The sequence below is a fragment of the Emydura macquarii genome, unplaced genomic scaffold, assembly GCF_026122565.2.
Source record: "Emydura macquarii macquarii isolate MOO-44397 ecotype Brisbane River unplaced genomic scaffold, CSIRO-AGI_Emac_v2 contig_2422, whole genome shotgun sequence".
Taxonomy (NCBI): Eukaryota; Metazoa; Chordata; order Testudines; family Chelidae; genus Emydura; species Emydura macquarii.
The window spans coordinates 10,379,648-10,956,363 of record NW_027132559.1 but is presented as its reverse complement, the minus strand read 5'-3'; the positions used below and the strand labels follow the sequence as shown (position 1 = coordinate 10,956,363).

The 576,716-nt window shown below is 40.6% G+C and overlaps 5 protein-coding genes across 22 annotated transcripts; 4 read left to right on the top strand and 1 right to left on the bottom strand.

Annotated features, from left to right (window-relative positions):
- The first annotated feature begins 95,262 nt into the window (after positions 1-95,262).
- LOC137162279 (ubiquitin-conjugating enzyme E2 E2) lies at positions 95,263-385,189 on the top strand. 7 transcript variants are annotated; one of them, XM_067561933.1, is made up of 8 exons: positions 95,263-95,398; positions 98,146-98,234; positions 105,709-105,897; positions 105,986-106,054; positions 114,744-114,794; positions 332,317-332,449; positions 350,643-350,790; positions 383,064-385,189. In XM_067561933.1, the coding sequence occupies exons 2-8, from the start codon at positions 98,167-98,169 to the stop codon at positions 383,159-383,161; spliced, it is 756 nt and encodes a 251-aa protein (XP_067418034.1). In that variant the 5' UTR covers positions 95,263-95,398; positions 98,146-98,166; the 3' UTR covers positions 383,162-385,189. The 7 variants fall into 7 exon arrangements, with proteins under 7 accessions (XP_067418034.1, XP_067418037.1, XP_067418032.1 ...); XM_067561931.1 differs by lacking the exon at positions 95,263-95,398 and adding an exon at positions 95,557-95,809; XM_067561936.1 differs by lacking the exon at positions 98,146-98,234 and having other exon boundaries at positions 95,319-95,398.
- Positions 385,190-464,385: 79,196 nt separating this feature from the next.
- Positions 464,386-516,143, top strand: UBE2E1 (ubiquitin conjugating enzyme E2 E1). 5 transcript variants are annotated; one of them, XM_067561927.1, is made up of 7 exons: positions 464,653-465,076; positions 467,192-467,271; positions 467,613-467,793; positions 470,314-470,364; positions 508,888-509,020; positions 514,934-515,081; positions 515,321-516,143. In XM_067561927.1, the coding sequence occupies exons 3-7, from the start codon at positions 467,642-467,644 to the stop codon at positions 515,416-515,418; spliced, it is 582 nt and encodes a 193-aa protein (XP_067418028.1). In that variant the 5' UTR covers positions 464,653-465,076; positions 467,192-467,271; positions 467,613-467,641; the 3' UTR covers positions 515,419-516,143. The 5 variants fall into 5 exon arrangements, with proteins under 5 accessions (XP_067418030.1, XP_067418029.1, XP_067418028.1 ...); XM_067561929.1 differs by lacking the exons at positions 464,653-465,076; positions 467,192-467,271 and adding an exon at positions 464,386-464,525; XM_067561928.1 differs by lacking the exons at positions 464,653-465,076; positions 467,192-467,271 and adding an exon at positions 464,561-464,588.
- Positions 516,144-518,241: 2,098 nt separating this feature from the next.
- NKIRAS1 (NFKB inhibitor interacting Ras like 1) lies at positions 518,242-528,135 on the bottom strand. Of its 4 annotated transcripts, XM_067561924.1 has the most exons (5): positions 528,046-528,135; positions 526,983-527,108; positions 523,149-523,390; positions 520,832-520,928; positions 520,577-520,709 (listed from the first exon to the last, which is right to left on the bottom strand). In XM_067561924.1, the coding sequence occupies exons 2-4, from the start codon at positions 527,074-527,076 to the stop codon at positions 520,833-520,835; spliced, it is 432 nt and encodes a 143-aa protein (XP_067418025.1). In that variant the 5' UTR covers positions 527,077-527,108; positions 528,046-528,135; the 3' UTR covers positions 520,577-520,709; position 520,832. The 4 variants fall into 4 exon arrangements, 3 of the variants coding, with proteins under 3 accessions (XP_067418023.1, XP_067418024.1, XP_067418025.1); XM_067561922.1 differs by lacking the exon at positions 520,832-520,928 and having other exon boundaries at positions 518,242-520,709; XM_067561923.1 differs by lacking the exons at positions 520,832-520,928; positions 526,983-527,108; positions 528,046-528,135 and adding an exon at positions 524,436-524,460 and having other exon boundaries at positions 518,242-520,709.
- Positions 528,136-528,266: 131 nt separating this feature from the next.
- On the top strand, positions 528,267-534,406 carry RPL15 (ribosomal protein L15). 2 transcript variants are annotated; one of them, XM_067561920.1, is made up of 4 exons: positions 528,267-528,351; positions 529,631-529,815; positions 530,725-530,861; positions 534,051-534,406. In XM_067561920.1, the coding sequence occupies exons 2-4, from the start codon at positions 529,644-529,646 to the stop codon at positions 534,354-534,356; spliced, it is 615 nt and encodes a 204-aa protein (XP_067418021.1). In that variant the 5' UTR covers positions 528,267-528,351; positions 529,631-529,643; the 3' UTR covers positions 534,357-534,406. The 2 variants fall into 2 exon arrangements, with proteins under 2 accessions (XP_067418021.1, XP_067418022.1); XM_067561921.1 differs by having other exon boundaries at positions 528,301-528,351; positions 529,634-529,815.
- A 15,991-nt stretch (positions 534,407-550,397) lies between these two features.
- On the top strand, positions 550,398-574,741 carry NR1D2 (nuclear receptor subfamily 1 group D member 2). 4 transcript variants are annotated; one of them, XM_067561917.1, is made up of 8 exons: positions 550,398-550,938; positions 556,410-556,670; positions 559,622-559,710; positions 560,523-560,667; positions 562,229-562,857; positions 564,784-564,969; positions 569,689-569,899; positions 572,466-574,741. In XM_067561917.1, exons 1-8 carry the CDS (start codon positions 550,923-550,925, stop codon positions 572,660-572,662), a joined length of 1,734 nt encoding a protein of 577 aa, XP_067418018.1. In that variant the 5' UTR covers positions 550,398-550,922; the 3' UTR covers positions 572,663-574,741. The 4 variants fall into 4 exon arrangements, with proteins under 4 accessions (XP_067418018.1, XP_067418017.1, XP_067418020.1 ...); XM_067561919.1 differs by lacking the exons at positions 550,398-550,938; positions 556,410-556,670 and adding exons at positions 557,086-557,101; positions 558,737-558,866; XM_067561916.1 differs by lacking the exon at positions 550,398-550,938 and having other exon boundaries at positions 555,537-556,670.
- Positions 574,742-576,716: the final 1,975 nt, after the last annotated feature.

Genomic DNA, 576,716 nt, shown 5'->3' with positions numbered 1-576,716 from the left:
GAATTGTGACCATGGGGAACTTTAAACCAGAACTGAAGTTAACCATTATGTAGGGACAAATAAGGTAAACCCAGAATAATTCCATTGACCTCACTGGAGTCACCCCAGCTTTACCACAATGTAACACAGAGCAGAATTTGATCCTAAGTTCTCAAAACAAATATCCAAGACAAAAAATTCTATGGCATTACTAAGTTAAATAGCTGTATAAAGGCAAGAACATGTAAACAGAGTTAAAATCTTCCACAAAGGTAAATACAGTGGAGTTACTCCAGATTTACATAGCATAAGCATGAACAGAACTTGGCTGAAAGATTCTAAAATTCTAAATGTGTATACTGTATTTGTTCCAATATATGCAGAGCCTGAGCCCATAAATGGTAGCTATAGCACAGTAGAAGAATATTTATGTCCTTGAAGCACAGCTAAGAAACAGAAGGAAAACTCACAGGTCAGTAATTTTATCTAGAGCCAGAGAATGGAAGTTTAAAACTGCAGCCTAAAGAGAAGTCACATCTAATTCTAAAGTTTTCCATCAAACACAAAAGTTATTTTCTTTTTCTCTCCCACTTCCCGGACAGTCTAGGTTGCTACATTTGAACTCACACTCAGTAAGGCTTTCGCTTAATTCCATTCAACTTTGTGCAGGCTGTGCTTGATTCTCCTTTGTATTTTACCAGTTTTACTCCATTGACTTCAAAGGAGTTAAAGACTGGATCGGGGCTGTTGTTTGAAGTGTGGCAATCCTTGGAAAGGGACTCTGTAGAAATGCCATTGCAAAATTACATGCTTATTGTCTTTTGACAAGTCCAAATCAAATTTGTTCAGTTTACAAGTTTTTTAAAGCCTAGCTCTCCATTCAGGGAGAGTTTTGCTCAAGGACCACATAATCCCTCCCTCCCCCCATTTTTTTTTTTTAAGTGAAGCTGTATTTTTTCTGACTCATGGCAGTATCAGTAATAAAGCTTCGACTGGATAAATTCTGTCCTCAATGGGATCACACAGATTGTGATCTTACTCTGATGTAAGTCAGGAGTGATTCCATCTCAGGTATTTCTGTGGCCCTTATTACTGTAACATCTGAGCACCTCGCAATCAATGTATTTATCCTCACAATACCTGAGCTGTAGGAAAAAACTATTATCCCAACTTTAGAGACTGAACACAGAAAGGCTAAGAGACTTACCCAAGGCTAAGAGACTTACCCAAGGTCACACAGGAAGTCTATGGCAGAGCAGGGAATCAAGCCAGGTTCCCATTCCAGTCAATGGAGTCATAATGGTATAAGACACTAGTGAGATCAGAATAAGTCCCAAAGAACCTGTTGAATAAAAAGGTGCCATTCTTACATAATCACTTTTCAGAGTAGAACCACCTTCTAAAGGTCTTTGCCCATTGTGATGCTGGCTGGATTGGGAGGGAGGGAGGGGAAGGGATTTATTATATTTTTTAACATCAGTACATCAGAATCATAATTCATGTGAGATATGCCATGTCAGGTACGGTTAGAAAGGCTATAATGTGCTAAGTAAGATGATAATGTTTATGTTCATGTGTTGTGTGTGTAATGGAAGTTATGGATATGATTGATATATCTGTATTTCATATTGTGCTGTGTTTCTGGGCGACACCCCAGACAGGATGGCTGCAGCACTAGCCTGCTTAATGGTCCATTAAAGAAATTCACAAGTACAAGGGGCCCAGGGGGAGAAGCCAGGGATATACCTGATGAGTCACCAGGACTTACTCATGTGACCCTGGACTCCATCTTATTCCTGTAAATTTCCACAAGCAGCATGGCAAAGGCCAAAGGACATAAAAGGCAGCTGCACCACATCCATTTGATCTTCAGTCACCAGTGTTCACCTATCTCTGGATCTACTTATCTACAACTGAACTGAACTTGAGCTGTGAAACAAAGGACTGAGACCCATCCAGGTACTGGATGTACACCAGAGGGACTATACAAGCCTGCAAACTCCACAATTCTACTAGAAACCTGATATATATGGACTTTCAAATTATTTGTATGTATGTGATTGCTTTAATCCTTTATCGTTTTTCTTATAGTTTGTTTCTTTCTTTTTATAATAAACCTTTAGTTTTATTTACTAAAGGATTGGCTGGTAGCGTGGTATTTTGGGTAAGATCCAAACTTACATTGATCTGGTACTGTGGCTGACCCTTTGGGGTCAGGAGAAACCTTTGTGGTAAAGAGCATAGAGTTTTAAATAACTTATCTCTTTACTGGACCTAGTGGCTGATTGGGAGCCAGAAACTGAAATGCAGTAAAGGGGGCTATGTGTATTTTTATTTTAGCTTCTTGATAATATTTTTATTATTTTTATTTTAGCTTCTTGATAACCGGCATTTTCAGGTAGCTACCCTAGGCATGGACGGGTCACACCCATCTACTCATTCATTTCTAGACCATCTCTGCAATCATGGCAATTTCTGTTCCAGTCACTTAGAGCCTAATGTAGCTGTAGCTGTTAACACTAGCTGAAGACCTGGCCCTCATGCTTCACATAACATGCTGTGAACATTTCATTGTCTCTTGGACCTCCGCTCCCACCACCATACTTTTGCAGATCCAGGAAATGCCTCTTTCAGATCTCACAATTTATCTTGGTGACATTTAATGGATACATATTGTTTGCAACAATGCATGTGTGTTTGGGGTGAGAGTGGAACTCTCATACCCTATTGCTATTTGAGAATGATTTATTTAGATTAGCAAGATCAGAGGGATGTGCCGTACCTGAAGAGAGACTAACAGTGAATATTTTACATGTTTGCCACAACTAAGCAACTGCTCATCCTGGGAAATTAACTGGTGAACTAACTAATGTTGTTTGAATCAACAGAGCACCATACAGAAATTTGACCCACCAATGCTGGTGATTAGAATGATTATGTCAAATATTTTTATCTTAATTCTATAATGTTTCTTTTCTTTCTCGGTCTCATGTTTATGGTGAAATCATGATGTGTCATGGAGCCTATGATGAGGTGTTCACCCCAAGGCTTGAAGGATTTAAGGTGGCTACCTGGGCCAATTAACTTCCCAGACTGCACCTGGAAGAGAGCCAGGGAGCAGGCTATTAGACATGAGGCTCAGAGGGACAGGAAGAGGAGGGGCCTGTATAAAGCCCAGGAGCTGAGAGCAGAGAGGGACTACAGAGAGGTAGTTTGCTGACACTCTCTGGAAGGAGAGAGGTGTGTTTGGGGCTATCGAGATAGGTAGCCTATTGTTACTCCCAGGGAGGAGGAAGTTTTGTACAGACAAACCCAGAGAGGGAAGAGAGACAGAAAGGTAGGAAAAGCTCAGGGGAAGAGCAGTGAGGTTTGGGATAGAGCAGACTTTGACTGCTGACGAGAAGGCCACTGAACTGGAACCCAGAGTAGAAGATGAGCTCAGGTTCCCCTACCAGCCACTGGGGAAGTGGCACGGATGAGACAGTGGAGAGCAGAATGCCTGGGACAGTTTGCCATGGAAGACTTCGATACCCCAGAAAGGCAGGATCATAGTGGCTAGCGACCGGTCAAGTCACGAACAGGAAGCTGCAGCTCCTGGAGTGAGATGGGCTGTAGGTTGAGAGAAGACGATGGATAGGTGGAGAGACCACCAGAGGAGAGCACAGCACCTAGAAAGAGCTAATCCGCACAGCAGCATAACTTATGTGCAGTAGGTGACAATGAGGGTCTCTGAGGAAAAGGTTAACTGAAAGAAGTCATTTTTAAACTTTTCAAAGATGATCTATGCCAACTGACCACTACGTATCACTATGCCATCTAAAAAAACGTAAAGGTAAAAATGAGAAGAGAACTAATCTCGCTCTCACTATCTAGAAATAACAGTTGCCAAAATATTATGCTCTCAGCTTTTAATATCACTGAGTTGATGTGATCTTATCTGATGGTTCTGTCAAACTGGATTTCTAGTATACTGAATCACAAAAAATTGTGTTTAAATGGTTTGACTCATAAGTCAAGAAATTCAGAGTTAAGGCTGAAAATTTGTCCTTAACTTTCCCTGTTGTTCCCCCTGTTTGAAAACCTCTTCAGCATAAAGATGTGTTTAGCCTTAACTCTGAATTACCTTGCTTTTGGGGAATTAAGTCAGTCCCTAGCTCCTATCTTAGTGCAGCTATGTAATTTAATAGTCCCAGAGCTAAGGTCTTGCATCAGCATGGCAAATTTCAGAGTGAGCAAGTTTTTATGGATGAATTTAAAACACGCTTCTGAACAGGAGCTGATAATGGAAATATTGATGGACCCCTAACTTCAGTAGTGTTACCAGGTACTGCTGTAGTCACTATGAATAAAAAGATTAATCTTATTGAGCTTAAACTCAAGCTGGCAGACAGCCAAGGTAAGTGAAAGTGAAGGCTTCAGAATGTTAAAAAAAGAAGCTTAAAGATGGACTGCCAGAGGGAAATAATTCATGTCTTTTGTTGTTGCTTCTTTGAGACTTATAAAGTAAAGTCTTTTTCCTGCTTGTTTTTTTAAACGTTATAGATGTTAGGAAAGTCAGGTCTCAAATGTGCATTGTGAACTCTCTACCCCATGAATGAAGGGGTGAGAATGTGGACTCTTTACCACAAATGCTTCTCTATCAAGTATTTTTCATGCATTGGAATTAAATAGATGTTAACGAATAAAGGTTTTAACTGTTTGAGTAAAAAATCCCATCGGCTCTAAAATTGCTATGTTTTCAATGTGTTGTGATGTCATAATTGCACTGGTTATCTGTAGGAGTTTCAGGGCATACCAGACCTGATTGTATTTTTTTTTCCTAAACCAACAACAAAACCTAATCTTTTATGCTTCTTCTTACATTATAAAGAAATAAAAGAAGGGCACTAGCCCACTTTCCCCTCAGATCACCTTTATCGAAAACACAGTTTAATTGAAGTCAATCTGTTCTATTGATGGTTATTTCAAAAGTTCATATTTGCTTTCATTGTGCAACTTGCATTTAAACTTTGATTTTCATCTCCCTGATTAGATATACAACTTTTGCTTCTGACAAGTGAACCAAAACAATTATTGAAAATGGTTTTTCAGTTGGAGTCAAAGTGAGAGAAGTGTCCTTGCGGAAAGTGAATTTTTTTCTGGCATATGCAGAACTAGCAACAGAGCAAGTTTTGCTGCTTTTGTTTTATGTGCACAATATTTTCCACACTTCTAGAGGAAATATGGTAACATTTTAAATGAGTTACTGTGCCTTGGTATTATTGATGGCCACTCTATGCCAGATTCTGACCTCTACTTCTAGGACTGGAGGCTATGAAGATCTAGTGTATCCAGCACAAAAGGGGGAAGTACTGCCTTCAGAGCTTCATTCACCATCCCCCGCACAGAGATTTGTTGGAGTCTGGGATCAATGCCAGGAGAAGGAACAGGTCACATGCAGACTGGAGGTAACAGGAACACAGTCATGAAGGAAACATCATCCCACCACCAACTCCACAGAACATTCAGTAGTATTACCTGATTTACCCAGTCAGAATTAATTTCCCCACCTTTCTCCCCTGCACTGTGGAATTTCCCTTTTATGAGTGGCTTAAGGTCCACTAGGTAACACAGTAGTCCTCATCAGCAAAGCTCCTGCAGAAACTGTGCAATCTGTGACAGAAGCCAGAAGCCAATTCATTAAGAGACTACTTGTGGAGCAGATATGAGTGGTTCTGCTGGGGCAAATCCCTGTGTGTTCTATGTGTAAGCAAACCCCAACCCACAATGGAAAGATGTCAGCCCAGTTACAAGTTGACTATGCAGGTTATTCCCATGCAGTAAGGACAATCTTCTCCTTTCTCCTCATGCAACAAAGTAGCAAATTTCATAGAGGAACAGAAGTGGAGTATGGGTAAATTCCTTTTCTTCCATTCAAACAATTATGCACAGCTTGCAGAATCCTACATCAATCAATTCTCATGTTCACAAGAATCCAACTTTCAAAATGTACTTTGTAATATGCTCTAGTTGTTGCAGTCCATTATAGTTCCAGTAAAATGAATCTGCTATACAATACAAGCAGACTCCTATCAATTAGCCTCCAATTTACTGGCCTGTAACTAAATTGAATTTGGCTCTACTTACATACCTGATCTTTTACAAATGACAACATGCCTCTTCATATTAGTTTCACTTAAGTGTTTTTCCATGCAATGATTGTACCGCTGAACTTCTGTTGTGTAACTAAGAGAAACAAAAGAGGAACCCAAATCTAGAAAAATATCTGGAAAGGAAAGGGAATTCAGATTCAATCAATGCTGACACTGGATAAAAATACAGAAGAATGTACCTGACTTACTTCAGAATCAAATATCTTTTTATTTTAAGTAAATTATTTGGCCATATTAGGTTCTAATTTTCAGAGTTAGTGTCAGCAGGTTTGAGACAGGTACCATTTATCTTCAGGCTGTTTAAGTTGGATTCACTAGCAATTTACATTAATATAAAGGCAGAATTTAGTTCTATCTGTGATCTACAAAGCACATAGAACCCATTGTACTTGGTGACATGCAGATGACCAAAACTAGAGTTACTGTACTGGATGTTAAAGGTTTCTGGAAGCTGCCGCAGTTTGCCAATATTAGATAATCTCTAACAACTTAAAATAGAATCACAGAATCATAGAAGATTAGAGTTGGAAGGGACCTCAGGAGGTCATCTAGTCCAACCCCATGCTCAAAGCAGGACTAACCTCAGCTATATCTTCCCAGCCAAGACTTTGTCAAGCCTCAGCTTAAACACCTCCAAAGATGGAGATTCCACCACCTCCCTAGGTAACCCATTCCAGTGCTTCACCACCCTCCTACTGAAAATTTTTTTCCTAATGTCCAACCTAGACCTCCCCAACTGCAACTTGAGACAGTTGCTCCTTGTTTTGTCATCTGCCACCACCGAGAACAGCCTAGCCCCATCCTCCCTGGAACCCCCTTTCAGGTAGTTAAAGGCTGTTATCAAATCCCCCCTCATTCTTCTCTTTTGCAGACTAAATAAGCCCACTTTCCTTAGCCTCTCCTCATAAGTCCTGTGCTATAGCCCCCTAATCATTTTTGTTGCCCTCCGCTGTACTCTCTCCAACTTGTCCACATCCTTTTTGTAGTAGGGGGCCCAAAACTGGACACAATATTCTAAATGCGGCCTTACCAATGCCGAATAGAGGGGAATAATCACTTCCCGCGACCTGCTGGCAATGCTCCTCCTAATGCAGCCCAATATGCTATTAGCCTTCTTGGCAACCAGGGCACACTGCTGACTCATATCCAGCTTTTTATCCACTGTTACTCCCAGGTCCTTTTCTGCAGACTGCTGCCTAGCTCGTCGGTCCCCAGTCTATAGCTGTGCATGGGATTCTTCCTTCCTAAGTGGAAGACTCTGCACTTTTCTTTGTTGAACCTCATATTTCTTTTGGCCCAATCCTCCAGTTTGTTTCGGTCACTCTGTATCCTATCCCTACCTTGCAGGGTATCTACCACTCCCCCCATCTTAGTGTCATCTGCAAACTTGCTGAGGGTGCAATCTACCCCATCTTCCAGATCATTAATGAAGATGTTGAACAAAACCGGCCTCAGGACCGACCCCTGGGGCACTCTGCTTGTGACCGGCTGCCAGCTAGACATAGAGCCATTGATCACTACTCGTTGAGCCCTATGCTCTAGCCAGTTCTCTATCCATTTTATAGTCAATTCATCCAACCCATACTTCTTTAACTTGCTGATAAGAATACTGTGAGAGACCGTCTCAAAAAATTTGCTAAAATCAAGGCATATCACGTCCACCGATTTCCCCACATCCACAGAGCCAGTCACCTCTTCATAGAAAGCAATCAGGTTGGTCAGGCATGACTTTCCCTTGGTGAATCCATGTTGACTGTTCCTGATCACCTTCCTCTCTTCCAAGTGCCTTAAAATGGATTCCTTAAGGACCTGCTCCATGATTTTTCCAGGGATTGAAGTGAGGCTGACCGGTCTGTAGTTCCCTGGATCCTCTTTCCTCCCTTTTTTGAAGATGGGCACTATATTTGCTTTTTTCCAGTCCTCAGTCCTCCCCCTGTTGCCATGAGCTTTCAAAGATAATAGCCAATGGCTCTGAAATCACCTCAGCCAACTCCCTCAGCCTCCTCGGGTGCATTGCATCCGGCCCCATGGACTTGTGTATGTTCAATCCTTCTAAATAGTCCTGGACCTGTTCCTTCAGCACTGCAGGATGTTCGCCTCCTTCCCATTCTATGCCACCCAGTGAAGCAGTCAGGGAGCTGATCTTGTCTGTGAAGACAGAGGCAAGACAGACAGCTTTCTCCACATCCTCTGTTAGTCTCAGTTAGTCTCCAAAACTGAAACCTTTAATAACTACTGAAAATGAACTATTCACAGGTATTATTATAAACAGGATGGCTGTATGCACTTATTTCCAATGCCAGATTAGAAGGATTTTAGTATTCTTAAGGATTTTTAATATTAATCACAGTTTTATATCATTTCATGTGTTGCACTTTTACATCTGAATGATTAATTGTTGCATTTAAACCTTTTATTAAACAAAAAAATAAAATAAAAGCAGACGCACTCACTGTAACCATGCATTTGAAGCATGTTTTGAGGCAAAGATGCAATGAGAATGATATAATTGAAATCTTTGTGGAACATACTAAACCAAAAGGACCCTTTTTAAAGGCTATTTATTACATTATCACTAATAGTAGGATAAATATTTTATGTACAGTTTCATGAAATATAGAACTGTCTAAATAACATTATTATTAATCTATTTGCATCATAATAGTGTCTGGAGTCCCATAATAGTGTCTAGGAACTGGGGCCCAATTATACTAGACATTGTACAAACAAATTAGACATGGTTCCTTCACCAAAGAAAGTGCAATCTATCTTAACACAGGGATACAATAAGTTCAACAAATAGAAGAGGTCAGAAAGAGAGTAACAATGATCTAGGATCATGCAGTTACATAGGCTAGCCATACATAGAACCTGATGGTCCAAAATATTTAAGTACCCCCCTCCCATAACTATATAAATATCAGCAGTCCCCCACTAGACCTTTACCTAGTGTCTATCAGGAGACAATTTCCTGTAAGATTCAGTCAGAGTGGATCCTGAGCAGTAATTAGACATTAAATGGCTTTATGGACCAGTTCAAGAAAGAAATTCCAAATGCAAGGGTGGCATGATAGTGCAAAGATGATTGTGAGATAAATGGATGAACAGGCCTTTGAGGCTGCCATCACTGGTGTGGTAAGATACAAGAGCTGGTCAACAGAGATGGGCAGAGTTGTATATGGACAAAAAGCTTGAATTTGATGAGGTAGAGAAACGGAGGGGCCATGAAGGGAAAATGTGGGGGACCCAGAAATATATTCAGAAAAGACAAGGGAGGAAGATTATTTTAGCAGCTGCATTTTGAATGGACTGGATAGCAACAGTGTGAATGTCAGGGAGACGAAAATGGAGGAGATTGCCATCATCTAGCGGACAGATGAGAGTTTTAAGGACTGGATCCAATTCCTACATAACTAAATGTTATTACCATGACAAAAACTTATTTGACTTAGTATAATACCATCAAGATGAACTAAATAAACTCTGATTATGTTGCTAGTGTTTGGTCATCTATGAACATTTGTTGAGACAAGCAGGTAAAAAGACTTAAGGATTCATTATAATCTTAAAAGATACAAAAGTTTAACTATTTAATAGATAAATAATGAAATAATAATAGAAAGTATTGCACCCATTAAGGTAACAACTAAAATTAGAACAAGTGACTGTGCCAGCAGTCATACATTAAGTAACATCGTAACTAGTCCCAGATACAAAACAAAGCAGAGCAGGAGATGAGATTGGTGAGATAGCCAATGAAATATCTAGTGATACTCAGACCGTTATATAAACAAAACGCTTTGTTCTTTCAGATTTATATACATGTGGACTTCACAAATATCTTTAAAATACTCATAGTGCACTTGCTTCCTCTGATTTGTTGTGTTCTAGTGTCCTCCAATGGATACTCTTGAAATTACTAGTTCTGAAGTAGCAGTGAATTAGAATTACAGCCATGGCTTGCTTTATGGTTTGAGTAGAAAGCTGCATGCAAGATGTCGGGGGAACAGGGAATCAAGTTCTCACATGGTCTTCAGTCTCTTTCCTTTAACAAGCAACACTCAGGTGCATGAATGACACTTTTTATCCAATACTCAGCAGTCAGAGCACTCACTCAGGATGTAGGAAACCTGAGTTCAAATCCCCACTCTGCCTGATGTGAGGCACTGACTTGAAACCCAATCTCCCACCTTCCAGGTGAGTGCCCTAACCTTTGGGCAATAAGATGGTACCTGGGGTAGGCTCAATCTCTCCTGTTGAAGGTACTCCACTTTGGGGAGGCAGTATGGACTAGTGAAAAGAACAATAACATACCAATCAGTAGACCTGGATTCTAGTTCCAGTTGACTGGCTAAGTTAAGTAGTTTATAAAAAGTGGAACAGGTCCAAAGAGCATGAGAGAGCCCTACCCCAAAATACCCGATAGCACAGTGGTTAGGGTGCTTACTTACAGTGTGGGAGAACCTACATCTTGGGTAAGTGCCCTATCCATCAGCCTATTGGGCAAAAGGGGACACCGCCAGCACCTAAATCCCCTTCTGAACCAAATCCATAACTTTTTTTGACTGAAATTGTTCTGTGAATTCATGTTACAATCTCAGATAGTTTCCGTCAAGTCAAATCTGCTTTTCTTCAGTGAATAAATTATTAGTCCAAAAAAACTTTGCATCCCAAGGCCCAGTTTCTTCTTACCCACTAGAGAAAAAAATGTTCAAGTGACATAAATCCTGGGATGACACAGGGTCTCCAAAAATTGCCTGGGATGGCACAGCTCTGAACAACCCAATGCACACTTGTCAACTTAAGGGCACAGTCTGGCCCAGGCATTTAGCCAGTGTCCTAAGTTGAGCAAAGTTTTTGGACAAAAATAGTTTATATTTGCCAAAAATACAATTTGGTCAATCAGAAACTATTCATGAATTTCACATGAATTCATTAAATGGTTTCTGCACACGCGCGCGTGCGCACGCACGCACGCACGCACACGCACACAATGTTTTTAGGGGACTTAGATGCTAGTAAGAAAACAACATGGGGAGTATTTTTTAGCCCAATGACTAGGGCATTCACCCGGGATGTCGTTATGAATTGCCACTATGAATGACAGTGAATACCTATTGGGCCGAGGGAAAAGATTGAGAATAATGCTATAGTTTGGTGGTTAGGTCACTCACCTGGGCCATGGGAGAACCAAGTTCAAGTTCCTCCAGCAATGGCTAATTATTTATTTAAATAAATGGAACAGCTTCAACAGAAGACATTTCAAGAGACCCATCCCAGAAAATCTCATTGCCCAGGGTACTCCCCTGCAATGTTGAAAACCCAACTTCAAATCTCCTCTCCATACCAGGCAGAGAAGGAACTAAACCCAGATCTCTCACATTCAAAGTGAATACCCTAACCTCTGGACTAAAGCTTATAAGGTGGCAGCACCCCTACCTGATATTGTAAATCTAGCCCTTTAAAAATACCCCAAAGAAAATGTTTTGGGTTGAATTATGTTTTCATTTTTAGGACCTTAAACAGATGTAATTCACCAAAACTTCTCACAATTTTCATATTTGGTGTGACCTAAACTGATTTTTATTTTTCTGCAAGTGCCAGCAAACCAGAAAGTCAGTTATTTGCCCAGTTGTAAGGGTTATGTCAAACCAGGGCCTTGATCAGCCAATAAAGGCAAGGCCCAAAAAACCCTTTTGGCTGCTTCAGAGTTTAAGGCATAAATCAGAAAATCTGCTTAATACACCACTGCAAACAGTTATGGGACAGTAATCATTTTTGATCACTACTGCCTAGCCTGGATTTAAACTACTGAGCTAATGGTAAAAGGCTCTGTATCCTTTTGATTGATCTGTCCAGTTCCCACATCATGTGCTTCTTCTATAACTTTTAGGTTGCTCACTATACAAGCACAGGAAAAATGATGTTTCCCTTATAAAGAACTCAGTAGTAATAATCTCTTTCAGCCAAGCTTCCTTCCACACAGAACAGTTTAAAACACTGTCAGATTCTGTTAAGTGCAAAGCTCAGTAATATACTTCCAGGTCCCCTTATTCACACAACTGTCTAATACACTTTCAGATTCCCTAAGAGACAAAGCTCTGTTATCCACTATCTAGATTCCTTAAAGTGGAAAGTGTTTAGTATACTTTCACATTCCATTAAGCACTGCAGTTTCTTATAGGCTGTAATTATTGCTAATACAATTCTGTCTGTGTTCCCAAATTTCCCTATGCTGTATTCTCTAATACAATCTCAAATTCTCTAGCATCTTTCTGATACCTTTATAAAGGCCATTTTACCAATCAGTTTTTATACCTTCAGCACATCCATTATTTAAGTTTGTTTTGTTTCTTTCTATTGCAATCGGCAGTACTACAGAAATGGTGGCTGACAGGTGGGCAGGCCTTTCATCCTGTTTTAAACCAGACAGTCCTGCTTTTCTAAGGTTTGTTCCTCATCTGGTACTGAGACAAAACCAGATGTGATTTCGTCCAGTATTTTGTCCATGCAAGTCATGCCTTTGGGGTGACACACTCTTCAAAATGGCATCCCCCATGCAGTGTGACCTTGGACACACCATGTGTGCAAGATTATACAGGCAGGAACAGGTGTTGCTGTTCCTGCAAGTACCAGGACATCTGGTATTCTGGAGATGTGTGAGAAGCCACCCTAATGGCACACAATAAAATAGACAGAGTAAAATTTTCAAAAAAGTGACTTAGGAACCTAAGGGCTTGTCAATACAGAGCATTAGCCTGCATCAGAGGAGTGTGTTTTAGCCCACAGTGGTGTATCGCACACTAACTAGCCACATGAACCCTGCTGGCATGCACTTAAAAGTTCCTTAGTGCATGTTACCATAGTACTGCTTGAAATGGGACTATATTATCAAATGACACCCCAGGCAAGAAGTGTCTTCGGCACCCCCCACTCCCTCCATTTGTTAAACTTTTTTAATACCTTTTTTTTTATTGCATTTGAAGCCCATTTCATGACCTTTATGCATGATTTGTGTGCATGATTTATATAAGATGATAAATTTGCACACTAGGATCTGTAAATCTGTCTTTATTAGTGCCCTATATAAGCAAATAAAAAAGTTTCCTCTAAGCTTATAGAAACTTTTTAATTTTAAGCATAACTGAAATGTGCTAACATCAAGTAATTGACCTGCGCACCAATATTGAGTGGACCAGTATTAAATAGTGTTACAGTAGGTGAGAGCCTTAGTATGTTAACCCTGGTCCTTTAGTTCAAAAGGTCACTTTTCTCACCTTTGCCCTCATGAAGTGAAGCACAGCATCAGAGAGATCCAAAGACTGGCCAGTGTGTCACCCCAAAGGCATGACCTTGCATGGACAAAATACTGGACGAAATCACATCTGGTTTTGTCTCAATACCAGACGAGGAACAAACCTTAGAAAAGATCCAAAGACTTGCCAGCAAGCAAAATAAAATAGCAAGTGATGTCATTTCTCTCATTAGCCATCATCGATCAAAGATATGTTTTAATGAGCCTGAGCTTCAAAAAGCTCCACTCACCATTCATGACTGTGACTGGCAGTGCAAGCAGAATCCTCAGAGCTATCCACACATTAGGAAAAGTGTACTTCAGCTCTGCATCATGAGGAATTGGAGAACTTGGAGTAGAGAGTCCTTCCCATGTGGCAAAATGTGACTGAGGTTATCCAATTCGACATAGAGGTCTTTATCATTGACGTCCAAACATTCCCCATGTTTCAGTGTCTGGTGAAGGGCCGTATGATCGTTCAAGAGTGTTTGCCTCTCTACTGGCAGCTTACTAAAGTCATACCAAAAAACCCAGGTCTTTTCATGGTGCTTCATTTGTCCAAACCTTTCTTTGGTGGACGCTCGAGCAGTGTCAAAAAGCAAGTAAAATAACTCCCTCTTGAATTTTTCTTCCAAGTTTCCCATCACTTCATCTCTACCCTTGTAAGCAATCTGTCTCTTTTTCTGATGAATACGAATTTCCTTGAAGACAGGCTCAACTCCTAAGTTTTCTGCCATTTCTTTGGCAGCAGTGATGGCAGAAATCCATTGTCTTTGTAGGCCACAACGAAATCAAGGCAGCTTCTCATCGAAGTAGTAGCAGTCATGATGTCAACTGACTGAGTTTGTACTTCCGTGCTTACAATATTTACTTGGAACAGGATATCGTGCCAAACCACAACAGAAACCAGAAATTTGAAGTCAGTGATCTGGTTTGCCGATATCAGCAGAGTAAGATCACTAGCCATAAATCAGAATCCAATGTATCAATTTGTGGTGAGAAACATTTTACTTCAAACATTCTATTTCCCCTTTTGTCACTAACAATAAAAACAGCACTCTGAGCCCAGCGCATCCCAAGCCCAGCACCCCTGGGTCGCCTGCCCCTAAATTTGGCCCTGACTAGGGCACTTTTAGCAGGGTCCACACAAGCCAGTCAGTGTGCAATGCTAATACACACTAAAATGTACACCCCTCTGGTGAGGATTAATACACTGTGTAGACAAGCCTTAAGTCTCATTCTCAAAAGTGACTTAGCCACTGAAATCCTCAACCTCGTTTAAAATAGAACTTAGGCACTTTTGAAAGTATTATCCTTTGCCTGATCATCAGTTGGTTTAAATCAACATAGTTCCAGAGCATTCAACAGAACTAAAATAACTTACATTCCAAATCAACTGAGGATCTGGCCCTGAGCTGGGAAACAGAGTGACTGTGCCGATTACTGGGCATGCAGTTATATAATAATACTAGTGAGGATCAGCAAACCCCTGCTTGAAAAAATATACAACCCAGACCTTCACAAACCTTTCATCTTTAAGCTCAGATGTTACCAGCCTCTCAGATAAGCAACAAACCCTCCATCAGTCTTCTTGCAACACTGAATCCCTACCTTAAATGATCTCCTCCTTACCTAGGAAAGTAGAGGGAAAAGACAACAATGCCTTTTACAGATCTGCTTCCAGCGCCGTTGTGGGAGAAGTAGTGCTAGTAGAATCCCTCAAGTTACTACAGCTCTACTAGGGGAGAAGGGGAGCATGGCTGCTGATTAGAACCAGTTAAAAAAAATCCAAGACTAGCTTCTTTTCATATGGAAAGATGCTGTTGTCATTGAAACCTACATTTCCATGAAACCTTTATCATCAGTTTTTATAAAAATTCTCAGGTCCAGGATGGAGCACACCCAAACCTACTCCAGAATAACCTATAGCCCAGTGGGTAGAACAGCAGCCTCCTGGGAGGTGAGTGACTCAGGGTCAAGTCCTTTCTCTAAATCAAGCAGAGAGATTTGAACCTAGAGCTCCCACAACCTAGAGAAGTGCCCTGATCACTAGGCTATTTGCTCTCAAAGATTTACTAACTTCCTTAAGAAAATGTGTAAGATGTATACATCTGTATAAGCACGTGCCTGGGATATAACTAGTTCTAACCAGGTCAAATATTTTAGCCTTAATAAGGTCTGATAGTATGAAAATGCAAAACTCTTCCCATAACTTAAAAGATTACCTAAAAAGAGCCTCTGGCATATCAGGGGTTACGCTTTAAGGTTACAAAAGAAGTACACCTTGGGGGGATTTACAGTAGTTTTTGTGACAAACAGAAATACACAATGCTTAATAAAAATGTTTTGTTCCCTGTTAGTTAGCAGGGAGAATATATTCCTAAGTTTATAAGCATGCTGTGTAAATGTAAGATGTTTCTATGATGTCACAGAGCAGCATTATTCTTGGATTATTTAAGTGAAAATGGAGACAGAAATCTGTCTATATAACTATCCACAAATGATTTATGATGTACTTAGGGGTTTTTTGAGCCTTTGTTAAGATACATTGTTTTTCTATAGCACTAATGTGCTCTAATTAAAACAATCCTGGCTGGCAAAAATATTTGTAGTTCTTGAAACATTTTGCACACAAAAAGAAAAGTCAGTTTTCACAGGCAGAAAGGTGTTCTTGCTGGAAAAATAAGGATATTTCTCCCCAAACTCTGCAACTTTCCAAATTGTTAGGGTAAATCCACAAAAACTGATAATTTTGCACTGGTGATCAAAATTCACTTTTTCCACCAGAAACAGTTGCCTTCATTGGTGAAAACTGAAATTTGTCCTGAATGAAATTCACAAAAATACACATTCTTAAACTAAACTCTTCCCATCCTATTGAGATTTCTACCCTTAATAAATGAACAGGGAAGAAAAATACAAAAATTCTCATCCCTCTGTTTCCTCTAAATTTACATTCAGGAGGACATTCAGGAGGGAAGTAGAAGTGTGTTAGTGAAGCAAACGGGTCAGAACAAACCACACAGGATTTTGAATGAGCGCACAACTTACAATATGAATCCCTGAACAGCTCAAGTTATAATGTTATCCATGTGATAAATCACCAATAATGTAGACCACACTATTTAGGAATTTACTGGTCACTTAGATGCACTAGATATAGAACTACTGAAAATTCTCTTCTGTTGGAAGCCTTGAGGCATAGTTCACAACATTAAGATATTTTAAAAGGTAAGGGTTACATTCTATTTGCGTCATTCAGGTGAGTCTCACATACATTTAGTGCCTCATGATTGGTTGTCCATTTAGTTATTCAGGGCAGGGCAGTGAGCAATCTGACTGCATAAGACAGAGTGTTGTTCTGTAAAGTCTGTTCATCTGTCATAGTTGGCAAGATAGCTTGTGCTCACTTGTCGTGTTTATGTCTGTTTCCTCCTCAGCAAAAAGGAGATGAACTAGATAAATAGGGACACCCCATGTCCCAATATGAGTTAAGTCTTTCAGCAGCCTCACTCGCAAATCTGTGGAAAGCAGGAATCTGACATTAACTTCAATGGGAGCAGGACTGGGTCCTGTATTTTATTTATCAGCATTCTAGGCATTTTACAGTGTACAGACTAACAACAAAATCCCTGCCCCAGATCTCTTAAAAAGGGCTTGACCTTGCAGAGTGCTGAGCATTCTGGTCCTGGTCCAGTAAAGCACTTATGCATGCACTTAATCTTAAAAAGGTGACTAGTCCCACTGAAATATTATTTTATTTGAGTTCTCTTGAGCAGTGGCTAGCTTCACATCTGTCTGTAAGGTGCCTAGCCTGCTGATAAATGATACTTTTTACTATTATTAATTTTGATTTATCAATGGGAATACTCACATGATTAAAGTTAAGCAAAGCTTAAGTGTTTTCTTAGATTGGGTCCAGAGCACTCAGGATTAAGTCCTGAATAGGCAACATATAAACAAAAGAGGAGGGGAAGGGGAGTTTCTGAGGAGATTTCAGAGAGCTGGATTCTGGCAGCGGGGGAGGGGGACTCAGATGAGAACTAGTACTGACAGAACAGGGGATCAGTTAAAAATCTTGTGGGGAAGCAGAGGAACAGCAGGACGGCAATACATAATGCAGTGTTGTCAACTTGCATGCTAAAATCATGTCTGGAGCTATGTTTTTCTTATAGCCCTAGCCACTGGAGTCATGTTATTACAGGAGACTCTCAGTTCTTTTTATGTTTTTTTTTTTTTTAAAGAAGCTTCTATCCCTTCTGGTTGTCAAGAAAAGCTTGAAAACATTAACCCTAAAGGCTCAGAAATGAGAAGGAAAATAAAAAAACCCAATATATATTTATATGTTTTAAATCTCCTGACTTTGGTGAGCTGCACTCATGATGTTTTAATACTTGGTGTTGACTATCTTGCAACAAACCCGGGTTGGGATTGGTACTGGCGTTGCACATGTCGTCGTCACCCAGTCGGTCATCTTTCACTAGCTCAGCTGTGGAGACTCCTCTAGCTGGCCGGGGGTGGGGCTGAAAAAAATGGGACAAAATGCTACCTTTTGTAAAACCAACAGGAACATTTCCAATGTCCCAAGATATATGGTCACTTTAGGCAACACTCTACCTGCAAGAGTCCCAAAGGTTTGGGAAGAAACTCATCCCTATAAGCCTGTGCCCTACCCCAGCCCACCAGTAGAATCCTCCAAAAAGGTTTCTGTGGAAATTTTTGGGACAGGGAAATGAAAGTAGTGGAGGTGGCATTTCTCCATGCTGTGCACCTTGTTCCAGATCCACTAGATCTTGGATGTGAAGTGCTACATGTAACCCGTCCGTGCCTAGGGTAGCCACCTGAAAATGCCAAGGTCAGGGCAGACTGCAAAAGGAGAACCAATTCTCCCAGCACTGGTGGGTGACATTGAAGTCAGACTTCCAAACCAGATACAAAGAGTGTTTCTGATTCCCCACACTGGTTATAAAAAATCCAAAATAAAAATATACACAGCCCCCTTTACTGCATTTCAGTCTCCGGCTCCCAATCAGCCACTAGGTCCAATACAGAGATCAATTATTTAAAACTCTATGCTCTTTCCAAAAAGATTTCTCCTGACCCCAAAGGGTCAGCCACAGCACCATATCAATATAAGTTAGATCTTACCCAAAATACTATGCTGCCAGCCAATCCTTTAGTAACTAAAACTAAAGGTTTATTATAAAAAGAAAGAAACAAACTATAAGAGAAATGTTAAAGGATTAAATCAATCACATACATACAAATGATTTGAAAGTCCATATAGATCAGGTTTGTAGAACTGTGATGTTTGCAGGCTTGTATAGTCCCTCTGGTGTACATCCAGTACCTGGATGGGTCTCAGTCCTTTGTTTCAGCTTCAGTTCACTTCAGATGAGTTGATCCAGAGTTAGAGACTAAAGATCAAATGGATGTGGTGCAGCTGCCTTTTATGTCCTTTGGCCTTTGCCATGCTGCTTGTGGAAATTTACAGGAATAAGATGGAGTCCAGGGTCACATGAGTAAATCCTGGTGACTCATCAGGTATATCCCTGGCTTCTCCCCCTGGGCCCCTTGTACTTGTGAATTTCTTAACGGGCTATTAAGCAGGCTATTGCTGCAGCCATCCTGTCTGGGGTGTTGCAGAATTTGAAATACAGATATATCAACCATATCCATAACTTCCATTATACGTATAACACATGAACATAAACATCATCATCTTACTTAGCACATTATAGCCTGACAGTACCTGACATGGCATATCTCATGAATTATTATGATTTTGACATACTGATGTTAAATAATATAATAAATGCTCCCCCCCCCCATCCAGCCAGTGTGATACTACATTAGGAACCTACTGTGCAAACACTCCCACATGATTTCAGCTGCTTTGTGTGCTGAATTGTTTAGAGCATTAGGTTCACAGACAGCATATCAAAGAGTTCACTGAAAACTAACAACACGCTAGAAGTACAAATATTTTTGAACTCAACTCAGAGAACGGCTTCGGGTACTTAAAATGAAAATGCACAGGTTTAACGTGAAGTCATTCAGTGATTAAAAAAGTAAATGAGTAAGTTAATATTATGAAAATTACTGCAGAAGATTTTCATATGTTCTCTAAGTACATATTAATATTACAATGAGACTGAGGACAACATCTCGTAAGGTGGACTTACTAAAGCATTTAATTAAAATTGGATTTAAATTCTGAGAACATAGTGGAGTTTTCATTCTCAGGCAGAAGAACTTAGCTGCCTTAAAAATTCCTTTAAACCTTTTTCTTTTCTTCTTTTTAAACCACAACTAACTCTCCTCATTGTACTGGCTCTCAGCAGGCAGCCACCACTGCTGCCTCAACTTTCAGAGGATATTTCAAACAGTGGAGAGATTAAAAAAAAATCTCAAGCCATTGACTATTATTGTTTCCATTCCCACCCAGTGATTACGTAAGTGCTAATCATCCACCATCTCATCATGCAAGCTGGTAGATGTCAGGGTAGCTCCTTAAGCACATAATAGGTAGAATGCTTAGCAATCCGCCCCTTGAGAGATCCTTATTCTGCTTGAATCAGGCTAACCTCCATGCACATGTGCACTAGATGAAGTCTGCTAGGTAACATAACATACAGTCAAGCTGATAGGCAAAACCTGTCAATTTGAGTGCCTAAAAATAGACAAATCTATGCTTGGATATCTTAAAATTTGACCTGATTTTAAGTTGTGATGAGCACCTCCAGTTCACACTGTGTCAGGAACCAGGGCACTTGTTCAAGCCCCACAAGCCCTGACATGCTGACTTCCATGGAAGTTGTAGGTGCCAGAATACCTCTGGATGGAGGGGGGAAATCATACTAGTTATTTAGATACTCAAATATGGATGTAAATGCCAACATCAAGGCACACAAATTTGAAAGTTTTGGCCTCCCCTCCACACCCATCCCATTGAAGGTCTTCTCCTTCCACTATACTCGGCATTACGCTGACATTTTAAAAATAAGATTGAACAGGATTCCCTTTGGAATCCTCTTAAACCACTCCCAATTTACCACAGATTAGCTGCAGAGCAACCTAAGGTTAAAGGCAGTCAAAAATTGATTTTTTTTCCAACCAAATTTTTAACAAATTTTGAAATATCAATTAAATACAAATACAAAATCAAATTTTGCATGTTGTTAGCTAAAAGACAATGGGTGCTGAATCTTTAACAAGACACCTTTTCTCCAAAATATTAGTTATAGAAGTTTAAATAGGTGTTAAGAAAACAAAACAGAATTTCAAACAGTCTGACTAAAAATCCCTTCCCTTCAAATGTTCAATTTTCATTCTCAAAATGCCACCATTTCATTAGCTCTCCAGTCATCATGGTCTTCAGGGTAGACAGCACCTGAATTTCTAACATATAAAACACATGAGCAGAAGAAAAAAAAGCCTGCTGGGATTTCATTATATTTTTAAAGAAATATAAAGGAGCATAATCCCACTTCTCCATCTTACACTTAAAGGGCCAAATGTGGGCCCTTATTGTATTGTACAATGAAGTACACTATGTGTGCTTACAGGTAGGCTAGAGGACAGAAGTATGGGTATGTCTATACCAAAGAGATTAAACCAGCATAACCCCATAGTGTACACAAAGCCTAAATTTATGGAAGGGTTTTTCCACCCATCTAGTAACACCACATCCAAGAACTATGGTAGCTACATTGACAGTAGCTCTCTTCCATTGACACAGCTGTATCCACACTAGGGTTAGGTTGACATAGCTATGTCTGTCCAATTTCTTAAGTGTAGACCAAGATCAAGCTTGTGGGTAGGAATTCTCACTGATACTCTTTCCTGGAAATCTTTAAAACCACTGAAGCATGAGAGTTGCAGGATGTTCTTCTGATCATAGCCAAGGATTTCACACAGAAACAATGTAACTGGGCACCAGACCCTGAGGTCCTCACTCAGTTTTTAATTCAGCCCTCACTCCAATTCCACCTGACCTCAATAAAGTGAAAATTATATGGCCACCAGATTATAATTTAATAATAAAAAGTTAATACTTTGCATTTACATAATTTCTTCGATTGGAAGATCTCAAAGAGCTTTACAAATATTAACTAATGAACTCCCACAAACACCTCCAGAAATAAAAGAGGGATAACTGAAATATAGCCACCCAATGGGTGAGGTGCAGCAGCTGTGTATCGCACACAAAAACACTATGTAACAATTCAGGGTAAGAAGTGAAAAATACCATAACCAAATGAAATTGTAGTATGGAGTTAGAAAGAAAATTATGACTTGAGCCGGAATTTGTCTGGAACACCTGGATTAACACACACTGAAAATTATAACAGCTTTAAGTACTGATCTCTTGTGGTCATTTCCTTCAAATGGCCCATTTGAAAGACACTGGCACACTACTACTCTGCATCCTGTTGGGATATTATTTGTCCATTAGTGACTCAGAGGGAAGAATCACCAACACTACTTCCTGCTATGCCAAAAGTCCTCCTTTGAGAACTACTAAATTTGGAGACCTTCAAAGTGAAGCTTAAGCCCTATTTCTTTGCATGAGTCTTTATTGACTGAACTACTGAAGTAGAGTACAGAGGTATTTTATGAAATCCTTAATTTATAAAAAGCTACAGTGTGCAACCTTTTTATTTCTTTTCATTAGCACAAACTGCCTAAATGCTGGGGCAATGGACACCACTTACAATTCTCTCAGATCCAAATTCTGAGGGCCTCACTCAAATTCTCAGTGCAGTTTTATTCAGGTAAATTCCCACTGACTTAAGCAAACAACACTCATGTCAGACCTGACAAACTCACTACACCAAACGTGTCTTGCAGAGTATTTATCAATAAAGAGTAACATGTGTGGTATTTACAGAAAGCTCATAATTTGTCAAGATTCATAATCATTGCAAGATGTACATACAGGTAATACTTAAGGATGGACTTGGTCAGGAAAAAGTAAATTCACTGTGGGCCTGCACTCAATTATTTATCAGTTTCTAGTATGCTTAGAAATATAATCTGAGTCCCTTACACAACCAAAGCTTCTATTTAAGAGTTAAGTTAGCCAATAGCAACATGGGTTGTTTAAATTACATCCTCCTACTACAAAACATGGAACTTGATGCTTCCCTTAGGTGAGTGAAAGGGAACAGAAGTGGGCAGAAAAACTAAATGTTCAGGGCAGTGACCATCTTTTACTGTATGTTTGAACAAAGCCCTACGCAGCAGTGCCCTGATCTCAGATGGGGCTACAAGGCACTACCTCAATTCAAATACAGAAACAGACACTGAGGTGAAGCATCACCACTGTATGATTTCTGCACTTTGAGCACTTCCAGTAGCTCCTTTGCCTCCACTACATATAATTCAGGCACCATTTCTTCTGTGCTTCTCACCCCATCTCCTCTTCAACGGCATAGGAGGAATGGAGAGGAAAGCAGTAAAACTCTCTCATCTTTGAGAACAAGACATCAGTGAAGATAACATGCACACTGTACCTGACAAAAGAGCTGATTCTGAGAGACACTGCATCTCCTGCAAGGTGCTGAGCACCCTCAACTCCACAGACTTGAATGGGAGATAGGCGTACTTAACTGCTCCCCGAAGGCTTTGAGCACCAAGCAGCATCCGTTCTTATGAGCAACATGAATGACCCTTTTCCTAAGGAGTCATATGATGTCTCATAACACATTGTAGAGACAGATACAGATGACAATATAATAGCAGTGGATTTCAAAGCATTTCTGAAGCAGCATTCATATCACTATAATGCATCTATATACCACATAATACAACCACACAGTAATTAGAAAAAATATCACTTGACACAGGGTCAAATCATGCCCTTAGATGCACATGTGCAGCTCTCACAGATTCACTAGGAACCTTGTGTACACATCCCAGGGCAGAATTTGGCCCAAAGCACTTATACAAGCTACCTTAGAGACAACCAAATAATTCAGTGTGAAAATGATATCTTCAGGCTGTATGTAATGGTAATTCTTAGTCTGATACTTTAGCTCCTCCTTGTGGCAAAGTAGTAGTTTTAATCTCTACTGGATACAAAGAACATTTTTGTAGTCTTACTTTTCCTTCATTATTCTTATTACAGAAAATTAAATCTCACCAAAAATACAATATTACACTATGAGGCAAAAATGATTAGTTCTGAGGATAATGAAAGTAGAACAAAGACAGCATTAGTCTAATAATTGCTATTAGTCACAAATGGGTACTTTCATAACATGATGTAGCTAATCTGTATGTTCATAAAAGCCAGTCTGTGTTCAGATACAAATCAGCTATTTCAGAGAATGAGCTTTGGACAGAGATATTTGAATTAAAATAGTCTCTCACAGACACGATAGCTGCCCTTTTTCCCCTTGGGGCAAGATATCCAGCAACACACATTATATTACGTAAGAGAATTCCGGCTTCTGTTCTGTCAAGCAAAATGTAACAAGCCATGGCTGCAGTCATATAAACATCTTTCTTGATGTTACAAGGAACAACACATTAAGGTACAGAGTATGTGCCATGTTTATGTAAGAAAATCAACTCAAAGATGACAAATGTCTTTTTTTTTAATTACAAATAAATTATAGCATAGAAAACAACTAAATACATTTTTTCTATTTTTGTTTTCTGTTTGTGTACTTTTTGCATGACTATTTTTTATGCTCTGTCAGTTTCACTTCTGCACTGAGGGTTTGCTTTACTTCCCGCTCCCATGTGCTAGAATGAAGATACCAGCTTCCTTGGGCATGGTTTTAGAATCTCACATCTCGTTCTTTCAGACCCTGAGTGCAACAACTGTGCAACCACAGCTGGTTTACAGTCTTTGGTTTCTTCTGCATAACTATCTGTCAGTTAAGTTATTTAATGTATGCATTTCCAAACAACGTTTTTAATAGATTTTAAATAGATTTTTTCCTTATGGACACCTTAATTTTGATTTTCTTTGGATCAGGACAAGTAAATTGCATAGTTTAGAGATGTAACAAATCCCTAACTTAATTCAGCCAATTATTCACTAATAGCTGAAAATACCGGATATGGACCCCACCTACTTCTGGGGAGACCAGAAGTAAATGAAAGAAGCAGCAGCAGGCTGCAGTGGTCTCACAAAAATGACTCCATGGAACCCAGAGGCAGAGAAGAGCAGAGGTTCTAGGAAGCAGAAGGGGCAGGCACTTGTCTCCAGCTGCTTCCCAGAGCTGCCTGCACAGCACAAGACAAATTACTCTTACACATTTTCATTGATGCCCCCCACCAGGCCCAAAAACACAGCAGCGGTTGAGAAGAAAAACAGCCAGACCAAAAAACCTTAGGAAAACTTGGTCAAAAAAAATTTTGAAGATGCCTTTTACTTAGGTAAAAGAGATTTTGTGAAATTGAACAAATCCATAAATTGACAGTGTCCCTTTACCTACTCAATTACCACATGTACAATTGCTTAAGCTATAAAATAGATCAATTAGTCAATGCCCCTGACTTTCAAGCAGCTAGAATCCTACTCACAGGAATTCCATCACTGAGTTGAATTTCTCTCAGTACCACATAACTTGAAGTAGCACTACCATTAGGTCCTGCAGCAGAAAGTGCCAATTTCACACCTCCCAGGCTGCTATAATCAATGCTCTGACATTTGTTACAGGCAGAGGGAGCAAACCACCCATTGGCGGGAATAGAAAGGACTCATTGATGAGGAATCTGCACAAACAACATTCCCACACTATGGGCTGGAAAAGGAGGGTTGGGGAATAATCCATTCTCTGATTGCTTAGGTTGACAGGCTGGGTGTAGGTAGGGCCTGTTAGAGTAAACCTATGCTGTACAAACTGTGCGTCTGTCTGTGAACCAGGGAAAGCCTGCATCTGTGGATGCCGTGCTACCTCAATACAGAATGCCTTCTACTTACACTACACCCAAACCTTGTCTCCTCTCTGTTAAGGAGATTACTGAGAAAGGGTAGGAAAGAAAAAAAGAGAGGGGAAAAAACTGAGGAAAAATGGTACTCCACATTTTGAGAAGGCAGTATAGCTCACAAATCAGTGTCTGGAAGCTTGCTAATTAGTGTCGATTCTGTGGTATTCATTGTACTATAACTACCCTAGTTAACTCATTTTCTTTTTAAATGTATGTATTTAGGGGATTTAGTGCATGTCACAAGTTTACAGCCCTGGAGACTGAAATCCTCTTTTTCCCACAGAACAAATACAGCACAGCATGCCTCCATACATCACTGTATTTCACATGCCCTGAAGGGATCACCTCTAGGGCTGAAAGCTTAGTCCCTCCCTCAGCCCACTCCGTCATTAGCCTCCCTGTACAGCCCACCAAAGAATGTGCCCGCTGCAGTCGTGCCAATGAATGTTAGGGACATCTGCTCCCGAGGCCACCATTTCACACAAGCCACCAGACAGCCAGAAGAGAAAAAATGTTTATTCACTACCAGCCTCAGATGGATTTGAACCAAGGACCTAGAAGTCATTTTGTTTTCAGTTATGGTCGAAGTATGTTCCGCATATGCATTTCATTGTCCTATGTACAGTCGCTACTCCCCCAAATGATTTCCATGCTCCCCAACCAACATGCCTCAGCATGCCAGCTCTCCCCTATCTCTGCACTGCCCCCTATGCCCTCCCACTCCCTTGCCACATCCAGTTTTTAAAAGTTGATATGTATCAATATAAGTTAACACCAGAATATGGTAAAGGCAGCATTTGAGGGTAAGCATTTTGAGGAGCAGGCTGTGGTGGGAGTTATGTGGGAGCAAGACTATGCTGGGGGGAGAATATGAGGGAAACCTGCTCATACATGGGGTGCCTAAGGGAGGTGGGAAGCGAACAGGATCCTGAAGAGAGAAAAAGAAGAGCATGTCAGGAGAATGAGGGCTTATGTATTATTCTCCCTGGTAGAGTAGGTATACATTTCTTTAAAAACCTGGGAATTTCCCCAGAACAAAACCCATTAGTTTACAGTGAGTTTTGTTCAATGGACAATCCCACCAACATAATCTCTACAATCTAGGTAATACCAATTCAGTTACTCCTCTTCCCCAATCTACAATATGCACCATCAATCCCTCTTGTGCTCCCCCATTACAATACACATACCTCCTCCAATGCAATCAGCAACGAATTTAGAGACTTAACTCTGACACCAAGAGTCACTAACCAACCCACAAGCAACACCATCTTGAAAGCACAAGTACATAAATTAATGTTTTGTATGGCAAAATAAGAACAGAGTGCATACTGATCAAATTTGTTTCCAGAAAGAGGATTATTGTGTTGGGGTGAGCTCCGTATATTAAATACAGGGCAGAACATTTTTGGACATCATCTGACTAACCTGATATGGAGAGATTTAAAGTAGGTCCTCTGGGGGATGGTGACAAAAATCTGGCCAAAGAGCATCTAGGCTCAAGTAATGAAGACAAGGAGAAGGGGCTATTTTCTGGAGAAGGGACTAGAAATCACAATTACATTAAAAAGGCAAGAAGAAAATCAACAGGGCAGTCTGCAAAATATCTTTGATGTCTGTATACAAATGCAGGAGTACAGGGAACAAGCAGGATGAATTGGGAAAATTATGACTTTATTGGCATTACACAGAGTTGATGGGACAATTCCCATTATTTGAATTCCAGCACTGAGGGATATAACTTGTTCTAATAGGATAGGTATAGGGGAAAAGGAAGGATGTGTTGTGCTGTACATCAAGAGTGCATACACTTGCTCCAAGGTCCAAGAGGAAGTGAGCGACAGACCTATTGAGAGTCTCTTGAAGAAGACAAAAAAAGGAAAAGAACAGTAGGGATGTTATAGTGGGGGTCTATTATAGACCACCAAATCAGGAAGAGGAAGTGGATGAGTCATTCTTCAAGCAGGTAACAGGATTAGCTAACCCACATGAGCTAGGATTAATAGGAGATTTTAACTTTCTGGATATCTATTGGAAAAGATAGCAAAACATAATATGTCCAGCAAATTCTTAGCATATGTAAGGGGCAACTTTCTGATTCAGAAAGTTGAGGAAACAACTAAGAGGTCATCCATTTTGGATCTGAGTTTGAAGAATTAGGTAATTAAGGAAGAATTAGTTGTGAATGTGTTTTTTAGAATTTGGGCAGAAGAGATCATGATCTGATAGAATTCAAGATCCTATGGAAAGGAGGACATGAGAATATTAAAAGGTCCAATGGAAAGACCAGTTTGGAAGAGAAGGAGCCGAAGGGGGCTTGCAGCTCGTAAAAGATGTAATACTAGTGGCTCAACATCAAGCTATTCCAAAGCAGAGGAAAGTTAAGAAGAGCTACAGGAGGTGAATATGAGTGAACAAGGAGCTTTTTAGCTATCTGAAAACCAAAAGGGATACATTCAGGAAATGAAAGGAGAGGCATGTCACCAAGGAAGTATACATGGGAACAGCACAAGAGTGTAGAGACAAAATCAGGAAAACCAAGGCAAAGAATGAGTTACAGATAGCAAGGAGTGTTAGAGAAAACAAGAAGCAGTTCTTCAAATATATTAGACAAAAAAGAAAGGAAGATCAAGTATGGGTCTGTTGCTCAACAAAGAAGGTGACCTGGTAACAGATGACAATAGGAATACAGAGCTGCTGAATGCCTACTTTGCTTCAGTCTTCTCACAAAAAATAACATGTGACCGGACAATTAGCATAGACAATAAAGGGGAAGAGATGCAGATCAGGATAAGTAAAAGGAGGCTGTCTAGCCATCTGTCTTGGATGGTTTAGACACAACAAATCCTGCATCTTTGCAGGAGGTTAGACTAGATGACCCTTGTGGTCCCTTCTAACCCTGTGATTCTATGAAAATATAACCATGTGTATAAATGCCTAGAATTTAAAAAGACCCTTCCCCCAAATGGTAGATGGATTTTTAACTGTGCTTTAGAGAATCTCATGCATCCAATGTTCTGGATTATCCAACTGTGTCATTGTTGCCAGTACTATTTCAATATAGTAGCACTCTTAGTTTGGGGCCCAATTCATGACTGCTTTACTCCAGTTGTGTGTCAGTATAAATCCATTAAAATCAGTGAAGATTCACTAGTGGAAAGCTAGAATAAAGCAGTAGATTAGGCCCTTTGTTTAACTTCTAAAATATTATACGTAACAAGAGAACAGAAATTAAGAGCCAGATCCTCATCTGTGTAAATCATTTTAGCTCCACTAGAATGAGTCTTGAGGCCTGGCACCAGAGCACTGACCTAACTTGTGCCCTGCTGATACCCTTTCTAAGGGCTTCGTGGCAGCCTGGAAATAGCGGAAGGAAAGACACAGTTAGGTTTTGTCCACCAATGGCTAGACTTTTGCAGAAGAGGCACAGAACCTGTGCAGTTAGCTCTGTGCTTGTCAGTTTTCCCGGGAAGAGGAAGGAGGCCATTTTGCAGCTAGTTTGTGCTAGCAAGACAGTGTAAAGGATTGGAAGACTGAGCCCTTATTTTCAAGAGTATGGTTACCGCCTATGTAGCTGAATAAATTGCCACACGTTTGGATAAGAGTAAAAATTCAAGGCAAAGAAAATTAAGGAAAGACAAGTTTCCTTGCCAAATGCTAAAATTAAGAGGAATTTTTAAAACTATATATCTGCAAGTCAGCAAAGGAATAATACAGAATTTCAGCAATAGCATCTGACTAAGGGCTCAGAGAAAGCCTAGAATTTGCAAAGGAATAAGGAAGACCAATTTTTCAGCCCTGTGTGAAACACATATAGGTATGACTGAAGAAGTTGTATTTGAAAACTTTTTTCCTGTTACTCTTGGGAAAATCAGTTCTCACTACTTTGCATGTTTATATGGAAATATCAAAGCTTGAATACCTGCACATTTATGTTAAAACTTCTTTAAAGCAATTAGTGAAAGCCATTTTTAACACCCACCCACCCCCCGTCAAAAAAAGCACTGCAGTTTAAGTAAGAAAATTATACTATTTAAAATAACAATGGGATACTTAGCGTTACTGATCCTTTAGAACAAAACTCATTTATACTGTGTTCTCCCTGCATGAGCATTAACATCTCATTTTTCCACAGAAAGAATAGTGCAATAATATTTTACCCTTCTCTTTCCTTTCTGTAAACACTACCTCATGTTTAAATTGAAAGAGGAAGATCAGTTGTGAATATTCCAAGCTAACAAAAAACCAAAAATCCTTGATTCAAAGTTTTACTTTATATACCTACAGTTGCCCAGTAGTCCCATTTCTCATTCAGAATTTGAATAATCTTTACAATTTGTATTCCCCAAAACTCAGATTTAATGAGTTAGTCGGCATAGAAAAAGAAATAACAGCTGCACCTTATCCCGCTGTGCTATTCAGTAATGACAATGTTATACCACATTAGTAATTGTGACATTAATAAAAAGAAGCCCATAGGATTAGCCAGTGACAGCTGACTTTAGTCAAATGTAGGTCATGCTTTGTTTGCTCAGAGCTGGGTAATAAATTTCCAGGTAAGTGCTCTCATGTGTCACACATATTTGCCAGGAGCATAATTTCAGCCACACTAAATGATCCACATTTCTGAATTTCTGTAAGCCGTTTTTGAATTATTGTTAAGCATTTAATTCCACTGCAGCATCTTATAGGCTACTTAAAGTTATTAACTCATATGAGACTACTGTATGTTTCTTTTCTAGTGGCAGTTAATAGTATCTTGATCTGGTTTTCTTTTCACCTTAAGGTATCTGTGACTCTGAAGTATGAGTATTTAACAAAAGATACTTAGCAAGGAATCAAACCCAATACATTTTGCTGCTCTGGCTAAAGGGGAAAACAGCATTTGGACTGCATCCAAGCTGCCGCAAGATATTTTCCACCACATAAGGAAGTCTTTTTTTTTTAAATTGAAAGGAAATGAAGGTGATGCCTTCAATTAATAGTACAAAAGATCCTATCTCCATCTCTGCTATTTTGGCAAGCCCTCATAATTTGGATTTAAACAGATCTTTAAACATATTCATATTCTACTCTCAATATAAATGAAATATGCACATCTTAAACTTTAAAGACCGAATTCTACCCTCATGCTCATGCTGACTTCAGTAGGAAAGAACACGTGCAACAGAGAACAGAATTTGACCTTAACATTGTAATCTTACCTCCTCTTTATTTGGTAATTGTATAATAATAATAATTAGAGGTGCCCACCAAAATTAGGGTTCCATTGTTTTAGGATCCATATAGACACAGTATCCCTGCCCTGAAAAATTAAAATCTAAATAGAGAAGACAGAAAAATGTATAGTTACTACCTCCATTTTACACATGGGGAACTGAGACAAAGAGAAACTAAGTGACTTGCCCAAGGTCACACAGGAAGTTTGTGCCAGGATTTGAACCTGATATCCGAAGTCCCAAACAAGTGCATAGCCCCAAGACTATCCTTCCTCCCCATTTACAATTAACTTAATTATTTTACTTTAAAAAAGTTTACATCTTATTTCTAAAGTTCCATATATTTTTAACCCATGTCTTGATTTATAAAAGTGTAGCTACTTTCCCATCAAGCCACCTCTGGGCACATGTGCAATTAGAACCCAAGCAGAAATTACAATCACTCTGGATCACAGTCATGTGTATTATCTTACATGGTAATCTACATAAAAGCTAAGGACTACATGTTTGAATGTGGATGCTAGAATTAGACCCCTAAATCTATAAGGCTCAGTTGTCCCCTCTGAGGGAAATCACCCACCCAAGGGGTTAAGTGAAAGCAACAAACCAAACAAGTAAGAGTTCCAAGGATCTGCATAGAACCTGAGGCATCAGCTTAGACCACGGCAATTAGCACAGAGACCACATGCATCCATGCTGGCTCATTGTTTCTGGTGACTGCTCCCCCCCCACCCACAACACTTCCTATAAGTGTGGTTTCAACGCTGTCATATTGTCAGGGTTTCTCCAGCCTGAACTGACCCCCAAAATGCCCTTAAAATGGAGAGAATCACCATCACGGAGGGGGTGGCCATAAACACAGAGACACACGCACCAGTGACAAGTGGAAATTTTCCCCATCTCTCCCAACAGCACATATTTGAAGGTTCACCTCCTGACACCTGCTTCTGGGAAGGAGAGGGAGGGAAATTTCCACTGGACACATGTCTGTGCATGTGCAATCTCTCTCTCCCTCTCTCTCTGTCTACATGATGCATATCCTTCCTGCAGCCCATATTCTCCTTCCTCGGCCCATCATTGCTCCCACACAAGCAGGTAGCCAGACTTTATGAGAGAGTCCCAAAGGGGTCAGTGGGGGGGCAGTGATACTATGGAATTGTCTGACCTCTGTGCATGGATCTCAGAAGCATCTTCATACCCATATTTAAGCACTTAAAGGTGTAGGGGGAGAGGGGATGACACAACACAAAAAACCCTCCCTAGTTTTTCACTGAGTGGCTAAATATGGAGAGATTGTCTAGGTTTAGGCACCCAACTTTAAAGTCCTTTTTCACAATTCAAGGACTTTTTTTTTTTTAAAACATAAATAAAGTGGAAGAACTAACATACTGATAAATTCATGTTAGTAATAGCTTTAGGAAAAAAAAAACCTAAGAGTCACATATCAAAGAACGTTAAGCTATCTATTACCCTGAGTAATTAAGAAAGCTAAAGCTCTGTTACAATTACTGTATGACAGAAAATCATATGAATCTGAAGTCTGGAGTTTTCCAGTTTTCTGTAAGAAACTAGCAAAATGAAAACATTTTGCTGTCATCCATGGGCAACAAGTTTCAGAGGGTTGGGGAGGCTAGGCCAGGCCTCTATAAAATGAAAAAGGCTGGCCATACAGAACGCAAATGCTGGAGGTGGTGCAGGTCACCTCTCTTGGGAAGCGCACTAGCCTGCCACTTTTGCGCCAGCCAAGAGCACCAGAAGCTCCCTAGAAGTTCAGGGGCCACTGGCACCCGGACTGTGGCCCCGCCCCAGCTCCACCCTAAGGCCCTGCCCTAGCTTGGCCTTTCCCCCGAGGTCCCACCCCCACTCCACTTCTTCCTGTCTGCCTGCCCCGGCACAGAGCTCCGGTTCTGCCTGCCCACAGGTGCGTCTTTGGGCTGTCTGTGGCTCTGTGCTCGGCCAGGCAGGAAGCCCGGGGCAGGACACCAGTGGGGTGGTGTCAGCATAACTGCCAGCACAGCCTGGGGACCCATGCCCAGCTCCCCTCAGTGCTAGCCCAGGGAGGTGACGTTTCCCTAGCTCAGCTAGAGCCTGGTGTCCCTTGGTGGTAACAAACTGCGCCATCCTCTGCGCTGCAAGGGGAAGTAGTGGTGGCAGTCATGGAGCACCTGCCTCCCAAGGGCCAGCTCTGGCTTGACTCGAGCTCCCCAGGCAGCCACACCCCCCCAAGCTGCCCTGCCTCCTTTAGCTGCAGCCCTCTCCCCTTCCCCTCTCAGGCCTCATAGGGTGTGAAGGGAGGGAAAGGACAGGACTGCGCCCTGGGGGGACGTAGGGGGGCAGCAGTGAGCCCTAGGGAGAGGACAGGTCAGGAGCCATGAGGGGCAGTGAGAGCCCTCGGGTGGAGGGCAGTAAGGAGTTTGGGGTTAGGGGGACAGTGAAGAGCCTATGGGGCAAGAGGCAACAATAAAGAGGCTGGGTGGGGGGCTGTGAGGAGCCCCGGGGCAGGCAGTAGAGATAGGGCAGGGGCCTTGGAGTAAGAGATGGACTGGGGACAAGCCTTGGGGAAAGAGGCAGAGTAGGGGCAGGGCCATGGTCTGGGTGCCGGTGACCCCCCTACTTCTAGGAAGCTTCCAGTGCTCTGTAGCTTCCCCAAAGCAAAGACTCATGTGCCGTCTATGCTGTCATCTTTTATTACAGCCAGGAAGTAACAGTTTTTTTTTTAAACAGCAATGCTTAAAAAGGTCCATTTTCTCTTTTGAAGAACTTCATTTGTACCTGCAGCCCTGTTTTGTTATCAGGGAACTAATTTTGAAGTTGTGGCTATATTTGAAAAAGAAAATTTACTTCATAACAGATGCTAGAATACCTTCAGCCATCATTGACTTCAAAGGGAATGAAGGGTGTTCAGCACTTTGCAGTGCAGAGATGTAAATCTACATTATCTACAAATCATCGTTACGTAGTGTGAAAAACACAAGACATTCTTTTTAATGCAATTCAAACAACATGAGTAGGCAAAAAGACACGCTCAGAAATGGACCCGGGAGGACAAATTCTTCTTTCAGTTATAGCCAGGCAACCTCACTGATTTGGATGTGTTTTGCCTACGCATATTTGAGGGCAGAATCTGACTTTCAGTTTTGAAAGAGACAATTTCAGCCAGACTGCCTGGTGCTCCTGCCTTCTGGTTGATCTGTGGGGGGAAATCTCTCTGAATAACACTGTGTTCCCCCTAACTGGGCACCAGTCACAGGAGGCTCTCCTTGTTAAGTCAAAACAACAATCTGAACAAAACATAAAATAAAACCAAATGGCAGGTATGTAGCTGCAGGTTCTACATGCACACAAACAGGAATTAGAACACTGAGTTCAGGAGCAGGAAGCAATAAGCTGAAAAGCAACACACACACACACACACACACACCATCATAATTTCCTTCTGCTTTCCTCCAAAAGTTCAGCAGTACCTTGCCAGAGATCCCAAAGTTTATATCTCTGATTCAGCTAAGGGGATGGATGCTGTTGCTGTGGCGCATTTTCTCCAATTGGTCATATAACATGATACTCAGAAAGAGTGTCCTCTTCGCTATCCATTCCCCTTTCAGAAGGCAGTATGTCTCTCTACTTAACACGTTCTTCATGTGATACATGCACTTGCTATGCGCCGTATCCTGCAGCCAGCAAGATCACACCACGAATAGCAGAAATGCTTCCAGACCCTCATCTAGCATACAGAATGCATGGAGTTTAGCATAGATATGCTTGTTGACACTTGCATATTTCCTAGTCACATCAGTTGACTTCAAGGATGGCAAAGGGGTGGGATGAACCTTTTCAATCAGCATAGACAATTTGGCTCTCAGAAGAGTTGATAGAAAGGGGTTTCTGCAGTACTTTCATGAGGTGTACTCAGAATATCATATAAACCACAACACAATGCAATAGGGAAGGGTGTATCTCGATGTTCCTCCAGTATATGAGCCAGCTGCTTCTTCAGAATCCAATGCAATCTCTCCTCTTTCCCATTTCCTTGGGGATGCTACATAGCAGATTTATAATATATGGTACATAGCAGATTTGTACCAATACTCATCAGAAAGTCTTCAAACTCTTCTGATGCGAAAAGTTGTCCCATTATCTGAAAAAAGGCTCTCTGGTAAGTCAATCACCACAAATAAAGTGATTAGGCAAGAAATGAGCTCCTTTCACGTCTTGTGAAATTATAAATGTAAGGGGTAGCATGAGTAATAGTCTGTAACAGTCAACAGTGTGTAGCCATGCAGTGCAGGTGCCAGTAATATCCACTGCTATTTTCTGCTATGCTCTGCCCATGACTACTGGTTTCAGAGGGACCAGAGGAGCCATAGTTCTATGCATTGTGCAGGCTGAGTATGCCTTCACACGACACTCAATGTCTGAGTGTAGCCCTGGTCCCCAAGCATAATTATGCAGAAGTTCCTTCATCTTCGTAACTCCCAAACGGCCTTTATGAGCCACATCCAGGACCGTTTGTCACAACTCTGCTGGGATGATCTCCTGCGCTGCTTTGAATAAGATATGTCAAGTAACTCACGTCTTCACTGTGAGCTCAGAACAAATTTTGTAGAATGTAGACAAAGTCCCTTCAGGACTGGGTCTGTCCAGTCCACCTGTACAGCACATATCACCTTGTACAGTTCAGCATCTTGAAGAGTGATATCAGCTGTTTGCCCTAAGTCAATTAGCATATCTTTAAGTAAGAACGATATGGTTTACTCCACTCTTTCAAGAAATTCTGTTACGTTGGCATCCTTATATGCAGAAATGGCATCAGCAACTAAATTACATCTTTCTTTGATATGTACCATATTAAAGTCATACTGCTGCAGCTGAATAATCCACCACTACAGGCCCAAAATAGGAAGACCATCAGTTTCTAATGTGTAATGTCTTCCCAATAAGACTTTGAAGCATACAATAGAAAAAACTATCACCAAGAATTTTAGCTCAATGTGGGTATACTTTGCTTCCATTAAGGTCAGAGTACAGGATGCAAATACAACTAGCTATCCTTCCTGGAGCAGAACTGCATCCCAGCTCCAAATGTATGCATCAATCTGAGTCGTTACCAGATTCCTTGGATCAAAATAAGCACAGGACTGGATCCAACAAAGGGCTTGATGCAAGGTTTCAAAACCCTGCTTTGCCTCTTTAGTCCAAACCTGGCCAAATTGTCCAAGTTTAGTCCAAATTGACCCTGGCCCTGAGCTAGATCCCACAGAGTCTTGTCAAGGTACTAAAATGGGGGCAGAGCATGGCCACCAATATATTAAACTAGGCCAAGAAATGAACGTAAACTCCTATTATCAGTGGGTAATGGTAGCAAAGCAACAGCTTGTAGCTGTTCGGCTGTTGGTTTCACACCATTGACTAATAGAGAATTCCCTAGAAACTCTACAGCATCTTTTGCAAAACAGCACTTGGCTGCATTCAACTTTATGCCATCTTGAAGTCAGGTTAGCACCTGATCCAGAAAAGCAGTATGCTCAGTAAGGGACTTGGCAAAGATGAGAATGTCATCCAAATAGCAACCTGCATCCTGGATATTATCAAGGAGCTGAGAGACTACTCTCTGAAATACCTCAGGAACACAGATTAAACCAAAAAGGAGTCACTGATAGTAGTACCTTCAAAATGGCAGGCTGGAAGTCAATAACTGCAACTTTCAGCCATAGGTATTTGCCAATAACTAGATTGGTAATCCCACACAGAGAAAATCCGGGATCTACTTACCCAGCATGTCACCTCTTTGAAGGTTTGTAATTGAAACTGCTCACATGTCAGATAATTTATTAAGTGCCCTAAAATCTGCGCATAGTCAAATGTCTCCGTTCTTCTTGTATAGGATCACCATGAGTGAGCTCCAACTCTTTGGCCCTCCACCTCCCGAAAGATACCATTATCTTTCCATGCACTGAAATTCTGCTTGAATCTTGTCCACAAGAGCAGCAGGCGCCCAAGGTGCAGGCGGTACAAAGACTTGGTGTTTGAATCCAGCTACAGAGAGTATGCCTGTCCCATGGACAGAACACCATCACCATTAAATAAATCATGGTGTCTCCTATTCTAGGGGACATAACCACACCCAAGGTATTCTGTGTGGGTTCATGCATAATACCAAGCTATAAGCACAGATCATAGGCCAATAATGAAACAGCATTCACAGCCATGCCTTTAACAATGTAAAATTTTGCAGTCAAAGCTATGCCATTGTAGAGCACAGAGCATATAGCTACACCCGCTGTCTGCAAAGCTTACAAATTCCAAGCTTTTATAGCCACTATAGTTGGTCAAATGTCCGGATTATGATCTAACACAGAGGGGAGAATGTTAACTTCAGAACCCATATCCACCATGCACTTCAGCGGTGTACCATTAATTTCCATGATACAGGATACCACCTCTGGCATCTTGCCACATGAGAAGATTGTACTGAAGAAAACATCAGGATCCCTGGTAAAGGAGGTCTCACGTGGCTCCAGGTTTACAGTATGCACTTAAGGCCTCCCATCACAGTGAACCAGTGTAGTGCAGCACACTAACTTAAAGTGTTCTTCCTTCCCATGAGCCCAGCACATAGCAGTCCTAGCCAGGCAGGCAGGGAATTTGGCTAAGTGCCCCATACTACCACATCTCAAACAGTGAGGAGCTGGCAACTTTTGCTGCCAAAGCTGTGAAGCCGGAGTAGGAAACCTGATTTGACTCTGGGCAACGGAAGCAGAAGGAACAGCAGACGGTCTAAGTGCAGACACAAAGATAGCAACAGTCTGAGACACAGAACCCCTTTCAGCCTGAGACCTCTCAAATACCTCACTTGTAGCAACTGCAGCATCAAAAGGCAGAGTTCTGACATCTTTAACCAATAGCCATTGGCCCAGGCAAGTCATTGGCTATGCCAATCACAAAAATATCCCTGAGCATGATCATCATAACATCCTTCAATTCAAAGCCCTGGGCCAAGGGCCGAAAACAATATGCAAAGTCATGTACGGTTTCATTGGGCTGCTGGCGAAGTTCAAAAAACGTTTTTCTCTTTAGCAGAACAGAATCTCCAGTCCCCACATACTCATTGAAGTGCTGCACAGCCATGTCCAAGGGGACTTGGGCTCTGGAAGTCCATCATGAATATCAGTGCCATCATGGCCTAAGCAGTTCTGCAGAAAGGCTAATCTAGTCACATCGGGGAACTTCAGGATCTGCACACGGTTCCAAAAATTCCAAATAAAATATCACCAGTCAACAGCCAAAGGATGTGCAGGCAGCAAGGGATGCAGAATAGAAGCACTTGTCTCCATAGCATTATGCTCCGATGCACCCCAGAACAGCAATTCAAAAACACAAGGAAATTGAAGCCAGATATGCGGGTAGGTGATCAATCAAAACATGTAATCACCACGAAACAGTTAAGTCAGCAACAGTCTAAATAAAACATAACAGTCCAAATGGCAGATATGTACAGCAGGCCCTTGAGTAACTGCACATACCCAGCACTACAGAGACAGAGACACACACACACACACACACACACACACACGAACAAACTGGAACACTGAGCTCAGAGAGCAGGAACCAAGAAACAAACCGGAACAGGGAGCTGGAAGCAATAAGCAGGAAGGCAATGCACCCACACACACACCCCAGGCAGAGTGCATAGCTGGTAGTGCATGGCCCTCACTTAGATATTTTACAAAGGCAAACAAGAAGATAGAATGGTATTTTGCAAATTGTAACCAAATTTTTCCTCAGAATTTTAATTAAAAAATTATTGGGGGAAAATGTTGAAGATTTTCATTATGGAAAGATTCTCCCCTCTGATATAACCCTTTCACAATGCAGTGTGTAAAGGTCACTAGATTCCTGGAGCCAGCCAAGTGAGAATTCCCCCGATGCAGACTTTACACAAGGTAACTTATGCTGCTCTATGAGGCTGGGATTGGAGGCAGAAAGGCATATCACATAGCACCACAAAGATTCTATCTAGAGGGTGCTTTTACCCACAGGAAACTGGAAACAAGCCCCACAGTGCTAAATTATACCAGGGCCTCCTTGACCCTGGTAGCAGCCCAGAACTGGGAGGACACAAAGGTGCCTTAAACCCAATTTAGTCACACACACTCCACCCCCAGCAAGTTTTGCGCTGTGCCACTTAGAAGCACAGCACACACACACACATTCACACACACACAAATCACACTCTCTCTAACTCCAAAACATGTCACACTTATCTTTCATCCCAAATCAAAAGCAGTTGCCGAAGGTAACAAGACACCAGCAGTACCTCTACAGTGCCTTTGTTCACAGCTAACCAAATGAACTGTAGGATCTCTCTAAAAGGGAGGAATTATTGTTGGCAAGCGTTTAGCTACAATTCCTGATTAGTTTGGGGAGGGTGACTTTGTCACTATTATACTCACAGACATTCACTCGTCTAAAAATGCTGAGGAAAGCGTAGCAATTAAAAGAGCAAGAGAGACGCTGTATATTTACTCTGCTGTGATCACTAAATAATACTCTAAAACAGAAACAGCATCTGTAAAATCTCAATCTGTGTGCTCACCTCAGCATGTGGGTGTAAAGAAATAAAATAGTAATTTATTCCACTGTCATGAGGATTACTGTCTGTCAAATAAATATATAGTAGTGGGAACTCCAAATATTCAAAAATCGTGAGTCATGCCCTCCCAGAATCGTGGGATTGACTTAAAAATAATAGGATATTTTAGAATACATTTTGAGTTCTTTTTCTTTGCTTTCTTGTTTTCAGCTTTTCGAAGTCACGTGTCCAAGCTTTACTCCACAATCATGAGAGCTTGAAATTAATATTTTTTTAAATTAAAGCTAAGATTCTCAAAAACTCCAGGATTTGGGGCTTTAAGGAAAAATCAACCAAAAATGAAACACCAGCTATCATGTGACTCACAATAAAAATTGCAGCAATGGATAGATCACTGTGTGAAATTAAAACCACTATGTCACCAGAAACAGGCAGCTGATTAGCTAAAAAGGAAAACAACATTTGCGTGACAAGGGAAAGGAATAGAAAGTAAAACATTTTTTCCTACAACTAACAGTGGATGATAGGGGCAGTTCTTTAAAATTCATTGTTGAGACCTTGTTCAGCTATGAGTCACTGATGTGTCTGAACAAATATCTTTCCCTCTGGAAAAGGATCAATACTGAATGTAATTGACACTACAGGGCAGATTCACTGATATCAGTGAAGTTATAACAGGGATGAATTTGGTCTTGTACACCTCTGTAATGATCAAATTACTACCATCGCTGTTAGTGCTAAAGAATATCTGCACTGAGGAGGGCAGCAGGAAGACCAGATAAGGCCACTAGACCCCAATACACACACACAATGTGGAGGCAAGAGGGCACCTAGGGGAATTGTGAAGGAAGGTGAGGGTTAGCTGTACAAAATGCATCATGCCAAGTTTGTGACTCATTCATAAGTCTGAGCTGACATTGAAAGCTCCAAGTGAACTCCAATTTCTGCTGACTTTTGCAGTTGAGTTCAGGGCTGTGTGTGAATCACTGTCTCTCAGCCATAATGGTTACATGGTATTGTGATTTTATTTATAAAAAACCTTTGCATATATGGGCCACTTGGATCTTAATTACTGTGAAATAAAATTACTAAGCAAAGAATTAAATATACTTTGTAACCTCTAAATGTATTCCCAAATGAAGAAATAAATGAAGTAATTTTACTAATGAAGACCTCAGAGGTTAATCAGACAATTATGTTAAAAAATGGCTCTAAAAAGATTTTTTTTTAAACTCTGTGCATGGTAACTTGAGGGCCAAATTCTGCAACTGGATAGAAGCATACAACTTTCATTGGCTTCCATGGGAATGCATGCATATATCTGAGAGCAGAATTTGGTCCCAAAAATATAAGAACCAAGAAAAATCTGACCAATTCACTGAAACTCTCTTAATACTAGTATCAAATTAAAGGAGACAAACAAACATAAAGTAAAAGTAAATGGATATTAGATGTAGTGTTTGAGACCATAAGATGTTATTAAATATGACTTATATGCTTTCAGAAGGATTATGATTTTCCATCTTCGATTGACTTAGTTATTGCAGTTGTAAGGAAACATGCTGGTGCGCTAAACAACTCTTAGATATGAACCGCAGAACAAGTTTTGAACTGGACAAGAGCGGCACCAGAAGTTTTTCAAGCTGGAAAGAAGCTTTCTTCTGGCCAAGGCAAGCAAGTAGAGACTTGTTCCCAAAAAACTAGCAAAGATAGCTGTAGTTTTCTTATTAGTAAATCCAGTTTCACTTTCTTCTTCAGAGGGTAAGATCTGGGAAGGTGTTGAAAATGAACAGGAGGAACTTAGTTACCTTCCTGTGAAGTTGAGAGCATTTGTCACCATCTGTTGTACAGATGGGTCCAAGAACGATCCAAATTCTGCAGCTTGGACCCCTCTCTGTTCCATATTACAAAGCATTTTCCTTCTACCCAGGTTCCTAACAAAAGAAGGAGTTATGCTTTTAATGTCCAGTAATTGGAAGTTAAGTTACAAGCCCCCTTTTCACATAGAAGGGGATGACTGAACCAATGGCCATAAAATCTTGATTAGAACTGAGCAAACCATTGATTTTTTGTTTTGCTTCAGTGGCCTAACACCCCTCACACACATATTATCCCTCTTTTCTCTTGGCCTCTTTACAGCAGCCATCCATTCATCTCTGAACACAGTCCCACCCAATAACACCCTCATGCTCAGATTTCCCATACATGCTGCCTCCCAGGATCAGAAAACCCACTTCCAGACTCAGAACCTTTTCTTCTCCTACATGATACCCACCATCACTGGGGTCAGAAGCCCTGACTACTAATTTTCTGAGTCTGGAAACAGCAGAATCAGAGGCAGCAAGGAAAAAGTCCAGATAACCACAGAAAGAGAGCATAAGAGCTAGCCCCCAGAAACGTGCATTTCCAGGTCTGTAACTCATCCTTTAAAGTCCACCTGCTGCAGGGCCAGTGGCAGTCAAAAATACCTCAGCCTCAAAGGACTGGAACAGGATCAATTCTACCAGGATCCCCTGGTATCAACACTTGGGACTGAATCCTGAAGTGCATCAGCTAGGCTAGACAACCAACTGCAATTAGAGCAATGTGAAGAAAGGTAAATTCTGTTTCACCGAAAATTCAATTTTTGGAAGGAAAACTGAATAGATCCTGGGATCCATGGAAGCGAGGACTGCTGAGGAGCTAGGTAGGCAATCTGGCAGAAACCCTGACTGAGTTCCATCAAAACTTCCAAGTAGAACCATCTCTGCAGAACGTTTCTATTCCAAAGATTTGTCAAATTCAGACCAAAAAAAGCATTTCATCGAAATTTTTCTGACCAGCCCTAGTTGTGACTTTATCAGAGGGCTTAGCCCCATTAGTCCAAAAAGAAGAGTCACCCTTGAGATTGATTCAGATTTAGCACCCTACTTTCAACTCAGATAAAAGTTTGATGTTGGGGGATGTAGGAGGGGATGAGAAGAGAGAGCGAATCAGATTGCTGGGAGTGCAGTGGTACAAGCTGTCATTCCTATAACACAGCTATTTGAGGTAAATTTTCTTATGAAAGTTATCAGGACAGGATCTATCCCAGAGAGATTTTTTATCTGTAATGTGTCAGTTTACAATAGATGCCTTTGGTACAGGCCAGTAAAGAAATCATGGCAGCCAGTTGAGGAAAACTGCAAGCATTCACGTCATTCTAACCAAACACACACCGTTATCACATGCACCTTTGGCATAAACTAGCCATTGATATTGTGGGATATTTCTGAATTCACATGGTTGGATTGTATTCTCCTGCAATACTAAGTGATTAATGTAGTAAACTGCCAAAAATAGCTTTTGCAGCATGTGCCACCACAGATGCTATTGACTGTTTGGCTTATGTGTTCAATCTCTAAGGAAACCTATGCTAAACTCTGTATAATAATGGGCTGCAACTTATATGAAATTACTTCTCAACAGAAAAGAAAGATTCATTCAGTAATTACCTGCCCTGAGGGGAAGTTATAATATAATAAACATTAATGCTCTTCTACAATGCCTTTCACCAGAGGATGTCAAAGTACTCTGCAAACATTAACTAAAATGTGACAGCCTCCATACTGATTGTGTACAAACTACTGAGAAAGAAGACAAGCTCTAATCATCATTTGTGACACAATTTATACTTAACTAAAATTGTCAACTTCTCTAATGTGGTGTATAGGTATATTTAAGGTCAGAAAAGTTGCCAGTTATTGACGGTACCTCTGTCATAGAGCTTCATGATGAGGTACTCAACACCTGGGGAGAGGAGGTAGAAGCAAGTCCTGACTGGTTTGGATTAGCAATGGAGGGCCAGAAAGCCAAAGCTTGTTCTGTCTGGGGAAGCTGTTTTAATGCAGTGCTGTTGTAGCTGTGTCAGTCCCAGGACATTAGAGATATAAAAAATATTGGTCCAATAAAATATATTACCTCACCCAACTTATCTTTCTGAAGCTGTTTTAATGCAGGGAAACCTGTGTGAGGTCCTCTTTTCCCACCTATGGATTGTGCCACTGAGGAGTTTATTGGGCTCAGTTGAAGGAAAGCTTTGAAAATGTTACAAGTTTGAACTTTTCTTCTCTCACAAAGAACCAAGGCCTGGGTGCAGCAAAGCATTTAAGCACGTCATTAACTTCTAGAATGTGAGTAATTGAAGACAAGGGCTCACTTAACCATGTACTTAAGAGCTTTGCTGAATCAGGGCCCCCTAGTAAGAATTTCCTGTCTTCCACTAGGCATTAGTGGCGACAGCAAAGACTGCCACAGACAGAAAGTGATTCCTCAGAGAAATTATCTGAATTATTCTGTATCACTATTCTTAGCTACTTTAAATTATTCGATTTTAGAAGCAGCATCTCAGATGTGAGTCTGTTCCCAGTTACAGGGTCATCCCCTGCCACTCTCTCACTTCACAGGCTTGGATGCTGATGCTTTTTGAGCATTGCCAATTTTCCTGAGAACTTGCAGCAAAACTGATCTCTCTGCTAGCTACTTCTTTCAATGCTTTCTCTCCAAGGAATAGTGGAGGCTGGTAATGGGAACATCTGAGGGTGGGCAGGCAAATCTGCTACATTGTTACCATATTTTTCTGAGCCAGGACCCTTTCCTTCTGTTGCTTCTCTGATTTATTCTGCAGTTTGTGCAGACCGCTAAAAAACAAGAGACACAATATTTACCCTACTTACTATGGACTAGCCAACTCTGCCAAGGAAAGCCACAGCCATCTAAATACAGCAATATGAACTTTTTCAGCACATGCATGCAATTTAGTGTTCAAGCTGTAGAAATAGATGGCTCACCTTTCCCTGAACTGACAGAAGTGAATAAAAAGGTTACATGTTATTACCTTCCCCTCTCCCCCCAGTCTCCATCACAGCTGAGCATACTAGCAACCTTCGTGTTAAAGTAGGAATCATCTTCAATGCACACATCTAGGCCCAACTCTTACCATTTCTTCCTCCAATGCATTTTCAACTGTCTCTTTCCACCTGGCTAAGCTAAAACTGTCATCCTGACCTTGATCTCCCTAGCTTCTCTTAGGATGAGATGAGCGTTTCTCTGTATTCTAGGGATGTGATTCAAACACATTCCGACCTGTGCAGTTAGGCAAGGCCAAGCGAGTCCCATCCACAATGAACAGTTTCTCTCTTGGGTGAACATGATTTGCCCTCAATAAAATTATAATTTCAGTGCTTTATCTCAGAACAGGAGGCTTGGACCATCTGTGCAGATGCCCACGCATGTGCTGCAGCTCTGGCCTCTGGCACTGACCTCCTCATGCTTCCCTGGCTGCATAGAGTCTGGGAGCCATAGCGCTGCTTAGATTTGAGGACCTGGCCTCCCAGTGTCACTCGCTGAAATTTGGCACGGCCACCCCTCCATCATCATACCAGAGGGGCAGCCAGGTTTGAGCAGTGCTGTGGTCCTAGGCATGAGGTCACAATGCCTGGAGAGGGAGCCAGGCCCAGCCCCACAGGACAGGAGATGCTGTACACTGAAGGGTGAGTTTTTTGTTTCTCCTTTTCTTTCTTTTTTTTTTCCTTTAATTTTTACGTTCTTTTCAGTTTTATTTCATGTTAATTTGCATTTGTGAAATACACAGTGCTCCTCTTCTGAAGGTACAGGTGGGCAGGAGAATGTGGGGAGGGTAGAGGCAGCTCAGGGAAGAAGATTGAGGAGAGGAAGATGGGTGGCAAAGATGGGAAACTCCCACACGCACCGGCGGGAGTTAAAGTAAAAAATACAGACTAAAAACATTTTATTTTAATCTCATGATTTTTGACTGCTTGAGGCTGGCTATACGCTTCTTAGAGCTTAGACAATTTGGAATCTGTGGGTAAGAAGCTGCTATTGATTTATTCAGAGTGATTGAACCCTTTGGACCTAGGCTGGTTGGGTTTTTTAACCCAGACAGCTCCTTAAACACCTCCTTTCCTCAGCTGAATGTAAGTGCCTCTCCTATCTGTTCACCTTTATTGGCTTATTTAAAATACACCATGCTTTACCATAATCAAGTGTCTGGACTCAGCAAACTAACTCAGGCTGTGTACTCTGGAGAGTGCTAATCCAATGGATTTTCTCTCCCGCTGTTCTTATGGGAGTGTAACTCCTTGCCTCCCATTGTTCCACCCTTCTTGAATGCTTCACTGTAACTAAGTACACAGTCAGGCAGGTCCAACTAGTTTATAATAAAGCCACCTTTGGGCAGCATATTACCTTTGCAGACCCTGGGTCAAAGCCATTGTAGAGACATTGATAAAACCCATTATATCCATGTCAGCCAAATGGCTCATCTTGCTTCAGCAGGACAGTTAATAAAATATTCATTCTTTGCCTCCAAGTAAATTTCAGTTAGTTTTGTTCCTTAATGAGGACAACAAATTAAGGGGGAGGAGTGGAGTTATAAGGAAATGTCATATGTCTCAATAAGTTTGAAACAAAACACTAAGTGATCTTAGATTTTGTTGGTTTAATTTAGAGACTACATCAGAAGAATTCAGTGAGAAATATTACTACTTGATTGAGAATTTCTACATAGACAACTAAAACTAACAAGAGACCAAGTCAACTAATGACCAAGAGTTAGATCCCTTTTTCATGTCCATGGGCAAAGGGAAAGAATCCTCAGTGAATCTCTGCTTTGGGGCTGCCAAAGGCAAACTGCCAACTCTGTAAGATCATTTTATCTAGTTACCCCTTTTCCTAGACTCTGTGGAAGCCTCTCCCCATATGACTATACACAGAACCACATTCACAGCTGGATTGTGTTGGGGCATGAAGAAGGGAGAATGAGCATTGTCTAAGGCAGCACATTTCCCTTCCACCCATTTTGAGGAAATTCCTAGGACACCACCCTGCAGCTTTCACTGGCGACACAAAGAGCCACAACAGAATCCCCGTGTCTCTGAACCTGTACCCCTGGTCCTGGAACAATCCCATGGCACCTCAATAGCATACTGTTTTCATCTACCTGCATTTAAGAATCAACTCCATGTGCACTCATCCAATGATATTGTAAAATGCTCCATTGCTTCCCGCCCAGTAATATCATCCAAATAGAAGTCTATCCTGGGGAAGGAGGAAGAGGAATAAGTTATACTAGTATCAGGTAACCTTAAACCAATATAACTGCATCCACACTACAGTTTGTACTTGTATAACTATATTAGGCAAGACAAACATACATCGGATTCCTAACCAAAATAATTATACTGATAACATTTTCAAGTGTAGACCAGGTCTTATTAACTAAGCCAACCTCTTTTCTTGATTACTGTGGACACCACTATCATCCTGCCTGTTACTCAAGCCCATAGTCTGAGAGTCATCTTCAACAATGACCTCCCTCTATGTCCTCACATCCAAGCTATGTCTAAATCTTGCCAATTCTTTCTGCATAATATCTCTAAGATGCATCTATCCACACAGCTAGAGCGCTCATCATCCTGCACCTTGATTACTGCAGCATCCTGTTCTCTGGCCTTGACAAATGCAATCTTGCCCAGCTCGTATCCATTCAAAATTCTGTTGTCCATTGTTTTGACACATCAGCCTTCTTTTTGCATCCCTCCATTGGCACCCCTTTTTCTACCGCAACAAATACAAGCTAATTCTCGTCACTTTCAAGGCTCTTCATTGTCTATTCCCACCCCATCTATTATTTCATTTCTCACTATTAAGATGCCAACTGCATCTCTGGTCAGCACGTGATGCCAGCTTCCATTGCCCACTTGTTACATCTTCAAACCACCACCTTTGTGCTTTCTCTCTTGCTGCCCCTCATACTTGATGTAACTTGGCAGATGTTTATGAGAAGCTCTTCCCATTATTCACCTTCAAATCTTTCCTTAAATCTCTCCTTTGCCATGAAACCTACAAAAACAAATGTGACCTCAGTTAGGCCACTTGTGTGCTGAGACCACTGCCTATCATGCTGACCAATATTGTTTGTACTCCACCCCCACCCCGTATCTACCTATTGTCTCTTGATTTATTCTCAACTTGTAAGCTTTTTGTTCTGTGTTCGTACAGCACTTGGCACAACGGAGTCCTGGTCCATAAATAGGTCTTGCAGGTACTACAATATTAAGGTAGAGTTGGATCATATTTGATATACCACTAAAGCTGCCAAAGTACTTGTAGCACAGCCAATGCATTGTAATAGATTTTATTCCATTCTTCCGCTACCACCACACCACAGCAACTTTAACTTATTTTATCCCTCCTCCCATTTTGTCTAACACCAATCCAGAGTTCCAAGAACCTCCCCACATTTAAATACAATTTGAAAGCTAAATGTTTTAATACAAAATCCTAGTTAATCATTTTTTCCAGTTAGCTTGCTTCTTGTAGGAGAGCCTGCTATTCTCCAGTAGCCTTGTCCTTAAATCACATTTTAGGCCCTGACTGAGCAAGGTACTTAAAAACACATATAGGCCCATTTACACCATTAAAACAAACCACATTCTTAATGTTGGCACTATTGCCAACCCCAAAAACATTTAAAAATCATGAGATTTTTTAAAAAGTAATATATTTGAGGTTCTTTCTTAGCTCTGTGGTTTCTGAGCCTTTAGGTTAACACTCAGGTCACATTTTCTCCACAACTCAGGTGACTAGAAACTCTCTCTTTTTAATATCTCATGAAATCTTTTGATTCCAGGAGCCAAGACTACAGATCAAAACAGAACATCATGAGATCTGGCAACAGCGACAGCCACATGCTTAAGTGTTTTTTGGGGTCAGAACCTTGACCTCCAGCCCCTTCATCTTTGAGCCTCTTCCTTCCTGAATACTTGTGAAGAAAGGGGATTTGCAGCATGCCTGGAAGGTTACAAATCCAGGCTCTGATTGAGCAAATGGAGAAGCAAGTGAGTCCTCCCCTCCCCCCCAAGATAAGGAAACCGGGAATACAATAGGTGGTAGAGTTGCTTGAGCTCATTTAAATTACATCTCCCTAGTCCCCTACCCCTACCATCCAAGTCATCCTGATGCTCCTAACTCAGAAGCACAGGGAGGTTCCCCTCTCTCCTCCCCACCCCCACTTACTGAGCTGATAAGGTAAGGTCAGGTCAGCCTAGTGCAGAACTAATTAATGTGATCTTCTGAATCTCATACACCACAAAGCTGTATATTTTATGAGCTCAACAAGGCTCCCAGAGATTCCTTTCAGTAGAGTCAGGTCTGTTGTTATTAACTGAACCATTAGGTACATGCACGTATCAGAATCGATACGGACTCCAGGAAAGAGGTTTAGCAAGATCGCATATAGAAAGTAAAATCTAAGTCTCCAGGTTAAAAAAACACAGGCTCTTTAAAAATGTGTTTTCCTGCAATCAGACCTTCCCTTTCTTTGAAAGGTGTGGTTTTTTGTTAGTTCATGTCAGCTCCAATTAGAACTCCTGAACCATGCGTGACGTACATCAAAATCTCTTTGGTATTGGGATTTAGAGTTTGGTGTAAGGCAACCAGAATTTAGAAAGCAATTTAGGGATTAAATGATTCAGTGTAAGGTTTTTGCAACCTGTAATTTAATCAGCTAAAAGTCTTTCTGTAGCCACCAATACTTACAAGCTCATGAGCTCACTTTTATGCTGCTATTTCACTTTGTAAAAACGTACTGGAGGCAGTGTGTGGGAGGGTTAATCCAGCACAGTTTTTTTCAGGGAGATTTCTTTAAAAAATAAAAAAACTCTACCAAATGAAAGTAACTCAAAGTTTTGATCTCAGGATCAGTCTACTGTCAGTTTTACATGTAAGAGAATGCTAATTACTAGCATCCAACCTGAACTGGAAAGTTCAGCAATATTTAAAAAAAAAGAACACTGTCAAGACTGATAGACTTTGCAAACAGGTGAAATTTTAGGCTTCTGATTCTTTGAGTTAATTTATCTTAAACAGATGTTTTATTAACACTCATGAAAATAAAATAAAAATTAGATTCTTTATTCTCTGGACTACAAAAATGCATGAAATTCATGATTAATATTAATTAGCCTTTTTATGTAATGAATCATTCACAAGCTAATCTTAAATCCTATTAATGCATCCCTTAAACAAAAGAATTGCTGCATGCTTTCAATTAATAATTTTCACTATCCTGTTTGCTTCAGATACCTGAATGCACTGACAGCATGATACCAGTCCTGCTCCCTGAAAGATTTTAAACAGAAGAATAACAAATGAAAAATGAATTTGTGGTTAATTTTCAGGTGAATAATAATTTGTACTAAAATCTGGGAATCAAACTTTTTCACAAATATCCATGAATATCATGAGCTCACAAATCAAAACAAACCAGACTTCATGCTTTTATTTGCATTTTTTTAAACTATTCAATCAGATTGGGGAAGGGGTTGTTAAAAACTACAGTTCAGCCTCAAACCTCAAAATGGTTATTTTATATATAATTAATTAATTAAAGATGAGATTTTTTTTTTTTTAGAGGGATTGAATGACTCCACTGCTGGTTTGGTAATGGTAAGAGTTTCATTATCCAATTGGGTTGCTAGTTCATATCCAACCCACAATGTAGCAATTGAAAGTTGCCACTGTCTATGGCTTTTTGGTTGACCTCTATGCTATGAGATTTTAAATTTCAAGCCAGTTACCAGGTGTTCTGAACAACACATCACCGCCCCCAAAAAGTTCACAACAGCAGCTGTTAATTCACTGGAATTTTTGTTAGCAGTCTCAGAGGGTCCATGCATGAAGAATTATACCAGTTCTAAGTTCTTCATTTAGATGAGGACTGAGGCAATTGGACAAGATAGTGTGGTTCTCCAGTGGCTTGCATTGCCACTGGCCATATAGAATATTTATTTTAAAAAGACAAGCCATGTAGCAGCCAGTTGGATTTCCTTAACAAAGTTCTTAAACTTAAAGGAAGAAAGGAGTTTAAGTTTCACTTCAGCCAGTGGAGCAGCAGTTAGACAGGTCCTGAGCCATTTCTCTCTGGTGGAGGTCAAAGTCATATCCATCAATCACCCCCATTTGCTTGCATAGGTTGCTGTGAGCTTAGTTAATAGTATTATAATGCACTATTATGTGCTTCCATATGCAAAGAGCAATTCTACCTGTCTGTCTACCTGTCAGCCTGAAAGATGTATTTTAGATTAAAGGGAATGATCAAACAAGACAGCAAAAAGGAAGGTTTCTGTGAGGGAATCCCCTGTGTATCTCCTCTGTAACATACAGCATCAGCTCTTTCTCACAAAATGGCACCTGCCCCTCCTGACAGGCCATAAATTCTTAGGAATGTCAGTTATGCCCAGACATCATTTTGAAGCAAATGAGAGAGAGTCTCCCAGCTTCTTCAATAGACTCAGGCTAGTGGGCTAGAAATAACAGTATAAATAGCACTTTAAAGTTGTGGCTTAGACTGGAGCTTGGGCTCTGAAGCTCACCCTAGGCTTCGGACCCAAAACCGCAACTTCTAATCTCTGTCTATACAGCTATTTTTACAGCACTTGTGGAAGCCCCACTACCCCAGGTCTTTTGATCCAGACTGGGAGGCTTGCTCCTGCTCACTCCAACATGCTTTGCAGACATACCCTTAATAGTGCGGTGCTCCAACATTTACATACAACAAACACCAGGCCCATATTCTGTAACGTCAGACAATTTTTAGACATTTTTCCATATATATTTGTATTTTAATTGAATGAAGGGTATGTTAATTTTGATGTGTTTTAATATTGTTCAGTACCTGCGGTCTTACAGGTGTATGGAGTTTTAAGGACTGTGGTATGCGTGTGTGTGTGTGTGTGGCAAATGGTACGGAACGTTGTGTGTCAGAGTTAAAAAGACTTTTTGGTTGCTAGTAAGCTGGCGCATGAACCTGGAAATAAGTGAGGCTGGAGGCAGCTTGTAAATAATAATAGTAATAAAAAAACACCCAGCTGTGTGTGGGTTAAGACCAAAAGGAACCTTTAGGCTCATCTAGTCTGGTCTCCGGTTATTTATTCCAACTTAAGCGATTGCAGTTCATTTAACAGGCAGGTTTGGCTGACTGGATTTCAGGAAAGAGTACAAACAAAGGCAGGGCTACCCTTGTGTTCTCAACTAGAATTTAATACAGCATGCAGTTAGTGATACTGAGCCCTCCCTTCAGCATGGCTGTTCTTTCACCTTCTAAAGGAGATAGTCCACCTTAAACTTATTCTTCTCAACTACTGATTTCCTAGGCTAACTTAGGGATCAATTAAAAGCCTCACTGTTACAGCAATGGCAAAGAGCAAGAACCAGGCCTGCTTTCCTTGACCTCTCCTTCTGTCAGAAGATGAGACCAAGGTTGATATCCCTGCTGAAGTAGGGTGCGAGAATTAGCTAGGAAAACACGGTCTTCATCTCATTTAGGGGGAGGCTGTTTGTATTCCTGGGGTGGAAAGATAGGAAAAAATCTCTCTCCCCCTTGCTTCTCAGCTGTGTTGGGAAGGGCAGAGGTTGAGGCTCAGCCTCCTTAAGGCTTTTCCCTTCAAAGGCCAAAAGAGGTTCCCTATCCTGAGGGCAGGTATAATGTGTACATGGTCATGGCAGTGGCAACAGAGGTGAGTTGTAGTAAACACCCATTTCTCTTCTTTATTAGGGGGATGAGAGAGTCCCAGAGCTCGGCTGCAACCCTAGCCCAAATGTCTATGCCACAATTAAACAGCCCTTTAGCCAGAGTCAGCCAGCATGGGCCAGATATGTCTACACTGCAACTAAAACACACACACCCCTAGAGACCATTCCCTGCCATCCATACCTCATGTCAGGATAGTGTAAGTGTCACACAAGGAGAGGGTATGGCAGATGTTTGTCTCTCTGTGGGAAGTGCTTTAAGGGGAGATAAACGCACCATCAAAATGACCAGTACAAGGGAGATAAATCTAGTCATCACCATCAAAATGCATGCTTCTAGGATGGAGTTCCACCACCTCCCTAGGTAACCCATTCCAATGCTTCACCACCCTCCAATGCTTCTAGGAGGTTGATATCTCCTGCAAGAGATAAGGAAGCTTATCACACCACCCTCACCCTCCTTGTCATACTGCTACTGTGTCTGAAAATCTGGGGTGGGAACAGACTGGAGGCCCATGTCACCTATGGATCTTGATGAATATGCTAGCATGAAATAAGCATCCTCATTTAAAAGAACAAATGTCTTTTCAGGTCAAAGTCAAATGTGGCTGATATTTAGTAAACATATTGATGTACTTACTTTTCTTCCCTATGAAAGAGGGAAAAACAAATGTCTTTATTCTTAGTGCAAAATTACTACTTTACTATGGGAGTTCCCTTTCTCGAAAAACAGTATATTCAGGATAAAATACAGATTAACTTCTAAAATATAAGCTAACTGAATTTCTTTGTAAATTATCTGATCAAATTCTATTATTTTAAAAGTATATTTGTTTGCCTGTTTGTTTCCTCTATGGAGAATATCAACGCTTTGTGATCTTGTTGACCTAGTTCAAATCAAACATATTGATAAATTTACCATTCAACATATAACAAGTGTTTCAGTTCCCAACAGTTTAGGAAAAAACTTGCATATGTAATAAGTATCTATAACTTAAAGCACCCATTTAGGAACCTAATCAAGGTAAGGAATCAGAATAAAGACAAAAAAGCAAGCTATTACTTTCAATGTAAGCTGCTCATTTGACTGAGCTATCTGATAGGATTTTGATCAGCTCCCAGCAACTCAGTTTGTTGGGATTTGTTTTTTGTGGGATTTTGTTGTTTTGTTTTGTTTTTAAACAATCTTTCCCTATCAAGGCTGTGTTTGTATCATCAAGAAAATATTTACTATTCCAGAGATCTGTAAACTTTATGGATTAGGTTAATCAACTGAACTGCTTCAGGAATTTTAAACAAGTCCCTATTGCAATAGATAGGTTTCAGTGCTAATTTAAGTTGACAAAAATAATATAAGTGATTGTTTTAGTCTATAAATTAATCATGTTAGCCAAACTCTACAACATGAGAGAGACAAGGTGGGTGAGATAATATCATTTATTGGTTCACTGGCTGTTTGGTTCACTCCTATGGCTTTCATGAATGAGAAACAGATGACATGATGTACCCTCTAAGAAGTTAATCTCCAGTGTATATAATGTTATGTTGAAATACAATGATGTGAAGACCAAAGCACAGATGGAATAAATATATGGATGATCATCAGGACCCTTCTGTCTCCATTACCCCAAGACACAAACTAGCATATTATTTTATACATGGTAAATTTAACTACCCAAACTACTTTGAACTTCATTTATCATTCAGGTAGGGTGACAAGTGTAAAACATACAGAAGATATTCACAGAGAGTGAATCCTAAAGCAGAGACTAAGATGCACCATTATTAGCAAGTTACTATAAATTATAGCATCTTATATTTTACAAGTCTTAATTACACTTGAATCAGAGGGTCTTTCTTCCTCCAGACGCCTTTCAGCCGCACAGCTTTTTTCAGCTATTTTCCTCTCTAAAAGCAAAACCTATATTTACGCATGATATTTCACATGAACAATCACAAACTGACCTTGGCCTGACTTAGGCAGATCCCTGCTGCAGCTCCACTGAAGTCCTTCTTAACCTGGCTAGTGGGGCATTTAACATCCTGGACTACAGTTGAGAAAGTGCTATTTAAAAAAAAAAAAAAAAAAAAACATAAAAACAAACCACCTCTAAAAAAAATAAACAAAACATGGATGCTTTAAATAAATCATCCAGTGTTAGCGCTTTTAAAACTTTAGCTTTGTATCTCCCTAGTATCCCTCTGCTTGCATATCCTTAAACAATACAAACCATTAAGATAATGAATAACATGGCATGCTATGATATTAAAATATAATTAAAAACAAAGAGCTAAGCCTTGGAGCTGTCCTCAGTATCACACAGACCATATGATTTTCATTTGTTTTGTTTTAGACTCCCCAACCCCATATTAGAAAATTACGTCCCTTTCTCCCATCACCTTCCCTTTGTCTCTATCAGAGGCCTATACACCCAGCAGCTAACTCCTACTCAGAGAAGATTCGATTTTAGTAAAAGCACATTCCGTTGACAGCTTCTTGGTGTCCATTTTCCAGCCGTTGCAAGGACTAGTCTGATAAAACTCCCAGTGGGAGCAATCTTCCATTTTCTACACCACATACAGCAACTGGCAGGATCACCAATGGAAAAAAAAGTTATAACGCGACAAACTGTTCACTCACAGTATAAAATTAGCCACTAAAAAACTCCATGCAACCCTCAACTATGAGAATAAGATGGAATGACATAGCAAAAAGAGGGGATTCAGCCAAGTTTTCTCTTTGGAGGGGATAGCCAGATATCAAAGCAAATTAACATTCACAACACAGAAGCAATAGCAAACTCCTTCCATCAGGATTTAACTAATCTCTAGCCCTAAGTAAAAGCCCAGCCTTCTACAGACATTTACCACTCTGGTTCTCAGGTTGGCAATTTACCCTGAGCACCTTTGCAAAGTGAGGGGGAAGCTGAACTGAGTTTAACTCTTTGTTCACTAGGGACCAGATAATACTCCTGCACCATGCCACAGTGAGCGCAAAGGAAGAGTTGTAAGTGACTCTTCAGAGATAACTGAAATACACTAACGCATATGAAAACATGCAGATTGGACTAACAAATTAGTGAGTGGAAGAACAACACAAACATGTAAATCTATACCAAAGGCCATCTTTAGAATTTGATAGTCAACTCAAGAAATAATACTGAACCTTTTGTATTTTACATCCCTAACTTTACTGATCAGTCATTTGTTTTGATCTTGCTGTCCACATCCTTTAGCTGTACAATCCACTGTCAGCTATTGATTTCATAATGGGATGGACCCTATCAGACTCCATGTACTGTACTGCAGATTTAAAACTGATTTCACTCATGTTGATGGTGCTTTGAAGACAGTCTACATATACTGCACCAGATCTTTAGCTAATGTAAACCACCATAACTCCAATTAAACCTATGGAGCTACACCAGTTTACAACAGCTGGGAATCAGGCCCAGTGTGTATTGTAAGCTTACCCCATTTTTGAAATGTGGCTTTTTTGGTAACTGAAACAAGATATAAACATCACAGTTTTCTTCCCCTACCTTAGCCATTCTTAGGCATGTCCCTCAGGACCCTTCTGTCCCAGTCTCTCATTTTTTCTGTCTTAGGAGGACACACCACTCTTTCTTATACCCTGGTTGGAGCTAACACAATTCACCTGCCAGCATATGTAAATAGTGATTATTCTATCTTTATTCAGGATCACCTAAGTTTAAGGTGGCTCAAAAGAGGAGTTCTGCATTCCTATTCAGGACTCCAGAACCTACTAACCTGTTACAGTGAGATACAACATGACATCACATAACTGTGACATTACAGACACCCTGGCCAAGATTTTTTTTAAATTGGTGCTTACAGTTAGGCTCTGTGACAGGCTGGGTTTATCAGTGGTGTCACTTAGTGTTTAGGTCACTCAGTCCCAGCTCTCCCATGTCTCCATCATCCCTCACTAGTAGTCACTGCAATGCCATGATGGTTAACCTTTCAGTAGGTAGTGGCTCAGCCTTCCAACCCAGTCAGCAGTTGAGTTCCCCCCCTTCTGGGTTAACAGAGTCCAAAAAAAGATGTATATAGTCTAAGGCAGTGGTTCTCAACCAGGGTTACTTGTACCCCTAAGAGTACACAGAGGTCTTCCAGAAGGTACAGCAACTCATCTAGATATTTGCCTAGTTTTACAAACAGCCTATATAAAAAGCACTAGCGAAGTCAGTACAAACTAAAATTTCTTACAGTGACTTGTTTATACAGCTCTATATACTATACACTGAAATGTAAGTACAATATTTATATTCCAATAAATTTATTTTATAATTATATGGTAAAAATGAGAAAGTAAGTAATTTTTCAGTAACAGTGCACTGTAACATTTTTGTATTTTTATGTCTGATTTTGTAAGCAAGTAGTTTTTAAGTGAGGTAAAACTTGGGGTACACAAGACAAATCAGACTCCAGAATGGGGTACAGTAATCTGGAAAGGCTGAGAGCCACTGGTCTAAGGTCCCCACAGCCGAAACGGCCTTCCGACCATATCCAGGCCTTCTGTGGGTGGCATGTCCTTGACTTTGGGCTCACAATGTCTCTACCCTCTCCTTTTCTCCAAGGGAGAGGTGATGGGGGTTTATGCCCCTCCACAAATTGATGGTTGGTAAGGAGCCCAGGCCCTCTCTCTCCCCACCAGTCTCCAACCCATGGCTCTCTGAGAGGCTGCAACATCAAACACAATAGAGTGCTCTGAGGCTCCCTGCAGGAACCACTTCCTACCAGTAACCATTCACTTGCCCACAAGGCCTTCAAGTCCTTCACTTAAAATCTAACATAAAATAGCAAAGCACAACTGAATCTTCAGCCCGACAGGTAGCCAGCCATCTTTGTAAACTAGCCCCAGCTTCACACTGGGGTAAGATCCTGGCTTGCACTCCCTCTGCCTGGGATCTGTCACATTCTCCCTCTATCCAGGCTCTCAGGCAGGCTGCAGTCCCTGATCAGCCTGTCTTCAGTCAGGCTCCTCACTCAGGACTCAGCCTCCCACCCCTTCTCTCTTCCAAGAGAGAAAGATCCTAGTTCCCTCTCATCTCCTTCCTAGTCCCTTTTCTAGAACCTATGATATTTGCTACTTGCAGTAAGGATTTCTCTCATGTTCTTACTCAGGTACTCTCAAGATAGGCCTGTCCTCCCATCCTGTCTGTCCCCCTTCTGAGCTGTAGGGCTTCCTTTTAAACTCCTCCTCCAACTGGAGCAGGATCTGCAGGTGCAGCAGGCTGGAGTCATCTGGGCCCAGAACTGTTTCTTAACCCCTTCAGTCTCAGTGTGGGACCCCACCACAGGTTCCTAAATCCATATATAAGACAGTAAATTAGTGGCTGCATTTTTTAAAATCCTGAGTACCCACAACTCCCACTGTGACAATTACTAACCCATATTTAACCCGGAAGATAGAGCTCAAAAAACACAGATGTTTAGCATTTAAGCTAAAGCGGAGCGCCTTTAACTTTGCTAACAGGGCTGTTATTTTAGGTGGTCAGTCAGTAGTTGGGAACATGATTCACTTGCACAAAGCTGGTGTAGGCCCACCAACAGCAATTCTGAGCCCCAGGGCAGAACAGTCAGTGCCCCACCCCCTGGAAAAGGATGGCTGTGGTTTACGATTACGGGCAGTGGGTGAAGCTTCCCCTCAGGAAGGTTAGCTCCCACCCCCTCTCTTCTGCCCATGGTCCTGCTCACACTTCATCCCCACTCTGCCCCACCCCAGACCCTGCTCCCTCCCCTGCTCAGCCCCGCCACTCACTGCATCCCTCCTTCCTCCCCTCCCCCATTGCACACCCCCTCTTCCCCATTTGGCCTCCCTGCCGCCATGTCCCTCTTCCTCTCCTCCCCACTCAGCCCCCCTCTTCTTCTCCATACCCCCATTCCTCCAAGGCGGTGAGTGATGGCTAGGGAGCCGGGCAGGGAAGGGAAGGAGGGACACGGCGAGCAGCAGCACTGGGGTGAGGGAGGGAGGGAGGGAGGAGAGGAGGGATGCACACAGCAAGCAATGGTGGCGGGGCTGAGCAGGAAGGAGGGATGCAACGGTAGGGAGACCAAGCAGGGAAGGGGTGTGTGTAAGAGAGGAGGGGCAGAGCGGGGAGGGGGATGGGAGGGATGCGGAGAGTAGCGAGCTGAGGGGGTCGGGAGAAGGGACTTGGCGGTGAGTGGGCCAAGCGGGGGAGATGGGTGGGGCCTGAAGTGGAGTGGAAGTGGAGTGTGGGCAGGGCCGCGGGTGGAAGAGGTGGGACAGGGAGCTAGCCTCCCCAAGAGGAAGCTTCACCTGCCACTCATGGTATCTATCCCATCTGCCCTGGCCCTTTTAAATTGCCAGGCCCCTGGGCAATTGCCTCTTTCCTCTCCCTTCCTTTTGGCAGGCCTGAGCTGGTATATTACATATTTCCCCTGCTCTCCCATTAGACCAAATATCCTATACTTGTGAGATTCACAATAATTTATATCCAACATTGGGGCACCGCTCTGTAATTACTCAATTTTCTGCACACAGACATAATTATTATACAAACCACACACATACAAGGAGCTAAAACTTGAAGCCTGTTCCTTGCACTCCAAAAGCCACCGTCCTCTACTCCTTGTAATAGTTCAACTAGTATTATTCAATTTTAGAAATGTATATGTCACAATCTTATAGCTATTTCACCTTTATCAATCAATTACGTATTCTGAACTCTTGCCGTAATCCACCAGGCAACAAGTTACTTTCTGTCTACCCTGGTGAATCAGTTTACAAGGTATGATCTCCTATTACTGGATATCCGCTTCAGTTCTACCTGAGATTTGATTAACATTTGATAGTTGCTCATGGTATCATTCCAGATCACCTAGGAAGTAACGATGGGCAAACTTCCAAACATTTCCAGGTTCAGTTCAAAAGCTGATGTGATACTTATTCAAGACTTTTTGAAGGCATCACTCCAGTCCCAGATTGGAAATGATTAAATTAACTAAATTCATTGTCTATTTGTGCTTAGTTAAAAGGATCTTTGAGGGGACATTAATGAAACAAAGGATTAAATTCTCGTTTCCCCAAAATGAAAGAGAAGCTAAGTGAGACTGACTGTTTGCAGTAATACAATGGAACTGTGGATCAGATTATTCTAGGAGGGCTTAAACTATGGGTCAGGAAGCCGTTAGTCACAGAATTCCTTTGAATGACAAAAAAGGTGGCTATTTCCCATTCCAGCCTCACCTAAAGCATAATTTGCATCATGGATAACAGTGAAGGAGAAAATAGGATGATAAGACTAGCTGTGTTATTGACATTTTCTTGTCTACCTAATCAGTAACAATAGTAAGGTCCAGTTTGTTTCATCCTTATTCATGTTGAGTAGTACCTTATTCCTGGACTCATCCCATAGTTTTTAATGGAATTATTTGCAGTGATGTACAAAGGTAGTTGTGGAACAATCTAGCCCTAATAACTTTAAAGGTACACGTAGGGAAGATGGTGTGTTGAAAACTGGTTAAAAATGACCATCTGTCACTTTAATTGTGAGTGATTTCCTAGTCCTGCTTGCAGGCTAGGGGCTCTGAAGGAAGCTATGGGATCTGGGTCATCTAAAGCAGTCAACAGCCAGCCAATCTGGAACGATCCAGCTTAAAGCAAGGTAGGTTGAATTGTGTCTTACTGCCTAAGGGAGCAGCTTGTTTTTTCTCTCTCTGTTTTGGGTTCTGTGTGTTATTCTGAATTCTAAGAAATAAAATAGTATTATGTTGCAATCTTTGAGCAAGAGTGTTTATGTTTTTAATCTAACTTCTTTGTGGCTATGTTAGGAATGTAACAGGGAATATAGCTATACAAGCATGTATGCTTATGTCATCCGCATGCTTTGTGCTGCAGCATTTTTTTCTCTTTTTTGTTTTTCTGGATTAAAGAAAGAGAATCAGTGGGGAGGAGATACGGTGATCACAATTCAAGAAGTATATTGAAAGATTGGAGAGGGTTCAGAGAAGAGCCAGGAGAAAGAATAAAGGATTAGAAAACATGCCTTCTAGTGATAGGCACAAAGAGCTCAGTCTATTTAGTTTACAAAAAGAGAACATTATAGGGCAACTTGATGACAGTCTATTAGTACGTACATGGGGAACAGATATTTAATAATGGGCTCTTCAGTTTAGCAGAGATGGTATAACATGATCCAATGTCAGTTTTAAATTACAAGGAGGACTCCATAGAAGCCCTGATGAGTCTAACTATGCTTACTACCTGTTATGCTTATGGTGAGATGCTAAGCAAGTTATATTATTCTGCCAAGGAGCTGGGGAACAAAAAAAAAAAAAAAGAAAGAAAGAAAGAACTATGTGCTGCACTTATTTTAGTAGGGAATGGCCAAGTTTGGCAATTTCTTTTTGCAAGGTTGTTTCCATTTTTGTTAATACCACCTAAGTGTAGTTCTGTGTTTGTGTCTAGGATAGTAGGTAGGCGTTGTATGGGGGGAACCTCACTCAAAACTCAGTTGAAGCCACACAATTTTTTCTCTTTCCGCCTAAAACAATAAAAGCTCAAATGTATGTAAATTCAACCCAGGTTTATGTAAAACAACTGCATTTTGTTCAAAACTCATTGAGGACCCCTAGTGAACTGCTCCATGAACTTGGCCCATGTCTCAGGTATGCTATATTAGGGTTTGGGTCTCCATACAAAAGTTTCATGCAATTCTAATTGATCAGTGCAATCCCTGAGTGTCTGAAAATTCTGTCTGAATTGCACAGCTGAACACAGAAGAGAGCAGTGTGTTTAGAGTGAGAGAGAGTAAAAAGATCTCCAACAATATGCTTTACCTATTTATAATTTAATGTAAACTTATTAAGGGGTAGAACTTCACTGAGGTCTCTTACAAAACCAATTTGAGAGACAGTGGCATTAAAAACATCAGCGAAACAATCAGATTCTGATACAATGGCAACATATGAACAAAAGCAGTCAGATGCAGTCACACAATGATAGCCAGCAATGCTTATTCTAAAAAGTAATCCCATACAACTTTTAAGGAAGTATGCAAAAGTGTTTAAACTTGATTCACACTCAGCATGATAGCTAAAAGAAAACAAAGCTTCCAACCATTTTTATATGCCAAGCACAAAGAAAATAATTCAGCCAGCATCCAGGCACCTCCAAATTTTTTAGTTCATTTCCAACAAACAACGTAATCCAGCAGTTCTATAAAACAGGTAAATGCAAACACAGAACAGCCTAGGGGATGTCATCAAGTAACACAGCGTGTCACAAAAAGTACAGTGACTTTTTAAGCTGGGTTTATCTGACATAGGTGTGTAACTATACGCAAAGCATTTCATTATTTGATATGTTTTATTTCCATGACACTGTACAGATCAGAAATGGCCATGCATGTGTCATTTGTGCAGCACTCCTTCACAGCCCATGCACAGGCCCTCTACTCAATAACCTTCTGAAATCTCGCAACCTCTTGTCACTGCTGCCAGTTCAAACAAGCGCGAAAGAATTGACATAGGGGTTGGAAGGTGGGTATCAGTATTGAGAAAAAGTCAGATCCTACCGTGACCTTTTAAAGAGCACAAAATCACCCCCTCCCCCCCCCCCACGCACACACTTGGAGCACTGTATCAATTTATTTGGAACATGAACTATAGCAGCCTAGTTACCAAAACCTTTCCTGATTTTCTAGCTCACTAAGGTCTTGTGATTTAAAGTTGTCATGTTAGCTCATGTTAGCTAGGTCAATCTAGCATCTTCTAAAACTCTAACAGAGAGAAGAGAAGTTGTACTTTTAGCATTTGCCCAACTGGTCAAGGAATAAAGCCTAGATTCTCACATAAGTTTCAACACAACCAGCTTAGTGCAAGCTAAAATACAAATTGCCTTGCCTTGACTAGAGCTTCAGAAGAGGTTGGTTTGATCGAGCTAGCTAACACCATCAAACATCCCACATTTAAATCCTAATCAAGATAAAACCTAACCCTTTGAACCAGTCCCACCAGTAATGATGAGTACACTGGTCTCCACCACTAACATCTTCCTGAGTTCATATAATCACAAGCAACATTTGGCAGCTGGATGGGTCAGGGTTCACACCTACAGAAGTGATGTGCTATGTGGGTTACAGAAATCTGCCTGAGGCCCAGCATGTCTATCTTTGCACAGAACTCCACAGAAGCCATGTGTGACACTCTGTATCGGTGTGTTCCGCCCAATTATTTTGAAAGGTTGTCTCAATTCTTTGCCGAATTAAAAAGAACAGAACTACCTCAAACTCACAAGCACATCCACTCACTTTGCAGCAGTGAAACGTATGAAATAGCAGTGACATGGAAAAGCAATCTCAAATATTGTGGATTTCTTTTTATCATGGCCTGCACTCCTACCACTTCAGGCTGTGATCCCATTGGCTTTCATGAGGTAGAGCAGAGTCAAGCCTAATTGGTACTTGGATAGGAAATCTCTAGGGAAAACCCAGAAGTAGTTTTGGTTATTCAGTATCAGAAGGAACGTTTTTCCCCCTGCATCAATACCAAAAATGTCCCCTAAAGATACGCCAGAGCACAGTCCTGTCTCTCAAATAAAACATAACCCAGGGACTTGACTGCTTATGGCCTATAAAAATCCTAAAGCACTTTTCCCCCAAGAGTAGAGGTGTTAATTCCTTTGGTAACTACATCCTGAAGACATAATGTCCCCCATCAGTGTCTTTCCTTCATTTCTGTTTTAGATTATAATGTAACATTGCTAAATACTGAAAGAATTGTCATTTATTATCCCACAGATGGCTGTGCTTCACCAGTAAGTGATTCTTGTATGTATAAATTGCTTAGATTAAAAGATGTTAAGTAAAATAGATATAAGGGCACCAATTCTCCAGTACAGCTGAAGAATTCATCATCGAGACACGAAAGGAGCACTTAAGAAAGATAAGGTTATTGTGGAGAAACTAAATGAATTCTTTGCATTGGTCTTCACAACTGAGGATGTGAGGGAGATTCCCAAATCTGAGACATTCTTTTTAGGTGACAAATCTGAGGCACTGTCCCAGATTGAGGTGTCATTGGAGGTTTTGGAACAAATTGATAAATTAAACAGTAATAAGTCACCAGGACCCGATGATATTCACCCAAGAGTTCTGAAGGAACTCAAATGTGAAATTGCAGAACTACTAACTGTGGCATGTAACCTATAATTTAAATCAGCTTCTGTACCAGATGACTGGAAGATAGCTAATGTGATACCAATTTTTTAAAAAAGCTCCAGAAGTGATCCCAGCAATTACAGGCCAGTCAGCCTAACTTCAGTACCAGGCAAATTGGTTGAAACTATAGTAAAGAACAGAGTTATCAGACTGTGATAGGGTGCTGGCTGAAAATATAAGGCTAAGCCAGCCCACTGCCACTGGAGCCCTAATTAACAGGGGATTGGAGCCAGCTGAGTAAATCTGCGGGGAGTGCACCAAGACGGAGCAGCTGCCAGGCTCCTTAGCCAGGCCCTATAAAGGCTCACAGACAAGGCGGGGTCTGAGTGACCAGCTTGAGAGGGAGAAACTACAGTTGAAGTTGAGCTGTCTTGTGTTAGTGGCTGGAAATGTGTGGCCTGGGGGGAAGGGAGGAGAATGAGAGAGAGAGAGAGGCAGGCAGGCAGGCAGGCAGGCAGGCAGGCAACAGCCTGTAAATAAAGAGGACTGGTGCATGCACGAAGCTGAGGTCTGCAAATAGTTTGTGGGGCAGAAGGCTAGAGCAGCAGTGGGGGCCCTGCACTGACCAGCTACACAGATGCATAGATGAACATGATTTGTTGGGGAAGAATCAGCATGGTTTTTATAAAGGGAAATCATGCCGCACCAATCTACTAGAATTCTTTGAGGGGGTCAACAAACATCTGGATAAGGGTGATCCAGTGGATATAGTGTACTTAGATTTTCAGAAAGCCTTTGCCAAGGTCCTTCACCAAAGGCTCTTAAGCAAAGGAAGCTGTCATGGGATAAGAGGGAAGGGCCTCTCCTGGATCAGTAACTAATTAAAAGGTAGAAAACAAAGGATAGGAATAAATGGTCAGTTCTCAGAACGGAGAGAGGTAAATAGTGGTGGTGCCCAAGGGTCTGTACTGGGACAAGTACTGTTCAGCATATTCATAAATAATCTGGATAAAAGGGTAAACAGTGAGGTGGCAAAATTTGTAAATTATACAAAACTACTCAAGATAGGTAAGTCCAAAGCTGACTGTAAAGAGTTACAAAGGTATTTCACAAAACTGTGTGACTGGGCAACGAAATGGCAGATGAAATTGAATGTTGATAAATGCAAAGTAATGCACACTGGAAAACATAATTTCAACTATACATATAAAATGATGGGGTCTAAGTTAGCTGTTATCACTCAAGAAAGAGAGTGTGGAGTCATTGTGGATAGCTCTCTGAAAACATCCACTCAGTGTGCAGCGGCAGTCAAAAAAGCTAACAGAATGTTGGGAATCATTAGGAAAGGGATAGATAATAAGACAGAAAATATCGTATTGCCTCTTTATAAATCCATGGTATGCCCACATCTTGAATACTGCATGCAGATCTAGTTGCCCCATCTCAAAAAAGATATATTGGAATTGGAAAAGGTACAGAAAAGGGCAACTAAAATGATTAGGGGTATGGAAAAGCTTCCATATGAAGAGAGATTAATAAGACAGACTTTTCATCTTGGAAAAAGGATGACTAAGTGGGGACATGAGAGGTCTATAAAATCATGACTGATGTGGAGAAATTAAAGGAGGAAGTGTTATTTAATCCTTATAACACAAAAATTGGGGGGGGTCACTAAATGAAATTAATAGGCAGCAGGATTAAAACAAACAAAAGGAAGTATTTCTTCATACAACGCACAGTCAACCTGTGGAACTCCTTGCCAGAGGATGTTGTGAAGGACAAGACTATACAATGGGGTTCAAAAAAGGAATAGACCTATCCTCCATGAACTTATCTATCAATGGCTATTAGCCAGGATAGGCAGGGATTCCTGTTTGCCAGAGGTTGGGAATGGCTGACAGGATGGATCACTTGATTACCAGTTCTATTCATTTGCACCTGGTATTGGCCACTTTCAGGAGACAACACATTGGGCTAGATGGACCATTGGTCTGACCCAATATGGCTGTTCTTATGACTGCTTGATGCAAGTGTGGAGGGCTGTGTATGCAGATTGCTTTGAGCTAACTTTGTGGTCCCTTGATCCAGGGCTTTCCAGACACCAGGCCAGTTCTCAGAGCAAGTCAAAGGAGTCTAAGGGCTATTCTAATTTGCACAAGTTACTAACAGCCTGCAAGGGATATTATAGCAGGCAAGAATAAAACTTATCATATGGATGACTTGACCACTTTCCCTTTTCCCTAGCCAGGCCCTCCACACTGGCAACCAGCTGGAGGTAGTAAAGTAAGCACCACTACCTCACCTAAGGGTCCCCTATACTGGGGGAATGCTCCAGTGTCTGGATCTGCCAGATTTAAGGTTGCTTTCTGCTGGAGTAGCAGTGCAAACTAGCCCTAGCTTAGCATAGACTCTGGGTCAATATATTTCAGATATTACTATTGAGGCATATTCAGAGAATTCCATTGTGCAAATAGAACAAAATGCAAATTCCTTTATTTGCCTTGACTCAGTACAACACTAAGCATGAAAACCTCACGTGTATTCATCACAGAAATGAACAATCTTTGTCAATTAGTACTTGAATTCAGTCCTTAAAGTCTGTTGTATAGTAATGTCAAAGATATTTAGAGTACTGTAAGTCTTATTTTGTTTAATGTATACCCCTTCACATTTGAATTCTGCCACTTTAGTTAAGTGCTTTTTATGAGTTATTGATGCTCCGTGGTTTTGCAAGTACTTCATTCTTTACCATCTGTGACAAGATTTTTAATCTTTATACAAGAGAAACCAAGCACAAACAAGGATGAACTGTCAAGAATACTTACAGCTTTGTGGTTAACTCTCTGTTGAGTGTGATTTAATCGACATGGTGCTGCTTGACAGTGTACAAGACAGCAACGTAGTAAAATCTAGATGTTAACCCTCAGACTCTCAAAGGAGGTTTTGAGACTTGAAATACAAGTTAGATCACCTATGATGTCCAAATTTCATGTTAAAAATTAGCAAGAAGAATGTTTCTGACCTGTGTTACAAAATGGTTTACATTTTTTTAATGCAGCTAGATTTACCCTTTGAAAGTTTTCTGTTTATTAACAGAACAGGTAGTACATGGGCAGTGGCGATGTGAATTTCCCCATGCTCTTCTGCCAGTGTGCCTCAACCCTAACTTAGAAGGATCACTTCTATGGCAAAGAGAGTTTTGAGTCTTCATTGCAAATTCAGTACTGGCTCTCTGTTGAGATTGCCAAGAAATGTTGGTGCCTGTTGCCAGGATATTTTTTGTGATGTACTCATATGTCCATTAAGAACTGAACTGTAACCACTAACCCATTGCTTATAGGCCAACAAATCTGCTTCTAGATACCACAGTGATGGGAGCTACAGAAAAGATAGATAGATAGATACAACCATTAAATAATAACTTTTTTTCTTTTAGTGAGGCTTAAACTTGAGAATCATCTGATACCTTCATCCATAGACCCAGGCCATGTTCAAACTTAGCTGATTTTTTTTCTTCCACAACATTTTGAAGATCCAACCTTCCATCCCAGTGGCTAAAACTCTCATCTATGTTCTGATCTCTATCTCCAGCAACACCTTTTAATACCATACCTTCCCTTCAATCCATCAAAAATGTGACCAGTAAAATTATCCTTGTCACCTGGAAATATGGCTTCTGCTCATTGAGGGCCTGATCCAAAGCCCATTGAAGTCAGAAGAAAGACTCTTATTGACTTAAATGGATTTTGAATCAATCCACTGACTCCACTTTCTCCAACACTTCAAATTTAAAATCTGTGCCCTCCCTAAATAACTCTGCTCTCCCTATATATACATATATGCAGTCTAGTCTCTTATCATATAACTCAACTGCCCTCTCCACTTGCCAGTCTTGATGTCCTCCTATTCAAACAGCTTTACCACGACCATGTCTGTGTCTTTTTTCCAAGCCACCCCCATTCTCATGAAAAACCCTTCTGATTCTGGTCTACCAACTAAGTAACCTCTGCTCATTCTATCCCTCCTTTAGACTTCCTTCTGTGATGCTCACAAGAGTGAATCAGTAACCATAATTATTTTAAATAAATACTTTTAATTGAATAGTCAAGATGTTCACAAGCCCAAACAGTGTAACAGCACAACCTTTATGTTGCAATGCGTGGGCTAATTCCTTAATCCCTCTTCTGCTGTTTATTACCCACGTTCTAATCTCAGATTAGATGATAAACTCTTCAGGAGAGGGACCGTGTTTTTCTTTTTGTTCTGTAAAGCGCCTGTCAATTTGCCTGGCACTGTAAAATAATAACAATAAATATTGTGCATAAATTATGTGCATATCATTATAGACTCAAAATGCCTTATAGTCAAGAAAGACTATTTTAACAGACTTTTAAAAAAATCAGCTGTCAATTTGTGTATTCAATGATCAGTAACAACAATGGGCATATGAAGGTATTTAAGCACTTTTAGATGGTTATTCGGTTAAAGGATTCATTTGCAACTCTCCCTTAAAGAGCCGCTGTCACATTCCACTAAGTTTAGAACTTGAAAGCAGTCAGTTGAATAGTTCTATAAAGGTGCTTAAAAACTACAGAGTATAAATGCAAGTGACCTATTTAGTCTTCTAATGCAGCCAAGAATCTCTCTAGAAAGATTTTTCCAGGACATAGCAGTCTCAGGCTTCAGATGAATATTGTGCATACTTCTACTAGAGTTGAAGTCTATGATTTGATCTAATCTGTTTAACATCCAAGGATCCAGTCTTAGATTTTTGGCAGTTAACATATGGTCCCCCTGTGGCAACTGCATAACAACATCATTTAGGTTTAAAAAAAAAAAAATTCAGATCCTTTCAGGCTCAATTACCTCATGAAACTATTTTAAAATTCAGGCCAAACAAAACGGCAGTATTTCAGTTTACAAGCATCATTTTGGTTTACAGATGTTTTAAAAGGACCCATTCTAATGTTTTATGTCTTTCACCGCCTGTAACGTGATGAAAGTATTTATCCCATCTTCCTCTTAGGGGGCTACCAGTACCAAGAAAGAAGAATTGAGTGAGGAGGCATTAAACACGTTTAAAACAGCAATGAGAGCCAAAATAATTTGTTTTATAACCATGCTATTATAGTGATGAAATGGGGGGGGAAAAAAAAAACTTTAAAAAAAGTTGCCAGCACAATAATAAAAGACAACTATAAAATAGGTAAGAATCTTAAAAATAGTAAGTCTCCTAAATTAAACATTTATAAACCTGGCACCAACATTTAGAATCTTATATTTTTACTTAACTCTTTTTTAACAAGTTAATTTAGTGTATGTGAAAGGGATCAGTCTATTTAACCTCCAGTGTTAATGTATTTACATTCTAAACTCTTTGGGGCAAAAACTGTCTTCTCAATACAGGGGTGTACAGTGTCTAATGGGATTCCTAAGCAGGGACTTCAGTTGCTATTGTAATACAGATAATAATAAAGGTAGGGTAAATAGTAGGATAAATAGGCCCCTGAAAAAGGCCTGCCTGGGGCAACAAAAGACATCCTTCCTTCAAGAGGGAAAGGATTAAAAAGAAATCTGGGTCAATCAAGTGAGGAGACAAAAGAAAAAAATTGAAGGAAGGAATACAGCAGGGCTAGAAGTGTGGCAGGAGTGTTGAACAGAAAATGCTAGACAAATGAAAGGGACCAATTTATTTGATTTTTGTGAGCTCACCCACATCCTTGTGGTGATCTCACTCTTAACAGAGGACAGGATCCTCAATGACACAAGCGTCAGTTAAATGGCTTTGGACAACAACAACAAAAACAGGAATGGCAGTGAGGGCAAAAGTGCCAAACAAAGGAAAAATTGAGCAGAAAACCTCAGAAAACATTCACTGCTTCAAGAAAATGTCAATGAGCAAGTGTATGCAACCCAGAGGAACCCGGCCAGGGTAGGTGCTCTGATGAGTGCATGGAAAAAGGCCCCACCATCCCAGTGCTCATGGAGAGCATCTTTCCACTCCCCTCACGACCCTGGCCCTTCAGTGCTGCCCTGTTCACTTCTGGAGTTGGGTCCTGGCAGCCAAGACTGCATGACTGCTGCAGGGAATGGAAGGTTTCCTCAACTGCCACATGGTTAGAACCTCTCTACATCCTCTGTGGAACTAGACACCCCACCCTTGGTCCCCCATTGGGTGCTAAGAAAACAGTCCCCTATTTTTGAAACCCAATGTTGGCAACCCTACACACAGCCCAAAAATTAAGTAAATGCTGGGGACAACAAAGGGAAACAAGAACAGGAGTGAGTCAAAGGTTTAAAAAGAGGGAGCCAACTGGGGACAGGAGGCAGGGGACCCTGGACAACACCCACTGCCCTACAAAGGAGTCAGCGGATGCTGCTCAAAAAACCCTGCCTGTACATGTGAGACAATTAGAGAAATAGGCCCCACAGTCACAGAAGCCTTCTCATCCAGCTGCCTCTTCCTGGACTGATAGTGAACGAGACCAGCTTGACAGTATGGGACAATAGACTTTCCCTTCCACATAAGAGACAATGACAGTGCAAAGTTTTCCAAGCTGGCCTGCCAATGTGCCAGTCAAACCACCACTAGAGCTGAGAGGACAAGTAAATGCACATCTTCACCTCTAGGGTACCCTGTCATGCCTGGATGTAGCATCTCTCACAAGCCCTCTCAGGACCACTTTTGCAGTCACGGTGACCATTCCCACCAGAGAGTCTCTTCCCCAGACTCCCTCATTGGCTCTACTGTGGCTCAGTCCTTCAGCCAACTGATATGACAGTTCATTCCTCTTGTGGAATTAAGTTCTAAATAAAATATCCTTCACCCCTCCTGGGCTTCACTCCTTAAACAAAAGATCCTTTCCCCACCTGGGCTCAATTTTAATTCCCTCTCCTCTGTAGGCCCTAGTATAGGACTATTCTCCATCACAGAGGCCTCTCTTCTCCCAACTGATTGCCTGCAGTCCACTTACATGTCTTAACTCCACCCCCTCTGGCCAGGAGACAATTAATTAATCAACCCTCATCTAGGGAGCATGATTAATTGTATTCTTTCCCTTGCCTTGCAGATGATGGAGTTAAGCCCCATCACAGGGCAGTTACACTCCCATGTCCTTTCCATCCTTGGCCTCTCTGCTGAGAAGGCCAGTTAGTGTTAGTTGCGGTCATGGTTTTCATCATGGGTTTATCTGTCCAGTAGGAATTGATATGAGATCATCAATACATTTCATATTGGCCACAAAACAACTGTCAGACTGCAAAGCTTTCAGCAGAGCTGAGGCAATAGAGGGGGAAGAATCTCCAAGAGCTGGTTAAATACAAAAATAAATAAATAAATTAAATAAAATTGATGGGTCAGATAACATTTTACATGAAAAATTGCCAAATTCATTGACTAATGAATATTGTTCTCACCATGTCTAGAGAATACTCATCCAAATTTCAAAGCAAATTTGGCTCCAAATGTATTTTTCACTCCTTCATGTCACTGCAAGGCAGAAGTTATAATGATTTTTTCATAAATAATTTTCAGACCAAAAATTATTACTTAAATAAAATTTATGAACAATTTTAAGTTACAAATATATTCAAGAATTTCAGTCTACCTCTGAACAATTCACAATAAACAGCCATATTCACCATGTAAATAATTTATTCTAAATTATATTTTTCAGTTGGCACTTTCATTACCAATTTGGATTGGATTCAGACCAGTCAAAAATCTTGTATCCTGAAATTTAGTCCCTCAGACACCGTTTGCCAAAAAGCTGATTTTATGGAATATTTATTATTTATAAATAAAATAGAATCATATAAATAACTGATAAGAATGAAAGTTTTACCACACAGCCAGATTGTCATAGGCAATATAGAGCAGTGGTTTTCAACCCATAGGCCATGGGTCGCTTGTAGTCCAATCAGCACATGCCTGCGGCCCATGTGACATCCTCAGGGCCATACAGATAGTATATCTGTTGTGTGCATGTGACCCATATAATACATAGAGAGCTGCATCCACGACTCACAGTGGACCACAAATAGGTTAAGAACCACTGCTATAGACCTATGCAATGATGTCTGCCTGACTCTGCAGACAGCCTGGACTATTATCTCTGAGAGGTGTGAACCACCTAATGCATCTCAATTGGGTTATAACTCCAAGATCCACTGCTTTGGGAACCCTGCTACTATCATCCCAGCAGAGGACATAGGTGAGAGAATACATCCTGGTAGCTGGGGTAAATACCAAGAGGCATTTCTGCTACAATCCCAGCTTTTCTGTGGAAAGGAGAGAGAGCGCCTGATGATCCTAAGGGGACAACTCTCTGCTGCCATTTCTAGGGGATGGGTGGGAGGAAAGGGCCTCATGACACTTCTCTTGCCAATCTGAGTAGAAAGGGGCCCCTCCTTGCCACTGCCATTTCAGTGGGAGTTAGGTCTCTGAGGGTCCTCATATCATGGGGTTCCTACAACTTCAGATTATATTAATCTGGTGCTGACCACCACCCCATTTAGTCCAGCCAGGTATTGGATAATGCAGTCATATTACAAAGCCTTTAATTTTATTTATTTATTTATTTATTTAACATTTTAGAGTTTACAAAACTGCTTCAAGTTTCACTAAATATCTTTCACATAATTTAAACGATTAATTTTAAAAGAAAACTAAATTTAAGAAATATGTAATTCCAGCAAAATCAAAGCCTGGGCTATTAAAAATAATAGTCATGATAACAACAATAAAAGCTGCAGGTTTTTGTTTGAAATTAATTCGCACCCTCCTTTTAGAAGAACAGGAGGAATAAAATAAAAAAAACACACACACAGCAGCCCAGAAAGGGTTTTACGAGAGCCAAATGCAGTTTGCACATGAAGAGTCAGAAACCACTAAAGTCTTTTGCATATGGCATGCTAATAATGGCCTCTCAAAAGAAATGGCAATGTTAGTAATCCCTAGCCCCACAGACTCCAAAGATATGATTCAGAGTGATTGACCATGAAACAAACCAAGAAACAGGGTGGATTTTCCATTTCTCAGAATCTGCATATCAAGACTGGAAGACATTCTAGAAGACATGCTTGAGGCAAACACAAATGACTAGGGTACAGGGGTAAATGAATTAAATGTTGTGGCCTGTGTCACACAGGAAATCAGACTGAGCTAATGGTCTCTTCTGAGATTAAAAACTATTAATCTGTGAAGGGTATAAAATTATTTTCCAAGACTCTTTGACTTGATTGGCATTAATTACAATATAGCTACAAAAATTTTGAAATTGCTAACTTTTAAATGGCAAAATTGTGAAAATAGACACTGAAAAATTGAACTGGGTTTATGAAAGAATAGGTCTTGATTATGAGCTTCATCTGTCAGGAGTTACATTCCAGGAGGGAGAGGGGGCAAAAATGGCTTTAAACCACCTTTGCATGCCCTGATTTCTTGACTTGGCTGAGGGCCTTCACTTTCCTCCACCCTTAGCTCTAAACTGAACATTCTCTGGTGTGCTCTAATGCGCAGTCATCCTCAGAGCAGAACCGAGTTTGAGGCAGCTAACAAGGAGTCCTTTCAGTCACCCTTTTTCCACACACACCCCCAACACTGCACTGTGTGCATTTTGGCCATACCTGAGGATCTGGCCAATAATTTAGTTTCTGTACAGGCACATTTGACTGATTTTCTATGTTTAGTTTTCCATATAGTTAAGTAGCCACTTCCTTTATTTGTTCAACAACCCAAGAAAGCTACTTGAAGCGTATTTTTATTTATATACAGACTATAAAACATTCATTGCAAAAAAATGTTTAAATAACCTGATAAACAAACTGATAAGAAAATTCAAAGATAAGACTAACACAGGGGCAACTACAGGAAAATGGCAACGTTACACGTATATGCTACAATAGGCTCAGAAAATTGAATTCCCTCATAATTAAACATTAACACTTAAGTTTCTGCTCTTGATCTTATCCTGCAATCACCTAAACACATGCTTAAGCATATCTACATTGAAATCAGTTGTACTACTCACATGTGTTAAGTTAAGCACATGCATAAATACTTCATGATTGGGACATAAATCTGCACAGAATGTAATAATCTAGCATACTTTAATAGATTTACCAAAGCAGGGACTTTGAGTAGAAAAACAATATTATCTTCTGAATGATAAATATTCCACTAATTAACTCTGGTTTTAGATTCTCCCTTGGTGTATCTCATAAAGAGACAATGAGATTTCTCCCATTCTTTTGGAAATAAATAAAGGACTCTACAGCATTTAAAAAGGAAATGATGTATGTTAGGTGTGGAGAGAGAGAGCAAAAAGCTGGTGGAACTAGTAACCATTACCCAAAGGGACCTGCTAATAATTATGTAAATTATTTGCCTCACTATGAACTTATTTATTGAATATGCACCATGGTGTTACGCATATGGTAAGGTTTAAAGAGTTGAAGCAATTGTAAAGCTTAATGATTCTGAACAGTATCATTCACTGATCAAATATAACTTAGTCTCAATATAATGCTGAATTATCACCATAAGTAAAGTGAGACAGATATTTTTGTTCAATTTATTTATTTCTATGGATAGAGAACTTTAAGAAGTGTTTTGCTTACTTTGGCTCCGTATAACTTGATTTTAAATATGTGTGTCACCATTTTATCATGGTAGAAACTGCACGACTAATGACAACACATTTTTGTAACTATGGAAAATAAAGGACTGGATGTGAGGGATCCTGTGTCTAAATCCCAGACCCCCAGGCAGTGCTCAGATTGCAGCTGCCACATGACAGCTCTCCAGAACTAGTGGAGAATGGGACTCGTGAAGATCTAGCTCACAAATCACTCATAAAGCTCCTGATTGGGGGAAACACCTGATCCTACTGATTGGCTCGGACACACTACTGATGCCAGAAGGAAGCACAGAAAATTGTCTGAACAATCAGGTGGATCCCTTGCTAGCTGCTACTTTGGATCCTGGCTTGCCTGATTTCTGAACCTGGTCTTCCTGCCTGTTCCTGCCTCCCAACCTATTCCTACTCTCCTTATCCTAGATCCTCCTCTGCTCCCAGTTCCTGCTTTCCTGACTAGCTCAAGTCTCTGTTCTTCCACCCAACTCCTGACTCTGGTTGACCCTTGGCTTGTCCCCAACTCCAGCTTCAATCCTGACTCCAATTCCAGCGTGAACCCTTGGCTTCTCTTTGGACTCTGGCTCCAACTCCAACCCCAGCTTCAGTTCCTGGCTCCCAACTCTGACCACTGTGCCTGACTGTCTGCACCCTGGTTCTTATACTTAGCTTCAGAAATGCATGTCACCAACCATTTAGTGATGTGCAATAGAGGTTCATGGGAGATATTTGTTGTAACAGGGGTGGCTTGCCTCTTAAAGGCTGGAGGGCCTGGTGCTAGACATACCTTGATTACTAAAGAGGCACACCTGAGTTTGATCAGGTGATTCGCTATAAAGAACAATGATGGGCCAAATTGGAACCATTCCTTAAGAGGCATGGGTGTGTGTACAACTGGTGTAGTTGGCAGGATTTGCAAGACCCCTCTCATCGAGGAAGGAAGTGGGAGCATAAGGGTGTGGGAAAGGACATTAATGGTTTGCTGTCCTTGAAGGAGAAATATCAGAAGGAATTGGCAGCTTTGGAAGAAGCTAGGTAGCTGGGCCTAAAGGAAAGGGACAAGTTAGCCACAGATAAGAAGGGCATAGAGTGGCAAACTGATGTGCTGGTGGACAAGAGGGATGTATTTTGTCTCCAGATGGTGGAGATGGAGACAAACTAGGAAAGATAGCAGTTTCTCTCTGAAAATAGTCAGATGGAAAGGCCGTTACAGTTCTGGTGCTTTGTTCCATGTGGAAACCGTGGGAAGAGTAAAATGGATACAGTACAGTTCCACTTCCTTTGCTGCTCCCACGCAAACCACAGGAGTAGCAATGGGGTCAGGGTAAGAGGGAACAACAGCCGATGGCAAGACTAGAGAAACCATCAGTGAAGAAGGTAAGGGAGTAGCAGTACTTTCCCTGTTTCAGAAGGTGCTGTGCTAATGTCAAAGAACAAGAAAAATTAACAGGAGGCTCTGAAAGCATCTATACCTTTCCCATAATCCATCAGTGCAGGAAGCAGCTGCCCATCAAAGCCCAGTTGACCGCCACTGGAATACATCCTGTAGCTGCTTCTCTACAAGGCAGTCTTGCACCAGTGGCAATAGCAGTAGAGAGCTAGCACCTGCCTGATCCCCTCCCATGCTATGTAGCAGAAGCCATTGGAGTCAGCAGCTATTGCCCAATGTCATGTAATTGGGACCAGGAAATAAAAATCAGTCTTTTTCCAGCATTCCTTTGTGTTAGGCCTTCAATATCATTGGAAAATTTAATCTGTGGCAAAAATGAGTGAGGGAAGTCACCTGAATCCTTGAATTTACAAGGAATATTGCAGACACCCACAGGAGTAGTACTTACCCTCTTGGAAGCGAGTGGTATTCCAGAAAATCTGGAGAGAGTGAAATCGTCCATATTGCTACATATGGCAAGCTGAGTTGCATTTAATCTACAGTATACTGCAGGGGAGTATGAATGGCACTTTGAACTACGAGATAAAGTCATTCGAAAGTTTCAAAAGTTGTCCATGCAAAACTGTTACTTAGGAAAGGCATAGCTTCTTTATAAAGAAATCAGTGGCCAGCTGCAATCATTGACCAGTATGTTACAGATTTATGTAATAAAGCTAAATCATAAGAATAGTTAACACATAGACTAATTGGAGACCAAGTTATTTGTGGCATAACTGATAACTAGGTCGAGGCAAGGTTATTGTGAGAAATGGACTTGACAGTAGATATTTGCAAGGTTAGTGAAAACTATACTTCTCAAATGAGCACATTAGCAAGTGTGACAGCCTCATATTAACCAACCCACAGGGGACTGAATTGGGGACTTCCAGAGTGAAAAATAGGAGCTTTTACAGCTTGAGCTAAACTTGCAAGGGAAGGGTAGTAAAAGACCCCTATTCTACTGCGGTTGGGCACAGCGGGGCCTGTGTGCACTGATGTGGGGATTACACACATAGTGAAAAAACAGAAGTGCATCTACTTATAAATACGTACCAAGGCAAAATAACAGCATACAGTGTAAACAAATGGCAAAGATCATGTGTATACAATAAAAGTGGAGGCAATCACATGACATAAAGAGGCCCAGCATAAGGAGTGTAGGAGATACTGACTCCTGCTGTATGAGAAAGATAAACCTTTGTGAGCCAGGACATGTGACTGCAGCACTGAAATAAAGAGCACTGTCTTACCAGCTCACCTCTGGGCCACGTCCTTGTCCTGTCCACTTTCAAACAGCTTCTAGTGAGGAGCCGCTTCAGGGCACTCTACCCAGGGATCTTCCCCAACTAGGACACATCTGAGAAGTGCCCTTTTGAGAGTGCTAAACTAACCACAATGCACTTCAGGCTTGTCCCTACTGCACTGACCTGGCATGAGGCCATAACCCTGGCAACCAGGCCTCAGATATCAGCCGCAATGTCTCCTCTGCTTCTGTAGATTACAATATTGCCACCCTCAGCATGCAAAAATCATGAGACCCTAAAACTCATTAGATTGGATCAAAAATCAGGAGATTATAAAAATAATATATATTGGGGTCTTTTTATTTGCCTTTTGAGTTTTGAGCCTGTAAGATTCATGTTTTCAAGTTTTTATTCACAACCACAAGGGCCAAAATCTTTTTTAGTCTTTTAAATGAAGCAGATATTCTCCTATAATCACATGGCTCCTGGAGCTGGAACTTTAAGAAAAAAGAGTAAATATGTTTTGTACATCATGTAGTACAACAAGGCCCTGGTTCACGACTAGAGCTCCTAGGCAGTAATCCAAATACTACTACTACTACTATTATTAATTAATAATTAATTAAAAATATAGCAAGAGTTGGCAACATTTTGGCTCTGCAGAATGCTGCCTGCAGGAGTCTCCCTTTCTGTGCTAGATCCACAAAGGAAATTTAGGTGCCTAATCCAAAATTTAGATCCCGAAAATTCCTGCTCAGCTACTGCCTAACCCTGTAGGCAGCTAAATTCATATCATGCCCTGTAGGCATCCATATTTCTGCTGGTGGGCATGTGCACAGCTGCCTAAATCCTGATATCCATTGCCTTAGCTCATACCTAAGCCCCAGTGAGTTTCACAAACTAGGCATTGTTCTGCTTTTCTCAGCTGTGGGGACTGATCCAGTAGGCATCCTCAGACACCACCTCAGAGAACATGAACTGAATTGAGTCCCACACAAAACACAACTGGAGGAGGATTTAAAACAAAGTCCTGGGGCAGCTGCTGGCCAAGGAAGCTGTCCCTGTTGGAAGATGGGAGAGGAGTCACTGGCCAATCAGAATGAGCACATCTGAAGATAGCTCCATGATTCTTGGGGATCTATTCGGGGCTGGACCTAAGGCCTTCGATAGGGCAAATAAACCTTGCTCCCTCAACAGAGCAGTTTGGGAGCAGGGGATATTCTGTGCTGCAAGTCTCATGGAGATTTCCTGTGGGCTTCAGGGAAAGGCAATTAATCCCATTATTGTTTTATTGGCATAAGGGAGCTCTCTTCTAGTGCATGGCGATAGAGCAATAATCTACAATGTACAGTCTTATCATCATTTATAAATGAATCATATAAAACACCTCCATTATCATACACAATAAAAAAAGATTAAACCACATGTACATTTTAAAAAGTAATTATTTTATTTAAGGAAATGAAACTGAATTCTGAAGGATCGCCATATGTTATTTAACACCAATGGCTGCACCAAATTATTCTTTCAATTAAAACAGTTTTTATGATTCCAGACTTGGTTTTTTGTTAGAAAATAAAAGTTTAAAGCCAAGCACAGCTGCTGAAAAGTACTAATGAAACCTGCATCGGCCTGGTAGTGCCAAAGAAGCAGGAGAGGTGGCAGATAGCAGCAGAGCAATAGCAGCAGAAGAGGGCAGGAGATATGGAAAGCAGTAAGTAACAAGGGAGGCAAAGATTTATAAATGGCTTCTTTGTTACCATGTGTTACAATCTATATTTTTATCTGTTTAAAATTGTGCTAAACAGACTGCAGTTCAGAAAAGGCTAACACATCATGATGATGCTAGAACTGTGTACCAGAATCCTTGGATGGAATTATAGCTGCAAAGTGTACAGTAGGCTGTACCTAATTTGGTTAAATATAAATTAAATGTGTATTTGTGACTATAATTTATGTGACTGGCCAAAGCTGTATGTGTTATCTGTTATTAACCTTTTGAAAACAGTAGTATTTCTTCTGAACACAAATTAATACAGTATTTTTTTTTAAATCCGAATTAAGTTATGTAACAAAATATATCCTTTAAATGAAAGTAAAGCAAGCTGATGTGTGCTTTCCTTTGTAAGCCAGATGTTTTAATTGTTCGATAAGCTCCTAATCATTTCTCTTTTTTTAAAGGAAAATAAAAGTATATGAATAACTTTTCCCTTCCCATGGCTTTCAGAGAAGCTACTTTTCTTGAAGATTAGGAGTCTTTTGGATTCAAGCCCTAGCTCCTCCTGTATTTTCAAACTACAGTTTGAATTAGTTCTCTTTTCTAACAAAAAATTCCTGCTGTGCTTGAGAATCTCTTAATTACTTTTCAAGCTTCCCCTGTTTTGCAGAACTCTATGAAAATGTAATTATGATGCTGATAAAAGGAATGGATTTTTTTTTCCTTTGGACAGAAAAAATACAAAATACTGAGGTGTATACAAGATACACTGTAAGATTACATAATTACAACTATGTAAATAATTCTATACAAGAACCTTGTGTTAAGAAAATGTAGTTGGGGGAATTCTAAGACAGTGGAATAAAGGAGAAAGCATAGTGTGGATTTCAATCAGGATTCGATAATGGGAAGTATTAAGAGTCAAAATTTGGAAAAAATATGTGTTCAAAATTCCATATCAAGATAATTCCATAATGCTGAATTCCATCCTCTAAGTAAAAAGAGCCCCTTTCCTCCTCAAGAGTCACAAAAAAAAAATTCTTAGATTAAAAAATACCCAACCTTTTTGTTCTGCTACAACCGATACATGTGTTTTGGAGACAGCCAGCGGCTTCCAATCTGTTAGCAGACATAAAGATTCTACACACATAGGCAGAGTTGCTTCAATATGAGCTGCTTTCTCTTTTGAGAGCAAATACAGACTTAAAGGCCTGCTCGGCCAAAATTATACAGCACAAGGCCAAAAGGAAAAAACAGAGCTGCAAAGGGTTATAGAGTTCTCATGTAAATTATCTCTCCATCTTCCTCATACCATAATTCTTTATCTTGCAGCTAATCCTCTCTGTACTCCACACCCAAAGGGAGGAAAGCCTGTTAAACCCCAAACAAGGGCTGAGCAAACCTACACTCCACAGCCCCATCATGGAGAGATGGATGGGTTTGAGTTAGTTGCTTTTCTTTGTTCCATTAACTGGGGTCAGCAGTGCAGACCCATAGAGCAAGTGTGATTGGCACAACTTTTACAAACCATCTGGCCAAGCCTGACATTCTTGGTTTGAGTTTTCCTTCTCTTACAGAAGCTGTCTACCATGGTGGATGAACCCCCCCACCCCCCGAGAAAATCACAGAGGAGTGAAGTGACTTGCTCAAGGTCACCTAAGAGGTCCATTACAGAGCCAGGAAAGGAACCCAGGCTCCTCAAGTCTCAGTCCTAGAACAGCTCTACAGTACCATCCTGGCTCCCCGGGCTTTGGGATAGTTGACAAGGGTGTTTTAAGCTAACAGATGGGTAGATCTGGAAGCTCTCCCCCATGCTCACTACTGTGGGACAGTTGAAGGAGGCTCCTACCCTAATTTCCCAAGGAAGGGAGAACCCTGAGCTCTATCACTTTTGTGTGGGTTCCATTCTCCCCCACTACCTCCATTTCAGCTGCCATTTGAAACTCAGAAGGTAGGGTCATGCATCCCTTCAGAATTTCTTTCTTTCTTTCTTTCTTTCTTTCCTTTTTTTGTGACTACTCACCCTCTACAGTAAGCATTTGGAGATACTGTGAGCCTTACCTTATGCTGTAGTGGAAATCAGTAAGAAGGCAACTGAGATTTGCTAAAAATTATGCCAAAAATGTCAGAAATTGCATGGCATTCATACCCCCTGATCCTCATGCTGTCCATAATAGCATGGTTATCTGCTATCAGTTATGCCAGTATAAATCCAGACCAACTTCACTGAATTGAATGGAAGTAGCATGGATTTACCCAGGTCTAACTGCAAACAGAGTGTGTTCTACTGGCACGGGCGGGTATCATAGGGTAGCCAGGAGATGCTAAGCCTCACCAAACAGCCAGGCATGTCCCCACACATGCTCTGCCCCAAGCCCCTGCCTGCTTCTGCTGCTTCCTGCTCTTCCCCTGGATGGCCCCAGTCCAGGCAGGTTCTGCTCACTCTTCTAGCCCTTGCTCAGCCTCTCACCCAGCCCTGAAACAGCTGGGGCTGCAGCTCCAGCGCTCTGGGGTGGGGGCCTCCCAGGGCCACTTGGAGCTAGGCACTGGGTTGCCCGGACAGCACTCCAGGGCTGGGCAGGGGCGGGCCAGGGCCAGCAGTTTGGGCTGGCTGGTGGTCTGGGACTTGGGGTGGCTGGGGCCAGTGCTTGGGCTGAGGCCAGCATCTTGGGCCAATTGGTGAGCCAGGACTCGAGGTGGCCATCCTGGGGCTGGGGCTGCCTAGTGCTCAGTCCACCCGGGGCTGAGGCAGGCTGGGGCTGTCAGCTTGGGCCAATTGGCAGGCCAGGACTCGGACCACCCTGGGTGGGCCATTGACTCTGGCTGGCTGGGGCAGGGCTCCTCAAGCCATGGTAGGGAGTTCGGGGCTCTAGCAAGGGAGTGGAGTGGAAGGGGTTGGGCCGCAGACAGGATGGGCAGGGCCATGGACTAGCCTCCCTGATCAGGGGCTTCACATGCCACACATGCCTACTGGGTGTGGCTCAAGGACCTTTTGTACAGAGCCTTATTTCAAGAGAGACTTCATTGCTCTGAGCTGCAACATAAGGGCCTAATCAGGTACAAAGGACCAGGGTATATGAATGTTTATAGGGAGAACTTCTCTGAAGCTTTTGCTGTATACAATCAGACATTTGCCAGCTGCAGTTGGTGCTGACATGGAGACACCACGGTATACAGGCTGAAGGTTACTGCTGCCTAGAAGAACAGTAGTTTGCTATGCTTCCCTCCGGCAAACTGGGCAGCTTTGTAGAGGTATTATAGCAAATTAAACTGTCTTCCTTAACTTCTCACATCTTTCTACTGGCCGCACAACTCTTTTTCTCTGTTTATTAGTCTTATGTAAATGGTACCATTGTGGTAAGATGATATGGTATCATACCCCTTTCTCCCCAGACCTGACATTTTAGGCATTCATTGTATTAACTAGTTTGTCAGTCTGCTCTCCATTCCTCAGCACACAAGCCAAGGCAGTGTGCGTCTCGCAGCTACTGTTGTTTAGTTCTGAAGATGAAGTGGAAAACATGTAAACATCAGTGTTTTGTTAACATTAAGTCTATGTGCTAAAGGGAACTTGACAAAAGATAAAAAAATAAAGCAAAGGCTGGTTGCTGTGCTGACCGTTGGTTCCCAGGTGACTGATTTGCTGACATCACCAACTCCAGGACTGGCAGAGCTGTGTTCCTCTTTTGGTTCCTGTGCTGCAATTTAGATTGCATAGTTGCAGTTTGGTTCACTGCTCTGACCAATGGGGGAGATTCTTTTATATGTTTTTTTCTGAAAATTGAAAGTAAATTAGAATTGGTGTTCTGCCAAGAATGGAGAAGTTTCTACCATAATGAGTGTAAGTTACAAGCCAAATCTGGATGATGAGTGTTTCCCCAACTATTGAGCTAATAGCAAGTAAGGACCTCCAATTTGGCCCAGTGAGTTTTAAAACTATTCATTTAACTTTCTTCCCTCCCAAAATGTGTAAGTGAATATAGTCTTTATGAAAGAAAACAATAGCTCTGGCCTGAAGCAACACAGTGCAGGTTTCCCTATATTGCTGGGATGATATCTAGCGGTAGCAGTCCCTCAGCCTACTTTACTAGAGATTTCTAGTTTGTGAAACTGTACAATAATTTTCTATTGTACACAAATAGGGAGTATGATGTACCCCCAAAATAATTGTTACAGATGAAATAAAACTGGAATTAAATTAAGCTCTCAAAAAGGGAATTTCGACCTAAACAATGTAGTGCCCACATCCTACAGTGATTAGTACCAGATAAGATTAGTTTAAAAAATTGCTGTTCTCTTTGCTGGTCCTTTTTCAGTTCTAATGTAAAAAATTATACCTCTCTAGAGATGAACCAAATAGTGGGAAAATGTACTTCTGCTATTTGTTAAAATTTTTATTTGCCCATATCCATGATTCTTTTCCTTTTGCTTTCTGCAAACATTGGAGTGCTTGCATGTTTCCAGACAGAATCTGCCCACTTTGCACTGCCTGAATGGTGAAAATGGACACAGTGGTCTGGAGAATTCAGCCCTAACATTGCAAATTGCAAATTTTACAGGGAAATATGCAACTTGTGTGATCTGCTGACCAAGAGTTATTTCCTGATGAAATTCACAAATAATTTAGAATAATCAAATTAAATTGAACTTTGGTGATGTTTCCAGACAATTCACAATCAGAAAAATTCACCAAACAAAGGATTAATTGTAAATTATTCACCAAGTTCCATCTCACAAAAAATTTTCAGCATTGCATGGGTATTCAATCTCATGACTCCTGCAGTCAAAAAGTGGAATTTTAAGTGGAATCTGTTTATAGAAAAGGTCATTTTTTATTAGAGAAAATGTGTTTCCACCTCCGAATTGTTTTAAACAATATTGAGACAGGAGAGGGAGAAGGGTCTGTGAGGAAAAATAATCTTCTCCTGCAATTTTTATTTTGAAAAACCTGGTTGTTTTAATACTCTCCTTACTTTGTAGTAAAATTCACTTCTAATTCATAGCCTGATTTACATGTGCAGTTCCAGATTCCATTTTCTATAATAATTTTGCTGTGAATTTGCACCAGCTAATGATATAGAGTAGGCTAGAATATAATTTTTTAATCAGGTTGTACAGTAACATGGTTTAATCCTGTCCACTCAAGCTAAGCCAAACTGGGCAGCAAATAAATTTAGCAATGATTGTTAAATTCATTTGTTTGTGTAATGAGGATCAGAAGTACTTGAAAGAGCACGCATCCCTGCCACACATACCCCTTCCCTCCATGTCCTCTCTTCTCCCTGCTCCCTAGTTCTGGCCACTTAATTCCAAAAACAGTCAAGCTATAGATCAGTTTGCAGCTATTTTTACTTTCATTGGGGGGGGGGGGACCTTCTTCAGAGACCGAAGTTGAAAAGAAGCCAAATCTATGGCTTACCCTACATGAAAGATTAAATATTAATAGCTAAAAGTTCACTGAAGCTGAATGCTGTTTACAGAGTTGAGCCCTGCCTGAGTGGATGCCAAAGAGATTGTGCCATTTTCTACAATGAAGATCAAATTCTGCTCTCAGTTACACTGATGTGAACCTGATTGTCTGTTAAATTCATCTGGATTTACACTGGTATAATCCAGGCTCAGATTCTGCTACCCTGACTGACACTAAGTATTACTTTACTAGTGGCCAGTTTACTCCACTGTTACTAAGGATATGTCTACACTGCAATTGGAGGTGTGATTGCAGCATATGTAGACATACTCAAGATAGCTTTGATCTAGCTAATTCTGCTACCTATAGTAGTGAAGCTGTGCTTGCACAGGTTGTACAAGCCTGCCCTGGGTACTTACTCAGTCAGCTAGCCAACACTGATGTCCGTGCTGCTTTGGCTTCACTTTTGTTGGTACCCAAGCTAGCTAGAGCATGTTTACATGTGCAGCAATCACATCACCAATTGCAGGTTGTAGATATGGACATTGGAGACGTGTCCTGAGAGTGGCATAAGCGGTCCTGAGAAATTATGTTAATGTACTACAATAAAAAACCATGAAAGACTGTTACAACTGATTCTGTTTAATCCTATTTTGCTGTTTAAATCACATTGTGACAAAAGAGCATTGAATATAAAGAGATTTAGATACTTCCTGGTGATCATCGTCAAGGAGGTGGATGGAATCATTGGGCTGAGACAAGGCGATGCAAATATGCAGTCTGTGAGAATTGCCTGCAGTGGATAAAGCGGTAGCCTCCCAGTTGCTGTGTGTCATTGTTTGAAGAATTCCCTGAGGATGGGAATGCTACCCAATTGAAACAAGTGTGAGTAAAGCTTATCACAATAGCACATTACCACTATTGAGCTATTTCAGCTTAAAATCAGACGTCTTCTTTGTTTGTATATCTTGTTTCTAAACTTAATGATACATTTTTAAGAAAGAGAAGGAATGCCCCATGAAAGTGTGTTAAAGAAAACATGATAGATCGTCTGTTGAATACATATTGAGGGCTAGGTTGCACAAACTTAATTCCCATTGGTGGGCACTTACTCACACGAGTTGCCCCCTGAAGTATAATTAATGAATTATTTAAAAAAAAAAAAAAAAAAAAAGATTCCAGAAAAGTATTTAGAGTTGACTGGAGAGAGAGCTTTTGTTCTGCATGTGAATCCACACTTAGAGATTATTTTACTATGCTTCAAAGTTAAAGTAAAAAAACCCACTCTTCTCTAGTTTGTAAGAATACAGGTCACAAACTGGCTTCCTGTTCATTAAAACCCTGATTCAGAAAAGCATCCCAATTCAGAACTTAACTGCTTCCCTGAATTGGGGTGTAAGAGCTAACGTGTGGAATTACAATCTGCCCTGTGTAAGGAGCAGAACGTACATGTATTACCCCAGAAAGCAACCCAAGGAAAGGCTCATGCTTGAAAGAGGCACAATTCCTTCTCTTTTTCTTTGCTCCTACCCTTGCTGACCAACCCCTTGCTGACCAGTGCACTGGAGACAGAGTCAAGACTCCCACTCACTCATCTGAGGGGTGTGGAGCCCAAGAAGGCAATACAGGGGCATTGGGGGAATGCGACTTACTCCCCCTTTGGCCACGTTTTCGACCTAATACATGGAATGGTTTATGTCAGGCCGTGGGACTGAGCCCTACGCATAGAACCCCAATCTCTCATTACAGTGTTACTCGTGTTACACATGAACCCCAACACTGGTGTTAGACATCCTTTCAACACTGCTAGTGCTACCAACATCTTTGGTGACTACCAGCACTCGACTCTAAATTATTTCATCTCTGAAGTCTGTTGGTGGTGGTACTTTTAATGCTGGATATATGAGATCTAATGCAGTAGAACTCAAACATTTTCATAGTGTGGACCACATGTTAACAAAGCTATTGACTCATGTAAAACTTCCTGTCTCATTCACAACTACATGGACCTGCTCCTTCATGATTTCATAACTTCTGTAGCCACTCCAGCGATTGGTGATATTGAAAATAATATTTTAAAAGTATTTGAAGTATTTTAGCTGTCTTTTAATGCAATTTAGCAGCTGGAAACAAGAGATCAGCACTATGTAATCAGCCAACTCTCCACAAGCTCAAGTTTTCCATAAGCCACAGTTTAAGAAGTGCTGGTCTAAGGCAATTATTATTATTTGTATTATTGTGGTGCCTAGAAGCCCCAGCCATGGACCATGACCTCATTTTGCTAGGCTTTGTTCAAGGCCAGAACAAAAAGACAGTCTCTGCCCCAAAATGCTTACAATCCAAGTTTACCACACTTGTGAGGAGTAAAGTAAGCAAGGGGTTGGGTTAGGAGGTGGAAAAGTAGTCAAGAGACAGAGAAATGCAAAAAGAGGGGCTGACAAAGGGTCAGGAAGCAGCAAAAGAGGAAAGTGGAAAAAGTTTGAAGTAGGAAGACAGGTAGGAAGCCAACAAAGGGCTGAGATGGTTGTTGCCATGGAGAAAATTGGAAAAGAAGGGGTATGAAGGTAAGAGGAAAGTACGAAGGTGAAGGAAAGGGGAGAAGAGATAAAATGCACATTGGAAAACATAATCACACCTATACATATAAAATGAAGGGATCTAAATTAGCTGTTACACTCAAGAAAGAGATCTTGGAGTCATTGTGGACCTATGTAGACTCTTGTGGAACCTTTCAGAGTTTCTGAGAACTAAATTTTCCTCAAACCTCCTAGAACGTTGTCAGTCATGCCCTCGCGGGTATATAAGGGGTGGGACATCACCAGTCAGTCAGTGAGATATAAGAGTGAAGTGAAAGCCCAGCTGTGATATTGTGAACCTTGTTTTATAGTGTAATTGTGAAAGTGTACTTCTGTTTTAAGACTTGAAGAGTGTAAGTAGTGACTAATAAAGGACATATTTTATAAGACACTTGTGACCTTTGAACTAAAGGACTAGAGTTAACATTATAAGACTGTCACCTACTGTAACACTATTTAATACTGGTCTACCCAATGTTGGTGCACAGTTCAGTTTCTTGACATTAGTACATTTCAGTTATTCTTAAAATTAAAAAGTTTCTATAAACTTAGAGGAAATGAATTTTTGTATTTGCTTATATATGGCATGAATAAATGCAGATTTACAGATCTTAGCATGCAAATTTATCATCTTATATGACAGGGATAAATCATGCATGCAAATCATTCATCAAAGTTGTGAAATGGGCTATAAATGCAATAAAAAGTAAGGTATTCAAACGTTTAACAAATGGGGGAGGGGGAATTGAGGGGTAACTCCAAAGACACTCCTTTCCTGGGGTGCCATTTGGTCTAGGGCCAGCCCTGGTTCCTGTTATTCATCACATCCTATTTCTCCTTAACACAACTCTCCTACACTTTCCCTAGTTTGTTTAGTTTTATTTTTTTTTAAGTTGAAAACACTCAAATCTATCATTTTTCTCGAGTTACTGAGCAAAAAGAGAACTTCATTCCAGATGCTAAAAGCCATTTATCACCAAGTAAATAAATGAGACCATAAACTGACAGACAAGTCAAATTTATAATGCATCATCTGTTTTGTGAAAGTGATCAAACAGATTCTGTGTACATCATAATAACCTGTCTCATTTCGCCTAGACACTCAACTTTTTAGGGCCAGACGGTGGCTGACCCTTACACAGGTGTGCAGAGCACGGGGTTCAGGGATTCTCCCTCCCACTCCCAATGCCTATTTAGCAGCTAGTTGCAATTGCAGGGCATGTGTTCGGAGGTACTCAGGGGCTGCTTTCTCCAGACATCTCTAGGGGGTGCAACGTGTCGCAAAAGGATCAGGTGAGGAGACAAGGCTATGGCTCTGCCATTGGGCTCACTGTGGGGGAGAAGGCCCCTACAGTATGGCACAGCCTCTTTGTGTACAAGGAAGTTCTGAAACGGATTGGAAGCAAAAAAAGGGAAGCCTTTGCTCAGGCACAGTCCCTCCTGATCTGCCCCTGAGGTGGTGAGGCTCTTGAATAGTACATAACCATTTGACGTTTAGCCCACTTCCATAGGATTTCCGAGTTCCTATAACATTTCTAAAAGTGCACGCACTGTTACTGAAAATGCAAACTGTCACTGATGATCGCAGGTGTTTATTTCCCCCTATTCTTGAAGTGAAAAGTGTAGCAAAATTCAGCTTTGCAACTGCATTCTGGAAAATGAAAGTAAACCTCTGCTCTTGTAGTGTTCACTTTCATTTTCAAGAATTTTAATAATGATACTCTGTACCTTGATTTGAAAGTGATCTCAAAGTGCTTTACACACATCAATTAATTAATTCAGGTTTTCATAGGAACTGGGTATTATTATCTCCACTTTGTGGAAGAGAAACTGAGGAAGAGAGCAATTAAGTGACTTGTCTGAGGTCACATAGTCAATCTGCCTAGTTCTCCACCTCCCATGCTTAGCAGAAAGGACCATTCTTCCTCTGCAATGTTCACTACACAATATGAAACCACATGAAAATAGCCTGGTTTTGGGTTTCAATACAAACTCAGACCTCAATCCAACTTTGTCAACAGGCTTGTTGTGACATTCGTGAATTTTTAGAGTGAACCTAGACCCAGGATTGAGTAAATCTGGCCAAATATGTGGCTTGGTAACCAAAGACGTAAAATATATGAAAATGGATTATATCTGATGCTTTTGACTGAATTTGGTTTGAATTTTGTCATTTAAACCCAAAGTCATACTTGAGGGTGTGAACTTTTATGAATCAACAACAAAGAAAATGTTTATCTGAAGCCTGGCAGAGGGGAGCCACACAGTTCTATTTTTTCTATACAGTTTAATGGTGCTTTTGGGACAGAAACAAAGAGAACCTGAATTCTGATGTCAGAAGGTTTACTCTTGTTATGGTTTCAAAAGAAACATACAATTTAAGGAGAATATTCCCCAGAGTTTTATTAAAATACATACATGGCAAATAATTTATGGCATCTATAAAAGATTTTACAATGGCAGTTAGGACCTGAGCCAAAGCCCATTAATGTCAATGGGAATAGTTCCACTGATTTCAGTGGGCTTTGGATCAGAACCTACTAGGAATGTACACCATTCTTTAAGTACAGAGAGGAGAGAGAAAATATATGGATGGTCCACATGTGTTTATCTCACCTTCTGAGCTCTGACCAATGGTTTTTTAATTGCCAGCAATGACCAACCTATTATATTTAAATTGCCAGCCAATTTCTGGTTCATTGTTTTATATTTTTTAACTCAGTAAGCAGATGTGCAGGCAGCTGGGATATTCACAGCTTCTGTGACATTTCACCTCATGGGATACATAATGTAGCAAACCATTTAGTTGGTCTCCACTGCACTAAGGAACTCTAAGCAAGTAAAGCAATACAGCCAAAGCTGGAGACTCACAGGAGTGCAAAGCTATTGTAGAAATTCTTCCAAAAGCAAATGATATCTTCTATTGTCTCCAAGGAATAATAAACTGTGGCTGGCTGATTGCAGAATATCATAATCACCCGTCTGAATTGGTAGACATTCCTGTGAATGACTGTCTTCTGCTTTTCCAAATAGGATTTGTAAAGATAACATTACCCAATATCTAAAGAACGTGGCTGTACATTACTATATGACAGCTATATTAACTGAAGTTAGAAATTGTTGGATTCAGAGTTGCATTGCATCAGCGTATTTTGTCACAATAACACTCTTATTCAAAAATAAATGGTTATTGAAAGCCATTTCCACTAATATGATACTTCAGGAACTTTTAAGGAAAAAAATTTTCACAGTAAGTGGCACTTCATTTGTAATATCAGGCATCTTAATCTCATTTGGGTTGATCTAGATACTTGGATATCTGAGGCACTGTATTACTATCAAGTTTTACAGCAAATTTGAATCACTGCTACTTTCATTATTCTGAAATTTATTTTACTGTTTTGACCCTGTAACTAAAAATCTAGAAGTCAGAGGACTTCCCATGAGATCTGAGTAGTCACTAAACATTCCTTAAGGACTCAGCCCCTTAAGCTCTGCATAAAGTAGAAAATTAAAATCAACTTAAAAGAGAAGGTAAAGACAGTGGGCCAGATTCTCTACTACCTTCCATTTGTGTAATGTGAATGTAAAATGTATTAGTGTTTTACAGCCACTTTGCACAGGTGGAGGAGAATTAGCCCTAGCTAGTTTAAACCATTGCAATAAGTACAGTATAGCTAGATGGGCCTAAAATTAGCTACAAAGATGAGCAAAATTTAAAAAAGGAATATCTTAGGAAGTCCTTTTATTTGATTTACAATTAAAATATGCTCTCAATTCATATTCTATGTTGTCTTTGACCAAGCTCTCTCTTAGAATCACAGGTGCAGCCAGGTATCACAAAGATATGAATATGGATCAAGTTTCAGAATATTTTTTAATATAAAAAACAGGCTTTTTTATTCTCCCAAATCCCACCCAATACTTCTTTGTAGTCCATTTAAACCTTATGACTTCTTTTCAAACCAAGTTGCCATAGGCCACAAGAAGTTTGCTGTCTCCTTTTTCTTCTAGGCTTGTATTCAAGTGTCCAGTCTTAAACTAGCACTTGAGCATTGCATCATATCTGACCAAGCTTTAGAGTAGTAGAGCCGGTATGAGTTCAGTTTCTACGGCTTAGGTCCTCCTGAGGGCCAGGGGTCTACTTTTGGTGCTCAAGTGACATGACTAAATTGTGGCTTTGGAAAAAGAAAAACTGTATTTTTATTTGTAAAGAGAAAATGTGTTTCCCTGAGCCACGAATTGCAATTTTTAAACTGAAATATTTGAATAAGCCTCATCACTACGAGGAGGTAGTAGAAGGCGTAGCCTCCCAGTTACCTCCCACCACTTCCTCTGCAGGCCCACAAACAGCTATGATGTAATTTAAGAGAATTCTGTGGGGTTGCTGTCCCTTCCCTGCTGCAGCTGCTCCAATGGCTCCTCCACAAGCCAACTGCTGCATTGCAGGAGGAGGAGAGAAAAGTTCTTGCTCCTCTGTTTCCTGCTTCCCTGATAGACTGGGAAGAGCAGGATAGGAGTTTGATGGGCTCTACCTATGCCTAAGGAAGCATCTAGCAAAGGCCGGCAACGTTCACACCACAATTATCCAGGGCAGACCAGGAGAGGGCAAAAGGAGGAGAAAACGAGAATCAGCAACCAGTTGTGGTTCCCTCATTCTCTGCTTGGCCCTAGCCCTGGCATCTGGTTAGAGCAGCTGATGCCAACACGAACTTACACCAGCTGGTTATGGTCCCCAATCCACAGTACACCAGTGGGGATAACTGGAATGTATTGAACTCCTGCCACTCTCCTTTCACAGCCCCAGTACACCTCTACCCACCTGCAAAGTCCCATTTTGCCAGAATCTGCAGGGATGGAGTGTAAGCTCTGGCTATACTGTATCATGCTGCTGGGAACTTCCCTTTCTCTAGGGGAATCCCCAGCAGAGAACTTGTGGGTAATTTCTGTTCCCTTTACACTGCCTGAGCAGCACAAAAGAAGAAGGCCAGAGCACACAATCTGCTTAAAAGTATTGATTGTGGCCCCTTGACATTTTTTAAATATATTCAGCTCTCAGGCTGGAAACTTTGATTTCTTTTGGTGTACCAATCTTCTCCTCAACCATGCATAACCTCTTTAACCCATTTCCTCTGGAACTATCTCCTTTCTATGTGGTGTCTTTTCAAACATGACATAAATAGCTGTTAGGCTTCTCCCAGGGGAATGTTATTCTCCATAGATATAAGGACTAATAGCTCTTCTGTCTTTTATCCATATTAGATCAGAAACCTGAGCCTTGATCATGTGGCTAATGAGGTTATGAAGCCAGTACAAAAGAACAGGAATTGGGAAAAGGACAGAAGATACTGACATATTTTATCTACACTCACCTCTCAATGTTTTCTCCCTCCTCAGAATTAGATAGAAAATACAGAGAATGTTTTCACATTTGCAGGCCACTGCATTAGAATGGCTTTGGAAATAAAGGTTTGTGCTGTAGCAGCTAGAAGGGATTATTCTTAAAATAGTGGATTCAATTGCTAACAGTTTCTGTCTTTAACCTATCCTGGTATTATCCTCTGCAATTATCTTAAGTTAGGCTTTAAACTAGCACGTAAAAACAAGCCTACACTCCTGACACCAAGCAGAGGTTTGTTTCCTACCTCAAAGCAAAAAGTCAGGATTTTATTAAGAACACAGAAACAAGTTATTACTTCCCTCCCATCCCCACCCATCGCTAATATGTTTTATCTTTATTCTTTGGAATCTGGGATGATAAAGCACTTGAGAATCATGAGGATTGCTGATTCCACATTATTATTGTTCTAGTTTTTTCTTCTGGTTCCAGTTGAATAATAGTTAGTGGAAGCTGCTTTAGAGCACAGGCAAGGAGGAGCAGTTAAAGAGTTTTTATTTTATAGGGGATAGTGGAAGAAAAAAGGATTGTAGATGTTTGCTTGGGACTTAAATCTATTTTCATATTTAATGGTTTGAACAGATTGGGGTAAAACAAGTACAATCTAATCCTCTGGGTCTTTTTCTTCTGTTACAGAACAAATAAAGAAGACAAGCTAATAATAACTTGTCTCCATGCCCATAAAATTATTTTCCTTCAGGATGCTAGGAAAATACTTTGCTTAAAATAGTTTTCTGTCAGTGTACTAGGCAGAGTTGCCACTGTTCAGGATTCATCCATGAATGTTTTGATTTCAAATATGATTTTTTTTGCAATCACAATTCATTAAATTAAATTGAAAATCTAATATTATTTCTGTGGTTGGTACCTCCCTAAGATTTTTTCCCGTTGGTCCACTGCACTCCACTCTATGTGCTGGCAACTGTAATGTAAAATGAATAAGAATCTTGATCTCTGAATTGCTGTGTCTCATTGCTTCAGAGATCAGGATTCTTTACAATTGCCAGCATAGATAGCAGAGATCAGCCAAGTGGCAACAAAAGCAACAGGAAATCATGGGGAAGAGAGAGACACATTTGGGAAGGGTATGGGGAAAACAAATTGGAAAGAGATAGGAAAAATAAAGTATGGGTAAGGGGAAAAAAGAAAATATGTAGTGGGCCAGATCCTCTGGTCTATTTTGGCTGCTTTAGTTGTTCCAGCAGTGCAAAGGAGTCATGCAACCAGCCATAGGAGGGGAATCCCTGGGTAAGATAGAGCTACTGTAGAACTCCTACTCTAACCCTTGTTCCAATCTTAGCCTCCCAGCATAGGCCCACAGCTAGGAAAAAGGAGATATGGTCAGCTACTATACCCAGTTGGCAAAACAGCCTCTCAGGGCCAAAGCCCTGAGGCTACTCAAATGCTCCAGCCTCGCAGGGTCCCAGACCTCAGGCTCCAGCCCAAGTCTGAATGTCTACACAGTGGTTTTTCAGCCCCAGAGTCCGAACCCTGCCAGCTCAAGTCAGCTGACTCAGGCCAGCTGCAGGTTTCTTATCCCTATGTAGACATACCCACAGAGGCTTCCTTAAATCAAGAAATCTTTTAACAGAAAGGTCCTTAACTCAACAGTATGTAGCTTAAACATTCTTAAGGCAGGGGACCCTACCTTGGATGATCTTAACTGTGGTGTCTCTACCTCAGGAAGCTGTAAACTTTTATCATACTTCAAAACTAAAGCTGTTCACTGTGTTCCAATGTTCTAGTGTTAGTTTTTAAAAAACACATAAAACTGAACAGAAAATATTCTAATGTGCATGTCTCAGCGTTCCAGCATTATGGGTGAAATCCATTATGGGAGTTTTGTCACTGGCTTAAAAAAGGGCCAGGATTTCACCATATATATTAATACATTACAAAAGTTTTCTAAAGTATATAGAATAACACAGTGGTAACCAACCTTTACTGTCTGAGGGCCAACCATTATTTCAAAAGGCCAAAATCAATATTTTGGTGCAGATTATTTTTCCTGTTCTACCTCATTTGCACTGCTTAGTCACATTAAAAAACTTAAGCTTAAAAATTGCAAGGCATAGCTCAGGGAACACACACTGTCAATTCGTAATCCAATACAAATTTTCTTCTTAACACAGTAGTCCGTCAAGGCTACCATTTAGAGCCTTGAGCCAGAGTTTAGACACCGATGGAATAATTTTGGGCCTGAGTCTCTGTTTCTCAGTTCCGATACGTGATGTAGGGACAAGTGTAGTAGGAGTCAAAGGTAGTTTTTTCCCTGGTGAAATCCAGGCCTCATTGAAGTCAATGACAAAACTCCCCGTGGAAAAGTCTGCTAATTACAGGTGCACCCTGCTGTAGCTGGGCTTGGCATCCACACATTCTCCTACTCCTTTGGCACCCCTGCAGACAGCAGCTCTGGCCCTGTGGGCTGCTGAGGGTTGGCCCTCCTTGCCCTGCTGAACAAGCCTAAGTCCAACATGCTAATGGTCTGGCAGTGTCCTGCTGGAGGTTCAGTCCAAATGTGGGTTTTTGGGGCCTACCAGCCCTTGACTCCAGAATCTTCAGGCCCCTGTCCTAGATAGGCCAATAGGGGAAACCAGGCGCACCCTCTACTCTGGGTTCCAGCCCAGGGACCCGGCATAAAGCAGAGGAGCTCTGTTTGTTCAGACCCTCTGCTGTACTCCTGGGCTGCTGCCTATTGCGATGTGCAGAGAGGCCTTCCTCGCAGTTTCTACCCCGGCTTACTCCTCTGCAGGTCCCAAGACAAAGGGGAGCCGAACTAGTTATGAAAAACAAAAGAACCAACAAAGGTCCTGCACAAGGCCTATCTGCCCCAAGGAGGCTCCGACCCTGAGGAGTCTTGGGTTGCGTTCTAGCCCCAGGTGGTCCATCCTTCCAGGAAACATACTTACCGAGTCTCCTGCTACTCCCATTTACAAGCAAAAAATTCCCAACTCCTGGTTTAAAAATGTTATTTCCCTCAACACCAACACTCCCCCACCTGCTTGGCCCCAGCTTCTCCACTCCCTCTCTTGGCTGGCCATTACTTTGGGCGAGGAGAGGGAAGCAGAGAAATCAATATGCTCCACGTTCTATTTGTTGGCCCCACCCCCGGCAGCAGCAGGCAGATGCATGCCCACACTGGCCATCGGGGCTCTCTCACTCACACTCCACCACACCCAGTGGGGGATGTCAACATTGATGGGCTACAAAGTGGTGCTGGCCAGCACTATGCTACTCTCAGCTGGGATAATGGCTGCCCACACACCCAGCAGAGCCGCATCACAGAGGTGACTGTAACATGCTCCCCAGCTGAGGGACCCAGGCAAGGGGAGGGAATATCCCACCCCCAGCACCCACCTGTCTACATTCCCTTATATTCATACTGATCAACACTTTCAATGCAATTAAAACACACAATATACATTCCCAAAATCATATACAGTAACTTATATTGTGTGTCTGTTCAGATGGGCTTTATTAGCAAATTAAGTACCATCTCAAATTTCCCAGATATTAATTTGAAAGTGTTGTTCAGAATGCAAAGCAGTACTTGGTAGACTCAGGTCCAAGCCAGGCCTTCCTTCACGAGGCTAGTTCAAGAGGTCTGGTCCCTTTCTCAGCCAGCCAGGCCAGTCCTGCTCTTTTCCTCTTTTAACGCCTCCCTCCAGACTTGCTACCTTGCACAGCTGTAACAAGGTGGGGGATGACTGGGCCCACAAGTCTCTCATTAACCCCTTCTTGTTCTATGTAGGGTTATATATCCCATCCCATGCCCACTGATTTCAAGGGTATCAGGATTTCATGCCTTCTGTTCTGTGGTTCTATAAGGCGGTGTTCGGCCCTCGTCTATAAATTAGACTAGCTGTAGTGTAATACATGGAGACTGAGCTCAGGAGTGACGTAGAGTCCTTAAATCAGCTGGGGACTCAGTTGCTCCTCTCCTTAGGCTGGGGGCAGAGCTTTTAGCCGCAGGTGGATTTGTGCCTGCCCACATTCCGGTACCCAAATAGTTGCGGTACCCAAAAGGATCAGCTGGGAAGGTTTCCAACACACAGGATATTCTCAGAGAATCATCAATACCTACTTCAAGGTACCTTTAAACCTCCAGAGCAGTGTTAAAAGCCCTCAGTGTGAAAATTGAAAATGTGATTCATATCTCCATGGTTAGATTTAGGAGATCCATCGTGGTATATAAGAAGAAAGGCAATGGCCAGGTGCTGTTAGAAAAGTGATTCCTGAAACTATGGCACGAGAGTGGGTAGCCTAATCAGTGGCCTTTTACTGTGATAACTTAGTGTTATTTGAAGAGGATGTGCATTGCTTAAAAGATTATTTATACTATCAGGCTCTGTTGATTGCTCCTTTACTGGCCCTGTAAGAATTTATCTAGGGCATACTGGTAATTGGCACTGCTCCTAAATTATTTGAAGAGCTTCTCTCAATGGGTTCCTTAATAGGAACAGAAAAACCACAACTGTTCATATACAACATAAGACACAAGGTAGGTGAGATAATATATTTTATTGGACCAATTTCTATTGGTAGAAGAGACAAGACAAGCTTGTGAGCTTGTGAGGACTGGGAAATTTAATCAGAGTGTTAATCTGCTTCACCTTGTATGTAGCGGTAAGCATAGGAGTTAACGTGTTGCAAATGACCGGTCAAAATGACTGTAGTAAGAAATAGCTTATTACAGTGTTTTTTTAAAACATAGGTAGGCATTTTACTTGGATTCCTTTAATTGCTAGGAGAAACTTTAAAATGAGAGAGATTGGGACATGAAAACAGATTATTTCAAAATAGTTTAATCTCTCAAAGGAGAGAAAAATCATTTGTTTATTTATACTGTAATTGTAGGAAGAATTTCTGGTGATTGGGTAGAGTAGTGTTTCTCAACCTTTTAAGTAGCAAGTACCTCCTAACTTCTGAAAATGTTAACAAGTACCCCAACACTCAATTTTCCACTCTGAGGAATACAATCTTTTCCCCCTTTACTGCTGGATGACTGTATTTCTCGTAAAGCAGGAGAGTTCTGAATTCTGTAGTGCTGTGTGGTTGTGGCAGATCACAAAACCCCCTGCTGTTTCTCCCCTCCTTCCTCCTCTCCTTTTTCCGTGTAGGAGCAAAGGTCAACATCAGCCAATCACTATGGCCTGATGGCAGGGTCACATGGTGTTCTCCTTACACAGGCGGGAACTTGTGAGGTATGAGCAAGCACTAGCGGCCCACCAGAGTGGATAGCAGCACTCCCCGTGGCCGTCCCTAGGGGGGTGCGAGCCTGGGGCAAATCATACTGTGTAGGCCCCTCTTAACATTTTTATATTGGTAAAAATCTGGGGCTGTCATAGTTGTCAATTTCACTGCTCAACTAGAGCAGTGAAATTGACAAGTAAGCCTGAGGGTAGAGCCTGGCTCCAGGACTGGGCAAGCCACTGGGCTCTCCACCTAGCTTTCTGGGCACTGGGCTTTGAGCCGGGGAGGAGAGCTGCCATCTGGGCAAGTTGCAGGCGGGCCATCTGGCTGCCAGCCTGGGAGGTAGGCAACTGCTCCCTGTTCCATGCTGGGGCGGAGGAGGCTTCTGCATAGGCTGGAACCCGGGGATGTGGGCAGGTGGCAGGCAGTTGTTGCTCGTCTTCAAGCCAGAGCACAGGAGGCTGTCTCTTGGCTCAGAGCTGGGGCATGGGTGGCAGCCACCCAGCTGCGAACCCAGCTCCCAGGGTGCAGGAGGCTGCCACTGGGCTCCCACCTGGGAGCTGGGACTGGGCAGGATGCGGTAGGCTGCCACTCAGCTTCCCAGGACTGGGGCGGCTGCCGTCTACCCTCAGGGGTATGCGTACAACAGATTGAGTAACTATGGGATAGAGCATGAAGAGACAGGTGCCAACAGCATTTCCAGTCTTTAGGCTTGTCAACATTGGTTCCATTTCCTGAAATCTATATATGCAATTTCCATGTATTTTACATTCATCAATTAGATTGGTACTGCAACCTGATTTATACCTAAAGGAGAGATGAGCACTGAAATGTAAATGTGGAATGGTGTGACGATTTAAAAAAAAAAAAAACTTTAGATACCAAGAAAGGGAGAATAGGGTAATTCATCAATAAATACTTATCCATTCTTTGTGTTTCTTACCTGTTAATTGAAAAGGGGTTTGTATTAATAAAAGGTTTAGTGAAATCTAGCTAAAAATCAATTACAGATGATGGAAAGATTAAAGAATTAATTTCTATACAATGCTTTGAATAGAAGTATTATCTTATAAGATATAGCAATGTCCTGAGTAACATATCCTATTCTTTACAAGTTTGTTTAGATATAGGTCAATATCACAATTAGTAATACATCTAAACTTGTCTCATTCATGTGTGCTCCTATTTTGGCCCCTCCCCTTTTTAAATGTAAGGCTTACCTGCATGTGGGAAGTGTGATTAATTTACTTTAATATGATTTTCTTACAGCACCTATGGCCATCTGGGGTACTTTGTGTTATCTGATGCTGCTAGTTGCCCCAGGTTGTTTATATCATCAAGCTCTGCTGAGGGACTGCAGAGCCTGTGGTCGAAATCAGGCTGCTGAATACAAATATTTAGTATTACAAATTAATAACTTTGGCCTCTTTAAATCCTAGACAAGCCCCTATCCTTTCACAGCATTGGGCCAGATCCTAAATCCTTCCTGGAGTGGAGTTGTGCTGTAAATTACTAGTCCAGTCTTGTCCCTCACTTTTGAAACAGGGACAGTGTGAGGAGGCAAGCATCCATCAGGGAATTCCTTACTTTGGTCTTGCTCTCTGATTGGCATTTGGCTTCCCTCTCTTTGGCTATGTGTTTCAGGCAGAGACAGGAGTTGGACTGATGGAAGGAGAAGGAAAGGCTAGCACTATAAAAGTGCGCAGCACTCCCTCGGGGGATCAGAGAGAAAGGTGAGAGGGATAAAACCAGAGGGGACAAAGAAGCAGCGGAAAGACAAAAGGAGAGAAGAAAGTTAATCTGCATCCCCATGTGCCCCTACAGACGGTTACCCTTCTCTCATCCCCACTTCTCACAAATGTCCTTCTTGACGTGCTGCACCCCTGCTTCATCCTGTCTTCATTTACACGCTGACTTCTTTGGGGGGTATGGCCTGGTACCACGTGCATGCACAACACCCAGCACAAGGGGGCAAGGATCCGGACTGGGGCCTCTGGCACCTATTACAATATATACAGATATTAACAAAGAGGGGAAATGCCCCCGATCTCTCTCGCCAGCACCCCGAAACTCTCCCCAGAGCACCTGTCTGACCCAGGCCAGAGCCTGGCTCCTGCGCCCTCTCTGGCCTTCTGTGTAGGAGGGGATGTCCCCGCCTCAGCCCCCTCAGCACCCCGCCGCCCCCAGAGACTCCCCCCAGCTTCCGCCAGACCTCGCCCCGCCTAGCGCCCACCCGCCCCCCTGCTGCCCCCCCACAGCCCCACGGCACCCACCGTCCCCAGCCATAATCCCCGGGGCACGCGGCCCCCGACACACAACCCCCCACCCCCGCTCTCCTACGCCTATAACCTCCCTCCCCCCCCCCCCGGTTCCCATCCCCCCCTGCCGGGCTCCTCGCACCCGACTCGATTTTCTCATCCCAGCGCTCCCGCCGGCGGCGGTTTCCCTTTAACGCGCGCTCCCGCCAGACCCTCTCAGTCCCCGCGCCCGCTCGCTTGTCATTTTTCTCCGCCCACTCCGGGGACGTGCGCGCGAGCCCGCGCTCCTCCCTCCCTCTCTCCCCCTCCCCGCCCCCCCCAGAACCGCGAGCTCTCCAGGCTCATTGGCTGTCGGGAGCGCGCGCTCGGGGGGGTGGGTGGGAGGAGAGCGGGCGGGCGCGCGCGCGCGCGCGCGCGGCGGCGGCGGCGGGCGGGGGCGCGCGCCGGTAGCTTCACTTCTCTCAATCTCTCCGGGCAGCGGCGGCAGCGGCAGCAGTAGCCGAGGGGGCAGCGTGCAGCCCCCCCCACCCCGAGCCGGGCCCGAGCCGGGCCCCCTTCCCCCCCCCGCCGCGCAGCGCCCGCAGCCTGAGCCGGCACCAGCCCCCGTCCTGCGCCCGCAGGTAACAGCCCCCCCTTCCCCTGCTTGCCCCCCCTCCCCACACCGTCTGCCCCCCATCCCTCTGTCCCTCTCGGCTCCGCCTGCTCCTCCTGCCCCATTTCTCTAGCTCTGTCCCCGACACTGCCTGGCCCCCTGCCTCATTTCTCTAACCTCCCTCCTTCCCAGACACCACCTGCCCCCCCCTTCTCCTGCCCCCTCCCTCTGTCCACCCCGGCACTGCCTGCCCCATCTCCTCTCCCCCCAGCAATATCCGCGCTCCATCCCCCTATATCCCCCCCAGGCCATATTCCCCCCCCGCATCTCCCTGCTCCCCCCAGCACTGCCTGCCCCTTGTCCCATTCCTCTATCCCCACACTGCCTGCCACCCCCACATCCCTCTGCCTTCCCTGCCCCATCCCTCTATCTCCTGGCACCATCTCTCCCCTACCCCATCCCTCTACTTCCCCACCCCCTGCTACTTCAGTGCCACTTGTCCCCCTGCTCCCTTGGGCAACCCGTCACATCCCCCTGCCCTAGCCATCCACTCCCCTGTTCCTTTTCTGTCCACCCCATCCCTCTTCCATAGCCCCATCCAACCCCATGTTTCCACCCCATGCCCCTGCCATAGCCCCATCCATCCCTATGTCCTACGCTCCCCATCCTATCCCCCTGCCATAGCCCCCATCCTTAGATACCCTGTCCTACCCCTCTGCCATAGTCACATCCCTCCCCCAACCATCCACCCCCTTTCTCACTCCACCATATTCTTCTGCCATAGCCCCACCCATCCCTACATTCTCCTCACCCTCTCTCCCCACCATAGCCCCATCCATCTCTGTGTTCTCCCACTCTTACGATGTCCCCCTGCCCTATCCATCTGTCCATCCCTTTGTCCCCTGCCTCAGCCAGCTGTCTGTCCATCTCTACATCTCCCTACCCCAGCTACATCCATCCCTCAAACCCCCAACACCCTCGTGACCTTTCTATCACCACATCCATCTGCCCTCTGACACCCCACCACATCTCACTGCAAAAGCCCCATCCATCTCCCTGCCACCCACTCCCTTTATCCCACCCCCACCCTCTTGCCTTCCTTCCTCTTCGAGGGTACTAGCAATACCCTCTCCCTAAGTCTTCCTACAATAACACCTGCATCCTCCAGCAATACCTCCTTCACTACCCCTCTATATCCCCATACAATACTCCCACACATAGGCAATGGCCACCTTTTTTGCCCCTCTTATCTTCTCTGTGTCCCCATCAGTACTCCTGCATCTTTTGCCCTCCTCTCCATTGCCCTTCTGTCCCCTAAAAATATCCTTCCCTATCCTCAGTACCCTGTTCTTAAACATCCCTTATCCTCTCTCTGCACTCATGCACAAACACAGAGAGGGGTCAAATAATTCCTTCTCTCATTATCTTTTTATCTCCCAGTTCTCCTCACTATTGTAACTGCCTGCCCATAAGGAGTAGGGTGGGGGGGTTGCTTCCAGAAATGCATAGGGATGGGAGATGGCAAACACAAGTAAGGAATTCTATCCTATGTAACAGCCCCCTCTCCAGCAGAGATGGATCTAAGCCCCCCATTGCATGGTGACAGAAGCAAACTAATCCCTCAGCTCATTTTGCCCACCCCCTCATCTCTTCCTCATCTGACCCCATGCCTTTCTTACAAAGTCTTCTCATTCCATCATCCACTGTCACCTACTTCTCACCCTGATGCCTCTGTCCCTTATCCTTTTCCTTCCATCCTCTCTCTTTCCACCTTCTCCCCATCCCTTTCCTCCTCTACAGAAAGTATCTGGAAAGTGCAGGATAAATGTCATTTTGAAAAGTGCCCGTTTCAGTCTCATGCTATCTTCTATTACTGCATAATTATTGCACATTGTGTCTCTATGACATGTGCCTCCCCCTCCCCCTCCAGGCAGCAGGAAAATAGGCGATGTGTGTGTGTGTGTCAGTCTAGAGCTGCAGCAGCAGCAGCAGCAGCTTTTTTTATTTCTTTCTGGGTCCCTCTCTCAACCATAGACATTGGCCTGGTTGGCTAGAAATCAGACTCCTCCTGTTTTCTCTCCTGATATGTTTTGATCTTTTCGTCCTTTATGATTTCTAATGACGATCAAGTGAGGTGTCTGCTCCTGCTGCTGCTTTTCATGGACCCAGCAGAAAAGTTCAGTTTATCTTTGCTTTATAGGAAATTAAGGCAGCTTTAGAAACACATCATCACAGGCTCTGCTGACCTCAGGACTTATCTGCACATTGCCATGATCTCTTTCCTTAGCTGCTTCTAGTTTGTTTGTTTGGGGCGGGGCGTGGGGGTAGTAGGGAGAGGGAGGATGGGGTAAATGGAAGAAGTAAGTTCTCTTGAATATGTTTGACTTAAAATTTATAGATAGGGTTAGATACCAAGGTCTCTGCAGAATCATGTCATGTTCAGGGAAATACTTTTAACACCCCTTCTGTGCCCTCCACCCAGTTCTCTCAAGACAAGGGCAGCAGAGGGTTTACATTCTGAATGTGGCATAATTTAGCAGTCCAGATAATTGGACCCAGTCTTTTGCTTTTTTTTCTTTGCACTGAGACATATCTTGGGGATAGTTGGCTTCAACAAATATTTTGTGTGTGTGTGTTTGTGTAATTGCACTGAAATGTTTTCCCATGGTGTCATTCCCCCTGTTGATTTTTCCACTCTTTTGTTGTTTGTTGTTGTTCTTATTTTGGTCACATATTTGAAGGGTCTGATTTCGCAGACCCTTTTAAATTTCCTTTTATCGAGGTTAAATTTAGCTTTCAACCCATAAATAAAATACAACTTAATTTTTATTTAAATAAAATAAAAGGGAGGGTATGGAAAATATTTGCGTCTGGGAGAGCAAAATAAGAAAATAGCCAGACATCAGATGACAGATTTAAACACTTTCCTGTTGTAAAAGCTGACATTACTTGTTACAGTAATTATACACTATGGGCTACTGTTTCTGCCGTTTATCTGTTGAGTAGTGACCTGAACTCATGAAATGAGTACAGTTGTTCTTGGATAATAGTAATATTTATAGCAGAATCATCCACAGCAGACCTTCTGTGGACATAGGCTTCATTTAAAAAATGCTGGGTTTTTTTGGCCAACGGTTATAAAGTATACATATATTGTGTAGACAATCATCTCCTTCTAAAATTAAATGTTAATGAAAGGTCAATAACCAAATTTGCAGAGCAAATAATGAGTATCGCAGGTGTTTTAAGGAAAGATTAGATTGTTTTACCTCTGAATAAAAACAAAAAATAAAGCTATATGTGGCTGCAAAGTCTAAATGTGCCTTTTAATTGCATGCAGTGTAGTTGTAGCCACATTGGTCCCAGGATATTAAAGAGACAAGGCAGGTGAGGTAATATCTTAGCTTGTCTCTCTCACCAACAGAAGTTGGACCAATAAAAGATATTACTTCACCCCCCTTGTCTGAGTTTCAGGATTGAGTTACAATTATTAAATATCAGTATATAGTAGCTTATTATTTTAAAGCTTAATTTTTCTCTCTTAACATTTGACAGCTGGGATGTAGATACCTAAAGATTAACCTGTGTAAAATGTGAAATATGGCAAATACAATATTATGTGTCTGCCATAGGAAAAATTTAAAGAAATAAAAGAGAATTGTTTACTGTTAACTTTAGAAGTCAAATAACGCATCACTTTCAATTCTTAAAATGCACTACTAAATCTGTACAATAATTGTGAATATTATAATAGTTGTAAACACAACTATTAACACAACACAAATAATAGTTGTGAAAACTATTAATTGTTTTTATAAAACAAAAAAAAGTAGCTTGTACTGATTAAGACTAATCTTTTCCAGCATTCATCATCAACGGTTGTTCTCTGTAAGAATTCTGAACCCCGCACCTCCAAACCTCACTGCTTTAATAAACAGTCATGTAAATTAGGCTGAGGGACTTAATTCATATCAAAGTCATTAGAATTTATTCACGTGAATAATAATCATTTGCAGTAATGGGCCCTCATTGCTTAAATAATGGCCTCCAAAGTGTGTATACTATTTTACAAATTTAAGATTTTGGTAATGCTTCTAATTGTATGGTAGGAATAAATTCTTCTTTTCAGTATGAAACTACAACAATTTGTTCTTTATTGGCTTTACTTATTTTTAAAGTTTTTGGTTTTTTTTTAACACCACTTCAGTGACACTGAAGTTTTTGTATTTTTTTTTCTTTCCACTGCCTCTTCCCATATGTGTTGGCGATACTGTTTGGATAAAAACCTTGCATCCTAATGTTCAGTTACAAAATATTCATAAACTTTTTTGAGTTCTATGAGCAAACTATCACATAAATTTTACATCACATTTTTTAGAATCTGAGTCCAGAATCCTGATTCAGGCCCTTGAGAGAAGTACAGTTTTCTGTAACTGGTTTTCCCTGTATGATTTCTGTACATGGTTAAAGGGATATATGAGACAAAGTTCACAGACTAATACAATTTTGAACATAAACCTCATTGTAGACTGTAGGTCAGATTCTGATGTTAATTACATCTGTACAGTTCCTCTGAGTTTATGTGGGTTGCACAGATGTAATGGAGCAAAACTTAGCCCTGTGTGCTATTAAAGTGGTTCTTTTCATAAAATATCTAAAAGAGAGCATAGTGGTGTCACTGAGGTAAAGAAAAGGTCTTCTAGTGTTGCTTCAGGTTTCTAATAAATACATTTAACAATCATTGCCACCACATGTGGCAATCTTAGCTCTAACCCCCCTCAAAAAAGCCTTAATTTACAACAGTTAGACAAGTCATAATAACTGTAACCATTGAATTTAAACGTTGAAGAAATGTGAAGGAAGAAAAGAAGAATATAGCTAAATAGCACGAGTGTGAGAACTTGGCATATAAAATATATTGAGATAATAAAGTTAATTTCTCAGTGACTACTGTTCACTGACAGTTTTAGGGCTGGTCTAGAGTTTTAGCTTTTGTTGACAGAACAGTGGTGGTGTACACATTCAAATGCTCCTCCCATCGATGTAACTCCCTTGCTATGCGACATAATAAAACCACCTCAATGAAAGGTATAGGGCTTATGCTGGCATAGATAGGGTAAGGCAGCGTCAATGTAGATACTGCATTCCCAGTAGTTATTTTTCTTGTCAATTTCAGGGCTCCTGTCCAGCCCTGAACTTGACAAGAAAACTAGCTGGGAGCAGGGCAAAAAGCACTGGGTGGCTAGACCATGCTCCCCACATCCTTGTCAGTTTCACCAGCTGAGCTGTGAAATTGACAAGGCTGCCTGGCTCCTGGTGGGGAGCAGGTGGGGGAGGTGAGAAGACAGGTCAGCTGGACCCCACTCCCCAGGGGTGAGAAGCCTCAGGCTGCTTCCCCCTGGTTACAGGAACTGGGGAAGCTCCTGGCAGCTTTCCACAGCTCCCGGCAAGGCATGGAGAGGGGAAAAGCCAGGGGCTGTCTTCTGGTGGGGAACAGGAAGTGGGGAGGGGACAGCCCACCTGGAGCATGGGAGCCTGTGGGTCTCTGGAGCAGGGAGCTGAGATCCTGGAGTGGGTAGTGTGGCTGTAAGTCAACCTATGTTAGGTCGACTTATTTTGCAACAAGGCCTTATAGTCTGATGTCTTCTGCTCACAGAACAAGTTTCAGCAGTACAAATTTCCATAGGTTTCCCCACCAATGTGCTTAAACACTGGCGTAGGAGTATAATTTCTGGCAATGAAAAATAGGCAAGGCTTAAAAGGACATAGACACTGAATTTTCTCCATCAAGTGTGCCAACCAAGATGTGGATTCTGTAAAATGGAAACCCAGCCACTGGGAGTTGGCGTTAGCTCAGACTTATTACATGTGGGCTAATGAATAGTTTTAAAATAGTAATGACTGCCAGTTACTAGCAAAATGGGTCTGATTTGAACCAGTGTCCTAGCAGTGAAAGACTCTTCATCCCATCACCAAGCCATTGAGCTACCCAGTCTATTAAAACCGGATTGTCTTACTTATTCTTTTTTTATTTTCCACTTGCCCAGGATAAATTTTTGTCTTCCTTTAGATATTTTTCATATATGTAAAAGGGTTTTTCATGTCTTGATGTGTACTTTGTAGTTGATGTAAAATGACAGTCTTTTGAGTTACTGTATAGACAGACCTTTATGGCTAGATTCTTCAATACTGCAGACTAAAATACTGCAATATATACTGTGTTACACAGGGTGAAGAAATCACTTGCATATCTCTATTTTTTATTTTTTTTTTTTTTTAAAGTTGAGTAACAATATGGTGCTGTCAGACATTTTAAGAAAAGACTTCTTACTCACTTTTTTTTTTTTTCTTTTTTAGCCCAGAGTCTAAGATGTCCACTGAGGGGCAGAGAGTTGATGATAGTCCAAGCACAAGTGGAGGCAGCTCTGATGGAGATCAACGTGAGGGTGTGCAGCAAGAGCAAGAAAGGGAGCAGGTTCAACCCAAGAAAAAAGAGGGCAAGATCTCTAGCAAAACAGCTGCTAAACTCTCAACTAGTGCTAAAAGGTACCTTGTTCTTTAGACTTTGTAGCTTTTTTTTTTTTTTTTTTGGAAGGGCATCATCCTAATTCATTTTCTTAATGTTTTATTACAGTATGATTCTGTCTGCACATCACATTGTAACCACACCCAAAGAACTGATCTCCTACAGTTTTGTAGCCTTGTAAGTGTGTGTGCAAGAGAGAGAGAGAGAGACTTGTCAGTGTAACTTAGAGTTAATTAACCATAAACATTTCAGACATGTCAGTAATTCAGTGTGCTAGGAGACTGCTGTAATACCTAACACTGCAAAGTGTACTGCATTTGCTTATCCCAGATGGTCAAGTCAGAAATGCTGGAATGCACAAATGTGTTTTGGTTTCATTGTATTAAACTGTGGTATGTCTTAATACTGTTTTGTTTTTTGTACCTTCCTGAGAGGAAAGGTAGATTTGGAGAATAGCTATTCAAGTGACCCCAGTCTATCACATCAGTCACTGGATGATTGACGTGCTTGTACTGTGCAGAGGAGGCCTGCGTTAATACTGTAGCCCTGTCATATCAGCATTACTTTTGGCAGCAATGTTCATAACCTATTAAAGGGAACCCAAATAAAATACAATTTTAAAAAAGTTTATATAGGAGCCAAATGTGAAGACTTAACTCATGCAGACTTCTGAGCCTGTTTCTCCACTAATTTACAACAGTCTAAATTAGGAGTTACTGTTGTAAAACTAGTATAAATGAGAGGAGAATAAGGCCCCCCATTGCATTCATTTGGTGTTTCCTGTAAATATGGTGTGTAGCACCAGGCTGCAAATACATGTGTGTGTGGGTGTGTGTACATTTTACCTGACCTTGACTTTACAGTATATAATTATTTGTGCCAGCCTCACAGGTCTACATCTCCCTACTTATCCACTCCTATATCTTACTGAGTCACTGTTTACCCAGCCAGTGATGCCAACCTTGATCACTCATTTTGTCCACTTCTCCTACATGTATCTCCATGCTTTCATCTTATTCAAATATAATCTTCCTTTATGTAGTCTGTGGAGCCAATACCCTCTTCCCTTCCCTGCTTTTCAAATCCCTTCTCAAGGTCCACTTCTACCAGGGTGCTTATGGAAGATTACCTACCCATTATCAGTTGACAGAGGATCAGTGGGAATTACTAATATCTAACTCTTCTATTTTATAACTAAAGGGACTGTAAATAACATAGAACCATCAAACTGTGCAAATACCTGGTCTTTGAACTACTGCTTCTAACATTGCTCACACTGCTGTACCACCTCCTGTTGTTACACCTACCTGTTGTCTTGTTGTCTCTTTAGAATAGGGCTTATATATATTCCTGTGTCTGTACGGTGCCTAGCACAATGTTACCATGATTATGACTGGAGCCTATGGACCCTACTGTATTAAAAAATTAATGATAATGTGTCAGAAGTTGGACTATTAATCTTAGTTGTGTATCTTCAAAGCTTAGAGCTCTTATCAACATGCATTTAGCAGTGATAAAATTACTTAAACCTTTTAAAATTTAATCATATCTGCTTGTGGTTTCTGCTGGAACTAATTATTCCAATTGCTGACATAGATATGTTTGTCAGTCAGACTGTAAAACAGCAGTTTTACATGTATAGTAATATCAAGAAAAATTATGAATCTCAAAGTTGAAACATTTATTTTCCAATAACTATGCTGCTTAAAAATGTTTGGCTATGTTTAAATATATTTATAGTTTAATAATGCTGTAAAGTAGTAAGAGACATATTTAGATGCCACTCTTATCAATATTGGTACTTGGAGAGTCACTATAGTTAAAGTTGTTTCCACTTTCCTATCCAAACCCAATTTTCAGTGACTTGTAACTCCACTAAAGAATTATTTAGGCTGAAAATTTCATATTCAAGTTCTTAGCTTGATAAGGTGGTTGTAGTAAGAAGTGAGAGCTTAAGGCCTGTAAAACAGGCTAAGGCCTAAATGGAAAAAGCCGAGTAAAAAGAAGTATAAGTTAAATGAGACTGGTATAGGAAAGTGCTGATTCTGCAAGGTTGTAAGACTGCCAAAATATTACTAAAATATGTAGTGGGTATAAGAGGTACCAAGATACTAACTCTCTGAAATGACACTTTTATGTGTAGAAATGATACATGGAGTGGCAGTGCCCAAATCAGCCAATCAACGGAAAAAGGTGGTATTAGACTATGTCAGGAGGGTGGCAACTACCTACGTGAAAGGGGGCAGACCGAAAGTGTATGTAACAGTGTATAAAAGAGGGTGTCAGAGGGAATACCAGTGTCCGGTCTAGGGGATAATGGAAAGTCCCGCCGTTGGGCCGAGACCATTGTAACGCCGCCAATATGAAACTGACCCAGAGATACTCTGTAAGTCATTTCTCATTGTGCCGCACGCAATAAACCTCGCTTGGGCACCTTCGTTACTCAGCTAATCTGTGGTCGTGTCGACTCATTCGATCGTGAGAGCCGTCTCAGTTCCCTGGCCAGAGCTGGGACAGCATCTACACAGGGACACACGCACGCAGCCTACACTGATAAATACCGGTGACAGCATCTACCAACACACCGGGTACAACAGTGGTTGTTTGTTTGAAACATTTGTGAAAATGTTGAAATGTTTTAAGAATACGGGGAAGAAAGTATAACTCCTAAAGGGTTCTTTGCCTTTTTATTTACCACTTACAAGGAGTAGCTTGGAAAAAAGATTTAGAAGGTACTTACCTCTCAATATTTGATATTAAAACAAACATCTTAGGGTGTGTTTCTGTAAATACTTACAATTTAATAGGACTACTTACAGGATTAGAGCTATACTAGTTCACTTGGAATGTTAACCTCTTCAAAAATAATAGTGATTTTTACCAGAGTTTGTGAAGAAAGACTGTGCAAACATTGTGCGGAGACCAGTTTCTGCTTTCTGTTACATCCATGTAACCCCTCAGTGGGGTTGCTTGGATGTTACTCTAAAATCCCAATATTGTTTGCATAATGGAGGGCAGAATTTCATCAAGTAATTCTTTTTAATAACTCTCTAAAAAATTCAGGAATTAATTTAATTGAAATTAGTAGAATAATCCAAATGCTTCCAGTTTTTACATGCATTGTAGTTATTAGACAGCACTGGAAAACTAATATAACTCTGGAGCTAAGTCTTGTTCCAAGTTTTATATTGTAGTCTACAGACTGCAGTCTTGATTCTGATCTCAGTTTGGAAGTCATGCATTGTTGCACACTTGAAAAATCTATTCATTTGTGCATGTGGAAGCGTAGTAGCAATCTTTTTTTAGACACACTATCCTGAGTAATTATCCTGTGTATCTCAGATTAGAATTCAGATCTAAGGAATTGTAATATGAGTTTTCTTGCAGTGTGTTTTTATAAATTTGAGTCTAAAAGTAATTTTATGTACAAAAATCGCTTCAGCACCGTTAGTTTATTGTATAAATCAATAGAAGGAAATGTTCAGTTAAGTGCGAAATGTTCTCCAAGATGTTTTATAATATATATTCTCTGTAGGGTACTGACTTCACAATTTAATGCTCCCTAAAATGATTGATTTTGAGGGAAGTGTGGGGCATTTTGTGCTTCAGTGTATTTATCCTTCGTTTGGTTAGTTTGTCTCTCATTCATAGAATCATAGAATATTAGGGTTGGAAGGGACTTCAGGAGATCATCTAGTCCAAATCCTTGTTCAAAGCAGGACCAACCCCAACTAAATCATCCCAGCCAGGGCTTTATCAAGCGGGGCCTTAAAATCCTCTAAGGATGGAGATTCCACCACCTCCCTAGGTAATTATCAACGATTTTTAATTAGTTTTTGGTGGTTAACTTAATTGCAAATGTTGCAGTCGTAAAATGTTCATCTTACTTCAGTGAGTTTTCTTCCCTCAACATTCTGTGTTGATTTATATTTCTATTTTCCTTTTTCTCTCCATCTCACCCCCTTTTAGTGGCTTTCTTTGTGTGGTTTCAGTAGAAGAGTGATAAGTTTGGGATTTGTGGGTCAGCTAATAGGGCATCTAAGATGCCCAGAAACCATGGCTATTAGTGTTATACAAGTATCTGGATAGAACGGAATGTGTTGCAAATAGCCTTTTGCCTCCTTGGACTGAATGTTAACCAGTAAGAAAGGCTTGATTTTGTTTAAAAATACAGGCTTTCTGCGATCAGCATCAGTGGGAGTACTGATTTAGATAGCATCAAAAAGGCAGAATGCTGGTGTGACCTTTCATGTTGGAGAGTCGCTCAATGTGAATATTTCTAAGATAGTTGGTACACAGGTAATAGCTTACAGTATATAAGTCATCTAGTGTACTATTCCTTCAATTTTCCTTACCCAGAGAGTGTGTCACTTTAAATAGTAACCTTCCTTACCTAACGTGCCGGGATTGAGAAACCCACTGCATATCATAATTACAGTTCAGACATGAAATTGAATTGCTGTCTTTAAAAAGAGAAGTCATCTTATGTCTTAAATAGCAAATCTTAGCACGACCTTTGGACTGAGAGAAGTGTATCTGTTTTTGGCTAGCATAGCAGCTCAACAGATAAATATATTATTCTGCTGGGCTGTCTGCTCTTGAGGTTGCTAGTTTAACACCTGTCATTTTGTCTTTGGTCTGCACATTTTTTGTGTTGAACTGTGAATTTAAGAAACTGAGTTATGTAGTTTTTTGTCCCTGGAAAGATATTAAAACATCAGGAACATCAACTAAGTCATGTATATCTTGTTTGTTGAAATACAGCCCTAGGGAAGTGGGCTATCCATAACCTTTCTAAGTAACTGAGAGGTTTGCCATAATAGAATAGTATTTTAAATGAATTTGGCAACAAGTACTATATTTGGCAAGCCAAAAATGACAGATAAAATACTGAAAAAGGAAAACAACTCTCATGACTTTTTTTAAAGTTGGCGTTTATAAGTACGCCTCATATATTCTGTGTTCTGCTTCTTAAGCATAGTCACTCTTAGTTCAATTTTCAAGGACCCTGTTCTGTCACAACTTTTGAAAGAGTGAAATATATAATAGGGTTTACTTTGTTTTAAAATGTGGTCTAAATTTTCTCCAATCTGCATTATTGGGTTGCCTAATGTTTATGTGAAGCGAGGCACATAACCCAGAAAAATGGAAGTGATAAAAAAAATGAATTTCTAGGAAAAATGACTACATGCCGATAAATAGCAGGACCTGAGCCCCTCTAGTGTATTCAATCCTCAATCTTTTCCTCATAAAAATGCTAGAGTCCTTACTTAACAAGTGACAGCAAGCAATCCTTCTAGTTTTACGGCAGTAATTCCCCATAGCTGCATATTTATTAATAATATTTGACACATAGCACTTTTCATCTTGAAAAATCTTGGCATAGGTTAACTCATTTTTTCAAGATAGATAAGTATTTTCCCCATCTGTAAAATGGGAAACATGGAAAGAGAGGTTGTGACTTCTCTAAGACCATCAAAGGAGTGTCAGAGTGACGTTGCAAACTGGGTATGCCTGGTGCCCAGTCCTGGATTCTGACTACTACAGCATGCTTCTTTCTCACCAGGACTATAGTAACACAATAATACACATTTAATAATAGTACTAATAAAAATGAAACTGTTTTATATCCATTTTTATTGTATCATCTGGCATTGCTAAATATAAATATATTTGGCCAGAAAACCTCTTTGGCAACACAATCCATGGAAATAGTTGCCAAGGGGGGAGGAAGGTTCTTGAGGGATCCGCCAGAGGCTAGGACAATCTGTGTGTTGGTTCCTGTGCCTCTCTGCTGGTTTTGGGTCTCTGGATTGTTCAGTCCACTCCCAGATATTGTAGCTCCACTGAAGCCATGCTACTAGGGTTTCCCACCATTGAAGGATTCCTGCAGAAAAGGTTATACTGCCAGAGTCTGTATATCCTTTGCCAACATCATGGGATTTATTGTGAAGAAGAAATTATGTGCCTCCCCTTCATTACCAGTTTCTTAAAGGAGCTCACTAGGGAGACAGTCAACCACTATTGGCAGCACTACCACATTCTGTAGATAGAAAGGGTGATCTACATGTAGAAGACCATTAGTGTAGGGACTTCATTCAGGGACATCATTTAGTCATTTAAATGCAATTTCAACAATAAAATACAAATGCAGTCTATTTATATTGAAAACACTTGCTACAGTTACACATCTTTAAGACTTCAATACAAGCTAGCATGCAGATGAATTTTTTGTGGCTAGAGGAGCAAGGTGCTGTGATCTCTTCTTCCCCACCATCTCATTTCCAATGAAATCCTTGCTTCTGCCCATGTTCTCGGGGCCAGAAAAACCAAAACAAATATTAGTTAACTCAATTATGCACAAATATTCTCATGTTTATCCTAACAGTATCTTTTAAAAAAATCTCATCTATCGACATCAACCTGAAGACACCAATCATTCATGTACTAGGGTTTGCTATGAGGTGCGGGCAGGAGAGACATCCACAACTTCCCCTCTTCATTCTGGGAAAGAAAGGGAGGAGGTTAGGATGAGAAGGATAGTGAGAATGAAGGATCTGTGGTTTAGAATGTGGGGCAATGTCTCTTCTCATTCCCTTCTTAATGTCTCATACTGATCATGATATCATGAAGCAGCAGATCAGAGGTCTTCAAAGTGAGAGTGTAGTCCCAGAAGTGGTGCAGTTTCAGTGCCAGTCTCTGCAACTTGCCAGAGACTAAAATATATAGCTCATGAAACTGAAGGAGACTTCCGTGTTCCTTAATTGTTCCCATCATTAAGGTACAAGTAGTACACTGTTAACACATAATGGTGGTCAGAGGAAGGAGAGAGAGATGTCCAGCAAATATTCTTTTAAACAAAGAGTGTTTGGTGTGTTTAGAGACTTAAACTTTACTTGTCATATTTTCTTTAAAAAAAACAAAAAGGTTAGTTTTAGGACATCTCTAATGACTTTTCTCCAAATATCAGTTAAGAAAAATTAATTCACTCTTTTTAAGGGAGGTAGATACCTTCTATTGAAATATATGATATAGTGAAGCATTTACATTATCTAGTAATTTGAATAATCAAACATACTTCATTTCTCTCCCTGCACAGAAGTATCTTGTAAATTTGCCCACAGTTTCATATACACACGTGCACACACATCATCCCCAAGTTATTTGAGAATAGCATTAATATAAGAGGTAGCATTTTATTTTTGGCTGGTTCCTCCACCTTCTTAGGCTGCAAAAGAACAAATGAATCACAAAATTCATTCTTAATGGAGTGTTGATAGTGGTTTGGGCCCAGTATTTAAAAAAAAAAGTTTAATCATTGCTGTGCCGAGTATTGCAATGTCTAACTGATTTTGGAATCTGAATCTCATTTTCAAAAGGGATTTAGGCACTCAGGAGTCTAAATTCCATCAACAGTCAATGGAATTTAGACTTAAGTATCTAAATCCCTTTTGAAAATGAGATTTAGACTATTAAATCTCGTAGGTGTTCTGGTGATGAATGCACCGATGCCTAACTACTTTTAAGAATCTGGGCCTTTGAGATTATGTTCCACATCCAGGACTGCATTTAGATCTTAATATTATGTTTAGAATTAGAGTAAATTGCTTATTTTTATCTTAAGTGCTGTAATATAACTGAATGTTTGCCTTGGGGAAATCAGTTCCTTTGCTCATGCTTATGTGCAGAATGAGCGGTGGTTGTTTATAACAAGATACACGTGTGCCTTAGGCCAGGCTTGAGCTCTGTAGCTAAAATTTAGCATGTATCCCAGGGAAAGGTAATTTGGCAACTCTAATTTTCTTCTTTGAGATGTTAAAAGGAATGGATACCTGCTTCTTTAACCCAGATCTCTGGAAGGGTAGAGAGCATTCAGGCCATGTTGAATTATTCCTTTTTTTTTCACTAGATGCTGCAGAAAACTCTCTACGCAGTCAGTCATGTGAACTCCTTTGTAGTCAGGTTTTGGGTGGATGTAACAAGGTTTACAGGGTGTGTGGTCCAGAGAGCTGCTATGGATGGCATACTACCCTAGCAAATCAATAGGGATTTTCCTACCTAACCTGGTGGTGGTTCCTAAACTGGTGTGTAGACTCCTGCTTTACACCTTTAAACTCCTTTGGGGAAGAAGGATGGTTTGGGCCCAGCACAGGTGGGGAAGATAAGGAACTCTAACAGCATAGATAAGAGTGGTGTAGAGGTTCTAGGACTTGGCACAGTGGTCCAGCCCTCCCTAGAATGTGCCAAGATCTGTGGAATTCTCACAGTTTTTGGGTTATCTGAGCATGTTTTCAATCTTCTTTGGGAGCTGCTGCTACTCAGCAAATATGAAAACCGGCCTGTGAAGTCCATATCTCTAGTCCTCCAATTTTTCAAAATATTGATCAGGTTTTTTTTCAATGTATGCACTGCTTTACCATAATAGGCCTGTCCACAGGAGGACATAATCTGACTCTTTTATATGAGGCTGGCACATGCAGTATCCTTTTTGACAAAACTGTAGTAATGATTTTTAAATAAGATGTACGAGCTGGGTCTTACTGGATTGTGTGTGCCACAAAAAAAAAAAAAAAAAAAGTTATCAACATTTGCTTGGGTTCAAACATTGTATATAAAGAGCCAAGTTTGTCCCATACAGCAGTGGATGAACTTAAAATTAAAAGCTTTTTAAAAAAAGACATTGGAGCCTGACTTTTGTCAAATATTTTGTTAGCAGTTCATGAAACTTTGACATCAACTTTTCATTACAGATGAGAGCTAACTGTGTATCTTAGTATTAACTACAGTAGAAACTTTTCATAAAATTGGAGGAAATACATTAAAGAAAAAGTATTGTCTTTATAACTTCTGTTTCTTTTCTCTTAAGAATTCAGAAAGAACTTGCAGAAATTACATTAGACCCTCCTCCAAACTGTAGGTAAGTTTACATGGATTTTATTAATTTGGAATGCATATGGAAATTACATAGAGGACCAGAGGTAATTTTGTTTTTTCTCCAAGGTAAATTAATTAATTAATTTGGTCATTTTTGACATAATGATTGTAGATTTGATGTAAAGTACTTTAAGATGACAGTGGTGATACTCAGGAGAGGTTTGCAAAAAATACAGCACTAATGAAATGTAGGAAAAATTATTAGATACAGGATAAAAGTCAGATCAGTAGCATTTTGTTTACAATCCTGGAAAATACCTTTTTGTTGACAGTTATTAGTATGTTTGACTCTTGCTTACAAATTGATGACTTATTGGAGTAAAATGCTAAACATAGAAATGTAGATCTTGGTCTTTTTGCTTCATTTATTTATTTTTGTCTGATCATCAGTTATGACATTCAGAGGAAACTTAATGAACTGGAGTTTGCTATAAAACATTCTTTTCTTATGACTTCATGGTTTGCTTTTCTGTCAGTTATGTTTATTTACAATGAGTTAAAACTTTAAAATTTGTAATGATGTAGGCAAAGAAAAAACCCTGTTACCGTGTAGCTCAGATTTTGTATAGTAGCTTTCAGATGGGTGTGTCAGAATTCTTATCTGTCAGTTTGACAGATGGTCAGTATTGGAATTATGCCAGGGTTGTGCAGCAGTACTTTAAAGGAGCTCTGGAATAGTACCTGTTGCAGTGGGAAGTCAGACTAAATGGAGATCGATAGTTCTCATCCAATTCTGCATTGCATGTGGGAAGAGTCCATTCTATAGTGTTGTAAAAAGAAAGTTTGATAGAAGTAGCTGACAGCATGTAGTTTTTATAATGAATCCCAGTACATTTCAATATCAGATTAACTAAGCAACTGGTAGTAAAAATGACAGTTGACTTTATTGTTTGGTCTCCTGACAAAAGTATGTGTGTAAGAAAATGTTCTAATAAGATTTGATATAGTTGTGCTGGATCTCAGGATGTAATTCAGGTAGTTGCATATGAAAAGCACTGTGCAGTGAAATGGCCTTGCAATAATAGTGTTCAAAGAGTATTTCAGTCAATTAGGATGAACGCTGCTTTGCTAGATAAAACATTTTCATAGCTAAGCTGTTCTGTCATACTTATGACTGTGAGTCTTCAGTCACATCAAAGCTGTTTCAAAAGGCAGGTCTTTACTTAGATGTTGATGACTGATGCTTATTAGTGGATTGATTTGCTGAGTTAAATATAAAATTCCAGTCTGTACAAAAATGCATAAATCAAGAACTCTTTGAACTGAATCTAAAAGGCTTTCAATTCTTAGAACAGACACATTTGTTTGAGTTTTCTGAAACCTTTTCCTTATAACAAAGCAATCATTTTAATATGTGAGATACTGCTATATATAATATTTTTTAAAGCAAATGTAAAGTCATCACCAATGGGCTTGGTGAAAACCACTTTTAGCAACTCATATAGAAAATGTGTGAACTGGGGACTTACTGTTCTCTGAATTCATAGGACTAATGATAAAGTATCAGTGAAATCCAATATGTGATGGAGGCAGTCTGTCTTGCAAAATGAAAGAATTCCATTTAACTTTGTGTCTGGTCTCTCAGTGTAGTTGTTGAGACATAGCATTATTTCATGCTGTGATAAATAACCATTAGTAACTTTACTATCAGCAAATATATTTTTATAGTCAATAAGGAATCACTTAATTTAGTTTTATGCTGTGGTGAGGTAGTCTAAACAGTGTCTTCTTCTAAACTTAACTTATTTTCTATTATATTTACACATTACAGAATAAATATACCAGCCCAGCATGATGAAGAAAGATAAGTTATAATAGAGTATTTCTTATCCTAAAGTACTTGATTTCTTGCAGAAACTCATCTTATTCTTACAGAACATGTGCTATATATATCCTATTCAATATTTCAATTTTCATCCAAATGGGTTGCAAATAGCTTTATAAATAAACTGTTTGTACTAATTACGGATCCAGTTGCAGTCCACCTATAGGTACTTTCCCACTGATTTTCAGTGAGAGTTTTGTACACACAAGATTGGGCCATAGATATGTGCATAAATCTGTTTTTGTTTTTGTTCTCACCAGATTCAAATGTAGCCAGGTTTGAAGTGAAACTTGTCAACTATTTAACAGGCCATGAGAGCCATATCAAATAGCTTAGGACCTCTTGAAATATAGAATACTTTATCCAGCTGAAAATATAGTGATATATTAGGCAAAAATTACCTGAACTGGAGTTTGGCTAGTGTTTGTGGGGGATAAGACAGCTTGACTCACATATGAAATGCCATGGGATCTTTGGTTGACCATAAATGATCAGGACCTTGATTTTTATGTCGCATCCAAAAACTCTCCAGTACATTGTGCTGGGGCAGAGTCTCGGTATTAATTCAGAAGAAGGAGCACTACTTACAGAATTGCCGACACCTTTTCTTCATTATTTGCAAGCCTACATTTATTTAAATGTACATAGCACTTCTATAGCATATTTGTGAAAATTGATTTGAAGAAAATCAGTTTGTTTATAGAAACCTATTTCTTACTGACATATATGTGTGCCCTGATGATTAGCAGACAATCACTGTTGCAACTTGAAACATTTCTTCCAAAACTATAGAAAGAAGGTAGTAAATAGCTTTGCACGTATGAATTTCTAAGACCAATAGGAGTTAGTGATTTCAGGTCACTTTGTGAGTCATAGAAATATAGAAAATTCTTTTTCAAAACTGAAATTCTACTGACTACTATAGTCTTTGGGTGTTTTAGACACAAGAAATGAAAAATGACTTATTTTCTGTGATAACGTTTACTGCTTGTATGCACTTACACATTTAAAATTTTATTAGATTTTTTTTTCCGTGGGGGTGGAATGTGATATGCTATATCCAGCAGTCCTCATCCAGAGCAAAACTCCTTTTTTATGTCGGTGAGAATTGTGCTGGTGAGAACATGGGTATAGATAAGCTTTTGCGTATACACATCAGACAAATAGGTGATGGATTTCAGAGATCCTTAATAATCAGATGCATTTGGCTGTAAAAGATAGATTAGGCGTATACTAAGCCTAAATTCTCTGCTTTAACAGGTATTAGTGTTTTCTACATTCAGTGGACTTTGGTTCAAGCCTATGGAAAGAATCCCACTGACTTTAATCAACCGTGGATCATGCCTTAACTGTGATGGTGTAATATACCAAATGTCATGGGTAGTAACAGAAGCCAAGTTGGGGGGTGAGGAGGAAGTGTGCAATCATTATTGTTTCCAGAGGACTGTATATCATGAAGAATTTGGTGTATTGCCCTGTCAATACCAACAATTGAAAGTTTCTTTTCTGCCCCTATTCTCCCCTTGATCATTGGGCAGAGCTTGCATTGCTATCAAGGCAAATTGTGTAAGTAGAACAGAGAGAATATGGACCTCTGTATTTTAGAGGCCTAAACACTTAAGATTTCATTACCAAGTTTTAATACTTAAAAGAGAGAAAGAAGGAGGAAAATCTCTACTATTTGGCTATGGTTTTTTCCCCCAGAGTTAAGATATGTCTTAATTGCTGGTAATATTGCCTACAGTAGATCGTGTAACAAGCTAAGTCAATGCTCAAACTTCACACAGCTTACATTTAAGATTAAAACATTTTAAAACTATATTTCTATTGTATTGCGGAAAATATGGGCGTATCTGGGAACTTATAGTAAAAAAACAAACAAAAACAAAAAACCCATCTTCTCAAACTTTTCCATCATTTGGACCGTCTCTTAGTAGGACAATGTGTCCTATGGAACACCTTTTTCCCCATTCTTGAGAATGCAGATCACCTACCCTCCCCCAGCAATAGAATAACATCCCTCTGGTAACTACAGCAGTTGCTTACATGGAAAAGTAATATTGGGAAAGTATTTAATGTATTTTTAGTCTTTTTTTTAATGTGAATTTAGCAGTTGGAAGCAAGGAGGAGAGATCCAGTACGAAGTGACTAGCTGGCTCTCTGTGGACCGCTCTCTGGGAGCCAGTGCTCAACAATTTCCTATTTAAATCAGTTCAGTGTCACATAACTTTTCCCACTCTGCAATGATCCCTTGTGAAATGCACCAGCACAGTTGCCACCATCTCTTCATTTTCCTGTACATTTTATCTCCTGTTTTTTTCTGTTTTCTTGTGTCATGTTTTTTAAGCTTTCCAGTAGTTTTATGGGCTGTATTTTAAACCAATTGCTATGCAGCCTACTGGATAAATGCTTTCTGTTTCAAAACAACTGAGTTAAAACCTTAAGTGTATACCTATTAAAGTTTGTTTACTTTAAATCTTCATAGATTCCAAGGTCAGAAGGGACCATTATGATTATCTAGTCTGACCTTTTGTATAACACAGGCTATAGAACTTCCCCAAAATAATTCTGAGAGTTTATCGTTTAGAAAAAACATCCAGTCTTGATTTAAAAATTGTCAGTGATGAAGAATCTGCCACAACTCTTAATACATTGTTCCAGTGGGTCACCTTTAAAAGTTTATGCCTTATTTTTGGTCTGAATTTGTCTTGCTTCCAGCTATTGGACTGTTATACATTTCTCTGCTAGATTGAAGAGCCCATTATTAAATATTTGTTCCTCATGTAGGTACCTACAGACTAATCAAGTCGCCTTTTAACCTTCTCTTTGTTAATCTAAATAGTTTGAGCTCTTTGAGTCATCACTATAAGGCATATTTTCTAATCTTTTAATCGTTCTCATGGCTCTTCTCTGAACCCTCTCCCAATTTGTCAACATCCTTCTTGAATTGTGGACACCAAAACTGGACACTCTATTCTAGCAGCAGACAGATTAGTGCCGATTACAGAAGTAAAATAATCTGTCTTCTCCTACTTGAGATTCCCCAGTTTATGTATCTCAGGATCTCATTAGCTCTTTTGGTCATAGTGTGAGCCCATGTTCAGCTAACTATCCACCACTACTCCCAAATCTTTTTCAGGATCACTGCTTCCCAGGTGAAAGTCCCCAGTCCTGTAAGTATGGCCTAGATTCTTTGTTTCTAGATGTATACATTTACATTTAGCCATGTTAAAACACATATTGTTGGCTTGAGACCAGTTTACCAACTGATGTAGATCACTCTGAATCAGTGACCTGTACTCTTTGTTATTTACCATTTCTCCCCAGTTTTTTGTCATCTGCAAACATTGTCAGTGATTTATTTTTCATAAACCCATGTTGATTTGCATTAATTACATTACCTTCTTTTAGTTCTTTATTAATCAAGTCTTGTATCAGCTGCTCTATTATTTTGCCTGGAATGGATGTCAGGCATACAGGCCTGTAATTATCTTGGTCATCCTGTTTACCCTTTTTAAAAAACTGACACAGTATTAGCTTTCTTCCAGTCTTCTGGAACTTCCTCAGTGTTCCAAGACCCATTGAAAGTCAATATTAATGGTCCGGCAAGCTCCTCATCCAGCTTTTTAAAACTCTTAGTTGAAAGTTATCTGGACTTGCTGACTTTAAAAATGATCTAACTTAAGTAGCTTCAGTTTGACATCCTTCAGGATACTGGTGGAATCACCAAAAATGAGACTATCACATCTCTATTTGGAGAAAAAACAGAACAGAAATAAATTTTGAATACTTCTGCCTCTTCTGCATTATTGATAGATGAACCATTTCCATCTAGTAATGATAGTACCGTGTCAGGATTCTTTTTGTTCATAATATATTTTTAAAATTCCTTATTGTCCTTAACTCTGTTAGCCATAGATTCCTCTTTCTTTCTTACCCCTTCAACCCAATAGGATGAGGTTCCTCCCTGTCCAGCAGTCAGAGGAGACTATAAAGAAGTTGTATGGCCAGAGCATGATGTTTCCTTTTCTGACAATTCCCTTCTAGAACTCATGAAGAGATGGTGTATGTTGTGCCAAAGAATGGCCTCTCCCTGAACAGTGGTAGAGGTGGCTTTCCTGATTGAAAGGAGCCTTCCTCGTTTCCTGCTGACAGTGATGTGATTTGAGTGAGGCACAGCGGTGCCTACATATAGCAGGAAAAGTCCTACTCTTCCATCCCCTCCCTCCCCCACACCTAAAAATTAAAGGTTGGTCACTTCTAATTTAAAATAAATAGCTATCAGGACTTTTGATCAGTTGATTTTTTTATTATTCATTTGTGTGGTGGTAAAGGGGAATTGATCCAGTCACAGGGTTGTCGGAGTGCCAGTGGTACTGGGGTGTGTGGGGGATGAAAACCAGGCCCAGAATATAGAATTGTGGTTCACAAGAGACTAGGAGTTTATTTAAATTAACTTCTGTCCCTCTGAGCAGCTCCACTGTTCTCTGTTACAGATCTAATTCTCCCCCCTCCCACTCCATTTGATCTTGTGGAGGGGATTTGCTTCCTGCCTGAATGAGCTTACCCTGCTGTGCAGCCAGTTCTGTGTAGTCTCCTGGAGAATGTGTACCTCACAAGAGTACATATAATTTCTTCTGGCCAGGCCTCTAAGAACGTATTTCGACCAACATTAATTAATTAAAAGTAGATAGTGGAGGATGGTGATATTAAAGCATAGAGCCCTGTAGATGATGGCTCTTGTGGGGTCTTGCATTGTAGAATTAAAAATGATTGGGTTTTTTTTTACTAGTTAGTGTACTTTACTAGTGTTTTCTGCATTTTTAAATATTTTTTTCTCTGTATGTTGCTGTTCTAAAATGGAGCAAAGGACGTATCCCCCAAAAACATCTGAAATACAATCCCAATGTGATCACTTAATTTATAATAGCAGCTGTGGCACATTTTATCACTGTTAGTTGTCTGGTTTTATAACTAGTTGTTGTTTCAGATTTATTACTTAAAATGCCTTGGATGGAAAGTGTCAAATTACTTCCTAATATGTAATCTTTTAATTTCTTTAGCTGTTTTCTTTTTGAAAAATAAATCCAGGATAGCATCTTTTGTCTTCTTTTTAAGTTCTGAAGTATTTAGCTGTAATGCAAACTGAAGATTAATCAGTTTAAACGTTTTTCTTCAAATACCTTTTATGTTTATTTTCCCTGTAAATGTTAAGTGACTTTTTTAACCTTTAGATGGCATGCTGTTTTTAGGGACCTAATTGGACTTTCTAAGCATGTGCATATTTTATTATTTGTTGATTTGTTTACATCAAGATGAAGTGCACTCCATATACAGACCATCCGAAACGTAATGCCAAGAATGATCTTTGTACAGGGATTTGCTATATTTGAATGCATGTTTCAGATGTGAAGATATGATTTTCAAAAATGAACTATAGAGAGGAGGAATAGACAGCAGCAGGGAACTGGCTAGATCCCTTAGTTTACACAAGGTAATGAAGAGCCAACACTTAAGTATAATTGGGCAATCGAAATAAGGTTTAATGCTCAGCATGATGGCAATTCTGTTTCTGTACCATGGTAACTTTTAAACACCACATTTGATCAAGTATAAATTTTCAGGAAATGTTCTGGACATCAATGGCCAGAACCCTTCAGATGGTGATGAAAATTGGAAAAAACAAAGGAAGAAATGGGGGATACATGAAACCTCTGGCATCTGGTTAGCAGAGTCAATGGCTTCAACCACCTGTATAATTGTCAATAAATGGAAGAATTGGTCGATGGCAGCCATTAACACATTACACCATAACAATAGTCCTCATTTTAGCTCTGCCTCTCCATACAAGTTAAAATGTTGATAACCTAAAAGACTCCTCCCCCATATAGAAAGAAGTGAAAATGATGGGGTAGGGAAAATGGAGGTGCACACAGAGCCCGTTGCATGGGGGGAGGGACCATGGTATGGGCAGAGCACACAGAGCTCATGGCATGGAGAGAATGGGAGCTAGTGGTATGGGTAAAGTGGAAATGGGAGAACACAACCCTTGCTATTGTGAAGGGGAAATGGGGGAAGGGGAGGATTTGTGGTCATAGACAGACTCCTTGGCATGGAGGGATGGGGTGTGTGCTTTCAGGGAGTCCTGAAATAGATGGGAATAGGAGGGTGACACACACAGGGAGCTGGGAGGATGGAGGTATGCAAGGAGCCCTTTGAATGTGTAATGCTCCCAACCTACAGAAGCAACAGTGTGTGACCCTCTAGTTTAAATGCACATAACAGGAAAATGGAGAGGGAGGGAAGAAACAAAATTCTACAAATTGCTCTTTTAAGATGCACAGTGTTTCTCTGCCCTACATCAATGTAAGGGAAGTTGATATCAGGGCGTTTTTCAATCTGGTCCCCCTCCAAAAAGAGAGATGCTAAATCAATTGTTGTAGAATGGCAAATGGTCTCTGTAGGTTAGTCTGTCAAGCAGTATGATGAGATAGCAAGGGGAAAACTGAGTTTCTGGCCTGGGGTTTGGGAGGAAGAACTCTTTCTGCAGGACCCCAGACCCAACTTTTTTGTGTCTTCTCTTTTTTGTATTTCTGCTCTAAAGAAACCTTTCCCTGTGTTTCTGAGGCCAGATCTACTCTACAGACTTTGATCAATGCAAGTTTTGCATTGCATACAGCTGCCAGAGTTTATATGTTGCTCAGTGCACTGCACGTACTCACCAGGAGAGCTTATGTCGATGTAAAGTGTGGTGCCCCTTGGGTAAATATCCCAGGGTGCTACCCACTGCTGGCTGGAGCAATGACTTTTGGGACCACTTTTGCAATGCTTTGTTGGCTAGTAATGACTCACTCAGGGAACTCCGGGAGCTAGGGGATCAAGTTCCCAGTATGCAACTTTCTCCATCCCATAATGCCATCCATATCCCATCATCAGGGTCCTACCAAATTCACGGATGTGAAAAACGTGTCATGGGCTGTGAAAATTGATCTCTCCCATGATATCTGACTATGTAGGGGAGGGGCAGGGCTGGGGGTGCCCCAGCTGAGGGCTCCTACCATGTGCTGGACTCTAGCTGCTAGTCCCAGCTGGCCCTGCCCCTCCCAGTTGCCGTATCCATCATTCAAGTGTTAAAGGGGCCTTGGGCTGGCGGGAGGGGGGACAGACCACGGTGCTGCCTGATCATTAGGCCCCAGGTGGTCATCCACCCATAAGGCCGGACCTGCCCCAACCAAAAGTGATGACTCCCTTCCATGCCCTGTGACCCTCTTTTCTGCGCTGCTGCTGGCAGTGGTGTCGGCTTTAGAGTTGAGCGTCACCCAGCTCTGAAGGCAATGCCCCCACCAGCAGCAGTGCAGAAGTAAGGCTGGTGATCCTGCAACCCCCCTACAATAGCTTTGCGATGCGCCAGATCCCAATTTTGAGTTGGGTTACAGCACCTGAAATTTCAGATGTAAACATGTGAAACTGTGATATTGACTATTTTAAAAATCCTATGACTGTGAAATTGACCAAAATGGACCATGAATTTGGCAGAGCCCTAATCATAATTTTTGTGCATTTAAAAAAAAAAATTCCCACAAACCTTCATAGCACTGTTTGGTGTCTGCAATCTCTTATAGAAGCATGGAGCCTGCATAGCTCCACACTGTTTTCTTGAATGCTGCAAATACAGAACACACAATTTTTCTGTATTTGCAGATCCACAGTAGGTACCACATCAACTGGGGACATGAGGATGTCTTTGAGGGCAGTTTGCTGAGGGACATAGCGGAAAAAAAGTCATGGTTCACCCAGAAGGTGAAACGTTGCTTCTGGGCCTGAGAAACGAGCATTGACTGGTGGGATCACATTGTAACGCAGGTTTAGGATAGGGATGTAAAATATTTAATGGTTAAATAGTTAACTGTTAAGTGTTTAATCTTATCATTAAGACTAATACTTATCGGTTAACTGGCGGAGCAGGCTGTCTGTCTCCATGGTGATGACATTAGCCGCATTGGAGGTGGCCACGCAGCTGCTGCTGCCGCCCGGGGAGGCCGAGGCCTTTGTGCAGGCGCTGTGGAGCGTTCTGCTGTGGAACACTGGGGACCACGGTTCTGAGATGGGAGTCTCCCATGGAGCCAGGCTGTAGGCGCTACCGAGTGGCTGAGGGAGGGGACGGAGTGTGAGGGGGCACAAAATTATATCAGTTAAATGGTTAACCGATATATTTTTAATAGTTTAAATGGTTATCTTTTGTAACCAATATTTACATCCCTAGTTTGGGATGATGAGCACTTGTTGCAGAGCATTCAGATGCAGAAGGATACAGTCTTGAATCTGCATGTTGAGCTCACCCCAGAATTCCAGCACATGGACACCAGAAAGAAAGCTGCATTGACTGTGGCAAAGCAAATGGCAGTTGGATTCTGTAAGCTTGCAGTGCTGGATTGCTACTGATCAGTGGGCAGTCATTTTGGAGTTGGAAAATCCACAGCGTGGGCCGTTGTCATGCAAATGTATAGAGCCACTAATCCTTGCCTGCATCGAGAATGTGTAGGAAATAGCGGATGGATTTGTGGCAATGGGGTTTCCGAACTGCAGTAGGGCAATAATGTGGAGTGAAGTTAAGGGGGGCTTTGAAAGAGCACTTAACCAGTCAGTCACAGGGGTGTTCTCTGCTGGAGTGTTCTCTGGGCCTGGAGTTTTGGGTGCTGCTATGAATTGTGTAGTGGTTGCTGTACACTTATAAATATTGACTAGGTGTTTTCCTAGAGCTATGAATTCTGTAGTGCTTGGTGAACATTTACAAGTACTGTTTGCTTTGACTCCTGCTCTGCATTTTGTAATATTTGTGTGTTAAACAATAATTCTATTATCCAAAAACAGAACTTTATTGAGGTGGGGAAAAATAGTGAAGAAAATCAATGTACAAAAAAATCCACAGGCAATGTTGTACAAAATTTTAACAGGGTGAAAACTTAAAAGGAAATAAACATATATTTCCATTTGAGTGTACAAATGTAGTTCATTGTGGTTTCACATAAACTGACCTGTGGGAACCATGATTTGTGTATGTGAAGCGGTGGTATGTTGGTGGTGTAGGGAGCAGCGATCATGGAGTCCTCCAAAGAGCGCAAAGGGTAGAGGGTCTGGCATTTTGGGGATTGTACTCAGCCAGGGTCTGCAGTATTTGAGTTTGTTGCCTGAGAAGACCAGTAATGCCCTGGTGCAATTCCTGCTAACTGTTCTGCTGGTACTCCTGGGCCTTTTTCCTGTCCTCTCTGTCTTTCTACACGCTGCTGTCATATTGGCCCTCCATGCCCTTTGTCCATGGTCCAGTGCAGCACTGGCTTGCAGGATCTCGGCGAACACATCCTTTTCTTTCTGCTCCTCCTTGGGGTCAGACATTCTACGGCTGAGGAAAGGGCATCCCTCAGGGCCGCCGTGCCAGAAGCTGCTGATAAAAAGATGTATCGTTGGATTTATAGTCACAACGGAAAAGAAAAGACAAGTTTCAAAGCTCCCTTCCCTTCTTCCCATGAACGCTTTTTTAATAAGAAATACTTATGGATGTTTCAGCTTTGGAGTGCCTTGGCACAACATTGCTCTCCAGCCCCAGCCATTGTGAGTATGGCCCACATGGGGGAAAGATTATCTGTTACACGAGGCTACAGAATTTTAGTCCCTATTCCACTGGTATAGGCGTAGGGCAGTGGCACTGAATATTTGGCCCTGTTTTCCAGACAGCGTTGATTTTTAGCTGATATCCCACTCCTAAGGGGCACGAAGACACAGAGAAGACGACTGCTACTGGAATCTTGAAGCCGCCTGGGCCTGTGTGACATTCACCTGTTCACTGCAGCGGTGCCAGCTGAACGCATCAAAGTGTTCTGGGAAGGTGAAGAAATAAGGCAGCTAAACCCTTTGGGAAAGGATTGCAGAGTATCTCCAGGAAAGTTTAATCAAGATGTCTTAGGAGGATAAAAGGGACATCCCTCTGCACATAAACATAGTGCTCCACCTTGGCCCCTCTGTTCCTTCTCCTGCATAGTCCAAGAGGGGAATGAAGACCAGATGATTTCGATGATTTCGCTACCTCTTCTAGTATGAGTAAAACAGTGAAAAGTCGATACCTTTGTCTGTAAGGAAAAATGCATGTATATGCCTATCTAAGTTCCCTTCCCCTTCCTCAGGCTCATCTCCACTTCCCTGGCGAGACTGGTTAGAGTGTGGTGGAGTCACAATCATGTGCTAGCCTGCAGCATGGCTGGATTCCCCCACCATGTCTCCCCTTTCCTCCCTTCTCCTCACTGTTCAGGGTAGGAATCTCTGCCTCAGGCTCTTCTGAGTGGTCGTCTTCACAGTGGTCTGCAGAGTGCTGGTATAGTCTCCGCCAAATGTGGTGTGCAGTTCATTGTAGAAGCAGCAGGTATGAAGCACAGCACCAAATTTGTTCTCCCTGGCCTTGTGGTATCCCTAGTGAAGTTCATTTACTTTCACACGGCACTGCTGGTGATCCCTGTTGAATCCCTTCCCTTGCCTGCATCCCCCATGCAATCTGATCCTAAAAGTGCATGTTTCTACAGCTGCTTTGTAGCTGTGCTTGCACAGCCTCTTCACCCCACAGGGTAGGAGATCCAATATTTCCTGTCTACTCCAGATAGGAGTGCTTCTAGTGCTCTCTGTGTGCGTGGAGCTGTTATGGTCAGTTGGGCACTTGCAAAGTGAGTTGCTAGGTGTGCTCGACAAGTTGGGCAATCAGAAAAGGACATTTCAAAAACATTGTTTAAATGGAGATAAGTGGCTTCTGGTCTCTGTGACCTTTTGGCAGTGGAGTTGAAAATTGTGAATAGAGCAGTCACTGTCGCAGGAAGTGGGGTATTGTGGGAGAGTTGTTGGAGGAATGTTAGGGTCAACACATCTACACTTGCACTGTGTTGCGCTCGGGTCATCTGTGGTTCTACACCATTCGGGGAGGTGGTTTCACTGTAATGAGGCGCTTACATTGGCTGGGGATAAATTTGAGTGTAAACACATGCACAAACCGGTCATACAAGACAACTTAAGATCAACCTAATTTTGTTGTGTAGACAGGCCTTAGTGTGGATTATGTATCATAAAGTTGTTACATCTTTTGTAACTCCCTCATTACCCCTCTTTATGAAAAACCTCAGATGAGTATGCTAAATAAGCAAGAGGTACTTCTCAGGAAAGCAAATGAAGTAAATTTGGTGTTCGTAGATGTAAATAATTGTGGAGTTATCAGGAGACATTAAAAAAAGCCACTTTCAAATGCATAACTTGTTAATACCACTTGTTTGGTTTTATGTTTTTCCCCAAGCTTTCTTTTAAAAAAAAATCTGCCCCGGGATGAGATGTGGCATGTAAAATTCCAGGAAGATAGGTTTCTTTATTGTGGAACTCTGATGGAAGAAGGTTGCTTGAACCCTGCCTTTAATGGGTTGCTAGCATCAGCCTAAACTGTAGAGTAGTTACTGCTTCTTCATAAGAAAATGTGCACTGTATAAGCGTTCATGCTTGCATTAGCAGTATATTTAGACTTGTGTACACTAATAGTCATCTCGTAAATGTTAGGAGAAAAAAATGAAACCTGCTTCCTCTGGCTCTGCTTATAAGTTTGACAGTGTAATTGGATAAGTAGTTTTTAAATAAACTGTAGTTACTGTTTTGGACTTAAAACATTAGTGTCTTCTTTAAGAAGAAATAAAGGGATGGGGAAAAAAACCTCTTCCCACAACTTTTTTTAAAAAACTTTGTATTGTCCAAATTCATTGTATATAGCCATGATCAGGCACCTCCTTTGACATTATTAGACTTGCACTCATATTATGATAAGTTAGGAAAATAGTTTTTCACTCTCTATGCCTTATTTAGGGCCAGGCAGTACTTTTCATCTATGGAAATGGGTTCTTATAATTTCGTAGAACAAACATGAAAATGAGTTGTGCAAAGTTATTTAAGGGCTACTACAGCCCCTGCAGCAGCCCCTGGTTGGAGCGTGCAAAGGTGGCTTAAAGCTACCCAGCACCTCACCTCCTGGGTCTTGAGTTCTGTGCTGTGCCTCTTATAGTACAGCCCGGAATCTCACTGTAAGTGCCAAATTCTGCCCCAAGTTCAGTGGGACCACATATGCATGTCTGAGAATAGAGTTTGAATTGAATTAAAAGAAGAATTAAAAAAAGCATCTGAAATAATTGTGGGCTTGCATGGGTGTGTTGCACCAGTCAGACATAAAATGAAAGAAAACCTGACTTTTTATGAAAACTTAGAAAACATTTACTTCCTCCTGCTAAGACCTCGCATACCAAGCTTCAGTCCCGAGGTAATTTTATTGCAGTTATAAACCTTAAAACATTTATTTTTAAAATCAGAAAACTAGGCACAACATTCAACCAGAGCATCCCTAAGACAATGCTATAACTTTTGAATTATACCTGGTATGTGTTTGAACATGTGTGTATTTACAGTTGTAGTGAGAATTTATCACCTATTTTCAGAAGTGCTTTGGAAGAAAAGCGGCAATTCACAAACAAGGATTTCCTGAACTTATAAAGATGTATACTTTCCAGCATCTCAGAAATGAAATATGAATCAGATCTTGTTACTGTTTTCCTTGTGTATAGTGATGTGTAGTAAAATTTATTTGTGCTCTACTTACACATTTGCAGCTTTGTTACAAGATTTTGGGGGTATCTAATTGGCCACAGCTTTGAATTGTATCTTAACACATGCCACATGTTGCTAATTACAGTTAAGATATCTACTTGAAATAATCTTTATATTCACTTAGTCTAACCATTTTTTTCGCTCGTTTATATGCCTTTAATTTTTCACGTTAACAGTTCTAACAGCGCTTTAATTTATTTTTGTTTCAAAGCTGTAGAATTGAATTAAACAGGGCTCTTTGAACACATCCATGTTGCTTGGCAAGAAGCCAGTTACTGTATATCAGCTATCTTAATAGAAACCATGCTTAGCAATGCTTCACATATGGCAGCTCATGTTTGTGTGGTATGGCATTATGTATCTTAAATATTACCTCTTACACTGTAGTTAAATTTATGCCAGAAACTGAAGTTTCCTCTGATTAATGTTAACAAAATGGTAGTGAGCCAATTGTTTCTGTTTTGGGGGTGGGGGTGGAATCTATCATTAAATACATAATTTAATTTCAGCTGTGCACAAAGCACTATTTATGTGCCCTTTATTAACTTGAGATCCTTACTGTGACAGTAGTGAAGGCTACAGATGAGTGATGACATGCTTTCTTAACACTCTTGGCTCTTAATACTGTAAATATTATGGAGGCCCAAATCATGGCTCCATAGTTTAGACTAAGATGAGTTTTGCACTTAAATCTGGGGATTCAATTACTTTTATGTAAGAAGAATAGCATATTTTCAGAACCACAACATTTACTATTTGAGTACTGAATGAACTTGAGAATTTGCAAGTAAATCCACTGTTTGTTTTTAGTTAAATTTTAATAGTTCCCTAAAGAAACTTAGAACTGTCTATCAGATCTTTTTGTTCTGAGTAGCCTCAGTTTAGGCACTGTCTTTTTACACAGACTTGCAGAGGCAACTCTTAAGTGGAACTGGTGGGTGGCTCTTTAAAAATAAGATTTAAGGAATAATGGTCATTCTTTCCATTATTCTTCATAACTAAAAGTTTCTCCATCAGAAGAGGCTGAAAAACGTTTTTCTTCAGGGAAACTTCCTTCTGTGGCTCGGGTGTATCCAGCTCCATCTCTGGTAGATGCACTTTCCAGCTGATTGTATTGCTTCAGCAGTCCATCACTATCATTGTTCCACTCAGAGGGCAATGGCTCATCTCTGGCTTCGCATTACTGTGGTTTTCTGTGCTCTTCAGAATCCTTGTGCACAACATTGATTCATCCAAATGGGTCTGTAGACATCTCCAACATGATTTCAGTGTGCCAAAAGCACATGCAACAACCATTCTACTCCTGCTGTGAGTGTAATTAAAGCTTCTTTTGCCCAAACATCTCATTTTCAGGGTAAGATTTCATAAGCCAAGGTAAAAGAGGGTAAGCGGGGATCCACCAGAATAATGATGGGGACAGTAACTCCATTTATGACCATGGCATTTCGTGGGAATAGTCCTAGCCTATACATGATTTCCAATTGGTGAAAAGCCATGTCGTCATGAACTTTCCCAGTGCAGCCCACATGGGCTTTAATATATTATTTACTTCTGTGGCCCACACGGGCCAGCGTAACAATGGAATGTATTACCCTCTTAGGTTGGTGTACTCGGGTGCTTCTTGAGGAGGGCAAACTCTAGGCATGTGAGTCCCACAAATGGCTCCAGCACAGTTTGGAAACCCCATTCCTTCAAAGCCAGCAATTACTTCAGGAATATCTTGTATGCCCACTACTTTGGAGTAATCCATGCTTCTGATTGACTCAGGCCTGGTCTACACTTACCTGGAAATTTGGCGGCAGTCAATGGGAGGTTACGCAAGCTACGCAGTGTTATGCCAGTTGAGGAGGTGGTTTTACTAGGTCGACTTCCTGATTGATTGATTGAGTGGGCCTTCACTGACCACTCAATCAATCCAGAAAGATCAATCTGACAGTGGCGACCATCAGTGTAGACCAGGGGTGTCAAACTAACTTCCAGTGCCGGCCACATTGCAATAAAATAAACTTAAAGTGGGCCGTACCCTTGCAGAGTCTTATCCTCCACTGAGAAATCTCGCTGCGTCCTCCCTTTTGGCGGCAGCTCGCGGCATCTTACCCGCCACCGAGAAAATCGCAGCATCCTGACTTTTGACGCAGGTCCTGGGATATTGCCGGGTGGCAGCTTCCAGGGGCCGGAACGAAAAGGTTGTTGGGCCGTATCCAGCCACCCGCGGGCCAGACCAAAAAGGATCGCGGGCCGCGGGCCGCATGTTTAACACCCCTGGTGTAGACCCTCAGAAACTTTCACCACCACTTTTACCCCACTCAGCTTTCCAACACCAGAATGATTGGCAGCAGGCCTGTGGCAGTCTGGGTAGCCAGCTTTCAGGCGGTTATAGGAACCCACTTTTGGACCAGCATAGCTGCCCTCATGCAAGTGTCTTTATGCTGGAGGGTTGGGGCAAGTTGCTCACAAAGTTCCAGAAATGCAGCTTTCTTCAAGAGAAAGTTCTGGACCCGCTACTGGTCTTACCAGGTCTGCAGGATGATGTGGTCCACCCAGTCTGTGCTTGTAGCCCTGATCCAGAAGTGCCGGTCTACATAGGGGCATTACCGGCTATAACAAGTGCCATGAGCAGCATCAACCAATTTGTCTGTCATGTCCTCTTTCCTCAGTCATAAGGTCAGTCAAGTGCTTTTCATGGGTCAGAAAACATTGCTGAAAAGGACACCAGCAGCTCACCGAAGCTCTAGCCATTTCCTGAAACAGGAATGAAAGTGCAAGCAAGAGAAGTTCTTCACATGGGTGCCTCCTCCATATTGCTGGCTGTGGTTGCTGGGAGTGCACAGACCAAAATGACTGCTCGGCAAGATGTATTGACAGGCTGTTCAAACTTCCTGTAATGTGCAGAGTGGACAGTTAAGTTTTCCCACATTGCACCATAGACAGAGGGCTAGAGAGGCCATATTCCAGAATGGTGCTAGGGAGCCTGGGATAAGGTTAGTTTGACTTAAGTCTGCGTGCTGCAGTGTGAATGCCAGAGCCTCGGTTTTGACCTTAGAGTAGAAAAATCTTTTAACCTAGGGTTGACAATTAGTGTACACACTCAAGTCCTGGGTTCTCTAATCCAGAGTCTGCTGACTTGTGTCCCATTAATCCTCGGCTTACATTGCAATGTCGACATACTCAAAATGGTTTTCCTCTTCTCTTTTCATTGGGACTGATACTACAGGCTGACATCTGCTTTCAACCTTAATGCCATCTTAACAGTTTGATTCTGGGAATACTACAAGACGCAGTGCAATAATACTGGCTTCTTAAATGTTCTAAACGACTTAAATTATTGTGTTCCCTATAATTAGATGAGTTTTTAGCATTTAAAAATGGATTGATGGAATATATACAACCATTAGTTTTGAGAGAGACTCAGTGTAAATAAATGTTAAATACATGTTTTGCATGCAGTTTAATTTTTCTTAATATTAATTACCATTGCGTTAATTCAGTAACAGTCAATGACATTGGTCAAATATTATTGGGGGGAAACTGTTAATGCAGTTAATTAGGTCTGAATTTGGCCCTGTAAATTGATATATGTTTGTATTAGCCAAACCCACATGGGTAGTTACTGGTATTTCAGTATTCGTGTCTGGTGTGCACTCTAAAATGTATGACTAGTCCTAATTAGATTATTTATTGAATAGAGTGGCTAGCTATTACCTTTTGAGTACTATATAAAGCTTTAGCCATGATATGTGCTGGCAGGCCCGCTGACAGCAATTCCGGGCCCCAGGGCAGACCTGTCAATGGCCTGTGCCCCCATAGAAAGGGATGCTGAGGTTTACGACCAGGGTCAGTGGGTGAAGCTTTTCCTTGGGGAGGCTAGCTCCTTGTCCCACCTCTTCCGCCCGTGGCTCCGCTCCTGCTCTGCCTTGGGTCCCTCCCCTCCCCCGCTGGGCCTGCTCGCTACCACATCTTCCCCTCGTTTGGTCCCCCTCCTCTCTTCCACACCCCCTGGTGGCAAACGACAGTGGGGGCTGAGTTGGGGGACGAGAGGGATGTGGCAAGCATCAGGCAGGGAGTCAAATGGGGCAGGAGAGGAGGGACTCATGCGGGGAGGAGGGACATGGCGGCGGGGAAGCTAGGCAAGGAAGGGGGTGTGTGGAAGAGAGGAGAGGAGCCGAACAGGGAGGGGAGAAGTACGCAGTGGTGAGCGGAGGAAGAGATGGGATTGAGGCCTGGGATGGACTGTGGGCGGGGCCATGGTCGTAAGAGGCGGGACAGGGAACTAGCTGCTCTGAGGCAGTTTTTAAAGTTGCCAGGACCTTAGGCAATTTCCCCCTCTGCCTCCTCATGTTGGCAGGCTTCTGTGCTGGAATGGTGCAGGGACATCTTGCTGCAGCAGGAGCTCCTGGGACAAATACTGGTTGATTTCGATCAAAACTCATCTTGTGAATATATGGTGCACCTCTGTCATCCAGGCAGAGAAAGCAGCGTATGCTGTCCTTTCTGTGAAAGTGCAGTCTGCTGCCTGGTTGAGGTGTAGGGAGCCCTGGCAAATGGTGTGGGAATCTGGCTGAAAGGAAGTAGCCAGCCCTGGAAAACATAATTAGTTTTGTCTTATTTATGGTTTGTTTGGATAAAATAAGACCGGTCTGTTTGCAAAAATATTTCTGAAAGAGAGCTCGCTTCACTGCCACTTCTTATTCACAGGAATGTCCTGTCTGTAGTAAAACACTTTGACACATAATGCACATATTGCAAAAATGAATTGTCATGTTAGAAATAGTTGTAAACATTTTCACAGTCACTTGTCATTGCAAGTTTAAAGGTGGGAAATTTTTAGAGAAGATGACTGAGTTTTCTTTGATTGCCTGCCTATCTGTAAGAGGAAAAAGCACCCTTTGAATATAAAATGTTAAACTGATAAAAAGCACCTTTTAAATATAGAGTTTTAAATTGTGGGCATGACTATCTAATTCTGTTTGTCTGTGTACATTCCTGAAGAATCTATCACACCAGTGTATAGGTACCAGGATGACCAGATGTCCCTATTTTATTCAGGGCTTTTTCTTATATAGGCGTCTATTACCCCCTACCCTTTGTCTCGATTTTTCACATTTGTTATCTGGTCATCCTAATAGGTACTGATGCAAAAAGCTTGTTTTGAGTTTTGATGCACAATACTGAACTTCAAGCTTACCAATATGAAACATAACATTCCAGCAACAAAATCAGGTAGTCATGAATAGTAGTATGGTGGGGGAAACGAGTCTAATTTATGCATGTATCTGCATTGAAGCAACACAGTCAACTTGAAAAATTACATTTCCATCAGAAAATGTTGCAGTATAAATCAGATTTGAATGCAGGACTCGAGTATAATGACCTACAGTGTTATGAAGCTCCCCGAGATATATTTGATTTCATAAACGTACTAATTTTGAGTGCTTTGCATGTGTATGGAACAGTTTCGGGAAGCCAGATGCAAAGCCTCACAAGCCCACAACACAGTGACTGTCGAATGCAGCTTTTAAGATGTTCTGTAACAACCTTTGCTGCTCCTTATTGAATACAAATAGCTGAAGCATGACGGCTATCTCAATTTCAATAGAATCTTTATGATTTAGAAGATGATGATGATGATTTTATTCTGCTGCCAGTACAGAGCCTTTTGCAGACTGGTATCAAGGTTAATTGTGACCCTGAGGAGTGAAAAACAGTCTGTCAATCCGATGTTCAGATCAGCTGAGGAAGATGATGATTATTATTCAAGTAGCATGTAGATGAACTCAAAATACAGTGTGTGCATATATACAAAACACATTTTTTAAATTTTTTTGGTTTTATTTATCCCTTCATTTAACTAGAAAATTAAGTTATCACTGTGCATAAATATCTTTAATGGACATTGTAGCAATTGCTGAACATTCTTAGTGCTACAGGGAATGGGATTCCACCCGAATGACCTCAGGGGAAGTGGTTGCTTTAAACTTCAGTTGCTTATGTCAACAAAAACTAGTTTCTTTATCATGTCTGTGCATGCTTTTAGCAGTTATACAATTATACATGATTTTCTTCTCATAGTGTAAACAAACCTCACTGACTCATTAATGATTTTTATAATTTATGCTAAAACTTGCAAATCATTTGGATTGTTTTGCACTCTTTATGTATGTTTCACACATTCATTGTAAAGGTCATTTATTGATTCCTAGAACCAAAACTTTATATCACTCTTAAAACACACCAGAAACAACCAAACTTATAGCAAAACTATATCTATCCTATATATACAAACTAAAATACTTTCCATCATATTGGGTTGACTTCCTGTGACCTTGGTAACTGCACAGCATTCTGAAGGATTGGGTATCACTGCTGACTTCCTGGTGGTGTATAACTAGAGTGCAGTTATACTGTTTGTCAGTCTGGAAATTGACTGCCCTAAACTTACAGATCTTCTGTAGCCTAGGGCCTTCGAAATTAAAACTTTATTAAGTAGCTCCTCCTCTTCTCAAAGTGTTTTAATTTAAAAGGATGCAGCAGCTTTCTTCCACTTGCTGCCAGTCTGGAAGGTTCATTTTTTTCCCCCTCAATATGAAAATTATAATGCTGCAGGGGTCTTCCTTAGCCTTGGGAATTGCTGATTTGATTTATTTTGAAGTAGTGGTGGCTGTATTTAGCAATTCATGCAGCTGTTTCCCTTCCACGCAACCACAATGACTTTCTTTATTCACATGAAGGCTTTTGTTTGTATGTCTGAAATAGCAGCAGCAAGAAAATTATCATTCAAGGGTGACTTTTTTTTTTTTTTTTGCTATGTAAATATGAAGTCCTGATTGAGCCAAAGTCAAACCTGGTGTAACTGCACTGAATCCAGTGGAGTTACACCAAGCATGAATGTGGCCCGATATACTTTAACAAAGTATGTAACAGAAAAAATTCTTGAATTGTTTTAAGACTTCAGAAATTAAAGATAAATCACTTGTTAAAGTTAATAAGTTTTTGTACAGCTTTTTTAACAAAAAAGGAATGCCTTTCCTGAAATACAGGTCACTGGTAAAGTGAGCATTGTAGGAAGGCAATTTATTAGTGAATTACCCTTTTCTTTTCTGTGTCCTTCCCCAGCTAATTTAATTCATGTGTGAGATACTCCTGCAGCCAAGAAGCACAATTTTAGGGGTTTTTTGTACCGCTAAACATTTTTATACAAAAACTAGTAAGGCTTTAAGACTTTATATGGCTTTAGTAGCTTCACTCATGACTAATCAAGTTTTTAACAAACAAAATGGAAAAGGGCCAACTTGTAATTGTTAGTGCAGTAGCGTAATCAACCATACATGGTTTGTTTATTATATGTCTCAGCATTAGAACAATGTTTCAAAGAGAAAACTTGCGGAGATGATGAGTGAATAACACAGTACCATAGTGATGTGAGGCTGCCCAAACTATAGCAGTGATCTAGTTGGGATATTCATGTGAGTACTTAAATATGTGCTTACATTTTTCTTATCATAATGAGCACTGGTAATGTCTAACTTTAGTAGCCATTTATGCTGAGATGCTATAAAGAAATAATGGAAGTTTTGCTTGAATAAATGACTGTTGTAGAGGTGTAATGAGCACCATCTGGTAGTTTGTTCCAAACTGCTTTGAGCTTACTGTATGCAAATTTGCAATACTCCAAAAAGGTGAAACAAGCCTACTACACAGACATATTTTCATTAACATTTTGAGTCAAATGTGTACCAAAGGTATATTTCAGTAACTTTCTTCAGGATTCATAATACAATAGCTACAATTGTGTATTGACTTTGTATAGTTCAAAGGAAAAAATTGAGTTAGAAATGGCAATACAGTGTGATAAGTGATGGAGAGAAGAACCAGTACCAAACATAGATACACAGCAAAGTAGTCTGTATTACTTGTTGTAAATGGAAAAAAGTAATAGGATTGCCATATCTCTTCAATTCTTTTCTAAAATTGCTGTTCAAAACCTGTGTTCTTGATCAATTACCACAAAGCTGCCAAAACAGCTGATTCATAATACTACATTATTGTAAATACATGCAGTAGAAAACCTTCACATATTTCATTTTGAGATAGGATTAGATTTTGTCAGTATCCTTTAATATTTGATTGAAAGAGAGTAATGTTTGGGGGCATAACTCTGTGTTGGACCTCGTTATAATGGATGAATTAATCATTAGACTGAAAGTTAGTGGTTGGCCATGGACTAGTGATCATGACCTGATTACATTCAATATGGCAAATAGACCATCCCAAACAGTAGTATATATAAATATGGTGTTTCAAAAGGACTAACATCTCAAAGCTGAGGAAAATCCTGGGCAAAATTGACTGCAAGACAGAAAAACTTGAGTGAAAATTGGGCATTCTGTAATAAGTTTAATGGCCAAAAAGTCAAGAAAGAGGACAACTTTAGCTAAAATCCCTTCTTGGTTCAGTGGTTTAATGAAGGCAGCGATTAGAAATAAAAAAGGAAATATAGAACTGTTGCACATAGCCCTAGAAGAGCTCCTCCTGCTGCACACTTATCAGGTTATTGGCCTATGTTCTCTTAAGCATCCTTTGGAATTTAGTCTGTTGCAGTTCTTTCTCTCTCCCCCGCCTCCCCTTCCGGCCTCTCTGACACACTTTCCTAGGCACAGGCTCTGTCTGTTACTCCCTTCACAGAAACAGATCTACATCGCCCAGCTCTTCTAGGCCCCAGGACCAGTGCTGACATGCAAACACCCATCTCCCCAGTAGTTTAAGCACACCCTTTCCCAGAGTTCCACCTTGTCGGTATGCTGAATTTACAGTTTAATTCTTGAGACAAATGGAAAGTGACACAAACAGATTCAAAGAAAGACTTTGAAAAGGTTTCTAAACAAAATTACTTAGATAGCACAGAAGACATACAGATCCAGACAATAATAATAACCCTACATGCATTTTCCCTGCTTCTGTTTCCTCACAACTCTGGAGCATTCTCTGGACTTACAGCAGAGTCCTCTGTGGAGTCCAGGATCCTTCCCTGCCTGTACATGACTTCTCCTCTAAATCATGGAAAAAGACTTTCTTCCAGGTCATCTAGCTTCCATCTTCCTTGCCTATCTTATAAGTAAATAAGAACTCAGTCTCTGCTGTGAAAGCATGCCCACTCTCCTAGAAACTTCCTCTGTGTTGCTGTGAGCCTTTCTGAATTTCCCAACTTCTTAGCCTTTGTGTTTTTAAAAGGTCTGTACTAACACATGGTTTCTTTGTGCTGCTGTGTAGAGATTTTTCACTATCCAAACCCCACCCCCTGCAGAGAACTTGGAGAAAACTGAAATCCATCAGCCATCATTTTTTCCAGGCCAGGTCTGTTCACTAGCTAGTAGCTCTTAACAACTATCTTTTTCAAAGACAGACTTGTAGGCACAATACCTCTGCTATTAGCATAAGGAATATGAGGCAGTTCATAGTGAAAGTAACAAAATGTAAGAATAAATGGTTCATAAAATCAAACTGGAACTCATTAAGTTTTACACAGATTCCTCAAATCATCACAATAATAAATGGAAAAGAAGTGAAATGGATAACTTCTAATTTACACTAATTGCTATGAAATGGATAAAATTGATGTGGGAAGCTAAAGAAATCAGGGAAAATCCATGGCTGGCATGGCTAAATACAAGGAGGGTTTTGTTTTGTTTTGTTTTTTTGTTAGGAACAAAAGAAATCCTATCCATGGTATAGGACCATTACTTGATGAAGATGGTAAATTTGTTAATAATGATAGAGAAAAGGCAGAAATGGTCAATAAATTTCTGTTCTGTATTTGGAAAGAAATAGGATGATATGCTTGTATCACATAAAATACTTTCCAGTCCATCAGTAACTAAGAAAGATGTTAAACAACATTTGCTAGGGGTAATATTTCTAAATCCGCAGGCTCAGAAATCTTGCACCCAAGAGTCTTAAAAGAACTGGGTAAAAAGATCTCTGGCCCACTGGTGTTAATTTTTAATACATTTTGGAATACCAGGGAAAATAGAAAGAGTGCTAATGTTGTGACACTATTCAAAAAGGGCGAGTGGGATGGCCTGGGGAACTATAGGCCTAGTAGCCTGACATCAGTCCTGGGCAAATAATGGAAAAGCTGATATGGCATTCAGTTGATAAAGAATTAAAGGATAGGCGTACAGTTAATGCCAGTCAGCATGGTTATAGGGAAAATAGGTTTTGTGAAACAAAGCTGATTTCATTCTTGGATCAGATTACAAGTCTGGTTGATAAAAGTAATGACATAGATGTAATATAGTTTGCCTTTTATAAGGCATTCTACTTAGTACTACACAACGTTCTGATTTTAAAATTAGCGCTATACAATGTCAATAGAGCACCATTAGCTACAAGAATTGGCTAACTGAGGGTTCTCAAAAAGTAGTTGTCAGTGAAGATGTTTCTGGTGAACTTCCACAGGAATTGATACAAGGCATGACACTATTCAACATTTTCATTAGTATTTGGAAGTAAATATAAATTCACTATTGATTAAAATTTGTGGATGATACAAAGACTGGCAGAATGAGAAAAAAATGGTGAAGACAGGGCAATCATACAGTGTGATCTGGAATGCTTGGTAAACTGGGTCCATTTGAAAAAAATGCATTTAATATAGCCAAATGCAGATTTATACATCTAGGAACAAGGAATGGAAGCCATATCTCCAGGATGATGGACTGTGTCCTGGAAAGCAGTGATTCTGAAAAGGGTTTCGGGGTTAAGTAGACAAGGAACTGAACAAGAGATCTCTATGCAATGCTGTGGCAAAAAGGCTATTGTAATCCTTGGATGTTGTGATGAGGTGGACTAGGTCCAGAGGCCCTCTGTTGGAGGCCTCTCAGCGCTGCCTCACCCTGCCCCAGAAAAGGGCAGAGGAGAAGTCCTCCAGGTGGGCTAGAGTGGCTGCAGGGGAAGCAGTCAATTAGAGGGGCTGCTGGAGTGGACAATTAGGGGACAGAAAGGCCATATAAAAAGGAGCAGCGAGGCAGAGCAGTCAGTTGCTGCCTGGAGCTGGAAGAGAGAGAGCTGGGTTTCTGGCTGGCTGGAGGAGCAGTAGGACCACGGACAGTTCAGTGCAGGCAGGAGTGAGCCCAAGCTCCTGGCTGGCTGCTGGGATCGAGCAAGGACCGAGCTCAGAACCTAGCCAGACCAACTAAGGTATCGTGATTGGCCCTGTTGGATTGTTACAGGAAGGCAGTGTCTTCAGGGAGGAAGCCTTGGTGGTACAGCCCCATACAAGGGCTGTGAGAAGGTACAGGCTGTATACCTCAAAAGGGGTTTGTTTTATTCCACCTGCAGAGAGTGTTTGTGACCTGGCCGGAGGGGTGCACTTGTGAGAGGTGGGTGCCACCCTATTCCAAATTAAGAAATGGCAGGCTCACACATAACCAGAAAGGGGTGTGCATGAGAGGCAGCTGCCAACCTCGTTACAGATGTATAAACAGGATAATAGGAATAAGGAGCTGATTTAACTTCTGTGTATGTCATTCATGGAAACAGATACTGGAATACTGTCTACAGTCCTGTGATCCACATTTTTTAAAGGATGTTTGGAAAATTGGAGAGAGTGCAGAAAAGAGCCACCAAAATTATATGAAGGCTGGAGAAAATGCCTTATGGTGATAGACTTAGAGCTCAGTCTGTTTAGCTTATCAAAAAGAAGACTAAAAGGAGACTTTATTACAGTGTATATGTACCTTAATGGGGAGAAAACACCAGGTACCAAAAGGCACTCTAATCTAGTGGGAAAAGATGTAAGAGGAACCAGTGGCTGGAAGGCAAATAAATTCCAATTGGAAACAAGGCAGAATTTTTTAAGAAAGATGGTGGTAAGCTACCAAGGGAATTAGTGGATTCTCCATCGCTTCAAATGAAGACTGAATACAGTCCTGGAAGATATTCTTTACCCAAACACACATTATTAGGCTCAATACAGGGGTAACTGGATGAAATGTAATGGTCTGTGATTATACAGGAGGCCAGACTAGATGATCTAATAGTCCCTTCTGTCCTTAAAGTCTATGAATGTTCTGTGCACCTGCATGATGGTGTAAAAATGGTGAGGGCTACACTTCACCTAATCTGCTTGCTTTCATCTCTATCACAGAAGTTTAGTCACTTGGGAGTTTATTGTTTAAATAGAGGGTGCTTGTACAGTCAATGGAAGAATCTACATTTGTAGCTTTTATCTTTGAAGAGACATATGTTTGCTCTTTCTAGAGCAAATGACATTCAATACAAGGACCAAGAAAATGCCAGCATGGCTAAACAGCAGAGTAAAAGAGGCAGTTTGATGCTAAAAGGACCTTTTAAAAACTGGAAGTCAAATCCCTAATGAGGAACATAGGAGAGGAGGTCAAGTGTAAAGATATCATAAGGCAGGCCAAGAAAGAAATGAAGAGCAACTAGTCAATGACACACAAACTAATAAAATGTTTTTTAAGTACATCAGAATCAGGAAGTCTGCCAAACAGTCAGTGGGGGGCCCCTGGACAATCGAGGTGGATCAGCTTCCATGTGAGGAGAGATGAAAAATACTGGGACTGTTCATCTTAGAAAAGAGGCGACTAAAGGGGGATATGATGGATGTCTGTGAAATCATGAGTGGTATGGAGAAAGAGAATACCGAAGTGTTATTTATTCCTTCGCATAACACCAAAACTAAGGTTCACCTGATGAAATGAATAGGCTACCAAAGGAAGTGCTTGTTCACACAATACATGGTCACCTCTGGAATGCATTGCCAGGGGGTTTGTGAAGGCCAAACGTTTAACTGGGTTAAAAAAAAAAAAAAGACTTAGACCTATCCTCCATGAAATTCTTTATCAATGGCTGTTAGCTAAGATGGCCAGGGATGCAACCCCATGTTCCAGGTGTCCCTAAACCTCCAGCTGCCAGAAGCTGGGACTGGACAACAAAGGCTGGATCACTCAAAATTGCCGTCTTCTATTCATTCCCTCTGAAGCATCTGCTATTGGCCACTGTCAGAGACAGCATACTGGCATAGGTGGACCATTAATTTGACCCAATATAGCTGTTCTTCTTCATTCCTAAAATTTGTATTAAGCTCATAATTTTCATTTTGTACACATTATTTGTTCCGCAATAAAGCAATCATTTTTTATTCCCCTATTTTGTCTTTCCTTTTCTTACACTTACCCTCACCAAGTTCTTGCATGCCCATTGATGTAGAATGACTTGGTTCTAAAGCTTTCTCTAACCTCAGAAGTGGTATAGGTTTAACTTAAACAAGTTGTTAAACTTATTTTAATTAAAAGGCTGCAAAACCCTAGGTAGACCTTATTTCAGTTTGAGTGTCTTATTTAGGCATATATTAAATCTGTTCCTAATAGTTTTAAACTAAATCAGTATAACCCTGGCTTTTATATTTATATCCACTTAGCTTTTTGTAGTGGTTTAACAACGTAGATTTTTAAATTGCACCACTAATTGAAACTGTACATGAAGACAAGACCTTGGTCAGATGCCTATTGCTGGTTGTTTTCTAGTTATGTCTGAAGGAAAGTTGGAATGGCCAGAAATGGAATTGTTTACAAATGAGGACGCTATAGGAATGAGGGCTAATCCCAGTAACACCCTAATAATATTTTAATGAAATCTGTCACTCACTGACTTGATTTGACTGACTCCTTAGCATACCACATAGGAGATTGTTACTGTGGGGGAAGAACTTACATCCATCTAGGAATGCTTTTTTATGGGAACTTCTTAAGGATATCTGTTTTTCTCATAGGAAAACACTGGTAGTATAACTTTAAATATTTTTAAAATGTAGGTTGTTATATGCATTGCATATTGTATGTCCTTTTCTGCTTTTATCTGTGGTTAAAAAAGCCTGGGTGTGTTGACTCACCTGTACATCTATCCTACGGCCTCTTGCCTTACATTCTTTTGAAATTTCATTGAAACAGTTATGCTGTTTATTGTATCCTAGGGAGAGCAACTACATTGTTTTTACTGTGTGCGTTCTTCCTGAAGTGCTGCATGGGTGCAAATAGCTAAGTGAAGCCAAAGGATGAATTTAGAGAAGTGGTGGGATGGGTGTGCAAACTTTCTTCTCCTCACTTGTGTTGATAAGCAAAGGTAATATAGTTTCACATTCAGCATTAAGCAGAATGAGCAGGCCACTTAGCGTAGCCAAGATTTTCAAGTGCCGAACAGCTTCTTCAATGGGAAAAAGTATTACGTTTTACTTGCCTAGATCATATATTTAGTTCTTCAGGCTTCCACTCAATAACCTCTTATGACTGTTGTCCTCAATAGCAAAACTTACATGTCAGATACTTTCAAACCACTTGCTCAATAGCTAGAACAAACAACAGAGATGATAAAGGACACTTCTGGACAATGTGTCTCCACAATGGGAAGACACTAGACTACTTTGCATTTACTGATATACAATGCTCTTCCTGCATACAGAGCATTAGAGCCAGCCAACTTAATACTCGCCAAAATCCACAAAGCTCAAACACTTCAAAATAAACATACTCTTCAGTACAATCAAATGATTTAATCCCCATATATGAGTGATACATCCTCAGTCAACCGGTGAGGTTTTTATGTAACTGCATGGTGTTGTTGCCAGAGTTCTTTCATTTAATAAAACTGCTCCCTCCATGGGGACAGTAGTTTTTCTGGCCTGCTCATGCCTTGCTCCACCTGTTCCACATACATTACCATGCAAAGATCCTATGCATATCTGGGCTCCATTCCACATCAGAGGGTTTTCACAATTTGCCTTGACCCCCTCACCTCCAACTTCCTGCAATCCTGCTTCTAGACTTCCCTTCCCCACCCAGGTCTGCTGCAAGAAGATCCTTCAGACTTTTCGGCGGGGACTGAATTTGCCTCAAAATGGGGCGATCAACAGACTGTTAGAAACAACTCAGCAGGTTCCCTGCAGCCAGTGGCCTGCAGGTTATTCTTAAATATCTTGACAGAAATTTTTCAGAATTTAACAGAGTCTTCTGAATGCGGTGCTATCTTCGGTCTTTTGGTACACATCAGAATGCCTGCACAACAACAACAGTCACTCATGTAAAAACAAATATTTAAACTGGATAGTGCCTGTGTTTAGAAGCCAATAGACTTAATGGAAACTGACTGTGTAATTTTCAGACCCCCCTATGTGTAGACAAAAGAGAAATTTATAAAGACAACTTAATTTACGAATTCTGAGAGACTTGTGTTCTTAAATATAGCAGTCTGCCAAGGAATACCCAAGACGTTTCTTGGTCAAAGCCCTTACCATTATGAGACGATAAGTCAATGTTGCAAACCTTGCACTGCTTAGATTTAACTTCCACAGCTGTCAATTTAGCAGTATGGTTATAGGTTTTCAAATGCAAATTGTATTAACAGGTAACGTGCAAAACTGATCTTTAATCAATACAATATTTATCATTTTTAACTATGTGGCTTGCTTTACTACTACATTAAAATAAACTGAAAGCAATGGCAAGGAGGAATTTACTTAGAAGCTTAGTTTTTTCAGGTGCAGATCCTTCTCAAAAGCATGGGGTTATTTTGTTTACATTAAACAGCTGATCCTTTGTAACTTTCAGCCAGGTTATCTATTATTCTTTAAATGGCTGTTTCAGTGACGTTTTACATGGTCGCATAATTGATGGTGTGAGTTGTAATAAATAATTCAGTGGTTCTTTAGCTTTTTGATTGCATAGCAGGATTTGTGGATGACAGAGGTCTGACGACTGATTGACTTGTGAAAATGAATGGCATATTACTATTAATCTTGTCACTCTTCACCCCACATGAAAAATTGGAATTTGAATTACTTGACCACAGAATAGTTATTTTTGTCCTACCAGATTTGCTCTGAAGTGAACTATTACATTTCTAATACCTGAAATTAAAATGCTAGTAAAGCTGCATTGTTGGTGGGTTGAAATATATTTTAGATTCCAAATGGTTAAAATAACCAGTAAACGGAACAGTGCAAGTATAGTTTTTTGGATTCTGTATTTGACAGAATTTAAGTTTCTTGTAACTGGGCTAAAGTAGTACATATGTATATTTAAACTTTTTTAAAGCCAAAGTATACTTAATCATTTCATAGGACCAAAAAGTTTGATAGTGCTGACAAATGCTTGAAATTAAAAAGATGTTGTCAAATTAAATTTTATAATAGCATTTCTGCTCCTGCTCATTCATCAATTTAGACACTGGGATAACCAGCTTTGGCCTCTGCTAATTAGACAGAACCATCCAATCTGATTTTTTTTTTTTTTTTTTGTCGCTCTTTAGTCCACCATTCATTACTACCAGTCTCCCAGTCTTTGTTCTTCTGTCTCATGGGGACTGTCATGGACTGTGTGCCATTCTTAAGCATGTTTTCACATACAATGGAGCGCAGCAGCTAAAGCATGTCTGGCTGTCATTTTTTTGAAGATTTTAATAAAGAGAATAAATGTTATTACTTCCTGATACCTTTTCAGCTCTGCAAAGCAGGACTTTCTTCTGCATCTATTGCTTTTTCACAGTGCTTAGTAAAAATGCGGTCACATGGACTAACTAAAGGCCGCATCCATGTTATGTGGAATATTACTAACACAAGATAGTACACTGAAGAGTCCTTTTTGACCCCCAAAATAAAACCATTAGTGCTAATGTTCATACAGTTGTGGGGAGAATTAATCTTCATTTTCTTTTAAAAGGTGCCTAGGTCCTTTTTAGTTACTTTTAATAGGAGCTCTCATTAGGAAATTACAGAAAGAGCTTGTCTTTTTTAATACGAGGCAGTTCTTATTTGGACAGTTTGCCACATTTATGCTGATAATGGGTGGTACAGTGAGGTTTCTTCTGAAGAAGGATGTATTTAGCATTGTTTCTTGAAAATTGGTCTCCTCTTCTACAGTTGAAATTGAAGTTTTTTCCCTCTCTGATTTGGGTTGTGCTGGATGTGTATTAATAATTATCAGTAGTGAGCTAACTCTCCAAGATCCTAATACAGATTGAGGGCACTGCTTTACAAACACGTAAATGTAGTCTTACTAAATTCATCCAAATTCCTCTCCTAAAGCTCAATCCCAAAGAGACTTGCATACTTGTGAAACATTAGACTCTTAAACAGAAATGGCCTGACTTTTCACAGGGAAGAAAAATGCCAAATCTATTATATGGCAAAATATTGCAGTCCTTACTCAGGCAAAATTCCTATAAAAGTCAATAGAAGTTTTGCCTGGGTAAAGGCTTCAGGATTGTGCTTTGGGTTACATTACGAAGTTATTTACACATAGGGTCCTCGGTCTCTCTGATCGGGGTTTCTAGACACTATTTCAATTAAAAGCGATAGGTATTACTTGTTATGCATTACGTGTGTTATAGTGTGACAAGCACTCTAGAAATGCCTGTTTTGTTTTTTAAAAGTGATAATTCCACTCTTTGGTATGGTTTTGGCCTCGGTGCTGAAGTACCCTGTCTCTGTTGGCTAAAATGTAATATGATATGTCTACATGAGAATAGAAAATCCACGGCTGGCCCCAGTCAGCTGACTTTGGCTTGTGGGGCTGAAAAATGGCCCGCATAGATGTTTGGGCTCAGACTGCAGCCTATGCTCTGGGACCCTGTGAGGGTGGAGGGTCCCTGCAGGCCGAGCTTGAATGTCTATGCTGCAATTTTAGCCCCACAGCCTGAGCCCGGTGAGCTCAAGTCAACTGAGCCAGGCCAGCTGTGGCTATGCCCATGGATCTTTTATCCCTATGTAGACATATCCTTAAAGAACAGAAGCAGTGATTAAAGGTAGGAAGGAGAAAACCCTGTGGAATAAAGAAAATGGAGATGGGCCTGTTAAATCTAGAGAAAAGATGACTGACTGACTGGAGATGATTTTTTCTCCAAATATGTAAAGAATTGTTTTTTATGAGGAGCATGGGTCAATTAGTTTCATCAGTGAAATAGTACAGAATAAGAAGCAGTGGGCTTAGTCTATGCCAAAAGACAGTTTAACTATAAACAGCTGGGCAATGAAATAAGTTACCAAATGAGGTTGCTTAACGGCTGTAGGCAGAAAAGGCTACAGTTGACACCCATCTGTCAGGAATGGTTTACTGACTATGACATAGATTGTACCATGGCACAGGGGTGTGGACTAAATGACCCATTAAAGGTTCCCTCTAAATCTAATGAATCTATGATAGTAAACAAAAAAACAAACCCAAAATTTTTGCTGATGCTTACTATTGCAAAAAATAGGATATTTTTTAATGTGTGCAGAAGGAATGGACTTCAAAACAGTCTGTTTAATTAACATTGCTCCACTTCGTGTCTTTCATGGGCAATTGTTTTATTCTGCACAAATAACATTTGTATCAGGAAATGCTTCCTAAATAATATTTGCATTAACTTTATGGTCTGAATACTGTTGCTAGCAATAGCATGCTTTTCCAAAGAAGCCAAACCTAGCAGTTTATGTTGGTATCTGAAGCTGCTTCCCCAAATTAGCTTTGTGGATTGTCTGAGATAATGTCTGGTTGGTGGTGAAGCAAATCGTGCCTGTCATTGTAAGCCTTACAGTGGTGGACTTCACGGCGGTACTGCAGGCCTTGTCAGCAAGTTGTTGGCAGTTCAGAAAGGAGTCATACAACAGTGGTGCCATTTTAAGACTTCTTAGCTGATTGGCCAAGCCAAGCTGTCATTTAACCCTGAGGGGGCCAAGCTTTTTATTACCAGTTTATATTCTGAAGATGAATTCATTGGAACTGAGCAAGAATATGTCCTTTGAATTAGATGAGACGATTGTGTGATCAGTTCTTTGGAGGCTATGGGAAGCACTGCTTTATTTTCTTATATTTTAATTGGTACTGCTTTAGGATAGGACTTCAGTGTGGCCAGGATTTCACTTGCTGTTTTTAATAAATGGAAACTGCAAAGGGGAAGAAGGTCACTAGACAGGTGGCTGTAAAATGCATTACCCAGATTTACAGATAAAATACCTAAATTAAGAAGGCTGCCTTAGATTAACATCATGACTAAACATTTTATGTTTGCTCACAAAATAGACGGAAAATGAGGTCTGAGACCTGGGGTACTGGATTGGCAGTAAGGAGAACCAGATTCAGTTCCCAGCTCTGCTGCTGACCTCCTTTGGCAAATCACTTCACCTTTCTGTGTCTGAGTAATATGGACATAATTATGCATACCGTCCTTTGTAAAGTGCTTTGAGATCTAAAGATGAAAAGAGAACTGTATAAGTTGTGATATCTATTCATTTGTCCTTTTATTGTATTTCTTAGAGAGAATGTATGTACCCCACCATAATACTTCAGTCCGCAAAGATCAAACTAGAGGTTCTTCCGTGCTAAACAAAGTGACAAACCACAGAAGTGCAGCAAACACTTTAAGCAAAGTTCTTATCTATACTGTGAATTGAGCCACCACCATAGCTGGACTGGTGCAAACCCCCAGTGTAGATGTAGTTTGTACTGAAGCAGTTTAATCCAGTTTGAAACCAGTGTAAACTGCACCAGTACATACTGTACTGCACTGGTCTAAACCATGTCAACAATGGTGGCTGAAATCCCAGCGTAGACAAGGCCTAAGTGGGCTACTACAGCGGTCATTGAATTAATTCCTTGATTCTAGTGGAAGAGATCACTTCAATTCAGTACTAAACTACACCTGTCTATATTGAGTTAGTTGTTAAGCTCTTAACCTATGCCAGTCCCATTACACAATTTTTTTTGTCTAGGAACTAAAATGTAAAATGAGAGGTTGAGAGGGCAAGCATATCCTGTATCATTATTGTGAGCAAAGAAAGAAATGCATTTGTGTAGGGTGCTTGTCATTTGGTTTTGGGGTGATTTAGTTGGTCTTGGGATGCACTGAGAGATTTCAATATCTTATTTTCTTTTAGTGAGTGTTAAATATTGATGAATTTATATGAATCAGAATGAAATTAATTGAAAGCACCATTGAGTTGACTTCCATGCATTCATCACAATAGTCTGATGGATGCTAGTGATGAGTGTATGGAATTGAAATAGTGCCTGTCATGTTAAGCCTTACATTGGTGGACTTCAAGGCAGTACTACAGGCCTTGAATTGAAATGTGGTTTGTATAAACGTTTATGGATCCTGATATTGTGTAAACACTATTATATGTTGTAAGGAAGATTTCCAAGGTCCTAAAAATTAGTTGATTTGTGTGATGGGGCAACTGCCCCACACTGGCAGAGAAGAGGTTAACAGAGCCCTGGGGAGGCTGTGTGGGAAGCAGACAATAGGAGAGGGGCTGTGATGAACAGCCAATCAGGGACCACCAGGTCCATATAAAAGGGAGTTGCAGAGCAGAGTGCTGGTGGGAGCCCTGGGAGTAAGGACTGCCTCCCTGGAGGGCTGAGAGAATGGTAAGCACCTTGGACAGAGCAGTGGCTGGTTCCTGGGACTGAGCAGCCAATGCCCTAAGATAAGGGTGACGAAAGCGCTGGGGCCCTGGGAAAGTAGGGAAAAAGAGTAGCATTGAGAGAGATTAGAGAGGAGCAGCAGGAGGCTGCTATTTACAGGATCCCTGGGTTGGGGTCCGGAGTAATGGGCGGGCCTGGCCCCCCCCCCACTTCCCAATGGGGAAGTGGCTGGATTGGTGGACAGAGATACCTCCCCCAGAAGGGGGAAACAGACAGTGATCTAGCCGGAGGGCTGAGTTGAGAAGAGGATGCCATGGTCCTGGGAACTGAGGGAGGAGCCATAGGCGGGAGCAGAGACAGAGTTCTGGTGTGCAGACTGCAGATGTGGGCGTCAACCTCGAGCTACCGCAGCGTGACTAGCAGGAGGCACCAGTCTGGCGATGAGGGCTGCGTCCCTGGACCATTTGTATCCACATTTTAATAGCATACATAACGTACAACATGTAACCTGTACACCTTTTAAAATAACACGTCCATCTTTGATCCAACTTTATGTATGTACAAAATATAATCACTTTTCTTCGTAGGTACAGAGGATAGTTGTAAATTATTATTTTGTGCCAAGTCTACTTTTTTTGTTTTTGTTTGCTAACAAGCATGCTTCATTCTAGAATTTTAATTAAATAAAAATAGAGAAACAATCCAAAGTATAAAATGCAGGATATTAAAATGAAATAATTATCAGTAGAATCAAAGTATGAGGGAAAAAATGCAGATGTCTTTGAAATATAAAAAGATATTTTCTATCTGATAAATGCCTTACAACTTGATTTTAGTCTGTACTTAGCAATTGGTAAATAATGCAAGAGCAAGGTAGTCTTTTTAGTTCTTTCCTCCCCCACCTCAAATCCTTAGCTCTCATTGTTCACCATACCAAGCTTTCTTTGTAATTCTGGTGTGAAAATGCCAATTGATTATGGTGTTGATGATGTATTTAATTATGTCAGACTGGCAAACCAAGGTGAGTTAATTTTATCCTTTGCTATATGTTCTACCCTCCAATGTGATCAAGGGGGACATACAGTAGGTAAATCATAAGAATAGACCTGAGAAAATGCATATGTAATGTATTATAAAACATGATGGATCAAATTTAATTTCTAGTATTAACTTCACAGAAGGCAATGGAATTATACCAGGGATGAATCTGGCTTTCTGTATATAAATAAAAGTATACTAGTATGGAAATTAAAGGTGACGACAATGACTTGACAATTTAAGTGGTTTTTCATAATTAAGTTTTTGACATGGATCGTTAGTGCTAAATAAATATGTAGTGAATACTCATGTCAACGTAAATGAGTGTTTGAATAACCTATTACCTAGCTTATTGTTTCATTCACAGTGAAGTCCAATGTGTGCAAAAGTTGTGGGCATCTTAGTGTAATATCGGGTTTCTGAAATTGCGTGATAGAAATGGCCTAAATACTAAATAAGATTAGGATTCAATGTGTCAGTTATATATACTGTGTGCTATTAGACTGTTTTTTCTGTAAGAATAACAGAATGTTACATTATGGTTTAAATTGGCTTAGCTTCTGAATACCATTTTAAAATCTTCATAGTAGTGAGTTTGTACTCTGCAATACATGTTCATTTCTGTAGCACAAAGCCTACCTTACATTAAAGGCACAGCTTCCTGTAAATATTCTTCTTTGGGAAGCCACCTTCTCTTGCCTCTCATCTTATCTTCATGAAGAACTGGCTAGAGCTTAAGGTTGGTTTTTTTTCCCCCACACACCCCACCCTCACCCTCTGCAAAGGGATGACCTCTTCAGTAGATTAGTCTGAAAGACTGAGGCCCTAATTCTTCTTTCAGTTTCACTGATGAAGCAAAGGTAAATTGAGACAGCGGAACAGTGATTCTACAACGTTTCCCCCTTTCTCTGACTGCTGAAACCCCTTCATAGGCACATGTATACTGAAGATTCCATTGCTTTGGAGAGATCTAGATGGGGGGAAATGGCTGCTTTCACAGTATCATTTCCCTTTGTACCCTCTCTCTCCCTTCAAATATACAGATGTTGTAATATAAGACAATATTGAGCCTCTTTGCATTATGAAACTTTTCTACTGCCTTTGTATCTCCAGAGGTCTGATCCTGCCGTTCTCACTTAAGCAATCATGTTAAGGAGTGCTTTGATCTTATAAGGACTGTAGGATTGACCTCCTTGTGTTATCCCTCAGTGTATGCTGTCTTTTGTAAGGTATTGGCGGCTGGCTATGTCAGAATTTGAAAAATCCTTGGTGAGTGAATAGGTGCAAGTTGTAAGTTTCTGCAGAATTTTGGGTCCAATTTAAAAATTCCTATCCTGTATGGTTGTGAAGATAATCTTTCAAAAGTGAAACGTTCAGAGCTTGCTGAATCTACAAATAGATGATTCCAGTACCGTGTCTGCTCTCAGCTTTGCCAGGCAGATAAAACTGCCCCAAATCATCAGTGTTAAAGCTGTTGCTGGACAAGAGTAAGCAGAAGCAGCAGAGATAGATGCTCAAAGTTATTCATTCTACAGGGCAGGAGAATACAGAATAAAAAAAGTCTGAGGAGGGTAGTGTATCGGAGACCTTCTCTCCACTCCCCTTTCAACACCCACACAGAGCCAGAGGCTTTCGGAGAGAAATAGCATATCTGAGAATCACTGCACTATCTTGTATCAGGCAGGAGAGACTGGGGGAGAGTGGAGAGACCAAAAGCTGCTTTTCTCTGTCTCCAGCTAAAGGTGAGTGGAGCTTCAAAATCATTAAGAGTTCTACCAGTCACTCTGCCATGCAAGACACAGCTTTCCAGCTCTAGGCCATAACCCCTAGACTTCAGTGTTGGGAGCCCCCAAATCTTATCTTTGTTTCTGGCAGGTGGCTGTCTTTAGGACTCTCATTCCCTGGTCTTAAGTTTTACTTCCTGATCTGTTTTTGGGGAGTGGGAGTGGAGGGAAGAGAACAAGTAAAAGTAAAGAAAGCAATTGTTGCATAATGGTACAAAAATCTCCATTTGTCCTTTCCAGTCTTTCACAGTGCAGTTAGTTTAGAAGATTGTTGATGCCTCTTTAAATTTGTTTTGCTGCTCACTAAATCTTTTTTTCCTATGAAATGACAGTGATAACTTTTTTCCAGTAACTGTTTGATCTCCATAATGAATACACAGGTCACACCTTTTTGTTTGCTATTTGAATAATCTTATGCTGTAGCCTTTCTGTGACAATTTGTAATTAGAATAAAGTGCTGTTGAGTCTGTTCTTGAACAAGGGTTAATCAAGCAACAAAAGACTATTATGATTTGTTTTATTCTTAGGATGAGAAAAATCTTTCACAGCAGTTAACATTAGTGCTTTTGTTTTAAATTATTACTTTTGAAGAATTGGAGGCCAAGAAATAATACATTGGGGTTAATTTACAGTTTATGATTTGTGATTTAAAAAAAAGTTTTGGCAGTGCCGGCATTTTGTCCGCGGATCTTTTCAACTGCATCAATCTAAAATGAATAACCTACTCCAAAATGGAGAAACTCTGCCTTGTTTACATTTATTGGCTCTGTGGTCAGGACTCCAAGATCATTCTTGGACCTTGCACTTACCAAGGCAATGTGTCATGTAAAGTAGAATGCTAATAATGTCATATTTCAAATTGTTTCTATGTCTGATTCCACCATATACTGCAGCATTGCTCAGGTGAATATCCTCTGATACCCTAGTGTGGTTGGTAGACTCTTCCATCTTAGGGATTCTCAGAGTAGAGAGGTACTCCAGTCTTTGTGGCTATAGTAACACCAATGGAAGCTTAATCTTGGAGTGCCTGGCATAGAAAGATGTGGTAGGCAATTCCCACTGAACTTCCCTGTGAGCTGTTTCTCAACCCCCTGGTGTGGGAGTCTCGTCGTTTTGGTTCTTCTTTTTTTCATTTATACTTGCAGAACAGGCTGATTGTTCCTCAGTTAGACTGGCCCAGTTTGTAGTCTTCCTGGCTTTCGGCTGCACTTCCTGGAAGACTACAGACATTTCCCTCTGGGATGCAGAAGGCTGATGGTGAGGAGTGGGTTGTGACAGGGGAGTTTGTAGATACTAGGTATCTGTTAGATGCAGAGGGCTTGGGGATAGTGAGTGCCAATGGGAGGCAGTGGGGATTGTGCAGGAGGCAGGGAATAGTGGGTGTCTGGGTGAGGCAGGAAGTGGGTGTTGGGTGCTTGTGGGAGGTGAGGAGGCAGGGGCACCCGGGTTTACTCTCAACCCTTTCCCCCTGCACACACCTGTCAGAAGCAGGTACCAAGTGCCCAGCTTCAGGGGAGCAACCAGAATTTTCTTAATGAGGGGTTGGGACAGGCCTGCACATGTGTATGCAGTTCCCCCTTTGCATTGCTGCAACTTCTCCCCCATTTTCCTCCCCTTCCATCATAGAAACCAATGCCACCTGGGACTTCTCTTCCCCCTTCCCTCCATTCCTCTTCGTCTGTGCTTGGCAGGGGGTGGAATGGGATGCGGAGAGGACTGGGCTTATTGCCATCACCCCTCACCCCTGTTGAACCCCTGCCTGGCCATTTCTGCCTCTTTCCTGTTGAGCCCAGCAAAACTTGGCAGTCGGAGGCTGTCCTCCACACTGCTGCTTCCTAAGCATTAATGGTAACAAGCTAAAACTGGGCCCCCCATGCCACTGCCTATAGCTACATGAGCAACCACACCAACCCCTCCTTTCCCTCCTACCAAATCTAGTGCTCCTGCAGCACACGCGCATCTCCAATTCCAAGCAAGGCTGGCTGACCAGAACTGAAGGCCTCTCCTTGTCCTGAGTGGGCAAAAGGAAAAAAAAGTCACCGGAATGTTGACAGAGTTCATTAGATCTCAGGTTACTGACTTGTCACAGCAAAGATTGAAAAGTCTTCAGTAGACCTTAAGTCACTCCGTTTAGAGACACCTTTGCTCTGTCTGTTCTCTGCAGTTGTGCCCCATTCTTATGCAGTGGAACACATTGGTTTGGATACTGTGATACCCTCGGTATAACTGGGCAGTGAAAAGAATTGCTCCGTAACGTTTAATGATAGTCATCTTTTTTTCAAAATGCCGAAGGTTTAGCACTAAATGCACCCATGATGTAAACAGGCACAACTCCACTGTCTTTTTTAATGGAATGTAAGCAAATACAAACACAGCTAAATTTGACGCAAAATGTCTTCAGCATTAAGCTGTATCAGTGAAACGAGAAACTGTTGTGCAGTACAGTTTTGTGTTAAAGCTATTGTTCTCCAATTTGCGTTGGATATGAGGATGAATATTTGAAGAATTAAACTTTTTTGTTAACTGCCAGTCATTTATCTGATACATCAGGCTTTCAATGTGTCGCCTGATGTTACATGTATGAGTGATACACTTGGTTTTAAACAAAATAAGTATCTTCTCATTTAAAAAGAAGTCCGTACTGATTCAGAATGGTGTTTATGTAAGAGGTGTTTCATTTGTACTTAGGGCTCCAGGATACATATTATAATTTTTAAAAATCAATTTAAAACTGATGCAAATGTTTAATGAAAAACTGAAGGACATTTTTCTTGCATTAAATGGCTGTATTCTAATAGAAGACTAATGTACAAATGTTTGAGAGAGAAATATTTTAAGCAGCTTCAGTACCATGAAAACAAAGGCATTGGTGTACATGCCACTGATAATAGACAGTGTGACCATATCATGTATGCTTCCTTAATAATGTCTGACATTATCAGATTGATTAACTCAGCATGGGGCCTTAATCAGATTTAACTACTGTTGGCAGCTGTACACTAGTAGAATAGTAATACATCAGGGAATAAATGAGACTTCTTTTATAAGCTGCATTAAACATGAAACTCAAAAATGTACCATAAAAATTATCATTATTTCTAGTATCAATACAATGTAATGTGAAACCATTATGCTGTTCACACTGTAACATTCTCAAATCTGTGCCAGCTCATGTTTTCCAAGATTTTCTGTTGCCAGTAGCTTGAAATGGTAATCTTAAATTTTTCATCTAAAAATTGATGAAGGTGGATTTCAGGTAGTCATGATTTCCTATAGAATTCAAAGACCAAAGTATTTTAAAACTTCTGCATTTCATTCACTCTTTAAGTCATCAGGAATAAAGGACTTATACACGCCAGAAGAAAATGAAATTAAAATGTTGCTTATTTATCTGCAAAATTAAGCATGTCTGTATGAAAATGTACTGTGACAAAAGCAAATGTTAATTTCATCTGCCTGTCTGTGTTTTTTAGCAGTATGCTTTCAGACCAAATGCCATAGTATGACACATTGTTTCAGCCTCCTCTAGTACAGAATGTTGATATTAATACATTAAATACAAACTGTAATAATGTTAATGACACGTTCATTGATAGATTACAAGGCCCGAAGGGGACCATTGTAATCATCTAGTCTGACCTCCTGCATAACACCATAGGACTTTCTGAATTAGTTCCTGTTTGAACTAGAGCATATCTTTTAGAAAAACATCCAGTCTTGATCTGAAAATTTCCAGGGATGCTCAGTTGCTCAATGGTTAATTTCCCTCACTGTTAAAATATTTGCATCTTGTTTCTAGTTCTGAATTTGTCTATCTTCAGTTTCCAGCCACTGAATCTTGCTATACCTTTGGCAGGCAGATTGAAGAGTCCTCTGTTATCAGATTTCTGTTTCCCATGTATGTATTTATAGACAGCGGTCAAGTCATCCCTTCACTTTCTCTTTAGTAAGCTAAATAGATTTGGATCCTTGAGTCCATCACTATAAGGCATGTTTTCCAATCCTTTAATTCTCGTGGCTCTTCTCTGAACCCTCTCTATTTTTTCCAACATCCTTCTTGGAATGTGGACACCAGAACTGGACATGCTATTCCAGTATCAGTTGTACTAGTGCCAAATACAGAGGCAATATGACCTTTGTACTCCTACTTGAGATTCTCTTGGCTATATACCCAAACATCACTTTAGCCATTTTGGGTAATGTTTCACGAGGCACCCATGTTCATCTCATTATCGTCAGTGGGTCTGCTTCCCAGAACAGTCCCCCATCCTGTAAGTATGGCCTGAATTCTTCATTCCTAGATGTATTATTTTTACATTTGGTCATTATGAAACAGGTTTGGCAGTGCCTATTTTACCAAGTATTACAGATTACTCTGTAGTAGTAATTTGTCCTCTTCATGATTTACCGCTCCCACATCGGTGTCATCTGCAAACTTTCTCTGTGGTGATTTTGTTTTCTTCTGGGTATTGGATAAAATTTTTAAATTGAGTAGGATCAATAGCTGATATCTGCTGGACTACCTGATGAAAGTTTACCTAGCTAGATCAGAGGTGGAATGCTCTGTACTAAAGCTGACTGCTATTTCATTACTATTATTTTCTCCAGTACAGGCCCCCTACTTGAACTGGGTGGGAGAGGAGGTCCTTTACCTACCTTCTCTACATCTGCTGGCTGACTGACTGTGGGAAGGCAGAGGGGCAGCCCTAACCCTCCCCACTAACTATATTCCAGGTTATAGCTGAAATAAGTGTCTGCAGTGGGTAGGATTTCTGCTTCCTTTGTAAATCTGCATTGTGGAGATGACTGGGGAGGGATAGAACCATGGTTTTCAAAGTCATGGTTCCCTTTTTTGGCCCACATCACTAGAAGTAGATCAAATGAGTGAAATAGTATAGAGAATTTCTTGAGACGTGCTTATTTCATGCATATTTTGCATGCATATTTTCCATAGTATTGAATGCAAGTTGAGTCAGAGTTTGACTCCCATAATAAGGTTGTTCTCCTTGGATGTTTTTCAGGTGCAACCTTGCTTCGGTTTTCCCTGCTACAGTGCCTTTGGGGTAATTGAGCGCCACACAAATAGTGCTCCAAATGAAAATATCCCATTGTACGGTTTGGTTAATTATAATAAAATATAGTCAAGACTTTATCCATGTATCCAGGCTCTGCAAGTTCTTCCTGGACCTTCATTGGGGCTTTACTGTTTTTCCCTAGCAAGGCCTGCCACTATTCTTTCCTTTGGGGTCACTGCCCCAGCTCCTTGTGCACAGGGAGTTCTTCGTCTACTGTTCTTCCCAGACAGCTGCTTTCCTGCCAGTTTTTGTGCAGTGACCCCCAGCAGCTCTTTAATGTACCCTACTGTCTGCTAAAGATGAGTAGGTAATTAGCTGCCACTGGACATATCCTTGATCATCAGGTTTCGTTGATCTGGCATATCATCTAGTTCAAACTGAATCAAGTATTCATATCGACATTGCTGTGGAAGAGAAACAGGATGGAAACAACACAAGGTACGATGTGATTTGAAGAAAAATATAGAGAATTGGTTTTGTGTAACTGAAAAGGAAAAATGTATCCAATGTGGTGCTTATTTTGTTCTACAAAGTAATCAAATTTAGTACTATATTTTACAAGTTACTTTTTAATTTATTCTTAAGGCTGCCTTCCAGTATTATAGTGATTATCACAAAATCGATACTGTAGCAGAATAGCAATAGCTAGCAGACACAAATGCCTGTCTCATGCAGTGACATACATCTACTTTTCTATACTTCATACAGAATCTTTATTTGTATATCAACAGTAAACAACCATAAGAAGAAGTTGCTTTGAATAGGAAATTCATTTCCTACAGAATCACACAGGCAAGCACAGTAAGAGGTCTGCAAAATAGACTAACATTGATCACACTATGCCAGAGATGGAAGAGTAATCAATATTAAAAGAAAATCTAGTTTATAACTAACAGCCAAACTACAATCAACCAAATAAACAATCTTCTGCATTTAAACAGCTCAGAAATATTATGCTTTTATAAGGAGTGGTAAGAACTGCCTTTAACTGGCATTCTTCCAATCTTTGTATATGTTTGACCTAGGGGAAACTTCAGATTGAGTTGGTGAGTGTATCATGCAAAAAGGGGAAATCCTTCTGCAAAGAAGGAAACCTTTTAAGGATATCACTAACTCTAACACCACAATAAATGTCACTGTATGGCAGATTTTATATGTTTCACTAGCAATTGCCCCTAGCAAACAATAGCATTTAAAGAAAAATAGGAAAATGTTATTTCTCACATCATTACTTATTTGTCAGTCCTGCACTGAGAGAGCTGCCTATCTCCTTGCACATCCTGGAGGTGTCTGAAGCTGTTGCTGATTGGCATCTTTTTACAGACTACATCTCTTGGAATCTTGACAGAAAGCTTTACTTCCACAGCAGTCAGATGGTTGATGGAAATCCTGTCAATCTATGTTGTAGAGGGGCAATGGGAATTGCTGATATTTATTTATTTACACGTACGTATTTTTAAAGAATTGTTTTGTAGCTTTCACTCATTGTTTCTTGTCTTAAATTAGTTTGCAAACTTACTGGAAGAGGGGGTTTCCTAAATATTTGTACAAAACCCTGCAAAATTGGCAACTGATTCTGGTGGGGCCCCTGGATACTATCATAATACAAATAATAGTTCTGATTGAAACAAACCGCATGCTGATGTCTCCCACCCAAGATTCCTGAGATTGGTGTTCTAAAACCAGCACTACCATTATGTATTATTCCTGTTTGAACTTTCAGCTGCGCTGTAAGTATTCAGAAATGTTCTGATAGCCATGCAAGATCATGGTCTGCACATTAGCCTCTTTCTGGATAATATCCTTATTAGGTCAGACTCATTTCATGTCACACAGGAAGCAAAAGTGAAAAGCGTTCAGTATGGATTCATAGCAGACGAAAAGAATTAACTGATGCCTGCAACAGATGCTATCAGTGGTGGTCTCACTGGGGAGGGTGCAGAGTATTCACTCTTTAATTTGTTACATGATGGATGGCAAAATAGCTTAGATGTGCTTGTAATTATATCTTGCATGCACAAAATATGCTGGCCTAGTCTTCTCATGACACCATTACAAGGATTTTTCCACAGCCCTGAGCGATGTAGTTATACCGACATAAGTTGGTAGTGTAGACCAAGCCTAAGTGTTGAAAGAGAGTATGAAAGTCTGTTCCTTTTTATCCAATTGTGCCACTGTACATTAAGCTAGATTGATTCAACTGGATTTTAAGACAATTAACCAATGGCATTCTATTTGATGAAATTCACATACTGTTTAAAAAAATAGTCTGCTTGGTTTGATGTAAAGGTACTCTGCCATGTAAGTGGTCATTTGGGTTTTTTGCATTAGTGGTTCTCAACCTTTCCCCACAACTGTATCCCTTTCAGGAGGTGATTTGTCTTGCGTACCTCAAGTTTCACCTCACTTGAAAACTACTTGCTTACAAAATCAGACATTAAAAACACAAAAGTATAACAGCACAGATTTATTTGTAAAATAAATTGTGACCTAACCCCCCCACCCCCTCCCCAGGTGGAGAAACACTGATATAGTGTATAGACCAGGATAAACAAGTCATTGTCTATATGAAATTTTAGTTTGTACTGACTTCGCTAGTGTTTTACATGTAGCCTGTTGTAAAACTAGGCAAATAACTTGGTGAGTTGACATATCCCCTGGAAGACCTCTGTGTACGCCCAGGGTTATGTGACCTCTGATTGAGAACTACTGTCTTACATTACATAGAACAATAATATCATGTTTTATCATAATCTGTTTGGCCTTAATTCAGATGTATGCATGTTGGTCCGTTTGAGGTTTTTTATTAAATTACATGTTAATATAGCAACAGAAACCCTGTAAAATAATATATTGATTTTTGTTTGTCCTGGACTGTAAATGCTTCCTGAAATAAAACAAGTAAGATTTTCAGAGCAAATGTAGATATAAACAGAACTACAGTACAAGTTTTTAAATTGAACAGGTATGTCAAACTTTCTACTTGATAAATAATTATACAGTTTATAGATTTGTTTGTAAAGTACTTTGAAAATGTTATATATCTGTTAAGTGGTTTTGAAACCAGTGGCTTTTTTTCTGATCCTGCAACCCTTATTCCTGTGAGTGGTTTTGATACCAGTAGCTGAATTAGGACCACTCATGTGGATATAGGTTGCAGAATAGTGCTTTAGATGTTCTGCTCTAAGGGTAAATCCTGCTCCCTTATTCACATAGTTGGTGTCAAACATGCTTTCTGAAACAGTGTTGAAAATGCATTTATATGTTTATGCTAGTGTTTAAATTGTTTTTGCTTGGCTGGAAACTGCTCAACTTCCTCCTGCAGACCAGACTAATGAGATCAGGGTGTTTGCTCAAATGAATGAGGTGAGCAGGATTTGGCCCTTAGTGTTGCTCTTAAGATGTTCACACAGTACACAATAACAGTTGTGTAATGTTTTGTCTTTTACTTTAGTATACATACTTAGACTTAAAGATCCTTATTTCCTCTCTATTCTGCTGGCGGAAGAATGTAACGTAATTTTCTCCTTAGTAATACCTTTCTCTGTAAAGCATGATTGTTTGAACAAGAACGATAGTGGCTCAACAGTGTTCACACAAAGAAGGTTCATTACTTTGGCTGACATTCTTGGCACACTCATCTCATTAGAATGTAAAAAGAAAACTTCACAAGAATAAGAAAGCTGTTTGACACGCTGCTGCTGCCAACATATATAATTTTTCAAATACAAAGTATGGCTAGGAAGTAGCAAACAAAAGCAATTCAGTAGAATTTAGCTGCTCTAGGTGTCACTTTAAAATGCCACACTATTACCACCAGATAATAAAATAGTAAAATGGATCTAGTGTTTTCTCTAGCTATTTGAATTTTAAATTTCCAGCACAGATTACTCTTTAAACATGCTGGGTAAAAAAATCATTTCAGTATTTTATAAACATTCTTTTCTCTTAAAATCATGCAATTAATTCATAACTTGGTAAAACTTTTGCCAACTTTTGTTGCATTTTCTAATTTTTGTTGGAAAGCAGTGTTTTGGAATCATAGCAAAAAATCTATCCAAACTGTTTAAATGACTAAATTCCATGTGATGGGGGCTGGAGTAGGAAAAGTATAATCCATTTTGTACTTCACATTTTTGTTAAATACAAAAAAAAATTAAAAAATCAGGATTCAAAATTTGGTTTATACTATGTGGATTAGGCCCCTTTGGTATTTTCAATGAAATAATGGAAAAGATTAACAGTAAGATTAGAAAAGTGGTTACTGCACATTTGCAGTAAATGCTTTTCACAATTTAATTTCTGTGCGTATGCTGAAGAAGTGTTTACAAAGTCTTCAGTAAATATGTACTGTATTTATATCATACAATGTATGAGCAGCTGCAATCAATTGGGTCAATAAAACAGTATGTTTAAACTTTCATGATGTGTATTTACATGGTAGGTTCATTCTATTTTTCTCCTTTAAAGAAATAAAAACTGACAAAACTAGGAAATTAGTGGAAGTTAAATGAGTTAAAATGATGTTTCAACGTTAATGCCTAATTCTTCAATAAACCTGCAAGAATGTTCTCAATGCACCATATTAATTAATGAAAATGGGAGTTGCAAATGCATAACAGATAAAGACTGTCCAGTGACCTATAATGCTGCTTATTAATCTAAGGAATACTATCCCTTCCATACCAACTTGTGAAATTTTGTGGACCTATGCCAAACCAGTGGCATACCAGTTTAAAATACAAATAACTAATTTTTTTAAAGGAGTGATAATTTAGAGAGAGAACGTGAAATAAATGCAGGGTCATCATTTACGAAGAGTAAAAATATTGCATGTGCAACTGAGTACAAAGCTAGGAATCAAAATACTTTCAAAGTGAAAATGTGAAGACTTTTGAGGACGTTTAGGTTTTTTCATATTATAATTCCAAAAGTGTGTAGATCTGTCAGTCCCCCTCTGCTTCGGAAAGTGGAAGAAACCCAGAAATGTCCCCGGGATGGAAGTAGGGAGTGCCAGTTCTGCATGTGGTTCACCCCTTCCTCCTCCTCCCCGTCTTCCCCCCCCCCCCCCCTTGCTTCCTGTCAGGTCACAAAACCCCTCTTTGGGCATAACATAGGGAACAGGGTCTCCTTTTTGCGAGAAGGGCTGGTATGGGTGGTCCTTCTCAGTGATGTAATTCCTACCCAACCCTATGGAAAATTGCATGTATAAGATGATAATATTGAACCCGTTAGTGTTATTTGTCTGATTTGTTCAAATGCTTTGTGAATCCAATCCTCCTGTAGGAGGTTGTTTTCTGGAAGCATAGTTAGGCTTCCAGATAAGGTAGCACAGTTCATATAACCATCTTACTGTGAAGTCCAGGTGATGGAGAAGCAGTGCAAAGCAACAGAGTCTCTGAGAAAGGACCCAGCTTCCATAGATCTGCCAAGAGCCATGTTGTTTGTTCTTTTTATTGCCCACACCCCCAATGTATCTGTGAATCTAGTTGTTTATCTTGACTATTTAAATGGCTCTTTTTTCTCAAACTGCTGGAACTCGTTTTTGTTTTTGTTTTTTTAACTAGATCCTCCCTTCTTTATATAGCTAAACAGCCTTTCCTAACTTTGCTTTTATTTCACATGCAAAACGTTTTGGATCAGATAATACACATACCAAAGGTGGCTAAGCTGATTTGACATGTGAGTCACCACTACTTCACTTTCTAGTTGACATTATTTGCTTCCCCAGGCCACTGGCTTTTTGCTTGCCTGGTCCATTATGGTTTTTTTATGCCAATAGAATGTGTCAGACAACACACCATTCTTTTCCTTCTGTACTGGGCCTCTGTCTTGCTTTTGTCCTTTATGAACTTGTGGTAACAATAACGAACAGAAGTGACTGCACATGGAGCACTGTCCATTGGTATAGTTCCTGCACAGAGGGCTGGACATAGGAACATTTCTATTGTGATGATGAGTAGTGTTCTGGGTCACAATAGGACACCCATGTTGCTGCCCCTTTTGTACTCATTCTCCTCTGACCCCCAAACTAGAATAAACTGATTTTTTTTTCTCTTCCAAACGTCGATCCCTTTCAAAGTTTCCTTTACGAACATTCATTGGTTTTGTGGAGATCAGATAGTTAGTCTTAACTTTTTTTTAAATGTTGTGAATTTCATGTTTCAGTGAAAACTAGGGCCAGATTCTCTCCCCCCATCTATCTAGAGCAGTGGCTCCCAACCTGTGGGCCAAAAGTGGTCCACGGGGTCTTTCAAAGTTGCCCACTTCTCCCCTCCTGCTGGCTGCAGAAGGGAGCCGCTGCCTAAGGACCCAGGCGGAGTGTGTTGCCGTGGGGCTACAGAACCAGTGCAGGCTCCTTGTTGCAGCCAAGGGGATGGGAAATCAGTGCTCCCCTCCCCCTGGCTGTAGCAGGGAGCACAGCAAAGCGCTCCGCCTGTGTCCATAGGTGCTGGAGTCTCTGCTGGAGCCAGAGGGAGGGGAGCATTGAACTCCTGTCCACCTGGCTGCAGAAGGGAGCCACTGCCTAGGAACCCAGGTGGAGTGCACAGGGCTATAGGACATGTGCGGTTTACCTGCTGCAGCCAGGGGATGGGAGATCAGCTGTAATGGGGGCGGGGGACAAGTGGAGGGGGGCTGCTGGTGGAAACTAGCGGTCCTTCAGGATTGTAAAAATATCTGTGTTCCTCAAGCCAAAAAGGTTGGGAACCACTTCCCTAGACATTCACTATATATAGTCAGCTGAAAATTCCCCCTGCAGAAAGAGGGAAACTCGTTGTAAAGCTGACATAATTGGTTCCTGTGCCACAATCCCTCGCAGCCCCCCAGTGTAGTGGATGGGCTGGGGATGTGGCCAGAGCACTGCTATGCTCACACAGTTTTCAACTGGCCGACTTTTTGGGACTGGTGCTAGCTTGTGCAGATCGGAGCAGCCACCATCTCTACCTTGCTTATGGACTGGAGCTGCTCAGAGTAGAGAACTGGGGAATTGTAGCAGCCCCCTGGCATTCTGCTCCCACGTTTCGTGAACTGAACAGATCTCTCTGCAGTAAAGAATCTGGCCCATTGATAGATGTTCTTTGATAATACTATTAAAGGAATATTAAATTACAGTTAGACCAGAGAAGGAGATATGACCATACTCTCACTGGATTGTCTTGTTGGTAGCAGTTATAAGATGGAAACCTGGGGGAAACTGTACGTCTTTTATCAACTGCTGACTTGCTGATTTATCACACGTCTAATACAGCTGCTCTCTGTTACCAAAGCTGCTTCATATATTCATCTTCATCTTATTCCATTCCTTTTTTGTTTCAGGTTATTTTGTTTGGTTCTTTATCGCCATTGTATGTTTGTAGCTTTGCATAAATATATTTTTATGTCTATATTTTGTGTAAAAAATATCATTTGTTCTACGTCAGTTTTCTGTCTTATCACTTATTTAGTACTCGCATTTCGGTAGTCATCAATAGTGGTCTTTGTTGAATGTTCACCACTTTGACAAATATAAATAGGCCAACATGAACTGGTGTAATTCAAGAGATGTATTTTCACAGGACCAATAGCCAACCACTTGTTTCCTGACTCTTGTTTATGAGTAAGATATCATGATGAGAGAGATGGGGTTAGAGGCAATTAAAAACAGGCTGAATGCTCCCTCAAAATATATTCACCTGGTAGTTCTGGGGTAAGGGATTTTTAAGCAGCATTTCTAAGCATCTCTTGATTTCAGTGTATAAACCTCAGTGACTTACAGATGTGGATTTATAGAGTAAATCAAAGAAAGATAGCTACATGGAAGTAATTGATTTCCCTTTCATTCCTTTTTATCTTTGTTTAAATATGTGTGACTTATGAATAGTCCTCAGTGGTGACAGCTGCTTATAATAATTTAAAGTGCGCCCTTCAAAACTTTCATTTAAAATATTTAGTATTAATCTACTCTAATTTCTGGCAAGACAGTAAGTATAGTTGCCTGGTAAACTAATGGAGAGATCATTCTAAAGTAGACATCTTCTGACAGTGGCAGGCTAACACATTTGCTTTAATTTCCTGCACTTCTCAGAAAATCCTTGGCAATCACTAATAAATACACAGCAGGGTGGATAAAAATCAATACATTTTTTTAAATGGATATTTTTAGTTTAAATTGGATTTTTTTATTTTATTTAAGCTAGAATTTTTATTTTTAAAAAAAATTAGTTTAAAATGAAATCTGAATGTAATACAAAATATGTTAAGACCTAGATTTATTATAATCTCTTAACATTTAAATAAAAAACAAACATGCTGGTTCTTGGAGCTTTTATTACCCCCTCCACCCTCGGCCTTCCCCCCCAAAAAAAATTAAAGGCTACTTTTATAAAGAGAGAGGTTTTCCCCTGATTCTATCTTTTCTGGTCAAGCTTTATAATTATGGTCATGTACTGTATTAGTGTGGTGGAGGACAATAGGGACTGTGGTACTGGGTGCAAGAGGCTAGCAGAATCATCAGAGGCATTGGGACCTGTCCTCTGACTTCAGGAAACCTCATCATGTATCTCATCAGGGTCCTCCACTGATTCCTCATGGGTGGTCTAGTACTCCTGTTTTATAACTTCTCCCTGCCTGAGCTCTGATTGATTTGGTTCTCAAATTATGCATATTTATGATTCCACCCGCCATGGAAACTTATTCTCCAGTTCATGGGAAAACTCTGAAGTTTATGTATCCAAAACCATTAAGGTTGTTTAATAAAAATATATGTTATAAGCTGTTTTGTGTTTAATTAAATTTCAGTTACCATCCTAATGCAGCTTGACACAAATCAAGACCAAAAAGTTAATTATCTAGTAAATAAGCAATATATCATTCACTGTTTTCTAACATACTAAAATATACAACTAAACGGAATCTGAAAATGTTAAACTGTGTAATTGCTTAAATAAATGTGTATATACAGTAGAACCTCAGAGTTAAGAACACCATAGTTACGAACTGACCAGTCAACCACACATCCCATTTGGAATCGAAGTATGCAATCAGGCAGCAGCAGAGACACGCACACACAAAAAAGCAAATACAGTGCAGTATTGTTTTAAACATAAACTACAAAAAAAAAAAAAAGGAAAAGCAACATATTTTTTCTGCATAGTAAAGTTTCAAAGCTGTATTAAGTCGGTGTTCAATTGTAAACTTTTGAAAGAACAACCATAACGTTTTGTTCAGAGTTATGAACACTCCATTTCTGAGGTGTTTGTAACTCCTGAGGTTCTACTAAAGTTACAATGCACACTCCTAGATAGCAAAAAGATGTTCTAAATCTAGTGTAAAGGCTCTATTTATTGTAAATCAACATGTTTTAATGGTTATATCAACTAATGGGAATGCACCTTTCTTTAGAAACTGAAGTGCAAACAGAAAAGTTAATTAAAATCAATTATTTAAAATCAAGGCTTTCCACTTGGTGATTTAAATTGCTTTGATTTTAAATCAGTCCATCCTGACACACTCCTTCAAAAGCGAAGGGTATAGATGGCTATTCCAACTTTTGAACTAAAATGTTAATATCTTTAAACTGTAATTTCTTATAAATCTGTAATTTGAGACCTGATGCAACATCTACTAAAATTATTTATAAAACACTTAATGGCATATTTTAAATGCATTTATGAAACTGTGGTTCAGATTCTCTGTTCCCGTCCATTTCCAATTGTGTTGTTATGGCAGCTTAAAGGGGATTGTCCCCCTGTTAGTGATTACCCACTGGCCATAGAGATGGCATAGTCAGATCCTACATTGACCTCCCATGCCAGGCTCTAGAATGAAGGACCTGGTGGGGAGAAGGTCTGGCCTGAGTTTACTGCGCTATGCTACTCTCAGCTGGCACATGGCCCCTTGAGGACCATTGCTATCTGGTGCAGGTTAGATAGTTCACTCCATCCCCCCCCCCCCCCCTTTTCTGCTGGGTTGAGTAGATATTTGGTACAGCAAAAAATCTAGCCTTAAATTTATTTCAGCATTTTCTTATTTCTATTTTATTTACAGCTTTATGATTTAAAGACAATGTTAAAAAGTTCAGGTCAGCTAATTGTAAAAATATCAAGGACTTACTGTATTCCTTAGACCAATGGAGCTTAGCATGTCTTGCCTGAACCACACAACTTGTGAAACAGTTGCAGCTAGTTGCCTCAGACATCTGGACAATCTCCACGAATTTACCGTTGAGCACTTATTAGAAATAGGCTCTTATTTTAAAACATGAATACAAAATGCCCTCTCTGATTTGCTGATTTAACAGTTTCATATGGTTGGTGTTTCTAGAGTAAGTGAAAACCTAATATTTGTTTCAGTAGAGAAATTAATTTATATATTTATATAAGAAATAAATAAAAACTGGCATACTCAGTATTTTTCTAAGTATAGCAAATATCTTTGGTTAAAAACATCAGTATCCATCAGAGAGGAGAAAAGTGTTCTGGTTCATATTAGGCACCAATCAGAACAGGGAGAAAGAACTGGACAAATTGCAGAGTTCCAATCATTTCATTTACACTGAAAATGTTGCTGTCACATAGTGGCACTGATTTATGGTCAGGTACACATTTTTCTCTTCTACTTCTATTTGGGCCACCTTGTAACACCATTCCTTCCTCTGAAACGACAAGCAAATATGCAGATGTGGATTACTACCCATACAAAGCCAATGCGAGCTATCGGAGCTGCTATTGCTCTGTGGACAGCTGGCTTCTCAACCTGGCTCAGCTGTTGAAGTGCATCATCTCAACAACATGCTTAACTTGTATTCTCTTACTGGACCTGACACAGTTTATGCAATCAGTCTGGCTTGCTTTCAAAGCATTTTCTATCATTTAATGTTCATTGAATTAGAAGGTTAAGAAAATCTTGATTGATTGAATTGACATTTAAAGTGCTGTAGGCAAATTGTATTTTCCTTCTACCCAAGACGCATATATAGCATTAATTCACAGGCTTGTGTGTGTGCCTGTGTCTCTGTGTGCGTGTGCGTGCACATGTAAAACCTGGATAGTTTGCAATGGTAGAGAGTGAGAGGAAAATGTTACTGAAAACATAGGCTGTACACGGAGGGGAGGAGCAACAAATGTGCTAATATTTCAGAATATGTTTTCAAGACATTCAAAAACACAAATGGTTTTGAGGTGGAGCAGGGAGTGCTGCACGCATAGAAGTTACAGACTAGTTGGTGAATCCAGCTCAGAGAGCTGTGTTGAGCCTCATCACTATTTCTCCAAACAAAAGAAGAATGAGAGGATTGAACAGACAGGAAAAGCTCATCTCATGTCTAGCATGTATTTTGGTTAAGGAAATATTGAAGAGAATGGGGGGTTTTTTTGGTTGTCACCTATCATCTAAACAAGGGGTTCCTAAACAGTAGCACATGAGCTTGTTGAAAGTGGTATGCAAAAAAGCTCAAATCTTTTAGTTTCAAACGAATTGTAGCATGTGCTGCAGCACACCAGAGAATTCCTGAGAAGCGAAATACACTCTCCCGGCTGCCAGATTCAAACGTAGTGACGAACAACACTTGCCGACTGTGCCAGCATAGTAGTTTTATTTAGTGGTGTAGTGTGCATTGTGTCTGTGCAGATGGGTGCTGTACTAATCTGGTGCAAAGCTGACTGGCTTTCTGTAAGACCTAGCTTTCAGTTTGTGCTGCGTTGCACAAATTGAGCCACTGAGGCAAACTTACAAAGTTCCGTGTTGTGCCGCAACAGCTCCCCTAATCCCAAAAGACGTACGTAAATAGGGCTGGTTCAGAGCAACTGCAAAACCTGCCATTTCAGGGATCCCTGAGATCAAAGGGCCCCCAGAGAAAGTCACGGGGGAGCAAGTGCACTGCCTGCCCTAAAGAGGCTGCGGCTTGGCCCTGGGAGGCTGGGAGTGCCTTCCCTCCTTCTTCTGAGGTGGGAGTAGGGTGACCAGATAGCAAGTGTGAAAAATCAGGACAGGGCTGGGAGGCACCTATATAAGAAAAAAGCCCCAAAAGTCTGGACTGTCCCTATAAAATTGGGACATCTGGTCACCCTAGGTGGGAATGGCTGGTTGAGTCCAGTAGATAAGTGTGTCTATAGCACTTAAGGCGTGTCTACACTGCAGTCAGAGGTGGGATTGCAGCACATGTACACATACCTAAACTAGCTTTGATCTAGCTAGCTTGAACAACAATAGCAGTGACGCCGTGGCAGCAGGGGGTGGAGAAGCGCAGGCTTGTTGCTCAAGTACATAACCAGGGTTGTTCAGCCCATGCTGCCACCCAGGCTGTTGTGGCTTCATTGTTGTTAATCAGTCTAGCCTGGGTATGTTTACAGGTCACACTTCTGAATGTAGACATACCCTCGGAGTCACCAGGCTCTCCAGCAGCAGAGCAACTGGCTGCTTGCAATTTGCGCCTCCTCCTAGCATGGGAAACCACTGTACAATTTGCCCAGCATTGCAGGCATCCAAGAGCCCTGTTTGGGAGAGGATCAAAACTGTTCTTTACCGTCCGCCAATAATGACACTTTTTTTGTTTTCTTTGAGAGCTACTCAAAACGCTCTGTGTTTTCTTGATTTAAATTTTGTAAAAATGTAAAATGAACTTTGGTTCATGTTCAACAATAATTTGAATAAGAATTAGGAGGAACTTCATGTTTAAATTAGACACGTTAAAAAGTCAAATGTAGCTCGGTCACACACCAAAAAAGATCAAGACATCATTTATGACGTTGTTTTCTTCTATTTTGAGTAACACGAAAGACAAAATAATAGTGGCTAGTTTATTGTGGGTTTTTTTTGTTTTTGCTTTTTTTTGAAACACAGTCAAGAAACCTGAGATGTTTAAGAAGTATGTTATAATTGAACGTTTTAGGCTTCTTAAGACAATTATTTTGCTATAGAGTCCAGAAATACTTAAGCCGATAAAGTCTAAAATAAATGTGCAGAAAAAGGAGAGATTGTCATGTAGCACTTCAAACATCAATTTTTAAAGAAGGTGAATCAGTAAAGTTTGGGAACCACTGATGTACACCTTTCTTGCAATGGCTTACTAAGGTATACAGAATTTACCAGTTAAGCTATCCATATTTGTGTAAAGAACACTACTAGAAACCTACAAAGTAATTAATGTTGTGTGCCACTTGTCTCATTACCATTTTCATCTTGAAGAAAGCGGCAAACTGGGGCTTCTAAAGGAGGGGTAGTGAATGGTGAAATCTTGACACAGTTACTCACTTTTCGGATGGTCTTCTGATTTTGGGAGACTATACAATTGCAATAATTTTATCTGCTTTCTAAATATGTATTAGCCCTATGTATTCTCTGCGCTCACATCAGCTTCCCGTTTTGAAATACAGCTTCATTCCCTTTTTGTAGTTAGTTCACCAGAGGGAGGAGAAACAAGGATTTGATATACAGTATTTATTCTATATTCTGAGGTGGCCTTCAAGTTTTTCATTTGTCTTGGTAATAACTTGACATGCAAAAACTTGCATAAATGTAGTATTCATTTACAGGACAATGACTGTTGTAATATGAAAACCCTATGGGGTGAAGTTAATTTAACATAGTCAGATTGTTAGATTATTTTTCAGAACAGTAGCAATGTCTGTTTAACATATCATTATTAACATGAGCCAACAAACTCACTACTAATGGAAAAGATGCAAAAGGATTACCCAGCCTTAATTTTATTTATGTGCTAGTGAAATGCAATAAATCTCCCTTAAGAAGAGCTATATAGTATGTATTCTGCTATAGAAAATTCAGTTTGAGTTGTGTTAAGAGTACTCTATGGTGATGTTCTCAATAACACACATGAATACCAAGATAGAAAAATAGGCCTAATTCTGTTCATATCAGTTTTACACTTTTGTTACTTCCTTGTCTCAAGTAAAATTAATCCTGAGTGGATCTGAATATTTGGTTTATTTATGAAATATCTAAAACTGAAAGTTTTGGAAATGTTAAAGCTACTAACAATACTAAAATTGTATCTACATTATTGTAGTTGTTTGTTTTGTCCCTAACTATAGAGAAACAAAGGTGGGTGTCTGCTGAATTGTTACCCACACAAGGTGGGTGAGGTAATACTTTTTACATTTTTCTTTTGGTGAAAGAGATCAAGCTTTCAAGCTTACACAAGCTCCGGGGCTGGAGCATTCATGGGGAATAAAAGCGGGGTGCTCAGCACCCACAGAGCCATAGTTGTTGGGAGGGGCCACCCCTGCTCAGCTGTTCGCCACTGGCCCGCCTATTTTCCCAGACCTCAATAGGTTTTCCCTGCCAGCTGCTGTTTCGGCAGCCCTAGGGCTGGCAGCCAATCAGTTTTTCAGGACCCCGTTCCTCCCCCAGGTCCCATTCCTGCTTCTGTTTGGCACTGAGCTGCGCCTCTTCACTTCACTGCTCTGCCTCTTTCCCTGAGACCCCGCCCTCACTCTGCCTTTTTCCACCCCCACTCCACCTCTTCCCCCAAGATCACTTCCCACATGCTGGCATCTACTGGCAAAAACAAAAGTCAGCGCCTATGCCTGGCAAACAATGCTGAATTGTATGTCAGCTTAAACGCAGATTCTGAAATTCTCTTACTGTATTCAAGTGATCTGATTCTAGTCAAACCTCCTTCTTTGCATGTAGCTCACATTAACATTAGTGGAAGTTGTTCTGCAGGTTGATCAAGACGAGAAAAGACTACTAAATGTGTGAATCTTATGCAGGGCAGTGTTCTGATCTCAAATAGCATGTGAGGACTTCCACTGAAGTCAGTGAGAATTGTGTATATCTGAGGAGATAACTTATCTTAAATCTATAGTAGAAAGTTTCAGGCTACATGAACTCTATTTTCAGCAACTTCTTGGAAACAGAAAATTGGAGTATTTATGAACTTCATTCCCAAGGTCGTCTTGGAAGAGCAAAAGTTTCTTGTATTAAATTTAATCAGGCAAAAAGACTAATAGCGCATTTTATGTGGCGCAATCTGCCCAGTTAGGAGTCTGAGACGCAATGCACTAATTTACAAAACTAGAATTACCTTTTTTAATAGTTAATCACTACAGACATTATTACACAAACATACATGATCACTTAACTGGGAGACATGAAAACATTGCAGGTGTTCTTGGAAGCAAAATCTTTATTTTATTAGGGCCTACTCCTTACTCAGGAGTTGGAGTAAAGTCCAATTGAAGTCAAAACCAATAATAGAATTGCCTACAAGAGAAGATGCAGGACTGTGTGTATGCAACATATTGTTCTACTCTCTCTGGCTTGGTCTACACTACAGAGTTAGGCTGACATAAGGCAGCTTATGTCTCTCCGGGAAAGGCTTGACCCACGTAGGAATCTGATGTTGCCATGTGAATTCTAGTTCCATACCAAATGCTCCCATGTCCAGTAGGGCCTCCAGGTGGACTTCCACCATGGCCGTATGCCTTAAGCAGAAAGAGAGCCGAAGGTGAGTAGGGTGAAGTGCTGCCACTGACGGGGTGCCTAAGAAGTGCTGCCGTGGTTGCTGTCAGGCAGACCTGCAGCCAAACCAGGGCTGCACTCTCAGCTGCACTAATATTACCGTTCCCACAGAGTCTGCAGTGACTCGGCCTTCAAACATGCGGCAGCGAACTATCACTGAGGAAAGCCTCAGTCAGATGACCCACGGGCTCAGGTATTTCCTCAACATGGCCAGAGCTGTAGATCAGTCTATGCAACAGCACCACCTGCCCACGACCCCCTCCTTGCTGCCTTGCAGTGTATCACACTCTCTTGACTTTCAGCCTGATTCTGATCCTCTTCCTTCCCCACCACTGTCCGAGCCTCTGTTCCAGTCTGGTCCTTGCCCTACTCTGATCTTGCTCCAGCCCTGCTTCTGATCCTCCGCCTCCCGACCCACTTGGGTTCTGACCGCATGGCTTCAACCTTTGGCCTGTATCCAGGCTACAGTACTGACTTGGCTTATTCACAAACTCTGACCGCCTGGCACCGACTCCTGACATGTATCTAGACTCCAGCTAGGATACTGACTTGGCTTGTTCACGGATTCTGATCTCAGTTCTGACCCTGGCCTGTCTCCGGATCTCAGTTCCAGTGCTTCCCTCAGCTCTGTCCCAATCCGGCTTCGACTTCTGCTCCAGCTGGTAGGCCTGACTACTGGGAGGCAGTGCCTGACAGTTGGACACTAGAACAAGAGGAATTACACCTGTTCCCAACTGGTACCTTCACTCAGGGTCTGGGCCTGGCGGTCCCCGGCTGAGAGATGGGTGGACCTTTTGCCAGGCAATTTGAGACAAAATGACTCACTTCACCACAGTAAATGCACAGGCCTGCCAAGTGTCATCAATTCTTGTCAGCATCAGAAAGGCAGGGCCAGATGGTACTGAGTTGCATGGGCTCTGGTTGTTGCATGAGACTGGGTAGGGTCAGGTTGCTGCTGCCTTTTCCTGAGTTCGTTTCCATAGTCGGCTATTGGTTCTTATGCTGAGGTCGATCAGGGTACCCAAACTGGTTTGGATTCCTGTCTGGGCCAGTTCATTCTTCACTTTGTCACTCAGATGAAGCTAGAAATGGTGGTGCTGTGCGGCCTTATTCCATTCTGTGTCAGCTACGAGGCAACAGAATTCTGTGACATAGCGGCAACAGGCCGGCAGCCTTGTCTCAGGGTCTGAAGCGCTGACCCTGCCATGCATGTTTGGTTTGGGTCGTTGAAAATGGTGTTCTAACTCCCCCACAAGAGGCTGAGATTGCTCCATCAACGGGGATGACCAGGCCAGTACTTCCCAGGTTGGGAAACTGATGACTAGCACCACCTTGTCTCTGTCAGTGGGATGGGCTGTATCTGGAACAGGAGGTGGCATTGGTTGAGGAACCTATGAAAGGTCCTGCAGACCCCATCAAACTCGTCTCAGAGGTTGATCGTCAGTTCCTTTAGAACTGCTAAATTTTCAAGATCCTGCTCCAAAGCATGGTGATGAAAGGGCTTTCCAAAAATAGGTTGCCTGAATTTTTTTATATTGAAAAACAAAATCTATTTTCCATTAGCCCCGTTCTCAGAAATGGCTGAACTGTGTTAGCTGAAATTTTCCCCAAAAAATTGAGCTTGAGACAGGGACCAGCATGGAGATTTTTGGCCGGAATGGTTAAAAGTTTGCATTGTTTATACGCACCTGGAAACGGGGTCTTATCATGGGAAGTGTTGGACAACATTAAGAATAGACTGTGCTATCAGCTATGCCTATATTGAAAACACATTTCAATGTCAACTCAACTCAAAACAAATCTTTACTAGACTCTTTACAGTTTTTGCCTGAAACTGGGTCCTGTTGCCTGGCCTTCCCTTATAGCATCTGCCTATTAAGGCTTCTACCCCAGTTTCCTGCAGGTATCTCCCACCAAGCCTTCCATCTTGCTGGTGCAGAGACCCACCTCCTGCCTCCTTCCCCTGATCCTGTTCTGCCCTCTCTCTTCAAGGCAGCTCTGTCTTATAGGAAGTTCTGCCTCCAGGCTGCCATCACATGACATTTGGTTACCTAAAGCAGCCACTGGCCTGACCCTTGAAACTAGAGTGCTGGCACCTTGCCTGAGCGGCAGGACTAGTGCACTGTTGAAATTACAATAAATGATGGGTTGGAAGAAAATTGTATTTACCACTCTGTATCATACTTACTGCATGCTCGGTCTGTGTCCTGCTCTGAGCCCTGCCTTATTTATTAACTTAGTATTTATTTACATTTATAATAAGTGCCTGTCCTCAGCTTTAGGTGTCTTTTGTCTCTAAATGCCTCCTCCTTAGCTTTCTGTTACTATCTTTTCCATGGTGTGCTTTTGTCTACTCTTCTATTTTCCTCACCTACTCCTCTTTTTCACCCCATCCTTCAGTCTACTCCTCTTTTCTTCAGTTTTTCCTGTTACCTTCCCTTCTTTGCCAAGCTCGTTCATATTTATCCAGTCTCTGAATGCCTGTGCATCTGAGCTCATCAAGAGCTATGTTGAGGACATGTGCAGGCTGGGTTGGCTTACCAGGGGACCTTGGGTAAGGTGCAAGAAGGGATGGAACATGTGATAGGCTCTGTGGAATGGTATTTGAAGCTTATGGGCATTCAGACAGCATACTGAGCTAGCTGGTGGCGCCTTCACTTGGATGCTCTGCCGGGGTTTACAAAACCAGTACCAACAAAAAATGAATATTTAAAAATGTGTCATCTTTATTGCTTTGTTCCTAATCAACCTGATTCACTATGGAAGCATTAATAACCAAATGAAAAGACTCCCAGGAGTTAGGCTTTTAAAAAAGTAAATGTTTGAAAGCAATAATGGAAGTGGAATTCATTGTAATTTTTTTCCCAAATACTTTAATTTGACGGTAATGTGACTAGTTATGGTTGACACTGAACAAACCCAGAATTATCTAGTAAGTCTTGAAAATACTGATACACTATATGGGAGCTGTAGTGAATAATGTATAGGAGATTTGCATATCGATTAATCTATTGCTATTTTTATATTTTAAAAAATATTTTAAATGACCCCATCATATAAATTAATACTGTTTCATATTTTCTTTTTAAAATATAGCTTTTTCAGTACAATTGTTTAAAATGTGTATGTAGATGGAAAAAGGCTACAATGATTTGATGTGTTATAAGCAAATATTATACAAATATGTATTTCATACTTTTATTAAACATAATTAGCTCAATGAATACATTTAAATAGATGGTGTCTGCCAAGAATAGCCAAAGGTTAAGTTTAAAAGAGTGTTACTGTAACTGTATAGATACTGTGCATAGAAAGCTCAGTAAAAATTCTTTCATTTACTGAATGCTTTTTAGTAAGCAAGTGTTAAACAGAAATTAGAGATGGAAAAGTCCAATAAAGTGGCCATGTCCATTCCCTTGCAAGTGCAAGATTGTTCTGTGGATGAGCAATCCCAATCGGATTGTTTTGTTTATTTTATTAGAAAATAAGATACTGAAGATTAGCTGTATTAACATTGCCCTCCACCATGTAAACCAGTTGAAGAAGCTTTATCATGAAAAATTTCAAACTTGCTTCACTAATAATCCATGATTAAACCTGATTTTGCAGTTTTCCACTGATATGATTACAGTTCATAGACATCTATTAGAAATGACAAATGTATTTGTTTGCACCAAACATTTTTAGGGTGTTATATCTACTTAGATTAAATATTTTTCTTACTTATATCAGTTCTTAACAATAACCAATCAAATGCCTTTGGTACCAAATGAAGACCTCAGAGAAATTTAAGATACTTTTAAAAAGTCTTATATGCAGTAGGTAATTTCATTTGGGCTCTTTGGACTATTGTAGGTTCTGCAGCCATGAGAGAGGTGACTTTCCTTTAAATGAAAATATTCATTTGATTATATTTGTATTTAAAATACAATTGACAAAATAAAAATGTAAAATGTAAATATCCACAGGTGATTAGGTTTCTATCATGTTTTAAACATGGAAAAAAGCTACTTCATAGTCACTTGAACTTGTTATGCTCCAAGTTGGAACATTTAAAAATCTCTGATTCATTCTGTAGCTAGCTGCCAAGTATTTCTCCTGCCTAAGACAAAGCAGGAAATTATCCATGTTGTTGTTGCTGCACTGTTAAATCAGCTAAATGAATCAGCTGTTAGTTTGAAATAAGGTCATAGATGAGCTGCCTTTTAGAATGTCTCAACTGCCCTGTTTATATTGCACTGTTTATGCTGAAATATGCCATTAACTCTACTGATGCCAACATGCATACACCCCTGCCTGAACAGAGATGTTAAACTATTTGATGTATTTTGGCTATGGGAAAAATAAGTTTCTCAACAGGAATTTTAGTTGTGTCATTCTTTTTATATATTATAGCTCTAGATAAACCAAATTTTAGAATCTACCGGAATCTGCTTGAATAAAATATTTTATCATTATTTATCTCCTATCATGATGATTTGCATATACATAAGATGATCCATATTCATCCTGGGGTCTAGACCAGCTTGTGTCTCTCTGTGTTAAGGATTTTCCATAGTGACCATTGCCATAGCATCTAAATGCTTTCCAGGTAATATGAACAGTGAGGTCCAAAGCTGACTTCATGGAATACTGGATATTTGCTTTTCACCATTTTCAGATTCTGGGAGGCTCTGTTTTGGGTATATTGTTCTGAAATAGAAAATAATGTAGCTTTCTACTTATGATAGCAAAGTTGTATCAGAAAGATGGTCTTGTATCATGTTCCAAAATTGACCAGACATTTTAGTTTAGTTGAATGATCTCTGGTAGCTCATTCCACAGCCAAATTCTCTTTACTGAGAACACTTTCTCTTGCTCTAAGACGTTTTGTCCCTGGTTTCATTGGCTGCATTTTCCTGAAGGAGCATAGTTACTTTGAGGAGTCATGGACAGAGCGTGTTACTCAAGCAACTGGATCGTGACTCATTGATGGCTCCGAAAATAGGCATCCAAAGTCTCAAACTGACAATTGAACAACATTCGGACCCAGCGGATAGTGCAGAGCATAGGGTTACTATGTTCAGAGGCCTGTTTCCATGAGGAGTCAGACTGGCACTTTGCACAAACTGGAACCTCTACATTGCTTCTGCACTGAGCACCAAATAAACTGAATTACAACACTCCAGTCTGGGGATGACAAATGGGTGGATAGCTGTAGCCATATCCTCATTTGGAGTCTCCTAACAAGGATGTAGGTCTTTGTGAAGGGGATTATATTGGAGAAAGGAAGTGGGGGGAGAGGGGAGGTTGGATTTGGATATTTTGTTGCTAGAGGCATTATAGTATAACTTTCTAAGGCAAGGTTTTCAGAGAATGATTATTTTAAGTAATTGATTAGTACAGTTGCAATAACAGTTGATAGTAAACAAATTTACTCTTACCATACTGGAAGGGTAAAGAACGTCATACATCAGAAAATCTTAAACTGTGTTGTTCAAATTATTTTCTATTGCTTTTTGCATTGTATATTTCAAGTTCTTAATTCAAAAGTGTTATTTTATTTAAGTCACCAAGGCAACATTAAAAAGACAAACTTTCAGTAGGGGCAATGTTTGAGAAGGTGAATAAGTAGGGAGTAATAAACTCATTCACAAAGAAGCGTCATCTGTCATCTCTCCAAAAACAGCATACCTGCCTGTCAGGCAAAAAGGGTGTAGGAGACTCAAGTGATTAGTGTTAGTGATTAATAATATTGAACAGTATTGAGGAAAAATAAGTGGGACAACTGGGAAAGTAAAAGGCTTTGCTTGTAAATGAGAGAGAGACAAAATATTTACAATCAATTTTTGTTTTTTTTTCCTTTTTGATCTGAGATCTGTCTTTATTATATACTGTATAATGGATGCTGTGGAATTATTATTTGTATTACTGTAGCATCTAGGAGATGGACCAGGATCCCGTTGCACTAGGGGCGTTGTACAAACACAGACCAAAATGATGATCCCTGCCCCAAAGACCCTACAATCTAAGTACAAGGCAAGACACAACAGATTGATACAGACAAATGGGGGAATATAAGGAAACAGTGAGACAATACCGGTCAGTGCAATGGGCAGTGGTATCAGTGGTCTAACCATTGTCTAGTTTTTTATAGGCATCATGGCAAAGGAGTGTTTGAAGGAGGATAATGAGGAAGCTTTGCAGATGCTTATAGGGAGCGACTCCCACATAAAAGTGCTTGTTTGAAAATTGAACAAGTGGGTGGTGGACGCTGGCATTATTGACTGGTCGGAGGTGGGATTGACATTTCAGCACTGAATGAGAGATGGCAGGTAGGGTGGTCTTAGGCCAGGAAGGATCTTAAAAGTGAGGAGGAGCAGCTTAGATTTGATGTGATAGAGAAGGGAGAGCCAGTGGAGGATTTATAGAGGGCTGACATGGTCAAAGCAACAGACGAGGAAACTATTTGCAGCAACATCCTGAATGGCTACGAGTGGGGCAGGATTACTGTTGTCCGTGTCAGAGAACAGGATGTTGCAGTAATTGAGATGCAAGAAGATGAAAGTCCAGATGAGTTTTTTCTGTGTGGATGGATATGAGAGGCTGTATCTGAGAGATACTATGCAGGAAGAATTTGCGAGATTTAGAAATAACCCTTTTGATATAACGATTTAGATTATTGAGTTGAAGATGATGCCCAGGTTATAGACCTGAGTGACAGGCAGGATGATGGTGTTGAGCAAAGAGATATGGATGGGAAGATTGAGCTCTATTTTAGTCAGACTGAGCTTGAGCTGGCAGCTGAGCACCCCCCCAAAGAGATGTCAGAGAAACAGGCTGAGATTTTAATTTGGACAGAAGGACAGATCTGGAGTAGTGAAGTAGATCTGCCAGTCATTAGCATAGAGATGCTAGTTGAATTTGTGTTTGCAAATGAGAGTACCCAAAAGTAATGTATAGAGGGAGAGAAGGGGGACCAAAGAAAGAGCAATGAAAGTTGGAGGGAGGTTGAGGAGGCTCTGCCAAAGGACGTGCTGAAGGAGCAATTAGAGAAGTAGAAAGAAAACTGGAGGAGATGAATGCATCTATGTGGTTCATGTGGTGTTGCATGGTGATCTAATTTTACCTCTTATCTAAAGACCACAATGGAACTGAGTTAAAAATATTTATATTTCAACACCAGTCAGTCACTTTTTGACACCCACTGGGCCTAGAGGTGATGAAAAGCAGAATTCAAAGTTATACTTTAAATAGGGCAGGGAGTTTCCCTATTTTAAGGTTTTTCACCTTTTGTAAGTCTCCAGCAATGTGCTCATCTTGAGGGAGAAGAGATGGATGTGGAAACCAGGTAGAACTTCTCTCTTGTACTATTTAATATGGAATGTGTAACATCTTTATTTGTATGGAAAACAAAGGATAGTAAATGTAAAATGTGTGTATGTGAGTGGAGGAGAGCAAGGAGTTTTATGGAAAGAATATTTTATATAAGGAGAACAGCTCTGAGGTATTTCATTAGTGATTCTGTGGAATATATTCAGCTGAAGGAATTATGTCAGTTGAACCCCATTTCTTGGTATATTTGGATGAAGAATGCTGAGATAGCCCAAATAATGCCAGACTTCCACTCCATCTGGACTCTTTGCTTTGTCCCTCCTTCCCTTTTTGCCTATTTGTGTATGTCTTTATTATTATTATTTATTATTTTATTTTCATGCTACCATAACATGTTATGTTTCTGCAATATTGTCTGATTTTGTGTTGTTTGGTCTTGCAACTTTGTAAAGTAGTATAATGGCATCATTTTATTGGATATCCTGTGAAACGTGAGGTATTTGGTAAGTCAAATGTAAGTCGTAAACTGTAAGTTGTTTTATCTTTTTTATTATTTGTTTCTTAAAATGAATAAAATATTAATCACAAAAAAAAATCATACGCATTCAATTCATAACCAAATACAAATTTTCTTCTTACCATAGTCACCCAAGGGCTACAGGCTAAACATCTCTGATGTACTATATACATGGAGTTTTGTAAGTAAGATGCAGATAGTTAAACAAGGAGTAATTGCGTGAGCTAGTTTAGGTGGTGGATTTATACTGCCCTGGATACTTCAGCTGGGGACTGACTGATTCAAAATTACGTGAAATTCTCTGGTGTGTTTGGGACTTACTTGATATCCCTAAGCAGTTAGGAAAATATGCTAATTTGAAAGAATATAGTTAGCATTTTTCAGGCTTCGTGTGGATAAACCAGTCAGTAGCTGCTACATAGGGAAGTAGGCTTAACGATGTCAACAAACACTGACTGTGTTCAGTCATCAGATTCTCAGCTGATGGAATCACTAGCTCATGCGGGTAAACATATTCACTGTTTGTTTAGGAGTTTGCTGGGTTAACAAACAAAATGGATATTGTTACCATAATTTTCATGTGGCTATAATTTTGTTATTCTCTATAATAAATCTCCAAAATCTGGAAACTGAAATGTTTCCTTGCAAAAAATTTCCTCCTGTGATTTCTGTACCCTGGTTTGTTGCTTTTGGATTGCACATGAGAGCTGGGCTGCTTCTTGAATTGAGATCTCTTTTAAAGATAAAAATTGAAGCATTTATTTTAAGAAACAGAATAAAACAAAATATCCCAAAATACAGTTATGTGGACTTTGCAAACAAATATGGCATAAGAAAAGAAAGGCAAAATGTTAGGGGTGAGGGGTTCTGTATATTTAAGCAGGTGTGATGTCACAGTTGAGTTATTAATTAGATTCTTCTTTTTTCTTAAATAGACATGAAACAAAAATGACTAGAATATTTGTTAAACTGAAAAACTTTGCTCTCTTGGTTACTGTATATTGATATATTTCAAACAAATGCCAATAAATTTGAGGGAAGGTAATATAACAGTACTGATCCTGAAAAAAAAGATAATCTTATACCAGTTCTTTTACTAATTAGACAGTTCAAATAGTTTTAAAAGTCTTTGCATTGTAAATCCTTCCTGTTTGGCCAGAGAATTTTCTCTTAATTCCCTTAAACAAAACAATCGATGTGAGGGAAAACATACCCATTCCTTCCCTTCCCCCCATGCGCACCAACATACCCACCCACAAATTCCTTCCCTGGTATCATGGGTAGGAGACATGCCCCAACAATCAATCATTTCTTGTTTATTCCTGGTATATGAATGCCTTCTCCTTTTTTTGAGTTGCACAACAAAATCTACCTCAACTCTAGAATTATGCTAGGTTGGAGTAACTCCTGTAGCTTGCATTTTGGAGGGTGTAGGGTGAAGAAGTTCAGTGTAGGGAGCCATTTTAGATGTAAAATAACTAATTTTAAATGAGTTACTTTCAGTCTGAGTATCTGCAGTTCTGGGATATGTGTGAGGCAGGGAAAGGGCCCTGTGAGCAGACCAAGCTGTCGTCAGAGCAGCTGCCATCAGCAGTGTTTTGAGGGCTTTTATGGCCAGGAAGACCATAAATACTTTAGTTTGACTATAGAGTCTCTAGAGCTGAGGACATATTATACTCACTGCTGAACTACTAAGGGTATAGTAATTTTTAATATAAAGCTAGTTTTGTATTTCGGATTTGGGGTTAGGTATAAGATAGAATTCTATAAATGACTGGGTCATAATAAGGAAATACTTCAATGAGGGAAGTATGAAGGTCAATTCCTTCACCACCAGATCCCTGCAAAACCAACAGGTTTGTATTATTTTGCTCAAAGTTACATGATTTTCTTTGTAGCACAAAGATTAGGCTTTGCAACTTTTGTTAAGTGTGGAAAAAGGATTTCATGTGGACAAATGGCTCTAAACTACATGTCTAAAGTTTTATATAGATTCCATTTCAGTGAATTTAAAAAAAAAATCATGTATGATGCTTTGAATTCAAGATAGGAAAGAATTAATCCTATGCTTTCCATATTCCTTCTTTTCCTTATAACCCAATGGGAATAACCTGAAAAGTGCACAGAGATGGGAAAGGAAAGAGGGATAGCTAAAGAAATATAGTGAGAGAGAATCGATGTTTAAAGTGTGCGTGAAGAGTGACCCACAAGAGTTTGCAGACCAAGCCAAAAAAAAAAAATTTTTAAATTAAATTGAGCCGATCACTAAGTGGTTCTCTTTAAGCACCATTTTACCAAAGCTTCTGCTCCATGATACATGCTGCCCCCCCTCCCAACTCCGCCCTCACACACACACACTCCATGTTTTCTGCAGACTGCTTTAAGCACTGGAGAGAATAATATTCAGGAGCAAACCCTTATATTCAGGCCCTGACCCCGACCAATTTTTACCATTACAAGGGTTTACTAGCCATGCTTTCCGTGGAATGAACGTACAGAGGTTACGTGGGCTTTTGCAGCATAGAGATTACACTAGCAACTGTGGAATTGGTGTTGCCACTTCATGGCCTGGAGAAGAATTTCTTCCCTCACCCAACCTTGTTTCCTCCATATCCACAGTGCCCAGCAACATTAGTTAGGTTGAATGCTCGGCTAAAGATTTGACCCACAGGGAGAAGAAACAATACAGAGAGAAAAGGACTGATAATATGGTGAAGGTTATTAAAATAGAAAAATATATACTATTTTAGATTGATTATTTTAGATAGATTGATAATATGGTGAATGAGAAAAGAGAGTGATTCTGACAAATAGGGAGGAACTGATTGAGAATTTGAAGGTGGAAGGCAGGTTGGGTGAATGTGATCAAAAAATGATAGTTCATGGTTCTAAGGAACAAGAGAAGGGAAAACAGCATGATAAAGACAATGGATTTCAAGAAGGCAGACTTTAGCAAACTCAGGGGTAGGTAAGATCCTGTGGGAAACAAGTAGAAGGGAAAAAAGAGTTCAGGAGAGTTGGTCGTTTTTTAAAGAAACATTATTAACATTATTATTATTAAGCTATCCCAATGTATAGAAAATATAGGAAGTAAGATAAGATACCACCCTAGTTTAACAAGGAGATCTTCAACAACTTGCAACTCAAAAAAACCTCATACAAAAAGTGGAAATGAGATCACATTATGAAGGATCAATATAAAAACCCCACAATCATGGAGGACAAATTTAGAAAGGCCAATGCACAAATGAGATTAAATTAGCAAGAGAAATATAAGGTAATAAGAAAACATTTTACCAAATATAGGAGGAAGCAAGAGTAAGACCAGCGTCGAGGTAGACCCATTATTCAATGAGGAGGGTAAGACAGTAACAGAAATTGCAGCAATGACTGAAGTGTTGAGTGCCTTTTTTGTTTCATTTTTCACAAAAAGAGTTGGCAGTGATCGCATGATTAACACAGTGAACATCTGTATAAATGGTTTAGGATCTGAGGCTAAAATGGGTATAACAAGCTAAGGGTTATTTAGACAAGTTAGATGTCCTCAAGTCGACAGAGCCTGATGAAATACATCTTAGAATATTTAAGGAGATGGCTGAAGAGATTGCTGAGCCATTAGTAATTATCTTTACGAACTCGAGGAGGACAGGAGAGAACCTTGAGGACTGGAAAAGGGCAATATAGTACCTGTCTATAAAATGAAGAATAAGGATAACCCAGGGAATTATAGACCAGTCATCTTAACTGTAGTACCCAGAAAGATAATAGAGCAAATAAACAATCAATCAATTTGTAAGCACCTAGAAGATGAGAAGGTGATAAGTAAGAGTCTTGGATTTGCCAAGAACAAATCACATCAAACCAAACTAATATCCTTCTTTGATAGGGTAACAAACTTTGTGGATAGAGGAGAAGCAGTAGGTATGAGATATTTTGACTTTAGTAAGTCTCTTGATACTATATCACATGAACTTCTCATAAACTAAGGAAATATAGCTTAGATAAACCTGCTATAAGGTGGGTGCACAACTGGTTGGAAAACCGTACTTATAGAGTAACCATCACAGTCAAGCTGGACAGGCATATTGAGTGGAGTCCCTCAGTGATCTTTCTTAGGTCCAGTTCTACTCAATATCTTCATAAATGATTTGGATAATGGCATAGACAGTATACTTTTACAGTTTGCAACTGATACCAAGCAGGGAGGGGTTGCAAGCACTTTGGATGACAGGATTAGAATTCAAAATGATCTTGACAAACTGGAGAAATAGTCTGAAATAAATAGGATGAAATTCAATAAGGACAAATGCAAAGTACTGTACTTAGGAAGGAATAATCAATTGCATAAATTCAAAATGGGAAATTACTGCCTAGGAAAGAGTACTGCAGAAAAGGAACTAGAGGTTATGGACAATAATGTAACACTTGCAAAAAAAAGCAAACCTCATTCTAGGATGTAATGGTAGGAGTGTTTTAAGCAGGACATGAGACGTCAATTCTTCCTTCCACTCAGCACTGATAAGCACTCAGCTGGAGTACAGTGTCCAGTTCTGGGCATCAAAATTGGGTTTGTTTAGTCTGGAGAAGAAAACACTGAGGGGGGGACATGACAACAGTTTTCAAGTACTTGAAAGGTGTTATAAATGGAGGATGATAAACTGTTCTCCTTATCCATTGAGGACAGGACAAGAAGTAATGGGTTTACATTGTAGCAAGGGAGACTTAGGTTAGACATCAGGAAAAGCTTTCTAACTGTAGAACTACTTAAGTGCTAGCACAAATTATCCAGGGAGATCGTGGAATTTTCATCATTGGATTTTTTTATGAACAGGTTAGATAAACACTTGTCAGGGATGTTTCAGGTAACACTTAGTCCCACCTCAGTGCAGGGAACTGGACTGCTAACCTACCGAGGTCCCTTCCAGTCCTACATTTCTATGATTCTACGGTTGTCCCCTAGTTTTAATGCCATTAATTAGACAAAAGAATCATGCTAGGGACATTTTAAAGAAAATGTATTGAGGCTAGTAGACATGAAATTATTCTTTCATGGTGATAGCACTGAACAGTTTTTAATTTAACTCTGACTTTAATTTCCTGTTTGTAAAACTGATCTAAATTTGAACAATTTTTTCTAGATACAAGGTCTATTTTTTTCAAAATCAGTTGCTTTTTTGTATGAGGACCTAAATGACAAGCTACTTTAACTACTACTCTAATTAAGTGACTTTATAATCCACTATTAAGTCATTCAGATTTTCACTAATTTCATTTTCTGATTTAAATTGAATCTGATACCTATTGTATATGTGCAAATTCTCACCAGATAAAATTGCCTCACTTTCTTTTTGAATAGACAGCAGAATGATCGTTTTAACTATGAATACTTTACCTGGGCCTCACTGGATTCCTGCCAAAACTCCAAGACAGTTATCAAGAGCTTATTTTCAATTATTTGGAATAAAAGTAAATCTAGGATTAAACTGTCTGTTTAGCAGCACGTAACAGTGACATCGAGGGGATTGGGTTAGCCATTCATAATATTAAATTCTATAATATTGCCTCTTTGACAGTAAGCCTCTTTTTATGTTTCTTACTCTTTAGCAGCTGTTAAATTAGGTTTATTCTATTGTGGATTTTGAAGGTCATAGTTTTAGTGTTTTTGCTTGTTAGCTGTATGACTGAAATATTATTTGTGACGTGTGAGCAAATACATGTTCTTTCTTGCTGAAGGGATGTGTGTGTTGAATCCCCTCTCAACCAAGAGTAAATGTCAAGACTACTCTTGACTGTTTTAGACCATGAGTCTGGATACTTCAGTGGGTTGGTATGACTGGAGGATTTGCTATCTCCTGTTAGTCTATACTGTGTCACAAGTAATTCTTTTTACGTGAGGAGCCATTTAGCTATGATAACTTTGAGCCAGTCATGATGCTAAGTCCACAGCTTCGTTCATGAAAAGAGTCTACTAAGAAAAGCTATAATGTTGGGAGAGAGTACTGTGTCCCATTTATAAGATGACTGTGCATTAATATCCAGTGTTCTCTGCTTCTAATAGAACCTTCCATCTCAGGAGCTGAAAGTGCTTTGCAAATATTGATAAATGAATCGTGACACCACCTAGTGAGATAGACAGGTTTAATTCCTTTTTAACAGGTGTCTAAGGTCAAATGAAGAACTGTATCAGACCTAAGGAGTCATAGATGTTAAAGCCAGGAGGGACCATTGTGATCATCTAGTTTGAACTCCTGAATATAACAGAGCATAGAACTTCCCCAAAACAATTCATAGAGCATATCTTTTAGAAAAATATCCAATCTTGAATTCAGATCTCCTGGAGCCATGTTCTGTACTTTAACTACAAGATTAAATCACCCTTCCTTAAGACGTGACATTGTGTGCCATTAGCGGTCTGTGTTTTCCCAGTCTTGGTGATTTTAATAGTTATTTTTTTATAAAAATTAGTGATATCCTATATGAGTTGCTGATGCAGCTTGAACCCAGAACCTTCAGATCTATAGCAGAGACTGCTAGCACTTGAGCTAAAGGATTATATCTGCTGCCTAGATGATGTTAGTAATGCTCTGTTATTTATTAGGCTAGTCACTAGAGGTGGACACAACACACACTTTGTCAATTTGTTACTTAGAATTTTAGAGAGCAAACTTTCTGTAAACAATTTTAAGAATAATATGTATACACCAGAAAGTCCTTTTAAAAATTATTTACTATTTGTATTACTGTGATGTCTAGGAGCCCTTGTCTTGTTCCAGGGCCCTGTTGTGCTAGGCATTGTATAAACACAGAACAAAAACAGTACATGTTCAAAATCAATTTTTTCAGAAATCATACTTACATTATTTTAAATGCATTTATGTAGCTGGGACCCTCTGCACCTTCTTAAATGGTTATTTTTTCTAGGTTTTTATCTCAGTTACCGGTGAGCTCTTATATTCCAGTTGCTCCTGTTTTGTCTAGTGAGGAGGAAAAAGCTCCCTCCCTTTCCTTACTGTGACAGTAAGGTGTTTTGTTTTCAAACCTGCTCATTTATCTTCTGGCAGACATTTACAGTTTTACTGTACCATCAAAATACCTCGGACTAGTGGGTCCTCATGATTGTGATCAAGGGATATCCCATCCAGTTTCAGCCTGTTCCACCTCTCTCCTCCCCTCCCCTCAACAGAGGCTGTTGTCACAAGACATTTCTGAAACACAAAATCTACTCCTCTACTGCTCCCAGTTTGTAAGAGGGGTGGAAGTTGAAACTAGACAAATTCAGACTGGAAATAAGGCTTAAGTTTTTAACGGTGAGACTAATTTTTCATTGGAACAGTTTACCATGGGTTGTGGTGGATTCTCCATCTTTGACCATTTTTAAATCAAGATGTTGTGTTTTTCTAAAAGATATGCTGTAGGAATTATTTTGGTAAATGCTATGGCCTGTGCTCGGATGATCACAATGGTCCCTTCAGGCCCTAGAATCTGTCAATCTGTATCTGTCCACTTAAGATTGCACCTGGATCACATGCATATTTAAGGAAGATGATCAGCCCCCAAAAACTCAATTCACGTCAGCATGCTAGAGCTCATAAGGATTCGGCTGGTAAGGAAGACTTTACTACCCTATCTTCAGGGCATCACTGAACAGGTGCTCACAGACAGCACCAGGGCAATTCATTACATCGCCAGACAACGAGGAGCACAATCAATCTTCCCCTTTTTGTCAAGAGGCCGTGTGTCTATGGGATGAGTATTTGACATTGTCACCCTGAAAGCCTTTCATCTCCCAGGGCTTCAGAATGCTCTAGCAAAGCGGCTCAGCAGGGATTATTCAAAGAACCATGACTGGTCCCTCACGTTCTTGGTTCTCCACATGGTCTTCCACAGACAGGGATTTCCAGGAACAGATGTGTTCTCAGAGTACTTCAACAAGTGGCGGAGATTCTATTCCAGAGGAAATGGGAGCCCAGGAGACCTCACAGGCCTTCTTCATTCCTTGGAACTCTGGTCTCATGTATGCCTTCTCACCAGTACCCATGCTCCTCATGGTATTGAGGAAGCTGAAGCAGGATACATGCATCACCATCATCATAATAGCCCCAGCTTGTGCTAGGGAGCTGATACTTGGATCTAGTGAGACTGTCCATTCGGACCTGATCGCTCTTCCAGTTCTACCTGATCTATCATCTCAAGACAGTGGGCAGGTCTTTCATTCAAACCTGGAATCTCTACCTCTAACAGCATGGGTACTGGCTGGCTGACATCCACTGATAAGGACTGCTCTGTGGCAGTCCTAGACATTCTGTGTCAAAGTAGAAAACTCTCAATGAGACACACTTTCCAAGCCAAATGGAAAGCTTAACAGTTTGGTCCAAACAACAACGTAAACCACTGCAAGCCCAATATTTTTGACTACTTGGTTTTGCTCAAACAGTCAGAACTCTTTCTTGTTCAATTAAGGTTCATCCAGCTGAAGTCTCAGCAAATCATCCCCCAGTGCAAGGACACAGTATTTTCTTACCTCACCATGACAAAACTTATCAAAGGACCTGCCTATGCCTTTCCACTAGTCAGAGAACCCCTTCCTCCATCAGATCATGGTATAGTACTGACTGGTTAGATGGGCCCTCTCATTTGAGCCCAGCTATGTGTACTAGCAAAGAAATCCTCCTGGATGTATCATGTCTCATTTGACTTGAGCCCAACTGGTCTCAACAGCCTCCTTGAACAATGTCCCACTGACTGAGATTTGTAGGGTGAATTCTTGTAGTTCAGTCCACACTTTAACCGCTCACTATACCTCGGTGCAGGCTTCTGGATCAGAAATAAGCTTCAATAGGGCATTCCTTCAGTTGACATTTAAGTAGGAATTTTTTTACCTGCCTCATGAAACAGGATAATGCTTGCTAGTCACCAAGAGTGGAATCTGTGTAGACAATCCAGCGAAGTAGAGAGAACAGTTACTTACAATGCTATAACTGTGGTTCTTTGAGATGTGCTGTCCTCACAAATTCTATGACCTGCCCTCCTTTCCCGCTAATTCAGAGTCCCTATGCCTGAGGTTCTTTTTTAGTGAAGGAACTGAGAGGTGGTTGAGGTTGCCCTGCTCCTGTTATGATGGGCTACAAAGGTCATGAGGGCCTGCAAGGTGCACATGCAGCCCCAAAGGACACTGCTATTCAGAATAAACCAATCTTGCATGCCTGGGGTGCATGCACACCTATAGTGAAATCTGTATGGACAACACATTTCAAAGAAGCACAGATGCTGCAGGGTAAATAACTGTTCTTTCTTAATATACATTGATCAAACAATGTATTTGCGCACTTCCTTATCTAGCTATGAAGGAAATTAGCTGGGATTTGTGTATTGCATTTTGGCGCTCACTTTTTGATTTTGTAAGGCTATTGAATTTGAGCGCTTTTTGAGAAATATTAAGGCGTAGGAGCAAATACAGTCATGTGCAGCTTCTTCCAGAAAGTTAACAATTTAGTGACATTTGCTAAGTGTTTATTATGTATTACTACTTAGGTAAAGTGTTCTGTTGTTTAACAAGGCACTTATATGAAATATGAGAAAACAGCAAAAATATTTTGCATAGAATATATTTTTATAAGGTGACAGATTTGTTAATAGAAAGAGCTTTGCTGTGTCTCATTATTCACTGCTCTCCAACTTTATGCTTTATCAAGTGTACAAAGTCAAAAATGAATTGGCAGTAGGAAATTTTTTACAAGACTCAAGACTTTGATCAGATTTAGCTATTACTTAATACTTGGTACTTCTAAACTTTGCATTTATTCAGTTTTCTTACAAAAGTGTCTCAGATTACACAAATTAATGAATTAAGCCTCATAATATCATTGACAGATCAAGTAAATTGTTACTGTACATTTCAAATGTTTACAAAAATGTTTTAGCATATTACAGAATAGTTTCACCTTTAATTTTAATATATCCATGAAGGATTATTTCATCTTTGCAACAATCATTAAATTTAATATATTGTATCAGTAGATTTTATATCTTATATGTAAGGCAGCAGTAGTATATACATGAGTTTGTCCCAGTAATTAGAATAAAGTGATATACTGAACTCCATGGATTCTGGATTGTATATAAATTCAGAAAGCTTCTCATATTCTAGGTAATTTATATGAATGAAAAATCATACTAGAAGAATAAAAGTCAGTTATGATGTAACACATAGATATGTTTTCAGTGCACTTATGTTAAGTGGAGCTGATAAAGTAAAATATATCAAATACAAAAGCTATAGTACTTCACTTAAATGTGAATGCTGACATTTTAACTTATATGTTTCAGACTTGCATCTATAGCCTTGATATGATTCATATTACAGCTAAGTTGGCAGTTATACCTACTGCTTGTCCAAGTGATTAGTATTAGTGTTGTAGTTAAAATGTGGGAGCATTTAGGTTTTTTGACCAGAATAATACTTGCTGTATAAATAATCAAGATTATCAATTCTTGACATATAATTTTATGTACTGGTAACATAAACCACTGCTTAAATTCACATTCAGTTACAAATTGTAACACACCTCAGTAGTTTTAAGGGCATAGTACTTAATGGTGAATGTAAAATGATTTGAAGAATCATGGAGTAAGATTGGCCCATACTCCGTAATAACCCTTCATGAGCTACAATAAATACATTATTTGTTTTTCATTCAGGTCTTTTAAAGAGGGTCTGAATACTATTCTGATCTAAGAATTTAAGATTTTTTTTTGTTAAGGTCTTTGTAAAAGAGGTTATAGGCACATTGCGGCTCATAACAATGAATATGTAGAATAAGTCCCATTTATAACGTATTAACTTCTTATCCTAGTGCATAATGTAATACCACTGTTCAAAAGCCTTTTATGGGAGGAAAGATAGCCATGGCTCAGTTTACTCTATTGCCTCTCAGCATTTTATTTGTCTACAGAAGCATATGACACAGCATTTCAGTTTACGAAAAAAGCACTGTGTGTTCTACAGCTATGGAGAACACTAATAGGAAGTAGGTCAGTGATTGAATGTAAAAGTCTCTTGTCAGTTCCTGGATTTTTGCATATACTTTGAGTCTTTGAACTTTTTCCCTTCCTAAGAAGTTGGCTGCTATTTAAAAGAAAAGGAAAAAACAAAACCTTTGTTTTGCTGATTTGTGCCTCATTTGTTGTGTGAATGTATAAATTTTATTCCTTACTTTTTAAACTTGCATTTAGTAGTGCTATGAATGTGCTGACCAGCTGACTAATGTAAATTGAATATTGAATCTGATTGAACAAATCTAACATTACATAAATTACAACCCATTTATTCCAGTGCTGCATTTGGACAAAAGGATCTATGAAATTGAATCTAAAGTATTTATTAAAAAGTGAAGTAAAACAGCTCTGTTAAAATGTACAATAGCATTGTAGTTGCTATTTTTAGAAATTCCATGCTGAAAATTTACATCGTAAAAATGCCTTTGTGCGGTTTTGTGTTTCTCTCAATCACTCCATATCAGATTTACTTTCTTTTATTCATAAGTATGTAGGTGATATTTTTTTAAACTGGCAATCCTGCTAAATCACACAGGGATGTAAGCTAAGTTACCTTGTTTCCTTTCTCATGCATCACCATCCGTAGAATCCGCAGGCCAAATTATGACCTCAGCTACCTGAGTTCCACTGAAGGCTAACGTGGTGGGGAGAGCATAATTTAAATCAATGGGGGTTGCAGAGGTCCCACAGACTTTATTTTACTGCTGCATGAAGAGAAAAAAACTTACTTGAATTTCAAATCCTAGGTAGGCAGTATTTGCTTGTCTTTTAATAAAACACTTGTAAATGGAGCAAATTTGAACTGGAATTGTTGAGACAAAATAATTATGGAACACCTTAGTGCTACAATCCCTTTTCAGAACTGAGCCAAGCTTTAAAAATATATGCCAGTATGATACTAATGCCTTGAAAACAAGAGGAGGAATCCACTTTTGGTGGATAAGTTGTCATTAAAAAAGTTCAAGAAGGATAGCGTATAAACAGGATAAAATCCCATTCTGAACTTCTGTTGTTCCTGGTGTAATGGTTTTTAATTTTGTGTGGAATCTGAATGACCTCTCCATGTATAGTCTACAATGGGAAAAATATAAATGTACATACCTTATTCCTTGGCTTATTTGATTCTGGCAGTTTGGACTGAGGTACTAGAAAATAGTTGAGGTTTTAAAAAATTACTTGTATTATAAATTGGGATTCAATAAATTTTGCTTTCTATATATTCAAGACTGAACAGCTAGGTAGAATAGAATTTCAAACTCAGCAATTTCCTCATAAAAATTCAAAATCCTAATACATTTAATATACCTGGAAAGGGTATGAAATATTCAGGCTTTTTATTAAGCCAGATTATACATAAATGAATCATTAACTAATTTATTGACTCATCATTGTTCATGTACTCTAAATAAGGGTCATTATGTGTTGCACAACTATAATTTACCATTACTTGCTGATGAATTTAATTTTGAACAAAAATAAATTACAGGACCTTGCAGGACATTTACAAAGGTAGAGAAATAATTAACTAAGTGTGTGTAATACAGCTTGCTTTGTTTTTATGCCCATGTAAACTAGCAATTTTCCCCCTTCTGAATCTGACTTGTCACTAAGCCACTTGGTCAGTGTGCCTGCATAAAAGATAAAAGGCCTTGAGATAATGTGTGGCAATTCCACTTGTGCTTGGATTCTGAATTATTTTCTCATCAAGTGATCTGTTTTCTTTGGAGCTTTTCACAATATAAAATAACTTTCATAATCACTTTGTGATGTTTAAAGTCCTGCTTACGTAGAGCCTCTTAAATAGTTTTTCTTCATTCTTTGAACTTCAGCAAAAATGTCTGGTTTTTAAAGTTTATTCTATTTTTCTTTAGTAAGGCATTGGCTTGAAATTTATTCCTGCAAATATAATTCTATTCACCTTTTCACTCTTGGTTCACTTAGGCATTAGCAAAAGTTACTGATGGAAGAGCTGTAATAATTTAGACAAAGACCTGCACTTTCAGATCACACTTTGGAAAATCTCTACTTGAAAATTTGTGAAAGTCAGGATTAGCTAGATTTCTAATAAAAGTATTATATATTATATTGATGTAGAGGCTTACATCCCAAATTATAACAAAGCACTTTTCAAGTTTGCACACAGAAGATTTACTTCATTCACTATTGAAATCATCTTCTTCTTTCCTATGGCGTGGGTAGGTAGCAACAATTACAAATTTATATCTAGGTTTAATAGCCAACATCTTGCCACAGCAGTGAGCTGGTGAATGTCCTCCAGGCCCCTGGCGTAAGAACCAAGGGGATACTCAGATATGATGTGCTCCATTGTTTGTGACTGGTGACCGAAGTCGCATACAGATGTTTGCCTCATTTTCCATTTAAAGAGGGTTTGTCCACATCTCCATCAGATGTCCTGATGCAATTCAATCTGCACCAGTCTTTCCAACATAAATCAACTACTGAAATACAGCTACCTCTTGGGTGGAACATGAAATATAGCCAGTGGAGAAATGTTGACCCAAGATTTATGTAAAACAAGGGCTTGCTGCACAGTTGACCCTCATTTCTCTCCTTCTAAAAGTACCATAACTGTGTGTTTACGTTACCATGTCTATCCATGTGTGAATATCTGTGTCCTACCGTGTGCTGCCGCTCCCCACTTCTCCTCTCTGGTTCTAGTTTCTCTTACAGGGGGTTTCCGTCCCTCCCTCAGCAGTACATTCTCCCTTTCTTCCACTGGGAGGCTACCAATGTGTGTCCTGGCTTTCTCCTCCCATGTGCTTCATGCCTGTGGGGAGGGAACTTCAGACCACTGAGTACAGCCAGCAGAGAAGCTGTACTCTTCTCTCACTCTCCTGTTGGCTGGATCTGGCCTTCCAACTGGTGAGTATTTGTTTCTTCACTTGTCAGCTATTAGGCAGCCCCTTTGTGGGGGAAGTGGAGTATTGAGTGCTGTTGCATACTGTGGCACGTTCGGGGCTATAACTAACTACATCCTCTACTCTCCTTCACCTTTCCTCTGCCACAGGCTTAATATTGGGGAAGGGGAAGGGACAATTATTCCCTATGCTCTGCTCCTATATCTCCCTTAAAAATTGGAAATGAAATGGCCACTCACCACACTGTATTAGTCTTAGACATACTTTCTGTCTTATGCCAAATGATAAACTCCTGCAACATGCATAAGAATTTAGCATAAGAATCCAATAGAAACTAGCAGAAGAATTTAGATTGGTAGCATGTAATTACCTAGGTTGGAATTTGGCCACAACACTATGCTGACAACACCATTTCTTATGAAAAGTGCCATAGTATCAAAAGCGGTCAATACCTAATATTGTATCATAACATCTGAAAGTTGGTATCTCCAACAGTATATTTCCACCAAGCACAATTCTGAGTTTTACCTACTTAAGAGTCATTGGTACAACTTTATGAAACAATTGAGTTTTCCTTGCAGGTTTCTTATCCAAATACTGCCGATTTTAATTTGTGAGAACTGACGAGATCACAGCCTGAGATCATGGTTGCCAGTTTGCTAATTTTCTTGTTCCTGATACCTCATTTGGACACTTCATTGGTTCATTCATTATATGACAAGGGCACCAGGTAGAAGACCTAATCAAATTTAACCAAAGATTTTGTCTCTGAGGTATCTGCCGGGCTTTAACTCTAATTTTTCCTTAGTTCTAGAGCATATTGCAGAAGCAGGCTCTTGCTCCACAATGTCCCAATAAAAGTTTTCTCAAAATGAGTCAGAAATCAAATAACCAAAAAGAGAGGATAAAAAATCTCATTTGTAGAGAACCATTTCAACATACAGCTGTTAGTTCTATTTATCTCATGGCTCCAAAGACTCATCTGAATTTATCACAAAAGCACTTGTTACCCTTTTGAGGCTGAAGGTTCCAGGCTAACTCTGAAAAGTTTTGTCAGCACGCCCAAACCCTCACATGTAACAAAATTGTTGGTTTTGCTCCTAACTTGCTGCATTTATTTTTGCCAAATATGGCTTCACTAATTGCAAAACCTCGTGGAAGCTAGTGTTCAGACAGGGCCTATTGCTCAACCTTCCTTGCTAAGGGAAATAGTGATGCTCCAGTTTCTGAGGCATCAGTCACTGCTGTTCATTCTCTCAAGACCATTTTGTTCACAAGTTATCAGAAACTGTCTGATAATGAAAATAACAGAGAGTGACTGAGGAATCACTTTTTATTGAGGTATGGGCTATATTTCTTATTTCTTTAGTCCTCTCACTTCTGCTGCAGGGACTAGAGTTTTCTCAAAATCTGTTAAGGATGAGGAGAGTATTCTTCCAAGCCTGGATAAGGCCAGAAGAGCCATGTTCTTCAGGACGGAATTTAGTAGAGGACTTTTCTTATGCAAAGCTCTCAGAGTTTCTCAGAACAGTTGGGTACTTCAGCTTTCATATCAGGAGAGCTTTCCCTCATTGACGATGAGAAATTGGGTATACAGATATGCTTAATCTCTCAGTAAATATTGTCATATTGTTGTCCAGTCAAATTAAGGTGTATATGGAGACTGTTGCTAAGGCAATGTTCAGATCTTCAGTTCCTAAAGCTGTGCCTTCCTGCTGTAGCAAACCTTTTCTACCCTTTGAAGAAAACTCCATCCCCTGAAACTTCCTTGGAAGGATAGAAAACAAGCAAGATCTTGTGTGTCTGATATTTTTGCATGCTTAGTTAGCCATTCCAGTTCATTACAAATATGCAGTATAGTCCCCAGTTGAATGATTTTTGTGAGGTTTTTAGACCCATCTAAGGTAGGCCCAGACCCTCAAAGGTGAGTTAGGCAATTAAATATTACTGAGGATCTGAGCCATAGTATCTAGTTCTTCAAGTGAATTCGTCTCTTGCAACTTAGCCTCTCACTTGGTTTGTGTCTCAGTCCATTACAGAGCTATCCTTACTAATCTTGGGTATAGATCTGAAAACCAGAAACTTAAGTAACTCCCTCAGCAGCCCAGGCAAATCACTTGGTTTCTGCCCTGCCCTCAGACCCCACCTGAAAAAATGTAGGTAATTATCCATCTCCCAGTATTGTTAAGAGAATTTATTTTTCTAAAGCGCTTTGAATCTTAAAAGTGCTATATGAAGGCTAAGTGTTAATATTATGTCACGCTGACCAGTCAGGAGAAGTCCAGTTCTTTCAACCTTTTACTCCCTTGCAGTCTGTCCTGCAAGGACTTTAGATACACTTTCCAAGACTGCTAATTTTTTTGACCATGTATCTGAATTTCAAACTTTCTAGTAAGCCGCATCTAATAGGACATACCATCCTTGATGTCACACTCTTGAACCAGAGGACTATAAAGAGGCCCATGTCTCGAACAGTTCCTTTTGTCTGCTGTAAGAGCACTGAGCTTCAGTAGTAATCAGTAACTCTGACCTGTCTGAGATTTAGTACGTGAGCAGGTAAGTTGTAATGATGTGTGCATGTCAGCTGAGTTGGGGTATGTGAGCTGATACATGAACTAGAAAGAAGCCAGCTTGACTTTGCAGGGCTGACAGTTGGAAGAATAACATCTTTATACTTGTAAAGTGAGAAAATATTATGCTGAAAACTAACTCTGTGATTTTTATTAGGTATTAGGTTTTGCCTTGTCAATGACAAAATTGCTGTAGTGGTACAAATTATGTAAATGTGAGCTGTTCCATATAAGGAAAAATGTTCAATGGTGCATAAGGTTAAAGAAAACTCGCTTTGCCTAAAAGAACCTGAATTAGATTGGAATATTACTTTAATACAATTGTCTATTATTTATGCCAAGGCAAATGGATTCTTTAAAGTATTTTATTGAACTGTTTCCTTCTAAATGTTTCATCAAATGTCTTCTCCCTCAACTCCCTGTTAACTGCTGCCTCCCAGCACTATCCGAAAAGCTACAAGATGGAGAGAACAGCTGCTTTCACCAGTGCCAAGTGCCACTGCTAGGAGAGTTAGAAAAAGATGCTGATTTATGGAGTGATTAGTTTCCTCTATCCCAAAGGCTGGATGAGTCATTTCTGCTAGGAGGCTTGTGCTCATTGTCCCAAAGTCTGAGTTCATACTTTCCCGAAATTGTGTTTCCTGCTGCTATTAGAAGGAACAATTACCCAGAGGCGTCCTTTGCTGGGGGTAATTTGTACCCTCACTGGCACAGCTTCAAAGAGCAAAAATAAGTATTTTTTCTAGTGTTCAGCTATATTTACTTTCAGTTGCCTCCCTGCTTTTCAGCGTCACTAACATCTTTGGTGTTTCTAAACTATTCATTTTCCATCCATTGCTAGTCCTTTGAAGGCCTTTCTCCTTTTTATCAGTTACGGTGAGAGATGCACACAAAGTCCTCTGAGGTGTATCAGGGCCGTTGCTTGAAGGCCAGGAAAATAAACTAGTTTGGGAGCTTTGGAGATATCTGGGCTCAGGAGTAATTGGAGCTAGAAGGTAAATTAAGAAAGGCTACTGTGGTATGTAGATGGGAGGACAAGAATAAATAAGGAGGCAGGGGTGAGTATCAGCATTCCTGGGATAGGGCTAATTAATTCCAGACTCTGGCTTTCTGTCATGAGCTAATGATAATTGGTAATTTTCTTCTCTTGATTCTGACTTGTATAATGGTGGTACTGGGAAGGAGTCTGAATGTCTCGGAAAGTTTCTGGGTACTGTGACTCAGCCTCAATAACTGTTTCCATTCACTTTATTTGAAAAAACAACATAAAACACTAAACCTTTGTTCTTCTTCCACTGATGTGTGTGTGCTGGTCTGTCCTCAGACTGTGAGCTTCCCAGGACAGGGGCTTTTCCTTCTTGAGTGTCTGGAAAGTGCCTTCTTCCTTCTGGGCACCATCAGAAAAGAGGACATAAACTGAACAGTTTAGAAACTGAAATAAATATGATAAAAATAAAATTATTTTTCTTATCTTTTCTGTACCACACCCATATCCACCAGAATTTTTTTAAACAGTGTCCCTGCCCTTAATAATGTAGTGCACAATTAAAGAATATTGTTGTGTGTCTATGTAATAAATAGATAAAATGTCTGTGACCAATATATAGAAAGAATATGAATAAACAAAAGCAAATACACTCCATCATCATGGACACATCAGAATCAAATTAACTTCTCCTCTATCCCTGCACCAACCTCAGGATCATACAGAATCAATTCTTACTTGTTTATACCTGTCTTCTGCAGTGAAAGATGGTAGTCGGTAATTCCACACAGACATAGGCAGTGCTGTTGTCGACAAATGCTCCAGACAGAGGAAGTTAGATTTCTTATATTTAATTATTTTAAGGGCAAACAACCTCATTACATCTGTCCCAATGCTTTTCAAAAACTGTAAATGAATATGCAAGTCATAAAATGAATTTTGTGTAATAGTAGGCATGAAATCAGATCTCCTAAAATCACATTACATACTTGTAGACTTAGGTGATGGTCTGTAGAATGATGGTGACAAGAAAAGCTCTGGCCAATAAGAGAAAAAGGCCTATAGTTCACCTACACGGTGATCTACCCCAGAAAATCTGGGATGATAGGACACAAGATAAATTATAATACTGCTTTGTGATGACCTCTGTACATCTTCAACTGGGAGAGGTGCACATACACGCACACACCTGCAGCATGGCTTTGGGAGCTGCCTAGAAAGTAAGTGCCCGTGGGGACTACCTGCACTGAACATTCATAGTTGACGTTATAAAAGGTCATGTGGTCCCAGTCTTGTCTCTTCCTCCTTTTCCATGACTTGCTGTGAACTTAGGAACCTCTTTTATGTGATGGTATGGAAAAATTCCTGTAAATTATTTGTTGTTGTAGTTTAGATATTTTAGATCCATTTCTGCGCTGTTGGGCAGTTCGGTTTCTTAGACCGTCTCTGATCTGGGCTGTTGTACTAGATGCAAAAGAACTGGAGAAAGAGTTTAAGCAGTGTGTTTTGTTCTTCTCCATCTTCCTGGACTCGGTGTACATTATGTGCTGTCAGAAGTGTCTCTGGGAGGGCCATTCCCCAGATGATTGTCCTATGTGTTGGGCCTTCACATCTCTTGCCCTAAAGGATTCAGAGAAGGCTCAAGGCCTTTCCTCATGACAGGCTCCCTAAGACTCAGACCCTTAGAATGATCCTCAGATCATTGTAACTGTGGGCATCATTACCCTGCAGCTGCGAGTGTGTCTTCCAGCCTGGGTAGACAAACACACACTAGCGCTGTTCAAGCTAGTGCACTAAAAATAAGTGTGGAGAATGTGGCATGGGCTAGTCACCTGAGTATGGCTCCATGGGGTCAGGCAGGCTTGCAGTTGGGTGGTTAGCCCGTGCAGCTGCTCATGCTGCAGTGTTCACACTGCTATTTTTAGCATGCTAGCTCAAGTAGAGTTAGTGCATTTGTGTACCTGGGCTGGGATGCACACACTCAGTTGCAGTGTAGACACACCCAGAGAGTCCATTTTCCCTTTACATTGGGTAGCTCTAGGAGGATCCTACTTCTCTGAGGTAGAATACTTCCCCCTCTACTATAGACTGCCTATTCCAGCATTTAGTTACCAGATGCCAGTACGTATTTTGTTAGGTACAGCGGGATAAACTATGCAATTACCAGCTAGACTTTGAAGGATTCATAGCATTACAAAATGTCTTTTTAATCACTATTCTGTATTGATATTTTCCTTTACAACACAGCAAAAGTGTAAGTATATTAAAACTAGAAATTTGATACTTGTACAAATCTTATCTTTATCAACGATAAGGTGCAATATCAACATCCTAATTAGAAATACATTGCAAGCAGAATAAGTGGGCAGCAATAAATCCAGGTAATTTATTACAGTTTTTCTGGTACTAATAAGACAAAATACATTGTGATCTGATTTCTTATGACATTCTTATTTTTCATTTTATTTTAAAGAGATCGCTTAAATAGTTCTGTGGACAGTTGCACACTCTTAATAGTATTCTCCGCTTCAAAAATGTTAACTAAGCAGTTGTTGCTGGCATCAGACACAAGTTGAAGAGATAATTGCAGTTATCAGACTCCTTGTTTTACTATTACCAAGTTACTGAGAAACTGCCTTTTTTTCTAAGGGTTTCTCTCAGTGAACAGTTAATGTGTGACAAGCTGGGATATTATCTGTATGACTTTAGCATGACTTTAGCTTGCTGCACACTCACTGTTCACCTAGACAAGCCCTAAGAGTTATTGAGTAGTACCTCCTATAAGATAATGTGTTATAGTGGTAATTATATTAGCTCAAATATCATGAGGGTTTCTGGGACTTTCCATTCTGATTTGGTATGACCAATCTGAAATAATGGACACTTCTCTTATTTTCATATCTTATTCACAGTGTGATAGAGAGCACCATTATCAGTCCATACTGGTGAATCTGATTTGGAGAAAGCCAAAACTGAGGCGGAGGTTGCAAAACAGCTTCCCTAATAAACCCTTTGAAGTTAAATGCACGAACTAATCTTAATAAAATATTAAAGCCCTGATCCTACAAAAATTTGTGCACGTGCTTAAGTTTACACACTGCAGATAATCCCTTTGACTATTCATAGTGCAGAAAGTTAAGCATGTGCATAAACCTTTTCAGGATTGACCTAAAGCAGGAAGATCAGACTGACAAAATTTAGGAAATTTCAAACATGAAGTGCCTAATTCTCCAGTGCTCTGCACTATTTTGTTCTCATTTGCAGAAGGGTAAATTGAGTACTACTACTCAATCGTAATGCTCGTTTTTACATGTATTTTTGCACTGCTGTAAATTATTCCTCAAGGCCCAGAGCAACAGCGAATTGAAATGTAAGCTTGCTTTTGTAACATTAATTCTGCCACCCTGCACGTGTAGTATCTTTTTTTTATTCCTCTTCCTGAATCTTTTACATTTTTTTGATGATAAATTTATAAGGGTTGTTTGTTTGTTTCCCTTTTGTTTATAAGTATGTTTTCAGAAGGGGAAAAACTGATTGACTATAAAACCAAAACAGTGATACTACACCATCTATGCTGTGGTCGGCAAGTAGGGAATTTTTTTCTCGTAATATCTTTCATTCACAGTAATATTAGATGGTATTTGCAAATATAGTTGGTAATTTTTTTTAAACAGTAATGGCTAAATTGTCCCTTTTAATATTGCATTAGCACTAATCCTTTTACATTTTTTAATTAAAAAAATTTCTCTATTTAGTCACGAGGATTTCCTTGATTGATAAGTCATGCAAATGTGCAGTTCCAGTTCTAGGATCTTGAAGGCATTTGGGGGCCTGGTCATAATAAATAAAAGAAGACTTTCACAATCAGTGTTTTAAATCAAGCATTTGAAAAGCTTCCTTCAGCCTGATTTCTAAATTAAATAAACCAAAAGATGGCTTAGTGCAATCAGTCTGAATCTAGTGAAAAAAAGAGCTTTGCATCTACCATATCCCCCTTCCCATTATAAGGATCTGAACTCCAGGAGGCCAGCTACCCTCTTTGAACCTCATCCTTTTCATGTTTACTTAATTCACCATATACCAAAACTACATCCAACCTTTCTTTCCTTATGAAGAGGTTCCTAGATAGTCCATTCATTGGACTGGAATCTTCCTTGAGTCAGAGGCAGAGAGTTAAGTCTTTCACAGAATGAGATGTATAACTTTGTCATTGGGGTCTTTTTAAAACTACACAGTGTTCCAGTCCCTATGGATAAGTAGTAGCCAGGCCATGTTTGGAATCATAGAAAATGGGCGTGAATATTGCCATAAACCAGTATGCTTACTTTGAAGATTATGATGCTTTTGCATATGATGCCTGTAAAAAACTCTTGTATCTACGTCTTCTGCTTCATGTCCCCTATGTAAAATCTTTAACCAGGAGCCCAAGGCTTAATTTGAAGCTCCACATGCTGTGATGAGGGTAATCATTTTGTAAAGATAGAACAATGGTTGGAAAGGAGCTATAATTGCTTTGAGTTGCTGTGTGGCACTAGACTCTTGATATAGGAGGCCTATTAAAAGGAAAAACGTGTAAAAGGATTTGCATCTGTCACTGCTTAGGGGGACATAGAACTCAGACTTGAATAATGACTGGGATTTTCTTTTCAATAATCATAATAAACACATTGTTTTCAGTAAAAACAGGAATTGCATATCTGAGGATTTAATAAGCTTTTTTGTCTCTCTTGTGTTGGAGAAATTGTTCCACTCTAGTAAATTTGTGTGAAAGTGTGACTTCTAATATTGTGAAAACAATCTATACCAACTTGCTTTGTTAATGCCCGTTGTTGAAGTAAAAACTGCCTAGTTCATTACTTTATATGCCAAGCTTATTCAAGATTTCAAGTATCAATTGGAAGTGTGAGATGGGAGAAGATTGCTCATTTGAAGTCTGTTGCTGTATCTCAGTTGTGTTGGTGGAGGGGAGAAGAAGGTGATGTAACTTGAGCAGGAGGAGCATGGACTGGGGAAACAGCAACTCCATGGAATGTTTGTTCTGTGACCATGCAGAAGCCCTTCTCTCAAAACTCTGGGATTAAGTTTCCATGGGGTAGGAATGTGGATATTAGAGGTTGGGAGAAACTTGACTCAGGGAAAGAAGTCTCTCAACTGAAGCCTCAGCACATATCCAAGTGGAAGTTAATACTGGTCATGGCAGCATTTATTCCTGTTCTGCACCTGCAGCTGCTTGGGAGAGCTTTGCAAATGCCTGGACAGAGACACCAGTCAGCATTTCCACTGAAACTGTTGAAGTCTGACCTCACAGGTTTTTTTATAAGTTTTTGCTCCATTGTGCTTTGTGCTATAGAAGAGGGTTTCAGTCTGGAATCAGTTACTGCATTCCCCCCCCCAAATCTGCTCTACACCATTTTGGCGAAGGTCCTTTAAAAAAAGAGTAGTGTTCATGTTATGGGGCCAGAAGAGGAGAGGATGAAAAATTGCTGCTATTAAAGCCTCTAAAGTTTCTGGTGTCTGTATTAAATGCAACTCTTGATAAAAGAATGGTAAACAAAGTAGTCAAATATGAGTTTGGGTTGGTTGTTTTTTAATTAATGTACTGTATTGCTATTGCAGCAAACATAGGATTTCATAGTGTTCAACTTCTCATCTTTGTCAAGTAACTTGCTGCTCCTCCACATCTAACAGACGGCCAGTTTCTAAATTTTGCCCTGACTTTTTGGTGTCCAGCACATACAGTCCTTTAATTTAAAACGTTGAACAAAATTTTACAGTTCACTTGCTGCTGCAGAGTCTGTGTGGGTGGAACAAAGTGAAAAATATGAAGAAAGAGTGTGGGAGTAGCTGAATTCAGTAGTCTGAACCTAAGATTTTTTGAGGAATAGTTTTTCTTTTCTTTCTACTTCTGGTGTGGATTTGTTCTGTTGCTTTCTTATATGGTGTGAACTAAAAAGGGACATTTGTTATTTTGTAATTGAATTAGAAAACTTTTTAGAACTGTGGTTTTATTAGTAAGCGCATACCCATCCCAGTTGAAATTGTTTTAATTGTTTAAACCTGCAAAGGTAATAACAGATATATAAAATAGTATTAAAACAGATGCTAAAGACACAGTCCAGCTGTAGTCAGAACACTTCAGTGTGAAAGGTCCTAGTTCACTGCTAGGACAACTTATCACTTGGGTAACAAGGTCTGGTAGCGCCAAAGATACAACTGCTTAACTGCCTTTGAGTGAGGAAGTATCTTACATCACTTATCTGTATTGCCTCTAATCAAACCAGTATTGGAATAAGATTTGAATGTCTGCAAAACTGAATATTAATACTTATCTCTTATATAGTGCTTTTGCATCAGTAGATCACAAAATAGCACTTAAGTAGCTATCAAACCACATGACAAAAACAGATAATATTTATACATAAGTGTGACCTTGTGAGGTGTGAACCCAGGTGCATTCAGTCACAATGAGAAGGAATTCTTTATCCTTTGATCAGAGGTAGCCTCTGTTAGAAATCATGTAACTTCTGTCTGCTATAGGACATAACTGGTATGTGGTAGGAGCTGCGTTATTAGGCTATAACAATGTAGATGCTGTCATTGCAGTGTCAGAAAAGCTGCTACTTTGACAGAGTCTGCTGCCAATGGTGCTGCATGCTAAGAGCCCCTCTACATTACAAAGATGACCATATCAGAGGGCCTGATTACATAGAGTTTAAGTCCAGCACAGACCACTAAATCATCATATGACTTCCTGTATATCACAGGCCATTGAATTTCATTCAGATACTCCTATATTAAGCCCAAAGGTTTTGGTTAAACTAAAGCATTTCAGTCCTCACGAGACTAAAGTGTGTTACAACACAGTTGTTCCCTCACCCAGTTACAGCTTGGCTAAAATATATAGTATGGACAAAACCTCACCATATTGTAATCAAATTGTGTATGTTACAGACAGCATAAAAACACCTTCAAGACTTTAGCTTGATTATGTAACTCTGTTAAAGCATGACCATGGTTACACATTTTAACCAGGTCCCTGACAGTTACATTTGTAATGGAGATGGGCCTTGTGGAGTAATTGATCAAGGAACAGCTTCACCTGCAAGGTAGAAAAACAACTTTAATACCCTATTAGAGGTTTGAGTTCAGAGGAGTACTCTAAAATGTTAATGAAGAACTCAAATAAGAAATGAGAATAGGATTAACCTCCCTTTAGTTAGTGTTTGTAAAACTGTAAATTTGCCTCAAGAGGGAATGTGAGCTTCTTGTTGCAGCAAAGCATGATGGTTATTAATACAGTGTTATTTCTTTAATAGTTTCTAAGTGCATGTGGCTTGTCTCACTAAGGTCTGAAGCTACTCCACAAAAGGCACGACATCTTTTCTCTCAAGGTTCATTAATGGCTGAGTCATTTATTGAAAACTGAGTAATCAGTAGGCTATTCCATATTTGCTGACTACTAATGTTGCAACAAATAAGCTAGCAAGAAAGAAAAAATCCTGGCAGGAGTTAGGTTGGGGGAAACAGATAGGCTTATCCAAGCTAGTTCAGCTGGAAATTTTTAGTAAAGTGATCAGCAATGAAATAGTTACCAGTTTTGGCATATAAGTGGGCCAGAGCATATCACAAAGCATGTGAGAATGGGGGACAGCATTCTCTGTGAAAAAAAAAATCTGGCTATGAAATTAACTTCCAGAGGAGATCAGGCAAAGCCAGAGCGCAAAACCTTCCTCTTTGAAAAAAAAACCTTTCCTCATAATAAGAATGGTATTCATAATATTGAAACTGCTTGTACCCAAATGGTCCCCCCAACCAAAAAAACCCTAACCTGTAATGAACAGCTCAACCAACCAACCAACCAACCAAAACAAACAACATTTCTGCTTCAAAAGTAAGGGTTTGACACTTGTTAACTAATATATGCTGGCTATATTTTAAGCACTAATATCAGTAAGCACAAATATTGTAACACTAAAATAGCCTTACCTGCCCTATGCCATTAATCCTGTTCACTTATGCTAAGTATCCCATAACACCTTGCATTTGCTGAAGTAAGCACTTGGCACAAGCACATAGGAAACTTGTCAAAATCAAGATACATTCATTCTATGTTTTAGTACAAGCTAGGGAAGTACCTTTACGGATCAGTACCTGGAATGCTAGTATCCAAAACAAAGATAAGGAAGGAACAGAACAACCAGTTAGAGAACTGGAACAAACTAATGGGTTGGATTTTAATGACGTGTAAAGAAATGGGTAACTTGTAAAATGATATAATACCAGCTCAAATGTGTAACTTTGGGAGCACACCTTCTGTGTAAGGTGAATGTAACATCCGTGCATGGGACTGTTCTTCAAAAACTGATATCGTATAGAACCTTTTTCCTATACATTACTAAAAACCTGACTGACATTTTCATAACAAAATAACAAGCCGAAGTGTGGTCAAGCAATTGATTATACAGTTTATCAGCACACTCCATGAAGTCTCCAATAAAGATTTTACTTTTGCTGTTAAATTTGCATGGAAGGCACTTATATACTATGGTGATGTGCATCAGTATAAAATCCTAAAATGTATAGATAAATGGTATCTTTAAACTTCTATATCAATACTCTAGTGTGATGATGATTGAAGGTAATTCACACCTTTCTCAAAACTTAAGGCCATGAAAATGAAACCTTTCAAAATCTGCACTCAGATTAGAAGCCCTCAAGGTTTATTTTTGTGGGTTTTTTGTTTTAAAAAGAGTGCTGTACTTCAGCATCTCAATCTCTATTTTGGAACCTAAATCAGAAACCTAATTTTCAAAAATGGGAGCTGCTGGGTGATAAGTACTTTAGAAAATCAGTGCTAAACTTTGGACACTAGCTTTGAAAATGTTGGTCCTGACTTCTGATCTGTCTACAGATTATGAAAGATTATCTTCACAGTCATAAAAATGAAATTTATTTTTAAAGAACATTTGAAATCTGCAGAAAGTGATGAAATAGCAGAACATTTCTCAATCTGATGGCTGATTTACAGCCATGTCTACTTATATTTCAACAGCAACTATTATTTTTGTGGGTTTTTTTCTAATGAGATGTTATCTATAAATGAATGATGGGAGAGCCCCAAAAGATTTTGGATTCAGATGCACATCCAGAATTTTAGATGTTTTCTGAACCAGCGGAAGCCCCACAGCACCTAGTGATTCTCTCTCAACATATAGCTTCGCTGAAAGGGAGTAATGCTCTCTCTCCAGCAACAATCCTCTCTCTGTTCCCTTAAATATAGTGGCCTTGTTGGCAGGTAGAGGAGGCCTGGTGTTTTGCTCCTCTCCTCTGGTGTGTTGGGGCAAGATGGGAAATCTATTGTCACCCCTACTGAAAATTTCAAGTATCATCTTCCTTCCTTTCTCTACCCATTGGGGTTCTGTTCCCTCTTACCACCAGAACTAGTTTTTCTCTTCTCCCCCTTTTTCCCCCTTCAACTGAGTTTCCACCATTTTCACACAAACACTAGTTGATTCCGTCCCCTTTTGTCACATTCTTCTTCCCTCAGGAACATAGGAATTGCCATACTGGACCAGACCTCAGGTCCATCTAATCCAACATTCTGTCACTGACGGTGGCTAGTACCAAGTGCTTCAGAGGAAGGTGTAAGAGTTCCACAGTAGGCAGTTATAGGATAATCTGTCCTCTAAATCGTCTCATCCTGATCTCTTAGAAATTGCTAGTTATAGTTTCTCTTAACAAAGGATTTCATATGATTTCTGTTTACATGTAGCACAGTTATAAACAAACCCTGTAGTCATACTGTTTGGGTTAGTTAGACGCGCAGGGCCAGTTAAACTGGTAGAACTGCAGGGTCTGAATGCATGGATGAGACGATGGTATAGGGAGAGAGTTTTAGATTTATTAGGAACTCGGAACCCTTTTGGGAAAAGAGGAGCCTTCCTTCAGGAAGGATGGGATCCACCTAAACCAAAATAGAGCCAGGTTGCTTGTATATAAAATCAGAAAGGTCATAGAGGAATTTTTAAACTAAGGACTAGGGAAAGCTACAAGTGCAAAGGAACGCCCAGTGAGGACGGAGACATCCTTCAGGGGAGCACTTGTTAACATGGATTCTCTATATTCTAGTAAAGAGGAGAGGAGAGGATAGAAGTTGATAAAGTACAGGCAGGAACTGATGACAAACAGTCAAATGAAAGAGTCCCATTCAATTACATCACATACAGGCAGGCAACTGAAAAGTGACACATTTTATAAGTGCTTGTATACAAATACTAGAAGTCTGACTACTAAAATGGGTTAAATTGAGTGACTGTTATTATAGCAGGGTGCAAAATATTTGGGAATGACAGATTAAGCTGTGCTGGTGGGGAAGTGGTTCTATATGTGAAAGAAAACATAGAGTCAAATACAGTAAAAAATTTTAAATGAATGAAATTGTACCATAGACTGTCTATGGATAAGAAATTCCATGCTTGAATAATAAGCATGTAAGTATATAGTACTAATACTAATAGCAGTAGGAATATACTATCGACCACCTGACCAAGATGGTGGTGATGACTGTGAAATGCTCAGGGAGATTAGAGAGGCTGTAAAAACAGAAAACTCTAGAAAATAATGGGGGATTTCAGCTGTCCCATATTGACTGGGTCCATGTCTTCTCAGGATGGGACACAGAAATAAAATTTGTAGACACCATTAATGGCTGCTTCTTGGAGCAGCTAATCCTAGAACCCACAAGGAGAGAGGCAATTCTTGATGTAGTTGTAAATGGAGCTCATCCAAGAGGTGAATATAGCTGAACTGCTCATTAGTAGCAACCATAAGGTAATTAAATTTAATATGTTTGTGTGGGAGAAAATACCAAAGAAGCTCACCACAGTAGCATTTAACTTCAAGGAGGGGAATTAAAGAAAAACAAGGAAGCTAGTTAAATGGAAATTAAAAAGAACAGTCACAAGAGTGAAATGCCTGCAAGCTGCATGGAAATGTTTTAAAAACACCATAACAGAGGCTCAAATTATACCCCAAATTTAAAAAAAAACAAAAAAAAAGAGGATGAAAAAATGCCACCATGCTAAACAACCGAGTAAAAGACCAGTTAAAGGGCTAAAAGGTGTACTTTAAATACTGGAAGTCAAATCCTGGAAAATAGAAAGGGGCATAAACTCTGGTAAGTCTAGTATAAAAGAATAATTAGGCAGACCAAAAGATAATTTGAAGAGCAATTAGTAAATGACACAAAAAATAACAGCAAAATTTTTTTTCAGTACATCAGAAGCAGAAGCAGTCAGTGGGGCCGGTGTATAATCAAGGTGCTAAAGGATCACTAAATGAATTCTCTGCATCAGTCTTTACTGCAGAAGATATGAGGGAGATTCTCACACCTGAGTCATTTTTTTTTAGGTGACAAATCTGAGGAACTGTCCCAGATTGAGGTGTCAGTAGAGGAAGTTTTAGAACAAATTGATGAACTAAATAGTAATAAGTCACCGGGAACAGATGGTATTCACCCAAGAGTTCATAAGGAACTCAAATATAAAATTGCAGAACTACTATCTGTGGTATGTAACCTATCGCTTAAATCAGCTTCTGTAGCAGATGACTGGAGGATAACTAATGTGATTCCAATTTTTTTTAAAAGGCTCCAGATGTGATCCTGGCAATTGCAGTACAAGGCAAATTGGTTGAAACTATAGTAAAGAACAGAATTATGAGACACACAGATGAACATTATTTGTTGGGGACAAGTCTACATGGCATTTGTAAAGTGAAATCAAGCTTCACCAGTCTATTAGAATTCTTTGAGGGTGTCAACAAGCATATGGACAAGGATAATCCAATGGATATAGTGTACTTGGACTTTCAGAAAGCCTTTGACAAGGTCCGTTACCTAAGGCTCTTCAGCAAAATAAGCAGTCATGAGATAAGAGGGAAGGTCCTCTCATGGATCAGTAACTGGTTAAAAGATAGGAAATAAAGGGTAGGAATAAAATGTAAATTTTCAGAATGGAGAGAGGTAAATAGTGGTGTCCCCCCTCTGAGTCTGTACTGGGACCAGTACTATTCAATATATTCATAAATGATCTGGAAAAAGGGGTAAACAGGGAGATGGCAAAATTTGCAGATGATACGATATTAGTCAAGATAGTTAAGTCCCGAGTAGACTACAAAGAATTACAATGGGGTCTCACAAAACTGGGTGACTGAGCAAAAAAATGGCAGATGAAATTCAGTGTTGATACATGCAAAGTAATGTACATTGGAAAACATAATCCCAACTGTATGTACAAAAAGATGGGTCTAAATTAGCCCTTACCACTCAAGAAAGAGATCTTCATTAATGGGCGCAGAATTTTATTTAGGCTTATCATTTCACATTCATCTGAGTGTCCTGTTTCAACTTTTTTTAAAAATTTTCTTTACATTCTGAGCCTTTGTGCTAATAATCTGTATTGTTGGATGTTACTATTCTGCTAATATGGATTTATCAATTAATTTAAAAATAACTATCTTGAGTACATTAAAAGCTACCTTCTGGCGGGGGGAGGAAGGGGGCGGCGAAGCTGTGCAAATAACTGATTTTTCCGTTCACTGGCAGTTATGAAAAGTAGTAATAAAAAAGGTCTTTGGTTCAAATTAAAACTGAAATTTTTCAGAATTTTTGGTGAATCAAAAAAGTCAGAAAAATGTCTTTGGAGTGAATGAAATGTTTAATCCAATTGAAACGAAAGATTTCTTTTGGGGCATTTGAAACCTTTTTAAATAAAAGCAAAGGAAAAATGTAATACAATTTCAAATACCTACAGTTTTAGCTATCTGAAAGCTGTGTCCCCCATGAGAAAGATGTACATCTCAGGTTTCCAAAAGTATAAAGCACCTATAAGGAGTCTGCAAAGTCTGAGTAGACTAAGAAGAAGTGTCTTGGACTTGATTTTTTCTTTCCTCTCTATAAAGGACAAGGAGGAAGTGATGGAGTATTTTAGGGAAAACTGTATTTCCCCTTTTTTCCCTTTTTGTGTCTGATTAGAAATAAATGTATGTTGTATGCATTATTATTGTAGCTGTGTTGGTCCCAGGATATAAGAGAAACAAGGTGACTGAGGTAATATCTTTTATTGGACCACCTTCTTCATGACAAACCATAGTGGCTCTATCTGTTTCTTAAAAAAACCACAAAACATGAAAACACAAAACAAAGACATTTCCATCATATTATAATAAGCAATTTTGGCAGCTGAAACTGTGTTTAATTTATAAACAGGTTAATAATATTTAATACTTCAATTTGTATGCTGAGGATTTTCTTTTGTTCTTAACCGTTCTATATTTAAGATTACAAGAGCTTCCAGGCAGAACAGTTTGGGTAGTAAAGTGATAAACTGACACCAGAATACAGAGCGGGGGGGGGGGGGGGGGGAACATTATGCTAACAGCAGCCAACAGCAGTTAATGGTTTTCAGCTGTTGCTGATCTAACTGATTTTGGTTCTATAACAGAAAGCAGTTTTCTGTGATTTGTATGTCTTCTTATTGGAATGTACTCTACTCTCTTGTTTTTTAAGCCTCACTTACTCTGGTTTTCCTTTTTCTTAAAAGCCACCACTAACAATGCGTTCCTTTTCAAGCTAATATTAGTCAAATAAAAACTCTCAGTCTCTTGAGTTAAAAAAAGAAATCAAATCTTCTGTATTTGTCACAGAACAAAATGCATCTCTGAATTAAAAAAGAAGCAGACAGATTACCTAAATTCAGCTGTGCATTTCTTATACTTACTCTACATATTGAATTGTTGGTGCCCAGTGACATCAACCAATTATTGGTTTTGATTCATACTTAGTTTAAAGAGGACTAGGAAAGAAGGACTACTATAAGAATAAAATTGATATACATACATCGACAGCTGTCATTCGAAACCATTATAGAAAGGAACTTGTTTTTTTCTTTAGAAATATGAACACATTAATTAAAATTCCCGCTAAAACAATTAAAACCATCTACATATGTCCTCACATGTATTTCTGTTATTACTAAAGGATTTTCATCTTCAGCTCAAGAGCCATATAGAGATCCTAACCAGTATTCTGCTCCACAGAGCAATTCTCTCTACTTGTATTCTGTGAAAAGAGAATCATTGCATGCATGCTCTGTAGCATTGTTGCTCTTTGTATTGTGCTTAAATAAAATATTGTGTATTAACAAACTCCACTCACCTTTTCCCAGAAAAAAATAGCATATAGCGCACCTGTTTGGATGTGTGTAGGTGTCTAATCTTACATTGCCCTCCACCCCTTTAAGCTCCTTTTGCCCTTGCAGAGGTAATCTAGTACCACAATGAGAGATGAAAAACATTTACAACCTAAAAAGCCTATCTGCTTCTTGCAGGGAAATGGGGGCTGAATATGTATTATTTTCTTTTTTAAAATGTTGATACAGAATCCCCTGAGGATTTTCCATGTATGAGGGCAAATAACCTTGTTCCTTTATTCACTCATTGTTGCCTCATTCTAAATGCTTGGGGCTATTTTCTGTGTATTCCTTTTCGTTTCCATTTAGTACTTTCACCATTTTTGATTTTTCTTTCATTTATCAATTCAGAATAAAGTTACATCATGTGAGCACAAAAACATAATAAAACCAACAGATGACTTTCATATACAGTCTTGTAAATGTCTTTTTGAAGAAAAATATTTACAAAAACAAATCTTGAATGTGTAAATATGAATGCAGCAGAGCACTTAAGTCCAAATCAAAGCACTTGCTTAAGTGCTTTTACTGAACTGGGGATTAGATACCTCAAAAAGATCAAACTCTGTCACTCCGAAAGCTGTTCCCCTGAAATGAAATGGCTTACTCACAGAACAAGGACTTTCAAGGACAGCGCAAGAAAAAAATTCGGAGCTAAAACTGAGAGTCTTAATGTTGGACTGTTCCCTCCAACTGGCCTCCGATCCAGGCCAGGAGACCCCCCCTGGACATCGGTTGCTGGGTGAACACAGTGCCCATCAACCTTGTCATATTGATATGGATCTACCCCTGGAGAAGACCTATAGAAAATGGAATCATTCTCCATAGAAAGAGTCCACCTCAAAAAGACCTCAATCCTCACATCACAAGACCGCTGCAGAAGACCTTGTGTCCTACTTGGTGTGGCTGAGGCTCCAGACACACTCAGTACCAATCCCCTTTGTAGCACAGTTCCCCCATTTCACAAACTATTCCTACTCTTTCCAGTAAGCCACAATCACTGTCAGTATCGAAGGCTCCCATTTGGCCTTTTCTCTTCCCCAAAAGTGTTCTCAAAGGTGCAGGCAGTGATTGCAGCTTACCTTCGGCATCTGGGGATAATTGCTTTTCCATATCTTAACAACTGGCTACTCAAGGGCTAGTCTTACAATGACGTTTTCAACGCTATAAAGAGGATGAGATTTCTTTGCTACAAGTTAGGGTTGCTGATCAACATTGAGAAATCTATTGATCCTGGTACAAAGAATAGAGTTCGTAGAAGCTTCCTTAATGCTATATCAGCCTGGACTTACCTCCTCCTCTCCTCCCCCCCCCCCAACAGATTCTTGAAATTAGCAAGTCTCATCTCAAAGTTTCAAATCAGCCCACAGACCCTCTATAGGAAGTTGTCTTCAAATGCTTGGACACCATGTGCAAAGCTCTGCCTTTGATGTTTTCTGGGTTATACTCTTAACAAACACAAGTTTTGAACAAGTTAGTGTTGGTCCCTCAACAAGTACAAGACTCTCTCAGTTGATGGAGGGACCCCGGACAAGATCTGCAGAGGGATTCCATTTGTTCAGCCTCCTCCTATCTACATAATGATGGCTGCATCTGTGATGGGCTGGGGAGGGGGATACATCTGGGGACCTTCACCATCCAGGACAAATGTCCTGCCCAAAAGATACGACTGCACATTAATCTCCTTGAATTGAGGGCAGTCAGGAATGCCTGTATCCACTTCCTGTCTTTATTCAGGAACAAATCCATAAAGATTCTCTTGGAAAACATAGCTTTGATATTCTGTATCAACCAACATGGAGGGACCGGTTCCCCTTCCCTTTGTACTGAAGTGGTAAAGCTCTGGAATTTGTGCATAGCCAATTGCATCCTTATTTTCACAATTTGTCTTGTGGGTTTGCAGAACAGGTTTGTAGGCAAACTCAGCAGGGACTTCTCCCAGGACTACGAATGGGAGTCGGAGCCTCAGATTCTCACAGTTTTTGGACTTGAGTGTTTCCAAAAATAGACCTCTTTGCTACTGTGGTCAACAAGAAATGCTAACACTTTTGCTCAAGTGGTAGTAGGGGGCTCGGGTGGGGTCCTCTGTCTTTGGGAGACGCCTTGCTCATTCCATGAACAAGAGGCCTTCTATATGGGTTTTCCTCCATACCCCTGATTCTGAAAGTGATCAACAAGATCAAGCATGACAAAGCCTGAATTATATTAATAGTCCCAACGGTGGCCCAGAGAGATATGGTATCCCTACCTGATTCACCTAGCCGTCTATCAGCTAATCAGCCTTCCATACATTCCTCATCTTCTCTTCCAGATTGTCAGCTGCACTCTTCATCCCATCCTGAAAATACTTTGTCTTGAAGCTTGGCTCATTGATGTTTCATTGGGGACTAGAGTTGACCTGAGAGATACATACCTCCCCAGTGATAAAGATTCAGCCTGTGGTGTGTCCAGAGACATATTCCACCTGTTCATTATTTCCTCTCGATCATCCTTGATTACCTCCTAGAGCTAAAAAAGACAGGATTTTCTATCAAAGTCTAGTTGGTGACTGTAACAGCCTTCCATTCAGCAGTTGAGAGATTCTCAGTCTTCAGCTGTCCTATAACTGTAAGGTATCTGAGGGAACTGAAGAACTTTTTTCCTTAAGTTAAGGAACCCACTCCTATCTTAACTTAAATTTAGTACTTAGCAGTCTTATCTCTCCCTCCTCTCCCCCCCCCCCCCGCTCCCCTACTACCCCCACCTCCCTTTGAGCCCATGGCTACTGCTTTCTGGATTAATTTATTTTGGAAGACAGACTTTTTGGAGTCTATTACCTCTACTGTAGTGTTTGGAGAACTAGACACTCTAATGGCTGCAGTTAGATAGGGTATTTTTCAAGGACGGGGTTTCTTTACGTCCACATCCAAAATTTTTACCTATGGTGTTATCTGAGTTTCACATCAACCAGGTTATCCACCCTTCAGTCTTTTTTACCAAAGCTTCATCATTCTAGAGAAGAGGCCGTTTTAGACATTTGGGCTGTCATTTAGTAAATCACTAAGTCATTTAGTAAATCACTCACTGTTTGTGGCTGTTGTAGATATATCCAAAAGTTTGGTGATTTCCGCCCAGAGACTCTTCAGGTGGATTTCTAATTGTATCACTTTATGCTATAAATCTGTAGCTATACATCCTTCTTCTAAGGTGTTGGCCCATTCCACATGAACTTTATCTATTTCTGCAGCATTAATCAAGAATGTTTCTATTCTGGGCATTTGTAAGACTGCCACTTGGTCTTCCATGCACACTGTTTCCAAGCATTATGCAGTGGTCCAGTCTTCTAGATCAGATGCTGCCGTTGAAAATGCTATGTGGTCTTCAATCTTGGACTTGGCTCTGAAGCCTCCACCTCACCCTCCAGCGAGGGGTACTACTCAGTAGTTACCTGAATTGGAGCACCCACAGGGGCACTACTCAAAGAAGAAAAAGAGGTTACTCACCTTGTGAAGTAACTGGAGTTCTACAAGATGTGTGTCCCTGTGGATGCTCCACTATCTGCCCTCCTTCCCCTCTGTTTCTGAGTTTTCTCTGGGGACTTTGTGGTGGAGGAGGAACTGGGGGATGCTCATATAATCTTGGAGCAGGGCATGAGGAAGCATAGGGTGCATGCATCGGGCGAATGGGCACTACTGCCAAAAATCTCCAATTAAAGGTGCAAGAGGTGTGAGCACATCCGAAGTGGAGCATCCATAGGGACAGACATCTCAAACCACTCCGGTTTCTGCACAAGGTGAGTGACCTCTTCTTATTTTTTAATGGCATGAAAATATATAATCAACAATCACTAGGCTGTATCAAGATCTTTTAAAATATCCATTAGATCCAATAGTTTAATATCAAAACAAATGTCCAAATTACCTGAACTGTTATTTTAAAACAGATATACCAGAAAAATCTTTCTCATCATCTTGGTCAAAGAAAATAAACTTGTTTGATCTGTATATAGTCTCACCTTTTCAGTGAAATAAATGGAAGGGTTAAAGCCTAAAAAGGAAAACCTTTCCCTGAGCAGAAATAATTTCTGAACTTTGTTCTGAATAATCCTTGAGATAATGTGAACATAATAAAGCTGATTTATAGAACAGAATATTTCTTTATTTTCTTTATATAATTTGCATGACACATTCCTGTCATAAGGCAATATGAATGCAACAATCTTTGCACTCAACAGCTACTGTCCATATGTACCTACAAGCGGAACAAAACTTAGAAAATAGGCTTCTCAGTCTAGCAGGCAAAGGTATAACAAGATCCAATGGCTGGAATTTGAAGCTAGACAAATTCAGTCTAGAAATGAGGTGGACACTTTTAACAGTGAGGGGGGGAACTAAGCTTTGGAGTTTGTGTACTAGAGAAGTACACTTGGTGCCATCAAAGAGAGATCTGGAGAACTGAAAAGAAAAACCCAGGGTTTATGGGCAGGAGTGAAAAATGTGGCAGGAGTACTGTTGGAGCAGCAAATAAGTAACAAATTGAAAGTAAAAGTACATGCTTCATGTGTTTGTCCCTGCTTTCTCTGTCGTTTGGAAAAAATGGGTCTTAGGAAGATGGAAGAAAAGAAGATACAAGTCGTAGAAAATAATATGAGAAGGATAGGTAGGCAAGTGGAGAATAGACAGTGTGCATGGAAGAAATTTGGGGGAAGGTGAACTTGGGACTCTCAGTGATAAGCTGGAGAATTTGAGGTGAGCTGGACATGTGAAAAGAATGGGAGAAGAATGATCAGCAACGAAAGCATAGGAGGAAGAGGGCAGCAACAAAGGATTTGAAAGACTGAGGATAAAGATGGAAAGGCTTTCTTAAGAAAAATTGAAGAGAAAAAGATTGGACATCCCAGACCTATGAATCCTTGCCATGGACTGGAAGGGAGTGTCAAAGAATCATGAGCACCTCCAACCCCATGTAAATGGGAAAAGGAGTCCAGAAGTGAAGTAACATGTTAACTAAGCTTTGGATCAACTTACCTAGGGTCATGTTGGATTCTCCATCACTGACTATTTTTAAATCAAGTTTGGATGTTTTTCCAGAAGATATGTTCTAGTTCAAACGGAAATTAATTCAGGGAAGTCCTGTGGCCTGTGTTTCACAAGAGGTCAGAGTAGGTGATCACAATGGTCCTTTTTGGCTTCATAATCTGAGTGTCAATGCAGGAAAAAGGAACTGATGTATCAAGCTTTTGGGCAACAATTATTAATATAAAAGCCTAAAGTTAGCTTTCTAAACACAAACCAAATTAAAATGGCCTAATTTTCTTACATGTTGAATCCCTACAAATCCCCTGTAGGAATGTCAGGTTCTCAGCACTTACAAAAATCAGACCACTTTTATTTAGGTGCCTAATTGTGGATTTAAGAACCTAATTTTAGGCACCCAAGTTTGAAAAATTTGGTCTAAAGACATTAAACCTTTATTTCGTTTTGTAAAAATCTTCCATATCTGAAGGGGAAGATTAAAATCTTACAACTGAAAGATAAACTTGAAGAGAGGTGTTCAAGGTTTATAAGATATATAATTTTTTAAAATTTAAAAATAAACCTAAAATGAAGCAAAAAAATTTAAATTTACATAAAAACTCAAAGCCATCTGTTAAATTAAGTGAAAATTAGTGATTAAAAAATCTGTTGTAGTTTTTCATTCATCTGCACCCAGTTATAAAAGAGCTGCCAAGTAAAGCTTTCCAATGGTGGTTAATTCCAAACTAATCCAGAAAGCCTGAACACTTCCATCAGTACATTTTGTACAGCTTCTGATCTCTGTAGGTTCCTGATAAGACCAGCATTAAGCTATGGTTTCATGAATCTTGGCTCTCATGTTTGAAACTAACAGAGATGCACTATCTATGATCATTTGAGATTAAGGAAATACGATCTTTTCTCAGGTATGATACTGATGAAATTTACAGAAGAAATTACATGCAGATCCATTTCTGTCATACAATGGCAGCATACCAACTGCAGTTAACAATATCAAGACTTAAAACCATCAGCAAAGTTCTCAGTAGATATTGCTAAAGTACTAGAGAATATTGCCAGACTAGGACCTGTTGGAGAGTTACTGAGGTCTTGTCTACACGATTGTTATTTCACACAATTGGGCTGTAAATTCTAGACTGCACCAGTGTATTGTGCACTAACTGCCCATGTGGACCCTGCTGGCACACATTAAAATTACCCTAGTGTGCGTTAACAAAGTAATGTTTGAAATGGGACTTTAAATTAACATGCTCTAGATAAATTCTATTGCGTGTCAGACGGGTCCAGTTAGCGCACAACACACTGGTGCAGAGTAATACACCCTGTAGACAAGCCATATGGCTTATGTCAACTTAATACTGTACAGGGGCTTATTAAATTCTTGATGTCAAGGTTCACAGAGCCAGCTGCACCTTTGACCCTCTCTGGTCATTCTGAGTGCACACAGGTGACAGGCCCTGCGCCTTCACCCTTTCAGGATGGAATCCCATGATACTCCCACTCTTAGACCAGAACCCCAGGTTACAAAACTGTATTCCAGCCATGATTGCTCAGCTGGTTTGACTGGGTTTGGAAACTGATTTTAGGGGTGAATACAGTGATCTAAAACAGCCTTTTCAAAACAGAGCATTGTTCAGTCACAACAGTAGACTAAAATATAACAAGAGAAAAGGAGGTTTTAAACGCAATAAAAGGTCTACACTCATACCTGTCTTATTTATCGACTTAGGTAGACCTAGCTTATCCCAGATACCCAAACCTTTGGACACTGGGGTTCAGTCTGCTTTCCAGCAGTCTTTGCCTCACTCTCTACTGTTCATCGGGGACTTTTTATCCAACTCAGAGTTCTTTGCTCTATTCCCTCCTTTCCCTGCCAAACCCCTCCCTCTCCTCACTGGGGTTACAAACCAGACTCTTGAGCTCAGCATGGCTGGAAATAAAACAGCAATGACACCTGCATTGTGAATGACACCTGCATTGTCCTTTAAGTACCAGTAAATGGGACTAGCTAAAGCTATTGTCCCCTGGCTTGAATTAACCCATTGTAATCGTATAGCAAACACCACAATGATAAACAAACAAATGGAACATATAATATTTGTAAAATATGACAGGCATACCTATGTCTTCCTACCTAGGGCATTTAAATTGTATTGTCAAAGTAATACTAATGTAGTATAACAAAAATTGTAATAATTAAATCTAATTACCAAAATTAGTAAATCACTTAAGAATATTTTGTTTTATAGTTTTTTTTATTCCATTCAGTCAAATGAGAAGTTGCCACCTTGACAAGTTGATATAGAGAATGCAGAACTCATGTAAGCACAGGAAGGTAGGGACTTCTGATAATTTAATTTAAAAGTGGTTTAAATCTTGCTAATTAGATTTTATTTAAAACAAAAAATACATTATCTATAATGGTTCAAATGGTGCCTCAGACATATGTGGGTAATTTAATTTAATTCAGTAACATTGACTAAGATATAAATTAGGGCATAGTTTGACCCGATATGTTTCAGTCTTGTCCTCATATATGAAAAGAACATTGCCATGTAGCTTGTAATATCAGCTATCACTAAGGGCCTGTGTGTGCAAATGTAGTAGCTGATTTTTCAAACTGTGCACTTAATACTTATGTATGATAAATACACTGTATACCCATACCCAATCTGCCCTACATATGTTTAATTTAAAAAGACTACATTGAAAGAATGTAGTTATGGTTGCCAAGTCAAACACACAGATGTTAGGAAATGCCACAGTTGTGGTTGCCTGTGCAATTGTAATATTTGGCCTGTGTCCTGTAGAGGTTCATCTGCATATGGTATGCTGAAACAAGATGCTGGGTGATGCATTCACCGGGCTAGTGGAATGTTGTGGGATTTTAACAGCAAGCTCAACTGAGCAAAACATAGATCAGAAACTGCAGTGTTTAAAATAATCTACAGGTTGGGCTAATCCAAATTGACTTTTATGTGCAAAAAGCACATTCCTGATCTCAGGGCTGTCAAACTTCGCATTCTTATTGCAAACCAGGGGAGATATTAGAGCTGTTCCAAATAAATAAATCTAGGAAAGTGTAAAAGTGTTTTATAAGGGAAGTTTTAGGCAACCTAAATATAATGACCCTGGTTACAACTTTTCTTAGGATAAGGGAATTCCGACCAGATTGGAACGTTACATTACACACTGCCTCTGCATCTATGTGTTTATTGTATGGTATGTTCCCAGCTCCCAGCCGTGATGCTGTTTCTACAGATATTAAATTTAAAAACTAAAATTCTGCCAAAACCTGGAACCAGTGGTAACACTTGGCATATGTTCAAGCCTTATTTAGAATTTTTTTAAATGATTATTAGTTTTTACTAGTTTTGAAGTTTGGAGGCAGTTTCTTCTATTTTGTTTTTCTATTTTTAGTTAAAGGTGATTAGTACTTTTTAAAATAAGAAGTTGTTAAGACACTCGTTGTAAACCAAGCCACAGGCAACCTGTATTTTGTAACACTATAATCTGGTTGTATGTTCTATTTAATATCTGTTAAGCCACCCTTAGGCAGAACCTCACTGTAAACAAACGGTTGAGTTAGACTTGGAACATCCTTTTAAAAATAACACTAATAAATAAACATTAGGTCTTGCATGTGTTTTGCTCACAGGGACTCACCCTTTGTAAAATTGTGTGTGATGATTTGTAAAGTTTTTTTTCACATTAACTGCAATTCCTCATATTTCATAAATATGGACTTCATTTTCAAGCATAAAAAAAGCTTTTTTAAAATTAAAACTTCTCTTTTCTTTTGTGGTTATGTTCTGTCATTTTAATGAAAATTGCTTAAATTATAGAAATCAACCCCGTCTCTAAAGTGCCCAGCATACTAATGGGTAGCGTATAAATAAATAATAGTAATATTCAATAATAATGGAAGTGGGACATTAACAGCTGAATATTAACAGCTGATGTAAAGAACTGAACAGAAGAAGTCTTTTGCAGTGCATAACAAAAAGCTTTATTTGTCCCACAGAACTCAGGAGCTATGCTACATATTCTTGAGTTTCATCCAGTATTACCTTATTGATTAACTGTATACAGATATTTTCCATTTTCTCACCTGCTATTTCTCTGTGCCTGTGTCTACCTGCCCTCCTTGATGCTACCCTTGATGTGTCTTCCAGCAGCTGCTGCCCTTTGACTGAAGTCTGCTGTGCAGTACCCACAATAGTTATAGGCACTATGTGTGAAGCCCCAGTCTCTCTTGCATGCTGTATGGCAGACTTTGTCTAGAGGAATCTTGTAGACAAAGGAGCAGACAGGAATCTTCATTGTTAAGGTAGGGAGCAGAACATTTGAAGGGAATAGAAGAGCAGGTAGAGCTGGTTAGCAAGCAGAACAGAGAGCAAGAAAGTGTAGGTAGAGAGGGCCATATACCCACCTATCTGCTGCTGTGCAAATGATGACAAAACCACAATTCTTGTGAAACTGACCAGCTAATACTTAAAATGTGCACAAGATAAGCCAAATCCAGGACCATTTGAAGTCAAAGGAAGTTTTGCTGTTTATTTCAATATCCTCAACCTCTGGCCTTTAGGGAACATAAGAATTTCCTAACAGAATAAACCATGCAGCCTGGTATCCTGTCTCTGACAGGAGCCAACTATATGTTTCAGAGAGAGATGTAAAAGTCCATTAAAAAGCATTTGCTTTTATTTATTTTATTTTTTTCCTTTAGATTTTTTCTTGTATTATTAAGGGAATGTGTAAATAGTAGTGTTTAATTGCCTTTCTCGCTATCATTCATAAATTTCCTCTAACTCATCTTTTCAAATTAGTCCAAGGCCTGTATTTTTTCAAAAGTAGCCATTTTGTCTGCTTCAGTTTTTGGGTGCCCAGTTTAACAGCCTGATTTTTTATAAAGCAGGTGATTAGCATATATGAAAATCAGACTCCTTTTAGGTGTTTCAAGGTGGGCACCCAAAAATTGAGGCATCCAAAATCACAAGCCATTTTTTAAAATTTAAGCTACAGTAATCAATCTAATTGATTTTATTTACAGTCTCTCCTTAATGGCAGACTCGTTTAAAAAAATTGATTTAAGAGAGAGTGAATGAAGATTTTAAGAAGAGAAGAAAAGAAATGTTAACTGTCAGAGAAGTCTAGGTAAGAACTTGAGAAGGAAGAGGGGAAGCCTAGGCTTGCATATAGAGGAGAATAACAGCCTGGACATGCTTGCAGTTCTCTTTTGTGAAAATTACTTACTGTTTACATAAAATAAGGTAAATATAGCTTATCTTAGGAAATAAAACACTGCTGAAACTAGTTCAAATAAAATTTAAAACATTACAAAACAACGCAATCCAGTGATCTCCCAGGTGTTCTCTCTGGCAATAGTATAAACATGCCTTAATGCTCTATGCCCATGAAAAAAACCCTAACATTTCCTTCTAAACACTAGAGAGGAGAAATTTCCCCATGTTAACCACCATTTCAGATTCTTGCTGCTGCTATAGCACTATTAGCTAGTGCAGGCAGGGGGTTAACAGCAGTCAATTTGGACTTGCAGTTTACTACTGGTTTTGATTTTTTTTTGTCTTCTCTGTCATTTAGTTTCTTTCTATGGTATCTCTTTTGGAGGTCACATTTGCACAATGTTTACAGGTCTTGTGATTTTATTGCAAGTCTCATGGGTATTTGGTGGGTTTTTTTAAGTTCCTGAATTCATATGAATAGATGACTCTTATGTTTGTTTAAAAAAAAAATTCTAGCTCTCCTACTTGTAGAAAAAGGCTTGAAAGAGTGACCCAAATACTCCCTAAAAATTAAAAAAAGAAAGAAAAAACAAACAGAAGGTAAATAAAAGGAACAGTTTCAGGTATTTTTTTTAAATCTTATGATTTTTGAATTCTTGGGGTTGGCAATACTGCATGCACAATGCAGGTGTTTATAACATTCAAGGATTATGGTATAGATACAGTGAGAATAAAAGCACATTTTAAAAATAATGTGAAACTACCAGACCTGTCTGTCTAAAAGTAGCATAGATGCCATTTTTGTCAAAATCAATGGAAACAGCAGAAGAACTCAGTGAGCTCTCTATTTGCTGTCATTTCACATAAACATTATTGGTCCCGTAATGCTGTTATTTCTTATCGGGTCAAAAAGGACCATAGTAACATGTAAGACACACTGGGAATGAATGGTTCAATGATAACTGAGTGATTTTATTGAAAGACCTATTAATCCTGCTTCTGGAAGTTCACAATAATTTATTTAACAGTAACTGGAGGTTCTTCGTAGCACACTGCTTCGCAAGCTTTTACTAATGTTTGTTGAAAGAATTGTAGTAGCATCTTTTTCAATATGAATTCTGTACAATGCATATTTTATATTATATGCTGGATGAAAGTGCCAGCTCACTTCTTAACTATTACAGTGTTTGTGAAAGAACAATCAACAAATAGAATATGTAGCTATTTGTATATAGACCACAAATCTGGGTAGTGATATCTATATGATAAATTGTAGAACCATGAGATAAATTGCATTCGTCATGCACCGCTGGCCCACAGACGTGCACTCTGCCCACTAGACTTCTCCACTAGACTAAATAGCTAACATCAGCTATTTAAAAAAAAAAGAGTAAAATAACTGTTCCATTCACCCAACCTATGGATTTTCCACCCAGATCTAAAGTAGTCCTGGACTACTGACCATTATAAGAGTCAATATCTTGTGAACCCTGAGTAGCAGAAATGAGAGCTTTATTCTGTTAGAAAGCTGCGGACCTCATTTTCCAGTAGTATAAGATATTAGTTTCTATTGCTGGGTAGGTTGAGAGATATGGGCGTTAAAATTGCACCATTATGACTTATAGAGAAGCTATTTTAAATAATTTTTACAGGTTACTGAAATGTATTCATTATCATTTTACTTTCCCTCCAAGGGCTATAAAGTGGGACTTGATACTAAAATTGCCTCACTTTACAGCTTACACAGAGCTCTTCTTTACAGGCAAGAGATATAAAAAATAGTACCAATAAAAATTGTAAAACTCTCTAAAACATATCTAAAATAGATTGTTGGCAAAATACGTGAAATATACAAGATAGATGATGGTGTGGTGTGTGTGAAGGTTTTATGGACACTGATTTGGGATGATCTGTATAAACTAAGGTAACCACCCCAGCTTCATGTGGATAAACCTTTATTCCAAATCATCATGTGTGAGATAGATGTGTATGTGTGTGTAAAGTTTTGGTGTGTGTACAAATTCTTTTTTTATTTTTTTTTTCCATGCTAACCTGTTTCAAACTGGAATTTCATTACTGATCCATTCTATCTTTAAACCCTCAGTCTCCATCACACATGCACCAGGTTTGCCAGCTGCTTGTTTTTCATTGTTGTCAGTGAAAATCACAAGTGTTAGAACATTTTAAAGTTGTTTGTGTATGAAATTTGACTTCTGTTTTGAAATGTGTGACTACTTGTTTGATGAATCATTGTTCCTCAGTACAATTATATTATGTCTAATCTGACTGATTGGAATTCTGTAATTACAATAGTAATGTGACATCACTTCTGCACTACAGCAAAACACATTTAGCATCCAGATAATTATTGCATCATTACTTCTAATTTTCTTGTTCTAACCGACCACTTCATCATCTTTACCTTCAGTTTCACTTTTCAGGAAAAGAAGAAATATTTGTATACGTTGAATGCATGGGGCCAAATTCTGTCTTCAGGATGATTATGTTAAAAAAAGCTGCAACTTAGATGGGAGTCACAGAGCATAACTGCTGGGACCCAGTGATGGCTATCCCAAAATCCTTTGGGCTTATGCTCCATGGACCTTTTGCAGTATCTCAAGCTACACAAGGCATTCCATTAAAGGTTTAGGGGCCCAGGGTACTAGTCCATGTGCCTTAGTGCATACCTTCCTGAATTGCTGGTAGCCTCTGTTGGTTAGATTGCTTGTGTTCCTGGCACAAATAATAAGAATGGGCAGCTCTTTAGGGATTTGGTGCCTACTCCATTTTGGCCAGTATGCAGATGCAAATTTTTGCAGGAAAGCATTTTAGTAAGGAGGTTATTGGAATGGGGTGTGGAGGTTGTTTATGCTGATCCTGTTAAAAGATATCACAAGGAAAGAGGAAGAAGTAGTGGCTGTCAATTTTGTTTTGGAAAAAAATGAGCAAGATCCTCAGTGTAGGGAGATGTGCAGTGGGTGTGAAGAAAGTTTCAGAAAAGCTGGAGGGGGAGACGATTCAGCAGGGGTGAAGGCAGGAGAGCTGATCAAGGAACAATAAAATAAGAGAGAATAGATGAGGGTGACAGAACTAACAAACTGAAGGAACTTGACATAGAAAAGCCAAATCTCCAAAAGTGCACAGCACCATGGGCATAGGATTGGAGATAGGTAATGCAGATGGCTGAGTTTAGGTTGGAGATTAGCAAGGAAGACATGGTAACATAAAAAGGGAGCAAAAGAGTCAAATATACCCAAAAGGAAAGAGTTGAAACATGAACAATAGAGTTAAAGGGTATGTAAGTAAGAACGGGAAGGGAGAGACACAGAATGGGTGACAGTGATATAGGATTTTGAAGATTGAGTGCTGCAGTGCTAGATAGGGAGAATTAAGAGGAGGGCGAAGTTTAGGAGTCAGAAGACAACACACAAGGGAGTACTGGTGGAAAAGAGGAAGATTCAAAACCCTTTGCTCTCCTTGGGCTCGGAAGTGAACAGAACATGGAGGGAGTAAAAGCAGCATTCTTGATCTAGTTCAAGTAATACTGGGGCTTCAACAAGGTTTGTTTTTGCCCTGAGAAGTCTGTATATGAAATTTTTCCGTACATTAGCTCTGTGTTAGAAATGTATATCCAGAACCATTCAGCTTCTTCAAGTGAAAATCTAAAATCTCAGTTGTAGACCTCACTGTCATAAGGATCCACATTTTTTTTTATTAAAATTAGTTAATCCAGTGTCGCTTCTCACTGTGTTCATTGTTCAGCCTATATGTGTTTAATACTAAAGGGAGAAAATAAATGAATTACTAAAGTCAGTATAATGAATTAATTAAACACCTCCTTCATATGTGGTTTTTGAGCATTTGCTAAGTAGGTAAAATAGCCAAGATTGCCTTCCTTAATTTAGTTTGCATACTGAATACACAGGTATATAGTGGAATAAGTGAAAAATGCCATAGTAAGAAAACAAAATTTATTTTATGATTTAACACTAATCAACCATTGCTAATGTGCTATAAAATTCCACTTAAGGTAGATACCGATTCCCATTATTAAAGTTAATGACCTCCAGTTGCCTCATCTGCCTTATTCCAATATATTAAGCATGCAAAATCCATAATTTAATTATCACCTGTTAATATTGGTTCTAAATTCATTTCTGTGCTTTTGGGCTGAAGAGGTAGTGATGAACCAATTAAAAACCATTATCTAGCTTTGGAAAGCATCAGACTTGTCGTTAGGCTCAACAGTACGTGATTCTCCTGGGACTTTCAAGATGGAACATGCTGCTCTGACGCCTGTAGGGATTAGCTAAACAAAAGAAATTTTTAAAAAGGAAATTTGAAATGTTTTCTGCTATGCAGTGTTGTAATTTTCAGATCTCTAGGTTTGCAATACACTGAAAGGAAGAGAACCATGATGTATTTGCATATTTGAAGAAGTATAATATGTAACTGAACTGAATTACAGAGACACTGGATTTTTTTTAACCCCAAAGGAAAAATTTGACTCAAAAATATACATGAGGTAGTAACTGCAAGGATCATGTTGGATATCATCTGTTTGAATGAATGTAATGAAACATAAAATGCAGCACATCATAACCTTAGAGATTTGTAATGGGAAAGTGAACAATTAATTTATGCAGATGTCATCAAAGGGATTTGAAAGGACAATAGCCACACTTGTTTAGTTTCATTACATTGTTCATTAGCATGAAAGGCTGTTTTCCTCTTGTTTTTATTATCTTGATGGAGTTTCAGAATGCGGGTACTTTTAATTCATCCAAATCTGTATTTTGTTAGTGGCTGGTTTCAAAGTTGTAAACTATGTACATCTGTATATAGTATTTGTAATTGGTGGTATGAGTGTATAATATAGTAAAATATGTATGCTTGATCTATAAAGCTATAATGTTACATTACATAGTTTTCACAGTTCTGCTCTCTGTATATGTTGTAACAGGGCGGCAGACAAAGTGGCCTTAAAGGGTACGTGTACTCTGCAATAAAAGACCTGTGGCCCTCCTGTGGCAGGCCTGTGTCAGCTGACTCAGGCTCATGGGGCTTGGGCTGGGGGTGGCTGTAAAATTGCAGTGTAGATGTTCAGGCTTTGAAACCCAGAAAGATGGCAAGGTTTCAGAGCCCAAGCTCTAGCCTGAGCCCAAACATCTACACTACAGATTTTAGCCTCACGGCCTGAGCGCGCACCCCCCTCCTCCCCCTTTCCAAACTCAAGTCAGCTGACCTGGGCTCAGTGCCACTGTTTTTTCACCACAGTGTAGCATACACACAGTGTCTGGAGAAGCCAGTGGCGTATTCCTCCTCTTCAGAGAAACTCTCTGCTGGCATGAAGCTACCCAAAGTCTCCCTGAGTGACCTCACACCAGTAGTATAACCTGGGCCACCCCTGTGCAGCTCCAGCTTGCACTGGTACCATGTGACCTGGAATTAGGAAACTACAGTTGACTCCTGGCAGCACATCCTGTCAATGAATCAAGAATCAAACCCTAAGGGACTGTGCATATGGATGCAGGGCTCCACTGTTATCCTGTTATCAGATGCTTGAAACTTACCTAAAGGTGCAGTAGAATTATCTCTGAGTCCACATTAGGAGTTAGGATTCTGCTAGCTCCAACTAAGCTATACATGAAATTGGAGCTTCTCTATTGGGCAGAGGGAATGAAGGTCTGGGCAGAGAGGTTTCACAGGAAAATAAGTAACAGATAAGCTTGTGGAGAACACTTCAGCTGGTAAAATAATACCTAGCTCTTTTCATCAGCAGATCTCAAAGCACTTTACAGAGGTGGTCAGTGGCCTGATTATACACAAGGGGAAACTGAAAGGTGAATTGACTTGCCCAAGGTCATCCAGCAGGCTAATAGCAGAGCTGGGAATGGAACCAAGGTCCTCTGAATCCAATCAAGTTCTTTATTCACTAGGCTATATTGGTATATGTGTTTGGATGCTGTTATTTTAGTTAATATTAATTCAGCCAAACCCCAAAAGGGGGGAAAAGTTTGGACTACATACTAGAATTTTATTAGGAACCGGGTGGGAATTCTGCCTGCTTACATATGTGTGTGAAAATCATTTTTGCTTATAGTTGTTTCACCATGGTGTAGGTGTCTATTCTTTTGTTTAATAAAAGGTTATAAAAAGCAAAACAGGACACCACATTTTTTATTAAAGTAATAATTAAAAAAAGCATAGACATGAAAAGAAAAGAGTGAGCATGGATAAGAAATAAATATAACTGCAGTTATATGAACTACATCCTAAGGACTACAAATGAATGTTAAAACAAATATAACATGCTGCACAGTACTTAAACATTACTGTTTCTTAGTGTTTATAATATTCTTAATCCATACTTTGAACTGATCTAATTCTTTTCTTGTATTTTCAAGTATGAAAAAAGCCTTTTAATGTAAAGTACAAAATTGCATTCTATAACTCTGCATTACAAAATTTTACTTGTCCACAAAGCCAGAGTAAAGAATTTTCTTTGATGGGCAAATAGAATATCATTAGTATTTTCATCAGTCATCATGACAGAAGGCAAGTGAGTAGATTTAATAAATTTCCAGGACAATTTTGCAAAACTGTCATGGTTTTAAGGAAATCACTTGACCTTCAAAGTCACGAAGTAATTCAGAATGAGACTGCCATTCTCAATTCATTCCATAAGGCTGCAATAGACAGGCATGTATTAGACAAGATCCTGCAATCAATCCTTGCTTGGACAAAAGTCCCTTTGAAGTTCATGCAAGTCTTGTCCAATTGTATTACTGGGCCCTATGGTGTCTAAGAATACCCAGTGTTAAAAGATCACGATCACCTACATACACCAATGTGTATCATAGATATAGTTGCAGCTTGAACACTGTTGCTTTGCTTTTAATAGTTTGATTCAGATGCTTAACCTAATATAAGAAGAGTTTTTGTGGTTCACATCCTTTATAATGCTAGTTGTAAAATTAGAAGAAGGGAAATAAACAAATGCCATAGGTCAGAAGGGCTTTAAAATCTTATATATCAGTGGATTATTTGTGATTTAACTATGTTTTTATATAATTTCTAAAGGGTATTTTTAAAAGTACCCCATAACATTTTCTTAGCAAGTACTCTCTGTGAAAGCATATTAGCAGTACCAGGCATTCCAGATTATAGATGGACAGTACCAAATATGCTTTGTTCTATTTTGGGTAATATTCCAAATATGCCTTTGCTACATATTCCACGCTGCACTGAAACTGCAGTGAATTTGTATTATGGAGGCACTGGTTGGGACTTAGAATTAAGGTTGAGTATTATTTTGCACTTAAAGCAGGAATTCTACTGTTTTGTTTCATATGAAAATTACAGCATATCTTCCACAAACAATCATTACTCTACATATAGAATTCTTTTCCTGAGAATGTACGTAATTTGAGTTCAAATTAATTTTTAAACGAGTCCTTTCAGAAATTTAGCACCTGTTTTGTTCTTTTCTTTGTACTGATCAAACTTAATAATGGAGTAATGCAAGGTACATCTACAAAGCAAAAAAAAAGACCTAGGCCAGCAACTCTCAATGCCTGGGTCACCTCACCTGGGCTCACAGGGCTGAAAATAGCAGTATAGACTTTCAGGCTCGGGCTGGAGCCAGAACTCTGAAACCTGGTGAGGGGGGAGAGTCACAAGGGCAGTGGGTCTCAGAACCCAGGCTCCTGCCTGAGCCCAAATGTCTACACTGCAATTCTTAGCCCCAAACCCCAAGCCTAGGATTGCCAACCCTCCAGGAATCTCCAGGAATTAAAGATGATGATGATGTGATGAAACCTCTAGGAACACTTGCAACTAAAATTGGCAACCCTACCTGAGCCCCACCAGCCCAAGTCAGTTGACCCAAGTGCTGAGGCTTGGTGCCGCAGATTTTTTATTGCGGTGTAGATGTACTTTTAGTGTCCTGCAACTCATTCAGGCTGGCATGAAGCTTCCCTTCAGAAGAGAGCTGGAGATCTGCATAAACTTGGTCCTATATTGCATGTAATAGCTGCTTTTTAAACCTTGAATTGTCAGTTTACATTTTCTTAAATATCAAGAGAACTCAGTCTATGTTATGCAAATTTTCATTTGACAAGCCTTTTAACATTACAAGAGCTTGCAAAAGTTTTTGTTTGGTTTTTGTTAAACTTTAAAATGGGCAAATGGATTTGTTTTAATATTTTTGGGAAATTGCTTCCCTATTGAGATCCTATATTTTAGCTGAGGTAAGTTTATATGGCAAAGTCATAAACCACTGAGGAAAAAGGGATTTATTATTAAAATGCAAACAAATCATTAAAGTAGAACTGAAGATCCTTAAAAATATACTTGAACTGTTTAAGATCCAAAATGATTGACAACACAAGCATATAGGAAGGCTTAAAGATGGTGGACAATCTACATTCTAAAACAAAATAGAAAGTAGGCTGGAATGATTAGCTCAATGTTGGTAGAATTGTGGTGCTGCTGGCTCTCAGTTGTAGATGGTTTGCAGTATTGAGTGAATCACATGCACTATTTATTTTATTTATTTTCTTTAGATTTCGACTAAAGCTAAGATGGGTGCCTGTGCAAGGCTATAGCTGCCCCTGCTATAAATTACAAAAAGTAAAATTAAAAAACCAGCAGAACTCAAAACTTCACTCTTTGTGCAGAACTTCCCCTTCTTCCCTCAGTCAAAGCCTGCCTTTCTGAGCAGCCACATACAGAGATGTGGCTTGCAGTGTGCCATGAAGGCCAAGAGACCAGGCCTATTTTGGACTGAAGCAGGGAGCTTGGCCCAGAGCTAAGGGCTTCCCATGGAAAATACTCTGTTGAATTGAAGGGGATTCCAGCTCAAGATAGCAGATGTCCCTATATGGCTTGAAGGGAGAGGCAGTGTCTAGTAGGAAGGTCTTAAGCAATTAAGAGTTTGAAGGGTATTTATTGGTATAATTTTGTAAAGTGTTCTCAGTTAAAATTCTATGCATTCCAGAGTATTAATTTTTGGATTATGTGACTCAGAGGGGAATGTGCAGTATCTGCTGTTTTCTGACAAATGTATGGTTTCATGTCAGTGACGGTATAGTCGATAAGATTTTCATGCTGGAGAAATCTTCAGCAAGAAAAGTTTTCTGTAAAACAGAAGAGAAGATGGATACATTTAATGAATGTTGGTTTCCAAAGCAAAATTCTTTAGGGGAGATTTTCTTTGACCTGATAGAGAGATCTTTTGATTTATAAGGTCATATATACACATCTACTGTAGTTGGTTAAGGATGGGAGTAGAGTGGGGAGTGATGATGTGGAATTACTGCTTCTCATGTACTTCATGGGGAGAGTTTGACTGGATGTATAGTTTCTTTTTCTGTCATTGTTAATTTGTTTAGAGGCTTATTTTAGTAACATATAGTTAATTAATTATAGAAAAAATGCCCAGCGGTAGCTGTCTTGTCCTTTAGCATCATCATTTTTATAGGTTAAGACCAACCTATCTTTTACGGTCTTAATTTTTCCTGAGGTGGTAGTTATTTTAGTTGGGCTTAAAAAGCTAGATTCCCATCAGAAGCAGAGCGTCTACTGCTTGTATTCTTTGGATATAAGCTTGTGACATCAAATACTACACAAATAATTTGATAGCTGCTGTGGATACTAAAAATATGACTGAGCAATTGTTGTTAGCTGAGATTTGGCCATTTGCTGTTGTGAGGTATTAAAATAATTTGCAACAAATTGCTGAAAATAGATTTCATGGCTGTAAGAGCCACTGACAAGGTACTGTGATGGTTCAAAAAGATGTGAATATTCTCACAGGGTATCTGCAAATAACCTTTTGCAGACCCTCTGAAGATTACTTGTTTATATGCTTTCACCTAAACCAATAAACCCAATAGTATTGGAAAATATTAATCATCAACATGGAGTAGTCATACTAATGACCCCTAAGTGCCTAAGGAGATCATGGGTCTTGTATTTAATGTACAGATTCATGAACTAGTTTTTTCAGGTATCCTCTAAAACCAATATTCTACATCCAAACACTCAACAATGAAAACTGAAAACTAAAAACTAATGCTTTGGAAATTGCAAGGTCATGACTGATACAAAGGAGTTCTCTCAGAATGTAGCAATCTGTCCATTCTTTCGCCAAATTCCGTTGGTTGGCTAAATAGGCCTCTGTAGATGCAACATTTGGCAGAGGAAACATCTGTTATCTGTTCCCTCCACCCGTTAACATATTGCTAATTAGGTCTGAGAACGAGATGAAATGATTCATCCTACCTGATTAGTAAAGCCTCACACTAGTCAGTACTAATCCATTTGAGGAAGGAGAGGAAAAAAGGAGAAAGAGAAATTTTGTGAAATTGTACATTAAGATCTCTGGGTTAGTTTTTTATCACCGTCTTCTAGAAAGTTCTTTGGATATCCATACATTCTTTTAATTCTCCTATATGTATCCAAGACCACTGATGGAGAAGCCACCCTACTGCCATATCTTGGTGGTGGTATTAAAAATGATTTATGATGTTCTGTAGAAGTCACTGTATATATTCTTGTCAATGTGACAAGGGGGAAAAATACCAATAATACAGAGTTGTATAAAAGGAGTGACATAAAGGAAGTGTGAAAGTTTAACGTGTGAGAATGTGGTAAAGATGAAATTTTTAAAAGGAAGTCATGGGGTGGGAGGGCTAAAGCTTCTAAATTATTGAAGTTTTGAAATAAACATTTTATTACATTATTTCTAGTATCCTTGTGCACTGCTGAGCAAGGTAAATACATTGCCGTGTATTTAATAGAAAAGTAGCCACAAGAAAATTCAGATGCGACAGACACAGGCAAATATTTTAATTTGTCTCACCAAAAAAATTAGGTTGTTATAACTTAAAAATCAAGAACCATTAGATATGTTACGCTAACATAACATAAATTAATAACATCAATAATTCAAATGTATGCCCTCATCTTTTGAAAATTTACTCATGTGCTTAACTTTACACACCTGTGAGCATGTGTAAATCTCTGCAAGATCAGGACCTGTTCAGAGGAGAAAGACAGGAGAAACTGGGACGAACAAAAATAGGATCGTTTACCTAATTCATGGATGTCCACATTTTGCACTGTTGAGAGATGTATTGGCAACTTGTTAGAAGCCTGACAGCTGTACTTTATTTATATATACATATTAACATATTACATTATCAACAGTAAACCCACATAATCTTAATGTTTGCATGTGCTTCCTTTGCTTATCTTTTTTAATAGATTAATAGAAATGGTTTAGTTGATTTCATCAGCATTTGGAGGCATGGGGTGGAATTAAACAAGGTAATAAGAAAAATAAGAAAAAAGACTAAGGGCTCTGCCTTGCTGGCCTTTTAGAACCATTTGTCTTTAATTAGACACATCTCTATATGAAAATTATAGTGAATTAGGGTCTCATCCATAGCCCCGAGAGAGCTGAGTCAGATTCCCCCCAGTTAACCCCTAGCCCCATCCCCCCCACTTTAGCGGCACCACTTAGAGCAGGTGTTGCCCCACCTTCTGAGAAGGAGCTGGATTGGGCTGCCTTCCCTCTCCCCTCCCCCGCTACTCTCAAATCCACCCCTTGGATCCATCTGTCCATTGCCTTGTGTACCTGCATTATGATACAGTCCTTAGTTACATGATGACATACTGTTTCCACAGGACTACTGCCTCATTCCTTGCACAGGAAGGAGACACAAGGGGGTAGCATTGAGGTTGAACAAACAACCATAAATCTGAATTTCCTAAGTTTCAAGTGCTTGACTTTGCAATCTAAATAATGTTCTTTTAACATAGGAGCTCGGGGTGGCGGTGATTTCGTTTAGGGTTTTTTTGGTTTTGCTTGTTTTGGGGGTGGCGTTTGTATGTGTTACTGTACGCTATGAGGTCCCTTCTGGGGGGCGGGTTCCCAGTTCAACTCGTCTTCTGCCTTCATTGCCACAGCCTTAGTGGTAAGTGCTTCAGGCCTGAAGGTCTGCTAATTCTCTATGGGTATGTCTACACTTCAATTAAAAACCCGCAGCTGACCCATGGCAGCTGTCTTGGGCTCTGGCTGCAGGACTGTTCAACTGCAATATAGACATCCTGGCTTGGGCTGGAGCCCAGGCTAAAGGACCCTGCGAGGTGGGAGGATCCCAGAGCCTGGAATGTCTACACCACAATTAAACAGCCTCACTGCCTGAGCCCCGTGAGCCCAAGCCAGCTGGCACAAGCCACCCACGGGTGTCTAATTGCAGTGTAGACATACCCTATGACTCTCCAGGAGCACCTCGTTTTAATCTACTGGGGATGTCCTGCAGGGGGTGCTCTAGTGAAAGTCCTGCAACTCAGGTTAGGAGTGCTCCAAATGATCACACCAGACATACGCCTTCCTAGGATCTACAAACACTGTATTTGATACTGATCTGCTTACACACAGATCACGAAGCATCATTGACCAAACAAGTTATTTCAATATCTGCCAAAGATGTAAGTGCTTGGATTTTACAGATATCACATTTATATTCATCTAGAAGAACAGGGAAGGTGATTTATTGCTCGGCACTTGCATAATACAGAATGTGCTGTACTGTGTAAAAGGTGAGTGTAATTGCTTTAGTCCTCTGATATATAAATGGCACGCTAGGGTGTGTAAATGTTTATATGCCTCACAGAATTTAAAAAATAGGAGAAACGAATTACTGTTTAGATGAATAACACTGAAATCTTCTGTTGTAAGAAATAACATATTTTTTCTTCCTCTTTGGTGGATTTATAATCTCTGATAGAAATTGGTGAAAAGAATAATAAATTTGTCAAACAACAATATTTTCTCATTTGGCTAGTCAAATATTTCCCGAATAATAGATGCCAGTTTCTGGTTGTCTGTCTCAGTCCATTGCTGCTGAGAAAAACAGCAGTGTTATTGCTGTCAGCAGGGGGCTTGAGCTGTGTGGGGCCTGCTGAGTTCTTCTCCATCTGATTATATCAGGGGAGCAGAAGAATGTACCCTGCTACCTTGTGCTCTGTAGAAGAGGGAGAAGAGAATCCTCCCAGCTTGTCTCCCACCCCTTTCTCTAGACATCTGTGACAGAGATTGAAAGACGAGTCTCTTCCTAACAACTCCTCTCCTCTGGCCTATGCAGCAGAGGAGGCTGCTAAGGAATTAATTGGTGGGGTTTCCTATTTAAAAATAAACCAACCACACCAACTTGCTCTGTAGAATTTCAGTCCTAAAAGACTGCTATTTCTGCAAAATCGAGGGATAGACTTCCCCGTGAAGATACTTGGGTGATTATGAGGGAATTGAGCCTCCTAACTGCCATGTGCTAAAGACACTGGAGATCCTCTAAACATGGGGGGGAGGGAGGGGGTTTAGAAAGGCAGCCTGCCTCTCCCGAAGAAAAAAAGAAAGAATGGAGTGTGAGCATCATGCAGATTAAGGCAATCTGGGGCCTCTTGAAGACCCAACCCCATCTCATGATCCCATCCCTGACCTAGAGTGGCAGTGAGGTTTCCTTGCCTCCTAGAGTCGGGGGCATTAGCATGAAGTCCCTGGCACCCCATGGAGTGCTAGGATCATCTTCCCTCCCTGGAGAAGCAGGAATGACAGCAGAGGGTACGCAGCAGCTGGTATATATGCATGGAAAGATGGACCAGGACTGTTGCATTCTCCTCCTGCCACATAGTGTTCTCTGCTGATGTATCATCATCGGCAGGACATCTCAGAGCAGTGGGCCTTGAAGTTAACAACACTGAGAGAAGCTATTGTTTAAAACTCTGCAAACTCACACAGAGGTTATAACTTCAGTTACACTCAGCTCACATATTGAAGCTTTTCTTTGCAAACAAAATCTTTTTTTTTTTTTTTCTTCAATGAAAGCTGAGATTCTGATCTCATCATGTGACTCAAGGAGCTGGGTCTCTAGAAGCAGGCCTATAGCGCCTATGCCTTAATTTGGCTGGGAAAAAGTTGTGGGTGGGGCCAGCCAGGTGTCTTTGGGGATGAGGGGATTCAAGAGGGAAGTTCTTATCCCCTTCCGCCTAGTTGAGAGGCTAGCAAAGTTACAGTCCAAGAGAATTTTCTTCTCACTCATCTTCCTCTTCATGCCAGAGACCAGAGGAGCGGATCCTGGGGAGTCAAATTATGATTTGAATACAAACATCAGCTAATTTGCTCATCAGTAATTTCTGACAGCTAATGAAACACTGCCATAACATTTATATTCCTAACACTCCGAAGTTGTTAATCAAAGAACACAAATTGAAGGATTTCAGATAATTAATGGAAGGTGTATAAATATTTTATTAGGTTTCTAACAAACTGGTCCAATGATATGATGTTCTATATGTTAATATGAGCAGAAGTGGACTGTGTATATAGAGAACACAAAGAGCATGGGAACAGGAATAAGATTGTGTTGTTTAACAAATCAGAAGAGAATTACTCAGGTCTTCCCAGGTCCATTTGTTTGTGGCATGAAAACCAATATTGTCAGACACATTAAATTTAAATCGCATTAATCTGATGAACAAGTATGAGAAACTTTCCCTTAACAATTAAATCTAAAATTAAGGAAATTCAATTTGTAAAAGTTAAATTTAAACGTAGAAAATGGCCAACACTTTTAGAGAAGGTTTTCTAGCTTAACACCATAGTAAATTTTATATCTAGCTATATGCCATTAGCTTTAAGAAAACAATCTTTAGACTATCATTAGAGTGGTTCAACCAGAAACACCAACCTTTTCTCTTTAAGTACTCTAAATAGATTGTTTAACAACTACTAATTTGTTCATGATATGAAAAGTGGAAATATTCCAAAAATGATTTAAAAATCTTCAACAACAAACAGTGAGCAGGTGCTGGAACTCTTACTGTGTAACAGTATGAGCTGCTCAGCTGCTACAGAAAGTCCTGGATTCTGTTAAGACACAGAAGAGGAATTTGAAATACTTTTTAACTACTTCAGAATTATGAAATGATCTGACCTGGCCTTCCCTTGTAAGCTTTTATCTGCAACCTTTTCTTTTTTCTTTCCTGAGCACAAGCTGATCTTCAGTTGCCCTCCTTCCATCTGCGCCTTGATACCTCCCCAAACTGTTAGTTAATGGACTAGAAATTCTGTCTGTTATTAAAAGAGTTGCACAGTAACCAGTGGGAGGGTGGGAAAAAGAATGAGAAGTCAGATTCTAAGGGTTAATTGGCACTTCATTCTTCCACCTCTACCCATTTCCCTCAAGGTCAGCCATAATTTTGTGCTTGATATTTTTGTTGGGAGTCTGAGATATTTTTCAGGGTCCCTGTGTTTGAAAGCAAAGGAGTAAAGAATCCTGTGACTTAAAAGTCAGAACTAAATTTATCCTTGGTGTTACTACACTGACTCCAAAATGGTTTTGGAGAACTCTTGCAATACAGTACAGTCTGACAAGAATTTGTACCACCTTGTAGGGTTGGCTCCATCTGTTAGTGTAGAAGGAAAATTTAGAAAAGTGTCTATAGGATACAGTGTTTTAAAAGGATTAATATTCAGCAGCTTTGCAAAGAGGCATCATCAGCCTTTACCAAGGTCAGGTGCAAAAGCAAAGCAGAATTTCCTCCTTCCACTTCATAAATGAAAACAGCAAATTTGCCTTGGTTGTTCTTGTTTTATTTCTGTACTTTGTGTCTAAAATATTAATATATCCATACACAGACTAATTTTAAATATTGTTAATGATCTGTCTTACATTGATGAAAGCCCTAAAATTCAAAGTGTAGGTTGAAACTGTCTTTAATCTTCATGAATTTCCTAAGTATTGTAGGGACCGTCAGACAGTAATGCTTTAAAAGAGCATTGCAGACTTAACTTAGAATTTCCTGGTCTTGAGGGTTTAAGATAGACCCTTAACATTGTTTTATTGATTTGTTGTTGTTCTTTGTTGTTACTCTGTTATTTAGGTTAGGTAGTGGCTTGATTTATTTTATACATGATGTTGTATAAGTTGATTAATCGCATTTAAAATCTTGTTGTCCTGTAAACTATATAATTTTGTGTTGCTATTTATGGATACTTGAGTCCAAATTTTAACAAAGTACAGTTTAAAAGAGTTTCTTATGGGCAGAAAAAGTGCACAGCAAGATTTCCTCCTGATTCTGGCTTTCCTACAAAATCAACGAAGAAGCTACTCCTCAGGGCCTCTAAAACTGGAACACAGGAATTGCCATACTGTATCAGACCTGAGGTCCATCTCATCCAGTATGCTATTTCTGACAGTAACCAATGGCAGATGCTTCAGAGGAAGATGTAGAAATTCTGCAGTAGGCAGAAGCTGGATAATCTGCCCCACCTACAATAGGACTCTTCTAATTATTAGAAATTGGCTTATACCCTGAAGCGTAAATTTTAGAACAAAGAATCCTGATGCCCTGCATCCACTACTGTCTCACAAATACTTGTGTAATCCATTGGCAATAGGCATGTTGCATATGTGTGTACAGGCTGCTTCGCATAGAGTTTGACAGCATGCATTCTGCCACTAATTACTCCTATACCTGAAGTGAAAGAGGTCTATTTTCAAGATCTGAAGTTTGTAGTTCAAAATCCTCCTGAGGTTCAATCGGGGGGTTGAAAAAAAATATGTATGTGTATACTATAGAGTATACCAGTGTTTCTCAAATAGTGTTCCGCGGAATCCACGGGCTGAGTTGAAGGGTTCCGCAAAAAAGCGGAACCATGCCGCCGAAATTAAGAGAAATCGTACGCCACCGAACAGCTGGCAGCGTGCTGCCGAAAACTGCTTAGAGAGCGCGCCGCCGAAAACAGCCTACAGGGCGCCGCCGAAAAGGGGAAAATGTCCTGGACTTGTCGGCGGAGGGTATGGCATGGTCACACAAGGGTTCTGCGGCGAAATATAATTGAGAAACACTGGAGTATACTATAGAGTTTGTGCAAGGAGCTGGGAGTAATTGTTGGAATAATTTTCAATTGAGAAATATTTATTTATAAGTGAATTTGGATATTGTGCTAATACTAGTTTTACTTTTGCATTTTTATTATTTGTGTTTGGTTAATGGGAGTGTTCCTTTTAAGAATAGGGTATGTAGACTGAAAGTAATGAATGGGAGATTTTGACTATGTATAGAGACTGGGAGACCCTGTCTATGTAAGCTTCAGAAAGATCAGAACTTCATTTAAGAAATTAAGTATCCTGAAAGCAATACTCATTCTCAGCATCAGCACATATAAGGGACTGGATGCCTCCAGATACTGTTAATGAGTTATACAGCCTGTCACCAGATTGAATCCTGTTTAGCAGGGATTAAAAATTGTTCTCATCTATTAGATGTTTGGTAGTCATTATCTGAGATGTTTGGTCCCAGTTCTAGCTCTTAAACCACAAGCTCACCACTATGCTTTACTTTGCACTAGAGATTATAAACTAGTCATGGCAGGAGCTGTCTCTTACTATGGTATTGTATAGTGCCTAACAATAGGGGCCGCCGGGTCCAGATAGTTCCTCCAGTGAGAACTGCTGTGGGGCCCAAAATGGCCTGACTCAATATGTTTGTGGGAGTTGACAACATTGTGATTGTCGTCACACAAACACATCAGGAGTGGTCAAGGAGCATTCAAAAATCAGAAGACAGACCAAAAAACATGATTTAATCTTTTTTTTTTTTTTTTTTTTTTAATCACATGACTTTTCAGCCAGTGTCCTGATTTTTGGGGGTCTGACTTGTGATTGTTGAATTTGGGGGTTGTGAGTACTGTATTTCTCATTTGAGAGGCTTTGAGCATGAATATTACATAAATAAAAAGTTAATTTTAAAATCCAATTATATTAATATTATTATTACTACCTTAATTTTTCTACTTAGATTCTTTTTGCAATGTATATCTTTCAGTCAGCTACAATCTTTTCCCCCTTTCTTTTTTTTCTAAGATAAAAATATTTGTTACCTAAAGGGAAATTAGGCGTTTTTATTTTTGACCAGGCTGAATACATGAAGAAGCCAAGAACCACTTGTATGTTCAGATTGATTTCTAACTCTTTGATTATTGCTTGTTGGTTTGTTCAATTTTATTTGTCCAAACCCCAACAAGAATGGGTAATGCTCACATTTACACTCTTCGTATCTCAGGGAAAGGATGTGCAAGCAGACACGCCCTGTTATGATTCCGGTCTTCTTAAAAACCCAGTACACCAACAAAAGTGGAGACAGTAGGAAATCAGTCCTACAATTCAATGGCTTACAGATTTATTTATTTGTTTTTCAGTTAGATGAAAGTTGAGGCTGAGTGGATTCTAGAATTTCATTTAAATTTATCACAACAGTTATTGAAATATTTGTAAAAGAGAAATGTGTGCTTTAGTGCTGAGGACTGGGTAGTGTATTAGGGTAGAGCAAATTCATGAAAAATATAGCTGTATAATAGAAACGCTGGCTGGGCACACAGAACTGTAATCTACTATAGAAACTTTATTCTGGCTTTCTAGAGGTAATTTTCTTCCTCCTCGTCTCTTCTTCCTGTGCTGTGATACATTACTCACGACACATCCAAGGCTCCATTGTCCCTCTCTTTTGTTCTGTTTGCCAGATTGGCTACCTTGTTGTGTTTCTGTAACTTAACATTTTTATGATAGGTTGTTGGCCTATCGCTCAACCCCCAACATGGAGGACTAGTGGACTGGATTGCTTTTGGTTTGACAGTGGTCCATACTGTTTGACCTGTCTGGTATGGGTTGCCCTACCAAGAGTTATATCTTCCACCCACATAGCTCTGAGGGTCATTGGAACACACAAGCCTTCCCTCTATGTCAAGGTGCAATCCCCAGAGAAAGTGTCTAAGTGCTACTAGAAAACTAATTTCTGAGGAGTTGTAATTACAGCTTTATTAGGAGGTCTCTCTTTCTCAAAGCCATATACATACACCCACTCAATTAGTAAATAGAGATCCTATATCAGGGGTGTCAAAATTACTTCCTGTGGTGGGCCAGACTGTAATTAAATGTGATTCAAGTGGGCCATACCCTCATCCATAGCTCGCAGCATCTTACCCACCACCGAGAAATCTTGCGCCGTCCTACCCTTCGGCGGCAGCCAACAGGAACCAGACCAAAAAGGATCGCGGACCGTATCCAGCCATCCACGGGCCGGACAAAAAGGGTTCGTAGGCCGTATCCAGCACGCAGGCTGCATGTTTGACACCCTTGGACCTATATTGAACAGAACCTGTCTCCCAGGTAATAGTTTCAGGCATATGTTTAGCAATTATTTTCTGTTATTTGTCTTATTTCATCTCCTATATATTTAAAGATTTTTTTTTATAGTTCATACAAAGATGAGGGTCTTATATAAATTCAAGTGTACAAATGCGTCTCCCAGGCATATTTACCTGCTAAATAATGTTTTAACACTTAGCTATTACTTTCCAGTGGTACCATAGTTAAAAGTTAAAAGTTAAAAGAAGAGGGCCTTCTAAGGTCCTTCTTGGATAAGTAGTATATTTGTCATGAAAACCACCCTCCTTTCCTCTTTCTCTCACTTTCTTTTAGAAATAACCAACATCTCTTTCAGCAGGTGCATAGCCTCAGCATTTTGTCACATCTCAGATTAAATCTCCACTCTGCTCCCCAGTTGAATCTGTTCTTTTTGCTGCCTAAGATTCAGCTCTTCAGGAGTCTATCTTTGTGCAGAGCATTTGCTACACTATTTAAATACTGTAATCTTAAAAAGGATACAATTTTCTTTTCATCTTTGTCTTTTTCTGACTTTGATAAGCGAGGGAGGTTAAAATAGACTTTATTGGAGCTCCATTATCACTAAAACGACCAACCAGAAAAGATTATGACAAGGTGCAAAATACTCTGACAACAGAACATACTTAAAGCCCATTATCTATGACTTATTTTGTCTTTTCAGTTTGCTGTCTTTGTAGCCCATGCTTATTTCCTTGAGTATGCTGTTGGTTGAACAATTCATTTCCTACCGAGGGACACTCATTTGGATTCACTCTGTGTATCCTGACAGATGAGTGTAAACATTCTGAAATATATGTTGGAGAGGCAGAGTAGTGCGTTAGTTAAGTGCACAGGAGTGGGAAAGAAGAGATCTGGGATCTATTTTTCTCTTTGAAATTGGCTGGCTGTGTGTCCTTGAGCAAGTCAATGGACATTTCTGTGCTTCAGTTTCCCCCTGTGTAAAATGGGGCTTAAATCACCCTTTCTAAAGTACTGTGTGATCTTTGGATAAAAAAGCACATGGAATGTATTATTATTATATGGGATGGCAGACATCCAGATCTTAATTATCATTGTTATTCCAGCTGTAGGGTCCAGTGAATTGATTTAGCTCTCTGGTTTTGTTTCTATCTCAACTTTCCTCTGTTCTCCCATTTTTAAATCTAATACTGCATGTTTGAAAATGCTTTTTTTTCCCCATCACCAACAGTACGTGAAGGGTAGTTGGTTCTCTGTAGTGCTTATTTATTTTGTTCACACGAAAAAATGGAAAGAATTATATTTTTAAAATAATGAATATTGTTGATACTGAATGATGAATAATTAATTGATTGCTGATAGTGAATAATGAATTATACCATTAGCCTATACTCCGATTACTCAAATGGTGAAGTAACACTTCACCAGAAAACACAGAGGTATATCATACAGGAAAAGATCAAAGGCTATGGTTATTTCATTATCATTGGATTTGATCACTGTATGTTACTTGATCACCCACTGCAAAATTGATAAAAAAGACAGCGTGAAATTGCCCTAATTCACATTCAGTTTGCGTTTCTTTATGCCATTTAGAAACACTAAACAAAGCTAGCTTTAATAAAAAAAAACAAAAACAACAAAAAAAAAACCTTATTCTCGGAAATACATTCACAAAGACTACCTATTGAGTTTACCTCAGATGTTTTAAACAAAAAAATGATGTAGTCAGCTTAGTTGTGTAGACAGTTCAGTTGAAGACTCATTTTATTTTTCAAGCTGTGTTGTGTTATAAACAGAAGATGATGGGCCTGCCTTTTGAGACTTTCAGAATATTTTATAAACATTCTGGCTCTTTGTTTCTGGCAGTTTGTTTTTAATCCACAGATGGATTACTCTGAGGCTGCTGAAAATGCAGCTTGATCTATTAGCCAGCTTGAAGAGTGTGGAAACTTATATTATCTTCTCTCCCACTGCCATTCAGATGTTAACAACTTCACCTCCTAAGCTCCTGGACCAGAGATCAAGAATCCTGATTTTTTTCCCAAATTGCAGCACAAAGTGCTGAGTCTGTACTTTCAAATCCACTAATTTAAATACATATGTGATATGGTTTTTTGGGTCACGTTTTTATTTTTAAAAAGTCGATTTTTTTCACCAATTTTTTGGGTCACGTTTTCAATCAACAGTGTGCCCTTCTTGCCAAGAAGGCTAATGGCCTGTTGGGCTGCATTAGTAGGAGCAATAGCCAGCAGATCAAGGGAAGTGATTATTCCACTCTGTTCAGCACTGGTGAGGCCACATTTGGAGTATTGTATCCAGTTTTGGGCTCCCCACTACAGAAAGAATGTGGACAAAACTGGAGAGAGTACAGCGGAGGGCAATGAAAATGATTAGGGACTGGAACACAAGATTTACGAGGAGAGGGAACTAGGCTTGTTCAGTTTGCAGAAGAGAAGAATGAGGGGGTATTTGATAGCAGCCTTCAACTACCTGAAAGGGGGTTCCAGGGAGGATGGCGACAGATGTTCTCAGTGGCAACAGATGACAGAAGTAGGAGCAATAGTCTCAAATTGCATTGGGGGGAAGTCTAGGTTGGATATTAGGAAAAACTTTTTTACTAGGAAAGTGGTAGTGGAATCTCTGGAATAGGTTACCTAGGGAGGTGGTGGAATCTCCATCCTTAGAGGATTTTAAGGTCTGGCTTGATAAATCCCTGGCTGGGATCATTTAGTTGGGGTTGGTTGTGCTTTGAGCAGGGGGTTGGACTAGATACCTCCTGAGGTCCCTTCCAACCCTAATAGTCTAGGATTCTATTAATCTATTGTGACAGGGTTAGACCTGATGGCTACAGGAGAGTAGTAGAGGGGGTCTATATTAGCCCCAGAATGAACAAATCCCTGTTCCCTGGGTGATCCAGCTGGGGCCACTCTGGGGCAATTAGGCCAATTAAGCCAGCTGAGGCCAATCAAGGAGCTTGCCCCAGCAGTTAAAAGCCTCCCTGTCAGGCAGACAGGGGCAACTGGAAGGGAGTTAAGAGAAGGAGCAGAGCGGAGCTGCTACAGGACTTGGAGCAACCACTGCCACCTATTACAACCCCAGAGATACCAGAGACGAGAGGGGGGGTACCTGTCTGGCTAAGGCCAGGGACCCAAGGCACAGGCCTAAGGGAGAACCCCTCCCCACCCAGTTCCAGGAAGCAGACGGCGAGCAGTGGGGCCAAAGAGAGGTGACCCAGGGAAGGGAGTGAGTCATGGACTTTTGAAGACTACTCCACTCAGGGTCCCTGGGTCGGGACCCAGGGCAGAGGACGGGACACCCCCCCCCCCCCGCTCCCACCCAGGCACGCCATAGGCATAGCTGAAGAGGGCACAGTACCCACGAGAGGGCTAAACTAGCCGCCCGCGCCACACTATTATTATATTATCTCATTTCATTACATAGGCATATTGACACTCCCCTCTTTCTTTCCTTTTTCTCTGACCCCTTCTCTTATGTTGACTGATTAGAATATGTTCTCCTCTTAATTTTAGGGAAAGACATTTCTCCAGAACTGTTATTTAAATGTCAGTATGAAAGTACATGGTATTTTACAACACTAGTGAAAACAACTCCTTATGTTTCCTTTTTTACTGCTCAGATTCTCTTCACCCCTTACCCTCTGCCTTCAACACCCAACCCTGCAGAAGCCCCTCTACGTGACTCTGGCTCCATGGAGTTAGAGAGGACCAACCAATCTCTTGAATCTCTCACCTTTCTCTGTCTCTAATCTACAGGGGAATGCTATGCAAGTTAATGCAGTAGAAAGCAGTATACTATGAAGGCCCTTCTCTGCTTTAGAACTCCCTTGCACTTGTGGTCTGCCAGAGCCCAGATTTAGGCCATGATTAAGTGAAGTACATATGTGAATGATTTACTCCATCCCTGTTCAGCAATGCAGCAAAGCACTTGCTTTACTTTAAGTATATGTTTAAGTGCTTTGCTGAATCAGTCTAAAATAGTAAAATGAGCCAAATCCTGGTTCTAGTGAAGTCTATGGCCAAACTGTTCCCATGGACTTACAAGGGTCCCAAGATGTGGCCCTAAAAACGCTATCTCATATTGCCAGACATAATACTTACAAAATTAGACTGATTAGAATATGCTTTGCTGGAACAGTTCACTTGATAACTTCATCTTCCTTAAGTAGTCAGCTCAAAGAGATGCCTTTTCATAACTTTACATTCTTATTAGAGATGGCCTCAAGCTGTGAAGTTCAGTGTGATTTTAATCTGGGGTTTTGGTTTAGCCTATCTCTAATTCTTGCATAGGGTAGACTTGGTTTTTTCTGGCAGTATATTTAGTACATTAGAAAGTCCATAATATGTGGAAGAAGCAGCACAAGAACCAATATCCATAAAGCTGTTATGATATTATGGACCATATGTTGTACCTTCTTCCCGGCCATTTTAATTGCATGGTTTTGAGTATTACAATTTGTTTTTCACGTATGAAGATTAGTACAGTTTAATTAAACTTTCAAGAAAATTGGAAGATAAGATTTCCGTAGCCTCATCTGGTTCTCCCAGAGTGCTCAATTATATTCTGGAATGCCTGATCTCACCATGGCCCTTCTTTGGTGTATGTGGCTTCAGAATGGTTGGTATAACACGGAGCTTATGAATATGTGTCTCAGGAGCTGTGTAAAAACGACAGCTTGGGAAGAAAAAAGTTACAAGTTACACTAATCTCCTACAATGATTCCTTGTGGAAGAATTAGTACATGTTGTAATGATGTGCTTTGTGTGTGCTAGAATGATTGCAGTTTGCTTTAACACAGATATGTGTCAAAATTCTCCCTCTATTCAGAGTTTTCTGTCTGTGTTTTTCTTAAACAAGAGACTAGATCTCTTTGAAAATGTGAGAAATATTGGTAAGTGTGCCATGAGAGGACTGAAGGGAAATCCTGAAGAGGTAATATTTCACAGCAGTGCCTTCACATAGGTGGCACAGTTCTGTGAAAGTGTCTGAATCAAAGCTGACTTAAACACTGAAATTGGATCCTAGAAATATAACCCTCATGATCACAATACTTGGGTAAACATTAAAATGTAACACAGGGAGGAATGAAAGTAAATTTGTCTTCATAATTAGAAAAATAAAATGTCAATGGAGGCTGGAAAGGCATCAGAAACCTAACACATTTTACAGTACGTGAAAGCAAATTAAAACATACCAGAAACTAAATTTGTAAACAGTGAAAAGTCATTGTTTAAATGAATATATTCTTAATTGGATTGTTCAATTTTTATTTATTTATTTTATTTATTTATTTATTGTCCCCTACTAAGCTGTATTATAGTAGTGGTGTATCACCACACATATTGATTAAAATATTTTGTATTTGTTTGTTTAAATTTTTTTAAATAAATAAAGTTAATTATTTTTACAGTAGAAACAGATAGGATATTATATGACCCAAAAATGTAGTGCTGTGCAGGTTTACTGAGAAGATTACATCCTTGGCTGGCACTTGAATTGAGAATCCTGTTCTTTATTACTGCACAGCAGAACAATTTTAATTGCTCCCTTGAACATTACGATACTTTCAAGCATGAAAAAAATAGCATAACATGTATGAGAATGTCTGAGCTATTTCAGTCACTCTTCCCATTAGACAGTGAAAATAATGTTTTAAAAAGAAAAACTACTGTCATGTAGTGATTTTTTTAAAAAGCTATCGCTAACATATCATGGAATAGTGGCAAAGTAGTTCCTGTGGGGATATATATGATCTACTTTGTTCTGTACAAAGAAAGTGAAAGATTAGCCAAAATAATTTAATTAGAAAATCCTATGCTAAACTTAGAAAAACAACACAAGCACTCAAAATTCAGTTAGTTGCAATACTAATTAAGAAAATGCTCTTGAAAAAACTTAATCACTGAACTTAAAAAAGAGGGGAAACTATATAATTAAATTCTAATTAACAACAAACTTTCAGGACTATTGTTATTATCTTTATACTGAGTGAATCGTACTCTACTGTGGTAAGCACCTGTCATACCATAATAATGACTCTCAAATAAGAGACAATATTTTCCTATTCTTAGAGTGTGATATCACAATGAGATTTTTTTCTTGATAAAATACATTTTCTTTTAATTTGCTTACTAATAGATTCAGTAGCCTGAACGGGAATATACTTCTGTTGTCCTCCTGTCTGTAGATTAAGGGATTTCTTCAGCAGCCATTCAGTTCAAAAGTAATGATCTTAGTACAAAATATTTTGCCCATGATATGTGGCACAGATTCTTAAGCTGTCTAAAGACATTTCTTAAACTTTTTTTTTTTTTTATGTGGGGTAGAATCTTTAAAATTGCGCTTGAAAACTAGTTTACGCACCAATATCTGGAGAACTCCAACTGTTACAGGATCAAATTCAGGTCCTTAAACTCTCCTCATTATATCATGTGGATCTTTAAATCGTCAGAAACCATTAATCCTAGTAGGGGCTGTATGCCACGATGTACAATATCAAGTACACAGCTGTTATAAAAAATCATACAACACCTCCTCTCCGAGTTCTTGTCCACATGTCCAAAATACACAGAGGCTTCAAAGAAGTGGAGAATGAAGGAGAGTAACTATGGATATGAGCAGGAAGTGTATTTGGAGGACTTTAATAATTCAGTTTGTGAGTGTCCAACTTCAGACATTTAGTGCCTGACTTTTTTCACATCACTCTCAATGAACATTGAAAAAAGGATCTAAAATTAGTAGCCATTTTTGAAAATCTTGGCTTTAATGCAGTATTATTACCAACCTCAAAAGGTCATAAATCATGAATTAGTCACTCAAAATTCATGAGATTGGCCCAGGAAATCATGAGATTTAAAAAAAAATAAATCATGGTTTTTTTGTCTTTTTTACTTTTTAACTCCTCTATATTCCTCTATCAATGTGTGATAATTTCAGGTTGAAAAGTCAGCTTGAAATGCAGACCTCTTCCTGACTGCTAAGATGGAGACTACACTTACCCTCTCCTCAACCCTAAAATGGGGAACTGTTCTCCATCTCCTGTTACTGTCTTGACCCAGTATTGAGGCTGTTGCACAGAGCTCTGCCCGCATGCCCAGCCCTAAAAATCACATGATCAGAGGAGCTTCTTTGATAATTGTGACAGTTCCTCCTGCAGGCACCAAAATCCTGTGACTTGTGATCAATTAGCAACATGGCAACACTGCTTCCTGCAGGCTGGAGGAGCTGCCATTCTATCCCCTCCATTTTCCACTCCCCGGCACTGCTCTCTGCGCCCCACAGTTTCCCCTTCTCCTCTTTCACTCTCCCCATCCACCTTTCCCAGGGTCTCTGTTGCTCCTCACAGTCCCTGTGTCCTGTCTAATCCCTAAACCATTGAGTGGCAGCCATTTTGCCTGTGAACATGGCTTCAGTCTCATTGAAAACAGTGGGAGGGGACAGCCAGCTTTATTAAAGGCAACCTCACTTCCACAAGCAGGCAAAGTACCAGGAAATGGTGGCCATCTTGGTGGCTTCAGCCCCATTTACAGTAATAGGAGGTGGAAATTTTGTGGGTTGGAAGCCTCTCATCATATTTTCATGGAACAAGTAAAAAACTACCTCAGAATTGCTAGAGTAGTGATAAAAATCACAAGTGTTGTCAATACTGTAAAGTTTTCTTTCCTTGAATTGTCTCCACAGATCCCTAGTCTTGCAGACTGAGCAACAGTAGCAATCCATACAAGAAAAGGGCTGAAGAGTTTTCAATTAAAGATGGAGTGTAAAACAGCTCTCCCAAAATAATAATCGGGGCATCTGATGTAGCTTTGTCATTCAGAGAATAATGCTGGCTGAAAATATATATTAGTCTCCATGTAGCTGCTCTGCAAATATGAGAGATGCACTCATTATACGGGCAGGCCCTAGAAGTCAGCACTGTCTAGTCGATTGAGCATGAGATCAGGGATCAGGAATTCTAATACAAATTATGCCATTCATTTTTTAGGTGGCCTCAGGCAAACCACTTCAGTTCTCTGAGCCAGATTCTGACCTGACCTGTAGTTCCATTGACTTCAGTGAAATTAGGGGATTTGCAGCTGTTGACAATTTGGACCTCTGTGTGTTTTATTTACTCACCCACAGACTTAGATAGCAATACCAGCCTTCCTCAGCAGGATGTTGAGAGGATGAATTATTTAATGTTTGAGTATTTTAAAGCTATACAATATTACATCAGTTTTATAATAATGATTATTATTAGAAGGTGCCACTGCCATAGCCCTAATTTAAAGGGCTTCAAGGACTTTCCCACTGTCTAGCTAATATTATCACTCTGGTAAGAGATGGTTAGTAAAGGGGCAATCTATTAAACAGTTGATGCTGCTGGTTTGACGAAATGGGCCTGTTAATAGATAAGGAATGCTTGTACTTTAGTTGCCAGGTTTCGCAGTGTAGCTGGGTCCTATTAAATCCACCACTACTTCTGAATGTTCAAAGGGGAAGAATTCTAATTTGCTTGGCTATGAGGTTGTGTCCTTTCCTTGCAGACATGGACCTCATGGCAATTATTCATGTCTTTATCACCTCCAGGTGGATTAGTGTATTGAATGCGAAGAAACTTCAACTAGTGCACAACACCCCTGGCCACGTATCTTTGTGTGGAGCTTCACCTATGGGAGCATATTAACTGTGTTCTAAAAAGTGCACTAATTTCTAATTTTCTTTTTGATATTAGTACAGTAACATATCACTGAGCAATATCTAATTTATAATATTGCTCCTTGACCCATCTTTGTTGTACACTTTCTTACTTTGTTTTAGTTTTCCTTTGAATGAGTTGGTGATTTGACCCAAGCATGTTCATTCCTATGTATAATTCATAAATTATATAACCATTAATTGAAAGCTAATACATCAGTAGTTATTATGTTCTGTTCAAGATAAGAGATGTCTTTCTTCAGTCACTTTCATAGAATATATAACTGGCCAAATTGACCCTTGGTATGCAGTTTCATGCAGAGACTTTTAAGGGCCGAATTATCAAATGGCTTTCATTAATATGTTCACAATATTTGTAGGACCATTCACATTTGCTCAGGCAAAAGAATATATGTGACACCCACATTAAAGATCTGATCTAAAGTCCATTAAAATTAGTGGAAAGATATCAGTTGACTTCAGCCTGATCAGAAGCCCACTATCCTGGAAATTGTTTGAAAATGTGGATGTAATGTTTAGACAAAGAGCCTGGTCCAAAGTCTATTGAAGTCAATCAGCATTTTTCCATTGACTTCAGAGGCCTTTGGATCAGGCCTAGTATACTATACTATATCTATACTACTTTTTAGAATTTATACACGTACACTGTAATCTGTCCTTAGTAGTGCCGTAATGGGATATAAAGTTAAAACTGACCAGATAAACAAGAAGTTCTTGCTTGTGGTTAACAGAAGCTCAGGGTTGTCCCAGCCTGTTCCATTCTCTCTCATTCTTCACTAACGTGCTCTGATTTTGCAGAATTTATCTTGTGACATGCTAGTAAGAAAAGCTTAGTTGAATGTATACGTTATTTTTTCTGAGGGGGTTTGCTAATGTTGATTTTTCCTTATTTTTTTAGACTTACCTTTTCAACTATATTTGGCTGTTAAACCCTAAAACAATTGGAATATGAAATCCAGTTCCAGATTAATTTTAATTTTAAAAAGTTTCAAATGTAAACTACTTTCGTATTAAGCCAGTACTGCTGCTATTATTTGGACTTACAGAAAAATATTTTTTTCAGTATAGAAGTATTTGTAATGCATAACTTGTAAATCAGTCAGAAAGTGTAATATAAAATATACCTCCAGGGCTAAACACATGACACTATCTCATTGTAAAAATATAATTTTTATGGCTATTCTGAGAGCTCAGTGGACAACTTAATACATTGTCATTATGGAGGAAGTGAAAAATTATTGAGGAACAGCTTTGAGGCACCCAATCATGTTGCTGGTTTGTGGTCTCATTGAGGAATGTCTTCTTGAGTATGTGATCACATTTGGTTGAAAGTGATGGAAGTAATTTTCTGCTTTTGAGAAGGTTCTCAGTCTGAAGAGAAATACTGTGATGTTACCACTGCAGATCTATGTGGAAGAAAGATGGTAAAACTGATGGCAAAAGAAGGAAGGTGTGAGAGATGAAAAATTTAGGACTGTAGTTAACCTGGCAAAATTTTCAATGATATAATTCTCATTGGGTACAGTAGATATGGAACAATATTCACTTTCAGTACTTTGATAAAGAATATCTGTATATAATTCTTTTCCACAATATAATACCTTCAATAACTTCGTTTGGGCTAGCAAAGCGGCACAAAATACCTAATTCATGGCTAAATAGAGCTCTTGGTCTACCTTTATTTCCTATGTTGCCACATGAGGCGTTGTAAAATGCTCTTTAAGTTTTCCTCTGGTTATCAATTGAAAAACACCTCTCTGCTGCATACATCCATCTATCTCTCATTCTGATCCCTCTACTTATCACCCAACATCCTACCACACAGTGACACAGTCTTCAATACTGTCAACTAACAAACTCATAGGAAAACTCTGGGAAACTGTGTTCATTGCTTTGGAGATATATTTTACAGAACATAAAATTCTGAGATTGCCCCAAAGTAAGAGAAAATATCAACTTATAGACTCCTCTCTCCCCTTTGTACCAAATGTTACCAAATGTAACATTTCAATATTCCTGTTACTTGACACATTTATAGTAAATGGGATGATTTCTGTAATGGAAGCCTCAGTTAATAATGAAATATTTAAACTTATGACAATTTGCCTTGAGGGTCTCTTTTAGAAGCAGTCTAGATTAACACAAATACAGATATTTAAAAAATATTGACTTTGATGTTGCAATAAGTAATTTTGAGCTTTTCTCTTCTTAAGGTTTCTGCTGTGTGACATCCATTTATTAAGAATAAATGGCCAAATCAATGGAATGTTTCTGTAGAAGGTAGTAATTGTCTTTGACTTATTGCCTATAGTAACAGACTTTGAGTTTTTATCATCATTCTTCATTGGATATCCCAGTTGCCCCTTTATTAAAGGGTAGAAAATGACTTTTTTTTTTTTTGGGTTTCTTGGTATGAATATGGAATTGCTGATAGTCTGATTGGTTCTTACAAATCTAACATTCTGTGACAGGTTCTCATGTTTTATTTTAAAGGTCTTATACAATAGCTGCAGCCCTAATTCGTTTTTTTTCTTCCCAGTCAATAATGTACATTTTAGTGCAATTAATCTTACATTGTTGTTCATTAGGGGGAAAATATGTTGCTAATTCTTTCATTGTGTTTATCCATTACAAGCACTGTGTACTTATAAATAAAATTAAGGGTTTATTGGTACTTATATTAGAGAAATTTATCTTTTACAATCCATAGATTTGTCTTTTTCCCCCTTAGATAAAGATAGGTGTACTTTGTACTTCTCTAGTTTCCAACTCAGTGTCTTAAATTTCTTTAATTAAATTGATTAAACTAAGTCTCTCATCTCATATGAGAGAGACAAGTAGTATTACACCCATTTTACAGTCCGAGACTTTTAAAAAAGGAGTTAATTGATAAATAGTGATAACATGGAAATGGAAGTAGACAAATACTGTAACTCACTAACCAGGAACTGTCAGCATTTATATAAAATATCTTTCAATACAGTAGATTCAGTTGATGCTTTAATTTGGCCAGCTTTTTGTACGGATACACACACAAACTGTTCTTTTTTTAATGTACAGGTGGTATTGCTTTATGTTTTTAAGTACTGTATTTTTCTGCAATATCCTTTAGCATTGATCTTGAATTAGAAAGAGAATTCCTGCCAGCAGAGGAGGCGAAGACAAAACTGAAAAGTTGGACTGCTACCTTGCTGATATTTCCCTTATTCTTGTTTTTTTCTCTGCAGAAGGAGAAATCCTTGTGTTATCCTGTCTGGGTTGCACTGTACAGAAACAGGAACAAAATCTGTTAATTTTTTTTAAAGAAATTATTTTGAAACATTTAAAATCTTCCACAAAGCCAAAGTAGTATTGTGGGTTACTGGCTTTCTTCCCAGCCCTGCTTTGGAATGTCTGTCACAGTGGGGGGTAGAGGAGGGAGAAGGGTAGATATGAAGGATGTCAGCTGCTACCTATCAAGGCCAGCATTACAAGGTGTTTTCAGCCTGAAGAACTGCAACACAAAGGAATATGCTCCAGTCACAACCTGGTTCATTCCGAGCATGGTCCCTCTCACCTAGGTTGACCAGATATCCTGATTTTATAGGGACAGTCCTGATACTCGGGACTTTGCCTTAAATAGGCACCTATTGCCCCCCACCTCCTGTTCTGATTTTTCACACTTGCTATCTGGCCGCCCTGCTCTTCCCTGCCAGCTATAGTGGAGGATGGTATGAGAAAAATAGTCTCAAATGTATGTTACCTCAATTTGAGATGGGAGGGAAAGGCTAAACTGTGCCATCCTGCAATATCGCAGTGGATCACCCACAAATTAAAAACAAAAATCTGCCAAAGTTGTTGAAAAAGAGAGAGATGGAAGGACTGCTCCATTTTGATCTCCTCTAGTAAATTTCATTTTCATAGTAGTTCAAAATGAGTGCGCTAGAAGTCTCTGTAGAGGAAATAAAACATCTGAAAAGGAAGAATTTTTGGATTGGGCATTCATGTGCAGAGAGATTTCTGTACAATATAAGAAAGTGTCCAAATGCTTACTGTGTCCCATCCATATGTAGGGTAGCCACCTGAAAATGCCAACGTCAGGGCAGGCTCTAAAAGGAGAGCAGATTCTCCCAGCACTGGTGGGTGACACTGAAGTCAGACTTCCCAACCAGCCACAAACAATGCTTCTGATTCCCTACATTGGTTATCAAGAAGCTAAAATAAAAATATACACAACCCCCTTTACTGCAGTTCAGTCTCTGGCTCCCAATCAGCCACTAGGCCCCGTAAAGAGGTAAGTTTATTTAAAACTCTGTGCGCTTTACCAAAAAGGTTCTCCTGACCCTAAAGGGTCAGCCACATTACCAAGTCAATATAAGTTTGGATCTTATCCAAAATACCACGCTACCAGCCAATCCTTTAGTAACTAAAACTAAAGGTTTATTATAAAAGGAAAGAAGCAAACTATAAGAGAAATGTTAAATGACTAAAGCAATCAGATACATACAAATGATTTGAAAGTCCATATATCAGGTTTTCATTAGAATTATGGAGTTTGCAGGCTTGTATAGTCCCTCTGGTGTACATACAGTACCTGGATGGGTCTCAGTCCATTGTTTCACAGCTTCAGTTATAGATGAGTTGATCCAGAGGTAGGTGAAGACTGAAGACTAACAACAAAATGGATGTGGTGCAGCTGCCTTTTATGTCCCTTGGCCTTTGCTATGCCATTTGTGGAAATTTACAGAAATAAGATGGAGTCTAGGGTCACATGAGTAAGTCCTGGTGACTCAAGGTATAGCCCCTGGGTTCTTTCCCTGGGCATGTTGTATCTTTGAGTTCCCTTAATGGGCCGTCAAGCATCTAGTGCTGCAGCCATCCTGTCTGGGATGTTGCACAGAAACACAGCACAAGCTGAAATACAGATACATCAAATATATCCATAACTTCCGATACAAATATGACTCATATGCATAAAGAATATCATCTTACTTAGCAAATTATAACCTCTCTAACAGTACCTAACATGGCCTATCTCATATGAATTGTTGTAATTTTCACATATTGATGTTAAATAATATCATAAATGATCCCCCTAATTCAGCCAGCATCACACTTACATTTACAAGAGGTGCAGGCACTGACAGTCAGTACCTGTGAGTGATTCTTTACAGGAACCAAATCCCAGAACATACACGCACAACATGATGCTGTGATGGAACGGGCCACAAAATAATAACATAATAATCACAGGGTTCAAACATCTCAGGCAGTTCACAGATTTTGTGCTCCTGGAGATTGCACTGTGCTCAGTGTCCCAAGTGGGTGGTAGAAGAACAATAATAGTGCTAGGTCCACTTAGGACAGAAAATAATCCAGCAACTCTGAGTTGAAAGGAAGTGCCTTCAAAACTTCATTGTTTACATATTTTGTATTCAGAGCCTTTAATGCACTAAAGAATTGTGAGATACTCTTTCAGAGTTCTAAACCTAAAAACATCTACCCAGCTACAGATGGCAGAATTTTTGGTCCAGTAGAGGCTGTGTGATGATACCTTGCAGCATGGTGATCAAAGGTCCTGGTTCTCATGTGGGACTTCAATCACCCTGGACATCTGCTGGGAGAGCAATATCGCAGAGCACAGACAATCCTGGAAGTTTTTGCAGAGTGTTGCGGACAACTTCCTGGTGCAAGTGCTGGAGGAACCTAATAGGAGACATGCTCCTCTTGACCTGCTGCTCACAAACTGGGAGGAATTGGTAGGGGAAGTAGAAGTGGATGATAACTTGGGTGGCAGTGACTATGAGATGGTCGAGTTCAGGATTCTGACAAAAGGAAGAAAGGAGAACAGCAGGATAAGGACCCTGGACTGCAGAAAAGCAGACTTTGACTCCTTCAGGGAGCTAATGGGCAGGATCCCCTGGAAGGCTAATATGAGAGGGAAAGGAGTCTAAGAGAGCTGGCTGCATTTTAAAGGAACCTTTTTGAGGGTGCAGGAACAAACCATCCCAATGTGAAGAAAAAATAGTAAATATCACAGGCGACCAGTTTAGCTTAACAAAGAAGTCTTTGGTGAGCTTAAACAGAAAAAGGAAGCTTACAAAAAGTGGAAGCTTGGTCAGATGACTAGGGAGGAGTATAAAAATACTGCTCAAGCATGCAGGAGTGAAATCAGGAAGGTCCAAAGCACAACTGGAGTTGCAGCTAGCAAGGGACATGAAGGGTATCAAGAAGGGCTTCTACAGGTATGTTAGTAACAAGAAGGTCAGGGAGGGTGTGGGCCCCTTAGAGAATGGGGGAGGCAATCTAGTGACAGATGATGTGGAAAAAGTTGAAGTATTCAATGCTTTTTTGCCTCTGTCTTCACAGACAAGGTCAGCTCTCAGAGTACTGCACTGTGCAGCACAGAATGGGGAGGAGGTGAGCAGCCCTCAATGCTGAAAGAACATGTTCAGGACTATTTAGAAAAATAGGACATGCACAAGTCCATGGGGCCATATTCAATGCATCAGAGGGTGCTGAGGGAGTTGACTGACATGATTGCAGAGTCATTGGCTATTATCTTTGAGAACTCGTGGCAATTGGGGGAGGTCCCAGATGATTGGAAAAAGGCATAAAAGTGCCCATCTTAAAAGAGAGAAGGAGGAGGATCCGGAGAACTACAGACCGGACAGCCTCACCTCAGTCCCTGAAAAAATCATGGAGCAGGACCTCAAGGAGTTCATTTTGAGGCATTTGGAAGAGAAGAAGGTGATCAGGAACAGTCAGCATGGAATCACCAAGGGCAAGTCATATCTAACCAACCTTATTGCCTTTTATGATGAAATGATTGACACTTTGGATGTGGGGAAATTAGTGGCCGTGATATACCTTGACTTTAGCAAAGCTTTTGACATGGTCTCCCACAGTATTCTTATCAGCAAGTTAAATAAGTATGGGTTGGATGAATGGACTATAAGATGAACAGAAAGCTGGCTAGATCATCAGGCTCAACGGGTAGTGATCAAGGGCTTGGTGTCTAGTTGGCAGGGGTCAGTGCTGGGGCCGGTTTTGTTCTAAATCTTCATTAATGATCTGGAGGATGGGGTGGATTGCACCCTCAGCAAGTTTGCAGATGACACTAAGCTGTGGGGAATGGTTGATACAGTGGAGGGCAGGGATAGGATACAGAGTGACCTAGACAAATTAGAGGATTGGGCCAGAAGAAATCTGATGAGGTTCAACAAGGACAAGTGCGAAGTCCTGCACTTATGATGAAAGAATCCATGCACTGTTACAGACTGGGAACCAACTGGCTAGCCAGCAGTTCTGCAGAAAAGGACCTGTGGGTTACAGTGGATAAGAAGCTGGACATAAGTCAACAGTGTGCCCTTATTGCCAAGAAGGTTAATGGCTTATTGAGCTGCATTTGTAGGAGCATTACCAGCAGATCGAGAGAAGTGATTATGCCCCTCTATTTGGCACTGGTGAGGCCTCATTTGGAGTACTGGGTCCAGTTTCCCCCCCCCCCCATAGAAACAAAGTGGACAAATTGGAAAAAATCCAACGGTGGGCAACAATGATTGAGAGACTGAAGCACATGACTTATGAGGATAGGCTGAAGGAACTAGGCTTGTTCAGTCTGTAGAAGAGAAGAATGAGGGGGGATTTGATAGCAGCTTTTAATTACCTGAAAGGGGGTTCCAGGGACGATGGAGCTAGGCTGTTCTCAGTGGTAGTAGATGACAGAACTAGGAGCAATGGTCTCTTGTTGCATTGGGAGAGGTCTAGGTTGGATATTAGGAAAACCTTTTTCACTAGGAAGGTAGTGAAGCACTGGAATCGGTTACCTAAGGAGGTGGTGGAATCTCCATCCTTAGAGGTTTTTAAGATGCGGCTTGACAAAGCCCTGCTGGGATGATTTGAGCATCCTGACCATCCTGAGGTCCCTTCCAACCCTAATCTTCTGTGATTCTATGGTGACCATTTTTAAAGCTCACTAAGACCATAGTAATACAGCATGACTTCCGAGGGCTACTTTATCAGATTCTTTCACAAAACACATCTTCTATTTGGAATCGGAAACTCTTCTAGTATTGGTTTTCATCATGGAGTAAGATGTTCAGCTCTGATGAGGTAATCCTTTTATAGTTCTAGGGATGTGGTAAGAAGACTCCACAGCTATCTTACAGCTCTACCTCTATTGAAACGAACTGTTTGTGAATAGTAAATCAACTTGAATTTTTTATGGGCTTAACTAAGTACAGTACATTGTTGTCACATTTTTCAGAGGAATGTGAGGCTTTGTGCTTTATCATTTTAATGCTATTTTGGAAATTTGTAATAGTTCAAATGAAGTAAAGTGTGAAAATATTCATTGTATACTGATGCTCACAGAAAATAAAGGGCATTTATTCAAAGTCTTTGTAACACATAATCTGTTGTTGGAACTAACAGTGATTTATTCCTCCTGAATCCAAAAGGTAATTTTTCTTTAACTTGGTTGGTAAGCCTAACTATAATTAGCAGCAAACTCTGAGATCTAAATTATGCCTGGTGTTTCCGTGTGTGTGGGTGTTAGGGAGATGGGAAAGGGAGGCACTAAAGGGAGATCAACCAGATAATGTACAAGTTAATGAGTGGCAATAAGTCACATCTTTTTCACAGATTTATTCTTGTTTGTAATTGAACTTGGGGAATCGTTGAAATTTCAATTGCAAGGATAAACCCCACTGAGATTTGTGATCTTATTTACAAAAGGGTCTCAAGTATACTGCAGGCGATAAGTTAACAACAAAGACACTTGCATAACAAGCAGCACATCATAACATAAAAAATTAAGTATAGGGACAGAATGATTTAGAAACAAGTACGCAAAAGATAGAAGTGAAAAATTATTCTGTACATATGTTTAATTTTCACAGAGATTTAATTCAAATCTGATAGAGATTAAAATCTTTTCATTATTTTAAAAATATTTTCTTTGTTGTTTGTTTACAATAAATGCTTGGAAATTTGAAAATCATATATTTAACCTAATGTTTCCCTCAAATGTGATAGGCTACTGGCATTTATTTTTTCCTTTTAAAAAGCAATAGTACAACCAAAAAAAAAAGTACATAGATTTTATGAACACACATAAAATAAACAAAACCAGGTGGTTATATTTTTGGTCTCCCAATTTAACAGTGTCCCTTTACTCCAGTGGTCCCCAAACTTCTCCCCCCATCCTCCAATCCCTCTCTCACCTTCCTCCGTGGGAGCAGAGCCATGGTTGGGGCTGAGGCTGGGAGCAGAGCCAAGGGCACTGGGGGCCAAGACTGCAGTTAGGAGCCGGGCCATGGCAGCTGGTGGCTGAGGCTATGAATGAGGTCAGGTCCAAGACGGGAACCACAGCAAGAGTGGGGCTCAGAGCTGGGGCCGGAGCATGGCTGGGGGGACTGGGCTGAAGCAGAGTTTGAGCAGAGTGGGCTGGTGTGTCACTCACTCCCCATCCCCTATGGGGGCTGACCTGGGCCTTGCCCCACTCCCTGTAATATTCTGCCAGACCCCACCTCACAGTTTGGGGTTCTCTGCTTTACTGTAATGGAGCTAACGACTTTCACAGTTTTACATTTTGGAACTGCATGACAAATCAGAATCTGTAGATCATAAATCTGTATAGGATTTTACTTCAGTTTAAAAGTGCACAAATATTCTGGTGCATTTTCTTTACTCCACATATGAAGAAAGCCCAACCAATGATATGTGCCTCTCCAGAGAAGATCAAAGTTGAACATTTTTATGTACCCCTTTTATTATGGATATGTCTTATTTTTTCCCCCAAGGAAAACCTTTTTTAAAACATTCTCTTTTACAATATACTTACATTAACATAAATGTGTAAGATATATTTCTCAGCTTTACAAGTCAGCTATGACTATTGTATATTATACCAGACATGGTCATTTCACTGTTACTTTGCCCTGTAACCTACCTTCCTCTGCCCCCTGTTTGTTTGTTGTCTCTTATGTTAATTTTATAGCCTACAATTTTCAAAGGAGCGTAACAATAAAATTTGTACTGATTTAGAAGCTGCTATAGTCAAATCAGTTCAGCTTCCTTGTGTGGACATTTATTTCTGTTAAATTGGTATAATTTTCTCTTGTGGATAAGGCCTTAAGCTCATCTGAAAATCCAGCTGTAAGTTCTATGGTGAAGGAACTGTCTTTTTATGTGTGTGTTTGTGTACAGGACCTGGCACAATGAGGCCTCAGTTTCCGTTTGGGCCTCTAGGTGTCACCACATTAATTAATAACATAATAATAACTCAGACCTTTGAATTTAGAGAGCCCCTCAGAGTCACAGAAGTATTTCTAAATCTCAGGGGGAGTCATTCTGGCACTCTACAGCTCCTGCATATTTAGAAACCTAGGAACAGCCATACTACCTCACACCAGGGCTCCAGTATCCTGTCTCTGACAATGGCCAATACCAGATGTGTGAGAAGGTGCAAGAAACCTTATAGTGGACAATTACAAAATAGTTGCCCATAGGATGAGTTTCTGCCTAGCCCCCATCAGTAAGCATTTTGGTTAATCCATGTGAGGGATCACAAGCCTCAAATATAGGCCCACAGGCAGTGCTCAGACTGTGGCTATTAGCCATCAGCTCACCTGAACCACTGGGGAGGGGGGCTAGTGAAGCTGTAGGTCGCAAACAGTCCTGCCCACAAAGCTCCTGATTGGGGAGATGGCCACCTTTACTGATTGCCTGAGATGCACTGTTAAACCAGAAAGATGCACAGGCAATTGTCTGAGCAATTAGATGAATCCCTGGCTGGCTGCTACTATGGACCCTGCCAAGTTGCCTAAGTTCTGAGCCCTGCCTTCCCCCCTGTTCCTGCCTCCCAGCTGTTATTGGTTCCTGTTCTCCTTCTCTGTAACCCTGTCACCCCACCCCATCTGCTCACGGTTCCTGTTTTCCTGCCTTGCTCTAGGTCCCTGCTCCTATGCCCTACCCTTGGGCTTTGATCTCTGACTTGACTCCTGACTCTGTTTTTGACCTTTGGGTTGGCACCTGACTTTGACTCGTGTTCTGACTCTTGGCTTGACTCCTCATTCTGGCTCTGATTTCTGGCTTGGCTCCTCACTCAAACCATGAGGACAGACTGCCCACACCCTGGTCCCTACAATACACTGAAGCATGAAGCTCTCTTAAAAATATACGTATATACCCTAGCTAAGTAATTGTGGATTTTCTTATTATTCATACAAATAGCTACATCTTTTTTTAATCATACTATGCTCTTCACTTCAGTGATATCTTATGGCAATTGAATTCCGCAAATTAAATAAGTGTTGTGTAAAAATGGAATATTTCTTTATCAGTTTTAAATTTGTTGTCTTTTAATTTCACTGACTGCCCCTTTGGTCATTTTTTATTTCTATGACTTCAGATTTAAAAATTCCCCCACATGGTCTGAAAATTGCCAGATTTACTCTAAGGGCAAAAAGGAAGGTATTTTTCCAAGTTTGAAGAAAATTTAATTTTTTTCATCATTAACTTTAGCTAGAGTAGGTGTTGGAGATTTTTTTACTACTGATATATTTTTTCTCACATTTTTGGAAGGCTATTTATATAGGCTGAAAGCGAGATTTAAATTGACACCTTTCGCAAATATATAGCTGATGTGAAATTGGCATGAGCATTTTTGGGCGGGAATTTAAAACAAAAACCGTCTTCCAGCTGCGGTGTTGTGTAATTTTCACAATTGTATAGAAACATGTTAAAATGCTTGGTCTTTTGAGATAATGGAGTCTTTAATGTTAAGCTGTAATAGGCATCAGTTTTCTTTCTGGTTAAGGAACTAACTATGGTGTTCCTCTTTAAAAACAATTTGGTGCCTCTTTCCTCAAAGCTACTATTTACATATCATCAGCTTTCTTCAATTTGTGAGTTTCTTTCACCAGGTGTAAATAAAATTACAGTCAAAGCCAGACAAGAAAGAGAAACATCTTGAGAGATCCTAATAAAATAAAAACTGAAAAGCAGAACAATTCAAAGAAAAACACTAAAATTGTCAGCAAGTTAGAATGGGAATATGACAGAGAGGGAGAAGAAGCTAGCAAGAAAAATACCACATTCTGCAAATGGGATTCCAGAAAGATATTTAAAAATTAAATTATATTTGGGACACAGCGTCTTGGTAGAGGGGGATTTAACGCATACAACTATAAAGTTTTAACAATTAACAGATTAATTTCATCTACCATAAAGAAGTGTTGCTTTTACTCTCAAAGGATGAAATTCACCACTATACGAAGGCTTGCAAAATCCCTATGAACTTTTGAAATCTTACTTAATCTCTGTTTTGAGGGCATTAGTCCAATTTAAATGGTGAATACACTTTACATGGTCCCTGTGCCCAGGGTTAAATTCCTTGTCTAAAGTAGGAGAAAATGTGTCTTTAAAGTTAGCTAAAATGACTCGGAATGCCACTTGGCACCTAGTATAGGCACAGTTTAACTCCTCGAAAATTGTATGAGCTGTTATACCATATCTGCTAGGTTACATATATCTTGAAGGGATCACTACATGAATAGTTTATGCTCTGATATGTGTTTGTGCATAAATAGCATTGTGAGGCACCATGATCACTGACTTCCAGATCAAATGTGTTCAGTTTACAAGTAAAATACATGATTTTTCTAACTCCCAACTCTCTTCAGGCACAGACCCTCATTTCTTTTTCATGCATAGGAATTTCTGCGGGGACAAGCAGAAAGAAAAAATGATGTCACAGAGGTACTCTCCCCACCTCCTTGTTCCCTTGGTCAAGGAACCACAGGGTTTTTACCTTATTCTTTCTTCAAGATGGAGTTAATAGGTTGATGCACAGACCTCTCCATCTCTCATAGCTGTATTTGTGCTGCATTGTTAACAGGAGTAAAAGATAATAAAACACACTTTTGCCAATAAAGTCACCTGATTTTGAACACATGTAGGAAGAAAAACTTGTGAAAGAAATTGTTATATTTATGTAGAAAGATAAGGTGGGTGAGATCATATCTTTTATTGGACCAACTTCTGACACAAGCTTTCAAACTTACATAGAGCTCTTTTTCAGGTCTGGGGAATTTACTCAGAGTGTCACAGCTAAATACAAGGTGGAATAGATTGTTTAGCATAAGTAGTTAAAACATATTTCAAGGGATTACTCAAGGTGAAGTGGCCCATTAACACCCCTGCAGTCATAGAGAGGAATGGGGGGGAAAGGAAGGGGTGTTGTTAATGGGTGATAGATCGTGGTAATAAGCCATAAATCCACTGTCTCTATTCAGTCCATGAGTTTTAGTGTCTAGCAAAGTTATGAATTTAATCTTCCAGGCTCATCTTTTGAAAGTGTTGTGCAGGTTTCCTTTGAGGATGAGGATTGATAGGTCAGATATAGTGTGATCACTTTGGGTGATGTGCGGTTTTTGTCTTTTATCATTTTCCTGTGTGAGTTCATTTGAGAGCATCATGATTGTCTCGGTTCACCCACGTGGTTGCTATTGGGGCATTTTGTGCCCTGGATGAGGCACACACATGTTGTGATAGGAATGTGTAGGCATGTAATTTTAATCTGGAAAAGTGTGTTGGGAGGGGGACACAGAGTATTGACCATTGCCGATGTGGAGATACATCTGCAAGCTTATGCCTGCAGAAAATAAATTTGTTAGTCTTTAAAGTGCTACAGAACTCTCATTGTTTTTGCTATATACAGACTAACACGGCTACCCCTCTGGAAATCTGCAAGTTTTGCATCTGTTCTTATGACAGTGTCTAGTGCTACTTGGAATTGGTGTGTCCTGGTCTTGGATAGCTTGCTTCTGATGATGAGTGTGGAGAGGTTGGGGGTTATTTGAAAACCAGAAGAGAGGGTTCAGGAAAGATTTCTTTCTGGATGGGGTCCCCATCGAGTATGGATTGTATTTGTTTGATGATGCCCCATATGGGTCCCAGTATGAGATGATAGGTGACACATAAGTGTGTGCGGTCAGAGAGGGGTTTATTTCTGTATTGAAGAAGGTTCTCTCTGGGTATTTAGGTGGCCCGTTCCATGATGCATTCTACTTCTCTGGTGGAGTGTCCTTGTTTGGTTAAGGCGGTTTTGAATGTGCTATTCTGTATATCCCAGACTTTCTCCGTGAAGCATGTTCTGTGGTATCTGAGTGACTTATTTTTACAGTCATTTTGTGACTACAGTTGTACTCAAAGATTAATGATCTTCTTTCACTAGCTAGCAGTAGTTAGAGAAAACTGTGGAAACATTTTCATTGCATTACGGACTCATAAATGTATGACTAATAAAATGTTTTAGTCAATCAAACTCCCAAAATCTAGTCAAGCTGAATCAGAAGAAGACAGATGCCTTAAATCTTTGGGAAAAGAGAAGTCCATACTGATGATCCTGAATTACAGTTACAGTATATACCTAACAATGAAATCAAGATTACACCAGTCATCATATTCCAAATTTAAATGACAAATGAGCAATTCAACAATTTAACAGTTTAAACAATTAGATAAGTCATTTGTCACCTCTTTACCAAAGGTCAGATATTACTGTACTGGAAGCCATATCGGTACCTAGAAAAATAGCTGTAGTTTGCTATTACTAAAAACTGTGGTGTTTATCATTCTCTTCCCGGTGATGGCCTTCATGAAGCACCATATGTAACTGGATAAATTATTGCAAAAATTATCAAATGGATTCTATTGTATCATAACCTGTTATTTTTGTTAATCCATTGGCATATGTAAGATGAAGCTTGAAATATGTTTGAAAATTACTGTGATCAAGTTTTAATTAGAATAGACTGTTTCACCTATATGATCTCTGTTCTAGACCTCAGTAAGTGAATGGCAATCCCATTCAGAGAAAGTCTTTGGATCCTCTGTAGGCCATGATTTTCTGCAGTATTAAAATCTCATTACCCTATAAGGACTATATGCAGACTAGTAGTATATGCATATTTGGATCAGTAAGATTCACTACCGTTCTGTTTGGAAGAACATCATAAACTCTTTGGGGCAGGGACCTTGTTTTCATTATATGTGTATAGTGCTTTGCATGGTGGGGTCCTGATCTCTGATTTTAGCTTCCAGCCACTACTGCAGCACAAATAACAGTTACAGTGGTTTTGGAGAATAATGCTGTTCTCAAATAGTGTTTTACTTTAGATCAGTGTTTCTCAATTATATTTCGCCGTGGAACACTTGCGCGGCCATGCCATACCCTCCGCCGACAAGACCAGGAAATTTTCCCCTTTTCGGCGGCGCGGTCTAGGCTGTTTTCGGTGGCGCACTAATGCTGTTGGCCGGCGCGCCATCAGCTGATCGGCGGCGCTATCAGATGTTTGGCAGCGCACTAACGCTATTTGAGAAACGCTGCTTTAGATATTATAAAGATAAGATGTTAAACCTATTTAACTACTCTATGGTAAGTAAGTGGTAGGCTGTCAGTAGGCAAGGCAGAATTAGAAAACAATACTACAGCATATTGGATATGGCTAACCACTAGTTTAAAAGCTGCTTTAATATGAAGGATTGAAAAACCCAAGGAATTATTCCTTGATTGGAGTGAGAACCTTGGTGCCAAGTTCTAAATACTAATTAGATCAATTTTTTTTTGTGCAGCTCAACAGTAGTATCCACCCATACAATCTGAAATGTGTTGCATAGGCAATCAAATTGAAGTTCTGTTACCTTGTCATTAGTGATTCTAGCATCCTATTCTAAGAACTGTAGTGCTTTTTGTAGTCTGAAAAGCAGATTCTTTGTTGTTCTTTGTCTTAAATGTGAGTAGGGGTTTCGTAGTCTCATCAGTTTCATCAACAGCATTTAGATCATCTAAATCTGACAACAGATGCACGGTTTCTTTAAATTACAGGAAAAGTTATATTTTGGAAAAATTCTCTGTAGTAAATTTCTTCACCACAGAAAGAACTTCAGTCCAACTGTAATTTCATATTTTACTGATAGCAGGTTTGCTTTTGTCTTTGCTTTTTTTTAGTCTGTATATTACAGTGGGGGCAGGTCATTGTTTGCTAGGCTCTTTAACTATGTCATATTAGTACATACAGTTTCCCCTAGGAGCTGAGATTCCTCTCTTTACACCAGGAATTTTTAAGATGCAATTCATCCTGAAATTCACTGTGACCACCTCAGCAAGTCTGACTTCAGTTCAGCACCTGCAGTTCTGTTTTCTCAGGGGCAGTGACAAGGTTTGCGTGTGACTAACCAGACTTCATGAAAGCAAAGTATTATGTATTCAGAACAAAACCATTGTAGAGTAGATGTATCTTGAAAACAATAAAGAATTTATAGGCATGCCTACCTATCTTCCACATGGTTTCAGAGTACTTCAGTCCCTTTTGCAGGGCCTGTCCCTCTGGATCAGTCTCCTGTCAGTTCCTGGATCACATGAAACTGACACCCCCAATTTTCCCATGTCAGGCTAGTCATTTTATACAGGTTTTAGTGCTCTGTTTGCTAGGCCTCTTTAACCAGTATATTCAGTTTGCCCCAGGATGTTGCTTTTCCAAATTTGTTACTTGACTTGGGATTTGCGTTAATTACCACCCAGTTATTTTAGTTCCTGTAGAACCCCCTGTTAATCTTCCACAGATCCAGCATACAATCATTAGCCCATAAAGATACATATAAAGTATAAAATAGTCTTTTGAATATTCTGCGTGTCCATAATATCTGTCACAGTAGCTCACCTCCTTTTGTTCTCTTTTTGTGCCACCACTGCCTCAGTTGCCCCCTCTATAGATAGTTTACCCCTCTGCCCAAACTCCCCAAAATGTCCTCGCTTTTGAGGCTAAATAGAGTTTCAGAATGTAGTCTCTCCTCCTGGGGTATGGTTTAATAAAGTCTCAAACAGCATAATTTCTTCTTGGTCGGCTTCATTAATACATACAGTTATCTCCAAACAGTAATACAGGAAGTCTTCTCATCCCAAGTCTTCTTTTCACACATTTTTCCCTTAAAGCTCTTTTCCAGTAGAGCAGGCTGTTCCAGTCTTTCTAAGCTTTCTCTCACATTTGATTCAGCAGTCCGTGCAATTCTTCAGTCTTCAACTGGGTCTCTTTTCTCAGCCTCCCAAACCTTCCCAGTCTCTCAGGACTAGATTCACAAAGCCACTTAGACGTCTAACTGCTGCTTTAGGCACCTGTGTCTAATGTTTAGACAAACTCAGTCAGCTGCCACCTAACCTTGTAGGTGCCTAAATGCCGCAGGCGCCTATGTTTCTGCCTGTGGGACTACACAAACTGCTGTCGTCCTGATACTGCTGAGCTGCTCGGCACCCTAGCTCATGCCTAAACCCCACTGGGATTCCCAAAATAGGTGCTCCTTTGTCTATCTCACTTATAGGGCTTGACCTGGTGGGTGTGGGCTGAGTGTGCCTATCCTACACAAAAAAAAGACAGCCCATGGTGAGAATTTGGGGGGCTGGCTAGCAGGCACATCCCCCATTATAGCCAGCCCAGTGGTTAGGGCATTCACCTGGAATGTGGGAAGTTCAGATCCCTACTCTGCCCGATTTAGAGCAGGGACTTGAACCCATGTCTCCCACGTTCCAGGTTAGTGCCCTAAACATGAGGCTATTAGCTATTCTGGGGTGGGTCTCTCTCCTTGAAGCTGTCCTGCTTTGTATAAATAAGAAATATTTATTGAAGCCGGGACTTGAATCTGACCCTTCCACACCTTAAAGAGTGCCCTCATCACTGAACTACTGGCTACAGTGGGGTGGAACTCTTTAGCTCTCTATTTTTTGCCATCTCTCTCTGGCTTGTCAGTTAGGCACCGAAGTTAACGTATGTGGATTTGGGCCCTAAGCTCCATCCCTTTCCTCTTCATTTGGCTGTTGGCTAACTTAGCCGGCTCACCACTCAGCTTGTTGGCTTCTGTGAATCCCTTTCTTAGATGTCGAGCTTCCTTTATACCAGTTGTTCTCAAAGTGTGGGTTGCGCCTTCTTAGGAAGGCACGGAGGAACGTTCAGGGGGGCACGTGGCGGGGTCAGCCCCCAGGGGAGGTGGGAGGGAACGCCATGTTTCTAGCCCTGCTTGTGCCCACCAGACTGGTTCCAATGCGAGACCAGCTTTGCCCCAGCCGAGCTCCTCCCCCAGCCCTGGTCAGCCCCCAGCCCAGCTCCACCTCTAGCCCCAGCTCCTCCCCCATCCCCAGTTCTGCCCCTAGGTCCGCTGCTGAGGAAGCCTTGGCTGTGCGGTAATGGATGGGGGCTGGGATGCAAAAATAATCTGTTACTGGTTGAGGGAGGGAGGGGGAGGGCGTGACTGGAAAAGTTTGAGCACCACTGCTCTACACAGTGCCTGGGGAGCCTGAGTACTTAACTCAGGGCTGTGAATTCCACAGGATAGTAAAGTGTCTTGGAGTGAGGCATTGCAATGCCTATGTCCCCTTCGTTAATCTAGTCATCAGTTCCTCAATGGAGAGATCCCTCTAGCAACAACTGTTGTCTCCAGGTCTTTCCCTTGCTGTGGAAAAGAAGGCTGCTTTATACCACTTCTTTTCCCAGCATTCCTTGCCAGCCTTAGTTCCCATTAGTCCCCCGGGGAACTACAAGTCCTAGGATGCTTTGGTTCTACTTTGAACATGGAACAGGGCCAGAGCTGTATCTTGAAATCCTCTTAAAGGCCCAGCTTAGCATGTGACAATCACCCAGGGAAATAAACAGTCTTACAGTGTTCTTTCCTCACTGGCAACTCCTGAGTTACCAGTGATGGTATACAGAGAATAATATTAGCCTAGAGCCCTTTAATAGCAGTGTTCTCATACGGTAATATATCTAACACAAGATACATTTGTGAGAGTAATTGTACAACATCAGTTGTATATGTCAAATATTACAAAAATATTTGTTGTCAATATCTGATTGATTTATTTAATGTATTTGATTTGTTTCTTTTAATTACATAGTAATTTGATTCAATAAAATTATCTCCCAAGACGCTTTTTAAATGAAATCCAGTCTCCAAAATTATTTATCTTCATTAAGTACAAATGAAAATACAAGTTAACTTTGTTTTCATTTTGATTGTCAAGAAATAATTCTAGAGTCCAGGAGAGTGAGGTGTTATCTTTTATTGGACCCACTTCTGTTGGTGAGAGAGACAAGCTTTCTTCACCTCTGTGTAGCTCAAAAGCTTTTCTCTTTCGCCAACAGAAGTGGGTCCAGTAAAAGATATTACCTCACCTATCTTGTCTCTCTAATATCTGGGACCAACACGGCTACAACAGCATCGCAGACAAGAAATAATTCTGACATACTTCAATCTGTATGCTGATTTAAGCCTTCTAGAATATAGGAAGGTTTTGAGGATTTCTCATCACAAACTTAGCATAATGCACTATGGACCAAATGCCCAGGCTTATTTATGTAGAACTCAGCGGCTCCACAGCCACTATCCAGTAGACATGTTTGATTGGTGAATTCATATAGTCAAGGTTCCACGAGGCTCCCAGTGCTTCAAGTGCGCTGGCTTGCAATGGGCCACAGACCCGGAAAATGAAATTTGTGAAAAACAGCCAGGTCACTGAGGGATGCACATTTTTAGTGCTGCCTTAGGGGAAAACCCCTCTGATTGGCTACTTTCTTCACTTGCCCACCTCCTGGAGAAGAACGGTCAATCAGGGCTGCTGCAGGAGGTAGGTAGAGCTCTTTCCTCCCCACAAGAGTCCACATCATTCTTACACATGGGGAGGGATCAAAAAGAGACCCCAGCAGCCCAGGGTCACTCTGCTCCCTCCTGTGAGAAACAGGATGGCTCCTCTGCTTCTCTCCTCTCCCTCCCTGCAACACCCTTCAGCCTGGGAAGGGGAGGAGAGGGCCCTCTGGCAAACTAAGGCTTGGAGGGAGGGGAGATGAAGAACCCCTAAGCTGTAAGGAGAGTAGAGGTGAGGCTGCAATGGCAGAACTGATGTGGGGGTAGAATTGATGGGCTGGAGGGGACAGAATTGATGGGGGGACTGTGAGGACTGGATTGATTTGGGGACAGACTTAATTGCTGGGCAATGAGATGGGCCAATGTGGGGATGATTATAGATCCCTCCTCCTACCACCACTTTTTTTAGACCACTTTGAGCAATGTTGACTACCATACATATACACCTTGCAAAGTCCCTTTGCAGTGGAAAAAAGGATCTACTTCCAAAATTAGGGTTTCAATAGCATTGAAGTTTCACTGGGATATTGGGTGGTCTAGTAGCAGCAACATTTAGAATGACGGATCTTTTGACATGCCTGTTATAATATAAAATACTCTTCATGTTAATATTCAGTTTCTTTGCATTTTAAAAACAAGCTTACAGAATGAATGTGTGATATGATTACAGTAGTAATGACTCTAAAGTGCCACATTTTGCAGTATTTAAATCATGTTGTTACTTTGCAAATGATACTTTAATATCATTAAAATACCCTTGGCAGTAAAGATGTTAGATTAAAGGTTTACCACCTGTCTAATCTTACTGATTTCTTTTTACTATTCTAGTATTGTTATTCTAATTAACCCTTGAGAACATTAGTACATAATCTCTGTGCCTGCAAAACAGACCTGTGTGTGCTATATGCTGTGCATTATGAAAATTTATCTCCAATTACATGATTCATTTTTCAGTTCACATAACATTTTTATGATTCATGAACATTTAGCAGACCAAATATGTTTTACTTGATGCTTATCTTATAGATAAACCTAAAAGTGACTGGAACCATCTAATACTCATATGCTTTTTGCTGGTGAAAACATCAATCTGTTTCCTGAACTATTATTGAGATTCAGGTCCCCAGTTTTATGCAGTTTTATTTACACTTGAAATATGTGTCTTTAAAAAATGCAATGGGGAAAATAGAAGAGATCATTTAAAATAGAAATTAACCAGAAATATAGTACAGTATGTAAAGCGCTTTCAGATCTAAGAAGAAAAGTGCTATATTAAATATAGATGTAGATATATGTAAATGCTGAAAATGTTAAGACTGTACACAATTGCAGGCTTCTCTTTTACCATTTGAGTTGTGTAAATTATAAATTAGAAACTGAATGAAAAGATCAAAATGTAATGACTTTTGACAAATACTGCAGATTCATTGGTAGGGAACAGTGTCAATGGTGCAAGATGACCACATTTGATTTGTAGAGCCCTGCAAATCTGCAGACATCTGCGGATATCCGCATCCCTGGATGCAGATATCCACAGACCATTTCTTGTGGATTGGGGATGGGATGGTCCAACCTCCGTGACTTCTAGGGCAGGACTGGAGCAGCTGCCAGCCAGGGGCACAACCGGAACAGCTGTTAGGTGGTGGGAGGGGCTGATCAGCTGTTAGGCAGCAGGCAGGGCTCAACAGCTGATCAGCTCTTTGGGGAGTCAGGGGCTCAACAGCTGATGGGCGGCTGCTGGCTCCAAAAGAGCTGATGTGCAGATGGGTTAAATCTAAAAGAGGGAGGGGGGGGGCGGGTTAGGTAAAAGTTTATTCCAGCTGATGCGGATCCGATGCAGAGCCACATATTTGTATCCGCAAGGCTCTACTGATTTGGTGACTTGACATTACAAGAAGTGAAACAAAGCACAAATACATTCATATAGTATCAGCTGGATTTTTTGTTTTTATAATACCGCTAAAAATACCACAAAGGAAATTAAAATAGCTACTTTTAAAAGAATTATAAGATTGTGCCACAAAGCAACACAAACTTAAAGGATTTGAAATACTGCTTTTTGTAACTTACTTTTAAATATGTATGCGGAAAAAAGTCCTTAAGACCTCTTGAGTGTACAAATCAGTAATCCACTCCCTCAAGGTGCACAATTATCAGGAAGCAGAATACTTCATTTAACTTAATATCCATTGTGGGGGTTTCTTCAGGAGAAACTGAGTACGGTAGATGCTTGTTAGTAGCAACATATCGGTGCCTTTTTGCTATGTTGCTCCTAAGTGGCTGTTGCTGTTATGGAGAATGTTGTCTGACCAAAGGTGCACGAAAAGTTAAATGTGTTTTGGAATGGGTGGGGCAGCCACGTGCTGAGGGAGAAACCCCAGGTTTGGAGGGATGGGATAGGGGATAGGGAAACCCTGGGTTTGGCAGTGGAGCCCCCAGTCAGCAAAACAACTGAGTGAGCCCAGCTATCGGCGACAGGCGGAGAATGCTTCCACTGGCAACATCATGCTCCATCCCAGCGGGGGATGGATGGCTGGGAAGGGCACTGGGCGCAGCCTGCAATGGAGGGGGCTGTGGCGCCTAGCACGGACAGCAGAGACGGGAGGGAGAGGGGACAGGTCAGTATCCTGAGGAGAGGGGTCCTCTGATACTCCCCACTGCAAAATAGCAACCCCCTGCCGCCTGTAACCCAGATGCTGAGGAAGGGAGGAGGAAACCTTCCAGCTGTGCCTCCACTGCTGCTCCGACCCCCGCTTCCTCCCCTGACAAATCCCTCTTTTCCAGAGCCTCCTCCCAAAGTCCCCCCTACACATGCTCTTCATGCAGCCTCTGTCACGTGGAGCAAGTGGATGGGGCTGTGTGCCCTGGAGTTGTGCTGAAGGGCCAAGGTCGGGAGGGGAGTGGAAAGATGCACCTTGGGTTGCCACCCATCCGGTTTTCATGTGGACAGTCTGGGTTTCAGCTTGTGTGTCCAGGTGCCATTTGACAAGCCCTGATGTCTATTTTTTTGTATCTGTGGCAGCCCTGCCGGGAAGGAAGGAGGCAGCACAGCAGTGACAGCTGCCGCCTCTGGGGCCAGGCTGCTCGTGCATCTTGTGGTGGTGTGTGGTGTGCAGGGGCAAGGCCTTGGGGGGAAGATGTGGAGAACGGGCGAGGTTTTGGGGAGAAGAAGCAGAGCAGGGGCCTTGCAGGATAGAGGCGGGGTGAGGCCTCAGGGGTCATTTACCAGCCGTTAGAAAGGTGGCAACCCTGCACGCCATCAGTATTGGCCCCTTGCTGGATAGGGCCCTCTGCTGTCCCCAGCCCTTGAGCACGGCCCCGTCTGCTTTCCTTGTGCCGGCTCTGTGAGGTAGGACAAGTGGACGGGGCTGTGTGCCCTGGAGCTGCGCTGAAGGGCCCGGGTCGGGAGGGGAGTGGAAAGATGCAATCTGGGGGGGACAACAACATCTTTACATTCTCCCCCAATTTCCGCCCCTGGATGAGATGTCTCAGTTGCTCTTACGCGGCTATGTTTGCTGTTACCGAGTGGATAATTCACAGTAGGGAAAGTGTTCCATGGGGAAATGTCGCATGTAAGCAGTGGTTGCTCTTACAAGATGTTGCTGCAAACAAGTGTCTACTGTAATACAAAGTTCATGCAGAGAAGTGTTTTTTCCATGGTGAAGATGGTTGAAGAGTGAAACTGACTATGACTAAAACTGCTTCATCCAAGTCAGTGTGTCACTTTGCAACTGGAGTTGTGAGTAAAGCTCTTCTGTGCATGAAAGCTGTGCTACTTTACTGAAGCAGCTGCTTACTCGCAAAAAGAAAGGGCAGAAAGGAAGAGAGATGCATAAGAAAACTGAGGAGAACTGACTGAAATTTTGGGCAGCCACATAATTTTCACATGAAGAATTCTGGGCCCAGTAATGCAAGTTGCTGAGTGCCTGAGCTTCCAATAAACAAAGCTGTATATAAGCTACCGACATTACAAATTTCCTTACGCCTGTCCGTCTTATTTATTTTTGTTTATATCTGATCCATTTTCAAATGATTTTGTGAAACAGAAAGCTTATAAAGTGGGAGGGAAAGACTAATACAGATATGAGACACAGAGGAGGCAAATACAAAATAAAATAAAAATGCAAATACGGCACTTTAAAATATAGTTTTCATTATTGTTATATTAGCATGTTATTAATGCTATGCGATTATGTGTAAATATGTTCATCATGATGAAAGCTGGATGAACATATAACAGTTATTTGTCTATATAAAATATCTAATTATCCATTAAAATCAGTGGGCTTAGACTTTAATAATGTGAGTTTAATTTTACATGTTCAGGAGTCCGTTTCAATGGAGAGACTACTGCTTTTATAGACAGCAGACTTCTTTCTAATAGAGTCCTTTCTCTAGCTCAGGAGTTTCATATAACCATTTCTGTGACGAGATAATTCTGAATTTCAAATGATCCAATCACAATTTGACAACTTTTTCAAAGCACATTTAGACTCGTCCATATTCATGAAAGTTATATCTCATACATGCAGAATTTTAACTGATTTATTTTTACTTCTTTGCAAGATACAGTTACTTTACATACCACTACTGGGGCCTGATTCTGATCTCACTAAACACCACATTTGCACTCATGTGGTGCTATTGCTTTCAGTGGAGTTCTGATTTACATGTGTCAGAGAAATCAGAATCAGTCTGTTAGGCTCCAAAAAGGGCTAAATCAAATTGGAAAGAGGTTCCCAAACTGTAGTCTATGAAATACTTGTGGATAGCAGACAGAGAGCTATCTGGTCATATGCCATTGGCCCTCACCCTTGCTTCCAGCTGTTATATTGCATTAAAAGACAACTAAAAATACATAAATATTTTCTTAATATTACTTATTCGAGCAGCTTCCCCATGGGTGCTCCACATCAGGATATGCACACCCCCATGTGCTCTTGATTGGAGATTTTTGTCAGCAGAGTCTGCAGGTCCATGCCTATGCCCTAGACACGCTTTTGCACTGATATGAGGATATATAGGGAGGGCAGACCCACTGCCACTCCAGTTCCTTCTCAACCACCTGCAGCTTGAGATGGCACAATGTGGTGTCGATTAGCTGAACCACGTGGCTTGCTACACTTTGCTTTCTCATGTCTTTTTCATTTTAGATTTTTCTGTTATTTCTTTGTTTTTTTCTATTATTAGCACAAGTTCATGGTTTGAGGGGGTTTCCCTACCACTTTCCTCATTTACCCTCTTTGGGCCCTTTGGGGTTTTTTTCCCCTAGCCCTCATCCACAGCCTTGAGTTATGGGTTAGGCCTAAGACCCCAAGCTTCAAACCTTGCCAGACCTGCCACAGGTCATTTCCCCCCAATCACGGACAATCAAGCTGCCTCCACTGCTTGGGAGAAACTCTCATTCCCTCTAAATGTAAATCTGCTTAGGGCAGCGGTTCCCAAACTCTTCCACATTGCGTACCACCAACATAAAACGCCACCATCTGTAGTACTACCACCAGTTTTTTATAAACAGAAATGTAGCTGCTGATACTCCACTTATAAGCTACCTTGGCAACCGGTTCTGGTCATGTGGCCGGAAGCTGGAAGTTCGGTAAGCGACCAGCCAAGGAACTAAGCTGCCCGACGCTCCAGCTGCCAAGGTAGCTTAAGCGGAGCATCAGCAGCCGAACTTCGGGCTAAGCTGCTGCCGACACTCTGCCTAAGCTATCTTGGCAACTGGAGCGTTGGGCAGCTTAGAAATGTACCATTCGGAGGTGGCCTGAGTACCACTGGTGGTACATGCACCACAGTTTGGGAACCCCTGGCTTAGGGCTTAAAAGCAGACCTAAAAAATTGATGAAGGACAGACTTGAACTCGTACTTACGGTGCATTTTCTGAGACCCATGGAGTAAAAGTCACTCCTAGGTACATCTGTTCCACTGAACACCACTACTTCAGCGGTAAGCAAAGATGCTGGAGGTTCTGGTGTACACCCCCAAGAAGAAAAGACCCCATTTTTCTGGAATGAGTATCTGGGGAGACCTCATGTCCCAATATAGGTACCGCTGGGGGTCCCTTTCCCTCCACTACTACAATCACTGTACCAGCTAAGAAGAGCACATCTCATACCAAGAAACCAGCTAGAGCAGCACCAACATCAGCTTCTGACTCAGTGCCTTCAGAAGTTAGAACCAAGGCTAGTTCCTCATCAGTAGTGTATTACATAACCAGAATCGAAAAGTGTACTGTATCTATTCCGGTGCTGTCTGCAGTGCCACCCAATAGTACATTCCAACATCGCCACTGGGAGGCCATGCAGAGCTATATCCAAGGAGCATGGTGGAGATTAGGCACTGCAGGAAGTACTGCCCAAGAGGCCAGAGCAACAGCACCCCGCAACCCTTTTACTGGCCCACGCTTATTATTTAACCCTGGAGGGTGCTCCATGAAGTTGTCTGGGCAACAAAGGAGACTTCTAGCTTGCTACAGCTCCAGACTTAACCTTGCCTTGTTTTCTGACCAACTACCACCTCATGGTTGCCCTTTGACTCTGCAACATCAGCCCAGCAGTAGCCACTAGGCCAGACTACCTACATACTTACACACTGCCCCACCCACCGTGGATTTGAGAGGATACCTCCTCTGACTGAGAGGTGTCTGTATATGGTTCCTCAACCTTCCAATCTCCCTTCTTAGAGAGTCACACTGAAGAAGGACTCAGAGCAGGAAGTACACCTGGTTCCTATGGCAAAGACAACCTTAGGGTCCTGCACCATTCCTTTGTGCCCCACCCCAAAGGGCATAATGGAACCCATGGACTTCTTATGGCAACCCTTTCTACAGGTTTCCATCTCAAGAGAGGTTCCAGCAGGAACATCAGTCAACATCCCTACATTCTGCCCCCCAGATACATCCTCCAGAGCAAGAATCAGTGAAAAAGGAAGAAATGCTACAGTCCCATAAACCCTTTGCATCACCAGATGCGGTTGTCATGCCTCCCCTGGCGTCCTATCCCAATGACTTCAAGGCTTTCAAGAATTCATAAAAAGGGTAGCAGAATTTTACAAGTCCCATTAGAAAAGATTCAGGAAACCCAACATTCATTGTTGGATATCCTTCACCTTTCCAGGCAAGACTGCCTTGCCCATCAGTAAAGGTTTGCTTACTTCAGCAAGCTCAATGTGGCAAACACAAGCCACTATCTCACCTCTGTGTAAACGATCTGACAAAAAGTATTACATCTTCCCCAGAGGTTCAGAGTACTTTTTTTCTTCCACCCAACTTCCAACTCTCTAGTGGAGGCTAACAAACAGAACAAGCAACACTGGTCCCATTCACCATCTTCTGATAAGGAGCTAAAACAAGTGGACCTTCTGGACCATAAGAGCTACTTCTTAGCCTCTTTGGAGGTCACAGTGGCCAATTATCCAGCAGCCCTGATGGCTAAATATGAGTTCACAGTCTATTCAAAACTTTAATCTTTTATTGAATACATACCTAAGGAGCAGAGGTAATGCATCCCTCATTACAGAGGGTCAGAGAATTGCTAAGGCATCTTTCCAGGCTTCACTAGATGCTACTGGCACAGATGCATGTTCCATGGCTATGGCAATAGATATTCACTGAGCTTCCTGACTGCAGTCTTCCGGCCTCTCCTGGAAGGTACAAGATACTGTAGAAGCCCTTCTTTTGGAAGGCCCCAAGTTGTTTAGTGACACCACAAGGGCCCCTTCATTCCATCAAGGATTTCTGGGTGACACTGACCTCTGAGCATCTATACAGCTGCAATGAAAAGAAAATACAGCAGGTCACAGATGGCTCAACAGTCTTGCCCACTTCACTACCAGCTCATGAGACCATCTGAACCCCCAGGAAGAAGCCCAGATTCCATATGGAAGGACCCTCCTCTTCAGCAATCTCAGCGATGTTCATGTTACCATTCATTCCTCACACAATTGATTTCTATGTTCTGTAGTAGATAAAGGCCAATACCAGTATCACATTCTACTTTTTGGGATTAATGTTTGTTCACCACCCCAACAGTCTTTTCCAAAGTTCTGTTCGTTGCAGCAGCTTATCTTCGCCAGATAGGCATCGTTGCCTTTCCCTAACTAGACAACTGGCTCCTGAAAGGCCACTCACTCCTCAGAACATGTACAGCAAGGCTCTGTCTATGTTTCAATTTCTTGATCTCTGTCTCAAAGTGGAGAAGTCTATCCTAACTACCACACAATGTATGGATTTCATGGGGGCCACTCTGGATTCTTCTTCTGCCAGTCTATACTTACCCAAGGACATATTCATCACTTGTCCAACCTTGTTTCAATAATGCAACACAGTTCAGAAACCACTGCAAGGGCTTGCCTACAACATCTGGGCCATATGGCAACATGTATGTTCATGACTCCCCTAACAACACTTGACTTTCTGTGCCTTCAAGCCTGGTTGAGAACTATAATGCCAACAGACACAGTCTACCCAAACACAGGTGTCAGTACCTTGGGAGGTCCTCGATTCTCTGAACTGGTGGAATATCTTACAAAAGGTATGTATGGGAGTTCTGTTTTTACAGCATGCTCCCACAAGGATTATCCTGACAAGATACTTCCCTGATAGACTGGGGTGCACACTTCCTGAACCTCACAGCACAGGGCAAATGGACCTCTCAGGATTCAGAACTCCACGTCAACATATTGGCACTCAGAGCAGTCCATTATGCTTGCAAACACTTCTTACCACACATCAAGCACCACCCAATCAAAATAATGCTGGACAACAGAACTCCGATGTATTAAATGAGTCAGCACGGAGGATCAATCTGAACTATTGTCTTTCAGAATAATTACCCAGTATTGCCAAGTGTCACAATTTTTTCACTAGACAGGGGATGTCAGCCAGGGCTAGAATTATTTTTTGCATTAATTTGCACTATTTGCATTATTTGCTTTGCTCTAGCCCTTCAGATTTTTTACTATTTTTACAGTCTTATAGCTATAACTAATATGAGGCTAATTCTTTATGGATCATAAATTTATAAATGTTTCTTTTAGAACAGTAATTCACAAGTGTTTTGTGAGACAGAGATTTCTGCTGTATAAGCCAGTGCCCACTATTCCCTGTTCAGCTGTGCCTATTCTACACTTTAAATTAAAACATCATGGAGGTCCAAATTCCTGGCTCATGATCAGTTTCCTCAGTGTTTATGGTGATTGTAGTATTTTAAATTCTACAGGAATATTCTCAATATCTAGTTGTGGGTGTGTGAAGTCAGAAGTGATCTGGGTTGGTGATATTGGGATGGAGGCGCAGTGGTACTATCAGTCTGCTTTTCCTTTTGCTCATTTCTGTTTGTTTAATAACCTTACTATTTTTGCTTGATTAGACTAAATGACTCTGATGAGGCAATCATCTTTTGCTTGTAAGAAAGTGGCCATAGAAAAGAGGTGAAGTTTTTTTAAAGAATTAGGTAGACACTAAGAAATTTGTAATCTGAGTGTAACCACTTAAATTAACACATTTTAAATCTGATTTCTACTACTTAGTTTAATTTTTTGTAATCCTATGTAACTGTTGTCATTAACAAAATTTTCATAGGCAGTGGCAAAGTGTTTCACTTAAAAGTGAAAGAACAAAGTAAATGAACAATACATTGTAGAGTCTTTTCAACTTTGAGAGAGAGAAACAAGATCTCTTGGCCCTTGATGGAGGAAAAAGACTGCAATGACAGTCGGAGGACTTTTGGAGATTTCTAAAGATAATCAGTTTAAGTCAAAATAGTATGGTGAAATCTTTGTTACCCAGGCAAATCTAATAAATGGGCTTTGTGCAGGTGACCTACTTGGGGCTGGAGTGGATAGAATTATGTGTGTAGCATCTGCACAGACACTCTGAGCACTCTGCTATAACTAGGGTTGAAACTGGAAAAAAATAAGTGGCAACACTCTTTCAAGCATTGCCTACTCATGATGCCTAAATGAGATGTCACTCAGAATCAGTTGTTCAGATCTTCAGAATATAATTGCATTAGGTCTAGTACTTCATTTACTGAGGTCCCAGATAAATAGTATAGATAAATCATCTTCAGAGAGATACAAGATGTATGACGTCAGTTTGAAGTCAACTAAAAGTCATACACGTCATCATAGACTAATAAGTGACTATAAAAGATCCAGAATAATGGTAGTTATTAAGTTTCTAATCACATTATAGTTATAAACATACTATTATCAACAAAATAATATTAATTAGGTTTGTAAATGACAACATCTTCTTAGTCCAACATTTTTTCTCTTTGTGTGAAATAATAGGGAGTCAAGTGTCCAAACATTTGTTGTCCGAGTCTGTTTTTAACATTAATTAACCAGTAATTTTTTTCTGTGGATATTACTTCCCATGTCTCATTTTACAGAATTACAATTAGGCAACAAAAATAAGCGTTGTGCACTATTCCATGTGCAGGAGACCTGTGTGCTACAATTACCCAGCTTTTTATTATTTTCTAATGCTGAGCTGCATCACCTGTCTTTGGTTTTTACTTTTGACATAAGCACTATAGGCAAATACACTGAACTAATTTAACTGACTTATTCCCTCTCCTTTTATCCAGATTGAGGAGTATCATTACTAAATGTTTAGAAATACAAAATACTGTGCCCAAAAAAAAGTGTTTTCTTCTTTTGAAGGTGGATAATGATGATCTGTCTCCAGTTAAACTGAAAGGGAATTCGCCTGGACAGGAATCTGATTTCATTTGTTGGGGAGGGTGGCAGGGAGACCCAAATACATCAAACTGCTTTTCGGAATGTGAAAAGCAGTTCGTGAATCATCCAAAAGTTGGCAACCTTTTATAGTAACAAGGTATTGTTTATAGGAATGGGTTCATTAACTGCTAGCTTGTGATGTTTTCTGTCAGCCAGGAAAATGGAAGTCTTAATCCAGATTTAAATATATGTATATATTATTATATCATTTTCAAATTTGTTACGTCCTCATCTACAGTGACAGTTTCTAGTTAGCTTCCAAGTTCTCAAAAGCCAATAAGATACTTTTTCCCTGTGATTTGATCAGTATATTTTACACCAGTTTTACAGTTGCGTAATTTCACTGACTACAGAGGAATTACTCAGCATTTACCATAATGTAACTGAGATCGAAATTTGGCTTATTCCCTGAAGATACAATGAAGAAAGAATCGATAAGATTTTAAAATTTAAAAGACGCTTCCTATATTAGGAAAGTCTGTTTTTAGAGACTTTTATGACATTTTGGGAAAGCATTTCTGACTCACCAGTTAATCCGTTTAGGCGATTTGGAATATTTCAGAAAAATCACTTTTACTGATTTAATTACTAATAATGAATTCAGTTATTTACTGCTGTATATTGTTATATCCTTCTGTTGGCCTTAAATGGTTAAAATTGCAACCTGTACAGTGAAACATGGAGCTGCAACACGTTCACAAGAGCATGTACTAGGAAAAAAATGTTTTATTTCCCTTTTCACTTTCAAATTTTATTTTCCAGAGATCTGAAAGTGTATTTCACATTATTTGTTATTATAGCACCTGAACTATTACATAAAGTTCTGCTCAACTTTGTTTATGAAGGATATAAACATGCTCAAATCTTTAAAAAAAAAAAAAGGGGGGGGGGAGAGCGGGGGAGGTTTACAGTGATTCAAGGACAGAAGAATATGATAGATGAAGAGAGAGACATATAGTCTAGAGAAAACTCAGTTGCGATGGAAGGGTGGGATCTGATCACAGTCTCTAAATACTGTCAAGGCTATATAAATGGAGGGAGGGAATTATTTATAGTCTCTGCAAATAGTGAGACAAGAAATAATAGCATGAAGCTAAGGAAGTTTAAGCTAAATATTAGCATACAGCTGGTGTAAATCAGCATAGGTCCACTAAAGTCAAAGTAAGTCTCTAGGCCAGTAGGAGCAACTGTAGAGAAACCGGATGGTTTCAGTTTTCCTGGGTTGTGCCAGTTTTGCAGAGCAGTTCTGGCTGAATCTTTTGATATTGGGATTTTGCCTCATTTAAACAGAAGTGGCTGGTTGAATATCTGGCTGCTTCTCCTCACCTGCTGCTATGGGACATTGCCCTTTCTACTGCAAATCTCTCTCTGCTATGGCATTCCCTTCCCTCCCTATTCTGTCCTAAACTGTGGTGCTGTACTCTGGTCAAGCCCAATTACCTTAGTGCTAGAGCTCAGGCCAATGGAGTCCCTAATATACAAGGACCACCTCACTCAGAAAAATGATAATCAAATCAGAGTAAAATAAATTAACCTTCGTCTCAGATCTGTGTCATTCACAGCTGTTAATTTAACATAAAAGTCATCACAAATAAAAGATCCGCATGGGGAATTCTTCTCTAGTGCACATTCTGATACAAAGCTATAAAACAGCAGCAGCAGTAGAACTTTATTGAACAACCTGTCAGCCTCTGTAGAGTACTGGGAAATAAATGATTGCATGTAGACTAAGGCAAGTTACAGTACACCACTTACAGCATTGACCTGGAGTAGTCACTGCCTAATATACTACATATCTACTTCACTCTTGACAGCTGCTACTTCATTGAGGTATGTTGTGCTACCACAGGGAGTCTAGGGCATGATCTGTGAAGCATCATAGTGCCTTGAAATAGTACAGCCAGTTTTTTTGAGTTGGCTTCTCTAGAGGACTGAGTGAGAGGTGGGCTGATGGTACATTAGTCACCATTAAGGTAGGAAGGGAGGCACCACTTCCAGGGAAGGAATAGAAGAGTGTACAGGGTGGGAATGGAGGAAAGATTGAGCCAAGTGGCTTCCTTAGTGGGAAGGTGTGTTGAAAGGTTTGGAGAGGTGACCTGGCAGTCTCCTGACTGATCCTGTAGAAATGAGAATAAAATAAGGCAAGTAAAACTCATCTGTGAATGAGATACACCATACTATGACACTGGTTCAGTTCATACTCAGAGGGAAGAGTCCCACCTATTGAATCACCACAGCTTCTTCCTGCACCACCTAGATTTTCTCAAGAGGTCTCCAGTTTAAATTCTTTTCAAACTCAACTCTGCTTAGCTAACAAGATGATGTGATCATAGCCTGAGGTGGCATCGTTGCAAGCAGTGTCATGAATATCAGTGACAGGGAATTACGTAACATTTTACAGAATGACAGATGTGCAGCAACATAAGACAAGTTTGCACAAGGAGGGGAACTCAGACAAAAATGCATGAGATTTGCATGGGAACATCACCAGAAAACCAAAATGTGGCTAGAATAGAGGACACAACCCAAGTGGTCGACTTATACATATTTAGAATACATTGGGTAACAAAAGGAAATACATAGCTGGTTCAAACCATCTGTGAAATTGATAAAAGTCCCATGCGATGAGCAGAAGTAAGAAACCAATAGTTATTCCCACCATCTGCTGTATTGGAGATCATTGCCAGCACTCTCCAGTTCTTTCCGTGCAAGGCTTTCATATTGTGTAATATTTTACAATCACTCAATTTCTTAAAGAATTAAATTTGGATTTATAATACTGTTTTTAATAAAAATCAGTTTGAAAGATTTCTGGAGAGATTAAGTGGGGAAAGTACAACTGGCTTTTTGTTTTATCTTCTATTAATACTGTAGCATTTTATTAGATTCTTGAATGTACTCTGTTTTTATTTCATCTTCTATGAATTTCACCTCCAAAATATCCACAGCATGAAACAATCTTGTATTCCACAACATGAGAGTACCCATATGAACTGAGTGACTGTCACCTCTCCAACTCTTCTCTCCCATTCTCTCCTTTCCCATCTCACTTTACTGGAGGAGGGTGGGAGAAAACAGGTAAACAAAAAAACCCTAATCATTTGAAAAGAAGTGAAGTTGCTTTGGGTTCCAGTTCAAATGCTGATGCTTAATTTAAAGCTGTATTACTGATTATACAGGGTGATTTTAGAAGAACTAATTGCTTTGATAATTTCTAAATCCCTTTCACTGCCATTCACTTAATGTGTTTTAAGACTTCTAGATGGAGAGGAAAAAAATCTTATAAAAAGAGAGCATTTTACAATAACAAGGTCTAAGATTTTGAAAGCTGACCTGGGGATTTAGCCACTCCCCTAATCAGCTTTGAAGATCTCAACCAGGATTTCTTAACCGTTTCTCAGCTTGTATGAAAATGCTAAACCTTGGCCTGATGCCATAGTGATTGTTTTCTGCATTGCTGTGTCAGTCACCCGAGCTCAAGGCCTTATTCTCTAAGGGCTAGTCTAGACTTAAAACCTACTGTGGCACAGCTGTATCAGTAGATAGAATCATAGAGTTGGAAGGGATCTCAGGAGGTCATCTAGTCCAACCCCCTGCTCAAAGCAGGACTAACCTCAGTTAAATAATCCCAGCAAGAGTTTTGTCAAGCCGCAGTTTAAAAACCTCTAAAGATGGAGATTCCACTACCTCCCTAGGTAACCCATTTCAGTGCTTCACCACCCTCCTAGTGAAAAGCTTTTTCCTAAAGTCCAGCCTAGACCTCCCCCTCTGCAACTTGAGACCATTGCTCCTTGTTCTGTCGTCTGCCACCACTGAGAACAGCCTAGCTCCATCCTCCCTGGAACCCCCTTTCAGGTAGTTAAAGGCTGCTATCAAATCCCCCCTCAGTCTTCTCTTCTGCAGGCTAAACAAGCCAAGTTCCCTCAGCCTCTCCTCATACGTCTTGTGCTCCAGCCCCCTAATCATTTTTGTTGCCCTCCGCTGGACTCTCTCCAACTTCTCCACATCCTTTTTGTAGTGGGGGGCCCAAAACTGGACACAATACTCCAAATGCGGCCTCACTAATGCCGAATAGAGGGGAATAATCACTTCCCTCAATCTGCTGGCAATGCTCCTACTATTGCAGCCCAATATGCTATTAGCCTTCTTGGCAACCAGGGCACACTGCTGACTCATATCCAACTTTTTATCCACTGTAACCCCCAGGTCCTTTTCTGCAGAACTGCTGCCTAGCTCATCGGTCCCCAGTCTGTAGCTGTGCATCGGATTCTTCCGTACTAAGTGCAGGAATCTGCACTTGTCCTTGTTGAACCTCATCAGATTTCTTTTGGCCCAATCCTCCAGTTTGTTTAGGTCCTTCTGTATCCTATCCCTACTTTCCAGGGTATCTACCACTCCCCCCATCTTAGTGTCATCTGCAAACTTGCTGAGGGTGCAATCTACCCCATCTTCCAGATCATTAATGAAGATGTTGAACAAAACTGGCCCCAGGACCGACCCCTGGGGCACTCTACTTGTGACCGGCTGCCAGCTAGACATGGAGCCATTGATCACTACTCGTTGAGCCCTATGCTCTAGCCAGTTCTTTATCCATTTTATAGTCCATTCATCCAACCCATACTTCCTTAACTTGCTGATAAAGATACTGTGAGAGACAGTATCAAAAGCTTTGCTAAAGTCAAGGCATATCACGTCCACCGCTTTCCCCACATCCACAGAGCCAGTCACCTCTTCATAGAAAGCAATCAGGTTGGTCCGGCATGACTTTCCCTTGGTGAATCCATGTTGATTGTTCCTGATCACCTTTCTCTTTTCCAAGTGCCTTAAAATGGATTCCTTGAGGACCTGCTCCATGATTTTTCCAGGGATTGAGGTAAGGCTGACCAGTCTGTAGTTCCCCGGCTCCTCTTTCCTCCCTTTCTTAAAGATGGGCACTATATTTGCTTTTTTCCAGTCATCAGGGACCTCCTCCAAATGCCATGAGCTTTCAAAGATAATAGCCAATGGCTCTGAAATCACATCAGCCAACTCCCTCAGCACATCTGTAAGAGCACTGGGGTAGCTGCGTTATATCAATAGGAGAGCTCTCCCATCAACATAATAAAACCACCTAAACGAGAGGCGGTAGTTATGTCGGTGGGAGAGCATCTCCTGCCAACATAGTGCTGTCCACACTAGCGCTTATGTCGGCAAAATTTATGTCGCTCAGGGGGGTGGTTTTTTTCACTGAGCAACAAAAGTTTTGCCGGCATTAGTGCTAGTGTAGACAAAGCCCTCCTTCCCAAGCCAAGAGTAATTTAAAGAAAGCATGTGGTGAAAGGCTTGGCGTGTAGCACAACAGCAGGCTCTCTGGTAAATTATATAACCTGAGAGCATTTGCATTTCATGTCTGAAAACAACATCCCAAACCCCCATATTCACCAATGTCATATAATTATGATATGTTCTGTACAAAGTATGCCTTGTTTGGTATTATTTTAAATGTCTTGATCTGCTGAACGTTAATATCTTGTCGGACTGTATGTGCTACCATTGTATGTGAAATTATGAAACGTTGTACAATTATTGGAATTATTATTAAAACATGTGGCAAGGTGGGAAACTCCCACACACAGCCTTTCAGGCACAACAATGGAGTGGCCAGACAGAGTTAATGGCTATCTCTCACCCGTTCAAGAACAGATTCCACTAACAGGAATTGTTTACAGTCACGGCTTCCCTGTAGGAAGCATGTTCACAATGGGGGTTGATTGACCAATGAAGATGACCCCACAAATCACGAGCCCCAATTGTTGTAGCAAGCTGAAACAAACTATAAAAGGGGGTGTGTGACATCACTGGGCTTCGCTCTCTCCCCAACTCAACACCTGAAGGATAACCTGGAAGACAAAAGAACTTTGAAGGGGGGAGGGCAGTCTCAGGCAGGGAAGGTTGCCCAGCCTGTGTTTAAGAAACTGCTTGTACCAGCTAACAAGGGTGAGACATTGCTAATTTAAATATTAGAAGTGTGTAGTACTTAGACTGCGATCTTATGTTTATTTCATTTGGTAACTACTTTTAATCTCCTTACACTTGCCACTTATAATCACTTAAAATCTATTTTTCTGTAATTAATAAACTTGTTTAATGTTTTATCTTGACAGTGTGGTCTTGAATTGGAGTGTCTAGAAATCTTAGCTCAGTAACAAAAGCTGTTGCATGTCTTCCGCACAATGAGGGGGGAGCGGACTTATTAATAAATTTTGAGGACAGAGTCCTTTTGGTGCAGTTCTTACAAGCGGGCGGGAGGGGTCGGGTTGGGGTTGTAATTGACTGGTGCCTCTCTATTGTTGGTTCCTGAGTGCTAGGCAAGGCACTCGTATATCTAAAATTGGGTGTGTATCTGCCTGTAGATGGCTGTGTAAGTGTAGCTTACTGACAGCATCACAGAGGGGCATCCCAAGTTAACATTCATCTGATCTAGCTGGTGCTCTGCATGCAATTGGGCTAGGTGATAACAGTACCTGGAGGGGCTTGCTGCTTGTCACTAGCAAGGCATTGTGAGGGACAGCCCAAGCTGGAGAGTGAAGAGGGCACAGCATTCCCAGGTTTCAGGTTGCAACCCAGGGGACCCCATTACATATTATCATTAAGATCAATAAAAATTCTGGTAAGGATCAGACCCTTGAAATTAATATTTTTGGTTTTGGCTTTGATGGTAGCTGGGTTACACCCATGAAGATCAGGTTTTAAAGACTCTAAAAGGATTCTTATCCAGTCCTTGTCAGTCAGAAAGGTTGTGCTAGTTGCAGTCATTAATGAGGAGCTAAAGGGTGGAGAAGGAGTATTACAGTATTCTCTGTGTACGAAAAGCGATGCAAGAACTCTGCAGAAAAAGAGGAACATAAAAAGGAGAAACAAGAGTAGGGTTTTTCTTGTGATAAATTAATGTAAGGGGCACTTGTTTTGGTCCAAAATTATCCTGAAAGGAAGGAAAATCATTGGCAACTTTCCTGCAGGATTCCCTTTTTATGTACTTTCTGATTTTAAAAAATGTTACTTACTTCAGATAGTGCAAGAATACTGTTATGGGGCTTGGAAAAGAAGTGGGTGCTGAAAGATGGTTATCATCTGTGGATGTGTAAAAATAAAGCATACTTTGACAGGAAAAAGTCTGACAGGAAACACTGTTAATAGTGTTCTTCATTGTATTGGTAATGGTAATGACATTACGTAATCACTATTATTAACGGGAACAGTTCTGAAAAATGTACTGTACCAAATAGTAACCAGTTAGAGTCTGATGCAGGGGTTGGCAACCTGTGGCATGCGTGATGATTTTGAGCTCGCGGCCCCAAACAGCGCAGTGCCGCGCCGCGTGGCCACTCCCCCCTTCCAGTCCCACCGCTCACCCTTCTGCCCCTGCCCCTCTTCCCCATGGGCCCAATGGTGCCCTGACCGGAGCTGCGCCGCTCCTGGCACAAAGTAGGCGGGGGTGGGAGTAGAGTGGGGGAGCGGCTGCCATGCGGCATTGCTTGGGGCTGGGAGAGGCTCCTGGCTAGGGCTAGTGGTGCACCGACCAGGCCCCTCAGCTTCCCGTCCTCCCGGTCCCTTCTCCGCACCCAAACTGGGTGCATCTAGGCAACACCGGGCAGCCTTCGCCCCACCGCCAGAGCCTTTCACCCCTTTCACTCACACTCCCCGATGCCCTCCCCCAGGCTGGCACCCCGCCACCCCTGCAGCAGGGGGCAGTAAAGGGGGAGAGCAGGAAACGGGCCCACAGAGACCCTGCCGCTGCCACCGACCGGGTGGAGGGGGAGGAGAAGGAAAAGGGCCCGTAGACACCCTCCCTGCCGCCACCGCTGCTGCTGATGGTGGGAGGGGGGCACATATACAAATAGTGGCTCCCCCCAGGCACCGGCACGTGGGAGAGGGATGGGGGGAATACTTGGCACGCCCCTTCCCGAAGGTGGCTGACCCCTGGTCTGATGCAAAGCCCACTGAAATCAGCGAGAGGCTTTCTTTTGACTTCAGTGGGCTTTTAATCAGGCCTATAAGGAGCACAAATGTATTTTAAGGAGGGACTGTATGTAGGTCTCCAGAGCACAGTATGAGCATAGAGTCTGCCTCACAGGCAGAATTCTAATTTAAAATACTATAATTAATGCTTCCAAGCCACTTGGAGAGTCTTGGAGCAAACTATTATTTTCCTGATGTCACCGTGCTCAGGCATATGAACAGGAAGTAGAAACAACAACCAGAACATCAATGATCAGCTTCCATCATCACAGTTTCATGCAAATGCAACAAGTTTGGATCATTAGAGATTGTTTGTGATGTAAAAGTTATTCGTATACTACCATTTTTGATGACTTCAGTAATGGAGAAGTAACTAGAACTTCAACTTTAGGAAGTTCCACAAGTTAGTGTGACAGAAAATATATAAAATCATGAGATGGTGGAAAAGGAGAGATTTTTTTCAAACTCTTTTGAATATGGAAACGGAAAAAGTGAAAGATACTGTGTGTTTTCATAGGGTTCTTTTTTTCCCCCCGCTATTATTTTTTTTAAACCAAGTAAAATCTTAAATGTGCCTGTTTGATTTTCTAATCTAGTCAAATAATTTTGTTTGAATATATAGGGACATAAAGGTTTCAAATAGTCCCCAACTGATTTTCACTGTCTGGTGGTAATAGATTGGACAAAATAGCATTGCTTTTTGAGTGGGAGTTAATGCTTTTGAAAGCAGCCAATACACTTAACTACAGTGTATTAACAGTGGGCGTTCTGCTTATTTTTATTGCAAGCTCTAGCATTGTACAATTTTCCTGCAACATGTTAACAATAATCCGCTTCATGCTGGCACTTAAATATTTATTGAACATTACAGTGGAAAAGTTATGGGAAAAGATAGATAAAGAAAACAAATTACATCTCACTTTGTCAGAATGCACTGAAGAAGATTGTGACTTGTCTTAAACTTAGTCATATGAAATATAATTTCAAAATCAGCTGCAGTTGTTCTCCATTCAGAACAGAGTTAGATACAAATTACACATTTTTGCATCACTTTTATTAAACAGTGAGTGTGTTGTTGACAATGAAGTAAAGTCCACAAATTCACAACACCCAAAAGTTGTGCTAGTGTCTCTTGGCTAACACCCCACAGAAAGCAGTCATGGGTAGTCCTAGAACCTAGAAGGCCAAGTTGTGCCTTTAAGGCACTGGCCTGCATTGAAGGCAGCATACAGCTCTACAATCCCTCCTCAAGCACCCTGGAGCACCCATATCTCCCTTCTCCCCCTCCTCAGTAGGCCAGTGCACCAGAGAAGGTGGTAGGCATGGCTTTCTCACCATCCCAACTCTTTTCCCGGTGATGTGTATATTCAGCAATGCATAGCGGGGCCATTCTCTGTGCTCCCCAAGACCGTAGGGCTGCTTGTGCAGTTACCCACTAATTTTGCATGTGTAATTAACTGTTCATGCCTGCACATGCATATTTTGTGGGTCTTAATGACTACATGGCTACATAATGACAATCTGACCCCCAAACATTTATAAGATGGACTTTTTTAAAGAACTGTCTTGAAAAATGTCTTCTTAAATGCCAATACCTTGATAAGTTTCAGTAGGGCGTGAATTTTTATGGCCTTAAAAAGCTGTGAAAATAGACTTCTAATAGCAAAATGCTGGCACAGCTTTTCTATAATTCCAGAAGTACAAACAACATCTTTCATACATGTGCCCCTGTGCACACTATACATTCATAATCTTCTATGAAAGATGTTCTAAAAATTATTACAATACAAATGAACAAATGCAAATAAATTATGCAAATATAATAAGGCAGTGGTAAAGTGACAGGAAGAATGACTGACCATGACAGGAGGCTCAGGAATTGTTTGTTTCATTGGAAAAAATATATATGACCAATAGGCCAGAGAGGAGACCAAGGGGACAACATAAAAGAAGGCTTCACTGCTCACTGTGACAAGAGCTATTCTTAACATAGTATTTAAATAAATATAAATAAAACATAGGCCAAGAGACTTTTACGTTCATGAATAGCATGATGCAAGATTGAGGCAAGCTAACTACTATGGGCTGGATTTTAACAGGTGCTGATCATCACCCACAGCTTTTATTGAATTCACGGAAGTTGTGGGTATTCAACACTTTTGAAAATCAGGCTGTATACAGGTAATACAGGCAAAACTCTTTTGGAAGGGGAGTCCCAATAAACTCACATGGGAGATTTTTCTGAATAAAGACTACAAGATTGGACCGTATTTCAATTTCATATTCAGTAAAAGCATTCTACAACCAGCCCTAATTTGGCCTGTTAACATGACTGTCTGGGCTTCCTGTAATCCACTGTAATTAATGAATAATCACAATTATCACTGTGATTTTAAGTAGTTATTTTGATGATAGGTCATTCTTTCCAATGTACACATTATATTGTGAAGCACACTTAGAAACAGTCATTCCATGTGTCTTCAGTTTCATGGTTTACTTTACACATTTCTTTTCACACTGTATTACTTTTTGTAATCTAGACTCTTTTGCTAAACTGTCTATACAGTGTCTTCATACATTATCAGTGTATAAGACTCTGCAAAATAAACATCTGCATCTTACATGATTAACAGAATTGCTACAAGTAGTGGTATAGGACTAGATGTTCACATAAGCTGTTTTATCCATTTTACATCATCCTGAGCATTCACAACTTCTGTATAAACTTGACATTTAGAAAGTGATCAAATGACTATGTACATCTTTGTTCTCATTTGAATAGAGCAAGACAACTGGCTCTCACTGATCGTTCCATTTTTATTTATATAGTGGAAACAATTCCTTCTGGTGCTGAAAATTTAGTTCTGACTTGAGAAGCTTTCCTTCAGCTTCAATATCACTTTTTCTAGGCGGAAATGACTACACAAGGTGCAAAGCAGTGGTAAATTAGACCTTGATCATTTCTTCTGCCGCTAATTTTTCATGGACCCTTGAAAGATTTGTAGCAGATATTAATAGTTAAACATCTGCTTAACTCTTCATTAATTCTTATTTATTTAATGATTTTACACATCAATTTACACAATCCTTTGGACATGACAAAAATTTTAAACATAGAAAGCACAAACAAATTCCTCTCTTTACCATCTGAACAAACCCAACATAAAGAAAACCTCCTTAAAGATGATTCATTGACAAATAGATGTACGCTTGTTATATACAAATCATTATCATCACTGTGCCTCTCAGATTGCTTCTAGCAGTGCTTTACATGTGTAATATACTGAATTACTTTCTAAGCTAAATAACTCTAAACTTGAAAAAATGATGCTTATGTGTGAAACTGTAGGATAGCTGTTTAAGGAATTCCCTGAACACGTTTGACATTTAAATATATGCTTCAGCATGTCTGCCTTCGAAGAGCACTTAAGTAATACAATATACATAATCAAACAATATTTTTCTGGATAATTGGTTATTAGTCTACAGCTCACTCTCAGCACAACATTTAAATCTCATCTAAATTTTGGTCCAGTTTCTGAAAGGCATTTAAGACTATGCATAAATTTGACACGTGCAGCTTATATGGGAAGTGTAGTACAGAAAAACTCTGCCCCCAGTTCTAGCTCCCTCATAACCCACAGAGAGACTGCTCTCCCCAGCCATTCTGTGAGGGGAGCCAGAAAGGGGCAATGTGATCAGGAAGTATGATCCAAGTATTTTAGCATGTATAACTGTTTGTAAGGATAGAGAGGACTTTCATAGTTTGTTCTTTATCATTTTTATACCTGTATCTGTGTGGTTTTGTTTCAGGGTTTCTAGAAGTGATAGAATGTTATCTTTGGTATAAATGTATTATATTACATCATAGAAGAGAAACTCAATTTATGCAAAAATGGATAATGATTCCATCATAATTCATATTATTCATACTAATGCTTTAATTGATGCTGATAAGAAAGCAGAAACCTTTTGTTCTGTCCCTCGATGCTTAGAACGATGCAAGTATGTATTTTCTTTTATACTTTGTAATTTATTTGGTTTCTTAAACAGCAAACGTTCCATTTCTAAATATAAGAATTTCTTATTATAATTCCTTGATTTTATTTTAATGTGAACAATGATATTCATTGGTTTTATGCTTGTAGGCAATGTTTTGTGTTGACACTGTTTAATATTTTCTTTAATACTTAAAAAGACGATAAACATATATGAAATATATAGAAATATATATTAAATATATTAAATGGGGAGCTAATTAAGTATGATGCTTATGCAACTTCCTCACAAAACTTAAAAAGAAGCATGAAGAGTCCTGAAAGATGAAGTGATGAACACATTTTGAGAAACTAATAAAATATAAGAATAATTGATACTATATACTTTAAAAGGACTACAGTGGAATCCTGAGTATCCAATCTAATTGGGACTGGGGCCAGATTGGATAATCAAAAATCCAGATAAACTGAAGAAAGGGTGGCGGGGCTCCAGCTGTCAGCCCAACCCCCAGCTGCCGGAGCTGTCAGCGGAAACCCCAGCCATGCGGGAGTCCCAGGCGGCTGGTCATTTGGTGAATACGGAGAGCTAGATAATGGAGGATCGGTTAAACAGGTTCTACTGTAGTTCACAAACATATTCCTGGAAAAGAGACATAAACTGACCCAAAACCATGTTAACACTACAAATGCTTTGCCAGTGCAGTGCAGTGCAGTGGCATAGCTAGACCAGCAAAGCCACCTAGTGTAGACACAGCTTATGCCAACAAAGGGAGTTTTTCTGTCAGCATACCACCATCACGTATCCGAATCTGCATAATACCACCTTCCCAAACGACATTAGCTATGTTGACAGAAGCAATCTCGTGTTGGCATAACTGCATCTACACTGCGGGGATTTGCTTGTATAGCTCTGTCAACTGGAGGTGTGTTTTTTTTCCAGATCACTGACTGACATAGTTATGCTGGCAAAACTTTGTAGTGTAGACATGTAGACCTGTCTTGAGGTAAAATAGAGAGTCTGTGTGATTTAATTTGAACCTGCCTGTCTCAAAACATTCTTTAAGTGAGTTCATAGGTTAAAAGATACATTTAAGAAGTTTCAGAGGCCATCCAGTGAACATGATGGCATTTGCCTGTCTGTTTGTCAGTATGTATTACAATAACTTTTGAACACCACATCCGATTAATTCCAAACTTTCAGGAAATGTTCTAGGCATCAGTAGGCAGAACCATACTGATTTGGGAGAAAATCAGAAAACTGAACGGGAGAAAATGGAGGGCTTATGAAGCCCCTTTTCTTGTTAGCAGCATTGCAGCTTCATGCACCTCTGTAATTGTCTGTAAAACAAAGAAGCAGTTGATGGCACCCATTAATGCCACCCAGCATAATACCCTTAAGTCATCTCTGCCTCTCCTCCCAATAGTGTTTAACATGTTGACACCTTAAATGACTTTTCTCCAAGATAGAAAGAATAAATATGGTGGAACGAAGAGGTGTGTGCACACAGCCCTGGGGATGTGGGGAAAATTGGGAAGTCTGGGATGGCAGGAAAAGGGAAATGGGGGTGCACACTGAGCACCTGGTATGGGGGCAAAAAAAGGGCACCCTAGCATAGGAGGCCCACACAAAAAACTGCACATGGGGGAAGTTGGAAATGGGGGTGGGGGGACACAGAGCCAGTGAAGTTGTGGGGAGTCCCTGAAATAGAGGGGGATGGGAGGGTGACTCATAGGGAGCTTGGGCGTGGTAGGGGGAATGGAGAAATGCAAGGAACCCCTGGTGAGTACAAGGTGCTCTGTCTCCAGAAGCTACTATAATTAGTGGGGCTGCTCAGTGCTGGAATATATCAAACCCCAAGGGTGCCACTAGTGTGTTAAGTGTACCATAAATTGGAAGCAAGCACTGTAGGGGAATCAGCACCTAGGCCTTTTAGGGGCTAGCTCTGGTGGGTCTCAATAACCGCATGGACGCATGGCTAAATAAAAGGGTATTTTACTAGGACTGGCAAGAAAGGGAAAGGTTGCAGATTCCCTAGATTACAGAGGTTTAAACAGTTACAGTTCAAAGTGAGCAATAGCAGTTCTTATTTAGGCCCTTGGGGCAGGCCAATCAAGAGTTGGGGCTCTTCAAGCCTAGTGCTTGGGATGCCCTTTGCAATACACTCTGTTCAAAACAAATCAAAGCTTTTAGGTTCCCAGGCCAGGATCAGTTACTGTCTCTCATTGGGGCCCATCTCATCCCATCGGGGCTCCTTCCCCAGCCTTTGCTGCTTCCCCATAATTCCTGCACAGACCTGTACCCAGCTGTAAAGTCCAGCAGTCAGAGCCTATACCACACACAGCTCTGCACATGTTTCCTGGGGGTTGCTTCCTGCATCCAGCTTCTCCATACAGCTGCTACCTACCTGAAGGAGTCTGTCCAGTTCTTGGGTCAGGACCTTTCATCTTATCTAGCCAGAGGAAAGGGAAAGACAGTAGGGAGGGGGTTGATGGGAATTGTAGTCCCCTGCTTAGCAGATCCATCACACTACGAAGTGTAGAACCTCTTGCTAATTGAATAATACTGCAATGATTTCTTTAAGAATCTAAACTCTCCTCTAATTACTTAATTTTATATGATTTAGCATGATTACCTTCTTTTGTCCATTTATAGAATGTTTATGATTAAATCAAATGGGATTCACCTATCTTTAAACAAACCTCTCTTCCCCATTCATACATTTTCTTGATTATCTATGCTGATTAGACAGGATCCACTGATTTGGGGAATAATTCATTTATGTTTCAGTTTGTTTAGAGAAGAGTATCCCTACAGGAAGTGGATCTCACTTATGCTGAATTATGTGATACATAGCTTCCAAATAGGAAGTGTTACAGTATGATTATATATAGGAATTTTGAGTAGTCTACTTTCAGGAAGTGCTTGAAGAGAGAGAACAGCACATGTGGAAGAAAGAATAAAGCTTGAATGTTTAACTTTTTTGGCTTTCTCTAGTTGTGTGCTTTAACACAGAACACTGAAGCTGTAATATTTGTAGGAAGTTCTCAATAAGGGAGCTACAGCAGAAGAGGTTGTAACTGAATCAGTTTTTTTTTTTTTGGCCTGGTTTTTTTTTTAGGTATTAAATTATTTATTATTAATAATTTTGCTTTCTCTTCCTTATCTAAGAATTTATCTACACTAAAAAATGTGTACCACTTTATACCAATACATATATTTAAAGCATTACAATACCCCTAGTGTGGATGCAGTTATACTGGTATATAGGTTCTTCCTCCACAGGAATAAGTATACTGTTATACACCTTTGTATCAGTATAACTTCATCCTCACTAGGGCTTGTACCGATATAACTATTTCGGGGGGCGGGAAGCACACCCTAACTGAAATAATTGTGTTGGTACAACTTTCTAATTGAGACCCCTCTTAAGTCCTGGATTCTTCAAAGTGATGGCAAGAACCTTTGTGAAAAATAGTGTGAGGTCCCATCCCAGAACTTATATAATGAAAAACAATGATAAATTGGCCTACCTGATCTTTGTTCATCTAGGCTATGAAATACAAACCCAAATGCATCAGAGCAGTGCTTGGCGCATCTAGGTATGTCATATCAAGGCTTTACTTGGCCTTTCTCTTCTCACATCCCCCCGATCCTGGGGACTACTGAGAGCCAAGTTGGCTCCTACCATTATTGAGAGAAACTCAGGGCTGCTCCAACTTGTACTAGCAGATAACTGTCTCTCAAGAGCCATTATGCCAGCCAAGATTACCCTCTCTCGCTCCTGACACACCATGGGTGCCAGGAGGGATAGATGGAAATGAGCTATGCCAGTTTATGTTTCACATTTGCTAGGAGAATCCTCAACTACTTTCTTAAGGAAACTTTAAGTGCCTTTGTATAGCCGGAACACCAGAAAGGGCTCTTTAGTACAGTTAAGGATGTGGCCCTATAATTGTAGTACTGGGATATTAAGTTACTTGGCACTCAACACTTCAACTCATGCCTAAAACACCCGTCATATGCCTATATTATTATTAATGAAATCAGTCACAGCTTTCCCTTTCAACTTGACATTCTGTCAAAGCAAACAAATATATCGACTCTTTCTCCTTAGATTATTGTCTTTGAATTATTATTGTATTCAGCGAGTCTGTTGTTTGATATGATGATAGTCAAAAGATAAGATGGCTGTTATTACAGGAAATGTACAGCTTCTGTATTTTATCTGTCAGATCTTTTTTTCGGAGATTATACATGATCTGTTTGTTGTACAAGTATCTAAAACTTTATAGTCTGGGAATTAGAAAATGTTTAGCTACTATTTTCCTTTAAATTAATTACCCCACACGTTCCTTGAGATTGTGTCTCCTAACCTGTAAAGGGGGTACTCCTAATTCAATTTGCTATAGGCACTAGCAGGTAATGTAATTATGGTCATTCCTGGTGTCTTTTATAAAAAATGTTTAAAATATTAGTATTTCTTAGTTGTGGGTCTCAATCATCTCAAGTTGCACAAAGAGGATGGAAGTATCACAGACAATTTTGGGGGAGGGGAGTATTTACCAAATTCCATTGGTACGTCTGAATTCTTTAGGTGTCTGTTTTTGCAAAGTGTTAAATTAATGTTGGGAGGCTGTGCACGTGGATAAGCACCTCCTTTGAAAATGTATTGTATGCCTAATTATCTGTCTTTTAATTCAAAGGTTTTAATCTTACTATAAATTTAACAGTAAATGTTAGAAGTAATGAATTGTACTGCAGTCTTATTCAAGGCTTGTTTTTTTAATCCATTCAAGTATGTACATGCCGCATTCAACAACATTGATATCAAGTAATGTTGTCAAAAAAATTGTTTTACCTCAGGAGAGTGCAGTCTGCCTCATTGAAAGAAAATGGTTACAAACCCTGGTAGCCAAACTAACGTTTATTGAAATACTGAGCTAATTACTAAATTAAAGGTGAGAGCAAAAAGCAAAAGATCATGATAAACAAATACATTGGATCTGTTTAAAATAAAAACTAAATAAAATTAAGAAGAAGATTCATGGTAGTTTATATAAAATAGTCAAGATATAAGTAGTACATTAATTTACCACTGTTTGCCTTAGCCCTCCCCCAGTATTCAGTATACGGGGGAAGAAAATTGTATTGGGAGGACTCCTCTGAACCTCTCCCTTTCGTTTAAAACCATAATCTAGTCTTCAAATTACAGCTAATCCTACAAAAGTTGCATATTGTCTGTCAGGTCGACAGTCTGATTTATTGGAACAATCACTTGAAACTTGAGCCACCTAAAGACTATTAAAAGCTTCTTGCCGAACACAATAGTTAGAATAATAAAGAAAGGAAAAGTCCAAGTTGAATTAGGTATTTTGTTACTGAGCCCCAATCCAAGGCTGCTGGGGTTTCTAGGCCAACTTTCAAATCACTGAAGCCATTTGACCTGGTGTTGTGTCAGTGGGAGACTCTCAAGCATCAAATGAAAACTAATATCCACTTCTCAGCTGCCAGGCAGTTGACATGGCTGTCACAGAATTATAACCATTGGAATATCATATATTTATGGGTCACAAAAGCTACAAAGAAAATGTGATGTGTGGAGGATTTGCTGCCCCTCTGTACTAGTCCTTGTAACATGCCTACCATCTCTGAGCAGTGGGACAAATTGTTATGTGAGGTCTGAGTGCACATGTTGTGGAAGGAGTCAGCTAATTTAGTTCCAATTAACACATGGCCCATACGGCTGCTCAGCCATGGTACAAAATGCTATTTATTTTATTTTATTGAAGTGGCAATTTATTAAATTGCATGAAACAATACATTGGTGAAATTCTATATTGCCTCCTTACAAAAGACAGATTATTAATCATACACTTGAGAGAATGTAGCCAGTTTTTTTTTTAAACCCTCTTAAAACAATAAAAAAAAATTGCCACAGGGTGATGTGCTTTAAAAAAACAAAAGATTCAGCTCTGTCAACAATGTTTGATTTATAAAATCTTTTGAGAAGGAAGAGGGGATGAAAAACATATTGTTAAGGTTCATGCTTAATCTGAAGGGGTGCTTTTAGTTAGCTAAGAGAGGAGATGAAGAATGTTTCTGTTTAAGAAAGTGCTACTGCTCCCAAAAAATCATGGTAAGATGAGTAGAAAATGATTGGCTCACTTGGTACAAATGAACTCATTATTTGATGTCTTTTTAACATATGATACACTGCAAACTCCAAGCAATAACAAGAAAGATGAGACACTTGATAACCTGAGGGTTTTTTTTAAAAACTGGATAATAATGGAAGTATAATTAGAGAACTTTCTAGGATCTGTATCTATTTAATTGCTTTCACGACAGTCATATCAAAGATTAAATTTGTTTTTTTCAAAAATCACAGAAGTATTTTGCTCTCGTTCTGTTATATTTTAAAAACGTATTACATTTTACCGAAGAAAATTATAAAGATAATCAAGGCAAGACTAGTTGATGTATCAATTTTGTATTTAAATAATTAAAAAATAATCCACTTCTTGAAAAGGCCATTAAATTATGTTTGGACTTTCAGGGAAACATCACTCCACTTTACACAACATTTCAGTTTTAAAATGCTATGTCGTTATGCAAGGCATGTGCAAATAATGTCACTAGATACTTCAATTTTTTAAAATCCCTGGATCAGGAACATTAAACATTTATATCTGGGCCCCAAACTATATTATGAAAAGGGGACTTCTAATGAAAAGTTTATCTTAAAAATAAAATACATGATTAATCTTATTGTATCAGTATTTTTATTGAAACCTGTGCTTTGCCAAATGAGCAAAGGGAAAAAAATGCTATTAGTTCTTTCAGGCTCATTACTGAGTATCATCTGTACCAATGCTCAAAATATTACTTTTCCTGATTTCCCTGTGCAAACTATTTTCTATGGGTCAAAAATATTTTGCTCTCTTTTTCTTATGTAATCTGTCTAATTACCTGGTCCCAAATACTGTGTTGTCTGAACACCTCACAACATTAATTAATGTATCATCACAGTACTTTAATGGAATGGGGAAGTATTATTTATCCCTATTCCACAGATGAGGAACTGAACACAGAGAGATGAATTGACTTGCCTGTCCTGTGCACTGACCCAGAAAATCTGTAGCAGAGCCAGGAACTGAACCCAGTTCTCCTGACTCCCAGGCCAAATTGTCTTAACCAGAAACCATGGAGCCTATTATGAATATGTCACCTTGAGAGGTTACCCCTAACTAAATTACTATTATTAAAAGTATCCATTTCCTCTTGACACATGAAGCCTTTGGTTGATATTCACCATTATTTCTGAAAACTCTTGTTTAAACCTTTAGCAGTGGAACATCCAGATTTCTCAACATGAATGTACTCCGTGAAGAGAACGATTGTTTTGTATCATTCAGCATTGACCACTGAAGTGGGTTGCCACCTGTTTTTTGTACTGCCTTCCTGTTTAAAAGATTTAATGTGCCTGGGTTTTTTTCCGTTGGGGACACGTTAGAGCACTCTGCAGTTCACACCCCATAATCTGAGTTGCCATGTTAGGATAAGAAAAATGGTAAAATAACATACAAATACAAATATTAGTGGTGATGGAAGGAAGCTGTTTTGTTTATATATGTGTAAAATGGTTCTCTAAAATATTTTAATAATATTTAGCAATAGTTGATACTAGGATTCTTTTTGTTGGGTGTGACGGGCAGTGACTGTTTTTTGTTGTGAGGAGGGAGGCCAGTAGCTGGGTTTTCTGCATCCCAGATGTGGCAACCCTAGGTTGTTCAGTTATTCTAGGGAGAACAATGACTTTGCATTAGGAAAATTAAAATGAGAGGGAATCTCAGATTTATGGATGACCCACCATGAAGAGGGAGCATGATTAAATTATCTATATGATATCAGAACTTCCAGCAATTACATAATTAGTCTCCTGGCACATGAAAAGTGCTTGAGATGTACCCATAAAGGAGGTAAACAAAACCCTTGTGACACTTGGATTTTTTAACATTTTTTGTGTTTTGGTCTTTTCTTCCCTGCTGCATGCAAACAACAAGGTGCAGTTCACTAGAAGCCAGATCTCTCTGAAGTGCTGTCTGAGAATATATGCAATTACAAAAGATTAAAGGGAAAATGCAGCAAGTGGGGAGATTAAGGGAGTTAGTCAGGCAGAACCTGTGTAGGTTGAGCCTAGCAGGACAAAATAAAGACTCCTACCTTTTACTGCACAGCTGCCTCTTGTATATTTCTTTCTTCCTCTGCTCTTTCTGAGGGTACTACAGACTTGAATTTTATAACCTTTTCAGTACCAGGTCCAGGGTGGAATTTTTGGTCAAATGGGAGAGAAACTCCTGGGTAGAGCACTCATCTGGGAGGTGGGAAACCTAGGTCTCTTATCTGAATCTGACAAAGCAGGAGAGCAAGGACTTGAGCCCAGGGCGATTCTAGGGTCTCTCTCTCTCTCTCTCTCTCTCTCTCTCTCTCTCTCTCTCTCTCTCATGGTTTTTCAGAAAAAATGTCAAAAGGTGTCATTTTAATTCTGTTTTGGAACAAAACCAGATTTTGAAATCTCAGAATTTTTCTTTAAATAGAATTGTTGTTTTCCAGCCAGCCCCAATATTGTGTTCTAAATTTGGTGTACTATGGCTGATCACCTGGGCCTACAGCAGATAGTATGAAAGAAGGGCTGGCATTTGAGGGGTTAACTTGAATGTCAGTAACCATTATACAGGAGACCCTTTAATCTTTAACACAAGTACATCTGGAACTGGATTTCAACATCTGTCTGCCTAAATTTAATCCACAAAATCTGTGTGCACAAAACCTGTATTTACAAGCCCAGAGCAAGTAATCGAGCATGCAACGAGCATGTACATGCGCAATTACCAATTTTGCAGATGCAGTGGGCATGCATGCAGATTTTGCTGGTGCAGTTTAAGTAGCCAGGGTCAAATCAATATCAAGAACCTTTCAGGATTCCTCTTAATGAAAGGTCTGAAATATGTATCGTATTCACTGGACTAGAGTAATGTTTTAAAGGTTAAGGCCCAAATTTTCAAAAACATCCTTTAATAGTGTGTCTCAATTTTTGGATGCCTAACTTGGCCACCTAAGCACTAGTTCAGGAAGGGATTTTTGTTCAAGACGGCGCTGAAGTATACTTAAATGCTTTCTTGATTCAGGGCACGAGGACTTAATTCAGGAGTGCTGAGAACCCCCAGCTATCATTGACTTATATTGGATTTGTGGGTATTTAGCACCTCTGAAAATTAGATACTAAATGTTTAAAACAGGGAACCCAAAAGTGAAGGCAATCTAAAATTAGAGACAACTTTGAAAATTTGACCCCAAACCTGTTTATTAACTGTGTTATACATATTTTTCTATAGAGATTCTTGAAACATCATTTGAAAATCTGAAACACTTCCTTTTGGAACATACTACTGATTTGATACCAGTGAGCAATTCTGTAACATCATAAGAAAGTTTCTTTTTCTGTCTGTCCCCTGAGGTGCATTACATTTCTGGAAGAGAATTTCCACTCCAGACCCAGATGTATACACTTGGTTTATTGTAGAGATTTACACTTCTGTTGCAATGGAACCAGATAGGATCCATTTAATGAAATTGAGATTTTTACCAACTATTTCACACAGAAAATACATTGGTATCCTATTTTGTTCTATCACAGAAACTCATTGAATTACATCATGATCAGGTTTATTACTGGAATTTCTAATATGATACATTTATATATATTAGATAGTAAATATGATGAATATCGTACTGAAATAAAATATGTTTCAGAAAAAGGCTTTTTTTCAAACCCTTTTAAATTGTGTTTTAATTTGTTCTCTCTGTTTGCTTGCATTAAGCTCTTGGAAACTTGAAATTAACATTTCTGTCTCTACTGCTTTCTGTCTTTTCCATTTTGGTAACATTTCTCCCTTCTATCCCCAGTTTTTAAAGGACCATAATTTCACATGGCTTCTCTTGTTTACTTCTTTGTCTTCCTATTGTCAATGGTGTCAGCACAGTTCTAGGAACAGGAATAGTTGAACAATACCCCCTCTGCTGGCTAGTTTGTTGCTTGTGTGGTCAGCAGAACAAAGTGCTAAAGAGTAGAGCTGAGTAGATAATTGATTGATTGTTAATTTTAGTAGCCAAATTGAAAAATCAGAAAATGATTTAGTTAGTGTCAAACTGAAACTGAATTTTTTGGGTTTTTCTTGGCGAGACAGACACCCCCTACCTCCCCCATTTAATTTGGGTCAAACAAAACATTTTGAATGTTGATTCAAAATGACATTTTTTACATTTTCTAAATTAACCATTTTGATATTTTTGAATTTTTTGTTTTCATATTTTTTGGTCAAAACTGTTCACCAAATTCAACCCAAATTCACTAATTGTTTTGGTGCCCTGAAAAATGCCTTTTTTGGTGAATTTATTAATCGCTGGAAAAGTTTTGCCCAGCTTTACTGAAGAGATGTTCATGAAGAGCTCAATTCCCAAAGTAGTCTGTTGCAGAGTTTCCATCGACTTCTGTAAGAATAGGATAGGGCTTAAGCAGTATCTTGTTTTTTATTTCTATGGAGCAAATCGTAATCCCAGAACACAACCCAAATACCAGGGGAACTAACTGGGGAATTATGCAACGTCAAAAAGAAGAATATTCACCCTCTCCCAGACCATTGAATCTCATCAGAGCAACTGTACAATTGTTCATGCTTCTGCCCCCTCTGTTCCTTCCCCTTCTGCCTCTGTACAGAAGGAAAGGCCAGTGGGTCTGCAAAGTAGATCTACCATCCCTGCCCTTCTCCAAGCCTGCCTCCAAGCCTCTCCCTTGCCTTGAGACTCAAGTAGGGTCCACTGAGAACAGCAGCACAGTGCAGCAAATCCTCCTGCTTGAAGTCCCAATATCACAGAGAGTTTGGTTCCACTTCTTTCAGTGACCTCTGTAACCGCTGAGGATAGGGAAGTCACTTTCTTTTCACTGACCAAATGGCAGATTATTTATAGGGGTTCTAAAGCCAGAAGTGTTTATTTTTAGGTGATTTATTGCTCATTTTTCAGCATCAAAGTCAGTTTTTAATCAGTATTTGGAAAAGTTCCCTTTCCTTTAGCTTTATGAAAAATTGGCCCCCTCTGAAGCCATGTGTTTCTGTGAATGAGCTTCCAGCCATCTTGGGAGACCTTTAGGGCTTGACAACAATTATCAGAGGTATCAAAATGGTAAGTTTGGGTGTAGGGATGATGTATTTTTATTTGTATTTTAGAATAACAAGATGTTGCTCTGGTGTGTTTTGTAGGCTTTAAGCGAAAACCAGAAAGCCTACTTATACATAATACTGTGGAAGGCTATTCCCCACAAGTGGATAGCAGTTGTAAAGTAGGTCAGATTTTGGAGCCAAAGTACTTAAAAGTGTTCCTTGCACCAAAATTGTAGTTGTGAAAAGCAAAAATCAGATGATTCCAAAGTCAGTGTTAGTTTTACCAGCTGTAACACTGAATTCCCTGATATTGGGGATTATTGTGTCTCAAACCGCACTATATTCAAATGTAATTTTTTGTTGTATTTTTTTTTTTTAAAGCCAAATCTTGCACAGAATATTTTAAAATGTGGTAAATTGCTAATAAATGTGAAAGTATTTCATTTTATCTACTGTAAATTCACTTTGACTGTGTGGATTAGAGAAGGGAAATGGAATTGAATTGTTATTGTTTTGGCACATTACCATGACTGGGAACAGGGTAAGTAAAGAAGAAGAATAGATGGAGTCATTCTTTTCTCTAGAAAAATATTAAGTAAAGAAGAAAGGGAGAAAATATTTGTCAACTCTTCTATGCTACCAACAAATGTTAAATACACAAGTCAGCAAATAAGCAGCTTCAACAAGATAATCATTCTAGCTGCTGCTCTTTAGGTGACATATTTACTTGTCAGCAGCCAGAACCCTAATGAAAGGGGCAATATGGAAACTTAAATCAACTTATTTCACAGCCCTTAACTATTGCTTAAAATAGTCTTTGTTGAAGCATCTAATTTGCCAGTCATATGGCCAAAAAATGGCCACTGGTCCTGGGTTGCACCAGTGTAAACAGAGCAGTTTGGCCACACTGACATTTTTTTAAAATGTCTGAGTAGCGGAGGACCAAATTGCCCTGGAGTGAATCTGTAGTAGATTAAAATATTTGTTTTGAAGATTTGTGGCAGAAGCAGAAGGCATAAAGTGACAAAATAGAAAATAAATGGATTTTTAAAATGTTACATGCAGCATACCATAACTCTGTGGCAATAGCTTTGGATCCATGTGGACTGACAGATTTGCATGACTTGTTAATGTATGTAGATGACAATCTCAATGCAGCATAGGAGACAGCGTGATTGTGTTTTTCAGAAGCCCAATTCTCATTGGGAAAAGGCTCCAGAGTTTTACATGCTTAACTTCAGCATGAAAGTAAAGAAAGGTGTAATTAAAGATTTTATGTTAAAGAGGTCGTGTTTTAAAGAATAGTATGATGAGGTGCCATCTATGTGGGAGTTGACACAAGAAAGACTATCTGAGAATGTATGAACCACATTAATAGGGAGAAGTCAAGTCCTTTCTCTAATCCACATACAGTCAACCTATAGATCCTACCAACATATACATATATGTTAACAAGTATGATGCTGCCAAAAAAATCTTTTTAATAATGAAGGGAAAAGCCTATTTTACAATACATGCACTAACACACATGCACACCTTCTTTCAGAAGTTATCCTTAGTGAACCTAGAAGTGTAAAATACACAATAAGCTCAGAGAAGCTTTACATATAAAAGCCAAATTAGGCACAAGTCATGTGCAGACTGCAGAGCTCTCAGCAAGTCAACATTGATTCCAGTCTCTGGAGATGCTTCCATGACACTGTGAAGCCTGACTACTGTATATGGATTTGAGTTGCCATTGCAGCGGATTGGCTTCAGCCAAATGGGCTTTATGGCTCAAAACAGGATCCCTAGCCAACAGTTCCATAATCAAGTCATCAGCCTAGATAGAAGCTTGGACAGTAGGCCTATCAAGCAAAAGAAACTCCTTGCCAACAAACAGGATTTCAAGAGTCTCCTTCCATCTTTTTAATAATACCATCCAACATGACAGGAACCCCAGTCTTATCCCATTTCAGCTTTGTTTCTCCCAGAATTACACAGGAATTACTACAGTTACTCCCACAGCTTCAGCTGTGGGGAAAGATGGGACCAGAATCAGAGCTGTACCACGGGACAAGGAGCTTGTTTCCATAAGCTCCCTTGAGGAAACCCACACCTGTCGTTCACAGAGTGAATGTATTGGGTTCCTTCAGTTGCCTTACAAAAGGTGCCAACTCTCCTCAGGACTGGACAAGCCAGTGCATAGTTTGTTGCTGCCATATGAGGTTAGCAAGCCCCTTTCTGCCACAGAAACCAAGGGCAGGATTTTGTCCCTGAGTCATTGCTAAGAAGGAGCTAAAAAAGGATGTGTGATTTGATATGTGTAACCAAGTCTTGGAACTGAAATGCTTTTAAATACACACATTAAATTTGTGTAATGTCTAGAGATAGGGATTTTACCTGCCACATTTCATTCCCTTCCATTATGTTGCCATCTCTAAAGAGAGTCAGCCTTTTATAAAGTTTTATCTAAGGGGAAAATGTCTTTTGCCTTAAACCTGTGAGGAATTATTTTATTGTAGTTTTTTATGTTGGTATAGGTACAGCATGTGTCTCTGAGCACCAAATCACTTTCTGATAACCTTGGTCTTTATTTACATATGGTGCATTGCATGATCCTTTTATGTTTATATTTACCTTTTTATCCTAGTGTAATTCACAGTCTCATGATTTTTAAAGTCATCTCCCATAATATTTTATTTTCCTAATAAACATACAGGGCCAAATTTAGTCCTAATATAAATTGGTGATGTCAGTGGCATTACACCAGGACAGAATTTGGCCCATTATTTTGAATTAAGAGAAGCCTTTTATGTTTGGATTTGTTACAAGAAGTTTCCTGATTCTTACAAACAGCCCTAGTGGCACCAGTAAACTCTTGGAAGAAAATGTATATCCTGATAAACTCCCAGTGGAGAACATGTAGTGAGTGGGTTTTTAGTTTGGTGAATATGAAATCCAGCAAATGTGTATATCCGTTTAGCATTTAATTTACTATGCTTGTCCCGCTTATTTTTAAGTGTAAAGTAAATGACAATATATAGTGACTAGATACTTCTTAATATGGGCGAGAGAATATCAAAGAAAATAGTGCCATGTATGGAACCTTTTTTAAAAGGCAGAGCTAGAACCCACCGCATCTAATTGAGATTATCATTGTCTATCATAGTTTCCTGTCAAGCAAACCAGAGGCCCAATTTTTTGACATGAGTATGTGTGTCAAGTTACTGATAAAGTCAGTCAATTGAAATCTCTCATTTTGGGTTATCCTTTCCCTGAAACCTATTTCTGTAACAAAAGCTCCATTGGCTGACCCTTTGAAACCAGCCACATACCGTCTCAATGACATTTAGTGGTTGATTTGTCTAGTATGCAGCAACCACATCATAATGCACTCAATGCATTATGCACCCTTCTGTCCTGCCTGATCCTGTATATCCCCTGGCAGTAGTTTTATGCATTAAAATAATCACAAATATAAATGCAGTGCATGCATGTGCCAGCTATGTTCTGCCACACTGGAGAAGTTTATCTCTTGGATTTACTTGACATGCATTTCAAATTAAGAGAAATTGAATATAATTACATACATTTGATTTCTTTGTTCTGAATCTGGTGGTGTGGCCTACTGGTTAGAGTATGCAGTTATGATCCAGGAGACCGGGGTCCTATTCCTTGTTCTGCTACTGGGTTATCATCTGATGTTAAGACAAGTCGTTCTGTCCTCAGTTTTCTCATCTGTAACATAGGAACAATGAATTCTAGAGCTTCCAAGTGCTTTGAAATCCCTGAATGTAAGGTGTTAAATAAGCACAGAGTATTATTTACCCTACTACATGGGTAGCCCCACTGTAGTAAGTAGAACTGCTTATGGAGTAAGGTATCGTTCAATGTGAATAAGGTTATCAGAGTGGTATATGTTTAAATACGTTATATGTTAAGATTTATTTCTGTGTTATCTCCTTCAAGGACATGTCCTCTAACCATTCTAATTAGGATGGGTCCATCTATACAGCAAAGAAGTAGGTAAAGCAGTCACTAGAATACAGCAGTGAAGAGGTCTGCCCCTCTGCTTTCTGCTCCAGAACATTCTCCCTGCGTTACGTAGTGTGGCTAATGTTCAACACCACATGTCCCATCCTTTCAGCTTCTTGGCTTACTAAAAGGATTTCTTTTCTGAATTGGAACAAAATCAAAAAAGCCCTCTTGTCTAAGTAATATTTTCTCTGACCTGCATAACGAGCTTTCTATCCCATTCCTGTTGATACCAATCTATTCTTTAAAAAAAAATAAAATAAACCCACATGCATACACACAAACACTACACCTTGAATTTTGGAGAAGTGATCTGAATTGTCCATCTTTGGATGACTGAGTTGATACTTTGCCCCATATAACTGTATAGGCCCTTTTGATCTGTGTCTCTTGATTTGACAGTGAGTGCAGAAAAAGGCTATACAAATTCCATATTTCACTCCAGGTGAGCAGAAACTCTTCATTTTGAAATCAATATAAGTAAATTCTACTCTGTTCTCTATAGGTTCTTATACTGCACTCATAGCATCTGTGTGCCTTCCAGTAGTACACATCTGTCACGTGTTGTTTGTTCTCTCATCCTCTCTCCCCATGAGAAGCATACGTATATGGACTGTCTTGTTTTGATAAGTTCTTTGCTGCTGATGTTTTTTAATATAAACATGCCTGTTTTCATGTGTTTATGTTAGAGATGACAAGATCAAAGAAATGTGTCTTGCGCTTGGAACAGAAAGTGGTGGGATTTGTGATGGTCCTTAGGTCGTGGAGATGTTCATTCCAGAGCCTCAGATCACCCCTAGAAAAATTTCTATTTCCAGCACAGACAAGTTTTACTCTGATTGTTGAGAGTTCCATTGTGCCACAGTCTTTGTCACAGATCTTTAGATGATCTTTTAGATATCCAGTGGTGTACTGAGGGGGTGGGGAAAGAGCCATGCCCCCAGGCACCAGCCAGGCCTTCGGAGGAGGACCTGCCCCTCGCTGTCACAGATGGCCAGGGGCCACCGGGCTCTGAGATCCCCGGCAGCTGCACAGACCCCAGCATCAGGCCTGCCGGTAGCCGAGGGCTCCCGCTGCGGGTGGATTAAGTGTCCTTCTGACCCCTCCGCCCCAGCACTGGGCACAACAAGGGAGCCACATGGACAAGAGCCCGTCACACACATCCCCTGCCACTGGGCGGCCTGGGGGCATCTGCCCCTGTCACTCTTGCTCCCAGTCGCACCCACTGCTCCCTCCCCTCCCCCCATGGGGCACTGCCACCGGCGGGGGGAGGAGGGCGCAAATGTAAGTATTGGCCCCCAGATGCCAGAGACCCATGGTACGCCATTGTATCCTGGGCCCAAACCATAGTGTGCCCTGAAGATCAGGATCAAGACTTTGAACTTGATTTAAAATTCAATGGGAAAGCAGTGTAGGGATAGGAGGACAGGTCTGATGTGCTTGCAGTAGATTATGTTGCTGAAGAGACACACTGCAGCGTTCTGTACCAGTTGGAGTTTCCTAAGCACAGAATGCTTCATGCCCAGGTGTATTGCATTGCTGTAGTCCAACCAAGAGCTGACAAACACAACAACACCTGAAGTCAGGTGTTCATTTGCCAGGATGGGATGAAATCTTATAACCAACTAGAGATGCTAGAAAGTATTACTTGATAATGTGTGAGAGCAGAGTCAGCAAGGAAGCCAAGAATACTCCTAAACTATGGACTGAAACAAATTCAAGGGGAAGAGCCCTAATATGCAGATCTTACCCTTGAGTATCTTTATTCACATGAGTAGTTACATTGTCTCTTATGTGCATAAGTGTTCTCAGGATCAGGTCCTAAGATTGTACAAGAAATTACTCGTGTGTAGTGCTTATTACTGTGAGTAGTTCCATTGGCTTCACCCAGTAAATATTTGAAGGAACAGGCTGTCAGGAACTCAGCTGCCTCTGGGCTTGGTTGCCTAGCAACCCAATGAGCTCGCTGGGCCCAATATACCACACTAAGTGATTGTGCTCCTTGACTAGCAGAAGAGCCCACAAATCACCATTTGAGCCCTGTGGCAACAGCAGCTGTTCAATGCATTCCATGCCTCTGGCTGTGCCAGATCTGCTTCCTGTCTGGCCCTTGCTCCACTTCTAGCCTGCTCTGCTTCAACCCTAGTCCTTGCCTGTCTCTGAAAGACTCCAGTTCTGCCCTTTGGTTCTGTTCTGACTTGTAGCTCTGACCATTGACTTGTCTCCTGACTGTGACTCTGGCTGTGCCCTTTGGTTATGTTCTGGTTCCTGGCTCCAACCCTCAGCTTGTCTCCTGACTACATCTCTGATTCTGCCCTGAGGACTAGGCCGTACTCTGGATCTGACCATTAAGTTGCACCACCTACGCCTCCGTGTGTGACAGAGGCTTTTAGTTACATTCCTTTTCATTCACGTTTTTATACGTATGTGAGTTGTGATGTGTGTGTGGATACAAATAGGCAATTTCATAACATGACTTGTATATCCAAAATCCAAATCTGCTTTTGGAAGCAGATCTGCAGGTTGGCTTTACATTTATTTTTCACACCCAATAATTTGTATTTCTGGTTTGGACTCCAGTGAGGAGCTTGCATGTAAAATGTTATGAAGTTCTAAAATAGTATATTTACTGTATAAATAAAGAATCTTTTGAACTGATTACTCATTTACATTGGGCACCCATATTGGTTAGCAGACCAAAAATTCTCCCTAAATATATTGCCATTCTCACCTTAACTTAAATACTACTTCTAAAATTTGGGAGTAATCCTAAATCATGGAGCAATAAGGAGACGGTGAATACTGCTTTGAATTAGACTTTTACCTCCTGGACATACAGTAACAGTTATAAGGTCATTTCTCTTTATAATATTATTACTGGGTTTATAGGTCATGGTGTAAGGTGAAGCTCCAACCTGGTGGAGTTTTATTTGGTTCATTATAAATATATTAAATTGAGTAATGGATTTTGGTATTGAAATGTACGCTAGATAGCTATAACAGCTATGACATCTGTAATGAATAACTGTGATGTCTTATAGCCTTCAGATAAAAACGGTAATTATGGATAAGATATTATGGAGAAATGGAGCTGAACAAAAACAAAACAGAGTAGCAGATTTGCTTCACAAAAAATATGTCATTACTAAGATTTGAGATTACTTAAATTTACTGGAAAATATTTGATTTGTTTAATTTCACTTTGTTTTCAGCAATTTAGACTTGTGGGAAGAGAAAGGATCCTAACTTGTAATAGAAAGTTCAGACATGAAGTTATTGAATCAAAATGACTATTAGGGTGAATGATTTTCTGCACATTAAAATAGTTTTTAGATAAACCCTCTGAGAGCATCAGTGTTTTTCTGCATGTTTCATGGGTCTGTGTAGGAAGTAAATTAATTCACTATTTTTTTTCAGAAGATATATATGAGTAAATTTAAAGGGACAACATCAATACAGAAATCATATATTTATTAATCTTTATCTGTATTACTAATAACATTTCAAATTGTTAAAAATGAAATAGTTTCTAACTATCTCATTTACTCACCGCTGTTTACGCAACACAACTGCTTTTGGACTATACATAACTTGGACAATGGAGAGCAGATTGTCAAAGACATTCACCCACCTACTGTAATTGTTATGAGTAAATATCATGATTGTGCATGTAAATCAAGTAACTGCACACACATCCAGTGGGCTGTTGACTGGTCACCTGTATATCTATACAATTGTGTTTTCAAGACGACTTCATTTTTGGAATTAATTTGCTTCACCTGTTAGTTTTCCACAACCTGAATTTGTTGACTTTCAACGAGGACCATTTGTTCACTCTGGCTTTTTCCTGGGAGACAAGGGTAAATAAATGGGTGGAGCTGAAGGAAGAAATTTAGTTCAAAAAGGGATCCATGGGTATCTGGGAGGGTCTAAATTTTTTGGATATTGGTTTTATTTGCATGCAGTTTTTATAATGACACTGTATGTGGCGAAAGCACTGGATTGGCATATTTTATAAGTTTAATAAATAAACCTTGCTTACATAATGTAGAAAAGTTGCCCCTGAAACCAGACGGCTCGGTCTCCCTTTTTGTTTATGGTCCATTTCTCTCTCTCCTATACTCTTGCACTAGCACAATGCTATGGTGTTTGCGTTTCCAATACTGCAAGAGAAAGTATTCCTATTCATGCAAATTTTGTGACACTTTCTTTTATCAAAATAAAGTTTGAAACCTAGACTTGGCAATGTCCTTATAATAGCGTATTATTTATAAATTAATATGTAATTGAACAAAATTTCATGCAAGAAATACCAATTCAAACAGAAATATTGAGTAGGAAATATTAACTTGTGGGTATAAAATTCATGGTATTGATTAAACTTCATGTTTTCAGTTCTATTGAGCAAAGAATGATAGTACACTTCCCAAATTGCTACTATCCTGCTTGTTTGCAAACAAAACTTACCTTTATGTTCTATATTTTGAAGGATTACATTTAATATATTCAACACAAACTCAGATTCTTTTAAAATCTACAAAAATGAAAGAGAGACAGGGTAGGCGAGGTAATATCTTGTATTGGATTAACTCCTTGGTAAGATCAAAAGCTTGTCCAATGAAAGATATTGCCTCACCCCTCTTGTCTAATATCATGGGACCAACACAGATACAACACCACTGCATAGAGTAATAAAAGTCAACCCAAAAACCTGATTTTTAGTTTTGCACAGAACTGCAAAGTATTGCTGAAGATAGACAACAAAGATGGACTGTGGAGACAATTTATTGAAAACCATTGCATGCTGAAATACAGCTAATATATTTCTGGCCTGCACAGGTGTGTCTTAACTAGTGACACACACATAAAACCAAGGTAGCTTTATGCAGTCAATGTTGCAATAATGTGTGTAAATTATTTGGAGTCAGATTGTGCCACCTAGAGCCACCTCTGGATCTCACCCCTCCAGAAGGGAGAATCAGCCTCCATAGCATTGTCACCTCTTCACAGGACACTGGAGGGCTCTCAGCAGGATTGGGATACATGTGTGGAAAGGGAGTGGAGATTGTATGGGCTGGGACATTGAAAAGCGTAAGGCTGGGTAGGACAGGTTGTACCCCCAGTGGCTCCATAGGAAACCTGGGCAAGTTAATACAGTGTTGGGCTGTATTACCTTTTCCACTAAGCGCTTTCTCTGATGGGTGCCTCCATTAAGAGAGTTTTCAGGGCAGCTGCAGCCAGAGGGAGTCACAGGTAATGTGACTCCATTGGAGCTTCTCTACCATAGAGAGGGAGGGTGGACACCAATGCCCCAAAGATCTCTGTGTGCTGATGTCCCTGGCCTCTAGTGGTTCCTCTGTGATCAATGCGATTTAATAGTGGGCCCCGCTACTCATTCCTTGTAGAATATATGGGAGAAACTATGCGAAGGGAACCTTGTATTTTCTTCCCACCAAATTTTCTAGGGATGATTTTAGTATGGGAAGGGTTATCTGGCCCTTGCTATTTAAAACCCCTTCATGTAATGATAGAGACGTGTAAAAAACTGCTCATCCAACCTCATCACAATTATGTTTCACTGCATTAGCTTCATAATGAATGATTCTTTTAAAATCTGCATTTAAAATGTACATATAAAGTTGGCCTTTTGATACTAAATAAACTGGTAAAGAAATGTTTAACTAAAACTGCCTTTTAAGCGCCCAGCATACTCCTTAGGAATCCATATGAAGGTTAAGGAACCTGGAATTATGGCATGGGGCTTGTTTAATTCTGTTTTGGTATTGCTCCAATAGAATGAAGTAGATCTTCAAAATGACAAGAAAATGATAGATATATAGTATCATAGAAATTAGAGGTGGAAAAAACCTAGTTGGTTACCTCATTCACCTGCTTTCCAGTACAGGATTGTTCTTTACATTATATTTTCCAGGGCTCTGTTACTTTTAATTGTCTTCATTGGATTTTTTTTCTGCTTATGGGAGGATAGAATTTTAGAATATTTTTTTTAATATTTAAATCAGAAAACAGTTTTGAATAGGTCAGAATTAATTTGTAGATGCAACTGAGCATGCGTTTTTTTGCTAGTCTATCTTGCTGAAAATTTGAGAGACATGCAAATTGAAAGCATAAATGCATACACATGTTATGTAGTTACAAATATAGTCTCACAAAAGCACTAATTTTTCCGCAGTGACCTCAGACCTTATCCTACACCATTGAAGTTAATGGGAGTTTTGCTAATGCATTGAACTTTTAGCCCTTAATTTTTAGCAATGGTGGTTGTCCCCCACATGTCTTTAACTTGTGGTTTAATATTTATGATCCTTTGGTTAGCTACAGATTTCCCTTAAGAAATGATACTGGAGGATTTAGGAAAAAAGGAAGATTAGAACCCACCCCATTGTGTCTTAAGATAACACAAAATAATTACTAGACTTTGTGGTTCTTCTCTTATATAATAGTGCTCTTCCTCCTTAGTAACAATTTAAAATCTATGATAAATGTTGACACACTGGTATTTGTTCCCATCATATTTGTCATATTTCACAGGGAAATCTGCTAGTTTTGTTGTAGTACTTAGGTAGGGGAGCATGTATTCGCTTAAAAATGCATCTTTGGTCCTGCATGTGCTATTTCTGTAGCTTTAAGTACCGTACCGCATGTGTGTATTCTGAAGGAGCTGCACTTACTTGATAGTTTTGCCTGAGGCAAAAAAAAAAAAATACTTTCATGCACAGTCTGTGTTTGCTCATGGGCCTTGGAGTAATAGCTGAAAGCAGCTGACCTTATTAAGTAAAGTTCCTGGAGGTGTTAGTATGACTATACCACTATAAAATAAAATTCCTTACTCCAGTTTTTTCCTTTATCCTCCACATTTCTGTGTCTCAAAATAATCTATATGTTGTTGTATATGAATTTCTGTCTGTAAGAAGATTAAAACCAAGGATCAAATCCCATTCATTTTATCCATATGATTAGTGCAATTGATTTCAATGAGGTTATTTGCGTGAGTAAAGTAAGAAGGGATTTAACTCCAAATCCTTTTACTGTTTTGCGAGGAGGAGAGAGATCATTGACTACACTACATATCTTATTTGAGTGTTGTATGTCACTTCTAAATGATACTTTTTTTTGTCACAAAATGACATTAAGCAGTTCTAAGTTCTGCCCTCAGCATGACTAGTCTCTCTCAACTGCATCTGTCTCTTCAGTATGCAGACAGTACATGAAAGGAAAATTGTGCTTTACTCTATTATCTAAGAAATCACTAAGCTATGAAAAATAGATTACTGTTAATAAACAAAATTTTCTTCAAAAGGCTACAATATGCAAACAGTTGTGCAGAAGCAGCTGCTCTCCTCTCCAGAATGTAGAATTGGCAAGTACATTAATTTTAAAAAAGATTGTTTTTGAAGGCATCAGAAACATAGTAAAACTACAGAGTCTGAGACTAGAATACACATGCACACTGCTGTGATTCAGTATGATCTAACAGGGGAGCCCTTTTTTCATCTTAATACCTGAAGTGCAATACTTAAAATATTTGTTAGAGAATTAGATGCACTCCTGATTATCACAAATAACCTAGGTAGTTGGTGAACCATTGGTGATTTTGATCCTATTGTCAAACACTAACAGTGTTGAATATCTCACTCCCCACCTCTCCTCTACCATTAAAATAAAAGTGATTTTTTCACCTATTAAAATTTTCAGTAAATGTAATGATTGTGAAAAGTGCTAGATTGACCATTATAAAGATTATTATGATTACCTTTTTACTAAAAAATAAATTAAAATGGAACAGCATAGGCAGCAGTAGTTCATATTTTCCCACCCGCCACGTCTAAGCGCTTCAATCATCAGCTAACCCGTTTAGCGGTGAGAGGATAATTCTTTCTCCAGCCAGCTGAAACTACCAATAAGGGTGTTTTTTATGATGATATTTGTTATGGTGGGAGACACTTGTCCACTAGGAAATGGATTAAAACCACCGATTCATTTCCCAGAGATGACCAAACAGCGTTCAAATACTAATAACTTGGACTGAAATCGACCTGGGCTGGCTTTGAACCGGAGACCACAAGATGAAAGGTTCTATATCTCATTATCAGTTCCCTGAGTCATCCTTTTCTCTTTAAATGTTTCGCTGAAGAGGAGGCTTTTTCATCCTATGGTTTGCTATGAGGACCTTCTCTTCCCTATTCTCTTTGTCCCCTGCACTGTGCTTCAACTTCGCCAGTATCCTGCATTCTGCTGCATCCCCTCCTCTCCTTTGTCCCATGATGCATCTAAGATATTTATTTTTTATTCTGGTTTTTGTTTACACTTTTTTTAACTTTTACTATATGTAATGTAACAGCAAATATACAATGGGAATGGAAAGGATGGATATGTAACACAGTATGGTTATATCCCAAAAATCATATAGATATTATGTCATTTATTCTAAAATAACCATATTATATTGTATCAAGATTGCTATAATTTGTGTTATTCTTTTTGAATGTCCAGGAATGATATACACATTTATTGCATGGTTAGCCATAAATATTAGTATAATTCTAAAGGTATTAAGTTAATATACAAGTTATTTTTTCATCCTAAATTTCAAAATGACTTGTATTTAGTGTAGTACTGTGTTATAGACATTGTCATGGTGATAGTCAGTCTGCAGTGAATTTATGAGGCTAGTGGTATCACAAGTGACTAAGCAATTATTACAAACGGTAACAAGGAGGTCAACTGGGCCAGAGCCTAATGGAGTAGATGAGCAGGCTTCTGATAATGACAAAGGGAAACTGAAGTTCTTATCATACAAAAACATCCTTGTGAATACTCATCACAAAGTAGTATCACTAAATATAATAAGAATATTTATCCTATATATCCTATGTATCCTAACAAGGGGAACATAAAACATTGCATTTTTGTGGGTCTTCAAAACATCTGGCTGTTGTCAGAAGAAAGTTTAATTTCTTTGTGATTGAGCAATAGATTATTTTTTAATGTTTAGAATATTGAATACCCATCAAACTATTACAATTTTTAGGTAGGTAAAATTTGGGGCCTCCAGCCATTAAAATGTCTTTTAAAACTTATTGATGATTTTTGCTGAGCTCTGAACACATTTGACTGTCTTGTTCTAAGGTGAAGAATTCTTTACAAATAATTTTCTGTTTTCTACAATGCAAAGTTCCAAAACACAGAATAGAGGAAAAGGATTTGCTACTTCATGCCACACAGACTTTCATTATAAGTCTCAAATGACAAATGAGCATTCTTCTTTCTTTGTACCCATTTCACACTCATCACTCCCAGAACTACTTCAAATCCACACTTTTGAATGAAATAATGAATGAAAATAAGCCACTAAAAGACAGGGTGTGATCTTAAGCATCGTGGTTTTTTATTCAGACCCCTATACGCTACTGCAATAACATTTGTACACAGTATGCCTTGTGACGTATCATCTGAAAACTAACAACACACTGGTCAATAATATTGTAAAATATATGTAACAATGTTATATGTGAAGTTTTAAGTTCTCTCTGTGTAATGTTACTAGACAAGTTTAAGACCAGACAGCCTAATCTAAGTAAAAGTGATAAAAAGCTATATCCTACACAAAGAAATATGAGTTTACTTCAGTTTACATATTAGCAGTAAACAAAGCTATCAAGCTAAACCAATGTGGCTTATCCGGAGACTGAACTCATGAGGCAGAGAATTAACATGGTTCCTTCAACCCGGAGACACACAGGAGACTGAAGGAGACTTTCCTAACTTTTAGGACAAAGACAGTTTCTTTGGGAATATAAGGGACAGAGAGAGACTTCATTTTACTCATTCACTTTAAGAATACAAAGAAACCAAGCAATTTGATCTCTGTAATGACATCCAGGGTTACAAGGCAGACATTGATTGAACCCCTTCCATAGGCGTGCGCAGCACATTTCATTAGGGTGTGCACCCAGGCAATTTCCATTAGGGTGTGCACCCAGGATCTTTATCAGGGGTGTAAAACTGAATTCCACTGGCGGGCCACATTTGAATTGCCCCCCGACAGAATTCTCGCCGCGTCCTAGTCTCCACCGAGAAATCTCGCATGGAACAGGATTTCAGTGGCAGATCGCGGCGTGCTGCCATCCGCCGCAACATCACCGGCTCCTTCTTTTTATGCGGCAGCTCGCTTTCTCTGCCCATCCATGGACAAATCGCGTGCACCCTCGGCTCTTTCTGCGTCAGCTCTACCCAGCCCTCATCAAAAAGGTTCGTGGGCTGGATAAAAAAGATTTGACTCCCCTCCATTAGAGTGTGCCTGGGCACACCCAGCACACCACTTGTGCACACCTATGACCCCTTCCTAACCTGCGTGAACCCCAAACATGTCACATGGATCTTCTTTCAAAAGTCCTGATCTTAAACCTGAAAGGGCATGGGAGAGAAAGAAGTGCATTGAGGAAAATGCACCCTCAGTTCTGCATTCTGAATGTCCTAAATACAATAGTTCACCTTATTGAAAAGCAAATTAGAAAACCACTCTTCCAGTCAAGACCATGGAATAGTCAGAATTTCAGGGAATGATGATGGTTCTAACAGTGTGAAGTTTAGTTGGCAACCTCATGCTACAATCTTAGGAGGAAATTTACCATCAACCTCAAAAAATCAAACTTCAATATAAGCCCACATTTAAACTATGACTTCAAATTCTCTCTCAAGAGACTTTGAGAAAATTTTCCAACGGGCAAGAAAACTGAGAAATCTTTACATATGAGCCTTTGTATTTACACTTCCATGGATTCGTATATCAAGACCAACCTAAGAAGGGAATCTTGAAATATCTTGACAACACTTTAATGAAATAGGATCACATTCTGACCTAACACATTCTCCAAGATTCTCTTGGAGCCACAGTTAAGGCAGGAGTTGTAAAAATACCCACAGAGACACTGCAAAGAAAATTGCCTATACATGGTGTTCTTCAAAAAGTCAGAATGTGGTGTATAACATGGATTGTCTATCCCGTTTCCCTTCACCTTTATGCAAGTCTCAATATTTTGAATCAGAATAATTTTAAACAGTGAACAAATTTGTGGAATTTGTGATGGGTTTGGAGACAAATTTGGAAGTATATTTTCTTCTGTTTGCAAGCTATTTGGAGAAATAGGGTGAAAAATTTCCTTTTTCAGTTCCTTGTCTACGAAGTGCCATTGTGTTATGATGCATTTAACATTATATTTATTAACACATCTTGTAACAGCATGTCATTTCCCAGTATAGACATTCCAGGTTGATGGTAAGTGTAACAGTGCTTATCTTTTGAGGCTAAAGGGTATCTATATTCTAACTTATTTTCGTATTGGCAGGGTGGAAACACAGCACAGTTGTCAATTATAGTGCTACAGCATTTATATTTATCGTGTGGTTGGGACTTAAATGTGAATACCACCTTCTCTTCTTCCTTCCACCCGCCTCAATTAATATTTTGTGAGAGTTTTAAAAACTGCTTTCTGTGGAGAGAGTAACTCTTCTAAAGCACCTCCAAAGGAAATCTCAAAACAACACACAAATAGATCATGCACATTTGAAACAAAATTAAAATGTACACTGATTTCACAGGGTCTCAAAAATTCCTGAATCCTTTTTAAGTGTAAGACAGGATTTTTCTGCGATTACCAGGATAGTGGATATTGTAGAAGGTGATATTCCAGGGCAAATTGCACCAGTAGCATAATTTTTTTAAAAAAAACCTCTTACTTGGCAGGGTTTTTTTAAAAATAAGAGAGTGATAGATATATCCTGTTTTTCTTCAAAGATGGGAAGGACCCAGGGAATTGCAGGTTATACAGATCTATCTTGCTGTTGAACACAGGCTACAAGATCATTGTCAAAAATTTCTGCCCTGTATCTTGAAACTTTATTACCAAAATCAATTCAGTACAATCAGACTATATTTATTTATTTAAATAGACAGATTTATGACAGGTAACTCATTCTTTGCAATTGGGATGTCCGAGTATTCCCGTTCAGAACCTCCTGAAACAGATATCAGTGAAAGTTAGATTCTGCAAAGGCCTTGGATAGGACAGAACAACTGATTTGGATATTCATATATCAAAGAGATTAAATCACTGTACTTTAATGTGCAAAAATTCTAAAGTCTCTGTCACCATTCCTCAGTGGGTCTCAGCTGAGGATACCAGATTCAGGACAAAGTACTGAGAAATGGGGCAGACCCTCCCCAGACTGGTGACTTATCTTCCATAAGATATACCAAGCCAGCAATAAAATAAACTTCTGTCTCACCACACAGGTTAACAAGAAGTCAGACAAGCAAGCTCCTTAGATATCCCAGCTCTTGTTTCACCACCCAGACTTATGAGTGGTTATTTAAAATCAATTTCATCAAAGAGTTCTTCCAATCCCAAGAGATCAGCCACACAGCTAGGTCAATATATAACTCAGATCTTACCCAGTAATCATGCTGCTGCCAATCCTTCAGTATCTAATATCTAAAAGTTTATTTATGGGGGAATAATGGGGGGGTGAAGAGAGAGTTAAAATGGTCAAAGAATCATATACATACAATCATTGCAAAGTTCTTGAATCAGTTTGTAGTAGTGGTGGAATAAATTGCCAATTTGCAAAATCTCTGGAAATTACCCATAGAGTTTGAGGGTCATCAGTCCTTGTTTAGAGCTTCTTTGTTAGAATTCAGTCCAGAGAATTGAAGCAGGAAATGAAGACAAAATGGAGATGGTGAAGCTGCCTTATTTACCTTCTCCCACGTCGGTGGATGCTTTTAGCCTTAACTGGTGGAATTTTACAGACACAAGATAGAGTCCAGGATCACATGAGCTAATGACATGTCCTTGCATGCTTTGTTGAGTCATAGCAGCCACCATTATCCATATTCTGGCTAAAACATTCACACAAAGGCTCACCGGGTGGGGAAAGGCTTCTTCTGTAGTCTATTGTGCGAGGTAAATGTCTTTTAATCTTAACTTGCATAGTCCATTTACAATGGGCTAGCTAGACTGTATGCAAACTGGCTGTTACCCCAGGAGCAAACACATTTGAAATACAGGTTTATAGTTAATATTCCTAACTTTAGATACAAAGATGATACATGCATACAAACAGGATAATCATATTCAATAGATTGTAACTTTTCCATTGATACTTTACATAACATACTTTGTATAAGATTTATTGAAATTATATAACACTGGTAGCAACAATGTTAAACATAGTTATATTTCAATCATACATCACAGTCTCACATTGTCTCGCTAGTGTTTCAACATGGCTTTTAAGGGACGATGATGCTTTTGATAATGAAATATAAATGGCTCATAATACACTTGATGCCTTTACTGAAGATGTATGATTTTATGACCAATAAATGGTTGATGTTCTGTGTTCTAAATTAAGGGTAGTCGAATGTCATGTTTTGAAGTTTTAATTGATTGCCTGAAGGGCACAAGAATAAGTTCTGCCCCTTTAACAACATTACACTATTAGCTAGATGCATTATGGAAGTTTGGGGGTGGGTTATCTTCCTCTAAAGCATCAATCATGTGCCAGATCTGGTGGACCAGTAGTCTGATCCTGCGTGTCCTGTGTTTCTAAAAGTTGACTGCATATACACACAGTAGAGCTCCGGGCAAAAGATTCTCTGCAAAAAGATTTCAATATTGTGTTCGTTTCTATGATGCTTCTATATAGACGTATGAATTTCAGTTTTTTATTAGCCAAAATACATGCACTTTTATTAAAAATCCCTTTCTTGATTATCTTTTCAGTAATAAGTGGCAATACTATCACAGTAACTGCCAATACTTTGGCAGCAGCAAAACGAAATGTGTACTATATTGAGAAAAATCAGGAATTGGCTTGCCTAGAGTATTGGAAATGGAACAGTCAGTTATTGAAGTTTTACATAGTTTGCTAGCAAAATCAATACAGTGCTTGTATTTTCAGTCCCTTTAGCACTAAAAAGATAAAGGGTCTCAGTCTAGTTTGTGTCAGGCCGGCACTTGACCCAACAGTGACAGGTATCTTAGTAATGACACAGATGGGCCATAATATATGCCTGATATACTTGCTAACACTATTTTCTTTTAAGCCCATTTTATAAGTGCTGTTTTAAAAGACACTGCTCTTCATTATGAAAAGTTATTAGTTTTAAGAATAATTTAAAAGTAAGAATGTACTGCATTTCCAATTATACAGGTACAGTGATTTTTCCCATTTAGTGTACTGGTTTCTCCTGACATTTATGTGACATGGTTCCCTTAACCATTCAGTGGACTGACAAGTAACACCGTGTGAGAGAGGCAGCTTACACACACTCTTGAAACAATGTGAAGCCTCCATAGCTCAGGAACTACAAGCCTGGTCTATTTCTGACCTGAGGTCTTCCAGTTAGCAGTTCAGTGTGCTTCCACAGTAAGTACCTCTTAATCACAGAGTGAAGGAAATATTAGTAACAGGTGGTGATCAGTCCATCACTGGTAGGTTTTGCAGATTTTTGCCAGATCACTGCTAATGATGAGCAGAAGTTTAAAATTATTTTTATATAAATGATCAAAGCAATATATCAAATATATTTCAAATCCAAAAGCTTCTTTACACACACAAACGAATTACAACTTAACCTGTTTGAGCCAGGATCTCTCTTCCCTCTCCTTCCAACCTCTGCTGCTTCTGCATTGGTGTATGCTTGCACAGACACCGAGTGGGCAATTCTGCCTTTAGAAATGTTTTCTTCCCTGGTAGAGCACTCATTGCTTCCAGCTACTGTCGATTTTCGTGGTCACATCAGTTGCCTTATTCTTTTGTCATGTTTATAATTTTAAAACAATAAAGTTTTTTGTTCGTTATTTGTTTTTTAACTTTAAAAATAGGTTTTTTATGTTATCAGCCAGGACAGGTAAGTGCAAGTGCTGTGAAATAAAAAAATAATAATAAAAATTGAGAAATGAATTACAATAACAGGAAGGAAAAAGGCAAAAATAGATACTAGCTGTGAGTTACAAGGAAATACAAATATCAAGGGGTGCTGAGTCTATTTTTGATTCACAGTTTGTCTGTTTTATGCTCTCTTCTCTATCTAGCATCTATCTAGAGACTATACTTAGTATAATTTACCATAGACATTAATCGAGCAACTAAAGATTTTGTCTTATTTTAAAACAGGGCCTAATTCTCCTCTGACTTACACTGGTATGTATAAACCAGGAGTAACTCCAGGGAAGCCAATATTAGTGCCGGCTGTGGTGTAAAACCAGGGCCATATTTAGGGGCAGGCAACCCAGGTGACCGCCTGGTTTGGGGAGCGCCAGGCTCAGGGTGCTGTTTTTTGTCTTTAGTGACAAAAGGGAAAATAGAATGCTTGAAGTAAAATGTTTCAGATATTCTGTATGTGGTTTCATTTTTCACTAACCTCCTAGAATGTTCTGGACCTTTGTAGAATCTTGTGGAATCTTCCAGACTTTCTGAGAACTACATTTTCCTTGAACCTCCTAGAATGTTGTCAGCCATGCCCTCGTGGGTAAATAAGGAGCAGGGCATCGCCAGTCAGTCAATGAGCTATAAGAACGAAGTGAAGTAAGAGCTCAGCTTATTGTGAACCTTGTTTTATTGTGTAATTGTGAAAGGGTACATGGGGGGGGATTGCCAAGATTGGGGAGGGCACGATGAAGACGGTCCTTGCCTGAGGCGCCATTTGATCTAGGACTGGCCCTGTGTAAAACTGATGGGATAAGGAAATCAGGCCCATAGATTCAAACTGCCACGCAATGCATTATTTCTAATCTTGAATAATGAAAGACTTCTGTGTAGGTTTTTATGTAACCTTGTTTAAATAAACAAAGTAGAGAATAGTTAATACAATTGCCATTTTTAAATTCTCATTGTGAATACTCAGCATGCTGTGATCATGTCCCGTGTAATGGTGTTTGCTATGAATAAATTGCTGTAGATACTGTAATATAATTACACATTTATGCATTAGGACATAGTTCCCATTTTAGGGACATTCTGAGGACAGGACTACAGAGAATAAAGGCATCAAAGTAGTGTTTGAATAGATCCAGTCTATTAGAGTGCTAGAGTATTTGTAATGATTTTTATTGGGGGGGCAGGTTAGAGGCAAATAACTAAATAAAGAAACACAGATAAAGTCAACCATGTGATGTTCACTTTGTGCTTAATCTGTATGTTGTTTTTATTGTGGCCAAAATAATGCATTTCTCAGCACAGCATGCCATCATCAGGAGGGAACCAATGCTTCACATTCCCATAGAAATTTTTAATGGCTTCAGTGACAGGTGCTCAGAGGAAAATATTCAGAATAAAGCAAATAAGATACCTCACGTAAAACTTTTTACTCACTGATCTAGTGTATTGCAGACTTGTTGCCAAGATGAAAACAGCAGGTAGCCCCAAAGTATAAATTACGTCTCAGGTTGTGGTAGTAAATGTACATCTGAGAGACCCGTTGCTAATACTGGAGAAGCCTAATAATGATGCACTATAGTACATAATGAAACAGTTGTTCTAATAAGTATATGGATACAATATTTTGAGATGGATTAAAGAATACATTGCTCTTCCTTTGCCAGTTAATCAAGATCCATTCTGCATATTTTTTTTCCAGTGAGACAGATTGAATTTGGAGTAGAGGAAAAGAATTGGACTAGATGACCTCTTGAGTTCCCTTCCAATCCTAATCTTTTATGATTCTATGAATGGTGACTATCTTGAATAAATTGCTTTTGATGAAAGCACAATAAAACTACTTTGAAAGAAGGGCATCATGAATTTGAAGACTGTCTTGTGGTCTTTCCCCAGTTAGCACTTGCCTAATAGTAATCTTTAAAAAAAATGTCTAAAGTAGAGATGGCTCTGAATCAAGATGCCAATCCCAAACATCCTTCTGTACTTTGAGAAAGTTGGAATCCAAACTTTGCATCTGAATTTTGTCACTACAAGGAAAGCAAAATAAGGTAATTGGATGAGACTGGAAGATTCTGTTCCTGGTTCTGCCAAAGACTTCCTGTTTGATTGCGGACAAGTCACTTTGCCTCATGTTTCTCATATAATAGAGGGATAATGAAACTTACCTGACTCTCACAACGGGGATTGAAAAACTTAATTTAATTATGTTTGATCCTTAGACTAATGTCTTGTCTACACTACAGAGTTTTGTCGACACAAGTTACGCCAGTGATCAAAAACCATATAATTACATTGCTTGTGCATGTTCACATAAAGCACCTTCTGTTGGCAGATCACATCCACATTTGGTGCTCTAGCATAACCAGTGAGAGCAGTGCACTGTGGGTAGCTATCCCACTGTGCTATTTGCTACCTTTTGTAGATAGGAGTTGTGGGAAGGCAGAGTGGATTGCAGTGCATCATCGGTGCAGGCTCAACATCCCATGATGCAGTTTTTTCTATCCCATCATTCTATGGGCTTCTGACTGTGTTTCACGCCATTTTTCAATGGTCTGTGTTTACTGTGCACCTGCCATCTCTGCCTGAAAGAATGTATCCTGAACTGCTCTCTACTGTTGTGTTCACTATTATGAACACATCACAGCTGGTCATACAGTATACCATGAGCTCCCAATCTGAACAGGAATCCGAGGTGCCTGACCTGCTGTGTGTCATGGAAAGAAACAATACTAGATTACTTTTAGCATTCATGGAGCAGCTGCACACGGTGGACCATCGCTATTGGGCTCAGGAAACAAGTACTGAGTGGTAGGATCGCATTGTTATGCAGGTCTGGAATGATGAACAGTCGCTGCATAACTTTTGGATGCGGAAAGCCACCTTCCTGGAATTGTGTGCAGAGCTCACCCCAACATTGCAGTGCAAGGACACCAAAATGAGAGCTACCCTCTCAGTAGAGAAGTTCGTGGCGATCGCTTGGAATCTGGCAACTCCAGACTGCTACCAGTCAGTTGAATCAGTTTGGAGTCAGGAAGACCACCATGAGGGCTGTGTTAACATAAGTGTGCAGGGCCATTAATCACATTCTGCTGTGATGGACTGACTCTTGGAAATGTGTGTGAAATAGTGGATGGCTTTGTGGCAATGGGATTCCCTAACTGCAGCGTTTCAATAGATGGCACGCATATCCCAGTTTTGCCCCGGACCACCTTGTGATTGAGTACATCAATAGAAAGGGGTATTTCTCTATGGTTTTGCAGGTGCTTGTGGATTACCATGGTCATTTCACTGACATCAGGGAAGGTGTATGACGCATGCATCTTCAGGAATACTGACCAATACCGAAAGCTGCAAGCAGGGATTTTCTTTCCAGACCAGAAGATTCCAATGCAGAATGTTGAAATGTTCATAGTGATCCTGGGAGACCCAGCCTACCCCTTGCTGCCATGGACCATGAAGCCTTCCATGGGAAACCTGGACAGCAGCAAGGGGCGCTTCAAGAATAGGTTGAACAGATGCAGTATGACTGTTGAATGTGTGTTTGACAGGTTAAAAGCTCATTGGCGCTGCTTTAATGGCAGGGAAGACCTAAATGAGGAAAATATTCCCATGGTCATAGCAGCCTGCTGTGCACTGCATAATATTTGTGAGGCTAAGGGTGAAAAGTTTCCCCTGGGGTGGCTAATTTTGAGCAGCCAGATACCAGGGCTATTAGAGGGTCACAATGGGGGCTATTCGAATAAGGGAGGCTTTGAGGCACCATTTTGACAATGAGCACCAGTAATGTGTCTTTCTATAAAGCACTCTGCCATGCTTTAACTTGCCACCTTGCATGAAAATGTTGATGATTGCTTCTTGACTGTAGTTTGTTTATGGTTGAAGGTTTGTTTTATTTTATTTTATCCAAACTGGTTCACCCTAATTTTATTTTATTTTATTTCTTTTAGTTTCCTCTGATTTTATTGTTATGAGAATATTCTGATTATTTTATTCATAGCAGACGTGTTACTCACCAGACCTCCATGCCCATTGCCAGAGGGGGTCTCAGAGTTGGCTGCTGGTGTTCTTTTGTTTTCGTTTTGGAGCAGTTTTACTCCTTTGGCTGCTGTGGCATTTGTTTATTGCATGCATTTGTAAAACACCTACTGGTATCACTATGGTATCTGGATAGGCAGCTGTCCCTGCTGCTCCAACACCAGCTCTGCCTGTGCTTTATTCACTGTCTGAAGCTCACCAAGAGGCAGCCTAGGGAAGTAGGGAAAGACAGAAACAGCATGGACAATTGCTAGCAATGGATGCCATATCCATTCCAACTGTCTGAGACTTCTCCACCTCACAGAATGAGGGCACACTCCACCATTTCAGTAGCTGTGCTTCAGGAAGAACTAGAAGTAAACATTTGGTCCTTTGACACTAAACATATGTTTGATTAAGAAATATAACTTGAAATAACATTATTGTGATTAGTTGATTCCATTTGTCTACTTTACCCCCATGGAAGATACTTTTATTTCTTTGACCTTTTGCATTTTCACTGATTTTGACCGACACTATAAAGTGAGTAGATTTATGTACAAATTACAGCTCTGATTAAAATAAAAATCAGCCACGTTTTTGTTCTGTTCTCCAGGTAACTCTCTTTAATAATATGTCTCTGTTAAAGACAATCTGTAATAATGCTGTTGCAGTAATGGAACTCTCCTGTTAATTCCCTGATATACCAATGGAAGCTGAATATTACAGTGCATCTTTTAAATGAAGTTAAGGCTTAGTGTTCATCATGCTTCGTACTGGACAAACAGCTTTTAGTACAGCTTCTTTCAAGCAGCTGCCTGCCTAAAATATGTTGTGGGAATTGAAAATACTCAACACATTAGCCACCTTTAAAACAAAGCGGATTCAATTACAGTTATTTCTGAAGCATGTGAGGGACATATATTTCTCTACTAACTGCTGTGCACACATTTCACCTGCAAGTAGATTGCACATATGCTAGCACCCACAGCAGTGAGGGAGGTATGTACCATGTTAGTGCTGGAGGATGAACTGTAAAGGAGACCATTTTTAAATGATTAAATTCTTTGTCCTTAATTCAGCACTTACATATTGATGTCATTCTGGAGGTGGCATAGAACTGACTTGTTATCTTCCCACCCCCAAGTGTGCCACTGAGCTGCGGAGCAGTGTCCCCAGTGGATATGACAAACAGTACACTCCAGCATGTATCATCAATTATAAGGGAATAATGACAATAGAGAGCTGTCAGTTGACAAGTCATTGCTAAATCCAAATCCCATGAGGATATATACTCAGACTACATCTCCCCAGCCTCCTATTACTAATTTTATCTGGAACATATGTTAGAAATCTTGGAGGGGTACATTGCCAGCTCTACAGGGTCACTTCGTTCTTATTGTTTTATTTTGCACAGTTACTAGTATTTAAGAATCGGGGCTCAGATTTGGAGACTGAACCACTGGCATATCTGACAAATCGGTCCTCATCCCAACTAACATATCTTTATGGTTCAGCTGATTCCATCTGGCACTGTTACAGCCATCATTATCCCCACGATTGAAACTGACTGATTTAACACCAGTTTAGTGGGAAGCAGCATATATATGCTCTGGTTCTGGGTGGGTTCAGCTTTAGATGATTTAGTCTGCCCGTTGCCAAACGGGTGTCCATCTGTATCAGTCCTTCCGAAGATCACAATTTCAAGCATTGAGATGTTTACTTTATTTTCATTGAGATCTGTGGTTTCACTGAGATCAGTAATATTAATAGAGCTGGAATATAAATCACACTGAATGTAAAATGTTTGGGCTTCACTCTGTTGGGCAGATGTCTATGTAGAGAGAAGGGCAATTAAATTCTCTTGCATTATAAACCTGATCTAGCTGAGGGCTTGCACATATGGGAATTTTCTCTGGAGAAACCTCATGTGTTGTCGCGCTTGTTGCCAATATCATGGATGTGACTATAATAAAAGGCTAAACAATTAGGAAAAAAGGAAAACAAAGATAATACACTTATTGAACTTTGGTATTATTAATATGCAAGAAAAGAAGTGTTCTCATGGTGCTTGCTGTTGCCCTTACTGCTAGCTCTTTGATTGTGCACATGAATCTCTATTTTATATTGGTTGAGCAAGCTTACTGTCGCTGATTGGCCAAATATGCAAACATTAAAAACACAGTTTTGCTACACGTGACATAATTTAAGCTATTATATAAAATTAATAATAATAGTAGTAATACATTAATTATAATGCTTCTGTCCCTCTCGGTTGCAAAGATAATTTTTAATTACTATAAATCAATGTCCATACAATGCTGTCAGGCTGGGCTTGCAGCTGGACATGCTGAAACTGTTGAATTGACAGATGTGGCATTTTTCAACTATTCACATGAAGAGGTTGTTGACTTCAAATACTACCACTGCTAAACAAGTAGGCAAAACAATATAACCAAATTAAGTTATGGAAATGTAATTATAATGGACAGCTGGGTACAGTTACAAGTTTTGATCCTTCAAAATCAAAAATACATGAGCTGTACCCAAAACCAAAAGAAGACCCAGTATCTCTCATGGGCTGAATGGAGTCTAGTAAAAATAGGATTTTCTTTTGATGTTTACTGTATTTAACCTTTTATCTAGGTTTGACATTTATATCACTTCCATTTTAACTTGCCAGCATCAAATGAGTAGTTGCTTTTACCAGTATTGGAATATTTGTCTCAGTAGAAAATGGGAAGGGATTTTCTTTGCAGGTTATGGAATTTTTTTTCATGTAAAGTTTAGACTGCCTTTACTTCTTGCCTTTTTTTCATTTGAACTAATTGCCTAGTACTTTTAGGGCTTTGCTTTCTGTGTTCCTCCGCACATACTGTAGCAATGCTGTGACCTCACCATTTGTTTAGGTTTATAAAGAGTACAATTAGCCCTTTCAGTGCCTAGTTCAGTCATAATTAAACCTCCCCCGATGGCTTATGATTGGTCTTTCCAAAGACTGTTGAGGTGTTTTTAATTATTAATTCTCTGGTTTGTTTCTTAGAGCAGTCTCAGCTGTGTTTTATTATTCAAAGGTTAATGCAAACTGAGCATTGGGTAAATTAAATTTGTTTGGCAGCTAGCAACCTGATGTATTACAGACATTGTGAGATATAGATGAGTGGCAACTCTTTTACTGTTGTGATGCTTGAAAAGACAGATTTTATCTTTAAAGCAATTGCTAGTTTTGATAGTATGGTTGATATAAAATGATGATTCCATAATATTATAGTCTCTGCAACACATTTTTGTTAAGAAAGTGTGTAGTTTAGCAATCCAAGACGCATTAGCAGCTATTATAGAAAATTGATGTAGATATCATGACTAATGAACTGGTACACTCCACAGTAGTAAGTCACCCAGTTGTACACAGGGAATTACGCATGCATAAGTTTTAATGAAGGGAGCTGAAGGAATTTCAGGTGGAAGAGGGTTTATTAACTTTCAGTGAACAAAATGAATAGTTGAGCAATGAACATGACATGATGTTGTGTAATAATTGTACGCCTTCGGTACATTGTGAGGCATGGAGCATAGCCAAGAGCTTTCATCTGTTCTAGACATACAGCTATTTTACAAACCCTGCATGCTCTGGAATTTTTTATTGCAGCCACAACAAGAATTATTTCATAAGACATGCCTTAAGAAAATATTGAGACACTTATTTAGAAAATTCACTAGCCCTTCTTTCCTATAAAAAACATGGTAGGTGCTCACACTGCAGAAATCACCATTTTAATTGATCCTAATTAGAAATGATATTTGATGTTGTTGATGTTTATAGATAGGCCACAAACCTATACATATTCTGCAGGTTCTTCAAACACAAAATATTACTTGTGTCATTTAAACCAAACTTAGCAATGAATTAGATCTCAATATGTGATTGATATTTACTGAAATAAAGTAATTAACACATCCACAGAAAAAATAAAATTTAGCATTGTGCTCATGAAATGCACACTGCATAAAATGTATGGTTTTGAGGCTGCGCTTGTGTTATTTGAAAAGAGGCTACTTTGATTTATAGAGAAGCTGTGTCGCAAAAAAATATATTGGTTTTCAGTGTGCCTTCCTAGATGTTGATTGAACACAGGAGGACTTTTTTCTATTTCCATACATAGAGCTGTATTCTGTATGTTTTAAATATATGTTAGTACTTTGGTAGTTTAAATGAGGAATTTATATTAACATAATCCTACAATTTAACCTACTAGTAACTCTTCCTTTTGATAAGCTTTTTAAAACATTGTAATAATTGTAGAGTAAAACAGCCTTCTGTATTAGTCATTGGGGTGATTTAGAATAGTGCCTTAGAGCATCCAGCCACAAGGTCATTCCTACGGTGCCAAGATTTTAATGCAGTCTGTCTTGTATAATATTGTGTGTTACTGCAATGCCACCTAGTAATGAGGTGGATAAGGAGGGTAGTTGAATATTGAATGGGTGAGAGACAAGTAGTCTCTGTTTCCTTGCGTTATAAATACTCCATCACCTCCCTCCACTAAAAATTTTTTAGATGAGTGAGTCAGGAAGCTAATCTTTCTCTAATTATTTGAATAATTTATTAATGCAATGATTATACTACATTTATGTGTTTGATTATCACTTTGGGTGAAGAAGGTGGTGACATCAGACACATGCATTATTGGGGAATAGCTACATGAATGCAATATATGATTTTCACTTTTGGCGTGATTGCCAAACAATGTTATCATAAATATAACTGATATACTATATACCCAATTTTATATGATTACTCATTATGCATATTTTTGCTTTCTGTTTTAGTGCTGGACCCAAAGGAGACAACATTTATGAATGGAGGTCAACTATACTGGGGCCTCCAGGTTCTGTGTATGAAGGGGGAGTTTTCTTCCTTGACATTACCTTTTCACCAGACTATCCTTTTAAACCACCTAAGGTTAGTAGAAGAATTTTAAAAGTAAAATAGCAGTACCCAATGAATAAATAAATGGTATATGTCCATCGTATTTCTTTTTAATAATCATTCTGCTACAAGAGAGTTAGCTGCTTCAACCATCTCTGCAACTGTCTTTAGATCAAAGAATCAGTTAACCAGACTAACAGTACCCTTCATTTTTTATGCCCACCCTCCCATTACAGTTTTAAAATGTTAACACCATAAGGGCTAATCTACATTGCAGATGTTCTGCTGGGAAAGCTCATCATGGTGGAGGCACATCTCAGACAGTTCTTTTGCTGGTATCATTCAACCACCTCCCCAGATGACATAAGCTACACCAGCAAAAGAAATCTTTTGCCAGCATGAGCTGCATCTCCATAGGCAGGGGGGAATTCTGGCATAGCTGTGTCATCAAAACTTTGTAGTGTAGACCTGGCCTGAAAAAGAAAGAAGGAGAATAAGAATGGTGGGGGGGAAAGGGGCATGGGGGAGAATGGCAAGGCACAGAGAACCCCGGCAGGGGGAAAATGGGGGACCCTGGAGGGGAGTTATGGAGGTTATACAGAGCTGGCTTGCAGAGGAAATGGGGGACCCTAGTATGGGGTGTACACAAAGGCCCTGGCATGGGGGAAAGGTTAATACACACCACCCCTGGTATGCAATTGGAGTGGGGGCAAAAAGCCCCTGGCATGGAGGGAGAGAATGTGAGGGCCATGGTATGGAGGACCAGGGGAAAGAGGGGGACACAGAGCAGGAGAGAGGATTGCAGGGAGTCCTTGAAATAGAAGGGGATGGGTGAGTGGCACAAAGGGAGCTTTTGGGGAAGAATGGAGGAATGCAAAAAACCCCGGAAGTGTGCAGTGTGCTCAGCCAACAGAAGCAACAAAGTATATCCCCCTCTAGTTCTGTAGTATCCCTGAGTATCTAAACATTGAGGTCACTGTCAAGAATGTTATAGTTGGGCTTCCTCTATCCCACTGAGTACTGTTTCAGCTAAAACATTCCAATTCATATTTAGGCACTTAAATAAGAGGCCTGGCTTTCAAAAAGTAATGAGAATCCATAGCTCCTATTTAAGTCAATTGAAGCTTTGGGTGCTCAGCCCATCTGACAACCAGGACTGGGACCTTCACCCACACTGCATAACAGAGCCACAGCAATGCAAAGGGGATTGAATGCCCCATACCCAGCCAGGGAAGGATTCTCCAGGCATCAGCACTATAGAATCCCCAGGGGTCTTACTTAGATTCCTAAATATGGATTTAAGTGCCTAACTTTAGGCACATAAATTGGAAAATTACAGCCATTTTAAGAGTAGTTAATGTCAGTCCCCCAGCAAAAAAACCCCAAAAGGGGATAGTCACATGCAGATGTTAAGTGTAGCATTAAGCTCTCTCAAAAATGTGAATCCATAAGGGAATCCAAACAACAATACTTTTTTTGGTCCTGCTATCTAAAGAGCTAAGTATGAGAGAAGGCCTTCTTTCTGTTAAAACTGAACTTCAGTTTTGAGGCCACACATTAAATCTGAGTCCTTTTTAAATAGAAGGCAAAGGTCCAATTTGCTCTCTCACCCTGAGATAATGACTTTTTCAGGCCACACTCCATTATATTTTGGTGACTGTATTATTTTGTAAATTGATTAATGCAACTTTGTGTTTCTTATTAATGAAATAGCTCTTTTGTGCTCCTTTATTCTTGCTTCCAATTGTCATTATAAGACATTTGAGTATATAAAAGTGTATTGGAATAAAGGATGATAGAACTGATGATACTGTATTATACTATTACAGGGCCAGCAATTATGACAGGGGAAATTGTTATCCATAAAAAAAAATTGGGAAGTATGTACAGGGGACCAGTATCAGATTTAACTAACATTTTACTAAACTTCCTTTCTGCACTCTGTGACTTTTATTCTAACCACTTTCATCTATTGTTGTAGATAATCTCTGTTTCCAAACATGCTCTTTCTTAGAAAACATAGTTCCTGTTTTCAGCATGCATATTCTCCCTCCTCTCAGAAACTGACTCATTTATAATATGCTTTGGGAAGTCCCTTGAGAAAAGGAGTGTGGGAAGATGACTACTTGTCACAAGATAACCGCTGAAGTCAGTATGTTGTTTAAATCTGTCCTCCTAACCTTGATTTGTATAGCCTAAAAAAATTTATCAATGAGGCAGAGTACATGGTGCAAAGCTTTATGGAACAGTTCTGTGTATGTAAGTAGGCAGAGTTGCCACCTCTCTCAGTTTTATCTTAAGTCTTGTGATTTTTGGTGCTTTTCTTAAAGCCTCAGCTTCTGGAGTCATGTGAATGTGAGAATCTCAGCTTTGTTATATCTTTTTAATTCATTTTTAGTCCTCATGGTTGTGAAGAAAAGTTTTTTTAAAAATGGGATGCCTAAAGCCTCAAAACTAGAACACAACAAGAACTTAAAACTTATTAATTTTTCTTTAAAAAAAATCCTCATGATTTGGAAGCCATATCAAATATTTGGTTGGGGGAGGGCTTGATTCATGTTTTCTGAATGCTTCTAGTTAGCAATATTGAGTAGGTGACTTGCAGGTAGCTGCAGAATTGAAACAGCCAAACTCTCGTTTGATACTACTGTAGAATTCATACTGGGCCTTATGAAGGCTGCTTTTATCTTCCCTTACCATGAACTAAGGAAACATTTAAAGGAACACTGTCAAATTTGATAACCCCTTGCAGATGTCTTGGAATCAGAGAGAGAGAGTGAGTGAGTGAGTGTGTGTGTGTGTGTGTGTGTGTGTTGAGAAGGGAGTGGTATTTTTAAAATTATGAAAAATACCTTGCTGGTGAATTTGTAATGGTGCAAGTGTCTTTTAATATTATGCCAGAGATTTAAATATTCTGTACCAAATTTTTAAAGGGGCCTCAGTTCCTTCTGTGCACACTCAGAAGCCTGTTCATGCATTTTTGAGTACTAGCTCCTATGCACACAAGTGTTAATACTCAGAAAACTTCATACTTATCAAATATGAAAACATATTTGCATGTGCAAAGCTGCGCCTGCCAAAAGCAGGAGGAATTTGGCCTATATATTTTTGAGACTGGTAATAACATTTGTTGTTTATTCTTCCATGTGGTCAAACAGTTTTCCTGCCTCTTTTTGGTAATTTCAAATTCCTTCTTCCTTTTCCATTTTTTCCTGCCCTTTTCCTCATCACGTAAAAGTAATTTAATCCTGTAGCCACTTAATGTTTGCTTAATTGTTTTAAAATGTTCCCTTTCCAACTCCTCCCTCAGTTTAAACCATCTTCTCCTTTATCATAACCAGCAATTTTTAAAGATTTTGGAATCATTATCCTTATGTCCCTCATTCCTTTCTAAAATCTACTCAGCTCTTTTTTTTTTTTTTTGGTCTCTTACCCTGAAAGTTCCCCTGATGCTTCATCCCCATCTTTTGCACATTTAAGAATTTGAGTTTGGGGATTGGTAAAGCAGGAGGCTCATTTACTGAATCAAAGAGTATTCTTTCGGGAACAATAGTATTCTCTGTAGAACTTCAAGATCCAGCCCAATCCTCCTACGTGGCCCAGCTATATTCCAAAAGATCATGTACCTAAACAGTATTGCCTCCATCCACCAGATTCCCCTCACTCCACACAAACCTTCTTGCTGGGTCAATGTTTTCCATCCTGCCTGCCCAGTCCTGAATTATGCTACTTGTCTGGTCAGTGTCTTTCTGAAAGGTAGGCATGAATCCAATAGTAAATTAGTCATAAACCAATATCAGTAACTTATTTTCAATAAATAGCAAAAAAAGAAATGTCTATGGTATATCATTGAATGCTGTTTCATTTGCTCTTCATGATACTCATCTTTTTTCCCCCTTTGAACTCAGTTCTTTTCGATCTTTTAACTTTGCCTCATGCATTTAAATTGCACTCAAATTAAAATTTTCCAAGCAAAAGGTCAATCACCCTTTCAATCCCTCTTTCCTTTTAAGTGGATGACATTGTGCCCTGCTTAGCTGCAGAGTGCTTATGTAGAGGAGATTTTTTTCCTTCAAGGAAAACTTTCTAAAGTTTTGATTCATGCAGTTTGATCAGAAGTGAAACAGGACTAACCCAGCCTATCACCAATTTATGGTTGTTCACAGTTCATTTATATCAAGATGCATACAACAGCTCTTCTGAGAACTAACGAATTTTGCTTTGCTGGGAGACTCGAATCAATTAAAAATTTTCCTAGCTTTTGCTGCGTGTTAAGTTTGTACGGCACTTTGAAAATTGGCTTGGCAACTGGTGGCTGAATCAGCAAGAAATCAAGCAGCCCAAAAAATCTTTTCTTTTTTTTTTTTCAGTTGGGTTTTAGTTTTAGTTTTTTTTAAAACATCATCTTGGTTTCATGCGGTGCCAGGCTGTGGTAGAGTGTGAAACAGACCTGGTGAAGCAGAGCACATTCATGTGATCTCTCCTTCTGCTAAAGCCAGATGCTGATGAGACTTTGATCTTGATTCACAAACACAGCATAAATTCTGCAAGGCAAGGATTCACTCCAACCCAGAGAAGAAATATTTTCCTTGTGCTGCAGCGATGGCTGAATAGAAGGATTGGTGACCTGTTCTGAATGGTCACTTAAAAAACGTATCTAGATGTCATGCCAGGGAAATATTCTTGCATTTCTTCTAGGTCTTAATGACCTCAATAAACTTTTTTAGAAATACCTCTGAGATTCCTGTTTCTTGCTAAATATCTTTCTTTCCAGAAGAAAAGGTTTCCGGAAAGCTCTGTCTCCTGAAGATGTCTGGCTTTACTTCTTCCACAGTATTGGAAAGTAGGGGCATATATACCTAGGAATATTGATCCTTTTAGTCAGCCTGGGGGAATTCTAACCCATTTCTAATCCTATTTAGAACTTTGTTCCATGTTAGAAATTGGTACATTTTCTAAGAATGCAAACCTTTGAGAAATTAGAACCTTCTGCAGTTCATCCATCGTGACAAATTAATACCACATTTCACACACTCTAATTGTAAAATGAAGGGGGTTAATTTCATTATCCCACTTTCCATCCCTCCAGAACAGAAAGTCTTCACAAATCAGGAAGACATGTCATGCTCTCCCACAAAACTGTTTGTAGAGATACAAATATTTTCAAGAAAACTCTACCTTCAGGAATTGTCACTACAGTAGTGTCTGCGTTTTCATCAAGAATAACCTTTATTAATAATTTCTACTCACATATTTGACTGTTTTCAATCTACTATGGTGTCAATTCCACTTATTCATAGCAGATACAATGTGGATATATCTGTCATTATCCTAGTACTTCTGCTACCTTTATTTTTGAATTTGAGTGATATATAAAATCCTTAATCCCACTCTGTAATTAATCCTTCTGGGGACTTTAATCTCAACTGACTGAAAGATGGTACACAGGATTTGAAAGCTTTCATTATGCTAACTCACTTCTAAATCAAAACTAGAATAACAGAGAACTCCATTTCCCCATGTAAATCTCACAAATCTATTGATTGAAAAATTGTTCACAGGATTTGAAAATTTCGCTGCGTTAAATCAATTTAGAATGCTAAGGAAAGCCTTGTTCCTTTGTAAATATCATATACATATCTACAGTATCTTGTCTTAATAGCAGTATTGAATATCTCATGTTTCATGTGTGATAGTCGCGTAATGCTAATCTATATGCACAAAATATCATTATCTACTGTAGAATCCTTCTTCTGTGATACAAGCCTTATTCTCTTTTAATAAATTCAGTTGGATGTCCAAGACATGAGTTCCTTTTGTCCAGGGCTTTTACGTCTCTTTTCATATTTACTTTATACATGATTGGCTTTTAAGGACAAATTTTTTCTATCTGCAGTATAGTAGCTAATTTTTCAAGATGCCATTTATCTGAGGACAAAAGCATTCTTCAGTATTGTCAGACTGCAAAAAATCATATTGTCTTAAAAATCATGAGATTTTTTTTTTTAATCACTTTTTGCTTTTTCGCCTGCCATCTGATTTGTTAATCTTTCGAGGGAAGCCGCCCACCCCTCCATCCCAATTTGTGTGTTTGTATTTCAGGTTCAAAATTAGCTTAAATACACACTAAAAATGCATGCCTCCTTATTCACTGCTCAGAGAGGCATCTACTTACCCTCTCCTATGACTCTAGGGTTTGAGAGCTGTCACTCTGTCCGACTCCTTAACTTGTGAGAATAGGCCCCGACCCACTGCCATTCTCTCTCCATGTTCCCCTCCAGACTCCCTGTCACACCCTGCCTCTTCTTGCCCCTCCCCTCCCGTATTTGACTCAGAGTCTCCTGCCCATCACATTGTGCCTCTAAGCCATGCCACATTCCTCTGCAACTCCTTTCAGCTGCCTTGTGCTCCCCACATTCCCCCGATTCCTCATAGTTTCCTGTTCTGCTTCCTAAAAGCCCTTATGCCCCCACAGTCTCATTCTCTGTTTCCCCTGCTGCTTGCTTGGCCTTCATATGGAGAATAAAGATCTGGGAGCAGCAAACCTTTGTTCACCTACAAAAGTGAAAGGAGCCATGGTAGTCATCTTGCTGAAGGCAGCCTGTGACTTCAGTCCCATTGTCAATAAATGAAGACACCAGCCATTTGGGGAAAGGGACGGTGAAACTTGACTGAAGGCCAAAATCAGAAATTTATGAGAATCACTAAAAAGTAACTACATATCAGAAGAGTCATGACAAAAATTGTGAGACTCAGCAAAACAATTTTTAATCCTGCTATCCAGGAGTGCTGGGGCAGCTGTCTGTTAGGATTGAAAACTATAATGTGCAATTCCCCTCCCTCTCAAACCCTTTGAACTACTATCCATTTCACTGCTTGCATCCTCACATGACACTGAAACTATATGGCAGTACACCGCACTGACTTCAGGGGAGGTTAAATCCAGATGCAGTTCTTCCTTCTCCACATTGGAGCAATGTCAGTGCCCATCAGAGGGACAGAATCATGGAGAAAACCAAACAGCTAGGACCAGAGGACTGGGATACACATAGAAAGAGACAAGGAAGAGGAGAGGAGCAGGACCTTTATTAATTATTCTTCTTCAAGTGTTGCTCATGTCTATTCCATGTTAGGTGTGTGTGAATCCATGTGCATGGCTGCCAGAGATTTTTTGCCTTAGCAGTATCTGAGAGCGCCAGCTCCGGCTCCCTCTGGAGCCCCGTGCTCATGCAGGGGTATATGAGGTACCGCCAGCTCTGTGCCGCCTTAGTTCCTTCTTTCTGCTAGTGACGGTTGCAGGAGCTCCTTTCTCCCATGTGATAGCAAGAGCTTTACTCATCGTTTGCATTATTGTCCGATTGTATTTAGCGCTAGTTATTTTGTTAGCAATTTAGTAAGTTAGAATTAGTGGTTCCTCTAGGGATGTTCACCCAGGGGTGGGATATGCCCCAGTCCCTGGGTTTCAAACCATGTTCCATGTGTCATAAGCCCTTTCCACTGAATGACCCTCATGATAGTTGCCTGAAATGTTTAGGAGAGAGACACGTCAAGGACAAATGTAAAATTTGCAAGGGCTTCCAGCCACTAAAAGGGACAGGGATATCTGTCTCAAAGCCCTGTTGATGGAGGCGGCACTCAGACCAGCCTCCAAACCATCCCACTCCAAATTGGTTCTGAGCACATCAGCATTGGTATGCAGCACCTCCCCGGCCTCCCCGCACCCTTCGCCCTCACAAGTGCTGAAGAAGCGGCAGAAGAAGCAGAGAGCAAAGTGATGGCATTCCCCTGCGCCAAAGAAAGATAAGAAGGCGGGGTCGGGCAAACGACCTGCGTCAATCCAGTTGTCTGTAGAGGAGCAGCTAGAGACAATTCTTCCCTGGATTGCGAGTCCATTGAGGGAACCACCCCTAACTCCTAAGAGTGGAAGGGAGCCCCTCCGCCTAATGGTGCCTTCGATTCGGGAGGCATTTCAAGTGACTAGGGACTGTATGGCCCTCCTAGTGCTGCCCACCCCAAACCCTCTTACCACGATGACCAAGCTGGTAAAGGCACCCGCCTTCTGGGGAAAACCAGCAATGGGGCTGCTGCAATGGCCAGTCAACCAGCACCATTCTCCAGAATCTCGACACTGGTCTACAACACTGCGTACTACAACTACAACTTCTCTGGATCAAGAAGATGATCCTTACCCTTTCGACCCCGGTCTCCAGCTTCACAGCCTCTGGACCCGAGACGGGAGTCATCGGTTGTATATCTCCCCAGCACCAATCCTCACTTTGCTCCTCAACATTGCACCACTCGCCACCATCTCGGTACCCCTCCCTGCCTATAAGGCACTGCTCTTCACCTATGTGGCATTGCTCTCCACCTGCATGCCACTTTCCACCTATGTGGCACCACTGCAAGGATGCCCATCGTCGGTCGCCCACCCACCCACGGTATTGCTCCCCAGCACCCCATTGCAGCCAGCAAGAAGAGGCACCATCAGCACCGCCATGGTCCCCGAGGGAAGGATCATCTGCCTCGGATTCTGAAAGGAAGTCTAGTCACCACCGCCAAAAGCACCACTCAACGGGCACGCTAGTGTTGTGAGCTGGTCCTGCAGTGGGATTCTGGCCCCAAGGCCAGTGGCTGACATAGTGGCCATAATAGAATCCAGGGAGGATTCCAATGATGCCGGGACCCTTTTCCCATCAGTCGTCTGCGGCCTCATCCGAGAAGAGGTCCGCAGCACTGACGGCTCCAACACAAGATCCAGACTCAGAATCTGAGCCCGGTGCCGCAACCATGGACCCAGCAGGAGAGACAGTTCCAGTGGAGGAAGAAGAGGTGCCGCTTCCTCCCCCTGCCTTACAGTCACCATCATCAGACAAGGCTGTCTCCAGTCCAGCCCCCCCAATGCCACCGGACGACTTTTGAGCCCACCAGGAGCTCCTTAAAAGCGTTGCCTCAAACTTGGGCCTGGAGACTGAGGTGCTCTCTGAGCCTATGGATAACCTATTTGATATTTTGGCTGCCACAGCACCGGCTAGGATAGTGCTCCCAGTTCATGAAGGAGTGTTAAAGGTGGTCAAGGCCCTGTGGCAGACACCATCCTCCCTGCCACCAATATCAAAACGGGCCAAAAAGAAATATTATGTCCTGGCTAAGGGCTACGTATATTTGTTCTCGCACCCATGTCCGGGATCCCTGGTGGAAGCTGCTGTGAACGAAAGGGACAAGCAGGGTCAGATTAGCTCGATGTCTAAAAATAGGGACACAAAGAACCTGGACTCGTTTCAAAGCAAGATCTGTTCCACAGCCACTCTTCAACTGAGGATCTCTAATCAGCAGGCATTGCTGGGGAGATATAATATCTAAGTTCAAGGACTCCCTGCCACAAGAGATAAGGGAGGAATGCGCATCCATTGTAGAGAAAGGGAAGGCTGTAGCTAGGACCTCTCTCCAGTCAGCATTGGGATGTGGCTGATTCAGCAGCCATCAATGCGTCGGTGCTCTGGTTTCAGTTCTTAGGTGTGTCCCAGGAGGTGCAGCAATCTGTAAAGGACCTTCTCTTTGAGGGCAACGCTCAATTTTCAGAGCAAACGGACACCAGACTTCATGGCCTGAAAGATTCTAGGACCACCTTGCGGTCACTTGGGTTGTATACTCTCCAGACTTCCCAAAGGCAGCTCTGTATTTCACAGCCACCATCCAGGTTCTCAGGCCAGTCAAGGCAGGAGTCCTATAATAGAAGAGACAAAAACAAAGGGTTTAAATGTCACTGCACCAACCCCCACTCCTCCACGACCCAGTTGGGTCCCACGCTTCATCAAGATGACCCACGTCAATCATTTTCAGTGTGTGCCTGAGGACTGCACCCCAGTCTGGCCATATGATCCATTTCTCCACCTGTTACTTAACAGCCTGTTTTCCTTCTGTTCTGCATGGACCCTGATAACATCGGACAGTTAAGTCCTCAACACTATATAAACTGGCTACACCCTGCAGTTTTCCTCAATACCCCACTTCCCCATCCCTCTACAGGGACCCTTCTCATGAGCAACTTCTCGTTCAGGAGGTAGAAACCCTTCTGCCAGTAGGGGCTGTGGAGGAAGTCCCTTGAGATATGAAGGGAAAGGGATTCTATTTCCGATTCTTCCTTATTCCAAAGGCCAAAGGAGGCTTCAGGGCCATCCTGGACCTGCGTCACCTCAACAAATATCTCAAGAAGTTGAAGTTCTGCATTGTTTCCCTGTCCTCCACATACCCTCTCTGGATCCAGGTGACTGGTATGCTGCCCTCGACTTAAAGGACATTTATTTTCATATTTCAGTTTTCCACAAACACAGGAGGTTCCTCCTTTTCGTGGTGGGCCAACACCATTATCAATTTACAGTGCTACCATTTGGCCTTTCAGCCGCTGCAAGGGTTTTCACAAAGTGCATGGCGATGGTAGCCGCTTATCTAAGGCATTAAGGGGTACATACCTATCCCTACCTCAGCTACTGGCTCATCAAGGGCAAGTCACAAACCCAGATCCAGTGCAGCTTCAATATGGTATGAGTCCGTGCCATGAGCTGGGCCTGCTCATAAATGAGCAGAAATTAATTCTGTCTCCTGTCTAACAGATAGAATTTGTAGGAGTGGTTCTCGACTCTACCCAAGCCAAAGCCTTTCTTCTTCTGGCACGTTGCTGGAGTTCTCAGCAGCACCCCGTAGAAGCTTTAACTTCAGCCAGACCACCTCTTCTGGGACCACAGCCGGTTGTTGCACCCAGACCTGATGTCCCTTCACTTGACAGCGTGGCTACTGTGTGGCTGAGCACAGAAGAGTGAGCTTGCCTCTTGCAAGTTCAGCAGGTCCTCATGGGCAGCAGAAAACCTTCCATCAGAACAACATACCTGGCCAAATGGAGGAGGTTTTCCTGTTGGGCCTCGGACTGGAGCCTGTCCCCCATCCACATCTCAATTCAGGACATATTGGACTATCTATTAAACCTCAAGCAGCAAGGCTTAGCCCTTTCATCTCTGAAAGTCCACTTGACTGCTATTTCAGATTTCCATCTTCTGATTCAAGATAAATCAATCTTTTCCCCATAATATGGTGATCAGTTCCTAAAAGGACTGGAGAGGCTTTACCCTTAAGTCTGGGAATCTGGTACCACTCTGGGACCTGAATTTAGTGCTATCAAGATTCACAGATCCCTGCTTTGAGTCGTTAGCTTCCTGCTCTCTCCTGCTCCCTCCAGGTGACAGTTACCTCAGCACAAAAGGTTTCCAAGATCAGGACGCTCACCTCATCACTTTACATGGTGTTCTGTAAGGACAAGGTCCAGCTGGGTCCCCACCCAGCCTTCTTACCAAAGATGGTGTTGCAATTCCACAGTAACCAGGACATATTCCTACCACTATTTTTCCCGAAACCTCATAATTCCAGATGTTAAACAAGTCTTGGCCTTCTACATCGAAAAGACTAAGGCTTTCCGCAGGTCATCCCAGCTCTTTGTTGCAGTAACAGATAGGATGAAGGGCCTGCTGGTCTCCTCCCAAAGACTCTTCTGGTAGATAACCTCTTGCATTAAGTTCTGCTATGAGTGAGCAAAGATGCTTCCGCCAGATCCCACTCTATGAGGGCGCAAGCCTCATCAAAAGCCTTCCTGGTGCAGGTGCCAATCCAAGATATCTGCTGAGCCTCTATCTGGTCTTCTGTCCATACCTTCATGACTCATTATGCTATCACCCAGCAGCAGGCACGGAATGACACCAGCTTCAGCAGAGCAGTGTTGCAGGTGGCACATCCATGAATTTCAAGCCCACCTCCAGTGATACTGCTTGTGAGTCACCTAACATGGAATGGACATGAGCAAACACTCGAAGAAGAAAAAAAGGTTACTAATATTTTGTAACTGTTGTTCTTCAAGATGTGTTGCTCATAATCATTCCATGACACACCTTCTATCCCCACCATTGGAGTTGACAGCAAGAAGGAACCGAGGGAGCGCAGTGCCGGTGTCACCTCATATACCACTGCATGAGTGTGGGGCTACAGGGGGCGCTAGAGCCAGCCCTACAGATACTGTTAAGGGAAAAAATCTCTAGCAGCCATGCAGGTGGGCGCACACAGATTTAACATGGGATGGATGTGAGCAACACATCTCGAAGAACAACAGTTACGAAAGGTTAGTAACCATTTTTTATCAGTACATGCAAAAGTCACGTTTGATATAAAATGGCATTGTGAACCTTTGTGGTTTTCTGGGACTCCAAATACCTGCTAATTCTTCTGAGTCTGTTAAATATCATTCCTTACCACTGTATTTTCAGTATGCCAAATTGGGCCAGAAGCTTCCATTTATTTATTTGTTTATATATTTATATTTGATTATAATGTTCTCATCCAAAACTCAGGGCACGTCTACAAAATGATCTCTTGCCATTTCCCCTCTCTCAGACTTAGATATTCCCACCACCACCACTGTCCTCCCTTCTCCCCAAGCACACACACACAGTGCCTTAAGCTCTTGAAAATGTAAGTTGAGGTTACCAAGGCTACAGCTACACTGACAGCGGCAAATTCGCCGCCATCAGATCGATTTCTCAGGATCGACTGAGCGGTCAGTGCAGACCCGCTCAGTCGATCCAGAAATCGACATACTAAGACCAGCTACACAAGTAGCGTAATGCTGCTTTGACAGGAACGCTGTTCCCGTCGGCACAGCGCAGTGCAGATGGAGCGCAGAAGAGAAGCTCAGCAGTCGACGGGAGTTACGCAAGTTTTTTATGTCTTTTGTGTAACTCCCGTCAACTGCCATCAAATCTTACAGGTAAGTGTAGACAGGGCCCTAGTGTCTTGAAGGAAATTCTCTGTAGCTCAAAAGGTTGGGTGGTACCCACTAAATTTCTCTTTGGGAAAGAAACCTTCTAATGTTTACTGGTTGTCCAGCAGTTTATAGGCCAGTTAATTCAGTCATATTGCATAAAAATGGCACACTGTTTAAAAAAAAATTAAATATATTGGAAAGGACACACTGAGGTGTGTGGTGGGCTACATTTCTGTCAGAATAGGTGGGTTTCTTTAGCTTATCATGAAAGGGTATTTTGGCAGTATCCAAAAAGGAAAGACGGGTAGGCTACATTTAGGCAGTATTTTGACAAACCATGGCTGGTCTGTGGGATTAAATTAATCAAAAAGCTATCCACAGAAAAATCTTTTAAAATGCTTAAATAACAACCAATACATTTCTCAAATTTGTTTTTCACCTTTCATTTGGGCAGGCACACTGCTTTTTTTAAATTCAGCAATTACACAAAGTAAGGTCAGGAATGAAGTCATTTTGCAGAAACTTGTATTGTCTGTCTTTAGCTGAGAAAGCTTTTGACTCTGCATCCCTCAGTATTGCTCTGCATCCTGAAGCTCTTACCTGGACATGATGCCTTTTTCTTTCTTCTCCTCCTGTTCTTTCCATTATTTTCAAAGTACTTCTTTACACAGCTTCTTAGAACTTCTTGACTCGCTCTTTATTGTAGTTACATCAAGGATTAACATTAGAATTTTTAGACCTATCAACTCTGCATGTCAATTGAAAATATTTATATGGTACCTATATGCTTAGCTTTCCTTTGTTTACTTCAAATGATATTTCATTTGCCTCTAATGCTCTTTCCACTGAGGTGGAGTGGGCAGTTAGCCAGCTTCATAATTACTGTTAATATACTGTATCATTATCATAATTAGACATTGTTTCATTTTGGACACCATTAAAAGGTAATCCACATGAACACTGTTATACTCTCCACTGAATCGTTATCACTTCTAACAAGCCATGTTAAGCACTGTGCATTTTGTTACGGAAATCTAGGGCTTCTGTTTTTCAGGGTTTATTAATTTCATTTTGAGGGTTGGTTTTTTGTTTTTTTAGCAATTTGAGTTTTATGTAGATGTCCAAAAATTGGGTGGGTTCAGGACTTTCTCTCTGTATATACTGTAATGAGTAATGCATGTACATTACTCAGGACTATAGTATATACTGTAATGGGTAATCTCCTTGCAGTGTTCCCCAATGCTCTTTAATATGTTGCTGTTTCAAACAGCACTATCTTAGTACACTAGAGAACATTTAGTGTGCTCCAACATGTACCAATTAATGAGCAATACATCATTGTGCACATCTGTCCGGAGTCTGCATTACCCCAGCGTATAAACAAGCCCTTACATATTGGTAGTTACATAGTGGTTACTGGATGAACACTGATTTCTTTCTTTCTTTCTTTTTTTCTTTCTTTCTTTCAAAACTGAAAGATAGAAGCCCTACAGAAACCGCAGAATGGTTTGGGCCTCAGGTTTCTTAACAGTTAATTAGTTTCCCATCTGATAAATAAAATGTGCAGTGTACTTCAAATAAAATAGTTATAAGGAAATACTTCCTTCCAATGCAGATGGTTTGTGTTTTCCCTTTATGCAGTAAATCTATATACCTATTAAATTAGATTATTTGAAATTTTTGCAAAAATCAAATAAAGTTCTTTTCTAGGTGAACATTGGTATAGTCTGCTTTAACAATGAGCATCATATGGTCAGTCATTTATTGTGCACTTTACGTGGTATTCCATTAAGTATCTCAGCTGTTGTTCTTCCTAATTAATTGTTATTATGTATGCTACAATTTTGTAGTTAGAAAACAGAGATGGATTACCCTGTCTTAGAAATGCAGCCTTAGTCCTAGGCATAATATACACTAAATTGAGTTGCCCTCTATAAGGAATTTAAGGATACTAATTAACATAAGGGTTATTGCATCACACAGGGACGTAGGGATTTTAAATGTAAACTGTTCTGTAGTTGTTCTGGCTAAAGCTAAAGAGTTTTGGCTTGGTCTTGTTTCACAATTTTCTCTTTTGGGATAGACAAAGTTTGACACGCTGAAACCAGAATTGCTACTGCTGCCTAAACTCCAGAGTGAGACTCACAAAGTGCAGATTTCATTTTGACCTTTTCCCCAGGTACCTCAACTCCAGGCATCCCATGGCTGTGCTCTTGAAGTCTTTATTCAAGCAGAACTCCCATTGAAGAATTGGGGGCCATAGGAATTAAGTTTGGGCCCCTGAAGTCTAGACTCCCTAGCATTTCAGACTATGCCTAAAATGCTATAGACCAGCTCAATTCTCTATTCAGGTTCCATGACTTTGGTGACATCACCAATATAGTGCAGGTGGAAGCATCATTTGGAGTGGAAGGGTTAGATATTTTGACATAAAAAAAATCCAAACATTAGCTAATTAGCTAAGCTAATTGTGGCTTTTGAGGACATTCAGCACATATTGCTGATTGGTTTTTGAAGCTCGTCATGGTGTCAGCACTGGCAACATTTGAAATCTTCTCCTTGAGTATTGTGCAGTTAACTCTCTGAGCTCACCCGCATGACTCCTGCTGCTTAGGATGTGTGAAGTGGGCATTGCAGCTTTGCTGTGGAAGGCCTTTCAATATGGAAAACAGTCCCCACATGTCTTTCTTTGTCCGACCTGGCTTTTTCAAATTGTACTAAAGCTTTCCTCCCCACCCAATGACTCCACGTGGCTCAGTCTGTACATATTTCCTTTCTTTTCAATCCCTTCCTTTCCCTTATTTAAAACTAACCTGATTTGTTTCCATTTAATGAGGTTAGACTTTTGTTTTTATTCTGTTTATAGAGCGCAACTAACTTTAGTGTGGAGCACTAGAGAAATGTATTTATCATTATTATTATTTATTGCCAAAATTGTTTGAATTCATTTAAATTCCTTACAGGTTACCTTTAAAACCCTCCTACGGTATTTTTATTGTTTTTGGAAAATTGTCCTATTTCCCTGACTTGCACATATACCCAATGAAAATGTGATATTCTGTATGCACTACAGCATCAAAGAAAATGAGTCCATAAAGGACACACGTCTCTGGGGAAATGGAAATTACTCATCTGTCGTTCATTTGTTTGATAACTTCCTGCATATACCCACAAACCTTTGACTGCTAGTAGAGGTGTATTTAGGCTTTTACATTAAGGAATACGTGGAAATATTAGACTTCATCCTTTATAGGACACATTTAGATGGCATCACGTGAAAAATCTACCCATATTGTAGAAAATATAATACACTTGGAGAAGTATCATTAGTTGACTTTGTTTCCCCTCACAATAGGTGGAGATAGCCCTGCAAAACATCAGCTTGTGTGTGACAAATACAACATCAGATACATAGGAGTCTGTATCTGAGGGAATGAGATGCTTCTGTCTGATTTATACTTTCTAGGAATTTTCAACTGCAGTTAGTTTCCCAAGTTGGCTGCAATGGAGTTGGCCGGCTACAGAGTCAGGCCAGTCTCTTAGGGGAGGAAAATAATATTTCCAATTTTCTCCTTAATTGTGGCTTATTTATACCATTCTGGAGATATAAAGGGGATAGAACCAGCCTTCAGAGAATATCCTTATAGCAGAGGGTTTTTCCACTGATATATAGCCAGCATCATGACTTGGTGCCTTCCTCCCAGATAGATCTTCTTGCTGTAGTAACTTACTGGGCTGAACTCCTTTTGCCAGCAAGATGCAGGAATATTTTTAAATGGTTGTAAAGGTATCAGAAGAAAGCACTTAGATAAGCCAGGCTGAAAAAGATTAATTGAAAGCACAGCTTCATAGAAAAGCATAGATATGTGCAGTATAGACTAGCAAACTGCTCTATCAGCCTATGGTTTCACAATAACCTTAGGCATAAATGTAGTGAAAAGCAGTTAAACCTGTTATCGTTGATTCTTTGTTACATAACTTACTGACTCATGCAATCAGGGATCCAAATATTGCCTTTTTAGATCTCTGTAAAAGAGTAGTTATGAGGAAGAAATATTTTTCATTGCCTCCAATGCTTTACCAAGAGAAAGCTACTGCCTTATCACTCCTTTCTCTTATCAACTTATTTCAAAGACTGAGGTAAAGGGATTGAAGAAGCGTTCAACCAGTTAAAGAATTATGTTTTCATTTACGTGATTAAAATAGCAGTATGCTATTGCACATATTTTCATCATTTACTTACTGACAAATGTTTCCATTTGGATCCTATTGAAGTTAACAGAAATTTTCTTCTTGCCTAAAATAAGAGTAGATTCAGGACTGTCATCAAGTTTTTACTGTTGTCAGTAGCGTCTCAAAAATAATCAACCCATTTCTTGACTTAATTTAGACTCCAGAAAGTTATTGTTGCTGGTGAGACATTCCACATAAATGAAGCTTCTTGATTTTAGCTACCATGTTGAGCAAGTCATTATAAAAATCTTGTTTTGACTTGTCATCTGAGTAAATCCGATAGGGAAACAAATTGCTGATGGAGAATAAATAAGGAACACCAAGATGTCATTTTTTTACATAGTTCCTTTCTGTCCAATAACTACACACTTTTCTTTTGCAGCTGAAATTATTCAAAAATAAAAGGCCTACATTTTCAGTTCACACTTCAGAACAGGTACACATATTACTCCAATACAGAAGAAGGAAAGGCAGGCTACCCTTCAGGGGGGTTCAGTATCGGTTCATTAGGTGTGAACTAGAATGGGTACAAACAACCAAATAATTAGAATATAAAAACAAAGGAAACAATATAGAGAAGCAATTCCATTGGTTCATTTGTTATTTTAAATTTAGAGATGTAAATAAGGTTATTATGTCAGCCTCTCCTAAAGAATTTGCCTACCTAGCTCCAGGACCTTTCATGTCAAGTTTTTCTACCAGTCATTAAGCTGTCCAACACCCAGCCCAATCAGCTGGGCCAGGTGCTAGGCAGATGGTATGGTATGTGGGAGGAATCCTTCCACCAACTCCTCTCAAAAATGGAAGTGATTGTAGAGTCACTACTTGACGATGACTCCAGATCAGTGGTTAGAATGGGCTCTGTCTCTGTGGCCCCTGTGCAGAGATAAGGGAGGCCAGGAGACTCCAGATGTATCTTTGGAATCATGTCTCGACCTTGCACACTGGCATCAAAGCAATTATGTTACCAGCCAGAGAGAAAGGTGCAGAATTTGTACTATAGTAAATATCTTAAAACGTAAACAACTTTTAATTGAACGCGGCATAGTAGTATCACTCAATAAAGTTACACTGGCCTCAGGAAAGCAGAATTTCTTTAACTGGTACAATTTTGCAACTAATTTATAATCATTAATAATACTGGAATTGTTGGTTTTAAACACCTTTATACTTAGACACTGTCTTTTCTAGGTTACATTTCGGACCAGAATCTATCATTGTAATATTAACAGCCAAGGAGTGATCTGCCTTGATATTTTAAAAGACAACTGGAGTCCAGCATTAACCATTTCTAAAGTTCTCCTCTCCATCTGCTCACTTCTTACAGACTGCAATCCTGGTAAGAAAATAAAATAATATTGGTTTTACTTTTGTATTCATTCACATCTAGCTTTCTGTTAACTATTAGTATCAGTTTGGTGCATTGTTTTACTACTGTGTAAAAAAAGACATAAAATGTAGATTTAAAATTTAGTGCATGTGATTGCTACAATGCTAAGTGATAAAAAAAGGTACATGATATAAATTAAAGAGAAAACATATTGTCAGAGGGCAGGTGCATTTTTAGTGCTTGAGAATAAAAATACGCTATTTCAAACTAAAGAGGTTAATCCCTCATACATCCCTGGCAGTAGATGCTATTTGAGAGATGTGGGGTACTACAGCCGGATAATATTATTGAACATTGAAATGGAAAGCTTTCATTTAGACATCCTGTTGATATTGCCTTCTGAAAAGAGTATTATAGTACCAATTCTGGTAGAACTCTAACAAAACAGATTACAAATAATATGCAAATGTAGAGAGAAGGCTATCACTCTTATTAACTAGTGTAGTGGTTAACCATTCCCCTAAGATTTCAGTCAGACACCCTGTTGTTTCCTACTGACTGCTGGCCTGTGGCTCCACCCTTTGCCCTGCCCCCAGTGACCAAGGAATGATTCCGATCGTATGTCTGAGAATCCCAAACATTCCAAAATAATGAGTCAGGCTCCCCAAAATTATGCAATTGTTTTATGTGTCATGAGATTATTAACATGATACGTTCTGGATTCTTCTACCTTTAAGATTTATGTTTTGAAATTTTATTTTTTCAAACCATAAGGCTAGAAACTTACTTAAAATTAAAAAAGAAAGAAAGAAAGTCCTCCAGGAACTGGGGCTTTAAGAAAAAAAACACTATAATTTCTCAAGGCTCACAATGAAATTCTGGGGGTAGGCAAGTGTGTGACTAGCTAAATTCCCTCATTTGGGATTTGCATTAGATGAGATACAAACATCTCCAATTAAATGTAAAAGGAGTCCAATATATAGTTACTGAAATAATGCAGCCCCAAATACACAGGAAAAATGAGATCCTGGTAACTCTAAGGTCCCAGTTGAAAACTGAGACGGTAAAGATGACAAGGCAGTTATTAAATACCTTTTGGTTTCTGGTGTTTCAGGTGCCCCCTACTGATGTGTTGGAGGGACTTCATGTGCACACTTCTCACTATACACTTTATTGAGAGGTTTGTCTTTTGAGTGGTAACACAAGTGTAAAGAAAAGCAAACTAATAATCTAGGAGTCTTTAAGCATAAGGGGTATGGTGAGATTAACAGAAAATATGGAGTTTTCTGTTAGTGATATATGGACACTTCAAAAGTTAGTGGGAAAGCTGTATTAGAGTTAGAAATTGGAAATATAAATAGGTGGGGGGGTTTCTTTGTCTCTAAAGTGGCACTGTCAACTTGAAATGTAGTCAGTGTCAAATAGTGATTAAAACGTAATTTCTGGTATTTCACCTGCTCCACTGCCCCTCTGCCATTTTTTGTAGTTTTACAGGTGGATTTATTTTTTTAAATATTTTTCCCTCCCCTATGGTTACGTGAAATATCCACACAAAATAACAGCAGAAACTGATTGAGTATACAGGGAGAACAGAAAAGTGACTATACAAAGAATGCTGTCAAGTTCACAAAGTAAACAAACTCAAAAAGATTGAGGAAATACATGTTTTTTTTTCCTGTAATCTCTTTCAATTATAGAAGTTTTAGGTGTTATTGGAACTGTAGTTTGTAAAATATTTTTGTACAGAAGTTTGATTTTTAAGTTAAGTATCCCTTTAAATATTCTTTGGGGATTTGCTTATTGTGTCTTGTGAATTTCATACCTTGATCTTGAGGAATGAATAGTATTCCTATGTTTTGCTTTGTTAGCTCACCTCTCCTGAATGTGAAATGATGAGCTCTCTGTTTACTGTCTTTTGGATTGTTTGTTTATTCCTAGTCTCGGTAATTTATGTACATGTGAACTCTGTATTTTGGTGGCATAATTTTGAAATTGAAGACGTTTATTAACTTAGGCTCTTATTTTTCATTGTACAGCCTGATGTGATAGTGCTACTTATTTCTATTTCTGGCTGCACGATAACAGTTCTCCTGCTTGTGCCATTTGTTTCATTCTGAGGACAGTTCTAATGATATTTTATCATTAACAAACTGTTGGATTAGACATTCCCTGCAATCTAATTTGAACATGGTGCTGTAGATTGACTCCCTCTTTCTCTCAATCAGGAATCATTTTGAGAATAACCCTGGCACATCTGAGAGAAATAGATAGATAGATATACATACATACATGTATATATATATATATATATATATATTCTCTATCAGCTGGGAGCAGTTTTAATCCACTTTGTCCTCCCTTCTTCTAACATATATTGCCTCATTTTAGAGGCAGAGACCCAGTAGGGGGCTCAAGTTGATAAGCAACCTTGAACTCTTTGTTCACCATTCATCAAAGAGGTGGAAGCAGATCAGGTCAAATGGAAAGGCAACACTGAATACCCCACAAATATAAACATTTAGGATGTGTAAATTCCCCTCCCCCCCCAACCTCCTTGAAGGGAAAAATCAAGTATCAGTTACCCAGTAGTCTTACATTTATGCAAATCTTCATTAGAACAACAAATAACAGTAAGAATGGCAGCTAATTAACCCTCAGCTATACACAGTGATTAAACTGAGCTGGAGCACAGCTGCAGCTTCCTTGGCAAGCATAGCTATTCTTCTCAAACAGGCTGAGCAAATGAAAAGAGGTATTTGCTCCTACCGCTTCTGTCACTCACAAACAGTAATCTACAAAAGACATTGAGAGAGTCTCTCTCCTCACTGGTTATATACATCACTGCTCTTTGTTTCATCTTACTTGAGGCAGGAACTTGTTTGTCCTTTTTAAACAACTAATATCCTTTACTCATAAGCTGTCTCAGACTCTTCAGTTCTGATTATTATTAATTGTCTCAATTTTGCCTAGCAATATCAGACAGTAAATTGTGTTAACAAATGTCTGAATTTTGTAACAGCTGGCTGACTTTTCAGAAGGGCTGTGGGGAGGTGAGAGACAGTATTTGTGTATGAGTGAACACGTGCGAGTTATCTGAAAAAATAACAGCGCCAATTGGAATGGTAACAGAGAAGTGCAAGAGATGAATGAAATGCTAGCATTCCCCTTGTAGATATTAATATTTTCATTTAAAGTGGCATCCATAGGTTAACAATTCCATATATTTTTACTAAGGAGGGTCCCAGTCCTCCAAACATTTTGGCATGTTCATAAGTTTACTTGCCATGAGCAGGGCCAACCCTAGACCAAATGGTGCCACAGGCAAGGAGTGTCTTCAGCATCCCCTCCACCCACATATGCTTTCACAATTACACAATAAAACAAGGTTCACAATACCACAGCTGGGCTCTCACTTCACTTCACTTCATTCTTATATCTCACTGACTGACTGGCGACACCCTGCCCCGTATATACCCATGAGGGCATGACTGACAACATTCTAGGATGGGTTCTCACATTCGGGGTTGTGACCTCTCATGGGGTCGCAAGGTTATTATGGGAGGTGTTATGAGCTGTCAGCCCCTGCCAGGGTACCAGATATCCCGATTTCATAGGGACAGTCCTGATATTTCTCTTATATAGGTGCCTATTATCCCCTACCTCTTATCCTGATATTTCACACTTCACACACATTTGGTCAACTTAGCCCCTGCGCGTGCCGATAAGGGTGGCATGGCATGGGCTGGGGTGGGGTGGGGGGCCATCACACCCTGAAATATTTTCAAAGGGGGTCCTAGCAAAAAAAAAAGTTTGAGAACCCCTGTTCTAGGAGGTTTGAGGAAAATGTATTTCTCAGAAAGTCAGGAAGGTTCCATGAGATTCTACAAAGATCCAGAACATTCTAGGAGGTTAGTGAAAAATGAATCCACTTACGGAATACCTGATATATTTTACTTCAAACATTCTATTTTCCCTTTTCTCACTAGCAACAAAAATAGCACCCCAAGCCTGATGTCCCCCGAGTCTGGCACCCCAGGCAGTCACCTGGGTTGCCTGCCCCTAAATCCGGCCTAGCACCAAAGTCTGGCAAGCATGCTGAGAAAGATAGTAAAGTGCACTCAACACTGAGGCAATCATCTACTCAGGTGAGACCACTGACTCCAATGCCAGCCCCACCCGCACTGAGACTGGACCCTGAAGCAATGCTATCTAGTTCAGCAGTGCTATCCTTGTTAACTCAACAGCAAGACTCTATCCCGTAGTCATCAACTCCAGAAGCTTATGCTGTGACATGTTATCTGCTCTGTCTCTCAACACCAGTTTCACCAGCAATCCAAGAATCTTCTTGCCCATTATCATTGGCTGGTAGTATAAGTTTGCTGGCCACTTCATCTCTTCATTGGGCACCTCCGGACATGCAAATGCCTTATTGTACGGTACCATTCAAAGGGATCTCCCCAGTGCTGTCTTTTCCAGGCTTCTGATACCAATCTCTGGCACCTACAAGAAGAGCCTCTCTTTGGTTGAAAAAAATTGATTCATTCTCAGACTCAGAGGTCAGCTCATACGTATCACAGTCATGTCATTATTCCCCACCAAGTGTCTACACTCCCTGGTACCTACCAGAGGCTCTGTTGTGGCTGGCCAGTAGAGATCCATGACTTGGAAGAAATTGGGGTTTGCGGCCTTACTAATTGCCATTTTGGAACCCTTGGGGGTATTCCCATCCCTCCAGGTAGTCTCCGCACTCTCCCCACTCTACTTCCTCAAGTAGGTGTTGAGACCCACCCTGGCAGGATACCACACTTGGAATCTGGCTTAGTACTGAGCACGAAAAAATTGCTCCAGTGAATCTCCCATTGGAGGAATCTGAGGAGATTCCACTAGCGCCAGCTTTGGCTTAAAGAACATAAGAATGGCCATACTGGGTCAGACCAATGGTCCATCTAGCCCAGTATCCTGTCTTCTGACAGTGGCCAATGCCAGGTCCTTCAGAGGGAATTAATAGACTGAGTAATCATCAAGTGATCCATCCCATCAGCCATTCCCAGCCTCTGGCAAACAGCAATCCCACCTATACTGGCTAATAGTTATTGATGGACCTATCCTCTCTGAACTTATCTAGTTCTTTTTTTAACCCAATTATAGCCTTGGCCTTCACAACATCCTCTCTCAAGGAGTTCCACAGGTTGACCATGTGTTATGTGAAGGAATACTTCCTTTTGTTCATTTTAAACCTGCTGCCTATTAATTTCCTTTGGTGACTCCTACTTTTTATTGTTATGAGAAAGAGTAAATAACACTTTCTTATTTACTTTCTCCACATCGCTCATGATTTTATAGACCTCTGTCATATCCCCCCTTAGTCGTCCCTTTTCCAAGCTGAAAAGTCCCAGTCTTATTATCCTGTCTGCATATGGAAGCTGTTCCATACCCCTAATCATTTTAGTTGCCCTTTTCTGTATCTTTTCCAGTTCCAATATATCTTTTTTAGATGGGGCGACCAAATCTGCAGGCAGTATTCAAGACATGGGCATACCATGGATTTATAAAGAGACAATATTTTCTGTCCTATCTATCCCTTTCCAAATGATTCCTAATATTCTGTTAGCTTTTTTGACTGCCGTTGCACATTGAGTGGATGTTTACAGAGAACTATCCACAATGACTCCAAGATCTCTTTCTTGAGTGGTAACAGCTAATTTAGACCCCATCATTTTATATGTATAGTTGGGATTATGTTTTCCAATGTGCATTACTTTGCATTTATCAACATTGAATTTCATCTGCTATGTTTTTTTGCCCAGTCACCCAGTTTTGTGAGATCCCTTTGTAACTCTTTGCAGTCTGCTTTGGACTTAACTAGTTTGAATAGTTTTGTATCCTCTGCAGATTTTGCCACCTCACTCTTTACCCCTTTTCCCAGATCATTTATGAATATGTTGAACAGTACTTGTCCCAGTACAGAACCCTGAGGAACACCACTACTTAACTCTCTCCATTCTGAAAACTGACCATTTATTCCTACCCTTTGTTTTCTATCTTTTAATCAGTTACTGATCCAGGAGAGGACCTTCCCTCTTATCCCATGACTGCTTACATTGCTTAACAGCCTTTGGTGAGGGACCTTATCAAAGGCTTTCTGAAAATCTAAGTACACTATATCACTGGATCACCCTTGTTGACCCCCTCAAAGAATTCTAGTTGATTGGCGAGGCATGATTTCCCTTTACAAAAACCTGGTTGACTCTTCTCCAACAAATCGTATTCATCTAGTGTCTGATAATTTTGTTCTTTACTATAGTTTCAACCAATTCGCCTGGTACTCAGGTTAGGCTTATTGGCCTGTAATTGCCAGGGTCATCTCTGGAGCCTTTTTTAAAAATAGGCATCATATTAGCTATCCTTCAGTCATCTGGTATAGTAGCTGATTTAAATGAAAGGTTACATACCACAGTTAGTAGTTCTGCAATTTCACATTTGAGTTCCTTCAGAACTCTTGGGTGAACATCATCTGATCCTGGTGACTTATTACTGTTTAATTTAGCAATGTGTTCCAAAACCTCCTCTAATGACACCTCAATCTGAAACTGCTCCTCAGATTTGTCACCTAAGAAGAATGATTCAGGTTTGGGAATCTCCCTCACATCCTCAATTGTGAAGAAAGATGCAAAGAATTAATTTAGTTTCTCCTCAATAGCCTTATCTTCTTTGAGTGCTCCTTTAGCATCTCGATTGTCCAGTGGCCCCACTGGTTGTTTAGAAAGCTTTCTCCTTTTTATCACCCAATGAGGGAGTGGTAGCGGAGATGAGGAACTCTTCCACTGATGATTATAGGGCCCATCAGAGGGTGCCTTCTTAAGAGAGTGTCTTCTGCCTTGGATATTCAGGTGGAAGAGGTTTGAGAGTGGTCCCACAGATTGGTCAACATCTTAGCGTCTATAGGATCTTCTCAAGTGGTGCTCCAAATTAATGAGGTTATCTTGAAGTTCACCAGAGTCCTGTGGCAAACTCCATCTCCTCTTTCTCCCACCTACAGCAAAAAGGGCTGAGTGTGGGTATTATGTCTCCTTCTAGGGGGTTGAACATTTTTACTCCCACCCCTGCTCCAGCGTCATTGGTGGGTTCAGCTGCCAATGAGAGAGAGTGCCAGGATCAGCAAGCATATACCCCAAAAGCAAAGAAGCTTGATCTATTTTGCAGAAAGTTTTATTCAACTGCTGGACTACAACTTAGGATTGCTGATCAGCAGGCATTGCTGGGACATGAAGATACTGTGCCAGAGGTTAAAATCACAAAGATTAAGGACAGATTCCCAGAGGATGTGAGGCAAGAGGTCCTCTCTGTGGTGGATAAGGGAAAGTTAGTAGCTAGGACCCCACATCAGATGAGTTTGGATGCTGCCTACTTTGCAGCAAGATCCATAGCATCAGCCGTTATGATGAGCAGAGGTTTGTGGCTCCAGTCATCTGCTCTTCCGCAGGAGGTCCAACAAACCATCCAGGATCTTCCTTTTGAGGGACTGTCACTTTTCTCCAAGCAAACAGATGACAAGCTGCATGGCCTGAAGGATTCCAGTGCTACACTAAAGACTTCGGGCATTTACTCACTTGCCCCAAAGAAGAGGCAGCCACACCGCTGACTTTCGTTTATAACAGGAGGTAATTAGGAAAAAGGGCAGAAGTTATAGGAGAAGGATCCTGTTCCCCAGTGGGACTTAAACCTAGTGTTGTCAAAACTAATGGGTCCTCCCTCCCTGTCAATGAAAATAGCCCTTGTCATGACAAATCACCCCAGCCAGGAGAGTGGGTGCATATCAGCTTTGTTCTCCATACCTCAGTTTCATTTTGGATGAGAAGAAACTCCATATTGAATGTTAGGAGACCATTAGCATTTTTGTACGATAGAACTAAACCATTTAGATCATGATGTTTTTCATGGCGGTTGTGGACAGAATGAAGGGCCTTCCAGTCTCTCCTCGTGGATCTCCTCTTGTATTCATTTGTGTTACAACTTGGCCAATATAATTCCTCTGAGTAGGATGCCAGAATATTCAACCAGACCTCAAAGCGACCTTTCTGGCTCAGATGCCTATTCTGGACATTTGCCAAGCAGCAACTTGGCTTGCAGTGCATATTTTTACTTCACATTTTAACATTTCTCATGAATCTAGAGAAGGTGCTGGATTTTGACATGTGATCCTCCAGTCATTATTCAGGTAGACTCTGATCCCACCTCCAGATCAGACTGCTTGTGACTAACCTGAAGTGGATTGGACATGTGCAATCACTCAAAGAAGAAATGGTTACTAACCTATTCCATAACTGTTGTTCTTTGAGATGGGTTGCACATGTCCATTCCACGACCCACTCTCTTTCCACCCTATACTATAGTCTATCCAGAAATGAGAAACTGAGGGAGGAGAGAGGGTCTAGGATTTAGGCATGCAGATACCTGGCACATGCCCAGAAGCAGAAACAGAGGCACTGAGGGAATTTTTACTGCAAAAATGTAGGTGCTGAGCAATTTTTGGCACCAACAGGACTTGGGGGCAGACGAACAGGGCTTTTGTGAATCCCTGATTCTGAGATTTAGGCACCTCAGTCTTTTTGTGAATCTAGCCCTTAATGCTCAGTTTAATATGCTTCATGTAGTATAACATACCTCAGTTAGTAGTATAAATATTTTTGTATTTACCATTGCTTTTAGACCAAATACTACAGACTTTTACCATAATGCCTTTATTGGGTGGTTTCCTATTTAATAACCTACATTAATAACTTGGATGTATATCTTAACAACCTGCATTTAGCTAAACACAGATAAACAAGATCACATAACATCCTAAAATTATTGGGCTCTTTACTTGTCCCAATAATAGACAAAGGAGACTTGCCTCCAGGCTTTCTTTGTATGAGTCATCATTATGATTTTATCTTTCTCCGTAATTTCATTGTTTTCATCCCAGGGTAGGTATTGTTGGCAGTTGTGGATAACATGTTGCTGGTTTTTTATTACAGCTACAAGTTATCCATGTAGTTTGGCAGGATACAGAAAGTGTTTAGACAGTTTTGTATCCTGCCTAAATACTTTCTGCCAAAAAGCTTGCTTAACGGTTGTTAACTCCCTTATCTACACCTGCATGAGGGTGCTGGCATTTAGGAAATTTAGTAGTGGTGATATATCTATTGTGATAATCCTTTTGTTTGCTTGTTTTTGTTTTCCTGGAGGCCTGCAAGGTCTTAGACTAGTACAGCTGAGAATATAAAATCCCAGTTTTTTTATTCTTTGCCAAGAGGGATTCAGTAGCGTCTCTTAGAGTATATTTGATCTTCATTTGTGTCTTTGGGCACTTTGGGGAGAGAGTTTTCCATGTAACCACTCAGAATCAGATTCAGAAGAAAAAGTGGGGCATTCACCCCAATGGAAGGCAAGTGGCGTTGTCACCATCCACCCTATGGCCTCTACAGGGGGGAGAAGGTGGTCAGCTATAATTCAGGGAAGATCTGAGGGATGGCACTGAATCAGCACACGTGATTGCTACTCTGGCCATGTCCGCCTCCCCAGCCAGCAATGTCCACTTTTCAGACTGTGCAGGGCCCTGTGTTGTTGTTCTCCTAAGGGAAGTTGTGGCCATTTTACACAGCCACTGCCTCATACCTCAGTAGACTTTCTGCAAGTGGGTGTTTTCCAGGGTTTATGCCTGGAGTGAATCCAGCCCACAATTTAAGCCCTCACTCCTAAATGGGATCCACAGGACACAAATACTATATCCCAGGATTTAGTTTCCAAGAAGTTCTGGGTACCTAATATAAATTGTGACGTTTTAAGTTTGTGTTAATATTTTAGGAACTTTAAGATTTTATCTGCATATATTGTTTTAGGTAATTTAAATAATTGCCAAGTTGTTTGGATTCCACAGCTAAATAGCTAAAGAGATACAGGTCTGTTCCCTCATACAAGGAGTTCCGCTGATAACTGTGTGTATTTTTAAAATGCTAGTGTATGTCTTCCGTAGTAACAAAAGGGCCTCTTTTCAAAACCCTAAAGTGACAGCCTGTCCAAAAAATTTAAAAATAAAACCAAAGCTATTTCATGCAGGAAAATAGTGTAATGACTGTCAAGTAAAATCTGTTCCATCGTGGAACATTTAGCTTTGAGTAGGTATTTGGCTGAGCTGTGGTTAAAATTCTGTTATTAGTCTCTAGTCAAGTAATTTTTAAGATACCTACGCAGCACAGAATAGCTAAGAACCGGGCCACCCTCCCTCCCCTGGTGCCAGAAGCATAGCTGGATGAGTTTTTTCTTCTCTCCCCACTCCTCCACCTTCCTTATACCTAGTTCTGATGAGGACCCCGGATGAGCCAAGGGGAAAAAGAGAGAAAGGTATATTCCCCTCCTTATCTGGTGCCTCTCCATGGCACTGGCCACCTTATGTCCCCTGCTTATTGCCAGTTCATGTCAGATGCTCCTTTCACTTATTCCTCCCAGTTATCAGACATCCCCCCTGCTGATAACTGAACTTAGGAACTCAGGGTGATTGTAAGTTTGAGGTGCCTATCCTGTCTAGGCACAGGACATCTGGACCTTCACTATTACAATCTGTTATCTGTACCTTTAAAGCTACTATCAACAAACTTGACCTTAGATTCAGATCTGAATCTCATTCTGTAGATTTATTCTACCGAATGAGAGGGTTAAGTTCTGGTAAATTAAAGAGAAGTCAGAGTAAGTAATTTAATTTTCTAGTACAAAAAATAGAAGCAGACTAATGCTTGCTGGGAAGATTACTTATTTTATAAAGTAATGGTAAATCTTTTCAAAAAAACTTTGTTGTCAAAACGCCTGTAGAAAATGGGAACAACAGAGTTTAACTATGAAAAGAGTCTCTGCATTGTAATTCCATCAGCTGTTTGATTATAAGTAGACCAGCAGTGCTATTGTCAGAGTAGGTGGTAATGATTCTAGAAAATCCCTTTAAAAATAGGCAAAGTAGTATCAAATATATTGCATTTTGTAAGGTTGACTAACCACTGATATTTCAATTTCTCTTCAGAGCCCACAGTCATTCTGCCAGCTACACTGCCAGAGCACTATCAACTGTGCCACAAAATAATCTCATTTTGCCATATGAGTTTGCTTGTCCTTTGTGTGGGCAGCAAGGTCTCTTGCAAACAGTGAAATTGATCTGTTGTCTAAGATGATTTTATTTTCTTTAGCTTGGAGCTATTTCCCCCCTTTTCTTCACCGAGTTTATAACCATGTTCTTTCAGTAAATGTGATGGTTCCTACTTACTGATGTTTCACCACATTGCAGCATGCTCTTCTTTCCAAAGAGATCATGAATGCATTAAAAAAGTCTTTACCTGGTCATTCAAAGGGCATACATTAAATAGGGGACAGTAAACAGGAGCTAAGCCAGTTAGGAAGCAATTCAAGAAGTAGATTCTTATATTTGTAATATGCCTTTCATCACCTTTTGAAAATCCTTACCCCCAGCTCCTCTCCAGAAGATACTAGCTAGTTCCAAACTAAAAATACCAAATTCAGATAGTTATTATCTAATTACTCTGTCACGTTTTTTAATGGACCAGAGGCCAATTTTTTCAGACCATTTCTTTTTTTGGTCCCTGATGATTTAACAGTGTTGATCGGCTCTATCTTAAATTGACATTGCTACAGATTTTTCCTGGGTAATGCTTTCTTCAGTATTGTCATTCTGCAATAATTGAGTGCGGAACAGAAATGGTCTGCTTTGTTCCCTGAAAAGCACAACTGTATCTTCCTCTCATGTTCCTTTAGAAACAACTTGTTCATTACGGTGGCCTCTTACAACATCTCCGTTAAACAATAGACCTATTTCTTATTAAGTCCTTCACATTTCCGTGCAAGTCTTGCAGTGCACATTATATGCCTACACTGAGTTGGAGATTTTCAAACCACGTTATCACTTGTTCCAGAATGAAATCGTACCATAACGCCTAGTAGCCTAATTACCATTAAAATCAATGGGAATTAGGTCTATTTTCCAAAGCATCTAGGTGCCTATCTGCATCTTTAAGCATCTAATTACCTTGAAAAATCAGGCCATTACATAGCTGCATAACTTTATGCATGTGAATAGGTCTACATGTACTTACCTTGGTCAGTGTATGTGATCAGCATGTAAAGTTATGCACGGGTGTAAATGTTTGCAGGACTGGGGCCTAAACTACAGCATCATATATTGATAATTATACACAGATCAGTAATGAAGAGAATGAATTTACTTTTCCATTAAGAGCATATAAAAATGTTAGAGATTTTGTTTCAGTTCAATGAATGAACTCTCCCTCAGCATGAGTCCATGATTGTAGGGATTGTTATAGCAACAGGGAAAGCAGTCATTAAATAGAAAATAGTTCATAGGTCTCAGGGAAAGGACTTAATACTATGATGTCTCTTGTAATCTCTACAATAACTGTCTTGGAATAGCAATAGCTCCTAATTGTGTAGGGGGAGGGGACAGTGTATTTATTTAGGCCTAAATCTTTGTGCACCTTCAAGTTGCACATGCAGAACATCTGGTGTGTACAAGTTAGCACGGTACTAGTACCAAGAGATGAGCATGCAAACATGCAAGTGTGTACTTTTAAACAGTCATTAGACCATCTTCAAAAAAAAATCAATACAGCCATAAGAACGCTGCATGGAAATACTTACTTTAAAACTATACTAACAGAAAATAAGTATTCAGAAGAATAAGGACTGCTCTAATAATTTTATTCTGAAAACTGTCTGGAGTTATTTACATAAGAATGGATTCAGTGGGTGTTATATAATTTAAAGAGAAAAGCAAGTGGCACCGATTAAATTTTTAAGGTAATGTGTATTCTGTGGTGTATTCAGTGGTATACTGTTGTAATGAGATACAATTTCAAATCTGAGTCATACATGCATTTACCTTATTCCTTTCTTACCCAACATATTCACAATTTTATAGCAAAAAGATAAGTTTATATAATATTAATGAACATAGAAGTTCTCACACTGAAACATGGTATATTCCATCTAGTCAGATACGTTTTCTTCTAGACTGCTCAATCCCAGGTGATTCAGTTAAAGGTATTACATTCCCTCAAGTCACTTAATCATGTAATACACAAGAGGAATTTTCTTTCTGAACATAACTAGCAATAAGTTTACATCTTGAAGCATGAGCACTATTATCCCTTGAAAATTTAACTTACATTGCAAAGACTTGTGTTTTTAAATCCCTTTTTGAATCTTCATAAATTGTTTTCCTCAGTAGTATACTATAACAAGATAGTGAGTGTCACATGCTTAATTATTTGGTGTGTAAAACAATTATTTCCTCTCCTTCCCCTCCTCCCTCCCCCCCCCCTCCAAAAATGTGTAGCTTTTATTTTGTATGTCGTGTTATTATGGAAAAAAGATAACTAGGAGCATCTCACTGGCCTTTTTCTATACTATTCATTATTTTATATCTATCATATCTTCTCTTGCTCTTCTCCTTTCCAGAATAAATCATCCTAATCTTTAATTGTTCTTTGTTTGGGAAATATTCAGCAGTGCCTCTGTTTATTTTTGTAGTCCTTCTCTGTGCCTTTTATACTTCAGCTTTCTCTTTATTTAAGACAAAGTGAGAGACTGAACTTTAGTCACAATGCGGTCCTATCATTAGTTTATTAAATGAGACCTAATGAATGAGCTAATCGAACCAAAATCAACAAGGATTTCAGATTTAAAGCTCAAGAGACATTGTGAGATATAAATAAAAAAGGGACACAGTGAAGAGAAGTCAATAAGGGTCAAATTCTGCCCTCGGATTCTGCAAGTCCCATTAACCTCAGGGTAAATTTTGATGTTAGAGTTACTGATTTTAAGTATACCTTAATATTGTCTTTTGAGGAGGTATAAAAATCAATCTCTTTGAAATAATGAAGAGAAAAAGCAATACACTTTTTTTAAAGTGCTAGTATATATAAGCCATGAAAGATGTGATAAATACACTTTTACAAACCTTCAATGTGTGGTGATCTTTGCATCTGGGTAAATTCATATTTAGGGAGTAGTGAAAATGTGGATTTTTACATTGGTCCTAATGGAATCAATGTGATCTGCTGAGCCATGGTTATATTAAAGGATCTTAAATTGAGAATCATTGATAAGTGTCACAAATGCAGAAGGAGGAGTCCATTCTGCTCTTAATCAGCATTTTTAACTTCAAATATTAGCAGAAATTCTATAAGGCATCAACTCAGAAGGGAATATAGCCTTTACGCTACACATGATAAATCTTTGTGAAATTTGCAATTAAAAACCTTACTGTACTTGTATAGAAACCAAAATAACTCAGTTATTTTAATCATTTTTGTTTGTAAAATGTAGTCTGCATTAAAAACTACAATTTTTATTTTAAAATAGTTCCTAGATTAATTAGAATCAAATACCAAAATTCATTTTAAACTATCGTCTTTTTTCAAAATTCACTTTGATCATTTACAGTTTTGTCCTGCATTTTGTCTGTCAGTTACTGACAGATCCTTAATTACAGTGTACTTTTCTGAATGATGCAGCTATACCACATTTGGACTTGGCTGTGGTTGTTTCTCTTGCTGAGAATTGGTTTATATTTTATGAAGCCCACTCCTTACTGTATGTAATATTTTCTCAGTTGGTGGTAGAAATAGTAATAACTCCTTCTCCAGAATACAAGTGATGCTTTCTGCACTTAGTCCTCTTTTAATCTGATATTCAGTATTTCCCAATAAATACAAGGGCCAGATCATCATACTGTGTAAATCGGCATAGCTTCTGTTGAGGAGGTTGCCCAAGATTTTCATCAATATTTTTTTAGATCAATATTTTTCTCCTATCTTGTTTTTATGCATGGGGAAGGAAGGTAGTGGGCAAAATAAATAGTTTAAAATTTTTTACCAGGCAAAATAACCTATAATATGCCCACATCGTCCTTGCCTTTTTGTGTTTTGCAAAGGCAAGCCCAATTTCTAGTTCTGGGTCTTTATTAGCCCTAGATCTTATGCTTTTAATTGGCCATGAAAAGACTCCAGACCGCTGATTAGTACAGCCACTTTTACTGCTTCTTCTTCTTAAGCTATTCTTTATCCTTGCTCACCATACAAATCACACTCTTCCTTTATTCTTTAAGTTTCTGAAAATAAGCTTGCTACATCAACATCAGCTGACCTTGGTCTTCCAGCATTTTCACTACAAGACCACAGTAACACTTCTGAAAACCTCATAACCAACTGTCAGATACACAAAGCTTACAATAATGGCCATAAATCATCTGACTATCCAATCCACTGCTTTCTTAATAAGATTCCAGAAACCTATGTTCCTGAGAGGTTCTGATTTTATCTTTAGAAGTGATCTACATCTTTGCAAGTGTTTGTGGTTTGTTCTGATGTATGGCTAATTTGACACAAATCAATATTTTTGCAGACATCAGACAGCATCAAATAAAGCTGTTTATTTGCCGTTTGCTGCTCTGGTATCCCTGTTTTCTGAGCAGCCGGGTCTTTAAATTCATGGCAGGGACTTCAAGTTCAGTAGCTGGAGGATAAGACGTATGTGAATAGCATAATGTATAGTTTAAGAGTGTCCAGTTTAAGGATGGGATACCATATGAAGATTTAACATTCATCATGGATACAAAATGGGATTCAGAGGCTGTTTGTGGCACAGAGTATGTGCATAATGCTTAGTGTCATCCACAGAATGGAATGTTTTTCATTCTTATGTAAATGTTATTTAAATATCACTTAAGAGAAAAATCAGTGAATTCAACAAATGGTTCTGCATTTATTGTAGTACTGTTAAAATGAACATTTGGCTTTAAATATCCTGGCAAACCTCGCCCTCCCCCCGCCCACCAACACACACACACACACTTTCTACAGCCTTTTTTAAACTTCAGTTGTGCCTTTTCTCTGCTAAAGGCAGATGGTTTTAGGAAATGCCCCAGGTAGATTTTATGGAATGTCTATGTTAACTGGTGACAGTTCCCAGAGTTTTCTAGCCTTCTTAAAAATGATATATACTGGCCTGCTTTAGAAGCATGGCAAAAGAACAAATAGCAAAATTGGACTATCCCAAATTTAGAATTGTACTGAGGTGGATCTATTATTGCCCTGTCCAGTTCTAAATGAAAGCAGCTGGTTTTGATTATTTTGAGACTTGAGGCATATGAGGCAAATTATTTCTTCAGTTTTTTTCTTTCCAAGTTGGTCCCTCAGATTAAACTGCAGGTTTTTCTCAGCTCGTCGACATGCTTCTCGTTGGTTCTTATAATAGGTTCAAATTTTGGCTGATGTTCCGCCTAGCACTCCTGACCTGGCACCTGCAAGGGGAGGACAGGGCTGAGGTTGGCCATGCTGGTCCAATGACTCTTCCCCCACAAAGAGACCATTCTGAAGCCTTCCATGAGGGGAACAGAGTGGGGTTCCTGAGCAGAGCCTAAAGGATAATAAGTGGACATCCTGTACGTAGTACTACCCTCTGCATACAAACTCCTTCCCCACACAAATTGTGTGTGCTGCAAGGGAAGAATTGTGAATGGGCTATGACAAGACAGAAAACAGGTGCTCTTTAAAGCTGATGCAGTGTATATTTGTGCTCTTTAAGCTTAATAACAAGAAAATACTTCCTGATAGTAAGTTCTGTTAGACTTCAGAAAGTTTTCCAAGCGGTATAGTGGAAACCCTATCACTTGGGCCTTTGAATAGTTGACTAGATAAAGTGGCATAGGACTGGAAAAATATACTTTAGGGAACAATACTGTACTGTAATAACCTGCTGGGTCTTTTCCATCTCTAACTTCTGTGATTCTATTATATCTCTCCTCTTTCAGTGTCCTAGAAACCGTCTGAAGCGGGTTATATTGTAGATTTGCCCTTGGCTTCAACATATTAATGAAAAAGATGTCCCTCAAAGAGAATTACATCCCATAAGTGATGCAGGAATCACTGGTGAAATTTTATATCCTGTGTTATGCAGGTGGTCAGACTAGATCATCCTAATGGACCCATCTGGCCTTAAAAACCTATGAATGTGTGAAAACAGAGGCTCTACCAATTGCTGTGTAATTGGAAGAATTTCTTTGGAAAGAAAATGAGCTAGCAGGAAGACACCTGCTCTGACTCTCCCTCTCTCCATGAGATCTTAACAGTCAAGGTTCCATGTGAAAGATAAGAGGGCCAAATCTGGAATGACTTCATGAAAGTTAATTGAATTACTCCTCATTTACATCACCGTAACTGAGGTCAGAATTTGTCCTCAAAAATAGAAAATGCACCTTATCTTTTGCCCTTTGGCAATGAAAGTAAAAGATGGGACTCTTGTGTGGAAATGACAGCCTGTAACCAGAAATGAAGTTCTGTCACTCTGAGCACCTTAAATTCAGTTCTTATCCATGGTCCTTACGTGTTTCTGGGGCATTAATTGGACCTGCATACAAACTTTATCAGAGAGGATTCCTTAATCTCTGCCATTTTGACCAAGCATCCCAAGTAGTGTAGGCTGCAGGCACTCTTCTTTGGGTATTGTTCTTATAGGGTGTGATTGTAGGCCATATAGACATACCCAAATTTACTTTAATCTAGCTAATTTGGCTACCAGGTCAACTAAGCTCAGTCTTCAGCACAGCCACTTGAATAGTTACCCAGGGTTCTGGATGGGTTTGTACAGCCTGCACTGAATCCGTGCCACCACAACTTCACTGCTCCAGTACCCCAATTAGCTAGTTCAAAACTTGCTCAGGTATGTCTACATCAGCCGCATGATTGCTCTGAAGATATACTCTTGAAGGTTGTTTTACCTCTCTAAATGGTCTGCATGAAATCCTAAACAGTCTTGGACTCAAGTAGTCTAATTAAAAAAAACAGATTTAGAGAGACAAGATGGGTGAGGAAATGTTTTTTATTGGACCAACTTCTGTTGGTGAGAGAGACGTGCTTTTGAGACACAAGAGCTCTTCTTCAGGTTTGGGAAATGTACCCCCAGTGTCAAAGCAAAATGCAAGGTGGACCACATTGTTTTGCATAATTAGCTAGCACATGTTGAAAGGGATCACTCACCTTGCATTTTGCTGTGACGCTGAGAGTACCTTTCCCAGACCTGAAGAACAGCTCTTTGTGTCTCAAAAGCTTGTCTCTCACCAACAGAAGTTGGTCCAACAGAAAATATTACCTCACCCATTTTATCTCTTTAATATTCTGAGACTGACACAACTGCAGCTACATTGCATAAAACAAGCTTTTGTAGGACTAGAAGGAGAAAAATCAGATTAAACCAAAATAAATGGTATGCATAACATATGTAGTTTTATTCTTGGCAAATGTGAAGGAAGATATTTATTCCCTTGATTAGATGCAATAACGAAAGAGTCTTGCATTTCTAGAGTGCACATTCTCTTTCCCCCTAGCTTTCCTTTTCTTCTTTCAGCACTGGTGACAGAATGTCAAGGACACAATTTACGATATCTTGGATAGGTAGCCTCCTACCCCCTTTCTCATATATAAATATCTTGTCATCCCAATAAGCCTAGTTTACCAAATATAGAATTAGATACGTTTTGCATACTTTGTCTCTTCTTCCATTTTTCTTACAATTTTCACTGTAGAACTACCTTCTTGTACAGCTCCACATACCAGTGGTTTAAATGATAGTACCACAAGTGTAGACAGGACATTGATGTTTTTGCTGCCATATCTTCTAGACCTCCTGCCATACCTTCTAAATCCCATGATCCTGGGATTTTGAAAATGTTAGTCTATGCACAACAATATTAGGCATCTCTCACAAAGATGCTTATAGATCATTTATTCTCTAAAATGTCCATTGTGTGCTTCCTCAATCAATTCAAGGTTACATTTCTATCTTTGGAAAAACTGTTTTTCCTGCACAATATGAAGTTATGCAAAAGGTGTATACACACAATAGTTGCCTCATGTTAGCCTATTTTTTAAATTTTATTTTCAAATAAATCTCTCTTCTCCCTCCAGTAGCTGCCTGCCCTTTAGTCTCTCTTTAGTGCCATGTTTTTGCATACTACTAGTCTTGGCTGAAGATTGTCAGCTTGAACTCAGATCTACCCGTTTTTTAAAGACACTGATAATATATCATTTCTGTGATTCATTCCCAACTTGAATTCTACTCTGTATCAAATGTGAATCATGGACAGACTAAAACTAATCTGTCATACAACCATATTTTCAGCTGCCAGATTTTATGGTCAAGCACCAATCAGATTTATAGGAGAAAGATTCTGAAATCCCCTCTTTTCTTCTCCACGAGAAGCGAGTGAATTTCATCAGGAAAACTACTTGGGGAAGTATGGAGGTAGCCAGGCATAAAACAAATAACTAGTAATGTATGTGACCTGACAGCAAGAATAGCCACAACATCTGTATCAAGTGACTGGGCATAATGTGAGGCACTTGATGCTTGTCTGTTACTGTTCACCCCTGGCATTTGAACCGGAGTGATCATTTTTCAAGGAGTACTTTCTCACTTAATTCTCCACCATGAAATATTGTTCAGGATATTATATGGAGGATCATTTCCAAGATATTCTGTCTGTATCTGAAAATGATGGCACTGAACTTGTGCCAAGAGATGATTTAACTGAAGAGAATGCTCAGTGGTGATGGTAGAGGGGGATGTGAATAGGCAAAAGTTCTTTTTAATAAAAGGAAAAATCCCTAGCTCTCCATCCCCATGATAAATCAAAGAGATAAGCATTCTCAAAACCCACAGTCCGTAACCTATGTATTTAGAGATACATACCAGTCACACGATGAATCTGAGATTTTATGATTAGGTCATACATTTCTGGATCAGAATGCTGCCATTTCTGCTGTTCTCAACTTAAATTTTCTTCTCATTAAGGCAAATTCAGACTGCTGTAGCCTGTTGTCTGGAGTGATCTGAGCCTCAGAGCTTGAGTTTGACAGGCTTCAAGTGTGGTGTAAGAAGTATCTGTCCAAGAAAGCTTTTGATTGTCCTCTGCACTGTTTTTAGCAACAGGAATAGGCATGATTGTCTTGTTGAGTTCATTAGAAATACTGATATTTTGCTAATAAATTGGTGGTTCTAATTGATCTGAGGCATCCAGATATCAAGGCATTGGGTATTATTCTAGAACCTTAAATTGTCCCAGCATAATTACACTCCCAACGAAGGATGGGTCTTCAAGAGATCTCAGTACCCAGAGTACACACTCCCGTGTTGGTCCAGGAGTATAAATCCCAGCTAACTACCAGCCAACAACTAGAATCTATAAGAGCCCTGCAATACAGTGCTGAATCAAAGCCAGTGTTGGTGCTAGACATAAGCAGACCAAGTAATTGCTTAGGGCCCTGAGCAGCTCAAAGGGGCCCCTATTTGTTTTTTTAATATGTGTTGTGGGGAGTGGGCCAGGCCAGAAATATTCCTGCTTAGGGCCCCCTGTGGGCTAGCACTGCCTCTGGTCAAAGCCTTACTTTCTTGAAACAAGAACTATTTAGCCTTGGCAGAACACTCAGAAAGCCTAGGCAGCAGTTTTCTTTAAGAACCATATTCATAACGTTGGGCCTGATAATACACCTTATTTCTAAAATATCTTCATATGAGGCAGCCTCGTATCTCACCAGTCTGTGGCTTTGGGCAACATGCATCCAGGTTACTTGACAGCAAGTCTAGAGAAAAGAATGAATTTCCACTTCCTCACATTCAGATTGTTTGAACGACAGATGTGTTCAAATTGGGCTGCAGAGCTCACTTATTTTCACACACAGTGAACTTACCCGTCCAGTAGATCAGTTTGTACATCAGCATCATGTCACATATGCCTGAATATATATCCTTTAGTATCTAGCTGGCCGCTGTTTCAACCTTTATATGAACCGTAGAAAGCAGATCAATTTCTGCCCGATCTGTAGCACTCAAGTTTTAATGCATTGAAAGCCTTCTTTAAAAGAAAGCTTGCTATATCATGAGGATATCACTGTAATACCTACAATGATCTATCTATGGTACTTATGTGGCCTCCATTACCATGGTATCTGAGCAACCTACAATGTTTAATGTACTCGTCCTCACCATACCTACGTGAGTTAGGGAGCTATTATCCCTATTTTACAGATGGGGAGCTGAGAAACAAAGGCTAAATGATTTGCCCAGGCTCCTGCAGGAAGTCTGTGGCAGAACAGGGAATTGAACCCTTGTCTCCAGCTAGTAACCTAACCACCAGATTATCTCTGTGATGATAAACTCATCCTGGGCTGTTTGTCTTACAAACGCGAATTTCTCACAGGCAAAGTTCTTGGCAGGTTAGTGTTAGTCATTTATCATACACTCTTCAAGCTCTGGCTTCTGATACACCCTTCACTTATACTGTAAGGATAAAGCCAAAGGTTGCTGTCTTACTTATTTTTCATTATTATTCTTTGGGGGCAATGTCCCTTGAACGTCATATTATTGCCACTTTATCAAATCGATATCAACAATGGTAGTCAGCCTTCAGTTGGTTCTATCTAATGAGATACATGTGCACTAAGGTAACCACATCAACCACACTTGATATTTTAACAAAGCATTGATGCCTAAATACATTACCATTCTGTTGCAACAAGAATTTAAATTTGGCCAGGCTAATCTGTCAGGTTAATTCTCCCCACCTCTTTTCAGATAGGAAGGACCTATTTCAACTGTAAATTATGATAGTGTAAATCCAGAATAACTCCATTGACTTCAGGGGAATTACTCTGGTTTTACACAAATATAATTTACATAGGTGCTTCACGTATTATCTTTTCTGTTTCAACTGCCAGGCAGTTAATATTCAAAAATATTCTGTTATCTTGGTACTGTATTTGTATATTCACATTTGTATTTTAAAAGAGAGCTTGTTCTTAATGTATCCTGTTTTAGTAAACATTGAACAATTTTCTAGAATTTGTTATTGTTTTTCATACAGAAATAGCTATTTGTTTATTTTTACCACATAATTTATTTGTTCTAACTTCCACTTCCCTTATAAAATATTAATTAATTTGATAGAGGCGTCCTTCTGCTCTACATTCTCCCAAGAGTTAGGTCCAATAGATGGACAGATATATTTGTAAAGAAGTTACTCTGCTTGTAAGCTAATTTAGATCTCATGAAAATGAAAAAACTAATTGCACTTCATACTGTAGCACGGGCACCAGTGTATAAATTTCATCACACTTCTGCTACTGCACTTCATCCTGCCCTTCATCACCTCTGCTATTCCAGTCCTGAGCATCTGTTGATCAGATGCCCACCTCTATAGTCTTATTGTAGCACAGATTAGTGCTACATTAAACTCATTTTCACTTGTACCCTATCTGTAACACAGATTTCCAAAGGTAAAAGGTTAGTGCCATAACTCAGTGTGCCACCTCCAAGGAATTGCTCACATATACATAATTAATAATGGTAGTAGGAGAGATCCATATTGATTGTCCAGTCTCCCCACAAAGGTTGGGAAATGCCGCTACTGTATGTTTACTGGAGGATCTCATATACGATGATATACTTCATATACACCTCATTGTCCATGCCAAGGTACCTGGTAGCCTTGACTTGTGCTTCTAGAAATCTAAGTTTAAAACAGGTGACATGTGGTGCACACTGGAAATCCTGAGTTCAGAGTCATACTGTCAATATTTCCCATCAGAGAACAACAATTCATTTGTTTTCTCTTAACCCCTTGTTCACAGACTACTAAGATGTCCTAACAGATATATAGTGCAGGAAGTCCCAAAGGTCAAGAACTGCAAAAGTACTTGGGCACCTAAGTCCCAGTTTTAGGGTCCACTGTGATCTGCAAAATTCCTCCTTGGCTACCGCTTACTTAGAGCCTAAATTTTCACTGTAAAAGTTCCTTAGGCACCTAAGTTTCTCTCTCTGGACAAGGGCACTATTGCCTTACTCTAGGCATACAGGTGCCTATCTCCCACCCATGCCGCAAAGTGATCCAAGAACCAGGAGAAGATAAGTACTTCTCTGTGTCACTTTTCTGCGGGCCTGCTCTGGTAGGTGTACTCAGAGGCCACCGACAGGCCACCCATTCAAAATCTTGCCAAATGAGGAGGTGATGGCACCTGCCTTTAACTTTTTGTCCAGTGGTTAGCACTCTCGTGGGAGATCCAGGTTCCATTCCCCCTCTGCCTGAGCAGGAGAAAGGATTTGAACAGTGCTATCCTACTTCTCAGGAGTATGCTCCTAACCCTGAGCTCTGGGGTATTCTAATGTGGGAGACCCCCGATCTTCCCCATTCATTATTTATCCAGAGGTCACCACCTTCACAGAGTCATTGGAACAGGGGGATTGGACCTTGGGCCTCCCAGGTGAGTGCTCTAACCACCAACCTATGGTGTCATTCTCTCTCTGTCCTTTGTGGGGAATGTGGCTAAAAGTTTAAGGTGGACACCACCTCCTCCCCATCTGGCTGTTTGTGTGGAGTGAGGCAGCCTGACTCCCAGAAAGGGGTTCCCATTCATGGAGCGTTAGCAGCAATAGGTGCCTTCCTGCAGGCCAGAATTAGGCACCTATCTCTGTAAGAGGGATGGGACTTAATACATACCCCCTCTCAATGGCATCTTCTATTGGCTGGTTTAAGTGGCTCCCTGTCCAGCATGCTGTGTGTTGTGGTTTGCATTTTTAGGCACCTATCTCTCCCCATTCATTGTATAGTACAGGGAGCATAGGCATCTAATTCAGGCTTTGGAAATCACAGCGTTGTTCCTGTAATTTTCTAGGAACCTAAAAGTTATGTGTTGTGACACTGATCATCGCAACGCCAAGTGCCTTTGTGTTTCCTTTTTGCTGTTTTTTCCTATTATAATACAAACCTTGATGCACTAAGAAACACACAGAGTTTAATTAAAGAACCACACTGTGCATTTTTTAAAAATAAGCTTAGGGACACTTATATATTTTTGGTGTGTGTTAAACTATCAGCTTTACTTCATCAGCTCTTAAGTGAGCTGGTATTCCAGTGAATGATTCCCATTTGCAGTTTCCTTTTTAATCATGTTGAATCTTAAGAAATCATGGTTTTTTGGTAAGACTTTTGGGAGCAGTTTTTCAAAGGTAGATACAATATGAACATGCATAAATGCTGAAGTTTGGGTGTAACCTCCTTTGGAAAATTGGACCTTCCTGCAAATCAATATGGGAATATATACGATCCTGTACAGATATTTGCATTAATATTACCAAACAAAATACAGCTGTTGATAGAGTTACTTTTATTTATTAGCCACTGACACTAGTCACCTGTATACTGTCTAATCACTATATAGGAAGAATGATTTAACAATGTAGCCATCCTACTTAGGACCTTTACTGTGCCTAAAGGAGATTAAAGCAAAGATCCTCAACTTTTTCATAATATGGACCACATCCAAAGAGATACTGTCTTGTGGATCATTCCCACCCAGGATCATTAAGGCTAGCTCCTTTCCTGTTCACAACTGCAAGACATCCCTATGGCAACTACAGCAGTTGCTTACATATGCAGCAGTAGCACAGGGAATAGTTGGAAAAACAGTAAGGACCATGTGACCATACCTTCTCCACAGGCCCCAGCGAGTATTCTGTGGATCTCTAGTGGTCCATGGGCCACAGGTTGGTAATTGTTAAGTTACAAATCATATACATATTTTTACAATGGTCCTTATCTGTAACTAATGTCCAAATATTTTAAAAACTAATTTACTTTATATATGTCTTCTATTTACGTTTTTTGGCATTTCACTCAACCTGGACAATGAAAACAGACTAGTCAAGTTTTACTTTCCCTCTAGTAACTCTTCTGCACTAGAAGGTCTATAGATCCTATACAGTGGGTTTTCAGCTTGTATCTTAAGAAGCAGAAGAGTTCATAGTTCAGGAGGCAGAGGCAAACCTTTCAGTAAGCAGTGGAAACCTTTCAGTAAGGAAAACTCCCCTAAAACTGTCAGTTTTGTTTTGTCTTGTCTCTTCAGCTGCAGGGGCTGGCTTTTCCATATCCTAAATAATAAACAGAACTAATCATTTTTTAAAAGATAGTTTTATTGTTACTGTTCAACTGATTGTATTCTGAGATTTCACAGGGCTGTGTTATTTAGCCTCAGTAAACTTTTTGGAACCCCTTTTCTGATACTCTAGTAACTGGCTGCATAAGATATTTTCCCCACTGAAATTTTAAATATAATGAAAATATTAAGTTTTTGTAAAAAGTTATTTTATATACACCAAAAATATATTTTAAGCCTAAATTAGTTTTCTTGTAACCACTTGGACAACAGCAATTGGGATTTCATTGCACATCATGTGGCTGATGGAGGAGGCATACTGTCTCCATTTTTTCTTATTTCTTTTGAGTATGTTCGCTGTGTTCTTAAAACAGCACTTAAAAAGCCCAGGAGATGAATTCCGCCCTGAAATTGCTGTTTGCTGACATAAAAATAGCTGCAAAAATACAATCAGAGAAAAATATAGCATAGTAATAAATTTCATTTATTTTGGGGAAATGAAGTTTTAAGGGAGAATTATAGTCTGTCTTCTGAATGATAAAGCAGTATCACTAAAGCAGTATCACTAGCATTAAACAAAGCTTAAATTTTGTAATGACCAAACCTGGACTCATTCAAGGCCTCAATAGCATGAGCTCCTTTGAAAAGGAAATCAGACTAGAATTGGGCTATAAATGTGATTAGCCACACTGCAGACATGAGGCACACATTTTCTTCCTTCTGAAATCATGTTCGGCGTGCTGCAAAAGAACATGGCAAGTCATTGTAGGTCAGCCCGTCAAGCCATGCTAAGCTGTGCAGAAACTGACTAGCACAGCAGCTAAAACTAAAGGTGCAGTGAAATGCATCATAATGCAACATGAGTATTACATAATCCTTCCCCACATTTGGAAAGATATCAGTCAGAGGTCTATTGCTAATGGACAAAGAGACTCTTTAGTTCCGTTGGTTGCCACTGTCCATCATGAACGACGTCATGGAATTTTACTCTTTGCCGTGTGATCTGAGCAGGGGCTGAATCAGAATTTTCCTAAGGGGAATGGAGGGCGCCCAGATTAACTACCAAGTAGCACAGGACTGGAAGCGGAAGAGGAGGCAGCATTCAAAGATGGCAGTCTGGGGTTCTGAGAAGCAGGGAGCCAGGTGAAACAGAGACTGGCCAGGTTCTGTCCCCTTCACCTTTCTCCTCCACCAAAGAGACCAGTACTGGCCCAGACCTCTCCTCCCAGGTAACGTCTATGGCCCAGGGGAGGAGCCTGCTCCCCTGCCCCCACCCTGTTGCTCCCCAGGTTTTGAGTTGCACGAAATTCAGCTGCAGTTACATTGTTCTCTTTAAATTCTACAAAGTCTTGCATTTTGTCCAAAACAGTATATTTCAATTGTGTTACATGATCGCAGGCTTAACTGAGGTGCAGAAGACTCCTGTTGTCCACTGATTTTGCAACAGGAGGATATATTGGTCTGTTTATTTTTACCATAAGATGATGCTATTGCATGGAATCCGTCTAGTACCATAAAGCATGATGCTCGTCTCTTTTCTCCGACTTTATTTTGAACTACTTCAGTCCTGGTATTGAATAATAAGGTTTACTTCAGCATGGCGAGTGCACCAGACAATTGATTTTTAAATCTGTGAGTTGGGGATTTCATGGAATAATTATCAGGTTGCTAGGGCCAAAGTCTGAAGTCACTGGAGTTGCACCACCTTCTTCTGCTAGCTGATAATATGTGTCCTAGTCTCTAACATCTTGTGTCCTGGTGAAATCCTGAGTTAGGCATAGTGTGGTTTCACTGAAATTGTAATTTATGTTCATCACAAACCCACCGCATAATTTAGCACAATGGTAATCTCTGCTTGAGTGTCTTGTTACTGCAAAGGCAGGGATGTTACAGGTCAGGATTACTCTGCATTATCTGAGCTATCTGGGGAAGCTGTACATGCCGTCTTAAACCAACGCTTACTTTCACACACACAAAGGACCCAATACTGCAAATACCTATGCACAGGAGTAACCATATCCTCCTCGGTAGTCCTTTGAGATAGGGTCTGTATCAGTGTTTGCAGATTCAGGCTCCTCCTTCTCAACTCATTATAAACAGTAAGCTGTTCTATAGTTGCACTTCACTCTACTTTGTATTTAAAGCTATATTTTGGCTTGGTTAGATCTTTTATGTGATATTTTTTGTAAATAATAATTCTTTGTTCTGATTTTGCCTCAGCTTCTCTTGTGTTTGAAGTGTAGTTTAATTTTGTTATTATTTACTGTGTTTTTCCTTTGAATGTATTTCATGAGTTCTCCTGATCATGCCAAAAAAGTGCATTACTTGTACATTTTGATCAACTATTTTTCTTTGTTTGGACACACTCCCACTTGATTTCTAAAATGAACTGTGGTGTAACTAAAGAATTACACCACCACTAAAAAAAAGCAATTTCTTGTATAAACAAATTTCTACTGTTGGAAATAAAACCAGATATTTACAGATGGAAAATGAAAATCAGTTTTACAGTGATGTGAAAAGGAAATGTGGGGGAAAGTACATGGTCATTATGGAACATGGGGTTAAATATTATTTTTATCCTTTAATTTGCCTGAATAATGCCATTTTAGAACCAGACTGTGGTCAGCCCCTTATGTGCAAGCCAGGGAGAAGGAATATTCCCCCCGCCCCATTTGTATTACTGTACTACCCAGACATCCCAGCCAAGACCAGGGCCCCATTGTGCTAGGGGCTGTATGAATATAGTAAGAAACAGTCGTAGGCCTGCCCCAAACATTTACAATCTAAATAAAAAAGACAGACAAAAGTTGGGGGTGGAAGCACAGACTGGTGAAGCGACTTGCCCAAGGTCACAGCAGACCAATAGCAAAGCCAGAAATAAAATCCAAATCTTCTAGCCTCAATCTAGTGCTGTATCCACTGCCTCCGCACTCCTATTCTTGAACTTCCTGCTTGGGGTCAGGCACTAGTAGCATCCTTGTACTCAGGAAGCAAAAGATTCCCTTAGGGCTAGTGCTGCTACATTCTCTAGGGACCGTATCTAAAGTATTTGACTTAAATAGGAGTATTTCCATTAACTTCCGTGGGCTCTGGATGAGTCCCTAAGGGGGAAAAGAAGGAGGTGGAGTTAGTCAACAAAAGGGAGTTGCACCCTCTTTGAGGGAGACACAGTAACTATCTTCTCTGGGAGCTTTTAAGCACATTATGTTATTCTGTATTACCATAGCACCTAGGAGCCCCAGTTGTGGACCAGGACCATGTTGTGCTTCATGCTGTATAGACACAAAACAAAGACAGTTTCTACCCAAAAGACCTTACAATCTAGGTGTAAGACAAGAGGCAAGATGGATACAGACAGACGGGGAAGTACAAGGAAACAATGAAACACTATCCTTCCACATCACCCCTAACAGGACATGTGGCAATAGATCATTTAATCCTTACAGATGTGTAGGGCAGCTGTAGATCATTAACATAGTGCCATCACAGACACAAACAAGAATTTAAACTTTTTAAAATAGCGATGATAAAATAACGGAAGTTTAAGACGATGAGGCTCTCTTGAGGGAAATCAATGGGACTACTCCCATGCCTACGTGCTTTGCTGGACTGGGGACAGAGGGATCACCACCTTGCAGGACTGAGCCTTAAAAATGCCACAATGTTTTCAAGAGACAAGGTGGGTGAGATGATATCTTCTATTGGACCAATTTCTCTTGGTGGGAGAGATAAGCTTTCGACCCCACAGAGCTCTTCTTCTGATCTGGAAAAGAAGAAGAAGAAGAGCTCTATGCGGCTCGAAAGCTTGTCTCTCTCATCAACAGAAGTTGGTCCAATAAAAGATATCACCTCATCCACCTTATCTCTCTGATATCCTGGGACTGACACAACTACAACTACACTGCATATGCCAATGTTTTCAATTCAGGCAGCACAGCAGTGCCTCCTTTACACAGGGAGTAAATAATTGCAGAACTTGGCAAAATCTGCATGTGTAATTGTAGTCCTGCCTCTTACCCCTAGACTGCCTCCTCTGGTGTCTAAGTGTGGCGTTGCAGAGGTTCTCTCACTTTAGCCTCATCTTTACGTGTCCTGGTGTCACGACAGTCTGACAGTGTACATGGCCTAATGCCCCAGCCAGGTCACTGCTCAATGCATTCCCCTTCCAGGTGTCAACCGAGAACAGGAAACACAAAATCTAAAGGCCTTCAAGCCCATCTCCATCTGGCCCCTGCCACTCTGGGATTCCTTTATTCTCAACACCCATATTTCTCCTCTCGGTCAGGGGGAGTAGTAGGGAAACCCAGGCCCATCCTCTCCTCCGGTTTTCAGCCCAAGGACCCTGTTTAGGCACCTAGGGACCATTCCTCTAATCCCACCACCATTTTCCTGGGATGCTCGTATCTTTACCTCACTCATCAGCATCTTCACGAGATCTGCGGACTCTGCTGCCTCCACCTTGACTTTGTGGTTCTTCTCCACAGCAGTTGGATTGTATTGCTAGAAGTTTTCTCTACCTCTTTCCTTAAAGCAATCAGCATCTCTCTCCTTTAAACAGGAGTTCTCCCTCAGCCCTCTTCCTGGGACTGGGGTTGTATCCTAGGCCCCTTGCCTTAGAGTAACCAGTATTTCCCTCCTTCGAGGAGTTCCCCCCTCAGCCTTCTCCCTGGGGCTGGGGTCGGGGTCATATCTTAGGATTCTTTGCCTTAGGTTAGTCATCTTCCCCTCCCTCAAGCAGGAGCTCTCCTCACCCTCTTTCTGAAGCTGGATCTTGTGTCACAGGCCTCTTCCCCAGCTGCAAGGCTTTTTTCACCAGCTTCCTTTGCCTGAACATTTTCTCCAATGCGTCTTCCAATCTGGGGAGTTCAGCAGACTACCCGTCTCCTGTCAGTGCCTATCTGGTGTTGAGGGAGGAGGCAGCATTTATACTGGTCCCTTTCTTGCACCTCCTTCTCAGTTGATGGGGTGAGAGGGGAGCCTTGCCCAGCCCTCTCTGCAAGAAGCACCATCTGTTCCCAGGACCCTGAAATCTCTTTCTCTATTGGACCCTTCCAAATCCTTAACAGCCCAGGCCAGGTGGCAGGATGGGCTAACCACTAGGTTCTACTGCCCTCCATGGCAGCCTACCCTCTCACAATAATGTTATAACTTCTGATGATAAGACAGCTCCAGTGAAGGATAAATATGTGATGCAATGGTGAGAGTTAAGACACTCAGCTCACATTTTCTTGCTACTATTGACGTGTGCAGTCCTCAATTTATTTTAACATAGTTATTTGTATTTCATTTCCCAGTATTTCTGGTTTTATTGGTATTCATTCATTTCATAACTGATTTGGTGTCTGATTAAAATACAGGTTTACTTATTTGAAGAAGACACTTCATATACCAAGAGCCGTTAGTTCAATTCATACTTCATAGCATCTCAAAGTTATTTCATTGTGTACACTAAGGGTATCACTTCACACCACTGAAATCAATAGGATGTTGTTATAAACTTCCATGGGAGCAGGGTCGATGGGCTTTTTAATGCAGTTGCTATTTTTGTTGTTGTAATTTCCTTCTTGTTACCATACACAATGCTCTTTTTAATTCTGGAATCTCAAGAAAAACCACTTCAGGCCTTGGGTTATGGTGAGTCATTTTTGGCAAGGATGGTTGGAACCAACCAGTGCCACTCCTGGATCAAGTCGAGAGGTCACTGTCAGGTGAAGTCAAGTGTTTGCTGTCAGGCTCTGATCCTGCAAACGTTTATGCACATGTTTAACTTTTCTACCCTCATTTGTTCCACGATGGAAATACTCAGGGTATTAAAGTTAAGCATGCTTATTTTGCAGGATTGGGACCCAAGGAACTGAGCATGCTGCATTCACAATGTTGGCACTCTTTGTTAGTTTGGAGAGAGTGTATCTAGGAATCAAAGACTGCTCAGAGCACTAACCACAGGGTGACAGATATTTTTCATTGTGATTTACAAACACTGGCAATAATCCAATCTAACCATATCTGGCTAAACCAAAATAACTTATTCTTACTTGAACTCTAATCACTCTACATAACAAAAAATTAGAATTCTTCCTGGCTTTTGGTTGTCAGAGTGATAGAGGTTAGAAGTTCTGTGGAAGCACTCTACTCAGATCACCAGCAACGCAACTCACGTTGCCAAATAGCAGCATTTCCAACTGGTTGTAACAAGAGTCATATTTGTTGTTTCTGGAACAGAAATATGGTATACATGCAGTAGGGCCTGTAAAGTGTGAAAGTGTAATAAAGAGACTTACTGCTCCACCAGAAATAGGAAAAGCACATACCATCCCAGAAAAGTAAAAACTTTCAGTAGATTTGCACCTGATTTAAATTGACCAAATGTTATTGCCTGAGAGGCAATATTGGTTATTACAGTCATTCCTAGAGAGGTATGTGTGGACTTGTTTGTGGGGCTTCCCTTTGCCCTCCCAGAGGTTGATTGGCTGGTTTAATGCTTCAAAGAGTCATTTATGGAGCCAGTATAATGTGAGATCTGTTCTTCTTGGGTTATTTCTTTTGGGGGGGAAGGTGAAAATACCACAGGAAGACCTGATCATGCATTATTTTGGCTACATGACAAGTTCCCAGAAGTGCAAAAAGCCCACATAAATCAACCACCAAAGACCAAGACTCTTGGGTTTATCTAATTCCCATGGAAACTGTGTGCATTGCTCTAATTATTGAACCTATTTTTATGCTATTAAAACTAAAAAAATCTATACACTCTTTCATACATTTCCTTCCACCTGGTAATGGGATTGGTGCTCACCTTAAGGGGTTGGTATTTGCAGCATGGATGGGGGAAGGAGAGATGTGCAGGAACTGTAGGTCACAAATAACTTATGATGTGAATTATCTGAATTGTGACATATTCTAGGTAACTGTTGGCTTGAAATAATAATGAAACATTTATTTTAAAAGCTGTGAAGTATAATTTTAAAAAGTGAGCTCTGTTTCAGTCATGTGCCCAACCAATTTATTGATAATCACACAACTAAAACACCCCACGTCCTCTTGATTATTTCTCCCTATATGCAGATCTGCTCTTAAAATGGAAAAACGTACATAAATGCACCTTGTTCTTCAGATTAAGCGTATCAGATCTTAACTGAGCTGGTTTTAACAACATTTTGTTGGACTCCAGCTGTAGCAGACAGTCCTTCAAAGACTGACAAGTGTTTCATGGTTTTGTTTTCTTTTCAGCTGATCCCCTGGTTGGAAGTATTGCCACTCAGTATATGACTAACAGAGCAGAGCATGACAGAATGGCAAGACAGTGGACCAAGAGATATGCTACATAGGAATCTACTATAGAACATGCTGGACCTGTGCAAGCACATTCACTAAGTGCATCAATAGTCCTTCCCTTCCCTTTCTTCTTCTTTTTTATTAAATTTTGAACAATTTTGTGACAAAAGGTTATCCTTCCTTTCTTTTTGTTTTTATTTTTATTTGGTTTTTGTTTTATTTTTGGTTTGTTTGTTTTGGTTTTTTGTTCTGCTAACTTGAAAGTTGCTTCCCTCAAATGTAGACAGGAAATTTTGGTTATCAGTGCAAAGAATGTTGGATCTGTAATAGTATATAGAGCTTTGTCACAAAGCTTTGTATTGATGTGTGGTTTTTTTCCTTTCACGTGGTCTTTGGGAAAACAAACAAATTCAGAATTATATCTCGTTTCTACTTAAATGTAGTGTTTAGGGTTATTTTTTTGTACTGAAGTCTTTAATGGTGGGTGCATGCTACTGGGAACAAGTTTTGTATAAAAGCTCAAAATCAAGAATCACTGTGCATTACTAAGACTGTGTTTATCACTAGCCTTCTGTTTCCCACACAAAAGGCTACTGGGTTGAACAAAATAATATGTATTTTGATTTACTTTAAAAAAAAAAAAAAAAAAGTGCTTGTAAATTTCTTAGGGACCTGCCACTTTTGACTGTGGATCAGTTGATGTACACTTGTATTATGAAAGCACTCAATAAAACACTGTGGCTGATAAATGCACTTTTTGTAAGACAGTGCTTTTGCTTTTTGTAGAGTGTAAATGGTATAGCTCTGCATGCAATGAAACTTGCATAATATCATTGCAAGTTAAACCATTACGTTTAGTCCTGAACTTCTAATCTCTCCTTGACAATAAATTTCTTAACATGTAGAATTTCTCAATAAACTCTAGCTTTAATATAAGTTTCTTTTTTAATATATTAAAAAAAAAAAAAAAAAAAAAGCTACCCTATTACATACTGGTGCCCAGATACCCTGAAACTCCTATATATCTTCTTTTCTACATCCATCTTGTTGTAATAGTTAAAACAGTTGGCTACAAAAATAGCCTCACAATGAAAGTAGATTATGGGTTGATGATTTAGTTCAGCGGGGCTCGTTTTTCCTTTCCCCTGGCTCTTGTAATTGTAAAAGCAACTGTTATTTAAAAAAAATTAAATCAAGGTTTTCAACGGCAAAATTGAGCCCACTGCACCACTCATTCCCAGCACGTTCAATGGCAAGGGTATTTCTATTCAGATTTGACCTTCAGGCTAATTTTAGGTATGCAGCCCTAGAAGGAAAACTTCTACTCAGCTAAGGAAATGTGTGGGTGTTGTGATTTGGAAAATATATACTCTGATGCTGATTCTTAAATGCTCTTTGTGTTACAAAGGCATACTGGAAAATCCCTGTCTCTTATAATTAAACATTACAGATGCTGCATGCAGCACGCTTTCTCTTTCATATAAAATAACTGTTAAAGTCTTTGGAGCTCAGTATCTACATTTATGAGACATTAATATTATCTGAAAATCTGGTAATCTCAGAGTTCATAGCTACATTGCCAAGATGGGGAGTCAGTTGGTAGGGGGAGAAAAGTGGTTTGTATCAAATGTCCTAAATGTTATACATTTAATAAATAGTATAAAACTGTCTATTAACAAGTATTTGTGTGTAGTGGAAAGTATATTATCAGATTTTTTAATTGGAATGTCACTTTTTTTTCTGTCCTGCTTTAATATTTATTGTACATTCATCCACCTTTTGTTAATGTTTTAAAAAAATTCCCTAAATCCATGTACATCTTAAATCAATTATTAGAGAACTTACAAAGCATAATGAAGATGTACTGTACCATGTCAAAGAAATCTAATCTGTCAGAGCCATGGAAATATTTATATACTTATATCTTTATGATAATTTAGCTACTGGTAGGACTAAAGAAGTAATCTCAATCTGTTCTATTTTGTAATATATGTCTGAGACCTTGAAACATTGTAGATTCACCACTGTGTGTGTTTGGCATTTTATCTGTTTAAAATAAATATGTGTGTGGTTTTGAATAACATTAGGCAAAAGCTTCCTAATTTTAAGAGAAGTAGACTGGTCTGCTGGAGTAGTCTGTTACTGTTTGGACTTGCTTGTCTAGAAAATATTCATTATCTGTGGTAGTTTTCTCCACAACTTTTTCTTTTAACTTAACTAAAAAAGGGGAAAAGTTCACGAACAAAAAAATTACATTATCCACTTGACTGCTGCTAATGTTCCAGGTCAATGTAAAGTCCTAGATATATAACAGCTATGTCTTAGTTTTAATGTCACTGAAATCCTGATGACTGGAGAACAGGAAGTGCGGTCAAGTCCCAGGAGGAAAAGGACTAAGAGGAAATAATTATGGAGGTAACACATTGCACTAAGGATATTAATCCACTTCTGCAATGTCTCCAATCCTCTAAACATCCTGCATTGTCTTTCCTGGGGAAGAGTGAAAATCTACTGGTTGCAGTTTGCAAGAGTTTCAGCAAAGCTCACTGGCAGCTTTGATTCACGTGTCTTCACCTCTCCAAAATTTTGTTTGCAGTTCAGGTTCATCCATACCACCCAAAAAAAATCAAACTGAAAGTTTTGTATGAAGCCGTGTGAACCTAAAAAAGTTAGTTTCATTAGAAAGTCAGCAAAACTCACTATTTTTTTCTCTGCTGCTTCTCACCCATGAACATATCAAGGCCATCTCCTTTCAAATCTGTCTTTAAAACTCTCCGCTGCCATGATACCTGAACAATGGTGCTGCTGGGCTGGCACCACTGGTTTTTGTGCAGACCCGTTTTGTCTCACTGTTACCTTGTGTCTGTCCGATGTTCCTATCTGTGTTCTCTTGTTTTAGAATTAGATTATTAGCTCCTTGAGGAAGGAACTGGCTATATTTGTACACTGCCCAGCACGGTGGAGCTCTGCTCTGTGACTGGGGCCGCAACATGCTACCTCAGTAATCATTTTCTCTACAGCCCCACCCCTTGACTTTCGATGGTGGAAGCCAAGTAAACTTCTTTCCTTCTCCTCTCAGTTTTTTAAGGGTGGCTGACTGATAGGCTCCTTCTCCCTTTTTCTAATCCCTCAAAACGTATCTTCTGAGGAACTGGCAGTCATTCCACTATTCTGCAGCAGCAGGACCTGCAAATAAATCCTCCTTGCCCTGCTGTTACTGCTGCTTGATTGCTCTCTGGATTTCAGATGCTAGAGCGTGCACTATAGGAGTAAGAAATCTCTGACATCTAACCAGCCTCCACCTGAAGACAATGGTGGTGGGCAGAGAAGAAGGGTACCATCCTCCTTCATCTCAGAAGGCAGTAGTGTGGTGAAGGGAAGATTCTGGCCAAGCAAAAGCAAAGCACCAAACCAAGAAGAACGAATCTGATTTAGATTTTTAATTTTAGCCAGAAACCTCCCCCGCTTTAGCTGAACTTCAGAAAACCTATTGGCATCTGTGGTGTATTTCAAATTCATAGTGTAACTTAAAACCAGGTGAATTTTGCCAGGATTTAGCATTCTTATGAAATCTTACAGCCAAGTGATACTCTGCTGCTGGTTCTTCAGCTCTTAACTCCAATGTGTACTGCATCTTAATAGAGAGATTGCTTTGCAGACCACCTCCCCCATGTCTATTGGTAGTGGCATAACATCCCCATGGCAACTATGGCAATTGCTGACATTGAAAAGCAATATTAGGAAAATATTTATGTATCTTTTGCGGTTTTTGGTGGGATAAATACCTTGTCCTTTTTTTAAAATAAATTAGTCGCACTGTCTACTTTAGCTCTTAATTTCACTTCCTCCTTACATCTGATCTTTTTCTCTTAGCTGTAAATAAGGAGCAGAGCCGACACCATGGGATCAGCAAGTTCTCCACATCTCACCAGCAAAGTGCGTAGGGTGACCAGATGCCCTGCTTTTATAGGGACAGTCCCTATATTTGGGGCTTTTTCTTATATAAGTGCCTATTACCCCCCATCCCCATCCCGATTCTTCACACTTGGTGTCTGGTCACCCTATAACAGTGCATTGTAGAGCACAGTTTGGAAACCTTCATGCCACACAGTAGCAATTCCGAGGTGCCTTCCTTATGACTGATACATCATTAAAAGTATAGAAAAAATACAGATAGTTTCTTTTTTCAGGAGCATGGCAAATGAGTGTAAAATTACTGTAAAGCACAAAGGTAACGTGCACTTGTTCTAGACATGTCATTTTGTCTTTAAAGGACAAGCTAGATTTTTTGTCATATTAAATCATGCCCATGCTGATTGTATTTTAAAGAATAATTTTGGCTTCTATTAATATTTTTATGAAATACATCTCCCTTCCCCAATCTGTCATTCAAAATCACCATGACACTTTCTAAAATTGTGTAAATATGCATTTGCTCTTGAGCAGTTCCAAAGTTAGATAACTTTTAACAATGGACGTTAGTTAGCAGAATGACTCTAATGGGTGCAAAGAAAATCCTGCCACGGGGTCCCCATCCTGCCGTGAGTTGCATGAGGACAGATGTTTATCCCCATGTAAAACCTTCCTGAAGTTGTTAGAGCTCAGTGTGAGCGCAGAAGTCTGCTTACACACATTTTGTTGTAGGATCAGGGTTGAAATCTGTAATTGGCTTCTTCTGAGCCATTTTATATGACATGTCAGTAATCTGGAGATGTTGTTAAAATTACTCCCGTCAACAAAAAATGGACAGGAATAATTACCTAGAGGGCTTCAGCATTCTCTCTACAGTCCTATGTATTTATTTTAGAAGAGCCCTAGAAATGTGGACCTCATGTAATGTAGTAATTTCTAACAATACAGAAAAAAATTAGGCAATAAAAATCCAATAATAGTTGATGAGGAAGCATTTACTAATTTTAAAAAAGGAAGGAAAAGGAACTAGCAGAGAGAGATTGGAAACAGCAAAAGCATCAGTAGAAATTTTAACATTTGTGAATCCCGAAATAATTACATTAAATTCATCTAAATTGACCGAATAAAAAGCATAAACCACCTTCTAGCTGAAACAAAAAAACCAAAGGGCTGTCAACTATGGAGCCAACTCCTATGTAGCCACTACACAGCACTTTAATAAACTATGTAATGGCACCTTCACTTCCATCGCATGCATAAGCTGTGACTTTGTTAGGCCCTAATCCTGCAAATATTTACACCCATGAATGACTTTATGCACTTGAGTAGCTCCCTTGAGTTAGTAAGCAAAAAAAAAAATTAAAATGTTAGTTTCCCATAGACAAGAGCTAATTTATAAAAATTATTCTACTGGCTAATTAGAAGAACCTCAGCTACTCCTGTTCAAAGGCAACTATGCTGTTTTTGGAAAAGTTTAAAAGAAATAAAAATTTCGCTTCCTGTGCTGAACTCTTTGGTGCCAAACTCCTGCCCTTTAAGTGCCTCGTCCCACAAATGATCCCTTGGCACCTGCCTCCCAGGAAGCAGCACCAGCCTTTCAGCAAGTGTCCATGCCTCAACACCGTCCTCTGTCCAAGAGCAAGGGTTGGGTAAGAGCTCACTTTCACTGAATACTCCACTTGCAGCTTTTAGTTGTTGCTTTGGTAATGGTTCCACCTTATTCTAGCCCACAGAGTGAATGTGAGAGTGGGATTGAAATTCTGCCCCCTCCCCCCCACCAGAAAAGGAGAAATCTCAGGCTCTTCTCTTGACACTGGTGGGAAAGTACAATATATTAAAGTGAATTCTTATGGAAGGGACTAAACGGACAGCACAGGGTTTAGAAATCTTCTGGTGTTCCACCAGTGAGTCTCAACCACAGCTTGGAGGGACTCCCTCTAGGCTAGTTCAGTTGCTGCTTCATTCCCATTCAGTGTTTAGCCTCACTGCTGAGATTGCCACCGAAGGACTGATCCTACAAACACCTATGCTCATCTTAATATTAAGCATATACGTGTAATACCTGTGTAACATATACGTGTAATATCTGTGTAACACCACAGATTTCTGCCACTATAGCTCTGTCAGTCCGTGCGAAGAGCTGTGATCCCTGACTGATATTGCTGGGCTGGCAGAAGTCCGTAGTGTAGATGCAGTTAAACTGGCAAAACTGCATTTTTACCAGCTTGTTTCACTTGATGCTGGGGGGAGAAGAGGAGAACATAAGCTCTAACAGCAAAAGCACAGTTTTAGCCATATCAGCTGCAATCACCCTAGGAGTGCTTTGTGTTTACAGTATAGCAATATTCCCATACTGGTAAAGAGCTCCTAATGTAGATATAACAAAAGTGTTCATAGGATCAAGGACATAGGAAATCGACTGAAACCTCCTACCGCAAATTCATTTTGCAAAAGCTACAAAATGGCCTTCAGATGGTAACAGTGTGGATTTGTAATGGGCCTAGACTCCAAACCTAAACAAGTGAAGTCAAGTGAAAAACTCCAGAATCCATTACCAATCTCCTGAGTTACCTGGTTTCACTCAGCCCATGGTTAAAATGGTTTTGCACTGGACAGTGAATCTCTATTTTGTTTATAAGGCTTGTAAATGCAAAACATCTGCCAGTTTTAAACAGTCCAGAAATGCTCAAGCATTTGTGGTGGTTTGGAATAAAATAGCAAGGTGTGATCATGGATTGGCAGTACCGCTGGGCATTTATAAATTATCAGGAAGAATGGGGAAGGCTTTTGTTATGGTCACGTGAGGTAAACAAGTTTTCCTCTCATCTGAATAATATATAAGGAGTCAGAATTAGTCTTTTTTTAACTCAGCTCCTTTGGTACAGTGAAATAGAGTTAAACTGATTCTGTTAGTGAAGCCTTTCACCTCAGTTTCAGTAGAAGACCCTTATCTAGAAAGAGGATCCATGCAAGTGGCCCCTTATATCGGTGCAAATCCTGACTGAAATTAATAGGGCCCTTTGTGGGCATAAGGAATCACCCACACAGATCCAATGGCAAGATGAGAGCCTAGATTCTTAGTGCCCTTCCACATGTGGTTCACTTTACAAGCTACATACAGTGTGCAAAGTGAAGTGTGTGTGGGGTGGGTGGGTGGGTTGGATTTTTGCAGGATCAGGTCCTTACATGGTTGTTTTTTGGCTTTGGGTTTTTTTTCCAGATTCAGCAGTGTCTTCTGTCAAAGTAGATGAATAATTTCAGCAGGGAAGAAAAGGTTAAAAGGACATTCAGTCTGGTCTTGCAGACACTATGCATATGTTCAACTTTATTACCGTGAATAGCCCCAATCAAGGGACTATATTTGGCCAAGCCACTTTTGTCCTCGCAGCTGGTTGCCCTTTGTATATTCATTTAAATTTATTTTTAAAGCACCTCTCTTAATAAAAGTGCCTGTCCTCGCTATGCATTTTTTAACAGAAGAATTTGTTTTCAAACAAACATTTCCCGGCAGTATTTGCAACCCAACTGTGCAGCATTGAGACCCTGAATGTAAAACTGCTTATGTCCAAAAGTGAAATTGCCTTACAGGCACTGATTTTCATTGTCCAAGGTGACAGAAATGCAAAATACAAAAAGCACAGTGAAAAGTAAATTCAATTTCTAATAATCCAAGGTAGCACTAGTAACATGGGCAAAGAAATGAGTTGATTGACCACATATGATTTTTAAGCTAACAATGTTCCTTTGAGCAATTACATGTTGCCAGGGGGCAGAAAAACCTTGCTTCATAGTTGACAGGAAGAGAGTGAAAATTCTTTCCTGCAGCACAGCAGCTTTTCAGCTGCTTCCTCTCAAGCAATGATTGCCATCAAACCCCAGCCATGAAGCTGGGGGAGGGAGGAAGGGAATGCGACTGAATTCAGCTGGAATGAGATAATTGGGTCATTAATGAGGAACTATAGGAAGGTAGAGTGCTGAAGCCTCAGAGAGTAACCAAGCTTCTCAGGGGTTTGAAAAATTCCTAGTGGTAGGTTTCCTCTTCTGTTTATTATAATTTGGCTGGAAGAAGCTTCTTTGCCTTTCTTCATTTGGACCAGTCTGCTGAACTTGAATGTGTAGCTTGTTTTGCTTGCCCTGGTCTCAGCTAACCTAGTGTATCCTGGAGACATACTTTGGTGATTATACAGTAGGTGGTTATGTACTTGTATGCCTTGCATAATGTTACAGGGTACAAAACTGAAGGATGGGTGACTAACCACCCTCCAAATGCAGTGACTGTTTAAAATGGGGCAGGGGGAGGAGGGTGTTTTTGTCTTTGGATATGGCAGATATGTATAAAAACAGGACTACAGAGTCACATGCTTTATTGCAGCCGTAGGCTGAGTGCAGTACACACCCCAGGAGCTCCTCCACCCCTCACACAGGATCCCTGTGTGCTACCCACCCATTCTTTATTTCAGGGACTCCCTGCAATTCCCCCCCCATTTCCTCCCTGCCAGGAGCTCTATGTGCCCCCCCCCTTCCCCACCCTGGAAGGGGCCCTGTGTGTCCCCCGCCCCCAGTACCACTGTCCCCAGCCAAGGATTCCCTGTAAGCTCCAGTCTCCCCTTCCCCCATGCCAGCAGCTCTGACTGTTCCCTCCTTGCCCTCCACTATACCTGCTACTTGTCTTTTTGGCTGGGAGATAAGTCTTCCATGTTGCAACATTTTAAAACTGGTGGGAGGGTGGGCAGAACTGAGAAGGGGAGCATTGTTATGTGGGACTGTGTTAATGGCTAACCCAATTCAAGGAGCTCCATGTGGTCCCCGTTTTCCGGGTGTGAAATTTCACCAAAAGCAATTGGGTGCTGCCCACTGATGCTTGGAAAGTTTCCAGGATAGGCAGAGAAATGCCACTGAGTTCAGTGTAAGACCTTGCTTCGCTCAGCCACAAAACAAGGTAGAACTATATGTTTACCCCATGGTACCTAATGTCTTTCAAACTATTGCATACCTTGTATGTAGTGGAACTAGTTCACGTTAAAGGATATTCATTATTGGCAATGTCCTGTAGAGAGCAAACCTTATTCATGCAGTTGGAACTGCAGGCATGAAATTTATTCTGAGATGAGGGGGAGATTTTTTTGCATAGGAAATGCATGTTGTGGCTCTCGGTGCCAATAGAGGGAATGGAAGCCTTCAGAGGAGTGGGTGGTGCTCAGGTTCGTTACTTTGTTCATATTCTGGCAATTGTCTCCAGTCCTACAAACACTGGTGCACTCTCATGCTGGCATGTTTGGAGTATGCACCTGTAGTCTGGGTGGGAAAACAGGGCATCCTTTTCTGGTATGTAGATGTACCACCTACAGGCAGAGCCTTGCCTGCTCAGCCTATTTCCAATTGGGGGGCAGAACTGGAGGTGAAGGAGCAACAAATCGCAGTGCCAAAAACAAACTACAAGGACATTTCAGTTGTCTTGGGAGCAGCATATTTTAATTGCAGTTCTATTTGAACGCAGTTTCTAGGCATGCTTTTGAGCTGTCTTATCTTTCTGTCAAGGAAAGAAGCAGCTTCATCTGGAAAAAGAAGAGACTGAGTCAGTGGGCCTAAGGGCAGAGAACAAAGAAGTATTAAACTTGAACAAACTGAGTTGGGATTTTAGGTACTGGATGATCTATTGCTATATCACTATAGGATGCAGAGTAATTAAATCAAACTCTCTAGCGACTTTCATATTTCCAATGGGGAAAAAAAATCAAACTGTGGTGCTTTTCCTGCTCATACACCATCCCCATCCCACACCACATGCTGCCCTGCTAATTAGAAGGTGTCAAACCTTTTATATCAAAGGCAATTCTAAAGAGAATCTTTGCAAGAACGTGCCAAGAATCCCACAAACTGCATTGCAATCAGTGCAAAAATCACCTCAGCCTCCTTAAACCCGCTTATAACACGTAGTGATTCACTCAGCCCTACACCAGATGGATAAAGCTACTTGGAGAGTCTTCCCTTCCATAATTGTACAGAGCTGCTGCAGTGGTTCCTGTCGCACACCCATCCACCCAGCTGGTGCTGTTGGGGGTGTGGCTAGCAAAAAGAGAGTAGCAGCTGGTGTTGATTAAAGTACTCAGTGCAGTGGGAGGGGATACAACAAAAGTGACTTTTGCACGCACAGTAATCTGGTGCTATTTTGCAGTAGACCAATCCCTTACTAGATCAAAGTATCTTAAAGGCTGACTCATCTAGGTAGCTCCGAACAGTAGTTGGGGACTGCTGGTGTTGATGCTTTGTCCTTATACAGAGAAGGATGGCTTAAAAATCATGAGTTTGGGGTGGGTTTTTTTAATAATACATGGTGGGTTCTTTAGGGTGCATTTGTTCCATGTTTTCAGGCTTTTCTCTACACCCATGAGGGCTAGAAACTTTTTAAAAAAACTTTTTTTTAAATTTTTTTAAATGAAAGCTGAGATTCTTGCACAATCTCCCCTGCTTCAGCATTAGTTCTTGTGTGCTTGAATACTTTGCTGACTCAGGGCCTTAATACTTTCTGACTGGAAATGTTTATTTTATATAATGAATAGGTTACACGCCAGTCTCTATTTTGATCAATTAAACACTATCTGTATAGAAGATATTTTAGGACCCCAATACAAATGAGGTCTTTTTACCAAATAGCCATTATTAAATTACACAAAGTACAGCTGTAAGTGAAGGATGTGTATATGCTGTGACAAGTATATGTAATGTGTATCTGTTTTGGAATAACCCATTCCTTTTCATTCTTTACCAACTTGTGCTCTACAAGTAATTCATCATGATTCTGCCACTTTATGCAATCATCCCTAACTCATACAAATCATTTATTTCACTCCCCATATACAAATATGATCACTGGCTTGAAGATAGATTAGCTGTTATCCCTTGGTATAAAGATACACTTTTTTCAAAGCCAAAGAGCTTTTATTGAAGTCAATCAAATCTACACAGATAAAACACCAACGCTGAGGACCCAGTCTTGTTCCTATTAAAGTCAAAGGGAGTTTTGCCATTGGTTTCAACAGCAGGAGGATTGGAACTTTAAGGAGGAGGAAAAGCAGATGATTTATAAATCTGCTGATAATGCCTCAAGTTGATCTCAACCAGCAGCTGCGTGGGTCAAACTTTGGCTCATCAAGACTGATTTCTAGCTGCAGTTCTGCCAGCACTTTATGTAATACAGAATAGCAATGATACTGTTACATGCTCAACTTGCTGAATGAAGGCTACATAAGCAGCTTATCTGAGCATCTCACAAACTTTAATTAAATAAATGTCACAAAAACCCTCTAACAGAGGGAGGTATCGTTATCCTGTTTTAGAGACTGCAAAGTGAGGCACACTGAGCTCAGGCAGTCCTTAATGTCGCAACAGCTAGTTGGCAGAGCCAAGAATTGAACCCACATCGCCCAAGCCTTGTGCCTTAACCACAAGACTGTTCTGGTCTTCAGAAGCCTTGATTTTTGTTTGTACAGCACTGACTTCCAGTTTAGTTTAACGTTGATCAGCAGCAATTGTCTTTTTGTATAATTCAAATGTATCCTGTTTACTACCATTCCACAGAGTTCACCTTTAAGTGTATCACTAGTCAAAAACATTAATCTTGTGGACACAGTGATCAGACTTAATTTACAATCCAATATGTAAAAACATAAAGGAAGGTTTCTTTGGGATTTTCCAGTAGTTCAGAAAATGGGTGAAAAAGAAAGAAACAGAGAGAGAGGTGTAGGGTGTGTGTGCGCATGCATGCACAAAATATCCTGAAAGAGGGAGTAGGAAAAAGAAAAAAAGTCTAGGCTCTGATCAGTCTTCTTCTGCAGTGTGCACTCCTTTTCTTCCTCTGACTGGGTCCCTGGTTCTGACTTATGCTTCAGCATTACAGGAGTTTCCCCTCATTTTCCATCTCAGTCTGGACTCAGCTGTACAGCTCTGGCCTCTGCTGCTACTCCTCCACACCTACCCCCTGCTATGTTCTGACTTTAAGCATCTCAGGAATTTAATCACTTTTTTTCTTCGCAAGTTGAATATTGTTTCTCTGTGTTATGAAACCCACAACGTACCTGTTGATTTACATTCGCCTTAGCAATCAGTATGCCTTTCCTGCCTGTTCTTGAAATACTTCTCTCATTCTCTCCTTGGCTTGTAGTGAAACTGACTTGCAGGGTGCTGCTAGGTTTATACGTTTCCATATAACACACCACTTCCTTTGCTCATTTCCTCTCCTTTACCACACAGTCTTAGCACAGGTTACAGTACATGGTAATGTGTGTGAGGCATCATTTTCTATTTATAGCTAGGGATGGCTCAGTCAGTAGTCATGGAAGATACAGCGCTAAAAACATATGCATAAATCTTCATTCTAAATGACCAAATTGCAAAAATTGCATGTCATAGAAAGATAGTTCAAAACATTGGTGTAAATCAGCAGTGCCTGGACTGCACATAATGCTCTCTGTATGAACTCCCATATGCCTTTGTCTTGTCATGTGTAGTTTTGCTGCTATTATTTCTATTATTTTTCTTTATGTATTTATTTTGAAAGTCAATGGGACTTAGGAGTCAAAGTGTCTAAGTCACTTTTGAAAATTAGACTTACGGCTCCTTAATCACTTAGGCCTTGCAAAGCCAAGTGGAGCGACACTTAAAAACCTTTAAAATCTGGGCCTTAACCTGTTTACCTCAGTTTCCTCACCTGTCAAATGGAAGTATTATTAGAAGCATCATGCATAATCATCAGCACTGAGATAAATTAGTTCATGTTCTTATAGCACTTGGCATAGGATGTCTAACAGAGTGAATGAAACATAGCAATTAGACATCTAACATAGTGAATGACAGTGAAAATGAGGTAGAATATGAGGTTAAAATAGGAAAAGAACAAGCTAAAAATTACTTAGACAAGTTGGATGTCTTCAGGTCACCGGGGCCTGATGAAATAACTCCTCAGTCAGCTCCTTGAGTATTCTAGGATGTATCTGAGCCATTAGTGATTATCTTTGAAAAGTCATGGAAGACAGGAGAGAGATTCCAGAGGACTGGAAAAGGGCAAATGTAGTGTCAATCCATAAAAAGGGAAACAAGGACAACCTGGGGAATTACAGGCCAGTCAGCTTAACTTCAGTACCCGGAAAGATAATGGAGCAAATAATTAAGCAATCAATTTGCAAACACCTAGAAAATAATAAGGCGATAAGTAACAGTCAGCATGGATTTGTCGAGACGAAATCATGTCAAACCAACCTGATAGCTTTCTTTGACAGGGTAACAAGCCTTGTGGATGGGGGGGGGGAAGCAGTAGATGTGGTATAGCTTAACTTTAGTAAGGCTTTTGTTACTGTCTTCCATAGCCTTCTCAAAAACAAACTATGGAAATACAACCTAGATAGAACTACTATAAGGTGGGTGCATAACTGGTTAGAAAATAGTTCCCAGAGAGTAATCATCAGTGGTTCACAGTCAAGCTGGAAGGGTATATCGAATGGGGTTCCACAGGACTCATTTCTGGGTCAGGTTATGTTCAATATCTTCATCAATGAGTTAGATAATAGCATAGAGAATACACTTATAAAGTTTGCAGACGATACCAACCTGGGAGGCGTTGCAAGTGCTTTGGAGGATAGGATTAAAATTCAAAATAATCTGGACAAACTGGAGAAATGGTCTGAAGCAAATAGGATGAAATTCAATGAGGACAAACACAAAGTACTCCACTTAGGAAGGAACAATTAGTTGCACACATACAAAATGGAAATGACTCCCTAGGAAAACGTACTGCACAAAAAGTACTACAGAAATGGATATAGGGGTCATAGTGGATCACAAGCTAAATAGGAGTCAACAGTAACACTTCTGCAAAAAAAGGGAACCTGATTCTGGGATGTATTAGCCTGAGTGTTGTAAGCAACACACGAGAAGTAATTCTTCTGCTCTACTCTGCACTGATTAGGCCTCAACTGGAGCATGGTATCCAGTTCTGGGCGCCACGTTTCAGGAAAGATATGGGCAAATTGGAGAATGTCCAGAGAAGAGCAACAAAAATGATTAAAGGTCTAGAAAACATGATCTATGAAAGAAGATTGAAAAAATTGGGTTTGTTTAGTCTGGAGAAGAGAAGACTGAGGGGGACATGACAACAGTTTTCAAGTACTGTACATAAAAGGTTGTTAAAAGGGGAAGGGGAAAAAATGTTCTCCTTATCCCCTGAGGATAGGACAAGAGCAATAGGCTTAAATTGCAGCAAGGGTGGTTTAGGCTGAACAACTGTCAGGGTAGTTAAGCACTGGAATAAATTGCCTAGGGAGGTTGTAGAATCTCCATCACTGGAGATTTTTAAGAGCAAGTTAGACAAACACCTGTCAGGAATGGGCTGGATATTACAAAGCCCTGCCTTGAGTGCAGGGGACTGGACCAGATGACCTCATTAGGTCCCTTCCAATCCTACATTTCTATGATTCTATGTAAAGGATTATCTCATTTCTGTTTTGCTCGTTTGTTTTGAGACCTACAAAGTGCCAGCAACGAAGAACATATGCACTTTGACTCTTATGTGCAAAATTTCTATCTCATTTACACACACGTTCAACTAGATTCCTAGTGTTACTAAAACATCCAATTTGTGCATTTAACAGCAGTGTACAAAGCGGAGTAGGAATGTATTATGTATGAATGAGTTGTCAGACTATTTATTGACATATTGATGAGGCTCTCTGGACAGTTCACGTTCGAAGATCATGATTGGAAATGAAAGCTATCTCCTTCCTGTATAACTGAAGCCAACTCTTGGGGAATTTGAACTTTTGATTAAGCAACTATCACTGAGAAAACAAAAGGAAGTTGTCAGGAAACAGATAGTTGTCGTTTTCAAACTGTGTATTAGATTTGTAACCTACCAGTGGGGTCATGGAGCATTATTAGTAGGTCATGAGAAGCTCTGTGCTTTTGAGTCTCCTTATCAGACGGGATTTGGTCTTGTTACAGAAGTTCTGGCAGTTCAGCAACATTACCTTCTTACTGTGCCGGTTGTGAAAGGTCAGTCACAGTCAGCTCTGGCTTCAGACAAAATATTTCCAGAAAGAGTCCTCCTGATGACCTATAGATGTTTTGTCTACCAGAGATGATGATAGCTTTATATTGTACAGTTTTCCTGTGCTACTAGATATCTCTTTGTTTATATGATTTCTCAGTCTCTAGGATTTTTCAGGTTAGATACAACTGTAAACAAAATCCCACAGGGTTTTTGGTGCCATCTTTCAGTGTTTTTCTTAGTAATGTTAAAATACATAGTTGATTGGTTCACTCACTGAAGTAATATCTTCATACCTTTGAGCTACTGAAAAAGGGAGAAGGAAAAATTTTTTTCCAGATAATTGTAACTAAAACTGCAAAAAAATAATAATCAAAATATAGGGAGTAGCTTTTGTCCCCTTAGAGGATGGCCAAATCCTGATTGGAGCTCACCCTTGTAGTGGATGGTGAGGTGTGACTGGAGTTCCTCAGTCAGAGAGGAGTTAATTCCCACTAGTGATTGAATGTGCCTGGAGCTGTTCGAGGAGGGGGAGGAGCTAACAACCATAAAGGCTTCTGGTTGAAGCTAGTCACATTTTATTTTATTTTGGAATATTTCCACTTCTCTGAGGGGGAAAAACAACCGGAACCTATTCATACATTCATCATGGGAAACTGCAAATACAGGATTGATTGATCTATCATGTAAGATATTTGTTAGGCACTATCACCAGAGTATCGAACCCATGTGGCAATTGTCCATCTCAAAAAATAATGGTGTAAACTCCAAAGCAGTTCAGTTGCTGTGTGTCACACTGCAGCATCACAAGCGGCTAAAAAGTCCAATTCTCACGTGACAGTCCTTGTCACAAATAGTGCCAGGGTAAGGAGCAGGCCCAGAGGATGAGAGCTGGCACAACACTAATGCTTGAGGGCTGCTGTGCTTTCCTCTTCACTTTTTTGTCTCTCTACCCTGTCTCTTCAACCACTTTGACTCCCTGGCCCAGCACAGCCTGTTGCTAGCTGCATCTTCCCAGCTCGTTGAAGTTGAAAGTTTAAGTCCTCTTGTAAACGTCTTTGAACCTGAACCTAGGTTGGCCCCATGGCCTTGGAACATCTGTAAGTTCCAGGAGAGCCTTTGGAATGCATCTATTGCCCATCTAGTGCAGCTGACCAAGCCAACAGGGAGTCTGAGTTTGAGATTTGTGATTAGACTTGGCAATTTTGCTTTCTCAAGTACTTTGGTGTCTGAAACTTTCAGTTTCCCACTTGATGTTTAGAATATGGCAAAGAAAGCGAGTGTGGAAAATGTTTAGCTTTCTCTCAAGCCTGCTGTAGGAGGTCCAGGTCTCAGCACCATGCAGTAGTGTGCTCAAAACACATGTTTGGTGTTCAATGTTAGTTTTCTGTTATTCCGCACACGCTTGGTCAGTTGGTCAAATGTGGTAGCTGTTTTTTCTGATGCAAGAATTAAGTTCACCACTTAGAGATAAAATATCAGATACTGTTGATCCTAGATATCAGAATTTGTGCACAACCTCTAGCATAGCGTTAGCTGTTGAAACTTCTGGTGCGGCCAACACATCTTGTGCCATAATCATTGTCTTATTTAGACTGATGGTTAATCCAAATTCATGACAAGCTAATGCAAAGTTGCCAAACTCCACTGGGTGTGACAAGCAGGGCCTCATCAGTGAAAAGAAGTTCTCTTGTCAGCGGGAGTTTGATTTTGCTCTAGTATCTAATAAAAATGACTCTCTAAATTGTGTGGGTCAGTGAAACAATGTAGCTTTCAGGATCCTGGAAAGAAGAGCCTTCCCAAAGGCCCTACAAGCAAGAGCATAAGAACGGCCATACTGGGTCAGACAAATAGTCCATCTTGCCCAGTATCCTGTCATCCGACAGTGGCCAATGCTAGATGCTTCAGAGGGAATGAACAGAAGAGCACAGAGGAATGGAGTTAGCTCAGGGAGTAACTGCAAAGTGAAAACAACTTTGTCAGACAAGATCACACAGTATTCGAAAACAGGATGTACAGAACTACAGCCAGAGTGAACAGTGTAGTGGGAATGGAGTAGTACCCTCTGGGGCAGCTCATGACAGATTTCATTGTACAACTGTAATGATGATTTAAAAACTCTAGCATAAATAAAGCCCTTACTAAGTCAGAGTGACACAGATCAGCACGTTGCCATTAGCAAATTGACAATGCACTAATAGCATAAAGATCCTGGATATTCCATAGAGATGAGAGAATCCAGATACCAAGCTTGTTTATGGAAAGGTTCCCTCCATAGTACTTATCATTGGACCCTAAAGAACTCATTTATATTGGAAGCTTTTTGTGGATTCCTGCAAATAAACTGTAGTTGACTAACAATAAAGAGGGAACTCTGAGCTTAACTGTTTTTGAGATAAGAATATAATAACATAACAAGAGAATCCATTTGAAGACACGAGGCTAGCTCTGATCTCAGTTACAATGGTAAATCTAGAGTTATTCCAATTAAATCAAAGGAGTTATTCAGGATTTATACTGGTATATAGGAGACTAGAATCTTGCTGCTGTGTAAGCCCCATTATTCAGAACAAAAAGGGGACCGCAAATGCTTTGACAAAGTTCTTTGCAGGTTTCCTAAAATCACAACTGCAGCATGTGCTAGGAAGGGTTCTGACAAGAATGTGAGAGAAACTGAGAAGCTGAACAGGTCACATGCTATAAGATATTTTCTGTCCATAAAATCTGGTGGATAATTTTTGTAACGTTTCGAAGTCACTTCAGATTGTTTGTTGCAATGATTTCCTGTCTTATGAGCATCAGGGAAATCACATCATACCTTACATGTCTACTTCCCTTCCCCTTTTGTGCAGAAAATTTCTCTTTAGATGTAGCTTCGTTATTCATATCCATCTATCTAGCTTCTTAATTGGGCCTTAAACAGACAGACAAGTCATATATATATATATATATATATATATATATATATAGTAGTTCTCCTCCCCTGTTTGGACATGGAAAGTGTCCAAATACATTTTCTCCTTCAATATTTCAGCAACCACTGCAGTGGCATGCTCAAGAATGTGGAGTTAGTCCCATCTTGCTTCCACTGAAGTCAATAGTAAATCTCTTGTTGACTTCAGTGGAAGAAGAATCGAATTCTTGATTAGTAAAATGGGAGTGTAAACTATTTTAGGCCTGATTGTGATCCCATTTACATCAATGTGAAATCAGTGGAGTCACACCAATGTAAAACTGGTGTGACGGGTCAGAATCAATCCCTTTATGGAAACTTTCCATAAACAAACGAACTAATCAAAATAAAATTGTAATTGTGAGAATAGCCTCATGTAATGTTTGTGGTCTGGGTGAGATTTTGTTTCCTGCTGAGTCTTATGTTAATCTGTGATAGCTCCCAAATGGCCACAGACACTGTAGTTACTCACAGCGGCACTGTCACACTAGGACCCAGTTGTCAATTAAGCAACTGTGAAAAGTATAACATGCTCAAAATACAAAACAGTATTTTCCAGCCATTAAGAAAATTGTTCTAGTTTGTTCTGTTCTCTCTCAAGTGAGGAGAATGGTGGAGAGGGGTGAAGTAAATGCCTCTCAGGGCTACTTTGGGAGTGATGTCTAAACAGCACCACACTTACTACAAGGCTCCATCTAGTTCTAGGCATGTAGTGCCTGAGCCCACAAGGAGAAGATTGTCTAATGCATCATAATAAGCATGTTGAGGTCAATGGACTATTTTTAGAACCTGGCCCAGGCAAAAGTGGAGTCTTTTGCTTAGCATCTTGAGTGCAGAGAATGATTCGTTCAATGAATTGAGTGTCAATGAAAGATTTTTATTTTATATCCGATAGCTGTCAACTTCCACTGTGAACGTGTCTAGAACATAAGTTCTTCTTTTCTCTGTGTGAATTTCCTTTCTCTTTCCATCTGTTTCTAGTTTATAAAACAATACAAATTATTTAAATTAATAAAAAGCCCAGTCCTTCACAAATGCTCTCTTTCCCTCAGTTCCTTCAGCTTCAAGTGGAATGGCACGTGTCAAATACACAGCAAAAGGGGGAGGGGAAACACAGAGCCTAATAAAACAATGGATCCAGTTTGCCATTCTAGTCTGCAAGCCTCCAACTGTCTCCATTCATTAAACATAAAGCCATGTGTTTCCTAAAGCAGATCTCATACCCAGTGCCACAGCGCGATAGGTGCTGTTTTGATTGTATTACACTTTTCTTTTCCTTCGCTTACAGAAGCATTTTTTTCTTTAACCCCCTGGCAAATTCTTTGGGTTCAATACTTTAAAATCCTTTTCACAGAGTTGAAGCTGTAAGATGCCTAGAATTGATCTGAGTAGTTGCAGGCACAGCTGACTCAAGCAATCCAGCTCTGTCATGATGTTACCTGAAACAGATCAGATATGCTTGACTAGTTAGGTATCTTGGGCTGAATTTTGCTCTCAATTGCCCAGGTGAAAATCCAGATTAACTCTCTTGACTCCAGTGTCATTACTCTGGATTTAAACTAGTGTAACTGAGAGCAGAAATTAGTTCCTGCTTTTCTATACATTTCTCCAGCTGCTAAGGGCTGCACTGCATTTCCATGACATCCAAGGAGATTTGCAAGTCACAGAAATGTAATCTTATTTGTATTTGCTCTCAACTCTGTTTGGAGCTCAGATATTTCTACTGCAGGGAGGTGGAAAGTTAAGTTTTGTTTTGTTTTTCTTGATGTTTTTTGACTTTTTTCTTTAAAGTAAAGGTTAGTGAAAACAGATGAAAAATTACAGATATAGTAATTCTCCTGGTCAACAGAGCATCTGTGCTAACTTATCAGTGTTAACAGCTGAACTTTGTAAGAGGATATTGAGGAAGTTTTGCTTATTTAAATAAGGAATGAACTATCACAAGAAAAGAGATAATAAAAAGGTAAAAATACTATCTAGTAGTACAGTTTCACATTGCTCCTGGTTAGCATTTGCTATTTTCACAGCAAAAGCAGTTGTCTAGAGAGAAAATGTTGGGGGTTTTGCCTGCAAAAAGTCCCTTCTTATTTTCACCTACAACAACATATAAACAGGCACGAATCCATGTGTGTGTGCACACACAATTCTGAGCCAAAACTGTGAAAGATGTTCCTCTTCGGAATATGTTGCTTTCCATTGGCAGGAATGATTTTTCACTAGCTTTACTGAACCTGCTAATTTTTTTCCACACAGCACTGCTGGAAAGCATATTATTGAGCCAGTTTGTTTGCTGGCATAAACAGGCACAGTTTCAATTTTGCACTTTTATAAAAGCAGATAATTTGAGACACTATTACAAATTTCCTAACATTTTTACAAGTGTATTTTATATTGGGTTTTTTCCTGACATTTTAATCAGTTTGGGGATGGAAAAGGCAGACAAATGGTGTTTTCCAGAAAACTCAATTTACTTATTAACTGAGTGGCTGAAAATGTAAAGCTACTGGACCAAAGTCTGATCTCAGTTACTGGTGTAAATCTGAAGTAATTCTATTGAAGTGAGTGGAGTTACTCCAGATTTACACTGATATATCTGAGATCAGAGTTTGGCTCACTAAATGTAGATTCCTTTCAGCATCTAGGCTTAGTTTCACCAGAGTGACACATCTCTACTTTTAAACTACTCCATTGGTTTTTCTGAGAGCCTTTTTGTTGAGAAGGGTGCAATTTTAGTTTCTACTTAAAAAAGATCCAATTATGCAAAATAGTCTTAAAAGCTTTATCTTTAATCTTCAGGGAGAGAGGTTATTGCATGAAGCCTGGTACAGACTTAAAACAAGGACTCTGCTGCTTTGAAGTGTATTGAAAAGTAACAACCACCTCTGCTTCTTTTAACGTCTCTGACAGGCTGACTTCTGACAGTTTTAGGACTTGACCTGTAGGATGAATGGGACAAGTTCTGAGATATTGCCAGTTCTAGGCAAGGGATCAGTCTTCCTTGAAAACCGTTATGACCCTGACAGTAAATATAGCGAAGAGGAGATGTCAGGATGGGCTGTGGAAAGGAGACACTTAACCCCTTTCAACATATTGTAGGACTCCTGAGACCAGCGGTCACAAGGAGAAGTCAGGAGGCTCTTTAGGAGTTTGAGTTGCAGAGAGTTTCATTCTTTGGGAAATTTTCCAGGGATTATAGGGAAGAGGAAACTACCTCTGAAGATGGTGGACATTAGCCAAGGGAAAACGTATTTCAGCTGTTAGCTCACCCGTGCTTGGAATTTAGAAAGTACCCGTGTCTGATGTACACCGATGATGTGTATGCACAGGTGGAAGTAAATCTCTGTGTGTTTACAAAGAACATACTGTCTCCTGCAATCAGCAGGGTGAATCAACCTACAGGTTCATTCTGACACCGCAGAAATGTTCTCCTGGTCTCTGAAGGTCAGAAATGCTTTGGCTGAGGCTTAGAAATGTACATGCTGACTTAGAAACCTACAAGCTCCTATTTGCTTGGAACAGAGATTAGACTGGAGAGGACATCCCAGACACAAGGCTTGAAGAAAACTGACTTTTGATTGGACTGCCCCAGGAACCGATTGCTCACTTTGAACTGTATCTGTTCAAGCCTCTGTACTGAGGGCATCTGCAATCTTTCCCTGCCAACCCTCGTGAAATACCCTTTTACTTAGCCGTATGTCTGAGCGGTGACTGGGCTCCGCCAGGGCTTGCGCCTCCATGGCAAACTGCTGAAATGACTGCAGCGTTTGCCTGCAAGTCATGGTAAACTGGCATGCTAGTGGAACTCCAGGGGCTTCGTGTATTGAGCAGCCCTAATAATTACATTTGAAAACAACAGGTAAGTATCTATGAAATATATTCTATATAGTATTCTAAGGAGCTATGAAAAGCCTGCATGGAATTCTCCCAGATTCAGTGATCTCAGTGGTCAGACAAGGGCTTGAGGCCTCTCACGTGACATTTAGGGTCACCATCACTCCGTTGCCAGGAAACTAGTAATCAAAATTCAAAGGCTGGTAAAATGTCTCACTCAGGCCAAATCACTCCCATCATCCCCGTCCAGTTCTCTGGAAATCTAACCCACAAGGCATCCAGGGCTCTCAATATCAGCTGTACCCCAGACTCCACTGTTCAAGATGTCTGCCTGCAGCAGTTCACAGAAGGCCTAATGCACTAAGGTGTACACGAATCCAGAAAGTCTTGTTAACTAACATACCAGATAACAAGGGTACTTAGAGAGATTTGCAGCAACTTGTGGGGCCGGCATTCTAACTGGCTGGTGATGGGCCGTGTGCTAAAGGATGTGTGAGCTTACAGCAGGGAGAGATGAGAGACTAGGGAGATCACTCATTGGCTAGCCCATGTTCACAAAAATCTTTCCTTATAACCACAACCAATGAGGGAAGCAGCAGCACTTGGTAAACACATTGCTGTTAGAAGCGCTGTGCTGGCAATATTATCCTTTTGTTCCTGGGAAACATATTGCGCCTGATTCTCTTCTTCCTGCAGCGTTAATCAGGAATGGAAGTCAGCTGTCATGGGATAAGAAGGAAGGTCCTCTCCTGGATCAGTAACTGGTTAAAAGGTAGGAAACAAAGGATAGGAATAAATGGTCAGTTTTCAGAATGGAGAGAGGTAAATAGGGGTGTCCCCCAGGGGTCTGTCCTGGGACCAGCACTGTTCAATATATTCATAAATGATCTGGGGAAAGAGATAAACAGTGAGGTGGCAAAATTTAGCGATGATACAAAATTACTCAAGACAGTTGGCTGACTGTACAGCTGACTGTAAAGAGTTACAAAGAAATCTCCCAAAACTGGGTGACTGGGCAACAAAATGGCAGGTGAAATTCAATGTTGATAAATGCAAAGTAATGCACATTTGAAAACATAATCCCAACTATACATATAAAATGATGGGGTCTAAATTAGTTGTTACCACTCAAGAAAGAGAACTTGGAGTCATCATGGATAGTTCTCTGAAAACATCCACTCAATGTACAGCAGCAGTCAAAATGCTAACAGAATGTTAGGAACCATTAGGAAAGGGATAGATAATAAGACAGAAAATACCGTATTGCCTCTTTATAAATCCATGATATGCCCACATCTTGAATACTTGCATACAGATCTGGTCATCCCATCTCAAAAAAGATAATTAGAATTGGAAAAGGTTCAGAAAAGGGCAATAAAAATTATTAGGATTATGGAACAGCTTTCACATGAGGAGAAAGTAATAAGACTTGGACTTTTCATCCTGGAAAAGAGACAACTAATGGCAGATATGATAGAGGTCTATAAAATTATGACTGGTGTGGAGAATGTAAACAAGTTTTATTTACTCCTCATAACACAAGACGTAGGGGTCATTAAATGAAATTAATAGACAGCAAGTTTAAAACGAACAAAGGGAAGTATTTCTTCACGCAATGCACAGTCAACCTGTGGAACTCTTTGCCAGAGGATGTTGTGAAGGCCAAGATTATTAAGGGGGTCAAAAAAGCCTAGATAAATTCATGGAGGATAGGTCTATCAATGGCTATTAGTCAGGATGGAGAGGAATGCAAAACCATGCTCTGAAGTGTCTGTAGCCTCTGTTTGCCAGAAGCTGGGAATGGACGACAGGAGGTAGATCACTTGATGACTGTTCTGTTCATTCCCTCTGAAGCACCTGGCATTGGCCACTGTCGGAAGACAGGATACTGGGCTAGATGGACCATTGGTCTGACTCAGTATGGATGTTCAGAAAAATTAATAAGAAGTCAGTGGAGATACACTGATGTTTGTACTGGCTCTAGTGAGAGAGGACATTTGGGCCCCTGGCATAGCACAGCATTCAGACTGTGTAAGTTTGAAGTGAGTTGAAGATTTATTAGCGAGATCTGCAGCGCCCCTTCTCTGCGATTTTTTTTTTATTAGTTTAGAATCATTCTGATCTAGTTTTATGAGCTTCAGGAATAATTTCTCCCAAGCAGGACTGACTTAGCCGCGACTTCAGAGAGGATGGCTCCAAGAGAAGCAGCAATAATCACCAAGCTCCTTTTAATTTATTATGTTTACTCTTATTCATTGGGGCCTCTAGGCATTACTGTATATAAAACAATCAGAATCAGAACCCTATTGTTCTAGATGCTGTACAAACACAGAGTAAGGGACAGTCCTTGTGCCAATGATTGTACAATATAAGACTATTTTGTGGCAATATTTGAGCAAGGAGCCCCTCCTGCTGGCATCACTGGGCAGTCTACACTGGAGTATGGCATATAAACCTTCCTATTGGTGGCTGCAGGCTATATGGAAGTCTATGAAATTCACCTGTCCTTTATTTTTGGAGGTTACAGTAAGCCCACTCCTAAGAACTCCAGCATATACTTGGGAAGGATGGGGAGTTTTAAATGACAGATTCTAATTCTCCTGTTCATTGCTGTTGCCTTGATATACATCCCCATTGGATCCCTGACAAAGCCGACCATTTAAGCATGTCTAATCTTCTGCTTCAGTTGACTGAAGACTGCCGGCTGCTGTACTGCTCACACTCTTTGACAGGCAGACGATGACATCGCTCTTCCAAGTGGTTTTTGTATATGGTACAGGACTTCCTTAGACAGATTTTCCAGTGGACTGTGGCCCTGCAAGGTTCTCATGTAGTGTATAAGATGTACAGTAACACCACTTGGATTGTTGCCAGCATAGACCATGCTGCAGATAGATGGGGGAGACTCCAAATGAACCCCAAATATTTATGTACCATTCATATTGGCCACATTTCTGAAGATGTTTATAATAATATTTTCATTTCTAATGCACTCCTAGTCAAAGATCTCTAATCAAATTGTAACTAAACATATTCTAACAAAGCTGTGGCCACCTAAGATTTCATATCTGTCTATACTGCATCCTCCTTTCCCCCCGTCCCCGCTCCCAGCTGTTTGGAATTTCACAATAACAAGAGAGGATGCAGATCGCCTTGCTCCAAAGTTAAAGGAGTTAAAGGAGAATCTTTTTTAGCTTTATCAGTATAGGGCCTATGACATTGCAGTTCTGATTCCATCCAGCAGAAGGGAGCAGTGCACATACATTAGCTACTTCATTGCTATACACAGATAGAGCCCTGCAAATTCACAGATATCCACTTTATATCCATGGACCATATTTGCGGATCACGGCTCAGATGCGGATACAAAATTTGTATCCACACAGGGCTCTATATGTAGAAACATTTAGCAAGTTGTAACTGGGATCCAAGCTGTCTAACATGGGAAGGCAGGCAACAACATTCTGCACATATCGGCATGTGGCGAGCAAGGACTTAGCACAGCATACAAAAGGGAATAACGATGTTCAAGACAAAATATAAAAACTGGACTTTCTCAGAACCACTGGAGACTATACAGAAATTGAGAGATTGGATCACCTGTACAGGGCCTGATTCTTCTCACTTGTACTGATATCACCTGTCAACTGAAGCAGAAGATTAGACATGCTTAAATGGTTGGCTTTGTCAGGGATCCAATGGGGATGTATATCAAGGCAACAGCAATAAACAGGAGAATTAGAATCTGTCATTTAAAACTCCCCATCCTTCCCAAGTATATGCTGAGGTCGATTTACACTAGTGTAGCCTCATTGTGAGAGGAGAGTCAGGCCCCAAGTGTTAATGTTGGTGTCCACAGCAGAGAAGATGGAGTAGAGAAGAGGCAGCATGTGCAGGATACAAACCTCCAGACGTGGAAGACAACATCTAGCACAGTGTGAACTGAATTCCCTCAGCTTTGTTGGGTTGAGCTAGCCAGGACTTCAGACAGATGGAAGTTTTCCTTTTCTAGTTTTACTTTTGGAGTGACGCAGTAGATGAGCTAATCAGCATTTTAACATTGCTTCCATTCTCAAAGTTTTGTTTGGGGTTGTTTTTTTCCAGTCATGCCCAAACCATTTAAACACTAAGACGAGCTCCAGCACAGTGTGCTAGGAAGTGGTTTGAATACTCTGAAGATCAAAGGGAGATGCTGTCCGGTGTTTGATGTAGACTTGTTTTTAACTTAAGGTTAAAGTCACAGTGAAAGCAATTATGTACAGAATAGTCCCCATTGAGCATGGAACTGGGGAGGGAAGAAAACATTCCCCCCCTTCACCCCATAAAAATTATGGCCCTATGCTTCTCCCTATTGTTAATCCTCTTGCTGATGTAATGTTGAGGACATTTTATACAGTGGTGCAAAATTTAAATCTCTTGCAGGAGAAAGGATTGCTGCAATCCCAGAGGGACTCTAATGTTCAAAACAAAATATAACAATGGAGTTAATTAGCATTGCATAGTTCACAAAATCCCCTCGAGGGGAGCCTTCTCAGTTCTAAATCATCACTTTTCTTTGAGATGGAAAAGTGCCCCCTGAGCAAACCCCCTTCCTCGAACTTTTAATAGATATTGCCATAGGTTTTCCTCACTCTCTCTGGCTTTGAAAAAGGTAGCAGCTGAGCCTGGGCTATTCAGCTGCATTAGCCAGCTGCATGTTAATACTGAAATACTCTCCCTCTCCCCCACCTCCCTCTACCCACAGCATATGCACTTTTTTCTATAAACAATTAACCCTTTACTGTCACACTCTCCACTGCCACTGCATTCCACAGATGCTTGATGTGATAACTTCGCCATGGCTGACGTAGTTCTTCATGCCAGTGGAATTACTGAACCTGAAAAATTGAGAGAGAAAGGCCTCAGAATTATTTACATTACACTAGCACTTAGAGCCTGAATCATGAGTCGGGCCCCACTGTGAAAGGTGCTGTACAAACACATAGTAAAGGATAATCCCTGTCTCAAAGAGAAAATTATCTAAATACACACAAAATGCAAAGAGTTTTGGGGGGGTAGTAGGAAAACGGTGTTGAAGTGACCTTCCTAAGATCACACAGTAGGTCAGTGGCAGATCCAGGAAAAACAATGCAGGTCTCTTGACTCCCAGCTCAGGGCTCTGTCCACTGGACCATGTGGCCTCTGTCAAATATGCCCAATCTCAGGTGTCAGGAGGATGTCCTCAATCTCTCACTCTGTATAAGAGATGGCCTCAATCCTTCTCAGACCTGGCCTACACTACAGGGTTAGGCTGATGTAAGCTGCCTTGCATCGACCTCGCTGTGGAAATGTCTTTACTTAAATTTGGCTCCTGAGGTGAGTGTCTCTCTATGCCGATTTAGTAACACCACCTCCACAAGCAGCGTAGAGTCACAGTCAATGTAATTAGGTTGATGTAGTATCAGTGTAAACACTGCGTTGCTTACATCGACTGTTACAGGCTTTTGGGAGCCATCCCACAATGCCCCACACTGACCATACAATTGATACACGTGCTCCTGGGGAGGACGTACGCCACCAACACCAGGAGCCAAGCATGCACGCACACGAGCAATTTAATAACTGTGTGGCTTTATGTCGATGTAAATTAGGTAGACATAATTTTGCAGTGTAGACATGGCCCAAGTCTCTCCCTTTGGCCTCATCTGGAGATTTGCTCCTAGCAGCTGCACTAGCGTAAAGCCCTCATGTAGACATGCAAAGCCATTTTGAGGGCTGGTCTACACTGAAAAGTTAGGTCAACCCCACACCATCCCACCTAACCTCTGCTGTAGACAGCACTAAGTTGATGGAAGAATTCTTCCGTCGACCTTGCTACTGCCTTTTAGGGAGGTGGATTAACTACAGTGACGGGGGGAACACTCCCAGTGCTGTAGTGAGTCTCTACACAGAAGCACAGCAGTAGCATTTGAAACTCAGACATAGCCTAAGACGTGATTTGCATTGGTGCGCTTTAGCCCAGTTTCAAGCAGGGATAAACTGCACCCGTTCAAATCTCAGTTTCTATTGGCTTTGCTATTCTACATGGTGCAGCTAGCTGGTGGCTAATTCCTCACCCACATTCTGAGATCATGCGGACACAAACCATGAAAGAGTTATAAACCAAACATTTCATACAACTGATCCATGGTAGTGACTCCCCACTCCTTGTCCCACGTGAGGAGGTAGTCCCCTGCCTGTCACCTCCATATATGTTACCCACTTGTGCTTTTGAACCTCCCAAAATCTCTTCTTTGAAGCCTCAGCAGTCCTTGTCTCGGTCTGCAAATTGTTTCTCCTCCAGCTGACACTCATTCTCATGGTCCACAAGTCCCTTTTCTTCCCATTCCCAGCTTCCTTTCCTCTAGCTGGTGCTCCTGCTCCTGCTTCTCCCTGTCCGTCTTCAGTTTTCCCCTGTGTAGCTGCAGCTTCTGACACTCCAAGGCCAGATTTGGATCAGGTGGATGAAGCTTAGACACTGCTCCTGCTGATGGACTAGGCCATTCCTCCATGCCCTCACCTGGGACTGGTCCCTGGTTCTTTCCTTAGTTATTTGGAGTACAGTGGGCCAGCCAGCTGTGACTTATTTAGCAATCTGGGATCTAGCTCCCTTTCTCCACTAGCCAATGTTTAGGGAGGTTTTCATTACTCACTTTCCTTCTCTGTCTTTTTTGGCTCTCTTTCCTGAAAAAAAGAACACAAACCACTTTTCCTCCAGCTTTTTCCTATGATAATTGATTTTACTGCACTTGTCACAATTCAAGGCAACTGCATCTATATTTCCCATCCATGATCCAGCTGGGACACCCATGCTCAGCCTTTCATCTCCCCAGCTGTTGCCTCTCTTGGGCGTCTCACTCCCTTCTGAGTGGGGTATTTCCAGGTTGCGCAGTCCCCTGACTGCACTGTGTTATCCCCCAGCAGCAGGAGGCTGCCCAAACAGAACCTGCTTCCTGTATTGTCACCGTTGGTTAATAGCGTAACTGCCCACAGTTAGGTACCGCACAGCTTTTTTTACACAAGCCTATTTTATTCTTAAGGTGAAAGCACTACAAAGATAACTTCAAAAACAATAATAGAACCTACATGCCTGCTAATAAGTTGATCAGAGATTACCCCAACTCTAACACCGTCGTTCCAAACCCCACCCAAGGCGTTTCCTTGTGGTTTCAAGTTTATCATAGCTTCAGCTCATAACAAGCACACTCATAACATGTTTAGTCCACCCTTTATACCATTTCCTCCCCAGGGTGTAGCTTCAAATGGACAAATTGGAGGTGGATCATTTGCATTCCCTTGACCCGCAGATACTTCCTAGGAAATCCACTTCACATGTATTGTTCCAAAAATCTTTTGACATTCCTAATACCTTCCATCGATTGTGTTAGTCAGTATCCTAGAGAAGCTACTTATGCACAATTCTACAGTAACATATACACTATTGCATTTTGAATACAGTGGTCCCCAAATTAAAGCTAATTCAATAAGGTTTAACCTAATTCAGTGAAGTTCATTCAGAATACCCGAAGGAAATTGTCAGGCTATCACAACTGTGATAAACTGGGCGATCTCTTTGTACAATTTATGAATCCTGGTTAATATTGCAAAGTTGTGTCAAGAAATTATGGTGTCATGGGAAAGCCTATATGTATGAGGGTCCACCACTGCTGACAGGACATGCAACAGGTACAGTCCAGGTTGATGCCAATGAGAAGGTATTTAATTTTTAATGACCGCTGTGCGTTGACCACAATAGTTATGTGAAAGATTAATATATCCAAAGGGAAATGCTATTTCCCCTTTTGTCTGAAGAGAGGGGCAAAGGAGAAAGTAGTGGAAAGTTACCAAAAGAAAACATGAAGCCAGCTGCTGAAAGGGGGGCATTTAAATGAGGCGACCCTCATAGGAAGAGGAGGCATTTGTCACAAACTGGGATGTGAGTGGTCATGCCTAGTGATTGGAGCCCGTGTCAAGAATCAGGAGCTGGATCCAAGTCAAGAGCCGGGGTCAATAAGCCAGTAACCTGAGAAGGGGTTGGAGCTGGAGCCCAGAGTCAGGGATAGGCGTTAGGGGACAGAGCCAAGGATCAGGAACCATGTAGGGCTGGAGCAGACTGGGCAAGACAGGAGCAAAGCTTGGAACAAGGTAGGATCACAGCTGGGGCAAAGGGAGGAGCAGGGCAAGCCCAGGAGAGCACAGCTATGGGGGTGTGTGTGTTGTGACTCAGCTGTGCTCATAGGCTGCCAGAGACTGGGCAGGTGCAGCTGCAGGTTTTCGTACCTGACAATATTGGGCAGCAGATAGGAAGTGCATAGTTGCTGGGAAAGGAGACTCAGGGGTGAGGGAGAAGCCATCCAGCACATGGCAGCCTGCATGAGGCAAGGGAAGCCCTGCCTTCCTGGACACTGGTGGTCCCGAAGGATTCCCAGAAAGTGGTGATCTAGTAAGGGGCATTGTGGTTAGGATGTTTGTTGTGTTGTAAATGATCTGTATTTTTTGCTCTGTATGAGTAAGTAAAAGAGCAAATGTGTTACACTCTCCAACCCTTTGCACAAAAGCCTATTATCAGCTTCACAATTACCCTGAGCCTCCTGAAAGAGTTAAACAGTAAATCAGAAAGCTCTTACCTTAGGTGGTGTTCTGGGAGAGGGAGTGTTTAAGTGCGGTGACGTCTGCGGGGCCAGTGCTGTGCTCAGAGGGCCTAGGCAGGTGGCCAGCAGTTTGCAGCTCTCAGAGGGGAGTGTTAGACAGCAGGTCTGTACTTCAGAGTGTGCCTAGGGACTCCAAGACTGAGGCAGTGGCTGGACTTCATTCAGGCTACGAAGGCTTAAAGGATCCAGGGACCCAGAGGCTTGGATTTCTTTCACCATAGGCTAGTGGGTGGCCAGGAGGGGGTGACAGTCACAGTGTGCAAAATCACTGTTACATCTAGTATCCCACCACTGCCAATTATTATGGGTCAGGGAGTGAGCTGCATCTTTGGCCTTTCTTTCTGTCGCTCACTTGGCACCCTTTCCAAGTGACAGGCCTACACCTGCACTTCTCTCACAGCGGAATCCAATGATTCACCCAACTTCAGACTGGATCGCTAGGCTATAGGATCAACTGGGTTTGGTCCCTGCTAGAGACATCTGTCTAGGAGCTTGTGACCAGTCTGAAATCAAAATGTCAGAGAACAGCATCAAAACAAAGTATGATTTATGTATCCATAGGGAACATGACAAGCAGAGAGAAAAGGGTTAAAATAACTAAAGCCTAAATGCCTAAATACCTAACCTTAGCATTTGCCCTCATTCAGATAGGCCTGACTTAGCCTGGGCACCCTCCCCCTTTCTCCTGAAGACCGAAGAGCAGACTGCTCTCCCACAGATCCCCTGACTCTGTCTGTAAGTTGCCACCTGAAAAAGCCCTGTGTTTCAGGCTGGAATCTCCCTTCTCCCCCTTTTTGAGGCACTTCCATTGTCTTTCTGATGTTTGGCCACTGGGCTGTCAATAGCCATTTATTACTAGTTCCTGCACAGCTAACTGAGACTTCCTTAATTCTTAGTTAACCTTTAGCCAGTCACACAATAGTCACTGCGTCCATGGAAATTCATAAAATTAATAGAAGTCTTCCACGTTCTTCACAGGGGGTTGCAGTGGTGCAGCTATTCTGTGACTGGCCACTGGTGGCTGAAATTCCCAGTGGAGACCAGGCTCACATTTCACTTTTGTTCCACAGAAATGTGAATTCACAGCAAGATAGATTTATGTATGAGATAAATGGCAAAAATTAATCAGGAAAGAATTATCTGGTGCTAGTGATGTAGAGTCAGATTTTTAAAGGTATGACATCAGTTCTCCTTTGAGAATCTCACTAGGCACCTATCTGCATCTTGAGACACCTAAATACCTTTAAAAATCTCCAAAGAGAAGAGGTGGAAGCCCCATTGCTTAAAACCTTTAGAGCCATGAAGACACTGGAAAAGGCACTGTAAGAAACAGCTGCAGGGAGATAGACTTTGGTACTAATCAGACTTTTCAACGTCAAATTTCTTATGATTTATCCATTTTTAATCTCCTCTGTGCTTTGGGCCTCTAATATATATTATTATGGCAGAATCATTATCTATGCCAGTGTCCAGGACCCCAGTATGGAGTCTAGATAGGTGTCTAGCACGAGTAGTAAATTGTTTTTCTTGTGTCCCCCTCCCCCATGTTTGTTCTTTGTCCTACTTCCAATCCAAGAGTTGATGTGTGTCAGATTAAATGCCATTTGACAGATCTTCAAATTGGGAAGCGATTCTCTGCCTTTCTTTTCCTACTGTGATATCCAGTTTGCCTCTTTTCAGTCTTGCTCAATTCTGCTGTGTGCAAGCTGGGAGCTAAAAGGCCCCATCCAGGCCTTTCCATTGACTTCCATGGGCATTGGATCAGACCCTAACATTCTTTAGGCTTGAGTCTGATCTCTTGTACTGAAGTGACTCCATTGAATCAAATGGAATTAGTCCAGTGTAAAACCGGGTATGAGTTCAGAACCATGCCCTATTTTTTTAAATAGCTTTTTGGAATATTTACACCAGATGAGCTCTATACAGGGAGTTGTAATTTTGAAAGGAAAAAATTGCCTTTAAGAAGTTTGTTGGTTTGGTAATTTTTTTAATGCCCAGGCCCATTTTTCATACAAAAGTGCCCAAAGATTTTCTACCCCACGTAGACAGTGGCATATTTGCATATCAGAAGATTTCACAGAGCTGCTCGAGCTACTGTATATGTCTAACTGTTTCCACATGCCACAGTCACATTTGAAAAACCGCTTGTATCAGTGCTTCTCAGACAAGTCAGATTTTTAGCAGAGGCAGAACAATGCCTTTCTCTTAAAAAGATGTTTTCAATAAGAGCAGACTCAGTACGGTATTTAGTTGCAATGCTGGAGTGTCAGATATTTATTGAGTCAGTTGAAGAGATATAAAAAGAACTGGCAGTTCTCTGCAAATCACTTTGATTTTTAGTAGTGACTCTACTACAGTAAACAGTAAATAATGTAAATACCGAAGGTGTTCTCAGTCACAGAGAAATGAAATGGGAAGTCAAAATCTTTTTTTCCCTTGTGATAAGGAAATCTTTTGAAACCCTCCGATGCTACTGCTTATTCCATCAATGTTGCAATTACTTGATATGTTGCTATTAAATAGACACGCTTAAATACATCAAATGGATTAATGTCGGCATTTTATCAGGTACAGTTTCTGTTTCTGTAGAACATCTTCAGACATATAGAATAACTTCAAATGAGAAAATAACTGTCTTTTCTTTTCCAATCCAAGCTATTGCATGTAACTGGCTAACATTTCTCAAATATCTTGCTTAGCTCCCACAATGGTCATTGCTTATGTGACAGAGCCCTCTCTCTAATAACACAAAACTAACTATGCTTTGAGAATAGTTCCAACTGCTGGAAATTAGAGGAGTTTTGTGGTTGTTCTCAATTGCACTGGAGCCAATCAGACACAGGACCAGGGGAGCATAAAAGTACTTAGAGTCCTTCCTATGGCCCAGCCACACCAAGCATAGCTCAGTCATAGCTGAAGATTGAGTTGGATATGTTCTGTTCCACCCTGTCCTAGAACATCTGTGGTGGTGGTATAAAAACAACCAAAGAGCTAACAAAAGGGAGGAAAATGCAGTGGCATGAAATATTTTCACAATTCTATGCAAGAGCAGTGCTAATTAGGGCCGAGGCAATGGGCACAATTTAAAGACCAATACTGTAAATAAATACTCTGTAATCACTGATTTATTTTCCCCCCTAGGGTTAGAAGCCAGGAGAAAAATTGCTCTTCACCAGCCCACACACACTCTGAATTCTCAGACCCTTACATGTTCAGTACTACTCTAAACAGCCAGTTGCCTCCCAGCCACTCACCCTATTGCCCTCCCCTTCTCTCTCTAACATTTTGTTGTTTGCGTTATCATCATATTAAATATATTACTATGCACTGTTAACGTGGGTCTGCAGTTCAGAGATCTGTGTGTGACTCCTGGGCTAACTAGGACTTTCACACTGGCAATCCTGCCACAAAATCCTGGTCCTGCTGTATCACCTTGGAGTTGTGTCAATAGTGGCTGGGGCTAGCCCTTGATGGGGTGGGGAAGATTTTCCAAAAAGAAAAAAACAAAAAGAACTTCTCACTCTAATTGGCAGGATTTCAATGCTTGGAGTCTCTAAGGACAGAAAGCAATTTCCTACCCTTTCAGCTGCTGCTGACACATGGCTGGTTTTGTTTACAGCCTACTACGTGCATGTTGTTCTGCAAGTGTTTCTTAGCAGAGTGCAAAGTCAGCCACACCTTGCAATTAATAAACCTATGTCAACATTCAGTGTGCAAGTCTGATAATTACCATTATTCCAGAATTAGAGTGTTGGCACAAGAACAGCCACTGAGCTGACTTAGGGTGTGATCCTGTGAGGTTCAGCGTGTTCTCAGTTTCCAGTGGGGGCAATGGAAGCTGTAGGTACCAGGAGGTTACAGAACTGGGCCTTTCAGGAGTTGATCTTCTTTTAAAGCTCCAATTCTAAAGAGATTATTCATGTCAAAGATAGGAGCAAAAGCAGAGTAAACATCTAAGGGTCAGCTCCTCAGCAGGTGTAAACTGATGTAGCTCTATGAAGCTAATGTGCTGATTTTAACACCAGCAGTGGATTTGGCCTTAGGTTTGTAAACAGGAAACCTAGATTAAAACAGAGTGTTAATAAGAAACAACAGGGAGTCATCTTGCATGGGGATTCCCGCAAGAAAGCTGTGAGGGTTTCCAGGAACAACTGGCTTTGTGGAGCTGCGCTACTACTTCTGCTTGGTGCTCTGTTCAGAGTGACCATCTCCTGAAGTGTGGCACAGTATAGGGGCTGGTGACTACTACCTCAACAAAATGTAACCAGACAGTCCCACCGTTAACCATCGCTAAAGGCACAATCTTCCTTCCCCATCCCTGCAATACCAAATACGGAGTTCATAGACCAGGGTCAGTTGCTGAGATGACAGAAAGTAAAGCAGCTGCATAGTCTGCCCTACTGGGTTGAACTGGAACTTTAGCAAGTTTAGGTTCAGCAGAAAATGATGTACAATCACACTGGGATTAGAAGTGGCCCTGAGCAGCAAAGTTTGTATCTGAATCCAAAGTTCCCACAAATCGGGGACATTTGGATCTGGGGTTTTGGTCTGGTCCATTATGCAGTCAGGAGCCATCCATGAAGTTTGGATCCAAACAAGCTCAGGCGTTGTTCAAACCTGAGGTCTGGATCAGAAGCATCTCTACTCATGATGTACATGTCATCACCCTGCAATCCCAGTCCAAATGTACTATCCCTAGAGCATGGAGAGGAACTCAGGGTAATGGAAGGAGCTTGCATAAATGTCTTTCATCCTAGGGCAAAGTAGACATAGGTGCTGCTCCTGCAGAGTTCATTAGTTTATCACTGACAGGCTGCTTGTTACCAGGGCTGGTCAATATTTTACACATTTAAATCCAAAAATGGCCTTTTATTAAAACAAAGGTTTTTGCAAAAAATTGTCAGCATTATTGACATTTTTCACACATTTTGTTTACTGATAATCTGGACTTCAGTAAGAAAACAGGGGTTTTGGTAAATGAAATATTTCATTCAAATACCATGAAAAACATTTTGCTATAAACAGAAAGTGAGTCCATTTCAAACCCTGAAAAATGGAAACAACTTCAACATCTTTTTCCAAAATTGTTTTCCAGTTTTTTGATCATCTCTGCTGCTTATATGACACATCTCTAGCTTAGACTGCTCTGGCGGCAGTGAGACCCGACTCAGTGACCTGGTGTCTGCTTCTTCCACAGTCCTTTCTGTGCTCCCTTCCATGCTGCTCCCTACACTTGGAAGGCCCATCTTGAGCTGATCTGCAAAGCCACTACCCTTAAATCTCTCTTGAATTGGATTTAAGACCCCTTTCTCCCATGGTGCCCTCAAGAAACAAGCTGACTAAGTCATCTTTTTGTGTCATTAATTTATTTTGTGAGTGAACAGTCATGGGGAGGGGAAGGAAAGGATTGGCTGTTCAGAAGGAAGGACATTAGGACATGGATACTGAGGCTGGGGATTGCAGTATGAAACAAGAAGGGGGTTGAATGACGGAGAGAAATTTAGTGTGCTTAACTTTTAAAACCCCACCATGCTTAACTAATAAGCTGTGTGCCTTTTGTCGCTCTGATCTCCTAGCTTGTATGTTTTATGTCTTTCCCTCACCCTTAGTCTGTCAATGCCTTTTACGCTGTGATCCTCTCAAGCTAGGGATGGACTGTGGCTTTCTTTGTGTTTGGAAAGTGCCTGGCATATTTGGGTACTGCCACAACATAATCAATAATAGTGCACATATAGAAATAGAGGTCTAGACAAACAGCACAGCTCAGGCAAATTAGAGAATCCCCTGTCAGGATTTCTGCTGTCCTCAAACGTATTCCAGCCAGCAGTCAGAGCACGGTATGCTTATTCTTTGTTATTGTTAGTGTTGGCCTTAACATGTTGGGATGCCTGTCTCGGTTCCTTTCCCTGAGCCCAGCTCCAGAGTATCCCAGCTTCTCCATCTCCTGAAAAGGTTCTGGTGAATATCTTTATTACTGTGGAAATGTCATAGTTGTGCTTGCACATGTGTCTTGCCCCACAGTCAAAGGAAATCAATGACCTTTCGGGACCAAATTGAAGACCTTTCTGGACCATGCAGCAGCCTGAGTGTGATCACATGCCAGCTCACATGCCAGATCCCATTGGTAAGGAGCAATATTCTCTCATGCCTGGTAATGCTGCAGGTATGGCTACGAAACTTATGTTAGTGAGAGAGACCCACCTTGTCTCTCTAATAGCCTGGGACCAACACGGCTACAACAACACTGCATACAACAATAGATGAATTTCTGGTCATTTTGACCTCTGTGCAGTGGAGATCAAAAAGGTCCCTGCTGAAAGGAATAGTGCAGTGTGGGGACTTCTTTTACCAGTATAGCTACACCTGTGTCAATGTGCTTCCACATTGGCACTCTGGGACTTGTGCTACTCCAAAAAAGGGAGTAGCTGTTTTGCAAAAAGAGAGGGTTATTTCAGTAGCTGACAAACAGAGGTGTGTCTCCATCGAAGAAAGTAGACTTCTGCTGGTGCATCTTTTTAGTGTAGACCAGGCCTCAGTCCCAGGGCCTTTTGTAAGGCAAACTTTATTGCTAGAACCCAAAACTCTTCTGGGTTCCCACAAACGCACATCAGCCTCTACCAATGTAGGCCTGGTCAAAAACAGAATCTCCCACTCAGTTGTGAAAAGGGAAGAGTGGATCCCACTCAGAGCAGGATTCAGCCCAGCAAAAAAGAAGAGCTGGAGGAAGTATTGACTAAGAGATGTGAGCTGGAAAGTACATTGTCTGAGAAGCTCACGTGCGGGGTCCCAACAAGACGCAGGTAATGTGCCAAGCAACAAACAAAAGGGAATGAACCACATTCCCAAGACCTCCTGAGAAAGCTGAGAGAATTTCCTCTTCAGTTATTTGCAGGCAGTATATGTGTCCCTCGCCAGTCGTTGGTGCCACAAGGCCCAGTGCCAAAAAATCAGCAGCTTGGCAGCTTTTCTATATGGACTCAAGAAATACATTCTGAATTATTTCCACCATCTGCTTCACACAGGTGTTCATTGGGGAAGGAAGAGGGACGGGGATACCTGAGGGCATTGGCACTGAACTGACGGTATTTATAGGCCAGTGCTGCTATAGTAGTGGGTCCTGTGGAGAGAGAACTTGTCCCAATTCCTAGTACAGAAGGGCTAGGAGAATTTGCTCTGCAGTTCCTTCACATTCTTGACAGAACTGAGCAAAGCGCTGATTTTTTTGCTCTTGGAGTGTCTCCGGGTGGCAGGGATGGTTGGAGTGAGTGTCTCCAGGTGGCAGGGATGGGGATTTTGGTGAGTATATCTATGGGGGTGGATGTCGAGGGGAGCTTGCCAGAGTATCCACGGGTGTGTGTGGAGGGGGATATTTGGGGGAAGTATTTGCAGACACTGGGCTGGTTGTTTTGGTGACTTTATGTCACAGTGATTCATGGAAACGTTACTATTTCTTAGCAAATATCAGCAAGTTCCACCTTCCTTGCTCAGTTGTGGTCAACCACCGATATTTCCCCTAAGTGGAAATATGCCAGTTCTCACAGAAATACGTAGCCATTCTGACAGTGAAAGAGGCTTGTTTGGGATGAGATGACACTTTCAGTCTGTGGAACTCGCCTTCCTGTTTCCCCCAGCAGTGCGGTGACAGTAATGAATGGTTTGCTTTTCACTAACTTGTACAAACCTTGTTTCTTGCACTGCCCGGGAGCATCTTTCCACACAGATGTCATACACCAGGGTGCAGGCATACAGAACACACTGTCTTCAGCACAGGTCGAACCCAGTCTCTGGCACAGGTTACAGCTGTCCTAACTTGTGCTACAGCTACTATCCACTAATAGGTCTTGCAGCAGCCAAGGAATAGCTGGGGTATAGGAATACACCAGCCACACCTTCCCCCACCCCAGCCTGACTCTTTGCTGCAGGCTTCAGCACTGCGTGCAGAACTAGCATCAGGGCCCAAACATAGGGGAGGGGGAAGAGGTACACTTTACCGGGACCCGGAGGCCCTGGGCGGCCCGGCCCAGGCTGTAACCCCCATTACCATGAGGAAAGAATTGAGGCTAAATTGTAGATCATGCCTGAAGGTATTTATAGAAACTTATTTCCCTGTATCTATGTCCAGATCTTGTGAGATTTGCCAATCTTGGAAATTTGTAACACGGGAGGGGTTCCGTGTTACAAGTTTGTACTGGGCCTGAAAAAATTATGCTTGGGCCCTGACTAGCATAAGTCAGCTCTGTTCCTGGCGAGGAGGACCCATGAGCTGGGATTGTTCCCCTAGGGGTGGGGTGTTTTCCTGCTTCTTTGCAAGGCCCTGTGAGTCTTAAAAGAGTAGCACTTGCGTCTACTGAAGCACACGAGGCAAAAGACACTGCATGGAAAGTAAAAACATGTTACTCATCTGTGAGGCAGCTCAGCACAAGAACATACAGCAGAGCTTAATCTGAAGAAAGAGGCTGTTGTTTCATGTGGTTTCCAGATAACCACTGATAACATTTACGATTGCAGCTGACGCTGTGAAACTATGTTTCTACTTATGTATCCTACAGGATACTGCGTTGTATGACTCAAAAGAAACCAAGGGGGATTTTGCTCCTGTCACCACAGACCAGGGGCCAGTGGTCAAGCAGAGGATTACCTAACAGCCAGAGCCCTATGGCAATCATCTCATCGTCCTGTTTTGCCCTGCTCATCGACAGCTGGAGTGCATGACAGTCTGCCTGCCACAGCTCAGTTTTGAAATACACCTCCAACACACACACACACACACACACACACACACACACACACACACACACACACACACACACACACACACACACACACACACACACACACACACACAGAGTTTTGATCCATAGGCCCCATTATACATGGTAAACCATTGCACCTTCCTCTGCCATATTGATAAGGTGTATATAACACCTCACGACAACCACCTATACTGAAGGGCATAGTGTTATTAATGGAGTACATGCTGGCCACTTAAAAGCCAGGTGAATTTCTAAGACAAAGTGGATGAGGTACAGTAATATATTTTATTGAACTTTTTATCTCTTAATGGAGAAATGTTATGTTCAGCACACTTTCTATGTTCTCCTACTTCCTCATCCCTTGATGCCTGATGGTAGGATGGATGGAGCTTTCCCATTGACTTCACTGGGAGCAGAATTGAGCCCTTGATCATAAGCAATTTAATGTTTGATGCTCACGGTAAAGAAAATATATATTGAGAGAAGAATCTTTTCCATTTCCATCCAGGCCAGGCAAATCTGACCAAGTTGTAGAAGGTACACAACTAGCTGCTTCAGTCTCGGTACATTAGCAACCCCAAATTTTACCAGACTCCCAGTGTACCATTTTTATTAAATTACCCCAAGTAACATGAGTGTTTAGTTCCTAGTGGGGTTGGCTTCCCCCCCCCCCCCCCTAATTTTATCACTTTAATTTTGGGGCTGTAGCATGAAACAAAGTATTATTTATTTAGCATTTTAGTAATGGTAAAAGCTGAGCTTCAGAAATAGCTAGTCAGAAGTGAGCAAAAGAAATCGCCTGTGGTCGACAAGTTCCATGAATAGGTCTTTAACTTCCCCTCCAGGCACCATGTCATTACTCATGGTAGACCTTTGTGTGGTTTGTTTTGAGGGGTGTGTGTGAGAGTGAGCTTGGTCATGGTGAGAGGGGGGATGCTGTGATATGTCCATGTGCTAAGCAGCACAGAGACAGAAACAGCTGCACAGTGCTTCCCTAAGAGGCGCAGCTCAGAACTTGCTGCCATGAGGAAGGGCTAAATTCCCTTTGTGTCCTTCTGATCTTGGGTGCTCCAGGGGCTAGAGAGGTCCCCAGCATACCCTAAGCTACTCTCAGTGAGAGCCTGTCTTACGTTACAGCAGTCTTCATTGGCTATCATATGGGCCACAGTGCTGCCCAGAACCTCTGCAACACCGGTTCTGCAGCCCAGTCCCAAATGAGCCCGCCCCCTGCCACCAGCCTCATGCCCCCTACCTGGGAGGTTGTGAGAAGTTCTGGAGAGGCAGTGGTATGACTGTCTCCACAGTACCTGCACTCGGGGAATCCTGCGCTAACTGGCTAGTGGACTTTCAGGCCCCTTTGCACCACTTCATCTTTTTCTTGGCATAAAGAGGCACAAAGGTGTGAACACTTCCTTGTATTAAATGAACCAAGGAAATCAATTTATTTTAGATGAGCCACCAAACAGCAAATGATGGTATCTCACCAATGCCTTCAACCTGGGTCAGTTTTGAAGCTGTGCCCTCAATGGGACAGGCATATGCCCCACTATTCAGCTTCTCAACCCTTGGGTAAAGGAGAATGAAACAAGAAGACGACTTTTCACTGCACAGGCCAGGAAAATGGGGGAGTTCTACTCTCTCCTCCCCACCGCCCCAGTAACCTCCTCTTACTTTAATCCCTGCTCTGAGACATCTAAATCCACCTACTGATGACTCTTAGCATGATGATTTACAGCGCATGACAGGCTGCAGCAGGCCAATGAGCTGATAAAATGTGTCCTTGTATTAAAATATATATACTGGGCCTAAACAGCAGTGACTCTTTCAGTCACTCTGCCAGCAGCTTCAGGTATATTTCTAAACTGCAGGTTTGTACTGAATTAAATATACAAACAAATCAGACAATATCATAGTTGCTGGGTTGCTTATTTTAATATTAGCAGCTACTGCCCCCAAAGTTCCAACAGTCAGTGTGTGGTTTATAGGCTTGTTAGCCTGACATCAATCCTTGATAAAATACATATCAAATGTCCTTGAAAACATATCCACTGGCTGAAGAAAATGTTATACAGAAGCAGTTATTAATGAGTATGGTTGTGGGCTATATTGGGCCCAATCCTGTTCCTACTGATTTCAGTAGGAATTATGGGTCCAATTATCCTGCCATTACTATCAATGGGAGTTTTTTGCCATTGATTTCCGTAGGAAAAGGATTGAATGCCATAGAGTAGATGAGAACATTTTGTCCTCGATAGCCCGCTCGCAGTTTACATTAACATAAAGGACTTTCCTACAGTTGACAGACAACAGAGATATCCCATTAGCCCAAAAGGTAGGTGCAGGGTTTTAGTCTTGGCTCTGAAGGTATGTGTGGTTTACCATGACAAGTGGTAGCCCCTCCATAGGGTTATGATTGATACTGTGGTCCCATCCTACGGCTAACTTTGTATTCATAAATAAACCACGCTTTCCAATTTTCAAGGTTAAGTATTTTTTTTAAATGCATGTTTTATTATAACAAAATAACTGTGGCCTAAAATAAATATTTAATCAGTAGTTTCAAAATAAAAGCACAACACAGCTAACTTCTGGGGGGAAAACATAAAAATTATATGTCTGAAGAAGAGCTCTGTTTATAAAAGCTTGTCTCTTCCATCAGCAGAAGCTGATCCAATAAAAGATATAACCTCACCAATTTGTCTGTCTACATTAATATATATTGATTAGCCTCAAATGCAACTCCACATTAATACCTAATTTTAGCATAAATTGGTAATGATAATCACTTTTCCAGTTAAATTACATCTAGAAATTATTCTCAAGGAAAGGAATTATAAGTACTTTGCCAGAATAGTCTCTTTTCAGTTGATAACTGTACTAGTCAAAAATATTTATTAATTAACAGTATCCCTTAAAATAATTTCTTTATATAAAAGTCAAGATTTAAAAAAATGTTAAACAACTAATGGATCAGACTAAAGGTTGTGTGGTGTGCAATACACATTTCTTCATAGCTGATTAAATGCTTTCCTTTAGGTATTCTGTAAGCAGTATAAGATTTATGATTCCCATAACCATTCATTTCCTTGATTTCAAATGCTTGAATTTTGTAAATGATTATTAGTGATCATGTGTATTATGACAATGCCTCAGGATCAACCAGGATCAGGGAGCATTGGGCTAGGTGCTGTACAGAGTAGTAGACATTTCCTGACTCAAAGAACTTACAGTTTAAATAGAAAGACAGACACAAATAAGGGAAAAGGACTGAAGCTCTTTGAGGCAGAGACCATCTTTTTGTTCTGTGTTTGCATCGAGCCTAGCACAGTGGGGCCTTGGTGCCGATTGGGATTACCTAGTCGCTATGGTAATACAAATAAATAATAACAGACAGGCAGCGTGATCAGTGAGAGTGTGACAAACGTTATATGTCTTTTGGGGTGGTTGAGGGATGGGGTTTAGTTAGGAGGGGAAGGAAGAGACATGAAAGGGACAAAGCAGGTGAGAAGAGGGAGGGGAAAAAGGCATGAGGGGCAGGTGGGGAGTGGGGGCTGAGGTGAAGAGACTGTCAGACAGTGATGATATGATAAGTGACTATACTGTTGTCACTTAGCAATCTTTACTGGTTTGTGAGACTGATTTTTTAAATAAAAATGGACCATCTGTCCATTCAGAATGCATGGTATCAATTATTTTATCTGTGATCAAGTAAAAGCTGTCAGTTTATCCACAGTAAAAAGATTTGTATTACCATGAGCTTCTGGAACGTTCCAAGTAGCCTGAAGGTGCTTGTGTTGATGAGAAGATCTGTAGATGCCTAAGAGGTGCACCATCTTCAGTGGGGGGAATTTTTCAGTCAAGAGGGACAAGTTATCACTAGAGTGTAGATGCTGACAAAAGAGTCATTATTTGGAGCAAAAGGATGGCCCAGCAATTAGGGTGCTGTCTTAGGAGATCTGGGTTCAATTCCCTGGTCTGCCACAGACTTCCTGTGTGACTGTGGTTGAGTCACTTAGTCTCTCTGTGCCTCAGGTCCTCATCTGTAAATTGAAGATAATACTTCCCCATCTCACAGGAGTGTCATGAGGATAAATACATTGTGAGGTGCTCAGACACTATACTGCTGTGGGCCATATAAGTACCTACGGTAGGTAACAACGCTGGGTAGGTTTGGGGGACATCATGATTAACATATGAGGGGCAGATCCCTGAAAGGCCCAGCCTTGGCCTCTACTGTTAGGAATTTAACACAAGGGTTATTAATTACACGTTAATTAAACTTAACAGAAATAATAACACTGACCTCTAGTTTTCCTCAGTCATAATGTTGTTCCCTCATTATAACAAACTGTTCACCCTTCGGCCTCATTTTACGCACAGAGGAGTCAGGTTATTACCTCATAAAACAGAGGAGCAGCAATTTCACCATGTAAGCAATGGCCCCAAATATAATCTTAGTAAAGTGCCATGGACTGTTACAGTACAACAGAACAGTGTGGCTCTTTAGATAAGGGTGCAGTCCAGGAAATGCAGGCTATGGAACAGATAGAAAAGTGGATTGGGCAAGCACAAATTCCTACCCATCAACGGAGCAGTCAGCCCTCACAGTGTTATCTCTGGAACTTGTTAAATCTCAGAAAGCTCATATCCATTTAGAAGCAATAGCTGCTGCCTCAGTACCAAATTGCATTAACAATATTAGATAGGAGTTTTTTCCCGACTATCTACTGATAAAATGTTTGCACAGTGTTACACGGGGAAATACTGAACTCCAGCAACAAAAAAATGAGCCTTGATAATTTGTGAGTTGGCATTTCATCACTATAATGTCAAGCATTGTCGATCCTGTTGATGTCAAACCCTTAGGCTCTTCCTCCCTCTTCCTTTTCCTTAGTGTTTAAAGTCATCACCAGAACAATCCTGTGTAAAGTATCTGTAGTCAGATACTGCTAGTGGGGATTTTTATGACCAGTTTCAAGCACACAGCTCAGTGACTGAAGTCTCTGTAGACAATGATCTGTGGATATAATGCTGCCATTGTCTACACTTCATTTCTGCTATACAGTGGCCCCTTTCCTCCTCTGAATTCATTATCTAGGGAAAGAGGTGGTTGTAGTCTGCATTCTTATTAATCATTCTTACCAGGTTGCTTTTTTATTCTTCACTTTTATTATTTTCAGTTTGATAGATAGAAATACTATAGAATCTATATAATAGGACTCCAGGACTGTTACTGTCTGCGTGTCACTCTGAAGCCTAGAATGTCTGTTGAGCGATGGAAACCGCCATAAGCATGACTGAGAGCTCTGTTTGTTTAGATGTGACCAGGTTCAATCATCACTGGAATTTGTGGTCTGTTACCATCCAATTTTTACATTCTGAGCCATTCTGACTTAACAAATTACAGCTGTGCGGTGTAAAGCTACAGTAAATCATGTAGCTATGCCATACCTAGAGTTTTAGACTATTATGATATCAGAGATAACTCAATCCATCACTGCCCTTACTCTTCAGATAATATGCATGCAACAATTCAATTGGTTGTATAGACTCATAGATTTTAAGATCAGAAGGGACTGTCATGATCATCTAGACTAGAGTCTGACCTCCTGCACATTGCAGGCCACAGAGCCTTCACCCACCCACTCCTGTAACAGACTCTGAACCTCTGGCTGAGTTACTGACCTCCTCAAATCATGATTAAAGACACTAAGTTACTGAAAATCCACCATTTACATTAGTTTAAACCTGTAAGTGCCCCATGCTGCAGAGGAAGGCAAAAAACTCCAGGGTCTCTGCCAAATCTGACCTGGGGAAAAATTCATTCCCGACCCCAAATATGGTGATCAGTTAGACATTGAACATGTGGGCAAGACCCACCAGCCAGACATCTGAGAGAGAATTCTCTATAGTAACTCAAAGCCCTCCCCATCTAGTGTCCTATCACCGGCCATTGGAGATATTTGCAACTAGCAGCCGCAGATCAGCTACATGCCATTTTAGGCAATCTCATCCTACCATCCCCTCCATAAACTTCTCTAGCTCAGTCTTGAAGCCAGTTAGGTTTTTTGCCCCCACTGGTCCCCTTGGAAGGCTGTTCCAGAACTTCACTCCTCTGATGGTTAGAAACCTTCATCTAATTTCAAGCCTAAACTTGCTGATGGCCAGTTTACATCCATTTGTTCTTGTGTCCACATTGGCACTTAACTTAAATAACTCCCCTCCCTCTATGGTATTTATCCCTCTGATGTATTTATAGATACAACCATATCTCCCCTTAGCCTTCTTTTGGTTAGGCTAAACAAGCCAAGCTCTTTCAGTCTCCTTTCATAAGGCAGGTTTTCCATTCCTCATATCATCCAAGTAGCTCTTCTCTGCACCTGCTCCAGTTTGAATTAATCTTTCTTAAACATGGGAGACCAGAACTGCACACACTATTCCAGATGAGGTCTCACCAGTTCTTTGTATAATGGTACTAACACTTCCCTGTCTACTGGAAATATCTCACCTAATGTATCTTAGGACTGCAATAGCCTTTTTCACAGACAGATCGCATTTGTAGCTCATAGTCATCCTGTGATTGACCAATACACCTAGGTATTTCTCCTCCTTTGTCACTTCCAACTTGATATGTCCCCAGCTTATAGCAAACATTCTTGTTCTTAATCCCTAAATGCATGCCTTTTGCATTATGAGGGAGACTGCACAGATGGTGGACTACTTGGCTTAACTGCCACATCCATGTGCGCAACAGCCACCCGCACAAATCAACACAGTCATCCACACAACAATGCAACCAACACACATAATCACCCCAAACACATGTAGCCTCTCACTGCGGCGCACACCCCTCATTCACTACTCACACAAAGCCACACAACACATTCCCCATACAACTCCACACTGACCACAAAACCATAAACTTGAGTAGCAAAGCCATGGTTCATCACTAGTGTAATAATAAAAATATTTACATGGCACTCTGTATCCACAGATCTCAAAGTGCTCTAAAAAGCTAAGTGCCATTACTGCATTATCATGATCAGTCCTCAGTTGACAAATGGAAAAACTTGAGGTTAAGCGACTTAGCAAAGATCATTCAGCAGGTCAGTGACAGCGATGTGATTAGAACCCATGTCCTAGCTGTTGCACCTTAATCACAGCAGCTAAGTGAAAGGTCCTTTGTTCTTACTAAGAGGAATTCTTGATTAACAGAAGACACCACTTTAATAGCAAAGCTCTGGAGGGGCTGCAGAACTCATGTTGTTGGACAAGCCAAGGGATATTAGCTGCATTGTAACAACAGATTTATTTTGGCAACAGTAAATCTACAAAACTCCTTCACAGACGCCCATGCTGGGGGACTAGAAAGCATGAGTAACCAGTCTGTGGAAAGGTGTGTGTAGGGGATCAGGAGGTACATGCTCAAACACATGGACTACACTGCTAATCCTAGAATCTATCTCAGACTGCTCCTCTGCAGCAGACCAGGGCCTGAACTCCCTGCACTGGGGATGGGGTCAGAATATTGGCACAACAGTGGCACCCTCCAGTTTCCAGGCTGACCACAGCTTTTCTTGTTTACATGAGTCCGAGCCAGAATTTGTCTCTCTGCATGGAACAGACCCTGCGTCACTTCGTCACTGAGTTTTATGTCTTATTTTGACATCAGCATTATTTTCTAAGAGCAGTTATAAAAATAAAATCTGGTTTAAACAATGCTGATGGGGAGGGCTTGTCTACACTTACAGCGCTGTAACGCTTTGTGAAGACACTCCCCACGCTGTCAGGGGAGCTTCTCCCATTGGCGTAGGTATTCCACCTCCACGAGAGGCGATAGCTATGTCAACAAGATAAGCCCTCTCGTAGACATAGTGCTGACTACACTAGGGGTTAGGTCAGTATAACTATGTCGGTCAGGGGTGTGGATTTTCCAGTGACATCATTAGACTGACATAAGTTGGTAGCCTAGGCCAGCGGTTCTCAACCTTTTTTTCCCGAGTACCACTCGGGTCAGTACCACTTGACCTGACTGTACCTGACCCGAGTACCCCCGCATTCCGGCGGCGGGGGGGGCATTCCGGCGTCGGCGCGTTACGGGGGGGACCAATGCCCTCCACTGAAACCCTTCTGCCGTTTGCCCCTTTTCGGCAGCAGGGTTTCGAAAGGGAGGGTGGAGGGCACTTCCGGCGGCGGATTCGGCAGCGTGGTACGACTCACGTACCACCCAGCCTTCTTCCGCGTACCACCGGTTGAGAACCGCTGGTCTAGGCCAAGCCCAAGTATAAGACAAGAGACAACAAATGGAGACAGAGAGACAGATGGGGCTGCACACTTATACGATATTGGACAGCATGACAAGCAGTGGTCTCAGTAGACCAGCAGCGCTAACCCTTACCAAGTTTTTTTGTAGTCCTCAGTGCAAAGGAGAGTTTTGAGGGTAGATCACAAAGTAGTTTTGCAGATGTTTACAGGGGGCTGCTCCCAAATGTGAGGGGCAGCATAATAAAAAGCATGAAGGTGTTTGTTCGAAAATGTAACAGGTGAGCAGTAGAGGAGGGCATCCTGGGCCGGTTGGAGGCGAGCGTTGACAGCGAATGAGAGACGATAGGGTAGGTGGGGATTGGCTGTGAAGGGCCTTGACAGTGAAGCCAAGCAGCTTATGTTTGATGCAATAAAGAAGGGGCAGCCAAGTGGAGGGATCAACATTCAGACCATCCACTGTCCTGTGTGCAAGTGAACTAGTGGTCTCAGTCCGGTGTCTAGCCTCAAACTGGCAATTTCATCTGCAGTCTCAGCAGCGAGGCCAAAGAATGAATGAGCGTGTAATGTGAACTACCCCTTAGCGATGGTCCCTACAGGCCAAGGCTTAGACACACTGGCAGGTGCCATGGAGAATCCTGTCCTGCTCCTCCACATGCAGAGCCTGTTCTGCAGATTGTAGACAGAGAACATCAGCCTCCGGATCTGTCAGTCCAGCATTTCTCATGCGCATGGCTGAGCATCATCTGTTACTTGTTTCTCTTCATGCTTAGCTGTGCAGAGACACTCAGGAAAGTTAAGGTGAATCATCTACAGGTGTGAAGTCAATGTGCATAAGTGAAAGTACATTAAACTCCTGGGTGAATACAATCATTCAGGAGTAAAGAGGCATTACTTCACTGTAACTTAATCCTGCGGGGATGGGGAGGGGGATTAAGGTACACTGAACTAAAGACACTTTACTTGTGAGTGAAAGCATTCATTGTGGGGGGGGGGGGGGGCTGAATGTACCATTAGGTACATTGATTTCACACTTTTAGTTGAGTCACCTTAACTTTTTAGAGTGTCCCTGTATAGACATGGCCTTTGATGTTAAAAAGTCTGTGCAAGCTTTAACCTACCTCTCTTTGTCTCTTAGGACTTATCTACACTTGAAAGTTAATTTGAATTAAGATAGGGTGTGAGTTTAAAGCACAATAGCTAATCCTGAATAACTCCTATGTAGACAAGCCTTTACACCAGCTTGTAAATTCCATGTAATTATTTGTATTTTTATTTCCAATACAAATATTTCATGTTCTTTTTTTCTGTATAAAAGCAATGCCTATAACCCAGCACTTGCAATCCCTGCAAGGGGCTAGGACAGCCTGGAGGAAAAAAGGTGATTTAAAAGAAGGTTAGAAAAAAACATACCATAATGGTATTGTTGTAACTGCTTATATTTGGTAATGGTCTTGCAAATGAAGTGTAGACACTCATCTACAATCTCAATTAGGCAAGGTATCACAGGCAGAAGAGACTGCATTTGCTCCTCAAGCAAGAGAAAAACTTGGAAATGAAAAAAAATTCAGCCTGACTCTTTTCTTGTCTGTTGAAAGATTTGTCAGATGTTTTCACTGAATTAAAGAAGTGTTATTGATTTGTATTTCTTTTCAAATAATTGAAATGGAAGGGACCATTGCTCATCTCCTGCAAAAGCGTCATGCTGGGACGGGAGAAGAAACTGGGGTGCCAGAGAGCTGTATTTCACCAAGGAAGAGGAAAACAAGCAAACAAACAAAACAACCAACCAGGATCTTGCTCATTTTGACTGACTCCCTTTAATACCCTCGTAATATTTCATTTTGGATTTGGAGTTAATATTTCTGGAGGTGCTCATTTCAATAACCATAAGTTACTGGACTTGATAGTGTTTGCTTATATGGGCCCTAATTCAGAACAGCATTTAACTACTGTTTAAATCGGATTTAAGCACATGTTTAAAGTTACGTATGTGCTTAAGCACCGCCTAAATAGGGGTGCTGTCCTGAATCAGGGCCATAATAGTGAGGAATAATTCCCAGGAATTACTGGGTAAAAGTCTATAGCCTGTAATATGTAGGAAGTCAAACCAGATGATCCTGGATATCTCTACTGGTTTTAAAATCCATGAATAGGCCACATCAGTGATCAAATACCAACTTTCCAACTGGATTGTGTCATACACAAGTTAACTGTGCTAATGATTCCAAAAAAGGAAACAAAGACAGTCTGAGGTAATTAAACACAGGAAAGGCTTTTCTGTTCACCAGCCCCACCAACCTTCAGTGTTTTGGATAACCTGTTCTATTAAAAATCTGTAATGCTGGAATGGTTTTGTACAATTCTTTATTCTGTGCATTCTATTACAGTTGTTCTAAAATTATTCCACTGAGTATTGCCAGTCGCTTTGAGACCTTTTAGCGCGCACAGTAAAAAAGTAGAAATGAATGAAGAATGGGCTAAAACAACACAAGGGAACTCACTTAAAAAGGCACAGTTGAGTCGTTATTTTTAAACATCTTTCCCTTTACTCTCCATTGTTTGTAATAGTCTTCTAAGAAGCTTGAAAATATTTGATTTTCCCCACCGGCTTTTTGTCCTTTGCACTGTGCAAATGTGTTTTGTCTTCAATGGCAATGAAAATGAATATGGCTCTTTCTTCTTAACAGTTTCAGTGTGCTTATCCCCTTCTTGTGATAGAGCATCTTTGTGCATCTGCATCAAGCCATCTACTAATCTGGTTATTAATTGTTGTATAGCCAGAAGAGGGAGGGAGCACAAAAATTGGTGTTTGGGTAGACCCTACAAATATAGTGACCATGAGATTTCTAAAATAAATTCTCAGGAAATAATATAATAAATATTATGTACATGTAGATAGTCTATTTCCCTGGAACTGAACGCAAGAAGTCTTGATTATGTGAAAGAATCTAATCCACTCCTTAGCTATGCAGCAGGCTTTTCCAGAACAGATGCTACATCGGTACTAATGATGAGTGCGACTGGGTTTATCTACCCCACCCTGGCCCAGAGAAGGTTAATGGTGCACTGCGGGCTGAGGAAGCCAGGCCCCTCTTCCTCTGCTGGGCACACTCAGCCTGGAGGCAAGGTATAAAAGGAAACAATCCAGCTCAGTCTGGGCTGGCTGCTGAAGGACGAGGACACAGACTGCCGACTCTCGCCAGGGAGCTGCTGCAGGCTCTGAGCCCAGCGCCAAGGCACGCAGAGCCCCAGACGGATTCCAGGCTTCGGACAAACCCAGAGAAGGGACCGAGTGGCACTAGCTGTGGACCCTGGAGGACCCGGGGAATCGTGGATCATTGCCACACAAGACAGGGTAGGAAGTAGCCCAGGGGACTAAACAATTGCTACGGTGGGAGAATTGGGGAACCAGTCAGCGTGTTTTGGGAGGATCCCCGCTGACTCAGTGGCAAGTATCCCTGCCACTGCCAGGGCCCTGGGCTAGGGCTTGGAGGAGCAGGGAGGGCCCAAGCACCCTATCCCAAGCACCACACAGCCCTAGGTGGCGCCCAACTTCCCCAGCATGCCAATAGGCCACATTATCCCACAGAGGTGGGTGACTTTATTGACTCTGGCCCTTAGGCCATGCAGCTCTGCCTGAAGGGGGCAATTTATTGACTCCAGCCACTAGGCCACGCCGCCCTGACTGGAAGGGCTGCTCTATTGACTCTGGCTATTAAGCCACGCTGCCCTTCACCTCTTGCAAGGATGGGGACATTTTTATCATTAGGATTTTGGCACTTGGGCTACCTGCAGCTTTTCACCCTCCTGTCATGGGGCCAAATCATGAGCTGGGACAAACATGGAACATCTCGGCTCATGGTTCCAAACCATCTACTTTTGACATGATTAGACAACCTGGTGGTATCCCTCTTTGTGTAGGTTTAGGAGCTGTCCCCAGCTAGTGTTTGGAGCAGGAAATTGCTTCTCCTTGCCTCCATCTTCTTGCACTCTGTAGCTTTTGCAATACACTTATCACTGACTCCTGTCTCTCTCTCTCTTTCTCTCTCTGATATTAGGCTGTCTCAGAAGGGGCAGGGAAGAGGGAGCGAATGAGCAAGTTCCTCATTCCATTCTCTCTGTGATGGCAGCAGGGCCCCTCCAGCTTTAATTACGGGAAGAGATTTGTTTGGGAAACTTAAAAGACCCCTAAGGGTCTTTTCTCATTGACATTGGTGTAAAACAGGAGTAATTCCAATCCAGTCAATGAAAACTAATCTAAATACAGGCCCTAGGTCTCTTCAATGCCTGCTGTCTGAGGGACAGCTTTGTTTCTGCCATCAGGCAGATACCACTATGGAATATCTCATTAATTGGCTGGCAGAAGCTAAACCATGCCCAGTTCTAGCCAATGAGTATTTCAGGGAGGAGAACCTGTCTGCATTCATAGGCAGTACAGCAATCTTAGGTTCATTAGGGATCCACATTGTATGTGGGGATGGATATAAAATAACAAGAGTAAATCTTGCATTTATATAGTGCCTTTCATTCCTGAGCACTTTACAAACCTAGCAACAACAAAAAAAACTATATATATATACCTCTAGGGTGAAATGCAGTGGCTGGTTAATAATGCACCGCAACATTACCTGACAGTTTAGTACAGAAGATGGGAAGGGAAATTATACCTTTTCTTTCAAAGATCACTGCCACTGCATCCAAAGCATCATGTGAAATCGGCCACGTTGAGGCCTGACCTGAAGAACGATTTTCTGGAAATAGTCTTCCTGGCAGTTCTGACTGATATGCTTTACTAAATCTGACAGTTTCTTTCGCATAAGCTAGATCCTCCTCCTCACATGGCTTGCTAGTATGAACCAACAGCATTCACCCCTCGAGGCCAGCCTTGCTAAGGCAGCCACTCTAAATCCATCACAAGAGTCCTTGCAGAATCACATTGACCATGTCCTTGAGGTAGCGCAGCCAAGCTTTGCCAAATTTAGTATTATTCAGGTAGGGCCCAGAGTTCCTAATCAGGATCAGGGCCTCATTATCTGGGTGCTGTGAACATATGCTCTGCTGTCACTGAGATCTAGCGCTATGCAGGGAAGATGCAGTTGAGGCCTGCCCATACTTAATCCCCTGAGTCTGAATGGGAGCTGCCCCTGGTGCTTCTGGGAAGGGAGGAGTTGGTGGGAGCCGTGTCCAAGGCAACAGAGAGCTCTAGTTCCAGCTCTGCTGCTGACCTGCTGGGTGACCTTGAGCAAGTCACATCTCTCTATGCCTCAGTTTCCCTGTCTGTAAAATGGGGGAAGTTCATGCTGACCTCCTCTGTAAACCACTATATAAGAGTTAAGTATTTATTATTAGAGTTCTACTTCCACAGGGGTGTGTGGAGTATGGAGAGCTCAGCTAGCCCTATTCTCTTGAAGTAGCTGGCAGCTGCAGATGAGTCTGACTTGGCAAAAGCTGCAGTGCTTGATTGATGTGCCTTTGGCTATTTCAAAGCTGCCTACCAGACGGTGGCATTTTCATGGGTGAATGTGCCCATTCTCCAGTTTCTAGCCCTGGTCCATAGGAGGAATTAAAATGATTGAATTTGCTTGCCTAGGCAAAGTTATTTGTCAAAGTATTTTATCTGGTGCTTGAACTCACTGATGTGGACAACAGGGGACATACCCTCACCTAAAGTACTTCGGTAGGCTTTGTCCTCGCTTGCACTTTGACACGGTCACTGTATTTGATTGTTGTGTTTCCTAAATGTCTCTTGACCAACGTGGCTCCTGATGTATGTTGAACCAGATCCTCAGCTGGTGTGAACTGGTATAGGTCCATTGACTTCAATGCAATTATGCTGATTTACATCAGCTGAGGATTTGGCCCATTATGTTTTCTTTTAATGCTATACATAGCTCACTTGCTGTTTACTCCATTTCTAAGACATTGCCACCCTCACGTGATATGCTTTGTTTGTGTAGGGCTTCTGAGACAATTTAGTTAAGATCTGGAGTGTGATTGTCTGTTATTAGCAGATTTGTTCCAGGCCACATAGTGTCAATTTTTTATCATTGTTTGTATTTACATTGTTATGGCTGGCTGTCAAATATGCTCTTAAAATTAAATATGTAAAAATGCAATGATTCTGAAAGTCAATGTTGCAGCCTTGACCCACAAACCCGCCCTGCTGACTGTAAGAACCTGGCTAGGCGACCTACTGAATAATATTTAGTTTACAACAGTGAGTTGTGTACTCCATTAGACCACAAAAGTGTGGCCAATAACCTCTGCTCAACACACTTCTCTGACATAAGCATAAATATTGCTCATTAAATATGATGGGAGGGGAAATAAAGTCTTGCTCACTCACTGAAGCAGTAAATAGCACAGCCAAGGCATCTGCTACAAATAGCACTATAAATCTATATTCTATAAAATACTGCGTCTAATTTTTAAGAATTAATTTGTTATCATGTACATGGGGGGGAGGGGGGGAGGAGATATTTTTGCTGCACCAAGCCTAGACCTTTTCAGTAGTGCTTCAGAGATCCACCATGCATCTGAAAACCACAGCTGCTCCTACCTGCCAACTTAGTGATTTCAGATGTGATACTGTCATTCTTTCACATGTAGAACTCTCACTGGAATCAATGGGAGTCTGGCCCTAGGGTGGTACTGTACAGAATTGCTAAATAACTCAAATGAGCTGCTAGCAGGGATCTGGTTCTCTATCAGTCTACATAAGGATTCATACGTACACAGAGGGGAAAGGATTATGCTCCTACTGAATAGCAGGAGAACAAATTATGCAGAACCAAATATGTGCGCATATACATAAGCACATGTTTATGAATAGAGTGAAATTGGTTCTGTTGTCTTTCTAAAAAAGTTAGAGGAGGCTCCAACATTGACTTTACAATGCAAAGTATCTTACAATCTTATCTGTGGAGTATCTGCCACAACCCCCTAATTTAAGACAGTTTATCCAGTAGGCTACACAATCTCATTGTTCATTCGCCGTTGTCATTTTACTTACAAAAAAGTTCACCTAATGTCCCCCAAAGCAACAGAAACATACTGAGTATAACAAAGGGAAAATGAACACTAGTAGATTAAATATAGAGGCTATAAAGTTTAAATAAAGGGAATTCCCTAGTTCGTAGCAAGATCTGCCTCCATACCACATTTCATGCAAATCATACTTAACTGTGTAACACTGTATTATATTTTGCTTCTTGAATACTAATATCTCTAGATATTTTAGTAGTAATGTATATTTGTTTGGGAAGATAATTAAGACCACCATTTTTCAAAAGTGGGTACCTAAAGTTAGGGACCTAAACCCGTGTTTAGGCACCTAAATCAAGTGGCCTGATTTTTCAGAGGTGCTGAGCAATGGAACTTCAATGGGAATTAAGGGTGCTGAGCACCTTTGAAATCAGGTCAGTTTTATTTATGTTCCTAAGCCTGAATTTAGGAGCCGTATGTGAGACACCTGAGTGAAATTTTTGACCTAATAGTTTCAAATGTAGATCTTCATCTAACAGTGAGAAAACACAAAATGAGAAATATTTCTAATAAATATATATCCCCTCCATCTTTCTAATTCACCTCAGTTCCAGTGGAAAAGGCTCAATTTCAAAGTCTTTTCTTATCATCTAAAGGAATGTTCGGGTGTCTCTATAGCTACAGGAGAACTTTGATATTGCTCCTGATTGCAAAAGAAGCACACTATGTGTATTCCATCCAAAGCCAGATTAGAACTTCCTTGAAGTTTGAGCAGTTTGAATATAGTGTTCTGGTATCCATCGCGGTTTATAATACTATAATCACTACAGCAGTGGTTCTCAACCGGGGGTACATGTAGCTCTGGGGGTAAGCAGTGGTCTTACAAGAGCTACATCAGCTCATTTAGATATTTGCCTAGTTTTTCAACTGACTACATAAAAAGCACTAGCAAAGTCAGTACAAACTAAAATTTCATACACAGAATGACTTGTTTGTATTGCTCTGTATACTATGCACTGAAATGTAAATACAATATTTATATTCCAATCAATTTATTTTATAATTACATGGTAAAAATGAGAATGTAAGCAATTTTTTAATAATAGTGTGCTGTGACATTTTTGTATATTTATGTCTGATTTTGTAAGCAAGTAGTTTTCAAGTGAGGTGAAACTTGGGGTATGCAAGACTAATCAGACTCCTGAAAGTAGTCTGGAAATGTTGACAACCACTGCTCTACAGCATGTACAACAATATGGCCCAATATGGGTGCTGAAATAGGACTTCTAAATCCTACACTTGGACATTTACATTAGCATTTAGGCAAGTTACCTTGACATTGATGCTCCTTCATAGTGATTTGAATAGCTAAATGTGAGCTTTGAATGTCCTATTTAGCTTTACACATATGTCATTTATGTCCACATGGCCCCATTCCCAATTGCACTGGGCCCACATTTTAAAATCAAGACTCAGCTTGGTGCCTAAGCGCTAGTCTGAGTTGGCACCATCAAAACTGGGCTCCTCAGGTTAATTAGAGAATGCATGTGAGGTAAGAATTGTACAGTGTGTTTCTCCCATCTCTTCCCAAATCAATACAAACAGAGAAAACAGGAGCTTGGTGTTCAATGGTGTTTACTAGCTCAAGGTATGTCTACACTTCCAGCTACGTGGAGATCAATTCAGCAGGTAGTGGAGACCCGCTCTGTCAACCCCAGATGGGCTCTCTGTCCAGTACGGATAATCCACCTCCCCAAAAAGAATAAAGCTGCATCAATGGGAGATACTCTCCCATCAAGGCAGTGCCATGAAGACACCATGCTATGTGAACGTACATACATCGACGGGAAATACGCAAGCTATGTTATGTAGCTTGCATACCTCCCATCGACCGCCGGTGGCAGTGTAGACCAGACCTCCACTAACTTCTAAAAGTCTAGTGAAAGCACAAGTTGCACCTTAGAACATGCCAAGCTAAATCCTAGCCTTCCCCCAGCCTTCCATGTGACCATCTGAGCAAGTGTTAAATTTTTCTTGCTTTGACTAGTATTTTATAAGATGCTAATTAACACAAGCTAGCTAACAGTATTGAACATTACGCCTTTACATCTTAGCCAAGACAAAGCCTTAGGCCTGGTCTACACAGAGTTTTTGTACTGGTACTTCAGTTAAGGATGTGATTTTTATTTTTTACTATACACAGGACAACCCCTAGTGTGGATGCAATTATATGGGTATAATGGTGTCTTATACCAGACTGGCTTATTCCCCTTCTCCTACACCATTATAAATCACCATTATAGCAGTACTTAGGTCCATGCTAGGGGTGTTGTTCCTCTTTAACTGTACAGGTGTAGTTGAAGTGGTACAACTTTGTGTGTAGACAGACCCTTAGAGACATGCCCTACTCTGAAGAGCCAAACCTTTAATTTTCCTCTCCTCTTACTTCCCTCCTCTCATTTCAGTGGGTAGGAGAGTTGGTTTTATAGTTGTCAAAATATTATGGGCCAAATGCTACTCTTCCTGACCCTTGCAGTTTGAAAATACCTAAATACAGTGAAATCACCATCAAGGGATGGGAGGGGCTGTGAAGGGACCAGTCAAAGGAACTCTGTGACCACTGCATTCTCTGAGCCATGGTCTACACTTAAAATTCAGATCAAGCTAGCTACATTGCTTCACACCACAGTTAAGCCGACCAAACTTTCGGTGTAGATGTGGCTATGTTGACAGGAGAATTCTTCTGTTGTCCTAGCTACTGCTGCTCGGGCAGGTGGGTTACCTAGGTTGATGGAAAAACCCCTTCCATCGACGTATGAAGTGTATACACTACGGAGTTACAACAGCAGAGCCGCAGCACCATAGCTGTGCTCCTGTAGAGGCTGTAGTGTACACATGCCCTGAAATTCAGCACCACGGTGCCTCATGCTGCAGGACACAGATGGATGGTTGGAAGGTGACTGGTGATTGGGCATCAGAGACACCACTAAACTGTGCTGCATGCTTCTACATTGCAGCTAGGGGTTGGGTATACAGTCCATGGGCTAAAGTAGGGAGAGTTTGGTATGGAACTGATTATATAAACTCTACAACAGACAGGTGAGTCTCTCATACTGGAGGAATCCTCGATTGACCCATTAGGGCAGCTTTATGGCCTCTTTGTGATGTCTGAGCAGTGCAAATGGCCTGAAGGTTGGCCTACATCTTTGAGGTGAAGGAGGGCAGGGAGAAGGTGGAGTTCACACATTTCTCAGCTCTGAATGGTCAGGCTGGATGGTAATGCAGACTCAACAATAAAGCAAGGTATTGGGTCTTTACAACCAGGAGGGCTAGCAAACATTTTCAATGAGCAAGAGTCCTATTCTTGCTACACCTCACTAGGCCTTGACAGACTGAAAGCTTTTAATTCCCTTGTAACACATGTTAATTGCTAATTACCATGTGTTAACTAACACAACTGTAAATACAAATGTAGACACTTCACAACCATTTGTTCCAGAAGCCTAGGGACACCAAGAACAAATGTGCATTCTATATTAGCATTTGTAATTGTATTAATTAACATTCAATTAACTCAATTTACAATGTGACCAGACATTAGTCTATACATGGCCTAGTGCTAAACAGCAACTTATCCCAGAAATAGTGTCCTGGAAACCTTGGACTACGCATGGAATAACACACTACTCATTGTAGGAGCAGCAGAGTCTGTACCTTAGCTTCTGGAAAATGATAATTCCATGAGACAACTGTCCTAAACGGATGGATTTTTCCATGTATTGTGCCCATGCTTGTGGCAGATTATAGTTAACTTCACTTGCAATAGTTCACCTTCAGCTTCACCTTGAAAAAAAAATTTTTTTTCAGATTAATTTTTGTTAAAAACAAAATCTGAAGTTTATAAACCTAATTCACTGATGAAGTCCCAATGGAAAGAAATAGGAGAGCCATTAGATAGTTTCCCCAGATAAATGCTGATGGGCTGTCCTTCTATAATGCATCCTTCAGGTAGCAACTAGATACTTCATAATATTTCTAGTTGTCTTGTTTATCAAAATGCAAAGAAACCCCTTATTTTGAATGGTTCTCCATGCTGACTTCCATTCTTTGTCTTTCAATATCCTAAACATGATCAAGGTTCTTCCCCCTCAAATTGAAGCAGGAGGCCCTTTTCCCAGAGCTTAGTCACAAGTTCCATTAAAACAAATAAGACTTGTGCACTTGTATACAGAGAGAATGTACCCTCAGGTCTATAGTCCTTCATGCACAGGTCTGGATTTAAAATTTGGGAGCTTTTATGGGGTTCATATAATGGAATTATGTGACTATATACAGCTGCAGAATACATGACATTCATGAGTATGATTGCTATTAGAAGATCAGCTCTCTAAAGACTTGTTTATACTCAGAAAATTAGCATCCATTTTAAGCAACAGTTCAGCTGCACCGTTGCCACCAGTGGAGTAAGGACTAGCGTAGATAGAGCTCAGTCAGTGTGACCATTACTTCATGAAAACCTGCTCTCAGAAGCTCTACTGTTGCTGAGACACTCCTACTAGTTTTCCTTGTGGCTTTGCTCTGTAAAGACTGATGTTAATGTAGTCTTGACAAATGTCTTCCGAAGAAGAGCTCTGTGTAAGTTCAAAAGCTTGTCTCTTTCACCAATAGAAGTTGGTCTATGACAGGAAATCCTCCACTCCTATTCCCCTGTGCTTCCTACAAATCAGTCAGAGACCTTCTCTTGTGTAGACACCACCATGCAGTTTATTTACAGTGTTTCACTTCACCACCTTCCACATACTAGTGAAATCACAATATTTACAATGTCCTCCAGTTTTACTACCTCTTTTTCAAAGGTGGGGCAAAGAACAGGTGTCTCCTCACAGAGAACACTCTTTTGTCAAGTCCTACTAGCTTTTGCCTGCCTGCCTGCCTGCCTGCCTCTCTTTTCTTCTCTTCTCTTCCCCCCTCCTTGGGTTGCCTTCCTGTGTTCTGTTATCTATTATCTGTTGTTAATGGGCTAAATAGCTCATTAGCTTTCCCTCTCCTTAATCAGGTCCTTCCCAGGGCCTAAATGATTAAACAGTGACTGGAGAACTGGTTCAGAGGCTGGGTCCCAGAACACTATCACGTCTACTGAAAGATATTACTTTGTCCACATTGTCTCTCAGAAAGCTCACTATTTTCTAAACATCCTTAGGGAAGACTGACTTCATGAAGGTGCTGTAATGGCTTGGGAATTTTTCCAGACTATGCCCTCTGTTGATTTCACTTTTCAGAGACAGAAAAATGCAAAACAGGGCTTGAGAACATTGTTGCAACTGCTGCTCCCCAATTCACATGGGAATTTATTCAGCTAAGTGACTGAACTTCTTGGTAGACCTTGAAGTTACTGTAGCTGAGCCTTGTTTCTTGGCTAAAAGTTTGACAAAATATATGGACTTGTGGGGCTATGTTCTATTCTCACTATACTGTGTATTTCTGTGAATTTATCCTGTGTTTACCCTGGTGTAACTGAAAGCAGTACTTGGCTAGTGGGGTTTTAGTTTTGGAGATGATCCTGATTAAATGTAAAGGACCTTTTATTCACATTCCTGCTTGAGTCAAAGAGTCTTTTCATCTGATTTGGTACTGCTCACTCTATCAGGTTGGTGTTCAACATACTGATCCTCCTGAAGATATTGGGCTAAGTTCAGCACTAGTGTAAATGGGTGCAACCCCATTTACTTCAGAGCTTTCTGACTGTGCTTTCATAAACCAAAAGTGAATTTGGCCATTTTTTAGAATGATCAAGGTATTTATTGTCTGAAACTTCTTATTCATTGCCTTTAGCACCATAGGAATGTATTAAGGAATTGCCTGCCCCATTAGTTTCAGAGCCAGGCTAGGATTATGAAAGCCTGATGATAAACTCAAATTCTAGACAGCTGAATAGGTACCAACTCGCTTACAAAATGACTTACTCTATTACCAATGCACTTTTCTATCCTAATCCTCCTTTTAGTCACCATGTGCAGCTCCGAATAAAATCTACCTCATTTTGTCTGTGGGGAGGGCAAAAAGGGAAGGGTCTAGGAGAAAGCAATGGAAGAAATAATTATTTTGCTGAGTGGGCTAGCCATTTGGCTATTAACACTTTGGGTTTTCAGCCAGACTGTTGAAGTGAGGCTGAGGTGGGGCAGAGGAAAAGTGTGCTTCCTTGCGATTAAGGCTTCATATGCAATAGCTCCATAGTTCTATTCTTGGAGCAACCCTTTCTTCAGCTAAGAGTTGCTGATGTTTTGGGACCCCAGTGTTGGATTCACACAAACAAGGAAAAAAAACCCACAATTAACTGATCAGCAGATCCCTGTTGGAGTTGACCAACACCCACCAAAGTACTTTATCATGTATGTATTCACAATGACCACCAGCCAGGGCTTAAAGTGTGGGTGGGGGTATATGAGATGCAGCCCCCCTTCTAGTAAAAACAAAAGGGGACTTTCCCATCCTCTCCCAATTTTAGAAAGCAGTGCCTCCTCTTCCCTGGCTAACGCAGTGAGAGCTCCCCCTCCTGTACTTTCAATCTACTTTTTAAGCACTGCCACCAGCTGCTGGCCACAGATTTCTCTCTCTCTCTCAATCTGTGCCCCACGGTTCAGGACTGAGCATCGAAAAAGAAATGAATAACTCAAATTAGTTTTGCTCATGCATTCTCTGTGCAAGGAGACCTACCCTGTGTCAGATAGAAAATTAAAAATACCGTATAATTGGAGGGGCAGCATGGGGGAAGTTTATCCTGCTGCTGTCTGTACTATACCTATTCTCTGGATAATTAGGGAACTTCAGGCTCCAGGGCTTTGAATCGGGTACCTTTCACCAGCATTAAATTCACTTAATTTCTTAACATATACAGCATAACCAAAAGTCTACATTACTGCATAATGCAGGCTCAGCTAAAACACATCTCTTATGGGCTTGCGGGTACCTTTTCCCTTCTATTAGCTCAAATAAAAACCCCTGATATGAAAAGCAATTAGTAAGACACATAAGAGTTAATAAGATTAGACTTTAGTATAACAGGACACTGGGGCTCTCTTTCAGTGCTGTCTAAACAGTATAAGATGTAGTCACCTGGAAAGGAAGTGTCCCTCTCTGTTTGATCGTACAGTGGGGTAGTATCTCTCTGCTGTGGCTGCTGCAGATGCAGCACACAGGCTAAACAACAGGAAATCATGTACAGATGCAAAAATAAAGCTAACAAACTATATGTGAAAAGGTTTCTAGCATCAGGCTTTGCTGCTCCTTCCCCTTTAAACTCAGGAGCTTCTCCTGCTCCATCACTTCTCTCACTGATATTCTAACTACTGTTCCCCCTCCCCTCCCCTCCCCGCCAGCAACTTCCTTTGGGATCATTCCTTCCATGGATGGACTAAGGAACCTCCAGTCCCTCTACTTGGTCCTAGTAGAAGTCCTCCAGCATCTAGTAGGCATTTGTATGGGAATCCTTAGGTGGTCTGTACCTTTCCCCCAAGCATTCTCTAAGTTACCTTGTCCCATTGAAGTTACCTAGTCCCACTGGAGCTACTCTTGCGTGTAAGTGTGAATGGCATGGGTAAGGGTGGCAGAACTGGGCCTGAGTAAAGACTTCAGAATTTGGCCCATTAGTTTAGTTACCTTAGATGGAAACGTTAATCAGGGCGGGCAGGGTTCAGTACTCCTGCTTCCATGTACGGAGAACCACGGCTCATGGGATCCTGCTGTGAGGTAAAAGTCCTTGAGCTAGGCTCAGTCTCCTGTAGGTATTGCTCATATTACAGAGCTCTAGGTAGATTAGAGTATGATTGGGGAAAAGATACATATACAGCTGACCTAAATGTCCCTGTACAAATGCTCTTTAGAAGCTGTAGGCCCTCTATATTCTCAATAATATATATTCTCTATATAATTCTATATTCTCAATAATCCTCCAGGGAGTTGGTTGTGGGGAAGCTGTCAGGAAGGGTCATGATCTTAGTGGGGATAGGAGCAGCAGCAGGTCCTGAATTTATAGGAGAAGGGGCCAATTGGCTCAAGGGAAGTTTGGTCTGAGTAAAGACTTTGGAATTTGCCCTCCACACTCACACAGACCATTTCATGACTTTTAGAGGACAAGTCCTGTCATCTGTAATTCAGAAAACTAGCATGTCAAAAAGTAAAGAAACTTTAGATTGTACATGAGAGCATTCGTGGTCTGGGATGATAAAACTGTCTGGCATTGTACAACATTAGCATTGGCCAGGACATAGCTGTATTTAAAACAATTGCATCTTTAAAAAGGACATAATTCCAAAACTACAGGAAAATTGCTTGTTCTTCTACTATCTCTGTATCTTCCTTTGCACTGATTTAGAACAAAGGCTTGGGTCTCTCCAGGAGAGAACAGAATTTGTCTGATACTGTAAACCTGCCCCCAGAGGCACAAAGGAAAAGTTATTTCAGAGAAACCCTGGGAGAGGGCACCAGCTAGTCAGGAAGAGTTTTGTTCAGCCTCTCCCCACCTAGGATGTCTGAGTGCATTCTGTATTTCATGTGGCCGAAAGATGGAGAATAAATACAGAAAGCACGCCTGACACGAAGGAGAAAGATGACACATTAGAAAATGTATTTGCTGTGCATGCTGTTGCACCTTATCTTCATGCAAAGGATCTTGCTAGCTCTTTAACAGGGGATGAAGTATCTTTCTTTTCCAAGTAAAACCCATGCTACAGCATGATTGGGGGGTTACAGACAACTTCAAATCATTACACCTTGTCCCTTAGCTCTGGTGTGTTTGGTAGCAAAATTTCCCAATAAAGCCTAAGAGAGTGAGTCTGAAAGTCTCTCTGTGGCCTCTTTTCATTCTTTTTCAGAAGGCACTATTTATTATGTGGAATCCAACAGGTGTTGCTGGAGACGTGTAGCTGCTCCCTCATACATAAGTCAAGGGTAATACTCAAACGATGTCTGGAAAAAAAGGCTCAGATTCAAGTCCACATGCTGAAACTTGAAATATGTGGACTCAGGAGGCTGTGAATTGAAGGCTTTGCTCTATACTATTATTTATCCCAGTAGAGCCTTGTGTGTTTGCATCTGCCAGAAAAAAATGGAGCCAGAGCACAGGTAACACAAGGCAGAAGTTTTCCACCAATTGTGGTTCACCCCAAAAAACCTAGCAAGGCCACTATAAAGGCCCCCAAAGAGTGTGGCCAAAGACAGGGACTGTGGAACGTGGTGAGATCAAGGGTCAAGATATGCATGTTTTTCTGGTTTGGCAAGGACCCCCTCTAGTCATACCCCTTGCACAGATTATTCTTGCCAGGAGCATGTGTAATCAGTGAGAAGAAGAGGAGTCGGGTTGTGAGGACAAAGCAGTGTAGAGTGAGGCCACAGCATATGCAGACAGGATTGGAGTGATAGGGTCAATCCTCAGGAGCACCAGAGCTGTACACAGCCTCCCCATCCAGGGAGCAACTGGCACAAGTCTCAAATTTCTAGGGTCCATTATGCTGGCTGGGGGTTGCCAGTGCGCTCTGTTCATGCCCGCCTCCAGCTCCTCCTCTATGCTGCAAACACATCCTGTATGTCAGTGTCACAGAAGGAAGTACCAGATGAGAATCCCCTCACTCCATGGGAAGCCCAGTTGCGGCAACCTTAGTATATCTTTGTGCCACTGCATCAGTGCAAAGGGTTCATAATGTGAGCCAGGACCTTGCCCTTAACCAACACCTTGAATTAGATGATTTGGTTGGTCCCAATCAGTAGCGTATCTTATTACAGTGTCTTAAAATAAGATCAGTGTTTTAATTATAGAAATGAATATTGGAAAAACCTCTTCGGTAATTTTGTCCATCTCCCAGTATAAAGTTTACTGTGAAAGGAAAAGCCAAACAAGCAGTTTGAGGCAGCCTTAAAATTTGAACCCAGGCTCTCCAGTTTACCACACAGCCACCTTAGCCAGCTAAGCCTTGGCACCACATTTCCCTCAGAAAAACAAGGGGTAGGGTTTTATTTGCAGGCTGAAGGGAGTTCCTGAGCTGACATTTTGCCAGATTGTGCAGGTGCAAAAGTTAATTGGCTTGGGTGTGGGTGTTTCCTGAGCCTATCTTGTATATTGGCAGCTAATATACAATATTCCAGACCCTGAACATTCTGGTTACAGCAATATAAATAGGGCTAAAAAATGCTCAGCACAGACCTGAGAAGTGCAGGGTGGGAGAGGGAGGGGAAATAAAGGATTGGGTAGAAAATAACAATAGGGAATACAATGAAAAATCTCTTTTAAAGATATCATGAAAACCTGGCCACAAATACAGCTTGTTAGAACAAAATCACCCTGTGCACCTGCTTAATGTTTTTTATTCAGCCACCATTCCAGAGGGATAGAGACCAGGACAAAGCATTACAAAAGAGTTTCTGTAGCATCTGTATTATTTAAGGTAAATGTAAGAGCACACCAGTGGGGGGATAACATAGGCTGCGTGGGATAGAACTGAGATACCTGATTTTTGTAAGACTGGGCCAGACCGTTCCATCATTTCATAATTACCTACTTTATTTTCCATTTTAGTGGCTATAATGAACCTGATTTCATTGGTTGCAATGGAGTTACACCAATGGAAAACTGGTGTAACACAATTGTGAATCAGGGCTCAAAATCTGCTTATACAGCTTATAATGTTATTTGCAGGGTTTACCCTTAAGAAGTATAAGTAAATAGAGAAAAGAAAATTAACTTCCATGCAGCTAAATCATCTTTGGAAAGGTATCAAGGTCAGCTCTTTCTCATTAGTTTTTTTTTTCTGCATTAACATTGGAAGAACAAAGAGCAGCATTTATTTTATATTCCAAAGATTAACTGAAATGGAGGATGAAACACTGAAATTGAATTAGTAAATTATTAACCAATTTCTATGAAATAAGAAATAATCTATTACAGATTCCTCCCCCCGACCCACCACTCCACCACAGAAATTTTTCTTATGCATTTGTTTTTAGGAAATAAGGCAGAAGGAATAAGGGGAAACAGACTAGAGGCAATCCATCAAGTCAGGTACTAAGACATTAATAACGAAGCCCTTTGAACCTGGCAAATCTTCCAGATATCTCTCTTAAGTGCTTTCTTACAAACTGTCCCTGTGTTCCTGCTTCATCTACTGGCCTCTTTTAATTGTTGCCCCCACGTTATTAAAAAAAGCCCCCTTTATATGTTTATGTTCTCTTGGCACAGGAACATGCAGTACAATAGGTGACAGTGGCTTCAAATGTTATCAACTTCATATGGTTTCTCTTGCTGTGTGTGGACATAAAAATTGATGGCACTGAATGACGTTTCAGTGTTCAGATGCTCTTTGCCAAGTGTGATTTCACACCTTGAGAACACAAAAATCTACCAGATGGTTTCAACAGCAAAACCCCAACCAGCAATATTTCTTTGATCTACTTCCTGTAGAGAAGAAACAAAAGAAAAATTATGGTCATTGTGTAGGGTCAAAGTTGACAAACTCACTTGCTGTGCTTACCACTGATATAAGCAAAAAGCAGCCTTCCTGCAAGTACCTAAAGGCTTGTTTAAGTCTGCTTCAACGCAGAACAAATGTTATACATAAAACTATTTAATAGATGGGGCTGAATTCTGTCCTGGTAGATGCAGGGAAAGAGTGCAGAGATGTTGATTCTGCTGCAGGAAATCCTACCAGCCAGGACAGGATTTCTCACTGTACTGGGCGGAGTACATGGCATTTTTCCTATGTGGTTGGATGTGCTGCTGGATAGAGTTTGCTGCTGAGGGCAGTGTACATGCTCACCAACTGGAGGGCTAGACAGGCATCCGGACCTGGAGACCACAACCTGGTGTGAGCTCCATACACAGGCTATCACTAATAAGTACTAGGGAAGAGATTTTTGCTCTGCCGTTTGTGCAGGAGCCAGAGGTTCCCTGTGTGCCTTTCCCTTCCCCTTTTGCATGACAGCGCCACAGAGGGCAGGATTTAGTGGATAGAGTTTACTTTCTTGATTTACAATTTTATATAAACAAACACACCCATACACAAATAACATAGCAAACCCAAAATGTATTAGAATTATGGACTGTCCTAGAATCTTGGCAATAGGGAAGTAAAATTTTACAAATGATTGAGTAAATTAACACCTACAAAGGTACTGTAACCTGATCTATTGGTCTTGAGTCTGATCTCACTTTATACTTGTATAAATCAGGAGTAACCACACTGAAATCAGTGGAATTACACCAATGCAAGAGCAGAATCCATCTCCCTGCTTTTTCTTTTACAATGCTTGCTAATCCCACCACAGCAAATAAATTGAACAGTCTATATATGCAAACTCCAGTGGCACAGTTGTCTTATGTGAAACCTACAGTATATCCCAATCTTATAAAAATCATTCAAGTGTGATGCCTTCCCTTGTCTCTGATAAGAGAGAGGAAGGGCTGCCAATAACACAGAAACTGAGACAGGGAAATAATATTTCACAACAGAAAAAAAAGTACACAATTTTAATGGAGATCAAGGCATTTAAATTAAAGTTGCCTATAACATCCAAATAATGTGGCTGCAACAGGGGACATGGCTGCAAACCAGAGTCAGGAAATGAAAGCTCCTAAAGCAGGCTTTCAATGACAATTCTTGAAGTGGTGAAAGCAGCAAAATCTTTAAAATAATGCTGTTCCACACCAATAATCCTACCCTATTCTTGGGCCTGATCCAAAGCGTATTGAAACGAGTGAAAAGGTTCTCATTGACTTCAGTGATCTGTGGATCAGGCACCAAGAGTCTAAATAAAAGATTAAACCAATGAAATATTATATGAATAAATTAATCAAAACTGCAGTTATTCAGTGCTGTCTGCTGTTTTCTAGACTGAAGGTTATGTATCATTCATTGATTGTGTGGCACTGTATAGGAAAGGGATTGTATGATTGTATGACTGCTCCTGGGACTCTCACAAAAATTAGATGTGAATCTTGTGAGGTTATCCCAGTCAGCTAAATAAATATATGTGGCAGGGCTTGGAGGGAATGTATTAGTTCACTTCTATTTTATTCATAAAATCCTGACTTTCCCTTCACGTCAAGTTCTATGAAAATTGCAAATTCCATTTCAGTCTTAGCTGTTTTCCAAAAATAACATCTTAAACATATGCCTCTTGGAGCAATCTGCCACCCTAAAGATTTTTGTTAAGGGAAGGCACACCTAGAACTAAATAAACTCTGAGATTTGAAATTTAAATCTCAGCTTTGAAAAGAACATAAGACTCAACATAAATAATTATGTGCAAATCTGGTTAACAGCAAGTTAAAAAGAATCTATCTGTGTACTCCTGAATACGCCCTTGGGAGGAAAGAACCCTTGATATCTATTGCTCAATATCATTTTTTCATCCACAGTTTTGCAGACAAACTCTTCAAGGACATGCTATTATTATTGTCACCCAAAGCCATGAAGAAGTACAATTTTACTGACATCCTGGAACACTGAATACTGAGTTAGAAAGGAATGCTGTCCTGATATTCTTTAAATGTTTACTGGTGACTGGCTTCTTACTTGCACACTTGTCTTTGGATGGTAAATGGCTCACTGAACTCAGTCCTGTATATTCTTTTCCAATTTATATTGTTCAAAAAAGAAGTCAAAATCCCCCTGTAGGACCTAGATTCCTTTTATTATATTATTATTTGTATTGCAGTAGCACCTAGGACCCCACTCGGGGACCAGGACCCCATTGTGCTAAATGCTGTACACACACAGAAGAAAAAGATGGTCCCTGCCCTAAGGAGCTTATATCCATATGTCCTAAAATGATACTTAATGAAATGGTTCTCAAATCGTGATCTGTGGGCCACTGGTGATCTGCAGAACACTTGCTGTTGGTCTATGACGAGCCAGCTGACTGCTCCCCCTTATTTCCAGTGCTTCAACAAGCAACCAGGATGAGGTGTCATTGCAAAGAAAAGATGGTAGGCTTGAAAAAGAAACGGGAAGGAAGGAAGAGAAATTAATCTAACTGGCCTCTGCTACAGAGGAGGAGAGAAATCAGGAGCTGCCACCCACCACTGGAAGATGATGTCCAGAAGAGCAGGGGAGAGAGGAATAAGGTAATTGGGTTGTAAGACCAAGCAAAGATGGGGAGAAGAGGACCAGCTAGCTGGGCACAGCTAGAGGTGGTCCACGAGAAAATCTATCTATAAAAATGTAGTTCATACTGTAAATATTTTTCAGACCTTCTGGCCTAGGCTGAGAAAAATGGATGATAGCTTCAAGGATACCTTGCAAAGTCCAGAATCACCAAGCTATTTATTGTTTTATATAATAGGATGCCTTATGTGTTGGTTACTGACCTTTTGTGGAAACTGAATAGCAACTAGTTTTCTAATGTCAAGTTAGGGTAATAGTTGAGTAACAGATAGATAATGCCTCTATCTAGCAGGAAAAATAATTTAGCCCTACACTGGTTCCTTGAGAGTGCAACATCAGGAATCTGTAAAATTCTGAGAGCTTCTATTATTTCCATTTGAAGAGCTCTGTAATAATAAGGAGATCTAAAGAGAGAAATTGTTGGAGCTGAAGACTGTTAAGTCTTGAACTCTAGTCATGCCACAAAGTGACCTTGCCCTGAAGACTTCTCCTGATCTTTTTTTTTTTTTTTTTTAGAAGAATCCTTATCAGCAGAGAAGGTTGAAAGAGTCAGTTGAAATCCTTAGTAAATGCATCCTTTGAGAAGGAAGGACGTGATTTTTTTTCTCATTCACAAACCTGAGAAATTGAAAAAGAAGGGAAACATCTACATTCTTGACTGGAAAGTATAACCTAGAACCAGGATATTACTACTGTCCTATCAAAATAAGAAAACTTTCTAGTACTACTGTTTGAGCCAGTGAGAAACCTAATGAAACACCACAGTGCAGTAGAAGGGAAGCACAGGAGACATAAATGGAAACCAGTCTTTTCAGCACATGAACTCTAAGCCTTCTTTTACATAGGTGAGGACCAAATCTATGTCCCTGAGATTTATGAATGCAATCAAATCTCCTAAAGATGCATATTTTCAGAAGATGGATTTCCTGGATCATGCAGTACATGCACTTCAGGTGGTTTTGGAGATGCTAAGGATTTTTTGTAAGATGAGAGACCCATCTTTTTTGGAAATTAGAAAAATGGTGCTTGTCAACTCATTCTTTCTTTCTGAAATGATCCCTTCAGCAGTGGCTGATCAACATTTCACACCTCTTGCTATATACTTGTGCCTCCAAGATGACTGGTTTTCCAGAGTATCTGAGCAGACTCTATGGACAGCCTGTAACATCCAACTTCTGGTGGTAATAGTAAGAATACTTAGGCCTGGTCTACACTGGCAATGGAGATCGAGGGTAACGTAACTTACGTCGAACTCCTAAAGCATGCGTCTACACTGGCATGTTAATTCCGTCGACTTAAAGCACGGTAAAAGTCGACCTAATAAAACCACCTCCACAAGTGGCGTAGCACGTAATTCGAATTTCATGGGTCGAATTTGCGTCAGTGTAGACAGAGCGTAATGTAATTTGACATTAATGGCCTCTGGGAGCTATCCCATGATGCCCCATTGTGACCACTCTGGACATTCACACTCTGCTATTACGTGGCCACGCAAACAGGAAATGGTTCCTCCGCTCAAGCCCCGGGAAAATTTGAATTTTCATTTCCTGTGTAGCCAGCATGGAAAGAGCTTTGTAGCTGAACTCATCATGGCAACTGCAAGGCCCAAACGCGCTCCAGCATGGAGTCGACCAGAGGTCTGGGCTCTCATCGGTCTGTGGGGCGAGGAGTCCGTTATGGCTCAGCTCAGAGCCAGCAAAAGAAATTTGGACATATACAGGAAGATATCCCAGGGCATGTTGGAGAAGGGCACAACAGGGACACGCAGCAGTGCCGTGTGAAGATCAAAGAGCTACGGCAGGCATATCAGAAAGCCAGGGAAGCTAATAGCCGTTCTGGCTCCTCACCCAAAACATGCCGCTTCTACAAGGAGCTGCATGCAATTCTCGGCGGCGATCCCTCCACAGTGCCACCACGCAGTCTCGATACCTCCGCTGGATCCCAGTCCAGAGAGAATGACGAGGATTCTGTGTATGAGGAGGATGAGGAGAGCAGGGTGCAGGAGAGCGAGGTGTCCGTTCTCCCAGACAGCCAGGACCTATTCCTGACCCCAGAGCAGTCCAACAACTCACAGGACAGCAATAATGATTGGGATCCCAGGGAAGGCACAACTGGTGAGTTTTTTTATTCTTCTTAGTGGTTATGTCCTTGATCCAATGTCTAAAATGGCCTTTTTAATCAGGAAGAAGGGGATTTCTGGGTGTTAGCAGACTTGACTGGAGGGTTACTCCTGGAATAGATTATTTATGTGCAGAGGTATGCTCCAAGAATCATCCGTTGCTATCTCCAGGAAACTCTCATGCAGGTAATCTGTTACCCTTTGCACAAGGTTTCTGGGGAAGGCAGCCTTGTTTCTTCCGCCACAGTAGGATACTTTCCATGCCACGCTGCAATCAAATGAGCCAGAATCATGGCAGAACACAGCACAACAGCATAATGGCCAGACCTGTACCCCACTGCATGCAGCAAATCTTCCCTTTCCTCCTGCATTACCCTCAGGAAACTGATATCGCTCATGGTCACCAAGGGAAGACGGCACACGTTTAAAGTACCCAAACTATACAATCGATACCCTATACACCTCTAGTCCCCTTTCTATGGGCATACTGAGTCATTTCAATAATTGTCCAAAGGTATCCGAAGATACAATTAACCCGCGGTGTCCTCTGATCATCTCTGCCCACCTCCTCCCAACCCGTTCCTCTGAATATAACCGGGACTCCCGGTCACCCCTCTCATACGTTAATTTTGGACTGTGGTTTTTACCGATAATTAAGCCTCTCTATAACAGATTAAAGGGCCCCTGGCTTACCATCTCTGTAACGGCAGAGTGACCCGGCCCTTCTGAGATGTTCAGAATGGAATGCGGGTCTGGCTTAGCCTTGTGCACACAAAGGGGAGTATTTTTTACATTGTAGCAGTTGCTTCAGTTTTTTGGGTCTGCTAACAATGGCAATGTTGTGCATTTATTGTCTTTCTGTAGATACCTCGGCCTTGGCCCTTCCGCCCCCTCCCCCCACCAGAACTGCTGCAGAAAGACTGTCCCAGATCAGAAAGAGGGGGGGAAATCGCAGGACAACATGTTTGGCAAGCTCATAAACACCTTTGTGGCCTCAGAGACGGAGCTCTGAGCATGGAGGATGTCCTTGTCCTAGAAACTGGACCTGGACATGGAGCATAGAAGATCTGCACAGGAGCAGGAGTGCAGTACGCAGCAAGAGATTCTGCGAATAATGCGGAATCAGGCAGACATGCTCAGGCGTCTTGTGGAGCTACAGGAAGAGCAGTGGCAGGACAGAGTCCCTCTGCAGTCCCTCCAGCACACTCCTCCACCTATTGCTTTGTTGCCCTCACTCACCCACAAGTGGCCTAGGAGGAGACTGGGCAGGCTGCAGTATGTGGTGCACTCCACCCCAGTGGAGGCAAGCAGAAAGACACGGCAGCCCCATTGAGAACTGAACTGCAAGCAACCACAGTTACTTAGTATCAGTTTAAACTGTGAATTAACACTCACCCCCTTCCCTCCCCCCACACCCACCGGAATGTTCATAAATAAAAATTTGCAGCATTTCAATACATGTTTCTTTATTGCTACCATCTGGCTACTCAAAATTTGCAGCCAGCCTTTCTGCCTCCACAGCCCAACCCTGGAGGAACTTTTCCCCTTTCGCTTCACACACATTATGAACACAGCACGCAGATATAACTGATGGGATGTTTTTTTCAATCACGTCTAGCCTAGTAAGGAGACATCTCCATCTGGCCTTTAAACACTAAAACGCACATTCCACCACTATTCTGCAAGTGCTGAGCCTGTTATTAAAACACTCCTTGTCACTGTTGAGATGCCTGGTGTAGGGCTTTATTAGCCAAGGGAGCAAGGGGTAGGCAGGATCACTATTGGCATTTCCACATCCCCGATGTTAATTTTTCGGTCTGGGAAGAAAGTGTCCGCCTGCATGCTCGTGAACAGACCCAAGTTCCTAAATATGCGCTCGTCATGTACCTTTCCAGACCACCCCACATTGATGTTGGTGAAATGACCCCTGTGATCCACAAGGGCCTGCAACACCATTGAAAAGTACCCCTTATGGTTTCTGTATTCCGTTACCAGGTGGTCAGGCGCTAAGATAGGGATGTGCATGCCATCAATAGCCCCCCCACAATTTGGTAATCGCATCATGGCAAACCCATCCAGTATGTCCTGCACGTTTCCCAACATCACTACCCTTCGTAGTAGAAGTCTATTGATGGTCCTGCACACTTGAATCACAGCAGCTTCCACGGTAGATTTATTGACTCCGAATTGATTCCCAACAGTCGGGGGTTGCCAGCTTCCACAGAGCAATGGCCACTCACTTCTCCACTGTCAGAGCTGGTCTCAAGCGAGTATTCATGTGCTTCAGGGCTGGGGACAGCTCCGCGCAAAGTTCAAGGAAAGTGGCCTTTCACATATAAAAGTTCTGCAGCCACTGGTCATCATCCCACAGCTTCATAATGATGCACTCCCACCAGTCAGTACTTGTTTCCCGGGACCAGAACCAGTGCTCTACCGACTGCAGATGATGCGTAACAGCCTACAGCAATTGGGAATTGTTCCGCTCTATGGCTTGTAGCAGGGCAGCCTTGGTGACTTCGCTGTTGTCTGTGCTTCGGGTTCTCTCTTGCCTTTGAAAATAATCCAGGATAAGCCACAATGTATTTGTGATGTTCACCATAATAGTGCAGAGTTGAGCGGGCTCCATGTCTCTGCAGCAACGGCGAGCGTGCGGCATAAACAAACGGTGCAAAAAAACGTTTCCTGTTTGTTTGGGGCAAGGAGGGAGGGGGGAAGAGCGTAACATCATGGGATGATTAAAATCTTCCCAACAGCCTTTGTGGCTAGTTGCACTGTGGGATAGCCACCCACAGTGCACTGCTTTGAAAGTCAACCCAAGCGTGGTAAGTGTGGACGCATGAGCCCGGCGCAAGGAGTGTGGTGTGAACACGTTCCTGTGACTTTTAAAAACGGGTGGGTGAATGTCAATTTAAAGTAGTCAACTTCACTCTGCAGTGTAGACATACCCTTAGTACTTATATTGCTCCTTCTCATCTGGATTACCCACAGCTCTTTATAAAGGTAGGTGACAGATGGTTAGTTTGTGCTAGTTTGGGCATAAATAGTGAGCCTGCACTATATGGCCAGCTCCATTTTTAATGTCATGGACCTCTCACTGCTATTTTGCCAGTCAGGAGCCACCTTAGGCCTAGTCTACACAAGAAAAGGTTTGCTGGTTTAGTTGTACTGGCAAACCCCACTAATGCAGACACAACTTATCCTGGCAAAAGAGTGCTTTTGCTGGTGCAGCTTATACCAGCTCCCCGAGCGAAAGAAACTACACTTGCAAAATCACTTCTGTGTGGGTATAACTGTGTCTCCACTAAGGTTCTGTTAAGATAGAAATGTCATTAAAAAAATCCTCTAGCCAACATTACAAAACCAACAAAAGTTTCTAGTGTAGACCTGGCCTTAGAGTGACATCATCACCACTGGCCAATTCCAGAACCCACTGGTGCCAAATCAGAAAACGTGGGTGGATTTAAATGTCCAGCTGCAACTTCTTGCAATTTATCAGAAGAGAGGCAAAAGCAGGGGTTCCTTGAAATTTGACCCACTGCATCCTGGAAATCCAGTTGCCTGAGCTGACATTCTCAGGCCTCTCACCTTTTCAAGGACTTCTGCAACCTGAGCTGTTATTGTACTGGGAGTCCTGTCACCTGAGCTGTCTTAATCACACCACTCCAGTGACTCCCGCCATCTGACCTGCTTCTGCCTCAGGGTCCTGAAACTGCTGGCCAAGAATGGTATGTCTTTTTCTGAGCCTGAAAAAGCAGGGCTGCTGAAGAGATGAACAGCTGGACAGTAGCACCTGTCTGAGAGGAGGCAGGAACAGGATCAGCAGCAGAACAGAACCCAGAGTAGAAAGCGCAGCCAGCCCAGAGCTAGAAGAGAAGAAACCAAAGTGCCTAGAGCATAGCTGGGCCAGGAGTGCATTTAGGAGAACAAGCCTCTGGTTCTTTGCTTAAGCTGATAGGATGAAATTCTGGCCCCACTGCAGTCAACTGAACCTTCATTGGGGCCAGAATTTCACTCCAGGAGACTGTTGTCTCTCTGCTGAGACTACAGTCTCTCAGCTCACACTATAAACACATCCTTTTAGCCAGACCTCCTGACTGTTGTCAGGACTAGCCTTAAATCCAAAGAAAGTGGCCACTTGGAGTTCATGCTTTGGGAGCCCTATAATGACAAATCAGCTTTTCAGTTCATCATCTAGCCCAATCTGAGCTCTGGCAGTAGGATATGAGGAGAGGGAACAACTCATTACAGACCCTTCCCTGCTATGGAATAGGCGGCAACTGCAATGCTCCATAGAGAAAATCTCACTGCCAAGGAAATTACTGTAAATGGAGATGGGATGCATAATTAATTACGGGAAGATAGTTGTGGGCAGTAAGCCCCAATGTAAGCATGTAAGTTCCCCACCCCTACTTCATGGAACTCAGCACTTGTATTTTCTCTGCATAAGCTTCTAATTTGAATATAGTTGCTTTTGGACTCTATACAAAGTTTCAGCCTAACTTATTTAGGAAATCCTGCCATAGATCCTTAAATGGCCCGATTTTCCCTCACTGTCTGGCCTCATGTTTTAGGGTCAGTCCTAAAGGATACAGTGGAGTAGTACAGGCTTATATGACATACCACCACTTTGCTAGTTTCCCAGTTTCTCAGCAAGTTGATCTTAGCAGCCAAGTGAAATTAACTAGATCTAGGGGATCCAAGCTGATGACAGCAGGAAGAGGGCAAAAATCATTCTTGTCCCCCATGTCCTCCACAAATGGCCTGATGGAAAGCCCTCTGACATTACTCTCACTGACTTCAAGGCTTTGTCTCAGACAAGTGTCTCACAGACGTCCTAACTCCCAACCTGTCAGGGCCCAAATATGGGACCCCACTTATGACAAAGACGCAAAATGAGGGACACAAAACAATGAAACATGTAAGAAACTTGAAATGCTGTGGGAATCCTTCTTTTAGTGTAAGTGACTCTTTCTTTCATCTCAGTTTTATGATTATTTCTGATGTAAATAATTTTCAACAATAAAAGTGAGTAGACTCCAGATTTCTTAGGCACAATGGTAACTTTGGGACTAACATGCAGCCCCCGTGCAACAGTTTGCTGGGCCCAGGGCAAACTCATAACACAGGCCCCCATCCCATCCAACTCCACATAGACATATTAATTAATTAAAGAAAAAATTGAATTTTATTTCTGAAATGGCATAGATAGGCCTTATCACTTTACAACTTAACTTTCCTGACCTTTTCCATTACAAAATCATGAATGACCTCACTAAAGTCAATTTTTCTTGCAAGCTCACACTCATTAGACAAAAAGATGACTTAAGCATTCCTGTTCCATAGTAGGTCGTTTGCAGTTTTTGATGAGTGCCATCTTGCTGAAAAACTTCTTTTGGCTTCTGCCACAGTCACTGTCAACATGCAAAAAAATTGTAGGACTATGCATGCTTCACTGAAAATTAGTTATATTTTCTGTTGTAAATCTCTAAATAAAATTGTTTAGGACTGAATGCAACGTAAAACAAATGTCATTGATTGCTTTGGATCGCCACTCCAATTTACTGATAACATTGTTCAAAGTTGATTAGAATACATTCCTTCTGAATAAAGACTGTTTCATCTTCAGAGGTGACAAAACATGATTCTTCAGGTGTCATCATGAGATCTTTTCCATTTCCTACCTCCCTTCTGAGATAATTGTAGCAAAATTCCCATACCTACCATCATAAGGCATGCTTCCAATAAAATTTTGGGCCACTGATCTCAAAGTTTCTTTAATTCTTTCATAATATCAACAAGAGCTGACTCTAAATCAAGAGAGATTCCTCGGGCTTGTAAAATCTTATTTCTCTCATCAATACTTGAAAGAACTTTATATCAGAAGCTAGCCAACAAAAGACATGTAAATGAGCTGAAGTACTGTTTCAGTGCTTCCACTTCTGATTGAATTTCATGTATCACATTTAATTCAAAAGCACATTCCAATGCTTCCTGAATACCTGGACAGCATATCAGCAGACGCACTCCAGCGTGTGTCCGAGTGAGAACAGAGTGAAGTTTGAACAGTTTATCTTATTTGTTATAATCTTCCACTTCACAGGACTAGCACCAAAAAATACTAAAAATCGATGCAGACAACCAAAATGTGTTACTGTTTCAGTACATGCAACCCTTGTATTAACTCTTCTGAGATGAAGTGAATGGGAAGCACAAGGAGAATATACAGCAAGTTTATTTTTGGACATAATGACGGCCTGAATGCCTTTTAATTTTCCTAACAAATTAGATCCATTATCAAATCCTTGACCTCTACAGTCATCAAGTGGAATTTTATGGCACTTCACGCTGGCAATTAGCATTTTGGCTATTTGTTCTCCACTTTTTTGATCAAAATTGATGAACTTGAGAAATCTTTCTTGAATGTTAAATGCATCACTATCTTGGTCCTGCACTACAAACCTGAATATCAACACATTTTATTCATGCTGAGAAGCATCAGGGGTAGCATCACATATGATAGAATAATAAATGGCTTTTTCTCTCTCTCTCTCTCTGCAAGAATAGCCTTCTGCATGCTTTTACCACATAATTCAATAAATTCATTCCGACTCCCATGAGAGGTGATATGCCTGTCCATGCATTATTCTACCCTCTATCTGCTTCTGTTTGACTTTAACCAAATGGTCACAAATTATGCTGTCATAATGAGCTAGTAACTCAAGAGTTTCAAGAAAGTTACCATTGTGTGGCTCACCAATATCTCCTTGGAATGCTACCCCTCCTGAAGCAAGATGTAAGGTAACATTCAGCATTTTTTCCAATATTGCTCTCCATCTTCGGCTTCTGTTAATATTTGTTTTTTAATCACACTGTCTAGTCCTCATCCACCTGACAGTGATTGCGCTAATTCCTTCCACTGGCAGTAGCAGATTGTATGTTCTATGCTGTTTTCATGTTCAGGAAGTTTATTATATAGTTGTAACCATTTTTTCACAGCTGGAGAATACCCTTCACTTTTTGCCAGTGTACTGGATTGTTTGTTTGTCTTTCCCGTCAGAAAATAGCAAACATAGAAAGCAGTACGGTGCTTTGTTGGTAGCACTCCAAACAAGCCAGTCTCTTGGATCTTTTCTCTGTAGTTGGACATCTGACATGTGAGAAGAATTTCAGGAAAACTATGGCCATAAACATCTTTTGTCATTGACTTCCCTAGCTTCTGCATATCTTCAAAATTCAGTATACCAGATAGAATATTTTTTGTTACAAAATCTATAATGTGTTTAGGCCACAATCCTGGATCTTTTAAAAAGCATGATCAGCACAATTCTCTCCTGCTTCATGTTAACCTTTTTCTGAGTCTGGTGGTGATATTACTCCACTGTCTTTGGAAGCCATTAGATTGGAATCACATGATTAACCTGACTGCTTTTTTCATTAATTTCCACAGTTTCTTTATCAATTTAGAAATCACCTTCCCCTTGTTTTCTTGTTCCTGTTTGTGCATTGCTTGAACCAGACTATTGAGAGGCCTTATACGTCTGGAAAAATTGGAGAATTGACTGGTATCCTTCTGCTTCTTTTCATCCCTTTCTTTAAACTCCTGATGTTTCTGGTTGCCTGATTTGAATTTATAGCCAGGCATGGCAGTATGGCACATACATTAATTATAGCTCACTATTTGGAACGTTGCTTCTGTTCTAACACTGCTTCTGATTGGCTGAGGTAAATCTCATGAGATCAGTACACCACATAGATACATAGGTACAGACATGCTCACCGAGATTGCATAAATAAAATTTAGTCAAACTCAGCAGTTCACATTTTAGCTTGAATTTTTATCCCCTGATGATGGGCTTGTGGCCTTCTGGCTGGGCCCTGAAATTGCACCCATTTCCCCTACTTTACTTGAGGCTTTCTAACATAAGTGGCATCCCTTGAAATGAGCAGCTGAGCAGTAGTATGGCATTCCCTCCAACTTGTCAATGGAAAAGAAGAGAGAAAAGATGAAGGGAAAAAAAGGGAGGGAGAGAATCCAGTGATATAGGAAAAATATGAGGATTGAGGAAAGAGAGACACAAAGAAAGGATGGCCTTGTCTATTGTAACCTCTCTGAATAAATAACCATTGGATATAGATGGTGACGGCTAAATTTCATCATGTGGCCCCAGTCACATGACACAGATTGGTTACAAAAAGTTATCTCTCTGCCACATGGGTGGTGTCAGGATCCACAGGCAAGTGTGATTTCAGCTGGCCCAAATGCTGCTCTAGCTGAGTAAAGTCCTCAAAGTGCCTACCAACGAAGTTGAGGATTTTCCATATCTGGCCAAGTCTTTATTTGTTAATTTAACATTTTGATCACAAGTAAGTCCTTGTTAAAAGAACTGTCAATGAAGAGCTAATTCACCTCCAGTGTCATCTTCAGGTCAACTGCTCCTGTATGATATAAAAACCACTGAAGAGTATAAATGGTCAGTGAATAAATTTATATTGGAAATATAAAAGGTTTTTAAGCATCAGAAGAATGAGGTTCCAGTAGGAATGGGGGAGGAGGGGCAAACAAATTAATTAGTATTAAGATAGAGATAAATAAATGTATGAGTGGGATTGTTTCACAGGATTGCTTTCTGGTTCACGTCTTATATTCCTAAAATGTCATGATTCAGGGCTTCAACTGATCACCTGTAGAGGTCAGGAAAAGATATATTTTCCCCCAGTGTATTCTGGGCAGAAGGGGGTGTTTATGGCCATTGATGGGGTGGGCAGGTGACCTGAGGTGGTACTGAGAATTCTCCTTCCCAGGTGCTCAACTGGTGAGTCTGATTCATATGCACAAAGTCAAAGTAATTCAGGGTCATGAACGAATTTGCTCCAGATCATGGTGGCAGTGAGGATGGAGTTTTTTCACCTTCCTCTGTAGGACAGAATACAGGTCACTTGCTAGGAACAAGTGGGTATATCTCACTTAATCAATTCCCTGCCATTGCAGAGGCCTTGGCCACTAGTGTCACATTGGCCCTTTTTGTTCTCTGGCTGCAGCACACAACAGTTTAGTGTCTGGAGGCTGTAATACTTTGGACTCATTCTGGTTGTGGCACTTGGGGTGGAGGTGGTGGGGTTGTATTTAGTTGCCTGTGATATGCAGGTCAGACTAGCTGATCATCTGGCCTTAAACTCTATGCCTCTACAACTGTCAGGGAAAATTCAACTTTTCTTTATGATGGGGCCTCAAAGAGGCAGGATTCCTGTCAACATGACCATATGTCTGGGACTTTGGGTTGAGTGAAGGAAGCAGCTAGATAATAGAATTTATGAGAAGCATGTGTAATAGCCTGGCTGTTAGTGAGGATTGAACAGGAGATCTTCATCACCGAAAGCACAGACCTCTATGCGCTAAGAGTTTATCTGTGAGATAGTTCTAGACTATGGAATTGAAGGGGGCAGCCACTAGAGGGAGACATGACTACAGGTACAGTTCTGTATCATACCCTCTCCCTGTTAGATATGTTTAGGGTCTCAGATCCACAGGAGTAAAAAGTTCCATCTGGAGTGCCATTTGGGAGGCAATTGCGGATTAAGACACAGTACAGAACTTTAGTTCAAGGAGCTCTTTAGCTTTTAGTACTGAAATTCCAGGGTTCAGTCCCTAGTGACAGTCATGGTGAGTGTCTATGTATGCAGCCGTGATGTGTTACACAAGGTCATATGATTAAAACATGAGACTGGAAGCCTGTTTTTTAGAAGTACTGACCATCCCTCCAAATTCAACAGGAAGTCAATAGAGCTGCAGGTGATGAGCACCCCTGAAAATCCTGGGAGACTAGACAACTAGGTTCTTTCCCCCTCATTCACAAAGCATAAATTGGTGGTAATAATCATAGGTACTGTACTTTGCAGGAGTGTTGTGTACTTGGACTAATTTCTGTTTGTAAACGCTTTGAGATCCTCAGTTGCAAGAAGTGGTAGAAATGCAAAGTACTGTTAACTATTAGGATGCATAGTGGTGATGCTCTTCATTTTCCCAGCCACTAAACTATGTCACATAATTTGCTGTGTGATCTCTTGATATACTTTTGGAAAATGAAGGCATTGAGCCATACTCAGCCCTGGTATTAACCAGCTGAAGTCAATGGGGGTGACAACAAGAATGAATTTGGTGCAGCATTTCCATGGAGCTCTATGGCACCCTGCCCTGGCCCACAGAAAGGTGACTGCCTGTGTTGTCTTATCGTCATGTGAAAAGTACGGCGGGTCACTACTGGAGTCAGGCCGATGTCATTTTTCTTTACCACTGTGCAGGTAGCAAAAGATGAACTGCAAAGATTTTGCGGGCGGGGGGCAGAAGCAGGGGGAAAGCCCTGGAAGATGCAACGCACAGTCAAAGCCCAACTTTATTTAATGCGGCGCCTTTCATACCCGTGAGGCTTCCCAGCTGGTGGACTTCCCCATTGCGGATCCTTTTCCATGTCAGAATCCAGCCCGCTTTTCCTTCCTGGGGCAGAGCAGCTGGGGCTGGCCCGCCTGAGCCCAGCCTGCTGCTGCTGCTGCGGTCTCCGCCTGAGCTGCTGACATCACAAGCGGCCCTTCCTTTTGTGCGCTCGTGAGGTCACGGGGGGCTGCGTGGGGACAATGGAATCCTGAACTCGGGGCTCAGGCAAGTGGGAAGCCGCCGCCAAGGATGAGTCAAGGCTGAGCCAGGGGAGGGGAGAAGCTGCCGCCGCTGCTCGCGGGCTGGGACAGGTGAGAGACCGGGAGGAAGGTGCTGCTGCTGCTGCTGCTGCTGCTGCTCTAGGACGGAGCCAGGTGAGAAGTTGCTGCTGCTGCTGCTGCTGCGGTAGGGATCGGGGGGGGAGCAGCTGCGCTGGGGCCGAGCCAGCGGTGGGGAATGGGCACGGGCCGGCGGGCGCCCGGCTCAGCCTTCAGGCAGCCCCGGCTGCGGCTCTCTCTGCCCCCTAGGACTGGGGCAGGGAGCAGCTGAGCCTTGCAATCCTGGCCCGCACTCACTCCCCCGCCGGGCCCTGGGCAGAGGAGCCTTCCCCGCTCCCCCCGCAGAGGCTGGGGCTCCCGCCGCGCCGCCTGCCCCCTGGGGGCGACCCGAGTGCGGCCGGCTCGGCTCGGCTCCGCTCCCCCAGCCCCGGCTCGCCGAGGGGCCGGGGAGGAGCGGGGGCAGCCATTGCCTGGGTAAGAGAGTTGCTGTTGCAGCACTTCCGCTTCTCTCCCAGCGAGAGAGAGAGACACGAGTGGCCAGGCCCAGCCGCGCCGCGGAGGAGCCGCCAGACACAAAGGGAGAGGTACGGAGCGGGCCCCCCCCCCTCCCCTCCCCGCAGCGGGGCCCCCCAGGCCAGGCCGGGCCAGCGCAGCGCAGCGCGACCGACGGGCAGGGAGCCGGAGCCGGGGCCGGCAGGTATCTCCCCCTCCCCGCAGGGCCCGAGCACGGGGGGCAGAGACGCCAGCCGGGGGAAGGGGGGGGGGGTTCTCGCTATGAGGGGGCAGAGCGCCTCTTTCCTGGAGGTGTCCCCCGTGCAGGCACTGATCCCCTCATCCCTTCCCCCTCTCCCGGCAAACACTGATTGCTCCCCATCCCCCCTGCAGGCACCGCTCCCCTCCATCCCTTCCCCCTCACCACCTCCCTCCCCCCTCTCTCTCACAGGCATTCCCCCCCTCCCCCCCCGCAGGCACTGCTATCTTTTACTACCTCCCCTCCCCCCACCCCGCGGGCACTGCTACCCTCTCCCCCCTCCCCTCACAGGCATTGCTTCCTCCTCCCCACCACTTCCCTTACCCCCTGCAGGCACTGCCTCTCCCCCCCCCACCACCTCCCTTCTCCCTCACTGCTTCCCCCCACTATCTCCCTTTCCTCCCCCTGCAATCACTACTTCCCCTTCTCTCCCCCCCCCCCCCCCCCGCCACCTTTCTCCCCTGTCCCCACAGGCACTGCCTCCTCCTCACCCCACCATCACCCTTTCTCCCCACCACCTTCTTTTCCCCCACTCTCCCACAGGCACTGTTTCCTCTCCCCACCTCCCTTCTCCCCCTCTCCATAGGCACTGCTTCCCCCTCACGGGAACCACCACCATCACCTCTATTCCCTTCTCCCTCCCCCAGGGCTGGATTAACTTTCCCAAGGGCCTGGGGCTATTAGATTTTCTGTGGTCCCTCCACCACATTTGAGAAACGGGGATTTAAAAGGCCATCATCCTACCCTCCCTCCTGAGCTGCTGTCCCCCCCCCCATTCCCAAGAGACTCTTTTGTGCTCCCCCCTCCCTGACACTGCCCCATTCACAGAGCAGTTCAGTGTCCCTGTGCCCTGCCCTTCCCTCCCTCCTCCACTCCCCTGGGCTACCCCCTCCACAGGAACCTCATGCCTGCCCCCTGCTCCCATCACAGGGGATCCCCTGGGCTTTCACCCATGCTGTCCTTTAGTCTGGGGGAGTTGCATTGCATTGCCACTGCCCTGCACAGCTGTTCCATTCACACCCACCCCACACTGCCAGTGGCAGTGCCCTGTGGCTCCAGGCAGGCCCTGGCCAGCATGTCCCCTGTGTGGCTGGTGGGGACTCACAATAGCTGCGCGGCAGCCCAGGCAGGTGCCGAGCCAGGCACCACAGGGCTGCTCCCACCCAGGGGCTTGGCGCTGACCTGGATGAGCGGCTGCAGCTGCCCGCTGTGGCTCCAGGCAGGGAAGGTTCCACAACCGGCTGCCCCATGCGCAGTGAGTGGGACCGGCAGCGGCCAGTGCCAGGCGGCCCTCTCTGCCCGCGGGTCCTGCCAGGGCCCTCCTTAGCCTGGGGCCCTGCAGCCCCTAAAGCCCCTGCGTTAATCCGGTCCTGCCCTCCACCCACACACCCCACGGGCACAGCTTCCCCATCACCATCTCCCTTTCCCTCTCCAGACACTGATCTCCCTCACCCCCCAAACACACCACCTCCTGTACCCTTGGCAGGCACTGACTCCCCTCCTCCCCCAGCACCTCCCTTACCCTCAGCAGGCACTGATTTCACCCTCCCCCAGCACACACGTACCACCGCCCTTGCTTTCCGTGGGCACTGATCTCCCACCCATACCTCCTGCAGACATCAATGCCCCCCATCCCACTACCATCACCCCCATCCCTCAAACCCTGCAGGCACTGATCCCCATTCCCACCATCCTCCCTCACAAGCAATGATCTTCCCCAGTCTTCCTCTCCCCCCCTGCGGACACTGGTCTCTCCCTCGCCGGGGCTGATCTGACCCTGACACTCCCCTCCCTCTGCCCCCCCAGCACTGATTGTCCCCCACACACACACTCCTCTCCTTTTGATATGGAGGTACTGATTCTCCCCTTGTAGCCGTTGACTCCCCGCTCCCATTGTAGACATTGATCCTCCTGTGCTTCCTTCCCTTTTCTCCCATGTGCCTCTTAGTGTGCAGAGGGGACTCGAGACATCCCATTTATATCTGGATAGTTGGGGGTGAGGATCACTGCCGTCTTGTGTGTAGTTTGGTGAGATTTGAAAGAATTACTTGCAGCTTCCTTGATCCTTGCAGCCTCCTCCTTCTGAGTCCCTCTTCTCTCCCCCCCCCCTTTCTGTCTCATTGAAAGGAGACATTCAAGTCCCTCCCCTCCCCCAGTGTTACTGGTGCAGGGAGAAGCTGCTGCTCCTTCTGCTCAGACCATTTCTGTTCATCATGCCTGTCTGCAAAGCCCACAGGGGAGGGAGAGAGACAAGGCCTGTCTAAAGAGAATGCGACCCAAACACCCTTTGCCCGTGAGACTGTCCTGGGTTCCTTTCTCTGTGCATGTTCATTGTTTGTTCCCCACTCCCTGCGGTGTCTCCTCTCCAGGTTTGGGTTGTGTGGTGGGGGGGGTCGCTATGTCGGATGACGATTCGAGGGCCAGCACCAGCTCCTCCTCATCTTCATCCTCCAACCAACAGACTGAGAAAGAGACAAACACCCCTAAGAAGAAGGAAAGTAAAGTCAGCATGAGTAAAAACTCCAAGCTCCTCTCCACCAGTGCCAAGAGGTGAGACTCTCTGCAGCCAGACTCCATGTCACTGTGGTCTCTCTGCTAGTCTGGCTCTGTGCTTATGTGGCCCTCGATTTTGTAGTATCTGCCCCCTCGCTTCTTTTCCTCCTCTCCTCTATGGTTAACCATTTCTATTCCTCATTACTGGCATTTACCTTCAGCCTCTCCACGAAAACTACCATTGTTCCCATCTCCCCTTTGCCACCATCTGCCCTTCGTGAGAAGATTCCACCAAGGATTCCACTTGCCCTATCTCCTCTTCACCATCTGCACTCAGCGCCGTTCTTCCCCACAGAGATGACTGCTCTGCTCAGCACCCGGATTTATAGCCAGAATTGTATAGGGATTAAAGTCTGAGAGTTGAATTCCAGCTCTGCCACTGAAGCTATGTGGCCTTGAGGAAGTCATTTAATTTCTCCATCAGTTTCCCTATCCATAAAATGGGGATGATGATAACACTTAACTCACAGGGGTGTTGGGAGCATTAATTAATTGTTTGCTTTGAGTTTGTATGATGAAAGATGGTGTAAGTGCAAACAGTTGTTATATAATGCCAGCCCTTCCCATTAAATGCATTACTACTTCCTTATCTCCTTCTGACCTTGATTAAGGGTTTGTGTACATGGGGAATAACTGTTCCAGAACAGCTCTCCAGGTAGACCCTCTTTTCTAAAATAAAAGTGATTGTTCTGAAATAATGACTGCTTAAATTATACCAGAGTAACTCCTCTGGAATAGCTGTGCCAGTCAATGTCTCTGTGTAGACAAGCCCTTAGAGCCAACTCGCTTCCAAAACATGACTGCTGCCCTACCTGAGCCGTTCTCCATGTCACCTGAATTCAGCACCATCCTGCTCCAAAAAGCTCAGCTAGATGAGAATGAAGCTTCCAAGCAAACTTTTATTACTCTGTCAATAAGAACAATAATCTGTTTGGTTGGTTATTTGCAGTGCACCAGCAAAAAGTTTGCAATCTGTATATGTCAAAAAGGGCTGGGTTCTTTTTTTGGTTTGCTCAGCCAATGCTTTGCTGTCATGCCCAAGAGGTCTTTTGGGTTTTGTAGCTTTTACGCAGCTTGTTGACTTCAGAACTCACCTGAACATGTTGTTCTTTGGCAAAGTCATACATACAGCATCAAGTGCTGTTTGGATGAGAGGCCTCAGCTATTTAAAAAATATCTTTAAAGGCCTACTGATCGTAAATTGCTTGATAACAATAGGCTTTGGTTCTTATTATGTGTGACAAATGAAAGACAGGTGGAGGAGGGGGAAGGAAGGGAGGCTATGGGAAGGCTGTCTGCGAGAGCAGTGGGGGGAGATTTGAAGGGGAGACTTAAGTGGCAGTAGTGGGGCTCTGGGGAAAGGAATGGTAGCTAGCAGTGATGCAAAGGGAAATGTGGAGCTGTGTAGCATGGAGAAGTCTGTAGGCAGGGAGGATGTTGGGGAGGGGGCTTTGTGAACATGAGGGAGAGGAGTAGGGGAGCTTTGGGTGGCAGGGGAGATTTGGAGGCTGTGGTTGCAGGAGCACATAGGACCTTGGAGATGTGTGCCTTCCCCTCTCTTTGAGTTTAATCAGCGATGGATCAGGGAGTACATAGAGTTGGGCTCTGTAGCTAGTTACCCACCTTCCCTGGTCAGAACCGCTCCAGCCCATGCCCCGGGACACTAAGTAGAGAAGGGGATTGTGGCAGTGGCTGTTTAGCTCATCCCAATGAGACAAAGTTTCATAATTTCCCCCAGGTTGTAGCCCTTCCCTCACATCCAGCGCTTGTGTTTGCAAGGAGGATCTGTCTCATCAGTACGTTGGAGATAGATGGGGCCTGTCTATCCCCATGTGCGTGTGGTGGGTCTGTGGACCTGTCTGTGGCGCTGATGTGGGGAGAGGGAATGTCTGTTTTTCTGTCTGTCATAGGGTGTCTTCCCCTCTGTGTGTGCCTGGCGTGGTCTTGTCTACACAGGCGGTGGTGTATAGGGTATACATAGCTATACGCTTCAGTGAAAGGCTCTAGCAGGGGGAGGCAGTGGTGAAACACTCCAGCAGCAGGGCCCGCTGCAGTAAAGGGCTTTAGTGGGGGAGAGAGGGAGCTACACATACCCTACACACCTCTACCGGTGTACACAAGACCACTCCAGACACACACAGTGAGACAGACACTCTGTGACTCCCCACTGCCGCAGTTTTGCACTGTGATGGGAAAAGGCTCTGGCAGCAGGACATCACACTGGTAAAAATAACAGTGTAGATGCGGAAGGCACTGCTTGGGCCTGTAGAGAGCTGTGTAGGGTAGGTACTCTAGAGTTCTAGCATGTCTCTACTCACCTCACCTAAGCAGTGCCTCACCATCTACGCTATTTATTCCTGTGCAAGCTGGGCATGCAGTGTATATATGTATTCCTGAAATAGTGACACACACAAACAGTGGCACAGTCCTTGTGACACACATCTGTACTGCATGTGTGTGTTGATGTGATCCCGTATATTGACTTATATTCGTTCTTTCTTGTTTTTATTCCCATAGGATTCAGAAGGAATTGGCTGACATCACCTTAGATCCACCTCCCAATTGCAGGTTTGTTTTGATTCCTCCTCCCAGGAGAAGGAGAGAAAGTGTGCTTTTTATTATTTGTAAATATCCTTAAAAGTTCTAGATGCAGCAGAGGAATGACCACTTATATGACATAAAATATGCTCATGAATGCTTGGATGACATAAAAATAAATCCCCTGCAGGAGAAAGCTCAGGAGACGTTATGTGTTTTGACATGAATTTGCTGTTTGTTTTGGTTTTTCATAATTGCATTAGAGTTTGTCACATTGTCTGTGTGTGCATTTCTGACACTGGTCAATACGGAAGAGTGTGAAAACTTGCCCCTTTTTGTTTTTTCCTGGTTTATAAATCTAATACGTGGCTGCCTTAATTTTCTGCTTGTTTGGAAGGACTCTTTTATATAAATAATAGTCAAATCTGTATGGGTTCTTTCTAGCTCTGACAGTTCTGTGCTAAGCAATAACACATAGTGGAGAAAGGGGCTGTTAGTTCATCAGTCAGAATACGCACTGAAAAAGCACATATGTTATCTGATGAAATCACACCCTGGGGTATCCTATTGCCCTTTATAGAATGGTTACTTGAACTATGTTTTAGAGATTTAAACATTGTTTAGTATCTGCAAAGCTTTATGTTCATTACCTGATTGCCCTGGCCCCTGATGATTCCACTTGGCATTTGAGAATGAGATGGTGTTGGCAACATCTTTGGTTGTTCCTGTTAATTAAACAGGAAGGCTGCTTTCAGCCTGGTCTCTCTCCCGTTTAGCTTGCTGGAGTCTTGTTTTCAAAGATGTTCTTTATCTGACTCTGCTCTTCATACCTTTCTGCTGCAGCTGAGCTAGGTCTGAAGCCGTTTGATGTCAGTGGTAGCAGCAATTAAAAGAAAATGGCACTTAAAATGCATTTTAAAATCAGTCACGTGGCTATTTAGAATGGACTCTTTGCTCCCCCACCTTTATATTACTGGTGCTTTGAAGCTTCTTGCTAAGCTTGGGAGACAATAGCAGTGGAGTTAAGTGAAGGGGCCCTGAGCAGCTCTTTCAAAACCACTGTCAAGCATCCTAATCATTGTCTGTGGGGATGGGGAAAGAGTATGTGAGTACATGGAAGGTATGGGCTGAAAGAAGGCTTCCATATTTATTGAAAAGGATCAGCCAAAGACTCCAACTTCTGTTGCCAAAGGATCGGCAACAATATCAGTGGGTGGTTCACAGAGGAAAAAAAAGAAAAACAGCTGATAGGGATGCAATAAACCTTCAAAGATTTTTCTTAATGAATAAACTTAATGTATTAAGTGTTTGATAAGATGACTTTTTAAAATTCACCTAGGTAGTGCAATAATATAGTGGTTTTACTGGAGAGGAAGATTTTTGATATGCTGCTAAAGCATGTGGTATTGGAGTGAAGATAACTACACAAGGGTTTTGAGCTCTCTTCAGCCACTGCTATATTGTTTTATATTGTTTTAATGGTATTAATATGCCTAAAATATTTCTATATAACTAAATCAGGTTTGAGCTTTCATTCAAACCGTCTTGGAAATAATATCAAAACGCTAAACTCTGCCTATATGAAGGAAATTGGTGTCATTCATGGGTGTGGGTTAGCTACCGGATTACTTTTGTCAGAACGTGATATGGCTGCGGAGATGGCTTCTTATATTTTAAATAGTGCGGTCCATTGGGGATAGTAACATCAAGACACAATACAAACAAGTTTGTGTTTGTAATGTGTAAGCCTTTTTGAATGGTTTTAATGGTAGAAAAGCAAGCAATGCATTAATATTAAGTCATATTGTAATTGCAGGTATCTTGCATTCCTTCTGACATTCAAATGAATTTGAGTGGAGATTGGCAGTTTTATCTGACAAATAATTTTGTAAAATTGGAATAAGTGAAGCTAACCTACAATGTGTTCAGTAGTAAAACACAAACAATGGTTTTCCTGTGAAACCAGGTGTTTTTGCATTGCCATTCATGCTATAGAATTTAATATCTGTATTTTATATTGAGAGTAAGTACAATGTCTGTTTTTACACTTGTGGTTAGTTTGGTTCAAAATGCTAAATGCCTTACACTTCCTGACATGCTTTGGGCTTGAGGCTGTATACAGCAGATTGGATAAGTGTAGACAGATGCTGCTTGCCACAACGGTGAGAAGAGTTCCAGCTATCAAAGTTATGTGGAGTGTTTACTTCCTGTGGAAGGGGAAACTGTCAAATGGAGGATGAGGGGAGGTTATGTTACTGAGGCTTTCTGATTGCTGTGTAATGGTTAAGGTTTCAAGACTTTCCTCTGGGGAAGCCTGCATTCGTATGTATGATGGCTTTCCATTATTCCTTTGTTTACACTAATCATTAGTGCTGTTCCAGAGGTATTAAACTTGGTTGTACAATGTAGTTTTAATTCTCCTCCTTCCCTAACTTTTAAAAAGGCTTTGTTTACCCTCTGTCTTCTCAGCTTAGCTCAAACATCTCATCTGACTACCTCTTTTGTATCTTTTCTCCCATGCCTCCCGCTGGAATCGGAGTTCCCTTTTCCCTCCATTCTTGCTCATTTCAAAATCCACTTATTGAAGGAGTCTTATAGTGTTATATTTTGAAAATCACCTAAGTCCTATAACTTTCAGTGGGACTTAGGCTTCTAAGAGTCCCTCACTTTCAAAAATGTGACTTAGGATCTTTAGGTACTTTCAGAAACTTTACTGATAGTCCCATTTATATATTAAAAAAATGCTGCATAACTCTGGAGATTCACTACTTTCTCAGCCAACCACTTAATCTTATTGTGTTCCGCATCATTGTTGTCATCTTCCAAACTGTTCCCAAACATCTCTCTTTGTTTGTCACCTCCTCTTTGTTGTCTGAGTCTTAATTTAGGGCCTTATTGCAGGGTGCTAAAGCACCTTCAACTCCTATTGAAGTTCATGGGAGTTGAAGACATTTAGCACATCCAGAAGGAGCCCAGCACACTGAAAGGCTACCTCTGACTCGCTCATTTCTTTTGTAAAGCACCATGCCCATCCATGATGCCATGCAACTGGTTGTTCATTAATTACATTTAAATTTCAAGCAAAATAGCTTAAAAACAAATCAGGGTTTTCATTTTTATTTTTGCAGGGTTGAAAATATATGTTCAGGCTTTAATTAAAAAAACATACCAGACCTTGTACATTCAGATGACTTTCTAATAGTAGTATACGGTATAGAATTCAGATATTTTCTGATCTGTGTTTGAGATGTTAGTGCTCTCTTAAATGGCATAGTGTAGCTACCGCATTTGGCTGATTTTGAGTTCTGTATCTCTCATTCCTGTTATGCTAACATTTTATGTGAAATGATTGAAATGGGATGCTGGAAAGCTTTAATTTTTTTATCCATTTATGGGATGAGAGGTGTAAAATCTATATTTTAATTATTTAAAATTATATTTTAATTGAAGATGTTAGGTTATAAAAGAGAGCTACAGCTTTCAAATTCAAGGGATTGTTGGTTAATGTGAAATTGAGATTAACTATAGGCTTTGAACATTTGGATCCCAGTCATAATGAAATTTCAGTTCTCTTTTTAAATATTATCTTGTATAAGAAAGTGAAAGTCATAATTTATCAAGGAGTGACCAAAGAAGGATATGTGTAGACTCTGAGCCATTTTTTTGTTTGTTGTGTCATTAGTGTGTTGTGTGTTTTATAGGGCTTTATTTATATTACACATTCAGATGTGTCGTGGAAGTGTGATTCTCTGATTGTCTCCAGTCGTGTTCCATCTTTCACCATAAACAGGGCTCAACTATGTTTAATCACACTAATCAATATCATGCTAAAGCTTCGAATGTGACTGGATTTCTGAGGCTGTAGCAAGGACATGATTAAAACATTAACTGCCATTTACCCTGTCTGTCTCAGGTACTTCAGAGCCTTCATTCCCATAATAATGAGCACCTCACAATCTTTAATATAGTTATCCCTGTGAGGTATTTCTCCCATTTTACAGATGGGGAACTGAGGTCCAGGCTGATTTCAGTGGGAGTTAGGAATCTAAATAGCTTTGTGGATTTGGGCCCAAGAGATTAAGGCCCAGGTTTTTAAAGTTATTTAGGTCCTGTTCTGTTCAGCATTGCAATGTCTAACACAGGCGATGTCTACACTTGAGAGCTTACAGTGGCACAGCTGTAAGATTTCTAGTGTAGTTGGTCTAAGCTGATGGGAGAGATCTTAATTAATCCACCCCCAAAAAGCGATGTTGCTATGTTGTCCACACCGGTGCTTATTCACATCCCTGAGTGACATAAGTTATACCGACATAACTGGTAGTGTAGATGTAGCCTGATTTAGGCTCCTAAGTGCCTGTCACTTTTGAAAATGAGACAGACATAAGCACCCAAGTCCCATTGACTTTCAGTGAGACTTAGCCTCCTAAGTCAGTTAGGGTTGGCAATGCTGAGCAGTGCTTAAATAACTTTAAAAACCAGGACCTAAGTGTCTTGCACACAGGAAGTTTGTGCCCATGGAGGGAATTGAACCCGGGTGTCCCGAGTGCCAGAGAGATGATGTAATTTTCTGCAGTATCCTTGAAAGACTTTACTGTATTAAGTTTATATATTATTGTGGGCCAGGGATTTAAGGTTGCACAGCTCCCTGATTTACACTGCTATCCTCACCAAGCCAGAGCCTTTCATACCTCAAACCACTGCCCACATGTCATGCTGCACCCTCCTGGGTGCAGATCCATTGGACCCCCAATGAGAGTGGAAGGTGGTAGTTAACAGGGAGACATTCATTGGATGGGAGATACTGGGACTGCTAACACTGTAATTAAGCCTCATCTTGTGAAACCCCATCAAATGCACCCAAGGTGTAAAATGTGGATTAAAGTTCCTGGTGTAAAGCCTTCACTCGACCTAAAGCACAGATTTCTATACAGACCAGAAAAGGACGGGGTGCTGGTTGTAGTTGTGTTGTCAGATATCCCATATTATTTGCTTTTGGAGAATGATGCTTTAAAAGCCTGGGGGCTGTGTGAATCAAACCTCCTGAGTTAGCTATAGACCTGCAACGGACTGTGCTAGTCAAAATGCAAATGAGGTAGCTGTCCGAGGTGTATTCCCGCCTGCCCATCTCCTCCCCCATCCAAAAGGAATCAAGTCACCTTCCCAATGTATATGCAGACAAATACCTGAGGAGAGGGGAAGTGAGACAGTCTTCTACTCCAGGGGAACAACAAGATGAATTGAAGGTGAAGTCTGAGTCCTGAAGCCCAGGGCAGAGAAATAAGCTCTCTGCCTACCCTTACCAGGGAACCAGGCACAGTACAGAGACTGGCAGTGTCTCCAGCCAAAAGTAGGGACACTCTGGCAGCTGCCAGGCACTGCCAAATCTATGACCCCTACCCAAGAGTGGGAAATGCCCACAGAAAGTGTATGACAGCTGTTCAGGAGATGACAAAGATAACTACAGCTAGGAAGGAGGAGTCTCCCATGGTCTCTGACTGCCTGGTGGTCTCTGAAAATGTAATGGAGAGGGGGGAGAACTGATGTGCACCTTGGTTCAGTATGTGGGGCTCAGAAGGCCACTCCAGTGGGGTGGGACATCAATACTTTTTCCTCCCCCCTAGAGAAACTGACATTAGCTGTCAGAATTCCAGGGCCCCAACTTCGGAGGAGATGGAGCAGAGAAAAGAATTTGGCTGTGGGGAAGGTTTGAAGAATCTGTTAAAAACAATGAAGCGAGCCACTTCAAAGGGGGGAAGCCTTGCTTTATTGCTCCCTTCTGTCCCAAGAGTTGCTTCCTGGAATGCTCCTGGGAGTATAAAGAACCTTGAGCCATCACGGGGCAGCTGACTGCTGGAGGGACAAAGGGACACCGCACACCCTTGCTAGAATCCAAGGGGAAGTGACAGTGGGAGGACCAGGTCTCAGATGCATACCCACATGTTTTGGGGGAGCAAGGGAATGCAAGAGTTCCACCCCCATAGACTGTAACGGGAGAAATTATACAGGATGGTTGTCACACGACTCTGTGCAGATTTTTGAAGGAAGTATGCTCACTTGCTAATGGAATGTTTATTATATGCATAGGTGAAATGTGAAATTATGAAAGGTAATGGTTTTACCGCCATCCAGGAAACAAACCAGTGCATTCCCTTAGGAGGCTGGTCAAGCACACTAGTTGTACCCCACTTTTGGTGTGGGCAGGAGATGTGACAGATAAGACCCTTTCCTGCAATATTCTTGAAAGACCTTATTGTATTAAGTTTATGTATTATTGTTTATGTATTATGTATTATTATTATTATTGTACTGTATGTAACCTCTCTAGGGAAGATATGTGACAGATGTAAGACCTGGGAGTTCAAAAGACTGTATTGAAAATGTGCCAGACAGGTATGGATTTTTGGAACAATAAGTGTTAAGTGGCTTTCCTGGGGAATACCTAGGGAGAAGTCAATGCAAATTCTCCAGCTCCAGTTAGGCAAAAACTCAGTCTTTTGAAGCTGTGCCCTAAGGAGAGGGTGATTGTCTGCTGATTACCTCTTATTGAAGGGCAAGATCAAAGACCCAGGCTGTGTTTAAAAAAAAAAAAAAAGCTGATCTGCCCAGCCATTGTTCTGGTTCTGGATGAACTTGTAAAAACAGGGAAACCCTAGTTGTGAGTTTTGAAAGACTAAAACCTACCAGAGCCCTAAACTGGAATTGGGGATGATTTCTGGTAAGCAGAGCATGTGTTTGGTTTTTTTATCATTGGTAATATGCCTTCTCTGTAATGTTTTTATGTTCAGAAAAACTGTGCTTGCTTAGAAGGAGCTGTGTTGTACCTTATAACTGTGGCAATACACTGGTTATAGCCTGTGGAGAGAAAGAAAAGCCCAGGCATTGGTCTATTTAGGCAGTCTGGCTTGGTGGGGAAATCAGAATGTAAAGCAGGGAGCTGTGCAGCCTTAAAACCCTGGTCAGGAGGGGGAGACACACTCCAGCCAAGAGAGGTGACAGCTGGGAGCCAGAAACCTAAAGTGGGTGCCCTTGTTGGACCACAGAAGAGAAATACAGATGCAGTTGCTCTGAAACTGCGATACCAGGTTAGCATTCCAGCCACTGGACTGTCGCTTCAAGATGGAACTATGTATTTCTGCCATGTTATAAAAAGGTCCTTGAGTTAGTGTAGCGGGACATAAAATTACCATGTTTAAACATAACTTCATCCACCTTGCCTCTCTTAATATCCTGAGACCAACACAGCTACAACGACACTGCGTGCGTATTTAAACATGGTCATTTAATGCTATCTTTCCTGTCTGTGCAGCAGGACCAAAATGGGTTATAACTAGAATTAAAAAAAAAACTTTACTAAAACCAAAACAAGCTTTGTTTTAATATAGTTTGTTCCAGTCCATATGGGCAGAATCAGCCATTGCTTAGGCCATGTCTACACTATTGAAGTTAGCATTGTTCCTTGGCTCTCCCAGTGTATTTTTGTGTCCAGTCTTTGTAACTTCCTAGGACGAGATCTCCATTAGTGTTTTATGCAAGTAAACTGTCAGTACTTAAATATAATTATGTCTCAGGGTGTAGATGGATGGGAGTCCCCACATTTATAGGTTGTAGGAATGGAGATGAAGAACAGCTGCCGTTTTCAAAACTCTGCAGTAAGGCATTAAGATTTCTGGACTAATATGAAATCTGCAGAAATTGTGTGGCTCAGAAGGCAATTTTGAACTCTCTGGTTTTAATTAATTAGTGGACTTTATTTGCATACTTAAAGTATAGCTCCTGTTTTGACTAAAGTTGTTTTTATATTATTGGAGATATTGTATGAATGTACTTTCTAAATAGCTCGAACTTGGGTAAATACTTTGTGATCTTGCTTTTAAATTTAATGCAGTATGCAAGAACATACTGTAGTTGTTAAACCACAATATGAAGATTTCTTTTTCTTTGTGTGCATGATTGAAAGAGATCTTCCTGAATGCAGCTGTCTTGTGTAAATTTTCTATTGTATTTTTTAAATTCTGTACCAAAGTTGAGATCATTCCAGTTTATATATACACGTGTGCTCGCACACTGAATTTTTTACAGAATTGGAAGGGCACAGATACCAGGATTTTATTCCTTTGTAAAAGGTGTGGGTTCTGTTATGCTTTGGTGACTAAAATGCAGGTCATATTAATTTAAAATACCCAGGCTGCAGAAGTGATTTTTGGTACATTTTATTCATTCTTCTAAAATGTAAATATTTTCTATGTTAAATTTCCAAGTGTGGAGATGGGAAAGACCTTCATAATTAGTGCTGTGTGACCTTGGAAAATTATCTTTTGTCATATAAACTACCAGTGGTTTCCCCCTCTCTGTTTGGCACATAGTCCATGGAAAATAATTCTTCCTTTTAGAAACAGTGTATTAACTAATTTAGTGATCCTCGACAGCTGTGTATGGTCTGTCTTGCAAACCTTAAAGAAGAAAAAAAAGCCATTTATATACTTGGTAAACTACAAGTTTATGTAGCTATTCCTGCAGGCTAAGTCATCTGCCTGATGTATTCAGACAAAAGATGCATAGGAGCAGCCTTTTTAGTAATGATTAGTTAATATTACAGGAATCCAAATTTCTGAGGACAGTGAACTGTTTTAATCAGCTCCCTTAAAAATCAGAAGTGTATTAATGGCAGGATTCTTGAGAATCTGTGGCAGTAGCTAGGCTGATCCTGGTGTAGAATTTGTTTGGTATATATGTTTGGCTTATAGTTCCAAAATGAACTCTGCTCTGTGCTCTTGCATGCTGAATATCAGAATGCTGAATCTTCCCCTTCCACACATTCACATACGCCACTTAACTTTATTATTTTACTTCCTTCTTTGTTGTCCTTGGCAAACACCATGAAATTTTGTTTCTATGCTACTAATACGTTTTACCCAATGGGAATGCTAATATTTTGTCTGGTTAAAGAATCATGGATCTTTAATTTTGTGTAATTTCTCTTGTATCCTAGTATGTTGTGTTTCAATTTTGTATTTAGACATATTTTATTTTTTATATAGAAATGGAGGGGGTATATGTTTAAGTGGGGAGAGAGAGATTTCACCCATATGTGCATGGTGCTTTATAGAAATAAAAGAAAACCTTGTTATTGCCAAGTGTTTACAATCTAAATGCTCGATCTTGGAAAGTCTGCATACAGGAGCAGACAGTAATTTGTCTGTCATCACTTCCCTCTTCATGGGGGACTGGGTGATTCAGAGTTTGATAATCTTATAGGGAGTTTCTTCTTGCCTCTAAGGATTTGAATCCAGACTAGGCTGGTGGTGACCAAAAGTCATTTCCATCGGCTGCTTTATGGTTTATATGAAATGAATTGGTCTCAATCCAGTTTATAGTAGCCAAAGTCTTCCTCCAGCGTTGGCACTCTTGTGAGAGGGGGATGCTCTGAGAATGGGGATGGTACTAATCATTACCAGTCAAAGTGGCCCCTCCTGTTCAAGTATGAGCCCTATTGCTGAGGTTGTCTATAGGAAGCTTGTACCCTGCCTTTATGGTAAGTCTTCTGTGATTTAATTCTCTTTTCATGCCAGCACCACACCTCTTGAAAGCACTGATCTTACCAAAGAAAGAGGATGTGTGTGTAAGAGGGTGGGGAAACAGACTTCCTCATATTTTATAGATTTATATGAAATAAAGTTAAGGGCTACATTGTTTCTGCAGTGCTACTGTGTGAGTTAAAGAAAATGAAATTAATGGGACATTGGAGTAATGGCAGTAGAATCTCATTAATCTACATGCTTTATAATTTGAACAAAATAGGAGTTCCTACTTATTTCTCAATAAATATTTAACAGGTTAGCTTTCATTCCTGACTGTATTACTTTTCAAAATGGACTACAGAACATTTATTACTACATTGTGAAGTGCTATAGAAAAACGACAATGTCAAAATAAACATAGTATATTTAGGAATTCAGTATTTTTGTTGTTGTTTGCTTATTTGCCAGTTTTCAATTGTCAATTGTTTGCAATGGGTCTGCCAGACATTAGTGCAAATTATAATGATTCTACAATGTGTGTGATAAATATATACTGTGCATAAATATCAATTGATGTAACAACACAACATCCCACAAATACAATGTACACAATGACACATAAGCATTGTTATATTTGAGAGTGTGCTTGGGATGGAGATAGTGGCATATCGAATCATGGCCTGTAGCAGATACATTTGCTTGATAGCTCTGTTTTTTTTCCCTTTTGATTTTGCAACTAAAAGTCTCGATCAGGAAAGATTGACTCTAACTGTTAAAAAGTGAGCCCATGCCAAGTTTTGGCAATCCATTTGTTTAAGAGAAAATCAAAGTAATTGAATTACAAACGGTATAAAATTAATACTGCAACTTCCTGTTAAATCTCCTCTGGTCCTAAATTTTTGGGGGAGCAGCAGTTTGGAGCCCAAAACATGGGGCATGATTCCCAATGCCTTGAATCTTTTATAGTCATTTACGCAGATGCACAGTAAGTGTAAAGCACTGCCATTCTGATTTGGTAGTGTTTTCACTTGTGTACCTAAGGGTGCAAGGCAATGGAGAACCTGGCCATTATACACTTTTAACAGCTGCGCTCAAGTTTCATCATTCTGATATTTGGCATGTGATTTCTGTCTCTGGAGCAGCTGGATTCATTGGACAGCTAGATCATCCTGAATTGGTTCTGACATTTTTAGAAGCAACAGTTAGTTGCAAGCTGCTGTGATAGAGGTACTACCTATGGCAATTGGGCTGCTAATATTTATTGCTTTTTCTGCCACAGATATCTGAACAAAACATTTTACAGTTGAAACTAATTCCCTTATCTTCAAAAAGGGAAAGAAGGTTTTAAAATAATGATCTCTAGACTTCTGCAGAGAATCATACATGGAGGGGGGCAGAGGGGGATCAAACATTAAAAAATAATCCTGACGCTAAAAAGTGGTTTTCATGATAAAGAAGTCAGTGAAAATGGGGGGAGACGGGAGGGCAGCAGGGGAACACGACAAAAAAAACCTTTCCCTGTGGTGTGAACACCAAGAGAACTTGTCAGATTTTTAAAAGACATAGGAAATTCTTCAACAAAGTAATGTTCATCACATGGATAAGAAAATGTCCGGTTAACAGTGCAAAATGTTTTACCTGCAGATTTGCTATCTCAATTGAAGTGTTAAGATGCTAATTTGGGGGGTGCGTGTGTGAGAGTCAGAGAGAGAGAGACATTTTCAGGTGGACAGCTCTTAGGAAATTTTAATGCATTGCTTAGTATTCTGAACAAGTATTGAATTCTGGCTGCTCTGATAAATGGCCTATAAACTGTAGAGAAATTGCAGTATTTTTTAATTAAAGTAGTGCTTATCTGTTGCAGATGGTTTTGAAAGGTTGCTAAAATGCATGCAGTTGTAATAACATACAGTTTTAAAGCAATTATATCAATATTGTAGTATATCATGAAGGCTCATTTCATCAGAAGTTTCTGATCTATCAGACTAACAGTTCAATATTATACTTGTCCATTATTTATTTCTTGTGTGTCCTGTTCACCTTTTTAAGGCAGATTCATTTGGTAGAGCATCGAGGTATTTATTTGACTTCAGTTTGTAAATGTGCTCTTAAACAATGAGAATTATCTAGAGTTTTCTATAGGGTAATTTTAATTTTGAGCATATATTTGATTTTATATTGCTTTGTTGCCAGGAGCAATGATATTCATGCCACTTAATTTGTGATAGTAAAATTAAGAGACAGAGAATTATTTTGATCAGTAATTGAACAGTTTGTTTAGGTTTTAAATAATTAAATGAAAATGTCCTCGAATAAATAAAAACTGGAAATGTCATGATTCTGACCCCTTCATTCATTGCGTTGAATGTTTTACACTGTTTCTCCTGGTGTTAATCTGACCTAAACACTGAGGATCCAGGCACTTGATATAATTGGGAAAGAGGATCTCAGGTAATATAGAGCTGTCTTAATGGCCACTGGAACGTCCCATGAGGGCTGTCGGTAGCGAGATAGCTTTGTGCTATATGATACGATAGCTGTGATTGACCAACCACAGAGCCCACACCTCCCTTTAGGCACACTGAATGCTGTTCAGGTTCATGCCAGGATATAGGCCTCTAATACAATGTTGCCACTTTTCTTTTGTATAGCAACTTTCATACAAATTGTATTCACACATACTTGAGAGAAAACAAAATATCAGAGAGCTAATGATCAGAGAGTGAGTAAGTTACAGGTCAGGAAGAAAAGCTAGGTTTTCAGCTGGGATTTGAAATGAAATACAGTCACTGAGGTGGAGAGATACAATAAAGCCATTTGGGATGGCAGGAGCCTCCTGAGAGAAGGCTTTGGCACACCAGTGTCCAGATTGTACGAAGGGATGTTGGTGGATGCTAGGGACCAAGAGAGTTGAGGTCTGTAAGGTAGGCTAAGGCAGTTTTGGACTGGTTCCTGACATGAATGGAGGCAACGAGAGTAGGGGGTGAAAAGTAGACTTCTTTTCCCTCCCTGCCCTATTGTGTTAGTTTACTTTGTTGTTGGCCATAGCAAGAATCAGAAAGAAGAAGGCATATCCTATCTGAGGTATGCATGGGGGTTGGAGTAGAGGCCGAAAACAGAAAGGGTGGGTGACCAAGAAACAAACCCAGGCGGGGGGACACCGCTAGAGACTGGGGCAGAGAGAAGCAAGCGAACAAGACTGGAAAGGAAAAAGAGGGGTGGTTCAAAATTTAGCAGACACCGGCTAACCTAGACTAGTACTAAGGATGGGAAGCTGCAGGCTTATGTATTGGAAGCCCTGGAAGAGGCTAGTAGAGCTTTCCCACCAAGGGAAGGAAGTCTCTGCTCACCTATTTCTCTGTCCCCTCTTCTGATTCCAGTCCTTTCACCTGCTTCCTCCGTTTGTCTGTTTTTCACTTAGCATTGTGCCTTCAGCCATGCAGCCCATTCGCACCTCCCTGTGCTGTGCGTGTGTGTAACAATCTCCCTGCCCTCATGTGTCAAGCACCACCACACTATTCCTTCTTAAACTCCACCTTTTAAAGCAATCCCTGCTCACTTCTCATCACTCACTCTCTTATCCTCACTTTCCTGAAGAGTTGATCTGTGTTTTGTGCCTGTTTGTCTTATCTTATTTAGACTGTAAAGTCTTCAGGGCAGGGACTTGCCTTTTTAATCTATGTTTGTAAAGTGCTGTGTAAATTTACAGCTCAATATAAATGTTTTGTAATAACAAAATGGGATTTAGTCCTTGGGCTGGAAGGTCTGGATCACAATTGTAAAGCCTTGCTTACTCTTGTGACATTTGCAGTTTTTATCTGATCAAAGTAAACAAGTGAGTTGCCTTTATTCAGCAGCCATTGTAGTATACTGAATATGTGATTTGGTTATTTTCCAGTTTTATGCACATCAAGGTTCACAGCTGTTACTTTCTGATACTAGTATATTGTATCGTAAGAGGCTGATGTGTGCTGAGATATATTGCTTTTATTCTGGGCAGTACCCAGAGAAATAATAAAGGTGTCCAATAGCTAATCTTTTTCTTTGTCATCTTTGTATTCCTACTTTACCCTCTGCCTCACTAACTAGAAGAAGTGAAACTATTTGTTAAGAAAATGTTAGTTAAAATGTATAGCTATTATATGCGTTAAGGCATTACAATTTAACATACTCAGTATTCAGTGTGTGTATATATAATTTCTAATGACTCTGTGACTGCTCTGTTATTATACTCGAGTTTTGTAATGTGTGAGGCATGCCTTGCTTGTAGACACTTTTCTACAAAGATTAAAAATATTCTAGTTCCTAGCTAGTGTGGGTTGTGATACATAAGCATTTTTGCATGGCTTTTCTTAATAAGTTCCAAACTGTAACTATACACCATTGGTATGTGCCCACACCAAAATCTTTGTTAATTTAGAGTGGAGGTTGCTCAAGTGCATTTCCCATCATTGCAATCACTAAATATCAAGGAAACAGCCAATTAAGCGACCTGAGCTGGGTTCTGGCAGAAGAACATTGGGATGGGTGGGGGGTTGATGGAACAGCTTAAGGGGTTGGTACTTTGTACCCAGGGAAAGGAGGGTTGTGGGATTCCGGAAGGGGTGGCATTAGGCACATAGGGCTTTGACCAAGAGGGTCTAGTTGTGGAATAGGGATAGAGTCTGGAGACAGAGGGATGCTGGGTGTTAGTCATGGGATGTTGGCGGCTGACCAAAGGGCATCAGGGCTCTGGCCAGGGAGGAGATCGGGTGTGCAGGCTATACGGAGGGCAAGTGTGGCATCCACTACATCCTCAGCAAGCAGGGTGGATTGATTTAAATCACCAAGAGAAAATCAACGATTTAAATCAAATTTCCCACTGATACTTCACATATTTCTTAAACAATGGTGCAAATATGATCACTAAAACATGTTAATTTACAACTCAGTACAGCATTTTACAGCATCTAGGAGGGTATACTTAGTGTAATTTTTTAGATAACTTGATTTTTATTAATTTTGGAAATAGTACATAATACTCAGTACCTGTGTCAAGCTGCAGATGCAGCAGCAGTACATTAGGAATGGTAAGAACTAAATCACACACACAAACACAGTAGCACATATATTTTATTAAACTAAACCTTAAATGTTACATAAATGTTTCAGATTTGCAATTGCAGCAGTCTCCTGAGTTGACGGCTGTCCTTAAACTTTTTTTTTTTAATTTTCAAATGTTATTAACACTAACAGGCAAGTCATCACAACACTAAACGTACGCTGTCCTTAAAACTTCTTCAACTAACTCTCATCTTCCCTACTGTCATTTTTATTCATAGACTGAAACAGAAATATGAGTTTTCCTGCTTTTTCAACTCCCAGTTGATTTCTTAGCTTTGAGTGAATAATACCAAATGATGAAAATATTCTCTCTCTGCCTGCAGTGGAAGCTACTGCTGTGAAAAGTTGGCTTAGCAACTGAAGGAACTCTGTCTCAAGGTGCCGGCCTAATGATTTCCACCAATTCAGGAGAGTGACTTTGTTTAAAAGATCATCAGTAAATATGTACTGTTTAAACGGTTCCGCTCCAGCCCTGAAATTTATTATGACTGGCATAACTGAGGAGTGATTTTGAGATGCCCATGCCATATCAGCAGTATCATCTTCAGAAGTTAGACATCTACCTTTATATCTGAGGTCGAGAACGTTTGCAAGAAAATGAGCTGGAGTTAGTGCTTGATCCATTTGCTGCTTTATTGCCTGCAGTTTAACTTTCTGGTATTTCTTCAGTGTCTCTTGAAGTGCCTTCCAAATTTCGACAGCATCAGCAATGCAGCAATAATTTCTCTGAAGTTTGTTTAAGGCCATGGATATAAGCTTCAGTATACTGAACATATCCTCTACATTCTTCTCTAATCCAATTTTAGATACTTTGGATGAGATACTTCTATCTATTTTATCACGGTTTTCTTCACAAAATTTTATGAGAATAGGCCAATTCTTAATAAATTGTTCAAAACAATCAACCACAGAATACCATCAAACATCTTGAGGGAGAATTAGTCTGGATCCTCTAGCTCTTTTCAATGAAGCTGAAGCAAAATGGTTGTTGCGGAAGTATTTTGCGACTTCAACAACATTTTATTTTATTCCTGGAAAAGACGTATTTAAGTCTTTGGCTAAAAGATCCATTAAATGGGCACTGCAGCCATACGTTATTAAGGAACATCCTTCCATTTCTTCTTCAAGTATCTTCTCATCTTTGCCACATTTGCAGCATTGTCTGTGACAAAACTGCACACGTGAGAGTTGAGTTTTTGTTCACAGTTTATTACAGATTTCACTGCCACTTCTTTTAAATATTCTGTTGTGTGGGCATTTCCCGATGTATCTGTTTTTTCTGAAAGATATGCAACCCCATTTTCTGTTGTCACACAAGCACATATTGCTGGATCATTGTGTACATTGCTCCACCCATCAAGACTTAAACTGGCAAATTTCCCCTCAGTATTTCTTGCACGCTGTTCAAATTCCTTCTCATACACTGAATCTAGCAACCTTCCACCAATGTCTGCCCTACCAGGTGGAGTGTAGCCTGGTCGTAAGGACTCAACCATGTCAATGAAGTGTTTATCGTTAACAATGCGAAAAGGAGAATTTGTGGCATAAATGAACCGAGCAATCTTTTCATCTATGGTGTCTTGTTGGTCCTCACTACAAACCCATCCACGATGGTGGTTTTACTGGATGATTGAAATTTTTTGCTTGCTACTGATACTTTGTTTGTCTGAAATACCTTTAGTTGCAGCACTGCTGCTAAAAGTACCAACGGATGACTCTGAAATTGTTGCAGTTAGACAATCACAGTCAAAGTCTCTTATGCTTAAATGGGATCCTGAAACAAAAGTCAAAAATAATTTTGAATAGTCGTTCTTCTCAGTTCTTCTCACTCTATTATTCAGTTAATCATTTACATTTTTTTTAGTAAGGCTGCAGATCCGATTCCAAATTACCAGAAAAGCTCAGACCGACTGCACTTAGAGTGCACTTAATTTTGGAGTAAGCCTCATAGAACTCACTGGCACTTCTGGTTTTTGAGAAAACAAGTATAGGATGGGGTTCCCTTAGGAAAGCTGAGTTATGCTGAAGTAAAATAGGGAATAGACTTATGGCATCACCAGTAAGATTTGTGGCCATGATGTTCTAAAATAAGGGGCATGTATTATACATACATATATGTATGTATATATAATATAAAATAAGAAAACAACACCCAGGGGCAACTGGCAACTCTAGATTTCTCTTACTGCAGCTTTCTGTACCGTATATTTGGGTGATCGATTCTAAACCTAGTTCACTAATTAAACAAACCAAAAGGATTAGCTAAGCTAATTGTTTTTTTCTAGCAACATCCAACATAGCAAATGGCTTTGGAATTTCCTTGTTAAATCACACTGATACTAAAAGGCATAGAGAGAGTCTTGAAGAACGATGCATTGCAAAGTGAATTATTTAAGTTACTAACCAGTTGATCCACATTGTTCTTCAGACATATCCACATCTTTCATCCACATCATTTTCTCCCAATAAGCAGTTTTCATTATGATGTTTCATTCTTGCTAAAAGGCCCTGCATCTCCTTCTTGCACTGTTTACATTTGACACGTTTTCCTTTTTTACCCAGCGAAGGAATTTCTTCAAAATATTCCCAGATAGGGTATCTTTTATGCCCAGAAGTCATGACAGTTTTTCTGTGACAAAAGTGTGGGGGAATATAGGAAGCTGTGTGTGTACTGAATAATTTTTTCCCTTTGTCTTTCCAGTTCACTCCACTGTTCCTTTCTACTCTGCCTCTTTCTTTTGTCTCTCTGTCTTTAAAACAGTGTCTTAACTAACTCCTCTGCCTTGCTTGGTCCAGCCCTACCACCACATAAGCACAGAACAGCAACAATTCCATCCAGCCTGTGTCTGTCTTTGCACATGTGACTTTAGTCTGCCGAGAAACAGAAACTGAAAACCCAGAACTTTCGAGAAGCAAGAGCTGGTAGTTAGGCTGGACAGACTAGAGCCATTAATTCATTTTTATGAGACTGTAAGTGTAGGTCTAGCATGTTTGTGAGGAGATTTAATTGTAACTGTTATTTTTTAAATGAGAGCGAAATTTAGTATTTTACTGATGACGATTTAAAAAAAAATTGGATTTAAATAAAAAAAATCCAATTTCTTTTTTTTATTTAAAAACAAAAATCATTGATTTTTATCCACTCTGCCAGCAGGCCAGGCCAGGCCAGAACTGACTGAGTGGCTAAAACGGGCAGCATAGGAATCAGTTTGAATAGAGCTAAGGGAAGAGCTCTCTGGGGTGTGGATCTCGGGAGGAGGACTGGGCCACTTGCTTACAAATGAGCCATTGAAGAATATTATGCACAGAAGAGTCTTCACAGGCTCAGGGCTGGGAATGGGGACTTGTTGGGGGAGCTTGGTGAGGGGAGCTTGAGTTGAAGATTGGGATCACTACTACCCACCAAGGAAGGCTCTGTAGTATTTACAGGGAGGGGCCAGGAGTGAGGTTTCCGGAGGAGAAGGCAGTGAAAGGATTTGCTTTGCTATTTCTCCCGTCTAGTTGGCAAAACTGCTGTGGGTCATTAGAAAGGTATCCATGCCTTTTACAGCATCTGCTGGGTTTCTGGCTCCTCGCACTTCTCCCACCTCTCCTGGACCATGGCTCCTCACACATCAGCAAGACCGTGGATGTGGTAAGCTCAGCAAAAGGAGTGAAGTGCTCTTGTTCTGGCTCGCAGCACTTGGGCTCTTCTCTGCCAAACCGTAACAAGTTAATGGACTGGAGAGGTGGAGAAGCACAGTGCCTGTTAACTTCTCCAGCAGCACCACAGTGCTCTTCACGGTCCCCCACCCCCTACCCACTGGCCACGCTTGCTCCATGAAGCCCACACTGAGTCTTCTCCGCTGGCCTATGTGTCACTATCTCTATGCCCCCTTCTGTGTAGGGACGTCTGTAGCAGAGATGGTCTCCCATCAGTGTCCCAGCCACAAAAGTAAACAGATGCACAAAACTTGTAACTTGCTTTATTAATTTGTTTTCATATTGCTTAATGATGAACATCTTTGCTAATGAAACTGTGCATGACTTTTGAAATGTCCAGCTATTCAGATCAAGTCATATGGGTTCAATATAACAGAAAAGTCCCTGGGAATACTTTAAAAAGGAGTGCTTTTAAAGTGCTTAATTGTGTTTAAACTAGGGTGGTTTTGAAATTGAAATATATCTAAGAGAGTCTTGTCCTCATTGATAGGGTAAATGTGGGTAATAAAACAGGCAGGGTTTGTTATCTTTTTGAAGGTCTTTTTAATCACCTGTGCTCTGTGGCAAATGTATCTCAAATCTAACTTTGGGGTTCCTACGGTATCTCTCTAACGTCCATTAGATGCAGGGGGTTTGTGCATGTGTATATACTTACATAGTGAATACAATGGATAGTACCTAGAACTGGTGCCAGCAGTGTTATTAAAACACAATATTTTTATTCATCTCTCTCACACGCAGTAAAATGTTTGTGTGTGAAAGAGAGAGTGAGTGTGTGTCAGCCAATATAGTTTTAGCGACCGGTTTTATTTTTAGAGACAGAGACCATTTTTCAGATGGTAAAATAAAACGTCAAGGGAGTTGTGAAATTTGGCTAGATTGTGCCATTAGATTATTCTTTAGTGGTCCCCAGGGATTGAAAATGCATAAGGTAGCTGTACCCTAGAAACAAAAGGCTTCATTTCAAAATGTTGATGTTAAGACAGTTCGAGGAAGTACTTGTTTATAAAATATGCGTATTCTGATGTATGAAATAGTAATTTCATTCATCAATTCTTTTTTTATTTATTTTATTTATTTAAGTGCCAGGCTCATTCCAGGAATATTTGAGCACCTTACTAAATTATAGAAAGCAAGTGGTTCTCTCCTGCATGCATAAGGGTGTGAGAATTTTTTTAAAAATCTCTGACTGTGTGATTGCTGTGCTGAAGAGTTGTATCTTGCATTTTGCCCCTTTTAAAATGTGCTGATTTAGTTTGTGGATTTATTCCCTAGCATAGGTTAATATCATTCCCTACGTAATCTTAGCATCTCCTGATGAGGACCAAATATCTGTTCACTTGCAAGAACAGCCCTCACTCTTGACCTTTCTCTGGAGCCACTGACCACGGGACTGTTAAAATTGTTTAATTGTTCGAAAGAGATAATTTGTGATTACTAGGTTATTGTAGTCTGGTACCATTTCTTTACGCAAGTTGAGGATGATGATCCATGCTATCAAAAAATCCAAGATATATTTTGATTATGTCTGAGCCTCTGGTAAACAAAACCAAGTTATCATGTACATGGATTTGAAATCTTTGCTGATGGCCACTTTAGCAGGCCCCTTTATGACTACTATACCATTTATGTTTATAGCTTTTGTTACCACAGGAAGGTAATGAAACTCAGGCCTGTATACTGTTGATAAAAAATGGTGATATGGTCAGATTCACTTGATTTCCTTACTGATGATATTTATTTTACCTGTTTCAAATTACGAGCTGTGTTAGACATGCTGTATTGGTTAATGTTTTTTATTGTTCATACGTTAGCTATGACAGTTACAAGTTGCTTGGCTGCAGAGAATTTAAATAATGGTAAAGTGAGCACTTAACTATTTAAAAAAAAAAAAAAAAAAAGACAAGACACATCCACAGAAAGACATTGATCTGTGAAAGGAAGACTATTAAATTCTTGCATCTATAGTGACATGGCCTTGGAGAATTTAATAAATCTGTACACATCCTGAGAATTCTAGAAGGGTTGCAAATGACAATTGTTTTACATGGCCAAACCTGTCCATTTATCAAAAAACTAAGCTAAAATGAGAATTGTTTAAAATTTCCCATCTTCTTATCCTATGCATGTGTTGTTTTTGGAATTGTCTTTTTTGATTGCATATATTTGCCTGTTAGATTTCAAACTTTCAGCATTACTTGTTTGCAGTAAGAGTATTTGTTGAAAAGGATCATTGTTATCTGTAGCAGGGAAGGAGTTCCAGAAGAGTGGACCAGCCACAAGAATGACTCTGTCCTCACCACTATTCATCTCTTGTCAATGTGTGTCACACTTGTTAAGCCATTTTTAATAAACGTTCGCCATTGATTTTTCTTCTATTTTTAATGGAAACAGTCTGTGAGCATGTAGATTCTTCTTATTTTGAAAAGTAACTGAACTTCTATTGCTCCTGTGCTAGTGTTGCCTTTCCTGTTTAGATTAATAAAACTTTGGAGATATAAATGCTTTCAGGGTCTAGTGTAAATGGATTAAAGGAATAGACTAAAAATATCAAAAAGAAAATTGCTGTTCAGTAAAGGGAACATCCATGGCTACAGTATAGATTTTGTAAGTAGAATAGAATGGTAAATAATTATTTGTGTATGTGAAGCGTTAATGTTTAATGTGAAGCTATAAATGTTCCTTGTATTTAATTTCAGTGATGGGATGGAAGGGGGTTTGGAGGAATGGGGTTAAGGAAGGAAGAGGATTCAATACAAATTAGATATGTGCCAAATTTCAATTTTGAAATAGGTGCAATAGATTTTAGGTTAGAATTTTTTTTTCATTCTCTCATTGTATTCTTCAGCTAGACTATTTAAGAACAATTGACAAATTAAACCCAATAAAAGCTACCTTTCCAGCATTGCTAAAGAAGTGCCAATAAATGTGATCCACTCTTCATTAGTGACACATCAGATTATGCAATTACGGCTTTTTGAATGCAGTACATTGGAGGCTCTTAAGATGCTAAATATTTTTCAGAACATAGAGGATTTTCTTCTATAGTCTTTTCTTGCTATTCCTTTTCCAAAAACTCCCAATAGCTGTAACGGAAAAGGATTGCTATAAGATAAACTTTCCTTTTCTTTGCCATTGAACTTGGCTTGCTGAAACAGACACTTTTTTTTGTTTGTTTTAATTTTAAACATTGCATCATCCAAGGGAAACACACTGTGGTAAAGTCTCTTTAGTACTGACTCGAAGGATAACTGGTTTGCTGCAGTGAATCCCTGTAGTATAAATGCTGAAGCCAAACATATTATAATCACAGTGAGCAAAAAGCTGTAAGCCATGATCAGTGTTATAATGTTATATATTTTGTCATGATTTGGTGGTGTAATTAGCAAGGAAGATAAAATTATTATAGATCTACTACTATGGAAGACTAAATGAGCACGTGAATTCTGAATACATTGGTAGGTAAAAGGGATTGAAATAGGCTAATACTCGCCTGCTTATCAGTCTTGGATAGCCTTTCTATTCTCTTTTGTTCTTGAGGCAGCTGCTGTTCATTTTACCTAACGGTGGGCTATGACAAGATGCAGCTAAATTTGTTTGTGCATTTATACATGAATAGACCTAAAGTGACATCTATGCTAGGTAAAATCCTATATCTTTAAACAATTTTTGAGTAGGATCCAAATGTCATCCAACTTTATGATGTATCTTTTTTGGTCTTTTACCTCCCTCAGTTCTCTTGTTTCCACACTCTTCCCATCAGCACAAGTTGCTGCTCTCATGGCCATGGCAGCACAGGTCTAAGATTTGTTAAATTTTCACAACATGATTTAGCCGTGTTGGTGTTACTGTTTCTCACTGAGGTTTAAGTAGTGTGCTGAACGCTTGCACATCAGCAGATCTAGATGACTGCACCTGAACAGTTTTCTCATCTTTTTCATAGCAGTTTGTCTCAGTTCTGTGTGTTCTTAATGGCATCTTCAGCAACCTGGCCACTGTATTGAGTGTGTTTCTTTTCAGATGCAGAATCACTAGCATTAAGTAGGAAAACATTTTTCCTTCTATTCTTGTAACCATTGTCAGGTAATTTCTCATGTTCAGCCAACTATCCTGCCAGAATGTTGTGATCAATTCTTTTAGTTCTCTGTTTATTTTTTCCTCTTTCTTTACTTGTAGATTCTAGTAGTAGACTGGTACGTTTAAATCTGTCTGGAGGAATATATCCAGGGTGAAGTGCTTCAATCATTTATTTAAACCGCTTGCTTAGTGCTACATTGAAGGCAATGTTGTTAGAATAGAGGATTCTGATAATTTTTTTAAAGGAATTCAAAACTTTGCATTAGTATAATCACCAGTTGATCTTTGTAATTTTTTTGGGGCATTGAAAAGAAATGGTGAGTCTGTAATTATGCTTAAATGCTGCAGAAACCCTGAAACAGAGCCTTAAATGACTGAGAATGATCAAGGGTGTAGTAAACTTCTTCTGTGAAGAAAGTGAAAAGACTGGGATTGTTTACCTTTGAGAAAAGACAGATAATCAGGGACATGATAAGTATATTAAAATAATGAATGGTGCAAAGATGGTAGATTGGGAACTTCTGTTTTCCTTGTCCCATAACACAAGAACAAGGGGATATTCAGTGAAATTAAAAGATGGCAAATACAAAATCAATTAAAGGAAATATATTTCATACAGTTAGTGAAACTCGCTGCCACAGGAAGTCATTGAGGTCACGAACGTAGTAAGGTTCAGGACTGGATATTTATATGGATATCACAGATAACTTTTGGAGTTCATAATTCTGATAGAAAAAAAATTGTGGCACGGATATTTAACCTCCTACTTCAGGTGCTTCCTCCTTAATTTAGACCAAGGAGGACTGATCTGTACATAAATTGGCTTTTTTTTCTTTGCCTGTTCTCTACCTCTTCAGGCTTGTGCATCCCTAAATGTTTTCCCTTGGTCCTTTCCCTATATATGACAAATCCCGAAATATTGGGACTGTTCCCATAAAATTGGGATGTCTGGTCACCCTACCTCTTACTGATGTCTACTGTTCTTCCCAGAAGAGGTTCATTACACACCATATCTGAGCAGGTTGCACAAAAATCTGTATAGAACTGGCATATAAAGTGATGAATAGAACCCTAAAACATGTGAAGGATTAATAACTATACAGAGAAAGGGCCATGACGGTGGTTAAACTTAAGTACACTGTGATGTGTGAAATCACTGTAGTTCTGAAAAGGAAGTGATGAGGATAGCAGGCACATTATGGTAGGTAACTACCATGTCTTGGCATTTTATTAGGTGGCACTTTAAATTATGGATTTAATTGCACAGAGTGGAGAAATATAAGGGGTGAAGTAGCAGCTGTGTTAAAAGGGTTAGCTATTGTAGTTGGCATTTATGTTAATGGATCTCAGAATTTTAAACTGTACAACTCCTACATATTGGAGAAGAGGAAATGTATTTCTGCTGCTTTATACGCTAAATTTTTTCCTCGGTTATCATGAGAAGAGCTGGTAAAGATTTAATATGAACAACAATTATAAATCGTTGGGGGTTAGCCAAGGTATTTGTTGTCTTCCAATTCTCTTATTGTGAATTTATGAAAGGCACTTAGACTAAATTATGTAATTTAAAAGGAAGACCCTTAAACTGCTTTCTTTAGAGAATTGTAGTCCTCTTCATAGTGCAGTGTGAACTCTCATATAGAGTCTTGTGTTATTAATCTGACACTGTAGTTTTTAGATAAAGATTAAAACTAAGCTTTTTGTTTATAAAATGGATAGTCAGCAGCACCAATTGGTGGCAAAAGCCTGAAAGTAAACTTTTGAAGTTGCATAAAGAGAACAGAATTCTATCCTTTCAAAGCCTCGTTGTTTTTTTGTTTTTTTTTTAACTACTTGATTTCTAATGGCAAGTGTGAGGGTGCGTTATGCCTTAATTACTCATTTTTATGAGGGTAATTAAGAGCAGCCATAGTAAGAATTGGATAATCCAGTTTCTGGATTAATTATGCCTTTTAGATACCTGAATAGGATTTTTATGTATTTTGTAATACACATTACTAGGTGAAAGCCTGACGCAATTGGAGTTTTTTCCATTGACTTCATGGAGGCCAGGATTTCACACAAAGTGCTTCCAAACTGACACCTATTGAAAGGATGCCACGGATAGCTTTGTTGGGAAATTTGCTAGTGGAACAGACATTCAGGAGAGCACAGATTGGAGGGAATTCCCTCTTTTAAGGAATATTGTTCAAACCAATTCATCATCTTTTCAGTCTTAGTGTATACCAATGATTAGAGAAACTTCCATTTTGGGCCACCAAGTGTGATAAACTTCTTTGGTGTGTGTGTGAGGATGGTGAATGATACAAAGAATATTATAATTCCTATATATAAATCAGTGATGCAGCCTCATTTGGATTACTGTGTATAGTGTTGGCTACCTATCTTGAAAAGATATTGCAGAACAAGAGGGAGTTCAGAAAAGGGCAATGAAAGTGATCAAGGACCTGGAGAAACTCGCATATGAAAAGAGATTAAAAAGGCTGGAATTGTTTACCTTAAAAGGAAGATGAATAAGAGTCATGATACAAGTATAAAATAATGAATGGTACAGAGAAGGTAGCTGAGGAGCATCTATTCTCCTTGTCTCATAACTAAGGATATGATTTGGTCACGGATTCTGGGGTGGAGCTGGAGCAGCTGTCAGCCCTGGGGCCGCCTTGGAACAGCTGATCGGCGGGGCACCCCACTGGAGCAGGAGGGCTGGAGCAGCTGCAAACCCCAGCAGCTCTCTTTTCCTCCCTCCCCTAGGGTATTTTTAGTAGCTGTCGGGGACAGATTGCAGCTTCTGTGAATTGTTGTTTATTGCCCATGGCCTGTGCCTGACTGTTACTAAAAATACCAGTGACAGAATCTTAACCTTACTCATAACACAAGAAGGGGACATTTCATGGGGGGAAAAAAAGTGGGAAATTCAAACTGATAAAAAGAAATACATTTTTACACAGTGTGATATTAGACTGTAGAATTCATTGCCACAGGAAGTTGAGTCCAAGAAATTAGCAATATTCTAAAAGGATTGGACATTTATATGGATACCAAGATTATACAGAGTTATAATTAATTATGAATTTTGGAAAATGTAAAGTTTAAGAAGGGTTATTAAACTTCATGCCAGAGTTTAAGCCAGACTCATCCTTTTAGATGTTAGGATGAGCCCAAATGTAGATGGCATAGCTCTACCCCACACCTGTCTACTGGGACATTCTTACACCTTCTTCAGAAGCATCTGGTTCTGGCCACTCTCAGAAACAGGACACTGGACTAGATGACTTTGCATCTGATCCAGGATGTGACTCTTACGTTTCTATGTACCTTCCGTTGGTCCTGGAGTGAAGAAACAAAGTGCAGTACCAAAGTGTAGGTTTGAATTATGATCCAAGTTTAGGGCTGTTGTAGGAATATTACATTACTGAGCTGACCAAGTTCTTCTTCTTTATCATATGTAATGTTGCAAAGGAAAACTGTGTTAAAGGTACAGACTATTTTCCTAAGTCAGTTACGGAGGAATTTATATACATTAGAAAATCCATATGACTGACAATACTTAATAGAGCTGCCCAGTAAGATTCTCCTTATACTTTAGTTAACTTAATAACATCTGCTTTAGAGTATCCAGTTTTACAGCTGAATACAAATCTGTACACATCTTTCAGTTACTCCAGTATTTAATCTTTAATGTGACTTTGCTTGATCATAATTCAGGCGTGTGGCTTTGCTGACTGATGTATTGAAAGATGGAATATATAAATATGTAAATTACATTTTGCAGTTCTGGTATTATTTTGGTTTAATACCATCTTTATTAGTATCAACACTTGGCTGATTAACACCTAGTTACATAGTTTCTCATTATATAAGTATGTCACAGCTCTTCAGATTTTCATGACTAACACAATCTCTGTAGGATAGTATACTCCTCAGATGAGTTTGCTTTAGCTGTAAAAGAGAGTTTTATCAAGTTTTACTTGGTCATTTGATAAAAAATTAAGTTATTTTGTTTAAGTTTATTGAGAGGCTGTTTAATTACAGGGAATGTCAGCTGACTTTGAAATCCAGGTATTTTCCTTGTTAATTACACACACACTCTCTCTCTCTCTCTCTCTCTCTCTCTCTCTCTCTCTCTCTCTCTCTTTCTCTTTCTTTCTTTCTTGAGTGGACACTCTATCTTCCTTAGTCTTTGTTTGAGCCTGCCAAAAATGAGATAATGATGTATTGATCTTAGATTTGTGAAGTAGGAATCTTACTCAACTCTACCATCATTTTAATTTTTAAAAGTTTTGATGAGATTGATTTAGACATTAAAACTAATTTACTACTTTAGGGTTGAAATGTATATGTATTATTGTCTGAATATCTTTATTACTCCATTGAAAGGAATATTTGAAATATGTTTGTTTGACCTTGGTGAGTAGGTGGAAGAAAATTAACAAGCTTTTTCATATTAAGCCATAGTTATGCTGAAGGGGATGATTTAAATTTCTTCCTAATGCTGATCACCCCTCTTTAAACACATGGAAAATATGAGAATTAAATTGGTGTCCCTTTAAAAAATTGTGTGTGCATACACACGCTTTCCATCTCAGGCTGACTGGTGCAAATTAAATGTTTTGTTGATTAGTCTGAGCAGTGTGACTGCAGTACAGGTACCTATGAGTTCTGTTAAATGTCATAAAAAATAGCTTTGTGCAAATGTGATAGGTAGTTTAGGAAGCTTATGAAGAGAACAGTATTTCCCTGTATGATTTGATAAGTGACCAGACTCTGAGAGAACCTTCCTGAAGTGCTGTTTTTCAAAGATTTTATCTAGCTACAGTGTGTATATTTGTGAATAGAAATGTGGGTTGTTTTTAACCTAAAATTGCAGGTTGACATTAAGAGGGTAAAACTGGATGAGTGGAGCTCCTGAGTTTTGCAGGAGTAGAAGTGATCAGAAGAATTCCTACGTTCTGGCAGTTCTTTTTATCTGCCTGGCCTTAGGCTTTATCAGGCAAAACTTGCTGCTCTCTTTTGTTGTCTCATTACCAACGTATTTAATTTATCAGCATGCCTTTTCTGTTTATGTACAGGTTGGTGACTTTTTTTTTTTAAAGTGGAAATTAGGAGGGCATGAGTTTATACACATGCTGATTTTGGTGTCAGTATGTTTTATCATACCCTTTTCTATGTCTTTATGCCTTAAGTGTGCTGCAGCTTCTGTTACCCTCTGCTGAGTCATCTTTATAACACTTACCTAAACAAGCCCCCTGGTAATTGAAGAACTAGTAAAGATATCAGCACAAGAGTCAACTGAGAGGAAAAGCGTGTTTCTGTCAATGTTAAAACGGTTTGTTTTTTGTTAACACTTATTTAACTTCAATGAGTGACTAACATTCTGGGAAAAGTACATTATTTGTTAAAGATTCACTGCACTTGTCTCATCAGTTACGGAGTGCAAGCCAACCATATATGTCATCTGAAACATCCAGTGTGTCCTCCTGGAAAATCAGAGAAGACCAGACTTCACATTGCTGATATTTCTAAGATAAAAAACTAAACAGAAATAAAACTTTGAGAGGGTTTTTTTTGGTCATCTTTTATACTTCATTAAATAGAATAAAAGGGCACAAGCCCAATAATTTATTTCAGATACTTTGAAGGTCACCTTTTAAGTAAACTCTTATTCTTAAAGTCAAATTGTTGACTCCTGAATAGTATCTGCTGATACTGTCATAATAAACCTTGATTAGCTGCAATGACACTTGTGGCCAACAGCAGGAACTATTATTTATTAACAACCCACAATGCTATATAAATGATTTTTAGTAACTACTATATAATTGTCTTGTTTTTGTTTACTTTAACCGACTGTTTAAGAATAGATTATGATCGGAAACTCTCATCCCAGACCTCTCAGTTGAATAAATTTCTAGGCTGCCAATTCTACAGTTGTAAAATGCATTTTATTATGACTTGTGTGGTATGCAACTGTTATAATACTTAGCAATTGCCTGTAAACAATCAAAATACGCTGTGGTAGTGTCATGTAGTTTGATCTTAAATGTTTTTTTTCCATTCAACAAGGTTGAGCCAATTTTGTATTGGCATGTTGTGGGTTAACCAGAATTTGCCCCAACCACCTTAAAATACATTTCTCTTCAGTGATGACAATTTATAAATCAGTTAATATGAATGCAGTGATCTCAAGAGAGGCAGGATCTTGATAAGGGTTCTATTTAAATGAAGCAGAAGGGGAATTGATCTACTTGAAGTGGGAGGAAGGATGATCTGGCGGCCTAAGGCAGTGTTTCACAAATGGTGGGTCCTGCATAGGGGCTAGGTGGGTCGCCATCACTTTTCAGACACATCATGCCCGCCCCTGCGATGACTATCACTGTACCCCCACACCATCAACTGTATAGGCCCTGGAAGTGCCGCTGCCCCCACCCCTGCATCCCGTTCCTCCACTTCCACTGGGCTGAGGCGGCAGCGTTGTAGAAGTCAGTAGCCTGCGGGAAAGGGACTGGCTGGGAAAGTGAGAGCAAGCGGGCTAAGGAGAGCTGCCCCTTTCCTCCCCCACCACCAGCACCACCACACACACTTTAACGGTGTTCTGAAGCCCTGGATGATGCCACTTCTAGCTAGCAGTAGTTTTTATATGGTTGGTCTCCAAAAAAGAAGATAAAATGCAGTTGAAGGTCACCTTAGAAGAAGTTTTTAAACCACTGGCCTAGTATGTGGGAGGTGCAGGTTCAATTCGCTGCTCTGCCATAGGCTTCCTGTGTGACTCTTGACAAATCACTTAGCCTTTTTGTGCCTCAGAACCCTAACTGTAAAATGGGGATAATGCTTCCCTACCTCAGAGGGGTGTTATAAAGATAAATTCACTAAAAGATTGTGAAGTGCTTTGAGATCTACTGAGGAAAAGCACTAGTTAAGAAATAGGTGATTTTTTTATTACTAACTGGATTCTTTTTGCCTAAGTCTCTCACAATGTAAAAACAAAACTTTGAAGATCAGTGTCTGTCACATAATTCTGTAATATTAGTTCATCATATGGCTAGCCACATTGTAGTAGTAGCATCATTACAGACTGATAGACTATGATGGTTAGAGAAGTCAGTATTTTAGTTGAAGGGGAATACATTGTCAAGCAAAGAATAATCCTTGACTTCTTTTTGTTTCACATTCCTTGTTAAATTATTGCATATGTACTTGTAACAGTCTTAAAATTAGAATACCAATGTCCTAAAGAACATCAAGCACAGTAGTGTGATCTGTCCTGAAATATGGACATTTTAGAGTATCTTTTTAGATGGGTACAGGAGAGAGATTACAGCACATTTCTAATCTGAGGAGTTTTCTCCCTCCATTTAAATATTTTTAAAAGTGTTTTTCCATAGAAATATGAATGTGGGCTTGGAAAGAAAATCAGTTTGTAGCCACAGGAACCCAATCTTTACTAGGAATTTGGAGAGTCTTCATCAGCTGTCAGGTCTTCAGTATATCAACAGCTCTAGCCATATGTTACATATAATTATTAACCTTCTGGGTGCCAGTTTCTACAAGCATATTCATAGCTACAAGTGCACATTAATCTTAGTTATTTAGCTTTTGTATTTCATTGACATATTAATGGTGTGACCATTAATAGTGTAAATTACTAATAATGAGCTCTGAGGGAGCAAGCCACACTAACTAACTTCATACAGCGCAAATTGGTTTACTGTGAGTGGTTTGGGTTTTTTTTTTTTTTTTTTTTGGGGGGGGTTAATTAAAACAAACAAACCCTGCATATGGATTCATTTTATTTTATTTTATTTTATTTGTTGGCTGGAGAAGAAGCCTTCATATCATCTGGATACGAGTCCTGATGTTTAACTTCATAGTGCACCATTTGCAAAATCTGCAAATGCATGACTGGATATGCTAGGACTTTTAATTAGTTTGTATAGACTTAATCTCTCATAAATAGTATATATGTGTTTTGTTTTTGGAGTAGCAGGATTTTCGGTTTTTTCAAATGGGTAGAAAACATAGGATTTAGGGAACAGTCTTTTGATCCTGTTAAAATGAAGGTGGACAATTTGAGGGAGTGGAATTTCCTTGCAGTGTTTAAAGACATGTTTATGGTCCTGCCACCTGCAAAGAAATTAGAGGAGGAAGTGGACCATAAACCTATCTTGTCTCTAGAGATATTAGCTGCAGCCAGTTCTAGTGACCCATGTGCTTTGATTGGTATCTTGTTGGTATAGAGATGCACCATTTCTTGAAGGAGATGCATTCTATTTTGAGTCCTTAAATCCAGAATTATCTCCATTTGTACAGAGATCACTTGATGTGGTGAATCTCATTTTAGGATATGTTTGCCTTCTGACAGCATAAAAATTACAAAGCTAATTTACTACTTGTTCTGTATCAGCTACCAAAAACATGTTGGAGTTTGAGGGTAGGTCTACACTACCACTTATGTCACTCAAGGGTGTGAAGAAGACACCCCCCCCCCCCCCCCCCCCGAGCGATGCAAGTTACAGCGACCTAAGCATTTTCCTAAACTGTGTCAGTGGAAGACGCTCTCCTGTCAACATAGCTTCCACCTCTAGTGGAGGTGGAGTAATTATGCCAACGGGAGAGCGCTGTCCCATCAGCATACAGCGACTTCACCAGATGCGCTACAGCGGTGCAGCTGCATCGGTGCCAGTGTAGACTTGCCCTGAGAAAGTATCCAAAATACAGAAAAGCTATACCTGTGAGACTCTTTCACTTTACAAATTAATTGCAAGTTCTGTACAGCTATACAATAAGTACTAAATTTGGAAACAAGTGTCTGGAGGATTTTCTTTCCTCATGTTGGTAGCTAATAGTCCAGGTGACAAATGGCAGGAATGAAACTGATGGTAAAAATAGCATAAGATTAGGTTTGCAGAACATAGCTTTAGCCTTTTACCATCACATCTTTCTGTCATTTAAATAAACCTTTACAAATTGTTAGGCAATTCATACTCTCACTCATCCCAATGATCTTTTTGTTTCTTGTGCAGGTTATCATTTAATGAGAGGGGTAAAGTCAGATCACTTTGGTCTTTGTATTGAAATGTAACTTTACAGGAAAAAGTGAAAAAGATTTGCACAGGATGAGAATAATTCCACTAACATTTCAAAGTTTGGCATTTCATGTCCTTGCATATTTAAATAGAGGCGTATGCTGTAACTGTGGTCTTTTATAAAACAGTTCAACCGCTCTGTAATGAGATTGGAAGCTTAGGGGCTGTTCCTACACATGGTAAAGATAAGCTTCCAGTGTTCAGTGGCAGAGGGAACCTCTGAAGGAGAAGCCCTCAGGGAGTGGAGTAATTTGAATTTATTTTCAATTTTGGAACCAATGTTAAATGTATTAATTTCTTCTGAACCTTTTTATTAGGACTTGCTTCTAAATTGAAGTAATTATTGCTAAACTACACAGAGCTTCAGCACACCCTGGAGAAAAAATGTAAGCCTCCTTCTGACCCTTCCAGTAATCAAGCTTTTATTTTTAAGCTTTGAAGTAAGGTTTAAAAATTGAACTTTGCAGCAAAAGTGTCTGAGTTGGCTTTCCCACAAAAGATTTCAAATAGTTTAGTAGCAACCTCAGAATTGTACACTGCTGCAAGTAAAACATACAAATTATAGTCCCAGTCCTGCAAACACTTACCGTTGAGTGCAGTACTTTCTACCATGATAAGGTAAAGTAGCAAGTACTTCACCTGATTGATAGTGTTTGCAGGACTGAGCATTTAGCTGGATTGTGTCTCAGTGGTTTTCACTCAGCTACACTGAACCATTTGCAAAATATCTTTGTGTTCTGGTCATATGTGGAAACCCCACTTGATTTTTCACTAAGAAAACCCCAAAATATTTTCACTCTAACACATAAGATTATATAATTCTATGTTGGATAGTAAATATTGTACTTAGTTCTTGCTTCAACTTCTTCCGAGGTTCATTTGTTACAAAGTTTACCTTCCAGTTTTAAGCATATACATTTTCTTGCATTTTCTTCAAAAATGCCTTTTTAATAAATTAATAAGATATTTAAGGAGAGTCTTTCTTTTCCAAATTCTAAAGCCGAAATGTTGTGAGAGCTCTCTCTCTCCTGTTAGGAATATAGTAAGATTTGTAAGGCATTTACCCTAGAAAATAGTTGTGACATACAGAAAATACCAACGACTTCAAGAAATAGATCAGGTTATTACTATAATAATAATACTACTACTTAATGTTTTTTCATTCTTATCCTCAAGTTTTTTACAAAGGGAATTAAATAATTAGGTCTTGTTATCCCCATTTTACAGGTGGTGGTATCACCATAATAGTAGTCTATTTTATTTTTACTGTATTATCTCCACTACTTCCTCCTCTGTTTCCTTTTAAAACAAAAAAAAAAAAAAAAAAAAACAGCCAGCCCTCCACCTTGTCCCTGGTCTCTATTCCTCACCCCTCATGCAGCTCCTAGGCATTTCACCCCTGGTCAATCCATCATTTTAGTTGAACTTGACACTGGGGAGCAGCTGGGAGCTGTCCCTAATTAAAGTGGGCAAAAATATTGCTCTGACTTACTTAGTCACATGATAGTTCAGTGCACTATCTGTTAGGCTGTCAGAGCTGCCCAGAAGGTGTTTTGGTGGTGGTGGTGGTGGTGGTGGTATTTTTTGTTTTGTTTTGGTTTAGTTTTCTTTTGGTCCAGTTTCTTTCCTTGACCTAAAAATGAGACAGAGGAAAAACTCTGATGTTGAAGCTACTTCACTGAAAACAGTAATTAAATGAGCATGACCCAAGGCATCATCTTAGCTTCTTCTGTCGTGGCTGGTCAGATTAATTTCTCAATACCTTGTGATGTTTCAGTGCTTCTTGAGACTGTTGTAAAAGAAAACTAGCTTGTGGAATTTAGGAGATACAAAACATGCATACTCAAATCTTGTAGAAAACTAGGGTTGGAGGCATCTTTTCTTCTCTGTTCTGCATGAATTAAGATGGGAGGAAGAGTGGCAGGGATGAAACTATCTGCAGCCCTTAGTCTTCAGTTTACACAATTCTTAGAAGTATTTATTACTTGTTTATGCTATAGAGTCTGCAAAAATAGAGTTGCCCTGCCCTGCCCTGAAGAGCAGCTCTGTTGGTAACTCAGAAATAAGCTCTTTGTACAGTGGGGCGTGGAATAAATTTCTAGCAGGTAAACTGTGTGTGGGAGGGAATATTATTTCTAAAACTATGGTTGTGCACTTATGTACATTTTTTAAAAACAAGATATCATGGCGAAAGAAAGCTTTGGGTATTTTAGTATACGTTGATGTTTCTGTATTTGGAGTACTTTTGAAATGTGATACACCTTAATAAAAAAACTCCTCAGAGCAGAAAACTGATTTAATACAGAATTTCCTGACTCTGCATGTTTTTGTTTTCTGTTAAACTTCCAACTGTGATGTTGTATCTGCATCCCAGCTTTCCTCCAGTACCTACACCTGTTTCTTATAGCGACCCATACCCTCATCCTCCATTAATGGGTCAGGGACTTCTTGTGTCCTACATAACCCCTCCCCTAAGCTAAGTTCATCTTCATGATATAGGATAGAGACCCCCCCATGTATCCCATCCACTATATTGATGTGGGCTTCCAGAATGGGGCAGCATTATAACATCATATAATGGAAGATATAGTGCAATGGATGAGGGGGCAGAGTTAAGGTCAAAGTTGGAAACTTAGTTGAATATTGCATTACACTTTCATATTAAATGCTCGGCCTTAATGCTCTGTTTACAAAGTATTTTTCCCTTGGATCTTTCTTAAAGAAAAAGTTTGTTTATATTTTTAACACAGTAGATTAAGAACACTGAAACCTGTTACTAGTGACCACCATCAGAACTCCATTTTTTATTTAGTTGTTTACAATAGATAGCTTTGTAATACATTGGTAACCAAACAACTTACTTGTTTTAAAGTGTAAAACAAAATAAAAAGATAGATATTAGGGTAGAGAAGAGAAACATTAGTCTGTATGGTTTGAATATTATACGAAATAGAAAAGTAGTATCACCATATTAGAGGCAATTCTGTAAGTTGCATCAAACAAAATGGTAAACCATGATGCATTTTTGGGTTTTACTAAAATAAAACAAAGAATTCTGCCATAGAAACCATGTACTTTTTAAGTCCAGTGCATTTTATTTTATGTAATAACTTGAAAAATATCTTCATTTCAAAATTATTGCCCGTGTGTATCTTGTTTGGTGTTCAATTAAAACTTGCCATCACAGTTTGTAATTTAGCAACATTAGAGCAGAGATGACTGAGGTTGTTTTGTCTGGGAATTCCCAAATTTTTCCAATGTGTCGTTTGCTTGTTTTGTAGGTTTGATCTGGATCTCTGGAATGGTTAGTCTCCAAAGCATTTTTGTTCTCGTCTTTGTTTTCCAGAGGCTTGTAACTCCAAAACAGCTTGGCCAGTTTGCTTTATTAAATAGGGCTTTAAATTAAAAAATTCAATTAAAAAATAGGGCTCTAGAACAGATGCCATGAATATGGATTTGAGTGTGAATTAATGGTTTTTTCTTCATGGTCCTAATTGAAATATTGGTCAGTTTTCCATGGGCTACTGAAATGAATTGTGGCTAATTGTCTTTTCTCTCACCATCCTGTCAAGTTGACCTACGGCTGTCTGTGGCATTTTAAGTGACACCCTTAAATTGAACATCTCTTAGAATAAGAGCAGTGACCATTGGCAGAAATTTAGGCACCTTGGGGATTTTAACAGTGAAAATTTAACCACAACATTTTAGATGCCTCCAGGATTAGGCGTCAGCCAAGCAGGGGTTTTGAGGATCTCACTGATGCCTAAATGTTGGTTGTAAGTGGCAATTAGGCACCTAGATCCTTTTGTGGATTTAGGGTTCAGTCTTTAAATACACCTGCAACCGCCACAAACTCATTTCCCGCCCGTTCCCCCCCAAAAATGTTTTGGAGGTAGACAATCGTTGGCTTTTGGATTTAATACAGTATGTTGTAACTATTTATATTGGAATCAATTTATATGTTTTTAAATTGTCTTCAGAATGGCCAAGTGTTTGACAGCTGCTAAATTTTGCATCCGTCTGTTATAGTCATTTAACTTGAGTACAGTGGTGACACAGATCATTGGAGGTATCAGTTGTATTTATGCACCATATAGCTACGTAGTGATGTGTTATTTTGAAACAGATAACTGCAAAGGACTTTTAAGCAAAGAATGTAATTCCTCACCTTTTGGCTTCTTTTTATATCTTCACGGAAGTTAATGCCACTGCACTTAAAATACATTCAAGTACCATCACTTTTCTAATAACACTTGGGTATTGAGCCACTTGATAGTACCTAATCCTAATTTAAACCCAAGTAATGTAGCGTTCTATAACTGACTTACATCTTCCTCTTTCAGTCTTTTCTTTATAAGAAATCAGTTATGCTATTCAAAAATTGAAATCCTCCAGCTATTTCACACGGTTAATTGAAACTAAAGGCTTGAAGGTAGGCTACATGTATCATTTTTAAATAAAATATTGGGGAAACGTCTTCTGATGTTTTACAAAGATGTGATATATATTTAATCCGAACCTCTAGTAATACATTGCTTCATCTGTGGAAAGGAAGGCACCTTACATGCATTAATAACTCTAATTGGAAGTCTAATAGGGTATAAGAGATTTCCAAGACTATTAAGAATAATATTTTTAAGTCATTGTTTTTTTTATTGACAGTCCTTTGGGTTTCAACTGGAAATGATTTGCAAAATAAAATACTGAAATATTTCTCATTGGCTCAGAGGGTTGTATTTAGTATGCTGATCGCATATTACGTCCCCCATCCTCCCACATTGAAGTACTCCCAGTTGACAGTTCTTACTTTGTAAATTCCAGCAGTAAATTGATATTAACAAATTGCAAGGACCTGTTCCATGCAGTAGTTCCATTTTAAGGGGTTGGCTGGTGCAACTTGGAGTAATGATAGTGTTTGAATACCACTCCAAGAGGTAATTTCTTGGAGTAGTGGCTAAGGGCACCCAAGAGTGTCTTTTTCAATAACTTTGCACAGTTAAGATGGTGCCTGTCACTAGGCAGGGCTTCTTTGTAGAAATACAGTAATGTCACAGCCCATTACACATCCAGTAGCTGTAGAGCTAAGCATCCAGATAAATGGACCTGTATAGGACAAAGACAAATAATTAGGGAGGAGAGGGATATCATGAGTCTTTAGGGTACAGAGAATGGAATGGATTTTACTTTACATTAGTGTTTTTGTTCCAAGCCTCATTTCATGAGCTGTGTGAAGCTTTGGGTTTGGATGAGAGAAATCTTTACCAGTGTACGGTGTGTAATTTTTGTGCTAGTTTTCAAAACTTTACACATTGGGGAGGATTTGAGGAGATATGCAAAGAAACCTACTTCTAGTACAGGTCTAGCTATTAAAATTAATCGACAAAGTATCATGGGCATTTATTGGATTTGGATGGGTTTATTGTATTAAAGATGAGATTTTAGAGGTATTTGATACAAACTTCCTTCTCCTCCTTTGGCTTACCAGTACATTCAGGAACATGTTCACCAGCAAAATAAAGAGCAGAAAGCAGTCTGTACTTGGGTGTTGGGAGCTTTCTGAGATGTGATCTAAAATTATTTGTATTTATTTATTTCTATTTATAATGCAACTAATAAGCATCCATCAATTACTCTGGATTCCTTCACATTATCACATCCATACCGAATGCATTAGATGTCTTCCACCTCTAATATTAATGCCCCATAATTATAATAATGAATAAAAGACCTTTAATTTACCCTTCCATCCACATCAGTGCTAGGAAAAAAAGATGGTTTTTGCACTGTGCCTGGAATGTTCAATCCAAGTTTTTGCAGAGCAAGGGGAGAAGTGAGTCAAGTCAAGGTGCTTTCATGGAGAATGCCCTGCCAGCAGCTCTCTCCCATTAAAGGGAGCTCCTGTTTGGATATCTCAGCTGATAACAACTGCTACAGTAACACTGAGAGAAAGGTGATTCTTAGATAATTGGGTCTGAAACTATTTAGGGCTTTATAGATTAAAATCAGTACTTTGAGCTTGACTTGTAAACTCTCACGAACTCATTGCACACTATAGAATACTAGTGTATATTCTCAACAAGACTGTCCTCTCAGTGAGCATTTACATTCTGCACCAGCTTTAGTTCCCAGTTAGTTTCAAGATGTAGTGTATTTTCCATGAGGCTCCAGTAGTCTAGAGTGAGAGGGAGATGACTTGAGGAATCATGCTCCTAGATTTGACACTGCTTTTATGTGAATATGCAAAAAACAGCTTTGTAAAATGGGCTGCAACATCAGGAATAACCCATATAGTTGCTTCATTTTAGAAACCATTGTGCACAAAATATACCGTGGCCAAGCAGGAATAAGTTTGACATTGTAGAGTACCATGATATAGTTTTGATCCACTCAATTAAAGCAAATGAACTTCTGTTCAGTAATAATGTAGGAAATATAAAAAATACCTCCTGTTGATCACATTAAACTAAAAAAAAAATCAATACACAATGAGGATAATCTTTTTTTCACTCTCTAATTTGTTTAATGAAGTATCAGTAAGCAGGTTTCCAATTTTAATATGGTCTGTGAGATGTAACTCATGGGATCCCTGTAATAAAGCTGCATTAGGGCTAGGATGAAGCAGTCCTTTCTAAAACATAGAATTTTTCTCTTTGAAGCGGTGTAGTACTTAACTACTGATGTTTCTTGTTGCATTGAACTGGTGCTACTTGAAGTGGTGTGTGTTTTGTTTGTGTTTGTAAGGACAAATGGGGAGGGTGGTACTTCTTCCAAACATCCTGATCAGCAGAAAGGGATTTAAAACACAAAACCGTTTCCCCGCTCTCTCCAGACCGTAGCCAGACAGTGTACCCCACTTTGTCTTCAGCAATAGTACAGCTGTCCAGGTATAAAATTGTAATGAAACTTGAAAGCAAGCAGTCTACTTTTTAGTACAGTCCTTACCTCTACATTGTGTATTAAATACCACATCATTGGGATTAACCAATTTTTTTGAAATCTATGGAATCATATTTATTACAATTGTTTTTTGTAAATTATCTCCTAAATGTATGTCTATTTTTATTTCACAGTGCTGGCCCCAAAGGCGACAACATCTATGAATGGAGATCAACTATTTTAGGACCTCCAGGCTCCGTATATGAGGGTGGAGTTTTCTTCCTTGACATCACATTTACACCAGAATATCCCTTCAAGCCTCCAAAGGTAAAAGAGACAGTCTAACACAGGGGTGGGCAAACTACGGCCTGCAGACTGCATACGGCCCATCCGAGCTTTTAATCCAGCCCTCCAGCACAACCGGTGGTTGCAGCACTGTGGCGGCCGCTCTCCCTCCCAGTCCCATCCCTTCCCCCCACCATGTGGGCCCAGCAGCGCCCTGACTGGAGCTGCTCCTGGCCCCGTGCAGCCCCACCTTTCCCCCCACCCCTCTGTATGGCCCGCCATACAATTTCTATATATAGATGTGGCCCTCAGGCCAAAAGGTTTGCCCACCCCTGGTCTAACACTTTGCTACCCAATGATCTGTTGGATGTTTGCAGCATACTCAATGTTCATGGGACACAGTCAATTTGAAATCAAGTTAATTTAAGAAAATGAGTTAAAGCTGGTTTCAAGAACCACACCTGGAATTCTCCAGCCGATTTTGGTGGGATTTATTTTTCAATCTCCTCTTGATATTTTTTTAGATTTTATTTTCCCTTTCCCTATTATTGTGCAAACGTGGGAAGCTGACTGACTACACAGGGGAAACTATGAAACTGAATATACAAAAAGTGCTATGGATTACACAAAACAAACTGGAAAAAATAGACACAAATATTTGTTTCTCTAATTTTTCAGTTACAGTAAACTTAGTTGTGTTTTGTAACAACCGTAGGTTAAAATCTTTTAGGCAGAAGTGTGGTTTTTAAGTTCCATAGTCCTTTTAGGGGCTTACCGATAGTTGATTTAAGTGTATAATAGCAGTTTTTTAGTAGTGCTTTTCTGGATTCTGGATGTAAGTTCTATTCTGTGTTGTTAGGTTCTATCACAAATCCAGTACTAATGTAAGTAAATGTTGCTTTGTGGTTCACACATTTAGGCCAATATGTTTGGGGATACTTTAGGACAGTCTCTTAAGACCAGAAATTGCTTAACAGGGTTGCCTAATGGTGGTCCCAGGTTTCATTACGTTAGTATTTTCTTGTCCCATGTTGGAGGTGAGGGTGATACAGAGAATCCCAAGAGTACGTCAGCTGACATGGATATGTTCAGCAATGTTTCTTTCAGATTGCTTCACCTTAGGCAGAAGTATGCTGCCACAACTGTCCACTTGTGATAGACACCAAGTGAGACTTGAGATCCTAACAAGTAATAAATGAGTCCTATATCCAATCGTGCCAAAAGTTTGGTTGCCATTTCATTGATGCTTTAGCTTGTCTATGTGAAAATGGGTAGAGAGCAAGTCGCGTTAATGGATATGAGGCTGCAGCCATGAAATTTTTAAAAATGAAAGTTTTTAAAAGTTCTGACTTGAAGTAAGCCACTCAGTGCAAGAAACTTACCAAGAAGCCTATGACAATGGCCAAAGAACTTTTCTATGTTTAGTCTTAATATGTATAAGGTAAATAATTTGTATTTATGCAGCACATGACATTTAGTTCTGTCTTAATCCTCCCACTGTTCCTGTGAGAGAGAACTATTATCCCCACTTTGCAGGTGAAAGAAATTAAATAGAGAGAGAGATACAGGCTCTGGTTAGCAGGTACAAGCTTAAATGCCTTCCTGAATCAGTGACTTGCCTGGGATCACCCAGCAAATGACAGAGCCAAGATTAGAATTGAACGGCTTTTGGCTCCTAGAACTGTGCTTCATCCTCAGGGCTGCTGCTGCTATTCTTCTGCAATATTACACCACACATTTTCTCTGGTTCACAAGAGTAGCATTACAGTAAGGTTGCATTTTTATTTATGTTGAGGTGAAAATAGTAGCTTGGGTTGACCCGATCTGTGCTTTGATCATTTGCATCATAACCTCTAACCACTTTCTTCCCCAATCTCACTTTGCTGGTTATATATATTACCCTGTCCTACCACTTATCTTTGTGAGTCACAGGACCAGCTTCTTTGTATCTTTTTTTCTAATGCTACAGCTGTGTTTTTGCATCAGTGCAGTGACCCAGAGGGAGCTCTTTCAGGTGGGACCTTTCCAGAGGGGGCTTCAGTTTCATTATATTTTCTGCTCTTCTGTATGTCGTAGTGTTCTCTTGGCTTCAAATATCTCTCTCTATTGTCTTAATATCTCAGTGTTTTCCTGAACTGATTTGGTTTTGTTAATATTGTGTAGATTTTTCACTATTGCTATCACTCCAGCATTTGTAACCAATTTTTACTTTAAACCTATTTGTACATTTTTTTTTCAGATTTTACTTTTTATATTCTCCACACTAAGGGCTTTTGTATCAGCAGCAAAAATTGTAAATGGTAAACAGCTGGTCTATATGTACATTCAAAACATTATAGGTCTGAATTTCCACTTAAATGGAAACCACTTATGTTCTTTCCTACATTGCCTCAAATCTCTTGTCGCTTTGATAAGCATCCGTAAATTTTGGCCAGTCTATACCAGCGGTGGTAATTTTTTTTCTACATTACCCAATATGGCTTATGCTTTAATACCAGCTAGCAACCTACTGGACTGAAAACCCATCTAAAGAGGTTGTTTTCTCAAGTTACCCAATTTTCATTTACTGTGCTCAGAGCCAGTATGCATTTGCAAATTGGAATTCTTGAACTCTCCATTAATTTGGTCTTTAGTTCATCAACCTGGAAATACTTACGCTTCCTTTTTGAATGGTTTTATGGTGCATTTTAACAAATTGACTTCTGAAAGCTGGTGAGGTAGTCATTTTGGAAAATCCGAGCGGAAGGTCAAAATAGTGAAATATTAAACCAGCAGTGGGGGGAATTGGAGGCTGCTTATTAGCCAGTAGCAAAAGCCTTGCCTGGGAACTGTAAGTGCCATAGACTTTCATTCTTCCTCACCCACCTCTGTCCTGAATGGAGCTACCTGTTTTTTCTACTGCTATATCGCTAAGTGAGGTCACCCATCTGCTTGGCTTGAGACACGTAAAGAACTGCTCATTGGGGTATATGAAGCAAAGAAACAAATGTCTTTTTGGTTTCTGCATATCTTACCTTTAAGGTTCTCTGATGTACAGAGATCAGCAGCTGTTTTTGTTCTCAGTTGCTGTTGCTTGTTGCTCTCCTGGAGACACTCCCACACGGTGCTCTCTCCTGGAGATTATTTTGTTGTTTCCATACGTAATGTGCAAAAGCATGTACTTTTGTTTAATTGAAACTCAAAGTAATTTATAAAAAATGAAGTGTAATGTCTCCATATTATGGGAGTGTCTCCAGTGTCACCGGCTACTGTACTTCTGAGAACAAAAAGAGCCACAAGCACTCTGCATATCAGGCGAGTTCTTGGAAACTTAAAGATGCAGTCCCCAGCAAACTAGAGGCATTCGTTTCATAGTTATGCATGCCACACCCCTGCCAGTGCTCTGCACTCAGAGACTGAGAGAGAGGGAGGGGCATGAACAGTGTTTTTGCATTGCTGAATGCTAGAAGGATCCAGGAACGCAGCAGAACAGCTATGAGGGAAGACAGACGAGTTTAACATGTGGGCCAGTCTAATCCCAGAAAAAACACTGGTGCACTATTCTTATGCCACACACCTACTGAATGTGCAAGTCACGACTATCTTTATTACCAATAAACAGGCAGTAACATTCATGGGTGTGGACAGCTGGCAAATTCTGAGGATTTAGGGCATGATCCTACAACTTTTTTACTCATGTGAACAATTATAATTCATGCAAGTAGTTCCATTGATTTCAGTGGGAACACACATGTGAGTGAGGGTTACAGGATTGGGGCTGTTATTCTCCAAAACACAGTCGGGACGTTTTTAAATGTTTCTTCTTAATGTGAAGATGTAGGCCATGGTTTTTCAAGCCTGGGTGCCTAAAATTAGGCTCCGAAGTGCATACTTTAGAATCTAAATAAAAGTGGATTGAATTTTCAGAAGTGCTGAGCTCTCTGAAGTCAATGGAAGCTACAGTTGTGCTGCCCCTTTGAAAATCTGGCTGCTCTGCATGGATTTAAGAACCTAATGTGAGAGAAATCTTGGTATCTTGTATTAAAGCATGAGCCATATTTGCTATTCTATAAGAACAAGAAAAAAAATTTTAAGTTGGTTCTCATACTGACTTTAGGCACCCAAGTTTGAAAGCTTTGTTTGGCCATAGCTTCTACAACATGAATTCCTGCATTCTTGTTCTTGAATCTGCAGCTAGACTCCTTGAAACAGTATTGATTTGCTGTGTGGCCTTGGGCAGGTCGCTTGAATACTGTACTTTCATTTCCTCATCTTTAAAATGGAAATTGTGGTGACTGCAGAAATTCTATGGATTTAAGTGGAGTGAATAGAGAAGAGTTGTGGTTGCTAGTCCATTCCTGCTCTGGGGTAGAGGAAGCAGTATTGCCAGACATTCAAAAATCATAAGTTGGGCTCCCTACATCACAAGATTGGTTTAAAAATCATGATTTGTTTAAATTAAAAATGTGGGGTTCCTTTATTTCCCTTCTGGTTTTTAGGGTACACTTAGATCACATTTTTCAAGCTTTTCTCTGATACTTTAAGGGATAGGAACCTTTTTAGTTATTTTACATGAACGTTAAAATTCTCACAATTGCTTATCTCCAGAAGCAAAACCTCACATATGACAAGGCTTAGTATAAAATCATGAGATTTGGGAATTCTGAAGAACGGAGGTTTTGAAAAGCATTCTTCACCTCTTGACTACTCTCAAATACAGTACAGCTTTGACATATTAGTCAAAACCAGAAGCTATCGTCTGGTGGCGTATTTGAAATGAATTTGGGCATTGCCTGGCCATGCTTAATGGACAGGTGTCCATTTCTCTCACGCCGCTATGACAGTGCTCACCATGATAATAATAATTAGTGCCCTCAGTATTGAAGCTGGTTTTGAAAGGGATGGCGACAACTATCCTGACCTGACCCTAGAATTGGTCCCTCTGGGTCAAGATTTGAGAAGCGCAGGAAGGTTTTTCTACTACTTTTGTTTCATTATTTTACCTGTTCTGAGTTGTTCCGAAGCCGTAGAATTCTAAGCGAGCTGCAAAAGCCCCTGGCTGCAGCAGTCATTCCAGAAGTGGAGGCCTGCCTCCTTCTGACGCTGGGGATTCAATGGGAATCTGCTTCAGATATTGGCCTGGATGTGCTGTGGGGCTCTGTGGACTCCTTGATAAATGGCAGACTTCAATTTTCTATGTGGCACCTTTCTACACACTCCATTTATGTTAAAGGTGGAGAAAAAAAATCTAGTCTTATCCTGTAACTGAAATACGATTTGCATTAGAAATGAAGAGAGAATTGTGCAACAAAAATAAAACAACAACAAAGAAATGTTCCATTAACAGTGAGTGATTTTTGTGGGAAATTCAGCATGGAAAGAAACTGACCATCCAAGTTAATCTTGTGGTACTTATGATACACAAACAATTCAGTTTTATCTGTACAGCTTGTGTAGATGTAAAGTATGATTCATTACTTACAATTGTCATTTAAAGTAAATAGTACATCTTCTCTTAAATTTAAGCTACAAGTGAATTGAACTATTGTTTCACATTTTTCTTCTACAAAAGAAATATAACCATTCTTCCTCTTGTTGCATAAAATAATATAGAAAATGGAAGAAAGATTCTCACAATAGTAATCCGCTTGTGGTTTTAAAAGATGATTTAAAGCTGTTTGTAATACAACCAGTTGACGCCAGAGGGCAGCAGCACACCAGCAATCTTAAAAAACCCCGTTTTATTATTGATTATTCTGATTAATCTGATAGGAAAGATTAACTGGCACTCTAATTCAGCTTTAGTATAAATGTATAAAAGTGTGAACTTAATTTTACATCTTGCCCTTGCAGAGCTGCAGTTACTTTTAATCTGAATGAAATATTGGGTTTCCTATCCAGATTCTGTTTAAGTCAAACTTATGACTGTGCAGTTTGACAGGTTAACAAACAGTCTCATAATTGTGGTTTTTCTAGGTTACTTTTCGGACCAGAATCTATCACTGTAATATTAACAGCCAAGGAGTGATCTGCCTTGACATTTTAAAAGACAACTGGAGTCCAGCACTAACTATTTCTAAAGTTCTCCTCTCCATCTGCTCACTTCTTACAGATTGCAACCCTGGTAAGTCTCTCATACCCTTACAGATAACCTCTCTATTGACATAGATCATCTGGCATTTTAATAACTTATGCCCTGATCTTGCACCATTAAAGTCAAAAGAAGAGCTTTGGCATTGACTTCAATGAGCATAGGATGAAGCTCTTGGAGAAACCCATCAGATCAATTCTCAACTTCTTTCTTTTACATTTTTCCCAGTTCTCTTCATTAAAATGAGCGGGAACTTTTTTCTTTCTTTTCAGCTGATCCCCTGGTTGGGAGTATTGCCACTCAGTATATGACTAACAGAGCAGAGCATGACAGAATGGCCAGACAGTGGACCAAAAGATATGCTACATAAAATGGATTTTTGTCAAACACTTGCATTATTTGTCTGTGATGGAAAGAGCTGCTTATTGATTTTGAAGTGGGGGGAGGGAGAGTGCTGGTAAAGAGTAGGGTATTTCTATAACAGATTTTATTCAGTCTTTTATTTCCTAAGATTTTGTTGTTGTAACTTAAGGTATCTTGCTACAGTAGACAGCTAGAATTGGGAATAGCATATTTTAAGACTGTCATTAGTTCAGCAATATTAGCTCACATATAGTACCAAGAATGTAAACATAGACTTTTTTTTTTGGTTCAGTTGCTTGCGATATGTAAAAGATAAAACCGCTTAATTTTGTACAGGTACATATGTTGACATTTATGTAAAAGTCCTTTGAAGACTCTACACACTGAGTTTTTTGTTTTTGTAAAAGATGTTGGGATTTTTTCTCTTGGGAGGGTGCATTGGTATTTAACAAATCCTTTTAAAAGACTCATCTCATGATGTGTAATACAGAGGAGTGGATATATGACCTCATATAAAAATGAGAAGTAGTTAATGTATTATTTTATATGCCAATCTACCTTTGTGAAAAGAAATAAATGTTTTAATCAGGATTTATGGCAACCTGTAGTGAAATACCTTAAGCTGTTTAACTGTAAGGCGTGGAATAGGAGTCACTCAGTGGATTGGTTGTATGTTGTGGGCTACTTAAGTCTGCATTTGTTACTGTGCTAATAAAAATATGTAAAAAATTATTCCTGCTTAGTGATCTGCTTTATTTTGCTGAAATAGCTTCTCCCCAATGCAGTTTGATGAAAGACCTATATTCAGTATCCACTGGTAAGCTAGCTGCTGTCTGAAAGCATTCAGGGAAGAGTTCCCTGTACTGATTTATCAATGGCAATAACCTTGCCTTTAGATGGGTGCTTTGTAGTAAGTAGCTCCTACTGCTTCCATGTTTGAAAGGGTTTTATACGTGAGTATGTACTGGCTGATACCACAGGAATAGAGAGACACGGTGGGTGAGGTGGTACCTTTTATTAGACCAACTTCCGTTTGTGAGAGAGACAAGCTTTTGAGCTTACACAAAGCTCTTTTTCAGATCAGCTACAACACTGCATACCATAGGAACAGTCCAGCTGAGTACAGTGGAACCTGAAGGGGTCTACATAGCATCTCTGTCCCAGCACACTGCAGAACATTCAATGCGTCTTATCTTTAAGGTTATCTTCTCCCAAAACTGGTTTTGAAGTGCTGCTCTTCAGCTAGAACAGCTGAGAAAACAGCTGGAACAGTGTCAGACTAAGGATGGGCTGCAGGTAAGAGGCTGAGGGGAATGCCTGTCACAGCTGTAATGAGAGAGAGCTGTACTTCCAGTTGGAGGGGGATGAGCAGACTGGAGAAGGAATGGCATCATAAAAGAGCTGGGCAGGATACAACTCAAATGAAAAGTTGGGAAGACTGAGGGTGCTACCCACAGCTTCTAACCTGCTGTAAAACTATTTCCTGATAAGGTCGATAGTGCAGCCAAGTAAGGGATAGGGACAATCAAGCTGTAAGGTAGCTAAGTGATCACTATCTTCAATAGATATGGAATCAATGGTAAAGCAGAGAACAGAATGCACCAGCCTTGCCTCAGTCCATTCCTCCCCACGCCCTTTGCTGTAGTCACTAAACCACACTATCTACAGCAGTAGTTCACTGCCTATAGAAACGTACTAATCCTGTAGAAAGTTGTATCTATATGCAAGTTTCACTCTCCTACAACACCAGCTGCTCCAAATTGATTGCTGAGCGCTACCACTGGATCAGTTACTTCCGTGCAAGGAACTGTAATATTTAGAAAGGACACAAAGCATGAGTGACTAAAAGCAGTAGGACAGATCTGTAAAGAAAAGGGCTTTTAAAAGCCCCAGACAATGCCAGAATCTGGTCTGACCAAATGAAAAGTAATGTGTTGTGTTTTCTGTAGTACATTGCCATATAAGCTGTTTCTTAGTCACCCTGTGTAATCCCTAATGCCTTCTCCCTTTCTCGGGCTGTTCTACACTTAAAATGTTACAGACGTAGTGCTATAGCACTTCAGGGTAGCTACTCACTAAAGCGAGGGGTGGGATTCTCCTGTCACTGGAGTTAATACACCTCCCCGAGAAGCGGTAACTAAATCAACAGAAGTTTTCAGTGTAGACCAGTTAGAAACCACCTATGTACTTAATGCCTAAGCAGAGCAGAGACTGAGCTGGTTAGTTAGTGCTGACCTACACTGAAAAGTTATGTTGCATAGCTGTGTGTCTGAGGTGTGAAAAATCCACACCCCTGCAAGACATTGTTAAGATGACCTAACCTCCTGTGTAGACAGCGCTAGGTTAACAGAAGAATTCTTCTCTCTACCTAGCTACTGCCTGGGAGGTGGATTACCTACACCAATGGGTGGAACCCTTCCCAGGGCTGTACTAAATGACTATGCTGAAGTGCTACAGTGGCAATTTGAAACCACACTACCACCTCGTTTCTTCTATTTTGCTGTGATCTATATGGGAACAGACCATATGGATCACAGGGAGGGGAGCAAACAATGTAGAACTTTCTTCTGTCTCATAACCCCTTAGCATCCTCTATATCAAGGGTGGCCAAACTGTGACTCGTGAGCCACATGCTGCTCTTTTACAGTCAACGTGGCTCGCAGAGCCCCCTGTACCCCCACCCCTCTCCATTCTCTGACTACCAACTAGGGTTGGGAGCTCAGAGCTTCTGCCTTGCAGCAGGATGGTGGGGCTAGAGGATTCTGCCCAGCAGGGAGGAGGGTCTCGGGGGGTTGGTAAGTTTGGCCACCCCTGTGCTATAGGATTCAGGCTATACAGTGCAGGAGTGGATAGGGCACACATCCACTCAGTAACACTGTCCACTCCAACCCCATGGACCTTCAGTGTTAAGTCTGACATACTACCATTATTTGTCTTGCCTGCTCTAGGATACAGAACACCCACTCAGGTGGTGACTTCATAGGTAATATTTGGTTAGACAAACACCTGGCATATCCACATGGCTGATCTGAGACTGAATTATTTGCCAGCTTGAGCATAGGTGCTCCACCTGACAGCTAGGGTGGCACGTCCTACTTCCTCTTTGGTATGAATAGATGGGAACTTCTTAACTTTTGTAGCATAGGGGTCATGGCATCTAAAAGCTGGAGAACCACTGCTGGTAGAACAAGTTAGTCCTATCTTCATCCCACTTCCAAAACCAAGTAAGTGGTCTACTGCAAACACTACATGTAAACAATCAAGTCCCCTGTGTGGGGAGAAACAGTGGGAATTCATGTGCAGTCAGCAGGAAATTAGGAAGTGGGTGGTATTCTACTGCTACTCGGCTAGTACCATAGCTCTTAGTCAGTTGGCATCCTGCAACAGAAACCCATGCAAATTTCAAGTAGAGTGTAGCAGCAGCTTCCTCATTCATAAGGAATAGCAAATGATTGAAGATTTAATTGCAGTTTCTCTTGTCATATACCCTGGGCAAAGACAGACCAATGATCCTGAACTACCTCACTGAGCAAGGCAAAAAACAGGTTCAACTATACAGGCAATCCAAGTTATTCCATTGTAAAAACTTGCTTCATTTTGGTAAATTGTAGTATTGCACCAGCATTATTAACTGTTCATACTTTGCAGTGAGTTGTTAGTACCACTGTAGCAGAAGAATATTGCAGGCACATACTTAAAGAGTTAGTGCAGCCATCAAAATTGTGACTGTCAAATGACACTACTCAGCTGTTTTGAGATGTCACCACAAATAACTATTAGTCTTGCTGACTCATGATGGTACAACATTCTGCTATTTAAAATACCAGATGTTACTTAGGTTGAAGAGTATGGAACTTTGCTCTCCTGCCAACATACTGCGGGCCACACCAGTTCGTAGCTCAGTAATGTTACATCACTCGGGCATAGCTTATTCAGACCCTTGAGTGACATAATTTATACTGACCTAAACTGTAAGATGTACACAGCCTTTGAATACAAACTGGGGGCTATTGTAAGTAACTTCCCTGTATAGCTGGACAGCAGTGTTTGTAGATTTCTCTGTGGGTGATGGTAGTAACTACAGCCCTTCCTATCTCATACTTGCCATGCTGTGGCAGGATTTCAGCTGACTAAGAGCTATGGTACTAACAACAGGGAAGTTGTACCATCTCTTGTCAGTGAAACCATCAGATGTCTTAACCATGACCAGGGACTAGCATTTTGCTTCAGTCAACAGCAGCAATAGAAGTGAAACAAAATTTATATATAGTTACTCCCCAAGGGTTAGATTTTTTTTTTTTATTTCTCCTTAAGCTTCTTTGTTTTGTATACCACATAAGAGTAAATGTCACTTCCCATACTGGATGTAGCTAGTGAAAACTATACAAGGAAGCCACATCGGGTTCCAGCCTGTTGCAAGTCAGGCCTGACCTATCTTCAGATCACGCATGGACTGTCACCATTTCCACACATGGCAGAAACACTAATGCTTGAAAATTGCTGCCAGGTTGACAATGTTATCCCTTTCCTACTGGAGTATTCTCGCTCAAATGTCCTCAAACTTCTTTAACTGTACACACCACCTATGGGGTAGTAAGTGAGGCACAAAGGGCTGCAACTACATCACACATACTCTTTCCCTGGCCCTAAAGATATGTATTCCCTTTTTCCTTTGCTGTAGCCAGGCGTTCTTGCAATTGCAAGAGGCTGTACAGCTGCATGCTGTATATGGAGCAGTTACTAACTGTACATTTGAGAACTTGACCCAGAAGCACCCTGAAATGGCCATGTAGACAGCCATCATTGCTGTGCTGAAGTGGACTTAATAGAGCTTCCCCCCACAGTAACTATTACAACATTTTTACAACTCTGGAGTGCTAAACACCTTGACCACCTGTTGTCTTCCAAGCAATTACTTGACTAAAGAACATCTGCATTCATGATCTTGCTGCTTTTAATTGCCTCAAAAAAACATGCAAAGCAAATGGCAGAAAAAAATAGAGACCGTGGCCTTGCAGCAGCTGATAACTCAAACAGCCTCCCCTGCGAGAGGGGTTTTTAGTTATCACAGTTATTGCCTTTGCTCTTCCTCCCAGGCAAGGGAAATGCTGACTTGTTCTGGGATTGGGAAAGTCTGCTGGCTAACCAAGTGAAAGGTTCAATGAGCGTTTTCCGATCTGTCACCGTCACCTCCCACAGTCTCACTTTCTCAGCCTTTGCCCATTGCTGTGCTACTTCCGTTTCAACTTGTCTTTGCTCCATGAGGTCAGTTTTGTTTCCTAAGACGACAATGGTTACCTAGAAAGAAGAGAAAACAGGCAATGGTGGTACACACCTATCAGTCGCTGTAGCAAAGATTTTAAATAGCATGCAGTAGCTAGGCCATTCAGCATCTATTGTCTAAGTTAATTTTGGCTCACCTTAAACACATTCTGCATTTTGAAGTAGTAGAATGTGGGATTCAAATTTGTGTGTCACACAGTGTGCTGGGAGCAATGTGGGTGGTGATCTCCACAACTGGAGGGAGATAGGAGAGTGGAATGTCATGTCATCCAATGGAAACCTATACTGGTGTTGAGCAAAGCTATGTAGCCAGATTCTCCATTTGCCTTGCACTTTGTTATACACACCAATGACAAGAGTGTAGCATGCTAGTGAATGTGAATGGCAGAGTTTTACATCCACATCACACAGGTGATGACAATAGGCAGTCAAGACCTGGCCCAGACTGCTGCTTTCCAAGCCCCATATTGTTGCTTAAGAAGAGTCAGTCTCTTCCTCCATAAGTTAACCTGTTGAATGATGTTACTGCAAGCTGTCGGACTACTCAGAAGCCCAAACCCTGTATGTTTTGCCGCTAAATATCACACACAGGTGGCATATTGTCCTGGGGGAGAGATGTATAAACTAGGTATAAAGCTAACACCAATACAATTTTTTCAGCAGAGTTTAAACAAACATTCACCTGCATAGTTCTGCAATCCAAACTTTGTGCTAGGGCAGGAGAAGCTGAAAGCAGAATTGACTACTTCAGGCTTCTAATGCTATTTAACCTTATGTATTTCAAGAAATATTTTTTAGTTTTAATGATCTCAAGTGTTAGCAACCCGTAAGAAAATCTGTGCCCGTATTTACACCATATGCTCCTTGGAGCAGCTTTGCACAGCCCTGAACACAAACTTATTACTATGTCCTGTTAACTTTAACCCTCTCCTGTTGCTTTGGGTTGTTTTCGCTCTCTCACACCCCTCTTTCTGCCAGCACTAGTTTTTACTATGGCCAGGCCTTACTATTCTTTTCTGTTGAGCAGACTCTGGGATGTCATGTGCCTCCAGTTTTTTTTCCATCCAGAGGTGGTTCTGTCTGTAAATACTTTACTACAGCTTCTGTTGCCTTAATATTTTCTAAGCCACTATCCCATGCAGCTCTCAGAGTGTCATTACTTTCTGAACAAGTCAGAATGACTGCTTTAGTTCTATCATTGGTGCTGAGGTTTAAACTCTTATTGCATAGGGCCACCATTTCCACCATGTGATTTAGTCAAGATCACAGCATCTTTCATTTGCCCTGGAGGATGAGCAAGCAGCCTTCCAGACCCATACACAAGAAGCTCTATATCTGCCCAGAAAGGGGGGAGTTGATTTAGAAAAGCAGACCACAATAACCCTCAAGAACATAATTTCTGTAACCTGCTCAAGCCCTATTAGCTCAGGAAACAAAATACCCAACTACAGTCAATGGCTAATCTGTCTCTTCTGTGGCTATTCCTTTCCCCCCTCTCCCTCCCATACATTTTGAGTACTAAATAAGTATGTCTTGAGTTTTGCAAGAAGTGGTATGACATTCAGCAGGTGTTAACCCTCCCCCCCTTTTTATTTTTAATAGCCCGAATGAGCTTTATTTTGCTGGCCTATCAGCTAATGCAGCGTTTCTCAATTAAATTTCCCCACGGAATCCTTTAGGCTCCGCGGGGAAATTACACTCATACTCAATACCCTCTGCTGAAAAATCCGGGACATCTTCCCTTTTTTGGCAGCGCGGAAAAGCTGCTCTCGGTGGCGTGATGTCACTTTCTTGTGGAACCCTAACAGGGTTCCGCAGAACACCAGTTGAGAAACACTGAGCTAAAGGCATTTAGCAGTGAAAACCATTAAAGGATATATGGACACTATAAGAAGATGGTAAGCACAAATGTACTGTGCACGTGATATTTAGCTAGCAGAGCTCACTGTATCAACTGATAACACTAGCTGCTTTCTACGGGGAAATACAGCAGTCATTCTGCACAATAGAAGTGATTAACAGTCACATTGAAATACAGTAGTGCCTCTTTGCTAATCGACTCTGGGAGTCCCATTGTCAACTACTGTCTTTTGTAAATGAGTAAGTATGTGAATAAAATCAAGTGAGGATAATGGACTACATTGTTTTATCCACTGCACTTTAGTTTTCATGTAAAACACCTGATCAGTTTACAAATTATACTACCATCTCTCTGAAATACTACAAGACCTCACTCTATTACATCTCTGCTGAGAAGAGAGGCAAGACATTATTTTTTGCACAAATTATATAGCGTGTGGATTAATGAAATTCTCCTGTACAGAAAAACTTCTTTCATTAGATTTCCCGAGGCTACAGGGAAAATTTGCTTTCCTTTGTACTGCTTTGTAATTTAACTTCCCATTACTGTGCTATTTCAGACATGGCCAAGGAATTAAGGCATCAAGCTGTTACCTCTTTTTTGTCTCTAAATGTGTCAATCTCTTTTTTGAGCACTTCTGCTCTCTGGAAGGATTCAAGACTGTTCACAGCATACACAAGAACAAAACCATCAGCAACAGAGAAGTAATGCTTTGGAAACTCTACTCCCTCTTGCAGACCCATAGTGTCATAGAGACGTAACTGTTCCTTTACACTGCGATCTGTTTCGACTGAAGCCAAATACACATCTTCCACTGTTGCACCGTCTTCTAAACCTGTTGTTTTAAAAGAGACCCTCCCCCAAAGGCCCTAAAAGTTAATACTTCTAACAAAATCTGTAAAGTGATGGTGTAAGTATTTATTCATATTGCAGTGAAGCTATTAGCATTCATGGCTTTCAACAGTGCATTTCAATCAATTTGAAAAATATATTGCTTTTTTGGATGGTTTTGACCAGGATTTGAACTCAGATACTGTTATGTTCTCAGCAAGACCAACTGGCCAGCTATTGACAGTAATGAGACCATATAAAATACACAAACTGTGTATGAATGTATGTAATTGCATGCAATCACTTTTTTATCAGCATAAGTACAGGATGATATAACATAGGTGGCCCCTCCCAAAGGTTCCCCAAATCCTGCTCATCAGAACTGTACCAGTTGTGCTATGTGTAGGGCCAGTTGTGGAGGCATCAGAATTTGCCCCTCAGGCAGCATAATGAAGAAAATGGAGTACTAAAGAAATGACTACTGGTGTAAGGCTTAATTAGGTTTTCTTTAACACCCTATCTAGTCCCAATAAATGGCTGAGGCTGCCAGTCTTCCTCATATGGAGTAGGACCTTGCTCCACAAGTACAGTAGAGGGAATAATATGTGAAGGCTATGGGACTACTTGTGCTGTAAGGTACTAACTACCCAACAGGTAGACTCAGGCCATATGATGCTAGGAGAGGCAAGGCAGAAGGCTGTTTGAGTGCAAGGAATCTACATAACTTAAGGACCTGATGAAGATCTCAGAATTTCAAGTCTAACACACTGGTTTTAGTAGTAGTTTCAAGTTTTCAAACAATCCTGTTGCCAAATTTATCAACTCCTGCCTCCATTGCACACCCATAAACATACACTTCGTTTTTGTAGGATGGCTAGCTTTTTTGTTTTTTCCCCCCCGCCACACAAACAATATTGACACAATCAGACACATTGTTTTAGAAAACACAGGGGACTGCAAAAATAAGGACTTTACGTAACACTATTTGAAACCCTTCATACCAACAAGCAAGCTGAAGTATTCCACCCACATGCATGCTGATTATTTACCCTGCTGCATGCAACCTTTGTTTCCAGAAAAGAAGTGGCACAAGCTCTCCTTGTTACCCCCACGCCACTTTCTAGTCTTCATGGAAAACTCTGACCAGATTAATTGATCTTGCCTCCAAACAAAGCTATGCTGACACGAAGGCACAAGACTAACAGCACGAGGAAAGATTGGAAAGGTTAATAAAAAGATAATGAGCATGCAATAAGGTTGTAGACTTAGAAGCCAGAGCTGCTGGTTCAAATCCCACCAGGGCCCCCTGGGACCAGTCTCCCCAGCTGATTACCTTCCCATGTCACACCTGTCTCCAGATGTCTTTTGGAGAAATTAACCAGTCAGCTCTCTCTCATCTGCTCTCTCAAGACAAGTTAGGCTCAAGTGCACCAGGTGCTATGAAATTCACACCCAACCTATGAGATACTCAGTGGAACAAAATTCCACTGCCTCACAGCCGAGCCAACCAGGGACACAGCAGAAGAGGGAAGACCGGACTGGGGCCTTTGTGCTCCCAAATAAGACTGGAACAAAAGGCTGATAAACAGACCAACAAAATTTACTATACAGAGGAGCTAATGTGGGGTGGAGGAATTAACACTCTCCTTCCCCTACCCCATGATCTGCTATGATAGATGACTGTACACAGATGAGCCTGGGATCTGTAGTGGGGGAGAGAGGGGGAAGTGGCATTTTCCATTATCCTTAAAAAGAAAATAAATCTTCCTTCGTAGCATCATATACCTCCAGTGAGAGGTAGAGCATTAAGGGATGTTTTTAATGTTAAATTTATAGCTAAACAACAGGCATCTCTCTGGTCTAATTTCAGCTGTTGGATTTAGCACATGGGTGGCCTATGATATATAGGAGACCAAACTGAAGGTTTGCTCCTTCTGGCCTTAAATCCTAGAGAACTCTAGAGAATGCCAGTGATGTTTATATAATCATTTAACTAGCTACTGATTAGCTACTGTTTCGTTGGAAATTTTATCATCCCTGACTGTGGAAGATGCTTTTGACTGCCATTAAGAAAGCAACCAATCAGGAAATGGCAGAAAATTGTACATGAGGCAGAGATCTGACAGGCTTCAGGGTGGGTGATGATCAGAAGGATAGCAGACAGACATACGAGAAGGACCTTTAGACAAGTCAGAGAGATTTGATTAAGAAGAAGGTAAGTATAATTTTTCTTACAATAAGGAATGCATGTGTATGATTGTAAATAAAGCTGGATGTTTGTGTCTGAATCTAATCCCATCTATTCTATGACTGCCTGATCAACACTCATAAGATGTTAGTTGGTAGCAATATTATTAAGTGTTATTGTAACGTCTCTGCATACATATGTATAAGAGAATTGTATGTTGTATTGTAATAAATTTGGTATTCTAATACAACATTGTATTAAGGCTTTATACATATATATGCAAGATTTTCCTCCCTGTGGTATATTACATGTACAACATTGTATATTTGTCATGCTGTGCAGCAATTAAGTATTCAGTACATTGTAATATATGCTAAGGAAATATTGTGTTGCATGAGTTCTGTATTGCAATTTTAGAGTTTTATGTTCTATTTGATGTGCCGCATTAGCTTATATTTTATGGTGTCTTGTATTGTCCCAAGTGGCTTACTTCATTGGTTACATTTGTGATTTTTTTAATTTACATTGTATTAGAATTAGTACTTAATAAAGAGACATTCTGTTTTCAAAGAAATTACTAGCTGAGTGTCAATCTTCAGAATGGAAGGCTGTATCTGACTATCCATGTCCTCCCAAGGGTAAACCAAGGAAGGCAGGCAGGCCTAGGAAGTTTCCAGAAGATTTTAAAAGGAAAACCCCTGGTGAACCCTTCTAAATCTCCTAGGTGAATCACTTCCTGTTACTTGCTTTTAGAATTAAGACTTGGATTGGTTCCATAGTATACCTAAACCACTATGGGATCTCTTGGGTTCAAAGTTTTGGGGGTAACACAGGAAGGGGCAATGTTGAATCTCTCATCTTTGCTCCCAAGCATTTCAGCTCAATGGGTGTCCATCCCAGCAAGTAAAACTAAGTTTTAAAGAGTCTAAACAATGAAATCACCTCCCTTCTCAATTTAACAGGTTTCCCATTCTAGGTATCTGTAATGTAGTAAGTCTACTCATTCTACAGTCATCTATATAGTCTCCCACATGGAAGACCTGAATTTCTAGTGTGAAAAATAGGCAGAAGGAACACACATTTTCCCCTCCACTGTAATAGTCTTTTTTTCCCCTTTTAAACTTTTAGGTCTTTTATGTTAAGCAGCAGGAAGCAGGGGGGAACAACCCTGCACACACCCACTAGGACAATTTTATTGTTACATGGCAAGCCTCTGTGAAGAGGTGATATAGAATGCTAGAAACAGCATTCAGAAGAGTTCCAGAAAACTGGTCCCTGCCAAAACAAAACCATATCCATTCTCCCCCTTCACTTCAGTAAAGATGAGAAATGAAGCCCTAATCAGTATCACTAGGCACTAATGCAATACAAAACGTGTCAGAACATCTTAAAGAAAAACATAGCTCACCAACAGTATGTTTTCCATAGAGAAGCTGCTCCAAAACTGCTGTTTTTCCCACAGATGTCATTCCACAAATCACTACCTTGTAGCCCTTTCCCATCTTCCTTTGGGATGACAGTCAGCAAATAAATCCTGCCCAAGTGCAGGAATTAAGACATTATATTAACTGACCTCTGATGACAGAGTAAAGCAAAGCCCCTGAAACATTTAGTGCTTTAGTATATTTTTAAAGTATATTATATATTCACCAACACATGGATTTGACTTCTGAAGGAGCACTCTGTCTGCAGAGGTGCCAGCAGTTGGTCTTTCTAGGACAATGCAATGTCCTCCCACCTCCACTCTTTAGACCTCAAGCCTACCAACATTTATATACATTTAAGTCTACTGAGGCAAGCAATTCCATCTACTGGCATGGGGCCATACACAAGTAATTACACACAACTACTTTCATGATTAAGGCCTTACAGCATCTTCAGGGCAGGGACTGTGCCTGCTTTTGTGTTTGTGCAGCACCCAACCCAGTGCCTGGGCAGTGCTACCAGCTCCCACCACAATATGGCAGGTCTTATATGTGCTTTTATCTTATCACTGCAGCTCCTGAAATAGGAAAGCACCTGGACCTGCATTTCACACCAAGCCGTGTCCCGCCCTCATGTTCGCAGGGAAAGGCTGGCAGAGGTGACCCTCCAAAGCTCAGAGACCAGCAGCCAAGAATAGCTACATGGACATCAAGCTGGGCCTGAGGTGCGATTGTAGCAGGGCTAGGGAAGCCTATGCCAAGGCACCAACCAAAACCATGGGCTCAGTGGGCAGGGCTCCCAAGGCAGGAGACCAGGCAGACTGTGGTGAAGGCACCTTGGCAGTCAGGTCGCTGCCACATGGGCTGAGCAGGCAGGGTGGATATCGCTGAGAGGGAGGCTCTCTCCAGGGCCATTGGCCTAACAACCTCCGCCCCCTGCCCTGCCTTTACTAGCCCAGCGCCAGGGGGCGCCCCTAGCACGAGGGGGCGGGCACCCCGCGCTAAGGGAGGAAGCAGCAGACAGCTGGAGCAGCAAACCCCACCCACCTTCCCTGAAAGCCTGACTGTCCGGCTGGCCCGTCTCGAGTGCAGAGCCCCTAGCACGCCTCCCTTGCCCTCCAGCCCTACCCACCACAGCCTGCCTTTGTCACTACACCCCACCTCCTCTCCTTTTATTGGCCGGGGGAGGGAGCTGGGTGGGCGGGGCGGAGGAGGAATAGGCCAATCAGAGCCGTTGGCGCCCTCAGAACTACGGCTCCCAGCAGGCTCCTCTGTTAGCAGCCGGAAGTGTGACGTGGCCGCAAGGGACTGTGGGAGGGAAGCCTCTTCCTTTCCGGCTTCGGGCGCCATCAGGTGAGGATCTGCGCCGCGCTGGGGCCTCTGGCTCCATCCGAGCCCATCGGAGCTCAGGGGCGCCCAGCCGGCCTCCACTCCGTGCGCGGGCCAGGCCCTTACCGCCCGGGCCGCGCCGCGCCCCGTAGTTGTGCTGGGCGCGAAGTGAGACGGAGGACGGGCCTGCCCCGCTGCGTGAGGGGCGCCTGGGGCTCGGGCACGGTCGTGCTGCTGGGGGAGCCCTGCTGGGCGGCCAGGCGCAGGGCGGGAGTGTGGCTGGGAGTGCAGATCTCTGAGCAGCCCTAGGGGCCGGGGGAGAGGGGGCAGGAGTGGAGGCCTGGGCCTCTGAGCTGGCTGCCAAGGGGTAGCCCCTCGGGTGCAAGGGATGGGGCGACTGAGTCGCACTAGGATGCGGAGGTGGCCAGGCCTCAGAGCTGTATAGTGGAGAAGTCTCACTGAGGAGGAGCAGATATTGACTCCAGTCATTCAGCCTGACTTAGCTTTTACTAGTTTGTATTGCTGTGTACAGATATCTGTACTCAGTGGTGGATCAACAAGGGCTTCTTGAACTGCCTATTGAAAGTAGGAAGGGGGAAGCGAGTCTGGTGTAGCAAATACCATCTAATATTAGCTAGATAGGAAGGCAGAGCTTTTAGCACAAGAGGGGAAGATAACCAAAACGTGGTTTGTTTCTAAATCAGCGATCTCAGTTTGAGATATTTTTGATGGTTGAATTTGACATGGTTCAGTTACATTTCCTTTAAGACTTCCCATGGGACCTGCAAAACTATGCTGCATGGGATAAGTGGCTTCTTGAACATTTTGCAGAATTTTAATGATTTTGTGATGACCTCAATGCATTTGAGACACCTATAAAGTAAGCTTTTCAGTAGATGAAGAAACCGAGACCCAGTGTGACTTCTCAAAAGTTTTAAGTTTCACAGAACACTAAATTTCAGATCAGATATTATGTAGTTTGTGCTAGCAGCCAAAACATGCTGAGCACTTTCACAAAGGAAAAAACGGTCTCTGCCCTGAAGAGTTTAAGATGCATAAAGAGAGAAACAGATAAAAAGGAGAGGAAAATTCAGTGTCGTAATCGCCACGGGTCTGCTTAGTTACAGATCTCCAGAATCCCAGTTGTGTACTGCTTTATTAAACACTGTCACCATGCTTGACAAATATGTAGGGAGCCTTGGAGATCTTTTCACTTAAAGCAGCATATTTCTTATCCTCCTTTGTATGATGCTTTTTTTTTGTCGGAAAGACTGCTGCAAGCTTACACAGACCTCTTATTCAGCAGGTAAACAAACATGGGTGCCTACAAATACATCCAAGAGCTATGGAGGAAGAAGCAGTCAGATGTAATGCGTTTCCTCCTGCGTGTCCGCTGTTGGCAGTATCGCCAGTTGTCTGCCCTACATCGTGCTCCCCGACCCACCAGGCCAGACAAAGCCCGTAGACTGGGATATAAGGCTAAACAAGGTAAGTAGAACTAAAGGGGGTGAGGTCAGCATGTTTTAGTGGTGGAATATTGATGGATTTTGATTGCACCTTCCATGATTGAATATTAATGAATCAATGTAACTGGAAGCATGCTGCATTCTTACTCATGCTCTTCATTGAGAGTACTTTTTTGTTTCCTGTGTGAGATTAGTTTGGAATCATACCAAGTTGCCGTATTTGTTGTGGGCACATAAAAGAAGTAGAACCCAAGTTAACTCTTAATTGGCACCCATGTTGGCACTTTGGGCAGAGAAGCTAGCTATGACCTAAATGTTTACAAGACTGAAGTCCTCTCATTCTTAGGGTATGTCTTGTCTGCTTAGTTAGCCTGGGTGTTCAGTATCTGGTGTAACCTGGCTCGGGTATTGACCAGCCACAGTCAAGTTACTGTGTTTTCACTGGTGCTGCATTCCTTCATGTGTGTCACCAGTACTTCCCATGGTTCTATGTGCTGCAATTAAGTGAGCCACTCTTGATTCTTTCCAAGTGAATTATGGGAGAATTGTCTGTTCTTCTGGGCACACACGTGGAATTATGGGAAGGCACTGAAAGCCTATCAACACTTAAGTGGTTTAATCTATATTCTCGCTGCAAAGTGGGCAGGTTACCTGCCCAAGTGAAAATGAAGCCTGGGCTCTAATCCACACTCGCAGCCAACCCAGCGAGCCAGGGTTAAAAACACTAAATTTAGGTGAAGTATTTGTGTGGGGATGGCTGAACTTGGGGAGCAACACCCAAGTAAGAACCTGGGCTAACACAGTGAAGACATGCTTTCAGAGTTGGTTGGGGGAGTCTTAAAACATCTTAGAAGTCACTGATTTAGTGACTGAAAGGTTATCAGAAGTCTGTAGTTTCAGAAACTCACTTTTTAAAAACTTGTGTTTGCAGGTTATGTTATCTACCGCATTCGTGTTCGTCGTGGTGGTCGTAAACGCCCAGTCCCGAAAGGTGCTACATATGGTAAACCCGTAAATCATGGTGTTAACCAGCTGAAATTTGCCCGGAGCCTGCAATCTGTAGCAGAGGTACGTGTCTTTCCTTTGTGTCACTCAATAGCAATTTCTTTGGGGAGCAGAGTTGCACTGATTTTGAATATCCTTCACCAGCAAGTGATTTCCTGTGTAACTTAAAAGATCATGGCAAGATAGTAGCAAAACACTTGTGGGATTCTTTTTCCATTTCTTCTTTTACAGAGGGGGAAAATAGTATGCAGAGAAGTCATTTGCAAGGCACATTAATGGCAGAACTGACCTCCTAATGTATATATGCACTACTGTGTCAGTGCAGCTGTTATGTGTGTACAATAGACAGCAAGGAACAGTGTTAGCCTTCATAAAATAATTGGCTTTGGCATTAAGATATTTCAAATAGATTATGGTGCATGATTTCATGCATCCTTTTGGTCTCTGTAACCTAGACAGTCCAAACAAACCTTTCCTAATGTTTAAACTTGCTATGATATGCATGGCATAGTATGCATATTTATCCTGCAATCTTAATTATTTTCCTGCTGAATAACTCCAGCTGAGTTGTTGCTTCCACATACTGTGCTTGCCAAGAAGTAAAATAATCTTTATGAAACTAACATGATCCATAGTCAGCTTCATCTTGCTACACTAAGGGAAAAACACAATGGTAGCTGGTGAGGAGAGAATCCTAGAATACATGTAAAGGATAGGCTTATACATAACAGGAGAAAAGTGAATAGACTAGAACATCTATCAAATTTCACCCTAAAACAATGCTTTTGCTCAGTAGTTCATACCATTGTCATACTTCATTACATACTGTTTATACTGTATGATCAGCTTTAGATTGTAACATCAGGTCATATGCTGTGGCACACAGCTTGAACGTCCCTATCTTACAAAACTCCTTTCAACTATCAATTTAGTATCTCTCCATTCCTTCCCTGTAAAATTCTCATTTACACTCCACACAATGAAACATCTCTGATGTTTAGCAGAAAACTGCTGATGAATCAGTTAGCCAGTCACAGTCTGAACTGGCTTACTTGATGTGGAGGGCTGTATTAAACAAGTGTCCCTAACATGGACAAAAAGTTTTATACCCCCAAGAGAGCTTGAAAGACTCTTTGTGGGTTAACTTAGCTCTGGATTTGATGACTGACTACTGAAATACTGAAGCTAGAGTGATGTCAGAAACTGCTAATGGAAAAGAGTTTGGTTGAAAGACTGAGAGCTCAGATAAATCTCATTACTGTCAAAAGAATGTTCAAGATGGGTCATGAGATGTTAACACAGTGCGTGTTAAATATAGAACTCCTTCCTGCAAGTTAGAAAGATATCCAACTGCCCAGCAATCCAAAATGAAATGTTTTTTAAATGTATGCTTTTTCCATGACTAGAGCCTTCTGAGCACTAAACAGTTGTAAAGAAACTTCAGACTACTCATTAGCTTCAGTTGACACCACATCACTCTTTGAAACTGTATGTGATGAGTGTGACTAACTTATTTGCTCATATTTTAATGCAAGAAACTAAAATGCTATGGCATATCAGTTGTAGCAACTGATAGAAAATTTCACCAATGCTTATAGTGGGTTAGCCAACTTTTTTCTTTTTGGTAAGTGCTTACATTGGTTATGCACTTGTGATATGCTCTTGAAATGTGATGTTCAGGGTTCATCCCAGCTATGACACTGAGAAGCTTTGAATTGCATCTGTGCAACCACCCTTTCAAAATAAGACCATTAACTATACTTTATTTTACATAATGATGAGAGGAGTGAGTTGCCTTTCTACAGTAAGTTCATACCAGCAAATCTTTCCAATAACAAAAGGCAATATTGTGACGATAGGCAGTGGTGTGTGTGTCTGATGCGAGACTTGTAGTTTCCTTGGGGGACACTCCTCCCGTTTCTTGGCCATGGGTAGAGGTTTGCAATGGATCTAAGAAAATAGCTACTGATCCTTTATAGGTCTGAAATTGTTTCCTGTTGTGTGTTTTTGTCTGCCTTTAACCTGAAAAATACTTATATGTTAAAAATGTTCTGACTTTCCTCTTTCCTGTAAAGTGTCACTCTTGTAGACAAAATAATTTATTTCCTTTTGAGCAACCTAAATTGAGATCCAGGTTGTCTTTGAGCAAGTCCCTGTTTATTACCAAAAAAAACCCCCAAAACTGCAAGGCCTTCAGATCTATCTGCCTCATGCTGATCAGAGTAATTCTTATAATTTTAAAGAACTAGCCAGGTTTTCAACTCTTTGGACACTAGTTTACTTAATTTTGTATACCTGTTTTGTGTAGGCAACTTTTACTGCTAGTTTATTTCCATTATTGAGGCTTTACTGGCAGGAATGCTTGCGTTGCAGGGTTCTGGATGAAGTGTGACATGAATTGCAAGGAAAAACCACTGTAGTGCTCTTTACTGCTCTTTTTGACATAGAAATGTGCCTTCAAGTCCTTGCTTTTTGTTTCATTTAGAATAGTCATACTGGGCTCTCACTTCTTGCTGGGGGACTGGAAATGGAGTGGGATGTCAGGGAGATCTTTTGGCCTTGGGAATAATCTCCCATGGGTAGTGATGGAAGTTCTCTGGTTAGACACCCTTAAAATTAAACTGAACAACACTAACAAAAGTAAAAAGGGAACTGTCCTAAACTGGCAAGGGAGGGGGCAGCATTAGATGACCCAGTAGGTCTTTCCTTTCTCTTGTTTCTGTGAGAGGGGAACAACTGGAAAAGTTTGCACACCACTGACTTCCCTGTCTGCCACATTCAGGCTTCTGTTTTGGTGCCTGTTACTGAAATATATAATCTTGTCCCCAGCTATTCCTTTGCTCTCACTTTCTCCTATTCAGTCTTTCATTACTTGCACTCTTCCTAATCATCTCCTTAATGTATCCTTTATCTTTTTTCCTGTCTTACTCTTTGCCATCATTGTGTATCTATGCCTGTGAAGCAGTCTCCTTCCTTTTGTGCACCATACACTTCCCCCTTAATTCTTCATTAAAACTCACATCTAAGAATCCTTCCAAATTGCTCTCCAGTCGCAAATTAATGTAATTGTTGTCCCTTTTTTTGTTGTATTCTGTCCTCTTCAGGATTTTGGGGGAGGGAGGAGATTATATGATACAAATTTCAGTTGTCCCTTTTTTCATTTTATACTTCGGGTTAGAGGCCTGTGCACAATCCTAAAGAATTCCTCTCCTTCCACCTTGCATGAACTCTTGTTTTTACCCTGTTGTCTAGGAGCGTGCTGGTCGCCACTGTGGGGCTCTGAGAGTGTTGAACTCCTACTGGGTTGGTGAAGATTCCACATACAAGTTCTTTGAGGTAATCCTGATTGATCCATTCCACAAGGCTATCAGACGCAACCCTGACACCCAATGGATCACCAAGCCCGTTCACAAACACAGAGAGATGCGTGGGCTCACATCAGCTGGCAGGAAGAGTCGTGGGCTTGGCAAGGGCCACAAATTCCATCACACCATTGGTGGCTCCCGCCGTGCTGCATGGAGAAGACGCAATACCTTGCAGCTCCACCGTTACCGCTAATTTTTGTAAATGTCACAATCTAATAAAGCCTGAGAGGGATATTGAATTTACCACTGCCTGTCTCTACTTAATTTGTTAAAATGGGAAGTCAAGTTTTCTCAAGGAGGTCATAATTGTGTTGCCTTATTTTAAAGGACTGGCAAAAAAAATTAACTCTTTTGATTGGGTGCTAGAATGACATCCCTGGAGAGTAGAACTCTAATCACAATAGATACAGCAGGAGCAATAATGCGAGCTTTTCCAGTCTATCATTATGGTTGAAAAGGGTAACTTGGTTTCCATCTCTACTGAGTGCTCTCTGCTCAGGCTGGTAACGAGGCCAGCTGTAATCCATGCACTGTGAAGTGAACCAAACACCAATTTTATATAGGTTATCAGATGGTACGCTGAAAGATGCTTAAAACTTAATTTGTTTGGGAGTGATGTCTGTTCCTTAAGTGTGAGTGGGACAAAGGGTTTTTAGTTGTAATTGTTCAGTACGAATTAAAACTATTAATCAGAAATTTTTCAAGCCTGGGTGCCTGAAATAAGGTGCTTAAATCTATATCTAAGATCTAGTATGAAGATATGTGTTCTTTTCATTAAAATGTGCATTTAAAATGCACATTTCATAAGTTCACACAGTGATTTATGGTCCGGGATACAGGCTTGGTGAGTGTTTACTACGGTTCTTCGGTGTCTGCTCAGGTTTTACCAGACTGGAACACTGTTGCTGTGTTCCATTGCTCTTTATAGGTCTTCTGGCATTTTCTTCTGGTTTGTTTACTTTGACATACCTAATCTACATGGAACAGATATATTCATTCACCTGTTTTGGATAATGCAACCTAAGAAACATGTCCAAGAAATGTAATCTGCTTTTCTAGTATACTTCATTCACTTATTACATTGGGAGTAAAGTAATGATGCAGTCTCTCAGAAATTTGCTACTCAGATGGGCTCTAGGTCTGTGATGGAGCTCCAGACTGAGGAGAAAGGTTAACTGACAGCCTGAAAGTAGTTGGAGCCTCTGAGAAACGCAGCCAAGAACAGAATTGCTGAGAATAAGGAAGTAGTTCTGTGCAGCCAAATTTAGGAAATCTTTGTTCACAGGAGAAACACTACTAAGACTATAAATTCATCTTGGCTTTTTTTTCCCCCTGTTTGTTTATAGCCTGTCTAGAAAAGTTTTAATCTGAAGAGAAGAACTCCAGAAGGAGTGTACTTCTCTGACAGCTTGTTTACAAGCCTTATTTTGTTTTGGTGTTGGGGAGAGCAATTCCAAAAGGCTCTTATTAGCAATCTGATTGATTGAAATCTTGTTTCATTTGATTTGGAGCAAGAAGGAACTTCAAAAGACTGTTGGAATCAGGGTAGAGACTTTACTTCATTTTGCTTTAAAGGAAGGCATCATAAAGGCTACTTGTTTATAACTTTGCTATCTCCTTCACTTCGCTCTGGGGGAGGGGGATTCCTATTGGGAAGACGAGGTTATTTCTGGAAAGCAAAACTAAACTACAGCATTGCTTGATCCAAAACTGAAGTGCCTAGGTGAAAGGTGGGCAGGATCCTGTCCTCAACATGGAGGGGTCATTGGCTACTGAGAAGGAAGCCATGCAGCTGCCTCCCTTCTATGGCCTGATGAGAGGCTGAGTAGGAAAGCAGGGACAGGAAACATGCCTGTATCTGGTGGGGGGGCATGCAGAAGGATCTCAGTATATTCTGGAGCACTAAAGTCCATCAAAACAAATTCTTGCTCCAGAAGGATTTAGAAACCTTGCATGCCATATCTGCAATCAATAGAGGGAAGGCAGTGTTTCTTAGTGGATAGAGCAAGGGACTTGAAGTAGGGAGTCCTGGGGTCTACTCCTGGCTCCTCCACTACTCGGGAGAGGGGGTGTGACCTTTGGCAAGTCACTTCTCACCTTGTTACCTCAGTTTCCTGGGGATAATGATACTATCCTTTGTAACGTTCTTTGAGATCAATTGATGAAAAGTGCTGTTAACAGTGTGGTATTCATGACTGAGATATTACAGTTTCAGTGGCTAAAAATTGAGCACTTTGCCAGATTAGCTGTATTTCAGTGCTATGAGAGAAAAGGAATGGATTAATCTCTGAGAGGTGTTTGGTGGGATGCCTAGGTATCTTTTCCAGCAGAGGGAAGGCATATTTCAAGATACTGCCTGTTCACTTCAAGCCTTCAGGATGTCAATTGCCTTGAGAGCAGTCTTCTCACATCAGCAATGTCTCTTACTCTATTAAACCTAGTCATCTTGAATTGGAAGGGGAGAGGGGATTAATCTATATACTTTAGGTGTGTATTGGAAGGTATATGATCAATATGGGCTTTTTCTCTCTGGTATCAAAATTAACATACTGTTAAGGAATCATGAGTGCAGTTTAAAAAAAAAAATCTTTGAGAGGGGTGTGAAAAATCTCCAGTTCTTTTTTTAGTCACTGTGAACAGATTTTTTTCTCTTTTAAATGTAATTGAGAACGAACTGTATGGTACTTTTTTAGACCAGAAAGAATGGGTTCAGCAATTAAACTCCAGAACAATAGAGCTTTGTACCAAAAATCTCTTTCAGTTGTTGCCAAGTGCCATCAAAAGTAGTCAACTGTAAGCTTTTACTACCTTAAGTAGTGTTCAGATGCATTTTAAGCCTCATGTATTAACCATTCACTTAGCATAAAGTTAAAGTGGAGTGCTTGACATGCAACTTTAATGTTAACTATGGTTCAGATGTAATTAATTCCTCTCTAAAGGTGGTAAGTGTAAAAGAATGTGTTAAAATTGATTAAATGGTGTAATTTAACTGGTGCTTTAACCAAGTTAGAAGAGCTTGCTGGCTTCCCTGTGGTAGATACATGTGTTCATTACTTAGCAATGCTTGTTAGGTTGAAAAGTGCAGGCCACACTAATCAATAGTGAGTTTAAATAATCGTTTCCATACATTGTTTTCAAATCACTGAGAGCTTTTCTATAATATAATTATGTAGAATGTAAGGCTTATAAATTTACAAATTAATAGGATCAAATGAGTTGATGCTTGGGGGAAGGGAATTGGGGACCAACATTAAACTAATATTAAATGGGGGTTCTAGATACAGGGCAGGCAGAATCAACTTTGTGCAGTAGAGCAGACCTGTGGAAGTGTAATTGTATCTTGCACAAAAGCTGAAACTGATGAGGCAACTGACTTGGGAGCAGGGTAATACCCTAACCTATTTTCTCACCCCTCTCCTTTAATATACAATGCAACAGTCACTTGCCTGTCTAGTTGCTGCCACCCCCTGAGAAAAGCAGCAAGCATGCAATTAGTCCAGTTGATCCGTCTGATGAATCGCACAGCTTTTAACTTGCTTATTTGTGTCTGTGACTTCCTGTATTCTTTATCTGCCCTTTGACTAAGGTGGGAGAAATACAATCTTTCAGTCCTGCAGGTATTGTCTATTACACAACAACAGCAGTATTATGAAATACTTAGTTCTTTGGAAGCTTATTCACATCCAAACAACTTGGATCTGAACAGGTGAACCCAACCAGGTGTTGAGTGAATTTACAGGCTGCTTGAACCATTCTTTCAGAATAAGTTTTGAAAATTATAGCTCTCTAAAGGGATCCACAATTCTGTAGGTTGCTCTCCTCTTCTTACCCAGATGTTTCTGGTTCAGCTTCAGTTACATATATCTAATTACATACAGAATGTTAAGGTTGCAGAGTAAAGCACTTACATTAGGAAATGCCTGAACTGAGCTGCTTGTGCACATTTAATTCAGCCACCTTGTTCATTATCACATGGGAGGCCTGTAGCAGAGCCAGGAACAAATCCTGGCTCTCCTGGGTCCTAGTTCAGTGGCTGATGTTCATGTACATCATCATCTCTTCCTGCGGACCTCCTGTTTTTATTGCATTGTGCAATGAATGAGGCAGGGGGTCCTGTGTAATAAATGGTATGTGATCATTTAAGCAAAGACTGCTACCTAAGGAATAGGCACCATTTGCCAGAGAGGTAAGCAAAAACAGTCTACCTAATGATAACGAAAGCAGACTCGGCTATGTGTTTTATCTAGAGCAAAGCAGAACTACCTTAGTATCAATTCTGAACAAATGTATGCTGCAAGATATACTACTTGAGTTATTTTGAGTGTTAAAGTTCTGCTATGCCTTCCCTGTTTTAATCAAATCTTGAGATATCTGTATATTAATGATCAATTGTATATCAGTAGCTTCTAGAACCCAAAAATCAGGAATTAGGGCTTTAATATGCTAGGTAGCCTTGCTTAATACACACTATGCATAATGAAAAGACAGTTCCTGCTCCAAAAACCTTACAACCTAACTCCAGGAAGGAAGCAGCATCTTAGGCACATGTTCATTCATGCAATCATTTTTCTCTAATGTACATAGTCTTGTGACCTTGTTTATTTTCATGACTAACAAGCAATTGGTTGAGTCCTTTTTCTCATATAAGAAACAGTCCACAGCACCCCTGCTGTGATAATGCCTGTCTCTCAGGAGTGGCATCATTAACCAGCTAAATGGAGTTACTGAGTTACATAATCCTTACATTATCTTTACTACCTGGATAAAAGCCCATTGTTTATAACATTAATAAAATCAGCACTGTATATAAAAAAGCTGAAATAAAATTCAAGATGCTTTGCTGTTCACAAATACTTCATATGGAATCAATGATTATTCAATGTACAGTGAAACAAGCTTATAATGAAACTTTATAGTGAAATAAGATCCAAATTATTTCAGCATAGTTTATTACAGTGGACCTGCTGCAGTTCTGGTTTTAGAGAACCTCTCTCTGCTTACAGTTACCTTTCTCTAGGGGGAGAAGTAGAGAAAAGCCTTTGTTTGAAAAAGGATTAAACTATATGTAATAAAAGATCAGAATAGTTTTAGGAATAAACTATATTCCCACATAGCTTTAGAAATACATACGTTAAATGAAACAACTTCCTTAACTACTTGGAAGAATGAAACAGATGATTCAAATGATTTTTATTGATTTGGAGATGGTGGTTTCCCATAGCAGTTTAAGCAGGTACTTCTGCTTGATGTCTAGTTGTCCATTCTCAATAGAACTAAATGAGGTCAGTTTAAAAACTGATCTCAGTTGGTAAAGGGATGCTAAGTTTTCTGTATTTAGGTCATTTACTTGAATTTGGATCAGGGTGGTGACAACTGAACAAATCTTGCAAAATTTTAAAACAGGTTTGCTGGACCTGAATTAGTGTCCTTTTGTGTTCGCTTTTTTTGAATATTCACAGTACTGTTCACCAAAACAGCAAATTTTAAGCCATCATTTTAGAATAGCCATGGGAAACATCAGATTTATTATTGTAAATATTTACACTAATAACTGGATTCTAAGATTCACACTCACCAAATCACTAAGCAAAAATGTGACCAACTGAAACAGCTTGATATCTGTACAGTATACTCGTATCACAGCAAAAAATGGGTACTGCTACTGGATATCTCAGTGAAAAGGCAAGGATTACATAAGCAGGGAGACCGAATGATGGTTCGTTGCTAGTGACAGTCCCACTAAATCAGGGTTGAGGCACATTAGCAGATAGTATAAGAAAGCTTACAGTGCCACTGCTCTTAATATTTCTGTCTAAATAGAAGATTTCAGTTTTCAGCAAGAGTCATTCTGGCAACCTTCAGGAGCCCTAAAAATGTGCTTACAGGAGAAAAAATTATTACAATGTAAGGAAATGAGAGATTTTTGTTTGAGTCACAGGAGTGATTTTTGAGCCAAATTTAGCCTGAAAACTATTACTATATAGGAATGAACTGGATGGGAAATCTGAAGTACAGCCCTGGCGCTACCAAGGCCCATATCCACAAAGGGATTTAAGCACCTACATCCTGGTTTTAGGCACCAGTGCAATCCACAAAACCTCTACTTAGCTGATGTCCAGACTCACTCTGTGCCTACATTTTGCTGTGAAAGTTCCCTAGGCCCCTACATTTCTGCCTCTTGGCATGCATGTTGCAGCTTCCCTCTAGGTGTTCAGACACCTATCTCCTGCCTAAGCCCCAGTGTGATCCCCAAATCAGGAGATAAGTGTTCCTCCCCCGGGCACCTGATCCTCTAGGTTGTCTGAGCACACCTAGCACCACATAAAATGGTTGGTGTGGGGGCTGGGGAAGAGAAGGGCTCTCTCTCAACCTTTAGCCCAGGGGTTAGGGTACTCAGCTGGGATGTGGGAAACCCTAGTTCATTTCCTGCCCTCTGCTTGATGAGAAGGGATTTGAACAGGGGTTCTCCGCATCACAGATAAGTAGTCCAGTGGTTAGGATAGAGATCACGAGGGAGGCAGCCTCTTCCTTCCTCCACACCTCTGCCCAAAGTTGTTTTGTATGGAGTTAGGCGGGTGCCTAACTCATTCGTACAAGAAACACCTTAGTGCTATGCCACCTGATTCCAGGCGGTAAGTTCCTGGTTTGGGGCTCACTAGCGGAAATAGGCACTTCTCTGCAGCCCTGATTTAGGTGCCAACCTCTGTGAGAGGGGCGGGCTTAGGACATACCCCTTTTGTCAGTATCTCCCAATGGTTAACTCAGGTAGCTCCTTGCCTAGCTTGCTGGCTTTTGTGGATCCCATTCTAAGGCATCTAATGGTCCCTGTGCATTGTATAGGGAGCATAGGTGCTTAAGTCAGGTTTTGTGAATCACATTGTTCTGGTCATTTTCTACACACATTAGGTGTTGCGATGCCTAAGTCCTTTTGTAGATCCAGCCCCAAATACTGGAACTTATGGGAGTGAGCAGGCAAGGTGGCAACGTTCCTTAAAAAAGCTATTGTGTTCCCCCAGTTAAAAAATTTTTTGACACTGGCATTCTTGCCAGTTTGCCAACAACTGATGTTATCAAATAAATTAATTGAGAAGATTGTGGCAGACCAGCTCTGGCAATGCTGGGTATCCTTGGCATTGTTTTAGACCCTGATTTTGCTTAGAAACTGTCTTATTTGCTTTGATTGATCTTGCAATGGATAGTGTCCATGATGATTTTATTAGATCTGCCAGCTGCATTTAATGCCACTGACGGTGTGGTTTTGCTGGGAAGCCTGTGGTCCCCGGTATGAGTGAATGAAGTTTTTCTTGAATAGTTTCGTTCGTTCTTATTTCGGAGATCTCAAAGGGAGCAATTGCCCCAAACCACCCTTTATCTGGGGTCAGTTTTGTCACCCTTCCCAAATCTGAGGCTGCTAGGTGAATTAGTGGGGAAATGTGTGCTATATTGCATTTAATAGGATGCTGATACTCAACTCTGTGTTTCTATCACATCAGACAAGTCTGGTCCAGTTGCATGAATAGCCTGACATGGGAGGTGAATGAGGACAAGTTGCCTAGGGACTAATCCAGAGCGGACTGAAGTGGTGACGCTGACGGGAAGCTGCCACCAGAAAAGTTGGTGAGGGTGGTATCTGCACTGCTGGTGGAGGGAGTGTAACCTTGGCTTTGTTTGGACCAAGAGCGCCTTTCAGAAGATCAAATAGCAAACAGCCTAAAATGTATTTTTCAGGCTTTCTGAGTATAATTCTCATCTCTTACTGGTTTTACACCATTGTAACTCCATTGATTTCACTGGAGTTGTTCCTGATTTACACTCACCCGAATAAGATGAGAATTGAGCTCTATATTTGCAAAATAGCTTATTGCATAGCTAGGAATTATTTCTATCAAGCTTTGGCTCAGACCAACAAAGTCTTGTGCATGCTTTTCATAAGAGACGTTACATTGTTTTAATAGTTAAGGTTTTATAGCTGGAAGCAATTTTCTTTAGTGTAACATTTCAGAGGCTCTTTGCCACTAGGGAATATTTTATTGAATGCCTGAATATTTGAGACCTGCATAACATAAGCATTTATAAAGCTTCTTATCTGACAGGCTTATTTATTTAAAAGGTCACACAATCATATTTTACCACTGGCAATGGCATTTTTATCCATTTAATAGATTTATTATAAATTATACTAATTTCTAATGCATTTTACTCTGAAGAAACAGAGGCAAATTAATTCTTGTAACTCTTAGATGCTTTAATAGGATGGAAAACAAACCAAATAGAGCTTGCGGACTTTGATTTCATCAATCCTGTGAAGTGTTGAGCAGCTCATGTGGGGTGCCGTGTCTTCAATTCCTTATGATGAATGGCACTCAACCCCTTGCAGCTTCAGGTCTTAAATCCTCTCTACTCATTTTAGACCTCTTATTTCCCAGGTTAGCCACATTCAGCGGGAGTTCACATGGAAATGACACAGTCAATAGAGATGCTAAGAAACTGAAGCTATTAGAGCTCCTGTACTGCCAACTAATCACCTCCCTGGCCTTTAAGGTAGTGCTTTTCAAACTTTTTAGTCTGCATACTCCTTTCCAAGTAATGTAGTGTACTGCGTAGCCCCATCTGAGATAGGGTCATAATATACTTATGATTAGATTGCCAGGTCTTACTAAATAAAATGCGTTGTCCGCCATTACAGGATTTTTCTCGCATACCTCCTGACAAGAGCTCGCATGCTTTAAGGTATTTATTTATAGGCGCTCTCTGGGCCAAATTAAGCTTTTTTACACTGGTGTAAATCTCAGAGTAACTCCACTGACTTCAATATAGCTGCTTTAGGCTTACAATGGTGTAAAAAAGTAGAATTTGGCCCACCTGGCCAGCTTTTTGGCTGGTTTAAATTGATATAGCTCCATTGATGTAAATGGCGGTATGCTGATTAACACCAGCTGAGGAGCTGGGCCATTCTATTTAACTGTAACAGGAAAAAAATGTCCACTATGATAATACACATAACAACATCATCATCAGTTGGATTTGTTACAGTCATGAAAACATTAGTTTCTTGTAGTCTCAAGAACTGCCTTGGATTTGTTTGGATCAAAGCCAAGTAGAGAGATTGTCTTATAGACTGCACCCCTTCTTCTTGGGACTGTGCAGACCACCTCTCTTCCCAGTCAGAATCACATAACCTCCCTGAATGTATTTTCAGCTTCTTTTAATCTGCTTCAGCACTGGAATATAAGAGAGTCAGCACCATGTGACCAGGTTGCTTGCCATGGAACACCAACAAATGCTCCGCTGACCACAGTTTGGGGACCACTAACATACAGAATTGGGGGGGCTGTGCTTTCTGCCTTATTAAGCCATTTTCAGCTCAAGTGTAAATGAAAGTTGTGTCTCTTTAAGACTGGGCTGAATTTTGTCTGTTTATTCTCTAGTACGTTACACTAGCAAACATGATAGTGCTGCAGTGCTCCAGAAGGCAAAAGCACAGATGATGTGCTGGAATAATAGAAACCTGTGAAGAACTTTGACAAACTTCGGGGATTTCCCCAAAATCTGCAGAAGGATTTTATTGGACAAACTTCTGTTGGTGAGAGAGACAAGCTTTCAAGCTTACACAGAGCTCTTCTTCAGGTCTGGGAGACTCTGAGCGTCACAGCTAAATGCAAAATGGAATAGATTGTTTAGCATATTTTAATTTTTGTTCTATTTGGGCTTGGGCTTATGTAGGTACCTCATCCAAGGATCAACCAGGTTAGCAAAGAAGAGGAACAAAATGAATTTAAGCTTTGGTGGCAGCCAGACCTGAGGAGGGAAATACCTCAGGAAAATTGAACAGAATTAATTTAATTGTGCAACAATTAATTTGCCCCTGTGACAACAATATTATAGCATGGGCGACTCTGACCAAAGAGATGGCCTCCACAAAATCCATCCCAGGTTTTATTCTGAGTCCAGTTGCATGTTGGAACAGGACTTTCGGGAGATTTAATGAGTACTGGTGTGAATACTTATGCAGTGGAGAAGTGATCAATAAACCTATATTTTATGTACCTCACTGGTGAGTCTCAGTGCTTTGGCTTAAGACACTCTCCAGCAAACTGGAACATAAGACAGTTTGAAAACAATCAAAAGCGAAGAGGACATATGAGGAATGTTAATTGTATAAGAAATTACATTACATGGGAAGGTAGATCCAGTGCAAAGCCTCTCCTGGAGAGAATTCAGTGAAGGAGGAGAAAATAAATGCAGCTGTTCTACACACAGGGCAGCAGAATCATCACATAGTTGTGTACTGATTGTATAACTTCAGTAAAACTATTGTGATATTTGTCTGGGACAGTAAAATGTAGTGTTAGAAATCAGCTGTTGTAAGAAATGCAGATATTGGTGCAATAGTGCAGGAGAGACAGTTATGGGTAGTTTACTGTGCTCATGTAATCCATTATGTTGCTCCCCAGTAAACCACAATCAACGTAATTAAATTATAATAGCATCATTTCTCTCTTACAAAGCAATAATTCAGTCCTCAGGTAAATAAATAGAGTATGAAGGCCAAGTAATTTATTACAGTGAAAGAAAGATATTGCAGAGAAAAACTGAGCCATGATAATATTCTTGTTATAACATAGGATTAATTTAGACAAAATTAATATATCTTGTCTTTAATTCCTGAAAACAGAGGCCCAAGTCCTGGTCTTCCAGGGAAATCTGCAGTGACAGCTGCGGCTACTTGTATTATTCAGGAACTTGGTGATGTCCCGTCAGTCTTTTTATTGTGACTAAAGTAGATGGGAGTCATTTTATCATAATATAAAATGATTTGTACTTTTCATTTTGATTGGCCTAGGGAGTCCATTTGCATTAGATGTTTATGTGAGTAACAACATAGTAACATTACATAGGATAAAAATGTATGAGGGTATGAACGTTCATGCTTCAGGCCATAAACCAACTACTAATCGTGGATTAGGAACAAACTTCTCTTATAGGCTGTTAGTACATAACTGAGGGACAAAGTGGGTGAGGTAATATCTTTTATTGGACCAACTTCTATTGGTGAGAGAGAGAGACGCTTTCGAGCTTACACAGAGTCTTCAGATCTGGGGAACTCTGAGTGTCACAGCTAAATGCAAGGTGGAACAGATTATTTAGCATAAGTAGTGAACATGTTTGTCTCTCTCACCAACAGAAGTTGGTGCAATAAAAGATATTACCTCACCCACCTTGTCTTTTAATGTCCTGGGACCAACACAGCTCCAACAACACTGCATACATTAGTATATACCTGTTCATTAAAGGGTTTTACACCTTCCTGTGAAGCATCTGGTACTGGGCACTGTGAGACATGGGATATGGGACTAGATGGACTATCAGTAGGGCAATTCCTATGTTATAATTCCTATTAGAATACTCATAGTCTGTATTTATCTCAAGCCTCTTCCTAAAGCATTCTGGTTACGTACAGGGGTGCAAGGACAGGTTAAAGAGCACAGGGACCTCCTTATTAAGGTTTCACTTCAGTAAAAAGAAAAGGTGCAACAGTTTTAAAAAATTAGATGCACACATAAAATCCAGTTGCAGAATAAGAGAGCAAGCCTGATCCAGGGCCTGATCCAAATCCCATTGCAGTCAGTGGAAAGATTCCTGTTATCTTTAGTGCTTGGTACTTAGCTACATCATTAACTTAGAAAAGCAGTCATGGTTATAATTCAATTATATTAGATCCTGTCATTATATAAATTATAAAGGATAAAATGTAAGCTGGTAGCTAAAATAATATAAAACTGATTAGTCTTTGTTTAAAGTTAGCTATAAATATGATACAGGAATAGAAGTTTCTTTTAACTTCAGTAGCCTGGCTATCAGAAAATGAGGACTTCATGTGGGATCAATGGGAGGACCAAACCCTGAGCCGTGCTTGGAAGCAGGTAGTCACCTCTGAAGAGCGAGAGGTTGGCACATAACAGATCGAGCAGGGGCCCCACTTCAAGCTCTGGAATGAGTTGTTTTACTGAGTGATGAAAGATCCCCAGGTTCAGAAGACATTGCAACAACTTCTGATACCCAAAAAGTTCTGGTGGAGACTGCAACACTTAGCCCTACGGAGTGCCAGACATTTGGGGAGAGAGAAGACACTACGGGGGCCCTCAGATTCTTCTGGGTGGATATCCATGAGGAGGTGCATGATTTCTGTGCCATGTGTCCCGAATGCCAGCTAACAGGGCCCAAAGGGACACCATGATCCTACTCGCAGTGGCTAGGATGCCCTTTGAACGGACAGGGATGGATCTGGTGGGACCCCTAGAGAACAGTACATCCAGGTACTGATATACACTAGTGATAGTGGTACCCCAAAGCCATCCCACTACATACAATGAATGCACCCATCATAGCAGGTGAACTTGTGAAGGTCTTCGCCAAGGTCAGGATACTGAAGGAAATATTGATAGAGAGGGGATCCAACTTCTCATCCAAATTGATGGGAGAACTGTGTGAGCTGCTAAAGATCAAAGCTCTCAAAATGTCTGTATACTACCCACAGACTGACAGGCTGGTGGAGGAGTTCAATAGGACTTTGAAGTCTATGTTGAAGAAGTTCATTGACACTGACCCATGGCACTGGGACTGGCTGCTGTTATCGTTGTTCACCACACGCAAGGTCCCCTGCAAGCCTTCAAGGATTATTTCCCTTTTGAGCTGCTGTATAGGAGGCAGCCCAGGGGGCTGGACCTCCTATGGGAGATGTGGGAAGAACAAGAGTCCCGAGTCATGAGTTCAGTGCTGTATGTGCTCCAGTTATGGGAGTGACTCAAAACGCAAGGGGGATTCGCTAAAGAAAACCTGTTGAGAGCCCAGCAGCCACAGGAATGCACATAGAACCAGAGAGCCCAACTGCAAATAATGTTACCACTACTCCCGTCGTCCAAATCAAGTTCTGTTTGAGGTGGTCAGGTGGGTAGGGACCCATTGGCTATGAGATCTGACAGCCCAGGAGATGGAAAGAGAATCAAATCTATCACATCAACCTCTGGAAGGCTCAGAAGAACTTGCTGATAGCCCCGTACCTCCCGGAACCAGAACCTGGGCCTCAGACATTGGCAACCCCAGGTCCAAGCCTTGTACCAATGGGGCCAAAGCTCAGCCTGAGACAACAAGCCCAAATAAAAAAAATTACTCAGGCCTTCCCAGTGGTGTTCTCCGCTCTCCCAGGGAGGACACACTTAGCTCATCACCACATTGCTACAACACTTGGACAGAAGGTACAAGAGAATCATCGACATTCCCCCAAGGAACATGTGGAAGGTCGTCCATGAAGAACTCCAGACTATGCTGGCCCTGGGGATTGTTGAAGAACCCCACAGCCAATGAAGAAGCCCTATCGTACTGGTGCCAAAGCCTGATGGATCAATGAGGTTCTGCATTGATTTTCAGAAAGGTTGACATGATATTGTGGTTTGACACCTACACTATGCCACATATGGACTAGTTGTTGGAGAGGCTGGGAAATGCCAAATACATATCCACATTGTACTTTGCCAAAGGGTATTGGCAAATCCCCCTAACGAGGGCATCACAGGAAAAAACGGCTTTCTCTACTCCCTGTGGCCGCTATCAATGTGTAACTATGCCATTCGGCCTGCATGGAGAAGCTGCCAGCTTCCAGCAAATGATGGATCAACTACTGTGATCCCACAGCCAATACGCAGATGACATAATCATCTACAGTGCCAGCTGGGAGGACCACCTACGTCACCTCCCTGCAATTACTCAAGAAGGTGGGACTGATTGTAAACATGGCCAAATGCCATCTGGGCCAGAAGGAAGTAACATACTTTGGGTACACCGTGGGGCAGGGACAGCTACAACCCCTGGTGGATAAAGTCCAGGCGCTAACCAAGGCACCTCGTTCCTTCAACCAAGAGACAGGTGAGGTAGTTCCTCAGGCTGCTGGGCTAGTGTAGGTGGTTTATGCTTGGCTTCACCATGATAGCTGTCCCCTTTTCTAAGCCTGTGAAAAGTACCCGATCCAGGAAGTTTCAATGGACCAAGGCATGTGATAGAGCCTTCCAGGCTTTGAGGGTCCACCTAACTCGGGGGCCTGTTCTCTTTCACCCTGATTTTGCAAAACCATTTATCCTTCAGATGGCTGCCTCGGACCATGCCATATTGCCCCAAGAGGTAGATTACGAAGAACACCTGGTGTTGTTTTTTAGTAGGAAGCTGTTCCCCAGAGAAACAAACTGCTTAACAACTGAGAAGGAGGAACTGGCAGCGAAGTGGGCCATAGAGGCCCTACGTTACTACCTGTTAGTTTGCTGTTAGTAACTAACTGACCTGTTAGTTAGTTTACTCATCATGGACCATGCCCTTCACACTGGCTAAACTTGATGAAAGACATCAACCCCCAGATTATGAGGTGATTCCTCTCCCTGCAACCTTATGACTTTCAAGTGCTCCACTGCCCAGGAATGGTGCATGCCAACTAACCCTGATTTCTTCTGGTGGGAGGGAGGAAGCGAGCAGGAGGAATGCTCATAGCTGGGTTCTAGCCTGAGTGGGGAAGAGTATGATGAGGCAGTTGGAGAGTCAGGGGTTCCCTGCAGCAGTCCAGGTTCCTGGGCGGCTCTTACCACGACCCCGAGGTCTGGCTGCCGGCCTGCCCTGGGGGCGGGGCCTCAGGGCAAGAGGCGGGGCAGGGGTGGGGCCAGGGTCCTGCATGTGTCCCACTTCTGCCTTTTGAAAGATGGTTGCCCTACACCCGACTTGTAGGCCACGTGTTTTAAATGTTTCTTTGGGTCCTTGGTTGCAACCTGGTGGAGAAGAGAGGGTTTGGTTCCCCTACACCTTGGCCATCGATTCTCACCACTGGGAGAGACAGCCACTGAATTCCGCCGCTAGACAAAGCAGCCACTGACTCTTGCCACTGTGACATAATCCAGAGTATCGCCACCAGGTGGTAGTGCCAGCTTTGGACTCCCCTCCCCTGCCGCCTCCCCAAGATGGCCACTCTCCCAACTAATGCAATGCATTACTCCTTAAAGGGACTTTACCATTACTTCACTCCTTAAAGGGAACAGGGGTGATGAATGGGGGGGGGTGGCAGCATAGGGGAGAAATTAGTGGTTTTATTTTAAGGTAAGTGGGTCATGTAATTTATGAGCCTTTTCTGATTTTCCCCTCTATATGCAACTGGTACATGAGTGGTGTGACAGGTGAAAGAACCAGTAGGAAGACTTGCACTGGGAGGACTAATTGCACTCTAGCAATCCCAGTTTTCACATTTCCTATCCTCTCCAGTGCACTGCAGCAGTACAGTGACGTGATGGCAGATGACACAGCTTTCAGCCTTGCTGCACTGTTGCAAGTACTGTTTTGTGTGGACAGCAATATGCTCTGATGTAGACACTCTTACTGAGAGTCTCTGTGCTGTAAGATGGGGGTCTAATTTGACAACCTGATACAGGCAAAGGAGGGAGGGAAAGGATCCAACACTATTTTCGCTGGCCCTTGACTGTTGTTTTAACTCTTCCTCTGCTATTTCAAATATAAACAAGGGGTGAGACTTCCTACTGCATCAAAGGGAGCAGGTGAAATGGACTTTATCTTTCAGTTTGGTTTTGGGTCACCTTTGACCAGTGCTTAATTTAGGCCAAGGCTGAGGCCCAGCACTCCTGGACTTGACAGTTCATATCTCCAACACCTCTGGGCTTGCCAGGTCAGTTATGCAAGTAAAAAAATTGCTTGAGCTCCAGCACCTCTTTCATTACACATGAAGCACTGCCTTTGACCCAAGCAGGAAAAGGATAGCAGATGCTGTGTGTGTGTTGTGTGAGGAGAAGATAGCAGGAGTGGAAGGAATCCATCGTCAGTTGGGCTCTCTCCTCTAGGGCCCCCAGATGGAGAGGGTACACTTAACTGGGGCCTGGAGGCCCTGGGGGGGCCTGGCCCAGGCTGCAACCCGCATTACCACAAGGAAAAACATTTTCATGGCTCATGAGATTGTATGTATGGGATGAGGGATTGTGGTGTGCGGGTGGGTGGGGGCTTGTGTTACAAATTTATACTGGGCCTGAAAAAAATTATGCTTGGGCCCCACCGGTGGCTCCTCCCTATCCTGATCTCACCCTGCAACCATGACCCTATATAAGCAGGGGCCAATGGCAGGTGTTCAAAACAGTGCTTGAGGCCTTCCTGCAGCAGTGCTGAGAGGGGCAGTCTGGGGCTGGAGGTGGGGAGGGTTACTCCCCCATGCACCCGCAGAAGCACTGGTCACGCAGCCCTGCCGCTCCTGTGCTCGCAGCCTCTGGGGACGGGAATTTTTGGGCAGTGTGTCACTGGGTGAAGGGGCAGAGGAAGGCGGGAGGCAGCGGCTGGCCGGGGGAGGAGCTGCCGGCCTATGGGGCGGGGCCAGGACGGCCCGGCCCTGCCCAGCGCACCGGCAGGGAGGCGAGTCACGTGGGTCAGTGCCGCACTCGGCGACTCCCGCGGCTGAATCGCTTTTCTTGTCATTCGTCGAGGGGAGGAAGGAAGCGGCGGAGCGAGGCCAGGACGGGGCCAGCAGCGCTGCAGGGAAACGCCCCAGCGAGGAGGCGCCGCCGCCGCCGCCGCTTTGCAGACACTGGCACAGCCCGGGCCGGGGGAGGAGGCGCCCCGCCGCAGAGACAGGACCGGAGCCCGCTGCCCGCTGGCGCCGGGGGGAGCTCAGCCGGCCCCCTGCACCTCCCGCAAGCGGGCGTCTCCCGGCCCTCCGGAGGAGGAAGCTATGGAGCTCCACGCAGGTACGAGCCGGCTGTCGCCCCGCTGCTAGTCCGGGGGGCGGGGAGGGGAGCCCCAGGTCAGTGCGGGGCGGGCGGGCGGGGGGGGGTCGGTAGCGCGCCCCTCTAGCGGGCTGACGGACGGGCCCCCCTGGTGTGGGTGGGCGGGGCTATTCCCAGCCTGGGGGGGGTTAAATCCCCTCCCCCAGCTGATTTTGCCCCACTGGCGCGGCGGGGGTTTGGCGCGGGCCGCTCCGCGCTGTGTCCCCCCCTCCCCCCGGTCCCTGCCCTGCGGATGCGGCAGTGGCGGCGGGCGCCTGCCTCACATGGACCCGCTCGCCGAGCCATGTGCGCCCTGTGTTTACGTTCCGCGCTGCGTGCCCGCTGGTTGGCCGTGCGGGGCTGTGACGTAACGATTGCATAATAAGGCCGGGGGCGGGGCCGGCGGGGTGGCTGCCGGCGCCGACACGTGAGGCCCCGTGGGAGGCCGCTGTTTTGGTGACCTACATTCTCCGGGGGTGGTGGCGGGACGGGGCAGCGGGGCGTGCGGGGACACGTGGGGCAGAGGAGGCGCGGTCGCTGCGGAGCTTCGAACCACGCGCGCCGAGAGGGGCGGGGTTAGCACCATTGTGACCCCGCCCCCAGAGGTGCGCTAAGGTTCTAACTGCTCTTATGGCGGGCGGGCGGGCCCCGCTTTTGGTGTTGCCTTGCAGGCGGAACGGGCGGGGGGTGGTGGAGCTTTCCCTTGGGAAAGGGGCGTGGCTAAAACCTTGGAACACGGAGGCCGGGTGGGTTGAACGTTCTGAAGGGGCGTGGTTAGAATGTCGGCAGAGCGGGGCTCTCGGGGGGGGGGGGGGGGCCGCAGTCGCTGCTCCCCCTTTATACAATAGAGGCCGGGGCTGCAGGTGAAGGTGGTTGGGTCCAGGAGGAGTGGTGCTGCCCTTGTCCACCCCTGTATTCGCCCAGAGTTCAGGGATCCTACGGCTAGTACCTAGCACTTCTCCTCCCCAGGAGTAGGGTGACCAGATAAGTGAAAAATCAGGATGGGGTAATAGGCACCTATTTAAGACAAAACCCCAAATATTGGGACTGTCCTTATAAAATCAGGATATCTGGTCACCCTGCCCTGGCGTAGGGCTCACCACGGGGGCTGGCAGCTACTACTGGCTCCTTGCAGCAGAGCGTGTTGTATTCATGTGCCTGCCCCTGTGACTGGAATGAAGACACGTTTAAAATTCCTCTCACATGGACAGGCTCTTGCAACAGCAGGACTGTAACAGGTGGAGGGTGGGGGAGCAGACCTGCCTTTGCTGTTGGTTGTGCTCTTGTAATGAGCCCAGCAAGTCAGATGGTTGGGACACGTCTAGATTCCAGCATGTTACATAACAGGATGTTGGGTCCCGCCTGAGCGTATGGGAATTAGAATGACTGTCTGGGCTTTATCAAAGGGTTGTGGAAGGTGGTGGATTTCTAGCTTTACAAAAATAGCAGGAAAGTAATTTCTCCCTGCTCCCTTAAAATAAATTGAGTGAAAAGGCTGGTGTTTATTATTCTGTAGATAATAGCAGCTGATTATGTAACAGTTCCTGTGGCTCTAGTGGAAAAGGTTTGGCAGTGCTTTATGAAACAGAATTATGTTGACTTTGGAGTGATGCATTTGCTGTGCCAGCAACTAAATAGCCCTTGTTGTTACTGCATGTCTAGAAATTATTTCACCAAGAGCTGATACATTAATTTGTCAATTTTGCTATTTCCAAGGCTGTTCCTTTGTCCTAGAATGGGCTTTTTATTGTACCTAAATGTGATCATCTTCAGCAGCAGAAAATTTTGAGAGAACGACTTTTATTCTCCTGCCTAAAGTCCTCTCTTCGACAAACGTTTAACAATGAAAATAGTTTACATGAGTGGAGTACAAAGATGAAAGGAAAATAATCTAAACTATTGCAACAATAAGGCTGAAATGGAGACTGGTAGTAAAATAGCATCTGGGCAGGCTGAACTCAATTAAATCTTTGCAAACAATAATCTTTGCTGAAATTTAAATAACAATGGATCATTAAGAAGTTACACTACCGCCACACATTTGTGAAAATGTATTTTGAGCAGGAAGTTATGTATCATTTGGAATTCCTTAATAGATACAACTAAAATGATCATCCAGAACTAATTTAACATCATAACAATTCAGTTTAGGATAAAATAAAATTGTTTTGCCTTTTATGTTAGCACATTCTAATTTAAGAGTCAAGAAGTTTGTCTGCGGTGCTGACTCGTCCATACAAGATCAGGACCTGCTGCTTCTGGAAAATGTGGGTTTTTTTCCTACATATGTGAGTTTTTCCGAAATGCAGATATAGCCTAATAATTGTAGTCAGATAGAAAAGAACATTAAAATCTGATCAAAGGCTTTCTGAGGAGCCCCAGAGTCTTCCAAGACATTCTCAATTTTAATACATTTCTCAGTAACTTGATAGGTAACCAAGAAATCCCTTTACAGAAATAGTACAGCCAGTGGGTGTTAGATTCCGAAGGGGGGCGTAGGCACCTAACTGCCCAAATCATCATTTAGGCAGCACTGGTATTCACAGAACTAGTGCTCAGCTGCCACCTAAACCTGTAGGTGCCTAAAGTCCTTAGGCATTCAAGTCTGCACTGGTAAAGTCCCCAAGCCACCTAGGTTTCTATGCATGGGCATGCGCAAATCTGCCTAAGGTTTGACATTACTGAGCAGCTCAGCACCTAACAGACCTAAGCTCCAGCAGCATTCACAAGAGGAGTTCCCTTGTCTTTCTCACCTGCAGAGCCCAGTGTGGTGGCTGTGTTCTGAGCATGCCTGCCCCACACAGAAGACCAAGGAGAAGGTGCCACTGCCACTCTTCTTATAGTCACCTGGTTCAAATCCCCACTCTGCCTGTTCTGGAGCAGGGACTTGAATCCACGCTTCCCTCTGCCCAGATGAGTGCCTGAACAACTGGGCCACTGAGTATTCTAGGGTTGCTGTCTTTCAGTCTCTCCTGGTGAAGCGGTTCCACATTGTATAAATAATTAAATAGTCATTGGGCCAAAGAGAGCATGAGGATGACTGGCTTAGTGGTTAGGGCAGTCACCTGGCTTTAAGTCCCTGCTCCAAATCATGGTTCCTTGTTCAGTATGCTGCTGTCTGTGAATCCCTTTTAAGCGCCTAACTCCCACCATGCACTGTACAGGAAACCTGAGCTCCTAACTCAGGGTTGTGAATTCTACTAGGTGGCAGGGTGCCTAGAAGTTAGGCATTATAATGCTTAGTATTGCAAGGCCAAGGCCCCCTTGTGAATCTAGCCCTGGGTCTTTTGGTTTTGAAAACTCATTAGGCGGGGCAAAGTTCAAATGAATTTGCTGTACAGTATTTCTCAATAAAATCCAATCTTTCACCCCACGTTCAGGGCAGAAGGAGCAACTCAGTACCCTGTATCCCATAGGGTGTGAGGATGAGTCTCTCTCCCCTTCACTTGAGGAGACGTGGCCATTCCTATATGGTACAGGGTGCAATTGCGTAGTGTTGCCCACTGTGATTAAGGAAGGAGGTCTCTGACTGGCATTTCACTTCCTTCTGTATGAACCCATGCAGTGCAAGCGTGTTTTCCTTGCAAACTCAATACTGTGACTGAATGTCAGGTACAGCAGTAGTAAGCAGGACACCAAGGGAAACGTGTGTCTGCCCTGTGAATTGCAGGACGCTTGGGCCATGTATAGGGGTGCTACAGTGGCATAGTTACGGTGCCATTTTTTTTGTCACTGTAGGAACTTCACCTCCCCAAGTGATAGTAGCTAGGTTGATGGAAGCATTTTACCTTTGACCTAGCTGCATCTATACCAGGGGATTAGGTTGACATAGCTGCAGCATGCAGGTGTGTGGATTTTTCACACCCCTGACCACTGTAGCTCTGTCGAACTAAGTTTTAAGTGTAGACTAGGTCTTTGTGTCCCCACCACTGGTTTATATGGGACTTGTGTAATATTTTAGCACAGTGTCTTCTTTGGTGGAATCTAGTGCACAGCTTCCATTAGGATAACATAGCTTATGTCCAGTGCCGCCTCTCTCTGACACATTACACTGAAAACTTAGCCCTGGATGATATGAATTTCCACCTGAGCAAAGTTTTGCTGAAAGACGAGGTAGACGGTAAAAAGCCTTTACATGGTGAATGGGAGATTTAAATGTGAATGTATTTTAATGTTTTCACACCACTACGAAAAAGTAAAATCGATCGAATAAAGCTCATCGGTATAATAAAGTAGGGTAGGACAAAGTGGCAGCATTTATCCTCAAGTATGATAAATTAACATAAAGCACTATGACCCAGGACCCACTGTACTGACTTAATTTGTTGAGCAAGTATTCCTTGTCATTTGTAGATTTTGAAGCCTTACTGATTTAAGGCATATTTATCATCTTATTCTAGTAGGTAATAAGTCATATGTAAAGGGATCTCCCACAGCAGAACGAAGGGAGCAGAGAAGGAGTTAAACACAGTTTTTGAATAGCTTGGCTTTTGCCAATGAGCTTTAACACTGATTGATTTTTAGTGTGAAATAGCAAATGCTGTGTAACGGCTTTTAAAATATCAGGTCGTGGAGATGACAACTGACTTGGTTCTCAAAAGAAGATAAAGAATCGTATGTGTCCCTTGTGAGATCATACCTCTGGCATGTAAGATGGGGACCCTATGAAAAAAACAAATCAGTTTCCATGTCTAAAAGAGGGCAAGAAGTAATGTTCTCCAAAAGTATCTCAAGGGTTTAAGACTAAACAGTCTCTCTGTTCTGCAAATGAGAATGCAGTGTCTTGCAAATAGCACCTCTGGCAACTGAATAATTGTATTTAAATGTTCTATGAAGAGTTTTAATGTGACAAGTGGTACTTCATAGAAAAACAGGCCAAGACTGAATTCTTTTATCTTTCCTCCCCAGCCCCTTTCTCCAGTACTGTGGATATCACCAACCTCCTCCCTGTGTCCTGGGTGTCATCTTTTACTTTGCCCTTTCTCTTGCCATAATCTAGATTATCTCTGCTTCTCCCTCCTTAACATCTCTGAGCCAGTCTTTTCTCCCCGTCCAGATCACGCACACCCCCCCTTAACTGCGTTCAGACTCTGCTTCTAAGATCATTTTCTGATCAGGTTACATTCCCCTCCAGCTTTGAGTCTCTCCACTGACTCCCCATCTTCCACCATGTCAGATGCAAGCTTTTTACGCTTGCTGTTGGTCCTGTTCCCTTCTCCCTCTTTAACTAATCTTACAGTCCACTTTAGGAGGTCAGGTCTGAGGGTGGAAGTGGAGGTCAGTGATTGAAAGCTAATGGAAAGAAATGAGTTTGCGGGAGGGGTTTGAAGGAGGCACATGTGAGGACACATGGCATGCTGCGTCAGGTGGTGTGGGCTTGGGAAGTGAATCATTTGCAAGCTGTGTAAATACATTTGGTGTGTCATTACATACTTTTCTTTTGCTTCCCCTAGGGGGTGTGATTGCTTATATCAGCTCTACAAGCTCAGCATCTAGCCCAGCCTCGTGTCACAGTGAGAGCTCGGAGAGCAGTTTCCATTCATCCTCTTCACCTGTACCATCTTCACCGAACAGTTCCAGCTCGGAGAGCAGCTGTAACAGTAGGAGCAGCGAGGGTTCTGATGGCACACCAAAGAATGATCAGCTAGATGATGCTGCTAAAACAAGCCGGTCAGGTGTTGCTGGATTGACCAAGGGCCATGGTGGACTTACAAGTATGTATTTTTTTGGAGTATTATCAGGCAGATAAACATGCACTGTCATGCTCCACTTTCTCAAACTGATGGCTGGTTTTACCTGGCCTGAGGATGTCCCCAGTCTTCATTCTGGAGACCACAATTTTCCCTCCATGCTTAATCTCTAACTTCCTTCCTTCTAGACAGCGGTAGCTGTGATGCTCATCCTCTGGCCAAGATGTTGAGCAAACAGCCTCTTGCTAGACAGAAGCCACAACTGCAGCCTGAATCAGCCATCTTTCCAATCTTTTTTTCAACCCTGCTCCTTGAGCTCAAGTGCATCACCTCTGCTATGTGCTTGAGTTTTACTGATCCAGGATATGAAACACACTGATGCCACTCCCAGACGTGGAATGCTTCCTCACAGTGCAAAGTGGTGCCAACAGGCCATATTGTCCTTTGGCCCACAAGTAAGTTTAAGTCAAGAACGCTCAAGGACTTTTTTATTTATTTATTTATTTTTAAAATAAAAAGCCCCAGCAGTTTTGAAATTATGTAACTGCTAAAACAAAGTCTGATACTAGCCTCTCTTGTCCTCCTTTCACTGAAACCTGGCCAAATGTCATTTTAAAAAAACAGTTTTTAGTCCACAGTTTCAAACCTAGGAACAAATTCTTGTTTACATCAGTGTTTATCTGGAATAATTATGGAGATCAGTGGAATAATTTTATAAATGTATATTAATTGTGATAGCACTTAGGAGCCCCAGTCATGGCCCAGGACCTTATTGTACTAGCCAGTGTACAAGCATATAAGTTCCTTCCCCAGGAATTACTCCAGACTTACACCAGTTAAAATGTGTTCAGAACTTGTGCACTAAGTTCCAGCCACAAGTGATTTAATTTTTTTTTAAACCACAAATAAAATAAAAAAGTTGATGCGGTCAGAACTACAGGGGTGTTGGTCTTTGCAACTATACTGTAGGCTTTGGCTTGCTTTAGTTACTTTGCTTCTGCTTTCTAAAGGAATTTTCTTTGAAGCAATCTTAACTGTGGATCACTTTTAGCTTTTGATGTTTTTTTGTTTTTTTTAACAAGAATGTTAACATTGAATTCTGAATGGCAAGACATATGGATTAGAGGGTATTTCTACAAGCATTTAATTTGAATTTAGATTTTTTTTTTTTTCTTCCTGAGACACAATTATTTTTGCAAGTCAAATTTTCTGAACAACCCTCCTATATTGTGTTTTGGTGGTAGCAAGAAGTCAGCACTAAAGTTTTGTCATTGTACTTTAAAAATCCTTCCAGTTAATTTAAAGAAGTACATCTCTCCCGCCCAACCGCCACCCAAAATAAATAAATCCAAGATCTTAGTAAGACCTTTCCCTTTCTCTTCTGATTTGTACCTTGTTTGGCAAACATTGAAGCACTTGATGGGACTGCTCATGTACAGAAAATTACTGATGCACTTAAGTGTTTGCAGAATCAGGGCATAAGGACCTGATAGTGAAATTGGCTATAAACAAAATTGAAACTGATTTAACTGATTTTTAGGGTGGGATTTTTAAAAGCACTTAGTAGAGCTATGCAGAGGCCAGAAATTCTCTTTTTTGCAAAGGATTTCAAGATTGACATTTGTTCTTGGTCTGTTTATGAACTAAATCTGAACATTAATGAAATTGCATTTTCAGATGGAAAACGGTTCCGCTGGAATTCTGACCAGTTCTAGCACTCAGCCATTAGTCCAACTCTGCTCCCCTGAAGTCACTGGTGGAGTTGGTTTCAGTGGGAGCAATGCTAAAGCAATTCTGAGCACTTTTGAAAGCCCCATTCTTTACTATCCAAGCTGGAATAAAACATGCAACATATAGGAAAGAGCATAAAAAGTTGCTAGCAAATTGGACTTACATTATTAAAGATGAATTTTCTAAGGCCATGTTTCTGCTAATGCATCCAAATGGGGAGGCTCTATGTGGCTGCAGACGTCTGCCTGCATGGAGTCAGTTGCAGGATGGGGCCATAGTTGTTGTTAGTAAAAACACTTATTTGTTTGCAACATGTGATTTTGAAGTTAACAGTGTCTTTTAATATTTCTTTTTTTAAGAAAAGATCTTTATTCTCAGTTGGGGAAACTGCAACATTTATATGGGCTTCCTTATCCTGATGGGAAGACAGATTGATCCCAAACTTTGGTGACCTAGTTTCCTAAATGATCCTTTTAAAAATTCATAAATGTAAGCAGACTTTTTTTTTCTACCATTGAGTGCAATGCTACTTTTATTAAAAATTCACTGTTAGCTCAGTGTATGTGTGTTTTCCCCATTCTATCCAGCAATTCTTCCTAAATTAATCCCTGCTGAATTGTGCAGGGTTTTCCTGTGTTCTTGTTTTTGTCTCCTCTCTTTCTTGTACATTGAACTGACTTGCAGTATCTCATGTGCAGTGCACATTTTAAGGGGCAGAAGTATATTCTGTGAGTAGCTCTGCATTTGCAGCAGTATGTAGAATGCACACACTGCATGCCCAACTAGCACAGGTTTAAAAAGCAGTGGAGACAGAGAGGCCCTGTTTAATCAAGTAGGACTAGAGACATGCTTGAACCCTAGGGTATATATACCCTATGCAGCTCTCTACGTACCCAAGCAGTGCCTCCCTATCTACATTGCTGTTTTTGGCAACATAGATTAAAGGCCTTTTCCCACTGCAGGGAAAAGCTCTGGCAACGGGGAAAGGTTCTGGCAGAGGGAAGGCAGTGGGGTAAAGCTCCAGCAGCTCCACAGTGCTGAAACCTTTCCCGCCTGCCTCCCCCCGCCAGAGCCTTTCACTGCCATATGTAACTACACACCACAGTAGGTGTGGACGCATCCTACCTTTCACTGGGGTGTGTGGCTACATGTATTCTACATGCCACTACCAGTGTAGACAAGGCCTGTGCAAGAGAACATTACCACTGGATTCTCATGCCCACTTTCTTCTGTTCTATTTCTAGAATTTAATGGCATGGTCCTCCTGTGTAAAGTCTGTGGGGATGTTGCTTCAGGATTTCATTACGGTGTTCATGCTTGTGAGGGTTGTAAGGTACAGTATAGTAGTCTCCTTTCTACTTTGGATGCTGACTAGAGTTTTCAGATCATTGCATAGTTAATAATTGGAATCATGGGGTAAGCAGGATGATGTTGAAAAGTTAAATTTATATTAATCTAGTAGAACAATCTGAGAAAGTCCAAAATATACACAGGCTGCTTTAAAAAGACAAGGTAACAACTAAACTGGGTATCTGCACGTCCACTGATTGATTGATCAAAGGTCTGTTCTCAGACACTGGAACACCATGAATGGTTCATTCCATGAAGGAGCTTATGGCATTATGTGAAAGTCATTTTCTTGAATGGAGGAGGCTAGACGTTGTGCAAGAAAGTGGTCTTGTAGCTAAAATACAGGACTAGAAGTTACGAGGTGGATTTTATTTCTGTTTCTGCCACAGATGTCCTGTGTGATCTTGGGTAAGTCACTTAACCTTTCAGCCCTGCAAGTTTCTCCATCAGTAAAACGAGGATAATAATACTGAAGATCCTTGGATCTTAGATTTTAACTGCTGGGGAAATTTTTAGAATTTATTACAGTTAGAAATAACCAGTTTATTGTATTAATTCTGATGTGTTCTGCCTTACACATGCTTCACTGTGCTAGCAAAACTGTCTGAGGGAAAACCAGTCATGAGAAGTTGTAAGGCGCTACTAGTGGCACCTGCTTTGCATGGCCCTAAAAGTGTACATGAGACTGTATGGGAGTGATGCTAACTTGCAAATGGATGGGAGATTCGACACTATGTATTATTATTATGACATTATTTGACATTGACAGTAATGAGTTGTGGTTTTTATCTTCAGGGTTTTTTCCGAAGAAGCATTCAGCAAAATATCCAATATAAGAAGTGCTTGAAGAATAACAACTGCTCTATAATGAGAATAAATAGGAACAGATGTCAGCAGTGCCGCTTCAAAAAATGTTTGTCTGTTGGAATGTCAAGAGATGGTATGTTTCTGTATTGACTAATGGCATTGTAAAAGTGAGTTGTGCTGCGCTTGCCAACCATCTCAAAAGAGAATGTGTCAAAGATTGTAAAAAGGCAGAAATGGACAGTTGAATCCTGTTGTATTCTGACACTAATGTTGTCTCTTACATGTGGGTTAGCTAGTCTTCTCACTGTATGGCTATCTTGCATTTTTATGAGCTCCAGATATAAGGTAGCCAACAAAGCCCTCCTTTTTTTTTTTTTTTTTTTTTTTTAACCTCTTGAGTTGGGATTAATGCATTATAGCTGCTAGAGGGGCAGACTTGACATAACAGTCTTGGTTTATTTTACTGAGTTAAACAATATTTTAAACTCCTCTGCAGGTATTAGACTAGGTTTTGATCTCAGTTACATTGGTGTAAATCCAACATAACTTTCTTGATGGCAGTGAGGTTATTCTGGATTTACACTAGTGCAACTGAGATAAGAATATGAACCATCCTGTTAAGTGTGTTGCATACATTTCCTAGGTTTTACTTTTAAACAAAAGGAAATACTGCCCAATCTAGCTCTCACTGAAGTCAATGGAAAGACTTCAATATGAGCTGGATCAGGCCCATAGCACCACACTCCTTTTGTCTCTTAATGTAAGGCTATTGCAATGAGTAGAGTGTCAGGAGTAAGGTTTCAGTGCAGGGAGAAAGCACAGCTGCACAACTTTCATTAATGGTAACAGAAACTGCACAGCTGAATCTCCATATTCCTCACTGAAAGTCTACCTCTTGCAATGGTTTTTAATGAGGTGCTGAAAATGTATATTGTTTGGCTTCCCAAGCACAAATTTCATTGAGCTGAGAACTTCTTTCCCCTGCCTTGTTTCACTTTTTATTTCCCTCAGATTCATATTGAACAAGAACATATTTAACAGTCATAGGGATGAGGAGGAGGAATTAACCTAGAACTGTATTTAAAAGAATTGTGCTATCATTCTGAGTATCATTGAGTACAACCCCTAAGGGATTGTCAACATATAAGCTTGTACCTTATTGATTTAAGTAAACTAGTGTATTTAATGCCAAATTCCTGGGTGAGCACACTTATGTTGGTTTAAAACTGGCTATGTTGGGTGAACTAGCCCTATAAATGTTAACTAATGTGATATAAACCAAGTTTAAATCAATTTAAGAGTGTCCACACACAAAGTTGCACTGATTTAACTACATCAGTTTTAAAGCACTCATTTAGTTAAACGAGTGCAACAGTGTATGTATAGACCAGGCCTAATTTGGAATAACTAAGAAAAGAGATGTGCGTTGTGTATTTTTACCTGCCTTTATTTTACATATAAACAATGGTGCTTAACAAGATGATCTTGGACCCAGTTCTAATCTTACATCATCTTTACACTGGGTTAACTTCATTGACACTAGCAGAATTACTCTTGATATACAGCCATGCAAATGAGATCTGGATTAGTGCCTGAGCGTAAAAAAGTGAGATTATCAGTTTTGTGTGTACTGGTTTTCATGACTGAATTTGGGGTCAATGTGCGTAACTAAAATCTTTTTTTTTCTTCTTTAGCTGTTCGATTTGGCCGCATTCCTAAACGTGAAAAACAGAGGATGTTGATTGAAATGCAAAGTGCCATGAAGACCATGATGAACAGTCAGTTCAATGGTCCCTTGCCAAATGAAGCTTTAACAGAACACCAAGAACAAGCACCTCCACCGTCTCAAGAAGAGTTTACATCCAAACCCCAACAAGAGCTGGAAAACATCAAAAGTCCATCTCCTCCTCCTTCCTCTGACATTGCTAAGGAAGAAGTGATTGGTATGGTGACCAGAGCCCACAAAGACACCTTCATGTACAACCAGGAGCAATCAGAAAACCCAGCTGAGGCCATGCAGCCACAGAGCGGGGAAAGAATTCCAAAAAACACTGAGCAATATAGTTTGAATAGTGACCATTGTAGCAATGAGCTTAGTGACACTCATTATACAGAGAGTGAGCAACATCTTGCTGGACAATACAAAGGGAGAAACGTAATGCGTTATCCAAATGGGCACATCATTTGTTTCACAAATGGCCACTGTGTGAACTTTTCCAATGGTTATACTCAAAGAATGTGTGATAGGATCCCAGAAGATGGGTTTTCTGCAAATGAGAACATGAATATTTACTCGTGCAACACTAAAGGGAGAATGCATCTGGTACAGTAATATCTGTTGTTGCTGGTTCAGGGAGACTTTTTTTTCCATGTTTTTTAATCTATGGATACATATGGAACCAAATGTAGCCCGAGTCAGTGAAGTTGTGCACAGATGAATTTGTTCCATGGTGGAGACCCAAATAGCATCCAGCAGAGTTTAGTGGCAGAGAACTAGTGGATAGAGTACAATGGTTTAAGCTGTGTATGGGATTTGAAATCTTACAATTGATTGGGTTCTTCTAATAATGCTTTTTAGCTGCAAGATAGTCTATTTTCAACTAAAACACATAAAAGTGATAGTTGAAAATCAGGTTACAGTAGGTTTCTTGGAAAGGTGACCTTATGAATCAGTAAGGTCTTTTTACCCTTTTTCTCCGGTGGATAAAACCTTTAAAATAATTTTCAAAGTTAGATATGCTAACTTGAAACTTACTTTAAAAAGTATCCAAACACAAATTCTGGGGTGCAACCTTGGTCTCCATGAAGTCAGTGGGAGTTTTGCCATTGACTTCAATTGCGGTCAGGATTTCATCCCTAGAGTCAATCTAGTTAAAGTCTATTTTTACTAGGCTCTTTTAGCACTTGTTCATCTTGTTTGGCAGGTCATTTTTTATTTTATTTTTATTAGGGATAGATTTATTTATTTATTTATTGAGATCATCAGATGTTTTTAGGGAAACTACTTAAAACATTTGGATTTGGAGGGTTCTGGGCTGTCCACAACAAACCTATTCTGCCCCTACAACAGTTTAAACTCTGAGCTAGTGATAGGATTTACAAGGATGGGTCCTTCTGTTTCTTTACCCCACTCATCTAGGAGTGTTCAGGATGACCCGCCCCTGCCCCCTCGAATCCTAGCAGCATCATACCAGAAAGCATTTCCTTGTTGCAGCCTCTGTGATCACCTTAACTGATTTAAGTCAAGCAACAATGCTTCATATTTCCCTCCCCCACCCTATTTTGAAATAAGCCCCTCCACTTTTACCTTGCAGTAGCTATCTCTTCTCCATACAGGCAACTCTGATTTCTTCAGTGCCTTAAAGTAGACTCTTATCTTTACCAGATGGAATAGACTGGGGAGGGAGAATATACAAAATACTCTGATTCTAGTTATGTGATGCTCCATAATTGTAAATCCTGTCTTTTCTGAACAGCATTCAGGTACATGTTGGCTAAGTTTTTCCACCTCCTAATTTTTGAGGATCCTTCAAGCATTTCTCACCTCCCTGAGAATCCCCTTATTTGTAAGCAGTTTGGGGCAGGGCCTTCTTTATTGTATGTGGATGGTGCCTAGCTCACTGGGGCTCAGACCTCCAGTTGTGGCTCTAGACACTGCAGCCTTAGTAGTAATTCTCAGTCTGCCCAGGTTTCAGTCAAGTGTTTTGTATCATGATGACTCTTTCCTAGAAGCTGAGCAGAGCTTGCTTAACACAGGAGCTTGTCTTTTTCTGGAATTTGTCACTGCTGTTCCCGCGATGACTTACAGGATGATAGCCAGGGACTGAACATGCTTTCCCACCAGTATTCTGTTCCCCTGCCCATTCCAGGAGTAAAAGAGCAGTTTAGATTCTTTGAGCCTGGTTTACAGTGGAGTTAAGTGAGGGCAGAGTCGGGGGTAACTATAGAAGCCAGAGCGAGCGAGATCAGAAATAAGGTGTTCAACTTCGATTATCTGCATGGTAGTATCTTTCCCTAATTATACTGTTGGAACAGCAAAAGTTGGCAAAATTTTAAAATTGTAGTGGAGCTGAATAAAACACCTGTTACTTAGACAGTTAACTAATGAATATTCCTTTTTTATCCATTGTATCATTAGTGTGACAATTTCCAAAACAATGAGTCTGCTTCTTTCAAATATTTGTTAAAATTCGCAATGTAATTTTGTAATATAATGTAAGACTTTTTTTTGGGTGTGTGGAAATTCTAGGTTTGTCCAATGAGCAAGACTCCCTTTGTGGATCCGAGTAAGTCTGGCCATGAAGTCTGGGAAGAATTTTCTATGAGCTTTACCCCTGCAGTGAAAGAAGTGGTGGAGTTCGCAAAACGCATTCCAGGGTTCCGAGTTCTTTCTCAGCATGACCAGGTCAATCTTCTCAAGGCTGGGACCTTTGAGGTGAGAATCACAGCAAATGCCTTGCCAACGTCCTTCATGCTTTAGCTGTTGGATTGACAGGCTGTGCAGCAATCTTATCCCTGATTAATAGAGATGAATATTTATCAAATTGGAATTGGACTTCACCTAGGATAGGAGATTGCTCCATTATAGTATCATATCATAGAACCATTAATGTCAATAAAGCTGTAACAGGTTACACCACCTGAGGATCTTGTTCACAACTGGAGCCTATTAACTTCACCTAAGCTCGAGCTGTGTTCATAGTTTTGTGTTGGCTCAGCAAAACCTTTCAACCAGAAACCCTTTCCCAGACTCAGGGTTGGTCTACACTGCCATCGACAGGAGATACGCAAGCTATGTATCTCCCGTCGATGTACTTGTGTTGATATCTTGTGGCATCTACACTGCGCTGGGTCGATGGGAGATGCCCTCCCATTGACGCAACCTTACTCCTTTCAGGGAGGTGGACTAATGGCATAGACTGGAAAGCCAATCTCCCATTGATTGAGTGGGTCTACCAGACACCGTTCAGTCGATCCCAGAGCCTGCAGTGTAGAAATGCCCTTAAACAGCTGAGAACCCTTCTCCACCTCCTCCCCCACCTCCAGCTCAGAACTCATCTTTTATTTCTTTTAAATAGCTACCTGTGGCTTAGCCCATAGAGAAGCAGGGACAGTAGGGACGGGTCTGTGGCTTCAGGCAGCAACCTTGTTTCTGTGGATCTAATCTGAATTATTAGCTCCACAGAAATTCATATTCCCTGTTCTGCACTTGTTCCCTCTGCTGCCTGAAGTCTCTCCTGGTGGGGCTAGAGTGGTTCCATCTGCACAGAAGTCCTTCCAGTGGTAGCCAGGGGTTCTACAGTCACTGGAACCTCCAGTGTCTCCTGGTCTCAGCAGGTTGAACTTTTTTTCAGCGATGCAGTAGGTACTTTATACATACTACAGAGTGTCTACATTGTGGCTGATACCGATATGTAAATCAGTATCAGCTGGTTAATAATGCAAGGACTCCTGACATGGTATTAGAATTAATCAGTGTTCCTCACTAGATGACTTTCATTTAAAGGTCAGTTCCCCTGTGTTTGTATGATGCACACTATTATTAGTGGAGTTTAAGCTTGTATGATTAGGGGAGATCTGAACCCCACAGAATTCAAAGTCTCTCACTCAGACAGGTCTGGTTTCTGTCACACTTATTTTTAAGCAGGGATATTGAACTGTCTCTTTCTTTTGCATTGAAGAAATTATGTTCTGAAATGTATTGTGTCCCTTGCTTTCTTCATTTATAATGCAGTTAAATTGCACAGTTCTAGAATGGTCCAGTGTTGGAACAAGAAATGTGTGTGAGAAACTTAGATCCAGGTCCTGCTGTGTCCTGTGTTAGTTTCTCTTTGCTTCTGACATTTCCCCTCCAAGTGCCCTGCCTTGTGTTTTCATTACCATACTTGTACTTAGTTTACACTGTCACTTCTCTCCACCACATTGTTGCCGGCGGTAATTGTTAAAGCTCTTGATCAAATTATAAAAAGACTGATCTCTCTATCTGAAAAATTCTAGGCCCTGCTCAAGTTCCACAACATAGAGACCTTCATCAAGTAGGGGGATAACTGAAAACAGAACAGCTACATTAGCATGTTAGATCTTTCACTTCATCTTGCCCTTCAGCATCTGAACTTGGGAGCCTCATTCATCTGCCTTCATGCCAGTGATTAGCACCATCAGTAAAATGTTTCCATGGACAAAGGCTCTCTCAGCATTCAGACATATCCTTAGAGAATAATAAATAGTGATGGACGGCCACTGGCTTATCTTTATTCTCTCATTTATACAAAACAATGTAATGTATTGAATAATTAGATTTTAGTGGATAGGTGCCCTACCAAAAAGCCTCTGGGAGTCTTACCAAAATTTAAAAACAAAATTAAAATATTCCAAAGCAATGAGCCTGTGAAAAACAATCCCAAGAGTCACTGGAGCTGTCGTTAATATAGATTGAAACATCAGGGAGCCAATTTTCTAAGTACAGCCTTTATTTGTTTATGTACAATCCCTTGGGCATAGTTTTTGTGCATTAATACTTGTATCTTCAAATGAGATGCCTTCCAAGACACAGTCAAACACAAGCACAAATGATTGAGGCCCCATTTGAAAACATGTACCCTTAGTGCAGAAAATACCAGTTTGGCATACTGTCTAAAATTTGTATTTTGCATCTAGATTTTATTCCTATCTTGAATCTAGATTTTATTTTAAACTGGATTTTAGATTAGATCCTCACCTGATGTAAACAGGCATAACCTCAAATGCTTCAGCTGAACTGTGCTGTTTTTACAATAGCTGAGGCATTAGCCATATGGTTTGAAGAGCAGAATTAACACGTTACTCACCTAGAAGAGTAATCATTTTAGACTAGTTACTCCACGCTTCTGGAGCCCAATCCTGTGAAGTTCTGAGCATTTTCAGTTTCTATGGAAAACGGTGGGTATGAGAGGTGCTCAGTGCCTAGCAGGTGAAATTCCCCCAGCCCCAGACCTGACCACCGCAGAAGTCTCATTTAAACTGTATTTTGAAGGCTTCATTGGTGCATAGCTTCTGCATGGTGATAAATTTCACCATGGCAAATACTTCTTGGGTGTTGAAAGTGAACCCATAATATTATAGTGCCCATGGGCCAGATCCACAAGGCTATTTCGGTGCCTAACTGCCTCTTTAGGCACCTGAGTCCACCCTTTAGGTGCCACTTAGCTTGTCAAAATAATTGCTCAACTGTTGTCTAACCAGAGTTTCCGTCTGTTGGCATGCGCAGAGCCACCTAGGTCATGATGCTGTCCCACAGCTTACAAGCTGTGCAGAGCCCTGGCTCCAACAGAAGCCTCTGGGTTTTTCAAACTAGGTGATTCCCCCACCTGTGTCCCCAGTAAGGCCCACGTCTGTGGACTTTCACAAAGCATGCTTCAGAGCTGCTGCTTGTCATAAGAGACAGCCAGGGTGGGAATAAGTTGTGTGGGTAAGGCACTCAACTTCAAGAGAAGAGATTGAAAGCCCTCATTCTAAAAAAGCCAAGAGCCTGGTGGTTAGGGCAGTCACCGGGGATGTGGGTGATGTTGGTTCATGTCCGTGCTCCAAGTCAGGCAGAGCAGAGGCTTGAAAGAGGCCTCCCGTGTTGCAGAGCAGTGCTCTAACCCAGTGGTTCTTAACCTTTCCAAACTACTGTACCCCTGAAGCCTGAGTCCCACCCCTGTGGCTCCAGGCAATTGCCTTTCTTGCCACCCCCAATATCAGATCCCTCAGATCCCTTGCGACCCCTCTAAACCCCCAGGTTAAGAAACACTGCTCTAACCACTGGGCAATTGGCTGTGTGTGTGTCTCTTGTTTTTCATGAGACAGGTCTAGGTTTGGGCTGCTGGGGCATGGGATGACGTGGTTTTGGTGCTTAACTCCAGGAGAGGGTCCAGCTGAGACTCCTGAGCCAAAGGAGGTACCTACCTATAGCCTGTCAGTCAGGTGCCTAAGGCCCAAATCAAGAAGAGTTAGGCACCCAAATGCCTTTGTGATCTGGTCCTAATCTCCCCCCACATTTAGCATTTCACTCCAGGCGAGGTTAGGTGGCTCCCCCCACAGCTGGTTGGCTTCCAAGGATCACCTAACTTTTTTCCTTGTACGGGGAGCCTGAGCACCTCACTCAAGATTGAGGATTCCAGTAGGTGGCCCAGGGCACCTAGGGATTAGGCATTGAACACCTAAGTACCTTTATAGATCTGGCTGCTTGTGTGTACTGAATGTTCCACATGGAACTGTATCCCCAGCTGTAGCTACGGACAAGATATAATCCAAGATCTGTCATGTTAGCTTTCCCAAGGACACACATTCTGTTCTTTTTCCCCGGGGCTCACTAACATTGCCTGTGAAAACACAACAGTGGCATGGTACTTTTACAAACACACAGCATGGGCTAGATCCTAAGCTGTTAGAAATCACCATAGCACCATTGAAATCAGTGGAGCTTTTCCAGTTTGCACCAGGTTAGGATCTAGTTTGATACCGTTACTTACTACCCGCACACAGGGTGAAGAAAACATGTTTTTGTTTGCCCAGTAGCTATGAACAAGTCTTCATACTAGTGCTTTTGTGAATAGTGTTTTCTTTATGGCTGAGGATGGCTGAAGGCATGTCTTCACTGATGGTGGCAAATTTGCCACCATCAGATCGATCTATCTGGATCGATTGAGTGGTCAGTGAAGACCCACTCGATCGATCCAGAAGTCAATGCAATAAAACCACCCTCTCAAGTGACATAGCGTTGTGTCGATGGGAACACATTTCCCATTGGTGCAGTGCAAAGTGAAGATGCTGTGTAGAAGAGGAGTTACAAAGTCGATGGGAGTTAGGCAAGCTACTCTGCATAGCTTGCGTAACTCCTGTCAACTGCTGCTGAATTTCCAGGTGAGTGTAGACCTGGCCTGAGGATAAGTTTTAGCTTTGCTAACTCCACCTTCCCTTCCCCCCACAAAAAAAACCCCAATTCATTTTCATTATTCTCCCAATCTTTAGGGATGTAGCTTGCATCATTTTTTAGATCTAAGCGGGGTAGTATCTATTTCTAATCAAGATGTGGGGTGATATGAATGAACTGATTTGAATGTTGTAAAATTAGTTTATTTTCTCTCAGTTCTATGCAATTTACTTATATTTTCTTCTTTTTTTCTTTTGCTAGGTTCTAATGGTACGGTTTGCATCTTTATTTGATGCGAAGGAACGTACGGTCACCTTTCTTAGTGGAAAGAAGTACAGTGTGGATGATTTGCATTCAATGGGAGCTGGCGATCTACTCAACTCAATGTTTGAATTTAGCGAGAAACTCAATGCCCTGCAACTCAGTGATGAGGAAATGAGTTTGTTTACAGCAGTTGTCCTGGTGTCTGCTGGTAAGGAAAGAGAGTTAACCTATACCTTTGCCAAACTTTGAATACAGTTGTCAGAGTGAAGATCCCTGTAAAATCTATACATCAAGCCTAAGTAAGTTGGATTGAAGGATTTATGGGCCTTATCTAAATTTCTGGCAGCCTGTAGTTCAGACTTTTGCAGATCTGGCCAGTAGGAAATTGCATATATGAAAAAATAATTCTGATTTGCAAATGCTTCGGTCTTTTTTGCTGTTTACTATGGAACCCAAACTTCTGCTTAAAAGAAGAAAAATATTTAGCTTTTTCTGCTACTGTCTCACTGCTGTATTAAAATACTTCTTCAGAAAAGTGTCCGCAGCCAGACAAGTAACAAGTTGAGAGTGGGAACTATGGACCTGATTTTCCCCTCGCTTATGCCAGTTTTACACTGGTGTAACTTGACTTCAGTGAAGTTATTCCTGACTTTCATCAGTGTGGGTAATTGGACAACCAAGTGCTTTTTTACCTCAGAGATATCTTCAAAGCATGGTACATAGCTTATTAGTTTCACCTTTTTTTGGTAAGGTCTCAATGCTGCAATTTGATCTCAACCTCTATTAGCAGTAGAACCCATGAACCCACGCTTTGTGCGGTTGGAGACCACCAAATCTAACATGATGAACAACCTCAACTCCTGTTGAAATCAGTGGGAATTGATGACGCTCAGTTTTTTTGCTGTATCCAGCCCACTTTGCCTAAAGCTGTCACTTTTAGGATGTCGGGAGCTTAACAAAATGCTTCAAAGACCATCAAATTTTGTTCTCTGATACCCTAAAATATCAGAGTTGAGATTTGAGTCCCAAGTTGCATTCCTGCCACATCCCAAACTCCTAGTGTTGCTGAAAGATTCCCGTCTGCAAGGAATGCAGGATTGGGCCCCTAAACAGTTCCCAGGTTATTGATTTTTAAATTCACCATCAGATCTAGCAATTCATTTTTTAAAGGCCACATGGTATACATTCCTTACTCTCACAGGTGAGCAGTTATTCACTTGAGTCGTCCCATTCGCTCCAGTGTAAGGAAGGGATTTATAGTCTGGCCCTAAAATTTCAGATAGCTAACGTCCTAAATCTCACTGGAGATTTAGGCCCTGATTCTGCAAGATGCTTAAGCGTATGCATAACGTAAACACATTAGTCCTGTCAAATTCAATAGGACTGTGACCTACATGCTTAATGTTAGGCATGTGCTAATGGACCTTGCTGAATCCAGGTCTAAGAATGAAAAGTACAGTTTATATTAACAACTACTGAAGTACCTTAAAAACAGCTACTACACATGGTGAACAGGTCAATTTTAGGAGCGAGAGCTCACCCTTTTTAGCATTTACTGTTCAAAACACTGCATCTAATTAGTCCAAATCGAGGCCCCAATTCAGGAAAGCTCATAAGCCCACGCTCCAAGTTAAGCACATGCTTAAGCACCCTTCTTCAATGGTGATATTTGCCTGAACTGGGGCCTTTAATGGCAAGCTGCTTGTAAAATACAATATTTAAAAGCTAAGCATGATTGACTTAGAGCCTGACAAAAAGCAGCTAAAAATCTGACTTTACCTTGTTGCTGCTGTGGTACATTAAGTGTTGAAGAAAGCAAAATCAGCACCAGTGGGTGGAGGCTTCAAGGCTGGTTGGGAATGTCACTTATTCTCCCTCAGCCCATCATTCTGCGAGCGAGTACATGCATCCCTTCCCATCCACTTGTGGGGTCCCACATGCCCCAGGAGAGTTGGGAGGGAGCAGTACAAGGGCTGCATTTCTGCCTGGTCCCATACCTGAGCCATGGGAGGGTTGGGAGACAGCACCTTATGCGTTCTCGCAAACTATGCACCCACGTTCTGTATTTGAGACAGGCAGAATCTGAGAGGAGTATTTTTCCTGAAAATAGCAAAGGATGTTGATAGCTTTAAATAGCAAACAGGTGCTAGTGCAGCAGTCTCCTGTGACATGGTGTGCTATCAGTGCTTTCTAACTGTAACCTGAGCCCAGTCCTGTGAAGGCACTGGTGAACTTGCTCTGTTTCCATTAATCAGTGGCAGCTGAGAGCAACAAACACTTGGCTCAAATAGCTTCCTCAAGATGTGAATTTTCAAAAACAGGACCTTAGAGCGGGTCTCTTAAATTCTTAGTTAGACCTGATTTTCTGCTGGGCTGACCACTTGTGGTTCCTGTTAAAGTCTGTGGAAGCTGCTGGGTGCTCAGCACCTCCAAAATTATGCAACTAAGGCAAAGCACTTAAGCACATGCTTAACTTCTGGCATGTGCTTAAATCCATCTCTCTTCAGTCAAGTACATGCTGAAGTGCTTTGCTTTGCCGATTAGAGACGGGACTTCTTGCCTACATTTGAGCTTTGCTGAATCAGAGTTAAATGAGGATGTGGCGGTAGTTGAGGCACTACTTGAAAGTAAGTCTAGGCTTACATGTTCTTAATATTTTTTTTCTATATTAGTTGATTTGGACAACTGACTTGTAAAGTGGTTTTATGCTGCAAGTCATGTCTGCCTGTCTTTTTTTTTTTTTCTTCCTCTCATTATTTTTCCCCTCCCTTTAGATCGATCTGGAATAGAAAATGTCAACTCTGTGGAGGCGCTGCAGGAGACCCTAATTCGTGCACTAAGGACCTTAATTATGAAAAACCATCCAAACGAAGCCTCTATTTTTACAAAACTTCTTTTGAAATTACCCGACTTGCGTTCTTTAAACAATATGCACTCTGAGGAACTCTTGGCCTTTAAAGTTCACCCATAGGCCTTAGCTTTTATTTATACATGAACTTTGTCTCATATTAAGCTGTATATTTTGTGCTAAAGTATCTATTTATATATGTTTGTACAACTTGTTGGAGAAAAAGCTCATGGAGTCTGAGTGAGTGGTAGATATTCTGTAACCATGCAATAACACTTCAGAGTGAGTCCTTTCAGTGATTACAGCAAGGCATTCAGAGTTCTCCAAGAGATCCTGGATCAATGGACGTTGACTGTTTTTCGCTCAATAAAAAGAACTGTTAGCTTCCTCTGGTAAAAATCAAAAGAATAGTAGCTGTATGGGAAATGAAAGAGATGACAGTTCGTCTTTCCCATATCCAATGCATGTAATCCTGTTTGTGTGGAAAGCACTTAATAATTCACTCATGGTTTCACTGTTTTTACTCCCTGAAATTTCATGGAATGTTTTCAGTCCATGCCATTATTTATTGCATACACACACCATGTGTATATAATGTAAATTGAAACATAGTGGATGTTTATGACTATATAAAGTACAGATTTGTGTGTATATAAACTGTTCTACATCAAAAAATATATATATATATAATTTCTTCACAATATTTTAAACTGTGAAGGAGTTAAACTTGCAAAAGCAGGTGATCTATGGAAAGAACCAAATAGATGCACTTTGCATATTGCTGAACTAATTATCTGACCATTTATAATTTTTAGAAAACAGCAAAAATGCATTGATGTGCTATATTTGTTAATATAAAAAATACTGTGACACCAGCATCGCAGGCAGTTTCAACTTTATAACGAGGCGAGGCGCTCAAACTATTAACTAAAGAGAATTGTTCAGGGTATTAGTTAGATTATTTGTTGTAGCTGAGATTCTTATCTAGTGTTGATTGTGGTTAAAAAGCTGCTGGACGCTATTCAAGCCTTCAGCACAGCTGACTACTGGATGAGTAACAGAATCCATCAATTCCTCCTCAAGAATCAAGGAAAATTTCAGGAAAAATGTATCCATCTACTGCCTTGATTGCAAGTTTGTTTGGGGTTTTTTCTGCCTGTGTGTGTTCTGTGACCATTTCTTTCTTACACTACACCAATTTGCTACTTGACTGCTAAATAAGATTTGAATACATAAATGTGAGAGACACCTTTGTCTTTTCATGTTGTTTTCCCCTCACCTTAATATGTATGTAAATAGTGGAGCTGGTTTTTAAAATAACATTTTTGGGTACGCAAAACAGGTACCATGGATTGTTGGATATTATGTCTCGTTTAACAAAACAGAGTTCTGTGGGTTGAGATCTATTTATTCCAGACACAAAAATTCCGAAACTTGTGTCTATTTTGTACTCTGCTGCTTTCCACCCTAGAAAGTTTATGGAGTGGGATTTCTTCTGTCATAGCAGGAACTGACATCACAGACTTATGATCTAAAATGCCCAAGCAGTAATGTCATTATTAGTCATGTTACGGTCACATAATGGGGGAGAGGATAATTCTCTCTTTACCTTCATGTTTATTTGACTTATGTTCAAGGTTGACCCTAGGTCTTAAAATTATGTAACACTAACTGCTGTCAGCTGATGAGAGTCTTGTTGCTAAAAGGTTAATGTGATGTGTAAGGGCTCTGCTGGCAGAACTCCCATTAACCTTGCAGATTCCAAATGCTTATGGACTTGCTTCAAAGCCAGTTCCCCATGACTTTCGTGGGATTTGGATCATACCCTAGAGACCCAATCCTCCACCATACAAGTCAATGGCAGATCTGCCAGTAACGTCAGTGGGGGTTTGGGCCACATTGTAGCAAGAACATTGGGTCATTGCTTTTTAAGCATCCTAGCTGAAAGTGATGAGTTCTGCCCAAAACTTGATAGCAAGGAATTGCAAGGGAGTCAAGGGTCCCTGGAAAGAGTGCAGCTGTATCTTTCCTTTGTTAAAACAGAGAGGCACAGCCTTTCCCAATAGCTCCTCCTTCTCCTCCTCAGTTAATGGGGTGGAAACTCTCCTGCTGTTTCAAACTACTGCAATCACTGGAGAATGCCACCCCCCCCTTAAAAATGTTTTCAGCAGACTATACTTCTGGGGGCATTTCCCCCTAATTTCTGTAAACACTCTACATGCTACCAATATTAGTTTGAGCATCACCGAATTTTGTATCCTAAAATTCAGATTTATGAAAGGACACAATTGCGCTGTCTTTTGTTTCTGCAAGAAGTAAAGATGGCTCCTTTGTAAACCCTATTTCAAAAGAGGAAGATAAGGTTGACCCCCCCCTCATTTTTGGCCTGTTATAGGGAACTCTGCACCAAATATATTTATTTCTTTTAAAACTTCTATCATTAAGCCTTTAGGAATGTATAGCCAGGACAATGTAAAGTATTTCTTATTAAAATTTTAGTTAGGTTCAATATATATGCATATAGTGAGATATTCTGACTTGTGCAATTTCATTTGAAGGAATTCTTCCTGTACATAATGCAAACAGAATTCATAGCAACTGAAAAAAACACCCCAGATTCATGCCAACAGGTTTGATTAAAAAGAAAAAGCTATTCAAAATGGCTCATATATTGTGAACTCCGTAACTGAACGTCAAAAAAAAATTACATTAGCCATGCACTGTGAGCTCATTCTTTTACTGTGTAACTGGTTATACACTTGTTAAATGCTGAGATAACAGTCTTCATGCAAGACATTTATGAATACTGTAGATGGGACATTGTGGAAAGATAATATAACATAGTGTAGAAATTTAATGAAATTTTACATGTTTAAAAAGATTAAATATGGGCATTATGTTAGCAAACAAAGCTGTTTCCATACTGTTATTGATCTCTCTACATATAAAGTCTACGTGGGGGAGGAACACTACACATGCTAAGGCACAACCAATCGGAATGCCAGCTGCTTTAAGATCAGTGCAGCTGCACTGATTTACAGTCGCATAAGATACTGATTTTTCCTGCAAGGTGGATGAATGGTTGTTTAGTCACAGATGATTTATTGTTACAAATGGTAGGAGTAGATTTCTGTCATTCAAATCCTAATTTAAAACCTCTTCACTGCATTTCCAGAAGATAACCTTGTAGCTGAGGGGGGGTACATGGTTTGTTTTCTGTAAAGATAGTCTCAGGGAGACAACTGCGCACAAAAGCAATGGATTAGCTGTGGTTTTCCAGTTTAAAACTTGCTGAATGTAAATGAAGAGTTTTATCATTTCAGGATGTAGGTTCTGGAGAGCTAGAACTGCAGTGTAAAGGGGCACTGTCAAACTTCCCTGAAAATTTTGTAGTTGCTGCTGCTAAAAATATAACCACACACACTAAAATTGAAAGAAAACAGAGAAAAATCTTTCCGGTTTGCTTTAGGAATTTGACAGTATTTGGTGTATTGGCATCGCTTACTGTATAGAGTCGTTGTCCACCAATGCTGCTAGGGTGAGCTCCTCCATGGGCTGAAACGTGCCCACACAGACCCTTGGTGCCTCCAGGGGTGTTCTGTGCAGGTAGAGGAGGGGGCCTGACTGGAGTTCATTGCAGAATCCTAGCCTTAAGCAGATCACTTAAGCATGGAAGTGTCCCACTTTTTTATGGGTGTCTCTCCCACAGCATCACAGGGAGGGGGGGAAATGTGACTAAGTCCCCCAAAATAGGCAGGGAGCCAGATGAAAACCTACTCTGAGAAACTAACTAGATTTCAAGTTGACGGTGGCCCTTCAAATGAGAATATTACCTTGCCTTGGTCCAAAATTCCGGTGTCCAGTTGTTCATGCACTAAAGAAAAAAATGGTACCTTTTACAAGGAAAGCAGATCTAATATTGTAGTCAATATCTGGGTACAATTTTTTATTAAAGTGTAAACTGACAAGGGTCTAGACAGTAGCTCATCCTATGTTTCTGAACCATCATCTGAAAACTGTATGGGCGGTATGGAGAATAAAGATTATTTCTAACCAACTGTTTTGTGTTTTAATTTTTAACGACTTACTAAAAGTGTTCAGTGGAAGTAATGGTTGCATCCTTCCCCTGAAGAACTTTCCAAGCCTTTAATCTTTGAATTCCTGTTTAGGCCTGAAG

What these genes read in the sequence shown, in the direction of transcription:
- RPL15 (XM_067561920.1), top strand. Translation starts at nt 529,644, where the DNA reads ATGGGTGCCTACAAATACATCCAAGAGCTATGGAGGAAGAAGCAGTCA. An exon ending in GGGATATAAGGCTAAACAAG is followed by an intron (nt 529,816 to 530,724) that starts GTAAGTAGAACT and finishes TTGTGTTTGCAG; the next exon opens with GTTATGTTATCTACCGCATT. An exon ending in GCCTGCAATCTGTAGCAGAG is followed by an intron (nt 530,862 to 534,050) that starts GTACGTGTCTTT and finishes CCTGTTGTCTAG; the next exon opens with GAGCGTGCTGGTCGCCACTG.
- UBE2E1 (XM_067561929.1), top strand. Translation starts at nt 467,642, where the DNA reads ATGTCGGATGACGATTCGAGGGCCAGCACCAGCTCCTCCTCATCTTCA. An exon ending in ATCCCTTCAAGCCTCCAAAG is followed by an intron (nt 509,021 to 514,933) that starts GTAAAAGAGACA and finishes TGGTTTTTCTAG; the next exon opens with GTTACTTTTCGGACCAGAAT. An exon ending in TCTTACAGATTGCAACCCTG is followed by an intron (nt 515,082 to 515,320) that starts GTAAGTCTCTCA and finishes CTTTCTTTTCAG; the next exon opens with CTGATCCCCTGGTTGGGAGT.
- NR1D2 (XM_067561916.1), top strand. Translation starts at nt 556,262, where the DNA reads ATGAGTTTGCGGGAGGGGTTTGAAGGAGGCACATGTGAGGACACATGG. An exon ending in CTAAAGGGAGAATGCATCTG is followed by an intron (nt 562,858 to 564,783) that starts GTACAGTAATAT and finishes TGGAAATTCTAG; the next exon opens with GTTTGTCCAATGAGCAAGAC. An exon ending in TCAAGGCTGGGACCTTTGAG is followed by an intron (nt 564,970 to 569,688) that starts GTGAGAATCACA and finishes TTCTTTTGCTAG; the next exon opens with GTTCTAATGGTACGGTTTGC.
- LOC137162279 (XM_067561931.1), top strand. Translation starts at nt 95,750, where the DNA reads ATGGGTTCCTTAATAGGAACAGAAAAACCACAACTGTTCATATACAAC. An exon ending in TATACAACATAAGACACAAG is followed by an intron (nt 95,810 to 98,145) that starts GTAGGTGAGATA and finishes TATGTGTTTCAG; the next exon opens with GCAGAGACAGGAGTTGGACT. An exon ending in TCTTACAGACTGCAATCCTG is followed by an intron (nt 350,791 to 383,063) that starts GTAAGAAAATAA and finishes TTTTCTTTTCAG; the next exon opens with CTGATCCCCTGGTTGGAAGT.
- NKIRAS1 (XM_067561922.1), bottom strand. Translation starts at nt 527,076, where the DNA reads ATGGGAAAGGGCTACAAGGTAGTGATTTGTGGAATGACATCTGTGGGA. An exon ending in CTATGGAAAACATACTGTTG is followed by an intron (nt 523,391 to 526,982) that starts GTGAGCTATGTT and finishes TTAAAACAACAG; the next exon opens with GTTTAGAAGACGGTGCAACA. An exon ending in CATTTAGAGACAAAAAAGAG is followed by an intron (nt 520,710 to 523,148) that starts GTAACAGCTTGA and finishes TCTTCTTTCTAG; the next exon opens with GTAACCATTGTCGTCTTAGG.